At 39.7% G+C, this 442606-nt stretch overlaps 9 protein-coding genes and 1 long non-coding RNA gene across 48 annotated transcripts; 5 read left to right on the top strand and 5 right to left on the bottom strand.

Moving 5' to 3' along the window:
• Window positions 1-3904: 3904 nt before the first annotated feature.
• Window positions 3905-50820, top strand: rin2a (Ras and Rab interactor 2a). Of its 4 annotated transcripts, none has more exons than XM_056236947.1 (12): window positions 3905-4126; window positions 26543-26641; window positions 30334-30422; window positions 31446-31644; window positions 31769-31877; window positions 38412-38484; window positions 39283-39374; window positions 42464-43747; window positions 48725-49033; window positions 49144-49275; window positions 49369-49543; window positions 50163-50302. In XM_056236947.1, coding segments are annotated over exons 2-12 (2523 nt in total). In that variant the 5' UTR covers window positions 3905-4126; window positions 26543-26581; the 3' UTR covers window positions 50164-50302. The 4 variants fall into 4 exon arrangements, with proteins under 4 accessions (XP_056092922.1, XP_056092918.1, XP_056092919.1 ...); XM_056236943.1 differs by having other exon boundaries at window positions 3907-4126; window positions 49369-49532; window positions 50163-50820; XM_056236944.1 differs by lacking the exon at window positions 3905-4126 and adding an exon at window positions 22075-22145 and having other exon boundaries at window positions 49369-49532; window positions 50163-50820.
• A 2360-nt stretch (window positions 50821-53180) lies between these two features.
• slc17a5 (solute carrier family 17 member 5) lies at window positions 53181-59206 on the top strand. Its single transcript, XM_056237003.1, has 11 exons — window positions 53181-53335; window positions 55501-55688; window positions 56110-56343; window positions 56481-56568; window positions 56656-56742; window positions 56887-57005; window positions 57118-57279; window positions 57838-57970; window positions 58112-58259; window positions 58415-58505; window positions 58822-59206. The coding sequence occupies exons 1-11, from the start codon at window positions 53248-53250 to the stop codon at window positions 58951-58953; spliced, it is 1470 nt and encodes a 489-aa protein (XP_056092978.1). The 5' UTR covers window positions 53181-53247; the 3' UTR covers window positions 58954-59206.
• A 953-nt stretch (window positions 59207-60159) lies between these two features.
• Window positions 60160-69519, top strand: eef1a1a (eukaryotic translation elongation factor 1 alpha 1a). Of its 2 annotated transcripts, none has more exons than XM_056236956.1 (8): window positions 60160-60273; window positions 61754-61937; window positions 62027-62206; window positions 62300-62596; window positions 63355-63505; window positions 63651-63907; window positions 63990-64224; window positions 68731-69519. In XM_056236956.1, exons 2-8 carry the CDS (start codon window positions 61794-61796, stop codon window positions 68853-68855), a joined length of 1389 nt encoding a protein of 462 aa, XP_056092931.1. In that variant the 5' UTR covers window positions 60160-60273; window positions 61754-61793; the 3' UTR covers window positions 68856-69519. The 2 variants fall into 2 exon arrangements, with proteins under 2 accessions (XP_056092931.1, XP_056092932.1); XM_056236957.1 differs by lacking the exon at window positions 68731-69519 and adding an exon at window positions 67340-67537.
• A 928-nt stretch (window positions 69520-70447) lies between these two features.
• cgasa (cyclic GMP-AMP synthase a) lies at window positions 70448-73958 on the top strand. Its single transcript, XM_056236964.1, has 5 exons — window positions 70448-71338; window positions 72001-72223; window positions 72868-73131; window positions 73223-73322; window positions 73535-73958. Exons 1-5 carry the CDS (start codon window positions 70478-70480, stop codon window positions 73872-73874), a joined length of 1788 nt encoding a protein of 595 aa, XP_056092939.1. The 5' UTR covers window positions 70448-70477; the 3' UTR covers window positions 73875-73958.
• A 5-nt stretch (window positions 73959-73963) lies between these two features.
• ddx43 (DEAD (Asp-Glu-Ala-Asp) box polypeptide 43) lies at window positions 73964-97849 on the bottom strand. Of its 2 annotated transcripts, none has more exons than XM_056236962.1 (17): window positions 97442-97849; window positions 97171-97226; window positions 96190-96316; window positions 95936-96082; window positions 94858-94939; window positions 93710-93866; window positions 93478-93596; window positions 85406-85516; window positions 85160-85301; window positions 84912-85012; window positions 83221-83308; window positions 80396-80523; window positions 79504-79613; window positions 78737-78875; window positions 78540-78627; window positions 74457-74602; window positions 73964-74247 (listed from the first exon to the last, which is right to left on the bottom strand). In XM_056236962.1, exons 1-16 carry the CDS (start codon window positions 97782-97784, stop codon window positions 74468-74470), a joined length of 2073 nt encoding a protein of 690 aa, XP_056092937.1. In that variant the 5' UTR covers window positions 97785-97849; the 3' UTR covers window positions 73964-74247; window positions 74457-74467. The 2 variants fall into 2 exon arrangements, with proteins under 2 accessions (XP_056092937.1, XP_056092938.1); XM_056236963.1 differs by having other exon boundaries at window positions 96208-96316.
• Window positions 97850-102051: 4202 nt separating this feature from the next.
• On the bottom strand, window positions 102052-247656 carry kcnq5a (potassium voltage-gated channel, KQT-like subfamily, member 5a). 9 transcript variants are annotated; one of them, XM_056236993.1, is made up of 18 exons: window positions 247532-247656; window positions 246981-247400; window positions 138997-139087; window positions 134334-134460; window positions 132453-132628; window positions 131585-131710; window positions 130364-130474; window positions 128644-128739; window positions 125247-125341; window positions 116515-116541; window positions 114233-114289; window positions 112886-113106; window positions 109979-110087; window positions 108736-108867; window positions 108315-108425; window positions 106954-107061; window positions 105432-105561; window positions 102052-103533 (listed from the first exon to the last, which is right to left on the bottom strand). In XM_056236993.1, exons 2-18 carry the CDS (start codon window positions 247313-247315, stop codon window positions 102472-102474), a joined length of 3114 nt encoding a protein of 1037 aa, XP_056092968.1. In that variant the 5' UTR covers window positions 247316-247400; window positions 247532-247656; the 3' UTR covers window positions 102052-102471. The 9 variants fall into 9 exon arrangements, with proteins under 9 accessions (XP_056092968.1, XP_056092969.1, XP_056092972.1 ...); XM_056236994.1 differs by having other exon boundaries at window positions 246981-247656; XM_056236997.1 differs by lacking the exon at window positions 106954-107061.
• Window positions 247657-281454: 33798 nt separating this feature from the next.
• LOC130072068 (regulating synaptic membrane exocytosis protein 1-like) lies at window positions 281455-381371 on the bottom strand. 25 transcript variants are annotated; one of them, XM_056236965.1, is made up of 34 exons: window positions 380743-381371; window positions 378871-378945; window positions 355546-355762; window positions 351544-351558; window positions 311742-312043; window positions 310744-311573; window positions 307604-307644; window positions 306552-306662; window positions 306273-306372; window positions 304437-304560; window positions 303302-303348; window positions 303057-303172; window positions 302831-302961; window positions 302082-302253; window positions 301844-301997; window positions 300154-300210; window positions 298638-298809; window positions 298461-298556; window positions 297964-298026; window positions 297257-297334; window positions 295911-296009; window positions 295541-295630; window positions 294406-294483; window positions 293373-293444; window positions 293140-293205; window positions 291178-291290; window positions 290954-291063; window positions 290283-290443; window positions 288917-289137; window positions 284781-284931; window positions 283245-283357; window positions 283007-283108; window positions 282049-282188; window positions 281455-281964 (listed from the first exon to the last, which is right to left on the bottom strand). In XM_056236965.1, exons 1-34 carry the CDS (start codon window positions 380907-380909, stop codon window positions 281746-281748), a joined length of 4803 nt encoding a protein of 1600 aa, XP_056092940.1. In that variant the 5' UTR covers window positions 380910-381371; the 3' UTR covers window positions 281455-281745. The 25 variants fall into 25 exon arrangements, with proteins under 25 accessions (XP_056092940.1, XP_056092943.1, XP_056092941.1 ...); XM_056236968.1 differs by lacking the exon at window positions 351544-351558; XM_056236966.1 differs by lacking the exons at window positions 355546-355762; window positions 378871-378945; window positions 380743-381371 and having other exon boundaries at window positions 284781-284928; window positions 351544-351561.
• A 1285-nt stretch (window positions 381372-382656) lies between these two features.
• On the top strand, window positions 382657-388723 carry asrgl1 (asparaginase and isoaspartyl peptidase 1). Its single transcript, XM_056237004.1, has 7 exons — window positions 382657-382782; window positions 384055-384247; window positions 384353-384495; window positions 384761-384915; window positions 385718-385839; window positions 386425-386535; window positions 388482-388723. The coding sequence occupies exons 2-7, from the start codon at window positions 384061-384063 to the stop codon at window positions 388694-388696; spliced, it is 933 nt and encodes a 310-aa protein (XP_056092979.1). The 5' UTR covers window positions 382657-382782; window positions 384055-384060; the 3' UTR covers window positions 388697-388723.
• A 25485-nt stretch (window positions 388724-414208) lies between these two features.
• Window positions 414209-415282, bottom strand: LOC130072061 (uncharacterized). Its single transcript, XR_008804068.1, has 2 exons — window positions 415107-415282; window positions 414209-415013 (listed from the first exon to the last, which is right to left on the bottom strand). It is a non-coding gene; the product is annotated as an uncharacterized LOC130072061 (long non-coding RNA).
• Window positions 415283-416374: 1092 nt separating this feature from the next.
• On the bottom strand, window positions 416375-433960 carry ogfrl1 (opioid growth factor receptor-like 1). 2 transcript variants are annotated; one of them, XM_056236952.1, is made up of 8 exons: window positions 433528-433960; window positions 431673-431759; window positions 431392-431470; window positions 426886-426918; window positions 426298-426376; window positions 422124-422190; window positions 421468-421613; window positions 416375-417531 (listed from the first exon to the last, which is right to left on the bottom strand). In XM_056236952.1, exons 1-8 carry the CDS (start codon window positions 433720-433722, stop codon window positions 417033-417035), a joined length of 1185 nt encoding a protein of 394 aa, XP_056092927.1. In that variant the 5' UTR covers window positions 433723-433960; the 3' UTR covers window positions 416375-417032. The 2 variants fall into 2 exon arrangements, with proteins under 2 accessions (XP_056092927.1, XP_056092928.1); XM_056236953.1 differs by lacking the exon at window positions 426886-426918.
• Between the last annotated feature and the right edge of the window lie 8646 nt (window positions 433961-442606).

Genomic DNA, 442606 nt, shown 5'->3' with positions numbered 1-442606 from the left:
TCGGTGCGTAGAACATGTGAAACATCTTTTCTCACTTTCGTCTCGACCACTGCTGTGAAGCGGGGCGGTCTGCGAGCGAATTGAAGCGAGTAACCGTGTTTTATTATGTTCAAAACCTATTTCGGCATGTCTGGGATATTTTCCCAAGCTTTCGCTCGCACAGATATGGGCTGAATGCTGGCTGGGGGCGTGTCGCAGTGACGTATGGCTCCCGCCAGCGAATCGCCCTGTGCTAATACTGAGCTTACAGCTCTCAGAGGCGCGGGCGCGCGCTGAGCAGCTTTGTTGAATGCCGAGTGCAGGGGTGCGTGTGAGATTACAGGCACGCTCGCCGTAATGCTCACAGAGTGAGATGGGGAAATGTTTAACACTGTATGGGCAGTGCTTATGGGTGGGGGTGCATGGACTGTGGTAGGCACGCGCGCCACTTTCATAAAACTTCCCGCTCGTGGCGGGAGGTTTTTGGTCATATAAACAGTGTTTGTGAGTTGGGGTGCGTGCATAACAGCGGGCACACGCGCTACTCTTATAAAACTTCCCGCTTTTACTGGGGAAGTGTTTATAACTGTGGGAACAGTGCTTATGTGTAGTGGTGCATACGTGACAGTTGGCACACAATCTACATTTATGGGGCGTCCAGCTTGAGCTGGGAAAACATTTGGCACTGCGTTGACAGTTTTGATATGTGGGAATTCGCACTTTGGTGTGGACACGTGACCCTTTAATGACACAGGCAGAAAATGGCTCTTTATGTGATTTCTGTGTGTCGCCGTAAAAACGGCGTTTGTTTGCAGGTGGGCGAGCTGTGTGGCTGGCACATTGGCTGCTGTATAGACATTTCCAGCCGCCTGTAAGGGGACTGGGTAATGTTTTAAACGTTTTGGAGAGAACGGTCCGGCTCTTGCGAGACACGCGCTCCCCCGTTTTCTCCCTGTAGCTAGGAGGACTTACGAGGCTCTGGGTTCAGCACAATCTTGGGCCGAGGTCCCCGTCGCTCGGGCGGTTGCTTCCTGTTGGCAGAGCGCGAGCGGCGTCGAAAATCCGTTTCAGGTCTGGGCTGAGAGACGGGAGGCGCCGTCTTAGCTCGCTGCTGCTGAGGCGGCCTTTGGCGGCTCTGCGATGAGCTAGATCGCTTGGGCAGGAAGTGACGCATAGCCTGCACGTCCTTACGGGCTTCGGTGAAGTGCTCGGCGAACTCCTTCACCGCTGGTCCAAACAGGCCGCTTTGGGAGATAGGCGCGTCGAGAAATGGCGCCTTATCTGCATCCTTCATTTCTGTTAGCGTCAGCCACAGATGGCGCTCAAGCACAGTCAGGTTAGCCATAGCACGGCCGATGGATTGAGCGGTGGCTTTTGTAGCTCGTAGCGCTATGTCAGTGGCGCTGCGCAGGTCCTTGAAAGCCTCAGGATCGGGTCCAGACTCGTCCATACTGCGGAGAAGTTTAGCTTGAAACACCTGGAGGACAGCCATAGAGTGAAGCGCTGATGCAGCTTGGCCGGCGGCGGCGTATGCGCGACCGGCGAGAGCCGAAGTAGACCGGCAAGGCTTCGAGGGATGAGAAGCTTTAGCTTTCCATCCAGCGTTGGAGGGTGGACACAGATGATTGGCCACAGCCTCCTCGAGGGGCGGAGTCCCCTCATAGCCTCTTTCTTTCGCGCCGTCCACAGAGGAGAGCGACAAAGAAAAAGAAGGCTTCAGGCGAGCGGAGTGCGGGGCTTTCCACGACTTCGTGAGTTCGTCGTGAACTTCCGGGAAGAAGGGGGAGGGCCTTTGTCGAGGGGCCTGTCGGCGCCCCTGCAGGAACCACTCGTCCAGTCGGCTGCGGGCGGGTTCTTCCGGGGAAGACCAATCGAGCCCGAGGTCTTCCACGGCCTTAGACAGGATGCGGACGATCTCCAAGTCCATGCTGGAGCCCGCGCTCGTGCCCGCTAATGTCGATGGCGCGGGGTCGAACGACGAACCCGGCCAGTCGTCGGATGCAGCATCACCGGAAAAACTGTCATCCTTGTCATCGTCATCCCCTGACGCGCCAAACGAGACGAGCCCCATCGCTCCGCTGGAGGGGTGCTGGTCCGCCTGTGTGAACTGGACTGGTGGCGGGGAGTCTTCGGGTGGTGGTGAAGCACGCGGGGATTGGCCCGGCGTGACATCACTGCAAACCGCGTGCTCCGGCGGCCTCTGTGAGCGGCGCTTTTTCTTGCGCGGTTTGACCAGAGGAGATGGCAGCAGGGAGGAGTTGGGCTCTTTCGCGGTGAAAACGGCGAAGCGAGCGCGCAGCTCGGTGAGGCCCAGGGCGTCACACTCGGGACATCCGCCTCAAGTAAGGGCAGCCTCTGCGTGGTCCGGTCCCAAGCAGCGGGCGCAAATGATGTGACGATCCCCGTCCTGAAGAGGGCCTCGACACGAGGCGCAGGAAGGCATTTGAAACAACGCCTTGTTAATTTGCTCTTTTAGAAAGTGTCGCGGGGGCGAACACTGAAAGCTTTGAAAAAGGATATAAGATGATGCGCGCCGGATGGCTTAGCAGAAAGGCGATCGAAGGCGGCTGAAGGCGCCGGCGTCCTCGAAGCAGTCCTGCTGTAGGCTTGTCGACGGCGGCGGCGAAAAGACTCCAACAAATCCGGAGGATCCAGCGAAGAGAAGGTTCTTTGCTGAAGGAGATTAAATCTAAAGAACTCAGACGACGGGGCGCCCAATATATAGCCCTTGGCCACGCCCATCTTGGCGGGCTCTGACGCGCGTGGGCGCGAAGCACGCTCATTGGAAGCGGGTTCAGAGTCGCCCCGTCATAGGTTCGTGCAGTTGCCGCAGCACAGCCAATGACCGAGCTGCCTCGCTCATTTCCTGTATGCTGTGCAGCTGCAATGCGTTTTACATAAAGACTTCAATATTTCTCCAGAAAAGGAGTTTTCCCATAGCGTAAGCTATTACGCAATAGGAGGAACCTCTCGAAAGGGAACCCATTTTGAAAGCAACATGGTGCTGAAAATGGCGATCGTATCAATTACATAGTTTCGCCAATACGCCACCAGATGGCGACAGTGACTTAAAAAAACGTTTTTGTCATTGAATCATTCAAGGAATCATTTTGTGGCGCTGTCACAAAAAACTAGGGTCCTGAAACTGCAGCCTCCGGTTGTGCAGAAACATACTACTGCATTCGAGAGATTCGTTTAAAAAAATGCTAATTCATCCAGTAATAAAACAAGTGGAAGTCTTTATGACTGAGACATTGAATCATTTATTCAAACTGATTAAATTATTCATTCATATTTATTGAACATTTTAAATGCATAAATTGACTGCAATTAACATTTATCAGAATGTCTTGTTTTGTTTAGTAACTCTGTCTAGAGTTGTGGGAGAATTGTACTCTATTAGTTCAGGGTGTGCACACTGTTATTCCAATTATTATTTGTTCTTCTCTGAAATGTAATTTTGGTGTTCAGTAGCATTGCATAGGTTATTTTTGTATTGTTGTATGTATTAAACTATATTGTTTAATCGCCTATTACGGAAATTACCTAGATGTAATAAAATGTCTTGGCCTACTCATAAGGCCAATTTTATACTTGGTATTTTTCGTATCCTGAAAACACCTTTTGATTGGAAATTACAATTAACACAGTCTATTTGTAATATCAAAACATAAGTGATATTTTAGTAGATTTTGCTCTGTTTTCTTTGCTTTAATAAAGCAACTGAGGTTTAAAGTGAAAATTGATTTACTTTTAAATTGTTTATTTTCGATTTGCCTCCATAGTTTTCCACTGCCTTTCCGGTTCTTTCATGTTCTTCTCTGATTAACATGGTTCCTGAGTCTAACAAAGGCTTTTTCCTTCCAGAGACATTTCCCAGCTGGAACACGTGACGTGAAACTCAATGCACATCAACTTTTGTTCTCCTCCTGGAGTTTGTTTTTGCCGGGAGAGGTCGCATGCTTTAACACAGCTATGAGTTAGAAGAGTCTTTCTTGCGAAGTACAAGGACACAACCTTGCATCGGTCATGTAGGAACATCTAAGAACTGTTAACAGCAACTGAGCTTTTGGGGAAACATCATCCAGCTCTTATAAATGCGTAAATGTGCTTTTGTTAGCCGGTGTTTTGGTTTCGAGCCGTCGAGGTGAGTCTCACACTTTATTACCGCAAGTCTATGGCGAGTTATTAAAGTTTATTTTTATTTATTTATTAACACCTAAGTGTCAGATGTAGCCCAGCCTACAAGTCTCATATGTTAAAGCGTAAATAATATTTATATATTTTCGCCTATTTTATGCATGTACGTTTTATTACCACGTAATTAGCCGTGATAGTAATGTTTTAAATAGGTCTATGTTGGGTTAACAGTTAACACTGATAAGGATAGTTTGGTGAATTCTGTTTAGTACCACCTGCCTTTGTTGTCATGAATCAAAAACTAGTTGTTGCCAGCCGGTAGGCTTGAAGTAGCTAACGTACAGTTTACGGTGTACAGTGACACAAAATGGTCTTATTGGAACATAAATGTGATGTTAATGTGATGTTGTGTTTTTGAATGTCATCATAATGTTTTGAAAGTCTTAAGGATGGTCTCAATGAAGGTCCAGAATTTACAAGACCTGTAAAAACTGTAGGATCACTGTAGGCTACTATATTAGCTTATCGATACACAAAATGTTGTCATGAGTGAGTCAGCTTAGGTTTTGACACATTCATATAGGCTAGCCTACTTCTCATTAAATATATATATATATAAACAGTAATTATGTGGATTTCTCAAGCTCAGCTTTAGTAGAGCACTGAACATTGTATTTTTGTATGATTAGAATATGCACTTTCAAAGTTTTCACGCTAAAAATGTTTTAAAAGATCATATCATATTCGCATTGGAAAACTGCATGCACTTCCTCATATGCTCCATTGTGAACTTTGTGTGAGGGAAGTAGTTTAGGGGTCAAGTTAGTAGCATCAGTGTACTGTCCTCATTTGTACACAATGTACAATGTCAGTGATTACATCAAAATGTAAGGCAGCTGTAAAATATATTTGGCATCCCTTAAAACTAGCATTTGGAAGTGTGTGTCACAGTTTTGCTTGTATTGCATGGAGTATGTGGACCAAATGTCCCCTGATCATAAAACCTGAAATCCAAAAAAAAAAAAAAGCCAACAACGCCTATGAGGAAAATAACTTATTAAACATACTAAATAATGTCTTAAAGGATAGTGTTAAAGGATAGAAAAGCAACAAGCCTGTATAATAGAAAACAATGGAAAGTCCCTATGATATTGTGTGTGATTACTTATACTTATCCACCATTTGTACTTAACAGTATGCATTAATTATCACTTTATTACTGTCAGAAAAATTGATGGCATTCATTTCTAACTTGATTTTTCCCACCAGACTTTTCGTTTCTTCCCCACCAATATTTCAGCAGTGGCTCTGAGGCCTGTTAAGAGGATTAGTCTCAGGCAAAGGGAAGTAACTTAACTGATTTTGAGCAGAACATGCGTCACTTGACAAAAATTTCAGAGTTGTGCAGTGACTGCCATTGGATTAGTTTGGCAAGAGAATGTTTTGATCTGTTTAGCTATATTTTCTACATGACACCAGTCTTGTTTCCTTTAAGCTGCGGTTTGCCGGAATTGCTTATGCGACCACTGAACTTTACTCAAATGCTGAGGTGTCAGCCGTGACTGAGGTGTCTTCATTATGGTATTTCTGTGTACTGTGATTTGTCAGCATAATTTGAGTGCCTGCTGACAGTATTGAGAGTTGTACACTGATTTCATTGAATGTGATTAAATGGCTTGACAACTTTGAAATAAATGCAACGTTCTCCCGTGGTCAGCCGATCAGAGCAATGAATGTAAAGTTAGAGAGATAATGAGGTAATGAAATATCAGATTTAGATTAACCACAGCATTTTGAAAACAAGCCAATAACTCGCACAGTGTGATATTGTAGTGTTTTTTGCTGTCAAAGTGCACATAATTTCAGTATTTCTTTTTTTACTTAAATGTCCTTGCTTGTTGCTTCCTTTACTTTTCAACTTGTTTATATTAATTTATGATACACTATTGTTCAAAAGTTTGGGGTCAGTATTAAAAATAATAATAATAATAATTTATAAGACATCAATAATGTTTCAAAAGATTTCTATTTCAAATAAACCCTGCTATTTTTTTCTGGAAAACAAAATAGATCCATTTCAGTTTCCACAAAAATATGAAGCATCACAACTGTTTTCAACATTGATAATAATAAGTAAAGTTTCTTAAGCACCAAATCAGTATACTTGAATGATTTCTGAAGGATCATGTGACATTGCAGACTGGAGTAATGACTGCTGAAAATTCCAAATGTTATTTTTAATTGTAATCTTTTTTACAATATTACTATTTTACTGTATTTTGATCAAATATATGCAGCCTTTGTGAGGATAAGAGACTTCTTTCCTACCGACCCCAAACTTTTGTATGCACACTGGATATTTTTTGCCTAGTTTACATTTTGTGAGCCAATTGAAGGTTCAAACACAGAGTAAACCTCAGATATTTGAAACACTGAGATCCATTGGGACTAGTGCTGTTTTGAAGCAGATAATGCTGACAAGAAAATCTTCCCATCACGAAAACAACTCAAAAAAAAAAAAGAACGAACTCGCATTCCAGTCTTGCCCAATTTTGCCTGGCTGTGCATCTGAAAATGTGGTGAAAAAAAAATGTCTTCTCTTTATGTTCTGTAGGAATAGGGAAATACTAAATAATGGAAGAATACATGATGAAAGAGATCCTGGAAGCGATACATTAAAGTAGAGTAAGCCACACAGGTTAGGTAAGAGGAGCTGGCTTCACATGTCTGCTTCTTAAGTGTGATTTATTTGAACAAGATCTAATGGTTTATCTCTCTTTCCCACTGAAGCGAGACTGTAGTCAGCACATGCAAACCTCATTTTCTCTTAGAGGAATGTTTCAGCTTCAAAACAGATAAGCTCAACCAGCAGCTTTTGTGTCATAATGTCAATTACCACAGAAAATGATTTGGATTTACCATTTAAAGCATACTTGCACCAGCCAGAAGCAATGTAAACAAGGGCTTTCTGCTACCCGGTGGCAGGTGAAGCTGATGAACTAGCAACAACACCTACAGATGTTACAACTGTACAGCTCAGCTCAGACAACACTTTTTATGGGAGAGCTTAGTGCTTTAACAAAAATTTGAGGTTCACAATCTGTTAAATTCTATTGTAAGTGCCTTACTATACGTTCTTTATTTACTTTTGTATAGTTATGGATATTATACACCAAATGATGTATTGAACTTGTACCTTTAAACAAATTTGCATAATGGAACACTGAGCTTTTTTTCCAGATACAAGCACTATATTTATAGAAATGTTTACTTATATGTTCATTTTAACTGGCATACATCCTCATACCTCATAGTTTGGATGATGTGATGTGGCTGGAATCCAGCTTTAGCAATAAAACTTGTTTGGTTTCTTCAGTGTTGCTATTTTGGTATCTAAAAAACTTTCAAACAGGTTAGTTGTCTTGGATGGGAGGGGTTAGGCTATGTTTTACAGAAATCAAAGCAACAAATGTAAACCTGGATCAAAGAGGGTTTGCACTCAAAACCTCTCCTTATCATGATAACCTGCTCTAGACCTTTTCTAAAAAATATGAGAAAAGGATAATAATAGCTTGATGGGCAAGTTGCGGCAATTGTGTTTCTCTGTGGACGATCGTTCGGTATCCAGTCCAAAACTCCAGAAATGATATCAGTCAGGAAGCTCCCAGTCTGCCAAGAGCCTTTCCCACGGAATCACCTCACGCTTTACACTGCACTGTCTGAATGAGAGACCTCTTTGTGTCTGACAGAAACCTAGAAATGGAGATACTGAGTAAAAGCGAGAGAAAGGGTAAGTTCTGAGGAGTTGGAAACTTTTAACGTAGATCAAAAACTGAGGAAGCCAGAGGAAAGGAAACTTGATGAAACCGAATGGAAGATGTGCACTAAGCACTTTAATGCAAGAACAGCCCAATATATATGAGTCTGGAATTTGTCAGCACATGTATAAATCGTTGTTTGATCCTCATTTTGTCTGGTTATTGCTCTGGGACATGCTATGTGGGGTGGAGCTGGCCACATCCTGTAGAGCACTGGCCTCTGCCTGCTTCCTTTGAGTGAGTGTTTGGTTCTCCTGTCTGTGTGCCTGGGGATCTGGGGAAGGTATCACGCCCATCCCATGTTATGAGCAGGCCTAGATATGGTTAAGATACAACTTTGTGAAATAATGCATCAGATCTAAATGGTCATCTTTTAGCCTTCTCTTATGCAGTCTGACCAGTAGCATTCAGATGGATTGGGTTTGTTGGTCTGTGCTGCAGACTGCGGTAACGAGAGGCTATTTTGAGTGTGTTTTCTCACTGTTTTCCCTGCTTTTGCAGCTGTGCCTGTTAATGTCATTTTTCTGAGTCACTCCTCAATCCTTTCAGACAGCAGCAGGAGACTAAGCTACAAAAACACTTTAACTTGAATTAACTGTCGATCAGATTTAGGGTCTTCAGGGTTTTTTCATTATTGTTATTTTTAAGTTTGTGCATTCTGAAACTGCATCAACAGTTGCAAAAAAAAAGTGTAATTACTTGTGTGACTCACTGTAATGGAGATTAGACTCAAACACAGGTGTTCCTGAGTGAATCAGTTTGTTTGAACGAATCGCTTGAATGAATCCTCCAGTGACTCTGATAAAAACTCTTGTCACTTGTTTCAATCGATTAGATGATTCAATGACTCGTCACTTGTTTAGGGTGCGTCAAATCACTATTTCCCTAGGTTGTGAACCATACTCTATAGCAGGGGTGGGGAACTTTGATCCTGGAAGGCCATTGTCCTGCAGAGTTTAGCTCCAACCCTAATTAAACACACCTGAAGCTAATCAAGGTCTTCAGGATTGCTAAAGTTACAGGCAGGTGAGTGTTTTTTTCAGGGTTGGAGCTAAACTCTGCAGGGCAATGGCCCTCCAGGATCAACGTTCCCCACCCCTGCTCTATAGTGTACAATAATTTAGGCACTGGTAAGGACCCTGGCTCTGGCTCACTACACATTGGACACTGATGACTCTATTTCCGGCGACATGACAATGTCGTCATTATACAACAGCAGAACTGATATCTTTATTATATTGTTTTAATGTTATTTAAAGTAGCTTTTCAAAAGCAGCATTTCAGCCGTAAATAAATAATAAATATGAACTAGATTATGTTCATCATTAACTGCCTAGCAATGTATGTTTATGCTGACATATAATTAAGTAATGGTTAGTATTTTAAAAACATCTATCACGTGTATGTCTCATGTGATTTATGTTTCGCGCTTTGGAAGTGACCATCTATGCCCACTGGTTTTCACGGCACATTGTGGGACTTTTTAGGGAGCGAACGTTTCAGTGCACTGGAAGGATTTTGCGATTGAGACAGCCCTTAAAATGACCGACTCCCTGATCAGTGCCCTGACTACTGAACTAGGGAGCTGATTGAGATGCAGCCTTAGTTACTGAACTGAACTGTGTCTTTAAATGAATCAGTTGAGAAAATGATTCAATGACTCATCACTTGTTTCGTTTCTGAATGAATCCGTATGAACAAATCAATTGAGTAAATTGTATGCCTTGTCCAAATACCCAAACTTGCGGTCTTGGCCACTTGAGAGCTCGTGCACGCGACAGGAAGTAAGTGCGCAAGACTGTCCCATGTCTTAAAAATGCCAAAGGCCCTGTCCCAAATGGCGCACTTCATGCAGACTTTCGGTCTCGTGGACTTAAATTGCGTGTGCTCACCGAGTCTATGAGTCCGTTGGCCGTCCCATTTAGCATTTTAAGTCAAGTCATCTTCATTTATATAGCGCTTTTAACAATGGATTGTTTCAAAGCAGCTTTACAGAGATAAACATATAATTTAAGGTAACAGAGATTGTTTTGGCTTTATAGTGGTTAATGAATAATGTTATTTCCAGCTAAAGTTAATTTTGATTGATTCACCTCCGTCGAAATGATCAGACTTTAAACGCGAACCTGTGATTAACGCTGACGGCGTTCACATGCACATTCAGAATTGATTCTATAGTTATGTGCTTTTGAAAATATGTGCGCAGGTTTGTAATTCCATACAACCCATGCCTAAACAAACTACTTGTCTTGCCTATACATTTTGATACAGAATTTTGTTTTATTTTATCACTTCGGGGTACGCAAACCGAATTTCAACGCTTTATCTGTAGAGTGGGAAATGAATCCTCCATAGGGAGAGGATAGTTGGCACTTCAGCACTGCATTGTCATCGGGTCCAGGCGAATCTCCTTCGTCAGATCTGGATACGGCCTGGATCCGGCAGGCTGCGGGAAAAACCTCGGGATAAACAAAGACACTAATATTAGCGTAGATGCCATTCTTATGATGTAACGAGTACATCAAGATTTAAGGGAAGTGTTCCCAGTTCCGGCTGACCTAATCTATGCAGCCTAACATTGAATTATAGAAGTCTATAATGTATTATGTGTATGCTAGGTCAAAGAGATGTGTTTTTAGTCTAGCTTTGAACTGACAGAGTGTGTCTGCTTCCCGGACAATGGTAGGAAGACTGTTCCAAAGTTTTGGTGCTAAATAGGAAAAGGTTCTACCGCCAGCAGTCGATTTAGATATTCTAGGTATTATCAACTGGCCGGAATTTTGAGATCGCAATAGACGTGAAGGACTATAATGCGTTAAGAGCTCGCTCAAGAACTGTGGAGATAAACCATTTAGTGCTTTGTAAGTAATCAACAATATTTTAAAATTTATACGATGTTTAATAGGGAGCCAATGCAGTGTTGACAGAACCGGGCTAATATGGACAGAACCGGGCTAATATGGAATCAGTTGGAATCATTTTAACGCTCTGAAGTGTGCTCAGCAGCGCCCCCTTTGTACCCTTGAAGCGGTCTTCCGCGAAGCCCGCATAGATGCAGGCTCCACGCACTTTAACTACCCAGGAATCCTTGCGAAAGGCCAATCAGACAACGGATGGGAGGAGATTTCGCTCACGGACAATTGTTAACATGGCTGAGAAGAAAATATTTAAAGGTGCACTATGCAGGAATTCCGTTTTTGTCAAACAGCGACCCCTAGAGTCGCTGTGGAGTTCTTGTACTGTCGTAAATAGCACTCACGCAGAGATGGCTCTGCACTCACGGCCTGATCCCCTCCCCCTGTACACCGGTACCTGTTCAGTAGGATGGAAGCTGTAACGAGTTGAAATAAGGTGTGGCCCCTTTAAGAGCTGTGCGCCCTGTTTAACTGTCGGCAGTCTGTATTGTATGTGCGCCTCGAACACCACATGTATACGGCGCCGGGTTATTTCTGTTTGATGCTTATTTTATCAGAATTTTATCAGATCTTTTTTGCCGTAAAGCAATTCGTTACATCACGAGACCTGATATCACGCGACACTTCCTGATGCTGCGGCCGGCGACCCGCCGGCTCAAAGTTGCAAGTGTGTTTTTTCCGCTCACATGCGATAGGGGGGTGCGAAACGACCACCATTCAACCCGAAAAGAGTAATATAACCATTCCAATGACTCCGAAGCTGTTCGGTTGAGGTAAAAAACCTGCATAGTTCACCTTTAAGTGTAATTATCATTATGGTTTTTGTGACAAGTTTATACAAACATTATGATCATCGACCAGTGGTTGATGTCTCAAACATAGGCTAATAATAGCGAGCTAAATAATACGATCGCATTATGATTCATTAAATAAATAGAACAGAATGTCAGGGCTTTACTGAGTCATATGTAAACACAACAACAATAGGCAGCATATTTCCCCGAACCTGTAGCTCCTGTCCATAACAACAATCAGACCGTCTTCCTGTTTCCGGCGTGACGATCGAGTCTGTCGCAAAAATACCTCTCAATGCGCCCTCGCGGACTCGCGCTAAGGGCCCTATAGGTCTGCACTTCATGACGTCACCGAAGTGTGGACTCTGAGGAAGTCCACAAGTCCAGAGTGTGCCATTGGGACAGGGCCAAAGTGCAGTGCCCTTAATGCACACTAAACCCACACTATCGAGGCTAAGCGTATCCAAAGTCCTTTCTCTGGCGTATCCCATCCTGCATCATGTTCGGGAACTCATGTGCACCAAAATCGCGAGATGTTGAGGAAAACATTCCATTGTAATTTAATTAATCGGATGCATAGAATTTGGTAGTAAAAATTGCTAAATTGGGGGGTTGCAAGGTCTCTCGCTCGCTTTCCCTCTGCACAATCTCTGTCTCGCGTGCGGGCTCGCTCTAGATTCCGGGAGATTTTAACTAATTTGCGGCATAATTGGTCGATCACAAGTGGCTCAACGGGTAGATATATAGATAAACTCATCTTCCAGGCATTTGACCGACCAGGTTGATACTTCAGCGTGAGAAATCGAGGGTGTGGCATGTGAGCGTGTGAAACCAATCAAATGCGTGTCTCACGGCCAATGCGTGAGAGTTGGCAGCTCTGATTTACAATTGTTTTTATCACTTAATTAGAAGCACCACAATTTAAAATTTGTGTCTTCTGTTAGCCACATAGCGACTACTGAACAGACATATAGAAGTTTATTTTAAGTATTGAAAATATAATAAATAAAAGCTCTGTAAACACTTGCATTTTTTTGCAAGACTATAAGTGTGTCCCATTGAGTAAAGTTCTACACACACTTGCAGTCTTCACGCCTACTTGAACACTTGGGCCAAATAGAGGAAATACGTCATGCAAGTAGACAAGTGGTCAAGTGCAAAGACCGCAAGTGTGGGTATTTGGACGAGGCAACTCAATCAATCGTCAATTGTTTTGTTTCTGAATAAATCAGTGTGTCTGAACTAATCAGTTGTGTAAATGATTCAATGACGCCATCGACTTGCGTAGTAATATAACTTGCACTGTGTCACTTAAAAATCCCCATCACTAACACTGACAGTCTGTCTGAGACACGCAACACAGACAAGTGGAATGATACAGATATAGTGTTTGGCAGTTTAAATTGGCTATTCTGTTTTCACAATAACCGTGTAATAACTAACCATAGTGACAGCAAATAAAGTAAATAATAAATATCAAAGATGGTGTCGGCATAACAACAGTAAAGTCTTCACAATGAACGAATCTAATCGAGGTGCGAGTTTATCCCTCACATGTTATTAAAAGTGGCTTTACATGAGTGTACAGCACAACATTGGGCATTTGGGTTGTAAACAGACCACAAAACCGATTAGAGACACCCTGATGGAGGAAAGACTGGATCTAAATATTCGGATCACAGCTTTTATCTCCGTCTCTGTAAGTTATGTAAGCATGTATAATATGTTTGATGTTGTTTCTAAAGCAGGAATGTCTGTAGTGTGCAATGTTTTTAACTGTTGTAGTCTCAAGGCTGCTGTCCCCCTATACCTCGTCCGGGGAGAGCTCTCTACAGGCTCTGAGCCGAGCTGGATTTACTCCAGCTGGGTTTTTGTGAGGTGGAGGGCCATGTAGCAGCAGGGTCCTAACACAGTGCCAGATGACTTTATTATCCAATAGAAACACAGTCTCTATTCCCATCTCCCTTCCCCTTCTCACATACTGTCTAACCATTGCATCAGACTTGAGGGTGATTTATTAGTATAATGCTTTGAATATGTGTGTGAGATGTGCTGTAATTTATCCTAGTTACGGTCTCTCTACCATATGTTGTAAATGTTCAATATGCCAACAATTAAGTTGGTTATAATATTCGCTCCCAAGAATATGGGGACTTCAGGGAAATTAAATAATGCATAATGATTATTTAAATAATTTTAGGGTGATTTATAGACTCTCAGCACTTGGTGCATTTTATAGTTGGCTTTTGTTTAGACTTTCATTTGTTTGCTGTTAAATATTACACACAAGATCACTTCAATACAAACATGAACAAACTGCAAGTCTGATTTCATTAGCTGTGAATCACACTTTGAGTCTAAACCAACACATTCCCTGTTCAACAGGACTGGAAAGACTACATCATTCAGCAACACGCTGTGACTTCCTCTGTCAGTTACATTAAAATAAGTGTCACCGGCCCACCGGTGGGCCCAAATCCATTACATTTTTTAAAACAGTAATATCCTATACTAAACCTAAACTAATCTTGACAAACTATATATCATTTGAAAGCTTTTTCAGAGGAAGATTTACAGAGAAAATTACAGAGGAGCCGTAATTTATTAATTTGCAACAAGAATATTTTCATACTCCTATTCAATTATTTTAGAAAAAAAGGTCTGATTTTTTTTTTTTAAATGTAAAGACAAAAATTATAGATTCACCATTTGTTGCAGGAAGCTATAACGCGTATGCGTGTTCTTTTTATGTGTTCCTTAGAGGTTGAATTCATATCAAAATCTGCCAAACTTCTCATATTACTTCTGAATAGGATGTCTACTTCATAAATTGTATGAAAATTGTGGAAATAATGGTTCAGATCACTCAAAACACATATGGAAATGGAGGCGCCCTTATATGGGCAGTAATGGAGTCTGGTTGTCATCTAGTGAAAAGTTTGGTACTGCGTACAAACAAAATCTTACTGAAAGCTCATTTTTTGAGATATCAACCTAAAATTTGAAACACAACTTGTTCAGATTTTTGGCTTTGATTTTTTTGCAGTTTTAGAGTCGCCCAGGTTTTGAAAATATATATTTTATATAAAATAAGAATAATTAAATGTTTTACATTGTACATTTTCATAAACTCAAACTTCTATAACTTATTTCACTTCTACAGAAATCTGCTAAATGTCTTCTTTAAAACAAGACCAATCTTACGTCTATATTCCAAAGCATTCTTGAATTACAACCATTTAAATTCGAAATATGCATTTTCATGTATATAAAAAAAGGGGGGGTGACACTTAAGGGGTTAACAGGAACGGGGCAAAAGCCCATTGCTCAATTGCTTAATGATTATACAGATGCACTTTGATTGCAAAGCAAACCCGTATTTTTTTCTTGACACCAATTGCTAAAATGTGGAGTAATAATGTGAAAGTAGGATATATCCTATTAATCTTCAATCGAAGATCCAGCTGATATTTTACAAATGAAGAGTAAGATAAGTTGGTGAATATTGTACTGTTTCTGGACCCTAACAAGAAAGTAAGTGCTGTTGTGCGACTTGCATACAAAGTTAGCCAATCAGAGAGCGTTTACATCAGTGTTAAAGGAACAGTAGCCCCCCCCCCCCCCCCCCCCCTTTTTAAAGACATTAATACCAATTAATTTCAGCAAGACTGTATTAAATAGATCAAAAGTGACAGTAAAGACATTTTTAATTACAGAAGATTTCTAATTGAAATAAATGCTGTTCTTTTGAACCTTCCACAAAAAATGTCAAGCAGCACAACTGTAGCATATTAGAATGATTTCTGAAGGATCATGTGACACTGAAGACTGGAGTAATGATGCTGAGAACTCTGCTTTGCCATCACAAGAATAAATTCCATTTTAATATATTATTTTTAATTGTGGTAAAATATCACAATATTATTGGTTTTACTGTATTTTTCGTGGGCATAAGAAACATCTTTCAAAAACATTTCAAAACTTTTGAATGTAAGTGTAAATGCATATGGTGGTGTATTGCACAAGACGTAACATAAAGGCAATATAATCACAGGGAAACACAAACACAGATCTTTTACAGAATCTCAGCGTTGTTTTTTTTTTTTCATATAAGGAAATCAGGAAATCCATCTTTGGGTGAACTATCCCTTTAATGAAGTGTGGATTTTGTTTGTGTCACAGTTGAATTCTCTCAAGTCATTTCTTGACTCCTGCTGAATCCAAGCAATGTTCCAAGGCTGTCAATCAACTCTGCTGTAGTTTTTTTTTTTTTTTTTTTTTTTTTTGTGGCTTGACATGTCAAGCTTACTCTAAAAAATTAAGTTCCTGTTTACATCAGCCCAGATAAGAATACCAGAAATTCCATACCAGAGAATAACAGAGTTGTCTTGCTCACATTTTTGTTCTATTTGTTCTCTTTGTTAATATCTCAGCCCCCTTAATTGCTTGCGAGCTCCATTTCCTGTCAGGCCCTGCCAGGTCTCGCCAGACTACAGAAAATCCTCTCTGCTACCACGCACCTGTTAAATTTGCTGGACACAGAGACGCTCTGTGCCTCGTAGTTCAGATGTGCCTTTGTGTGGGTCCGAACAGCCCAGCTGAGCAGACTCCTACTTCAACACACACATTAAGGAATTAAATAATAGAAGGATTAAAAGGGATTTAAGGAAATAAAGAAAAACAAATACGAACTGTTGTTGTCAAGTAATACATTTAAACAGGTTGGAAATATATTTTGGAATACATATATTTTGTTTTTTAAAATGCAAACATTCACTCTCATTAGTAATCTATGGTATTCAATGTCTATGGTATTTACGGCCCTAGTGGTGCAAAATAAGTCCTCACATTTATATATATATATATATATATATATATATACACTCACCGGCCACTTTATTAGGTACACCTGTCCAACTGCTCGTTAACACTTAATTTCTAAGCAGCCAATCACATGGCGGCAACTCAGTGCATTTAGGCATGTAGACATGGTCAAGACAATCTCCTGCAGTTCAAACCGAGCATCAGTATGGGGAAGAAAGTTGATTTGAGTGACTTTGAACGTGGCATGATTGTTGGTGCCAGAAGGGCTGGTCTGAGTATTTCAGAAACTGCTAATCTACTGGGATTTTCACGCACAACCATCTCTAGGGTTTACAGAGAATGGTCCGAAAAAGAAAAAACATCCAGTGAGCGGCAGTTCTGTGGGCGGAAATGCCTTGTTGATGTCAGAGGAGAATGGCCAGACTGGTTCGAGCTGATAGAAGGGCAACAGTGACTGAAATAACCACTCGTTACAACCGAGGTATGCAGCAAAGCATTTGTGAAGCCACAACACGCACAACCTTGAGAAGGGCGCAGCGTACGCAGCGACCGGCAGCAGTAGGAAGCAAGTCCGTTTGGTTTGTCAGAGTTTTGGTTTGTTTTTAGTGTTTTTTTTAAAGTTTGTTAGTTTGTTTTAGCCTGTCTGTTTTTTCGTACTGATTAAATATCTACTACGGCTGTTAAGCGTGCAAAAAAAAAAACTTCGACATGGATCCGACTTTGTTCCTTTTTTTGGCATCCGTATGGCACCTGGGTTCACTCTGGCCGATTCAATACTCCAAAGACTTTCTGCTAACATTTGAAAAATCTGCGATCAGCGGACCACCAGTGGACTTGATCATACCTGATCTGGAGGAACTGGCCGGTCTCGGGAAAGGTGATCGCTTCGGAACTCTGGAACGGAGGCCAAGGAGGCGAGGAAGAAGAAGCGGGGTTCGTGAGCGTATGAGACGGCATCAGACGTCCCGCACTCCCCTGCCCTCAATCATCTTGTCTAACGCCCGATCTCTCCGAAATAAAACTGACGAACTCCAGGCTCTTGTTCGCCATCAACACGCATTTAAAGACGCCTGTATCCTGGCGTTTTCAGAGACCTGGCTTGGGGAAAGGGACGCTGATGGTGACTTAGTTATAGACGGGTTTGGGATCCCGTTTCGCACCGACAGAACGTCCACGACTACCGGAAAATCATGCGGAGGTGGAGTATGTGCATACATAAATGAACGCTGGTGTAAAAATGTTATAGTGAGAGAGAGACTTTGCACCAAGGATGTGGAGCTGCTTTCTTTGTCCATGCGCCCTATGTATTTGCCACGTGAATTTCCACAGATTTTCGTTACTGTTGTTTATGTTCATCCAAAGGCAAATGACAAAAACGCCCTAGAGCTCATCTCTCAGTCTGTGCATAAACTTCAGTCTTTATCTCCTGATGCTCCTAACTTGGTTTTAGGAGATTTTAATCACTGTTCATTGGATAAATCACTCAGGAGTTTTTATCAGTATGTTTCCTGCCCCACCAGGAAAGACAGGATTTTGGACAAGTGTTATGGGTCCATCAAAAATGCATATAAATCAATTTCATTCCCTCCTCTCGGCTCAGCTGATCATAACTGTGTGTACTTGGTTCCATCCTATCGGACATGTCTTCAGAGGGGGAAGGTGACAACTAGAAACATCAAAGTGTGGTCAGAAGAGGCCACCCTCACCCTCCAGGGCTGTCTGGAGAGCACAGACTGGGAGGTGTTTATTGACTCCTCTAGAGACATTCACGAGCTCACTGATGTGGTCAGTTCATGGATAACTTACTGTGAAGACATTGTTGTTCCTGTAAAGACTGTTAGAATCTTCCCAAATAGTAAACCTTGGGTAAGCAGACACCTTAAAGAGCTATTAAATAAAAAGAAACAGGCTTTTAAAAAGGGAAACGTTACTGAGCTAATGTCTGTACATAAGGAAATTAAACAGGAAATTAGGAGAGCTAAATTATCTTATAAAAGAAAACTAGAAGACATGCTTAGTAACAATAATATGAGTTCAGCATGGGACAGTATTAGGTCCATGGTCGGTTTGACTGATAATGTTAAGAAAAGGGTCTCATTAGATGGGTTCACCTCTGATCTGGTCCTTGCACAAGAACTAAACAAATTTTATTCCAGATTCGATGTGCAATGTTTCAATAATGAAATAATGACGCTGAGAAATACAGCACTGGAATTAAAACAAGATTCTTTATTTCTTGATGAATATTCGGTTGTTAAAATTTTTAAACAATGTAAAATAAGAACAAGTGCTGGTCCAGATAATATTAGTAGTCAATTACTCTCCAACTGTGCTGAACAATTAGGCCCGATTTTTAATTATATTTTTAATTTATCTTTGTCTCATCAAAAAGTGCCTAATCTGTGGAAACAGTCTATTATAGTCCCGGTTGGTAAATCGAAACATCCTAAATCATTAAATGATTTTAGGCCGATAGCCTTGACCTCATTAGTTATGAAGTCACTGGAAAAGCTGATTAAAGCAGAACTGTTGAAAATTACTGAACACCTGATGGACCCCTTACAGTTCGCGTACAGGACTAAGAGAGGGGTTCAGGATGCCACTATAACTTTGTTGAACTATATCTGCAAGCACCTTGACAGTCCAAACAATCATGCCAGATTGATGTTTGTTGATTTTTCATCTGCCTTCAATACTATTCAGCCTCATCTACTAATCCAGAGACTAAGGGATAACTTTGGTCTGGAGGGTAGTATTGCTGGATGGATTTTGGACTTTCTTACAGGCAGAACACAAAGAGTCAGAGTAAATGGCCAATATTCTGATCTATCTGTGACATCAACTGGCTCACCACAAGGGTGCGTTCTCTCTCCTTTGTTGTACATATTGTACACAAATGACTGTCGTAGCACTTTTGAAAACCGCCATATATTGAAGTTTGCGGATGATACAGTTATAGTGAGCCTGCTGAATAGTACTGAAACTTCACATGGTCCTGTGATTGATTACTTCTTGAAATGGTGTCAGGAATCTTTTTTATCGTTAAATGTTTTAAAGACAAAGGATATGTGCATTGATTTTAGACGTGTTCCGCCTTCCCCTGAAATCATAGTGATTGATGGTCAGACAGTCGAATCAGTAGAGTCTTATAAATACTTAGGCACTTTTCTCGATAACAAGTTGACATTTAAGAAAAATACTGACTCAATTTATAAGAAAAGCCAGCAGCGTCTTTTTTGCCTTAGGAAATTATCTAAATTTCAGGTTGACTCTACTTTGATGACTTTGTTTTATCGTTCTTTTATTGAGTCTATTATTACGTTTTCCTCTGTTTGTTGGTTCCAATCCCTGAGGGTAAAGGAGAGGAACTTACTGAACAAGGTCGTTAGTTGCAGTAGTAAAATTATTGGGTGTCCACAAGAAACTTTAGATGTTCTTTATAAAAAACAACTGTTTAAGAAAGCGAATTCCATCTTGACTGACTGTTCTCATCCTTTATATCAACAGTTTCAGTTTCTACCATCAGGTTCATTGCTCAGACTACCATTTGCTAAAACAAATAGATTTAAACACTCCTTTGTTCCATCTGCCGTTTCTCTTCTAAATTCAAGGAGGGAAAGGTAGCCTCACATTACACAATTTGATTGAATATGTATTATGTTATTTTTATCATGTGTATCTGTGTTTGTAAGTTTTTGTAAGTTTGTGTTGCTCCTATGCTGTGAAATTAATTGCCCCACTGGGGGGACAAATAAAGGTACTGAACTGAACTGAACTGAACTGAACCTTGAGGCGGATGGGCTACAACAGCAGAAGACTCCACCGGGTACCACTCATCTCCACTACAAATAGGAAAAAGAGGCTACAATTTGCAAGAGCTCACCAAAATTGAACAGTTGAAGACTGGAAAAATGTTGCCTGGTCTGATGAGTCTCGATTTCTGTTGAGACATTCAGATGTTAGAGTCAGAATTTGGCGTAAACAGAATGAGAACATGGAACCATCATGCCTTGTTACCACTGTGCAGGCTGGTGGTGGTGGTGTAATGGTGTGGGGGATGTTTTCCTGGCACACTTTAGGCCCCTTAGTGCCAATTGGGCATCATTTAAATGCCACGGCCTACCTGAGCATTGTTTCTGACCATGTCCATCCCTTTATGGCCACCATGTACCCATCCTCTGATGGCTACTTCCACCATGTCACAAAGCTCTAATCATTTCAAATTGGTTTCTTGAACATGACAATGAGTTCACTGTACTAAAATGGCCTCCACAGTCACCAGATCTCAACCCAATAGAGCATCTTTGGGATGTGGTGGAACGGGAGATTCGCATCATGGATGTGTAGCCGACAAATCTGCGGCAACTGTGTGATGCCATCATGTCAATATGGACCAAACTCCCTGAGGAATGCTTCCAGCACCTTGTTGAATCTATGCCACGAAGAATTGAGGCAGTTCTGAAGGCAAAAGGGGGTCCAACCCGTTACTAGCATGGGGTACCTAATAAAGTGGCCGGTGAGTGTGTATATATATATATATATATATATATATATATATATATATATATATATATATATATATACAGTGCTGGATAGTAATTGATTATATGTAATCTGGAGTCCATCCAGAATCCAAAAATGAAATACTTGTAATTAGATTACATTGCATTTTAAAATACTGGTAATCAGAATACAGTTACTTTTTTATTGATTACATGATTACTTAATATTCACAAAATGGCAGTAAATTATCCAGAATTTGTTGATCCTCCCTAATTCTTATTTTTTACCTTTTAAAGTTTCCTTCCTAAAAAGTTTTGTGGAATTGCACACACGGACTGGCCACAACTCAGGAGACTATGATATGGAAAATTGAGAGGCCGCACAGCAGAAACAAATAAGATATATTTTTTCGTTAGTGATTTATTTTGATTGTTTTATTTATCAACCCTGCAGTTCCTGGTGTAATGTAATGTTTAGTGCAGTTCATGTTGTTGATAACAAATTTTTTTTTTTTTTTCTCTTTGCATTTTTTATCAAAATGGTCAAGATCAAGACTATTTAAATCAATGTTATAAAGAAGTTAGGTCGAACGTAATCAAAAAATAGTCTATTAAATTATCTACAATGTGTAATTAAGTAACTAACAACAAATTTGTGTTTAATGATGGACTACAATTTATAATTAATCTACCCAGCACTACACACACACCTTTTGTACAATAAGCCGCCCAGCACAATAGCAAATGACCCTGTTTGGTTGGAAACAGGATAAGAGTTAGCCTTTAGTCTAGTGTTGTTTGCAGTTGTTGACATTTTAGATGCACTAACAAAGGCTGTTCCTTTCAACTGTAATTTTCTGTGTATCCCAGTGCCGTGACATCTCTATTGAGATGACAGTGGGTGAGGGAGATAAATGACCAATTGAGCTGGACTCCCTCTCTCTCTCTCTCTCTCTCTCTCTCTCTCTCTCTCTCTCTCTCTCTCTCTCTCTCTCTCTCTCTCTCTCTCTGCGTGTCTGTGCTCTACAGTGGCCAGTTAATAACTTTGCCTGTGTTTATTCTGCCCGTGCTGGCAGTCCGGGGGGTTTCCTGTTTACTAACCGAGTCGTATGTGCGTGCGTCTTGTTGAGTCTTTCAAAAACAGATTCAGGCACAGAAACGGGATGATGCAAGGTAAATAACAGCTTGCTTTCTCTGGTTGACATACTGAGCAGGGCTCAAAAAGGGCTTGCTTGAATTCATAGGGCAATTGAGAGAGTTTCGAGCCAGATGATGGAACTGTCACTTGTTTTGTATCATATAATATGACATTGTTTTCCAGCAAATGTTCATATGTTTGTGGACAGTGACTATATAATGTTGGCAGCGCAAGCAGATTTTTTTTTTTATTGTTGAGCCCTGCTGAGGAAAGATGAATGTGTGTTTTGGTGGCTCATTACACCAACAACATGAGGTGAAGCCTTTTTACAAAGAGGAGTAGATTAACATGTCAAACTCAATCCATATCTGTCAACACGGGAACAACACTTCACAGGAAATACCTGGAACTGACTCTTCCAGTATTTAGGGTTGTAGTACTGAATTGTGCTACAGTCTGAACTTATAAGCACTGCTGATAATTGGCTCTGGAGGACACAAGAGTCCATATAATATGTGTAGAAGAAAGCAAAGGTTTGGGAGGAGATGCTGCTTCTTTTCAAAACTTCTTGATGGTCACATCAAAGGCTTTGTGAGCTGAGCTCCACATGTTTGCCACAATTTTCCCTTCAGTGTCAGCACCCAGACAGCAGCTTTGTGTTAGCTCAACATAAATTCATCCAGCGAAAAAAAAAGGCTTTGTGTTTTCTTTGTCGACAGTAAGAGTGGAGTCAGGTTGACACTGTGCAAGCAAGACTGTGCTGTCTGTGAAGGAAAAGGCTGTTGTGCATAACTCAGACAGCTGTGCTGGATCAAAGCATTTCTGGGTGTTGGGTATCTTCAGCATCTGGAAGTGGGTCAGCGCTGGCTCTTGCTTTAGCTGATGACAATCTTATGCAGCAGTAGAGAGACGCTCATTCCTCGGGAACAAAGTGACCTGCAGAGGCAGTGGGGCTGTTTTTAATGGCTGTTTACGCTTTCTCTGGGAGGGAGGGTGTATTTATGTAACTTACTTTTGCATTAAATTGAATGTTAAAGACGTTTCATAAATGTTTTGAAGTCAAAGAATTTTATGTTATGCAGTACAATACAAAAAGCTTCCTCTAGTCACTCAAGCACATTCATAGAAATGAAACTGTAAAATGGCTTGTTAATGTATGACCATTCATGTTCCATATTAATGGTTAAGTATTCAGGAACTTTCCATTCTGATGAACGACAGTTTGGTCAATTGCAATTGAGACTGTTTACATGTTGAAGTCTGAAAGGTACAGTTACAAAAAGCTTGATTTAATTTGAACACCGACTGTAACAACCAGGGGAAAACAGGATTTTCAACCAGTGATATTTCTCTCCACTTTATGAATACATTTTTTTTTAAAGTTCTGTAAGATATTCATTTAATGTTTTTGAAAGAAATATTTTATGCTCACCAAGGCTGCATTTATTTGATTAAAAAACACTGTAAAACTATGATATTATAACATTTATAACATTAACATTTTTGCCTAATATCTTAAAATTGTAATTTACTCCTGTAAAGGCAAAGCTGATGTTTCAGCATTACTCCAGTCTTCAGTGTCACATGATCATTCAGAAATCATTCTAATATGCTGATTTGGTGCTCACATAACATTTCTTTTAATTATCAATGTTAGAAACAGTTGTGCTGTTTACAATTTTTTGTGGAAACTGATATATTGTTTTCATGATTCTTAATCAATAGAAACAGAAATCTTTAGTTACGAGGTAAAAATCTTTACGGTTACTTTTGATCAATTTAAGGCAGTCTTGTTGAGTACAATTAATTTATATACATATATATATAACTTACCGCTTATAGTTTTAAGGAGGAGGATGATAAAACAGTTTTCATATTGCACTGCATTCTACAGTATGACTAAATTGTTTCCAAACTTTTGACCCTGACTGTACAGTATGTTGGCCTTGTGAAGAGTAATTTTCAGTGAGTAATCACTGGGTTTTATTTTTGAACATGGAGCTGGTTTTGATTCTTACCTGTGCTGAGTCATACATTTACAGCTGATAAAGTACATAAGAAAGCTTTATGTTCCTCCTCCTGATCTCTTCCACCACCCTTTCTCATGGCTTGACCTTTGCCCTGTTTTTGTCTCCTCCAATCTCCCAGCTGATCCCTCTCCCTGTATTATGCCTGAAGCCGTTTTGAAAACTATTTTAGAAAAGTGGGTGAACAAAAGATTTAAACTCAGACTGTCACCTCTGTTTTCACTAATGCTGCATTCACACTACCAACGACTTTGTCGCAACATGTCGCCAGTGGCTAGCGGTGAGGTCGCTAGTGTGCGTTCCCACTACAGGTTGCCTAGTAACGTTCGAATGACTGACATTCGCAGATGTTACTCCATGTTGTAGACAACAAATCCGTTTTCTTGCTGCTACAGACATTTTGGAAGGGAAAGTCTAAATATAAATGGAATCAGTACATTAAATGCCTAATAATAAAGATGAATGAGAAACAGTGAGTGCTCTTTGCCATCAAGGCTATTTATCTGCAGCAAAAGATCAAATGCCAGTCACGTGCACTCCACTGACTTACCTCCTATTGGTTGTCACTCCCGAAAGTCGCTGGACACGCCCCATCCAGTTGCCAACGGTCGCTGTCGCTCGTGTCGCCGGAAATCACCGACTCTTCATTGAAATGAATGGGATCGTGTCGCTTTGTTGCTTGCTTGTAGTGTGAATGCAGCTTAACAGTAATTCTATGATCTCTATGCAAATGTGTAGTGCAATTTGTTATAGCTAAGGTTATTAATTGATCAATTCATTACTTGAAAATATATACTTCAGAATCCTAGAAATTTATTTATCTGATTATTTATAATTGTTTACTTTATCTTATTATTAATAGTACTAAAATAATGTGTTGAATTGACAGCCCTAGCTACATACACTCACCGGCCACTTTATTAGGTACCCCATGCTAGTAACGGGTTGGACCCCCTTTTGCCTTCAGAACTGCCTCAATTCTTCGTGGCATAGATTCAACAAGGTGCTGGAAGCATTCCTCAGGGAGTTTGGTCCATATTGACATGATGGCATCACACAGTTGCCGCAGATTTGTCGGCTGCACATCCATGATGCGAATCTCCCGTTCCACCACATCCCAAAGATGCTCTATTGGGTTGAGATCTGGTGACTGTGGAGGCCATTTTAGTACAGTGAACTCATTGTCATGTTCAAGAAACCAATTTGAAATGATTAGAGCTTTGTGACATGGTGGAAGTAGCCATCAGAGGATGGGTACATGGTGGCCATAAAGGGATGGACATGGTCAGAAACAATGCTCAGGTAGGCCGTGGCATTTAAACGATGCCCAATTGGCACTAAGGGGCCTAAAGTGTGCCAGGAAAACATCCCCCACACCATTACACCACCACCACCAGCCTGCACAGTGGTAACAAGGCATGATGGTTCCATGTTCTCATTCTGTTTACGCCAAATTCTGACTCTAACATCTGAATGTCTCAACAGAAATCGAGACTCATCAGACCAGGCAACATTTTTCCAGTCTTCAACTGTTCAATTTTGGTGAGCTCTTGCAAATTGTAGCCTCTTTTTCCTATTTGTAGTGGAGATGAGTGGTACCCGGTGGAGTCTTCTGCTGTTGTAGCCCATCCGCCTCAAGGTTGTGCGTGTTGTGGCTTCACAAATGCTTTGCTGCATACCTCGGTTGTAACGAGTGGTTATTTCAGTCACTGTTGCCCATCTGTCAGCTCGAACCAGTCTGGCCATTCTCCTCTGACCTCTGGCATCAACAAGGCATTTCCGCCCACAGAACTGCCGCTCACTGGATGTTTTTTCTTTTTTGGACCATTCTCTGTAAACCCTAGAGATGGTTGTGCGTGAAAATCCCAGTAGATTAGCAGTTTCTGAAATACTCAGACCAGCCCTTCTGGCACCAACAATCATGCCACGTTCAAAGTCACTCAAATCAACTTTCTTCCCCATACTGATGCTCGGTTTGAACTGCAGGAGATTGTCTTGACCATGTCTACATGCCTAAATGCACTGAGTTGCCGCCATGTGATTGGCTGCTTAGAAATTAAGTGTTAACGAGCAGTTGGACAGGTGTACCTAATAAAGTGGCCGGTGAGTGTAGATAGTATGGGCAATTCTAAACTGCACATCCTTCTTATTATAAGAAATCTAGGACAAGATGTGTTTGAGCTTGTGAATGTATAAAACAATGTTAAAGTTTATGTGAAGGGTGTAGTTTTGGTTAATCCACAAGGCAGGAAATGAGGTGCAAGGGAAGAAGGCTTTCGATGAAGTTTAGAGTGTGCATGAGGTGAATGTATGCCAGTCTCCTGCTCTACAAGTCTTGCATGCTCGTTTCTCTGATTTCCTCTTTCTGGGCTTCAAAATAAAGCATGTGTGTCTGTGATCCACAGAAACCCAGCCCGACACAGAAGAGCTGCATACACCAAATCATGTCTGCAGAGGTGATGATGCAGTCCTGCCTCATGGACCGGAGCAGCAGCTTTTTTAAGGTGAGGGGAGAGACACATCCCCGCTGTCCCCTGAGCTTTGACTTGTTTGTCTGTGTGTGCCTGCCTGTATGTTCTGGATATGAATTTGCATGTACTGTATTTTATCAGTACATGAGTTTCTCTAACTGAGCCTCCCTATATTAAAAAACTGGTTTTGCTTTTTTTGTCATTTAGAGTAGACCCAGTTTACAACTGTGGTCGGTTGCATAAACTGCTTACTGGTCTTACAAGTTTTTTCTTAAAGACTAGTCATAACATTTTAAGTATGTTACATAAAATTTAGATCGGTCTAATATGATTGTGTATTTTTTTTTTTTTTTTTTTTTTTTTTTTTTAAGAAACAGTCTTAACATAGTGGTTGTGTTTATGCAACTGGCCCCTGGTATTATAGCTATATAAAACCTCCAATTACTCATTCCAAACCTGAATGACTTTTTGGTACAAAAAACCTTTTGTCCACACCATCAAAGTTATTGGGGTCCTAAATAATGTTGTTTTGGACCCCATTGACTTTCATTGTATGGACAAAAAATATAGATTTTTCAAATATGTTTTTATGTTCCACAGACGAAAGTCATACTGTATGTGACCACATGGTCTACAAATGAACGTCATGACTGAACAGCACTATTGTTTACATCTTCCACAGTAATGTGTCAACCAGCAGTAAATGACACACTGAAAACCACCATCACTGGATAAGTTTGCTTTCTGTAAGTGTCCTACTTTAGAGCCAGACAGAGCGCAGGTTAGTCAGGGCTTCTGGAGACCACGTGGAATGCTGTCCGTTCTCTCTGCCAGCACTAAAGCTGCCGAGCTTAAGAGGTTCTCAGAGGATGATAGATCCAGCTGTTATCTCTGCAAGCTATTCTTCCAACAAACATAAAGCCTTTTTGTGTGAATGTTTATGTAATTGTTTCAGGGTGACCTTACTTATACTCCAGCATGTGTTGTGATCATTTCATGCAGGAGGAAGTTGTAGTTGCAGTTGCAAGCTTTGTTTCATGTAAACAATTAGATGCAGCCAAAGGCAAATAAATCAGGCTTTCGCTCTCACACTAATCGGCCTTGACGAATGCATGATAAGATTGTGAACGTCAGTGAACACAAATTTATATTCCTCCTTGTTTCCTTAACAGAAATCTCTCCTGTAACATCTCTTCCCTGTCATCAATTTAGATGATACTTCAGTGGAATGTGGTGAGCGGATTTACAGTACCTTCGTCATCTATTAAAGGAATAGTTCAACAACAACAACAACAAAAAGGAAATTCTGTCATTATTTACTCACCCTTATGTCGTTCCAAATGTGTACGACTTTCTTGCTTTCTTGAAGCACAGAAGGTCTTTTTTTTTAGAATGTATGCCTGCCCTTTTTTAATGAAATGTGGCATCGAATACTGTCATACGGCAAAAGACTTGAAATACAAGCTATATTGAGTACTTTTATGATGTTAGAGCACAATATCAAAATTCTGGCAGATACTGATGATAAGTCAACAATTACCTTAATGTTATGGCCAATAACCAATAAGTGTGGGGTCCACAATAAAACTTCAGATCATTAAAATTTTGTTATATTAACCATTGCTATATGATATAATTTACTTTAGTTTTTCATGGGGAAAAAATGGCCGAGATGTTCTTCAAAATTTAAACTTTTGTGTTTCATGGAATAAACATGTTGGAATGACGTGAGGGTGAGTAAAGGATCACTGAATGTTCATTTTTGAGCGAACAGTCCCTTTAATTGAATGACTCTGCTGCTGTCACTGAGTGTTTATATTCCGAACACTCCTTTCAGTGTTAGGACTGTGTTTGGCTGAAACAAGCGTGCTAGTAAAATGTCAGTACATAGTTTCCTAGAGACTTTCTTGGCTGCTTTGTATGCTATGAATGACTTTACCTCACGGCTTATTAAATAGAGGCACAGATGACTGCAGCATTTGGAAGAGCTCTTGATCTCACCAGTCTCCAGAACACCAGCCAGCACCTCACAGGCATCAGAGTTTCCTAACAAATGTCCAGCGGGCGAAATTGCACCTTTTTTTCTGCTTCATCACCTCTTTTAATGGCTCATCACTACAGCTAAAGTCATTCTCTGCTTCTGGGTGAATTTATCAACACAAGCTGAATAATTTTTACATCAGATCTCTCTCCCTCTCCCTCTCTGTCTCTCTCCATCTCAGCAGGATTGTGTCTGTTTGCTCTATTAAGTGTAAATGATAGGTGGTCCAATTGTCTTCCTTCTGGCTGACATTAGCTCAGAGGAATTTTCTGTGTTCTTGTAAATCTTTTGAAAACGTATCTCCTGTTTTTCTCTGTCATTGCTGCTCATTAGTATTGCACAATCTCATTGATATATAATTGATACATTGATATTTCGATAAATAGAAAGTTCAAAAGAACAGCCTGTATTTGAAATAACAATGTAAAAGTCTTTACTGTCGCTTTTGATCAACTTATTTCACCCTCGCGAAGTATATATTTCTTTTTAAAAAACTCTTACTAAACCCAAACATTTGAACAGTAGTGTACATGTACACACAATAATTAATATATTATTTATATATTATTTTATGATTGTTGGCTACTGTAGAATATCTTTGAAGAAAAAATCAAACCGAGTGTTACTCTGCTATTTAGGCCATGGTGACAAGTGTGTATAAACTAATGCATGCCTGTTCCTGAGTGTTTCTAAGATAATAAGCTTTGTTTTCGGCTGTATTTCTTGTCTGACTCAGATAAGGAGCCGTATCAAGCCATTGCAGTGAGCCCGTTTATTTTATGTTGGTTTGATAATTCTTGACCTTTCTAGTGTGTAGCCCATTCAGCAATAATCTACAGCAAGTAAGCGCTTTGGTATCACTGAAGTACATTTTACGTCTTTACGGAGTGCTTTTCTTGGCTGTGAGCTGGTTGGTGTGTAGTTGTGGTTTGCTGACTAAGTCTGAGATGAAGTTAGAGAAATACCTCATGACTATAAGCGGAAAATGCTGGCTCAGATAAAAAAAGAAAAGAAAACAAAAAAACACAACCGAAAGTGTGGACGGGTCTTTACTTGTCTGGTTCATGGTCGAGGGTTTACTGAAATATTGACACGTATGAGTGTTAGTGTTAATGGGAGTTTGTGCAGGCTAAAAGAAGTTCAAGAAATGAAACAAAAAAAAGGGAGAGAAAAAAAACTCCCTGCCCCCTGCTGGCCATCAAGAGTAATTAGATCTATGAAAAAATACAATGACAAAATAGCTTTTCCAAGTCACTGTGCTTCATGTCTGATCTAAGCAGTTAGGTAGAGATCACCTTGCCTTATACCACACATAATACATGTTTCTTTCAATATTGTTTATTTTATTTACAGTGACTGCTGTTCAGTGTTTCATCTTAGAATAATGAAAGGAATAATCAAAGGAAACTGCTGACTGCTGTTCAGTGCTTCATTTTAGAATAATGAAAGGAAAATTAACTGCACAGTTCTTTGATGTCTCTGTTTCTGGATTGTTCTCACTGTTAGTCGTTGAAAGGAAACGGACGCAGTTGCTGGTTTACTGGGAATCATTTCATGATGACTAATTCTAGACACAGACACTTCCCATTCATACAAAACATGCATGACACATGAGCACATATTCAGAATGTCTTCAAATTTTCTGCTCTTCATGCTCATATGGTGTGCGTGTGTGTGACTACAGCTGATTGACACATTCTCCTCGGAGATCTCAGAGCTAAAGCAGGAGATGGTTCAGCCAGCCAGAGAGCCGGAGACAGAGATCTTACAGGGGTGAGTCGCATCATTCATTACTGTCATCCTCCTCACTGGCATTAATGGGAGTTTTAGGTTACATTATATGCTGTTTTCTTTTGTATTTGTGCTCAATTGTACAGTGGGATCCAAAGGTCTGAGACCACATTGAAAAACGTGGAAATTTAAAACAGTTGAAAATAAAATGTCTCGTCTCTTGCTGAGTCTTTCTGGACTGTGTAGATTCATTGTGTTTGTTTTTGTACTTCCAATGTTCTCCACCAGGTGGAGCATGTCTTACTTTTACACCGTAGGACATGGTTTTGCAATACCACATTTCCATGAAATTAAAAGGAAGTGCATGGAACAAATACATTCAGGAGTTTCACAATCAGCTTTCAATCATTTGGAAACCAACTGAAGTGACAACCAAAACAAGCTTCTAATCTTTTTTTCTTCTTCATTTGATATTTATTGGTATTGCTATATATATATATATATATAGATATATAGATATATATATAGATATATAAATAATAATATATGCATTATTTTTACTTACTGTAGTCTATATTTTTAATCAGCTAAGTCAGCTTGAGAGACAAAGTCAGTATGACCTTTCCAAACCCACACTGACCTATCATACTGTTAAAAACAAAACTCAGATCTGCCTGCCACGTGAAAACATTTGACAACCATTGCTTCAATACAAGACCAAGTGTTGTTTTTATCATGTGATGTTGTGAAATAAAGGTTTCTCTCTATTTATAATGAAAAAAACAAAGTTGTGTTATTGTATGCACATCTTTTAGTCAACATTTAGTCTCATTAGCTTAGACTCACAGTCAGACAGTTCTAAGATATAGGTTATAAACGACCATTCAGAATTTTGTGGTTAGTAAGATTTTTTTTTTTTCAATAAATAAAATAAAATTTTGCTGTTGAAGGGATCTGCCACCTGAAAACATTTGACAACCACTGCTTCAATCAAGTGTTGTTTTTATCTTTGTTGTGGAATATAAGTTTCTCTCTCTTTTTCTCTCTCTATGTATATATATGTAGTCTGGAAGGAGAGGTGAGTGGTCTGTTCCTGCAGTCTTCTGCCTGCGCTGGTGCGCCTGGAGTGAGGGACTCTGGGTATGACTCTCTACGCAGACGCATGAGCATCCTAGACAGATTGATGCAGACACACTCTGTATGGTTGCTGCTGTCACTCAGCGATGAGGAAGCCAGACGCATTCTGCAGCCGCAGCCGGCAGGGGTAAAGACACTGTCTGCGCAGATGCAGCAGCCAACTTGCTCAACAACAATAGGTTATTTTGCAATTTATTTTTTGTTCACGTTCTTGTCCTTTCCTCTCATTTGTGTGTCTGTTTTTTACCTAGAGTTTTGTGGTGAGGAGGTGTTATAAATTGCAGAAAAAGGTGATTTCCCTGCGGATGGACAGTGACACGCTGATTGTTCGGGACTTCCCTGTTAAAGAGAGCCAATATAGTAAGTACTATACCAAAGTACTTTACATTTGCAGACCACTAATAGTGTGTGTGTATGTCACCTTTTTCACTTCCTCCTGCCTGAAGTTTTTGGTGTGTTTTTTTATTTACCTTTCCACGTCCTGTCTAATTGTTCTCTCGTCAGAGGAGCAGTTAAAGAGCATATTGCAGGTTAAAAAAAAAATCTAAATTAATATCTAACCTTGTATGAAAATACCATATGAAAAGGTAATGCAGGATTTAAAATGTTTTAAAACGACATAAGGATGCTTTAATGCTTTTTTTCAGCATCGCGTCATTTTACGTCACCAGAGGGAGGGAGCCTCAGTAGCGCAGATAGCTTTGTATTCAGTACGAGCGGGTAAATTTGCTTTTTTTATACTCAGAATGACAATTTGGAATGTAAAGAACAACATATTATACAGTTTTATTAGGAAAATACCATATACATAAAAAGAATTGGGCTTTTTTTCACGTTTTATAAATGACTTCACATTATATGTACATCTTTTGGAACAAACAAACTAAAAACAAAAAAGCAATGAAAACATGTAATGCTTTGAAAGCACAGGATTTTATGTAAAACTTTTTTTGCATTTTTTATTTCCTGGCAGCTAATGTTAATGTGATATTGTGAATATGTAAAACCTCTTGTTCTTGTGGCATCGAATTAAAAAAAAAAAGTAAGTTAGAGCGGTCGTGAATCAGTATATTCGGTAGTTTTTATATTTTAATTTATCATCGTCATCATTGTAAATTATTGTGTTTGTGGAGGTTGCAAAAACTCCGGCCTGTCAGGACATCGAGTCAGGTTTCCTAACAAGAAAAGGGACGGTGCTGTCTATCGTGCCTGTGTGCGGTTTGTGCAGCTGTAGAGACAGGATTTCTCTTCCGCATCGCCTTCCAAAAACGCAATCATGTGTAGCGTACACCAGATCTGAGGAACAAAAACGTGTATATCAGGAAAAAAAATATCTGAATGAATGAATGAAATCTTTATTTCGAACAATTAATAAAAAAAAAAAATAATAATAATAAAAAAAATAAAGACAGCAATACGTATGAAGTATCCATACAAATAAGTAAACACAAAAACAACAAAAAAATTTTTTTTTTTTTTTTTTAGCATAATAATCAACCTGTTCGAAAAGGGATAGGTAGAAGCCCTAGGCTTATCAAGACCTACCCCCAGTAACTACCCAAACCAATTCACAATCAGACAAGATAAATCTAACATAACGTTTTAAATAATACAAAAAAAATACCTGCTAAATTAAAGTAATACTTTAACTTATTGAATACTCTATCTGTCTCTCGATGAGCTAAGTTATATTACGTAATGTTAGTCTGGATGGATATTAATGAGCATGACATACGCGCCTGATCAAAGCTTATATAGTTTATTCTGTTATTGGTAAAATCCAATACTCCTAGATGACCAATAATAGCTTTGCTATTAACTGATACGATGGTAATAATCGATATACACCTCACATTTTACCAAACAGAATGAACGATGCACTGTTAACTCTCTTACACTATTAATTAAAACTCACAGTGAACAGCATTAAATATAAAAACACATATGCCTTACCTTTTTGTTGCAGTGCAGTTTTTATTGCAGTGGTATAATGTTTTGCCGACAGCACTACAGTCCTCATTTTTTTATTGCTGCTTCCATTCTCCTGATTGCTATTATTTAATTTCTTCTTAAAAAAAATAGGCCTGTTCTTTTAATGTTTACTCAGTATCTGACAGCTGGCTAATCAAAAATACGCGCGATTAAGTGATGCAATAAACTGCGGCTGCGCACACTCACTCCACACAAGTTTTTTTATAATAATACTTTTGCAATAATGTGTTTCTCCTCTGACCGTTGTTCTGTCTAACATTTAATCCTGGCCTGTCCCTGCTCTCTCGGCAGCATAGCAGGCTCATAATTGTAAGGCTGTCATCCGTGGTCTGTCATACGAGTAAGTCCGAAATGTCATTGCGATCCATTGTTTTCCTGTTATTTGAATGGTTTGAATCAACCGCTCTCCCGCCCGTTACGTCACGCCCGTCACGCCCATTTTCAGATGCGGAAGTAAAATTATCTCACAAAAACGACTCTAGAAGCCAATGTAACGTATTTATAAGTATATTTTAAAGAAAATCTAATTACTACATTGTTTTTCTATACATTTACTCGTTGGGTCCTCTAACCTGCAATATGCCCTTTAACTTAGTAATAAACTACAGACGTTTGTTAAAGGGATACTTCACCTCTGGAAAGATGGATGTGTATTTAAAATGGGTCATTTATGTAGAAGAAATGTGAAATTATTTTTGAATTTAGAGCTTTCTAGACTGAGAAAAGCCAGAAAATGTATTTTTGGCGTATGTGGATGACAGACAACAACTCCCAGAATGCACTTGCTTCGCTGCCCTAGGAGGCAAAGCCTACCGGTAACAGAGCGCACTCAGCGCAGTAGTTAAACAACAAGTCTAGGCTACTAGTGAGTCTCCGGCCCTGTCCCAAATGGCACACTCCAGACTTCTGGAGTCCACACTTCGGTGACGTCATGTAGTGCAGACCTATAGGGCCCTTAGCGTGAGTCCGCGAGGGGGCATTGAGAGGTAAACAGGAAGACGGTCTGATTGTTGTTATGGACAGGAGCTACAGGTTCGGGGAAATATGCTGCCTATTGTTGTTGTGTTTACATATGACTCAGTAAAGCCCTGACATTCTGTTCTATTTATTTAATGAATGATAATGCGATCGTATTATTCAGCTCGCTATAATTAGTCTATGTTTGAGACCACTGGTCGATGATCATAATGTTCTGGGGGTGATATTTGATAATAATTTGACATTTGTTCCTCATGTTCAGAGCACTGTCAGGACATAATTTTTTCATCTCAAAAATATAGCCAGATTGCGTCCTATGTTGTCACTCCCAGTGGCTGAAAAGCTAATTAACATTTTTGTATTTTCTCGTATTGATTACTGTAATGCTCTGTTGGCTGGGGTTTCAAAAGCTACCCTTAACAAACTACAGTTGGTACAAAATTCTGCCGCTCGAATTCTATCTGGAAACAGGACAAGGGACCATATTACTCCGGTACTGGAATCTTTACACTGGCTCCCTGTCAGATTCCGTGTTGATTTTAAAATCTTAATGCTTACTTATAAGGCCTTGCATGGACTGACACCTCATTATCTAACTGAACTTTTAACACCCTACACACCAGCACGTGATCTCCGCAGCCGCTCTTTAGAAGCTGGCCTTTTAGTTGTTCCGCATACCCGACTAAAATCCATGGGTGATAGGGCCTTCTCGTCGAATGCACCAAAACTTTGGAATTCCCTGCCTATTGAGATTAGGCAAGCCAAATCTCTAAGTGTTTTTAAAACATCACTTAAAACTTATTTGTTTAGGGTAACTTTTACATAATTGTTTATAATTGTCTTTTATTATTATTATTATTAATCCTATATTTCATAATGTTTTTATTTTTTGTATTTTATTACGTTTTTCTGTCAGTAATGCATTGTTTGTTTAATTGTATGTTTTATGTTTTTATTCTTGTGAAGCGCTTTGAGATACTTTTTAAAGGCGCTATATAAAATAAAGTTTATTATTATTATTATAATGTTTGTATAAACTTGTCATAAAAACCGTAATGATAATTACACTTAAATATTTTCTTTTCAGCCATGTTAACAATTGTCCGTGAGCGAAATCTCCTCCCATCCGTTGTCTGATTGGCCTTTCGCAAGGATTCCTGGGTAGTTAAAGTGTGTGGAGCCTGCATCTATGCGGGCTTCGCGGAAGACCGCTTCAAGGGTACAAAGGGGGTGCTGCTGAACACACTTCAGAGCGTTAAAATGCTAAATGGGACGGCCTACGGACTCGTAGACTCGGCGAGCACGCGCAATTTAAGTCCACGAGACCGAAAGTCCGCATGAAGTGCGCCGTTTGGGACAGGGCCTCCGTGATGAGTCTGCCCGGGATTTCGAGATCGCCCAAAATGTCCGGGAGTTCGGCTCTTGCGTTCCTGCTCGCCATTCATCATGTTTACTGTGGCGAGCAGGGCAAGGCTAGGGCCGCGGGAGACCGGCGTGAGGCCGGTGGCGTGATTACTGATGAGCGACACCTGTGAGACGCACCGGTCTCGTATCTCTCACGGAGGAGCGGGAATTTTATTAGCAATGTTAAAACGCACATCAACCGATCACTTGTTTAGCGTTCATGTAAACACTACATTCAGATTCACCAATCGGAATTAATTCAGTTAGATTGAAACAAAAGGTGTGCTGCGTGTGCATGTAAACAATGAATGTCGACTGCAGAAAGCAAAAGCTGAATCCAGGACATTTTGTACGATCTCGACGGCCGGACATGTCCGGGAAAAAGAGGATGGTAACCCCTACTACTCAGCTTTCTCCTACTAAGTTACTCAGCTTTCTCCACAGAACAAGAGCCTGCTAGCTTAGCTTCCAAAAAAAGATGTATCACACTATGTGTACATTCTGTGAGTGAGATCCATAGACTGTAAGTGAGATCCCACCCTCTATGGGCGGGTTGAGAACATGCGGGACAGCCCCTACTACTGGCTGTAGTCTTTAGTCTCTGGCCAAAAAAAACCTCAGATGACGCAAAATTACGATTTTTGCGTCATCTGAGGATTTTTTCCAGACAAAAAATACATAAATCTCTCGTCTCAGGGGGATATGAGGGTGGAAAGCACGGTAATTGGAAAATACTACAGGTTTCCTACTAATACAAAGCTTAATGCTAAATCCTGAAGTATCCCTTTAAACGTCTGAAATTTAATCGAGAATTTTAAAGTGCCCCTATTATGCATTATTAAAGGTTCCTAATTTTGTTTTGGAGTCTCGTACAATAGGTTTACATGCATCCAAGGTAAAAAAAAAAAAAACAGTTGAATTTTCTTATAATATAGATTTCACATCACCTCATTTCACAAAGAGCCTGAAAAAGTTTTGTTCAAATATTGTCTCTCTAAACCCCTCCTTTCCACAAGCCTACTCTGCTCTGATTTTGCCAAATGGCACAGTCTGTTGTGATTGGTCAACCACATACAGTGCGTGTCGGAAACAAAACGTCCATTACCATATCTGAATTTCAGCTTTGGAGGCTTCTTCAGCACGATGGCGATGTTTTTTTTTTTCTGTATCAATTCCAGTGTGAGTGCACATCCTTTTAAAGTGCATGCAAAGTGGATTCGCAGCTCTCAAAACAATGTCTTTCTTGACATGTTGACAACACAAACCAAACTACACGAACCAGCAACAATTACAGTGTTTGAAGGCAGGTCAAATTAGAACTTGTTTGCGGGCAGCCAATATGCTTTATGCCGAGCATCACGTGACCAAACCGGAAAACGGGTCTCATTGCATCCGCTTGTCAAAGAACAAACTACGATATCTATGGATTTTTAAGGTAATCAGCTAACCTACTAAGTTCACTTTGTTATTGGTGTTTTATGCTATTTAAATATCTAAACGTTAGTGTGAAGAAGAAAAATTTAAAAACTTTTAAATATCAATCTGCACATGCGAGGGACATTGGTTATGCTCATTTTTGCTTGCTCCTTTTAAGTTATCTTGAGTAAAACCGCAAAAAATTTCATGAAGCACATACAAAAGACCTGAATCGGAAGCGATGTGATCTGTTTTCCGGCTTGGTCACGTGACGCTCGGCATAAAGCCTATGATCACCATAGGCTGGCGTTATGCAAATTTGTTACATACAGTAGGTATGTAACAGGAAGTGAGAATGGAATTGCTGATGACTCGTTTCAGCAGTTCAGGATCGGTTCTTTCTTTTAAGAGACAATTACTTTATTTGTCATACAATTTGATCTTTAATTTGATCTTTAAAACTTTGTAGACCTTACGTTCACAAACGGCTATATTCATACACACTGCATGAAAGGTAATATTTGAAAAGCATAATAGGGCACTTTAACTTAATTTATAAATCGTGTTATTCTGTCAAACACACATTTCATATGACAGGGTGATAAGAGTGCTGTGGTACTGAATGTCAGTACAATATATGTGTGTTGTGATCTGAACAGCATCCACTATCATTCAAAAATGTTGGGTCAGTATGATTTTTTTTTTAAGAAATTGAGTATTTTATTATATATATATTCATATATGCATAATATATATGCATTGATTCAATTGATCAAAAGTGACAGAAAAGACTTTTACCTAATTACAAAAGATTTCTTGTTTCCAGGATTTTTCAGTTAAAAAAATTATCACGGTTTTCACAAAAATATGAAGTGTATAATCAGCATTAGAATGGTTTCATCTCTCTGTTTTCTCTCTCTGCCTTTGTCTGTCACTCTCTGCACATACAGTAAGTGGGTCAGATTCTGTGCGGCTTGTGTGAAGGAAGTTTAAATGTACAAATTTGGCTCTGTTTACTTTTCCCTTTGAGAGAGGCTGTTAGGTCATTCCACTTTTTCCAATAGCAAGTCCAGTGTAACCTTCTGTGGTGTGTCTTTATTACAGCTTTTTCCCTGGAGGGCTCAGGGATCAGCTTTGCAGACCTCTTTCGACTGGTGGCGTTCTGCTGTATCAGCAGGTAAGATGATCCCATTCTGAAAACAAATGAAACTGCTACAAAAACTGCTTTTGTTTCCAAGATAATTCACTGGACTTTTTATATTTAAAAGATGGAGGACCGCGACCTTTATGTTTTGTTGGTGTATATATTATTCATTTATAAGAATTCTTGCTTCTTCCATAAGAAAGTCTAAAGAGGTTTATACTAAAACTACATGTAGTAATGATTACCCAAGCATACAGACTCAGCCTAACACAGCAATATTAACTCAACCGATGGCATGAGTTTAGGATGGGACTATCTGTTGGACTGGGCCAATGGAAAGGAGAGGTGTTGTTGTTTTTGTAATGCATGGAAATTATACCCTGCACCAAAATCTCCTGAAGTTCATAAATTAAAACAAATTAAAAAGTTTGTGGTAAAGTAAAACCAGATGATGCTTATTCAATTGCATTCCAATGCAACACAGATAATAACAGGAAGGAAGAGTCTAACTGGAAACATGGCCTCTTTTTGCTTGAAAGAACAGAGTGTAGTCAAAGTTTGTTTGTTTTAACCTGTTTACATACCACCCATATGAGCTCTGTAATGAAGAGGCTTGCTAGACTTAACAAATCCAAGCTAGGTCTGTGCCAATGCCACGCAGAAAAGTCAGTTGATAAACACAGACCTCTTTCTCCCTAACCTACTCATTCTTGCTTTCACTCTCGCCACGAGTGCAGACAACAACTCTCAGCACGTTTAGTTTTTAGTATTTGTCATCAGTCTTTTGAAGAATGTTTGTAATGATTCTCAACATTCATTTGTGCTCTTTAGGGACGTTCTGCCCTTCACCCTGAAGCTCCCTGAGGCCATCGCAGCTGCAAAGACCCTCACAGATCTGGAGGAAGTGGCTCAGTTCGGAAGAGGTGAATTTTCGTCTCTGTGCATGAATGTTTTATTGAGCCTAACTGCTGACTGTTGGGTTTCAGCGTTACTCAGACAGCATAACTGCTCCTCTAATGACCCTCAGCTTTTTTTTGTGTTTATTATATGTCTGTGTGTTTGGGTGTAATGCTGTGTGTACTTCAAACCTAATGCAGATGTTTGCATTCCATCTTCAATTCAGGTCAAAGTTTTAATACTGTACTCAGTGTAGCAACGTTTAATCGTTGGTGAGCACTCAGCAGTTTTACATGGTTCAAATAAAGCATTTAGCTAAGCATTTTAACTCTAAATAAAGACAAAATATACGGCATATATATAGAGAAGGGGTGCACATATTAAAATATGATTAACTTATTTTCATGTTATAGCCAATAACCAATTGATACCCATTATTAAAACTCTTTACTGTTATACTGTCTAAATAAACAAACATTAAAATCAGTAATTTTAAATTCTACAAGTGAATTTATGCATCACAACATAATAATGTGCATGAAAAATGAAGGTTAGTTTTGACATTTGTTAAAGATTACATTTATCAGTGTTATTAAATTATTAGTGTTTTTAAAGATAAACTTTAAGTGAGCGTTAGATGACATCAAAGGAAATCTAAATGTAAAAATGTAGGAAATTCACAATTAAAGATCCAATACGTATATGCTAATAACCATGGCGAGACCAACCATATGGTGTCCATATATTGTGCATCCCTAATATACGGTATTAGAGTGACCAACTATGGAAAAATAAAAAAGGCAGCCAATTCAACATAATGTTGTATGATCTTTCCATCTACTGGTATTTTTTTTAAAGTCTTAAAGCCTTAAACCTGCAGGCTGTATGAACATGCTAGATTCTGTAGTACAACAACATCTAGCATAGTGAAGAACAGAACGTCATTCGGACACATCCTGGAGTATTGACAATACAGGTGTTACTGTACCAGCAAACATTCGACACGTGGCATTTTACAAACAGCTCATGCGGACAACATATGCGGATGATAAGACTTTGGCTAGGTGAAATTGACCACAGATGTGTTTGATGCTAGTTAATGTCCCTGTCAAACAGAGATCTGCCTGTTTGCTTTGTTTCTGATTCATGTTGTAACTTTGTACTTTAATTGACGTATGTGATGTACATCATTCCTCTAGTAAGACGTATAAAAACTTTACAAAAAAAATTGTTGTGGTTTTGTTTGATTAGCAGAAATGATGATCATTATATGATTAAATTGTTTGATTTGGGTCAAAGGCATTTTTTGTTTTATCATAATCTGAATATGAAATCAGTAAATGACTTGTTTAGGTACATGTTTTCATTTAAGAGTTTAAGAGCAATAAGATCATATTTTAGTTTTGTGAAATGGCATACTTGAAATCGCAGAGGGGATCATATTTTCCTTAGGAAGACCAGGCAGTCTGAATTGGATAGGTGAGACAGCGACTCTTGGCAGGTAGGTTATGCCACCTTTAATAATACGGTTATGCAGTAATGAATGCTAAAATGGCCATGCAGAGTTAAGCTGAGAGCAGTGATGGGTGTGGGACCTCAAACTAAGATCATTTCCAAGAGAAACTCCACCAAGACAAAATTCCAACGGCTCATTAACTGCCGATTATGATCAGGAAACTGTGGGGGTGAGCTGAGGATAACAAGAGAAGCGTAGCAGACAGAGCAAAAGAGACAAAGGCAACAACGTAATGGTAGCATTTTAAGTTTGTTTACAGAGAGTGAGGCAAAGAAGAGACAGAAAAGATCAAATAAAAGAACAATTGTATACACAGGTGCAGGTTTCCAGTCATTCCACACCTGTACAGGTGGCACTTCTGCAGAACTGATCTGAGTGACGCAAACACGTCCCACACTTGTCTCAGATGTCATCAGTTAGGAGATGACTGATCAAGAAAAAAAATCGTATTTCCTGTCAATCCTATATTTCGGTTCTAGCTTTCGAGCAATTTACTATTATTATTATTATTGCTATTATTATTTAATAAAAATAATTTGAAATATTCTGGCCATACGACACCAATTTTGTTCTAAACTACATTGGCAAAGTTTTCAATTTATTTACGTTAAAAATATATTAAATGATGCAGCACCCAGTACATGCGAAACTTATCTCTAAATATGTTAATTTACCTCAATTTATTGGTAAATTAATCAGCACATTATTGTTAAGTACAACATTTTCCCCTTTTGTTTATTTATTTTTATATCTCATAGTTATAGTCGATACTTATAGTGTTTGATTACCTAAAACTGAAACTTGATCAAAGTACAAAGTGTCTGTTTACTGGATAACAAAACCAAAATAAAGAAAAGTCATTCTTGTACTGCATGCATCAAATGAAATCGTTTGAAGGGGCGGCCTTTAGTATGAACGAGTGAGTAATATGAGAGGAGGAACTGAGAGCTGGAGCCTCTGTGCTCCTCCCACCTTCTCATCAGCATGATCTCACCATTCACTGCGTGTGTATCAGCACTACTCTACCACTCACAACTCAGACAGCAGAGTCACTGCATGGACTGTAGACGTGTAAACTTTCCTGCTCACACTATTTACATACAGACTGAAGAGAAGACTTAATTATTAGATGTAGCGTGAGTTTAATTCTCCTTTTCTTGTCTCATTGTTTAAAGATTTTGTTGATTGTTCACTTCAATGTTTTTTTCATTAGTTTCTGTCATGGAATTTTGTGGTTTTGTGTTTGCGCCCACTCGATTGTGTCATTGTGTTCTGAATGCCAGTGCTTGGATTTGTAGGATAACCCTTTCAGAAGCATTATCTGAAGTGTCTGTTAATGTTCTTGAGCATTTTTGTTAGTCACTTGATATTGTAGCTCAATATTTCGAATTTTCTGAAATTTCTCTTTTATTTGTGTATTTCTAATATTCTTCTGTAATTACGTTAAAAAAATTGTATGATTCAGCTGTCCTCTTAGTTCTTCAAATTCAGAGAATGAGCTTTTCCTGAGAATGTCTTGTTTTTTCTTTTTCTTCTCTTTATCCAAATTTATTGCATTTTTTTACTCAAATGGAGCCTCATTGTGTTATCTTTCTGCAGGTTTCTGGGACTCTGAACTGTGCAATAAGAAGTCTTCTGAGTCTGGGGAGACTGTTTGTGACAGTCGAAATCTAAAACAGTTGGGCATTAATTTCTCCCCAAGAGTCCCGGGCATCCCATTCACTCGGACCCCTTCTGAACTTGAATACAGTCAATCCAACGGAGCGCTGTGCTTCATCAATCCCCTCTTCCTGCAGACACACCAAACTAACCCTTCACCCAAAAAGCAAGAAAAAGCCCCGGGTAATGCAAGTGGCTCTCAGCACCACCACAGTGCTCTGCATAGAATAGATCGCAACATCTTCTGCCGAACAAGCAGCACACAAAACAAACCACACGCTAGTGTGACTAGATCCAAGAGTGAGAGATCCCCACCACCTCGACCCCCACCTCCCTGCTTTGCCTCCGGAAAATCAGCAGTTCTCCGTAAACAGAAGACCATGCCTGAGACGGTCTGTTGGATCAAAACGCCTCAGGAAAAGAGCAGCCTGCTGGGGAGGTTGGGATCATCCTTTAGTTCCTTATCTCCCTCATCCTCCCCACCCAAAAAGTTCAGTAAGCCCACCCTAGTGCCCTCATCTCGCAGTAAGAATTCCTCCGGTCTGCTTGACGCAGACGGCCTCCGCTGCCACATGGCCCTTGATGACCAGACCATTGAGGAAGCCGTGTCTTGGAGCCTGGCCAAGCTTTCTTCATGCAACTCCACCACCCTAGAGAACTGCAGCCCCGCTGATGAGCGCTGCTCCACAGGACGAGAGCGTTTGAGCGACCTCAGCATCTCCACCTCGTCCTCAGATTCTCTCGACTTCACCCACAGCTTCTCGCTGCCTATGGAGGCTAGTCCCTCCAGAACTGAACGTCCCACTGGCGACAGCAGCCTGGAGGAGGAAGAAGAGGAAGAAGACGACGGCATCAACTTGGAGAGCGACCAGGAGGCGCCACCACCCTTCAAGTCAAAAAAGCGGAACGGTGCTGGTACATTCGTGCTGCCGCGTGCACTGAGAGGACATTTGCGCAAAATGAGCGGGGTTCTCAATTCTCTGATGACGCCTGAGAGGAGAGCCATTCGGAAGATCGTTGAGCAGTCCAGGGATAAAGGGACTTACTTTGGCTGCCTGGTGCAGGACTATGTGAGCTTTTTGCAGGAGAATGGCGGCAGCCACACATCGGGCTTGGACCTGCTGCAGACTCTCAGGCAGTTCATGACTCAGATGAAGTCCTACCTGTTGCAGAGCTCGGAGCTTGACCCACCTATTGAGTCCCTTATCCCCGAGGATCAAATTGGTAAGGCTTCCTTCCTTCAATACAAAAGGGAAGATTTTGCAAAAGTGTGCATTGACTCCACAAAGGGGGGTGCTATGTGGTCTCAAATTGACACTCTGCAGTCTCTTAGAAATTCACAACCATGCAGCAGCCATCGCAAGACCACAAATACACATCAGATGTGCCATTTGGGGCTGGGCCATTGAGCACTAAACACACTAAATTGAAATTCTGCAGTATTAAGGCATTTAATGATCTTGTCAATGTTAATCAACTTACTCTCAATGCAAAGGATTAGAGGAAATAATATTTGCTCTGACATCTGGTAAACTGTCTTTGTAGTAGAGGTTAATATATACAGTGATAATACAATTATTAAAGACAGATCTCGTCTTGCAAGAGCTGTGTACCATAGGCTTACCAACATATTCATGAATTTGATATTCATATAGGTTCCTTAAGTGAACTATTAGAAATAATCAGCTGTGCATCAGAATGTTGCTTGTTTTTAAGGGTCTATAGGATTGAAAAGGGACATTAAGAATGATCCAAGGCTTTTTTGTGGTTAACAAACATTGGATGAGAGTCTCACAGGCTGAGACAGTCTTGGCGGACTATTTATGATCTGAATCTTCTTGTAAAATGAGGCACCAGTCTCCATTGCCACAGATTTACAAGGAACCTGTGGTCCACCGCTCACCGTACAACAAATAGGACCTTTTAGCTAGAATTTTAAGTGTACAAATAAAATAGTATATTTTAAATTCCAGAGGAGCAGGTCATAATATTAAACCCGTAATAATTTCACTTTGCTGTGTGTGTGGAGAATTCTGTAGCTGGGAAGAGGGCACGTGTGTAGAATGTTTCTCATTATGTCCAGTGGTATGTTGAATACTGTCAGGTTACAGTTCTTTTACCCTCAAAGACCCATTGTAGCAAAATTACTCACAAATGTTTCACAACAAGAAATTTGGCAGGGAAATATTTACTGTTTGAATGTCATAGTATGGACAGTATGTAATATTACACAACATGATTACTGCGTATTGACATCATTGCACCATTGCAAACTGTTTTGGATAATATATATCTGCAACATTTAGAAGAAATGGAAAGTGTGATATATACAGTACAGAATAATTTATTGAAATATTTTAAAAACCTGTTTAAACGAGACATTGTTTTCAGATAAATATCATGTTTTTTATAACCAGTGCCTTTCTAAAAACATGTTTTTGGGTGTAAACAAACAGTACACCATCAGTATGGATGCTTGGGTCTCTGGGGGTTAAACCTGTGAGCGTGTGTGCATGAGGCAAAGCTCTCATGTCTGTTCATCTCGGCCTGGAGGCGTTTTACTCCACGTGAGCGGCACACACAAGGGACATTGAGCTGAGATGTACTCTGGCATACTCTTGTGTGGGCAGAGAACCATTAGTATAGCTTTTGTATAACTGGCCACACGCCTTTCACTGTCTGCGACAGGCAATAATATACTTTATACAATGACACACTAGCTGTAAAAGCCTACCAAATCTACAGTATGCTGAAGTAGTTTAGTTATCACAAATTTGGTTGAGGTTAATTTTGATCAATTCTAAAGTATTAATGATGATTTTCAGCCCAGCCGGGTTTTGTTTTCTTTCTTCAGGAAATTTGCGCCATCCATCGCCCTGAGCGTCCTCCTCCTCTTCTCTCTCTTATGGGTTGTAAACAAATTCTTGCTCTGCTATGTGTTTTGAGGAATAAATCACTTTCCAGATTTTCCCAGAATGGACCAAATAAGCCAGTGTCTCCGATATAGCTCTACTATGATCTGGCGTAACCCCTCCTGCTTGTTGATTCAGGCATCAAGTATGTGGGTGTTAGGCAAGAATGTAGAGAAAAGGGCTCTTGTTCAGAGCACCTAACCTGATGCTGCTGCCTTTGTGAACTGGCAGATTGTGTTTAAACAAGCACAATTAGGGCCATAGCTATGAGATCATGCTGCCATGGACAGCAATCCTTTTCTGCGACTTAACAAAGCAATTAGAACAAGCTTGAATGCACAGTTAATGACCTTTGACAGAAAATGTCACCCTTTTTTCCCCCGAAGTCTGTTTTTAAGTCCGTGTTTCAGCTCATAACTCACTTTTGAGTCATAACAGGGTTAAGACACTGTTTTACCGAGATGTGTCTGGAAAGACTTATTGTTTCTACTTCAGGCCCAAGGATTTTTTGTTGTTGTTGTGCCTTTGCTCTATTCTGAGTACTTCCTTAAAAACACGTCTTAGACTAGAGATTCAGTTTGGTGTTATCATTCATTTTCCTGAAAGACTTCGTTTATTTGGAGGGGTCAATAGACTATGAAGGGGAATTTTATTTGGTCTGTTTGTCTGGTATACCGGTAATTTGTGTGTGCCTTTTGTTCTGTGTTGTGACGTACTTTGCAGCCTTGTCTCCTAACTTTAGCGCTAGTGTGTGCTTGTTGTGTGGGAAGCATCAGTGGATTCACTTCTCCTGTCACTGCGGCTTCATTTTCCAGAGAGCAGTGCAGACATGGAGCGAGAGAGAGACAGAGAGAGTGCTATGTATGAGAGACAGTGAGGAGAATAGGAGATTGTCTGAGGGGATGTTTATAAGCCTTGGAAGATAGCCTTTCAAGTAGAGGTGGCCTTGACGAATGAGTGTTTCTGATCTGAGCTGCATTCCTGTAAACATTCCTGTTGCCATCTCTGCTGTGGTTTCCTGTTGACCTGAAGTGCAGTGACATCCTAGCCAAATATTAAGGGTCCAAATCACAAGAATTTGCTCAATAATAAAGGCAGTACACATAACATTATATAGTATGTAATATGTACCCCTCCCAGTCCCGTCCCTTTCACTGTGTCTGCGGTTGTTCCACAGAATAAAACTCTTAAGTGGAACTACAAACCAGTTCAGTTCCTCTAAATCTTTGGCCCTGTGCCACCCTCACGCCTTCATTAGCAGAGCTCTTTGCATTTCTCACAAAAGTGACAGGAGCGGGTCTTGTTTACCGAGCTGTCTGCTCTCTCCTGGGACAGATGACCATGTAAACACATTTGCAACAGCTGATTCTGTTTAAGCATTCAGACGTGTCAGAGTTTAAGTCAGACCTCTAAAATACCCTGATGTAAGGCACAATAATCTGGCTATTCATTAGTTGTGCTTCTGATACATCATTTCTTGTGAATGGAGTGACTGAGTGGGAGTATATGTAGCCTTGGCTGGTGAAAAAAAGGAAGCTTATATTTCCGCTTGGCGATTTGCTGGTGACACTTGTAGATAGCATTTGACCCCATTGTGTTCACTGACTACAAACAGCTTTGTTTTTACATTTTGAATTGATGTCATATGGACTGCATCTGAAAGAAAAGGTTTTAGTTTACTTTATTTCCAAAAACAGGTTTGACAAGTTGTTACGGTCACTAGCAGTTGAGTCACGCTGCTACACGTTGAAGACGTTTACTGACAAGGGAAGTGTAAACTGTCATGTTACAAGTTATGATGTGAAATCAACCAACCTTTCAAGGATAAAATGCACTGTTTTCCTAGAAAAGTCTACCTAAAAATCATTGTTATTTACAATATAAACTTATTCATATAGAATTAAATGATTTGTTTTACACAGACAATTTACATTTGTAATTGACCCAAAAAAAATAAAAAGGAAGCACACAAATGGTAATAGTTTGTTAAAAAAATTGTAATACATTTATAAAAAAAAAGAATGTAAAAAACGTATGCAGTGCCACAAAAGCATGCCTGTTGTCACCACTTATGACGGTGTTTCTTCCCTCAGTGGTCTGGAGTGCTGACTGAAGCAGCGCTGTCAGCCTTTTCCAAAGCCTGTTTAAACATTACATTCTGTTCTTTAGATCAGATGATTTTAGTTACACATACACTCCCCTACAGTTTATAGCTGATTTTACAATTTAGGTATGGTCTTCAAGCCCTGCTTGCACAATCAAAGTTACAGGACAAAACTTGTTGTGAGCAATACTGTAGACTGTTGAGCTGTCAGGAGACATTTTGTACTTGTTTTGGAACAAGAGTTTTGGAAAAGTAGGTGTAAAAATACTGCGAGCAGGTATTCCCCTAAAAAGGAGGAAATGGAACGATGAGCCACGTCGGATATCCCAGTCAATATACTCATGGTCACAGTTGTTTCAGCCACAAATAGGCTTGTGCACAAATAGACTTGTCCAAAAAACATTTTTGTTGAGATTTTATTTATGTTCCAATGTTTTTTTTCTGTTCCTTTGCCTGCTATAGTTATGATGGAGTGCACCAAAACAAATTCCAAAACATATGAGGTGTTATGGCCATATACTATATATATATATATATATATATATATATATATATATATATATATAATAATAATTTGAATAAGAATTAGTGCTTTTATTCAGCAAGGATGCATTGTTGATCAAATGTTACAGTGTACCGGTAGTAACTTTTACTTAGTTACAAAACCATTCTATTTTAAATAAATGCTTTTCTTTTAACCTTTCTATTCATCAATGAATCCTGAAAAAGATATTAAGCAGCACAACTGTTTTTAACATTGATTTCAATAAGAAATATTTTTTTGTCACCAAATCAGCATATTATTAGACACTGATTTGGTCACATAGACACTGAAGACTGGAGTAATGGCTGCTGAAAATTCAGGTTTACCATCACAGGAATAAATAAAATGTTTAAATATAATAAAATTGAAAACAGTCATTTTAAATTGTAATAATATTTCACAATATGTTTTACTGTAGTTTTGATCAAATAAATGCAGCCTTGGTGAGTATAAGAGACTCAATCATCAACAAACTTGATCAGAATTTCTGAGATTGAATTAACAGGTTTTCTTTTTACACAATTTTTTATTTTATTTTTTGCATTAACTGCATCTAGCTTAGTCCTATTACCCATTGTTATACAACTGTTCTTTGTAACTATTTCAATATAATTATCATATGTCTACTTCTTCCTCCATAGATCAGGTGATGGAGAAAGCCATGCACAAGTGTGTGCTGAAGCCCCTGAAGCCTGTGATAGAGGCGGCTCTGCAGGACTTCCAGGTGAGCAGCGGGACTTGGCAGCAGCTGAAGGAGAATCTGGTTTCGGCCAAAGCCAAGCAGCCCCAGGAGATGGGCGTGGATGGTGCTCTTCCCCCTGACCACGTGGCCATAGAGAAGATTCGCCACAAGTTCCACAACATGTGCAAGATGTACTCGCCAGAGAAAAAAGTGTCTCTGCTTCTCAGTGTGTGCAAGCTTATCTACACCATAATGGAGAGCAACTCAGGTACATTAGTGTGATGTAGTTGTGTGAATCCATTAATGTGGTTGTGCACAGAATGCTTATAATACTTCTGCATAGACTCATGGTTTCAATTTTTGTTGTAATAATGGCAGGGAGGATGTATGGGGCAGATGACTTCCTGCCCATGCTGACATATGTGATGGCCCAGTGTGACATGCCACAGCTGGATGCTGAAATACAGTACATGATGGAGTTACTGGACCCATCACTCCTTCATGGAGAAGGTACATTAGAACCCACTATGTGTGTGGGCTACAGCAGTAACTACTCAAGTTATCTCATAATTTAATGTTCCAATATTTCTTATCTGATTTTAGGAGGCTATTACCTGACCAGTGCATATGGGGCAATGTCTCTCATCAAGAACTTCCAGGAGGACCAGGCAGCTCGTGTGCTGAGCTCTGAGACCCGGAACACGCTGCACCAGTGGCACCGCAGACGCACAACCCAGCGTTCCACGCCATCTGTGGATGATTTCCAGGTAAATCCCTGGTAAAGTTCTAATCTATACTTCCTTAAAACAATATACATTTAAGAACATAAGTATATTATTTGCAATGATAATAATACCAATAAATAATAATTATTATAAAAATATTAAGTATTATTATTAATATAATTATTACTGCTAAAGAAATATTAGCTGTAATACTAATATATATATATATATATGTGTGTGTGTGTGTGTGTGCTGTGTATAATTATTTTGTATATATAAATACACACACATACATGTATATATTTAAGAACACTTTGTCTTAAATATATACATGCATGTGTGTGTGTATATATACAAAATAATTAGACACAGTACACACACATATGTAAACACAAACTTTTATTTTGGATGCGATTAATCACGATTAATCGTTGCACAGCCCTATTTCTTTCAATAATCAAGAAATTTTTTCGGAAAAACAAAATTTTGTGATTATTACGTGCAGAAAAGGCTATTTGCAGTAATAATGATAATAGCAATGAACTATGTGCAGTAATGATAATAATAATATTTTATATTATTATGATGACTTAATTATGTGCTTAATTATGTGAGTAATGTGCTTGATATATATTGGTATGTACCTCTAAATTTCTTCTTGTCTATATTCAGAACTACTTGCGGGTGGCACTGCAAGATGCAAGCAATGGCTGCACAGCCAAAACCCTTCAGGTTCATCCTTACGCCACAACGGAGGATGTGTGTCAGATATGCGCGGACAAGTTTAAAGTTTCGGACCCGGAGAACTACGCCCTTTTCCTCTTGACAGATGAAACCACACAGCAGCTGGCCCCGGACACTCATCCACAGAGGATCAAGGCCGAACTACATAGCCGCCCACAGCCACAACTGTTCTTCTTTGTGTACCGCCAGATCCAAGACCTCACTGTCCCTTCAGACCAGCTCGATGAAAACACTTTGTCCAACTGAGAGAGCAAACCTGAATTCAATCTGGTCCTGTCGAAACTCCTTCTCAGCCCCATTTATTCATCTCCTTCCTTAGGAGCACTGCTAACGTCTCCACTGTTTTGAAAAAAGCTGGAGGGAAGCGGAAAATGTGCTTAGGGGGAAATAGGGAAGGAAGGATGTGTCTGACAGATGCAGCATTTTTTATGCTCTGTCTTCACTATTTTCAAAACATTTTGGGAAGTTGCACGCGGCCATCACGAGAGAATAGCTGTATCCAAACTGCAAATGTTACATTATGCCTGTTTATTTCTTCATGAATGCCCAAACATACACATTGTAAGCTTTACACATTCCACATTGAATGCACTCCAGGACTGTGCCAGGATTGTACATACTATAGCTCTCCTGTCTCCTATTTTTCGCTATGCTGAGAGACTGTAGAATTTTTCGTGTCCCTGTCCCTCCCTGCAGAATGAGAGAGCTGTTCAGTGCATTGAGGTGAAGACTTTCAGGAAGTTCCTTCCTTCAGCATTAGTAACATGGACTTCTCAGTCCCTAAGGCCACTGTGGACACTTGTTTTCTAATGTAAAATTGATTCATGATATTTTTTTGCAGTTGCTGGTAAACTGCATTCTTTTTATATATATGATTTATTGTTATAGTTTTGCATGTATCTCTGTGATAAGACCAATTAAAGAACCAGGCATTGTTGCCAGTGATGTTTGATCATATTGCTTTTGTATGAATTATGATTATTATGTTTTGTTAAAGTCATCGGTAGTAATGGAGATGGTAGAAATGGTGAGGTTTAGTTCTAAAATACTGTACTACTACTGACAAGCTAAACATTTAGGGCTTGTGGTAATCTCGATCTCTGTTGTACTGATATTGGTTCTGATTTACAGGTTTTTAAGAACAGACACAAAGGGCTTTTGGCAAGTAGAACAAATGGAAAGATCTATGTAAAGTAAGAAATAATAAGGGAAAAAATGACATGGACTTTTAAAGCAGGTTAAGAGACATTGGTAGAAATGATCAGCAAAGAGAAATAATTTATGTGTCACTGTAAAGTGTATCAGGGAATACCGGGAACGATGAGTCACATAGAGGAGAATAGTTCTTTAACATTTATAACTATATTCATAACCTCTTAACTGCAATAACTTACCAAGTATGTTCTATTAATGTACTTTACATTTGCATGTTTTGATGTAAACTCGGGGCATTGGTTTTTTTTAAGAGACAGGGTGCTGAAATGCTCTAATCCCATGTAACGATGATATAGAAACACTAGTCACATCTGAAACACAAACTACATGTTTCAAGTCTTGAAATGTATTTTAACAAGATATTTGAAGTCTGATAAGTGTATACATATTTATATTCAATCTGTGCAGGAATTTTTCACAGATTTGAAATTCAAAAATATTGTGTATTCATTTGGAGAAAATCTCATCATTCTTTAGTCAGTTCTTCATATTTGCCTTTTTTTAAATGTACTCTTTTGCACAAAATAAATTGATGTTGAACATGTATCGTCTCTGTCATCTCTGACAAGCTCCCACACGTCTTTGCCTATTCTACGTTAGAGGGTGGTTGTGTACCCTGCCAGTTCCTTTCTGGGAATAGGTAAATACTTTCCACTTCATCACCATGAGGGCTTGTACTAACCGCATTTATGCTTCCAAGTAAATTGAAATCATTAAAAGGCCCATCTGATTGTTTTCTCACTAAGTGAAGATCATTCAGGGTGCGTGTGTGAGAGAGAACGATTATGTCAGTGTTACTAGTTGTATATATAGTGCTTTCCATATTTCAAAGCAACTTTACAGAAAATAAATTGCTGAAATAACATTTTGTAATCATTTTAGACACTGCATGTATTATTGGCTGATTGACAGAAAATGTAAAATTTCACATTGAAAAATGTATTTAAAACAAGAGCAACTATCCCTTTTAATATATAATCATTCACTGTAATGTGATGATCTTAAAGAGAACTGAACCCTGCTGATTTAGACTAGATTTTGAATTTCCTTAAAGGGATAGTTTACCCAAAAATGACAATTCTGCCATCATTTACTTTCTTCTGTTGAACACGTTTTGAAGATTTTTGGAAACCAGGCAGTTGATGGTAGTCATTGACTTCCATAGTATTTTTCCTACTATGGAAGTCAATAGTCTGGTTTACCACCATTCTTCAAAGTACCTTCTTTTGTGTTCAACAGAAGAAAGAAACTTGTACAGGTTTGGAACCACTTGAGTGTGAGTAAATTATGAGAGCATTTTCATTTTTGGGTGAACTATCCCTTTAAAGCATGGACTGCTGTAATACTTTAGCTCCTCTTAGTGGATAATTATTTCAATAATATATAAAGAATACCAACTAGAATAAGCAGGAACTCTTTTTGTTAATGGATCTTTGAAAAAACAGTCTGTCATTGACTGAACAGTCACATTAAGAAAATATTTAGAGAGCAATATTTCTTATTAAAAAAAACTTCGTCTAGACTCTAGAGAGAAAAAAATAGTATTATATTAATTTTAATTATTTAATTATTTAAAGTGTAATTCTTACACTTTGTTTTACATTCTGGCCTTTAGAAAACATTTATAGAAATTATATTAGTAAAATGTTCTTTTCTTTTCTGTTGTTATACGATCAGTAGGGTGACTACGGGACTTTTATTTTGGTATGTGTTTTCGCTGACGGTGAGACACGGATGGTTCCGCAGTCGTTGTTGTTTTGCTTCTGGTCACTCATCAGGCGGACAGCAGCCGCTGAAGATGATGGAGCATTCAGCATCAGACTCCGAAACTGAAGATCATGTTCAGCCTTTACTTCGCAGGAAAGACACCGGAGACATTCAGAAAGGTAGAAAGATAATTATGCATGCCTTTTATGTATTTTATGCAGGTTTAAAACATGTGTAACGTTACCATAGTACCATAAGTTCTATAATAGGACTTTCAAACTAATATTATATGTAAATGCAGTTATCGTTGTGCTTAATTGACAATGGCTCATTGTTAACTTGTAATTTGCTAGAACCCCATATTAAGAAATTCCTTATTTATGTTTAGTATCCATTTATGTTATAACATGTCAGAATTCATTCATCCCAAAAGTGCAGACTTCATTTCTTTAGTTCAATGTGATTGTCGCAGCACTGAACGCAGTCTGCATAAATAATGCAAGAGTTTATCAGATGTGCTTTCAAAACAGCCAGTCACGTGAAGGAGGAGGAAGTGTGTTAGTCATGCAGGTAACTGCCCAAAAAATGTACCGTGATTATGGCAAGCCGGTTTAACATTTAATACTTAAAAACTTAATCTATTTTCAAGCTACTAGTACTAATGTTTTTAGATACTATTCCACTAATAATTTTTTAATTTGTTAGTTATTAGTTATTAGTGATTATTGTTTAGGTACTTGTACCTTTTTAAAGATACTTGTACTTATTTATTTCGATATTACTTATTACAAAATTGTCTAGTAGGCTATTTATACTTTACCTGTTAAGAAAAATTACATCGTTATTTTTTTTAAAAATTACTAGTAGTTTTTTAGACCAAAGATATCTTGATCTTAATAGGCTTTATGCACAGCTTCACTACTTCCTGAACGTCAGCCAGCCCTTTGTTTCCTGTCTGTCATTATTGGACAAACTGATTAATCCAGGTGTGCCTGATTATTGTTACTGAGGCCAGGCACACCTGGATTAATCAGTTTGTCCAATAATGACAGACAGGAAACAAAGGGCTGGCTGACGTTCAGGAAGTAGTGAAGCTGTGGCATAAAGCCAATTAGTACATGTTCATTTCTGCATAGTATGCTAATAATACATTGAACATTAATGAACCAACAACATATAAGAGGGAGATTAGAAATTGAGATGGCACTAGAGGTGATATAAAATGAGATTGTGTGTGTGTGTGTGTGTGTGTGTGTGTGTGTTTCTATGGGGACTTCAACCTGAATGCACACAGACTCATGGGGACCTAAATGGAGGACCCCATGAGGAAACAAGCTTATAAATCATACAGAATTAGTTTTTTTATGTAAAAATGCAGACATTTTTCTGTGATGCTAGATTTAGGGGTAGGGTTAGTGTAAGGGGCTAGAATTTGTACAGTATAAAAAAACATTACGTCTATGGAGAGTCCCCACAAAGATAGCAAAGCAGTTCTCATGTTTCTTTGATGTTATTTTTAATTTTATCTTGTGAATGTACAAGTAGTTACTCCAATAATAAGACCATCTCTGGTTTTGCTTCTTTCTGATAGAAAGAACAATTAGTACATTGAAAAGACATAATTCTTAGCGTGTTGTATTTTATTAACATCATAAGGGCAACATAAACCTTTTTTATTAACAAATGGCCATACTCATAAACAAAAATTCACAAACTGTAGCAATTTTTAGTCTTTAAATTGCTGAAAAATATTTTGAGCAGACCTATTTCACAGAGAGAGAATGACTCTTATTTTGACATGCCTCACATTCTCAGATGCAGATGCATATTTATTTATTTATTTATTTTTATTTTAAGGAATTATAAGTACTGTCCAAAAAGGATCAATCTCCTGTGGTGGATGTTGTGGGTATTGTAGCTGGTCTTGTATGTATGTATATTAATATTATCTTTTTTAATGCATGCTTCTTTATTGTGTTTGTGTTTAACAATGAAAATGTTTGCTATTTGGAGAGGATTAATAAAGGTTTAAAAACTCTGAATAATTCAGTCAGTTCATTCAGTGAACGATTCACCAGACTGATTCAAACCTGTTAGCCTACTCATAACTTCGTACTTCTTTTTGAATGATTCATTTAAAGAACTGGATCATAAAAGTCTTTTGCTCGTGAATTGGAGAACAGTGGCCGAGCTGTATGTTTTGGGTGCTGTACATAGTGTGGTTTTTTTAGCTCACCACATTCAATTGACAATTCACGTTCACAACTAGGGTACAAAAAGCCATACAGGCTTTGGGAGATTCTTTTAACCACTATTTGACAATGGTTCCTGTTTGTTCTTCCAGCTCCTGCTTGCTGCTCCTCACGTTACGGGTTGGCCTTTTTGTCGTGTTATGGCTTCTTTGTGGCATATGCCCTCAGGGTGAACCTTAGTGTGGCAATGGTGGACATGCTGAAAAACCGTACCAGTGCCAACAGCAGTTCCTCCGTCTGTCCTCATCACAGCAGCCCTGTTCCCAAACACAATCACACCGTAAGGGCCTCTTCTTTATGTTGTCACATATTACACATGCAAACTGTCATTGGAAAAAACATACCGGTAACTATACTAATTTTAAGTTAATTATATTAAAAAATATATACACTGTTTCATGTGTATTTCAAATAAATATTTTAAAGGAGTATAAGCATTTCTGTATTATGAACAATTACAGAAATAATTTTTAATTATTTAAAATTTAAATAAATAAATATGTAATTTTTTTTACAATGTCACTTATTTACCTAAAAATACTAAACTCACATTTTAAATGGCATGAAAAGAAAGGGACATCATTTGAGATTTCTGGAATTGTTTAAAAAATGTTATGTGCGACAATACACATTGTAAATAATTTAAGCCTATTCATGTGATTTTAGAAGTGTTTATCATATTCAGTTCAATATCTCAACAGGCCAGTGTGTATGACTGGGATTCAGAGACTCAGGGCTGGATCCTGGGCTCTTTTTTCTATGGATATATACTTACTCAGATACCAGGTGGCTACTTGGCACGCAAGTACGGTGCCAAGTGGCTCTTGGGTATTGGCATCCTTTGCACTGTGATCTTCACCCTGCTAACTCCAGTAGCTGCTGATCTAGGAGCTGGTTACCTCATCGCTGTCAGGGTGTTGGAAGGTATTGGGGAGGTAACCTCAAAACTCATTACCTAAAATATGCTTTATAATATGTTATAGAGTATATGCCTTAAAATATATATCATAATATTATGATACATAAAGGTGTTATTAATTTAGTAAAATAAAAGTTCTTCTTGGGCTTCTAGGGAGTGTCATATCCTGCTATGCATGCAATGTGGGCGTCATGGGCACCACCTCTGGAGAGAAGTCGACTGCTCACTATCTCTTACACAGGTGCCCTAGAACGCATATGGTTTCATGTGTAACAATCTCCTTAAGATTTGTGAATTTGTACTATTCTTTCATTCTTTCCTTTTAAAGGTGCTCAACTGGGAACTGTAGTGGCTCTCCCTCTTTCTGGTCAGATATGTTTTTATCTAGACTGGACATACGTCTTTTATATATTTGGTAAGTTTTTATTATACTCATTTAAAAGTGAACTGTGTGCACAAGCAGCATGAAATGTATTACTAAAGATGCGATCACAAGTTTGTCTCTGAGTATATTCTTAATGTACACTTCATCTAATTAGTATTTCTCTTTGAATCATAGGAATTGTTGGACTTCTTTGGTTTGTCCTTTGGGCTTGTTTAGTCAGTAACACTCCCAGCTCACACAAAAGGATAACAGAGGCTGAGAAGGCATACATATTGGCATCTTTAAAAAATGAAGTAGGCAGTGATATCCTACAGTGCTTTATGTTGGCATCTTTATTGTAAAACCAGTTAATGTTTGACTCATTAATTGACTGTATGCATTATAATGTTTCATTTGCTGCTGCAGCTGTCCCCAACCACAGATTACATCCCATGGACAGCAATCCTCAAGTCTTTGCCATTATGGGCCATAGTTGTGGCACACTTCTCCTACAACTGGACATTTTACACTCTGCTGACTCTCTTACCCACCTACATGAATGATGTTCTTGGATTCAGCATCCAGCAGGTGAGTGCAAAGCAGGCTGATTATCAGAACAATTTGAATTTTACCAAATGTATTTTAATGTTTGAATGATTTGTATGTTGAAGATGCATCATACATCTGTGATTTTTATTTATTTATTTTTTACTCAAATGAAATTGAGTTTGAACTCAAATTTACCTAAATGAAAATCTTTTGTATGTTGGGGTTGGTAACATTTTTATATATATATATTTAAAAGCAGTCTTTTATGCTCACACAGGCTGCATTTATTTGATTCAAAATACACTTAACTTCAAAAGAAGTTTGAACTTAAAAAGTTCAAAAGAACTGCATTTATTTGAAATAGATATATTTTGCAACATTATAAATGTCTTCACTGTAACTTTTGAGCAATTTAATGCATTTTTTGCTGAAAAAAGTATTTTAAAAAGTAAAAAAAAAAAAAAACCACACACTGACCCAAAACTTTTAACTGGTAGTGTATTTCATGTAAAATGCGTCATCTGAGAGTAAACGTTGACTTTTATCAAAAGGCCCATTTGCTGTGTAGTAAGTGTGAACTCATTGTGTTATTCTCAGAATGGAATGCTCTCAGCTCTGCCCTACCTTGGTTGTTGGTTGCTGGCTTTGCTGGGTGGACAGCTGGCAGACTTCTTGAGAGAGAAATGTTTTATGCGCACTGTAATAGTGCGCAAGGCTTTCACTATAGTAGGTAAGGTATTCATAGACCCTTTACACTTTTTGTTATGCTGAACTGCACATTTGCAGAAATGTTGATGGGATGATTGGACTGGTGCTGTGAGGTTTGTCAATGCTTTAAATAAATCAGTGTGTCTGTTTTTAATGTGTCCAGGAATGGTGGGACCAGCCGTCTTCCTGGTGGCTGCTGGCTACACTGGCTGTAACTACACCTTGGCCATTGCCTTCCTCACCATCTCTTCTGCTCTAGGGGGCATTTCAGCGTCTGGATTTAACATCAACCATTTGGATATTGCTCCCTCGTAAGACAAGGCTTTTTGTTTGCAGCTTTTTATGGTTTAGGAGAACTGTACATGCATGAAATCCATATCGTATGTTAACTATAGTTTCAACAGTGTATAAAGTGCCCCTGCCTTTTCTGATATTGTTTTATCAAAGGTTGTTTTCTTCTTCACAGCTATGCTGGGATATTGCTTGGGATCACAAACACATTTGCCACTATACCTGGAATGGTGGGCCCAGTAATAGCAAGATCTCTGACCAAATCTGTAAGTTACAGTTTCTTGCAAAAACTTTTTTTTTTTTTGTAAAGACTGCATTAAGTTGTGAAATGTGCTGCATAAACTAGGAAAGGTGCTGTACATTTTTAAATACTATGTGTGTTGCTGATGTAAGGGTGATCCCATGTTCATTATGTGAGAATTCTTAACATAATTCATAACATTCATAACATAAAATGCTTCATTTCAAGAGAAAACCATTTTTCATGTACTTTACATCATTGTTAAGCTTTTATTTAACGATTATTTTGACTGTTTTTTGACAATGGAGTAACAAATGCCTACATATTTTGTTTTAATCTAGAACACCATTCCAGAGTGGCAAATTGTCTTCTACATCTCTGCAGCAATCAATATATTTGGAGCAGTTTTCTTCACAATATTTGGCAAGGGCACAGTCCAGCCTTGGGCTGTTCAGAGAATAAACATTCAATAAAGCATATCTACCATTAGCCATTTCCAAAAGGCCAAAGGGATGTACCTATTGTAAATTCCATAGAAATCCTGTAGGTAATTGCATATGGTTTGCAAACTAATGAATATTGCACAATCCAATGTTGTTGTTTTTTTTAAAACATACCAACAAATTCTGATAATTTTATTGGTAATAGGTATATCTGTATTTGTTATACACGCCAGTAGTATTTTCTTTTTTCTTCAAATGAAGGTGTGATAAATAAAAAGAGTGAAGGGAGGATACGTGTATCTTTCATGGTACATCCAGTCATGATAAGGAGATAGTAGGCCAATATAAAGGTTTAATCACACTACCAGTAGTCTGATTCCTGAAAAAATCACTCATGAGTTGAGTCTGTTAAGTGAATGAAACCCCTGTATGAATCTGTCAGAGAGGGTAATGAAATAATCTGACTCACTTACAGAACGCAAGTTACTACTTTCATCATGTCCAACTCATGAATTGGTTTGAACTACTTAAGGCTTGTGAGACCCAATGTAGTTTTTACCACACTTGTAAGAACTAAATTAATTTATATCTGTTTTGTTGAAAACTGAAATAATTGTTTGGAAACAGACCGCTGAATGCAGTAAGTCAAATGCAATAAGAATTGCATTTTCCCTCAAATACATTAAACTAATTGGGATCTGCTCAAGTTTGATAATAGGAATATTTTACTTAATATTGTACAACGATCATCCCTATGAAATATGCCATAATTTAGGCCTATGATTAGCACAACATGCCTTAACCTTGCTCAAGCAACAGGACAACAAGGGACATTTTCGTTTAATTCATGTTTTGCCTTTTGTACAGTATAACTAAATTATGTATATATATTTTTTATTTCTTCTGTTTTGTGCAATCGTTAAAAAATGACGATGTATAATGTCAATTGTCAAGATGCTGCAATACATGCATCATCGCCTGTCAAATAAGTGTACATTTAATAAAATTATTGCACTCGGTTATTTTGTTGATTATGTATTCATTGTTAGGAAGTTCTTTTCGGCCGAATAATTAACTGCGTCGTCGTCCGCAGTTTAGCACCTGACACCTTAAAAGCCAATGCGTCTGCAGAACAAACTCTTAACCTTTTTCCTTTCCCGTCCGTCAATTCTGAATGATTGTTTCTTTACAACAGCAGTCTGACCTCAAGCATCCTCTGTGACTGATGTAGACAGCAGTATTGCGCTTGTCTGCGCATGCACAGTCGCTTGCGTCGGGTCTGTATGATAATAACAAGATCAGACGCTCAGCCTCTTCAGCACCGTTCCAGTGTCCCGAACTCACGCGCAGGTACAGTACCGCACATTCACGCGCATCTTTAACTGAGAATAAAAAAAAAAAAAAATCAAACGTGTCCGTAAATATATAATATTATATCGTCTTGCTATTTATGTCTTAAAGATAATTGCCTTTTGTAATAGATCTTACTGATGCTTCGACATTGCGCTAGATACAGGCTGGTAATGGGAGAACATGGCGGCAGCTGCAGAGGAAGGGATTGCACTATTAAATCCCCTAGACATCTTGATCTCTTCGTTGACTACTACACTTGAAATGTCTCTGTGCAAATTAACACCAAAAGGAACAGCTTTCTGAAGTCATGTTGGGGGTGATTCGATTGTCACGCATAACAGGAATAATTTCAAGTCCTTTTAAAAGAATGCGTCTCTGTTAGGTAACCTCAACAAGAATAGCCCTTCTGTTAACCTCTCAAGTTAAGCTGAGAATTAGCTTCCTTACACTAATGGCAGTCTAGCTTTTGCCTTTAAGGAACCTTTTGGAAGTATGTCCCTGACAAATTACTTAATATCAGCTCGTCTGAAATTATGCTGATGCAATAATCTTGCATGCTGAGTTCATGATGCAGCTTAATCTCAATGCACTACCTTAGAATTGAATATTAATTTTAGCTTAAAGCTGCTCCAATATTTTTTTCTTTTAACAATATCGGCTACATGAGTGGCTCACAAATGGCTGCCAGTCTTTTAAATCGGTAGGCGAATCTTTACAAAATGGAGGTCTGCAGGACAAATATGTACCAGGCATGAAGAAATGCATGCCCAGTCTTTTAAAGCAGTTGCTAGTTACTTGGCTGAGCTAGAAACCTAAATAGCCCGAAACGATAAACTTACTGCTGTTCTAAAGGTTGAAAAAGGCTGGAGATGTAGTGAATACCGTATTTGTTAATCAAATTTCTTTGTCTGCGTTTCTTTCAGTGTCCATTGAGTGAAATTCAAATAAGACATTTAAATTATGGTATTTGGATAGGTAATTCTAAGATAATTACATAGATTACCGCAGCCAAAAAATTTATTTTAGGTATTGTTCACCCAGATGTCTCGTGTGGTTTACTTTAGCTGAACACCAGAGGGGAATTTTTGAAGAATGTGCAGGTTTGTCTTTTCCTTGAGGATTTAGCATTGAGCCTTTTCAAGGCTCTACATCTTCAGTCCCCTTTTTTGTCATTCAGTGGAAAAGAATGACCAGGACATTCTTCAAATTTCTCCTTTTATATTCCATAGATGGAAGTCATACAAGTTTGGGACAACATTGGATGAATAATTGATATCATTTTCATTTTGGACTACACTGTATTGTCAGATGTACTGAAGAACAGTGCTTGTATTTGAACGGGCACTTCTTTAGTCCTTGGAATGAGTGGGTTTTAAATTGAATAAAAAGCATCCTCTAGCAAGAGATCATGCGTTTATCTTACTTAATGTCCATTATAGAATTTGCACAATAACTGTTTCTTGGTGTCTGTGTAAAGCTTTACAGATACATTGGCACTTTAAATAAAGCAATCAGCCATGGGAAAGGAGAAGCTCCACATCAATATTGTGGTTATTGGCCATGTGGACTCTGGAAAGTCCACTACAACTGGCCACCTTATCTACAAGTGTGGTGGGATTGACAAGCGAACGATTGAGAAGTTTGAGAAAGAGGCTGCAGAGGTAAGATGGAGATATTGGAGACATTTGAACTAATATATGATTAAATCAATTTCAGCTGATAATGGTATGTTTATGCCCATCACTCCTAGATGGGAAAGGGCTCTTTTAAGTATGCCTGGGTGCTGGACAAGCTTAAAGCAGAAAGAGAGAGAGGAATCACCATTGACATCTCCCTGTGGAAGTTTGAGACCAGCAAATACTACGTCACCATCATTGATGCTCCAGGACACAGGGACTTCATCAAAAACATGATCACTGGAACCTCACAGGTTAGGAGCTTAACAGGCACACAAATATATATTTAGTAGCTGCTATTTATTTATGTTTAAGAAATAATACCCAACGTGTTTTCTGACCCTCAGGCAGACTGTGCCGTGCTGATCGTGGCGGCAGGTGTCGGGGAGTTTGAGGCTGGCATCTCGAAGAACGGTCAGACCAGAGAGCACGCTCTTCTGGCCTACACATTGGGTGTGAAGCAGCTGATTGTGGGTGTCAACAAGATGGATTCCACTGAACCCAGTTACAGCCAGAAGCGTTATGAGGAAATTGTGAAAGAAGTTAGCACCTACATCAAGAAGATTGGCTATAATCCTGACACAGTGGCATTCGTGCCCATCTCTGGCTGGAATGGAGATAACATGCTTGAGGCCAGTCCCAATGTAAGTATGACAGTGGAAATAAAGCATTGTTTCCACTAAGGTTGCATAATTAATCGGTATAAAAACAAAAGTGCATTTTCCATTTCTTGGAACGGCTCGGTTTGCGGTAAATGCTGCACCACACAAATTTATCTCTGTATCGGTTTTGAGATTGGGTCGCTTATACCGGGCATTTTGGAACACAACATATGCCAACCTTTTTCCAAAACATGTAATGAGAAGTGTTTATAGACCATCTGTTGCCAAAAGAGACGCTTTAAGGGCTGCCCGTGGTTTTTCCACCAATATAAAAGCTTGATTGGTTTAAACATTTGAAAATGAAGAAATTAAGACAGCCATAAATTAAATAAATAATTGAGATACTACAATAGTGATTCTAATTTTAATATTTTTATTTAGTAATACTAATAATAAAAAATATTTATTTTTACATATAGTATTAATATAATAATAACAATTATTATTATTATAGCCATATCAATGGCCAAATTATGCAGCATTACAAACAAGCACAGCAAACCTGGAGCTTAAAAATCACATTTTAATATCGTAAAATGTGATTTTAATCACATTTTAATCACAATTTTTATCAGAAAAATCGCACTTCGTTTTTTCCACCCCCCAAATTGTCTGTAAATCAGTTTGGAGCATTAAGACTTTCTTCAGTGAATATGAACACTTTATATTTGTGCAAAATGGCATCCCAACTGGTTGGTTTCCATCAGTGTCTTCATTTGGTTTCTATGACTTTGCTTTAGATGACTTGGTTCAAAGGTTGGAAAATTACCCGGAAAGAGGGAAATGCATCTGGGACCACCCTATTGGAGGCTCTGGATGCCATTCAGCCTCCATCACGTCCAACTGACAAACCCCTCCGCCTGCCTCTTCAGGACGTCTACAAGATTGGAGGTTTGCATTCCTGCAAGTTATATTGCAGATAGGCTACAAATACAGTAAATTAAATAGATACCTGTTATCATCTTTTAATCTTAAAACATAAAGGCGATAAGGCTAACACAAAGCAGAGCTGAATGATAAGCAATGTTTTCACTAGGTATTGGAACCGTCCCTGTGGGCCGTGTGGAGACTGGCGTTTTGAAGCCAGGTATGGTGGTGACCTTTGCCCCTGTGAACGTGACAACTGAAGTCAAGTCTGTGGAGATGCATCACGAGGCTCTTTTGGAGGCCTATCCCGGGGACAACGTTGGCTTTAACGTTAAGAACGTCTCTGTCAAGGACATCCGTCGTGGCAATGTTGCTGGAGACAGCAAAAACGACCCACCCCAGGAGGCCGCCAGCTTCACGGCTCAAGTAAGCTTGATTAACTTCTGTTTTCATTACTCACTTCAGCAAGCCTGTGTAATCATTACAAGCTTCATTGTTTCCCCATCAGGTGATCATCTTGAATCACCCAGGGCAGATCAGTGCTGGCTACGCCCCTGTGCTGGATTGCCACACTGCGCACATCGCCTGTAAGTTCGCAGAGCTGAAGGAGAAGATCGATCGTCGTTCTGGGAAGAAGCTTGAGGACAACCCCAAGAGCCTCAAGTCAGGAGACGCAGCCATTGTTGACATGATCCCTGGGAAGCCCATGTGTGTGGAGAGCTTTTCAGAGTATCCTCCTCTGGGTAAGTGCTATCCCAACATTCCACTCGAAGAGCGTAATACTTCATTGCTCATTATTCATTTCATCTTTATTTAAAGGGGTCATCGGATGCCCGTTTTCCACAAGTTGGTATGATTCTATAGGGTCTTCATGTAAAGTTTGTAACATACTTTGGTTAAAATTCCTCAATGGTTATTTTATTCCAAAATGAAACGACACCCTTTTTACCTCCTCAAAAACAGATATGTTCACAGAGACCCATTTATTTTTGAGGATAAAAAAAATGAATGGATTTTTGTTCATTGTATGTTGGTTGTGTCCACATTTATATGCAAACACCATATAAAAGTGAATTTTGCATCCGATGACCCCTTTATGGTATCTGAGGTTCAATTCTTTATATTTTATTTCTTGATATTTTGTAATTCCTTTTTCATGGATATCTAAAATCTATGCCAAATAACTGAAATTAAGAAACGTTTGATTGCTGATTTAATGATAATAGGTTGATAATGTTAAATGTTAAAGGCATAGGAAATTAAATTTGTTTTATTTTCACATTCTGTTATTTACTTCCAAACCAGTATAAATATATTTCTTCTGCAAAAAAGATAATTTAAAACAAGGTCCCAGTGTTTTTTGTCCATAAAGTGAATGGTGTCCATTGTTATGTTGGGCTCCAATGATTTTGATTATATTGACAAAAACAGTTAAAACATTTATCAACATATACATTTTTTTGGTGGTGAAATTGAGGTAGCGATAGGTAATTTCATCCATATTGTGACATCCAAATAACACAATTGAAAAAAGAAAAAAAAAACATGTAGGGTGGGACTATTCTCTCCATTGGTTGTAGATTGGATGGAGGCCGATCTGGGGTCATATGCATAAAGCCGCGCAGAGTAAAATTTTAGTCTTGTGTTAAAATTCTAAGAATGATGTTATTTTAGTCTTATTCCTAGACTTAAGAATAAGTGATTCAGAAAGGTTCCTATGTGTTAAGACTAGGTCTCAGCTCCTAAATTATGTAAGAGTGCTGGAGAGGTATCCTAACCTAGTCTGGAGTAACAAGATGGCAGCAGAGAAGAGGAGACAACACACTTTCTGAAAAAGATATAATATATTGGAGTTATATGACGACAAAGAATTGATAAAAGATACAAGCTTAATCGTCAAATTATCCTTTTTGTAACTGACCTAGTAAGAAATGTAATAGCTTCTCCTATTCTACAAATCTATGCTCTAACTGCAGAAATTACAGCAATAATGAAATATTTAGGCGACTAAAAAACAAAACAAATGCACTTGTGATGACTTGGGCTCATCGGTCCAGTAAGCATGCTCTTAAAAAGCACTATTGTGTCACTGACCACACCAAACATACAGTAGTGGCCAAAAGTGATATCTGGAAGAGATATTTGTTTTTAATGACCCTACAAGTTTGATTAAACAAACAATTTTTGGTAACGCTTCCTTTTACAGTACTGTACTTACAGTGTACTTACCTAGAAAGTACTGGCTAATATAAGGTGAGTACACGGGTTAGGGGTAGGTTCAGGGTTAGTACCTAGTTATTACCCAGTAATTATAATTACTATAATAAGTACATAGTAAGTACATGGGTAACAGGACTATAAAAGGAAGCGTGACCCAATTATTATTATTATTTTTAAATATTAGGGAAGACTAAACTTGGTTAAAGTATTTCAGACAAAATAAGGCACTTTTTTTGTGAAAAACAAAAAGCTCAGAAAATTGACATCATCAGCTATTAATATTTCGTTGGTTCTCTTGTTTTTGCACCATAATTTTTTTTCGTATGATAGCCTGACAAAATTATGTCTGCATAATTTGGCATGTTTTACTGCATTATTTGCAAAAGTAGGAATTCTTTTTGAAAAAGTAGTGATTCTTTTTGGAAAATACGTTTATTACAATGTAATTATACATTTATTAGTGTTATTATACATTATTACAATGTAATATGCGTTTATTACAATGTAATTATACATATTCTTTTTGGAAAATTCATTACAATGTAATTATACATTTATTACAGTGTTATTATGCATTTATTACAGTGTTATTATGCATTTATTACAATGTAATTATACATTTTTTAAAATGTGATTATACATTAGTGTTATTATACACTAGTACCGATTCTTTCAAAAAGTAGTGATTCGTTTTTTTACGTTTTTGAAAAAAGCAGTTTAAAAAAATTTAATTATACATTTGTTACAATCTTATACATTTATTACAACGTAATGTGTTTATTACAATGTATTTATACGTTTATTACAATGTAATTATACATTTATGAGTGTTATACATTTGTTACAATGTAATTATACATTACAGTATTATTATACATTTGTTACATTATTCTTTTTAAAAAAGTAGCGATTTATTTTTGAAAAAGTATCGATTCATTTTTTTTTAAAAGTAGCGATTTAACTGAATCTGTAAGTCAGCTACACTGTTTAAGGCGCCATTCACATATAGCGCCTAAAAACGCGTAGAAAACGCTGGGTGCGCCGCATTCTCCTTTTTCCAAAGCGCTAGGGCGGTTGCGCTCCGGAGGCGTCTGTCGTTGCTGTGGTTGGTTCTTGTCACGTGACCTACGGTGTGCTTGCGGCATTCTGAAAAGTTGAGATATTTTTATCTCGATGCGGCGCGGACGCGCTTGGAAAAAACGAGCACGTCGCACCGCGTCGCTTCCATTATGAGCGCGCATACATTTGAAATAACGAACTTGAGAGCGCAAAAGACGCGATATGTGAACAGGCCCTAACTCTGAATATTATATTTTATTCTGGTGTGCGTTATCGTTTTCTCAGAGTTTAGGCTCCTGTGTAATAGTAGCCTAGGCTAATAAGCAACTCAAACATACCAAACCAACAATTACTAAAAGCACACAAAAACTGCTTTTGTACGGGCATTGCACTAGTATAAATAATTTTGCACAAGGCAAAATATGTGTGGGTATGTTTGCACAAGCTCTGCAATTCGGCACTCTAGTAAAGTCACGTCACGTCTATTTATATATCACTTTATTCACAATAGATTGCCTAAAAGCAAGCAGCTTTACCGTATTAAACATGAAAAACATTGTCAGTGTCTTGTTTCATCAGAAGAACGGCTTCATTTTCTACTAAGCAGCTCTCCAGTGTGTTCATGTTTTCACCAACCGACGTCTGACCTCGACGGACTCAACAGGAGAAATGAACTGGAAAAGATTTCAGCGTGAAAGAAAGCGGAGCCTCAGCGCACACCTACCTATTACGTAATCGCCACGGACCAATGGTAGAACAAAGGCGTTTATCAGCCGGAGCGAACTTTTCCGGAAAGTTCGCCTTGGAAAGCTGTTTCTAAGTCCTGAAACGAACTCCAAACGAACTTCGCTTTGGCCTGATTTTGTTCGAAATGACGTTACATCAGTTCGTTCTTGTTCTTTTTCATTCTTCGTTTAGGGGTAAAATAAAGTTCGATATACTATTAGCAAACATCTGACGCCACCTACACTGCTTGGAGTGGCGTTTAGATGCATATGTAAATATGTGCTGCGTGCTTTCCTGTCAATAGCAAAATGAACAAAATTGAGAAAACAGCAAGCATAAGAAAAGCATCTGATCATAGCAACGATGTGTTTGCACAAGCTCTGCAATTCAGCACTCTAGTAATGTCACGTCATGTTTATTTATATAGCACTTTATACAATAGATTGATTTAAAGCACGCTTTACCGTATTAAACATGAAAAACAATGTCAGTGCCTCATTTTATCAGAAGTACATCACTTTCTACTATAAAGCGAGATTCAAGTGTATTCATGTTTTCACTGTCCTCGACAGACTCAACAGAAATAATAAACCATGTGAAAGAAGGCGGAGCCTCAGTGCACACCGACCTATTACGTAATCGCCCACGGACCAATGGGAGTTTGAAAGTGTTTACCAGCCAGAGCAAAGTTTTCTGGAAAGTTCGCTTTGGCAAGCCGTTTCGAACTCCGTTTGGGCCTGATTTTGTTCGAAATTATGTCATGTCAGTTCGTTTTTCGCTTGAAGTATATCGGGGCCTTTAGACATCACTGAAAGTTGCTTGTAGCTTCTTTATAAATAGCTCCTACTCTTAAACAAGTCCTACTTTTTTTTTTACACTTAAGCCTATTCTTAAGAGCATTTTTGAGAAGTTTTATACATGGCCTCTGAATCCGAGTTTGCAGTCGATTGTAAGAAAGGGGCGGAGTTTAAGAGGACTAAAAGATTGGAGAAAAGTTCGAGTTATGACATTTTGATGAAAAAATTGAATTAAAATGGTAAAATGAAACCTATGCATGGCTGAATCATTCACACTAACATGGGATACCTTTAGAAAATAGATTCATTTTCTTTACATTCAACACACCTAGACCTTTTTCTCTTATTGTTAAAGTCATGGCAGTGATGGCACAACTCATCCAAAAGGCTTTTTAGGAAAGTACACCGATGACCTGCTTGGATCACAACCATCCTTTTGGTTTGCAGGTCGTTTTGCTGTGCGTGACATGCGTCAGACAGTCGCAGTGGGTGTGATTAAAGCAGTGGAGAAGAAGACCGCGACCAGCGGAAAGATCACCAAATCCGCTCAGAAAGCCCAGAAGGCCAAATGAATGTTGTGTTTGACTGCCAGCTCCAGAGACACATATGGAAAAGCAAAGGTCATCCAGCTCTTCTATCCTATTGGCTGCCTAGGTTCCATAGTTAGAGACTGCTTAATAGTTCCAATGCATCGCAAAAGTATCAGAAGGAAAAAAAATATTAACAAAAGCAGTCCTTTAGATAACTCTAGTTTGTACGTCGACTCGTAAATCTTAAATCCACACCATTATTTGTGTTTTGATAGTTGTGCTCTTCTCTTCGATGATGGCTGTTGAAACCATATGTGATTTTTAATATCTTGAGAGGTCTGACCTCTCCTTCTCTGGAGTGCAGTTTTAGCCTGGTTCTCACAATGTTGTCTTTGCTTGTTTGCAAAATACCATGTGTTCACTATCCACTGGTGGTGAGCTACTTAAACAACACTATTTAGTAGACTTTGAGAACCTGTATGTTTATCTTTGCAGACCAATGAAAATCTAAAATGAAGCTCTTAATTAGCCCATGTCTGGGCTCATGCAATCTTTGGTGCACTGACAGCTTTATGTTTAGCACTTTGACTGGCGTAGGCTAACCCCCGCACAAGCACTTGTTGACTTTAATTGGCATTAGCTACTGCACCTTATCATAAAAAATAAAAGCTTTCATGTCATATTAAAGATGTCTTAACCATGATAATGGTGTTTGTGTTCATTTCACTCTCAAACAGGACACTACATAAAAGCTATATAGAAATGACCATTTACCTTTGTATTCAGATATTACCAGTATGTATGGCGAGTTTAGACTCTAAATAAAGTTGACAAAGTCCATAAAATAAACTGTCTAATAACAATAAAGTCTTTTAGTAAGTTTGAAGTCCTATTCTGAATGTCTTCGCCTGTGGAAGAACAAAATCTTTAAACGTTGTGTGGATAAATCGTTACTTTTTTAGCCACAAGATGTCGCAACTGATCCGTTTATAAAATGATTCATTACCAAGTCATTTAGTAAAACAGGAAGGGTTTGCACTAAGATCAGTAGTAAATATTTTATCAGTCTAGCTGGACTAATTTACAGTAGGCCTATAAGATATAGCCTATCCAAGATTTAACAATAATTTACCACAGCTAAATTACTGTGGTGCTTTAATATAGGAGATTTCAATTTTAATGCAGTTACTGTGACCGTATATCTATAGGCTACTGGAAACTTTTTTGTGTGCACTTTTTACGTTATTGAACAATATTATACTTCCTGGGCAATGACCAACAAAGCAGGGCATTGTAAATGGTAGCCTAACATTCAAAAATATGAAATCTTTTATTGGTCAACACAGATCATTTTGAACAGTCCTTATGACAAAGTTCTATACATTTTTGTACCGGTCTGTACATTTTGGCTACTTAACACGAACCACGACGGAAAGTGAACCCTAATAAATAGCCTACAATATGGCCTAAATAACGTCACATAGCTAAATACGTAATAACACCGAGGAAGTGAGATATTTCGTTTTTGGCATAGTACCATCTGCATCCTGACGTCATAGTTCTATGCCACAGAAATGCAAAGATGCGCGCGTCCGCGTCGCCTTCGGTAGCCCTACACCTGTAATCACGAGCAGCCAGAGAAGACGAAGCAGCGTCCGGCGACAATGTCTGATCCACACAAAGCTCCAGCAAAAGCGAACAGGAAGAAGAGTAAAGAGCAAAGAGATCACCAAACTAATGACAGAGAGGAGAAATCTCGGGAACGCGCCGAGGACGAGGGCGCATCAAAACGGGAAGGCAGAAAGCGACAGAGTAAAAAGGAGAAAGATCCTCGTGATAGTGAAAGTGAGGACAAACCTCGTGAAACCCCGACACCAAAAGCATTTAGTGGAAGCATCAATCGACAGAGTAAAAAGTCTCTGGAGATCTCCGAGAGCAAGTCCGAAGAAAAACCCAGTGCGGCATGTAGAAGATCCTCTGTTCCTAATAAAGCAAACAATGCTGGCGAGAAAGACAGACAAGACCGTGCAAAAAGCAAACCTCAGCAGACTGCCAAGAGCGAGTCCGGTGAAAAAACAGCACCAATACGACAGAATAAAAAGCAGAGAGACCCTTCAAAACTTGTCAGAGAAGAATCTCTGGAGAGCTCCAAAAGCAAATCACAAGAAAAATCCGTAGCAAAACCTAGAAAGCGGCATGAATCGGCTGCTGAAAGAGACGTAACGTTTTCTGACCCGAACCACACACGGGACGCTCCTCCGGGGCTTAACGCGCGCAGCTCTGACCGCAAAAAGAAAAGCGCAGAAAAAACAACTGCAACGAGAGGACCAAGCGTCGATGACACACTGGGAAAGGTTCTTAAAGCAACTATTGAGAAGTTAAAGATCAAGAAGTTCGAGCGGTCCAATGCATCCAGTTGTGTTAATGACATCACGGATAAAGTCATTGCACACCTGAAACAAAACACGACCTGGTGTACAGATATCGAGCGTTTAAGAACGGGAAGTTATTATGAAAATCTTAAAGTAAGTGTTGCAGTGTGATATCCACTATGTTTAGGAGAGCGATTTTGGCCTGTTGTAATTTATTTTTGGAATGAATGTGCAAGTGTGTAAAAGGCATTACTCTATTCGTTTATAACAGAGCCTGTTTCTACAAATCTGAATAAGACAGATGGCATATATAACTGTATTAGCGGCCTAATTAGAATTCCAGGACATACAAACACCTCATTTATCAGAGCATGTCCAAAAACGGTGAGACTTGGTGATATTAGAAACAGGCATTTGTGGAAGTTCTAAAGTTTTGGGCCTGTTTTTATATTGCACACCGGTGTGTTATTATCAAGGATATGACCATTTTTCTCTTAATTAATTTATTGTTAAAGAATATAATAAGAAGAGAATTCCAGAAGAGAAAAATAATATACATAGTCAGATAACGCATGCAGGATGGAATATTACAATAGTATTGCAGTAAGATCTAAAAATAGCCTATATTCTAGAATATGTGCATGTAAACATGGTGATGGAATGTCTCTTTAAGAATAAGTAAATGCTTCAATAGTAACCGACTGCAAAGGCTACATATTATATGGCCATGATGAGACTTCTAATCAATGGGATCCACGGCAAAAAGTTTTAGTTCAAAACAACCAACATCAGCTTTAATTTTGTTTACATTTTAGATTTGTGAACCAGATGAATTTGATGTTATGCTGACTATTCCTGTGGAGAGAGTGGATTTAGAGCAGTTCGACGAGGCTGGCGCATTTTACAGTGTTGCACTGAAACGACATCCGAATAGACATCCTCTGGACATATTCCTAAACGAAGACAAGACCATTCAGGCCAGCAAAATGCTGAGTGAATTCAGAGATGCCGTTAAGGAGGCTGTGGAGAAACTGCGATGTAGGTACAATCTAGATTTTTATAATTTTTTGTTATTTATTTATTATCTGTCACACACACACTTGAACGCGCAAAAGACACGATATGTGAACGGCCCCTTGACGAGATACCAAGATCAGGCCAAGTGTTGGAGTAAAAGATACGCAGCAAGAACAAACACTAGTGGTTCACGACCGCAGTGTTCTGATTTCCTATTTACTTGTTTGGTGGAGGCAATCCAGAATTACTGTTGGTGAAGTTATAATCAGACAATACAAAAGAAAAATAGAAACATTCATAGATGTCATATTTAATCTTAAGTATTGTGACGAAAGAAAAAAAAGCGGGGGGAAAAGTATACATTTGTGTAAAGAGCATTTTAATGTTGAAATGTTGCTATTTTCAAAACTATATGGTATGTTTTAAAGTGAATCAGCAAATGGTTACTTGTGATTTACAGCAAACCATCTGCAGAAATCCACCCTCTGCATTTAATTCAACCTCTGGAAAAACATTTCACCAAGAACACCTTGCTTTAACTGAGATATCCCAGCAATCTCTTTTATCCCCTCCTACATCCTTCCCAGCAGCTCTGAACTAAAAGGCTACAACCATTGTATTGCTTTTTGGTAATCTTTGTATGTATTATTTTTTGCATTCTATAGACAAAATTGTGATACAGCGAAAGAAGGCCAGGTGCCCTGCAGTGACACTGGAAGTAATAGAAAATGGAAAGACAATTTCCATCGACTTCGTTCTTGGTCTTAAGGTTCACCGTGCAAGCTGGCCAGACTTTACAAAAGATGGCTTCAAAATAGACAACTGGCTTGGTAAAAAGGAAAAAGCTGATATGAAGCGTCAACCATTCTACCTGGTGCCTAAATATGTGGGCAAAGGAGATGCAGAGCATGATGGAGTTGTTGCAAAAGGTATACTGCTTATTATTATCAGTCATTTACTTTGTGTTTTATATGTTTATGAGCTCAGCTACTGCAGCCAAACAAAATGTTTTCTACTCAGATGCATGGCGAATCTCTTTTTCACATGTTGAAAAAGAAATTCTGCAAAGGCACGGCCACTCCAAGACATGCTGCGAGGCCGTTGGAGAGAAATGTTGCCGGTAACTATTCTGTTTCTCGATGCTTTGATGTATTTGAAATTGAATCGCATACAACAGACCAATTTTAGTTTAGGTGCATACATTATCCGTTTTGATAGTTCTTCATTGCTTGCATGAAAATACTGGTCTGTAAATCCAGGAAAATTAAAAATAAACAAACAAGCTCTTCAAGCACTAAACATGAACTGATTAATTTTTGTCCACTTCTACAGGAAGGAGTGTCTAAAGCTTCTGAAGTATCTTCTTCAACAGCTCAAAGAGGATGACTCCAAGTCCAATAAAATGTCCAACTTCTGCTCCTATCATGCAAAGACCACCCTGCTCCACGCTTGTGCTAAAAGGGGAAATGACAGCGAGTGGGCGTACAGTCAGCTGGCCGACTGCTTCCAGGAGCTTTTGGAAGACTTTGTCAAACACCTAAGAGGTCGTCATCTCCCTAACTTTTTCATTCCATCCCATAACCTCCTACATCAAGCCACTCCGAGTAGCTGTGATTTCCTGGCCAAAGCAATTGAATTTCAACGCAATAATAACTTCCCTATATTCAGTTAATTCTGATTTTCTTTTAGTTGCATTATGTATGATTTGTTTTTTTCCTCTTGATAGTCATCTGAAGTTTAATTCAATAAACATCTTCCAAATAGATTTACAGGCTTTTATTTGATACACATTCAACTGAACAAGAAATTTACGTCATCTAAAGTTAGGGGCATTTTACCTCACATCAACGTAGATAACAATGTTACTGAACTGAAAAAAAATCCCATTACAGAAATACATCATGCATATAAAATGTATCAGTGTTTCTTAAACATAACAAAACTTAAATGGTCAATTACAAGTACTTCACAAGCCTCTCTACAAATGAGAGGATTAACACTTTAAAAGTATATGAATTAACTCGAGTGAGTACAGTCACATCAACCTGAAAGACAGAATTAATGATCAATATTACTACTGGCACAAGATACAAATGCTTAAAAAGTACACATTTGGTTAGGAAACATCTGGTGAATGCTGAAAAAAATTAGGTTAAATTGTGGTTGATTTTACGTATTCTTAAAAATCTGTTGTAATTTAAAACTTGCCATTTATGTTGATGTGATTAAGAAAGCAAGATAAATATTAGCCTACCTTTCAAGAGATCAGAACCTCCGGTCTGAGCCTCCTCTGAAACGACCTCTCTGACCTCCTCCTCTGCCTCTGGGCGCAAACATTTCTTTCTCCTTTTGGTGTTTTTCATAACGTTCAGCCATCAGTACCAGTTCTTCTGGTACATCCTAAAGAAAGGAAAAATACTCCCCTTTATCCAGATTCTCCATTAGGATGTTGTGTAGAGATACAATATAAAAACACACACAATATAAAAACACACTAAAGACAATCTCATGGAATAATGTATTCTCTTTCGATATATACACGAACCAAATCGACTTAGTAAAAGTACTTTTCCAAGCAGTGGTGAGGCTTTTGGCTAGATGATAAACTGTTTAACCGACAGAGATCAACACCTGATCAGGTGGTCTTTAAAAACAAACAAAAACAAAAAACCGGATAATTTGTTTCATACTAAAAATTTATTTTTCATTCATTTTGTTCGGTTAGCTCTGCTGGTTGATGTCGTTGTACAGAAAGAATGTTGTGACAGTTGGTCGGTGTGGTATTAGTCCCGCCCCTCCTCCACTGTGATTGGACGGCTGGGTAAAAAGTGACCGTGATGAGCGCTGCGTTTTATCCAAAGTTGAACATTTTTCAACTCTCGGCGACCAGTAAAAAAACGCCGGCCGCTCAGCGCTTCAGCGTGAAAAAAAACGCTCAGCGCCTCGTTACGCTCATGGCGTTTAAAGGGGTCATATAATGGTACATGCACTTTTACAAGTTGATTGTACTGAAATGTGTGTTGGCAGTGCCTGTACACAACCATCATATAATGATAAAAATCCATCCAGTGTTGTTTTAATCTCCTTATATGTTTTCCCCTGCCTCAAATCAAGCCGTTCGACCGTGTGACGTCACACACTCGGACGCCCCTCCCACGATTGTTGATTGACAGCAGCGTTTCAACACAGACCCTCCCTCGCTCATGAGCGAGCTGTCAATCATAGTCCGCGCGGACCGGCGCGGTCATTGTTGATATGCTGGAGCACTGTCTATGAGCAGAATGGCGTCTAAGCGATTGTGGTGTTCTGTTCTAGGGGGCAATAAGGAACACAGCAGTCATTTTAATGTTCCTAAATCCGAACCGCTGAAGACGCAGTGGCTGAGTTTGTTTTCGAAGGGAATATTCCCCACGAGCAACGTCAATGCTTTCATGTTTGCGCGAATCATTTCTCACCAGACTGCTTTATAAAGGAGGGTCAGTATAAAGCTGGTTTTGCTAAGAAGCTGCTCATGAAAAAAGGATCGGTACCAACTATTCGTGTTTAGGGCTGTAGTCAACCAAAGAAATCCTTAGTCGACCAAAGTCCTGTCCTGCGCAACGATTAGTCGACTAAAAAAAAAAAAAAAAAAAAAAAAAAAAGACACGATGTTTTGATTGAACATTTTTTAACAATTGTCATAGCATTTATAAAACAACAACGAAAAAACATCAAAAATACATAAAACTATAATAATAATACAATTCTTTTAAAATTAAGTGATTTTTTTTTTAACTGCAAAGATAGGAGCTCTGTCCTAGGTCTATAGTAGGCTAACAGTCACAATCGCGCACCTGACCACACCACACGCTACACAAAATATAACTGCTATCTGCCACAATGAAAAATCCTAACAAAAGCTCTCGTTTACAGGCTGTAGCCTATATTCTTCTTTACTTGTCTTTCAAAGCTATGGGTTAACTTTTGTCCAGCCGATCTAGGAGTTTTAAAACAAACAGACAAAAAAAACCAAAGAGCCTAAAAAACAATCCTATTATAATAATAATAGGCTGTATTGTAGGACCGCATATAGGTTTATTTTCGTTTTGTTACATTATTTAGGCTATTTTCAAATGCATCAAGTGTACAAATAAAAACAAAAACATATCAAGAAAACACAATCTATTGAGTCAGCATGATAAAGCCGTTAAAGGGACTGCTCACGTCTTTTGCGCGCTCAAGTTCGATTTCAAATGTAGGCGCGCGGTGTGCGCGCTCATGATGGAAGCAACGCGCTCTTTTTTTTCCAAGTGCGTCCACGCCGCATCGAGATAAAAACATATAGTGTATAAAAACATAAAAACCTAAACAAGTAGCATTATAACTGAATGAATACAGCTAAACTACCTATATTCCTTACTGAGCGCGAAGCAGCAGCGCAGCCAGCCACAGGGGGGAACCGAGTGTTCTATGTGTGTGCGCTAAACTGTGGCGCTGTTACAAAATAGCCTATATTAAAGCATTTAAAGTTGGGGATAAACCATAGGCTAATTATATTCAGAATACAGTAATATATAACTGCTTATAAAGGAATAAATATCAAATATCTTTCTATTGGTAAAAAAAAAAAAAAAAAAAAAATACAACTGGTCGACCAATAAGAATGTCAGTCGACCAAGATGGCATCGACCGATTAGTCGACTAAACGACTAAAGTTGACAGCCCTATTCGTGTTCCTGCTGAACCTCCAGAAGAACTGAAGTGAGTGTAACGTTTTATTAATCTTTACATTAATATTTATATTAATCTTTGCAAATCGCTTGCACACTTCACGATGAATGCGCCTAAGGTTTACACTCAGGGTACATTACGGCATGTTTTCTATGTACGACGTTCTCAATATAATTTATAATCCCACGTTTATACTGAACAACACGTTATGGTTATTGTGTTACAAACGGTGTACGCACAGAACAGAGGGGCGGGGTGAGCAAAGCTCATTATCATTTAAAGTCATATGCACTGAAACGGCGTGCTGAAAACAGAGCTGTTTTTGACCAGGTAAAATAAGTGTTTTCTTACAATACTAATGAGAATTTTTAATTAAAGTATATTACAAACTTTTAATTTAGACCCTAAAGAATCATATTAGCTTGTACAAAAATGGCATTATATGACCCCTTTAAAAAACGCGTTAAAAGACCCCATTGAAAACAATTGAAAACATACGCCAGGCGCGTGGAAAAATGCTTTGGTGGACACACGGCCTTACGGAACAAAACTTCTCTATTGGGCGGAAATATTTCGCCACCTGAGCAAAAACATTCTTTATACCAGAAAAACGGTAGGTAAACGCACAAAAAAAAAAAGGTTTTATCATGCAGTAACTTAACCTGAATGTGTCATTTCTATTTTATTTTACCCTTGATGTAACTTAGTGGTATTAAATCATATTTTTGAAAACATGCAAAAATTAAAACGTCTTTACCAATAATTTCTATTAAAAAATAAATCTCCTGCAGGACAGTTCAAATCTTTACAATAATATTAAAATAATTAAGCAGTTACACTGACATGGTTTGGGACAACAAAAAAGTGTTTTTGTATAGTCAATTATTGGCTACAGGCAGCATTAAACCATCAAAATTAAATGATTTTTTTATTGCTTATGAATTTCCAATATTTTCTTTTTCAAGGGGTTTTCAAACTTTTTAATGGCAAGGAGCCCTAAACAATCCCCTTGTGAGATCAATTCTTTATTATGCTTATAATATAATAAAATAAAATATAAAAACGAATTGAAGTATTTAAAGTGATATAATATCATCGTTATATAAAGACTTTAAATTGATCCAATAGCTAAATATTTTCAAGAAAAGTGATTGTGAACTCTTTTATAGTCATCTAAACATCCCTGAAACTAAAATCTTTATAAAAAAATAAATAAAAAATAATATGTATGTATGTAGGTGTGTGTGTGTGTGTGTGTAGGTGTATAATGTGCCCATGATAAGTCTGACTATAATTTATTGTCTTAAATATACTGGACTATTTCACTTATTGGGCAGATTCTGAAGTCCCTTTTATAGTGATATGATCATAATATATTGTGCATTCCTAGTACAATATTTTTTATATTTTGTCTACATACAGAGAGGAATGTGTCCCAATGACTAGAAAAGGTGACCTAAAAAGGTCTCAGACATTTCGGTACATCCCTATTTCATATCATAAACGTGCAACTTACATTCTTACAAACACAATCTTCTGTGAGAACTGAAGCTTCTGATTTGAGTTCTTCACATAGCAGAGTGTCATAAACATAATGAAAAGAGTGGATGCCTGCAGGCGTGTTTACCTGACCAGACCTCTCCAGGATGGTGATCAACTCGGAAGCTACTCTCCAGTCATCTCTTGTTACCAGGGTTACAGAGGCACCGGACCTCCTGAGTCAAGACATGGACTCATTTACATAAAGAGCCTGAACGGTTGCATTCTTATTACAATTTTCATTGTTTCTATCATTTCAGTCACACCCATCCCTGTTTGACTCACCCTGCACGACCTGTTCTCCCGATGCGGTGCACATACTCCTCCACATTCCGAGGGAAGTCATAGTTGAAAACATGTGTGATGTCATGAACGTCTAGCCCCCGGGAGGCCAGGTCAGTCGCCACCAGAATCCGCACACGACCTTTTACATCGCCCACGAACAGGCAGATAGAAATCTCAGAGATCAATTTTGGTTAAATCTTTAAGGTCCAGGTACAATCGCTGACTGCAGCGAAAGTTGTCATTTTGCTTAATAAGGTATGCATTTTCTGTGCGGACTAGTGGTACCAAACAGAATTGCAAACTGTCAGTTGGAGTAGATGGGCAACAACAACATTGACTCAACTAAAGGAGTGAGTTTGGGACTACTACATGTTTGTTTAAACATGGAAAATGGCATTTCACGAGTTCACACTTACATATAATTTTGAGGGAGTAAGATTTAATGCGTATTTGGCGTGCTGTCCGGAGGGAGGGCTCCGAGCTCGGAATTCAGCCCGAACCCAGAGTACTCCCCCCGTATGTAAGTGTTTTTAGAACTAGGAGTGTGGAGAAGGGGTGGCGGGGGAATGCTGCAAACTGTCAATGGATCAAGGTAAGACTGCTGAGTCTATATGTACCCTCTTATCATTGATTGCTGTCCACTCGTGTTAATTATCTGAACGTGCTCCTCCCAAACTTAGTTAATAAAACTTCATTTTTACAATTCTGGTGCCATTACAGAAATTACACACTTTACTTTTCTATTTACTGCTTATCAACATACATACCATCTCTAAAGTCCTGCAGTGCCTCTTCTCTGTCGCATTGCTCTCGGTCTCCATGCAGAGACTGAACCGTTAAACCCTGCAGACACATGTCACTGGAGAGGTCATCGGCTCTACACAGCAGCAGGAAAGAGAAATCACAGTGAGAATCAGATTTCTCAGATGGTTTTGCTTCAGGATTTTACTTTGGAATCAACAGTTTGGCATACAATTTTGATTGATCATACTCTCGCAGACCATTAATTCTCCACACAAAACAAATTGTGGTCATTGTTTCTCCTTGTTGCAAGTAAAGTCTTAATGTAGTCAGGCTTGTACTTTTACCTGGCAGAGTTTTTTTTTCATGGTTTGAGGATAAAAGATCCCACAAACAGCACCTCTAGAATAGAAACAACCTTTGCTGCTATAAAAACAATAAACCATTTACAACGCAAGCAGGCATGGGGCTTTTGCAGCACTGGATCCAATAGCAGATCTGTTCTGGGTGAGATTAAGCAAGCACTTAATCATATTGTCTTAATCAAAGAGTATTTGGTTCTAATTGCACAACTTTTGAAATGAATTACCTCAAGCTGCCCACTGTACTGGGGTGTGGAAGAACAAAACCTATGGCTATTAAAGCAAGCGAAAGGAAGAATTTTATAACCACTCCCTCTGACAATGGAGAAATGCCAAGTTTCATTTTTAGAAAAGAGAAGCATTTCTCCACAATCACACATGAGCTGATGGCCACGGACTGATGGTCACATCATGAGTGATCATAATACAAATTATACATTATGCAATACCATTTTTCAGCAGAACTTGAGTGTGCTTGCAGAAACTCCTCCCAGTTCCTGTTTCTTGGAATCGAACCAGGGTTACTCTCATTTAAGTTTCGTTCTGAGAAACTCACTTTATTTTTTTCCCAACAAATATCAGTACTTTGTCTTTAGGCTCCATTCTGTGGATGAAGTCAAAAACATAGTCTTTTTTTTCTTCCTCCTGCACGAACAGCACTGTCTGCTGAACAGTGTTCACCGCCTGAGGGAGACAGATGCAGAAGGGAAATTAACTGGGGACTTTTAATAAGGAGGCCAAACAGAAAAGTTATATTTAACCTGGTATATGGGCATAGGGCTGGGTATCGTAACAAAATGTTCGATACCGATACCTTGACTTCGATACCGGTTCCTGAACGATACTTTTTTCTATACCAATTTTAACAATATAACATTACCTAATTTTTATTTTTTCAGTTTGTTGACTTTTTTTACACTCATATTTTGAGTATGTAAAAAAGCACCAATGCTAAAGTTTTCTATGTTTCCTAATCATTTAACAACATGTATTCTTTACTTCAATGAGCTCATTGTTTCTGCCTCAACTTAATGCATTGTTTAACAATGAAACTGAATGAAAATTAATTGAAATGCATTACATTGTCACCTCTGATAACAGATCACTCTAAATTGTAATTTAGACACATGCATTTTCTGTAAAGCTGCTTTGAAACGATATGTATTGTGAAAAATGCTATACAAATAAATGTGAATTAAATTAAATATAGGCTACTGGGGGGCGGGATATGCCACGCGCTCAGCACACATGAAGCTTGCCGCAAAGCACGGGCAAAAGTAGCCTAATGATTATGAATGTGTCGGGAAACAATAGCAAGGAGATATTTTAATTGTTTATTAATGAACAAGTGTTTACTAATGGTGTGTTCTCACCGAACGCGAATTTAATTATTTGCGCAAGTAGATTACATACAAAGTCAATGCAAAGACGCGAATAGACGCATCATTCGCGCCGCGCATCGCAAATTAGGCGACGCGTTTGCCGCGAGCGTCTCCTGCGCAAGTTGAAAAATTTTAACTCGAGCGGAAGATTCAAGCGTCTAACTAAGGGGTAGGCAAGTTCGGTCCTAGAGAGCCGCTGTCCTGCAGAGTTTGGCTCTAACACTGAAAAAAACCTGCCTATAGCTTTAGTAATCCTAAAGACATTGATTAGCTTGTTCAGGTGTGTTTGATTAGGGTTGGAACTAAATTCTGCAGGACAGCGGCTCTCTAGGACCGAACTTGCCTACCCCTGGTCTAACTAGACGCGATAGACGCGTATTTGACGCTCTATTCGCGTTTGGTGTGAACACACCATTACTCTCAAGTGTATTTTGTGCGCTTCTAAGTGCCTTATCAGATTTACCGTGTTACCGGTCTTGGCAGCAATTATCTTGTCGAAAATATTGCGTCACGTGCTTCTGGCATCGAGTCTGGCACATAGGTACACTTTGGATCATTTCCACATATTTCTATCTGGGTTGGGACGCTTACTGTGCGTTCACACCGGACGCGAATAGCGCGTCAAATTCGCGTCTACCGCGTCTAGTTTGACGCTTGACCACTTTGTGTTAATTCGCGTGTCAATGGCGAAATTGACGCGCGTAAAAACAAAAGTTTGAAGCGAAATTTACGCGCGTCAGAGGCGAAATCCGGAGGCGAAAGTTTCAAAACCCGTTCGCGGCCATCTTTTTAGATGTTTATCGAGCATTAGCATTATTCGAGAGAGTCACCGCTCGTATATGCTCTGGAGAGCAGAAACAGCTGCGTAGGGGCATAGTCGCTGTACTCGGGTCCACCAGAGCCTCCGGAGGGTTTCAGGAGTTTCACAATTTGCTCCAGGAGCTAGGTTTGGTGGACCTAACGGTGAGGACGCTGACGGGGACAGCGTAGGAGTGGTCTATGCCTGTCGAGCCCGCGCTCTACAGCCCGGCGCGAGGTTTACCTTCGCCCGCATCCACCTAATCTGTCATTTATTTTTGTTTTGATAATAAATGAAGCCAGCCTCCAAAAGTGATTAATCTGTCCTGTGATTTTTTTTCTCTCTCTCACACATCACTGTCCAGACACGAACTTATATGTTGGTTGTCTTTACATTATAATAATATTTCATATAATCTAGATATGGAATAAATAGCATTCAATACAAAATGAATATGTCTCATATATTGAAATCAAGTTTTATGTGATAAAATATTTGCTTTGTTGTGCATTAGAACCACAGTCATATACTACAAAATAATTTATTGAAGCATCCAGATACTTCACCACGTGACAGCAGCAAGCAGCTAGGCTCCTGATTGGTTAACGCGGCGCGAATTGACGCAGAAGTTCAGATTTTTCAACTCGGGCGGCAGACGCGAATTCGCGTCAAACGCGTGAATGCACAAATAGCACTAACTAAATCATTCGCGGGTAAGCTTCTTAACGCGCCAGACGCTCAATTCGCCCCATTCGCGCGAACTTGACGCGCGAATGAGGCGTATTCGCGTCTACCGCGCCGCGCTCTACGCCTCATTCGCGCCGCAGGAATTTTTTACGCGGGTAACGCATCTTTGCATTGACTTAACATTGAAATCACTCGTGCCTGATGCGCTATTCGCGTCCGGTGTGAACGCACCATTACGCTTACACACACACACTACAGCCTCACGTGCGACGAGCCACATCTCTGGGCAGCCGCGTAAACTAGTGTTTTTCCGCCACAGCCAATCATGCTGCATGCTTATTGTTTCACTGACGTTGACGAGATTAACCACTTAGGTACCGAAATTTGGTACCGAAAAACAAGACATGTTTCGATACTCGGTAGTATCGAGGCAATTCGGTCGGTACCTAAAAAGTACTGAACTCGGTACCCAGCCCTAGGCATTACCCATTATAACTGTAACTGTTCACTCACTGCTAGATCTAAGGTGCCCACATAAACCATCATGGGGTCTTTCAGGTAGGATTTGGCCAGCCGCCTGACACCTGTTGGCCAGGTGGCACTGTAGTAGAAACAGAGAAAAGTACCTTAAATTGATGCAGCAAAAGAGTAATCATCCAAATGTCCAAACTTCATGATAATAAAGCATTCAAACTCTTTTGAAAATTAGCCCCAATTCTGCATTTAAAGTCCCTGTAAAGTCAAAATTAAGTATGTGTTTTGAGTTTGTCACACCACAGAAAAATGTGTTATTAGTCACCCAGCCAAATTTGAATGATAAAAAAAGCCAGCAAGTACATAAAATAAGCTATCAAAATCTTGAAAAAATTAGCAGTAATCTCTGCTCTCAAACGCTGGGGGCGTGTCCACTGGCTGCGCTGAAACCACGCCCACTCGCGGGAAAGCTGCCGTCGACTCGCCACACTCAACTCTACAGCCGGAATGGATGCTCGCACGGTGGGCACGCTCTGCCGAATGGCACCAGTTGTCGGCGCGACTGGAGGATGAAGGCTGAGGCGGGAGTCGGTTCGGCCCCATTCACCAGTAACAGCGGATTATCAGTGAATCCCAGACAGTTATCTCCGACGAAAGTTTATAAAACTATCCCGTGTAAAATGATCACTTACAGAGGCGGGTTTTGGCGGTGATCCTCAGCTCTCCATCAAGGTGGCTCTTCACAAAATTAATCCACTTCTTCTTGATGTAATCGTTTTTCGGAAATTTAAATAAGGACACCGATCTGTTTTGTACGTGATCCGGTGATCGCATCCAGGTAGTACGCATTTCCGTGACGAAGGCATAGCTAGTAGCTAGCAATATGTAGGCTGTGTTACTAATAATAGTACTGACAGTAACTCGCGATTGAGCGGCAAACTGATGTGAATGTGCTCTATAATATTGTCAGGAGCGGCCAGCCTCAGTGGCTCCAGTGCGTCATCAAGTTGGGGCGTGTCCAGGAGCTCAAGGGCTCCAGTGCGTCATCGAGCCCTGTTTTAGCCCCGCCCAGAAAATCCGGAAAATATCAATGGTGAAAAACTGTTTAACGGTCTAACTCCACAATTCAGTACTTCACAGTTCACAGTCTTTGTAATATGTTTTAGCAATACATTTCTAACATTTATAATGTGTTTAGAATTTTTTTTTGAAATTGCCTTTACAGGGACTTTAAAGTAGGGATGTTACGGTGAGGAAATTTTCCCACCGGTTAATCAACACCAGACATTGGAGTTTTTCCCTCTTTTGCACCTCACTAATTGCTAATTCGCATGGCCGCACAGGCATTCATAACGGTGCGGAGCAGAGCGAGCATTTTCAAATAATTCCTATGGAGTGCGAACGTGAAGCTCAACCTCCATAGCAATGAACTGAAAACGCTCGCTCTGCTCCGTGCCAGTGAATCAGCACCAATTCGGGGGAGGCAATTACTTGAATGGTGGGTTCATTATTATTCTTAATGAAAAACACAACTAGAAAAATGTGTGTGCGGCTGAACGCCAACTATCACAGCAAGCCTAATTTAAAGGCTAATTTACACTGCAACGTCATCAATTGCCATTTGTAGGGTCGTGAAATATCTGGGAAGTGATGTACTTTGATCTGGTGAATGTCGCTGTTGAAAATATTGTTATCAGAATAAAAAAAAATCAAATAAAAAAAACAATCACCTTGTCATTAAAGTTTGTCTGTCAGGTCGAATATCCAGAATGATTTTCATGATTTGAGGTTCAAAGCCCATATCCAACATTCTGTCAGCCTCATCCAGTACCTGAAACAAGAGGAAAAACAAAAGACATCAATGTATCCAAAAATTATTCAAACCTAATTTTTTTTAATTGCTTTTTAAATGCTCACAAAAAGAATGCATAAAACACATCCATTACTGTCCCAGTATGCACTTTTGCCATTTACTTACCAGATAGGTGATGGAGCGCAAGTTGATGAGCTCGTTCATCTGCAGATCGTTTAATCGTCCTGGTGTGGCAATGACTATGTCCACACCACTGGTCACTACTTTAATCTGGGCCTTTCGGTCACCTCCTCCATAGATACAGATGCTACCGTAATGAAAGGGATTTTGATCAAACAGACAAAGCAGGACACTAGAGGAATTCATAAATGGTGTGTTTTGCATTAAATTGAGAACTTATGGTTTCAGCACCTTTTAAACCCTTTGTAGCTATATTTGCTGCACTCGGCTTCAATCTGGAGGGCCAGCTCACGGGTGGGAGTCAAAACCAACATGCCGGGGCCATCTCTTCTGTCCCTGCGACTACAACAAATATGTACAGTTGGTACTCAACCAGTATAATAATTTTACCGCCGCGAGAACAGCAAAATTGGGGGTGAGTATTATGCTGCCTTTTACCGCTAAGAGGCGCTACAATCACAGACTTTGAAAAGTGTCAGTTTATTCTCTCTATTGCGTAATCTGCCGTGGCTCGTTGAAAACTGGCCAGCAGATAAATTCAAGTGAAACAGTTAAACGAATTCATAATCCCAATACAACTGAAACAAATGTAGGCTTCTATTATTGCATCAAATTTAAGCAAAGTAGTGTAAACGTTAACATTGTGTGCCCAGTTTTTCTATAGCTAGAAAGGCAATGCATGTAAAGGTTGTGTGTCTTATACTTTGTGTTATTTTAATTTGTAAGTAGGCCTAGATTTATGAACTGAAACATAGTGAAATAAATAAAAACTAAATGATCGTAAAATTAAAACATTGTCAAGACTTGCTAACTGATGTTAGTCGGAAGCATTTGTGTTTTAGGATTAATTAAGAATTAAATAGGCTTACAGTAGGTTGTTATGATTAGCTTTAATAAATGGAAACATTTCAACAAACATTGCAATAGAAAAATGTCACATCAATGAGGCTTTGTGTAAGCATAAAAGGTTAAGCTCATACTCATAAGACAGCGTTCAGACGATAGCTGTGTTGTCAACGCTACAACACAGGCCTCACAGGGCTTCAAACGGTCTTAGATCGAATCTCAGCTCTAGCTACCATCTTCATAATTTTGTTTCTAGTTTAATACGCTATTTGTCAAAAATAAAAACTTCTGAAAATATTCATTTATTGATTTGAAACACTTTTCAGAGCTTTGTTATTCATTCTGTCATTTTTATTAATAGGCATTTAGATGATAACATTGTAGCCTACATGCTGTTAACTGATGTCGGCCGGCAGCGTTTAAGTTTTACCGTTCTTGATGGTTAAAAAGGTAACAGATTATTTAAGTCAAGCGTTTTGTTTAATTAATAATGGCACATTACAACATAAATTTGCTAAATTCCAGTAGAGCCTCTGTTGCGCTGCACAGACGACAAAAGCCAGAGGTGCTTTTGAAGGCAGATTATCGATTATCAGCCGATTGCACCAGAAAAGTAAGATGATGAAGCTCGTCTTTAAACTGCTAAATTATTGTTTTGTGAATCATTCACGAAATTGAGACGATTGACAGTGATAGCCGGCCACAGCAACGAAATACATTTTTCAAAAAAGATCCATACATTGTTTTGTTTTTGTAGCCAAGTCAATGATTTGTTCATACTACCTAAATAGTATTGCTTTCAATAGAATACTAAAATTAATTCAGTTTAAAACCCCATCGCACATCTCAAGGTTTAAATAGAGTCGGGAAAGTTTATTTATTTAAAACAAGTCGAGCTTAACGTTTCCCTTTGCGATGCAAAATGAGAAATACAGAATCTTATTCTTGCAACATTTTAAATTTGTACTGACAAAGAAATTGCAGCTTTGTTGTGTACAATTAAAACAATACAAAATGAAAACAGTAGCCTGCAAATCAACAAATTACAATCGGGCGTTTTTGTTTGCTTCTCTTTTCTGATCTCTTTTAGCAAGTTTCTTTTGTCTCCCTCACAGCGCAAGCCATGTCTCTATTAAAATTAAATGTTTCAGTGTAGAAACACATCATACAGCTGATGATACTGTATATTTCACTGTGTGTCATCCACACCACTTACAAAAAACAACTGTAACAAATGATTTAGCCTTTGTTGCTTCAAAGAAAAAGAATGCCTTTTTGAATTCACCTTACAATTAAACTAGGTTGATCGCGAATAAAGGCGCTCTGTATCTGCTGCTCACTCACATTTGTTTCTAGTTAGCATGAATGCATTTTGTCAACAGTTCATGTTTAGATAAATATTTAGACATTTAAAGCTTTAGACATATTTCTTATTGTGAATGAGCTGAGGCAAGTGGCTTTCAGTTCATTTTTGTGACGTGCAGTTCCCGGAGACAGAGACCACATAAAAAACGTTTTGTCGTTAGCCTATTGTGAGTGTACATGAATAAAAGTTTACAGTTTTGAATGATGTACTCTTATCTGTAAGACCAAAAAATGGCGGAGAATATTAAGAGAATAAAAAGCCGTGAATGCATTAAGGCCACTGGAACCAGGATCGTAACTGAAACGTGCTGCATGTCGTCTCTCAATACAGGAGCAGAAGCGCTGGTTCTGAATTTATTGTTTGTTGTTTAAACGTGCGTGTTGCATATATTTATTTCATATATTTTATATGGTATATTGGTGAAGTATAAAGTATAGCATTGATTACTGTGGGGGGTTAAAAATAATTCAGCAAAAGCAGGGATATTTAGACCAAATGGAAATCCCCGTCGCTCCGAAAAAAAGCACCTTGCTTACAACCATATTTTTTAAAAACTCTTTCTGTATAGGGAACCACTAGGGGTGGAACGGTTCATGTATTCGTATCGAACCGAAACGGTACGGGCGTCACGGTTCGGTGCACGAATTTACACGGAGAATACACGGTATAAAAATAAATAAAACTCGCGTGCAAATTAATTAATGTAATGCGGAACTACTGTTAGATACGCGGGTTCTTTAGGGACACATAATCTGTAGGCTACCATCGGCTTAGCTCTGAACGCGCGTTCACTTCAAACGTTTGCTTTATACACGCGTCCTATTCGCTTTGGACTAGCGTCGAACTAGACGCGAATTTGAAGCTCTATTCGCGTTTGGTGTGACCGTGACCGCATAATGAACAGGCTGCGATGTCTGTGAAACGACAGGGGGCGACTCGGAGTAATTCTCCTCTAAACCACCAGGAATCAGCAGTGAAGAAGTAGTTTGCCGTTTATTAGTAGTTTATTAATAGCTGATTCATATTAAAAGAGTAATAAATGCAGTAGGTGTATTGTACTTTCTTGTACAAACTCGTTAAACATTTATTGCATAAACTCGCCTTATTGAAGAGTGTTTAAACCTTAATTCATCAGCAGGGCTTACTTCTGCTATTGTAGGCTTATTTTTTAAATGCAAGCAGTTACTTTAGACAAGTGCAAACTGGGTGCTTAATGCAAATGTGTTCCTATTCACAAAATGAGAGGCTTTTATGGTCGCCCATCAATGCAAATGTCTCTGTGTATAGAAGGATCATAAACATCCTGGTACAGACGTACCAGTTCGGCCTGATTCGGCTCGAAGTCGTTCATCTTCGGATGCGGCGCCGCGCGCGATGTTACAAAAAGTGCCGTGCACACCGCCAGGCGAAATGGGGTCTTGCGCACCCAACGCGCACGACCGCCCACACCGCAATTACGTCATTTTGCCGTGCGCACCTTCGCGCTCTTGCGGACGCGTCGAGTATAAACAAGGCTTAACTGTGTGTGTGTGTGTGTGTGAGAGAGAGAGAGAGTCATTTTGTTTATACAGATCATTAAACCTGCAAAGTGTTTACTTATATTTGTGTACACTCGCAATAAAACACAACATTGTGCTTTTGTCACACTGTAAACTCTTGTCAAACTGTAACCTACAACTGTCACCCAACCAAAATCACATACACACTGTTTTAAAAGCAAAACATATTTATTATCCAACTCCATTTCAAAACAGTCTGTCTTTTGGACATTCGTCATATTGCATTGGTTTTCATTTCTTGTCCTCGGAGCACTAATCTTACACATTCAACATTGATTAAAAAAGAAAATCGAATGTGTTTTTAATGGTAGTATTATTTTATACAGAAATCAATTATTTATAATTCAGATGAGAATAATGTTACATTGTCAATTAATAATGTTAATTAAAATTAAGGAAAACAAATATATTGATCTGAAATATAGCAAAATAATTTTAAATTAATAGTACAATTACCAAACATATCGCAAGGTCTTTTTGTCTTTTTATTAATTTAATTAATAAACTAATTATATAAAACTATTGTCAGTGCACTACAAATAAACTGGTTCTATGCCTTTATTAATAAAACTTATTTAAAAAATACAATGCCTTCTGCATTTTTGTTTTGCTTTTTCCCTCCATTGTACCGAAATCGTACCGAACCGTGATGTCTGAACCGAGTTATGAACCGAACCGTGACTTCTGTGTACCGTTCCACCCCTAGGAACCACATAAAGTTTTTTTCCCCCCTGTTTTTACAGAACTGCTTTTGGAAATTACGATTGGAATTATTATACAAAATGCAAAATCATTCTGTTGGATAATATTTGTTCCTTATATTTATAAAATGACCATGCATTTCCATTTTACAATAAGCAAATAAAACTATATGGTGTAACAGTTTTAGAACTAGACAATTCTTTCTCCATTAATAATAATAAAAAAATTACAGTAGCCTATGTTTGTTCAGTTTTTGAACCCGTGTCATCTAAATTATTGAAACCCAAGTTATACCACTCGACCACGAATTTACTAGAAAGCCCAGAAGTTCAGTTGTCCAGCAGTCAGTGTGTTCGCTCACATGAGAGAGAAGCACTCTTCATTACAAGTCTCATTCAATAGAATATTAAAAATAATCAGCATCATTGCACCTAATTTATTTTCACTGACTGCGAGATATACCTATAATGGTATTTTGGTGTATTTTTTTTTGTTTTTTTGTTATTGCGCTGCTCCCCCGAGGAATAGGCTTCTGTTGCCCACCGACGTCTACAATATAGGTTTTATTGTTGTTGTCTCCATTTTTAACTTTTGAATCTATTTTTCTGTTCTAAAAGTTTGTTCTATTCTGTGTAAAATAGTTGTACATATTTAATTTTTGCTTTCGTTAAATTTAATCAATTCTGTTGTAGACTAAGAGGCTTAAACAAAAAAAACCTTTTTTTTTCTAAAAGTTTGTTCTATTCTGTTTTTTTTGTTTTGTAGTTTTTTTAAATATGTAATCAGTCTCATTCTTGTTGAAATAATGAAAAAAGTTTACAAGACCTTGTGCTGTTTTTTTTTTTTTTAAATAAACAGATACAAACAGAGATATATTATAGTTCACTGTTCATTAAAATAGTCTATATTTATGTATCGATTGTTTAACCCTTTCATGCATGAATTATGATAACCTCAGTCAGGATTTTTTTCCTATGTGTTTTATGTGTTGCTCTTAGGGCATGAAAAACAAGATTTGATTTTTTTTTTTTTTTACAAATTTTTCAGATGTCCACTTGAGTGGACAGCATGCATTTATGGTTTAAACTGAAGAGATACGGTATTAAACATAATACAATAATCAAACAGATAAAGTATGTGTATTTAACAAACTAATCAATACAATTATATCAAATCATGTGAAAACTATAAAATGTATATAAAAAATATAAATCCGAAATATTGCAAAGGCAATTGACCTTCATACAAGTTGGACTTGGACGTGTATCTTTGATATCAGAACATGAGGACGTGATTCCATCAGAATTTTCTACAGCCTGTCAAGGTACAACTGTGGAAACCACTCAGATGCTCCCTCCAGTGTACCAGTGTATGTCAATTACCCTTATTAGCTGATGATTCTGATTATGTTCAAGATGGACACATTTCTAGCATAGCGCTCCTCTGAGAAAACCTAGCGGTACGTTTTTTTTCAATCTCATCTGAAATGAGCAGAGTTGGGGCAGGCATAACGCATTCAGATTACTTTTTTGATGTTACAAGTAAAGTAATGTGTTACAAGTAACATGCATTACCTAAGTAATCAGATTACTTTTTGATCTAACAAGTAATTAATTACAAGTAATGTGCATTACCTAATCAGATTACTTTTTGATGTTACAAGTAAATAAATGCATTACAATAACGTGCATTACCTAATCAGATTACTTTTTGATGTTACGAGTAAATAAATGCATTACAAGCAACATTCATTACGTAAACAGATAACTTTTTGATCTAAGTAGTAATGCATTACGTAATATTACTTTTTTAAAGAAATAAGTAAAGCAATGCATTACAAGTCACATCAATTATGTAATTACATAACTGTCAATGATGTCAATGCAAATTACATTCTAATAATACAAATACATTTATTTACAGTAAAAAAAAAGTCACTGCAGATGAAGTATTTTCAAAAACAATATTCACAGTATAAGTATGAATTGTAGCTTAAATATAGCCATTGATGCATGAGGTCCACTATAGTGGACAGATTATTAATCAGATTTTTCTCCCAATCTAAAATCAAAACTTGGAAAATTTTACTGTGATATGACTCATTAGATATTGCTTGATGCTGCAATATTTTTTTTACCTACAAGAGTCTCCTAGGATAGAAGGAATGGGTGGATATTCTGGAGCAACTTGGCATATCTGACTGACCATTGGCCATCTTGGTTTGAAGGGGGAAAAAAATCAAAACACAATGGCTTACAACTTGGTTGCAATGTATAGGATGATGCATCAGGGTCCACTGAAGAGATTGATGTGCAACTTTGCCATCAAAACCCTTGCAAATTCAAGAAAATGCTTTTTAAATAGCTGTCCACTGTAGTGACCACTATGCAACATTAACCATATTTATTTATTTATTTAAAAAAATGATTACTTTATAATATGCAGTTTCACCTCCACCAAATCTTAGGTTGTTTCATTATTGTACAGCTAATGTCAAGCTTTATTTTTCATGTTTGTTGTAGGCTTATTTGGAAATTATCATAGTTGTAGTATTTCATCCTTACCTGCATGGTACCTGCCGGCGGGCCCTTTTGCAATTGCATGTTTAAAACAATAATATCTTAGTAAAAACCTAAAGTAATATTGCCAAACTATATATCATTTGAAAGCTTAAAATCTCTAGTTTTCATATTTGGTGGCCTAATATCTAAAATAAATTACAGAGGAGCAGTAATTTATCAATTTGCAACAAGAATATTTCATATTCATTAGGAGTATTTAGGCCTTTATTTTGAAATAACAATAAACACGAAAAATCATGAAAGATTGGTAGAAACCTCAGTTTGTTTTCATGCCATGAGTTCAAAAGATAACACCAATTCCATTTTATGAGAAAAAAAGGTCTGATAATGTTTTAAATATAAAGAAAAATGTATGGATTCTCGATTTCTGATTGGCTGCGAGCTATAACATAGTCTTTTTATGCATTTATTAGAGGTTGAATTCAAATCAAATACTGCCAAACCACCCATACTACTTCTGAATAGGATGTCTACTTCATAAATTGTATGAAAATAATGGAAATACATGGTTCAGATCACTCAAAACATATATGAAAATGGAGGCGCCCTTATATGGGCAGTAATGGAGTCTGGTGTTCACCTAGTGAAAAAGTTGGGTACTGCGCCCAAATAAAATCTTACTGAAAGCTCTTTTTTTTTTAGATTATCAACCTAAAATTTGGAACACAACTTGTTCAGATTTTTGTCTTTAATTTTCTTGCAGTTTTAGAGTAAAATATGTTTTGTAATATATATATATATTTTATATAAAATATTAATAATAATATTTTTACATTACACAATTTCATAAACTCAAACTTATATAACTTTTTTTCTGTTTCATTTTTTATCATTTCTAGACTTCTACAATAATCTGGAAAATGTCTTCTTTAAAACAAGACCAGCCATAGGTCTATATTCCAAAGCATTCCTGAATTACAACCATTTAAGTTTGGATAGTGATTTTTATGTCTATGCAAAAAAAAGGGGGTTGACAGTTAACAGGTTAATTGCCATTTTGTTTTTCAAAATATCCCTTTGCGTCACCTGGCGGCCATTTCGTGAACGACTTTGAAATGCGACTGGTTTATTTTTGCCGTGGTGACTTTGCCGCGGCAGCTAGCGCGGCGGAAATAGGCATTCTGGTTGACTACCAATTGTATACCAATCAGATAGAGTGAGGTTAAGGAATGTACAGGAGTATAAACAAATAATATTTGTTAACAAAAAGGTGAAAGGTGGAGCACTGATACTTTTGTACAGACTTACACAGGTTGCTCATCCATATGAATAAAGCCAGGAAGCAGGTAGGACAAAGTTTTGCCTGTTCCTGTCTGGGCTATTCCAATCAGATCAATTCCTTTCAGGACGACTGGCCAGGCTTGTGACTGAACCACGAGACAAAATAATCAGGATTACATTCAACCCGACATGTCAAGCTTTACATCCATTGAAAAAACAATATGGTATAAACAAACAAATGAGATAGATGTTTCTTCACCTGAATGGGAGTTGGCTTTTGAAATCCCACTCTGACAATGTTTTCCATTATTCCAGGATAGTGAGCAAAAGCCTCCTCAAATGTGCACACTGGATTGGGAATTGTTCTTTTCTCCTCGTCTTTCAAATCATCCACAAAGATGTTGTTGTTCTCTTTTCTTTAAGAGTAAAGAAAAGCAGAAGTACAAAAACAATACAAACATGCAGAGAGTAGCAATAATGCCATCTCAATAGTTTTAGATGTTTCTGATTTGTGTCAAAGAAATGAAACTGAATTCATTATCTTTTTGCAAAAAGTGATTTCTAACTTATGCTATAATGCAGCCTTTCAAGGGGGTCTCAAAATCACAAAATAAGATAAAAAACAACAACAACAAGATATTTCATATTTTAATTCACCCTCTTAACAACTGTTTGATTCCTTTTAAGAACCAGGAAAACCTGGATATATTGTTAGCCAAATTTAAAAGTACGATTGATTTCTAGACCTGGAAACTTTATGTAAAATAATAAAAACCTTAAAATGCATCAAGCATTTTTATAAAGAATATACTGTATATATATATATATATATATATATATATATATATATATATATATTACTAGTAATGCCACGTATTCAAATATTTTACCAGATAGAATTACAAGCTGAATCTATATTTTTTAATCCTTGTCCTTAAAGAGTCATGTAAATTCATCTAAATTCAAAAGAAGAAGAAAGACCAGGAACACTGGAAACTTCTGGAATTCAATTGTTTTATATTTATTTCTTCAGAAACTAAGAGTGCAAAACTATGGCTAGAGGGCCTATGAATATTTTCTTGGACAATGGAGGATCTTGGAGTGAAAGGTTGAGAACCACAGCTACATGGCTTCTTTTTAGAATTCAATTTAGTATTAAAAGAGACTATAAGAGGAAAAACAGAACATGTCAAACAACACACAAAAGAGATTGAATGTATCATAAGGGATTGATACATTGTTTTTCTCACCTAAAACATCCACATTTAAAGTCTAGCATAATTAGGATCATATATCCAGGCATGCCACAATATATTTATCTCAGATCCTTCAGAAGGTTTGTCATTAACAGATAAATGCTGCCATCTGTGGGCTAATGTGAAGAAAGCAAGTTCAGAAAACTCTTACCTCCAGATTTGGACTTCTTCTGCACTGCGAGCAGCCACTGATTTTGCTTCAATGTAGAAATCCTTCTTTAGAGTGGGAAGATCTGCAGAAAGCAAAATTATTGTTGAATCAGGTATAGAACTTATAGGCCTGGTTTCACAGAGAGGGCTTAAATTAGGTCAGGAGGATTATACCTTAGTTCAATTAGGAAATGCAAGTAGTTTTTATAACCATGCCTTAGAAAAAATAAAACAGTACATGGGTGCATTTTGAAACAAACCAAGTGCATTTTGACATTTTAAGATATGCCAAACTTGCATTTAAGTCTGGGACTAGGCTTAAGCCTTGTCTGTTAAAACAGGGGATAGAACTTTATATCTACCCATTACATGCAGTAAATCAACCAAATTTCTTAATCTAGTTTATAGGGCTGTAACGATACCCTCATGTCACGATTCGATACTGAACTCACGATACGATATTATTGCGATACTCCAAGACATATGATAAAAGGTTAACAAAAAAATGTACTGTTGATTAAAATGCTAAAATTTGATATTACATTGAGGGTGTACATGAATAGGCTTAGACTTGGTGCTAGTAACCCAATGCACCGGACAATGGTGACACCAGAATAAACATTTTCATGATTCTGAAGCTGAAAATACAGAATTATTTTAGATGAATATGCTTGCACCGTCACTGACTAGATATATTTAAAATAATGGAGGCCACTTTTTACTGGTAACATAGGACATTTGGCATTATCAAGACCATCAAATATTCCCCCATTGCATGATTATACATTATATAGTAGTTTAATGTAGTACTGACACCAAAACTCTGAAAACCTTTTATTTTGGCTGAACGATACACCATATATTGTCACTATCCACGGTACATATTGTTGCATTTTTGTATTCCGATATATTGTGACACAATATATTGTTACAGGCCCACTAGTTTACATTTTAAAGTGTGCACATAAGTGTAAATGTGTCGTATACAGGTTTGGGACAACATGAGGGAGAGTAAATGATGAAAGAACTAATCTGAAGTAATGATCACATTATCTAGACCAGAGTTTCTAGAGACTCACCTTGCCATTTAATAGCTTCATATTTGTCACGGTTTTCTCTAAGCGCAGTCCAGTCAATAGGTGCAGGAGTTGGGGCAGCTGCAGACACTGCTCGTACAGCAGAAGTTGGCCAGCATGAGTCATTCTGATATCCTGCATTGCTATTTCCTGGAGATTCAAATGTAAATGTTAAACCTAATATATCAGTAGTAGACACAGCAATAAATAAAAAAAGCACAGATTCTTGTAGCTTAGGGAATTCCATGCTCTCCAACCATTGCGGCAGCCAGGACCTCTGACAGAGTTTCCATGAACCAGATCTTCAATCATGTCTTTGGCTTTTTGCTGAGCATCACCGCTTCCAAAGATAAGCACCTCAGCTTCAGTGTCACCACGGTTTATCTGCAGATCATACATAATTCAGTGTCATGTGTTGAACTAAATTTGAAAGGATTGGATTTTTACTTGCATATGAAAATAGTCATTGCATGTTGTTCTAAACCCATATACCCAAATTCACAAAAAAGTGAATTTTCAAAGACATTTGAAAATATATGACAACCACATAGGCTATACGAAATGAATCGAATCAACATTGAGCTGAATTGGACTGAATGATGACACTATAGCTTCTTAACAGCTGATATTGAAGTTGTTTTGTAACTGATGAATTTGGCAAAATTAACAATGTTAATTTTTGGATGAATTATCCCTTGCACTTATTTTGCAAGTCCAAAGTAGCCTATTTGTAGCTGCTTTATCTGTGACGGGCTAAAAGTGGGATCTAACTTCACTGTTTCCCTGCCAGTGTTTATTTTTTATATAAGTTGCCAGTCACCTCCAGGATTTTTGATTAAAAAAGAAAAATAGAACAGATTTATCAACAGTTAAATGTGGTTAAGTTTAATTAAAAAAAGCTAACGTTACATTTTGAACAAAAAGATGAGAAAATCAAATTTTTTCTCAAAGACTATAACGTGCATAAACAATGCCTTCATCGCTTGTTTCTACTAACTTACTTCTTTAGCCTGTGTTTTACTCTTAGCTGAAGATTTTCTACTCTTTCAGAAGTTGAGTAATAGCGTTCTCTAGACTCTACCGTATTACAGTGAAAACACGAACAGTCAATGGTGGGGAAGGGTTGTCTCATAAATGACGGAAAATTCCGTCAATGGCGGGGAAAGAGTTGAGCTCTAGTGTGTAGATACATGCTCTTCTGAGCTTTCCAAATAGCAATGCTAGTGTATTTAACTTGCCTTTATCGATGCTTCACTGCTCTCTTCAAGCTCACGAATTTTAGCACCACCTCGACCTGGGCAAACAGACAGAGATACAATCACATAACGTTAGCAGTGATGGAAGTCCAACCAACTTCCCCGAATACGTCGCATAATTGAATAAATCGAATTTCTGATTCGTTTCAATCGATTCATTAAAAATAACCTGATTAGAACGCTAGATAATCGGACATTTTGAAAAACTGCTGCATGCCTAACGTTAAATGTTCCTCAGACACCTGTGTCTTACCTATTATTCTTCCCACCAAAGAGTTATCCACATGCAGAGTTACCGCTGATGAACCTGATCTGTCTCCATTACCACGGCATCCTGTAGGTCCAGAACTGGAACGACTGTAATTGCTGTTTTTGCCGACTGCACCATCACCGATATTTGATTCAAAGTCTCGGGTTCTCTGGTTTGTCCACTGCTTGCCCTCTCCACCAAACTTCGCGCCGACACTCGTGGTTTCTCGGCTCCGCGCGCCTCTTGGAGAAGGAGGCCTCGATGACTTTACGGGCACGGTTTGAACAAGTGACGGCTTTGAAATCGCCGCACCATCCGCATCGTACTCATCTTCCCAGTCCGACATTTAAAACAAACATATAAGAACACAAGTTTGAATAAACGACGCTTCCCTCCCGAAGTACCCCAAGTCAGTCGCTGATCAGAAACCTCGATCAATATCCGCTCACGTGATCCCAAATGGCAACCATGGCAACTGTAATTTACGGTAGTTACTGCTGTGAAAAAAACAAAACGAATTAATATCGGATAATGAAAAAGCTTTAAATATTTCTGTCTATCTTGTTTATTTATTGACAGTGGCAAATAATAGCAAATTACCAGGTTTGTTTTATTGTAACAGAGGCATTTTGGTGGACGACATTGTTTACGTTAACTTATGCTGTCTATTTTAAACAAATGTAATTATTTATAGAAATTAGAAAATACTCATACTAATTGATGCAGTACCTCTGCTGACAGCCATTTGGCTAATAAAGGCCCAAAAACTATTCTATTAGTAAGAGGCACACAAGACATTAACATCAAGTAGCTACACCAGGCCAAGTTTCAAGTCTTTTGTTTATTAAAGTATTACCATGATCATACATTTTTATTTAGCATTTTTCAATCACAGAGCATCAACTCTGTTATGTGCATAATGATGAAATAAATTATTCTGAATGACAGAACGCTAACGCTAACATTATCAAGCATGTATATTAAGGCCAGTTTCTGTGTAATAAATTATTTGATCTAGTGGTAAAACAAAGAATGCTGCTTTAACTGACAGACGCTTTAAGTTCACAGCCAAACAGAAAATGTGCAATTATCGAAATATTAACATAACCATTTCAATAAGAGTTTAAGGTACGAGTGCTGTTATGAATACAGTTTTATAACTGTTTAATAAAATGCAAAAAGGCACCGTAAAACATTGAATTACAAATTAAAGAAAACTTTCAAAAAATCAATAACAATAGTAATAATTATAAAGTTAAGAAGACTAATATTTCTGTACAACCTTTTTCTGCATTTCAAGCATCAATTAGTTCCACAGCTGTTGACATTTTCTCAGGTGCCTATATTATTTACCTCAACTCTAGAGCAAAATAAGCATATCAACTACCAGGATTATAAATCTTATTTAAAGCTTAATCATGTTAAAACAATTAATCACATTTGCAGGTTTCCTCATCACATCTGAACAGTTGTGCTTCCAATTGTACAGTGCCAAAAACATCCTCAATGTACACCTCAGATGCTTTTAACGAAAAGGAAAAACAAAACAAATTAACACAGCTAATCAGGATTATTCGACATACACATAACGATACGAGTTACATTCTCTAAGTTATACAGACAAGCATTTTAGCTAAAGCACTCATTGTACCATTCAGAATTATGGAATATAATTTTTTTTAGAACAGAGGTTACAAAGCTGAGGTTTATGTATAAGACGCCTGCTTGCTACAGAATTTGAGGAGGGGGGGGGGGGGGGGGGGGCTGGGTCAGTAAATACAACAGTGAGACTTTCTACTTGACATTTCTGATTAAATGGATGCAGGTTACAAAGCAATCAAAATATACGTAAAATTTAATTACAATCATTAGTTGTGATATTGTGACTGATTTATTGTCTAGATGAAAAGGTATTATCTCCCTTTTTTATTTTACATTTTAGCAGCCAAATATCTACACATGGACTCGGAATTAGTAAATTCAAAAATGGGTGCTCTTCAAAAATTCTGATTGCCACGAATATCTCCTCACAGGACTTTACTCCAAAACACACCATAACATTCCTCTAGTAACAGCATTCATCTTTCTTCAGATGCTAAGACTCTCAGGTTTTAAAGGACATGGTTAAATTAAGAAAGCTACAAATGTGAATGCATTTGTTAAAGGAGTCATAACCTGTAATTTTCACTTTTCCACGAGAATCAATGTTATGATTGCCTAACGATTATACATTGGCCGGGAAGCCGATATTCAAAAGTGAAGCGTTTGTTTACCCCAGGGTTCGTAAACCAGCCCACGTGCACGCGCACTCAAATACGAGATTTTAAAGGTGCTCTAAGCGATGTCACGCGTTTTTTAGGCCAACATTTTTTTTGTCACATACAGCAAACATCTCCTCACTAACCGCTGGCTGCCTGTCCCCTGAACACACTGTAAAGAAACGCGATCTCTGTAGACAGCCCAGGCTCCACAAACAGCAACAAAAACAAACTCCGGTGACCCGCTCCCGAAACATAACAAACTGTTCCAGCCAATCACCGACAAGAAGGGTTTGGGGGGGTTAGTGTGCGGATGAGGAGGAGGGAGGGTCTAGCTAGCCTCCGTTTTGTTTGACAATAGTTCGAACGTCAACAAGAAGTGACGTCACCCAGGATCGCTTAGAGAACCTTTAATTTCTCCCCCGACTTGACGTCAAGACGGGGCAGGATATACCATATATGGACACCGCAGACATATGCTGCAGGAAGCCCGCCCTGCCCCTCTCCCCCTCATATTCAGTCAAGAAAGATGCAGAAATGTAGTGCACACGTGAGTTGCTCTGTGGTTGACTGCCAGAATCAACATTCAAATGTGTTTTCTCTACCAAAAACGGACCAAACTACCAGGGACCAGTGGATGAAATTCATTTTTAATGACGCTGTTCCAACAACCCTATCAACTGGCTCAACGTTAGGTGTGCGCTAAACATTTTACACAGGAATCATCACGTTACATGTCTGTAGATGAAAAATATTGAATGTCTAAAAAACCACAATGTGAAACAAGGCAAAAACAACACATGATAGCAAACGTTGATCTCTATAACCACTGTAAGCTGATAAAAAAAAGTAGACTACATCTCCGTTAATGTAATCTACATTAAATAAAAGGTAAACTTATGTGGGAGAAAATAGCAACAAACGTTTTAGCTCGTTACTGATGTTAATGTATGTCTCAGTCAAAATGATTGTCTTTACCATTCAGAGACATGTTGATGTAGCAGCTAGACGTCCTTCCATTGACTCTATATCTTCCGTTTCCAGCTCTGGTTCAGAGTCTGGCTCAAACATATATGGTTGAATTCCGTAGGTCGCGGCCAGGTCGGGTTCATTCACAACTTGCGCCATGATGTCATTTTGGAATGATATGCTGAAGTTACCTGCGGTGTCAAGCCCCCTCCTTCCTGCCACCAATCAACGCGCCCCTCATTTGCATTATTAAAATGACAGTCCACGACAGCCAAAATGTCGCTTCAGATCTCGCGAGACAATAATGCATTCAAATAAGGGTCAGAGGAGCTCTGTGTTTACTTTTTTCCCACTTTTCTTTTTTAGAAGGGCCTGAAAGACTATAATAGAGCGTGGGTATCCAAGGTAATACTAGGTTATGACTCCTTTAACGGTTTAAGACCAAGACCATCTGGTTTACTGCTATTCCTCCTATAATTCTTTAAACATGCAAATGAGTGGGAAGTGAGAAATGAATCCTAATGCTGAGCGAGGGCTTATTTCTACAGGTGCATACACGCTTCCAACCCTATTTGCCTTTGCATTTTAAACATGCCGATCCCATGCAAGACTGAAAGAAGTACTCATTCAGTACCATAACTCTTCATAATTGTAAAATAATATCATGGGTTAAATACAAGTTAAGCTCAAACAACAGTGTTTATGGCATATTGTTGATGAACACAAAAATAATTTCAACATCACAACTCATTCCTTCTTAAGTTGGCATGAAATAAAAACCCTCTCTAAAAGCATATGCAGTATTATAGATTAGGGATAGCCACAATGGAAGTGAATGGAGCCAATGTAAGTGCTGTAAGCTTCACATCAATCCCTTTGTTAAAACATATATTATTTGATCTGTAAAACACCACATTCTATAATCGAACTCACACCCGTAAAACTGCATTTTCGGTGAGGCCATGCTGAATGATTGGTACTGTCCTAGACAACTAATACTTCATACATATGTGTGTCTAACATGTTGAAAGTGTTCCAGTGAGGTTTCGGTAACTTAAGAATCTTAAGTTTTAGATCCAGTCACTGTCTTACCGGAACTGCTCCTGTTAGTTTTGTGGTCTGTGCGCAACTCAAATGCTCCATTTTCAGATATAAAAGCTATTGTCTGTTAATGAAGATTTGACAGATGAACTCATGCCTCAAATGAACTTGTTGTGTGAAATTATGACTTCTATGACCATCTATGATATTACTTTAGTCACAGTTGCTGTTGTTACAGGTAACAGATTTTGATTTTATTCTAAGCTGCTGTGTGAACACGACATTTCGAGACTCACACCTTTAAGTAAATAATATACTGACAGGGTGAATGTAGCCTTAGTAGGTGATTTTTTTCCACACAAACTTGTACTGTTTGTCATGGGGCTAAACTATTGAAACCGTGAGTACTGTATATTAATGTTTACCAATTAGCCCCATTCACTTCCATTGTAAGTGCCTCACCGTAAGTATTATGCCACAAATGCTGTCGATTGAGTTTAACATATATTTCCCCAGAATATTTAATTAATGCTTCTTCCCCAACAGTTTCTCATTGATATAAATTCTCCTCTTTGACAAATTGCCCATGCAATGATATGTACGTATGAACAAAAACGTATGAACATCATGTCTTTTTCTTGTGAAAATTAGAAAACATATAGAGCGTACAAGACGCTCCATTTCCTTTGGAAAAGAAGAACATGAGGGACATGAGGTTGTGTCCAGTCTCCACAGTGAGGTTCCTGTGCTCCGGGTTTTTTCGAGTTATACGTGAGGCAAGTTTTGGGACTCGAGACTATCTCTTGATCCAGCCTGGCTGGGAGACGGCCCACTGGCTCCTGTCCGTAGCAGCTCAGAAGAGAAGGTTGTATCGTTGCTTTGTTGGTCGAGGAGGTCGCGGCCGCCCTCCGTGGTGTCCAACTCTTTGTCATTGATGAACAGCTCTGTATCGCCCCAGTCAGCCAGCGGCTCGCGGTCGCTGGACTCATTGTTGCTGCTGCTGCTGCTCCGAGTGGACAGGCTGGGATGGCAGTCCGCAGCAGTCGGTAGCATGAGGTTCTGAGCGGAAAGAGACTTACCGAGCCCACGCTCAACCTGTAGCGAGGCTGCTGCTGCTGTGGAAGACATGAGCTTTAGAGGATCAATGTCAAGGCTCAAGTGTCTTCTCCACGACCCATCTTCCTTGGAGTTGCGCTCGGGCTTGTCCCGTAGCTGTACCGTGCTTTGAGTACTCTCAGCCTCCCTGTCCAACTCAACATCGGTTTGGGAACTCACGAGGCAATTGCTCAGACTCTCTGCCCGGCTCTCCAGTAGCGTCTCTGGGATAAGGCTGGTAGGCCGGCCTTGAGGCGTTGGTACCATAGGGGGGAGCTGAAGGGTCGTTGAGGTCGAATGGATTGTTGGGACTGGCCTGGTCAGCTCACTGAATCGCTGGTGACTTCTGGAAAGGTTGTTGGGGGTGAGAATTGGAGGAGGGGACACTGGGTAGAAACTGTCCGGGCTGGAGGGTTGGTTGTTGAGAAGAGGAGAGGTTGAGTAGGAGGAGGCCGAATGTGGGTAACCAGTACCCAAGTTGAGTTCACTGGGGGCCAGAGCAAGATGCAGACCACGGTGTAGGTTACTGCTGCCTGAATGAGACACGCCGCTGCCGGTAAGCTGGGAAGATGACGACAAATCCTTGCTATGGATGGAGCTTTGGTAGTCGGAGGTCTGATCCAGCTCGAACAGTGGAAAAGCAGACAGACCAAGCATCGAAGATGAGCCTTTCTGCAACACCTGTCGGTATATATCCAGCAACGAGTCCAGCTTTGACTCAATGGACTGGACCTGTATTATAGAAGAAATGAGAAATCACATAGAATCTTCCTGAATTTTATGCTTGATTATCATAAATGAGTGCAAGTTTGGGGTTTGTATAATTTTTGTTTGTTTGTTTATGAAAGCAGTCTCTTATATTCACCAAGGCTACATATACTGTATTTGATTTAAAAAAAAACCAGTAATATTGCGAAATATTATTACAAATTAAAATAACTGTTTCTATGTTAATATATTTTAGAATGCAATTTATTCCTGTGATGCCAAAGCTGAATTTTCAGAAGCCATTTCTTCAGTCTTCAGTAGCTGCGTTTACATGGACACTTATAATCGGATTGACGGCTCAATCGGACTAAAAAACCTTCATGTAAACACCTTAATCGATCCGATTGAGCTCGATCCGATTGAAATTTTGATCGGATTGAAAGGGGTGGTTTACTCCTTTTGTAATCCGATCGAGAGAACATGTAAACACTTGATCGGATTGAAAACCGAAACTAAAAGGACTGCGCATGTGCAATGACGTTGAAATAGCGTAATGACTCCTGGTGTTCCTGGTGAATAAAGTGAATATAAATGAGTGTTCCGTTATTAAAAAATTCTCATTTCACTCAGCGTCTGTGAAGTGGAGCAGGACAGCGTCCCAGCAGTGCTTGTTTCAGACTCTCATCCATGGACGACTGGTTTTGGGCGCGGGGTTTTACTGCATGATCAATATAAGCAGCACGACAAAACGGTTCATGCTCATCGTCTCCAAATCATGACCAGAGGCGGATAAATATATTAAGTCTGCTGTTTAAAACAAATAAAGCACCAAAATAGAGGAGAATAGTTATGCGCGAACAGCAGCATATTCGTGCAGTGCGCATGTCAAAAAATCAATTCCGATTTGAATCTTGTGACATATAAACGCGCACATCAACCCGATTACTTTATTTATCGTTCATGTAAACACCGTGTTCGAATTCATCAATCGGATTGATTTCATTCCGATTGAACCATGTAAACGCAGCTAGTGTCACATGAAATCAAGATAATAGGTTTAATACTTCAGAAATCATGATAATATGTAGCCTGGCTAACGTCAGACCACGTCTCATTGAGGTCTGGGAACCACATGTTCATTTTCTCGTATTTGAGGTGTGGTTTATGAATGCCCAGAGCCGTTTATTGGGTGCTACGAATGTCTATCAAATGCGCCTGTATGTAGCTCATAGCCAATCGTTTCAATTATTCCAGATGACGTATGTAGAGCGACAGAAATTAGACGAGGAAGAAGACGATGGGTCAGAGATTTATGTGTACACGTTCTAAACTACTTAGAACAATATCTAAGGCTTCATCGAAAGGTAACTTCGCGTCTGCTGCCATGTTTGATCCATAGGTATAAACAAACTGCTTCGGTGTGTCGCATAGACGTCGTCATCGTCTTGCTGCTCCCTCCCCGTTCTGTGATTGGTTCCCTAGATGAGGCGAAAATCTGGTCCATGGAATCCAGGCTGCCTAGCAGCGTGAATAAAATCGCGCTGCGCAAAGGCAGCATGGGGAAACCCAGGCTAGATAATATGCTGATTTGGTGCCTAAAAAACATTTCTTATTATTATCAACGTTGACAACAATTGTGTTGCTTAATACTTTGTGGAAAACATGATAAAAAGTAATTCAGGATTCTTTGAATAAAAAGTTAAAATGAACACAATTTTTTTTTTTTAAATAAAAATCGTCCGTAACATTATGTATAAATAACTTTACTGTCAGTTTTTATCAATTTAATGTATCCTTGCTGAATATTAGTATTAATTTCTTTCCCAAAAAAATTAATAAAATAAATAAATAAATAAAATCTTACAGACCCCAAAGTTTTAAACGTAGTGTATGTTTCATTAGACCAAGTTAATACGGCTTACTTGTCTCTCTACTTTACAGACTCGTCCAAGCATGCTCATGTCATGTTCCAGGGACTCTCCTTCTGGGAGGATTTTCTCCCTGCCTTTCCTGTCTACCGAAATCTGACCTTTTCCTAGTATCTGATCCACCCTATGAGAAGAAAAAAAAGTGATTTTGAGCATATGTGAGGATGTACACCTTTACACTTCTGTTCCTCAAGCTAGAGCATGGCACAGCACAGCAGGATAAGACTGGACTTTGGTTAGTGAAAAAAGAAGTTAGTGCATCACCATCATCTATTTTTTCTATGTTACAAAGACAGTAAGAAAGAGATGCTGATTTATATATATATATATTTCTAAATGATATAACTACAGTCAATTCAATTGAGAATTGGATTATTTACATTTTAAATGTTAAGGATTGGCAGTATCTAATCTACCTATGGTTAAAATATTAAATTCAAAATGATACAGTAAACGACACTCCAGAGAAGCCCCTAGTGTGCAAGATTAATGTGCTAGTGAAATGTAGTTTATATTTTCAGGTGTATGATTATCCAAGTGTTTCCATGCAGAAAGCAGACTATGTACACTATTTATAATCATTCCTGGATTTCACATTTCAGTATTTGACTTTCTGTTTTTGTGTTGTTAGAAAAACTGTCTAATGCTTCCTCATCTCTCCAAATATATCATGCAAGAGTAGTTTGAGTTAAACCAACATCAATCAGCAGAACCAATTGTGTCGAGTGTGTGCTACACAAATTATAATCATCTCCTTGATTGAAAACATATCACTATTTATTAATCACCTTGAAGTCCAATGATGAAGATTATGTTTAATACATCGAAAAGTAAAGAGGTTTGTAATCCCCATATATCAATGGTTCTCAACCAGGGGGCTGGGGCCCACTAAAGGGCTTCAGCAAACTTCCAAGGGTGCCTTAAGATAGAGGTCTGCGCGGGACTGTTTTTTTCGTCCCGCTCCCGCCAGATTCTATTCCGCACATACCCGCTCCCGCTTAAAATTCACTCTGTGTTTACCAGCCATCCGCTTACAATGATTTTCTTCCTAACCCGACCGATCCCGCTAAATTTATATTTCGTTTCCAGAATCTAACATTTAAATTTCCCCTACTGAAAGAGAGAGATTTGGTATAACAAATATAAAATGTAGGTTATACAAAAATGGTAGATAATCTATTTGTTATTTTTATTCGTCTTGTCAAGATTCAAAATTCTTTTAACATTTTACTGTCAAGACAGTAGAAAAAATAATTTGCCAGGTTGCTCAGTGCAGAATTTAAAAAAAAAAAAAAAAGGTTGAGAACCTCTGCCATTTAGATTCATTGTGGATACTGATTTTGTTTACTAGGGGAATAGATGTGTAGGTATTTTCAGTTCTAATAACACATGGTATAAACCCTTTGGATAGTTTTAGTTAAATACATCATCAGCATTGGACCCAATGTACAGTATGAACTGATTGAGGTACGCATAGCCCCATGACTAGTCCCCAAGCCTTCTACAGGCCTCTGACCCAGCATGCTTCTTCTTGCTTTGGCTGTAATACAATTGTAGAGAGGGAGAGGAAAGGTTCCTGGCTTTGGTGCTGAGTGTCTGATGTGGACCCACGGCTGTGGCAAGTCTAGATGAGAAAACAATACGGGGGTCAAGTACATCTTTAAGGTTGTGCCATCAAGGAAAGGAAGGAAAGGAGGAGAGAGAAGGTCGAGGAGAAGGAGCTTATGGCACCAAGGCAAGATACTACTGATCTCAGATACATGCAGATCACATCTCAGAAACATATGAATGCCAATCAAACCAAAGGTCTCAGTAATCTAGTTTAAATTCTGTTAACTTAAGTCAGCGTTTCAAAGTCAATCGCTGAGGTTTCAACAATTTAAGCCTAAATGTCAGTTAGAGATGGTTGTTCAAATCAGAGTGGTTGATTAGACACCTGTTGGTTCACAATATTAAAGAATGACTCAATTTTATTATGCTATTCTCTGATTAGCAGCTCATTCCATGCTGGACGAAATGTTTTACAAACTGTACAAAAACAAAGCTTTAAGATACAAACAAAGATGCTAGGGAAAGCCAGGAGAAATCAATCTAAAAGTTAGTCCGATACACAGGCACATTTGTTCTAACACCATGCAGTTATGCTGGTTTAGCATTGGCCAACCTTGTTAAAACAGGAGAGAGTTCTGCATGATGAAAAACAGAGGAATCAAGGAGTTGTAGGACAGAGCAAACAGCTTGAGGCTTTGGGTCCGTGACGCATCACAAATCTAATGTGCAAAAAGCGCTTGACCGCAAAAAATATATATTGTAAAAAAAAATATATATATATAATAAAAAAAATTATATATTATATATATTCAAATAAATGTGTTCTATTTTGATACATTTTAAAATATACATCACAAGAATAAGTTAAATATTTTTTCCTGTGATGTGTGTTCAGTTTGTATGTATATATTAATGACCCTAAGCTTTTGAACAGTGCATGCATAGTGCATATATTTTTCTTATTCAGTATTTTTGCCTTTTGCATTAAACATCCTTAAATAATATTGCATAACGACATGTTTTCAGACGATATATATTGAATTTTCTTTTGAACAAAATATAGGCATCAATAAGCAAAAACTATTTGCCAATGAGCTAATAAACTTGATTCAAGATGTATTCTCTGAAAACAAGTCTTATCTTACAAAATGTATCTTGATTTAAGGATGTATTATTTTTATATAGCGTTTATCTCTGTGATGTTCATGTCCAGAAGGTAATGGTCACTAAGGATTTAGACACACAGCCTCAGCAAATGACTCATGTCTGGATGTTTCAGAGTTACATGTAAAAGGGTTTAGGATGGGGAATTGTGGGTCGGCTGACCCTGGGGCAGAGTGTTTCCTCTTGGCCTGACTGTAATACAAGTGCAGGGAAGGAGAAGAAAAGGTCTTGGCTTTGGTTCTCAAGGTCTGTGGACCCACAATGGTGTCTAACCTGAATGGGAGAGCGCAGACAGGGAGATAAGACAGACACGGATATGTAGATGTAGAAAGTATGCATAAGAAAACAAAGTTGTTTAACTATTTTCTGTACGGTGCAGCTCAATAATAGCTTTCTTTGAATATGTCTTTGAACTTACTGCATTTGTTAATGTGTATTGTGCAAGTGAGAAATGTATGCAATAAATAAATAAAAAATAATTTAAAAAAGTGTTACATAAATGTTATGAATGAATTTATAACTTTCAGTCACATGTTGAAGTTGCCCATATTTTTGCCATACAAAAAGGGCTGGTTTGTCTCACCTAGTCTGGAGACTCTTGATACGGCATAACATATCCAGGTGGCCAGCAGAGTATTGCTCAATCACATCTTTCACATCATACGGTCGCAGCGTCTCTTTAAACTTCTTCTTGGCCACATGGAATTTCATTATCCTGAAACAAGAAACAAAACTCAATTAACTTTTGATGAGAAATGATATAACACCACACTAAAACACAGGCAAATATATTAAAGGTAAGGACAAAAGGTAAGGACAAATTATGCGATATTTCATCTGTTCCCCCCATATTTTCTGTTACAAAATATATTTATTTCAGACGCAAAATAGTAATTAAATAAATAAATAAAGACTTCAGGTGACTTCAGTAAATACACCTTGATTTTAGTTTTTTTTTATTCGTTTTTTTTTTGTTTTGGATAGCTTTACACTTATTTTAAGAATAAAGCAAAAAGGTGTGGAATATGTACTTTAAAAATAAACTTTGTTCAAATTATGTATGCAGTTACTGTACATCTATAAACCATACAGTATATTGTGCATATATGAAGTCAGCTTAACACAAAACAAACCTCTTCGCAAATAAACAAGCCAGCAGGTTGTGTAAACTTGCTCATAACCCCTAGAGGGCAGAAATCAGTCACGAATATCAGAGCAGTTTATGACCCAAAGAAAAATATAATCAGATATACCTCTGCTTTAAAAACACAGTTAATAATAATATTACTCAAGTAAGGCTCATGTTCGAGTAAAGCTATGTGTGATAGATGGCATTAGCTGTGTAAACACAGGTATTACCACCAGCACACAGAAACCCAAACCTATTCTATGCGTGACATTCTTCTGAGTGAACATGGAACTGCAAATATTGACACAGAGGGGAACAAATCTCAGTGATCTGTCTCTGTAACGTCTTACAGATTCAAGCCCCTGTCAGTTTTTCTTAATGTCAGATGAGCTGATGTGTAAGCAGAACTGACTGTGAGCATGTCTATCCGACACCCTGGGAAAGAGGAGTTGGAAAAATCTCAGCCCTCCTGGGAGACCCTAATAGTAAAGGGTGATGGAAGTGAAAGAAGAAGTCACCTAAAGCAACATCTGTGGCCTTACCCAGCAGGAGAGAGACAGCAGTCATGGTCTAAACCTAATGTCTCCATCAACAGGGCAGGGAGGTCAAAATGAGTGCGTTTAACTCTGCAACCACAGTGTTAATCCTTCAAACTGTCTTTAGGGGAGAACAAAGCACTCTGGGAAGTCAAACTAACCTGACGGCCCTGATCACGGCCTTTAGTGGGGCAGACAGATCTTCCACAGTCACATCACAATGGCAACCCTTCTCATCAAAAGCATCATCCGGTCCAAGATTAGTGTCAGCTGTGTGTTTGAGAGAAAGGGAAAGAATGAGAATCACATCAAGAAGCAGATCCTCAAAAAGGCTGAAAACAAAACCAGGCTGAAAAGTAGAGAAAGCCATGGGCAGATCAATACAGCTATGAATCAAAATAGCATTCAAATCAAATCTTTCCCTTGACCGACACACACAGACCACAGGCCACCCCACTCTCCACAGAGCTGTACAGCATAAAAATGGGATTGAAGTATTGAAGTAAGCATTAAGCTGAAAGGAAAAAATTATTAGGGATGCACTGATGGCCGATACTGATCCCAATTATAACAAACAACTACTGGCCGATTCCGATATAACTTTTGTAATTAAAATAGATTACTGTTTTGATCCTGTTTTAAATAAAGTAAAAAAAAATGCCTCCATTAAAGTACAGTAGCTAGTTTATTGCTGCATCATCAAATCATCTTTACTGAATATGGATTGGATCCATTTAAAAAACAGACAGCAGGCTGCTGTCACTTTATGAGTTGCACGGATCCAGTATACTGATACATGCAGAGGTGTGTTTATTTATTTTTATTAATTGTTTACGTTCACTTAAGCCACAACTGACTGCGTTTACTTGGATACTCGCCAAGATGGGCATTTTGATACAATTTTGTGTGAATTTTACCATTCCAGCGCAAGAAGCAGCAAAAGAGAACTCAATTCAGTATTTGCATGCTGTCTGAGACACGGCTTTCTGGGCGCACGCTATGGATGTGTGCGCACACAAAACTTCTCACACAGCGAGTACCAAATTAAGTTCTCTTTTGCATCTCCTTGCGCTTGAATATTTCATTTGGCAAGGCTTAAAAACATAAGCAAAGGATAAACTTTCATGACGCCCTATAGGGAAAATGACAGTTCCGACAGTTGTCCCGAGCGTTGTTCCCACTGGCACCTGGCAGTCCATATTGTCGAGCCCTGCTATATTTTGTATAGGTTTAATTTTGTTTTGGCAACTATTTAATTACTTTACCCAGAGAAAAAAACTTTAGATTATGAAACAGACATGATACAACTCAGTGCCTTCCCGCAGTTAATCAAAACTATCAGTATTTTGCATGCTATAGCCGATGGTTTTAAATTGATCTATATATTGATATATAAATCCTATATAACTTAAATCCACTGAAAGTCAAGTCACTTTAGATAAAAGCATTTGCCAAAATGTGTAAATCAAAAACAAAAGGAAACAGATCAAAGATGCTTGTAGAATGAACAAATTCCTCCATTTAAACTGTGTGTGATGCCTGACCGCATCAGCATTTGTAGTACATGACACAGATAAATGCTGCCTAGAAGAGAGATTGCTATCAAGATGTGAAGAATTGCTTTCCCCTTTGCTCCCCTGTCTTATAAGCTATAATATGTGGCGGATCTATAATGCGTGTATAAGAGTATGAAGCCAGTGTGTGGTAACTGCAGGTTTGAGATTAATTTTGGCTTGATGGGTCTCACACAGGGCTGAAACTAGTTTGCTGCGGACACTCAGATGCTACCTTTGCAAATTCTGCTGAATTGGGCTACCTTTGTTAAAATGACACACTTGACTTTCTCAGAATTGTTTACATGTTTTCCAGTACAAATATCTACACATAAGATACATTTACTTGAGAAGCAAAATGACTGAAGATATAAAGTGCTTTCTGAAAAATGTACTAAAATTAAATCTTTTTTTTCTTCTTGTTTTAAGCATAAACTCACAAAATGTCAATCATTTAAAATGTTTCCTTTTTCAATATAATATTATAATATATGAAATATATAATATATGAAAAAAAGATTTGTTTCTACTTCCGTTTCATCGCGACTTTCATGCGGTCACCTTGGACACATAACTTACCATATCTGCTGGAAAAAAAGATCTAAATGTTTTACTTGCTGTGATGTGGGCCACATGGATCATCATTGTTCAACATAAAAAAATTCACAAACATCTGTTTTCACATGAAAATTCACTACTTTGACAAAGGCCAATGAACAGAAAAATTGTGGTAACGCTTCCTTTTACAGTCCTTTTACCCATGTACTTACTATGTACTTATTATAGTAATTATAATTACTGGGTAATAACTAGGTACTACCCCTGAACCTACCCCTAACCCATGTACTTACCTTATATTAGCCAGTACTTTCTAGGTAAGTACACTGTAAGTAGAAGCAAGTACTGTACTGTAAAAGGAAGCGTTACCAAAATTGTATTGCAATATGTTGAGTTGTTGGTTTTAAAAGTTTTGCTAAAGATTTATTAAACAGATTACTAAACATTCTCACTATGTTTTCTTTTCCCATGGGACCATGGGTTCTCGGCCCTTTGTGACAGACGTACAGTATTCTGTCAATACTGAATACCCTCCTATAAACAATGTCTCTATCTCTGCTTTGCTCTTTTCTTCCCTGAGGGGCATTCTGGTGATGGGAGCATGAGCCAAGGATAACTAGTGCAAACAGAGGGTCCCATGAGAGACCATGTTCTCCCACTGCAGCCCAATAGTGTGTGTAAATCCTGCCTTCAGGGATAAATCCAGAAAAACACCAATAACAATAAGGTATATAGGAAAAGACTCATTCTTATTTCTAAAAGGGCCAAATGGTGTGAAGACTCAGATAACAGGGGGAAAAAAAACTTGCAAACAAAATGAAGTAATTATTTATTTTTTTGTTAAGTATATAAACCCCAGGAATGATTATAAGCTAGTAAGAACTTATACAAATTTGCTTCTGTAAGTACAGTAAAAGAGGAAAATCAGTGATTTGACCAATCAAAAAAGAGTTTCACCTTCAGTCGTTGTGCGAGACTGGCTCTTGAGTCTGAGTGATGGACGGAAGCGTGTTCGGTCATTGAAGCTCCAGCTCTTCTGGACCTTGGCAGGGCTGCTGCCCTCCACACCCACCTCTGTGCCAGGAGAGCGTCTGTCGTTCACTGACGTCTGTCTGCTCTTTACGCTCTGACCACGAGGACTGGCCATCCGCACACGCTCACGAAAACTTAACTTTTGGCTGCAGGAGAGGAAAGAGGAGGGATGGAAGTGGGAAGGGACAAATAAACAGAAAAATAATTAAACATGGAATGGAGAGAAAGAGGTATTTAACTAAAGTTTGGTTAAATAAAAACAGCTGTGATGGTTTATTTTGGACCTGCAAGCTTCCTTTCCTCAGTTTTTTTTTTACCAGATTCCTCCAGTAAAACAGTACTTTTTTTTGTCATGACTTAGATCTTACTTGGATTTCCTTTGCTGAAGCCCCATAAACTGTATTATACTTAAATTGCATCAAAAGAATATCATGCAACACAAATCCCATTCCAAAGTTTGCACCAATCAGCAAGCAACTTTTTGAAGCATGACTCTCTGTCCACCCTAGTTCTGTTGCTACCTTCAATGTGGAGCAGCCTGACAACATCTCCATAAGCCGCCTTTCTAGGCCTGACGTAGTGGCCCGGAGAGGCATGTCATAATAAACAGTTTATGTGCAAAGCAACTATATACATATGTCATCAAAGACAACAACTCCATAAGCTGGGGTTCTTAAATCATGCTGGATATATACATAGTACACTGTGCTTTTTAGCTCATGCTTAGTAGTTTGTGTGTGAAAGAGATGTAGTGTAAAGGAGAGTGGAGACATAATGCTGTAAAGATGATTTACTGTACAATAATACAGAGCCAAAGTTCATGCATATGCAACATGCAAGTTTATGGCTAATGTGTTTAATAGGTAGGATGCAAACTGAGACATATACAGTACAGTCATAGATATCCTTCATAACTGAACTGAACCTTTAAAACGGTTTGATTCAATCATTATTCCTGCATATATTACAGTATGGGATGCTGGTACTGTAGTTTAAAGGTAAAACATTATTTTCCAACATGGATGTTACATATACTACATAACAATTATATCTGTAAAAATGTATATTGTAGAGTAATTGCTGCATGTCAGATAGGGGGTGTTGGATAAATCAGTCAGTGGCAGTTAAATCCTTCAGGCAACAGGCACAGGACCCTCATATTAAACCCTCTGTAGGGTCTGTAAGGGGCGGGGTGGCCCTCATCATCCATGCATAAGGTTAGTCAGCATTCACATTGGTCATATTCCTGGAGCAGTGGGGGATGCTGGGTACCTATATATCCGTGTGGTATACCTCCTGAAGAGCCTCTGTCTATTACTATGACCCTTACTATGGAAATGAGGGAGACAGATGGTAGATGAGTTAGTTAGACTGTGAGCAGAAACATCTTCCTTAAGTGGAAGAATTATATGGATAGTGCAACACAGAAACAGAGCCACTACTTGGTAGTAAATATGGAGCAAAGTGCAAAATAAATTGGTGTGTTTTTGCAACCAAACATGGTAATAAAAAGTTGAATTAGTTTTGAATTACTTTAGAAGTGCACCAAACCACACATACTCACAAAGACACCCACACTAGAAGTATATTCACATAAACAGTGTACAAAACCTGTCTAACAAGCAACTAACTTTGACAAACGTTTTTGGATTTGTTGGTTAATTATACATTTTTTTTCTGTAAATATTTAATTCTTTTCACTCTATCCAGTACAAATGGATTATGTGGATTGTGGATTATACCTAATGTTTCCTTAAAGACTTCGTGTTCGTCCATTTACTGTATAAAGTTCCACAAGCTATGAAAAAAGTATTCACAGCTTAGCTGCTTGCTGTAATGCCTTTGCAATAGGAAGGTTCATTTTCCATCATATTTAATGACACATTTGCCACACACTGTGAGCTTTTCCAACTGTAAACGACTTCATTTAAGTCTGAGCACTGGTGCTCCGCTCTTCACATATCTAATATGAACCATGCAAACATCCAATTCCAGCACTAATTGAAAGTGTGAGGATACAAATAAGGAAAAGGCTTTGGGTGCAACCATTATTTACAAGCACTGAGCAATAAGCTCCACTCCTGATGGGATTCTATGAGAATTAAAAGACAAAACATCACCAGCCTGACTAAAAACATCTGACTACACTATGGCCTTGCAGATACGACGGTCTTTAATGCATATAAACAACATTCAGATTAAAAACAGAACTCAATGCATGCATATTTCCTGACTGCAGTAATATTTATTGGTCAATATAAACAATATCTAAATGGTAACAAGTGCATCATGTTATATAGTCCATGTAGACAAAGAAAAGTAGGCTAAAGTACTGTACAATATTATAGAAAGAGATCTGACTGCATGTGCACACAGTTGCGCGCGCACACACGCACATACATTTTAGTACAGATGGACACCGTTGTGTCTATTCACAGTGTCTTGTACACTCACTCAAGGCTCTTCTTTGAAAGTTAGCAAAGAGAAGCTGCTCCACATCTAAACTACTATTCTATGACTTAAACGGCTTTCTGGAACACCTGATTCTGACTAGACAATTGCTGCTAATGCAGTAGTGAAACTAAACCACTAAACTATATTTGTCTGTTGTCCAAAACAACATACTGGTGCTACTTACATGTTTCACCCATCACTCTCTGGTTTCTCTATAGCTAGAATATTTATATATATTAATACATTTATATATAACAATATATTGGTCAACTCACTAAAACAATTATATGTTATATTAATAATATATGTATTAATAATATCTGAATTCAATTATACTTCTGTTCAAAAGACTGGGGTAATTTATATTTTTGCAACAAAGGTTGCATTTATTTGCTCAAAAATACAGTTAAACAGTAATATTGCGAAATATTATTACAAAATAAGCACAAATGTCAGAGCATGTCAGAACACCTCCAGGACCCAGAAAACACCTCAGACCGCAGAGGGTTAAAATAAAATTTTTCTATTTTGATATATTTTAAAATGTAATTTATTACTGTGATAGCAAAGCTGAATTTTCAGCATCATTACTCCAGTCTTTAGTGTCACATGATCCTTCAGAAATTATTCTAATATGCTGATTTGGTGCCTAATTAATATTCTGTATTATTATCATCGCAGTTGAAAATGCATCATTACTGAATAGAAGTATTAATTTCTTTTTTTTTTAAACCTCACTAACCCTTTAAGCTATAATATAAAAGTAAGATAAAATAAAATATAAAATATATGTCATGTCCATGAATAATAAGAGAGACAATATAATTAGCTTTACACGGGGATCCTGATCATCCTGTCTTTATTTTGTGATAATGAGCGATGACTGTACATACCATATACAGTATACTATAGCTACTACTTCAAATAAAGGAAAATCAGAGGGAATGAATGATAAAGCAAGACATGTAACATGCCATGACTGAATGGACTTAATTCTTCTCCCTATTCCTATTGAAGCCATGGAAGCTGAAACACAATCGATACTCAAGAAAGTAAGACATTTCAGACACTAGGATGATGTAGATACGAGAACAACAAACCTGCTGATGGATTCCCCCTGGTCTTTCCTTCAGGTGTTAGTTAAAAAACAGAGAGAAAAGAGGCAGGATATTAACACTTCACATGAATGACAGAAACTAATAAGGAGACTACAGAAGAGACACAGATGCCTCTGAAATATACTGAGTGATTCATTTTGGGAATGACACACCAATATATTTCACACTGTGTCACACAAAATACAGTTTAAATGTTAAAAAAGGAAATTTAACATAAGTAAGCCTCAGCACACACACACACACACACACGTTAAGAGTAGAAAGAAATGGAGAGTCTTTTTTAAGACAGTATAAACAGGCAGCAAACAAGCTGGCATGCAAGCTATGAGCAATGCACAGTCAAGCTGACTAAGACGAGCGCTAGCAGAGGGACAGCTGTGTTATCAAGGGCTGTTTAGTATGTAATTACTCAAGAAATTGGCCTTAATACAACAGAACACCCATTTGTCAGATCATTGTCGTGTGTCTGTCTTCAGGTGTCTGTCCACAAACTGTCCTGGCTTCTGTGTGATGTGATTTATCTATTCTTGGCAACGAAATTTCAGTTAGCCACAGGATCTACACAAGGAAGCAGGTGTGAGTCTGTGGCTCTCATCCAAACTGAAACTTTGACGCTTCAGTTATACAGAAGGCTTGTGTTCCCAGTAAAAAACTGAATCTTGCTATATACATATGGCTGTGAGGTATTTCAGTAACTGTAGGCCTACTTCATTAAGAATTATTTGGGTAATATGTATTAACTAAAGTTTACTATTATTTAATATCACAAAGAGATGTCTCATCAGTCACCACCACAGTCTTTGACCTAAAGCAATACATTATAGTTATAACTGTTGTCAAAGACTGACAAACTTGATTTGAGTGTTAATACAATGAACACGTGAATGAATATATTACCTTCTATAAACAACACTATTCCATTGTCAAAGAACTATAAAATCATCTGATTCTGAAATTTAAGTTTAAAAATTTCAAGTAACGTATTGTTCTTTTTTTTAATAACTGAAAATTTGACCATTTAGAATAGTTGAGTTTTTATTAAAGACCCACTCCGATGAAAATAATGTTTTTCTAGGTGTTAACATGTTCTTGTGGCATTTTTCTGATGTTAGAGGACATACCTTGAGAAAAATAAGCTCAAAGTTGTATTTCTGAGTATTTCAACATTCAAATGGCTGTGAATCAGTAGCAGACGCTAAAATGCCGGCTAAAATAGACTGGAGTTGTGACGTAGTAACTCCACTGGGCGTCTCCACACGCGACGTCTTGGAGTGAAATAATGATCGGTGATCGGTGATATCTTTGATTAACTTCGAAAAATAATAATTAACGTGTATATAATACTGTTGCCCCACCGGTATTGGGGGTGTAAGCTAGCGGGAGAGACAGAGCTCTCAGCAACGGGCAGGGGGAGGGTCGTCTCCGTGCCAACGGCTCCGCCCACAACGCAGAGGCGAATTGCTAATGAGCTACTGCCGCTCTGCTGAAGCGAAGTCCCAGAAAACGGCACAGGTTTTGTGATTTTGGCTAAAAATGGCATAATCATATTTTAAAGACCACTGGGAATGTTTAAAAATAGCTCAAAATATGATCGGAGTGGGACTTTAATGAAACCAAATGTATACATATCTACAGTTTGGTAATTTCAGCAATCTATGAAAAAGACCATGGAATAAAATAACATCTAAGTTAACATCTCACTATATTCAGACTTCAAAACTGCAAGTTTCTGATGTCATGTACTGCAATTAAGAGTTTAAATCTCACAATTTTGAGCCACCCCTTAAAAGATATATAAACTCTAAGAGATATAAAAAAAATTCTTACATATAAACTCAGAATTCTGACAAATAAGCCTGAATTGCGAGATACAAACTCGAAGTTCTAAGAAAAAAGTCTGAATTGCAAGATAACTCCAAATTGAGAGATCTAAACACATGAAGTGAGAAATAAAGTCAGAATTGTGTTATAATGCAATTCGAATCACAAGAACCTATTATTTTTTTTCCATTCAGTGGCAGAAACTGCTTCAATAGCAATACATTTCAAAAGCTGAGAAATAAGTTTATTTTCCACTTTGAAATATTATTTTTAAGTTTTGACAAAGTAACGTCTCGGTTACATATGGTAACCCTCGTTCCCTGAGGGAGGGAACGGAGACGTAGGTCAGACTGACCAATAGGAATCTCGCTAGAGAGCCAATCTACTTCGAGTGAAACTAAAACAAGCCAATGCACATTGGCATGCAATCATTTGCATCAGCTGCGCGTCCTCGTCAGCGCGGGTATTTAACAGCAGCTGTTATGATTGCACACTAGTTTTTTGCTGAGGAGCCAAACCTGAAAAAGCTGGCCCCACGGCGGGCGGCAGCAGATGTGGCGACGGGACCTACGTCTCCGTTCCCTCCCTCAGGGAACGAGGGTTACCATATGTAACCGAGACGTTCCCTATCGGTCAGTCACTACAACGTAGGTCAGACTGACCAATAGGAATCCCTACCAAAGCGCCACAGCTGCTGCACCCCATCCAGCGCCCCATGCAAGCCTCTACACCTTCTTGCCTAGAAGGACGATAGGAGGAGGCTACACACAGAGTGTATCTGTTACTGTTGTTCCGTAATAACCCATACAGTGAGATTATTGGATAACACTGGGAAAGCGTGCCCTTCAGTTAGGAAGGAGGACGCTGCGGAAGCCACATACTTCAAGGAGTTATGTGGGGAATACATACGGACTAGCCCGAAGGCTGTACTACATATGAGATAGTGGGTGACTTAGCCCAAGGGAAAGACACGGGCTTCCGTTAGGAGCAGCCGTGGAATTATACACATATGGGATCCCCGTAGGGTCACACATATGGAACCCAGCCCAGATCCGGTTCTCAAGGATTCAGCGGATAAAGGCCTGGCACCTGGACGCTCCGCCATGTCCGGGCCGAGGGGTTTTTGGAGGACTCAACAGGTTTTTCACTCTGGAGCAATAAGGGTGCACAGTAGGGTGCAGCAAGCCGACAGAGCCGGGCCTCTCGGTGCTTCTACCCGTTTAGGGTGAGAACACGGGAGGAGACCGGCTCTACACGTAGGCTATAATATCTAGCGAACGTGTTAGGTGTCGCCCAGCCCGCAGCTCTACAGATATCTGTTAGCGAGGAGCCACGTGCCAGCGCCCAGGAGGATGCAACGCCTCTCGTGGAGTGTGCATGCAACCTGAGCGGGCAGGGCACGCCTTGAGCTTGATAAGCCAAGGCGATGGCATCCACTATCCAGTGGGCCATCCTCTGCTTGGAGACAGCCTTTCCCCTCTGCTGGCCTCCGTAACAGACAAAGAGCTGGTCTGAGGTCCTGATGCTTTGAGTTCTGTCCACGTACATACGCAGAGCGCGAACGGGACAGAGCAAAGCCAGGGCTGGGTCTGCCTCCTCCAAAGGCAGCGCTTGCAGGTTCACTACCTGGTCTTTGAAGGGAGTGGTAGGAACCTTGGGCACATAGCCAGGCCGGGGTCTTAGTACCACATGGTTGTCACCCGGCCCGAACTCTAGGCACGATTCGTCGACCGAAAATGCGTGCAGGTCTCCTACCCTCTTGACAGAGGCCAGTGCAACCAGCAGCAAAGTCTTCATGGAAAGAAGCTTTAAGTCTACTGACTGCAGAGGCTCAAAGGGAACATCCTGAAGTGCTCGAAGCACCAGGGAAAGATCCCAAGAGGGTATGGAGGGGGGTCGAGGAGGATTTAATCGTCTCGCCCCCCTAAGAAACCTGACGACCAGGTCGTGCTTCCCCACTGTTTTGCCATCTATGTGGTCGTGATAAGCTGAAATAGCGGCAGCATGTACTTTGAGGGTGGAGGGAGACAGCCTTCGCTCCAACCCTTGCTGCAAGAAGGAAAGCACAGACCCTATCGAACATCTCCGGGGGTCTTCTCGGCGAGAAGAACACCACTCGACGAACAGGTTCCACTTCAGGGCGTAAACACGTCTCGTGGACGGCGCCCGTGCTGAAGTGATGGTGTTAAGTACCTCAGGGGGTAAGTCACCTAGAACCTCCGCGTCCCGTCCAGGGACCAGACATGGAGTTTCCAGAGGTCTGGACGCGGGTGCCATAGGGTGCCCCGTCTCTGAGTCAGAAGATCCTTCCTCAGAGGAATGGGCCAGGGAGGGACTGTCCCAAGGAGCATGAGTTCTGGGAACCAAGTCCGGGTGGGCCAATAGGGAGCCACCAGAAGGACCTGCTCCTCGTCCTCCCTGACTTTGCACAGTGTCTGTGCAAGTATTTGCGGAGGCCCCGGGGCCAGCTGTGTGCCAGTGCGTCCGTGCCGAGTGTTCCCTCGGTCAGGGAGTAAAACAGCTGGCAGTGGGAGGTCTCTGAAGAGGCAAACAGGTCTACCTGAGCCTCTCCGAACTCTCTCCAGATCAGCTGAACCACCTGGGGGTGGAGTCGCCATTCTCCCGGAAGCACAGCTCGTGATAGCTCGTCGGCCACACGATTGAGCACGCCAGGGACATACATGGCTCGAAGCGACCTCAGACGCTTCTGACTCCAGAGGAGGAGATGGCGGGCGAGTTGCGACATGCGACGGGAGCGTAGACCACCTTGTCGGTTGATGTACGCAACGGTCGCTGTATTGTCCGTACGGACTAGTACGTCCCTGCCCTGTAGCGACCTTTTCAAGCGGCTCAGAGCGAGATGTACTGCTAGCAACTCGAGGCAATTGATGTGCCAATGCAGTTGGGGCGCCGTCCACACCCCTGACACTGCATGCCCGTTGTACGTGGCACCCCAGCCGGTGGCGGAGGCATCTGTGAAAACCACAGCATGCCTGGAGACCTGTTCCAAGGGGACTCCTGCCCGAAGGAACGAGAGGTCTGACCACAGGCTGAAGGTCTGGCGGCAGGCCGGTGTGATTGCCACCCGGTGAGTGCCATGATGCCACGCCCATCTCGGGACTCGGCCGTGAAGCCAGTGCTGAAGCGGTCTCATATGAAGCAAGCCGAGCGGAGTTACCGCTGCTGCCGCCGCCATATGCCCCAGGAGCCTCTGAAAAAATTTCAGTGGGACCGCTGTCCTGCCTTTGAACATGTTCAAACAGTTCAGCACCGACTGAGCGCGCTGCTCTGTGAGGCGCGCTGTCTGTGCGACCGAATCCAACTCCATACCGAGAAAAGAGATCCTCTGCACAGGGGCGAGTTTGCTCTTTTCCCAGTTGACCTGAAGGCCCAACTGGCTGAGGTGCGTGAGCATGAGGTCCCTGTGTTCGCATAACTGATCTCGAGAGTGTGCTAGTATAAGCCAGTCGTCGAGATAGTTGAGGAGGCGAACGCCCTGTTCTCTCATGGGAACAAGGGCCCCCTCCGTGACTTTCGTGAAGACACGGGGAGACAGGGACAGCCCAAAGGGCAGGACCTTGTACTGATATGCTCGACCCTCGAACGCAATGCGCAGAAACGGCCTGTGTCGAGGAAGAATCGAGACATGAAAGTACGCGTCCTTCAGGTCGATCGCTGCAAACCAATCTTGGGGACGGATGCATCCGAAAATGCGTCTCTGCGTGAGCATTTTGAACGGTAGCTTGTGGAGGCTCCGATTCAAAACTCGCAGATCCAAGATTGGTCGTACCACCACCTTTCTTGGGTACAATGAAGTAGGGACTGTATTGCCCTGACCTCATATCGGCTGGAGGGACCGGCTGGAGGGACCGGCTCTATCGCGTCCTTCGCCAGCAGGACTGCGATCTCCGCACGCAAGACATGGGCATCGGCTGCTCTCACTGTAGTGGAGTGGATGGCCCGAAACTTGGGGGGGGCGCCGGGCGAACTGAATCGCATAGCCGAGCCTGATGGTCCGAATGAGCCAGCGAGACGGACTGGGGAGCGCTAACCAGCCTCTCAGAGACCGTGCAAGCGGGACCAAAGGGACCGTAGGCGTACCCGGAGTGGGGCAGCGAGGTGGAACACAGGGACGCGGCTCGGGAGGCTCTCTCTGGGAGGCGGCCTGTAGCAGGGTCTGTGTGTGCTGTGCAGCACTTACCTGGTTCCACGGGGCAGGAGGCGGCTCGGTGGCGTTCTCGAACTGCGCACTGCTGCTCACTGGCGACAGAGGAGGCGGATGAGAGTGGTGAGGATTCTGTCCCCCCATTGCTCTCCGGGTCCTCTTCGGACCCAGAGATGGTAGAAACTGCTCTTTTATTGAAAATTTGGGTACCGCTGGTTTTAAGGCCAGCGGCGGAACACAAACAAAACGAAACACAGGATTTTCCACCCGGCCCTCTTCCGGGGGAGGGAGCGATGCGGTCATCGTCTCCTGGAGAGCAGTCCCTTCCATCTCCGGGTCGCCCGTCCTGGGGCCGCTTACCTCTGGCTTTGCCACCCTTCTTGGCGGGGGCCTGGACGGGCGGGGCGGCCTGCCTGCGACTGGCTCCACGGCGCCGTTTACGTGGAGGCTGCTGCTGCAGCGCGGGAGCAGGGGCAGACGCAGGAGGACGCCCCCGGCGACGAGCAGACTGAGGAGCCGCAGGCGGTGGGTTGGAGGCAGCAGCTGACCGCCGCGGCAGGATATGCTTGATGGCCTCAGTCTGCTTTTGTACAGCCGAGAACTGCTGGGCGAAGTTCTCGACCGCGTCGCCGAAGAGGCCGGTCTGGGACACGGGGGAGTTGAGGAACCGGAGCTTCTCAGCCTCACTCATGTCTGCCAGACACAGCCAGAGATGGCGCTCCTGGACCACCAAGGTGGACATCGCATGACCCACTGACCGCGCGGTGACCTTCGTCGCACGAAGCGTGAGGTCCGTTGCGGCACGAAGTTCCTGGAGAACTTGTGGATCATGACCACCCTCGTGCAGGTCCTTCAGTGCCTTGGCCTGATGGACCTGCAGCAACGCCATGGCGTGCATGGCAGAGGCAGCTTCCCCACAGGCCTTGTAAGCCTCGTCGAATAGGTCCGACGAGTACCTACAGGCCCGGGAAGGAAGACACGGTTCTCCGCGCCGAGTGGAGTTAGGGCACAGTTGCATAGCAACGGCCCGTTCCACTGGCGGGATGCGCGTGTATCCCTTAGCTGCCCCGCCATCAAGGGTGGTGAGGGAGGAGGAGCCACCGGAACGGTTTCTGGCAGTAAAAGGTGCCGTCCACGTTCCCGTAAGCTCCTCATGCACTTCCGGGAAGAAAGGCACTGGGGTGGGTTGCTGAGAACCAGCGCGCGCCACCCCGAGATACCAATCATCCAACCTCGAAGGTTTGGGACACGGTGGAGGATTCCACACGAGCCCGACCCCGTTGGCGGCCCGGGAGAGCATGGCCATCATCTCCGGGTCCGTCTCAGGCACCGCTGGCACCCCCGAAGGAGGCAGCGGTGCCGAGTCGTCGTCCGCAGAGCGGTCTGACCCACCCTCCGATGCAGCGATCGACATCTGGTCACTGGGAGCCCCAAAGGAGACAACCGGTACACACCTCGAGAATGGTCCAGCTCTCTCCAATGGAGGCTCAACTGGCTGCGGAGCATGAGAGGGGTGAGGGCTCCTAGGGGGTTGGTTCCCCGAAGGAGACGCGCTCACCGTGATCCTCAGGTCACCCGCGCCACCGCCTGAAGCAACCCTCTGAGGAGGATTGGATCGAGGCAGAGGCACGGGGACTCCGCCCCTTTGCAGGAACAAGAGTCTCGACCGTAGCTCCGCGATGGTCATCTTCCCACAATGGGTACATGACTCATCCACAAACGCTGCCTCAGCGTGTTCAATGCCCAGACACACGAGGCAGCGTTTGTGATCATCCTGTGAGCCCAGGTAACGACCGCATCCAGGAAACACACAAATAGAAAGTCATCTTTTTCTTTTTAAAAGACGCTCTCTATTTGTGTAAGCTCTTTTAGGGACTGCTCTCACTGGTGCTGAAACACGCAGGGGAACAGTCACTGCGAACACAGACAGGAATGTGCACCTGTCTGTGCGCGATCTCTCTCTCTCTCTCTCTCTCTCTCTCTCTCTCTCTCTCTCTCTCTCTCTCTCTCTCTCTCTCTCTCTCTCTCTCGCTGTCTTACCAGCTGTGAAAATAGCTTTTGAGCGCTCGTACGGCGCACCTTACCAGCTGTTACAACAGCTTTTTGGTTTTGCTCAACACACCACAGACAGGAGAGAGAAATAGAAGACTGCTCGCGCTGCCGTGCTGTAACGCCCGCACCGGGAAGGAGAGGTCCAAAGAAGAGGCTCGTAGTCACACTCTGTAGAATTAAACATGAAGCGTTTGGCTCCGAAGCAAAAAGCTAGTGTGCAATCATAACAGCTGCTGTTAAATACCCGCGCTGACGAGGACGCAGCTGCATGCCAATGATTGGCATGCAATCATTTGCAGCTGATGCAAATGATTGCATGTCAATGTGCATTGGCTTGTTTTAGTTTCACTCGAAGTAGATTGGCTCTCTAGCGAGATTCCTATTGGTCAGTCTGACCTACGTTGTAGTGACTGACCGATAGGGAACCATGGTTAACTTGGTATAAATTCTATGTATTTTTGACACCTGGCCATGTCCCTTTGCTAAGTGACTTAATGAGTCTTTAAAAAAGCTTAAAATATCTAACAAGACTATGGTAGGGTACACAGGAGATAATTATGCTTAGGAAGAGAGACAGATTGAGTGAAAACAGTTTATTTGCTGAGGGAAGTGGGAAAATGAGAGCTACAGAAGCACTGACACCAAATACGACACCAGCTGCCAGAGTTGTACCTACTTTGTAGGGCTGCAGGTATGCAACGCCTTCAAATGAGGCTTCCAGGTAGCAATGGAAACCGAGTTCTCATCAGCCGCATAGCTACGCCACACACACTACGTGCAGAATATACAAAACCAGAAAAATAGGGAGGGAAATGAGGAAAGAAGAAAATAAAAAAGATAAATACACAAGGCCAGGAAAAAGCAGGGATTGGAAAAAAAAGGAGAACAACAAAAGGAAAAAAAAAAGATTAGTAACAACCGGTTCATGTAAGCGCTCTTCCATCAGTTCACTGCATAGATACATGCCTTTGAGGAGGGAGAACACTTTTATAGAACAGCCATGTGGCACTCAGGTATGTTCTGGAGAGGTCTGTGGAGTAGAGACGCCACGCAGCCTGGTGCAGGAGACAGACACAGACACACACACACACACACACACGGGGACACGGGTGGAGAAAGACAATAGCATGGTGAGGGAACAGCCAGTGAATCACTGATTGGGCTCAAGACATTTCTTCAAACCACTGATTTCATTTTGTTAAAAATGCTGCAAAATGTCGTATTTTGGGGTCCAAATGTCTGAGATCACTGGTATGAAATACTTTATAAAAAATAAAGTTGAATTAAACAATTTAAATTAATTCATTATTTTGTCAGTATTTGGTATGTCTCTCTTTTGCTTTAATAACAGTAGCACTTGAGCTGCATGAACTTCACAAGTTTATGTAAAACCTGACACTCATATTCTGCAGAATTATTTGAGAATGATCCGAAGAGCATCTTGAGCTCCAATGGAATCTGTCCAGAGAGTCACATGATCATAATCTCACTAATTTGCTAAATATTTCTTATTCATTTTATGTCATAATGTTTCATTGTTTCAATTTTCTGAAATACTAAAACTTATTTCCAAGATTAAATTACAGTATACTTTTTTTATTCCAGATTTTGGACAAATAAATTGCGAACATAAATTTCACATGTTCCATGTCCAAAATGAGAGTGGATTAGTGTTGAATAAATGTCTTGATGTCTTGGTGGCACATACAACATCAAAACAGCCAGGGGACTTAAAAGTGATGTGGTGAATGAAAAGAGGCATACATCATCCAGTGAAAAGAGTTTATATGCAAATATGTGTTTATAAAGCACAATCCTTTTAAAATATATGTGTTTTTAAAGTAACTCATTTTACCTAAACAAGTGCAAACCTTTGTTTGTGGCCTCATATGTGTTAATATGTGATGTTTATGTGTGGCCATCTTGCATTAAAATATACTCAGCATTATTTCAATCAACAAAATTATATAATATTTATTATCAATATTTGGATAAAATTTCAATTCGACATAAAACCCTGCTTGCATTTAATTTCTTCTGAATTTGTGATGTATATAAGTGAACTGAAAAAAATGTGGGTGCAATTTATTCATTGTAAATTATAATGATTATTAGAATGAAGTAAGACTTGAATGTGAATTTAAGAAAACAATACCTAAATTGATATTTGACTACATTATCCAATCATGACCTATTGGAAAGTGGTTGCTCGGGAAGAAGTCATTTTCATAAAAAAATACAAAGACAAAATTTTTTTTTGAATAATGTGAACTGGTGAATCATTCACAATAAAACAAGGAATATGCATTATGGAAGTTATTGTTTCATGCTGACTTATAATAATGTGATAATGGATGGAGTTGTATGTGTTAAGATGAGTAACTGCTTTAAAAAACAATAAGCAAGAAACAGAAGACGTGTTGTGAAAAGGAAAAATATCACAAGAGTGAAAGCCTGAAGAAGGTGCTCTCAAATTGCGTGACAGGAGTGAGGAGGGAGGGGATATTTTCCATCATTCTGTACAAAAATAGTCAGTAAAGAGAAAACAGCAATCGTAACATGCAGGAAAGAACCCGAACCCAGACATAGCTGACAGTCATACTCCACAGATCATAATTAAGATATATATTCCTGGGTTATATAAAGACCTGAAGTGATTTAAGAGAGGGTGAGAGAGCACAAATGATGAGAAATGATGCACCGATGCAGTCCCTGCAACATTACACCCTAAAGAATACACCATGGTCAAAATACACAATTACTGACAACAGTCATTGAAGCTGGATGGTTGGATGCCAACTGAAAGGCCTTTGGAAAAAGAAAAGAAAATTAAAGTCAGGGTTAAAGAGAGTAGGAAGAGAGACAAAATAAACATAAGGACCAGTGTATATACAGTATGAGATCTTCTCTGTCTGCAATATCAGAAAACAATCTGGAGAAAGAAAAGGGGTCATGGTGGTTAAAATAGTTGAGAAATTGCTTGTGGGTTTTCAACAGCAGCCAAAAGGAAGTAACTCATTTCTATAATATTACAGGACCTTAATTTTTTGTAGATATGTGTGTGTGTATGTGTGTGTGTGTGCGTGTGTGTGTGTGTGTGTGTGTGTGTGTGTATGTATGTGCACATTTTCCTGGAGTAAATCTGTTTCTCCTGCTAGAGGAGAAGGATGCACCTTCCATTAGGAAGAGCTATTGTCCTCAGGAAGGCCCTTGCTCAGAATTCCTTCCATGGAAACACATCATAAATATCGGCAAGTGTTTCCTTTGGCTCTGATGGAAGATAATAGTCCCCATGTAATCAATGCTCGTGTAATTGTTCGTTTTCTCTTCTTTTGTTTTAAAAAAATTTACATGGTTCACTACAAAAACAGTCCTTATTAATCAGTATTTTTGTCTTCCTGTCTGGTAAAATATCTAAGCATCCCTCGAATAATATCTCAACATATACAGTAACATAAAACTGCATAAGATCTGCAGATATATAAAAAATATTTGTAACTATTATTATTATTATTTGTTTAGATGTTTTATTTGAAGAAATTAATTTACTTGAAAAGCAAAATCATATCAAAAGCATAAGATATGCAGATAGTCAATATATTTTTAATATTATTATTATTATCATTATGATAACGTTTAGATGCTTTAACTGGAAAAGAAGACAAATAAACTGAAGAAAATGATTTTAATTTTGTAATTAACCATGTTTTTTGTGAATTATTCATTTCAACATGTCACATTAAACAATTTAAATGCCAGAGTGCCATTGTCTTCCATATGTTCCTTTATCAAATTTGCAGGCATGAACTGATATTAACATGGTAATTGTATGCAGTGTATGAGTACATTGCAGTGGAACTGACCTTTGAGCATCAGAATCAAGATAGGGCAGATCATACATACAGAATAAATCTGGCCAAGTTCTTTTTGGTTTTAGAGTTGAGCATTAGCTATTGATGCAGTAGCACTGAAAGGTTTATACTTTTTTTTTAATGCTAATGAAGCAGCATGTGATGAGTTACTTCCAATCAGAATGTCTGACTGATCAAGTGTTTCACATGAGGTGAGCTTACCTGTATGAGACTGGCTGCTGGGTTTCTCCTCTTTTCAAAGTGCTTCTGTCTGTGCTGCTCTTGGACCTTCAGAGCAAAGCCAGAGCCAAGAATACCCTACACCCACACCCACCCACAGAAAGAAAACAAACGTCACCTATTACTAAGGTTCAATCCGCTGATTTGGACTAAGAGAGACTGTGAGTGTGCAGCACACATTTGTGAGCAGAGAATTACAGAACAATTGACGAGAGTGAGTCAGACAGGCCGCTGAGGGGCTTTACAGGCACACACACTGTGCGTTCTCAAACACATCATAAAAATCATCACAGTACAAACAGTCTGCCTGGGCTCACAAAAATGCTATTAGTGATTTCAAGTTTTCTCCTAAAAGACCACAAATCCCCTATCGCTCGTAAGTGAGATCACTTAAAGAGTCAGGATAAGAAGGGTCTCATGAAATAACACCTAACCTAATGCTTAACCTCAGAACAATTTAATCGCTTTTTTTTTTTTTTTTAAAGGAACAGCTCATCCAAAAATGAAAATTCTTTTTTTTTTTTGTCTTTTGAAACCCACATGACTTTGTTTTTTTCTGTGGAACACAAAACGAGTTCCTTAAATCCGAAAGCGAATAGTGACCAGGTTTTCAGATTTTTTTGTGAATAACGTCTTAAAGTAGGAATGAAAATGGTGTTTTCTTCCCTACTGTGTCATATATTCAGAGTGAATTGACTTTTCAAAAGAGAAGAAATGTAGAGAGGGACTTGATTTTGTCCATCAAGAATTGATCGGATTGTTGTTGTTGTTTGCTAATTCCTGCAATTTTTATGTAAGTGACGGGTAGCTTATAGTTCAACCCTTGTGCCAGTGCACGTTATCATTGAACAGATGTCATTGGGGACGTTAAAGCTAGGGTAGGCAATGTTCAAACACTTTTTGTTACATTGGTTGGAACTCTCTTCACATCCTGATAGCAATCAATAATAGAAGTGTTCTAAATGTACATATCTCTGCTATGGAAGTCCCAGGACCAAAGAATGTTCGTCCAATCGTTGCATTTGGTCCGAATGCAATGATAGAATATCCTACCTGCCTGTCAACTTATTTCCATACCTCCGCACACCCTGCTTGCGCAGACATCACACGTCATCGGTAGATTCCGTGAGGCTATGCAGATTTGTAAACACAGTCACTGAGTGCCACATACAAACAGCAGCCAGCTTTTACAGTTCCACCTGAACCAAAACAAATAGCTTTTTCTGCGCTCACGCCATGACGTAATTACTGTAATTAAGAGATGGCAACCTGTGACATTCTACTCGGAGCTGTTCACATCCTCATTCTCGGAATTGTGCGTTTCTAAAGCAACACTATCAACGCCGACATGAATCTGCAGCAGTCAGGTCAAAGCTCTTTAAATTGTTTGCTTTCCTTATTTTTATACACACTAAGTTATTATATGATTTTAAAAGACTTGAAGTCATGACATTAAAGTCATACTTCCATAATGTTTTTTAACACTGGATTTTTATATGGAAGAAAGCAATGTTTTGTGTTTCATAAAAGCAAATCATTTGGGTTTGGAAGAACATAAATGTAAATGATGGCAGAATTTTCATTTTTGAATATACACTATACTTTTAATTTATATTTTTATACACCCATTGTAATATAAAGCACTGTTTTTCAGAATATGAGTCCACAGTAGACTCTACATATAAGTTTTTGGGTTACTCACAGCAGGCAAAGCGAAGAACGAGATGCCCAGCAAAGCAAAACCTGCAGATAGAAGCCGCCCGGTCCAAGTCTGTGGAGTCTTATCCCCATATCCAATGGTGGTGAGCGTGATCTGAAGAAAGAATGTGGGTTAAAGAAAAATGTGTTTAAAAGTCTAGGGTCATTTTGGTAAGCATAAAATTTTGACTTCCCACAAGCAGACAGCATTGAAATATACGTCTGTTTGCAGGACGGCAGTGTACTTTTAACACTCCACACATCACCTTCACCCATGTATGAGGAGGAGTAGTAACCTCTCACACTCTGATTCTATCTACATAATGACCAAACATAGATCGAATCCTTACCAGGTTGCAGTGGAAAATCAAAGGCTACCAAACATGCACTAAATTCTGTCTGTTATGCCATACTAAACAGCCATAAACACCAAAGCTAAACCAAGCTGTATTCTAAAGTTACGGCCACACAGACGCACGGTATTAGATCCATCTTTCAGCAAGAGAAATACTTTGGTGGCTTGTCATAAAAAAAGATCAGTCTAACATCTCGCACTCCTTTCCACACTCATAAGTGAGCGCTTTGGATTTTTGCAGGCAGGGGATACTTAAACAAAGGCCGGGCCAAAGCAAATTCAACACATCCAGTAAAAGTGAGTGATTTGTCAAATGCAAAGAGCACTGCGGCCTTTCACAGCACATTGAGGTAAAGAGTAGGAGTGAGGGAGCTCACAGACTCCACACAGACAAAGCCAGACTCCCGTTCTCCTGTTTTCCTCCTCGGAAGCCTGCCTGTCAGCTCCAGACGCTGGCTTGGGCTCAACCCAGTGTAAATACTGTGTGGCAGCTTAATATTGGGCCGCTGCTGGTTTGTCTCTGCATCTGAGCTCTACAGCAGAAGACTATACCCTCAACTGACCTCACAACTCTTTGAAACAGCTCCATTTGTGCTTGGTAGGAGCAGGAAATTACATGCATTGATTTGTTAAGTCAGCTGGTGAGGAACCATGACCAGTCCTGCTGTGTGTCCACAACAACTAAACCCTGTCAAGGCCAATGGTTGTAACTCATTTATTGATTAATGCATAAAATACAGTGAGACACTGGCAATGCATATAAATGAGCATCCTAAAACCACAATGTGAGGATGGATTCTATATAGATATTATATAGATATGAAAAAGGGAGAAAATTTGCACAAATTTAGGCATTTAAGGTAGACTTACCGTACCCCACCAAAGAGCATCGGCGTAGGTGGCAAACTGTTTGTTAAATTCTTTCTCCACCAAGTAGACCAAGAATGAAGAAAAGATCAGCACCAAGAAGCCAATGTACCAGGCGGTCACAAGTTCCTGGAACAAATATCACAATATTAAACATCCAACAAATAGAGACATATCTACAAACATATGAATATTTCCTGCAGAAACATAATTATTAACCTTCAATTCAATTCGTTTTTAAACATTTCTGGTTTTAAAGAGGTTGCGATCTGTTCAAGTTAAAATATCAGCTAAATCAGCTGAGCATCAGAATGGGAGACCAGTTTAAACCAGATAAAACCAGCATGGCCAGGCTGGAAAAATAACTGTGTTATACAGTAATTTAAAACTTTTAACCTTTTTTATATTTCTGGTTTTAAAGAGATTGTCAGCTGATTAGGTTGGGCTAACAAGCTAAATCAGCTAAAAAAAAGGAGGACCAGTTTAATCCAGGCTGAATTACCAAAGACAAGCAAACCAGGTTGGTTTAAGCTGTTTTTTGTTTTGTTTTGTTTTTTAGGTTTGATCAGAGATGTCAGGAAAATGTAAACGCTTAAGCCTGAGAGGAGATAGAAATAAGTAACTCTGCTATTATATCGACCATAATGATTCATTTCGGGGACCCCTAATCTCTCCACTAAATGGCGGGTAACTGAGGACTGAGGAAGCTTGTGGTTTGGCTGCAGCCTGTGGATGGAGTTTCAGTCCAAGCGGTGCTGGAAAGAAAGGTTGATTGTGGGGTCACATGTCTGCCTCGACATGAAAACTCACACGCAATGTCATGACCTGAGCTCATTTACAAATTTTTGCCATCAAATAATGTTCAGTATACCTTGCTGTGAGCGTAGACTACAGATCCAAGCAGTTTCCAGGTACCACCTCGCCTGTCCATACGCACCATGCGCAGGATCTGCAAAAAACGCAGACTGCGGAGTGCAGACGTGGCAAAAATATTGCCCTGGCTACCAGCTGAAACCACTGCGATGGATGCAATGAGCACAATAATGTCTGAAACACAAAAAAGAGAGAGAGAGAAAAGATTCAGTGATAATTTGTACATTTGTACAATAATGTACCTATAGAACAATATAAATATATTGATAATTGGACTAGGACCACCCACCACCCATTTCAAGAGCACCGAAGCCCTTTTACCTATAAACTAAGCTTGCTGTATTTCTCAGAAGCTCTCAGATATCAGGGACAGAGATATTACAAAAATTAGTCTGTTTCACTTGTCTGTTATGTTGTTTTCCCTGAGAGGGGCCAAGAGAGAGCAGGGAAGCCACAGCCTAACAGAACAGCATATCTAATGCTCCGCTGCACACTGAAAAACCTCTCCAGATTAACCAGGGTCAGGGATAATATTGTTCTTTACTCAAATCACCTCCGTCATATTTTCCTGCTGAATGTTACACTTGAGGTTTGAAATAAGATTGTTCTTGTGTCACACATTCTGAAAGTGGCCTCCTAAAAGTCTGTTATTTGAAATTTGAATCTCACAATGCTTGAAGGTTGCTACATGGTGAAAATGGAACATTGAGGAACACAAACAGATGGGAATGAAAGCTGTTTAGGGTCATTGAGAACAAAAGCCATTCTAAAATATGGAAATCGAAAAATCATAACCAATAGAGAAACTACGAAAATCATAATCATGGTCATCTGAATCAGGCTTGAATTGGTTTGAAATTGACGCCATCCTTAATATTTACACCTGAAGAAATGAAACTCAAGGTTATGGTAAGGGGCATGACATTTCCCGAACACGTGCTAAGCGTTGCCAATCACAACACACTGGGCCAGCTAACCAATCATAGCACATTTCGAGTTTCAGAAGGAGGGGCTTCATCGAAACAGGAACTACATGGTGCTTTTGGTAAAATATGTGAAAAATAATGTGTTTGTTTTTTTAACAATCAAGCATGAAAGCATATTCTAGTACACCCCAAAAACAAAAAAAGTTAGGTAAACAGGTCACTGCCAGAATGTTCCTCAATTAATAAGTTGTTTAAACCAATTTATTTTTTTAATCACTGAAATGTTTTAATAGTTGCCATGAAAAAGTTCTGCATGAAGTTGAAGATGAATATGTTTTTATATTTGTGTGCAAAGAGAACAAACAGGGGATGTGGTTAATTATCACATAAAGTGAGTGAGCTTCATTAAGGGTCTGTCGGTGTATATAATATGCAAAAAACTTTACACAATTTCTAATGGGACATGCTGAATAAATGTGTTAGGCAGAGAGGGGAAATTGTTTCCTTTTTCTTTCTGTTTCATAATTCAGAGTTAGTCAGAGTGCTGATGGGGTTCTGATGGGACTCTGTCTCTTAATGAATGGAGATGAGGTTTAGTGTGTGCCACACGACTCTGATATATTCACACAGGAGCCTAAATTACCCTCATACAACACAATACCACATATACCCCACTAGTGTAATAAATATTATATAAATAGCACTCTTTACTTATTGCCTGTAATCCTTCATTGGTAGTTATTGCTCGTTTTCCTTTAAGAGGGAATTAAAAAAGAACTCTTTCAGTCATCATTATGTATGTTTGAGCCAGTCATCGATTCTGGGCAGAGGTGTTATCATTAGCCTATCGAGCATCTGTCAACATCCACACCCATACAGCAGATCCATCACCCTCTACAAACACACATACACGGGTGGAGAGCACACTCACAGAACACGTTTTTTCATCTTACCAATGACACAGAATGGTTTTCTAGCAAAGCGCAGTCGTCCTTGCCATCCCCTGTAACGACAGCAGCATCCAGCCGACCAGATGCGAATGATGTACTCCAGACCGAATACAACAATCATCACAAACTCCTGCAAATCAGAAAAAGACCTTTCATGACATCAGATGCACCACTTAATGGATACAATTAATACAATATGGCAATGGATTAAAACTATCTCACAAAAAATAAGTACAGAATATGCTTATTGTATATATGCTATGGGGACATTCCATAGACATAATGATTTGTACCTTCTATCCCCAAACCTCTAAACCTACCCATCACTGAAAAATTTCTGCATTTTTACATTTTCAAAAAACATCACTATGATTTATAAGGTCTTTTCTTCATGGGGATCAAAAAATATCCCCACAAGGACAAGGATTTCGGATATTGCTAACTTTGTGAGGACATTTTGTCCCCATAACATAGGCTTTACCAGGACCATATACAACCTGGTTCACCACAGGAGTCTAGCTACTGTAGCATAATTAACCTCTCAGCTAATCCATCATTGACACATTCCTGGTGCCTGCTAATTGCACTGTTAGATAAACCCCAGTTGAGTTCACAGAGGGTTTCACCTGATTAAAACATCTGTCTGCATAGAGTTTATAACACTGCACCTCTCATTGAGAAACACCATGCACTTACGTTACACTGCTCACTGATGCTAAATGCGCTTACAATCGGGTGAAAAGTTGAAACTTACAAGCTTTTGGAACACCTGGCACAGATTCTTGAGTACCGAGAAACAAAGCAAGCAAGCGAACAAAACAAATAAACAAAAAACAAACAAAAAGTAACAAACAAACAAATAAATAATGCAGTCAAGCTTGGAAGATGAAGTCTGTCTTTGGGTTGACCTAATACTAACCTTAAAAAATATGTATACTGTATTTAGTAGTTTCTTTAACTACTAAACTGTAGTCCATTACTGAATACAAATGACATGATTCAAATTGTAGTTAGAAACATAATTTCACAGGAAATATAACATTGATTTAAATAGTATAATTTTGTAAGAAAAAATCCCTTTTCCATTCCATTTTTGTTATCAACAACATGAAGTGCACTAAACATTGCATTACATTAGGGTTTCCCCAAGTAGGGTTTATATATATATATATATATATATATATATATAATATATGTATATCTCACAAACGTGAATACACCCCTCACATTTCAGCAAACATTTTAGTATATCTTCTCAAGGGACAATACTATAGAAATTAAACTTTGAAACTAGATTTTAGAGTAGTCAATGTGCTGCTTGTATAGCAGTATATATTTACTGTCCTCTGAAAATAACTCAACATACAGCCATTATTGTCAAAATAGCTGGCAACAAAAGTGAGTACATATACTGTATATATACACTCACCTAAAGGATTATTAGGAACACCTGTTCAATTTCTCATTAATGCAATTATCTAATCAACCAATCACATGGCAGTTGCTTCAATGGATTTAGGGGTGTGGTCCTGGTCAAGACAATCTCCTGAACTCCAAACTGAATGTCAGAATGGGAAAGAAAGGTGATATAAGCAATTTTGAGCGTGGCATGATTGTTGGTGCCAGACGGGCCCGTCTGAGTATTTCACAATCTGCTCAGTTACTGGGATTTTCACGCACAACCATTTCTAGGGTTTACAAAGAATGGTGTGAAAAGGGAAAAACATCCAGTATGTGCCAGTCCTGTGGGCGAAAATGCCTTGTTGATGCTAGAGGTCAGAGGACAATGGGCCGACTGATTCAAGCTGATAGAAGAGCAACTTTGACTGAAACAACCACTCGTTACAACCGAGGTATGCAGCAAAGCATTTGTGAAGCCACAACACGCACAACCTTGAGGCGGATGGGCTACAACAGCAGAAGACCCCACCGGGTACCACTCATCTCCACTACAAATAGGAAAAAGAGGCTACAATTTGCAAGAGCTCACTAAAATTGGACAGTTGAAGACTGGAAAAATGTTGCCTGGTCTGATGAGTCTCGATTTCTGTTGAGACATTCAGATGGTAGAGTCAGAATTTGGCGTAAACAGAATGAGAACATGGATCCATCATGCCTTGTTACCACTGTGCAGGCTGGTGGTGGTGGTGTAATGGTGTGGGGGATGTTTTCTTGGCACACTTTAGGCCCCTTAGTGCCTATTGGGCATCGTTTAAATGCCACGGCCTACCTGAGCATTGTTTCTGACCATGTCCATCCCTTTATGGCCACCATGTACCCATCCTCTGATGGCTACTTCCAGCAGGATAATGCACCATGTCACAAAGCTCGAATCATTTCAAATTGGTTTCTTGAACATGACAATGAGTTCACTGTACTAAAATGGCCCCCACAGTCACCAGATCTCAACCCAATAGAGCATCTTTGGGATGTGGTGGAATGGGAGCTTCGTGCCCTGGATGTGCATCCCACAAATTTCCATCAACTGCAAGATGCTATCCTATCAATATGGGCCAACATTTCTAAAGAATGCTTTCAGCACCTTGTTGAATCAATGCCACGTATAATTAAGGCAGTTCTGAAGGCTAAATGGGGTCAAACACAGTATTAGTATGGTGTTCCTAATAATCCTTTAGGTGAGTATATATATATATATATATTGTATATGGCCTCTCAATTTTCCATGTAATCATAGTCGCCTGAGTAGTGGCCAGTCTGTGTGTGCAATTCCACAAAATGTTTGATAAAAGGAAAAGATAAAAAAAAGAAGAATTAGGGAAAATCAATACATTCTGAATTATTTACTGCAATTTTTGTGAATATTAAGTAATCAAGTATTTAAAAAATAATATAATATAATTACAAGTATTTAATTTTTGGAATCTGATTACGGTTACTATCAATTACTACCCAGCATTGTTAATAATATATATTTTGATCTACATAAAATCCTGAATTTAGAATTTAGTTTTGGGGTTAGTGGTTCATAATATAGGCCTATAATTTTAAGATCCAAAAGAGAAAATCAAATAAAACTAGGTGTAAAGAATCTTCTCTGATGGATCTGATGGATGTTGCCATTTTATAAACTAACAGAGCAAATTTTCTTTTTTTTTAGTTCTTCTCAAGAATCAGTGTTGGATATACAGTGCTTTGCATCTCGATTATTCAAAATGTTTATGTCTAAATATCAAGTACTCTTTGTAGCTGTTGATGGACAAATGAACCTTTTCACAGGTCATATTTCACGTTTGCCCCATCTCTAAGGCGCAAGAGGCCTGGGATAGGCTTTAAACTGTCCTGTCCTAATCCACTGTGACAGCCGGGCTGAGTTTCCCACGGCTTGACACAACACTGTTTGCTTATCCTGAGTACTATCTGATACGGAGGCTGTGTAGGTCCTGCTTTCCCACCAGTGGGGTACACACCATCCTCTCCTGCTTTAGGTCAGCTCAGAGTCTGTGAATGTCTCTCAATACAGACTCTTTAACTGAAACAGGAACACCTTGGCCCAACTCCACCAAGAGCCCAATGGGACAGAGATGCTCAATCACTAAAAGCACCATGCTGCTTTCTGTTGACACCTGAGAGGATCCCATCAGCCAGCAAAACATCTCAGTGAAAGGATGAAACTAATCCAAGTGATTGTCTTTTAAGGTGAGGTACTGAACAAAGTTTTTAAAGGGATCTTGGAACACCACATTAGAGCAACATTGACATTTGACACCTTGTTTTGAGAGTAGTGATCCCAACACTATAATTTTCCTCTGTAAAGTTATCATTATAGTTGTAGTAAGTGGACTCCCCTATTCTCATAGAATTAGAACGATTATATATACTGTGTGTATTTGTGTGTGTGTGTGTGTGTGTGTGTGTGTGTGTGTGTGTGTGTGTACTGTGTGTGTATATATATATATATATATATATATAAATATATATATATATATACACACACACACACACGTTCCAAAAATTGGGGTCTGTAGGATATTTATGTCTCTTCTGCTCACCAAGGCTGCATTTATTTGATCAAAAATACAATAAAAACAGTAATAGTGTGAAATATTATAACACATTTCTACAAATATAAACAAATATAAACAAAGAAACTGTTTTCTATTTTTTTCTTTTCCCTGTGATGACAAAGCCATGAAAATTCAGCAGACATTATGTTTGGTGCTAAAGAAACTGTTCTTATTATTAATGTTGAAAACTGCTGAAACATTTTTGGGAAACCAGAATACTTTTCCCAATTTTTTTAAAATTAAAGTTCAAATGAACAGTTTTTATTTCAAATTAAAATATTTTGAAACAATGTAAAAAGTCTTTACTGTCATTTTCGTCCAATTGAATATGTCCCTGCGGAATCAAAGTATTCATTTCTTTCAAAAAATAAAATTGTACTGACCCCACACTTTTGAACTTTAGTCCCTGCTGACATCACTAAGGCCATGTAGGATAATCTTAACAAATAGCCAAAGCTATGTAGCAAAGTTTAAGCAAACTTTTTTCCCCATACAAATCAACTCCTTTTTTTGCATTTAATCATGTTTTACTCTAAAATACATCATTACAGAAATAAATGGGTAAACAGCGATTCATGTTGAGTGTTTCAGGTGTGTACTTTGGCTGTGCATAGTGTACAGTAGGCTTGTGTGCTTCTCACCAGTATAAGGAGACAGTGATTGGAGAGGTCCACATGAGCAGGGATGGTGGAGAACACAGAGAGAACCAGACAGCCAAACACCAAAGTGAACCTGCCAGTGAACAAAACAGGAAAAACATTAGTAACTGTATCCTGTTCTGTGCGACTTCACCTGAGCAACTGCGAGCTGAAACTAAAGGTTTCATTGTTCTGGAGTGAAAGAACCTTAACAAATCCTCAAGATGGACCGCATTAAAGAACATTCTGAGAGCTTTCAGAGAGGCATTAGATCGCAAACAAATCCGGTGGTGCTTTTCTACAGACCTGAATGACATGGTGCACATACAAATCATCACTTTCAGCATCATTGAAGGTGCAGAGTTTTGCTTGGATGTGTGTCTTATAACTAGTATGTCACATCGCACACCCTCTGGCTCTCTGCTATTGTCTGAGAGCTATTTACAGGAACATACAGTACAGTACGCTTTCTCCTGCTGCCTCTCTATCTGCCCTGTTTCCTCTCTCTCTCTGTTGTTCTCACCCTGTATAAACAGGCTATTAAGAACATTGGCCTGAGGTGGTTGAGAACAGAGATGGACTCTTCATCTTCAGATGCAGCTGTGCGAGACGTGCAGCCGTATGGGGTTATGTGCTGTCTGAGTGAACTAGCAGACATCACCATGTCTTCCAGCGAATGCTGTTCTTATGTATCCTGTAAATACATTGTGTCTGGGAGCCTTTTTTTTTTTTTTTTTTTTTTTTTACACATACAACACTGTCTTCTGTATTTCACCTTTCATCTCCACCTTCCTCTTATTTGAAAGGGATCATAATCTATAAGTTTGTAAATTATTATTTCTTGGTGCTGCATAGCACAATAGTGGATTTAAAAGTTTCAACGTAGAGCCTTTTGCTATATTTGCTCTCTGTTTTCATAGTCTTTCGATAAATAACATTTTATATAATGCAACATACTCCAGTAGGTCTGCATGCAGGGTAGGCACCAGCGGAGCACTGAAGAGGGGGCTTCTGGAGCAACTAAAGGGGGCGATGATGTAACACAAACTATCAGCTAGAAAAAACATATGTGGCCCATTTACGTATTTGTCAGACCGTAAACAAACCTGTCTCGCTACAAAAACGATGAAACTAAAAGCTACTGAACAAATACAGATGGCAGAGCATTGAATAATAATACTACATAAAACAAAAAGGAAAATTGGCCAGGCCAACATATTCGAAAATTCGACTCATCGAGATCCATGAAATTAACACGTTTTAAACCACCACATAAATACGTCTTAGATACACAATTTCAGCAGTTTTACCATGCAAGTTACCAAGTTACATACAAGTTACCATGATAACCTTCAAACAATGTTGCTGAAATTTCTTTATTTTTTTCCATGTTAACAATATAAACATATTTAAAATATTTAAACCTTTTTTACAAAGGTTTAAGGCTCATAATTGTACTTATTATGCATTAAAGCAACACGTTCAGGCTTGTGTTTGATCTACTGTAAGTTATTTGGCTTATATTTACAAAATGAACAATCAAACCAGGATATATTAAAATAAAACGTATTAGTCCACAGATACATTTTATACAGGTTTATTTCAGTTATTGCATTCAACAAATTATAACAATTAATAAAAGACACAATTTTAAAGCATTGCAAGGTACAAAGGAAGAACACAACAAAGTGAAATCATTGTATAAAAACTAGCTTCGCTTCATCCTAACGTTACACAAAGCGAATGCCTGCAATCATTCAGTCAGGGACGACAGCACAAAATGTTCAAACTACTGTAATAAAAACAATATAAACTGTTACGAAACGATAAACATTTGTAGTTTAGGCATAAGTTTGTGCAATGCTGAAACTAATGCAGCAGCATAACCTGAAAGGCCTGAACTGAGCATCATACTCTCTCAAAATCAGAGGTAAAATCCTTACTTACTGACATTTCACTTGAGACATAAATAAAAAGTATAATTAAACTTTATTTGGAGTTCTTCTTTATTACACTATGCACATTTCTATTAAGCCTAAAATGTATTTTAATATCACTATTAGTAAGGATAGTATGATCACTGTATAATATCAGTCTTTAAATGAAAGCCATTTAAAATATACCTAAAGTATACTTGCAATAATTCCACTTTAGCACAATCAAATATACCTTTAGTTGAACCTCAGATACTTCCAGATAAGTAAAGTGCATTAAGTACAAAATTAGTTGCTCCAATTTAGCAGACTATATCAATTTAGTATACCCAAAATAAAATTGCATGGTATTAGATGTAAATGTATTTTTAGTGTACTTAGCATAAAATAAATGTATTTCAAATACATTGTGGAATATGTATTTTTCACTAGGGATAAAAGAGAGTTTGAGAGGTGTTTATTCGCAATCTGTGTCTCTGTCTGTGATCAATAACAAACAAGTTGTGGCATTTGTCTGTAACTGTGTTAACAGCTGTTATCAAAGTCCTGCTGACAGCACTGACCTGTTCTTCTGTCTTTCTTTCTCTTTTTGTCTGTGAGACAGTCTGTCTGACCTACTCCTCACCCTTTTAGTGCTTGGCTAACACATGCACACCCACACGGGGCAGACTCTTTCAGTTAGTGTGAGGGCTTCTGTGAATCTCATAATACTTCATAGTATTACAATCCCCAAAGACTGAATCGTGACAGAGTTTATGAGTCATTGCAGGATATAGCGCTTTCCATATCCTGGTGGTACAGCAGACCACAACTATTACACTCAAACTGGTGTGGTACAACTCAACTAGAACATGTTTATCGCATTTAAACATGCATACGGACAAATGTACACACGCACACACAATAAGCCAAAGAAAAGGGCTTCTGCTACAGTCATTACTGTAATCCAATAAACATGCGAAACGGTAGCAGCAACACAAAAAGTCAACTTGAAAAGTACGAGACCAATAGTGTAATGCATTTATTTTCATATTCATAATATATTATCACCATAACAATTTGAGTAAAAAGTTGAATAGAAAAATTGACATGCATTTCATAATTTCAAATATTTCTTTATTTAGTTTGACCCCCTTTTGCTTTAATAACAGCAACACTCAAGCTCCATGAACTCCACAATTTTGTGTATCATGTGATCCAGCATGATTTGAGAGCATCGTGCTTTAAATGGAAGCAAGACAATGTGTTAACATAAATAAAAATGTTCAATGAAAGAAATCCCAGACTCTTTGCACTATACGTGCACCCAGACCCATCTTTCAGAGCTATTTGATGGATCTCTCGCACTCAGATGTGGGGGCAAATGAAAATATTAGACCAGGAAGGAATGACTTTTTTGAACAAACAGCTGCAGGTACCAGAGCTCTGCTAAACGCTTAGGCCAGACAATGTGTCTTTCAGCATTCAGAGCCGTGTGGTCACAGCGCCAGGCTCCCACAGACTCCGACATCTGAGCTTTCAAACCTCTGAACCCCAGAGACTTTCTTCCATCGGCAAGACAAAACACAGCACCACCTACTAATTCTGGTCTCTGCTTGTAAATGTGCATGAGAGTGTCTGTATGCAAATGTCAGCTTGCAGTTCTGTCTTAGTACTGTTTTACGATGCAACGGAGAAATAATAAAGACGGAAATAGTACAGTAGCATATAATGGGCTGCACACCTGTTTCTGTTTGCCCATGTGTGTGAGACTGTCTGAGCGAGGTTGTGTTGTTTTTGAAGCAGGTCCTGAGGGATTTAAGGAGCATTCAGGCAGACAATGATTACATGCTCAGAATTGGAATTTAAATAATTTCCCCATAAGTCTGGCCACCTGCAGTGTGTACTCGCTAGGGATGTCCCGATCCGATCACGCAATCGGAAATCGGGCCCGATCACGTGGTTTCAGACTCGATCGGAAACGGACGTTACCTCCCGATCAGGACTCGGATATGTGTAAATTAGGGGTGTAACGGTACATGTATTCGTAATTATTGAACCGTTTCGGTGCGAGGCTTCCGGTTCGGTACGCATACAAACCGAACGATTCCTAGAACCATTTTTCCTGCAGACAAAATCCGCGCTGGCGCGATCACCACAACGTTGCGCAACATCAAATGGCGAACGTAATAAAAGCGGAACGAAACTGCGCTACTCATTATATTGTGCTTAACGGACCATTTATCAGTTCGGACCAGCAACATCTGTGCAGCGCTTATCAAGGGGGTAATCCATCGGCCGGAAGTTGAAGCCGGCCGGGTGCCGCCATGTTGAAGCAGAACTTCACTTGCGTTAGCATTTCCATTGACTCCCATTCATTTTGGCGTCACTTTGACAGCGAATAACTTTACATCTGAGGCGTTTAAAGACTCCATTTGTCCATTATTTATTTCTAAAAAACACGACAATGTATAAAGGGCTCTATTACCTTCTATGTTACATTATGGCCCCGTAGAAACAGATTTAGTAAAAATTGGCTAACGATTGCGTCATAACCACTCGACTCTCTGTCGCGCTGTACAGAAAGTACCGTATAGGAGAAGCTCGCAGGCAATCGGGGGGACGTCCCGTCAAGGGAGAAGCCCATAGATAATGAGTCCATAAAAGCAACAGGATACTTACTCCTGCTCACTCACGCCAAAGGACTCTTTGCTCAAGTTCCCCGTCTCTGCAAGATTAACGTTGGCAATTTTCACGCACAGCTACTAAAAGATTAACGTCTGTCAGACAGGTTGCTCACGTCATCAAGCTTAGTTTGAGCCGGTTTGAGTCTGCGCGTCAGGAACGGAAGTGCTCAAAAATCGCTAAAAATGGGCTTCAACTGTCTCAACTGAGTTCCAATGAGATGGCTCTGTCCACTTCTTATACTGTCTATGGTGCAGCGCGAGATCAAGCGACACTGTGCTAAGAGATCCAGTGAAGAAAACATTTGAATTTGCCACTGATGTAATAACATCGCTGCGAGATCTAGTGAGAAGCATTCAAATTTCTCCGTTTATTAACCATAGATCTCTATTAGATCAAACAGCGCTGACGTGGGAACCAGGAGAAACATTGTGCCGTAAATGAACATGGATTTAGTGTTGCACTTCAAAACTCAAATATTATATAAATATATATTTAAATGTTATTTTTAACGTGATTACCAAAACATTATTTGTTCATCCTTCAAAGATTACCCCCATTTATAAACCTGAAAGTTTCAAGATGTAGGAAAACTCAAACTTATTTAAAAATAGTTTTTCTTTTAATAAATAGGAAATTTCTCTGACATTTCTTTCTTTTTTCTGTATCGTATTGAACCGCAAATTTTGTGAACTGTTACACCCCTAATGTATATATATATTCACATTATTTCTTTTACATTTTTATTTTTTGTTTTTATGCCTGCCGGGTATTTTAAGTTGAGGTGCTATTTGTTTTTATATTAGACTTTTTCTAAATTTACTGTTGCACTAAAGTCCAAAAGTGAAGATTTTATGTTATTTATTACTTGATTGTTCAAGCTACCTCACAGAAGTGCTCTGTTTGTTAACAGAGTTGTTGCATGTTAAAATAAGGTGAATTAAATAAAAAATAAGGAACATCCTTTATCTGTTTTTTCTCTCTTCTTTATTCTTTTTTATGTATTATATAAGTATCGGATCGGGACTCGGTATCGGTAGATACTCAAAATCAAATGACTCGGACTAGAGGGCAAATAAACCTGATCGGGACATCCCTAGTAGGCCTACCGTCTGACCAAACATGACACGGTAGAGGGCGTTGTTGCGGTCTACCACACCAAACACACAAAATCAGCTTAAAACCTTTAATGAAACTGTTTATGAAAGCACAAAGGAAGAACAAAGAGACAAGACAAGTAGAGGAGATGACACGAGGTGAGAAAAGAGATGAGAATAAATTAGGGAAATAAAGAGAAGAGAGATGAGATCAGGTGAGATGGGATGAGATGAGCAGAAACTACATTTTGCAGGAAGTGAGAAGAGTGGAGAAGAGAAGAGACAAGAAAAGAAAAGAGAATTTTAGGATGTTCCTGTGTTTCAGACAGTTGGCTGGTTTAGAGGTCAGTCTTTTGCGTTCCTGACAAGATGAAAATGATAATTCATTTTCCATTGGATTAATATAAAATATAACATGTGTAATCCAGCGTCCACAACACAATACAGCCTAAATTATAATGGCTGTTCTCTGAATTATTGAATGGCTTGTACAAATAGCCTGTGGACATCTGGCTTTGATTTGGCTCGAGTCTCTAATGGTTCTCCTCCGTCTGAACAGGAAGGTCTGGACACTGGCTGCTGTTTCCACTGCAGCTGGAACAGACTGTTGAACACAACTCAGACCTCTGACCAGAGCTTCACACAGGCCCAGGGTTAATGACAGCCATAACACTCAATCAGGAGGTGGGTTTTACTATGTCACAGTCATAATAAAAGCCACAAGTTATATATAGGGGTCTGAATGTTCGAATTTGTCCCAAAACATTAAGGGAACGGTTGAATTCGCTACAGTAACACAACAGAGCAACTTCTTTTTCACATGACTGACAAAACTGGAACAGAAGGTTCCACTTCGCAAAAATCCAGAAAGCATGTAAAAGTGAGAGAGATGACGGATCGGCATCAGACAGAAGGGAACGAGCTTGTATTACTTACACTCCATGTGATTGTGTGTAAGAGGGTGTGCTTATTTGATAACATGATACTGACTGTATGATCAGCCGTTAAACTGTATGTGTACATGTTTGTGTTAATATTGAGCCAATTTAAAGATGTTTTTTTCGGTCTGCTAGATTCCCAGGCATTCCTCTGGCTGGCTGAACGCAGGCCTGTCATGAGTAATTAGGGCTGTCATCTAACACTGCACATTGCAGTTCCAGGTTCAGTGAAGCCAGTCTTAAAGTCCCCCTGTAGTCAAAAATGTTATCCCTTAAAACTCATCTTTGATCACCAAAATTACATATTTAAAAGTTTTTTCCTTATATAATATTTTCCTTAATAAATAAATAGCTTGAATGTAACTCTACACCCTTGTCTCATTTAGTATAAGCGGTTCTACGAATATGCAAATTAGCCCCGCCTCCACTCACTCACACCAGCTCAGAGATCCACCCGTTAACGATCACACGTTGACGTGATTGGTAACAAAGTAGTTTGTGACGTCAGAAACACCAGCAATTTCAAACCGCGATTTTGAGACTGTCTTTGGTTCACTGCAGTTTTATTGAGAAAATACTCAGCAATGGTGCTGACTTATGAATTTGCACATGGTTTGTCTGAAAGCATATTAAAAACACCACAAAGACATATAAACAACATTAAAAGCTTGATTTTCAACACAGGGGGGCAAGAACAAAAACTTGCAATAAAGCCCAGGTGAGGCTTACTCAAAACTGGCAATTACTGTGTTATATGCAACCACACGATTCACTTAAAATTAATTTTGTCATCTTAACCTGGTGCTGAACAGTTTCCTCTGAAAATTCCAGTTCTCAATACTAGCACACCAGCATACAGGCTATAAGAAATTTAGAGAGCAATTAGATTTGCTTTTCATGAAGAAAACAGGGTTTGCAACTTTCCGTCAGCAGCTCAGAAGAGTTGTTACAATTGCTATAGCGTTCAAGACCAATCAAAATTCAGTATAAAAACAGATGCAAGACAGAAGACCAATCGCAATTCAGCAAATAGTACAATGAAGACGTCATCACTTCAGTTTCTTGAAGGCTGAACATTCTATTCTATTCTAATAGTCAGAACAGTTTAAAGTCATTGGGAGATTCTCAAAACAATCTTGCGTCTTTAAATAGAAATTTGTTCAGTTTAAATGGACTCTGGTAAGCAGTTTGGGCTGAATTAACTGTAGACTTTTAAAACTTGGGTTAGGGGTTCAGAACAAAGCCAGAATAATTGAGGAATATCAATATAGTGGAGCCATGAATGCACTATAAAAAGAAAATAGGCCAGTTAGGCAAATGCTTACAGTTGGCAGGAAAAGAGGAGTTTGTTGGAGTTTAATTGTTCTTAAATTTTTAATTAACTGTGTTAACTGCTAGCAAACAGACTATACAGATATTTGAGGTGGCAGTGTGCAGAAGTGATCAAAGATGAAGCCTAAAAATAGCTTGCTAAGGTTTGAGATAGAAGGCTTAATTCTGTTGTATGCATGCAGGCCTCCAGAGAGGCATCACAACAACATAAACAAATACACAAACTCCTTAAAGAATTCCTGTACGTCCATTGTGAATCATGCCTCATAAATGAAATGCTTTGATCTACTGTTCTTCCACCAGCAACTGCTAAGCACATATAAGTATTTTAAAAAGAGGACAACCACTGAAATGCGTATCAAAGAGAAATGCAGGGATCCACCTTCAAAGGGAAGAACAGATATTCACTGTCATACCTTTGAACACCAAAAATCACATCTTGTACAAAATGTAAAAAACTACTCATGGAATATATATATTTTTTTACAGCAGTGAGATCAATTGCCACAATATTACTGTTTTTATTGTATTTTTGATAAATGCAAATGCTCGGTGCAAGACATCCAAAACTTTTCTGCAAATTTGTTCCTATTAGTATTGGGAGTACAACAGTATCAAAGTGCTTGATATAACATGATATAGATCCTTAACGTTGCATCTGTTTTGCATAATATAAATAATAATAATAAATGTTTCTTTAGAAAGTAAAATATTTGAGGGAGTAACAAAATATGGCACCATTAACAGAATGCAGCTATTCTTTTATTAGATATAACAGACATAAACCCTGAACACACCTGAAACTCTGTAAGGTGAGAAATGATGGTCTTTTTAACATGAGGTTCAGTCTGATCAAGCATGGTGCTGTCCATGGTCCTGAAGCTGATCACATTATGCCACTGCTGCATCAATATGATGCTATGGCTACAACACACAGGGGCTGAATCAGCTTTGTGACCTTCTGTTAAAATCGAAAGGCTACCTGAACATAATAGACAAGAACACGGTGTGTCACATTATCACGTTATTCTGGTCTGTGCTCTATCTGATTTACAGACTGTGTAAATAGGAGTTCAATAGTCCGTCAGTTATACATATCCTTATTTAACATATTTATATTTTATAATATCCAATATAATATTTCTATATTCTACATTCTAAACTACTGTAGCTTTGTATAGGCCTTTTTTTAAGGAGCTTTGGGACACATCATCCCAAAAATATCAGCGGAATCCCTACTACAAATCCCCCCAGCACTTTTACAGAGGGAGACAGTTCCCTAATCTCTTCCTTATAGACAAATAAAACACAATGTACTGTAAGCCCATGAAGTTGAAACAGCCCCATCGTAACTGCAGGCTCCCAGACACCACAGAAGTTAGGTTTCTTTTAGAGCCTCACTTCATCGGGGAGGAGTGTGGGAAAGAGGATGAGCTACGCCGTGCCGCCCCATTTCGCCTCCAGCAGTTTGTCTTAAGGAGGACAGGTAGCAGGAACAGACAGGATGTTCCCCTGCCAAAAGTCTATTAACTAATCCTGATGTTTATACAATCTACTCAAGTATCTTACAAGGCTGATCGGTTAGATGAAACACGCTGTTTTATTTCTAAGCAACTACTTAACAAAACAAGCCAGCCAAAGGCATTCAAAGCCCCGAGAGCATCGAGCTAAAGTTCACTGAAGTGAATGGAAACACTTTATCATTTCAATAATAGAAAGAAAAAAAAAACATTTATAATCATTAATTTAAATAACCATCCGTTGAGATTATGACGGTCATTATTTGATGGTCATTACTAAATCGTGCCTTCTTATTGCATGTTGTTGCTGTAGGCATAAATGTAATATGATAAGTCTTTGCCTTTATTACTTTCAGCTATTATATTTTGTGTCACCATGTACGCTACCGTTCAAAAGTTTGGGGTTTGCATCTTATTCTCACCAAGGATGCATTTATTTGATCAAAAATTCAGGAAATAAAAATAATTCCCTAATAAAAAGGTGAAACATTATAATAATTTTATATAATTTATTTATATTTATAATTGTTTCTTATTTTAATATATTTTAAAATGTCATTTATTCCAGTGACACAAAGCTGAGTTTTCAGCAGTCATTCTTCTAGTCTTCAGTGTCACATAATCCTTCAGAAATTATTCTAATATGCTGATTTGGTGCTCAAGAAACATTTTTATTATTATAATGTTGGAAACAGTTGTGAATTCTCTGATCAATAGAAAGTTAAAACAGTATTTATTAGATGTGTTGTATCATTATTAAATAAATAAAAAAACGTTACGGTCACTTTTGACCAATTAAATGCATCCTTGCTGAACAAAAGTATTAATTTCTTTAAAAAAAAAAAAAAGTTTGTTAGTGAACAAAGACATTAACATAATTTCAGAGCATCCAAACTTTTATCAAAAATATCTGTCTTTAAAAAAGTTATGTGGATATTCTCCTATTATGTATTAAAGGGAGAAAGGTAATATAGTACAAGCCCAGCATTAGCTTTGAAGGAGATGATATCTGGTTATATACACAAAGTTTGCTCTTTTTATTTAGCTTTGTAATACATTTGGTTTCTGTAAAATATAATTTGCAACATGAGCTGTGAGATGCAACTGCTATTGGTAGTCAAATAAGCTATCCTATAACATTTCTTAGAGCACAAAAAGGAGAAATGAAAAGTACACAAAGGAGATTTAGTGTAATGATTCTTATGTGTAGTGAACGTCACCAGCATGGCTGGGGAAACTGGGCCAAATTTCCATGATGCAGCATAGCTTGGCTTTGAAGGTGTGGGCCACCTTCTCTCCCTCCCTCCGTCTTTTCCTTTCCTTTCCCTTTTGGGTACCATTAGAAGAAGTGGGAGGAATCGGCACAAGCTGTTTTCCATGTGATGAACACAAATCCTGCACTAACAGGATCCAGACCTAGGGAAGCTGGTGAGCTCTAGCAGCTGACAGGGTTCATAAACGCTCCTGGCATACAAGGAAACAGCAGCAGGTTCTCATCAAACACCAAACGGCCTCTCCTGTTCTCCCTTGCTACCTCAGTGGGTCTCATTCTCTCAATCTTGCTCTACAGTTGCTGGTGCTAACCAGATGTCAGTCTGTGTCCTACAGTGCAAACTATCACAAAAAGACACAGAGAATATGGAGTGAAAAAGGTGGCGAAAAAATCTTAAGAGCAAGTTTAAAGAGATGTTTTGTCTAGCAAATTAAAAAGACAGTACAAACCAAGGGAGGGAGATTTTCTTTTTCAACATTAAAATGTATATAAATGTATTAGGGAAAGTGTATATTTTAAGTAATGCAACAGGCCACTATTTATATTCTTCTCCATTTTTAACCCAATAGGTTACAAATTTAATAGTTAACTTTAATGGTTTTGTAGTGTGATGAATAAATTAATGAATCAATTAAATTAAATTAGTTTAATTAAAAAAATAATTAATTAAAAAAAATAGGTATGAATTATTTAAGAATTTTTAAGAATATTTCATAATAAAATGACCTCATAAAAGCGGCATACTGAATTCTAGACGTTTCTTTGAATAAAAGTATCTGCCAAATGTAAATGTAAAAAAAGAATGGGCAAAATGCTGTTTAGTTGTAGATGGAGTAATCATTTCACAATGCAGGACATGTCAACTACCAAAATATACATGCAACGAGACAAAAGAACAGATGCTTGTACATTTTTTTTTTTTTTTTACTGAGGTTCAAGATCAGCGTTGAACAATGAGGAAATAACTGCATGACTTACTGTGTTGTGGAGATACACAGAAGAAGAAGAAGAGAGAAAAGGCACAGTCCTGCATGGCATCCCTGCACTTCCACATCAGTCTGGACCCCGAAAGGAGCTTATAGCAGCCACTGAACCTCATGCAGTGGAAAGGAAGCTCAAATTCACCTGTTCTCAAGCAGCTACCCATCTACTGAAACTCACTCCACTCCTAGATATTCTCGTGCCTGTGCCCCTTTTCATCAGTCCTACATTTCATTCCCTCTGTCTTCCATGGATGCTTTTCACAGCTCTTAACCAATCATAGAAAAAAAAAACTGCAAAATAGAAACCATATTAAAGTCTAAATCATGAGTCACAATGACAGATCATGTATAAAAAAAATGATTTGGGCAACCAAGAGGTGAAGGACTGATAGAAGAAGAGCTGCTAGTGATAGAGATCATCTGTTCCTCAATAAGACTTTAGACAGATGGAAATCTCCATCATTTACAAACACTTTGAACTCATTCACCCCAGAAAGTTCAACCACACCATGAAATCCCACACTCACTGCCGCTGCTGGCGGTCTTGCTCCACTAGCTCCATTAAACACACAAATGTGCTCAAACACAAATGTTCACAGGAAAGACTCGGTCACGGATGGCTGTGCTGTGTGTCGAGTCGACATGCTTCCTTTGGTTAACACAGGTAAATTGGACAGGGAAACAAGAAATAATCCAGGAAGAACTCTAGACATGCTTCAAGGAGGGATAAGAGGAGAGAAAGAGTCATTATAGCTTAAATTAAGCTAATACACGTTCAAGAAGGAAGATTTTCTCTCACACACACACACGCACTCTCTCTTTCTGTGGCGTGTAGATTTCAGGTTAAGACGTCGTATACGCATCTATGACTGACATATTTTAAGATATGCCAGTGCAAATTTCCTTTAGTTAAAACTGCTCAATAATGCATTTTAGTCTGGGACTAGGTTTAAGCCTTGTCTGTGAAACCGGGGTGTAGAATAGTTAAAACGTGCCGATCTGCATAAAGGTGAGTACTTATGATCAGAGTGTCTGTCTCACTTTCTCTTTCTTCAAATGCACTTTACTTATGGATGGGGTCACTGCAGAACCCACTAAAGTGTTCTTCACATCTCGCTTTAATTGGACGGTTTACAAGCAGTGTGCCGAAACACTTGGGGTTAATTTTCACCCCGGCTGCAGCAGTAAATCTGGCGCATCAGAGGGGGATTTTCATCACTGGAGAAACCACAAGCATCATACGAGCACATGAAAAGCTAGTTGGATAACAGCAAAACTATATTAACACAAAACTATATTAACATGAGAAGATTATGAATGAATTGTCTAAAACTAAAACAGCTGATGAGGTTTTTCCAGCCTTATCTGCACGTAAAAGAGTTTCCACTAAGTAGCAGAGTGACAGAACCCACACACACACTCAGTTCTAGACGTAGCCTATGTCTATACAAACGCTCACATGTACCTCTGGCTTTTTATGGCATTAATGATATTTTGAGAAAAAGCAGATGGGCCAAATCTGTCAAGCTTATATTGACATTGTCCATGTAAGGATACAGTAGCCAGGGAGCCTGTCTATCCAAGCTCTCTCGCTCCATTTCATACACACACCTCTCTCTTTTTGAACATAAAAATGGTATCATTCTGAAAGTGTTCCTACCCTGTTCTATCCTCTGTTCTATCCTATATCTATCCTCTTTCTTCTTTTAGCCAAACACAGTCAGAGTTATATTAAAAAATATCCTGGATCTTTTTAACTTTTATTATGGGAGTGAATGATATCCTAGATTTTGAAGCCCAAAAAGTGCATCCATCCATCATAAAAGTAATCCATAAGGCTCCAGGGGGTTAATTAAGGCCTTCGGAAGTGAAGCGTTGGACTTTTGTAAGAAAAATATCCATATTTATAACTTTACAAACTATAAAACACTGGCTTCCGGCCGTATGCGAGTCGAGTTCCGGCGGAAGAGTGACCTAACGGTAAGATGTAGGAGTAGAGTAAGAGTAGACGCCTCTTGTGGTTCAAACAAATAGGGCTGAGCAACAAACTCAAGCACCTCTTCTCTTATATCGAAATTCTCCAACATTTCTCTTTAAAAATTCTCGTTTTAGACTTCTAATTCGTGACCGGTGTTTTGTTTTGCGCTATCCTCTGCGCTTCCGCGTCCGTCGATACACCATATGTCGGGTCAGAGGTCACTCTTCTGCTGGAACTCAACTTGCATACGGACATTACCGGAAGTAATATGGATATTCTTCTTACAAAAACGCATCGCTTCGCTTCAGAAGTCCCTTATTAACCCCCTGGAGCCGTATGGATTACTTTTATGATGGATGGATGCGGTTTTTTTGGGCTTCAAAATTGAAGGTACCATCCACTCCCATTATAAAGCTTGGAAGAGCCAGGATATTTTTTCTACGTAACTCCAAATGAGTTTGGCTGGAAGAAGAAAGTCATAAATCACCTAGGATGGTTTAAGGGTGAGTAAATTATGGGATCATTTTCATTTTGGGCTGAACTAACCCTTTAATGCCAAACAACACCTGCAATGGCTTGTTACTCATTGTTCCCTGAGGAATAAAATGCAAATGGCTGTGGTATAATCTAAATTTGACAAGCAAACATATATTTAGATAGTACACTAAGCTCTCTGCACAAACCCCACACAATAATCAAGGTGTGTAAAGATTACTTATTCTTTAGATACGTATCTACTTATCTGCCATTGTCGTGTAAATTAACAGCCAGAATGCATTAAAAGTTTTCTGTTTTTAGTTGAAAACTGTGTTGTGTAAGCGGCCCCTTAGTTAATAACTAATGATTCTTACAACGGAAATGAATCAATTACAAATTTAAGCTGGACAATGACTATCTTCTAGAGCTGCTGTACAGCCAAAACAATCTTTGTTGCATTAATTTCCTATTATCACTGTAAAGCTGCTTTGAAACAGTCTGTATTGTAAAGCCTTCCATATATATATGTATATATATCCCTTCTATATAAGCGCTATATAAATGAAGGTGACTTGAATTTACGTATTCTCTGAAAACAAGTCTTAATTACACAAATAAAAATATTAAACCATTAAAAACTTATTATACCATTAATAAAAATAATTATTATTATTATTATTATTTAAATATATATATATATATATATATATATATATATATTACATACAGTTAATAATTATCACCAACATCATTATCATACTATTATTATTATTATTATATGCCAAATTTATTGTTGTTGTAAGGATGCTTTATTGTTGTTTTTAAATAATTAGTATCATTATCATCATAATTATGATTATATGTCAAAATGATTGTTGTTGTAAGGATGCAACAACTATTACTATTAATAATAATAATAATAATAACTGTAGTGTGCCACTTCACATTCAGTGTGGACTCAGTGTGGGCAGGTGTCTTTGTTAGGCTCTGTGTGATCTTTGAGTGATCCTTACCCTTTTTACAAGTCTTGCTGTGATGAGGCGTACAGATTAGAACTAGAAGATGAAAAAACAAACAAGCAGACGAAGTAAAAGGGGGAAAAAAGATTTTATATTAAGGATGAGCAAGAATCCAAAAACAGTCTTACTCGCTCTCTTTCCCTGCTAGCACCCTCTCCTGGGTAGTGTTATTTAGTGGCAGATTTGACATAGATTGATTTGTGTCATTTCCTGAATGAGGGAGCCATTGATCCTGCACTGACCTGTTCACCGTAGCATCTGCTTTCATTAGCAGACTAAGGGCTGTGTAGAGACCCACCCGAACAGGAGCCACAGGGAACAGCACACCTCTTTAACACGGCCATCTATCACAGCTGTTTACCCTGCCCAGCAAACACTCACTGATCAATACTGCAAGCATCACCCCTACAGCCCTGACTCTCTCGCACATGCACAGTACGAGTAACACAGCAAATACTTTCACAAACACAAGGTTGTTATTTGCTTTAAATTCAACCCATAAGAATTAGTTAGTAGATGCAACATGTTTACGGATTAAAAAACCCTGATATTGGATTCTTACAACAAAACAAACCCATAGGAAAGAAAAATTACTTACTGCCTAAGCTTTTAAGAGGAGATCTCAATAACGCCACAAAATCTGCTCAGATACAAGATACAAAAATATTATCATCAACTACTTCTAAGGGTTAAATTATTAGAACTATGATACCTATATTAATTTGAAAGCTTTGTTTAATCAATGACTTTGTTGACAATTGTCAAATTTATCTGTTTGACGAAATTTTAAGAGGAAAAAAACTAAATGAAAACGGTCCAAAATCAACTTTTTGCCACACTGTCCAATAGACCTTATTCAGAGCAGCGCCATGACAGGTATGAAAGTGAGGCTGTGAGGGATAGACTTGCCTTGTTTCCAATGGCATCCGCTGTAAAAAGCTGTATAAAGCTCATAGATTACTTACAATTTTCCACAGCTTATATTGTCGGGAGTTTTTTGTCAACTGAAATTTCTTGGAAAGATAATTTTCCAGTGTTTCATGAGCAAAACAATCCAAAAACACATTAAATAACAGTACAGCCCATTGAAGAGATGCATGTCTGTCCCTCACAGCTTTGCTTTCATTCCCATTAAAAATCAAAGATGGCGCTGCTGTGAATAAGGTCTATGGCAGGTGAATTGAGAAAATCATACTGACCAAGTACATCATTGTGTGTGTGTGTGTGTGTGTGTGTGTGTGTGTGTGTGTGTGTGTGTGTGTGTGTGTGTGTGTGTGTGTGTGTGTGTGTGTGTGTGTGTGTGTGTGTGTGTGTGTGTGTGTGTGTGTGTGTGTGTGTGTGTGTGTGTGTGTGTGTATGTGTGTGTTATCAGTGATACTGTCCTTCATTCATAGTACTAAGTAGGGGTGTGACAATACACAATATTGGGTTCACCAGAACGAAATCATTGAAGAAATCTTGACTGGAAAAATTGTCACAAAATGCAAAACAATGCAGGTGTATTTTACTTTTCATCTAAGGCTGTCACTTACAACTATTTTGGTAATTGAGTAATCATCAATTATTTTGACAATTAATTGAGTCATTAGATTATTATTTTTGTAATAAAAATAGAACTAAGTGAATACCCTTTAAAATGACTTAAAATACATATATAATAACAATGAGGCAATAATAATTGGTTTACATTAAGTATAAAAAGCAAGTAATTTTATGGTCTTGTTGAACAACACTATTAAAATACATAATGTAATATATACATAACATTATAAACAATCAACTTATGTATATTATGTATTATAACAAATGCCTTCAGAGGGCACCAACAGCCTGGTGATTGTTGTTGTTACACTTTACAGCATGATCAAATCCTTGTTTAATATTGGCCAAACAACATTTAATTCAAGTGTTCTTCTTTTTATGACAGAAATTCTATAGCCACTGTAATTTCTTAAATAAGAACACGTGGACATCAAAATATGCAAACTCAGAGCAAGGATTTACATTTTTATTTTGAAATCACGATGAACAACAGTTTGCATATTTAGAAACATACTGATGTATTCTCCTGTGTTAGTGTAGTTTTATAAATAAGAGCATATGCTATATTATGCTTTTTAAATTGTTTTAATATATCGCGCAGCCTTAGAAAACACTCTGATGCGGTTCATGGATTCTCATCTGTGGAATGTGCCACTTCCGGTATTTAATTTAACCCGAATTTAATCGAGGCATTGTGACAGACCTACACTAATCATCCTGTAATGAATGTCACTTCAGTTCTACTTTCTAAGTATGAAATATCATATGCAGTAAAAGACAGAATAATATAATGCAAGCACTGTAAATGTTTTGCCACAAACTCAACTCAGTCATGCTGATATCTTGAGACAGCTTTTCACCTTTAATATTGTCACGTTTTAATATTGCGTCACTCTCCTAAATAAAAATGTCATTAAACACATATTTAAAATAAAACATATTTATGTTGTTTCTACATTAATTTGGAGATTCAATGTGATATTATTTTAATATAAACATATAGTAAAAAATGTTAATGTTAAACAATAATAATAAAAAATGCTAAATAGGATTTTTACATTTAGGGTACAATTTAATTTAAATCATGTAGGCCTATTAGGTTCCATTTCCTTATAAATGCACAAGCTTAGCTTTATTTATCCATTTTTTTAATCAAAGCCACTTTACTTTACTCACATTTGCCACTTATGAAGTGTTACCTTTGGACCCTAAGAGAGAAAAAACTCAATTAAGTGTCCTGAGCTATTAAATAGCACCCACTGATCAATGAACGTTTACTTTGGGAAGAGAGAAAAAAACCCTCAAATGAGATATGAGAGAAGCTGAGCAGGTGGGTTTTATACAACTGAGGTAACAGCACAAAAAGCTCATAGCATACTGATTCAGGAACCGGTTATGCAACATGCTGGTCTTGCTTTGTGGACTGGACGAGATAATGGATAATGTTATGCAATATTTGTTTACAGAGAAGACTAGACAAGATGCCCTCAGGCAGGCATTACATATGCAAATATGAAACAAGAGAGAGAATGTGGTGAGAAAAACTATTGAAAATTGTCAGAAACAAGGTTTGGCACAGGAGGGAAACATAAGATAGGTGGTGTAAATGGAATATCACAAGCCTCAAAGGGTTAGGAAGCAGAGAGAAGACGATGGGAGAGAAAGAGGAAAAGGAAATGAGACATTCACAGATAAATGAGTAGTTCACTGAAGTATGGCATACTGTAATCTACCTGCTGGGTATGGAAAACGGAGAGGGAGATAAAGTAGCATCTCTCAGGACTAACATTACTATACCACAGCTCTATTGTTGCAGGATTAATAGGCTTATATCTCTCAGACCAGACAGTAGCTTCCTGGGACTTCAGTGTCCTAAAGGGAGACACTGAGATCTCTACAGATGCTGAGTGTTTGCATCTGAGCACTGACACGCCTGACTGCTTTTGCTAGTCTCTTCAAATCAAAATCCCAAAACACTTTTAACTTACGGGCAGAAAAAAATTGTGTTCTGAGCAACATCGATATGTGGTTTGAAATCCAATTAAAATTACATTTTGAATGAATCTCAGTCTAAATCGTCTAAATACAAAACATTATCAGAGACTGTCCAAATACACACATTTTTTCTCTCTTGTTTTACTCATATACTGTTTACAAATAAGTAAACAGCTCAAGTCGTATTTTCTGACTACTAGATTACAACACAACAGCACAACACTTCCAGCACCTTATGTAAAATCAGCTCACAATCAAACGGTGTGTGGTGGGCTGATTTGAAATTACAAGTAATAACAGTGAGTCCTCACTCCTCAGAGTTCAGTCATTAGTGCAAATGTGGCTTTTTACATTGTGCCGAATACTCAAGATTCTCACCAACATCTGTACCTCCTGCAAACATGAAGTTCATTCAGGAGCAAGCAATTCATTTAATGGAGCCTTTTTTCTCTTTCGGCCAAAAACCGAAAATGCCATTTTCGCCCGATAATTTTCTGTGGCTGAAATTTCGGTGCATCCCTATAAAATATAATACAATATTATTATATATTATATACTGTATATATTATTATATATTCTTTTTTATAATAATGTGTGTATAAAAATAAATAGATTTTTGATAATTTAATATGTAATATGTGAATATATTTCATGAAATATTAAAGATATTCAGCAGTCTCTAAACTCCTTACATTTAGTTATATGCCTGTTGTGATTAAAACAAAAGTAATTTGGTTGATTGTGATGGCAGAATATCCTGTCAGTGTCAAGTCAACTTTGCAAGGCACTATTGGGCGATTGGAATGTACAGAGAGAGAGAGAGAGAGAGAGAGAGAGAGAGAGAGAGAGAGAGAGAGAGAGAGAGAGAGAGAGAGAGAGAGAGAGAGAGAGAGAGAGAGAGAGAGAGAGAGAGAGAGAGAGAGAGAGAGAGCGGAGAAAATCTGTGAGATCCTCAAAGGATGCTGACTCAAGTTCAGTCCTGTCCATACATTATTTGAGAGGATCGGAATAAAGTGTAGGTGCAGTTCGAAGAGGAAAATATAGCGTGTCTGTTACTGGTGTGTGGCGTAAGGGTAATGTGCCTCCATATTTCTGTGAGCTTTATTGGCAGGACGTGTCAGACCAATGCTGACTAGATCTTTTATATGCTGATCTCCACAGAGGCAGTCCCCCATCAGCCACCAAAATAGCAGCAGGGTCATTCATCACCTGGAGAAGAGGAAACTCTATCTTTATCCTGCACAGACTCAAAGAAGCGTGAAATGGCTAAAAATCTTACAGTCCCAGCAATGGAGAAAAAGTGTATGGGTGCATTTTCAAAATAATTCAACTATATATCTACCCAACTATCTTACTGATCAATCTATCCACAGACAGTATCTACTAGGTGTGGGGGAAAAATTTATTCACATATGAAGCACAATTCTATCTTCTAACAATTTGAATCGATTCATAATTTTTTTTAAAATCGATATTCTACAAGTGTTAATAACGTGATGTTGATGGAACAAAGAACAGTGCAACAGCCGGACAGTTTAGAGAGCGCACAGGCTTGCAACGGGGGAAAAATTAAGCTTACTTGACAACAGTTCCATATCAATATTTTAACAAATGGAAAATACCCTTAAATAATGTGTAATTACCGGCAGTCGGGCACACGTCAAGCTTTTTTTGTACTTTTTACTCATGAGTAGTAGCGTGTTCAACGTGGACACGCAAGCGGTGGCCGTGGTAACGAATAATACCTGCTTGTATAAACATATCCTGTATCTATGGAAGCTTGTTTCCACCACAGAATAAAAAATAAAGAAGGTAATTACTCACAACTCTGAAAAACCTCACAATTTCCATCTCGCAATTCAGATATTTTATCTCACAATTGCGTGATATAAACCTGTAGTTGCGAGTTATAAAGTCAGAATTGCGACATATAAACTCGCAATTGTGAGGAAAAAAAGTCCAAATTGCATGGTATAAACTTGCAATTATGAGAAATAAAGTCAGAATTGCATGATATAAACTCGCAATTGCATGTTATATATAGTTTATATCTCACAATTCTGACTTTATAACACACAATTGCGACTTTATATCACGCAATTCTGAGATTAAAAAGTCAGAATTGAGAAATGTTAACTATATATAACACTCGCAATTACCTTTTTACCTCGCAATTTTTTATTTACACATATGTATCTGAGGCTAAATCACTAAATATTAATACAATTCCAAAACAAGTTTAGAATCAAATCTAAAAATCAAATCTATGCATAAATTGAATCGAAATAAAATTCAAAATCGAGAATCGTTTTTTAATGGAATCGTGACCCCACGAATCGATTTTAAATCCAAAAGATTCCCACCCCTAGTATCTAGTACCTACCGATTTATGTACCCGATTTATTCAACTATCCAACTATCTATCTATTCAACTACCCATCCATCCATCCATCTTACATTCAAATCGAATATACATTGTCCCGGGCCCCTTGATGAAGGGGCACATTAAACCTGTTTTTGTACTGCAGAGTGTATCAAATGTGTCCCTGGCCCAGTAAACTGAAACAACAGTGCTGGTTAGGGGTTTGATCTTAAGCATGTGAGACAGTAATTGTGATACTTGCCCACTAATTAGATGCAATCACCACTAATTATGTGTATATATAAATGTATTATTATGAGGAAATTCCATTATAAAGATAGAATAAAAATCTCCACTCCACACTTGTCCTCCCAGAGGTCTATGTGCATGTGTGTGTGCTTGTGGGTGTCTTTCCAAAGTGATCACAATTCAGTGCAAGGTTCAGACTGAATCGATCTCTGACTCAACAACTGTAACAGTCCCTGACCAATAAGAGACTTTTTACAGTTTTTTTGTTGTTTTTTTTAGGACTGAGATGTGTGAAGAGTTAGAGTACAGCTATTCTTTTAATTTCGTTGCGGGAGACGATACATTCTGAACTCCAGCTGACAGAGAGAGGGAGAAAATGTGATAGGCTGCAAGATAAATGAATTGGATTGAAAATCCAAAAAAATGTAGAAAGCCACAGGGACCAGTGGCTCGGATGTATTTAAATTCTACATCCCTAAACATAAATTCAAATAGCAATACTGCATCCTGCTAATTGTTCCCTCGAATCTCAATTTAATTCTGAATGATACACATGCCTGTTGTATTGTTCTTCTTACCAATTCCCAATATAATCTGATATCTTGTTCTAAATACACTAAACATCACTGTCAGGTAGGTCAGGTGGGAACAGGAAAATGTAAAGAACCTAGCAATCAGAGGGCCTCAAAGAGAGAGAGTGAATGGAAAAAAACATCCACTTGTCAGGGCTTTTAAAAGCACATCAGAATTAAAGATGTCAGGGGAAATAAATCTTTCCATTCCATCTCAGTAAGATAAGAACAGCTGGCAAATGAAGCCCAGAGTGAACGTAGCCATCTGATTGCGGGAACTGAGTATTCTGTGCTGGTGAGGATACATACATATGGGACTCTAAAGTTTGTGGAGGAAGGTGGACGCAAGTATGTGTGAGTTTGCATGAATGTGTGTGTGTTGTGTTGGTCCACGGGTTGTTGCCGTAAAGGGGAGGAGAGATCACAGTGCCTTGATCAAACACATTTTTTGCTTGAGCGAGATGCCTTTGAAGCTTAACACTGCTTTAAACACTTGCAGTCTTATCAGAGGGAAAACATTATTCTACTTGATTAAACCTTGATTTAGATCTATATATTACTCATGTTGCGCCTATTACCAGCAATTTAGTTCAGCGCAACGCAAATTCCTGTAATGTTTACGTTAATGCCCAGGAATAATAATTCTCTGAACAGGAAAACAAAAACAAAAAAACAACAGATTGTCTGCTTAATATTGCCACACATTTCCACAACACTAACTAGCTGTGCACGATACTATGGAGCCCCTAATGGGAAATAGTGCTGGAAATAAATATGAGATGGAAGGGAAAAAAAATAGGCCAATGCTTTTGCGTTCTCTCGCAAATGTTTTAAGTTCCACCAAGAAAATGCTCTTGCTCGAAAAAAAAGAAATTTTTCATAATTTTTTTTTAATGTTTTTTAAAAGAGGTCTCTTAAGCTCACCAAGGCTGCATGTATTTGATCAAAAATACAGTAAAACAGATATATTTGTGAAATATTATAAAAATGTAAACTGAATTTTCAATATTATAATCAAAGTTGAAAACAGTTGTGCTGTTTAATATTTTTGTGGAAATCGTGATAATTTAATTTTTAAGATTCTGAATTTTATGCATCCTTGCTGACTAAAAATATAAATTTCTTACAATTTTTTTTTTTTTTTACTGGCCCCAAATGTTTTAACAGTAGTGAATACACTTCTCATTCTCAAGATTGTAATTCAAATTGTATCTACTATTTATGCATGCTGTTGATTGTGATTTCTCACTAAATGAGGGCTGTCAGAAGAGGTCAAAGATGTGGGATTAAAAGTGAGGTCACACTGCCACACACTACCATTCGTTGTGGGCAAGTGGTCAACATTAACTAGTTAGTATGGCCCATTTGCTGTGAAACCATCTGGGCACACAAAACATCTTTCTCCATTGACAGCCATTCAAAAGTTACTGGGAATTCTGATGTCCTACTTATTAATGAGCTGGGTTTTTGTGGGATTCGGAAGTAAATTTGAATACTTGAAAAAGTGTCTGTTAATGTGAGGTCACACTAGACTAAACAGCTGGGATTCAATTAACAAAACACCTGAGAATGAGAGTATCAATGGAATTACTGTGAATGCTTTTACTCTGAATTACTTAAAATATACTGTACATAGAGAAAAAAATGTTCCCTGCTACACATTAATATCTGTGAGTTTTTAAGTTTGAAATGTGATAATATTAATATCACTGCATTCCTTTGTAGAGAACAATGGTGGAAAAAAGGAAACGCATAAATCAAATCTATATTGCAATATGCTGACAGTAAGCATAGTGCTGAGAGAGGAAAAAGTGGTGACGTGGCAAGGAATTCAGAGGAAATTAAAAAATAATAAAAGCATTTAGTTGAATGATTTCAGCAGAAACAGTTTGTCCCGGACGGGCAAACAAACAATTTTAACATATTCATATAAATATGTCTGGGTAATAAAAAACAACAATAATACTAAATTCAATAGGAGCTGGGATGAAAGCAGAAGAATGAAGAAAAGAAGAGAGTTCATACCACATTCTGACAATTGAATGTAATCAGCAGTTTTTAGGAATTGGGAAGTCAATTTTTAGGAAGTCAGTCACACCCACTCAGACCATGACATCACAACAACATGTGCTTATGCAGCAGTCTAGGGTCTATGCATACAAATGCTCTTTTACTGCCACAATAACACAATACACAACAGAGTCCCAAGTGGCTTTCGTGTACATAGCTAAGCCTCTTGAGCGCTGGTCTTATTCTTCCAGAAGAATCTTGCCTGAAGACATTATTGAGAAGCTCCCAGGGACCAACACACACTATGCTTTGCCTGATTCAGGTTTTCAGCAGACGGCTATAAGCCAATCTGCTCTAATGGCTGTGGCAGCCTGCTGAACACTGAATTCTTCAGAGAGGCCAGTCATTAGTTACACTAGGGCATCATTAGAAGAAATATCAGGTCTCCACAGATACCAGCTTAAAAGGGCCTCAGCATTTGTGATTTTTAATTCATGTACAGGTCTATAAATAACAAGCTGAGGTAGAGGCATTCACCTGAGAGCTATGGAGTGAACTGCTGAAAGCACACCTTCTCTTGCTCACATTATATGCTCTCGTCCTCATATCCTCACTTACACTTTGCTCTTATTTCTCTACTTTCAGTATAGATTTTATTTTCATTTCTATAATATAGTACCACAAATGGTTCAATCTTCCTTCCTATAATTTAATTACGTTTTATTAGTAAAAATTCATAACAGTACCGCGTACTGCAGTACGTGCTGACAATGTGATTGCAGCTACATTTAGCAGTAAATTATAACTAGCATCACTCTGACATCTCCGGGGCATTTGTGTTTCAGCGCCGCTGACTGGATCTGCTCAGATCTGTGCTTCAGATGGGCAGCACCAGAGAACAAGTAGTCACTGCCAATGGATTTGTCAACGTTTGTGAAGTTAACAGCACAAAATGTTTCATCAACAGTTGTCCCATTATTTACATATTTACCTATTTACAACTTTGCTGCAAAGTCCTTTATTATTGTCCTGTCATACAGAACCACTAAGACAGATTTACCTGCCCACAAAAAAAAGACCAGACTGTGATAATTTTCTCCTTTTCTCTTTAATTCTATTTAGATCTGTGCATTGATACAAAACCATAAAAAAAAATTGGACGCAGTACGATTTTTTTGTAAGAAGACTCTTAAGTTAACGACGTCTGCATTTAACGCATCAAAATACAGTAAAACAGTAATATTGTTTTCTATTTTAAAATATTTAAAATTATAATTTATTCCTTTGATGGCAAAGCTGAATTTTCTCCAGCCTTCAGTGTCACACGATCCTTCAGAAACCATTCTAATACTGATTTGGTGCTAAGGATTTTATTATTATCAGTGTTGAAATTAGTGCTGCTTAATATTTTTGATCAGTGGCCAATGAGCTCGCTGCTCAACCTTCAAATACTACATATTATCAATGTCATATCCATTACCATGCCAAACACTCATGACAGAAATGTATTTTACTGTCACTTTTGGTCAATTTACTGCATCTTTGCTGAATAAAAGTATTAATTTCTTTAAAAAGCTTGCTGACCCCAAACTTTACAGTAGTGTGAGTGTGTGTGTGGCTAGTTTCCACCTTCATAATAAATTCAGCTATCAATAATAACCTTCTTGTTAATGGTAAATTTTTCAACATGTAGCAATTCAAGATTTTAGGAGTGATCACATATAGAATTGTAACTGTATTGATTAAGTAAATTGATTTGGAAAGGAACACACATCTGTAATCCTTTTAACTTCAGTTAAAACAACTCAGACTTAAATCAGATTTAAAGCATAACTGTCTTCTGAGCAGGGACAGAAGCCAAAGAAAGCAAGTGGAAAAAGAGCCCATCTCTGGAACTACTGAGCAGCTTTTTTTTTTGTGTGCCGAGAGTGTGGAGATATTTTCCATCCATTAGTTGAGAGTTAGGCCATGAAATACACACACACACACACATACACAATGATACACGCTTCCCACCACACACTCACGCATACATGCAGGCCAACATTTAATTGACTTTCTATGTTTACATTTAATTAAGTAATTGTTTCACATCCAGATCAATGTTATTATTGTACCTGCAGTGCTTGAGCTTTAAAATCAACCCCGAATGAAGCGCAAAACTTCTCAGACACCTACCAAACTAATGAACAACAATACAACCTACATTGTCACAAAACCACATCCAGCCGTACCACTTATTAATCTGATTCAAATGCACCATGTCTGAAAGACAATTTCGATAATAAGGCATGAAGGATGTCTACATTTGCATATCTAAGTCTTTAAACTCCCCTACATGTTGATTCAGTAGCAGAGGAACAGAATGAACTGATTCGTTCATTCTGCAATAGTCCGCTAAACAACACAACCTGCAAATTCAAAGCCCAGTTATTGCATTAATCATTATTCAACATGGGCACATTATCTACTTTAAAAGCAAAGCAAAAATGTCTATTTGACTGCGTTTAGAAGTGAATTATATATAGTTGTTGAATTGCTCTATATAATGTCAGAGTGTATGCAGGTGTAAAGTGTTTTGGCCCTGGTCTGATGTTGAGATATAGTACAGAGAGTCTGATGTCTCGATGTGTATATACTGGAGCGAGGAGGCTCAGGTTTGTTTGAGCATGCAGAGGCTGCCGGCTCTTGTGTTGTTGTGCTGAGAGACACATGCACTACGTAATGGAATCTCTGTAGTCTCGTGTCTGGCTTCCATAGAGCTGTCCCATCCATCCTCATACAAGCGTCTGGACGCCTGGACATGATCACACACTCCTCCTCAGCCCTGGGCTCCTTGCACTGACACAGGAGCTGAGAAAACACACAACTTGCTGCTACTTACTAACAGAAGCTCAAATGGATACACACATATATGCAAGGATCAATCACTTTGATGTGCATCACTGCAGTGACATCTTTGTTTGCAAATGGATTTGCAAAGTGCAATCATTGTCTTTCTTTCTCAAGGTTTTCTCTTTTGGTTCATAAGAAAGGTGCTTTCGCAAGGTACTTTCCTATGCATTTATATCCTTTACTGACAAATGGTTAATATCTCATAAGGAGTGAGAGATGTCATAGCACATGTTTACTAAAGAGACAGGCAGCATTGCACTAAGGATCATAACGAGATGGGAGGTTTGTGCTTCTTTCCAGCACAGTACTAGCCTGACTTCGTCATAGGCCTACTCATATTCTAGTCAGAATGTGAGTCTGATACTGCTCCATAGGGCTTTGATTATTAGGCGTGTCTTAATCGAACCAGGGGGAAAAAAAAACTCTGCACTCAATTGGATAGACCTACAACCAATCAGGGCAACGCAGTAAGTGACGTATGTTGAGCGACTCATATCAACAGAACTGAACTGCACTGAACGCACTCACGAAAAAGTATTTAAAAGAAAAATGAGTGTTAACGACCTTTGCCGGTGTTGCAAAAAGAATTTAAGGATTCGCAGAGTACTTGCAAACGCGAAAAACATTTTTGAACGAAATAGAAAATGTGAATGTATATACGAACAAGTTCTCCGTTTAGGATTAGATCTCGACAGTAAAGCCAACAAATCTACTCGCATTTGTCTGACCTGTCTCAATTTTAGAACAGGGTTGGAGCGCGACTTGACTTGATTTTAATAAATGGAGAGACGACGAAAGACACCAGGCTGAAGAAGCGTGTTCATTTGAGTCTTCAGAGAAAAGAGACCGGGAGCCAAAATTATGTTTTAATGATTATTTAAATACAAAACGATGAGTAATTCTTGTACTTGTACTTTGTCTTGTTTATTTGTTCTGTCTTGCGTGGTGTTTTGGACATGAGTCTGGCAAATAAACTGAATTGAGTAACATCATCTAATTATTTATATTTTAAAAATAAACCGCTCATAAGGGGTACAGTGATTACCAGTATGGGTATGGGGTGCGAGTACAGTATAACAAAGCGTCACCATTGTTTGATGTAGCGATGGCTTTGACATGAGTTGCATCACCCTGATGCCCATTTCGGTTGCTTCTTTTACTTGGTCTTCCATGAGTGCGACCAAAGGAGAAACAACAATGACAACAGGCTTTTCATTGCGTCCCATATTCTTAGCGATAAATTAAACGTTTGCCGAATCCTGTAGGAAGGACGGCAAACACATCTTGACGATCGACAAATGCCTTTATTGCAGTTCTCTTTTCGTCATTTAAAATTAATGCCCTGTCGATTTCTTTTACAACAGACGTGATAGCGGAATCTATAAATCTCAATTCTCCAGCTGCAGTCATCTCTGAGGGAAACCAGTTCAAACCAAGTGCTCTTTGATGACGTGAGGATTACGTAACTGCAGATCATCTGTCCATCATCGTATAAAGCCCGCCCTGGCAATTTGATTGGCCCGAACATTTTTTGACTGATCATAATTACTCCTCAATGCAGCGAGTCCAGACCGAATTTCCCGACCAAAAAATGTTGTGGGCGGGATTCGGGCTGGCATCCAGGCTAGCACAGTACTGCTAAAAGCCTATATTCTTAACACATTTTAGTAGTATTTCCCAGTTAGATATAATGTTACAAAATCCTATAAACAATATTCAAATTTCTTGAGAATATATTAAAGGGGTAGTAATTCACCCAAAAATTCTGTTATCATTTTGTCACCCCCATGTAATTCAGAACCAGCATTATTAAACTAAAAATAAAAAATACTAAAAACTGCTTTTAGTAATTGGAATAGCTTGAAAGAAAAGACAAATAATTACCATATATACCCGAATATAAGACGACCCTGAATATAAGACGACACCCCCCCCCCCCCCCCCATTTTCCAGACTTATTTTTGGGGGAAAATAGATTTTTGTGGAAAAATCTGGTTTTCAACAGAAAATAATTTTAAGAGCAAATTTCTGAGGCGTTGTTCCAAATGTCTCGCATCACCTGGCTGTGCCCGCCTCGTGTAGAGGCCCGCTCGTCGGCGGAGACCGGCACATATGCGCTTCCTGATTGGCTGCGGCTGCCCTGAGTGCGACGGGAACGGGATGGATTTAACCACCCTGCAGGGTCGTCTGGCCGTTTTCGACGACGATCATGCTCCCGCTCTCTCTCTCTCCCTCTGCTCGAGCCGCGCAAGAAAAAGCGCCGTTCACAGAGGATGTCAGAGCGGACATAGACAAGCGAGCAGGGGGTGTTAATATTTGAACTAATTCAAATATTAACAAATACTATGATAGTGGGCCTCATACTAAAATAATGCTGTTCCAAACCTGCATGACTTAGCCTACTTTCTTCTGTGGAACATAAAAGGAAATGTTTTGAGAAATGTCTCTATGTTTGTTTTTTTATTATTTTATTTTATTTTCATAGAATGGAAGTCAATATCACCAAAACGGTTTGGTTACCAATATTCGTCAAAATATCTTTTTTTGTGTGCTCCAAAGTCATTTTTGCACTGTATCCCAAATCTTCTTTAAAGTCTTTAAAGTCATTCACCAATAATCCATTTACCAAACAAATAATCGTATTTGTGTTCATGTTCTTCACAAAAAGTGATAATTTTGTAGCTTGAAAGACATGGTCATATAAATTATTGGTGTATAGAAAGGTAACATTCCCTGTAGTTACAAGATGAAGAGGTGATGGAAAAAAAAGCTTGCAAGTGACATTAGAGACTACTGAGGGGAAAAAAAGAAAAACTGAGGCAGAAAAAAGGATGACAAAAAAGATGAGCAAACAACAAATGATACTTCACAGAGAGAGGAAGTAGAAAGTGACTGTGATGTCAGCAGATGAAGTGTGAACACATATACCTGTGGTTAGAGCAGCAGATTGCAAACAGTGATAGAAAGTGCAATTCAGCAAGAACAACCTATGCACACTGATGTATCACTGTCAGCTATAGCTCTCACGGGACCCCGATAGGGTCATTGGGGGGCTAAAACTACCCTCATTTCCTCTAACCCACTACAGGGGACAGTCCCAAGACAATGCATAAAAAAGAAGTAGATCAGGTACTTTACTAGAACATAAGATTACTCAGCTTTAGATGAGGAATATACAGCAATGTGTTGGAGATCTGTGGAGCAGAGCTGGAGAAATCACACTGCTGTTTCAAGAGGCTTTACATGAATGTGGCTGGCAGGAAACTATAAGGACTGTCTATCCGCTGTTTGATAATATTAATGTGAAACTCCATTAAAATATCAATACAACAGAATACGAATTTTAGGAGTTTGTAGATGCTTTTACCCAAAGCGATTGCATTCAAGTTACGCATTTTTATTAGTTCTTACTTTCACTAAGAATCAAACCCATTATCTTGCCATTGCTAGACAATGCTCGAGCTACAGGAAGGCCAATCATTTCAAATAATAACACTTTTCTCTTAGTTTACCTTTAGTGCAATGTCTTAGACATTATTTGAAAATATAATGATAGTGTTATGCTGAAAAGAACATTAACCTAAAAATGTGCTTCATGGTAACAACAACATCTAAATAAATTGATTTTATTCAAGTCAGAAATATTATTTACCATGACTGAAACAACCTAAGTACACTACATGTATGTGTATCAAGTAGAATAGCTCCTTAAGTCTATACACTATTTAACCTTTTTTTTCTCAAAAATAACAAAATTTAAATGAGCGATCACATAATAAAACCATCTTCCCAACTGTGTTTTTCCCTTACCCCAAAACACTATAAGCCTATAAAATGTATTTATATTTTGCAGGAAACTGCACTTCCATCATTTATCTGTGAATGTGTATGCTATATCCGTACATAAAGGAAAGAAGGCCAGGCTACTACTATATGCAGTGGAAGGCGATAATCGCTTGATGCCACAACTGAAATGAAACAAATGCAATAAGAAAGGGAAAGGGACAATGCCCGTAATAAAACACAAATCAGCACTGGCTTGGCTCTTCAGAAATATAATTTAGTTTCTGTGCATTGACAAAGTGTTTTTGTTGGTAACAATTAATGCCAATCTCTAAACCAGTTACTATTTTGGTCTATTTGCCTTATAGTCGACTGGCTGGGTTATAATAGTTTCCACTATTTTACCCAATAATTATGTCTAAAATCTACGTTGCAAACTTCTGTAACAGCATATTAAAACAATTGTTTCCAACCAGTCAAAATAACAGCAGTATACGCTACATACCTCCTCATTAAACATATTTTTCGGATATCTTTCTTTCGTTATTGGGGGAGTTTTGATGTCATTAGTGAGATTCACACTGATAAGGTGTTTACTTGTAACCATGGGCACTGTGGTGCAGCTCATCAGATTCATTCGCAAAGAACAGCGGAAGCACAACTTACGGAACCAAAACAATGTTCCTCCGCAAGTAACTTGTTTTATGCTTCAGTCGCTATAGAGGGCCAAAAGTTATAGAGTAGTTTTACAGAGATATTGTAATATATATTGTTACTCTTGTGTTATGTCAGCAACTACCAAGTAAAACCCCTAAGAGCCTTCTTACCTGGCCAAGTAACTGAAACGGAGCTTGTAGATGCTGTAACAGCAGCAGAAAAAGGACAGAAAATACGCTTCCTTAATCACAAGCACATGAAAAATTTGCTTTTCAGTAGGCTTTTTTTTGTTTCAGTGTTAAAATTGTTTCTTGTATTCAGCTTAATATGTATAGGCAACTATTAGTAAGCCATCTGTCATACCTTTCTCTGGTCTATACAGCATCTGCCATACATTATGTTTGAAAATAATAACTTTTGTGTATTGTCATATCTCTTCATCTTACAAGGTGCTTTTAAAATATGGATACTGTAAAAAGTTAATGTGAGTGTATTGGCAGGGCCTTAAACTGCTCTCATTCAGTCAGACTACATTAGACTGCTCCTTCACTTTCACTTTTTAGACACAATCAGGACCCTAATGCAGCCATAATAGCTTATTTTATGTCCTGCTGGTGTACACGGTTTGTGTGCTTGGTTGAGGGTAAGAGAAGAGAAATACAGCAGGTCCAAGAGCATTTTCTCAAACATGAGACCTTGGGGATAACAATGCAAGCAGCTCCCATTAAACTGAGCAAATAACCATGTCAGGTTTCCAGACCATTATCACATTTCCCACAGCTTGCATCTTCTCTCTTTCTACTTCTTTCATGAAGCTCGACTGAGAGTTCAGGGAAGGTTTCCCTCACATTCTTTGCTCTGGGTTTGTGTTAGTTAGAAAACTCTGAGGTTAATTAGAAAACTCTCCCGGTTAATTATTTGATTAGTTTAAACACTTCTTACTCCAGCAGTCCTTCCCTGATAATTGCTCCAGCTAATTTATCTATCAGCAGTTTCCCCCGCACAAGTGCAACAACATGATCATGACCCCAGGCCTGGAGATAAACACTGGCATAACTAACAGACTTACACCAGATATATCCACATTGCAGCCGCCCTTTGGTAAGGTGAACAATTAATTCTTCAGGATTCCCTATTTCCCTAGAGGCTTGTTACAAATCTATTATAGGCTCAGGATAAGTGGTGAGCGGTGACTTTTTTAACTGGGTGTCCTGTGTGGCGCGTCATATTAAAAAATGTGCCCGAAGCAGATACGTTGGATGGGTTTATAATAAGCTTTATGGTACACATCAAACAAGGGAATTTATAGTAATTTATAGAACTACTATTAATTAGCGAGTCCACGAATGGATTGGGTATGCAGAGCATTCGCCGCTTATGGGCCACACGCCCCATATATTCATACAACAATAGAAGGTGAGGCAAAAAGTCTGTTTTGCTGCAACCTGAAAATCTTAGATACTGTAAGTTTGAGGAAAAAAATAAACCTATCATGACACTTTCATCTTAAATGCCAACATCTAACCAAAATCATGACCTTTCTCTTGCTACCTATGATTAACCTTTTCATGTCATGCAGCTTTATGAGTTAGCAGCGGGTAGATAACCTCTAGGGCCACAACCGCGTATAGGCCCACACTCCTGGTCTGAGTCTTTCCAGACTTGCTGCATCTGGAAAGTATTGCACCGCCACTATTACCCATTACCCAGCCCCACGGCTGTCCATACCACCTGCACATACACACATGCTTTAACAGGCAATGGGCTCATACACCAAGCCCTCGTTAAGCAGCCAGCAGCCGACTTTGAGTGCTATTTCATCAGGCTACTGAGCCAGTGAAACGGCTGATAAAACCACCATCAGAAACCTGAGCCCTTGGAGCTCAAAGGGCCACCGGGTGAGGAGCAGGTCACAACACCTCTCATCCAGCTGTGTGGACAGGAAGAGAGGTCAAATGTGCAGGGGCAAAGGGAGGTACTTGTTCTTCAAGAAATGCTGATGAGGACCATAACGAGAAATTTAAAACAGACTGTAAATTCAGTGATTCAGTGAAAAATCTACGAGAGGATTTCTACTGGTTTAAAAAAAAAAAAAAAAAAAAAAAAAAACATTTGGACTTTAGGACTAAGGACAAAAAAAAGGTAAAAATGTCCAAAATGCATAATGATCAGGGATGTGATTCTGCGAGTGAAAAAAAGCAGGAATTTTTTTAAGACCCAGCGTAAAGCACTTTTTACTTTTTAAACACCTGAATCAGCCATTTACTGCATGAACTACCAGGAACTGCGATGAGTAACACACATGGAAATATATTTAACAGCTATAATTTTTTTCTAGTAATACAAAACAGGACGTCTTAACTTATCTTTGGGGAAAATGTAAGGGGGATAACTGTTCTGTAGTTCTGTAAAGAAAACAACTGTGTTTCCAATACCGATCAATCTCATTCAGTAAATAAAATTCCACTCAAACTACTACAATAGGAATAGGCAACATAAAATGTTTTTTTTTGTGTTTTGGTAAACTGCACATCATATTCTGGCTACACAGATAAAACAACCTAAGAACCATTTATGAATTATATTAATGCTTTTTACGCATTAGAAAATGAAGACTACACAATCTTATCAGCATGATGAATAAATTATATTAACTGGAATAAACTGTACACAGAAAGGGAGCAGGGAATGTGACCGATCGAGCTTTGCATGCTCTTTATACGCATAAATGACCTTTTACGTATAAATGACCTTTTACGTGCAGAAGTCAGAAGAATTCAGTCAGCGCACTGAACAAAACTATTAGTTTCAGCGATGACTAATCTGAACGCCTCTGATTGGTCATCACGCTCATAAACTCAACGGAAACGTGTGCGATTGGTTAAAATGCTCAACGCTGCAAAACGAAATCTGATGGAAATGCCGTAGTCGGATGGATCGAATGAACGTTAAGTATTGTAGTTTGTTTAACTAATATTATCACTTAAACATATTCTATTATATAAATATTTTGAAACAAATTACAATGACTTTCCCAAAACTTCCAAACACCCCCCACCACCCCCAATTTTATTTCATACTGATCTGCATGATTCACCTGGGTCATGATTTTAGGCTGAAATAATCGTAATCCCGGATTAATCCGGAAGAATCACATCCCTGAATGATTGAGGGACGCGATTCATAACTAGATATCAGAGTATAATAGATTGGGGTTTTTTTGTCTTGGACCTCAGCAATATTTAGACCTAAATTTAAGATGTACTGTGTGTATTTGAATCCATTTCCATTCCCAATCACATTTCAACGCATTCTCATCCCAAAGCGTAATATACTGACTCTTTTGCCAAAGCGTCTATATCCCACGCACATGGCACCCTTTGGATTGCACAGTTTGAACATAAACAAACAAATAAACAAAGATTTCAGATGACCCAAAACCTGTGAAAAGATGACGCCTACACCTGCAAAGACTTCAGATATATACACAACTGCCAAATTTTCTATTGTAATCATTAAAATCACAACTTTGCTTTAACCATTGCTTTAATGAGCTCATTGTTTCTGCCTAAATTAATACATGATGTTAATTAATGACTTGTATTGTCTTAGAACTGTACATTTCTGACATTACTGGACCTTAATTTGACACAGTAATGAAGTATTGTAAATCTGAATTGTGATGTAGAAACATGTATTTTCTGTAAAGCTGCTTTGAAACAATATTGTGAAAAGCGCTATACAAATAGCAACCACATAGCAACATCATGTAAACCAACTAGAGCATCATGGTGGCAAGTTCTGCATAAGCAAGCCACTCTTTTTTAGAAAACGCAGAAAAATTACTACTCTTTTGAAGAGGGGTGCATTGAATGTCAAGTTGGCTAGAGTATGACACAGTGTAAGTTAGCAACAGCTGTCAGAGACACCTGCTGTGAGAGAGATGGCATATCACAGTCAGCCAAACCAATGACTCTTATCCAGAAACAGCAGCACGGTCCATGGCCAAGACCAGAGATCAAGACAGTGGCATTACATCCAGGCCCAACTGCCACACAGAATGGAGTAGAGGTGTATCACAATGTAACACACAAGCTCTGTTTGCTTTCAGTGAGAGAAGGCAGAAAAAGCCAGTGAATGAGCTGGATTTAGATACACTACAACAATCTGGGAGCAATATTTACTCACAAGCTTCACTGTCTGCTGTCTTAATCATGATGAAAGTGGTCAAACACAACACAAACAAAAGACGCACACCAACACACACACCAGTTAGTAATATAAAACATCAGGCTTCTCACTCACCACTGCTTTTGTAAACACATAAATGTCTGAATTGTAAGTTGCTTCAACACACAAAGGAACGCAATTTGAGGCTTTTCAAATGACAAACAAGTGCACTTAAAAATAAGTGCATATGTAGCTTGTGTATTATTTTTCGATGCTGACTTCCTCCTATCCCAGCTTCAGATACAAGTAAGCTATTTGCATGCTGATTCCCCTGAAAAGTATAAACACTGTGTGGTGTGTGGTGCTATCAAAACATTTCTATGTTTGTTTGGAGCATCCAACAAGCACAACCTAGCAACATTGGCTCAACCAATAAGGTGATTCATATGGAAGTAAAATAATCCCAAATGTTTTTGAAACAAAAAGCCTGTTGAATTGTACTACTTGAAAAAAATATGCATTGCATTAACCCTGCTTGTATTTTAATGCATTGTATTTTTAGGGCTTGCATTTTTATAGGCTGAAATTTAGCATGGTTAAATATTTAAGCAGTGAATATTTCAAATCAAAACATTTCAAACACATTTTCATTAGTAAAATTTCAATAATCCATATTCACCTTTCATATTTCATTTCCCAAATATTCAAACTGATTAAAAATACAACCTAAAATATTCAACAGGCGGTTTTCGGTCCATTTTATTTCGCTTTGCAAATTCGCTTCCACAAATTCAGTGGTTCAAATTCGACAGTAAATTCAACATTGACATCCAGGAGCTGCAGGAAAAGTAGTAGATTACCGAGCATAATCTCCATCTGCTGTTAGTCGACCACACCAGCAGGGGGTGCAAGCGCGTGTTGTTGACGAAGACCAGAGCAACAGTTAGTGCAAGCCATTCATTCATAAAAACTTATTTACAAAAATGTAAGTGTATTTGTGATTATTATGACGTCTGTTTTATGTGAAATTCAGTGTGTTCACGATTACTTTTCCTGTGTAGCCTACATGCATCTTTCTCTACCATGAACGATAATGTTATTCCCCCGATGCGGATATACAGATCCAGTGTTACATTTGACATATTTCTCTTGGTTGTTTAGTTGCCTTCACCTTATATTGCAGCGATGTGCTGCATGCAGTACTAGGGTTTGGTTTCCCTCAATATGTCAGGATTCCCCTGCTGGACATATAAAACGCTTAACGTAGCTTAATGGACATAAAAGACCAAACTCGCAGGCTAGCAGATGGACTCAGAATATGAATTTAACGCGCAAAGTTTAATGCTGAGCGTTTCCCAGTGATATACTGGCATAAATTTGGTTTGACATTGGACATTCGCACATTTAGGGACCGTCTCTAAAGTTACATACGACATTGGTATACACGTTTCTAACTTAAATACCATTTGAAAAGAACGACTTACAGTCATAAAACCAACTGTAAAGTGTTCGTGTAGGTGTCAGGCTCAGGCATAATGCGCAATTTATTCAAATAGATTGAAGTTTGCTATTGAAGTTAGAAACGTTTAGGCCTATAGGACTTGTTACTTTAGAGACGGTCCCTAAATGTGCGAATGTCAACCCAATTTTACATTTAGTCTTTTAGCTGGCACTTTTATCCAAAGCGACTAGTTAAACTAACAATATAGAACAACAATATGAAAGTGCTACTTCACAGTTTAATCTAATGCAGTATATGTACAATACATACTTTCCAAATAAGGTGCGAGTTTGGTCTTTTATATCACTGTACTGTAGTCCATTAAGCTACGTTAAGCGCTTAAGTCCTGACGGAATTCGGGGAATCTTTGAGTATGATGATGTATTGAGGGAAACAGATTATAATCCCGTTCACTGTAGAAAAGGCTGATAACATAAGGCTACACAGGGAAAGTAACAATGAATGAAACATAAAAACAGCTTTTGTGCCTTTAGATATCATCTTTTCCGCATATATACTGACCCAGATAATCGTCACAAAAAACGTAATGCATGCTGAGTTTTTATGAATGAATGGCTTGCTCTAGTCTAACTGTTGCTCTGGTCTTCTCAACAACACGCGCTTGCACCCCCTGCTGGTGTGGTCGACTGACAGCAGATGGAGATTATGCTCGGTAATCTACTACTTTTCCTGCAGCTCCTGGATGTCAACGTTGAATTTACTGTCGAATTTGAACCACTGAATTTGTGGAAGCGAATTTGCAAAGCGAAATAAAATGGACCGAAAACCGCCTGTTGAATATTATAGGTTGTATTTTTAATCAGTTTGAATATTTTGGAAGTGAAATATGAAAGGTGAATATGGATTATTGAAATTTTACTAATGAAAATGTGTTTGAAATGTTTTGATTTGAAATATTCACAGCTTAAATATTCAACCATGCTAAATTTCAGCCTATAAAAATACAAGCCCTAAAAATACAATGCATTAAAATACAAGCAGGGTTAATGCAATGCATATTTTTTTCAAGTAGTGCAATTCAACAGGCTTTTTGTTTCAAAAACATTTGGGATTATTTTACTTCCATAGATTCAGGGGTGGGACTATCTGAACAATGGCAGAAAGAGAGAGTGAAAGTGCATGACCTTGCAATATCCTAGCAACCATTTACAAAAGCAACAAAATTTGAGTGACTCAAGCTGTGGCCCATTTCAATTCACCTAACCATTTCAAAGTTGTCTTACGTTGCTCTATAACAAATATTTCTATTTCAAATAAGTGCTGTTCGTTTGAACTTTCTATTCATCAAAGTATCCTGAAAATCTATCATGGTTTCCACAAAAATATTAGGCAGCACAACTGTTTTCAACATTGATAATGATACCTGGAATAATGGCTGCTCAAAATTCAACTTTACCATCACAAAAGAAAAAAAAGTAAAGATTTTTAAAAAACTTATTAAAACAGAAAACAGATATTTTAAACTGTAATAATATTCACAATATTAGGGTTTTTACTGTATTTTGATCAAATGCAGCTTTGGTGAACATAAGAGACTTACCGACCCCACATTTTTTAACAGTAGTGAGCTATGATTACTTTGCGTGTGAGTAAAAGCAGTTTCTCTGTTTGTTGGTTTTCCATAACATCCAAAACAATTACTATATTCCACTGGGTGGATCAGCTGTCAATCTGGCTGGACCAGTGACAACCCTGTGGGCTCTTGCTGATGTGTTTACTCAGAAAGACTACTGACAAACACAGTCTGATTGCTTAAAAAAAAAAAAAATAATAATAATAATTTTTTTGGATTTGTTGGAAAAAGCGAAACAAATACTTCTTCGCTTTTTTAACCCTCATGTGGTGTTCAAAACCCTATAACACCTGTGGTGTTCCCGGTCAAAAATGACCGGGCCATAAAAAAAACCTTATAAATCACTCATTATACCATATTTTCACCCAATCTTGGATTCAATCTTTTTGTCAACATGTTCTCTTTCAATTAGGACTGGTTTTATATTTTGATTTGCATCTGAATAATCATAGGCCTCATTTATTTGAGAGTAGGCATTTCATTTTTTGAGTAATTTTTAAAAAAAAATTGAATAATTTTGGAAATATTAAATAAAATCTGAAGAAAATTGGTACTGTTGATCACACTAGTCAACTTAACATTTTCACCAGGAATTTTGTTTTGATACTTTTGTTTTGTAAAAAATATGGCACATAGTCACACTTGTGGTGTTCCCGGTCAAAAATGACCGGCCTATAAAAAATAGCTTATAAGTCACTCATTATACCATATTTTCACCCAATCTTGGATTCAATCTTTTTGTCAACTTGTTCTCTTTCAATTAGGACTGGTTTTATATTTCTGTTTGCATCTGATTAATCGGGGGCCTCATTTGTCTGAGAGTAGGCATCTCATTTTTTGAGTAAAAAACAAATAATTTATGAGTAAATTTGGAAATATGAAAAAAAAAAATGAAAAAAATGGCTACTGTTGATCACACTAGTCTACTCTAATGTTTCACCAGGAATTTTGTTTTGAAACTTTTGTTTTGTAAAAAATATGGCTCATAGTCACACTTGTGGTGTTCCCGGTCAAAAATGACCGGCCAATAAAAAATAGCTTATAAGTCACTCATTATACCTTATTTTCACCCAATCTTGGATTCAATCTTTTTGTCAACTTGTTCTCTTTCAATTAGGACTGGTTTTATATTTCTGTTTGCATCTGATTAATCGGGGGCCTCATTTGTCTGAGAGTAGGCATCTCATTTTTTGAGTAAAAAACAAATAATTTATGAGTAAATTTGGAAATATGAAAAAAAAAAAAAAAAATGGCTACTGTTGATCACACTAGTCTACTCTAATGTTTCACCAGGAATTTTGTTTTGAAACTTTTGTTTTGTAAAAAATATGGCTCATAGTCACACTTGTGGTGTTCCCGGTCAAAAATGACCGGCCTATAAAAAATAGCTTATAAGTCACTCATTATACCTTATTTTCACCCAATCTTGGATTCAATCTTTTTGTCAACTTGTTCTCTTTCAATTAGGACTGGTTTTATATTTCTGTTTGCATCTGATTAATCGTGGGCCTCATTTATCTGAGAGTAGGCATGGTCAAAAATGGTCACAATGGCCGACCATTGAAAGTGAATGGGAGAGACTGAAAATAACAGAACAATTTAGTTTTCAGGAGCATGTTCATTATTTTCATGTACACATATGAGCATGTGTGCTTGCAAACATCGAGCCCTTGGACCTGTGCATGTATCGATACATTTATACACACGCTATCCAGACACACACACGTTAAAACACACAAACTTTTTAAAATATTACACACATTCTTTTCCACAGAGAGAAATTTGATCCTACCCTAACCTGCATCTAATATACATTTATCCATCTGACATTACCACACACACACACACACAGGCCGTGATCAGATTTTTGACTCAGAAACTAGTGAGGAGGAGGAAATTCAGGATGCATCTTGCAGTGAAGATGTTTCTGAAGAGGAAGGCACCACTGAATCGGCTACGGAGCTTGAAACAACTGATGAGGAGCAGTCTTCCAGTGATGAGGGCCCAGCTGAGGTTACCGTTTCATTCTGGTCAAAAGATGGAACTTTGTCCTGGCCTTCATCCCCACCTATGAGGCAAGGCAGGTTTTCTTCTGAAGGCCTTCCTCTTCGGAAACATCTTCACTGCAAGATGCATCCTGCATTTCCTCCTCCTCACTAGTTTCTGAGTAAAAAATCTGATGAATAACATCATGTGCAGAGCTGTTTTGCCATTGTGCTGCCACAAATGAATGACAAGCAAGGTGCTGTGAGGCATTTTATATATGCCTGTGCTATCACATGATGTATATTTGTAAATATTGTCTAGTTCTGTGTGTGAACCTCACAGTTCCAAAACAAAATGTCATAATATTTTGTCTGGAAGCTGTGATGAAACAAGACCATGAAAGAAAGATTCTTTTGAAGCCGGGTCACTGCAGTCACGGCCAGTTTGTGTGTGTGTGTGCGTGTGTGTGCGTGTGTGTGTGTGTGTGTGTGTGTGTGTGTGTGGTAATGTCAGATGGATAAATGTATATTAGATGCAGGTTAGGGTAGAATCAAATTTCTCTCTGTGGAAAAGAATGTGTGTAATACTCAAAAAAAGTTTGTGTGTTTTAACGTGTGTGTCTGGGTAGCGTGTGTATAAATGTATCGATACATGCACAGGTCCAAAGGCTCGATGTTTGCAAGCACACATGCTCATATGTGTACATGAAAATAATGAACATGCTCCTGAAAACTAAATTGTTCTGTTATTTTCAGTCTCTCCCATTCACTTTCAATGGTCGGCCATTGTGACCATTTTTGACCATGCCTACTCTCAGATAAATGAGGCCCACGATTAATCAGATGCAAACAGAAATATAAAACCAGTCCTAATTGAAAGAGAACAAGTTGACAAAAAGATTGAATCCAAGATTGGGTGAAAATATGGTATTATAAGTGATTTATAAGCTATTTTTTATAGGCCGGTCATTTTTGACCGGGAACATCTCAAGTGTGACTATGTGCCATATTTTTTACAAAACAAAAGTTTCAAAACAAAATTCCCGGTGAAACATTAGAGTAGACTAGTGTGATTAACAGTAGCCATTTTTTTCATATTTTTTTTCATATTTCCAAATTTACTCATAAATTATTTGTTTTTTACTCAAAAAATTAGATGCTCACTCTCAGATAAATGAGGCCCACGATTAATCAGATGCAAACAGAAATATAAAACCAGTCCTAATTGAAAGAGAACAAGTTGACAAAAAGATTGAATCCAAGATTGGGTGAAAATATGGTATAATGAGTGATTTATAAGCTATTTTTTATAGGCCGGTCATTTTTGACCGGGAACATCACAAGTGTGACTATGTGCCATATTTTTTACAAAACAAAAGTTTCAAAACAAAATTCCTGGTGAAACATTAGAGTAGACTAGTGTGATCAACAGTAGCCATTTTTTTCATTTTTTTTTTTCATATTTCCAAATTTACTCATAAATTATTTGTTTTTTACTCAAAAAATGAGATGCCTACTTTCAGATAAATGAGGCCCCCGATTAATCAGATGCAAACAGAAATATAAAACCAGTCCTAATTGAAAGAGAACAAGTTCACAAAAAGATTGAATCCAAGATTGGGTGAAAATATGGTATAATGAGTGACTTATAAGCTATTTTCTATAGGCCGGTCATTTTTGACCGGGAACACCACAAGTGTAACAATGTAACAAAACTCCCACAAAAAAATAAGAAAATTTTCAAAAAAACCCTGAGATTTAGTTAAACCGTTTGGGAAAAAAGTCACTAAGTTTCAGTCCAAAGCGATAACATTAACTAGTATTTTCGGGAAAAAGAAAATCTTCTCCGGGTCAAATTGACCCGAACACCACATGAGGGTTAAACTAATCCAGAGTGCAATGATGTGAAGGTTAAAGAATTCCTTGTGACACTGTAAGTCTTTTCGGCATCAGAGAGACATCTGCTCCATTATGGCGCAGTCTGTCAGTAGAAGCTTTGTCCACAATTGTATTACTTTTCAATTTTGTCTTCCACAGTCTCCACCTGTCCTTCTTTCATTCATTTCATTAGTCTTCCTTCCTTATTTGAAGCCAAAACCCACAGTAGCCCATCTCAAATCTCTCTGCCATGATTTACAGCTGCCATAGTCATTCATACATTAAATGTTGAAAAGTGTATTTGTCCACTCATAAAAATACTTCTATTTTGCACAAAAGAATTCACAAGAACAGTTATTGCTAGGTCAAGTCAATAGTGACCCAGAAATAGTGCGGAAAGTGTAACATTTCTTATTCATTTTACATCCTATCATTTCTTTGATTTACATTTATCCAAATTTTAACACTTTCTGTTCATTACCAGGTTTAAATTTAACTTTGATGCCAGATTTGGAGACTTAGACCTATAAATGGCACAGTATGTGTACATGTCGATCTGGAGGTACATAAAATCTCTCAGGGATTTGAGGAAATAATCAAATAGATTGGTGCAATCTGACAGACCTCGTCACTTGAGCTTTTTTCCTGTAATGTTATAATGCATGTGTTTAAGTCTGAAAGCGTTCAAACCTTAGTCCTGGTTAACCTTTAGTGTCAACGAGGGATCACAGCAGCCTCACGTAATAGGCTGATGCCCACTTTTCAGGACATTTAATCTTCTGACCCCATAGGAAGGAAGATTTCACACCCCACTCTTTCCCTCAGCCTGTCATCATCTTGATTAAGAGGTAAATGCAGAAAAGAGATCCGCATTACGGTAGTAATGTGGATGACCACAGAATGTATCGAGAAAGAACCACCATGCTGGCCACAAGATGTATTTTAGTCATCCTTTGTTTTCTTCCTACCATTTCTTTTTAAGATAGCCAAAAACCCATAGGAACAGTTTAGGGACAGACGACATGTTCTGTGTCTGTCTACTTGTGCATAATTCATGCAGTACACACTGGAAAAAAATAAAATAAAAATCAACAATCATTAAAACAGCAGAATTGTCAAGTTTAGTACTTTTAGTTTGTTTCTCTTCAGTTACCTATTTCCTTTGTTCTAGCTTCCTGCCCATAGACATAATAAATACATAGACGCCCTATTGGCCGCTGGAGCGTACGTCAACGGCGCCGCCATGTTGGGGATGGCAACTTTCCCATACCTCTCATACCGGGAATTGAGAAAAATGCATGTTTTGTGCGCTGTTTGGGGCTGTACACATCGCCACACAATTGAAAACAGCTTTCGAGGAATTACCTTTCACAAGCAAGACTGAACGTTTGTTTTTGGTTGTATTTGGTCATGATTTAATTAGTAATAGTAACGTTCAGAGGATCAATTTAAAAATACTACTGTTATTGTGTCACGAAATGTAGTTTAAATAGTTTTTCAGTCGACAATGTAGTTGTTTAAAGCTCAAATATGTGGTTTGTTTATAAAGATAGCGCCTATTTAAAAATTTGATCTGACGTTTTCGGAGTTGTAAGATGCGCTCATGGCTCGTCTACCCCGCCTGGAACAGCCGTCCCTCGGTCAGTGCTTTTGAAGTTTTGCCGCTGACTCGGATGTCTGTAGTCTAGTGGTTAAACATGAGATATAATTCATAACTTTATATTTAGGCTATTTTAACATTGTATCCTGCTGTATGACTGAAGCTACTTCTGTTATAATGGCTATTACTGATCAATAAAACTGAAATTTAACAAAAAGAGTTAAATATTAAAGTCACTATTTAACTTATTTTTTATTGTGTATATTCTGTAATTGATATTTCTTATTCTATTGCTATTATTATAGTATTATTAATAAACTATGCTATTATCAATATTTTTATGATTGTATTATTGTACTTATGATATTACATAATTATACTAATCATTACTATTTTATTTGCTGTATACTATTTGTTTATTTTATTGACTAAACTATTTACTATTACTTCTCACTTTATGTTACTATTTGCATTGCACTGTAGTTGTACCATAACGTATTATTATAAAGGATCCATCAGTTCTCTTTGTTATTGCTAAAATCTGGTCAATCACAGAAAATGCTTTTTCCACAATAAGAAAACTTAAATTATATCTCAGTATGGGGGTCTTCACCATTCTTATCCAAGAATATAAAGCCAGATAGGCTACATGACAAGCCTGAGCTTTGACCATTCTTTATTAAAAAATATATTTTACAAGTCTAACTATCGAGATTTTAAATAACTAGAGATGGACCTTTTTGTACACCACATACAAACCACTGAAATCGGTTGATAAATGTAAAAACAGTTTGTTTTTATCCAGAAAAAACGCAGCTCCCCCGTTTACTTACATTTGATTACAGTGCAGTCTTGCCCTCAGCAAAATGGCGGACCCGTTGACGTATCGCAGCAACGTTCCAAAGCAGCCAATAGGGCGTCTATGTATTTATTATGTCTATGTTCCTGCCACTATCAGTTGTCATGGATACTCATTTAACAAACACATGTTTGTAATTAAGTTTGTCACCTTGAGTATTTAAGTTCCTCTGTTTCTCACGGTCATAGTACGGTATTGTTTGTGCATGGCACACTGTTTCGTTTGTGTTCGATGTTGTTGTTGCATTGCCTGAGTTATCTTTATGTTAATAAATCAAGTTATATTTAAGTCTACTTCTTCATCCCTGGGATAAAACGTGACAATAATGAGAAGAAAAACTGATATAAACCTCACTGAATCGTATGTTTAAAATAAGAAAAAGAAAAAACTACGGTCACACTTTAGTTTAGGGTCCAATTGTCATTATCAACTAACTATTAACTACGACTTTTGCATCAACAAACTCCTAATTACTGTTTAGTTCAGAGATTGCTGGTAGTTGTTAAGTTTAGGTATTGGGTAGGATTAAGGGATGTAGAATATGGTCAGAATGAGCCATTAATATGTAGCCTGACTTCGTCATACTCATATTCTAGTCAGAATGTGAGTCTGATACTGCTTCATAGGGCTTTGATTATGAGGCGTGTCTTAACCGAACCAGGCAAAAAAAAAACTCTGCACTCAATTGGATAGACCTACAACCAATGAGAGCAACGCAGTAAGTCAACTACTTTGCATAGCACAGTTGTCAACTACAGAACTCAAATGCACGCACGCTGGAAGAAGTAAAATAACGAGTGTTGCTTCTTTTACTTGGCCCTCTATGAGTGCGACCAAAGGAGAAACCACAACGACCACAGGGTTTTCATTGCGTCCCATCTTCTTAGTTACCATCGGAGCCAGCTGATAAATTAAACTTTTGCCGAATCCCATAGGAAGGACGGCAAACACATCTTTCCGATCGACAAATGCCTTGATTGCAGTTCTATGTTCGTCTTTTAAAATGAATGCGCTGTCGATTTCTTTTACAACGGACGCGATAGCGGAATCTCTACATCTCAGTTCTCCAGCGGAGGGGACGCAATGAAAACCCTGTGGTCGTTGTGGTTTCTCCTTTGGTCGCACTCATAGAGGGCCAAGTAAAAGAAGCAACACTCGTTATTTTACTTCTTCCAGCGTGCGTGCATTTGAGTTCTGTAGTTGACAACTGTGCTATGCAAAGTAGTTGACTTACTGCGTTGCTCTCATTGGTTGTAGGTCTATCCAATTGAGTGCAGAGTTTTTTTTTTGCCTGGTTCGGTTAAGACACGCCTCATAATCAAAGCCCTATGAAGCATTATCAGACTCACATTCTGACTAGAATATGAGTATGACGAAGTCAGGCTAAGTCCAGACCGAACTTCCCGATCAAAAAATGTTGTGGGCGGGGTTCGGGCTGGCATCCAGGCTAATTAATATGTGCTTTATAAGTACTAATAAATAGCCAATATCCTAGTAATATGCATGCTAATAAGCAACTTAATGGTGAGAATTGGACCCTAAACTAAAGTGTTACCAATACTATTTTCCAGTGGGGTAAAATGCAATGTAACGCTTCTCAGGTGAATTTAACTTGTTTTGCATATTTACAGTATTTATAAAGGACACTTTTTAGTGGACAACAAAACAAAAATACTGATTAAGGTTTGTTTTTTGTTTTTCTTCAGTGCACATACTGGAATCTTAAGACTTTAAACTTTAATCTTGCAACAAATAAAACTAATATATCAGATTGAAATACTAAACCCCAGGACAGTTTTAGAAGATATCTCTCTCTATCTCCCTAAAGTCAGTGGGTTTGAATGAGACAATAAATAAGTCATAAGCCATAAATCAATAATAATATAATTAGCTACCAAGAATGTTAATGGTGGAAAAAAATTTATAGCCCTATGTTTTTTTTGTCTTCATCGTTGGCTTGTTTCAGGGCCAGCAATGCATAACTTTCTACTTTTTGATCATGACAAGTTCTTTAACCTCACATATACTCTGAGACCTCAGCGCTCTGCTGGCCTCCAACCAGTTCACGTCAGCCTCTGGGAGCAACAGTCAGCAATGCAAGCAATACCCAAATAGAAATACACACATATTATTTGTGTTAGCACAGACAGATATGCACACAAACACAGCTGAGCACAAATACAGTATGCACACACACAGACACACACACACACACACACACACACACACACACACACACACAAACTTCAAGAGATGTGTGCTAATGAACAAAATACAAATATGAATGCAGGCAAACACCATACGTTTTTGCAGCTTGTTTTTACAGTTTGTTTTGTTTTAATGATAGGGCAAAGACTTGAGACATTATGATAATTGCTTTAAATATTTAATCACTCTGACCTGATTGGACCTTAAGACTTCCTCAAGAGATTTTCACATTTCAATGCACATTCTAGGACATACTACACAAAAAAAGTAAACAAGCAAGCATAGTTTTGATGTGTTTTTGAAGTGCATCGGAGAATGAACTGACTCCACTGAACCGACTTGTTTCTATTGATCCCAAGGCTGAGCACTTTACACTAGTTATATATGGGCGAAAGCATTAAAGGGCAGTGCCGTCTGAAAGAGTTTACACATTACTGAAGTAAAGAAACAGCATCACACATTTAAACAGCAAAAATGCTACAGCTCATTGAAAAAAACATGACTCTACATTTCTGCAAAACTTCAAAAGACGTAACCATACACTGCAGATTTCAGCTGAAATGAACACTAGCGGCTGTAAAACACCAACAACTTTTATTCCTTTTAACACAAATTATGATTACAGAGGCAGATTAAAGAGTAATAAAGAGATATTTTCACGCAGTTCCTTGCAAAATCCGATGTCATGACCTCAAAATGCTTTTACCATAGTGCATGATTTCTAAACTAATACATTTTGATGCCTGCATCACATATTTATGGTTTTCTGATATAGCAAACTTGCTCAGTAGCTCACCTGATACAGCAGCAATGCACTTGAGATGCAGAGCGTCTGGGTACAAATCCCATGAAACACGAGTCACAATAAAAGAGACAATCTGAACTGCCACAGTACGTATAACAACCAGCGTAATAATACATTGCAGACAGAATCACATTTATCTGTTTCTGATCAAACTGAAAGCGCTGTTAGCGCCACTGACTGAACATTTCACAGTGAAAGTGTCGCATAACGAGCAAAAAGCAATGTAAACTTTTTTTCACATTTAAAGTGTTGAGAAATGTAAAAATAAAGAAATTATTGTATACATTATTAAATGTGTATAGAATTACTGTATGTAAAACAAATAAGAAATAGATTCTAATAAGATTCTGCACAGATGCAGCATAAATGTATTAAATGTACTAAAGCCAAGCAGATGGTTAAAAAAAAAGGACTTTCCACATCAGACTACAGGTACACACACACACACACACACCGCACACAAGTGCACCCAACCATCTTCCGGTGATGTCCGTCTGGGATGCTGTTTGCTCAAGCCTAACAATGCCTTACCCATCATCACTGACAGGTGCTTTTAACCAGGGCATTGTGTCTAGAAACCCTATTCATTACCTTAACAGCCATCCCATTAAGAAATCCCAACCTCTGTCCAAATTAAATGGTCCCACAGTGCACCGAGCAAACCCACAGGCACTAAATCAGTCAGAAGGATGACAATGAAAACAGCCCTGTAAATGTACAGTGGACTCAACAGTGTTTCATGATGAAGAGGGGAAAAAAGGATGGATGAGTGAAAAAAAAGAAAATATCATCCGAAATTGGTTCGGTCTGAAGCTCCCTGCCCCGTTTACTCATGCACATTTATCATCGTGTTAATTGGCTAATTAATCACCTACTGCAGTAACCTTTCCCCTAGGTGCTCCCTGATACACTGGAATCCCCCGCCTCAAACATCCCCAGGTTAAGGCTCATACTGTACATGCACGTAAACCTGCACTGTCTGATTAGCTTGACATGTTTGTGAGTCTGTGTGTGAATATACTAGGTGCAGCATAAACGCACACAGTCATGTGAAAAAGAAAGGACACCCTTTTAAATTCTATGGTGTAACTTATCAGGACATAATAAAAAAAATCTTCTGGTTATTAACAGGTCTTAAAAGTTCTACAACAACACATGACATATTACACACCGTGTCATCATTTATTTAACAAAAATAAAGCCAAAATGGAGAAGCCATGGGTGACTTGTAGAGCCACTTTTAGCAGCAATAACTTGAAGTAATCATTTCTGTATTACTTTTTAACCTTGTCTCTTACATCGTTCTGGAGGAATTTTGGCCTGCTCTTCTTTACATTGTTGCTTCAGTTCATTGAGGTTTGTGGGCATCTATTTGCACAGCTGTCTGTAGATCCCACCACATCATTTCAATTGGGTTGACAAGGGCCAGTGCAGCACCTTGATTCTTTTCTTTTTCAGCCATTCTGTTGTAGATTTGTTGGTGTGCTTGTGATCATTGTCCTGTTGCATGACCCAATTTAGCATTAGTAGCGCCCCACTGCCACTTATCCTCTTAAATCCAATGGAAGCAGTAAGGGTGTATTTAGTTCTTCACCCATGGCTTCTCCATTTTGGCCTATTTTTTGTTAAATAAATAATGACACTGTGCAATATGTCATGGGTTGTTGTTCATCTCATGTTGTATTTACCTAATTTTAAGAGCTGCTAAGGATCAGATGTTTCGTATTATGTCCTGATACGTAAAACCAGACTCACACACACAAAAAGGACCTTATGATAACACAACATAAAAAAGAAGAGTAAAATCATTGCAGGCAAACACTTTCCACATGACAAAAAGCGTAAGTATTAGCATTAGTACCATATTAGATATCAGCTGCCATTAAATATTTTGTTTTCATTAGCATCTATATTGACCACTACTTAAAGTAAACTTTAAAAAAAAATCTTTAATAAAATGTAATCTCAAAATGAATATCCAATTTTATACTATATAATGTAATGTTGATGCCTAAATTCACTTATAGCATAAAAAGTATTGATTTTAGATTATTTTTAATTTATTTAGACAAAATAGTACAAATAGTATACATTTTAATATGGGCTATACAGTTATCGGCCATATAACATGAAAATAACTATTAAATTTTAATTTTAATTTCAATACATCCCTATTTTATTGTAATCATGCTATGGATACTTGCAAAATATCACATCTGAAAAAATAATGTTAAATCACCTACACAATATAAGACTATATAAAAACATCCTGTACATTACTGTAGTGTCAATATGTATGTGGAAAACATGTTATCGTTAGCTCTAGCCTAGCTAAACGACTCCCTATGGAACAAATCAATTAGCTCACTTATTACATAACTCCTATTTAAACTGCACAAATATACAAGCTTGAGGGCCTCAAATCGTTTGAGTCTCTCATAGTTAATGTGCACTGGCGGTATGCGACATGCTTTGTGCTGTAGGAAAGCAGCACTAAACTGGATTAAAATACTGAGGACTTGAGCAAATGCAGTAAGGCCAGCCAAAAGCCATTAATTCCACTTTTTCAGCACACGTAATCCTGTCTGTGAGAGACACAGCTCACTGAATCCCCTAAAATACAACTCTATTAAACAGGTCTAAACCCCTCAAAACCAAAAGTCAACATGCCGGAGTCCTGGACTAAACAGACAGCAAGTGTTTAGACAGGTTCATTTGTATGTGTGCTGAGAGTTGGGTCCTACAGTTTGAGAATATCTGATTTGTTTCTTATTCTTTCTAGTTATTTCTCTCTTAATCTCTCTATTGCATGTTCTTTCATTTAATATCATCTCACCTTCGGTTTCTTATATTAAAGCTTCTTTTCTCTTCTGCCTGAAAAAATTATACACTATACTAATCAAAATGTTGGGGTTGTCAAGATTTTTTTATGTTTTTGAAAGAAGTCTTGTGCTCCCCAACATTTACATGATCCAAAATACAGCAAAAACAGTACTACTGTGAAATATGATTACAATCTTAATTAACTGTTTTCAATTTCAACATATTTTAAAATGTAATTTATTCCTGTATTGGCAAAGTTGAATATTCAGAAGCCATTACTCCAGTCTTCAGTGTCACATGATCCTTCAGATATTGGTGCTTAAGAAACATTTATTATCATTATCAATATTTAAAACGGTTAACATTACAAAAACTTAGAGACAACAGCTACCTTAATAAGTATGGTTAAACAACTGGATTAGTCTGTTAAACTAGTTATAACATGCAGATCCTTGGAAAGATGCATTGGAAAGCTATTTGATGCGTTGCATCTATTGGCTCTGATTTATTTATATCGTATGACATTTTCTCCTCCAATGTGGACAGAAAAGTGCTTCTGATTAGATAATGGCATTTGAGCTTAAATCTCTCAGCGCTTTTGGGACCGTTTCACATTTGTGTTCATGTTTGAAAAAGGAATTGAAAATGTGTGCATCATATCCCTTCTTGTCTATGTGTGTTCAGTCACAAAGTGAGGGATTTTTGTCATTACAGATGATTATCGGACAAGAAGACAAACAGTTTGTGGAGCAGGTAGAGCATTGTAGACTTAAGTCCTGATTAAACAAACTCTCAATAAGCCAAACAGAGCTGCTTTCCCCTCCAGGCTTTCTAGTCCAGTCTGTATCAGACTAGGATCCAGTAATGAACCTCACCTCAGGGCGGCTCTGATCCGTTCTGTACACGGTGAAGCTCTGGCTGCCCAACCTGCAGTAAGCTGAAAGAGGGCTCGAAACACTCTTAAGAATAACATTCATCTTAACTGCTATTATCTTTTATGAGCATTTTATAAGAATCAAGATAAGAATATTTTGTTTTCCCAAAAACATTTCTTTAGAACAATCATAAGAAAAGATAAGAACGTTCTTAAAACAAAACGTAAGTGTTTAAATTCCTGAAAAGAATGTTCCTAAAAATCATCGTAAATGACCTAGGAAAAATCCAACTTCTTTTAAATCCTCAAAGGTTAAATGTTTGATTTATTTATTGGGTTGTTTCAAATATTAAGCATTACAACACTGTCTGTGAGCCTAGCTACATATAATACATATTACTATTCCAAGATGTGCACAAGTACAATGATCAATAATGTAAACCATTATAGGTCATGTTTAGGCATGATGGGACTTTTTACTGAATTTGAACAAATTTTTAAGATAAATTCTAAGGCCCGGTTCAAACAGAATGCGTTTTTCCATTCCACTGCACTACTTTTCCAATGTTTTTCTATGGAAACGCGCACTAGAAGGATGTGTTTTGACAGTTGCACTCACGTCTCGTGTATGAAACGACGTTCTAAAAACGAAATTCAACTTTTAAAAACTGCGTTTCTTTTCCCGTTTCACTGGCCTGCGTCTTGTGATTTTGATCGCAAAAACACATTCTGTGTGAACCAGCCTCAAGAAATTTGTAAAAATGTCTTAGTGCAAATCTTGAAAAATTCGTAAGCATTTTTTTTTACTTTCTTAAGATGATTTTTGTGAATCTGACCACAGCTTTTAATTAAAGAAAATTTTATTTTAAAAAGTCAGGCTTATTCTACCAACCTGCAAGACAGTTGTGGACGTGTTTGTGCCGTTAACTGATTTGCAAAACTTTTGTGAATCATGTGCTAAAACAACACAAGTGGGGCAATTTATTTTCTGTGTGGGCTCATGCATGGGTGTTTTGAGCATGCGTTTCTGCCTTTTGCTCTGGATGATGATTTACCATCCCAAACCAGTGACACTGGTTCCAAAAACCAGTCCAAAAACTATACAAATTTTTACAAAATGGAGGAGGGGAGATCCAATGAGTTGGAGTAATCAGTTCAGCATAGGGAGCATAGCGTTCAGAAAGCGGGGAAGGAAGCCTAGGAATTTCCGTCCTTGCACATTTGTCTGCCAGCGACAGCTTTAGGATTTTGCACGGGTCTTTGCACGTGTCAATCAAAGTCTGCCAGCGTGTCACGGCCTTTAAGCACCACATGAGTTTCTATGAGGTGGAGTCTATTATTTGCGAACAATTTCTAGGAATTGAAAAACCCTTTTCTAGAACGTTCTAAATTTCATGCCTGCACCAAAAGCTCTTTCTTTCATGAGTACTCACTAATGGCTCTACTCTGTCCTTCTGAAGAGGCAGTGTGCACGCAACTTGTTGCTCTCAGAGTATTACGTCTGAATACACTTGAACATACAAAAACACACATGGCATGAGGGAGAGATTTTTCCACTAGCAAAAAAGAAAGAGGTAGAGAATGTATGAGAGCAATAGAGCATTAAAGAAACATCAAGTAGAATGATCTGAAACCAGACATGGTGAATCGTGTTCACCAGCTACTTCTGATGGACTGCAGCTCAAACACATCAGACAGACAACAGCTTTCATCTTTGCCATGCCGCAATCACTGCTGAAGACTGATTACCAATGAAAAAGTACTGAAAATCAATAACATGTCCTAAAGGTACAAATAACATGGTGTGCAATTGCCTCTAGATGCCCAATTTACTCCAAACCCATCTCACCAGAGAGGAATCTACAGTTGAGCATGGCTAAGAGCAGGAAATGACCACTAGGTTATCATCACCGTTTTGATTGATTGACTCATTGTCCCAAAGCAATTACAAGAAAAAGTATAATTTTGTAATTAGAGATAATACAAACCGCTCTAAAACAGCGTTCTTGAAACGTCTGGAATCTCAAAATGAATCATATTTATTTTAACATTTCAATACTCCCAGTTTCTGTTATTAGAAAAGAGGCTCAAAAATAAGCAGCTTTGTCATAATTAGATCAGAAATACAGGGAAAAGTATATTGTGTCCTGGCACACAGTGTGTGATCATTTTCATTAAAAAATGTGTAAAGCTCTAATTCAAATTAAGAGCATTATTGTGTGGGATCATCAGTTGCAATTTCAGATTAAATATCAGGTGACACCTGTACCTGTAGTGACACTTGATGTGTCTTAGATAAATCAGGCAAGAAAAGATTTCTGAGATAAGCCACTTGTTCACGCTGGAAGTGGAAAAAAATCCAAATGAAAAAAGTCTGCAGACTATTTATACATTAGTAAATTGATCCATAGTAATATATAATTACTATATAAGAGGCATGGAAGTTCGATAAATGGACAACAATATGTTGTCAGTTTTGTCCAAGCCGATCTTCTGCGCATGCGTGGAACGCGTTCACCGAGCGGACCTCAGCAGACAGTATAGAGAGCCTAAAGGCCGATTTATACTTCTGCGTCGGACCTACGCGGGAGCCTCTACGCTATAGACTACGCGTTGGTTTTCATTTATACTTCTTCGTCGTTGTCCGCGTTGACGCGCAATTACACATGCAGAGGGAACATGAGAAATCCGAGGGAGGGGTTCTAGCAGACCAATCACAGCGCTTGCGTTCGCGTAGAATTGACGCGTTGTTACATTTTTGGAGAGGTGCACGTCAGGGTACGCCGAAGGGTACGTGCGCTACACACAGCCTACAGCGTAGCTACGGCGTGAGTTCGACGCAGAAGTATAAATTGGGCTTTAGTCCCTCCCCTCCGCTTCCGGCTCATGGGACCTTATTTCGGAAAAAATATGTGGTAGTCAATGGCGAGAGACAACTTATCTTTTTATTCCGTCTGAACTGTGCCCTGAATTACACATATGATGTTTGTCAATTTAAAAGATAATTATGAAAGTCAAGAAAGTCGCAGTTTGTCATAAAACAGAAGAGTTACATTTAGTTTTATGTGAAAATCGCTCAATGAACAACATCTCCCGGGAAGCGAAACAACGAGCAAGATCCGTTGCTCGTATGTGTGCAGTCTGGAACAAAACACTCAGGCATGACGGCGTATCGTTACACTTATAACTTAAGACTATAGAAAAAATGACAGACGTTAGCTTCAGTAAAGTTAGCTTCATTCATTGAGAGAAAATGTGCGCCTTTTGGATTTGTAGTCTTTGTAAACGTATTTTCACAGTCTTATACCTCAACAGTTTTACATCAAACTGCGACTTTCTTGACTTTAAAATGTATTTTTTAAATTGACAAACATCATATGTGTAAATCAGGGCACAATTCAAACGAGTTAAAAATATTTGTTGTCTCTCACCATTGACTACCATACAATATTTTTCCGAAATAAGGTCCCATGGTGGTCGACCGTAAGGGGAGGGACTTAAGCTCTCTATAAATACAAGTAGTGCGCGTCCGTGCTGTCCGCATCTGTCCATGTACGCGTCCAAACTGGAGTATAACCATAGATAGTAAAAGAAAGAGTATAACCGAGCCTTTACGCAATTGACACTATTCAAACGCTCTCACGCCACACATCCATTTTCTCACGCAGAGAAAAATCGCGGAGCAAAAAGGACACCGACAGACTAGACAGAGCAGGTTACTTTTGATATGAAAAAAAATATCAGCTCTCAGGTTCTGTCCATTTTATTACGAAATTCAGACAATAAATACCGTTTTGGCGCTTGTAAATGTGACGTGACAGATCCCTAGCGCCTCAGTTCGTTACTTTTTATTTAAAGATACAGTACAACTTACCGAAAGGCAAATGCCTCATACATAATATCGATCAACCAGTGTTTTTCAACCACGGAAAGAGGTCAATAAAACTGCAGGAGAACAATGGTCACAGAACATTACATTTACCTCAGGAAAGCAATTTAATGACCAGTAAGTTAGTTGACTAGAAAAAATAGCGAGGAGTATTTTGCTAAATATGAGCACTATATTACATATTTATTATATCTTTACTTTAGGGATGTCCAGATCCAATCACGTGTTTGGAAATCGGGCCCGATCACTTGGTTTCAGACGCGATCTGAATCGGACGTTACCTCCCGATCAGGACTCGGATATATATGTATATATATTCTCATTATTTTTTAACACATCTATAGTTATGCAGTGGCACAGAGTTAGACCCTTTTGACTCCACACAGAAACAGCAACGTGTGCGGCATGAATTTGTTGAAGAGACGGTATTGGTTAAATGCCGGCAAAGTAGAACATGGAAGCAGCTTGAAGCGGAAAGCGCGAGTATGTCTGCGGTCTGGAGGTATTATAAAGTTGGTGACAACAACATTGCCATAGCAAACTGTGAGATATGTAAACTTGGGATTGCAAGAGGTGGAAAGGAAAAGGCTACATTTAACACAACAAACCTGATAGGCCTACGGCACCTCAAAAACAAACACCTGACATAATATAGCGAGTTTACCCAGGCAACCCAGCCGAAGACGAGTCAGCTCATGCTGCAGGAGAGTTTGAAGAGGAGAGAAAAAAATGCCCTGTGACTGCGCGATGGCGCAGGACATCACAGCCAAGATAGCACAAGAGTTAGGAGTGCAGTTCCTAAAAGCACATTACTGGCTTTGCAAACACTGTGGCACTTTTATTTTTTTATTTGTTTACATGCCTGACGGGTATTTTAAGTTGAGGTGCTATTTGTTTTTATATTAGACTTTTTTTATATTTACTGTTGCACTAAAGTCCAAAATTGAATATTTTATGTTATTTATTACTTGATTGTTCAAGCTACCTCACAGAAGTGCTCTGATTGTTAACAGAGTTGTTGAATGTTAAAATAAGGTGAATTAAATAAAAAATAAGGAACATCCTGTATCTGTTTTTTCGCTCTTCTTTATTCTTTTTTTATGTATTATAAAAGTATCGGATCGGGACTCGGTATCAGTAGATACTCAAAATCAAATGACTCGGACTCGAGGGCAAAAAAACCTGATCTGGACATCCCTAGTTTACTTGTCATTGCATAATTGTTATTATAATGAAACCCGCATTATATTTAATTTCTCTCTATGTTCACAGCATTATGTGAGATATATTTTTTCTTGAGAAAAATTAACATGCAGGCTTATCTAAAGCCTACCAAATATTTATCCAAATGAGTCAATATTGAATCAAGATTGAATCCAAGAATTGAATTGAAATCGTGAAAATTGTGTTAGTCTGTGTCTAAGTCACCAGTCATTGTACCATGTAAACATTGTAACATGTTGTCACTAAACTTAATAAAATTCTTTTTAGTTACCAAATGTTTTGACAATCACAATTACACATTGTGATGCAAGTTGTTGTTTTTTAGATACCCCAAATCCATCCGTTTCTCTTGTGCAATTAAAATATCGTGATAATACCGCATACCGTGATAAAAGCTCAATCAATTAATCGCAGCATGAAAATTTTATACCGGCACATGCCTAGTCGCATCACTGTCAAAGTTAACGTACCAAGGTCAGTTGATAAGGGAAGAAGGAGGCGGGAATCGGCGAACGTTCAAACACTTGAATTATAAAATAAACAAACACAAAACTAAAGCGGCAGCCCCTCACGGACGACTGCCACACACACATAATGTAAAGGCCAGGCCTGGTGCTCTCTTGTCCTTCACGCCGGTATCAGTCACGCCACCGGCCTCACACCATTCTCACGGCTCTTGGCCCCGCCCTGCTTGCCACAGTTAGCTTTTATTGCTTTTCGCTTGTACCGATCACATCTGGTTAGTACACAATGTTACTTTCATGTTATCACAAAGACTGCCTGTAAAGAAATAAAGATAATAAACCATATATATGAATGACCTTTTTTTAAACCTAATGCATAAACACTGAATAGGTAGGCTATGTTGTAGGGATGGGACGATTACCGGTTTCACGATAAACCACGATAAAATGTACTGACGGTTAGTATTATCGTTTAAAATGTAATTATCATTAAAACCGTGTTTGATTATCGCAATAACTCACTGTAAATCCAGTCCAGCCAGAAACAGTCAGACGCAGGCGCAGCGCGCAATGTTTTTATTTTTATTCGAGAAGGAATGGCAGAAGGCAGTGACCGTGCTCGGGAGATTTTTCTAGCCTTTTAAGAGGAACAAATCTGAGGTCTGGTCATATTTTGGCTTTTACAAAAGTCCTGAGGGAAACTTGATCGAGGATGGTCACCCTGTCTGCACAAAAAGTCGCTGCAATAGAAACACTTCAAATCTGCCTAGTCGTCTTGTGTGACCATCACCCAGTGTTGTATAGCGAACGCAAGGCAAGTTAACTTGGACCTCAATACCAAAACTACGTCTGGGAAATAATTGGGCACGAAATGTTGTTTTGAGTTGAAATATTTTATGTCACCCACTTGAAATAAACGTGCAGCTTACGCGCAGCAAGTGGCTTTGAGCCAAAGACGAACGAACAACTTCAAACAATACTATTATTAAGAGTGACATTTTAAGGGATAGTATAATGTATAGTTTCATTGTACACTTGTTACACCGATTTTATTTTTACCACATAATTACGGGGACATATTGAATTGAGATTAATGTTTTAAATCTTACCTGTTTATAAATCAATTTTGTACAGCGTACAAAACAATCGTCCAGACAAGATGATCACAACAATATTATCAAACGCTGTAAATAATAAATCAACTCTGATTTCATTTTCAATACAATCAAAAATGGTAGACGTAAGACGGCAAGTTGTATTTGAATGAAACAAGAGAGCGCCCGTTGTGATACATGGATGTGCGCGCTGTTTAATAATGCATTGCTATTGACGACGGGCATTATAAAGAAATGGCACAGACTAGAATCTTGCTTAAAAAACTGCATAGAGCTGCTTGTTTTATTTGTTGTTTGTTGATTTTCAAATTTAAAACTTGTTGAAATGTTTTCAGTGTGAGCATCAGTTCTTTTTGAACATTTTCATCTCATTTTAACAAAACCGTGATAATATTGATAATCACGATAATTTTGGACACTATAATCGTGATATGAAATTTTCATACCGTCCCATCCCTACTATGTTGTGGGGGTGGGGTGGTCACACTGAGAGGTGAGGAGGGTAATTGCAGAGGACTAACCTGAAGCTGAATGGAGCAGGCAGCAATTCCACTGGCTAATATCTATTACCAAGTAGCCATTATAGTTCAAATAGATTAAGCTACTATAAGAGAGTGGAGAGAGTGGCAAGACTTAAAATGTGCTCTTTTAAACATAATACTTAGATTTAAAGCAAATCAGCACAAAAGTGTAGCCTGGGTTTCCCCATACTAACTTGCCGCAGCGCGATTTTATTCACGCTGCTAGGTAGTCTGGAAACCATGGACCAAATTTTCGCCTCATCTAGGGAACCAATCACAGAACGGGGAGGGAGCAGCAAGACGATGACGACGTCTATGCGACACACCGAAGCAGTTTGTTTATACCTATGGATCCAACATGGCAGCAGACGCGAAGTTACCTTTCGATGCAGACCCAGAAAATGGCTCCAATCTCTTAGTTTCAGTAATATTTTCGATATGTTTACAAGACTGCAACTCCGCAGATAAAAAACAAATAAACAAACACACAAATAAACCACACACTCGGGTTTGACTTGGGTTGTGCTATGTAGCTGTCTGTGTGTTACATAAACTAAAAGAACGTTTATATATAATGTTTTCTGGCTAGTTTACTTTAGTTTTTTTTTATATATATAATACACAGCTTTCACCCGAACTGAATAATTAAAAACAAGTTTTTACCGGGTAGCCTAAATCTTCTATAAATATTTTTGAGTCTTTATTTTCTTTTATTTGCCTACTCAAGTTCTTGTTAACTCACTAGACATGCTTATTCTGTGCATTTTGGGCACTTTTTGTGTGAAATCATATTTATTTTTGTCCATCAAAAGTGTGCTTTCACTTTAATTTAGCATGAGCAGAGTAGCAAAAACAGATTCGACGCCGAAACCCCCGCTTCACTGCTGCTCACGCGACGCTCCTGCTCGACGCTCATGCGCTGCTCCTGCTCCCGGTGTGAATGCACTCATTGATTAACATGCACGCCGGAAAAAATACGCGTCGCTCACGCATGCGGTGTGAAACGGACGTTAGATACACGCCATCGTGTACACATAAATCGCTGGCCCATCGTCTTCTTCCTCGTCTAATTTCTGTCGCTCTACATACGTCATCTGGTATAATTAAAACGATTGGCTATGAGCTACATACAGGCGCATTTGATTGACATTCGTAGCACCCAATAAATGGCTCTGGGCATAAAACACGCCTCAAATACGAGAAAATTAACATGTGGTTCCCAGACCCAAGTCTCAATGAGACTTGGGTCTGACGTTAGCCAGGCTAACAAAAGTGCATGAAAGCCCCTGTAGAGAAAATTAATACTGCCCCTTTTAACTGTGCGAAAGACTCACTTCCACTGGCACTTGAATTGTCGTAAAAGCAACAAACAAAGCTACGGTTAATTTGAACTATGATTCATCTTATTTTTCTCTTTCTGACCAAGCACTGCATACATGCAAACATAATTATCTTTCTCCTTTCCATTGATTACTCTAATGCTCAAAAACATCTAGTGGCCATTATTAGAAATACAGTACTGCTAATGCTGTGCTTGGTCTGCTGTGAAAGTATTTTGTACTGGTGAGACAGACTTGTTTGTGATTCCAGTCAGACAGAGCTAGATCAGTCCAGTCTAAAGCTGTGAATGTTTTTAGACCAGCTTAAACCAACTGACGAAACCCTAAAAAAAAAAGTAGTTGTTTTTTAGTCTCATAAGCCTCCATAATGTGAGTTGACACATCCTGCTATGCATTTTCACACATCTGGCAGAAAAGATCTATTAACAGTAAGGGCAACTACATTATCTTGCTTTCATGGTTTAAACCATATACTGTATATAGCTCATCTGCATGCTCATCTACACACGCTTATCCTAACACTACCTGACCATCCTTCATCACCATGACAACAGCACAGCAACAGTGTGCTACACTCCCGAGTAACTACAGAGTTTCTCAAGTTCACCATTGCTTATGGACCTAAAGACACTGCATGATAACATTAGGACAACAATTCTGCTTGCAGGCAAGGTGAATATAATCACTGTGGTATTTAAAAATTCATGTCTCTGCATATAAATAATTTATCTCCTTCACTGTCCATTTCTGATTCCCTTGGCTTTTAAGCCTGGAGAGAAATTTAGGCTACAGGAATATACATATCATATTAAACAGAACTATATATAGCCTAATATACAACAGTGAATTAAGGAAATTTCACTGTAATGTTTATAATTGTACCTGAAAAAAAAAATTTTATTCAAAATTTATTAGATTTAATACTGTTAAGTTTTTTTTTTTGCTCACCAAGGCTGCATTTATTTTATCAAAAATACAGTAAAAACACTAAAATTGTGAAATACTACAATTCAATATATTTTATGTAATTTATTCATGTAACAGCAAAACTGACACATGGTTCTTCAGAAATCATACTAATATGTAGATTTGGTGCTCAAGAAAAACAATTGTATCGTTATTCATTTCATTAAAAAAAAGGTAAAAGTATCTGTCTGCGTTTAAGTGTCAGTTGTCATCAGATAGTCTGAGATCATGATGTGAGCTGGTGGAGAACTTCAGGATTGAGAGTGTGAAATCATTACCATGTTATCCTAGCCTGTTTTCAGAACTCTGTCTGACAATCAATATGGATACAAACACACACTCTATCTATCTATCTATCTATCTATCTATCTATCTATCTATCTATCTATCTATCTATCTATCTATCTATCTATCTATCTATCTATCTATCTATCTATCTATCTATCTATCTATCTATCTATCTATCTATCTATCTATCTATCTATCTATCTATCTATCTATCTATCTATCGATCTATCTATCTATCTATCTCCCTCTCTCTCTCTCTCACACACACACACACACACACGCACACACACACACACACACACACACACACACACACACACACACACACATATTTTAGAAAAAGCTCCTGTCTTGATTCTATTTTCAGCACATGTATCAATCACACCACTGCTTAAATATTAACACGTGAGAGATGAGAAAGAAGTTGATATGAAATATGTAAAGACTCATTAGAGCAGACCTACATAAGATTGTCCATTTAATTAGAGTGGAGCAGAAGGAGATAGTAGATCTGTATATTTCATATACTCCATATCCATGAGCCTATGCCTGCGTTGTTCTTTAGTGAGGGAAGTGATTGATCTCTTAATTATTGCTCGTTCTTTGTCTCTCCTAATCCATCTGAACTTCCCCCAGGTCACTGTGTCGGGGGGCATCATGCGGTCATCAGCGCGCCTTTACACCACAGAAAGGGTCAGAGCAAATAAAAGTGAGAGGAGAGAAAGTGAGAAAAGAGAGTGACTTTTATTGGGCCAGGCAGTGCAGCGGGAGGCTTAGTGATTCCAGATGTGCCGGCAGTCCCACGAGTGTGGCTGCCCCGCTGTCCATCCGCATTAACGGAGCTTCACTCTTAAAAAGTGTTCAGAGACTTCACAAAGAACAGACACCGGCTCAGCTGCAGCCACAATACTATTCCTGGAAAAGGAGTTGACATCATTGATTTTTCCTACTGAGTGGACAGCACGAGTAAGTGTTTCATTTCGGTAGGTGTTCCAGCACTGTGACTGGACACGTTTCAGAATGAAAGCCATATCATTCAGAGGAGAAAAGGACTGGAAAGTGTCATTGGGAACATATTTTTCTGTAGTAAATAAAGAGAGATGCCATCCAGTTGCATAATGCCAAGTGTTGGAATCTTCTCACCTCTGGCCACGTCTTGCTGTTTAATCAATGGGCACTTCCTCAAATCATAAAGTGACCTTTCAAGAGCTCTCAAGAGGTTTTGGGTTTAATTGTATTGAGCAATTTAGGCCAACAAGCACAAATGAAATTTCCATCCAACTCACAAAACAAATAAAGCAACTGAAAACCATCAGATCCATTTCTGTTCAATTTACTGTATAACAATAGAGTGGGGAAAGGAATATTACCTAATCTCAATCTCTCTGGCTTTATTTCACTTTTCTTCTCTCTCTCTAATGAGCATACCACCCGCAGGCCAAGTGAGTATGGAGGGAAAGCTCCCAGAGTTCTCCAGGTCAAGCGTGTGTTTTCCTACTTAGCAATAAGATGTTTAACCACTGTTTAACCACATTTTTGATTAGTCCTCAGACAAACGCCACCAATGACATTTTCTGGGCTGGAATAGGAATGGACGGTGGGAAACGAGAGAGTTGTAGAGGGTCTGATAGTGTGAGAAAGCAGTATGAAAGCTGGCTGAAGACATTGGCTCTGGCACATATATGTAGCAAGACCTACATTTTTATTTGAACCATTACCACACTGCAAAACAAACAATTATAATCAGTATGTTTTCCTGTTTTGCAGTAAAAATTCAGAATTACTTCAGAAGTAAAATTATATAGATATTATACGATATTATATTAAGACTTGTTTTCAGACAACATATTAAATTATGTTTATTTTCATTGGCACAATAGTCAGTTTTTTATCAATATAAATTTTAGATTTAAATTGAATTTTAATCATTTTAAAATTATTTTTAACAAATAAATATATGTTTGTACATTTATTTAAATACATTTAAGTTCTCACTTTCGGCTGCTCCTGTTAAAGGGATACTCCACCCAAAAATGAAAATTCTGTCATCATTTACTCACCCTCAAGTTGTTGTAAACCTGTATGAGTTTCTTTCTTCTGCTGAACACAAAGGAAGATATTTTGAAGAACGATTGTAACCAAACAGTTGTTTGGCACCGTTGACTTCCATAGTAGAAAAAAAAAAATACTATGGAAGTCAATTGTGCCAAAGTTCCAATCGTTCTTCAAAATATCTTGCTTTGTGTTCAGCAGAAGAAAGAAACTCATACAGGTTTGCAACAACTTGAGGGTGAGTAAATGATGACAGAATTTTCATTTTTGGGTGGAGTATCCCTTTAAGGGGTTGCAACAGCTAAATCATCCGCATTTTATTTGGAATCTTGTTGTTACGCTGATGTAACATTATCACATTGCAAAAAAAAAAAATGTATTCAGTAAAAATATCTAAACGTCCTTAAAATCCATTGGCACACCAATTTTAGTTTTATTAATATTATTTTATAACACAGCCAGAAGAAACTGCTATTACCTCCATGTTCACTCACCAAACGAACGTCTTGACACACAGCTGCACGCTGCCTGGAACTGATTATCAAAGTCTTCCTGTCATACTTTCGACTCTTGCCAAGGAAAGTTGTGGTAATAGAAGCTTAAGGAACACGCATACCACACGAAAAATCACGAGCACACAAACAAACCTACTAAGAGCTCTTCGCATAGATGTAAGCACAGATGGGAACATGTCTTGCATAAACTTGCATAAACTTGCAAAAACATCATCAATGATTAAATCACGGACCACGTCAGGGAGTATAATACCTGGAAAAGCTATCTGTTAGTATTCCCATTCATCTTAGTGTCAGTTGTTCAGCTGTCATTAAGCCCGACACAGCAATACTGACGCAACCAATGGCATGAGTGTAGAGCAAGGCTATCAATTTTCCCAACCAATGGGAGGGGGGAGTATTTGGGAAAACCTGTTTGAAAATAGTCATTGTTTTTTAATTCAGTTTGGTGGCACTAGAGATGCAGAAATTACACTTCAGCTTTAAAGGTGCAGCCTTTTCACCCTTCGCAGGAAGTTTGATTGACAAGCGACCTGACCAATCATAAGGCGAATCCGCCATTTTGTCCGACAAGCGAACCAGACAGGTGAGTTAGTAGATTAACATTTAACGCTTAAATGCTATTATTGTTTGAATTTCTTAAAAAAAGTAAAAAAAAAAAAATTGAAAACCGAGACTTGGTTTCATACCAAAAGTAACCTGCTCGGTCTCATCTGTCGGCGCGTTGTCAGTGTCCTCTTTGCTCCTTTTGCAACGTGGGTCAATTCACCATGTTGACCAACAGAAAGTTGATTGGTTTGAACGGTCACAGCGCAGAAATACACACACACATACACACACACACACACACACACACACACACACACACACACACACACACACACACACACACACACACACACACACACACACACACACACACAACCAGCCTCAAACATATGCCAAACAAGCCTCGCTTTTAGGCTCTTTTAGAGGACACAAGGCTGACCATTAATTTTTTGGAAGGTAAACACAATGTTCAAGCCCCAGTAAAAAATGCTGCTACTTACATATGTGGGAATTACTTATTGGCTGCTCATTCATTCACACTAAACATTTGCATCAAAGTGTCCCACTTTGACTGTTTACAGTTTATTGGAAGCTTTTCAGGCACACGACCTGAAACAGTCCCTCCATTTTTACCATTTGAACAGGTTTATGTTCATTAAACTTAAAGGGTTAGTTCACCCAAAAATGAAAATTCTGTCAGTAATTACTCACCTTCATGTCCTTCCAAACCCATAAGACTTTCTTTCATATTCAGAACACAAATGAAGATATTTTTAATGAAATCTGAGGCCCAAAGAGAAGGAAATGAATAGTTGAAATAAAGTCGTTATTTTTGTTTTTTTTGCGCACAAAAAGTATTCTCGTCGCTTGATAAACTTAAGATTGAGCCACTGTAGTCACTTGGACTATTTTAACGATGTCTTTAATAACTTTTCGAGGCCGGCAAGTTCAATCCCTGAAGAAGCCTATGGACTAGTATGGAGGAGTGATCCAGCTCTCAGATTTCATCAAAAATATCTTAATTCGTGTTCCGAAGATGAACGAAGGTCTTACGGGGTTGGAACAACATGAGGGTGAGTAATTACTGACATACATAATTTTCTTTTTTGGGTGAACTAACCCTTTAAGCTCAGTTTCCTGAGAATGGCACACAAGAATAAGTCAACCAAAACAAGCCTTATTTATTTAGGTGCACCACATTAGGAGAGATGAGAATTCGGCGGTAAACATCAAGCAGGGAGATTGGAAATAGAGAAACAGTAAGACTTGCAGGAACGGACCTATGGTTATCAACTCCAAACCAGGTGTCTTTTTACCAAATTAGCAAAAATGGGCGCACAATTCCAGATCTAGCCAAATATTTAGGGAGGTTCTGGCTTGAGGAAGTCTGTACCAGGACAGTCAGTCCCCACATACCAGTGCACGCTCTCTCCTCCTTGACTCCACACATCTCCAGTTATTTTAAACAGATCTGGTCCTCCCTAGTTTGCAACACAGCATAGTCCAACAGTATTTGCCTCTTCTCTTCTGAGGGAGTCTCTTAAACAAGGCTGATTTATCTTCCCCTCACACTTTTAAAGGTCAGTTCTCTCGCAGTAAAGCTGCCTGGGAGTTATGGAGATGAGCAGGCTGACATTCTGTGTCTGCTGATTAGCTTAAGATGTGTTCATGGAATTAAGGTGACATGGCAATGCAGTTATGCAGTTTGCAGTTTCAATTTAAAGGATGGATGTCGAAGATAAAGTTTAATCTATTTTTTTGTTGTTGAATATTTACAATAAAAAAAAGGACATACACATTATGTCCCCAAGAAAGAAAAAAAAAATCACAGAAGTACACACGAAATGAAAACTACAGGCCAAAACTGAAACCTTAAATTAAGGATGCGCTTGGCCAAAAAACCTAAATGACTTAATTTTTTTTTTAATCTTTTTTATTTTACTTATTTTAAAATATATATAATTTTTGATTTTTTAAATTGATTAAACGCTGATTGAATCCAGGTCCGTGGGTATCATCTACCTAAAGCGAACTAAAGCGGTTGCTGAGAATTTCGGACTGTTTATCAAATTCCTCTTCTAAAGCGCAAATCTCAGTCTATTAAACTGGCTTAAAGGTAGACCTTTTGTCAGAAGTAGCGGGTGATGACTACCGGCAGAAATAATGTATTCTTGTCTGTTGGTTTTCAAAACACCGTGGAAGAGACCTTTTGTTAAATCTTCAATATCAATACAGCTAAAAAAAAAAATGAATAGATGTCCAATCTTTCAACTGAGAATGTAATTTTAAATTTCAAATAAATGAAATTTACCCATAAAGAAATTTGCATAACTTGGTGCTAAGGGAGTACCCATAGCAGTACCTTGTACTTGAAGATAGTAATCTTTATCAAACAAAAAATATATTCTTAGTCAATATAAATTTGGTCAAATCTAGGATAATTTGTGTGGGTAATGTAGAACTCTGAAGAGTTTTTAGAAAATAAATATCCAAAGATTCCAAACCTTGAACGAAAGATTCCTTCTTTATGTGGAATTGAAGTGTAAACAGATGATACATCTAATGTTACTAACCAGTCTTGGTAGTCTAAATTAGAATGTAATTTATTCAAAAAATCTGTTAATGAAGGTAATTGTTTCACCAATTCATTGTAAATGAGAATTTATATATTGAGATAACTTTTCAGTGAGTAAACCAATACCAAACTATATGTCAATAAGGAGAATCTACAATAGTTTATGTAGTTTAGGTAATGCATGAAGTACTGGGACAATAAAAGTAACAAAGCACAAAGCTTATTGCGATTATTGGATGGCAGATGCACTACAAATGTTTAGTGTAGTTTTGTTCATGCATCAACAGAAAAAAGCTAAAAGAATGACTACAAGATCAATCTTGAAATTTAAGAATCAATACCAGTATCGATTAAAATCGATATTGTCAACCCAGCCCTATAATCCACATAGCTAACACGTTTAGGCTAACTGTTATAGATTATCCATGTTGTGTGCTCAAAAATATCAATATTACCAATTCATTTATTTAACACCGTGGCTAGACTAACAAATAAACAGACATCACCTGAGCAAAATATTCCGTTACAGTGTAGTAGTAATGATTTTATGAATTTCTTCACTGAGAAAATAGAAAGCATCAGAAACACAATTGTAAATGTACAATCTTTTATGGTGTCTTATGATTCAGCCTCAATTATCACCCCTCAAGAACAACTACACCGCTTTACAACTATAGGACAGGAAGAGCTAAATAAACTTATCATAGCATCTAAACCAACAACATGTTTATTAGATCCAATACCCACTAAACTACTGAAAGAAGTGTTACCTGTAGAAGAGCCTCTTCTCAATATTATTAACTTGTCTTTATTTTTAGGTCATGTTCCAAGAATATTCAAGCTGGCAGTAATAAAACCTCTCATTAAGAAACCGCAATTAGATCCAAATAACCTAGCAAATTACAGACCCATTTCAAATCTTCCATTTATGTCTAAAATACTAGAAAAAGTTGTGTCCGCTCAATTGTGCTCTTTCTTGCAAGAAAATGATATCTATGAAAAATTTCAGTCAGGATTCAGACCGCATCATAGCACAGACACTGCGCTAGTTAAAATTACAAATGATTTACTTTTAGCTTCTGACCAAGGCTGTATCTCAATACTAGTTATACTCGATCTTAGCGCTGCGTTCGACACTATAGATCATAAAATACTCTTGGATCGACTACAAAACTACACTGGTGTTCAGGGACAGGCATTAAGCTGGTTTAGATCGTACTTATCAGACCGTTACCATTTTGTCTGTTTAAATGGGGAAAAATCTAAGATAACGTCAGTAGACTATGGAGTGCCTCAAGGATCGGTGTTAGGCCCTCTGCTATTCTCAATATATATGCTGCCACTTGGTAATATTATAAGAAAACATGGAATTAATTTCCACTGTTATGCTGATGACACTCAATTATATATTTCATCACGACCACCAGATGAAAACACTAACTCATCTAAATTGACAGAGTGTCTTAAAGATATAAAATGCTGGATGACGTGTAATTTCCTGCTATTAAATTCAGATAAAACGGAGGTATTACTTATTGGTACAAAAAACTACCCACAAAACCTCTTACAATACAACTTTAATTTAGAAGGATGTCCTGTTACTTTATCCACTACAGTAAAAGACCTGGGTGTTATACTAGACCGCAACTTGTCTTTCGAAAATCATATTTCATATGTTACAAGAACAGCCTTTTTCCACCTTAGAAACATTGCTAAGCTACGTAACATGCTATCTGTTTCTGATGCAGAAAAGTTAGTTCATGCATTCATGACCTCGAGACTAGATTACTGTAATGCTTTATTAGCTGGTTGTCCTGCATCCTCAATAAACAAGCTACAGTTAGTGCAAAATGCTGCTGCTAGAGTTCTTACAAGGTCAAGAAAATATGATCATATAACACCAATTTTATCATCTCTACACTGGTTACCTATTAAGTTCCGTATCAATTACAAAGTATTACTACTGACCTATAAAGCCCTAAATGGTCTAACACCTGTGTATTTAATGGACCTTCTATCGCCCTACAATCCATCGTGTTCTTTAAGATCACTAAATTCGAGGCTTCTGGTCATTCCTAGGATATCTAAGTCCACTAAAGGAGGGAGGGCGTTCTCACATTTAGCTCCTAAACTCTGGAATAGCCTTCCTGATATTGTTCGAGGCTCAGACTCGCTGTCCCAGTTTAAAACTAGATTAAAGACGCATCTCTTTAGCCAGAGTCTTTTTAATCAGATCGAATGCATTAATATTATGAACAGCAGCTATGCTAATTATTTCCCATCTGCTTTTCTGCTGTTATCTCGGGACGCTAGTTATAACAGTTAGCTGTTATGACTAAACGCCTGTGAAGAGACGACTCGACGCCTGTGAAGAGATGACTCAACACCGGCGATATGTTATGCCCTAAATTAATACATGATTAACTAACTATTTTTTCTATGTACATTTCTGAAATGCACTTTCTGTAAAGCTGCTTTGAAACTATATGTATTGTGAAAAGCGCTACACAAATACATTTTAATTGAATTGAATTCATCCACCCATCCAGATGATGATGCATCTCAAGGGGTTTATCAGAATACATTTTTTACTACATCCACTGACCATAGTACTTTTAAGAATATTTGCAGGAATGTAAATAAAAAAGATTTACGACACTCCTTCACTCTCTTCCATTGGTGAAAAGTGAAGACGCCAAAGTCCTAATATGGCGCTGACATCTTGCGCAGATTTGGGACCTGATTTTGCGCAGTAGTGAACGTGGGACCCGAGTCTGCACAGTAGTGAGTTCGCCTCGCTGGACTACTACGTTTTCTGAGGCAGCAGCAGAAACATAGGAGGCTGGTTTCTGCAGCGAATTTCAGCATGTTTCCTATAACAACGTCTGACATGTTTACGTTTAACGTTGTGTGAGAAAGTTACATAAACCATGTGAAATCCGATTAGAGTGGTCAGACTGAAACGGATTTCCAGAAATGTGATCTGAATAGGATTTCAAACCACATTTAAATGTAGCTCAAAACAGATTTTCTGCATTCACTCTTGCTAAATATGATCGAATTCCAATCGGATATGCACAAAAATCGGATTTGGACTGACAGTCTGAACGAGCTTTAAACTATTCCCAGGTGCACACACATATGCTCAGTTATAAAAACCTACTTGTTAAGACCCTGAGATATGTTGTGTGTTTATATCAACTGTCCTTGTGTGTATACTGTCTCTCTCTCTCTGTGACAGGTTTGTGTTTCAGATGGGCGTTACCTCTGTTAACCATGTGAAAGACTCTGATTGGTTCTGCTAAGCACCTGACCATAAGGACCGCCCCTAACACTCAATGGAGGCCCCTTGAGCCTCGTTGTCTTTGTGCTTTATGCCATTGTGCATCGCGTTCGTTTAAACACACAGATCACTTTGGTCTTGTCAATGGAACCATTTGGCAAATTTTTGAAAGTAAACTTTCCATTCAGAATCTTATTGGCGTCCATTTCGGCGTCTCGCGCTCGTCATCCACTCAAAACGTAAGGTTAACCTACTATTTGGCCGGCTCGCAAGCCTAAACAAGTGTGTGCGACGTCGTGCCTGTTGTTTTGTTTCCGGTCTAGCTAGATCCGCTTGCGCTTTGGTCGACGAAGCAACAAAACGTCTCTGGTTACTCACGTAACCGTAGTTCCCTGAGAGGAGGGAACGAGACATTACGTATGGGGAAATCCATTTTCCTCGAATCATGAAGTCTGATAGAATAACTCTTTTGCTTGCAAATAGCCAATGGCGGTCCCGCCATCACCTGATTGGCTGACACTGCTCAATATAGGTGACGGCGGGCGCCAAAAACCTCAGAATCTTAGCTGAACGAGAGTAAGGAGACTGAGAGTCCCTCCCACGCGGCAGGTTACGTAATGTCTCGTTCCCTCCTCTCAGGGAACTACGGTTACGTGAGTAACCAGAGACGTTCCCTTATCGAGTCGGTCTCTCGACATTACGTATGGGGAACAATAAAACCCCCGCCGCGTGGGAGAAACCCCGCCCAGCTCTCAGGAACAGACACCGGACCTGGTTGAAACATCTATTGGCACAGAGCCAACTCGGCATCTGCACCAACGAAGGCCCCTCCCATCAAGCTAAGCACGCTGAACTGAATTGAGGGAGATTGCAGCAAAGTGATTGGTGCTTAGGAAAATACTGCCGGCTATGAATACGGGCATAACAAAGGGCACAATATAGTGAACATGATAGCTATGCTAATAATAACTCGCACTGTCTGACGACTAGTCGAACCGTGGCTAGAGCGCGGGCCATCGGGGCAGTCTAGCCTAGTCCAACGACAGCTCAGCTTTCTCTCCCTGCACTGACAGACATGTGGTGCGAATGAAGGGATATCCAAGTTATAGAATCTCGCGAAGGTATTACGAGACGACCAACCTGCCGCGAAACAAATGTCTTGAATAGACATGCCTTTCGCCCACGCCCATGATGACGCCAACTCCTAGTGGAGTGGGCGTGCACCCCTATAGGGAAACGGCTTCCCGGGAAGCATAAGCCAACCAGTGCACAGCCTCCACTTTCCAGTGAGATAGCCTCCGTTTCGACAACGCGCCGCCTCTTAGCACCCGCGTAGCAGACGAAGAGCTGCTCTGAAGTTCGAAACTGGCTAGTTCTGTTCACATAAGCACGCAGGGCACGCATGGGGCACAAAGCGTACTTCTGAGACTCTGAAACACTGACCTCATCCGAGCAAAATGCTGGAATTGTAACCACCTGGGCTCTGATGAATATACACAGTAGATAATAGCCCCATAATAGCATAGCACCTCAGTAAACAACAAACACATAGCCGTAGCTACAACTGTGAGTAGACGAGTTAGCACAGAATAGCCAGTTGCACCGAAGGAAACGGGGCAACATAACAGCATAGCACATGTACGTAACAGCATCGGTCGCTGTAGCGCATCCATGCATGTACATAACGCAGCATAAGTCGCCGTAGCGACAGAACTGCATAGAGACAGAAACTGAGATGTACAGTTCGATCAGGATGGCTAGCTGCACGGAAACGGGGCAGCATTACAGCATAACATATGGTAAATTGCACATCCGTGTACGTACATACATCCAGAAACTGTGAGTATGCACGGTAGATCAAGATAGCTAGTTTTGCACTGAAAGAAACAGAGCAACAAATTAGCAACACACGTCCTTATACGTACATAAGTGCAGTGTAGTCGCTGTAGCGACAAACTGAATATGCAGTTAGATAGGATAGCTGGTTGTTGCACTGAATGATAGAGGGCAACATAACAGCATAACACATCAGTGTGCATATTTTAAACATCTGCGTGTATAATGCAGCTCAAGTCGCTGAAGCGACCGAAACTGCATGAATATGCGTACACAATGGTCCATTACATTGAAGGGCAGCATAACGCTTCAATATCTACACAGATGCAACGCAAGTCGCCGTAGCGACGACTGAGACTATGCACAAGCAGTTACATTTTTGTGTACAAAAAACACAGCGTCAGAGGCATAGCGACATCGCCTGTGAATACGTAGTCAATCGGAATAGCCGGCTGCACTGAGGATACAGGGCAATATATAACGGCATAAATCATAGGCACATATCAATGTACATAACACAGCGTCAGTGGCAGGGATGGAAATTAGCACCCGCCACCAGCCAAATGCGGGTGATTTTGTGTTGTGGCGGGTAAACTCGCTTCACCTACCGGCCACCGTGGCGGGTAAATAAAAATAGCATACTGTTTCACCCGGATGGCGGACACTTTTAGAGGAGGCACACCTTCAAACAAAAATGTGGCGTTACATCGCAGGCGTAGAGGTCTGCAGAGAAAACATCCTGGTGCGTTCACACCAGACGAGAGTAGAGCGTCTGGCGCGAGTGATTTCATTGTTAAGTCAATGCAAAGACGCGTTACGCGCGTAAAAAATTCCTACGGCGCGAATGACGTGTAGAGCGCGCCGTGGTAGATGCGAATACGCCTCATTCGCGCGGCAAGTTTGAGCGTCTGACGCGTTCCGCGCGCATGATTTTATTGAGTGCTTTTGTGCATTCACGCGTTTGACGCGAATTCGCGTCTGCCGCCCGAGTTGAAAAATCTGAACTTTGGCGTCAATTCGCGCCGCGTTAACCAATCAGGAGCCTAGCTGCTGTCACGTGGTGAAGTATCTGGATGCTTCAATAAATTATTTTGTACTAAATGCCTGATGTGGTTCTAATGCACAACAAAGCAAATATTTTATCACATAAAACTTGATTTCAATATATGAGACATATTCATTTTGTATTGAATGCTATTTATTCCATTTCATATCTAGATTATATTAAATATTATTCTAATGTAAAGGCAACCAACATACTATAGCTCATAAATCTGTGTCTGGAGAGTGTTGTGTGAGAGAAAAAAAAAATCACAGGACAGGTTAATTACTTTTGGAGGCTGGCTCAAATTATCATCAAAACAAAAATAAATGACAGATTAGGTGGATGAGGCCGAGGGTGAGAGAAAGAGAAAATGTCAGTATTTCATTGAGACTTGAGATTAAATAAACTGCTTAAGTATCCTTGTAGTATTCTTGTAGTATTAATTTTCACATGCAGTTACACATTGTCGGTTAAAAACAAGAAAGTGGCTGGTAAAAACATTGAGTGGCTGGTAGATTTTGAAATCCACCAGCCACAGTGGCCGGTGGACAAAAAAGTTAATTTCCATCCCTGGTCAGTGGCATAGCGACATCGACTGTGAATGCGTAGTTAATCGGAATAGCCGGTTGCACTGAGGATACAGGGCAATATATAACGGCATAAATCATAGACGCATATCAATGTACATAACACAGCGTCAGTGGCATAGCGACATCGACTGTGAATGCGTAGTTAATCGGAAGAGCCGGTTGCACTGAGGATACAGGGCAAAATATAACGGCATAGGCCTAAATCATAGACGCATATCAATGTACATAACACAGCATCAGTGGCATAGCGACATCGACTGTGAATACGTAGTTAATCAGAATAGCCGGTTGCACTGAGGATACAGGGCAACATTTAAACGGCATAAATCATAGACACATATCAATGTACAAAACACAGCGTCTGTGGCATCGCGCAACAACTGTGACTACACAGTAAAAGAGTAGCCAGTTGCACTGAAGGATACAGGGCAATATATAGCGGCGTAATAGTTACACATATCAGTGCGTTGTGTGTACACAGCGTCAGTTGCATCGTACAACAATTGTGAATACGTAGTGATCAGAATAGCCATTTGCACTGAAGGATAGGGCAAAATATGACGGCATAGATCATAACACATATCAGTGTGTAGTGTGCACAAACACAGCGTCAGTTGCATGTAAACTATGAATACACACTGCGTAGTAATCAGGATAGCCATTTGCACTGAATGACACAGGGCAATATATAATGGCATAAATCATTACACATAACAGAGTGCGGTGTGTACGTAACACAGCGTCAGATGCATCGCGCACCAACTGTGAATACGTAGTAATCAGAATAGCCATTTGCACTGAATGACACAGGGCAATATATAAGGCATAAATCATTACACATATCAGTGTGCAGTGTGTACAGCGTCAGTTGCGTCGCACGACAACTGTGAATACGTACTGCGTAGTAATCAGAATAGCCATTGCACTGAAGGATACAGGGCAATATACAACGGCAAATTCATATAGTGTGCAGTGTGTACGTAAACACAGTGTCAGTTGCATCACGCAACAACTGTGAATACGTACTGCGTAGTAACCAGGATAGCCATTGCACTGAAGGACACAGGGCAATATATGGCATAAATCATTACACATAACAGTGTGTAGTGAGTACGTAACGCAGCGTCAGTTACATCGCGCAACAACTGTGAATACTTACGGTGTAGTAATCAGAATTGCCATTGCACTGAAGGACACAGGGCAATATATAATGGCATAAATCCTTACACATAACAGTGTGGTGTGTACGTAACACAGCGTCAGTTGCATCGCGCAACAACTGTGAATACACACTGTGTAGTAATCAGAATCGCCATTGCACTGAAGGACACAGGGCAATATATAATGGCATAAATCCTTACACATAACAGTGTGGTGTGTACGTAACACAGCGTCAGTTGCATCGCGCAACAACTGTGAACACGTACTTGCAGTAATCAGAATAGCCATTGCACTGAAGGACACAGGGCAATATATAATGGCATAAATCCTTACACATAACAGTGTGGTGTGTACGTAACACAGCGTCAGTTGCATCGCGCAACAACTGTGAACACGTACTTGCAGTAATCAGAATAGCCATTGCACTGAAGGATACAGGGCAATGAATGCTGCGGCGGGGGCTGGGCGCCAGCCACCGGGGAAGCATTGACTGCTATATGAAATGGTATAGCTCGTCCGCGGCATCATGCACAGGGACATAGATAGCCATCTCCTCGGGTTTCCCCGAGCTTCCGCTCTGCGATGCGTCTCCCGGGGGAGAGGCTTCGCCTATGAGGCGGGTAATAATGTTGGGGAGAGAACCTCTTTTGCTGAGACATGTAATGTACCTTGTTATTGAAACAGAACACAGCAGTTCCAAAGAGGCGAGGGCGCCTTCAGACGGAGACTCGGACCATTGGCGTCGTCATCGTCGTAACCGAACGAGATAATTCCCGTGCTTCCTCAAGAGGGCGGTAAATGGCCTCAAGAGTAACTCTGCCACGTGAGGATGGCGTGTGGACCTTGGGCCGACGTCAGCGCCTCAACAGAACCCGCGAATGGAGATCTCTGCCGTCTCCCGGTCCGCGGCTCGAAGGCGGCAGACTGGGGAGAGGCAGGAGACACAAGGTCGTCGCTACGTGTAACGGCCAGCCTTGCACGAAGGATCTGATGGGAAGCTCCTCACAGGCGGGACATCCCGATCCCTCGAGTGCCGCCTCTGCGTGGTCCCGACCCAGGCACAGCACACAAGTTGTGTGCATCCGGGGATTCGATGGGTCCACCACACGGGCGACAAAGAGACATAATATAATCCACCGGAACGCGAGAGGGGAATTAAAACTCCTTAATATACTCCGCTCTGAATGCGTACATCAACGGTGAAAACAGACTCGAGTGAAGAAAAAAGATTCTGAGGTTTTTGGCGCCCGCCGTCACCTATATTGAGCAGTGTCAGCCAATCAGGTGATGGCGGGACCGCCATTGGCTATTTGCAAGCAAAAGAGTTATTCTATCAGACTTCATGATTCGAGGAAAATGGATTTCCCCATACGTAATGTCAAGAGACCGACTCGATAAGGGAACATCCTCGCGCGGCGCAAAAAAAAAAAAGTCACATTACAGAGAGCTACATAATTTTTTTTTTTTAAAAACACTTCTATGCAAGCGTAGAGCAAATGTCAAATCTCTAGGTACAGTTTTACCGTATTTACACTACAGGTAAAGTATTGTTTACACTGAAATCAAATCAATACAGCCATCACCAATGCCACTCTCTTTCTCCAAAATAACAATTTCTCATTCCCTGCTAACCTACTTTACACCGAATATTAACTTGCAAACAATTTTTGATCCCTGAAAGAGCTGAGCAAGAAATGAAAGCCATTTATCATACAGCGGTAAATGTCAAAACTCCAGACTCTTTTCTGGGGTAATTTGTCCGATTGCGTGGTGTGAAGATGGGTCATGTTTTGGGGCTACTTCACTGCTTTTATCAGCTGTTAAAAGGGATCACCAAATGTAAAACATTAATGACTAAAGAGAGTGAGATAGTTAGAAAGGAAAATAGAGAAAGTATCAAAGATGCAGAACAGAAACAAGCCGGCTGAGCTCATATACACCAAGCTTTACTGTTACACACCATGTATATCCCCACTGGCTCACAAACATATGTTATGTGCAGATACCTTATAGCTCACTGAGCAGCATTATTTAAATGATAATCATGGTATGATGGGAATACTGGGATATTAAGAACGAAGCGGACAATTTCCCTCAAATGGTGATTGTTTATCCAAAGATGAATGATGACTTTTCAGTAAATTACATCATTCTATGATACTTTGGTAATGAATGATCAGCACAATTAAAATGTTGACCACATCAGCTAGCAAAACGTAAAAAATATTGATGGCATCTTTAAAAATGAAGTGGATAGATCCAGAAAGTGTAAGAACCACAGATGAATAGCATGCCATGCCACACACACACACACAAGGATGAGCATATACATGCTGGAATCAAAGAATGCTAATCTATTTTCAGTTGAGTATTTTAGGAGCAAGGACTCATTGTGCAAATACCCAAATATTGCACTTCAACAGCTGCGTAAAAACAATGAAACATACACAACCAACCATAAGATTTTTGACAAATGTTTTTGTCTGTTATGCTCACCAAGGCTGCATTTATTTGAAAAATACAGTAAAAATAGTAATATGGTGAAATATTACTACAATTTAAAATAACTATTTTGATTTTAATATATGTTTTTAAAATGTAACTTATTCCTGTGATGGCAAAACTAAATGTTCAGCATCATTACTCCCGTCTTCAATGTCACATCCTTCAGAAATCATTATAATATGCTGATTTGCTGCTCAGGAAATATTTATTCTTATCATTATCATATTATTTTTTAGGGATTCATTAATAAATAGAAAGTTCAAAGGAAATAGCAATCATTTGAGACTCAGAACATGGAACAAGAATCTTTACACTGGGAACGACCCACACTCACGTTAATCCTGAAACATATAACAACTCACAAAGACAGGGCAGGAACACAGGGCTTAAATCAGGAACTCAATAACCAATAATGAAACACAGCTGAACATAATAAAACATAATGAGTCCATAATGAAACATAACATAAAGAGAGAGTGTCCTCCAGAGGCTCTCGAGGGCACTACAGCTGCCGATCGTCACACAAACTCAAACACACACACACAAAACGGTAGTGTAAAGAAACAATTTCATAGGCTGACTATTGGTTTAAGGCCCTTGGAAATCTTCTGGAACCTGGGATCAGCCTGTTTGCCAAGCAGCACAGAGGAGTAAACAGCACAACACACATCGACCTTCAGAGTCAACAATATCTCATGTCACACCCCATCCCATTAGAGTGCCTTTAAAAACACACACTCACATCATGTAACAAGGTGCCATCTTTAGCTTTGAGCTTGTTGCTGGCACTGGTTCTTTCAAATGGACTTAAACAGTGTTGACTGCTGTATAAACTAGTGCTTCTCCAAATTAGTAGTGTAAATGAAAAAGTAGAAACATTTTGTTGAACAGAGCTGTGCTGTGATCTCTTTGGCTGATGCTTGAATCACTTGAATGACTTGCTGGTCAAAATCTCTTTACCTAAACACATGGTTCAGTACAGTCAGCAAAAGCAATATATACTGTATGAGCTACATGGGGGGAAAACCTGGCAAGTATAGGCTATTCAATAATGACTAAGTTTGAAAAGCGACATGACACATGAGTGGCTCTATAAACGCAATCAACACATCAAATGGTGACAACCATAAATTCGCTCACTTGTTTCTTACTGTGGCATCCATAGCATAATGGCTCAACTTATGTAGAGTAACACAAAACTGTAAAAATTTTTATAAAAAATTGCATTAATATCTCTGTGTGTGTGTGTTGTATATACACTCACCGGCCACTTTATTAGGTACCCCATGCTAGTAACGGGTTGGACCCCCTTTTGCCTTCAGAACTGCCTCAATTCTTCGTGGCATAGATTCAACAAGGTGCTGGAAGCATTCCTCAGGGAGTTTGGTCCATATTGACATGATGGCATCACACAGTTGCCGCAGATTTGTCGGCTGCACATCCATGATGCGAATCTCCCGTTCCACCACATCCCAAAGATGCTCTATTGGGTTGAGATCTGGTGACTGTGGAGGCCATTTTAGTACAGTGAACTCATTGTCATGTTCAAGAAACCAATTTGATTTGATTAGAGCTTTGTGACATGGTGGAAGTAGCCATCAGAGGATGGGTACATGGTGGCCATAAAGGGATGGACATGGTCAGAAACAATGCTCAGGTAGGCCGTGGCATTTAAACGATGCCCAATTGGCACTAAGGGGCCTAAAGTGTGCCAGGAAAACATCCCCCACACCATTACACCACCACCACCAGCCTGCACAGTGGTAACAAGGCATGATGGTTCCATGTTCTCATTCTGTTTACGCCAAATTCTGACTCTAACATCTGAATGTCTCAACAGAAATCGAGACTCATCAGACCAGGCAACATTTTTCCAGTCTTCAACTGTTCAATTTTGGTGAGCTCTTGCAAATTGTAGCCTCTTTTTCCTATTTGTAGTGGAGATGAGTGGTACCCGGTGGAGTCTTCTGCTGTTGTAGCCCATCCGCCTCAAGGTTGTGCGTGTTGTGGCTTCACAAATGCTTTGCTGCATACCTCGGTTGTAACGAGTGGTTATTTCAGTCACTGTTGCCCTTCTATCAGCTCGAACCAGTCTGGCCATTCTCCTCTGACCTCTGGCATCAACAAGGCATTTCCGCCCACAGAACTGCCGCTCACTGGATGTTTTTTCTTTTTCGGACCATTCTCTGTAAACCCTAGAGATGGTTGTGCGTGAAAATCCCAGTAGATTAGCAGTTTCTGAAATACTCAGACCAGCCCTTCTGGCACCAACAATCATGCCACGTTCAAAGTCACTCAAATCAACTTTCTTCCCCATACTGATGCTCGGTTTGAACTGCAGGAGATTGTCTTGACCATGTCTACATGCCTAAATGCACTGAGTTGCCGCCATGTGATTGGCTGCTTAGAAATTAAGTGTTAACGAGCAGTTGGACAGGTGTACCTAATAAAGTGGCCGGTGAGTGTATATACACACAGTATATATACAGTAAAAATGCATAAAATACTAAGACTTTTACAATTAACTATTGACTTTAATCAGAAAAAAACAAAACAAACTCTTTCTTCTGTACTTAGATCCCACAGTCAAGGTCCACAATCACAGACAACTATTACAATAATAATGCTGTCATTATGTGTGACTGACGTGTTAACAGCAGGTGCTCCGGATGGTGCGCTGGAAATAAAGGCCAATAGTGCTACACGTACAGTTAACATAAAGCTTGTTAGGCGCGCACACACACACACACACACCAGTGGTGTGCAGTTATGTTCTGAAATGATGTTAAGTGATGTTCCAGTTTTTTGAGGTGGCACTGAAAACTCTCCTGACACACACACACACACACACACACAGAGAGAGAGCTATAGAAATGATCTGTGCTCTCGGATAGTCTCTAAAATGTAATCTGAAACATACAAAGTGTCAAAATCTCCATCAAACACTGCAGATGTCTACTTTTTGCATTAAACACGCAGACAACTCAGCCTGATGTCTCATTTTAAAATAGCCTAAACCCAAAAGAAAGATGTGCATATTAGCATGGAAGTTATAAATCACGGAAGAACTTTAACACATATCTCTTTATTATAATGGCTTTTTGTTTACAATACTCAGCAGGGAAGGATGCAAGGAAATATTTTGTCTATATTTTTATTTAAACCGCAAAAAATCACTTACTTCATTAGTTTTTTCATCTTGTTATCCAGTAAAAATATCCACACGTTCATTAATTTATATGAGAAGCAAAACTGCATAAGATAATGATTAAGAAAAAGGACTTTTTGCAGTGTAAAGCTTACAAGCTGCTGAAATAATGAATACATGCTTCATATCAGGTTATTAATAATCTCTATGAATTCGTCGCTACTCAGCACTGCTGTGGGGTCTCTGTTCAGAGACTGCCATTTTCTTGTAGCTCAGCACTTTATAAGCTTTGCAGTGATTAAGTACAACAATTAACTCATGCTAGGGAAATACAGTTACCGGTCTAATTAAATCGAGATCTGCCCCAAGGAGCAAGACATGGCAACAAAATATCAGATAATATATGTTCATCACAACCGTCAAGTGAAAATAAAAAACCTTATCTGAAATGAGCCAATTCTTGTGGTTATGAATAATAGACTATATCCAACGACTGTGACCACATTTTCAGAGATGTGACATCAGGTTAAAAAAAAAAAAACGCTACAAAAATGCTTACGTGGAACCAAAGCAGTGCTTGCAAACTGATGTTATGGCAGCTTTGAGCCTTACACCAAGCACACTTATCTTTCAACTACATAAATTCGCACAGATGCAGAGCTATCAGAGTAAATAAAACATTTTGCCAGATCTTCAAATAAGAGCAGAGAGCGGACGACCGCTCCAAACACCAGCGAGCTTTTCAGAAAGCCACAGCTGAAAGAGTGCGGCTGCTGCTTTCTATACGGCTGGTCGCAGGTTACTTTAAGGCACTATAAATTATGCACAGCAAACATCCTTGGTTAACTTCATGTGTCCTAATAATCATCAATGGCACTATAACAATTTGCTATTAGCATTATTTTACACCACTCAATAAGGGAAACAGTGAATGGCACACTCATACTTTTCCACTCTCTGTTGACAGACAGTAGATTAGCCACACACAACAGATCAGCATATTTCCACACAGAAATCATTGTAGAGTGAAAGAGTTTATTTCCAATTGCTTTATTGAATTTCAAGCTTGGTTTGCCAACACATACAACACAAACAAAAAAGATCATATACACAGTTCTGAAAGGAAAATAATTTGCCCCTTGTTGATTTAGTAATTATTTTAAATAAAATAATGTGCTCATATTTTATGTGGAACAATCTCTTAAGAGCAACTAAAGGCTGTGACCTGAATCAGATTAGACCTCTTGAAACACATTTATTTGGTGTGAATTTTACAAGCAGGTTCTGACACAAGGAAGGACACATGGTGTAGGGGGGATGTGGGGTATACTGTAAGTGAAACTAATGCAGATGATTCTATTTCAGGATGTCTGCTTGCTTTCATATGAAATAAGAAAAGCTATAACAGAGACATAGAATTTAGAAATAGGCTATGATGACTAGAATATGAAAAACATGTCCCAACTTAGGGGTAAAGTGTGTCATCATGGCAAGGGTTATGCTGAACCATTGGGTCTAATTTCCAATTTAAAAACAAATATGAACATAAATGAGAAAAAAAATGCATAAAACCATTCCCAAATCCCATTATTTTGCTCCACATAATTCACATTGTCATGAACCAGCCATAAATAGGGTAAATATTCAGAATAGTTAAATAGTGAAGCAATTTTTTTACAATTTGTCATCGTAATGGTAATAGTACCTGTATAAAAACAACAACAAAACATGGTTTTAAACATTAGCAATTTACCAAAATGTATAATTTACATTTTCTTTTACATAAAAATTGCTTTACTTGGCTTGTAAAAAAATTGATTATGAAACTAAATAAATATGACAAAGAGCCACAAAATGATCCCTTTTCTCATATGCATATCTCTCAATCTAAAGGATTCTTTCTAAATGTATGATCATGTGACAAAAATTTTGCATTACATTTAAAGGACTGACACAGCTTACCCACTGCCACACTCTCCTCCAAGTTATGCGAGTTATGACAGGGTGGGAGATGTCCACCACAGAAATTGCTGGCAAAGACCTTGCTGTTGCCACGCGTAGATAATGAGCAATGAGGGACAAACCCAAGAGTGTGTCAGTTATTGATCTAGAAGCACAGATGTGACATACATGAATGGCAACACTACACTAGATGCCAGAACAACCACATAATCAGCAAATGAGACACCCTGAGGACCGAACATTTTTTAACACGAACATTTTGTTCTAGGCAAGAATGCATAAATATTAAAACTGATTAAACATTTAAACTCACAAAAGCATTAAGATACTGAAAACCCACTAAGAGGAGACCCAAGTTTGCCAAAGGGCAGACACAAGTGTTTACAACGTTAAATGACATGACAAATAGTGAGATCATACCAGACTCACTGACAAACTATAAATCACATGACAGTCGAGAATATTAACTATTTTTCTGCCATGGACAATTTTCCAGCAATCCATGTTTTTAATGTTATATGGTAGGAGGGCACTATTATACATCTCTGAAAAGAATATGAATCTCTGGATCAAAACACAAGCAAAAAAAGAAGCAGAAACAAGCGATAATAGCATGAATAACACGATTTAATCAGCTTTTTGTTCAAAATGTTGCTCTTTTTTTATGAAACTTAGCCACATTCAAGTGTTGATAAAAATAATGCATAAAGCTAGAATAAAACTGTGTTTTTTTGTTGTTTTTTATAGCAGAGGCTCTGTTTTTTTTGTGTGTTTTTTTGACATTTTGCATGTTCAGATATTCATACAACAAAATACTCTGTGGGGGCAATGAATGTTGTTAAAAAAGATAAAAATTGCTGGCAGTGGCTGGCAACTTTTTTTTTCTTTTTTTTTAAAAGCTGCACAAAAAGGCCTGATTCTATGCCTCAAAACAAGATAGTCAGCTTAGCACGCTTCAGGAAATTATTTAATTTGTTCACAAACTGTAAAACGTCACAATTGTCGCAAAACAAAATGCTATTTTGGGGCTTTGCTTTCCACAATTAAGTTATGTGAAAAGCAGAGGAGACACCCTTGGGATAAAAAGTCCTCAAGATGAACATTGTGTTGGAACATTACGTTCCAACTCAAAGGGGACAAAATGACTAGAACTTTCTAGAATCTCAGTCAGAAATAGTCAAGACACCTCTGCGCCCGTTGCTGCCCTCTGGATAGATGTGATGGGATCAGTTTCCATGGACACACCCAGCAATGTGTGCTGTCGTCGTCAGCAGGTGTGACGTGAGACTGGGTTGGGCGTAACAGATACGGCTACTGTATTACAGGACTTAAAGCCTGTCTGATTATGTTATCAGAAGGGATGATGAAGGATACAGGTTGTCGACTGATGTTGTTTCTCTGCATTGAATTGAGTTTGCTACAAATGGAAAAAATATGTTTCCAATCAAAGTCATTTCAGTACATTAAGTAAGCGTGAGGGCGCTGGCATGTATTCATGGTGATAGGGAACTGCTTTATTACTCATCTACAGACTTTAATATCCTGTTTCCAAGACAACCAGGACAGTGAAGATGTTCATGTGGTTCGTACAAGGATGAAGCCATGAATGTGGCATGTATAGGAGAGTGGCCATAGGGCATCACAGTGAACACTTTATCCTTGAAAAATTACACTGCAGTATACACCACTGAATTGAAATGCTTGAATGCAGTTTTTTAACACAGAAAGTGGTTAAATTAGGCCCAAAATAAGAGTGTCCTTTATGAAATAAAAAAAAGAAATGATTTAGTGTGTTATTCAGAAAATCACAAGCAGCAGAGGCACGTACACCTTCCCCCTTCCTTCACTGGTTGAGCAAACAGATGATCCAGCACAAATCTCACACCAATGGTTAAGTCCCTGCTGTTGTGTTGGGCTGATGCTTAAACAAATTATCTGAAGAATGGTAGACTGAGTTTAGCCTAACTTACAGTTGGCTGATTTATTGTTATCTCTGGATATTAAATTAGGATGTCAAATCCCACATCAAGATACCATAACCACACCAAAAGAGAGCTAGGGATGAGAGATGTTATTATTGCAAACACTAAATGATGAAAGATGAAAACTAAGTGCAACATTTCAAGAGCAAACCCCCGTCAAGAAAAGTTAAAACATCATGGATACAGGAGTTCAGAAAAACAAACATTAAGCTATATATCAGGATATTCTACAAACGATACACTTACATTAAGGTTAGGGTTAAGATAATTATTTGTTTCAGAATTATGTAGGCAAACAGAAATGACATGACCAATAAAATCTGTAAAAAAAAAAAAAAAAGAAATTGTGAACTGAAAAAACTAACATAACTGGGAACATTTTTGAAGAACTCTTTTAACTTTAAAAAAAGTTCGATTTTAGAAGTTTGGTTTTTAACTATGGGAACGCCTCCAGCGTCATCGCTGACGCAGCGTCTCATTCCCCTTCTCAGGGAACCAAGATTATATGTAACTAGATGTTTTCTGTGTATTGAGAAATTAAAAAATGCCCTAATGTGCCCTAAGGTGTCTTTTGTTCATCTAGAACATGACAACATATTCTGCACAGAGATGCACATAAAACTGAACTAGATGAAGCTTGTACTTTAGACAGCACAGAATTTAAGCATTTAAGCAGGGTGGTGGTGCTAACACCAGACCTGTGGCTCTGATTCACTCTTCTGACTGCTTGAAAGGCACTGTTAATACTGACAAGACAAAGTGCAAAGGGCTGCTTTCAACAGGGGAGGTTTAGATCTCTTTCTGCAATTGAATTTCAATTACAGACAGGATTAGAAGACAGCTGCGCTAAAGGCAATGTGGCGCTTTCTGTTTACTTTATACTATTAACTTGTGCCCTTTTCTTAATTATGAAAATAAAAGATGTGATTTATAATGGAAAGAGAGAATGAGAACATGACACAGTTTGTCTCTGGCTGCCAAAGAGAAGGGGATAAAAGCATTGCAGTTTTATGGCCTGGCCACCACACACAAAATCCAGCAATTACTTCAAGACGGAGGGAAAAAAAAACCTTCTGACTTCATTTTCTTTAATGCTGTCAAACATACATTTGTCATTGTTCGAGTTCTACAAAAGAGAATGATAAAACATTTTATGAAGATGAAAACACCACAAAAAAGAGAAGACAAATCTGTGATCTACACTCTAATATGAAAACTAACATATGGAGAGACATATTAAACGCTGTAAATATCTGTTTTAAACTCTTGTGTCTTCAACCGACTAACCAACCTATTCTCATGAGAAAATGCAACTATTTTACAAAGTGATTTTATACAAATTTGTACTTTTTTTAATGAAAATAAGCATGAAGGTCCATCCATAAACCTAACCATCAATTGGGAATAAGAAGATCATACAAAATGTATGAATGAGATTGTACAAATTCATTGGAAATGGCCACCAATTTGCCAAATTGCCAAGAGAGTGTAATGGACTAACTGTTTTCACTTTGATAATGGCTGGTATAATCTCACCAAAGAGTTTCACTTGAAGTAACACCCACAAAAAGGCCTGTTTTATGCCTTTCAGATGTGTTGATCTCAAAACAAGATTGTCAGCAAATGAGTGACAATTTACAATGCTTCAGGAAATGCTTGAATAGGACCACAAACTGTAAAATATGTCACAAGTGTTGCATATTATCAAAACAAAATGCTATTTTGGGCTTTGCTCTCTGCTAGTTATGAGAAAAGCAGACAAGACATATTTGGGATAAAAATTCCTCAAGAAGTACATTATGTTCCAGGTGAGAATACATTTTTTTTTTAAATTCATTAAATATTTAAACTCCCAAAAGCCATTATGTAACCCCCCAAAAATAAAAAAACTAAGTTCAGCAGCTCAGGGTTCACAAGTTCTATAATGACATGACTAATTGTGAAAGCTTATTAGCTGATGGAGTCTAAATGAGGGTGTGTTCATAAGAAGGTTTAACAGGCTTGTATCTCTAATCCAGATGGCAGAGTAATATATGCTGGCTAGAAAACACCACATATGGACCTGAAACACCCACAAACATGAAGAAGAAGAAAAAAGATAGCAGGAACATACTGAGAGGGGTAGGGGAATGAGAGGTTTGAGAAGTAAAAAAAAAAAGCCATTTGGAAGCTGCAATCTTTAATCAGACATTAAGTTACTGATTCAATTCGTAGGCGAGCACTCAAATGGTTCAAATTTAAAAGGGTAAAACATCTGGCCTACCAGTTAGAACCCGTGTGAGGTGTTTAACTTCAGGAAAAATTCATCACATGACCACGTCCTTCCACAATCTGCAATTTGATTCTCAAGAGGCTGATCATTTATCAAAGTAATCTGAATGTGTGACATACTGTATTACTAACACTCTAATTGAACCCTCTGGATCATTTACAAGGCCTTAAAAAAAGATACAAGACCCTTTGGAGGGTATATTATATTTTCTCTTCACTGCTAACTTCTAACATATTCCCTTGCGGTACATCTCAGATTGCTTTTCATTAAAAAATGAATGAACACGGCGCTGATGTGCTTTAAGCTTTGAACTTTCCATGATCTTCTAGATGATCTGCTCTGGGAAGTGCAACTACGAAATCACACATACAGTGGAAAAAAATTATTATTTTCATTCACTTTTTGCAAGTGAACCAAAATTTGTAAACAAAACCACACGTGTGCTAAGGTCGTCCATTCATTGGACAAGAATTCTCAAGTAGGGAAATCAGGAAGTGCAAAAAAGCCTTAACGTAAATTAACCTAGCATCATCCTTGTATTGTAACTATCGTTACATTATATGAACAGCAAATGCTTTTTTTTTGCATCTATGCGCGATTACTAAAGAGAACGCTCTGTATGTGAATGTCCTGATGCACACACTCATTCATTCATTCCATTCCAATGATGCACACACGACGCGCAGAAAGACGCGCAACAGATGTAATGTAGTAACGTTAGGCTACAACAGATCACTTTCCCATAACGCAACTCCGACTACGGAAGCCTGTTAACTCAAAGGCGCAGTGCTTTCTTGCAATTGGGTCGGTTCATGTTCACACCGTAAACGAACCGTACCAGAGTTCGTTTGGAACCGTACCGTGACCACCTCTTCAGCTGGGTCTCGGTTCGATTGCTGTATTCACACCTGCCCAAAAGGTCCGCACCAAGGGGGGAAACGAACTAGAGTTCGATTCAATCGAACCAAACAAGGCAGGTGTGAATACACCCTTAGAATAGTGTTCAATATTGTCACACTTGTCTGCTTGTGGCATCTTAGTTTTACTTTCATGGACTTCTAGTTTGTATTCATTGGTTCCTGTTTCCCTTCGTTCAGTTCCGGCTAGTCTTTTGTTGTCATAGTAACTAATGTGATTGTCATTCTGTTCAGCTGTCTTACACTCATTATCATCAGTATATGTATTACTAAGGCTGAATCCGAAATCACCCCCTAAACCCTCCTTCACTATTCCCTACGTTAGTACAGAATGACTAACGTTTCGACGCCCATGCGTCTTCTTCAGAGTCGCATGGGCGTCGAAACGTTTGTCATTCTGTACTAATAAAATAATCAAAACAATCTGTGCTCCGGTCCTGCTCCTTGGTCCTAGCTAGACCTTGGGTCCTTTTCCTTAGATTTCTGTGTCCTGTTCCGTGAGCACCAACTAGGCTGAAGCGCAAGTGACCCCTTTCTACTATACTAATTTGGTGCTCAAGAAACATTTCTGATTAGTATTAATGTCGAAAACAGTTGCCTAAACAGCTTCCTAAATATTTTCATGGAAACTGTGATATCATTTTTTCAGAATTCTAAATGCCTTTACTGTCACTTGTGTTCAACTTAATGTATCCTTGCTGATTAAAAGTATTAAAATCTTACTGAACATTGAAACAAACTTTTGACCGTTGGTATAGCTCACTACAAAATTAATATTGTTAGTGGCAAAGCAAATAACTAATCCACATAAAAAGCGGTTTATTTGGCATACTGAGACATATCCACCATTAACATCTATTCAATCAGAATTGTTTCCTAGTTGGGAACCCACCACATTATGCCTCTTGAAGTCTCCCCATGGGGCAGTGGCTCTGACGTTACTCTGTCACTGGGTCAAAACACAGCATGTGATTGAACTTTCACTCATACTGTCAAATAAGTAAAAAAAAAAAAAAAAAACATGTCATTTATGAAAACACTGATACATAAAGTTTCAATTGCTCACTATTCATAATCAAAATTTCAGTTTAATATTCCTCTCCCAGCCACTGGCAGAAGCCAGTGATGTCAATTTGGTTTACAAATGCCAATGTCAATGTGGCTGAATAACTACAGAGAGAGAATGCGTGTGTATAAGCATAAAGCATGTATATAAGGTGCTTATAGCCGAAGCACCCAGTGCTGGTGCAAATTGAAACTCAATCAATCAAGGAAATATAAATATAAGGGTATAAACATTTTGTGATGATGTGGCAATACTTAAGACCCATCAGACGTGCACGCATATGCTCACAAATATTACAGTAACATTTCATAAACAGTGAAGAGTTTGTTTGCACTATTGGAGGAGGCTAATCATACAGACCTGAGAGGATGAGCCGGACGTGGCAGGTGCCTAATAACACCGAACCATCGTGCCGCTTCAGAAAGTGGCCAGCAACTAAACAGCCATTCTGCTGTTTATTCTACAGAGACTTACAGAACGGCCAGTAAAACATACCCACCATCATCAGTCCTAAATTTCAAGCTTCACAGCTTATTGAAGAGCCCTAAGGAGCTGTAAAAATAATCATTTATATAAAACTCACATCTTGTGAAGTTAGGTGTCATAACAAGTGCAGTGAACAGCGCAAGAATCCTGGAGAACTTCTCTGCCAGAGCAAATACAGCACTGGAGCTTTGCCTTTGATCCTAGTCAATGTTTTGAAAGACTACAGTAACACTGTTCTGTGTACTGATGCAACAGGTATTAATGTGCTTTAGCAGTGTTTTGATAACATAATGCTTCTTTCATGTTAGTAAAGGTTCAGAGGCTACTATTGGGAAGAGATAACAGGATTAGAAATCTGAGGTTCACACATAAAACGGGCCACCCTGTGAATCCTCCCATCTGCCATCCCAATTAACACAACAGCGCTTCTCGCAAAGGTGGTCCGGCCCCCGTGCAAGCATACACTGCACAGAAACAAATTCATTTTTCAGCAAAGCACAGTTGGTAATTTTTGTTTACACACGCTGGTTTATGAGTCATGACACCAGTGACTCTCTCTAATAGATATCATATGGGAAATATATAAGACGCATATGCATATATATTAACAGATATTTCCCAGTTTTACTCATATGTCATGACAACATTCTAACTATAAACATCAATGCAGCATGAGTGCTATATCACTATTTTGTGCTTTTTTCTTCTTTTTTTTTTACAATAGTGAAATATATTTCACTACAGGCCACAACTTCAGCACTTTTTTTTAAAGACAAATATGGATTTTAGATAAAGCACTGATATTAAAATATGATAATTATTTTCTTATGGCTAATCATACTAATCACACAGTATCAGTTTATGTATGTAATGTTTTAATACATTTTTTACTTCTTATATTCCTTTTATTCTTAAACACTTTTATGTAAAACACTTTGAATTAGAAAGAACTGTCAATATTATGACAAAAAGAATCCCGCAAGAGCAGCATTAAACGTTGATTCATGGGAGATAAAAAGCATGTAACAGTAAACACTACTAGAGAAGTGCTTATTTAAAGAGGTGATTTCAACGTCTGTATCGCTGGAAAAAGCATAACATCAACAAAGTTCATCCTTCAGATCATGTGCACTTCATTGAACTAAAAGATTAGTTTACCACTGGGTATGAAATGTAAATAAACTTGCTTTGCATAATAATTAATAAATGGTTGATATTAAAAATCTATATAATTTTGTCTAAATTAAAAAGAATTCACCAAAAAAATCCAAGTGTATTTAGGCAATACAACACTATGATGATGTACAGTATGAAGAATGGATATTCATTTTGAGATTTGCTAAAGATTAAGTGTTATTAAATTATTCGTGTTTTTGATTAACTTTAAGTGAGCGTTAGATGACAGCAAAGGTAATATGAATGTAAAAATTGGGTAAATGAGCATGCACAATTAAATATCCAACAATAATTTTAAAAACTCTGATATTGGACAATAACCAATAATGTACATTCCTATTTTCAGGTAAATCATGGATATGAGCATTCAAAATTGACTGACAGAAGAAGAAAAAAAAGAAATGCATCTCCAATCGAGCAAGAAAATGTTGGGTATAAAGTCTATAACTAAAATAATATGATGAAAATTACTCTCTCTCTCTCACTAGAGCTTTTAGTACAGACTCTAGTCCATTTGATGTCAGAATTCAGTTCATTTGGTTGATGTGAAAGTGCTTTTTTGAACTCTAGTGGGCACCTGTTCAACCTGTTACAAAAGCAATAAACAAATCCCACTCAATAGCAGAGTGCCTCGGGACACAGTGTGCCATGACGTGTAACAAAGATGACACAGATGTCATTGCTGGACAGTGTCTCCTGGCTTCCTGTTGACCTGCAGGGGTAGAGACGGAGTCAGGAAGGATGGCACAAACTCAGTCAAAGTTACACATCCTCTCACCTGGCTTTGGCTTTTATAATATTTACCTGCTGAGTTACCAGCTTTAAGGGATTTATAATTTCCTCTCTCCCATTAAATGTGCTCTCCTTTTCTTTTCTAAGTGTCTTTCCTACGTATCTAAGTAAACAGTGTTGTTTCTGAAAACAAGATGAATGTCAGATATAGTCAAGGATGGAAGAGGCAGGAGGAGTGACTCGTTTTCCTTAAGGAGGTGAGGTAAATTTGTGTTCTACAGATGTTCTTTGTGATTTTAATCCCGTCCGAATCAAACTTCTCCGTGTTTTTTTTCTCATACAACCTAAAATTACAGAGTAAATAACCTGCGTCGGGCGTCCGCAGAGAAATCTAATCCCGTCAGAATGGAAACACCTGTAACTGTGGTATATCATTTTTCACAATGCTTCTCATTTATCTTGACCTTTTTTCAAATATCCTAACTAAAGCTATATGTATCATTGTGCTGCCTGGTGCTTTATTATAGACCTATTCTGGGTAAAATTACATTTACACTATCATTCAAAAGTTTGGGGTCAGATTTTTTTTTAAAGAAATTAATACATTTATTCAGCAAGGATGCATTAAAGTAAAATATTAAGCAGCACAACTGTTTTCAACATTGATAATAATAATATGATTTTCTTCGTAAGCACTAAATTATGGAGCCAGATCAGACTCATTAATAATTCACGCAAAAAATACGATTCACACATGCGTAGACAATTTCACATGCGTGAAACCTAATTCACGTACACACAAAAAAAATTCACGTGCGTGAAAAAAAAAAAATTCACAAAAAGCAATTCACATGCGCAAAATAAAATTATATATTCATAAAATACATTTCACAAATGCAAAACACAATTCGTAGATATACAACTGTGCACAAAAACCTTTGAATCTTTAAAATGTACGAGTGTGTCCTTGAATTTGAATGTGCAAATCGTCATTCACGTACGAATCGCCTTGGATGTGTGTGTGTGTATTTTTGAGACTTTCCTGGCAGCGCTTACTCGTAAAACAGAGCAGTCGTACTCTTCAGCCAATCAGATTTAAGCTCATCAATCGACCAATCAGTATCACATGAGGGCGGGCCTACCTGCATGTTACGTCATCAGCTTTCGACCAGTTCATGGCTGAGCAGAGGTAAGTGCAGTTACTCGTTCATTTCGGTGTTAACTGAAGTTAAAGAAGCTTGAGATCAGTTGATGCAATAGTTTATTAACTGCTGTTTAGTCCACATGTGAACATAAACATTTATTTTTAGTATTGATGGATTTTCATGTCCTGTCCACCACACATTCAACTGATGATAATGTATGTAATGACGTGCATATATAGGAGACATGTTTTGTTTTAAGCATCATATATTATGTAGTTTTATTGTTTCAGATTTCCGAGACAGATGATGTATGAAGTTGCAGACAACCAGTACTGTGATCTTACCATTCCTACTGTAAATCTTTGAAAACAGTCCTGTTGCAAGCCATCCATTTTGACAGTTGTTTCAACAAGAGGTTGAAAGTGATGCATTGTTACTGTATTCATTTGTCTCCTGCGGACTATATGTACACGCTCTAGGAATACAGCCCTGCTATGCATGCATTATTAAATGTTCTTGTCAGAATGAAAAGATTCAAAGACATAGTTCAATTTGATGTACACGTTTTATTAATTTTAACGTTTCCGAAATTCTTTGGGAATAAAATATATATAAAATGACTTGATCATGATTAATGTTCCTGTTACATATGAAGATCATGAACATTCAGTACAGAGAAATATATATCTCTTCCAGAGTTGTGAGATCCAGTCAGAGTCTGCTTTGCTTTTAAAGTATATAAATATAAGTGCAATACATCAAGTGAAAAGTGAACAAATGAATTGTGTTCAATCCAGTCATCAGTAGACCTCTCTGTTAGGACATATCAGATTTTGTCCTGATATTTAAAATAGTAACAACCTATAGTACGAGAGGTGCAGACAGAGGACGTGGGAAATTAAGTGATGGTATTTGAATAGAGTTTACTGAGTAATCTTAGTCGCATAATCTTAATTGCCTCTCTATGATAAGTACCTTTGTCTTATCAGCACAAAATCAGATTTGCCTATTTTACTAAGCAAAGTAAAATTAATGCTTCACAATATTGTCCTGTGAGACCTTAAGATGACAATAAAAAACCTTATTTAAAAACCTTAAGATGACAATACAGCACAAAACATAAGGAAATGCATGTTGAATATTGGTAACACTACAATATGGTACAATAACATTACTTAATGTATATTAACTAACCATGAGCAATACATTTGTTGCGGTGTTTAAAAGAGGTCTTTTCCAAAACGCGATAAACGCCATTTTTAAAAAAAATGAGTTTGTCATGTCATTTTGCTGTGCACTGAACCTATTCACTGCTCCATCAACATTTCATGCCAAATCGCTATATTTCCTTGTTTAAAATGTACTACAAGATGCAGTTTCTTTCCAAAACGCGATAAGCGCCAAACCTATTTTTAGCCTAAACGCGATAAATCCTCTCGACTAATCAGAATTCGGTGAACGTTCTACGCAATCCAACAGGGTGGCGCTCTGAACAGAGGTTTGTTTATGTTCATTTATTCCTCAAAATGAGTGAGTTTTCTAGTCGACTAGTAGTAGTTCATTTAAGTTTAATCACATATTTATATTGATTTAATTATTTAAATATGGGAGAGAAACCATAATGAGCATTTTTTTTATTGCCTATTCCGCATCTCACGCATAAAGCTTGCCACACAGAACCGACAAAAGTAATGATTAGGCCTATGCATGAAACATTTGAATTGTTTATTTTTTAATTAGTGTTTTCTGTCAGATATAGCTGCAAGGATAAAGTTGACTATGCTGACTCGCCATCTTCGCAGTAGTGAACGCGTCTATAGAGAGAAATGCACACTTTGTATTAGCCTACATACGCAGAGAGTAGCCAATTTCTTTTCGTTTTTATTGTTTTGTTTAAATGTAGACATTTCAAGCTTTTTATAGATATACTTCTCAGGATTGTGAGGCAAGTATCGCTGTGTTTCGGTCAATTTATGTGATGCTCTCCAGATCACGCGCGGGCGCTTCCGTGTCCTGATTATATGTCTGCTATATTCGCTTCTTATTTATTTATTATTAATCCAGTCAATTTGTTGATGAAACATTGATTAAAATGAAGATACAATTTATACAAAACGAAATTCACTTTAAAGAAAGGCTTTCTACTAAACAAAACTTAATAAGTGGTCAAAATCATGTCTGACCCATTCCAAATGTTTTCCGATATATTGGTCATCTTATGATCCTATCATACTCATCTCATGCGGTTCCCTTTTCATATAATCAACATATATGAAATAAAAAAAATAACAATAGCCTATATTATTAAACATAAATATGAAACGTATGTTTACGTTTTTTTTTAAACTTAGCCTATATGTAAGCGTCACGCCGCTCCGCTTTGTTCACATGCTGTGTAGCCTATACAAGCATGTGTGTGTGTGGTGGAGGGGTGCCCATCACTACTTTTGAATCTCGTTATCATTGTTAAATATTTTTAATAATTCTTTTTTTTTACGCATATGTAGTGGACAAATTGGTCCTACTTGTTACAGGTTTGACACTTTACTAAAAATTACTCTGAATCTATTACTAAATAACTTATTGAATAGCTATTGATATCATTACTATTTTCAGGTTCTGCACCAAATGACTTCTAGCCTAAATGTGTTACTAAATTTAATTTATAGTAATTTATAGTATGAGCCCCTGATTATATGTTACATGCTCTCGTTTTTTTTTTTTAAAGACAAACCATACAGTTTTGGAAAAAAATTATGGATTTATAGCGTTTTGGGAAAAAAAATAAATTAATTTTTCATTTATCATAAACAATATTGTTGTTTGATTTAATAATCATTGTTCAACATGTTCAGACGGAGCCAATAAAACATTTTAACAGGATAAATTGAATATTCACAAAATGTGTGGGTCTAGGTAAAAAATGTAATTTTCCTGAAAACTATTGGAATGGATTTATAGCGTTTTGGAAAAGAACTCCTCCTTTGTTAACGTTAGTTAAAAATATAGCTGTTTATTGTTACTTTACAGTGCATTAACTAATGTTAACAAGATTTTAATTAAGTATTAGTAAATGCTGAAATTAACATTAACAAAAAATAATTAAAGGCTGTTTACGTGCAGTTCATTATTAGTTCATGTTAACTAATGAAACGTTATAGTAAAGTGTTACCAATTAAGACATAAAAACAAAAGTATAAAAGAGAATAAAGAAACAACATGGATTAAGATGTTTGTGACTGCTATCCAGATGTCACACCAAAGGTGAGTAATCCTGAAAAATGCAGGGAAACAAGTGTTAATAATAATTTAACAACATACACAAATAGCAAATAAACACTGGGTGCTCATTAAATAGGTCTATTCACCATTATAAGAACAATCTTGATGAGGCCAGTGCTGAGAGAGCTAGGGTGGGTATTGAGATTGTTTTGCAATCATTAGCGTGATGATTGTAGCTGAGAGCTGTCTAAAATACAACAAAACAAGCATCATCCTTCTTCATTTTTGACACGATATGGGACATCTGATTACAACAACACTTGCTTACATCAGATAATAGTTCATAAACTATTGCTTCAACTGATCTCTAACTTCAGTTAACACCGAAATGAACGATTAACTGCACTTACCTCTGCTCAGCCATGAACTGGTCGAAAGCTGATGACGTAACATGCAGGTAGGCCCGCCCTCATGTGATACTGATTGGTCGATTGATAAGCTTAAATCTGATTGGCTGAAGAGTAGGCTACGACTGCTCTGTTTTACGAGTAAGCGCTGCCAGGAAAGTCTCAAAAATACACACACACACATCCAAGGCGATTCGTACGTGAATGACGATTTGCACATTCAAATTCAAGGACACACTCGTACATTTTAAAGATTCAAAGGTTTTTGTGCACAGTTGTATATCTACGAATTGTGTTTTGCATTTGTGAAATGTATTTTATGAATATATAATTTTATTTTGTGCATGTGAATTGCTTTTTGTGAATATGTTTTTTTTTCACGCACGTGAATTTTTTTTGTGTGTACGTGAATTAGGTTTCACGCATGTGAAATTGTCTACGCATGTGTGAATCGTATTTTTTGCGTGAATTATTAATGAGTCTGATCTGGCTCCATACTAAATCAGCATATTATAATTATTTCTGAAGGTGACTCTGATGACTACAGTAATGGCTGCTGAAAATTCAGCTTTGCATTCACAAGAATAAATTACATTTTGAAATATATTTTAAAAAGTACCAACCTCAAACTTTTGAACTGTAGTGTAGATTTATTAGATTTACATTATGCCCATCTTTGATGTTGATGTCAGATAAAGTTCATCTTTTGGAACAAAAAAGAATGTGTATGAATTGAATTTTGATTTCAATTTAGACTGTTCTGTCTATGTTGTATATTAGGGCTGTCAATGTTATGGATACAAATATTATAAAAAATAGTTTATTATTTAAATAATAATAATAATATTATAAAAATATGACGCAATTCATCCAAACAACAAAAGAAACTCCTATCTAAGTAAAAAACTACAAAGAAATCCCATCCCAATTCTGTCTGAATCAGTACAGATCTTTTGTTAATAATTGTAACTCAAACGTTGTTTATAAAACATTTTTATAAACAGCTTTGTTATTTGCATTCATTTCAACTAGTCAGCAATCCTAGGTTTTTACTATTTTCCTAAGTTTAAATTGCATTTTCCTCATGGAAACTCATAGCCTTGCACCGGGAACTGGAACCAGGCCTAGGGTCATGACTGTGTCCTTAACTGAAGGCTTTCTTGGGTGGACTGGGTGGTCTGTCAATCAGACTGGGAACCACAAATAAGGATTTGAGTGCATGGCGAGCTCCTCGCAGAACCTAACGCTGTCCCAACACAAACAGCAGGAGGAATGTGACGTTCCTCTGGTACAATGAGAGCACCCAGGCCCAGCAATATGCAGAAAGCAGATATGAAGTACCTCAAACTGCAGGCATTATGAGTAAATAATAGTTATATATAAAAATATCTCATAAAAAATAATTAAAGAAATATTCCAATAAACTCTGTTTTTTCCAGTTCCCGTGAAACTGCCAAAAACAATAATTCTTTTTCACAATCCACACCAGAGGCAAACAAACATAAATTATTTCAACAAATCCAAATCTCCAAAATGCTATTTTGTTTGTCTCCAAAACAATGTGGCTTGGAAAGTGCAAAATAACTAAGAGTGACTAGAGTCAAGACTGAAAGCATCACTGAAAGAGCATTCATTTGATCAGACTGGAGTGTAACTCTAGGAGATGAAAATGGCTCTCTGGTGTATATATATGTACAGCTTGATATGCTTGATACTGTACTCATCTGACAGTTAACAGCTTTTTGCCCCATAGGGCCAACAAACAACTCTCACACACGTGCATATGGGAGGACACTGTTGTCACAACAAAAAAACAGCTGTCAGGTTTTGTCAACACTGGCCACCACCAGCCTGGGATGAAGCTCTTCGCTATGGGGGGGGGGGGGGGGGGGGGGGGGTTGTCTTTTGTCTTTTGTATGGATTGTCTTTTGTATGTTTTAATATCAGGTAAAAAATGAAGAACCTCTCAGATCTTCAAGTATACTGTATAGTGCCATGCTTTGATGTCAATGTAATGCTTCTTTCAGAACAAAGAATGTTTCTTTTTGTTTATCAAAGTGTTTTCTATATACTAGGGCTATCAATATACTGCATAAAAATATTAAATTCATTTAATTTTTTATTTTAATTAAAAAATAATAATGTAACTCAATTAAATCAATAGGTTTACCTGGAATCAAGAAGATTTGGGCTGTCAAGACAGGGGTGCAATGGCACTGACAGAACACACACACACACACACATCTTTTCCTCTTTGGGGATCTACAGTACATGCACAACGGCTAAAGTGAATTTTGCACAAATGTTTTGTGCTGCTGTTATACATTCACTGGGAGCAGTGATGTTGGCTAGATCTCTGACTAGACCCCAGAAAAAAGGCAGTGAAGGCGTTTCACAGTCTTGCTGGAAGAGGTCAAATCTTATCAAATGAAGAATTTGGTCGTTCCAACCTTCCACGTTTTCAGAAGACAAATACGAGTTAGTTTTGTTTGGCCTGTGGCGTATGAGATTATCAGCTTGAGGAATGCCTGGTGTTCTTCAGAACTGAGATCCGCAGTAAGAGAGCTGTTAGAATGTTAGTGTGGGAGTTCTAGCATGGACACTCAACTCACAGGGCACAGAAATTAAACTTGAACTCCCAAAAATGCTATTTTAGACTATTATGTACAAATTGTGCATTTCAGTATCTGCTCCTCTCTATATATAATGTACACTACTGTGCAACAGTTTTGGGTTAGTAGAATGTTACAAAAGATTTATTTCAAATGCTTTTCTTTTGTTCTTTCTATTAAATTGATCAAAGAATTCTGAAAAAAAGTATCATGGTTTCCAAAAAAATATTAAGCAGCACAACTGTTTTTAACATTTCTAAAAAAAATATGTATCTTGAGCATTAAATCAGCATATTAGAATGATTTCTGAAGGATCATGTGACACTGCTGAAAATTCAACTTTGCCATTACAGGGATAGATTAGGCCTACATTTTAAAATACAGTCAACATTTGAAGTGGATCAAAACCTTTCATCAAAGTTATACAGGAATATTGAACAATACCCGTTATTGTCTTGGGACAACTTTGATGAACTTTTTTGATCCACTTCAAATGTTGACTACTGTATATTCAAATAGAAAATATTGAACATGAGAGACTTGCTATTTAACAATCAGCTACAAATGTGGCCAACATTGCAGCGTATTGTGGCCCACTTTGATGGAAAAGGACAGTCTAATGGACATGTAAAATGATCAATCACAGTTCAGTTTGTTTACATGCCAATTTAGTATTAGTAAATCTGAAAAAGGAAATACAACAATAATGCACAGCCATAAAAAAATGGAAAACGAATTCAAATAATAAATGTTAAAGTTGTACAGGCATCACTGAAGGAAATAATGGCAAATGTGAGCCTAATTGAATTTCTGTTCTTCCAAAAGTAAGCATCAATTATCAACACAAAAATGTGTTACGGAGCACAAAATGAAGCTTCTGCCATGACCGTCCCAGTTCCCTGACCTGATGAGTGGAGTGAACTGAAGTGAAGAAGCACCAACATGGATCTGGGAATCTGAAGGATCTGGAGAGATTCTGTATGGAGGAATGGTCTCTGATCTCTTGCCAGGTGTGGTGATATTTCACGTAGTGAAACTACGCAAAGCTTCTAGGTTGTACGTCACGCATCACACACATGACCAGCGTCGGCCAATAGTGAGCCTACGTGTGACATACAACCCAGAAGCTTTGCGCAATATCACTACGTTAAATATCACGGCCGTACAGAGAAGGAAACGATTAGTTGAATAAAGTCGTTATTTTTGTTTGTTTTTTGCGCACAAAAAGTATTCTCGTCGCTTGATAAACTTAAGGTTGAGCCACTGTAGTCACTCGGACTATTTTAACGATGACTTTCATAACTTTTGGGCCGGCCAGTTTCGATCCCTTAAGAAGCCTATGGAGGAGTGATCCAGCTCTCAGATTTAATAAAAAATATCTTAATTTGTGTTCCGAAGATGAACGAAAGTCTTACGGGGTTGAAACAACATGAGGGTGAGTAATTACTGACAGAATTTTCATTTTTGGGTGAACTTACCCTTTAAGCTGGACTATGACGCTATTTTCTTCTGGAAACAAACTTTTCTGGATTATTTTCCTGTTATCTCTGTAAAGCTGCTTTGAAACAATCTGTATTGTAAAAAGCGCTATATAAATAAAGGTGACTTGACTGTGGCTGTCAAATGCGGCTTTGCCGAGCATAACAGCTCTGGCTGAGCTGTGATATAAACAAAGTGCTATTGGCGGTTTTTAAAAAGGGAAGGAGCTGGTCGATATGTCCCATCCTGTCTTCCTGTTTCAGTGGAAATTACAACAACCCATTGAAAAACGCTGAGTGTTTCAAGGCACTTCAGTGGGCCTTTAAATAAATACACATCCACCTACCTCCCCAGATTCTTATTTCCTCTGAGAGAGCAGGATCTAAATTTTTACCATACACTGCAGACAAACCAATCAAATAGGCAAGAACTAGCGAATAACCAGTTCCTCCAGAGCCTGGAGATCAGTTTGACAAGGCAGACCTATAGTTCATTAAGAAACTTCAGCAGGCGTTTTTGTAGTCAAGTACTTTTCTATGTTGGCTTTCAGTCTCAAAACATGCTTTTCATTTCACACAGTAATGAAGTCTCTGGCCTCTATAGACCTTATGCACCAGAGAAACAAGGGCACCGCCATCTTTAGAATATTGTCTTTGAACTTCCGTTTTTGCGGTTGCTCTGTATATCTCTATGGCATTTCTGTCCAGGAGTAATTAACTTTTGAAGTGGATTTACTTAATGCAAAGTTAACGAAAGTTATCATGAGGATTGTAGTGTTTAAAGCAGATGTCTTAACAAATGTCAGTAGACCGGGAAGATTTTAAAATGAGCCGTTCATTCATAAATAGGCAAGATCGCTGTGAAAATACAGACCGGAAGACAAAAGACAACAAGCGCAGCGCTGAAAAGGGGCGGGGCTACTTAAGGTCTATAGCTTGAACATTTGTTGCCATTGAAAAATGACAATCTATCCTCTCAAGACTGTTTAACAGGACTAGATAATCTTCCAGCTCTCCAAGGCCGCTGTATAGACAAGTTTGAATGGTCAATTAAAGGGAAATATTTTGTGTAAACAGGAGGAGTTTACCACAATCTCCTGCCAAATTGGAGTAGGGAGTCAAGGTCCAGAGGGGATTATGTCACACTGTTACTCCTCTGTCACTGATCTAGACCAAGTAAGGTGAAGGAACTTCTAAAGAACAAGCCTGAGAGTGACTGCAAAAATCTCTGTGACATTTAGGGTAAAAAGTCCTCTAATGCCGGGGACACATTTAACGACTAGCTGAAACATTCTAAGACTGAACTGAACACACTTACAGACTGTTTCCAATGACTACGGCAGATTTTAAACACCAACTGTGAACAAACTGTGAACAACTTGAAAGCAACTGTCTCTGACTCGGCACGTTTGGGCATGATCAGTCGTAAGTATCAAATTACATTGTTACATAATTACATAATTAGTGACTTAGAGTCACTAAGTGTGTCCCCGACTTAAGGTATTAGTTTTTTTCTCAAATGAACTATTTGGTTTTAACACACCACACTGTAAAAAGTGATCAGTTGACTTAACTTAAAAAAAGTGAGGAACCCAATAGCCTTAAAATTATTAAGTAAATAAACTAAGTATAATAGAAAAAATATATACTTTTTTTTTAAGTTAAGTCGACTGATCAACTTTAATTTGTCCACTGCCCTAAAACCTAAATCTATTTATTTTAAAAATGTATTTCTGGGCTTTTGACTTTAATTTACAAGATTGTGGAGAGATATTTCAACATATCTGATCCTTCAGAAATACACAATCTAATCCAACTCCGACTGCCATTATCCGACAGCACACCAAATGGATCACACACGCGAATAAGAAATAGCTCTAATGAGTCATCTCTCATGTGCCTGATGACATATGGGAAAATTAGCATAGTTATGCATTTCATTAGCCACTAACACAAGTGCAAATACACCACTATTGCATAATTTCAAAGGGGGTACATGCAAAATTGCCACAACAAAAGCAGAATCTTTCAAGTCCAATTAAAGAGGCTTTGTGCATGATGCTGAGACTGCTTTTTATTCTTCCAAGCTTGCTGCAGCAACAGAGATTTTGACCTTTGATTCAACAGAGTTACAATCTCCAGTCTGCTAATTTGCTGTGAGCACAATACTATTTGCTAAATATTAGTATTGTACTTTATCAGCAGGTTAAAAAAATAAATGCCCATTAACACTTAACTTATCAATGCGCTGCCGCTAATGGTAAAATTCAATTACTGGCACAACATGTTGTACATTCATCCAAGTGAAACAGAGAGTGATGTCATTAGACCATATAGAGAGCAGAAAAAACACTTTTATTTTGTTTAAATTTGTTTCTATTAAGGCTAAATCTACCTATTCATGTTGTTTAATGATTATTTACAGGCATCTGAGGAGATGCTAAAGCAGAGAGAAGACAGACCCCCTGTCTGATTATGCATACTTCTCTGCTATGCAAAAGTTTGTGGTCGCTAAGATTTTTTTTTTTTTTTTTTTTTTTGCTTTTGAAAGAAGTCTCTTATGCTCACCAAGACTTCATTTATTTGGTCAAAAATACAGTTAAAGTCAGTAATATTGTGAAATATTATTATTACTACCCAAAACTTTTGAAATGGTAGAATATAGAAAAAGCAGTATGTCAAATAAGCAGTATGTCAAATAAGTAGTATGTCCGAATATGCATTAATCAAAAAACATTAGGCTAACCAAACAATATCAGTTGAGCTAATTGGCAGATTTAAAATAAATATAAATGGCAGAAAATTTAGGTAAGCTCTTTTCAATTGTAAATGCTATAGGAAGCAAGAAAGTTGTTCCTAATTTTTAAATTGTACTAGACATTGCCACAGTTGTTGTTAGTATGTCATAGATCAAAGATCAAAGACCACACGGGTCAAAAGTCAGACAGCATGATGGATGTAATATGTCTAAGAATGTAGTCACACAACACAAATGCATTCCTAAAAATGTTCTTCATCAAGTTGAGAAGTTCAGCACATACTCTACCCTGAATGTGTGCCAATTCCGACGCAGATAGAAATTACTTGCTAATGTGCAGGGGAAGCAAACAGGAAAAATGATTCAGAAAACCTTAAGGAATATATGCTGACTAATTGTTATAATTCATAAGTTGTTGCAATCAATCCAATCAGACAGAGAGCTGTCAACCCAGATTCCATGCACACCTGTCTTCATACCAAAATGCTGCGTTATCAGGGGAACCACTTCATGCAGACAGGCAAGATCAAAGACAAGGAATAGTGAGCGATGGAAGACCCCCAATGTATTTCCAGGCAAGGCAATTACTCTTTAGCCCAGTTTGCTTGGGCACTGCTGGGTAGGGAAGCCCCTCTGGGTTATGCCAAGCCACACAGACTACTTATGTTGCAAGGGTTTGCTATTAAGAGAAGACGGCTGCCTCCATCAGTCAGCCCCTTGTCAGCAAGGGCAACTAATATAAGACCACTTTCTGATGTTTTACTACACACCACCCGGTTAAAATGATTCAATCAGCAGAATGGAATGACAAAGTCCTTGTGTTAACTATAGCGAATGAGGCTTTCTATTGATTCGTCATCCATATCATGAAAAACCATTACAACGACAAAACAGTACTGTTGCTTTGAGAAACTGTTTTTGGCTAATGGCCTCCCTGTTATTAAACTTAATACCAACATTAATTTTAATGAAAGTTTCGAGCAGCGGTAGCTCGTATAGCCAGGTCCGAACAGAATCTGCTGCCTTTTTTCACACTTTCTGCGCCGAAGTGATGGATCATATGTAGAAATAACACACATTTCAATTCTGTAAAATTCTGCTGGCACATACTGTACACTACTGTACAAAGGTTTGGTGTCTTGTATTTTCTGTTTTTTTAAGAAATTAATACTTTTATTCAGCAAGCGTGCATTAAATTGAACAAAAGCGACAGTAAAGACATTTATAATGTTACGTAAGATTTCTATTGCATAAAAAATCCATTCAAAAAATGCTCAAATTTAAGCAACCATTTGATAATAATAAGAAATGTTTCTTGGGTTCTTTCTTTCAAAAGACAGAAAGTTTTAATGATATATTAGTTAATCTGCAGTGGTGATACACAGAAGGACAGAAATGTCCAAATTTTTAGATCCATGTTCTACGCTGCTAGTTTTCTCTCAACACGGCTGGCAAGTCAACATGCTGAAGCAGTACCCTGTCTGAGGGCTGCAGCTCTTCCTCGAGGTCTGTCTTGTGTCAGGAGTACCTGACGTGATCAAACAGTGTCCTTTTCAAAGGCCTTTCCCCCTACCATTCATACTCCCACTGGAACACAGGCATGACACCCTGTTTATTGCCTTCTCTTTGCACTTTTTTTGCATCTGTAACCGCTCTAAAATCTTTATTTCCATTTACCGAGAGACTACTTTGTTTCCATATACCTTCCAATGTGAACAACAGCAGCTTGCATTTCGATTACGACAATAATGGGAATGAAAGTGACTGGTCCACGTCTGTGGCCAGTGGGTCAATGGTGTTCTCCATCAAACAGGAGCATTAATCTTAAATATAAACACAATAACAGCTCAAGAAGAACTTTTTTTTTGTCTCTCTCTCAAAACAAAACATGTCCCTTGATCCAAGTAAAAAGAAATAAATAAATCTTATCAGGACTGTTGCAAACATAAAGCCGAAGTGATAACCTGCGAAAAGCTTGGTCAATCCCGAACTAAGTGTTGCATAACTCTAGTAGTACTCTAAGCAGACCTACACAATCAAACGGTGCTAGAAAATTGGTACTTGATGTCAATATTGATAGATGCAAGTAAATGTATACTACATTGCTTCAAAAGACAAATGAAACCAAAAACTGACATCTCCTAATTTCCCGTCCGAATTCCGGTGTAAGGAAATCAGATTAAATCCAACCTGACATCTTAAGCCAAAGTAGAAAAATCTCTAATGTTAGTTGGCTGGCTCTTGTATAGATCACATTCTGTCTTGCCGGGTCAGTGGCAAACTAGAGCACCTTTCTGAGTGCACAGAGAACAAGAGGCCCTTTGTTGCTCTTTTTGTCACAGTCGAGTCCAGGAGATCATTACAGGTGGGAATTTTGAAATATTTTGTTACAAAATAAAAACCCACTGCCCCCGTGTGTGGTACAAATCACTCAATAACTCAGCATCAAGTCAATCTAAACCATCTACTGTAAATAGAATTCTAAAAGTTTTCTAAACCATGAAATGGAACACAGTTAGGAAATGTGAATAAGGAACTCAATGAACCAGATGAATTCTCAGTCATATAAAGTAGGCTTGAATCTAACTATAGCATGACGTATACCGACACAGATGATTATGGCAGTGTTCACCTACTGTGCAATTTCCTTTTTCATTCTTAAAGAAAGTATGTGATTTCTGAGGGGATAAAGGAAACTGAATGTGGCTTTAATGATGTAAGTGTTCATGATGGCAGCATAATGTGTTCTTTGTGTTGGTGAAACCGCATGTATTAATGCATACGGAAAGAATACAGGTAGGTTTGTTTAATGAAAGTAGAAAAATTCCCTCGTTATATTATCTGAGTGTCAAATATGATTATCAGAGAGTGTTTTGTTGATGTTGATGCTGAGGTGAGGTTTTGAGGTGGAGCGGAGCTTTAACCTTGGTAAAATGTGCTCAGCTGCAGTTCTGTAATCTGCTCATCACAAAGAGATAAAAGAGCTTGCTTTGATGCGCTGTAAAAACATTTGCTGGGTGAGCAGACAACTGTGAAGTTATTGATATGGCCAATGAAAATCCTTCCCATTTAAAGAACCTATTAAACAGAAAGTCGTCTTCATAAAAGACTAGTGCATAATAGTCTCACGTGTGGCATACAGTATAGTGCTATAATAAATGCTAGACTATACACTGCATGTTGGTGTGGGTGCCTTGCCACAAAATTCAGAATTCTAGCATTTGATAATCCAACACACAAACAACAAGGCAAGTTCTTATAATTTCAGAATGTCAGATTCAGCCAGTCTCTAATCAATTAATAAAAGCAATTGAAACAAACTGAAAATCATATGAATCATTAAAAATGTTCTAAAAAATTAATAGCACACACCTTAACTCCAAACACTTATTTGTCTAGAGATATATGCTCTATTGGAAATAACGGTGAAAGTATCATATGAGCAAATAACGTCTATCATTTTGTTTGTTATAATTTTAATAATTTAGATATTTTTATATTATCTTTTTACAGCTTGTTATTTTCATTAAATGTTATACCATTTAAAAAAAAATCTTACAGTAACAAATTATCAAGCACAAATCCATTTTAGAATAGAATTTGGAATAGAATAGCATTTAAGAATTTCATCTTAAAAACTACAGCAAACCACTTTAACTAACTTATCGTATTATGGAACAGCACGCGTGACGTATAATGACCACTTCACTTAAATATAAGTTATAACATATTTCAACTGAGATCAAGTTCAAGCTCTAAATGACGACTTCATAATTAATAATGAAATGAATCGATCATGTGTTCACATGGGACATATGCTTCTACTGTACATCTGACCCTCAAGCATACTGGCACAATGACTATTACTTAATAATATGACATTTAGTAGATTATTCATTACAAAGGATTTGAGTACATGACGGAAACAGCAGTTCAGCATATGGTTTGCTTAAAGGCACAGTGGTGATAAGGCAAGATTGTGTTGTGATTGATTGTTCATTGACTTCAAACAGTCCCACGTCTTCTTTCACAGTCTTTTAAAACCAACAGTCTCAAAGAATTTTCTTTATTAACTTTGTTCTCATGACAAAACCTCTCACCGCAATCAACACTGTTTACAGCATTTCTTTTTTTATGCACACGCACACAATCAAAGAGTTTGACTTAAACCCTCAAAAGCTATATGCAATATCCATAATCTATAATTATGCAAATCGTTGGCTACAAAACAAATGCTTAAGAAATATGTTCTAAAACTTGTTAAAAAACGAATTACTGATAACATCTAAGTAGCAACTCATGTAAAAGCTACTTCATTCCTCTCCTGATTTTTTTATGAAGCATGCAGCCCAGTCCAAGTGTGCTGATTCTGTGATGTTTCTGACTAATGTGGGACAATGCGTCGTTGCAGATGTAACAACTTAACCTCTATGACCTCAGCTGTCCTCTCAGCACAAATAAAACAACAACATCCTGTCTTGAAGCACAGCGCAGTGCTCCAGTCTCACCATCCGACAGCTCAGCTTCCTCCTTAAAAACGCTCCTAACAACATGCCAACAGACGCAACAATCTGAGCAAAAAAAGTATGTTACAGTGCCTGCATTTCCCTTTAAATTGGGGTCATATAGAGAGCATCTCTTTCAGGGAGCTTACAGAAAATCTCTGAAAAGCCATAATCATAAATTTCCCAGTAACATTAATAGCAAATGCACACCATAACGCAAACCTCACTGGTGCATTTAAATGACAAACAACCTAGTCAATCAAAGGCCACACTGTACCTAGTAGAGACATTTTAAAAACCCTGAATTACTCTAATAGAACAAGTCATTAGGTTATGTTTAACTGTTCTATTTGAAAAGAGAATGGAATATGAACTGTAATACAGCAGATTACAGTTCTCTGCATCCCTACATTTCTTTCATAAAACTTTCAGACATACCGTACAAATGCTAAGCATTTCAAACACAATTAGGATTCACTCTCTGAAAGAAAATGAGACATTTCAAATAAAAATGTATAGGCTACATGTCATATGCAGTATAGGCTATATACAACTTAACATGTGAACTTCAGTTGTGAACATTCATGATGTCATCAACAAAAAGAGTGAGATTTTTTGACTTACACAAAGGCATGGTAAATGAATGCCCAGGCTCGCGGTCGCTCCAGGACATTGTAGAGGTAGTTCTGGAGCTTCCTGTAGCGCGCGTTTCTCCGGCCGCTTTGCGCGCTGTAGATGAGCGGTTTCCCCAGCAGGCTCAGCCGGGCGCCCTGCTTTCTCCTCTGGTTCTCCGAGCCTACTGCACCTGTTGTGCCCGGCGTCGACAGCAAACTGTCGACTGTCCTGGTCGCGTTGTTCATCGTCCCACGGCCGGCTTCAACATCTTTCATGCCATAGGGCTGCGAGGTCTTCATCCAGAGACCAGTACCGCCCTCATCGCCACTGTGGTTGCGGGGCATCGCATCATTAGCGCAGGCTGGAAACGCGCGTCTGGCACCAGCGGTGCGCGCATATAAAGAGTCTGAAGACGAGCGTTACAGTCTCCTGTGTAAAAACATAAGAATATTTTATTGTTCTTCTCTTTAAGATTATATATAACAGGATCGCATACTGACAAGAGCAGGCATCCAGCTCATTTGCAGATAAGCTATGAAAGATTTGGTAAAGTTATGAACCTTGATGACTCAAGCAATCTGCGCTCGCCGCCGTGAGACTGGAGTTTTGAAGGAGCGTCACCATCTCAGTGGAGGAGATGTGGCGAGGGGAGGGCATCACTCGACATTAAACGCAACACTCTCGCGCGCGCTCTCTCTCTCTCACTCTCTTTCTCTTCATCTGTAAACCATAGGCTACTCTATTCAGTTCAAATGTGCTGACAAGATCTAATGTAGCACTTAGACACCCCAATATAGACAAATTATCGGCTTTATGAAGCTTCAGTGTGCGAACAGTGTGGTCGTCTTTTTAAGAGAATTTCAATATGATTTTTTTTAACTGCAAACTAATATAGGCTACTAAAATACAAAGGTTTCCATGATATACTTTAACTACAACTACAGTAAAAGTGCAGAAAGGTGATAAAGAATGACAGTAGTTATATGTTTACCGTCCGATAAGGGATTATATGCCGAATACTGTTGCTATGGTTACATCCTGGCGCGAAAGTGACGTCTGAACGCATTTTGTGGACCCTTTTCACAGCCAGTGATTCAACATCGTAAATCCTACAAAGTTTTTTACATTTTCAATTTTCAATTTTTTAATGTATATATATTTATAACACTGTACTTTGTATTATATTAGCCTATCTTTGCGTTAAATAACAAGAAACTAGTTAATGCCCGTGACGTGTTTAATAACGGCTGTGGGAGTGGTTTTTCTCTCTTCTGACTTGAGTTATCAATCTCTCTCTTTTTTCCCTTTTTGAAAGTTGTGAAAACACTATTGTGGAGTTTTGTTATTTGAGCAAATGGGAACACAAAAATATATTTAACCTGTTAAGCTTCAAGCCCATTTTTGAAAAATCCCCAGATATGGCATTCCCAAACTGAAACAGATACAGTTCATGAACCCTTTGTACTAAAAGCACAAGTAAGATCTCATTTGAAAGCTGACACCTGGAAGTTTATTGTAAATGTAGAATTAATTAGTCATAATGAAAAAAAATAGTTATAAATAGCTTCAAAGTTTTGTAAAGTTATTATACATTTATTTTTATGAAACATCTTCATGAAAATAAAATTGAAGTTGGCATTGTAGCAATCTAGAAATGCACTGCAGCTAAAGCCACATGTCTAACCATGTTATATTTAAAATCTGAAGATGATAAGTCTAAAACTCTGTATTTAGTTCAATGTTTTTCAAGATCATGTCATATGACTTTATTTTGATTAGACTGGTGTTTATTGTCATCTTATAAGCATCTATTCAGTCTATTGCCTCTATTGTTTTGTGATGCAAAAACGAGTCCCATTCAGTCTCAGGCTCCCCTGCACATATTCACACCTCTCCAGCCTGGTTATTGCTCTAAATATGCTTTTCTTTTGTCTGCATTATAATCACTAACGACTAGCAATTCACACTGTTTCAATCCCTCATTTATTTTATAAAAGTTCTCACTTCACAGTGAAACTGTATCAAATGGCCTTTTTGAAAAACGAAACATTTCAGTAAGCATTCTTATTTAGAAAAAAAATCATAAAAATTACATCGAAGTTAGGTAGCAGGTGCTCAGTACTAGCTAGCATGTTAGCTTAGCACACCATCAATACACGACAATTTATGAGAATAAAACTATGTTTGTGCTCCAACTTACTTTATAGCGCAAGTCGAGTGTTTTAAATAACTTTCTGTAATCTGATTTGGCTTCAGATAAAAAAATCAGATAGAAAATATATTATTTTATTGTATTCTGCACAATTTGAAAGTCTATCTCGATTAGCATTACATTATACATATAATCTATTATTATGAAAATACCTGACATGACTCGAAGAACACAGGTAAATCAAATATCATTGCAATCATGTTTATTGTCTTCAAAACATCTTTATCTGCACTTTACAGCGATCTCGGATAGCTTTGTTTATGTGTCAGGACTTCCTGAATGTCACATGATTATGGCTCTTCTTCATGTGATCCATATATGGACTTAACTGTGCAACAGCGCCCCAGACTTCAGTATGAATGGATAACACAACTGTACATCAGAGTATACAGCGCTCAAAATGATTACATCGACGCATTTGGGTATAAATTCAATAAATATTATTCCTGTCTATAGAAGTCTGATGTAAACCTATGAGAATCTATCAATATTTCTCCAAATCTGCACATGTTTGAGCTAAAAGCCCTGAGGGACGTTGTTTTGTGAATCGCTGTCATGACGATCGCACGGGAGTTTTTTTCTGAATGAGAGCAGCTGACGCTCATAATTCATATTAAAGGTAACGACTCATTTTTGTATTTCATAACTCCTGACACATATTAAGACATAACTGTCACTATAAGTTTCACAAAATACAATAGTGGTCAAATACTGAAACTTGAGTCTTATATCGTTTTAATGATGTATAGTTTGTCAAGTTAATCACATTAAATATGATAGTAACTTTGAAATATTTTAAAAAAAAACGCTTCAGAGCGCCCACGCACTGGTGACGGTGTAGTCTCTCATTCACCGAAGTTTGCCCAACTATGACTTCCGCTTCTGAGAAATTTGGCGCTCCAATCACCCAAGTAAAAATACTTTTTAAAGTAGCCAATTTTTTTAACAAATCTTTTGGTCATAGGCTACTTGCGATAGGCCTATCGAATTACCTTTTGGCTTGACTTCTTTTCACCAGCGTGTCTGTCGAGTGCTAACTTGTTTTCTATAGCCTAACTTTTGTTTACTGAAATGTTTTTTTTTAACCGGTCAAAACATAGGCTAATGTTGTAGTAGGCTACTCTGTTTATGTTTTTATTTATTTTATACTTATTTATGTAGCCTATTATAAAAAGTAAAATACACGCCCCTACCTTTTGTTAGGGTGGGGGCTCAAGCCTTTATAATGATTGTCAAACAACCGCATCATAAATCGCCGCCTGAAGCCTTGTTTATACTCGACGCGTCCGCAAGAGCGCGAAGTGCGCGCGGCAAAAATGACGTCATTGCGGTGTGGGCGGTCGTGCGCGTTGGGTGCGCAAGACCCCATTTCGCCAGGCGGTGTGCACGGCACTTTTTGTAACATCGCGCGCGGCGCCGCATCCGAAGATGAACGACTTCGAGCCGAATCTGGCCGAACTGGTGCGTCTGTATCAGCATGTTTATGATCCTTCTATACACAGAGACATTTGCATTGATGGGCGACCATAAAAGCCTCTCATTTTTTGAATAGGAACACATTTACATTAAGCACCCAGTTTGCACTCTAAAGTAACTGCTTATATTTACAAAATAAGCCTACAATAGCAGAAGTAAGCCCTGCTGATGAAATTAAGGTTTAAACACTCTTCAATAAGGCTTCAGTTGTTTACTAGTTTACATGCAGTGAAAGTACAATAAACCTACTGCATTTATTACTCTTTTTATATGAATCAGAAATTAATAAACTACTAATAAATGGCAAACTACTTCTTCACTGCTGATTCCTGGTGGTTTAGAGGAGAATTACTCCGAGTCGCCCCCTGTCGTTTCACAGAATAGCACAACGGCGAGCGCGTCAAGTATAAACGCCTCGTCCATATGGAGAGGTCCGCGCGCAGTCAGCGGAGACTTGCGCTCGTGCGGACGCGTCGAGTATAAACAAGGCTTGAGCCTGCATGGCTCGCAGGCGCTTCTGATTTTTATTCCTCCAAAAGAGTTTATGTAGGCCTATGTCCGGAATAAAAACAAAAAATGAAATTGTCAGCGAAATTTAGTCATTTCATAATTCATAATAATAATAATTCCCGATTAAGATTAAAAATATGCTTTTCCAAGTGCTCTGGCATCGCCATTCGCTCCCTCTGCAAATGCCCATTTATGTCGAGCTGAGAGAGAACGCGTTTATTCTCTGCCGAGCGGCTTAGAGGAAACAACACATTTATGCGTACAATTTTTGTCTCTGAAGACACTGACAATGTCCTAGAAAATATGCTGAGACAATCTGAGAGATCTCTGTCCTTATTGATACAAACACCCCTGTACCCGCCTCGCATCATCTTGACTTACAAAAGTTTATGAATTAACTACAATAGTTGTCTACTGTAGTGGCAGAACAGATTCTCCTAAATAGACACTTTATATAAACGCCAAAAACAAGACTTAAGCTCATAACTGAGTCTTTCTGGGTTCCTGATCGGGGCTCAATTGAAATCGCTTCTCTGATCCGGTAATCACGGAGACCGCAGATCCAGCGGAGCCGCTGCCAGACAGACCACGTGATCCGAAAAGAAATCAAATGTTCGTAAAACGTCGGTAATGGTATAGAGTTGAATTAGCAAGTAAACGGTTCGTATTTCAATGATGTGAACGATATTTTATTGCATTCTACAAACTTTTAGTATTTACATTTTTATTTTATATTCTGGTATTCTTAATGTTTGTGTCTTTTTCACTCAGAGGTTCAACAGAGGGAAGCAGGGGAAGCTGATGCACTGAGTGCTCTTCCACCTGTGTCTCTCTATCACACATTTTATTATTTTAATGTTATCAATTGTATGCTTATGAAGTTGCATTGTTAGACTGTCATTATGCATAATTAAAATACTTTGGCACAATAATATAAACCAATAAATCATATTAAATAGACAGCACAAAATAAGGCAGTATTAAAGCATAATCTGTCACAGTGTCTTAGTGACCAAAATGCTGAAAAAAATACTAGAAAAACACAAAAACATTAGATGAAATAAAGAAACTGATTCAGCAGCACTGTCATCTCTCTCTCTCTCTCTCTCTCTCTCTCTCTCTCTCTCTCTCTCTCTCTCTCTCTCTCTCTCTCTCTCTCTCTCTCTCTCTCTCTCTCTCTCTCTCTCTCTCTCTCTCTCTCTCTCTCTCTCTCTCTCTCTCTCTCTGTGTGTGTGTGTGTGTGTGTGTGTGTGTGTGTAAGAAAGTGAGATGTCAAATGCAGCTGTTCAGCTCAATTGACTGTCATCTGTCGATGTAATTCAGGGAAATCTTCCAGAATAACATTATCATTGGAACCTTACATTGCAATAGCATGCTATTGCATCGAAAGCTGTCACTGCCTCCATCTACGCACATCTCTTACTACATGGTAACAATATCTAAATAAATAATTTATAATAAATCAGCATTTGATTACAAAATTATTCTATGGGTCATATCAGGCTTGGGACATACAGCCATATCTGTTTTTCTTGAATTCTGTTTTTTTTTTTTTAAATGGTTTACATGCATAATAGTTAGGCATGTTTTTTCTTCTTTAAAGTAGGCCTAACTGTCACACATCTGATTTTTTGTGCACAGTGTGCAAATAGAGTGGATTAGTACTCACAATAAGAATAGATTTATATAATGCATAATTATGCCATATGGGCATTTCTTACAGCTGTGCAAAAGCTGTTCAAGCTTTCATTAACAAAACTGCCAAGGGTGTAGCAGAAAGGCAAATAAATAGGCCAAATGAACAAGAACACCTTGTGTTTACAATACAAATATTCTATATTTTTAGTTTATTTAGCAATCCTGGCAGTGCAGACCTGAGTTTTTAGTGATTCAATGTAATTTAGAATTGCAAGTTATTATTTAAAAAAGCTATTTATTTTAATGTATTGTATGCAAAGCTCAAATTTCTTGCTGTACTACAAAAACGTCTGTAAATGAACTTTAAGCATTAATTATTACAGGACATTGTTATCTTAATGTAATCATTGTGCTGATGAGGGAGGGTTTTCTGTTACTGCCTTTTTTGTTTTTACATTCACACATTACTATGATGACCATAAAAATCTTTTTGTATTTTTCTAATGACATAACTCCAGGAATGTATCCAGGAAGGATTCATGCACAGCTAACAACAATACCCTCTAGTGGTGTGAGTCTGTAAATACAGCAAAATAAAACTTGAATATTACTCATTTAAAAAATAGGTTTAACGTGATATTATAAGTAAACCGTACTTTAAGCTTTGCACCATAAAAGCAAAAATAAATGAATTAATAATTAATAAAACTACTAACGCTACTATTCTACTAATAGTGTTGTTCCCTAAAAGCTTAATATGATATAGGGACGTAGGTAGGATAGGCCTAGCTCTCATCAGCACTGCAGTCGTTTAATTTCATGTAATATAATCATCACAATCAAATCAGTTTCACTGATTTAGAGGTTAGATTGCACTGTAAAAACCCAGCCCGGTTTGGCCATAATTGTAAGCACTGAGAAAGAATTAACAGATAGTTTAAAGGCCCTAAATATTACTGCCTCCTTCACAAAATCCATTGGCCTAAAACACATTTCTGTAGAATGTACTTGACCCGACCGACCATGAAGTACATGGCACGGTGATGAGAAGCAGTGAGAACCCAGACAAGCTCTCCAATAACCCCTGTCATAAAAAAGCTATGAGTATTATATGGCCATCGGGATCAAGGCAAAGTGAAATGAGTAACGAGTCTTAAAATATTAGCAATATATTCATTTGAAGAATGGAGCGCAAGATATGCTTTTTTACATATTTGAAAGAGTGGCAATAAATCAACCCCTGTTTAAAAAATGTTTGAAATCTTTCACGGCACTGGTTTCATTTCCCAGGCAGACAAGAACAGACACTTTCCATTAAACAGCTGACTGGCAATGCAACAGCTCTGAGTTTATGAATGTAGGCTACTGTAGGAGAGAACGCAAACCATTGCAGATTATTTGATTTCGTTAGATTAAGGCCTACTACTTTTTTTATATTATGTTAATTTGTCAGCTATTGTCCAAATCCTTCAACTCACAAATTTCAATTCGAGACGGATATCACTTAACGATAACTTGCAGTTCCGTCATTGAGTCAGAATAAGATTGTGTGTTTATTTATGGGTGCAACTCACAAAGACAATTAAATAGAAAAAAAGCGATTTCTTGCCATTTTGCAGTAGGCCTAGACTCTTTTTATATCACCACATATTCAGACAGGAAACCCACACTAAATCCTTTGCTACAATCAGTGGTGGGCCGTCAGGGCCAGCCTTCTCTGCTGGCCTAAACACTATCAGAATCACTTACTTGCACTTATTTTTTCCATTAAATTATTCCCAATAGTCCATTCTCTTAATTTCATAGCTTTTTTCTTGGTTGCGCTGCTTCCAGATCTTTATATTAGAGCTTTTGTCCAATTATATTTCAGCCATCATGTGTTGCCATGGCCAAAGAAATCTGCCTTGAGGCCTTCAGAATCAATAGTGCGGGCGCCTGTAGCTTAAATGAAAGGCAATGAAACTGTTGCTTTAAAGTTTAACCAATCAGATAATCAGTCAGATTAAACAGCCAATCAGATTTCGATTTAACTGCATTGGGGCCATCTAGCAGGAATACAATAACGTCCTTTGATTGGATGGTCAGAGCGCGTACTATTACTGGTAGTCAGAGGCTGAGCTCGCTAACCGCATCTGTAGCGAACTGCAAACTAAAATATATTCCTGTAGATTTAATAGTTTTTCAACCCACAAATTAATGTTTTTTTCCCTCCTCGACCCCAGGTTCAAACGTACTTGAAAAAATCCATCAAGCTTAACGCAGAGTCACGGAACTCTATTCGATCTGTCCGGGTAATAACAGAACTGACTGACTGTAATGTATGCCATGACTGATTTTGAAGGCAAAAGTCCCGCTGAGCTCATTGATTTCCTTCAAAAATCTCTGTGAGAGCATGGGGCAGCTGTACACATCATCATGTTTTGCGGTGACTGTCCCTGTGTCCACTGCTTCTGTCGAGCAGACACTCTCAGCCCTAAAGCGAATTAAAACTTATGCCAGAAATACGACGGGACAGACTCGACTTTCAGCATTAGCCTCGATGGCGATAGAAAAGGTTGTTGGGACTGAAACGCAAAGATAACCTGTACAACATAGTAATTTAAGTCTTTTTGAGGAAAGAAATTAGGATGGATTTTGTGTGAAAAATAATCAGTAGTTTTGGTGAGTATAATGCTTTTTTGCCCCCGTGTTTCCCGTGGTGAATATGATTTTCTTCTTAATTTTTCTTGGAAATTTATTAACGAAACGTAATTTTTTTCCCCAAAACATTCATACATTTGTAATGTCTGACAAGGGACTATTGTAACCCTTGAAGGACAAGACAAGGCTCCGTTTCTGAACTTATAATCGGAACGCAAGAACGTACTCGGTTACTAACGTAACCTCGGTTCCCAGAGAGATAAGGGAACGAGTATTGCGTAGCTATACGCTATGGGAAAACTCCTTTCTCGAGAATAAGAAAGACTTTATTTTAAAACGCAGTGCAGCTGCACAGCGAGCACAGTGCAAGCTGTCTAAGCGCGCTGATTGGCTGGGCTGCGGCAACTGCACGAAGCAGCGAGGACGCGCAAACCTATCAGGGCGCTTCCCACCTCGCGTGCGTCGAAGCACGCCAAAATGGGCTTGGCTGCTGACTATATAAGCTGCCCATTTCGCCATAGGAATCAGGTTAAATCGACTGAAGCGACAGCACCTGGACATGCAGCGTAATAGCACGGCCGGCTACGCAATACTCGTTCCCTTATCTCTCAGGGAACCGAGGTTACGTTAGTAACCGAGTACGTTCCCTATCGAGAATGGTTCACTTGTATTGTGTAGCTATACGCTATGGGAATCCATTTTAAAACGCCGTGCTATTAGCTGATGACTTCGCTCTGACTATCACCTGGAGCTGAGAAGCCCGAGTCTTATAGTAGAACTAAACTCAGAATCCAACGGGGACCGGATGAGACGGGGCCCTCGAAGGGATATGTAGAGGCTTGGGCCCAACAGGGGCCAAGACCTCTCATATAGAAAGGATTCGTACCTGCAGGGTAGGCACTTCCAAGTTGTAAAATCTTACAAGTGTGGACGGCGAAGATCAGCCGGCCACCGCACAAATGTCTTCAATTGGTACACCACTGGACCATGCCCATGAAGAGGCCATGCCCGTTGTGGAATGAGCCCTGACGCTTATGGGGCATTGAAGGCCCATTGAAGCGTAGGCTGAAGAGATAGCGTCTACTATCCATCTCGATAATCTCTGCTTCGTGACCAGGAACCCTTTGGTGCGGCCACCGAAGCATACAAAGAGCTGTTTCAACTGCCTGAACGGGGCAGAACGCTCTAAATAGACTCTGAGAGCCCTGACAGGGCAGAGTAGATTCAAGTCTCTATCGTCTTCCGACGGGGGAAAAGCCGATAGTGAAATAACCTGGGCTCTGAACAGAGTCGAGAGCACCTTGGGTACATAACCATGTCTCAGTTTGAGGACGACTCTGGAGTCGTTGGGCCCAAACTCAAGGCAGGAAACGTTCATGGAGAGCAATTGTAAATTGTGAATACCCATTGAGGGGCCATCCATGAAGAGCCCAGAAGTCGTGACGTAGGTGCCAGACTGTCCTGTTAGCCTGCGTGAGGAGGTCCTTAATCCGCGGAATAGGCCAGGGAGCTGCCCCTAGCAGCTGCATCAACTCAGGGAACCATGTCTGGGTCCGCCAGAGAGGGGCTATTAAGAGGACTGCACACTTGTTCTCCCTGATCCGTTCGATGACCTGAGGGAGCATCGAGACCGGAGGGAATGCGTAAAGAGGGCGGCTGGGCCATACGTGGGCCAGCGCATTCCTGTTCTTCGAAAAGAATATTGGGCCGTGAGAGTTGTCTTCTGAGGCGAAGAGGTCGACCTCTGCCCTCCCGAAGACACTCCAGATCAAAAGAACCGTCTGGGGGTGGAGAGACCATACCTCGGGGTGAATGTTGTCTCAAGATGGCATATCTGAGAGAGCGCAGGTTAGCATGAGCCCATAAGAGGAGCTGTTCGACCATGGTGTACAGGTTGTAAGACCTGAGACCGCCCTGGCAATTTATATATGACACCACTGCCATGTTGTCCGTCCGGACCAAGACATGGTGTCCTGCCAAATCGCGAGCTCGACCAGAGGCCGGAGGCAGGCCTGCCCTCATACAGCTGGCTAATCACCTTCCTCCTAATCACCTTCCTCCTTGAGACCAGACCCATGCTTACACCAGACTGGTACCAGCTGGTGTCTTTCCAAGGGGCCAGGGCTTTGATACAGCTGTTATTTACCCTGACACATAGGCGGCCGAGCCGTCATGCATGAGCCGGGAAGCCCCTGAAGAGGGCACATATGCAGTAGGCCTAGCTGGAGTACTGATGATGCAGAGGCCATAAGGCCCAGTGCCCTTTGACCTTCTGCATAGGTTTGTGCAGTTGTCGCAGCCCAGCCAATCAGCGCGCTTAGACAGCCTGCACTGTGCTCGCTGTGCAGCTGCACTGCGTTTTAAAATAAAGGCTTCAATATTCTCGAGAAAGGAGTTTTCCCATAGCGTATAGCTACGCAATACGAGTGAACCGTTCTCGATAGGGAACCACTGTACACTAACGCACAAGTCGAACTCACTCGCTCGTTTCTCTCTACCCGGCCTTTTCCGAACTCACCGCATTAACCCTATAACTGCCGGTGCAAAATAAAAATAGCAATTTCACAATAATTCTCTCTGGAGAAACCATGCTTGTGCATTTTTTTCTCTGATTCGATCATAAACAAGCGCATTATGTACCGTTTCACTAGCCTGCTTTCACTTCACTTCAGCGGCATCATTACGACACGGCATTGGTTACGGCTTTTGTTCACACAGCGCGCGTTCCGGGTCTGAACACGGCAATGTTACTAGGTCTCCAACCCGGCATCGATCCCGGCATCAGTCCCGGGTCGTGTTTGCGTTCACACAGAAGGCACTCTGGCAACTTGCCGGGTTCAAAGTGCTGTGTGAAAGGGGCTATAGATTCGAGCGGTGCAGGAAACAAGTGTCTCCTCAGAGCTTTGTCCTCTTTTGGAGAGGTGGAGATAGGCTATAGGCTATTCGCGGGGCGAATTGGAAAGTAACGTTCGGGACAAGATACTAACTCCTACTATTTTTGCGGTAGCCTATACACTTTATTATACAAAATTATGTATGTACAGAGTACTCAGATGACTTACCCTAATACATTTAAGCACACGCCACAGAAAAATGTATCCCACAATGCAACGTGCTGCTGAATATAACCTTCCATTTACAGTGTGATAATTAGACCTGTAAGCAAGGAAATTATAGCTTAGTTAAAGGGACATTGTGTAGGAATTTCTCCCATCTAGCAATGAAATTGTTTTTTGCATTCAAACGAATTGTGCTCTCCAGCGCCACCTTGTTTTTAGCGCCTTCTCTACATAGCTGCTATTCATCAAATAGCCTGTTTAACTTTTAACTATAAATGTTCTACTGTCTATATAATAAAGTACACAACCAAGCAATGAAAAAAGCTTGTAATTAAGACTGTAACATTGACTTACCTGTCGAGAAGAAAGCAGGACTTCAGCGTCTCTTTTAAAATCTTTCTCCTGCATTAACGTTAGCTCTTTCCACCTGGAAAAAGCTATCCCATTCCCGACATTGTTTTTTGTAATCTCTAGTCATGTTTCCTTTTACGTTCTATTTTGGACTTTATGTATGGTTCGCCATTAAAAATAACAGTGCAATGCAGCCTTTTAAACTTGCCGGGGCAGTGACAAGCGCCTCTCACTACTGCTGCTCCTCCGTTTCTGCTGCTTTCAGTTACGTGACGCTGGCTCTGAACGAAAACGCATTGTGGAAACGCATTGGCCTAGTACTTTTTGTCCCTCTCTTGCTATAGTTTTTCAAGATGGCGGAACTACATGAAGCCTCCGTGAACCTACCCGTACCATGCATAGACATAATAAATACATAGACGCCCTATAGAGGGAATGCATAAACTTCCCCTGGCTTTGTTCTTGTCTAATATTGTGTTTTCTGTATTAATGACTTTATTTGTGTGTCTTGCTGTTTGTATTGTTAAGATTTAATAAAAAATATAAATAAAAAAAAACTCTGACGTCGCAAGGCAAAAAAAAAAAAAAAGGGAATGCATTAACGTCATTTCCCCGCCGGAACACGCCCCCCTCAGCGGGACTGAGTGGCAGAAGAGCTGCTGCGTGACTGGAGTTAATAGGGGAAACTGCGTTAACGCGAGTAAAACAAACTATTATCAGAACTAAAAGTTGGACTCGATATAGTGTTCCTTACAACTTATCAAAGATCCAGTGATCCATGGATATTGACATGCAGCCAGGAATCGTGTTTCTGATATGTATATGTGCCTGATTTCGACGCCAGGGAAATAAATGAAGACAATTTGCCTGTAAACGTTTTATATAAATACAATATAGATAGGTCTAAATCCGAGTGATCACTTACATTAATGTTATACTCAGAGCCGATCCTGGCATCCCTGGGGCCCTAAGCAAAAATCTGTTAAGGGGCCCTCCTACCTGACCCATGAGCCATGTAAACCATTTGCCATTGCCACACAGTCACACCTGACACCCCAGTTCTCCCACTACAATCCTCCCTCGTTTAGTTAGTACTAATGAAAATGTAATTCCTGATATCAGAAATAGACATATTTTATATTAATATCAATAATTCACATTTTAAATAGTACAAATTTAATTATTGATATCAAAAATGCATCCTGTGAATTAATAAAAGCTAAAATGGCTTGCCATTGCATGTCACTGTGTTTTAAATGATAAAAGCAATAATTGATACTTAATGGTTATTATTTACTGATTGATGTGCATCCATATTGACCAGTATGTCCAGCCAATCAACATTTTAAATGCAATAGTCAATATCAATAGATTGCTTTCCATCTTGCTTTATTGCAGGGTTGTAACTATTCTGATTTGGAGACTTGATAATCATTGTCTTGTTTTAAAGTGAGCGCCTAATGAAGAGTGCCATAACGCCCATATTGTACTGGTAACTGGTCCCCATAGATTTTTTTTTTTTTCTGGAAAGTGCGCGTTTCATTTCGTGCACGCGCATATGAACTCATGTTAACGCGCGACGCGGTTATCTTTTCCGAGCTGCAGTTTATAAACAAAAACCGTTGCCCTTTGTATTATCAAACGTAATATCATGAAAGTGCGTATCTATAGCCTACCACGAATTTAATTTATCGTGCTATTTATACGCCAAAAATGTTTTTTTGCGTGCATATGCTACGCACTGTAAATCTCTTGTCTTGGGTAGGATTAGGGGTGTGGAGTGCGTGCATATTACACGCCAAAAAGTGCGTATCATATGCACGCAAAAACTATTTTTGGCGTATAAATGGCACGAGAAATTAAATTCGTGGTATAAATACGCGCTTTCATGAGATCGGGCTGGAGACAGACAGATAGAGAGAGATGCACATCAACTTAACTTTACTGTTCTGTTCTGTGCTGACATCAAACTTGGAGAGGAGAGAACACAAGTTTACCTGATCGCTGTTCCCGCAATTCACTCACATGGTGTTTTTCTCTCAGTTTCTCTTTTCGTGACCAGAAGGATAGTTCCGCTTAATTATCTCATCGATGTTGTAAACTTTGATTGACGCGCTTTGACGCGAGGGGGAGGCGGGGCCTTGAGTAATTTGCGGGGCCCTACGCAGCTTGCGTAGTGTGCGTATAGGGAGGATCGGCTCTGGTTATACTGTATATCATCATATCGTCCAGCCCTAAAACTTGTATAGTTTTTTGTCAGTGTTTATTTAAAAACATCCAATTATGCAGAATATAGTCTGTTCTGTAGCTTTTTGCAGTCTGTAAAAATATACAGTACCTCAGATTTCTGGTCAAGTCTAGTTGTACAGTCAATCGCAAAGCTCTTTCCCGTTTTAGATGTGTTTTGTGTGATTTTCACGGCATTTACGCTGAAAACAAATGCTCCCGCTCAGTCTTTTTGCCACTTGTGGGCGTGACCGCATTCACTCCGGCCGACGGTGACGTCATGCGCATACAACGGGTCCGCCATTTTGTGGAGGGCAAGACTGCACTGTATAGCTGTCAAACATTGAACATTGAATATAAGGGAGATTTCCCGGAATCCATCCCCAAAATAAGGGATTTTTTTTTACACTATTCTTACCCACAAACTTAAAAAATAAAGCACTAATCATTAAAAGTCTAAAGAGTTTATAACTACATATGAGTGAGAGAGAGATAAAGAGACAGTGTGTGTGTGCGTGTGTGTTATTATGAGAGAAAGAGACAGTGTGTCATTTTTTAAACATTTTTTTATCAGAGAATGTACTAATATCAGCTTACGAGGGAAATGGTGGTGCTTCGGGGGCTGCTGGAGATGATTAGGGAGAGGTCTGTGCTCCTTTACCGATCAAAGCGTGCGCTGACACGGAGTAATGTTTATACTCGACGCGTCCGCACGAGCGCGGCAAAAATGACACGTTTGGTGCGCAAGACACCAACGCAATGACGAACGACTTCAAGCCGAATCTGCCCGAGCTTGTACGTCTCACACAATCAGAGCGTAAAAGGGATATTTTACGGGAAAATACTAAAACGGGAAGACAGCGGGAAAAGAGCTAAAATACGTGAGAAACCCGGAAAAAACGGGAGGGTTGACAGCTATGCTGCACTGTAATCAAATGTAAGTAAACGGGGGAGCTGCGTTTTTTCTGGATAAAAACAAACTGTTTTTACATTTATCAACCGATTTCAGTGGTTTGTATGTGGTGTACAAAAAGTTCCATCTCTAGTTATTTAAAATCTCGATAGTTAGACTTGTAAAATATTTTTTTTTAATAAAGAATGGTCAAAGCTCAGGCTTGTCATGTATCTGGCTTTTTATTCTTGGATAAGAAGGGTAAAGACCCCCATACTGAGATATAATTTAAGTTTTCTTATTGTGGAAAAAGCATTTTCTGTGATTGACCAGATTTTAGCAATAACAAAGAGAACTGATGGATCCTTTATAATAATACGTTATGGTACAACTACAGTGCAATGCAAATAGTAAATATAACATAAAGTGAGAAGTAATAGTAAATAGTTTAATAGTCAATAAAATAAACAAATAGTATACAGCAAATAAAATAGTAATTGTACTAAATTCCTTATACTGATATGGTATGGGTAGCCCCATACCATGCTACCTATGGTATGGTAGCCCTTTAATGTATATTATGCTGTTGTGCACGTACAGCGCGCTCACGCGCATTCCGCCAGAGTTTTAGTTTTCTTTCAGTTTCGTCTCTGCCGCCATCTTCTACGAGTGGTAAATGTGCGTGCATGAATACTAAACCACATTTTACCACCTCAATTCTAATGCTGTATAGCCTAATGCTGGATATGTATATCGACATTTTTACATTTGGTCCTTCGAGCCGGATTGCTATAGCCACTACGGTGACATGGAGCCATGTTGTTCTCCAGATACCACGCATCCTGCTCAAATGCAAGTCAGAGCACGTCAGATCCCTTCATATTTGCAAGCTTACGAGGTAGCCTTGCCTAAATCCCTTCTACCAGTTACTGGGCCTCACGAGACATATCAGCAGCTGAAGATGGATAATGCAGCGGCACCGTTGACCTTCAGTGGGCAGGCCGAGCCCGCCTCGACTGGGGTTCAGCCGACCAGGCACGAGTTTTCATCTCTGCAGTATGGACAAGGTCCTGCCATAGTCAGTGGGGGCCGTACAGACATGAGGCTCAGCAGCATGGTGGAGCAGTTAGATGTTGTTAGATCTCCTTCCTCTAATTACACATCTCCAGTACCACAGCACCGAGATAACAGACAGTTAGAGTGTGAGTCGTTAAGTGATGGCACTGTTTCCCCGTTCTTCGAGCGAATGGAACAAGCTCAAGCTTACTCAACACCGATTGTCAGGCCAAAGGCTACTGCAGTTCCAGCCATCCCATTACTGAATACAGAGACGCTCATTCCATGCCTTGGGGCGCCCAGGGACACCTCCCATCAATCTCTACGGTGGCAGACGTCTCCAACTACAGCTCATATGGTGTACAGTACACCCACACCGCAACCATTTATTCAGCTGCCAGCAGCAATGTATGCGAGGCAGACGGCAGTGGCATGCAGTGCAATGTCCTCCCCTGCTTCCTATAATGTTATATCATCTTTGCCACAAACCATTACGTCATTGAAGCTGCCTACAGTCACAACAGTGCACAACACTCTGGCGCCACCAGTTTACCAATTACAGATCCCTACACATAGCCAACCAACACACGTGTCACACCCGTATCAGCCATCACCCATGGTCGCAGGATATTACACACCGCAGCCCTCCATTCAGTCATCAGTACAGAACTGGCATCCTCCTCCAGTGGCATCTACCGTGCCATATCTGGCCACACACGCACGTCCAGTATATCAGCCAGTACCTGCTGCACCTCCGCTCCAACCAGTCCCAGTCCCATCGCTACCAAAGCTTGTGAATGACAGTGAAAGAGAGTTCACAGATCTGAAAATAGCCCTCGACAATCTGCTGAACCCCCACACTGAGCTCACAGAACATTACAAATATCGTGTGCTGATGGAGCAGTTGGTCTTTGACGAAGCAAAGCTGATAGCCCAAGCGTGCCGTCATCACCATGCACCTTACACAGCAGCCATGGCAGCCCTGCAGCGCCAATACGGCCAACCCCACCAGCTTGCACAAAGTGAGGTTGCGGCTCTAATGAACTTACCAGATATCAAGGCTGGAGATTCAAAAGCATTCCAGAACTTTGCTCTTAACATTGATCTTCTGGTGGGTATGCTTATGTCTCTAGAGCAGTGGTTCTCAATCCTGGTCCTAGGGAGCCACTGCTCTGCACAGTTTGTATGTCTCCCTCATTTAACACACCTGATTCAGATCATCAGTTCGTTAGGAAAGAGCTTTATTAACTGAAGTGGGTGTGTCAGATAAAGGAGACATATAAAATGTGCAGAGCAGTGGCTCCCTAGGAACAAGATTGAGAAACACTGCTCTAGAGGGACCACAAGGAAGAGAGCTTACCTGTACCGGTCATGTTGACAGGTTGCTTAGTAAACTCCCTAAACACTACAGGGATGGTTTCATAGAGCACTTACAACTAAGGGGAAGACTGAATACAGACAGTCTTAATCCATATAATTTACACGATCTTGCAGAGTGGTTGAAGGTCAAGGCCGAAGCCCAACGGCTTTCATCAAAGATGGCTCAACGTTACCACACTGAGAAGGCTCCAGCTCCACGTAGGGAGCGTCCAGCTATTATTAAGCCACAGACCCGGGCCATCTCCGTTTATCATGGTAGTAATCAGCCCAAGGAGGTTAAAGAAGTAAAGCATGTCCGAACAGAGGCTCTTTCCAACCAGCAATTAGTTCAGAGAACAAAGCGCCTGTGTTTATTCTGTCACAGTGAAGAACACTACCTCTCTCAGTGCAATGAGATCGCGGAATGCCCACCTGAGCAACTTATCAAGTGGATAAAAGAAGCTAAGAGATGCTGGAAATGCGGACGCACCAACCACAATTGTAATGAGTGCACATTGAGAAAACCATGCGGGGAATGTGGGGACGTGCATCTTAGAGTTCTTCACCGCATAGCACAGCAAGGGCCGAGCATCATGCTAGTTACAACCTCAAGTGACCGCATCTATGTGACACCACCTAGCCATACAGGTCGGGTCTTCCTAAAGGTCACCCCCGTGTTGCTGTGGAAAGGCGAGAAGTCTATTCAAACCTACGCAATCCTTGATGATGGTGCACAGCGCAGCATTATCCTTCCCGCAGCGGTACAAGAGCTAGGACTACAAGGAAAGAAGGAAGTTATGGCCCTTCGTACCATTCGTCATGATATTACCCAGCTGGAGGGACAGTCAGTCCACTTTCAGCTCTCACCCCAGTCCAGGCCGAAAGAGAGGTACAACCTCGCTGGTGTATTCTCTGCACCTCTCCTGACCTTGACTGAGCAGACATACCCTAGCAAGAGACTTCAGAGGAGCTACTGCCACCTAAAGGGTATTCCTCTTCCATCATTCAGCAAAATTCAGCCCCTTCTTTTAATTGGATCTGATTATCCAGGTCTAATCAGTGCAAAAGAGCCCACCAGATTAGGCCCAGATGGCGGACCAGCAGCTGTACATACGCAGCTCGGTTGGGTTCTCCAGGGACCAGACGGGCTTCTCCCGCACCAAATACCATCTCAACAGTGTTTGCTCACTTCACTTACATCTGTGCGAGATCCGATACTCCAAGAGGTCGAACGGCTGTGGCAGTTGGACATTCTTCCTTACCGCAACGAGAAGCTAGTAACGCGGTCACGACAGGACCAAGTAGCCATGGAACTTTTGGAGAGCAGAACTCAGCGTGTGGAAGTGGATGGAATCTGGCGTTATGCTACCCCCCTCGTACGCACTCCAAATGCACCACCATTGAAGGCTACAAGGGAGTCTGTTCTACCCAATCTTAGGGGTACGGAGAAACGCTTGGGCAGGGATCCAGGGAAGGCTAAGGTTTATGAGGCAGAGATCCAGAAGCTCTTGGATGCAGGATATGTTGTCAAGATCCCGCCAGAACTTCTACATATGGATAAGGAATCGTGGTTCATCCCACATCATCTTGTCCACCACAATGGCAAGGACAGATTAGTTTTCAACTGCTCCTTCATTCATCAAGGCCTCTCCCTCAACCAGCAGCTCCTTCCTGGCCCATGCCTTGGTGCTTCATTATTGGGAGTCCTTATTCGGTTCCGACAGCATCCAGTTGCTATCAGCGGAGACATACGCGCTATGTTCCATCAAGTAAGGCTCCTGCCGGAGGACAAACCTCTTCTGAGGTTCATCTGGCGAAACATGCGGAAAGGAGATCAGCCTGATATCTACCAGTGGGAAGTCTTGCCTTTCGGAACAACCTGCAGCCCATGCTGTGCGACCTTCGCACTGCAGAAGCATGTCAGAGACCACCAGACAGGCGACGAAGCAGTGAGACAGTCCATAGAACAGAGCTTCTATGTGGACAACTGTCTACAGAGTCTCCCCACTGTGGAACAAGCTAGACAGTTAGTCAACAAGATGAGATCCTTTCTTGCCTCTGGGGGGTTCGAAATACGGCAGTGGGCCAGCAATGTCCCCTCAGTGGTCGACCACTTACCAGCGGATGCTAAATCACAGAGTATAGAGCTATGGCTGCAGAAGAATCATTCTGACCCTCAGGAGCCAGCTCTAGGTCTGATGTGGCACTGTCTCAATGATTGTCTGGGTTACAGACACCGCCCGACGACAGAGTGTCTCCCGACAATAAGACACATCTACAAAGTCCTGGCATCCCAATATGACCCTTTAGGGTTCGTCAACCCCTTCACCACCAGGGCTAAAGTTTTAGTCCAAAAGCTCTGGGCTAAACCGAGAAGTTGGGATGACCCAAACCTTCCCACAGATCTGCTTGAAAGCTGGAGAGCGTGGGAACACGAGTTACCGAACCTTGCTATGGTTGTGTTTCCCCGTTGTTGCATTCCTTCACGTTTCAAGGATGAGGCGTCCCGATTCAGCTTGCACATTTTCTGTGATGCAGCCGAGGTGGCATATGGAGCAGTGGCGTACCTGCTCATCGAGCAACAGGGTGAAGTCCACACTTCCTTTGTGATGGCCAGGTCAAGGGTAGCTCCAAAGCGACAATTGAAAATGCCGCGGTTGGAACTTTGTGCAGCCTTGGCGGGTGCACAGCTCGCTAAGCTTCTATTGCAAGAGCTGACCATTCCAATTGAGACGACGACACTCTGGACTGACTCTACTACCGTCTTGACCTGGATACAGTCTGAGTCCTGCCGGTATAAAGTTTTTGTCGGCACAAGAGTGGCCGAAATCCAGGAATTGACTGATCTGCATTCATGGAGATATGTGGACTCAGCAAATAACCCGGCAGACGACATCACCCGGGGGAAGACACTGGTAGAGCTGGCAAATCCCAGTCGGTGGAATCAGGGACCTCATTTCCTCCGTGAATCACCAGAACAGTGGCCAGCTATACCCCCTATGGAGAATAGAGATGATTCCTCAGAAACCAGAAAGACTGTATTCTGTGGATTAACTGTAGATGACCCGAGTCCGCAAATGCCTGATGCAGCTCAATTCACCTCCTGGAAAGCTTTGGTTAAGGCAACATACCAGTCCCTCTACGGGGCGGCCAACTCAGATGCTGGAACTCCGAGTCCTGATTATCGAAGTGCTGAAGCGTTTTTGTTAAGTCGGTCTCAGGCTGAGTCCTTTCCTCTAGATTTCAAAGCTTTGAAGGCAGGCAAACCAGTGGGCTCTTCTAGTTGTCTGAAAACACTGGCACCGGAGTTTGATCAGGCATTAGGTCTAATTCGAGTTGGAGGACGGCTCCGGAGATTGGAAGGCCTGAGTCCAACCGAGACTCATCCAGTAGTTTTAGACTCCCATCATTCTGTTACCAAGCTCCTGATCCAAGACTTTGATGAACGCTTATTTCATCCCGGTCCTGACAGAGTTTTTGCTGAGCTCCGTCGTTACTACTGGGTTCTGAGAGGCAGGCAAGCAGTGAAGCAACACCAGAGGGGGTGCGTTCAATGCCAGAGGTGGAGGGCTAAGCCAACAGTACCCATAATGGCTGATCTACCCTTGGCTCGTCTACGACTTCATCAACCACCATTCTTCTCGACAGGTGTCGACTGCTTCGGGCCCTTCACTGTAAAAATAGGCCGCCGCTCAGAAAAAAGATGGGGTGTGATCTTTAAATGTCTGACTACCCGCTGCATACATCTCGATCTCCTCAATAGCCTGGATGCCGATGCTTTTTTACTTTCCCTGAGACGTTTCATAGCACGGAGAGGTACTCCTTCGGAAATTCTCTCTGACCAAGGGACTAATTTCAGAGGTGCCGAAACAGAACTGAGAGAAGCTTTCAGGAGAATGGAACCTCAACTGCAGGAACGGCTGGCAGACCATCAGATCACTTTCAAGATGAATCCTCCTGCGGCACCGCATTTTGGCGGCACATGGGAGCGTGAGATCAAATCTGTGAAGTCAGCCCTGCAGGTCGTTGTAGGAAGTCAATCCCTGCCTGAAGATGTCTTGCACACTGTGTTAGTGGAGATAGAGGGTATCCTGAATAGTAAGCCACTGGGTTATGTCTCGTCTGACGTTGCAGATGTAGACCCAGTCACGCCTAACTTCCTCCTCATGGGGCGGCGGGACTCTTCACTACCCCAAGTGGTCTACACTCCAGAACCTCTGTCTAAGCGTCGATGGCGCCATGCCCAGACTATAGTTGATCACTTTTGGGCGCATTATACCCGGCATTACTTACCTAACCTCCAGCCTCGTCTTAAGTGGCAGCGTGAGACTCAGGATCTGACTCAGGGAACGGTGGTAATGGTGGTGGACCCACAACTGCCTCGTGCTCACTGGCCCATTGGTAAGGTTGAGAGTCTGGTTCCCAGCGAAGACGGCCATATTAGGTCAGCAAAGGTCAGAATAAAGGATCGCCTGTATCTTCGACCAGTGGCTAAGCTAGTTCAACTCCCAGCACTCCCGGATGATGATGAAACCGACGTTAAGAACTAAGGAATTTACATCTTCTACATTTTAGCTATGCTAATCTGGGGGCGGCTGTACTAAATTCCTTATACTGATATGGTATGGGTAGCCCTTTAATGTATATTATGCTGTTGTGCACATACAGCGCGCTCACGCGCATTCCGCCAGAGTTTTAGTTTACTTTCAGTTTCGTCTCTGCCGCCATCTTCTACGAGTGGTAAATGTGCGTGCATGAATACTAAACCACATTTTACCACCTCAATTCTAATGCTGTATAGCCTAATGCTGGATATGTATATCGACACATCTGAAGAGATAAACAGTTAAATTATCTTCTGTCTCCTGTCACACTTCTTGCCGGAGTTCCGTAGTGGACTAGCCTTCCACCTAACTTAACAAAATAGAGTCCCTTACAGTAATAATTATATAATATCATAAGTACAATAATACAATCATAAAATATTGATAATAGCATAGTTTATTAATAATACTATAATAATAGCAATAGAATAAGAAATATCAATTACAGAATATACACAATAAGTTAAATAGTGACTTTAATATTTAACTCTTTTTGTTAAATTTCAGTTTTATTGATCAGTAATACCCATTATAACAGAAGTAGCTTCAGTCAAACATACAGCAGGATACAACGTTAAGCCTAAATATAAAGTTATGAAACTTCACTTTGCCCTCAGCCAAAACGATTTACCAGGGAGCCATTTATAGATTAATGAGACCAAAGATCGCCCGTTAGATATACACAAGACGAATTATATCTCATGTTTAACCACTAGACTACAGACATCCGAGTCAGCGGCAAAACTTCAGAAGCACTGGCCGAGGTACGGCTGTTCCAGGCGGGGTAGACGAGCGCTGAGCGCATCTTACAACTCCGAAAACGTCAGATCAAATTTTTAAATAGGCGCTATCTTTATAAACAAACCACATATTTGAGCTTTAAACAACTACACTGTCGACTGAAAAACTATTTAAACTACATTTCGTGACACAATAACAGTAGTATTTTTAAATGTATCCTCTGGCTCTGAACGTTACTATTACTAATTAAATCATGACCAAATACAACCAAAAACAAACGTTCAGTCTTGCTTGTGAAAGGTAATTCCTCGAAATCTGTTTTCAATTGTGTGATGTGTACAGCCCCAAACAGCGCAAAAAACAGGCATTTTTCTCAATTCCCGGTATGAGAGGTATAGGAAAGTTGCCATCCCCAACATGGCGGCGCCGTTGACGTACGCTCCAGCGGCCAATAGGGCGTCTATGTATTTATTATGTCTATGTTCAGCAAGTGTACATCGAATCAAGGGGGTAATCCATCGACCGGAAGTTGAAGCCGGCTGGGTGCTGCCATGTTGTAGCAGAACTTCACTTGCGTTAGCATTTCCATTGACTCCCATTCATTTTGGCGTCACTTTGACAGCGAATAACTTTACATCTGAGGCGTTTAAAGACTCCATTTGTCCATTATTTATTTCTAAAGAAACACGACAATGTATAAAGGGCTCCATTACCTTCTATGTTACATTATGGCCCCGTAGAAACAGATTTAGTAAAAATAGGCTAACGATTGCGTCATAACCACTCGACTCTCTGTCGCGCTGTACAGAAATTACCGTACAGACAGCAGGAGAAACTCGCAGGCAATCGGGGGACGTCCCGTCAAGGGAGAAGCCCATAGATAATGAGTCCATAAAAGCAACGGAATACTTACTCCTGCTCACTCACACCAAAGAACTCTTTGCTCAAGTTCCCCGTCTCTGCAAGATTAACGTTGGCAATTTTCACGCACAGCTACTAGAAGATTAACGTCTGTCAGACAGGTTGCTCACGTCATCAAGCTTAGTTTGAGTCGGTTTGAGTCTGCGCGTCAGGAACGGAAGTGCTCAAAAATCGCTAAAAATGGGCTTCAACTGTCTCAACTGAGTTCCAATGAGATGGCTCTGTCCACTTCTTATACTGTCTATGCATCGAATGTACACTCGAATTCAGAGAGGATTGTGGGTAAAATCAGTGAATGAATGTAGGGAATGATGTCGTTCACTCAGAATTCGGACACCACTACAAAATGGGTAAAATCAGTGAATGAATGTAGGGAATGATGTCGTTCACTCAGAATTCGGACACCACTACAAAATGGCCGACACCCGATATAGTGCACTATATAGCCTAGTGGATAGGGAGCGATTTCAGACACAGCTAAAGTATTTATTATGTCTATGGTCCCATGTATATAAAGATAATAAATTCTTCGTTTACAAGGATAACTTCGATAATTGCCATATTTATGAATAAAAATATTGTATACAAATAAAAAAGTACACATTGTCAAAACTAAATCTAATACAGAAAAATCGTTCAGAATAAAATAAATAAATGTAAACATTTATTTATATATTTTAAAAAACTTAAACTTATTTTATTTCAGCTAGTTAGTTGCCAAGGCATCATTTCTTATTTTCATTTAGTTTAACTTGATGTAGGCTACTAAAATAACTCAAATGGAAATAAATAACTAGGAGACATTAAAACAATAAAACACTAAAAATGACCTAAAAACACAATAAAATTATTTTACAAAGTTAATTAAAATATTAAAATAAAACTAGTATCTCAGTGATACTAAAATAACACTGAAAGCAATTACAGCTGTATTTCCTCTCATTTTTGACCTATTATTATAAAGTTGCAATATTATTTACACGAACTATATTTTTTATGTAGCATACAGGTCCTTCTAAAAAAATTAGCATATTGTGATAAAGTTCATTATTTTCCATAATGTAATGATACAAATTAAACTTTCATATATTTTAGATTCATTGCACACCAACTGAAATATTTCAGGTCTTTTATTGTTTTAATACTGATGATTTTGGCATACAGCTCATGAAAACCCCAAATTCCTGTCTCAAAAAATTAGCATATCATGAAAAGGGTCTCTAAACAAGCTATTAACCTAATCATCTGAATCAACTAATTAACTCTAAACACCTGCAAAAGATTCCTGAGGCTTTTAAAAACTCCCAGCCTGTTTCATTACTCAAAACCGCAATCATGGGTAAGACTGCCGACCTGACTGCTGTCCAGAAGGCCATCATTGACACCCTCAAGCAAGAGGGTAAAACAGAAAGAAATTTCTGAACAAATAGGCTGTTCCCAGAGTGCTGTATCAAGGCACCTCAGTGGGAAGTCTGTGGGAAGGAAAAAGTGTGGCAAAAAAACGCTGCACAACGAGAAGAGGTGACCGGACCCTGAGGAACATTGTGGAGAAGGACCGATTCCAGACCTTGGGGGACCTGCGGAAGCAGTGGACTGAGTCTGGAGTAGAAACATCCAGAGCCACCGTGCACAGGCGTGTGCAGGAAATGGGCTACAGGTGCCGCATTCCCCAGGTCAAGCCACTTTTGAACCAGAAACAGCGGCAGAAGCGCCTGACCTGGGCTACAGAGAAGCAGCACTGGACTGTTGCTCAGTTTTGCATGTCATTCGGAAATCAAGGTGCCAGAGTCTGGAGGAAGACTGGGGAGAAGGAAATGCCAAAATGCCTGAAGTCCAGTGTCAAGTACCCACAGTCAGTGATGGTCTGGGGTGCCATGTCAGCTGCTGGTGTTGGTGCACTGTGTTTTATCAAGGGCAGGGTCAATGTAGCTAGCTATCAGGAGATTTTGGAGCACTTCATGCTTCCATCTGCTGAAAAGCTTTATGGAGATGAAGATTTCATTTTTCAGCACGACCTAGCACCTGCTCACAGTGCCAAAACCACTGGTAAATGGTTTACTGACCATGGTATTACTGTGCTCAATTGGCCTGCCAACTCTCCTGACCTGAACCCCATAGAGAATCTGTGGGATATTGTGAAGAGAAAGTTGAGAGACGCAAGACCCAACACTCTGGATGAGCTTAAGGCCGCTATCGAAGCATCCTGGGCCTCCATAACACCTCAGCAGTGCCACAGGCTGATTGCCTCCATGCCACGCCGCATTGAAGCAGTCATTTCTGCAAAAGGATTCCCGACCAAGTATTGACTATTGAGTGCATAACTGAACATAATTATTTGAAGGTTGACTTTTTTTTTGTATTAAAAACACTTCTTTTATTGGTCGGATGAAATATGCTAATTTTTTGAGACAGGAATTTTGGGTTTTCATGAGCTGTATGCCAAAATCATCAGTATTAAAACAATAAAAGACCTGAAATATTTCAGTTGGTGTGCAATGAATCTAAAATATATAAAAGTTTAATTTTTATCATTACATTATGGAAAATAATGAACTTTATCACAATATGCTAATTTTTTGAGAAGGACCTGTACTGTTTGAAATGTTGCATAATGCTACTGTTTCACTTATAGTATAGACAGCATACAGTGTATAATGATCAGTATTCATGAAGTAGTAAGCTAGTTTTCCATTATGAACATCACCATTGTTTTTCTTGATGCAAATTCATCCAATTTATTGCTAAACATGCAGATATTTCAGTCATTTTAGAGTAGCAAGATATTACAGCAAAGTACATTCTGTATGATTAAACTAAATTTGCAGCTGACAGCATAAATGTTTCCAAGTAGCATCTGAAACTCCACAGCAACTTCCTGCACTTTCTTTACAGTTAGCTTTCCTTATACCTAAATCTCTCTATATCAAATCTCTATAATCATCTTGTAATTTACTGTCTTGTTATTTCTTCCTGTTGAAGGCATTGTTTGACCTGGTCGGTGGTACGGCTTGTGTTGTCCACTTACCATTGAATTCTCTGCATCAGGTAGGCCGTCTGCAGTACATGGTGGACAAAAATTTGTTCTCGAAAAACACACCTGGGTTCCAGCTGCTGACATTCTTGACCCTTTTCCTCCGCCCAAAAAAACATCAGGGGCATTGAGAGTGCCCTGCTCCGAGGGTTCTGCTTGATAATCAATGTGCATTCCTTTGTTAGTGTTTGTTTTACTTACCATTGGTCCAAAGTGCTATCAGTCCTATTATTGTCAACTAAAGCTAAAACTATAATAAATTTAAAGTACTAAAATAACTAAAATCCATCCATCCATCCATCCATCTTCTTCCACTTATCCGGGGCCAGCAGTCTAAGCAGAGACGCCCAGACTTCCCTCTCCCTAGACACTTCTTCCAGCTCTTCCGGGGGAATACTGAGGCGTTCCCAGGCCAGCCAGGAGACATAATCCCTCCAGTGTGTCCTAAGTCTTCCTCTGGGACTCCTCCTGGTGGGACGTGCCCGGAACACCTCCCCGGGAAGGCGTCCAGGAGGCATCCAAAACAGATGCCCGAGCCACCTCAGCTGGCCCCTCTCGATGTGGAGGAGCAGCGGCTCTACTCTGAGCTCCTCCCGAGTGACTGAGCTCCTCACCCTATCTCTAAGGGAGCGCCCAGCCACCCTGCGGAGAAAGCTCATTTCGGCCGCCTGTATCCGGGATCTTATCCTTTCGGTCATGACCCACAGCTCATGACCATAGGTGAGAGTAGGAACGTAGATTGACCGGTAAATCGAGAGCTTCGCTTTACAGCTCAGCTCCTTCTTCACCACGACAGACCGGTACATCGACCGCATTACTGCAGAAGCTGCACCGATCCGTCTGTCAATCTCCCGTTCCATCCTTCCCTCACTCGAACAACAAGACCCCAAGATACTTGAACTCCTCCACTTGAGACAGGAACTCTCCACCAACCTGAAGCGGGCAGGCCACCCTTTTCTGACTGAGAACCATGGCCTCGGATTTGGAGGTGCTGATTCTCATCCCAGCTGCTTTACACTCGGCTGCAAACCGTCCCAGTGCATGTTGAAGGTCCTGGTCTAATGAGGCCAACATGACAACATCATCCGCAAAAAGCAGAGACAAAATCATGTGGTCCCCAAACAGGACACTCTCCGGCCCCTGGCTGCCCCTAGAAACTCTGTCCATAAAAAATATGAACAGAACCGGTGACAAAGGGCAGCCCTGCCGGAGTCCAACATGCACCAGGAACAAGTCTGACTTACTGTCGGCAATGCAAACCAAGCTCCTGCTCCGGTCGTACAGGGACCGGACAGCCCTTAGCAGAGGGCCCTGGACCCCATACTCCCAAAGCACCCTCAATAGGACGCTGCGAGGGACACAGTCGAATGCCTTCTCCAAATCCACAAAGCACATGTGGATTGGTTGGGCAAACTCCCATGAACCCTCCAGCACCCTGGAGAGGGTATAGAGCTGGTCCAGTGTTCCATGGCCGGGACGAAAACCACACTGTTCCTCCTGAATCCGAGGTTCCACCATCGGCCAAATTCTCCTCTCCAGTACCCTGGCATAGACTTTCCCGGGGAGGCTGAGGAGTGTGATCCCCCTGTAGTTGGAACACACCCTCAAGTCCCCCTTCTTGAAAAGAGGGACCACCACCCCTGTCTGCCAGTCCAGAGGTACTTGTCCCAGACTACCACGCGATGCTGCAGAGGCGTGTCAGCCAAGACAGCCCCACAACATCCAGAGACTTGAGGTACTCAGGGCTGATCTCATCCACCCCCGGTGCCTTGCCACTGAGGAGCTTTTTAACTACCTCTGTGATTTCAGCTTAGGTGATGGACGAGTCCACCTCCGAGCCCTCGGCCTCTGTTTCCTCAATGGAAGACGTGTCGGTGGGATTGAGGAGATCCTCAAAGTATTCCTTCCACTGTCCGACGATATCCCCAGTTGAGGTCAACAGCTGCCCACCTCCACTGTAATTAGTGTTGGTAGGGCACTGCTTCCCTCTCCTAAGGCGCCGGACGGTTTGCCAGAATCTCTTCGAAGCCAACCGATAGTACTTCTCCATGGCCTCACCGAACTCCTCCCAGGCCCGATTCTTTGTCTCCACAACTACCCGGGTGCAGTCCACTTGGTCTGCCGATACCCGTCAACTGCCTCAGGAGTCCCACAAACGGAGACTGGAGACCTTACGGCCACAGCTCCTAGCGGCCGCGTCGGCAATGGAGGTGGAGATCATGGTCAACTTGGACTCAATATCTCCAGACTCCCTCGGGATCCGGTCGAAACTCCGCCGGAGGTGGGAGTTGAAGATCTCTCTGACAGGGGACTCGGCCAAACGTTCCCAGCAGACCCTCACAGTACGTCTGGGTCTGCCGAGTCTGTCCAGCTTCCTCACCCGCCATCGGATCCAACTAACCACCAGGTGGTGATCAGTTGACAGCTCCGCCCCTCTCTTCACCCGGGTGTCCAAGACATATGGCCGGAGGTCGGATGAAACGACCACGAAGTCGATCATCGATCTCCGGTCTAGGGTGTCCTGGTAGCACGTGTACTGATGGACACCCTTACGCTTGAACATGGTGTTCGTTATGGACAAACTGTGAATAGCACAGAAGTCCAATAACAGAACACCGCTCGGGTTCAGATCAGGGGGGCCGTTCCTCCCAATCACGCCCCTCCAGGTGTCACTGTCGATGGAGTCCCCAGTCGGAGCACTTTCCAGCACCCCTCCCAGAGACTCCAAGAGGGCCGGGTACTTTGCACTGCCGTTCAGCCCGTAGGCACACACGACAGTGAGAGACCTATCCCCGACACAAAGGCGCAAGGAAGCGACCCTCTCGTTCACCGGTGTGAATTCCAACACATGGCGGCTGAGCTGGGGGGCTATAAGCAAACCCACACCAGCCCGCCGCCTCTCACCATGGGCAACTCCAGAGTGGTAGAGAGTCCAGCCTCTCTCAAGGAGTGTGGTTCCAGAGCCCAAAGCTGTGCGTGGAGGTGAGCCCGTCGGTACATCTCTATCGGCTCCTTCCCCGCCAGCGAGGTGACGTTCTACATCCCTAAAGCCAGTTTCTGTGTCCAGAGATCGGGTCGTCGGGGCCCTCGCCTTCAACTGCCGCCCGATCCACTAAGCACCGGCCCCTTAAGATCCCACAAGGCGCTCCCGGGCCTGGCTCCAGGGTGGGGCCCCGGCTGCGCCATGCCGGGCGACGTCTCAGCCCTTGATTTATCTTTCTTCATAAGGGGTTTTTGAACCGCTCTTAGTCTGACCGGTCACCTAGGACCTGTTTGCCTTGGCAGACCCTACCAGGGGCATATAGCCCCGGACCACATAGCTCCTAGGATCATTCGGGTACTCAAACCCCTCCACCGCGATAAGGTGACAGTTCAAGGAGATATAATATTACAAATATTAATATAATAGTACACTCACCAGCCACTTTATTATTAGGTACACCTTTTTAACTCCATGTTAACGCAAATATCTAATCAGCCAATCACATGCCAGCAACTCAATGCATTTAGGCATATACATGGTCAAGACGATCTGCTGAAGTTCAAATTGAGCATAAGAATGAGGAAGAAAGGTGATTTAAGTGACTTTGAACATGGCAGGGTTGTCGGTTCCAGAAGAGCTGATCTAAGTATTTCAGAAACTGCTGATCTACTGGGATTTTCACACACAACCGTTTACAGAGAATGGTCCGAAAAAGAGAAAATATCCAGTGAGCGGCAGTTCTGTGGATGAAAATGCTATGTTGATGCCAAAGGTCAGAGGAAAATGGCCAGACTGGTTCAAGCTGATAGAGAGGCAACAGTAACTCAAATAACCGAGGTCTGCAGAAGAGCATCTCTGAACACACACCGTGTTGAACCTTGAAGCAGATGGGCTACAGCAACAGAAGACCACACCTGCTGCCACTCCTGTCAGCTAAGAACACGTAACTGAGGGTACAATTCGCATGAGCTCACTAAAATTGAACAATAGAGGATTGAAAAAATATTGCCTGGTCTGATGAGTCTCAATTTCTGCTGCGACATTCAAATGGTAGGGTCAGAATTTGGTGTAAACAACATGAAAGCATGGATCCATCCTGCCTTGTATGAATGGTTCAGGCTGATGGTGGTGTAATGATGTGGGGTTTATTTTCTTGGCACACATTGGGCCCCTTAGTTCCAATTGAGCACAATTTAAACGCCACAGCCCACCTGAGTATTGTTGCTGACCATGTCCATCCCTTTATGACCAATTCTGATGGCTCCTTCGAACAGGATAATGCACCTTTACAAAGCTCAAATCATCTCAAACTGGTTTCTTGAACATGACAATGAGTTCACTATACTGAAACTGACTCCACAGTCACCAGATCTCAATTCAATAGAGCACCTTTGGGATGCAGTGGTCTCTGAGGAATGTTTCCAGCACCTTTTTTAATCTATGCCATGAAGAATTAAGGCAGTTCTGAAGGCAACGGGGGTTCCAACCCAGTAATAGCAAGGTGTACCTAATAAAGGGGCCGGTGAGTATAATACTAAAATAACACTGGTGTAGATAACCAAAGATATTATATGGGTTTTTTTGTGCAAGTTTTTCAGTCAATATTTATACATAAAATTCCTCTTATACCTTTAGGTCTGCTGGTGAACCTATTTCTAAATTCTTCTTTATTTCATTATTTTATTTTGATGTTTTAAAACCTTTAATGTTTAGACTTTTGTCTTTATTTCTCTTTCTCTTTGTAATGTATAGCACTTTATATAACCTTTGTGTAAAATGTGCTACATAAACCTGCCTTGCCTTATTACTGTTTAACATCATTGCCTGTTTTTGATTTCAGTTTAAAGTCGTGATTCAGTTTATGGAAAAAAAAAAACAGCAATATTTTGTTACAATCCAACTAACTGTGCAATGACGTCATGATTTCCAGACATGCCGCTGCTCGATTTGATTTTTCAGTGGTGAAGCATATGTAATATAATGCCCTAATAACAAATTTGGTTCTTGTTCTGTCTTGCTAATCGATTCCCCAGCATTACTATAGCAGCAGTGAGTAAATGTTGAAGCAACACCAAATCTGTCACTAATAATATTAAAAACATAACATCATCCAAGAAATTTATTGCAAGGCTAAGCAATACAGCTGCTTTATCTTTAAGGCAGTTTCACTAGACTTCAGAGTGGCTACTTTTATAGCTCACCTAAACAGACACTGACATTAAATTACAATTAGCTGGATAATTGAATTATGCAGTAGATTCTGTACAGCTGCTCAGTGGTTACATAATCACACAAGACTTAGTCTAATGTCGCATTTCCGGAAATCTGAAGCACTGACAGAAGAGGTATTTTTAGCAATTGTTAAGCAGTGACCTTGCACAATTATTGAAAGTTACTGATTAAACACATGCAAGTAAACCATAAACAAAAGAAGGAACTGTGTTGTGCTATTTCCCTCCACGTGGTGGAGAGATTGGATTACCATTATGATGCACCATTAGGATGATGTATTGATGGACGTTACTGGACGGACCTCTATTTGGTTGGGGCATTGACAAAATGTGATCTTAAGACATTATTTAGTTATCAAAATTACATTTCAAATGTTTAATTTAATGTTTGATATTTCTAAAAATATATTTTGTATATATAAAATGAAAAAAGCTAGTATCACATATTTGAAAAGCACAACATTTTTCAAATGTTTCAAAATTTAGTGCACACATTTTCTTCCACTTTTTAAATGTTCATAGACAAATAAAGATACAAAAATAAAACAATAAAAAAGCTAGAATCATGTATTTGAAAAAAGCAAATAAAAAAATCAGTGCACAATTTCTTCCACACAGTCTTTTATTTGTAAATAATAAAAATGAACTCTTGAATATAAAACATACACATTATTTGAGCCACGTCTGCTGTACAAACAAGAAATGTTGCAGTGAATACTTTCAATTTTGTTTCAGTGGAACACATGAGCTGTAAACAATCAGTATCCTTGAATAATACTGACAAAGTAAATAAGTCTGCCAAAACCAGGCATATAAAGTAAACTTCTCTTTGAAACGAGGATTCATGAGCATTTATTATAAATCAACAGGGTGGTAGAGGTCCAAATTTCTCTCGTTAGATTGGGCATCACTAAAATAAAACTTTGGAGGCATCCCTTCTTCCGCTCAGCAGAACCAAGAGACAGAGCACTGATCCATTAACTTGAATGGGGCCGCTTTGTAAATATAAGTAAACTTCTTTGCAGACTCATATTTACAATATATGCATGTACGTAAGTGATGTTTACTTGATACACTCTGTTTCAATATCGATATATCTCTAAGTCATTGTGATTTTCATAATTATATTCCATATACATATAGCTCTAGTTTTTATACAGGCTTTCTACCTTAGTTTTAGCCCCACAGTAGTACAGACTACAGTGAACAGCAACATCTTCAATAAAATAGGGCCTTGAGTTTGCTGAGTACTACAATACAGTGCTTATTTATGCATCCAGGGTAAAGAAAAAAAGGGAGGGGGGGGGGGGAGGATTAAAACAATTTAAAAATCTTATAGACATTCAGCCCCAAAACAAGGCCTGTGTGTATGGCTGAACCCGGCCAAATGCCCACACATGGAATGAATGGCTTCGTTTTATTTGATAATCTATTTATATCAAGTACAAGCAAACTGTACAAGTACATGCAACATACAAGCTGGCCTACAGTTTGTGGAACTAACACACTTATTGTAGTCTCTTTTTTACTCATCTGTCTTGTTTTACAAAATGTGCATGCAACTTGGAACAGTTCCAGATGCATGCTGTTCCCCGTGTTGGTGGCGAGCGAGACCACTTCTCACTGTCACATTCAAAATGCTCAGGGGGTGGGGGGGCTGTGAGATTTGTTTTATAATAAACTAAACCCAAATCGATGACAATCAGCTAAAAATAGGAAGCTTACAATTTTGGCCTCTTCTGATTTTTTTCCTTAATATTATCAATCCCCCAAAGCTTAAACTTTTCTCTTGTTTTGTTCAAAAATCAAGCAATTGTGCTCGCATTAAAATAATGTAAACTCTAGTCGGGTAGAAATTCAAATATCGGTATGTACAGGTCCTTTACCAAACGGAATAGAATTCAAAATGCTCTGAAATGCCAGTACGATATGTTTTGTGATTGCAAAGTCGAACGTTTTAGTGAGCAAATGCATGTAGTGAATGTTTCCGGAGTTTCCTGTTAGGGTTGAAGAAACCTAAATTATAGTGGCAGCTTCTTACAGTCCCAGTGAATCAAATACAATTGGTTTTGTGTCTTCCATGAAGCTCGTATGACACAAATGTCAGAAAACATGAAGCATGTTTTCACATTCTACAAAGTGTGCCTATTTACCAAATCAACAGTAACGTGAAAAGGCAAAGCAGTCGGTGGCGACTGCTGTAAACAGACTTAAAAGGTTCTCAGGCATCCCTGCCTTATTAGACGCAAACGCACACTCACACACACACACCGCAGTCACACAATCTGAGTCTGAGTTCGTGCCAGACCGGCACACGGCGGGGTCTCGGATGCAGCATCCGTGAAGCAGAGAGGAAACTCTCTGAGAAGACTAAATCTTGACCTTTAACCCTCGACCTCTGGGGCTTCCTGTAAGTGCAATATAGAGGAGGGGCAGTGCTGTCCTCTCACTCTCGCCAACTCTGAAATGCATACACATGTGAGAAAACAAATACGCTGACTGACCACAACCATCTAGGCTACCGGAACCTGTCAAACGAAGAACGGCTCTGCTTCCTGTCAAACGAAGCGGGGTCGCGTTTCGGGAGCCTCTCCCTTCCTTCTCTTTTTATTTGGGTCGAATCGTCATCTCAGCAACAAAACATGCAGTAAAGGAGCAGAGTGGATCAAAGGAAATCTCTACAACCCAAAGATCAAAAGTAAAAGAGAAGTGATTGTCAGGCTTCAGCAAAGCTTTGATCATGATTCTGTCCATCTGTCTCTTTATCTGCCGCTCCGGTTCTGATTGTTGCCTCGGGTCCTTGGTCCGTGTGTTTTTGTTTCGCATCTCGCTCCTGTCCATTCACTAGGACCTGATGATGCCCGGTGGCCCTGAAGAGTCCAGCGATGACTGGGAAGCACGACGAGCGAGAGGAGCTAAGGTCGGGTCGACCAATGATGAGGGGGGAAACAGTTTGTACCAACCGATCACTGTGCTGGAAAGATCCAGCTCCTCTAAAAGAATCTGTGCGACTCCCATGAAACATTTGTGGTCCATGCGGCCGTAATCTCCCCAGACTATTACCTGAAGACACATTCAGTGGTCAGTACACACTAATGTGGGCTATGGAGGTATACCGAAAACAAACGAATGAAACTCGCTTCCTACCTGGAGGACTTTACCCTGCGGACTTTCCTCAAACAACAGCGCTTGCTGATACAAAGGATCGAGCGTCTTCCGTGCAATCTTGGTTTTCTTTTTGGCTTTGCACGCCCCGTTTTCCAGCAAATAAACCTTGACGTAGGGAGCTGCGAAGAGCAGACATAGTTCAAAAAGGCTTGTTCAAGCATTTATAGTGCCTGGCTGCGGCACGTCATATTAACATTTAGTACAATGTATTAAACTTCAAATTGTCCTGCTGTAATCACTCCATTAAGCTCCTTTAAAAATCATTTCTGTTAGTCCAAAGTACATGTGCTAAATGACTAAAATTGAACTACTAATTAAAGCAACTACAAATACACTATTGTTCAAAAGTCGCTTTTGTAAAAAAGTCTCTTATGATTACCAAGGCTGCATTTGTCTGATCAAAAATACAGAAAAATAGTAATATTGTGAAATATTATTTAAAAATATATACTGTATATTTTAGCATATTTTATCATGTATTCAGTGTCACACGATTCTTCAAAAATTATTCTAATATGCTGATTTGGTGCTCAAGAAACATTTCCTACTGGTATCAATTTAGAAAACAGCTGTCCTGCTTAATATTATTGTGGAAACCACAATTTTTCAGGATTATTTGATGAATGGAAAGTTAAAAAGAACAGCATTTAAATAATTTGAAATAATAATCTTGTAACATTGTAAATGTCTTTACTGTCACCTTTGATCAATTTAATTAATGCATTCTTGTTAAATAAATGTATTCATTTCTTTTAAAAAACCGTACTGACCCCGAACTTTTAGACTGTACCCAATGCTTACATGCAAAAAAGAAATTCTATGTGCTTAACACAGAACAATTTAGTCATGCATGTAAAAATGTTTACACAATGAGTAGGATACACATAATGAATCCCTAATCCCTATGAAAACTAGTTGTGTGTGGGCACACTCTCACCCGGCAGCGATTTGGAACCTGGTTTAGGTGTAAGACCACGGGCCCTGATAACCTCCACCTCCAGCTGCCCTTTCTTATTTGTCAGTCCAATCTGAACATCTCCTACAAAACAAAACCAATTAAAAGAAAAAGCAAATGACGTTTTAAGAAATTACATTTTTCAACGTTTTCCTTTGAAGCAAATCTAACAAAATCTTAGACTTTAGTTTGTATATACTATGCAAAAATATTGACTTACCCATAGCGGGCGTGGCAAGTGTTTGTCTACCCACCAACTGAGCAGGGCCAAGACCGTCCAGGAAATCACTGAACTGGCTGTCAGCCCCTAACCTCATCCCTGAGAAGATCAGACTGACACACACACATGCACCAGTCATCAGATGGATGGATGGATGGATAAAAAGAAGCAATTTAAATTCAGCTTATAGTACATTTCTTGTTATCTTTATGCGTTCTTAAATACTTTGTTGTCATAAATCAATAAAAATCCCAAAATGTATCTTCTGAAACCATTGTAGAGACCAACATGTGAAAACAAACTTCAAACAAGAACATATATAACAATTAGTTTATATGGATGAAATCTACTCCGGCAGAATGAGCCTCCTGCCCTCATATAGCGTTCAAAGGCTGCTGTAATGCAGAGACTGCTTGCGCTGAGCATGGTATGTAAACCCTGTCCTGCGTTAAGGCCCCTCTTAATACACTCAATATTTCCTTTGAGACCAGCGCAATTTCCATGACCTAACTCCTGCAGGAATGTCTGAGGGACGTGCCAGCCCGTGTCGTGCTACCATATGAACGGCTTTATGTGATTTCAGACCATTTAAAACACGTTCAACCTTAAATCATGGGGTTGCTGCTCATTTTGCCGTGTCACACTCTGTTTGTCACGGCGGACAGGCCAACCGACCGAACGCTCTCTGAAGCCGCAAAGGGAATAGTGGCTGGTCTTTTCTGCGCCGCTACAGACCCTGCCAAGGCCCCTCTTCGCAGATGATGGATATTTTAATTATTATAGGGGAGTACTGCTTGCCATCTGGCTCCAAAAATGGAGCTTAGACAGTAGTGGACACAGCATTAGCTCTGTAAATCAGACTGTTCTCTATTAGCTTATCCTTATGGTTTTTCCAAATAAATCTAGATGAGAGAAGCTCATGTGTACATGACACGCAGCCTGTTGAGAGTCCATTTATGTATGAGTGATGGGTTTGCAGCGAATACAAACAAAAAACACCAGAGACAGGACATTTTAAGGAAGAGAGAGCTGGGGAGGAGGTCAACATCGGGTAAAATAGCAGAAATTGGTTACAGTATACATTATAAATGTCTTTACTGTCACTTTTGATCAATTTAATGCATCCTTGCTGTATAAATATATATATATATATATACATTTTTATTAATCTATATAAAAATAAGCCTAAACTTTTGAACGGTAGTAGTTCAATATATCACGATGCATCACAATTTCAGTACCACGTCTCATAAAAGTGGCTCTGACAACACTGAGTAAAGCAAGTTTATGCTATAGATTATACGGTAGGAAATACAATAAATGGACAGACAGACAGACAAGTAGATAGATAGATAGATAGATAGATAGATAGATAGATAGATAGATAGATAGATAGATAGATAGATAGATAGATAGATAGATAGATAGATAGTACCAATGGGAAATTGTGATAAAAATACCCGTGATAGATCGATATATGGCTTATAACAGCGAAAAAAAGAAAAAAGAAGGAGTCAAACTGCACTGGATACTAACTTGCCCTCAGAGCTATAGCTGTTCATGCTGCCGTCAGTGGACTCTCGGCTGGCTTGGCGGGCCATGGCGTTACGGGGATACTCCACTGCCATTCCCGTCTCCTGACTGCGCTGGATCTGACTGGATCCCTTTGTTTTCTTGTTGGCTGCTTCTGTGGATGGGGGGGGAAATGGCATTACTATACACAGGACTGTCATCAGGGGGACAAGGGGGTCCCAATAAGGTCCTTTAATTCACAAACATACTTAAGCAGTACTTGGAAAGAATCTGCAAGAAGAACTAAAATTAAAAATATTAGTGCTGTCAAAAGGTTAAAGGGTAGCACTTTATTGTACAGTCCTGTTCCCCATGTACATACTATACTTATAGTAATTACAATAACTGGGTAAGAACTAGATACTAACCCTGAACCTACCTATAAACCTTAGCCCATGTAGTTACCTTATCACCCAGTACTTTATTAGGTAAGTACACTGTAAGTACACATACTTTAAAATAAAGTGCAACCGTTTAAAATAATTAATCATCAAAATTAAAATCATGTTTTTTTTGTTGTAAAAAAATAAAATAATTATCAATGATTTTGTCGCTGATTTTTGACACTACAAACAAATAAAGCCAGATTCTTTTATGAATTAATGCAGATCTGCTAAACACTAATTTTAAAAGGTCTAGTAGACATTTGATTAGAATTTTATTTACGCATTTACGTGTGTGTGTGTGTGGGGGGGGGGGGGGGGGGCTATTCTTACAGCCGTCAATTAGGAGAAGATATAGTTATTCGCCCTTGGTGTGAGTAACATCTCCTGCTGGACGTCATGGGGCACCATCCTTACTATTTATGGCCTATTTAAGGATATTACAGATCCTTTGAAAATGTCAACCACTGAGGTGGCTCACAGAGCCACTGTCATGCCAGTTGTTTGAGTTAAAAATGTAGCAAAGAGGTTTATCTCTTCACTCATCATGTTCACTTTCATAAAAACACAATCAAGGGCTTATTCTCACAAGACTTACAGAAGAAAGGTCCAGGGACTCTTATTAGCATTCGTTTGCATGGCTCTGACATTATTTGGGAAAACGGAAAAATACTGTCAGAACAGAAATTATCTTATAAATAAAATAAAATACATTTAAAAGTACCTGTATGTTGAGGTTCTTCTAGTCTTTTGGACTTTCTAGAATTGTACCTAACAAATGATCTTAAAGCAGGAGTGTCTAAACTACATGATCTGTGCAGCCTACAAGATATTTTAAAAACAAAAATCTTCACATTATTGTGAAATAAATGAAAGTCAATGTCACTGGCATCATTAGTCATTCTGCAGTTTAAAAGATAAATCATCATTGGCCTATATCACTCCTAAGATAATATTGAAAAAAACAGTGTTGGTTTAAAAAAAATGTTTAACAGATACAGTTTATCAAGTATCCTTTATAAAAAAGGTCCAAATTGTTAACATCAGTTAATGCATTAAGTATCATAAACTAACAATTAACAAGGAACAACCATTTTTACAGTGTTTATTAATCCAGGTTAATGATAATTCAATCAATATTGATCATATACTTTTTACAAAAATGCTGTTCCTTATGTTTTTTTTTGTTTTTCTTTAGGAATCTTTGATGAATAAAGTCCAATCACAGCTTCCCCAAAAATATTAAGCAGCACAACCGGTTTTAACATTGATAATAATAATAAATGTTTCTTGAGCAGCATATTAGAATGATTTCTGAAGAATCATGTGACACTGAAGACTGGAGTAATGATGCTGAAAATTCAGCCTTGCCATCACAGGAATAAATTACATTTTAAAATATATTCAAACAGAATTAGTTTTTTAATAATATTTGACCCCAAATTTTAATCAGTAGAGTAAATATACTGATATATTGTTAATTTATGTTTAATACATTAACTAATCTTAATATACAATGTGAAAATAAATAAATAATAATAATTGTATTAGTATATATACGCATAAATTACTATGAACCACAATTAAATGCTTTAAAAGAATTGTTCATAATACCTAACGCATTAACTCATGTTAACAGATTAAGAAAGTGTTCCCGCAATCATATTTTTAGTTTTGGCTATGGTTGTGAATGGATGAGGCTGGTGCAGTGGACAGAGCGTGGAACAGCTGTTACAAAGCAGCGGAGCTCTTTAAAATGCTGATTTATCGCACCTTTGCAACTCTTTATGATTTATCATCTGATGGTCCTTTTAAGATATTATCCAGGCGTTTGGCAGAGAGCGGTGCCAAAAAAACTTATTTTGCCATCCTTTTAGAATTTGTTTCTTTTTTCAGCAATCCATTTATTAAACTACAAACAGACAGTGCTTAAAATATGGGATTTTAGAGGATATCAGATCCAACTTCAAAGGTTTTTATCTACATTACATCTGATAGGAATCCAGGATTGATCTGCACCTGACAGTGTGAACTCTTGCCAATGATAACATGCTGCCATTCATATTTCTAGCCCGAGGCTTCAGCTCCCACACTTTTAAAGAGACTAAAGACACATGCTACTTTAACCTGTTAACTGTCACCCCCCTTTTTTTTTGCATAGACATAAAAATCACTTTCCAAACTTAAATGGTTGTAATTCAGGAATGCTTTGGAATATAGACCTATGGCTGGTCTTGTTTTAAAGAAGACATTTTCCAGATTATTGTAGAAGTCTAGAAATTATAAAAAATGAAACAGAAAAAAAGTTATATAAGTTTGAGTTTATGAAATTGTGTAATGTAAAAATATAATCATTAATATTTTATATAAAATATATATATTACAAAACATATTTTACTCTAAAACTGCAAGAAAATTAAAGACAAAAATCTGAACAAGTTGTATTCCAAATTTTATGTTGATATCTCAAAAAATGAGCTTTCAGTAAGATTTTATTTGGGCGCAGTACCCAACTTTTTTACTAGGTGAACACCAGACTCCATTACTGCCCATATAAGGGCGCCTCCATTTTCATATACGTTTTGAGTGATCTGAACCATGTATTTCCATAATTTTCATACAATTTATGAAGTAGAAGTAGTATGGGTGGTTTGGCAGTATTTGATTTGAATTCAACCTCTAATAAATGCATAAAAAGACTATGTTATAGCTCGCAGCCGCATCACAAATCGAGAATCCATACATTTTTCTTTATATTTAAAACATTTTCAGACCTTTTTTTCTCATTAAATGGAATTGGTGTTATCTTTTGAACTCATGGCATTAAAACAAACTGAGGTTTCTACCAATCTTTCATGATTTTTCATGTTTATTGTTATTTCAAAATAAAGGCCTAAAAACTCCTAATGAATATGAAATATTCTTGTTGCAAATTGATAAATTACTGCTCCTCTGTAATTTATTTTAGATAACAGCCACCAAATATGAAAACTAGAGATTTTAAGCTTTCAAATGATATATAGTTTGGCAATATTACTTTAGGTTTTTCTAAGATATTATTGTTTTAAACATGCAATGGCAAATGGGCCCGCCGGCGGTTAAGAGGTTAAGAGGTGAACCAAGGTAGAATGAGACCTGATACGTAGATCCCAGAGAAAGAGAGAAGAGAGACAGATAAGAGATAGGCATCTAAGCAAAGCAGGAAGACTGAGGGAAAGACATCCAGCGGTCTTGGCAAATGGATTTAACTGACGGAAAGAGCTTGCTCCTTATAATAAGCCAGTCTTGATTTTGTTAACAATTCCCAAATTTTTTTTTGCTCCTGATGACACTAATGTCATTCTACTAAATATATCCTCATTGTTACTCAGGATAGAAAGCATTTTTTGTCATAATAACTGTTGATTTGCGCTTTTACACCAGTAGAGGGCACCTCAGGCTATGCTAACAGAGCATTTAGAAATGTATCTGTCCTGTATCTCTTCTCTGGTGTTTAAAAGAGTATAAAAGAGTGTTTAAAAGTGACTTTATCAGACTGATATCCAAACAATGAGTTTTATTGGGACAAAAGGCCCTACTATATATGGTACATGAAGCAGCGAGTAACATGTTTTGGATTTAAACTTGCGAGTTTATAAAAAGCAATGCCTGATTTATAATGTGGCTATTCAAGCCATTGTTGCACAGAAAGGATATGATTGGCTGTTAGTGTCTCACCTGTCTGACTGAGCTGAGAGGTGCTTCTGCTGCGGCGTGAGGGAATGCCCACGATGGCGACTACACGGGCGCTAAGGCTGGATCTGCGCTTTTTCCCTCCTCCTCCCAGTGTTCCCAGAGCGGTGTCTGACTGGCTGCCATCCGTACGCTCCAGAGTGTAGATCTCCCCACTAACACTCGTGCTCTTCAACATGCTGCGGCTGGATGGATGAATATGACGGCTGGTGGAGGGAGAAAACATAGCAAAGACTCTCAATAACTCAAATCACAAATGGAAAATCACTATGTCAAAGTGACCCTCTGTGTTTGATTATTCTTTCTGAGTTTACCGAAAAGCATAAAAATCTGAGAATGACGTGATCATGGAAAAGATTGCCGTGAACATCTTAAAGGGATAAATAATTGAAAACAGGATTTTTTTTATATATAAAAGAGTTTGATTTACAATGAACATTACAATTCAAAAGTTTGAGGTCGATTTTTTAAAATGTGTTTGCAAGTCTCTTATGATCAAGGATGCATTTATTTTATTAAAATACAGTTAAACATTAGTATTGTAAAATGTTATCATTACAATTTAAAATAACTGTTTTCTATTTTAATATTTTAAAATTGGAATTTATTCCTGTGATGGAATTTTCAGCAGCCATTCTTCCAGTCTTCAGTGTCATTTCTGTGGAACTACGTCGTGTCTCTGGCTATTTTAACATGATCCTTCAGAAATCATTCTAATATGCTGATTTGGTGCTCGAGAAACATTTCTTAATATTATTAATGTTGAAAACAGTTGTACTGATTAATATCTTTGGAAAACATTTTCTTTTCAGGATTCTTTGAAGAATAGAAAGTTCAAGTGAACCAGATTTATTTTAAATAGAAATATTTTGGAACATTATAAATGTCTTCACTGTCACATTTGATCAATTTAATGCATCCTTGAACCCAAACCTTTAAACGCAAGTGTTTAAATGTGTACAACATAAATGTATGGAAACTAAACAACAAAAACAGGTTACCATTGTAGCATGTAAATTAACTATTGACTGCTACACAAACATTTATTCAGTAATTCATAACTTCTTCAAGAGAACAAAAATGTTATAAATGTGTAGAATATGGCCCCTTAATGTAGAAAAAGAAGGCGCTGTAAAGATTCACAGCTGCTTTTATAATAATCTCTCCTCAAGAGATATATAAGAAATGTATGAACAAATATAAAAAAAAAATAAAAAAAAAAAAAAATAAATGACATTCCAATTACAATATTGATCTCTAACAAGTATAATCACAAACGAGTTGTCAAAATGTTACAGAAATTGTCAGACCTAATGCAACAGTCCCTTATGATTATAACTATGCATCTCACCTAATGCGACCCCTGGGTCGTTCTGATTGAATGGACATGTAGCTGGTGCTACTGATCCGCGAGGCACTGCTGGCGCGAGAGATGGCTGACACGTCACTGACATCACTGTCTGAGGACTTATGGGACACATTGTCAGAGCTTCGTCGCTGCTCCTTATAAAGCTAGTGGAATGAAATGCACAAAAGAATGAAAGCGCATATACATTCTGAACATTCTAGATTTTTCAGTTTGAAAGAGTTGGAATGGGATTACACACTACCGTTCAAAAGTTTGGGGTCAGCATAAGATATTTTCTAATACTTTTATTCGGCATTGAATTGATCAATAGTGACAGTAAAGATATTTATAATGTTACAAAAGATTTACAATTCAAATAAATATTGTTCTTTTGAACTTTATATTCATCTAAGACTGTTTGATGGTTTAAACAAAAACATAAAGCAGGAAAAACAGTTTTCAACATTGATAATAAATGTAAGTACTAAATCAGCATATTAGAATGACTTCTGAAAGATCATGTGACACTGAAGGAGAAAGTGATGGCTGCTGAAAATTCAGCTTTGCAATCACAGGAATAAATTCAATTTTAATTCGAAATTCATCCCCAAACTTTTTAACAGTTTGTGTATATGAAAATGAAGTCCAATCCGAGAGAGCAGAACGGCGCTCACCTCTCTTTTATTCTTGAGCGCCTTCTCCAGATCCTGGCTGGTACTGGAGGGAGCTGCTGTTCGGAAGGTGCGCACTTTCATTTGCCGTGTTCGCTCCTCTGAAGCAAGAGCTAATACATACATGATAAAAAAATATGATTAACATGATATTTTCATATTTCGCATATTTATTCAACAAACATTTGGAAAAGTAACCAGTGCAAGTCAGTGGACAATGACTGTACCTTGCTCTACACTGCTGCTTTTAGCGGGAACTTGGGGAAGCTGTCTGACCTTTCGTGTCGAAGAAGAGTCCGCTGTTGATGAGGAGAATGTGGGCCGGGAGTTCGGCTGCTCCCTGATGGAGAGAGAGAGAGAGAGAAAGAGAGAAAATTGTGCTTATTTTATCAAGTACATAGGCCATACCGCCAACCAGCGTGGACCAAAATGTACATCTGATAAACGCACAGTATCAAGAAGTACACATTTTCACGAACAGAGCGATCCTTACCGGAGCAATATCTGCATGATAAGGTAACATAACATTATTGATCACATCTGATCTGTATTATAGCTAAGAGCCATAAGGAAAGCAAAACAAGTACAAGAGTAGAGGGTGTAAAACTGGTGGGGGAAAAAAGCGGTAAATGTGAAAGATAACATTGTTGTTATGCACAAGGCAACAAACAGAAAGCTGTGGGTAGGTGATGAGGACAGGTGGATTTTCAGTATAAAAGCAGCAACCACACAAAACATTTAAGAGAAGAGAGCAAAGACAAAGCTTAAAGTCTTAATTGTAGGATGGGTTGAGCACAGCAAGGCTTCTCAGCCCAGATCAGGGTCAGCACCTTTCCATTTGGGGTGAGCCTGTGGTTGACCCCCGCACGGGTCACCTTACCCAATGGAGGCAGTGATACCCTCTTCCTGCGTGAGCCCTTTAGAATGGAGGTTGGCCTAATGCTGCAAGCCAGTGAGAATAGCAACATACCAGACAGAATGATAAAGGAAAAATCAAATCAATGTGACAAATCATAGAAAAAAAATAAAACAACCAAATGGAGAAAAAGCCAAAAAATGATTTGCAAAAACAGAGAGAGAAATAGTGTGAATGTGTGAAAAATAAATATGTTTGTGGATGAAGCCAGATCAGCACTTCCCTGTAAAAGTTCAACAACTGAAAAATATACACCATTTAATATATAGAATAATATACTAATAACAGGGTCCAAATTTAACATAGGTGGGTGATTTGAGAAAATGTTCTGGCAATGAATTATTTTTTATTAAAAATATATTTATGATTTTTGTATATTTTTTTGTCATTTAAAATGAATTGACGAATTCAATGAAATCATTTTTTTAACGGGAAGTAAGATTATCTATGATTTGATTAACTTAAATCACTTTTATGACATTTATATTATTTTAATATCATTGCTTTTGCCATTTCAACTGAAACATTTTATTTTATTCACATATTGTAAGAGAACTGGTGAGTAAATCTTATTAACCATTTTATTCACTCACCAAAATACTTTGGCAATATTTAAATTTTGGCTCTGATATAAAATATAGAAATGGTCAGAAACAGATGAACAAAAGCATATTGGAAAAACAAAAACATAATTTAAAGTCCCCCTGTAGTCAATAATTGTATCCCTTAACACTAATTTTTGATCACCAAAATAAAAAAAAAATTCCTTGAAAAAGAAATCTTCATGCCTTAAAATAACTTGAATGTCACTCTACACTCTTGCCTCATTTAGTATACGCGGTTCAATTAATATGCAAATTAGCCCCGGCTCCACTCACACCAGCTCAGAGATCCACTTGTTGACGATCACACGTTGACGTGATTGGTAACAAAGTAGTTTGTGACGTCAGAAACCCCAACTATTTCAAACCGCGATTTTAAGACTGTCTTTGGTTCACTGCCGTTTTAAGGAGAAAATACTCAGCAATGGTGCTGACTTATGAATTTGCACATGGTTTGTCTTAAAGCATATTAAAAACACCACATAGACATATAAACAACATTAAAAGCTTGATTTTCACCACAGGGGGACTCTAACAAAAACCCAATCTAGAAGCTTTATCCAGTGTGAAATGAATAAGTGTGTACTAAACAGGTTCTGTACATACAGGACTTCAACAATCAACAGGCAATGCAAATGTGACATGATGTGACATGGTTTGATAAGTCTTACCGCTCGCTGTCAGATATTTTCTTGCCAAGTTTCTGACAGCTAGGCTTGTCCAGAGTTCTCGACTGCCTGCAACATGGAAATGATCGAGGCGAGACAGAAAACAAAAGAATGCGGAGTGGATTTACTCAGGACTGGACGGACAGTAAATGAAACTGCTGTCTAATAAAATGCCTCGATGGAGATGGACATGTTATTGGTATATGTGCTCTAGAGCTCTTCCTGTGGGTGTGTACCTCTGTGCGTCTGGCTTTGCACTAAGGTGGTGTACTGTCTCCTGAGCGGGGAACATAGCCTCCAAAACCCAGCTGATTCATAAGATCAGGTCAAACACATGTGAGTGGCATGGATACAGACACACAGACACACAATGACACAGTATGGACTGATGTTAATAACAAAATAATAATTTCATTAGGGCTAAATCATGTCACTTTGGTTTAGTGGCTATTCACTAAAGGAAATTATACAATAACGTGTACAGATAGACAAATACACAAGACACACTGTGTATGATATGGAGCAGCACAGACAACTGACTGATGACATATGTGACTTTATATACCCGAAGAATTTAAAACAAAAAATGAAATCATTACAATTTCAGATGAATCTAGAGAAAAATAAAGATACAAGCAGTGCCCCCAAAATGAATTTGGACACTTAAAATGTCTGAATATCACAGTAAAATACCAAAACCGATTTGAATCTGCAAACAAATTACTCTTTTATAATCTGAAAACTAACTTTTTTGTGTGAAAGGTTTTGCCTGAAAAGTGTGCTTGTGGTATTTTTTTGTTTAAAATAAATCTCACTTGGTTTAAATTTTGTTGCAATGTTATTTGTGCATTTTATGTCAACATACTTTTCAGGGCCACTGTAATGTATGAAAATGTATAAAAAACTGTTGGAAAAATCAGTAGAAAAACTGTAGAAGATAACAAGGGAATAGACTATAGTCTGTGGAAAGAGTTTAGATAAAAAGGACTAAATACAACCTCATGAAATCCAGAGTAATCGCAACACACAGTACATCACACCACAAAAGCCACATTTTTAAAGCTGAAAAACTACAAAACACACTGACGATCACATTATAGAGCACTAAAATCATGGGGCTGCTGGGTAACAACAAGCTATAGGTCAGAAGCTACAGGAGGTTGGAGGGTTAGCTAGCACATCCACTATCTAGTCCCATGGCACGGAGGGGACGGACAGGTTAGAAGAGCAGAGAGGTTTAGCAATAGGACTGGAGGACAGGAGGGATACCTGTCGTCTTCTGGGGAGGCATGCTGAATTAGGATCCTTGGGCTCATGGGTCTGGTACGGGGCAGAGACTGGGTGCTCCTGCGTGAGTGTGTGCGTGTGTGATCCACAAACACCCAAAGAGTACAAAGTGGAGATGGAAGAAACACGGGAGGTCAATATAGAGACTGTGACAACGGTCATCTCAAACACACAAGAAGATGTACAGATTCAGGGGACTCATATTTGACACTTCTTCAGCTACTGTGGTTAGATAAAAACTCCCTATCAAAGACGCAAAACAGAGCCGTCAGGCCATAAGAGTCACTGGACACTAACAGAGCAGTGCATAGTGGGTGACCCAACAGTGGTATGTTACTTTGACATTAACATAGACATGCTGGGTCTTATTCACTAACAATCGCACATAAGTGTTCTTATTTTACAGTATGTGCACAGTAAAAAGAAATATTTCTAAAGCTTATTAATTTAGATTAATCAAAATGAGTGAGTGTTTGCTAGCAGTTAGTTAGCATCGGCTTTCTTCACAGTCTCCCTCCAACATTGATAATAAGAAATTATTCTAGAGCAGCAAATCAGCATATTAGATTTATTTCTGAAGGATCATAGGACACTGAAGACAGGAGTAAATGGCTGCTGAAAATTCAGCTTTGGCCTCATAGGAATAAATTACATTTCAAAAGATATTAAAAAAAAAAAAAAAGTCAAAGAGAGTTTAAATTATAATAACATTTGTAGAACATTACTGTTTTAACTGTATATTTAATCAAACAAATGCAGCCTTGGTGAGCATAAGAGACTTACAAAAACATTAATTGAACCCACCCCAAACCTTTATATTCAAAAACATTTTACTTTTTACATTTAAAATTTTACGTTTCTAATGCAAGGATTTGTAGGTGTGGTTCTAAATTCATCCTAAATTTTAATCTTCCCAAAATTATGATTTCTGTTTGCGCTCAAGTTTTATGTAAAACAATGTTTGTGTGTGTGCACATTAGTGAATGAGACCCAGTGATTGTTGTGTTCAAAGGGCATCACAAAGGAACATTATAAGAGTGTCCTTTAATGTCTGTGAATGATATTAATGACAAATTCAACAAAATTAGAATCATCCGATTCAAAATAAAGAGTGTACCTGTCTCGTTCAGGTGAATTGGAATTAGAACCTGGTCTCAGACAGTTGGTACTAGCACTTCTAAGCCTGTCAAGAGAGGGCTGTAGATCACTAGGGTCACAACATGCCATCCAATGGAGAAAGGAGAAGGAAAAAAGAGAATAGGAAGATGACAAAGAACAAAAACATTAGGTCCAAAATAAAATGAAAAGCAAACCTGTAAGGGGAGGAAGTCAAGAGAGCTGCTATAATGTGGTGTGTGAGATAATGGTTGAATTTCCTAATGTTTTGGATGAGGAGCTGCTGGCTCTTGGGAGCTGTTGGATGTTTGATGTTGTTGTTGTTGTTTTTTATCTAATGGGGTTGAGGGTTGACATTTTCGACCCCTTACCTAATGGTGATCTTGTCTGTGAACCTAAGAACTTGGCGTTGTGTGGCAGTGACTACAGACAGCCGTGACTTTGACTTAAGGCATGCAGGAAGTGTTGAGCTGAACACAAACGAAAGTCAAACAAGTGCAAACAAAAGCAGTCACAAGTTACAGAAAAAAAAACAGTAAAGAACAAAACACAACAACCAAAAATAACATTATAAAGTCACATGACCAACTTATCTGTGGATTACAGCAACAAAGAAACACGTTCAAAGTTTAACACTGTGTCCCAACATTGGGAATGCGGATGCTAACGGATATCTTTCTCCAGGGCCTACTTGGTTTGGACAGACAAATTGCTTATTGCGGTGAAACATGTCCCATTGCGCTGGGTTAGGACACAGCATAAGATGTTTACAGCTAACGGTGATTTACTGTCTCTTAAAATAAACAATATCCACAGAAACCAAAACACCACAGTTAGACAGAAAGCACTCACATTTACCAGTGGCAGATTCCCATAAGATTGTCTGTATTTCAATCTCCAATTAAAATACTACAATAGCTCTCTATGTGTTTGCATATGCTGAAGATGGTGAAAATAGACATTTTATGTCTATGGTGTATTTAAATAGGACTGAAGTACATCTTTATATGTAATTTCATAGTTACTTCTATTGTTTTTGAAATGTGGTTAAAGTGTGCCGCCGAATGTATTGACAAGCATTTATGGTCAACTTTCATTCCTACTGAAACTTGTCTGTCATGCATTTAAACGTAATTTGTGATTTATATAAATTTTGCTTATATTTGAATTTGTAATATCTACTATATATATATCTATATATATATATACACACATGTACAATAGATTATTAAAACAATGATTTAAATAAACTTTTAATCTGACATTATTATTATACTTTTTTTTTTTAAAGAAAATGTAAAAGGTGTACTTAAGTGTGTCATGAATGTGTACTCCATTTAAGTACAGTGGCATTTTATTTCATTATTATATGATCTGCAAGAACATTTTTTTAAAGTATAAGATTTGAAGTACAGTACAAATGCACATTCAATAGAAATAAGTGCACTTTTTCACAAGAGCCAACAATATTACCAATATTAAAGTAAATGTACAACATTGTCATGAACATCCAGTTTAATGGTTTTGTTAAATGATAAATGTGTCAAACTTTGACAATAATCAAAAATATATGCATCAGCATACTGCATATTGTATTAGCTGATCCATAATAACAAGTAATAAGTGCTCTGGAGTTTGAGGTTCACTATAAAACTATGCTATAAAATACTAATTAATCAGAAAGGATGGCTCCAGAGTTCAGTTTTGGCTGCCTTACCTGTAAATATCCTTATGAATTCCATTGACTAATAAAGGCATCTTAGGAGGCAGAGTGTTACTGTACTTAGATGAACTCCTGGCAACATTACATTAACATGCAAGCATGCAAAAGGGAAACAAAAGATGTATCAACATCAGAGCTGTGGTTAGTCCACTCAAATAGCAAAAGAATGTCAAAAGTCACTCGAGCAAACATGCAAAGATCACTCCAGGGGCAACTCGCTCATTCTAGATCATCATTTTTCCCCGCGCTCATAATCAAGGTCAGTGACAAGCGGAATAAAAATAAACGTGTCAAAATAACACTTGAGCAGAATAAGATAGTTATTTTGAGAAAGCAGACGGTTGTCGTGACGAGGTATTCGTCTTTTAGGCTGTAAGCCAAAAGCAAGTGGAAAGTTCCGCTTGTAATGTTTCTTGTCAACTAGATGCTCTGAAATATTAGAGTTGAGAGGCGAAGAGCTTGACAAGAAGCGTTCGAGGGAGAGAAACTGGCATCAACTCTCAGTTCTGTTTTAATTAAATGGAATAAACTTCAGGCTAGGCGAACGAACAGATGAAACAGATACGAGGAGTCTTTCCAAAATGAAAATGATATTACCAGTGCTTATGACACCAAGATAGTGATATTGATTCACATAGTAATCTGAATACAACAATAATATAATTCACAGATTGGTGATTCGATTCTGGACTTTTCTTTACCTTTGGGTGTGCAGACACTCTGCGCTTCTACCCCGCATTGATCTGTGTATCAAGATGACCTCACTGCAATTACCATGGAGATGGATGACACAGGAAAATAAACAAAACAGACCAATAAAAAAAGCAAACATAAAGGAAAAAATGGGCACCAGTAAGTGATTTAGAAGAGGACCAGTAACAATCCTTAAAGCCAGTACAATACAAAGTCTTTCTGTACGATCATCTCTGTCCATACAAACCCTTCAATGGTGCTCAATCTTTTCAAAAACAAACCTTTCGTGAATCATTCAATCACATGTGTTTTGGCTATAACCCACCTTCTGAAAATGGAGACCTTTGTAGATAAGCACAATTTCTCTTCCCAAAAACAAAATTTGAATGGCATTCCAGAAACAGTATTTTAATGGAAGAAAATGAAGGCACGTGGAAGTGATTTTTTTAACACACACTATGGCACACTTATACACACTTGCTTGGACGCACACGTTTCTATTTACCTGTCGTCCACGTACTCTCTCTCTTGCACACGTGTACGGTCATGGTAGCGTGTTGGGGAACGGGATCGCCGGGTGTGCTGAACCTCATCCAGACTCCTTAGAGAAAAAGATGTGCCCCTTTTAATGCAGGTTGCAATTATTTACTACATGATAAATCCTAAATAGGTTGGGACATACCTCTGTGTGGGGACGTTGGGAGGGCGGGACCGCCCTCTGCTTTCTTCGTCTCTGTGTGGAGACACGGACCTTGAGCGATACTGAGTTGGCCTCTGCTGATCAGGAACCTCTAAAGTCGTTGCTCGATCTCTGTCTCTGTCCCTTTCTCTTTCTCTTGATCGGTTTTCTGTAGCTGTGATCATACACACACACCAAAAAAAATGTAAATAACATTTTTTAAAGCCTGTCTGGAAAATTCAGATGCACTGCTTATGCAGTCATTGGCTTTAACAAACCACATTCCCCATGTTAGAACCCATCCAAAAATAAAAGGATTGACATAATATGTTAGATCATATCTAACAAAACATGCCAGACAATTAAAATACCTTGTTCATTCTCCTTTTTCTTGACCAATGTCTGCTTTAGACAGCTGGAATCACCATTTGAGTTCTACATTATATTCAATTTATTTATTTTTCTATTTTTGGTTATTTAAAAATCTGTTTTCTACAATGAAATGTTTATGTATTTTTACAACACACCAAGTATTAAAATCATAAATACATTTTTTAAATAATGTACCTTTTTATTATTTAGCAAAGCAATGAACACTGAAATCTGAATATATTATATTTATATATATATATATATATATAAATGTTGTATATATTTATATATATAATATATTTTATATATCAATTAATATATTATATTTTTATTTTATGTTGTATATTTATATATATAATATTTTTGATATATTAATTAATATATTATATATTTTTTTGTTTTTCTAATAAAACCGTTTAACATAACTATTATAAATATGATATATTATATTATAATAACTACTTTTTAAGTCACAATGAATAACAAAAAAAGTAAATGCAAAATTCCAAGGTGAGCATGATGAAAAAAGAAGAAAAAGAAGAAGAAAAAAAGAAAAATGATAACCACTGCCCTAAGACAACATCCACTATTCTCACAATTGCACAAACATATGCCTAATGGTTTGGAGAATGAAGTAAAGGTATCTCACAAAGGGAGTGTTCCACAAAACCGTGTCATTTTCTAACTTCTACCATGCAGAGGCAAAATAAAAGGTTGAGCACTACTGAGAGGAAGCAGTCCTCCCGTTCCCAAATTATCCCTCATCACCTTCCCCATTGTGATCATGCATGTGTTATAGTGTGCGTTATGCTGCAGGTCCACACTACTATACTACAGAGAAAAGTACTGGAGACAGAACACCCCGGAAAGTCAATGTCTATAAACACGTTCTCCCAATATACAAAAAGCACCACTTTTATGTTTTAAGCACTTTATAGTAACAACTCAGTTATTGTATTAGGATGGGATGAATGAAACATGCCAGATGTGTAATGTCGGTGATTGGTGCCTTGTCTCCAGCACAACAGCGGTGACTTCCAAAGGAAGGGAAGACCTGCTATTGGATGCTTTTATCTTTTGGGGTACTCTAATTCACAAAGCACAAAGAAGTGCCAAGGTAGCGAATGCCTTGGCCCCTCCCACCCACCTGTGGCGACTACACCAATAGCATCATCATAATCAGTTTCTGTAATACGCTGCGAGCCTGCACAGACAGATACAGATATACACAGGGATAGATGTACAGACAGACACGAGATAAAGACGTAAACGAATGCACACAAAGCACTGTTGGAATAAGCCATGGTTAGGAAAGCAAAGGTATACAGAAATAACCTAGCATACTAAAATATGTCCTGTGGACATACTGTACCCATGGGCCACACACTCCTACATACTAACTCACATGCAGCACGGTTCAAAAACATAACGCACAGACAAAACAGACATAAAAAAGTGCAACACAAAGCCAAACATATTAATCAGACTGGATGAATTCCAGGAACTTGAGCTAAAAGATATGTTGATGTTTAACTAATATTTAATGATTTTCCTTCACCTACTTAAAGTATAGTGCATTTCGTTTTGTAAATTATGATAATTTCTCTGGTTTGACATATCATCTTGGAAAGTAAAGGCAAACTTCATCTATTTTAATCGAACTGCCCACATACTCTTCAGCTTTCTGTAATTCTGTGAAACACTGAGGGGGCGAATTCACTAAACGATTGTGGCACTCAATTGAGCAGTATTTTAGTATTTCAGTATATACCACTCACAATTAAGCAGAATGTACACTACTGTTCAGTCCTGAAAAAATGTATCACAGTTCCCACCAAAATTTTAACTGTTTTTAACATAAATGTTTCTTGAGCAGCAAATCATGATTGATTTTGAAGGATCATGTGACACTGAAGATTGCAGCAATGGCTGCTGAAAATTCAGCTTTGCTATCACAAGAATAAATTAGATTTTAAAATATATTAAAATAGAAAATAGTTATTTTAAAAATTGCTGTTTTTACTGTATTTGTGGTCAAATAAATGAGCATAAGATCTTTCCAAAACTTACAAAAATCTCATTGACCCCAAACCTTTGTATAATACTGTATACAAACTGATGTAGCACAAGTCAATGTCATTCGTTTTTGGGCAAACACATGATGTTTTATAAACAAAGTTCGGGAGGAGCACGTTCAAATAATCATTCCAATCAACTGGTCATCAAACAATTACCATGTCTACCCTATCAGCACGAGAAGGAGCATATAAATATTCACTCTGTCAACTCACCTAACATTCCTTGACAGTTTCAGCATCCCTCCACCACCCCGACTCCTCACTCTTGGCTTATCTTATTTATTTATTTCACAGCCAGGAATACGGGGGGAGTGCTCTGGGTTCGGGCCGAATACCTAACTCGGAGCCCTCTCCTCGGACAGCACGCCAAATACGCATTTATTCTATCTGACTTATTTGTAAGTGTGAACTCGTGAAACCTGCTTTCTATGCAAATTATGCTAATTACAGGGGCCAGTCACCGTTGAACTATTACCATTCATGGAAAACTTGTGGTACAACTGTTTGTGCTCACTGTAATTGATCCAATTTATGATCACATGATGGAGAAGTGTGTTATAATTGGGTACATATCCAGTTATTGGGTCCTAAAACTACGCAGACGGTGCTGGCAAATAAACAGTGGCATCAATGGTAGCAAGTAACTGAATTTATTCTTAGCAAATTCCTCCCTTTTAGAGAATAAGCACTTAAACACAATGTGATTTACTATGTAAACACTTTCAGATTACACCCCCACCAGCGTGGCCTTCTACTTACGCTGCAGCTTTTTGGTGGGTGTTTCTGTTTGGCCGTGTCTGCGGGGCAGGTATGGCGACGGGTGCGGCAGTGGGATGGAAGAGACGTCATGTGCCTGCAGCTTGTACCAGTGAGGCTTGTCATCCAGCAGGGCAGTCTCCAGCTCGATCAGGATCTAGGTTCACAGACAGTCAGGTGAAATACTGTGTTGTGAATTCATGTTGTGAATAAATGGACAAGGATAACATATGCTTCGTACCTCTCCTAGAAAGTCACTCTCCTCCTCTTGTATTCTGGGTTGGTCCCATACAGTAATCTCTAGCATGTGCTCCCTGAAATCCCGGCGATGGACATGAGAGTACACAAACGTCTGGTTCCACTTGGGTTCCAGACTTTTCTTTACTGTTTTCGTTCTTCTCTTGCTCTTATCACTAAAGTAAAACAAATATACAGATCAAACAAAAAAATGAGAACATTAAAACTCAACTAAATCAATTCATAAATGCATAGATTTTTTGGAAAATTGGTTATTTAGTGGTTGATCTACACTACCATTCAAAAGTTTGGGGTCGGTAAAACTTTGTCACGTTTCTCTTATGCTCACCAAGGCTGCATTTATTTGATCAAATACACCTTTTTGAAAAACAGTAATATTGTGAAATATTATTGTAATTGAAAATTCTATTTGAATATATTTTAAAATGTGATTTATTCTATTAATGTTTAACCTAAATATGCTGATTTGCTGCTCAATAAATATTTATTATTATATTATTAATATAAACAGTTCTGCTGCTTAATATTTAGCAGAAACCATGAATAGAATGATGAATAGAAAGTTAGATTTAATGCAACCTTGCTAAATATACATATTTTCCAAAATCTTTCTGACCACAAACATTTGAACGGTAGTGAATAGTCCTTGTAGTCAATACAATAACAAATTTCTTGATACCAAAATTGACACCACAAGAAAAATCTAATATGCTAATGTACAACTATGAATACCTTCTATCGGGCAGGAAGTACATTTTGACATAGGGGTTTCTGGGTCGTCCATCCGATCTGGGCGCCAGGTCTATAGCCTGCAATACGTTCACTATCAGCTGATGGCCAACCTTGTCATACCACATTTTCACCTGCAAGACAAATACATACACGGCTAATAAGCAAAAAATCTTAGGGTGAATTGATCAATGGTGAATTGCCCTTGTTTTCTTCAGTATTTACTGACCGACAGCTGTCCAGGCAGTAGCTGAGGGGCATCTCTAAGACCCCTTGGGCTGGATGGGGACAGGACAGATATAGAGGGTCTTTCCATCTTCTGTGATTCGAAGGAACTTGAACCTGCTGCAGAGGGACAAGGAAAAAACAAGTGCCGCTAAGATCACAATAATGTTTTATATATATATATATATATATAAATATTTAAGAGTTCACATTTGATCAGATTCTTGATTCATTTGATTCAGTACGTACTAGATTCTAATGGAGGATGTGATGTTTCTGGTATTCGTGGTATATCACTTAAAGAGAGAGATCACATATCCATACATTAGTTGTCAACATTAAAACAAGGCACACAGATTTTTTTCACAACGGCTGCATTTATTTGATTAAAATACAGTAAAAAGATAAATAAATATTACAATTTAAAATAACTTTTTTCTACTTAAATACATTTTAGAATGTAATTTATTTTTTTCAGCAGTCATTACTCCAGTCTTCAGTGTCACATGATTTGGTGCTTAAGAAACTTTTTTTTTCTTACCAATGTTGAAAACAATTGAGCTGCTAAATCATTTTTGTGTTATAATTTTCTTTATGATTAATATAAAGTTTAAAAGGAAAAAAATTGTTTTAAATAGAAATCATTTGTAATATTACAAATGTACTTAATGTCACTTTTGATCAATTTAATGAATCCTTGCTACTTTAAATAAAAGTATTAATTTCTTTCAAAAATATAATCTTACTGACCCTAAAGTGTGGCATTTATTTTAAAGCAATATAGTACAAACATGCATTTAATGTTTGTTTAATTTCAAATTATAAACCATTAACTGTTCAAAATATATTATTGACAAGTTCATTTTCAGAAAAGCTCTAGCATCATTTGTTTAGAAGGCATTTTGAAGTGTGACATAAGTGTCCAAATACTCTGTACACGGTGAAATCTGGTTTCTAGTCAAACATCATCAGCCAGAGGTTATGTACAGAGGACAGAAGGGAGGTGTGTACGATACATCACAAGTTCATTCTTAGGGATTTAAAAAAAATAAAAAATAAAAAAAAGCTGACAGAAGCAAATGAGTAGGGAATTCAGAGATGAGCTCCTAAAATCACCTCTTAGACTTTGTTTTACTGGCTGCTTAGATTTATACACCCATTGCAAGAGTTTGGAGAGAAATCAATGAATACATCTTTTTAATGAGGTAGGAGGACAGAGCAGAAGAGAATATAATGGTTCAAAGTGAAAACTAAACACAATACAGACTATTCAAACACTCTTATTTAGTGATTTGACTTTGTCTGGACTATAATAAAATGAGGTGCTTTGCCGTTTGTTACCCAAGAGTCAGATACCCAGTAAGGCATGTGATGGACGACTTACCCAATTGGCCTTGATACTATTAATTCAACTTTTGGTTCTGTTTGGGAATTCAAGATGATATTGTAAACTTCTTTCTTGGTTAATCCTGGTAATGATTTACCATTCCACTGAAGCACTTCATCACCTGCAAACAGCCAAAATGTGTGTTGTCGCATTAAATTCCTGTACACATTTGAGAACATCCACAGTTACATTCTTAAAATAGATTTTACTGATTAAACACACTCATTGAACATTTTCAAAATATCTGAGGACTAAATACATTATTGAGTTCAATTAAAATAAGGACTGTAAATTAAATGTGTTATTTTAGCACACGCCCCCTGACCCCAGGGTCCTGCACGGGTCGTGTTTGATAAACCCGCACCCGCAGTACTTAACAGAATATCTAACTTAATTCCGTACCCGAACCCGTTTGACAAAGACCGCAACCTGAACCGCACATCATTGTGAACAATCTGCCCATACAGGTTATTTGGACCAAATGTGTATAAATAGGCTATACTGATGCTTAGAGGTCTAGCCAAATATGAGCCATTATTGTCATATAATATCGGGGATATTTTAGCGGATTCACTCTGCATTTAAATGCAGTTGTCTCTACTGAAACTCTGCAGTGAATATGTGGCCGTTGGTCCTCTAAGGCTAAGCAGCATGAAAAATACAACTTTTATTCAAATTGTGAATAGATTATATACAGAAAGCTCGAAAAGAGCACTCCCTTAATGACTGAAGCTGTCAATCACTTAAGTTGCACGCTGCAAATCGTGTTGTAATTAGAAACCCGACAGTCTTCAGACTACAGAGGTTGAACACAAATAAGCACAGGACCCGCAGTCCGCCCGTGCCAATTGATTCCCGACCTGCACCCACACCGCATATGACAATGTAAATATTATTCCACCTGTTACATCGAATATTAGCGGTTCACCCGTCGGGTACCCACCTGCGTGTAGGACTCTGCCCTGACCTGCTGGTAAAGTCAATTAAATCCGAAATTTTCAAACCATCAAAGCAATTTAAGCTTGTAATACAACCTCATCTTTTTAGAAAAGAATGCAGACAATATGGAAATAATATACTACTGACTTCTAAAGACACTTTTTGTCTATGTGTACTCATCTACAACAATAATTGAATGTCTTTGAATCATCTTCATTTGGGGGCTTTTCTTTGCAAATATTGATATATACCAGTGGTTCTCAATCTTTTTGACTCCAAGGACCCCCAGCTTTAGTTTTGTTTTAAAAACGGGCACCCCTAGCTTCTGTACATAAAGTAACTAAAATAATTATAATTAAAAGTTAAATTTCAGGATTCTAAGTTTTACAGTAGGAGCTGATTGTTCTTCAGGTTTCCCACTCTTTTTAACTGTTGAATTTACATGATTCTTCAGTCATTTGTGATTCACTGGATAAGTATTTTTATTTCTATTTTTAAAAATATTTGCACTCACAATTTCCACGAGATCAAATATTTTAGAGCTTGACATATCTACAAAATGTATATTTTTTTATAAAAAAAATGTCAATGATGTATTAAGATTTTATTACATTTATCAGACTTTTTAAGTCACAGTTTTAAATGATTTGATGTTAATAAAATAACATCATGTTAATGTTTTAACTTATTTTAAATCTTATTTTAAATAATTTTAAGTCATATTAAGGCCCTCTTAGAAGTTTTGAGAACCACTGATATACGCATTTATGTGTGATTCATATGCTTAATGTTGTAATCGGTGTATGATCATAATTTAATTGCATTGTTTACTCAATTGACAGGCTGACAGCTCTTGTTCTTTAAGCTTCAAACTGAGAGAAGAGCTGGACTCACCGGCCCTTAGATGACCAACCACATCAGCTAGACTTCCTTTCTTGACTTTGGTGATGAAGGCCCCAAGTCTCCCAGTTTCTGTAATCTTCCCCCCGACCACCTGTACCGATACAAATCAATTAAAGATGGGTAAAGTCTACAGAGAAGTAATAAATGCAAAAACATGTATTGCAGATATCCTGTATTTTGAGTTTTTGTACATGGTTCATGACATGTAGATGTTGACTTCATTACAGTGAGGAGAGGAACTTTATACAGTATGTTTAGTTCTCGCCTCACCTTTAGCCCAAGCAGAGCCCCAGCCTCTTTTGGCATGGCTGTTCGCTTACTCAAAGTGATTCGGCCAATTAAATGATCACCTTCCTTGGAGGGCTGCCATGTAACCGGATGCTAAAGAGAACAAGGAAGAGATTAATCTCATCAGAAAAAGAACCATCCCATTACATATAAATCTCACCTTCACACTCAATCGCATTCACACACAGCCACAAGCAGGGTTATTATAGTTAACTAAAACTAAAACCAAAGGAAACATTTTCGTTACTTTAAATTAAATATGAACTAAAATAACATTTCTCATTTTAAGTTAGTTTAACTTGGTGTACTAAAATAATTCATAAAAATGTTTATATAACTATATAGACATGTTTAAAAAAATTACAAGAACACAACAAAATTACTACAACTTTTCCTAAAATTAAAATGTAATGGAAAATATAAAAATAAAAAAATTAATAAAAACTATAACAGAATCTCAGCAACACTGGACAATGCATGAGTGTTATACATCACATTGTTAACATAAAATACAACATTTCCCTAATTTACTTTATTAATGCACCTTCCTGATTTAATTGGAAATGTTTTCAAATGTTTTTCTAAATGTTTATTCAGAACTTTATTTTTTGCTTAAATCACTTAAGACCGCACAGGCTAAATAATATTTAACCAATAGCTAAATATCTATTTAGAAATTGTCTTGCAAAATTGTATTCGTATTGCTCAATTCTGGTGTTACATTTATGCATTTAGCAGATGCTTTTATCCAAAGCAACTTACATTGCATTTAAGCTATGTATTTTATAAGTTCATGCATTTCCTAGGAATCAAACCCATAACCTTGGCATTGCTAGCGCAGTGCTTTAATTTGAGCTACTGTAACGTATGTAACAAATGCAACAAAACCCATCCAATTAATTTGCAATGGATAAAATCAAGCTCTTAGTTTTCTTCTTGATAAATATCACAATCTGTAGGTAAAATGTTCTGTGAACATCAATTCACATTGACTAAATATACTGATCATAGCACAAGGTGGGAAAAAAACGTACATGCCATGCGGTGGGGTCCAGTGGACAGCACTCCCAGTCCCCTAAAACACACACAAAAGTTCATCAAGTTTATACACATGTTGACTATGTGAGCTGCCACCTTACACTAGCCAGAGTCCATCTCTAAACCCGCTCTGTTTACGCTTATTGAATATTTGAGCCCCAAAGGGGCACTTGCAGCCAAGATCTCACGGTAAAATATGTTTTGCTTTGACCCAGCAGCAGAGAAAGACTGAGAACTGGGATTAAAGTGGCCGCTGTGTTCGTGAATTTGTGTTTAAGAGCTACATTTAGTCCCCAGACAGAGGAAGCAATGATGACATGCAAAGCTGAATACACTCTGCCACATGGACACAAACAAACACACAGGCACCAAGGGACAGTCTCCGCGCTTTCCGTGATGTTGGCCTTCTATTTACTGTTGGCATGTTATATGGCTGAGTGCCATGCCATGTGCATACGGGTTTCTGGGCGGTTTTCCGGTTATTTTTTAGCACCTGGGGCATCTTGAACATGACGCACAGAGAGGGTGAGGAGTGCTGAAATTTTCTTCCAAAGAACAAAAATAGATTGTGCAAACTTGTAATTACCTTTAGTCTGCTGTTAAAATGTTTAAGTGTTTTAAATATTTAAAATATCTTAAAATGTAGTTTTAAGTAAAATAAAAGTGTAATGCACTCTAGGGTGGCTAATTGCTTTTATATAAACCAATAGTCAATAAATAATGTGTGGTATTTGCTAAGGGAAGCATCACTTTTATTATTGCTTATACTTTATCATAATTGAACAATGTTAGGATTTTGAACAAACTTTGAACTAAATTAAGTATTAAACTTTGGCACATAACTAAACTAAATTTACATGATTGATGCCTCAAAACCATGCGGTTAATTGAGAGGTATGCTATTGCTTTTCTTAGAAATATTACTGAGATTTTTGCCATGCGAAAGATGAAACTGACCCCCCAGCTGAAGTATCTGATTAAAAAAGAAAACAAAAAAAGAAAACAAAACAAAAAACAAAACAAAACAAAAATCACTTTAGACCTGGATAGATTACTTACAAGTATGTCAGGGAATCTTCATAGGTTACTTTTTTAAAGAAGGCTGCTTCTTCACTGTCTAACCCAGTTCTGAGCAGGGTTGTCCTATAAAAGTTACTCTAAATAAAAATGTTAAGCTCTGGAAAGCAGCTAAATTGAACTATCAATCCTGAAAAAGTATTAGTAACTAAAACATAACACACATTTTCAGCAAAAAGCAATGAACACCTTACAAAAGCAACATGTATAAATCAAAACCAAATTCCACAGGTCTGCATGCAGTAATATTAAGTAGATGTCTCGACGTATAAATGTTTAATATTGCTTGTTGTATGGTGGATTGGTCCCCTGTGTGGGCTTTTATCTAAGCCTAGTACTGAAGTGTCTCCACTTCTCATTACTTCTAATTCACATGACCTACTTAGCAAATAAACATTTCATAAGTAAATACTTCCACATTGAAACATACTGTATGCATTGTTACACAACTATGCTACCCTAGATGATAGATGGGTGTTTCCTCACCTATAGGCACTTCTGGTGTATTTAACTTAATTTGTCCTCTAACACTGCCCAACAATAGACATACACACATCACAGAAAAATAAAAAATAAACATTCCTGGAAATCACGAACATTTACTCCACAGTGTCATTTCCACCACATCTCAAAAATGTATTGTGTTTAATAGCATTATATGATGATGATTATGACAGTGATGGAAAAAACATTTTGGAATTAAATTGGCCACCTGCTTTTACCTTTATCATTTGATAGTTAACATTTATGTTGCCGAAATACATAAATAATAATGTCAATTTTTTTCATTTTGAATCTTGATTGGATATTTATTAAAGCAATTAATATAAGACTGAAGAAAAAGTCGATTCTCTTACCTGTTGTTTTTGTGAGATTGTTGAACCTGATGAAATGTTGTTCCACTGATAAGAACAAGCTTATGTTCTGCTCAACCTCCTCTCAATCTCCTGTTCTCCTATTTTTAGTCTCTCATTCCTTCTAACATAGTCTGTCTTTCCTATTCACCCCACAATGTTTACATTTCCCCCCTGGCTTGCATTTTACACTGACCTTTTAAGTCTGTGTTTAGTCAGTTTGCCAGGCTAACAACACAGTGCCATGTGAATAAGCTTCAACATTTACACTGTAAATACACTGTATAATACTGTTTTTGAAACTTGGATATGTCATTTATTAGTACGCACCCCAATACATAAAAAATAAAATAAAGAAATAAAAATAAACAGTTTTTTATATAATATAATATAATATTTTATTAATTACTTTATTATAGTATTATTTTACAATACACTACCATTTCAAAGTTTGGGGTCTGTCAGTAATATTTTATTTAATAAAATTATTACTTTTATTCAGAAAGGATCCATTCAATTGCACAAAGTGACAGTAAAGACAATTATAATAATTACAATGTTTAGAAAGATATCCATTTCAAATAACTGCTGGTCTTTTGAACTTTCTATTCAATTCTGAAACAAAAAAAATATTCCAGAAAACTATTAAGCAGCACAACTGTTTTCGAAAATGATAATAATAAGAAATATTTCTTAAGCACCAAATCAGCATATTAGAATGATTTCTGAAGTATTTAAAAAATCTTACCAACCCCAAACTTTTGAACAGTACTGTATATATTTAATGTCAAATGTTTTTTTTAAAGAAATGTGTGTGATTTATAAAGTATATGTTCTCAACGGACCTCCTGCAGTATCTTTACGGATAATAAAGGGTCAACAGACCCTTGGTTGAAAACCCTGGCGTTAGCACACAAAGGAAGTGAAGTGCCTCGCAGCTTTCAAAACAACCACTTGATAGTCATTGTTAATCCATTTGCTAGGATTTGTGCACATTGCAAAAACTACCAAATTTATAAACAACCACTTGGTAGTCATAGTTAATTCATTTACTTGCATTTGCATGCATTGCAAAAACTACCAAATTTATAAATTAAATCAAATATTACATTCATATTGATGCTGGTTTCGTTTTCTGATTTATGGAGGAGTGTGTTTATGCAAACTCATAAAATGTATAAAATTATAGAAAAGCAGGTATCCACCTGACCAACCTCTCTCGCTGACGCTCTCGATCTCCACATCTTCACAGCTGGTGTACTCCGGTGTTGAACCGCCCTCTTCCTCAGAGCTGCTGACGGACATCTGTCTCTTGTTGCCACCCCGTTTGCTCTTGTACGGGCGGGGCGGGGGCGGTCGTAGAGATTCCGATTGGTCAGAGCTGAGCGAATCATTGCGCAGCATGCTCTCTTTTTGACGTTTCGATTTGCGCAGTAGTGCAGCCGAGCCAGGGTCCAGGTGGCTCGGCTGCAACTTCCTGTCCCATTCCTGAGGCTCCCTAAGTTCAGGGGGACCTGCGGGCATGGCAGGACCCACCCTGAACCCCGGAGCTGGCGGCTGTGGGGTGTGGTTCGTTTTAGCAGGAGGACCCTGCACAGCCGGTGCACCCTGCAAACCTGTACCCCCCGCTGTCCTCTCTGGAACGTAGGCCTGTTGCTGGCCCTCCAGCGAGGTCTGCCGCCCATCTGCCCATCTCCGTGCACCTCTATTGTCCTGCACCATCTCCCCCGCTTCCCTCACCTTAGGATGCATACGTCCATCAGGCTCCGCAGGCCGGAGTTTGGCCGGTTGATGTGGAGCATTTGAGTCAGTCCTGCACTGTTCCCTGGATGGTTTATGCTCCCCCTCAGTCCTCCTAGTTTCAGGACTGTCATGCTCCTGAGAGCGAGTCTTCATCAGTCTTCGACTTTCTCTCCGATTTTCTCCGGACTCTCGCTCTTCGGAACCCTGGGAGTGGATTTTGGATAGCCCTCGCCGCCTCTCTCCTCTGGGCCCTGACTTGCCATTCTGATCAGAGGCTGCTGGTGGCTTTTTTCTACAGGTCAAATAATCACACAGCATCAGAGATTCAGAGAGTTGCACACCTTATATTAAGCAGGCACAATCTTTATTCAAATGTTTTTTTTTATACATATATATATATATATATATATATTAACTGGGATATTCTAGATGTTGTATTGAGAGAGAGCTTGAAGTGTACCTATCTTGTGGAGGCTCACTGCGTGAGCGCGATGACGGCGTGTCGGCTGACCCTGTAGAGGGGCCTTTTCTGGGGTCGTTTGGGGCAGGTGACTGGGTGTCATGGGCAGTAGAAACGGAGGAGTCGAGAGGGTTCTGAGACCTAGAGCGCATCTTCTTCTCTCCAACGGGGTCTCCACACATGGCTGGTTCACTCACTGCAGACCCCAGCTCTCCAGGTTTGGGCCCATGGCTGGGAAACCATTCTCCTGATTTAGTGAGTATATCCTGTTGCTTTCGGCACTGGTTACATACCCACATTACCTGGGGTAGAATAAATATCACTTTTCAAACGCTGTGTGAGGGTGGTTGGCAACAAATTAATCAACCTACTGTACAAGTGGCTTATTAATTAATTAATTAATTAATTTATTTTAATCTGGGATACGAGAAAGTGTTTTGACATGGAAAACAATTGCACACTTCACCTGTGTGTAAAATATAATGCTAGGGGAAAAAGACAGACGAAATAAGGATGGCACATTCATGCAATTCATGATTCTGGGTCAATGACATCAGTTATGTCCATGATAAAGAAAAGGACAAATCCTTTAAAAAAATCATGTTGGTTTCATATAGTTTCTAAAAAACAACACTTCAAATCCATTGAAAGCCGTTATCACCTATTTTTTTGGCACTGATAACATTAAACAGAACAGTTCCCAACTTTCTCCTTAAGCTTCTCCAAAAGCATTCCAGGGAGGAGAGGGGGAGACTCCCCCATCACCAGGCACCAAATACCATGTGGCACTGAGGACACTTTGAATGCACAATACACATAGGAATAGACATTGGCTACATTTAACCCATAATCATACAATATTAGCCTAATTACGATTCTTCAGTTACGTTAGAGTAACTTCAAATGCTTGTTTTCAGATTTGTGACTGTATCACGGCTTTAATTTTGTCCCAAACCAGGCAGGTATGAAAATGATCCCTCTCCTCATGCCTTAATTAATGGTGTATAGTATGTTTCCATAAATTGCATTATACTATTTTCACCATACTTTGGTGTAAAACTGCACAAATTCTCCAGACCAACATAAATATGCAAATAAAGTGTGAAGGGAGAACCCTCGTTAGGGAACGGAGACGTTCCGTCGGATGACGACGAATGGGGTTTCGCTTAGAAAGCCAATCGACTTCGAGTACTACAAAACGAGCCAATGGCAAAGAAATGCCATGGGTCTGCGGAATTTGCATAGCGTAACTCCGCCTCACCTCGTGGGTATTTAAGGAGAACGCTGGCAGCAAATAGGCATGTTTTCTTCGCTGAGGAGCCAAGACTGAGCTCAGGCGATCCCCGCGGTACAGCGGGAGTGGCAGGCAGACGGAACGTCTCCGTTCCCTACTCAGGGAACGAGGGTTACATCCGTAACCGAGACGTTCCCTTTCGTTGTCACTCCGAGTTCCGTCGGATGACGACGAATGGGGATACCAGTCTAATCACGCCACCTTCTCAGCTGTCTACCAGTGCCCTGCGTAAATCTGAGATCCCTGTCGTGAACTAGCACGGACGAAGGACTCCTATCTAGCACAGGAATACCAAGGTACACTGGGGAGCATATCCCAGATTTTAGGGAAGTATGCAATTACTGCCAACCCAGAGGGGGGGACTTAAGAATACACATATGACCCGAGGGATGCATATGGGGAATCACTGGGGTGTCCAGCCGCAGTTGAAATTTTTCAAACCCAGGGGTGGCAAGGTGGCTTGCCAAGGGAAAGACACATGCTCAGAGAGGCTTACAGTGGAAATACACATGTGGGGGTAGCTCAAGGAGGTACCATGCACACGGAAGGCACCTAGCCGACGCGCAGGCAATAGACACTGGCGCCAGCGTCAGCAGTGCTGGAGGAGCTCAGGGCTTTCGGGAAAGCTCACCTGAGGAGAATATCGCACGTATCCAGTCCGTGGAGTGGAATGGCGAGCAAGCGAAGACACCTAACGGGTCCCATGTTAGCTTGAAAAAGACAGTACATGGGAGGAGACTGGCTCCACTCGGAGATTGTAAAATCTGGCGAATGTGTTAGGTGTCGCCCAGCCTGCAGCTCTGCAGATGTCTGTTAGCGAGGCGCCATGCGCAAGAGCCCAAGAGGACGCCACACTCCGGGTGGAGTGTGCGGTCACACCAAGGGGGCACGGTCGACCTTGCTGCTGGTATGCCAAAGCAATGGCGTCCGGCCCGAATTCCAAGCACGCTTCGTCAACGGAGAATGCGTGCAGGTCCCCCACCCTCTTGATGGAGGCCAATGCAGTCAGAAGCGCTGTCTTCATTGACAGGAAGTTAAGCTCCACCGACTGCAAAGGCTCAAAGGGAGCGCTGCGCAGGGCAGTTAAGACCACTGCGAGGTCCCAAGAGGGTACGAGAGGAGGGCGAGGAGGATTCAGTCTCCTCGCTCCTCTCAGGAACCTGATGACCAGGTCATGCTTCCCCACAGACTTACCTTCTATTGGGTCATGATGTGCGGCAATAGCGGCGACATAGACCTTGAGGGTGGAGGGAGACAGCCTTCGCTCCAACCCTTCTTGAAGAAAGGAAAGCACGACACTGATCGAACATCTCCGGGGGTCTTCTCGGTGAGAAGAGCACCAGTTGACGAAGAGGTTCCACTTCAACGCATAGACGTGTCTCGTGGACGACGCTCTAGCGGAAGTGATGGTAGCCACCACCGCTGGTGGTAGGGTACTCAAACCTGCCTCGTCCCGTCCAGGAGCCACACGTGGAGGTTCCAAAGATCGGGACGAGGGTGCCATAGGGTGCCCCGTCCCTGCGAAAGGAGGTCCTTCCTCAGGGGAATCGGCCAAGGAGGTGCTGTCGCGAGGAGAATGAGTTCGGAGAACCAGGTCCGGGTGGGCCAGTACGGCGCGACCAGAGTGACCTGCTCCTCGTCCTCCCTGACCTTGCGCAGGAATTGCGCAAGAAGGCTCACTTGGGGAAACGCATATTTGCGACCCCGCAGCCAGCTGTGCGCCAGTGCATCCGTGCCGAGCGTGCCCTCGGTCAGGGAATAATACAGGGCGCAATGGGTCGAGTCGTGAGAGGCAAACAGATCTATCTGTGCGTCCCCGAACTGGTCCCAAATCAGCTGAACCGACTGGGGATGGAGACGCCAATCTCCCGGGAGGGGCTGAAGCCGTGAAAGCTCGTCGGCTGCACAGTTCAGGGCCCCGGGGATATAAATGGCACGAAGCGACCTCAGATGCTTCTGACTCCATAAGAGGAGGTGGCGGGCGAGTTGCGACATACGGCGGGAGCTCAGACCACCTTGACGGTTGATGTACGCTACGGTCGCGGTATTGTCTGAACGGACTAGTACATGCTGGCCCCTGAGCACGGCTCGGAAGCGGCGCAAGGCGAGCTGTACAGCCAGCAACTCGAGGCAATTGACGTGCCATAGGCGGTGGGGTCCTGTCCAGGAGCCCGCGGCAGCACGTCCATTGCACATGGCACCCCAGCCCGTGGTAGAGGCATCTGTCGTTACAACAATATGCCGGGAAGCTCGTTCCAGGGGCACTCCGGCCCGCAGAAAACTGAGGTTCGACCACGGGGTGAAGGTCTGACGGCAGGTCGGAGTAACTGGTACTCGGAGAGTGCCGTGTTGCCATGCCCACCTCGGAACTCGGTCGCGAAGCCAAAGCTGAAGCGGTCTCATATGAAGTAACCCGAGCGGTGTTGCCACGGCTGCGGATGCCATATGCCCCAGGAGCCTCTGAAAAAGTTTCAGTGGAACCGCACTCTTGCCCTCGAACTGTCTCAGGCAAGTCAGCAGTGACTGCGCGCGCTCGCTCGTAAGCTGCGCGGACATGGCGACCGAGTCGATCTCCATACCGAGAAAAGAGATCCTCTGCACGGGGCAAAGTTTGCTCCCTGAAGCGGGGAGGAGACCGCGCGAACTGAATCGCGTAGCCGAGCTTGATCGTTCGTGCGACCCAGCGGGACAGGTTGGGAAGCTCTAGCCAAGCTCCAAAGGACTGTACCAGCGGGGTCATGCGTACCACAGACTTCCCGTCGGTGGGGCAGCGAGGCGGTATGGCTGACCCAGACGTGGACGGCATAGCGACCCGGTGTGGGGGTACAGCCATCAACCGCGTCCTGACAGAGGAGACCAGGGAAGGACGAACGTTCCACGGGGGTCTGCTCTGCCAGGGGTCTGGCGACAGAGGAGGATGAGAGCGGCACGGTCCGGGGACGGCGCGCACTGTCATCCGGCTCTGGGACAGAGGAGGACGAGGGGTGCATGGCCCGGGGGCGGCGCACCGTGTCGTCCAAGAACTCTGTGTGCTCAGGGATGAACGTGTCACTTCTTTCTTTAACCACATAAGGGTGCTGCCCACCCGAGGGTGAGCAGCGGGGAGTGGAGAACAAAAGATTCTCCCCCGGCCCTCCACCGGGGGAAGGAGTGGTCCTGCTACCACCTCCTGAGAAGTGCACATCATCCCTGAGCAGCCCGTCTCAGGAGCGCCGCTTGGCCCGGCGTTTAGCGGGGGGCGGGGCTGGAGAGGGCTGGGGCGCCTTCTTACGGCTTCCTCCGCGACCGGGCCCAGGTGAAGGCTGCTGCTTGGGCCGGGCGGGAGGGGCGGGAGCCGTAGGAGGGCGCCCTCGGCGGCGAACAGACTGAGTATTCTGCCCGGTCGGCTGGGTGGAGGCAGCAGCGGGCCGTCGGGGCAGAATATGCTTAATAGCCTCAGTCTGTTTCTGAGCAGTCGAGAACTGTTGGGCAAAATCCTCGACTGCACCGCCGAAAAGGCCGTCTTGTGATATGGGGGTGTCGAGCAGCCGGGACCGCTCGGCATCCTTCATATCAGCAAGGTTCAGCCAGAGGTGTCTCTCCTGGACCACAGCTGTGGACATCACCAAACCCAGGGAGCGTGCGGTCACCTTCGTCGCTCGGAGAGCAAGGTCGGTGGCGGCGCGCAGCTCATTGAAGAGCCCTGGGTCTGTCCTACCCTCGTGCATGTCCCTGAGCATCTGGGCCTGGTAGACCTGCAGAATGGCCATGACATGCAAAGAGGTGGCTGCCTGTCCCGCGGCTCTGTAAGACTTCACCACTAATGTAGACGAGTACCTACAGGCTTTGGATGGGTGCTTAGGCTCACCACGAGAAGAAGCACTCTGAGGACACAGTTGCATCGCAACAGAGCGTTCAACCGGGGGGAGCCCAGTGTACCCACGGGCAGCGGCCTCATCGAGGGGAGGAAAGGTGGATGAAATCAACGAGCGGTCACGGGAAGACATGGGGGTCTTCCAGGACTTCGAGATCTCATCATGCACGTCCGGGAAGAAAGGTATCGGGGCCTGACGCGGACGGGGGTCCGCAGCCTGACCCAAATACCAATCATCCAGCCGCGAGCGCTCGGGGCAGGGCGGAGGGGTCCACTCTAACCCGATGCTCGCGGCGGCTCGAGACAGCATGGCCGTCATCTCCGGATCAGACTCTAACACAACTGTGCTCACACCCGAAGGTGGCAGCTGTGATGAGTCTTCACTTCCAGAAGACTCAGACCCACCTTGTGATGCCGCGATAGACATCGCGTCCTCCTCTGGAGCGCCAAAGGAAACCCGCGGGACACCCGAAGATGATCCCGCAGGAATCCCCTGAGCACTCACGGGTTGCAACACTGAAGAGGGTGCGGCTGGGCACGGACTGATAGTCGGCGCTTTGTTCCAAACCGTCACCCTCAGATCACCCTGGCCACCAGCCGAAGTACTAGCTCTATTTCTAGAGTCAGTAGATCGGGGTGTGGATGAGGGGGCTCTCACTCTTGCGAGATCACTGAGTCTTGATCGTAATGCTGCGATGGTCATGTTCCCGCAGAGAGAACATGAGTCATCCACGAGCGCTGCTCTAGCGTGATCAATGCCCAAACACACTATGCAACGCTCGTGCCCATCAGAGTCGGCAACGAGTCTACCGCAACCAGAAGTGCACGGGCGAGGCATCTTTAAAAAGACGTGCCGCGTGCAAGCTCTTTTGTGAGAGGAAAGAAGCTCTGACTGTGTTGAAGCGCCCGGGGAGAAACACACTCGCTGTCAAACCACAGACAGATAAGCAGGAAGTGCACGCTCGCCGGAGATCGCCGTCACACCAACACCAGAGAATCTCGCTCGTCTTGAAGAACTGACAGTACAGGAATGGCTTGTGGAACGAAGGATCAACTTGGCTCCGAAGCGAAAACATGCCTATTTGCTGCCAGCGTTCTCCTTAAATACCCACGAGGTGAGGCGGAGTTAAGCTATGCAAATTCCGCAGACCCATGGCATTTCTTTGCCATTGGCTCGTTTTGTAGTACTGGAAGTCGATTGGCTTTCTAAGCGAAACCCCATTCGTCGTCATCCGACGGAACTCGGAGTGACAACGAAAGGGAACAAAGTAACTTTCTCTCGCTCAAAACTCGCACCTCTGATTGGCCACTTCACCAAAGATGGGTGTGACTAGCAGGGCCTGCTCATTCTCCTGCTCAAGACACTTTCTGACTTTTTTCGGCAACTTACTTTCAAGTTAACTTCGTTCAAACTTCTTGCGGACAACCGTTCTTTGGAAGAATTGAACGAACGCTTCAGCTCACTCCTAATGAACTAATGAAGAATATCCGTATTTTACAGAATAAGGACCTTTGTTCAGCACCAAAGCCAATACAAGTAATCATTTTATCAATCTTTAGATGCGTCTCTAAGCTTTAATCCATTTAAGAAGGTGATTTTGATTTTTGATTGTGGTTAACTGATTGTAAATCTTGTCATTCTTAGCTCTTCTTCTTTCTCTTTTTCTTTACTTTTCTTTATTCTGAATATATACTTCGCTGTTCATTTATTAAACTCATTATATCCATGCTTGATTGTCTCTGTATTTGAGGCTCACAAATCAAAGTCACTTAAACATTTGATCTTGCCAAGGTTGTCAGTTAACTGTTCTTAATCATGTAAAGACCAAAAATAAAAGCTGAGGCGTTAAAAAAGAGCTAATCTGGCAGAGACTGAAACCCTGTGATACGTGACTCAGGTCTGACAGACAAAACGGCAGCTCGCTATAAGGAATAATGTAGGCAGGAGGAGGTGTGAACTGAAAAAAATGAGACAGAAAGGAAACTGTTGTGCTAGCAGGGATAAATGTAAAGACAAACAATGCATATAAGGTACTAATGTTAGCTGACAGAAGGTGGGTGTTGTTGAAACAAGAGGTTGAAACTTGAAATTGCGTGGACCGTGGGATGTAATCACATGCCCACAGAGCAAAGGCATTGACCGTGGTCACTGTGGGAAGATTCGCAGGAACTGTGGGGAAAAGCATGGAGGGTCGGGCTGTGCTACATGCAAACATTAGCAGCACTATCCATCACCCTCCTCCACACACAGAAAACCAGCCTGCTGATTCCTTTAGCAGGAGGATCAGGAGCGAGGAACACAAAAGATCTTGGCACATTCCAAATTTTTCTCCCTTTTTCCACTTCCCTCCTCCAGATTGCTTTTGATTAAAAGCTTGGGAGGTTGAGCGAGAGAGTAAGCGAGGGAGAGACACGCATCAACACATCTATATTTATCCAGGCAGCCGCCCAGCACCATTGGGGATATGTTAAAAAATTCCCCAGCTCACTGCATAACTTTACTCAGTGAAGACTACCATTGATCCTGCGGATGCAAGGCCAAACAAGTGATCTTACACAGCTCAAACACACACACAGAGACGCAAACATATACACGCACAAGCTTACGCACACACACAGCCTTCTGCTGTTAATGTCCTTGCCAGACAAACACGCTCTGTGGTTATAGTCGGAAAACGAAATGTTCAAATGTGCCACCTGCCACCAGAACTCCTGTCCTAGTTTCCGTTTCTTTTTCTTTCTTCTTTTACTTTGTCACTCAACTTACTTATTTAATAAATCTAAACTCAAAATCAAAATGCACATGATTTTGCTGTACTGGAAACTAAACAAATCAACACAATTTTTCTAATATTTTAATAGCATAGAAAATTTTTAAAAAGTGAAAAGTAACATTCACACTAGGGGTGTCCATGGTTAACCGATTAACCGATTAACCGTTAAAAATTGCTTAACCGAGTGAAACATTTTGCTCGGTTAAGTGGCGTCAATGGCGTGCATTGAATTTAGTTGTAATACATTTTTGCACCACCAGAGACCGCCAGAGCGCTCCGATACATTTGTAATGTCCACAAGAAGAAGTAGTCATGACCAGTTTTCTAATATGAAGCGGGCAAAGAAAAGCACACCGTGGGAGCACTTTAAAATCGAGAATGACGGGGCAAAATGTAAGTATTGCAATGCAGTGCTTAGATATACTTAAAGTACAACCTCGTTGTTGTACAATCTCAACAGCCAACACCCGGGCATCATTATGGTCTGGTGTGTTCACACCGAACGCGAATAGAGCGTCAAATAACGTTACGCGTCTATCGCGTCTAGCTTGAACATTCGCTCGAGTTCAAATTTTTCAACTTGCGCGGAAGACATTCGCGGCAAACGCGTCGCCCAATTCGCGTCATTCGCAACGCCCGGCGCGAATGGTGCGTCTATTCGCGTCTTTGCATTGACTTTGTATGTAATCACTCGCGCATGTAATTAAATTCGCGTTCGGTTTGAACACACCATAACTGCTCTGTCCTTACCACTGCGTTTTATTTCTATAAATTAATTTCGTTTTAAATGTGGTCCAACCAGTTATTTAAGGTGTTAAAAATGAACTACCCCTTTCTCGTGTGTCTGTATCTCGGGGTTGCGGCGCGCACACTATGGTTAACCGAGTATTAACCGCTAAGGGCCTCGGTTAACGGTTAATGAAAAACTTGAAAACGTGCAGCCCTAATTCACACACATGTAAGCAGACACCATTATCCCATGTAATTCAAATGCTCAATCATTTTTATTGAGACCTATCATCACTCTGTATAAGTCAGACATAAACCTTTTCATTAAAAAGGGCAATATTTGTCCCCCGGTATTGACTTTTCAGTCCATTTTTAACTTTAAGTGTTTTTCCGCCTATACCCATAAAAAGTGTCACCCATTAATAACACAAACTTTAAATGAATCAATTAAGTAAAATAGCAATTACAGCCGTATTACCTACTGTATAAAATCGAATCAGCATCAAACTCAAAAGTAGCAGTAATAATAAGTTATTTAACCTTCCTCAGTCCTATGGTATATCATCACGGCACATTTTGGTTTTGAATGTTTACTTCACATTGTGTTTCCAAAGCTTAATTTTATTTTTTTCTCCCACTGAAACACTTCATATTAAACACATTCAAACATAAATCTCTAAACAGTGTTAATTTTATATTATTTATTCTATTATTATGTACAGTATGTATTCATATTTTTAATTCATTTTATGTTTAAATTTTCTGTTTTCATTTTCAGTTTAGTTTAAGTTTGGTTCATTTTATGCCAAATTTTGCAATGCAATTTTGACCCAGAGCCCTGGTTAATGTCTGACTCTACTCAATGCACATGGCTAATTATATACAATTTTAATTTGAAAACAAACAAGCAAAAAACGCACACGCATGACACAATGTATGGTGGCAGTGGTGTTGGTAAAGAGATGGCATGGTGTGTACAGGGCAGAGAGGGGCAGCACTCTTACAATAAAAAAGCATTATGCTGTGATTGAACAGTGCTGGCTGAGCTCCAAACTAATCTAAAGTAAATCAGCAGCAGAATCCCCAGCTGTCAGGCACAGACCCGACCCTCCCCACACGGATTACAACACTCAAATACCAGCCACCTCTCCTCCAACAACACTGTACAGAGTGTGAGAGAGACACTTGCTCTCAGATCACAGATCACTTATAGACAACAAGACAGGAGGAGGCAGCCGTTTTAATCAAGACAAACTGCGTTCAGATTATGTGTTCCTGTGTACAGACAATAAAAGTGTAATACTGTATTAATAATGCACAGCTTTACAATTTTACAGAATGTGCTAATTCAGCAATTGCTTTGTAATTCAACAAACTGAGTTTTCCCAAGACATTTTCCTTGCAAGAACTGTAAAAGCACAAGACAGTTGTGACAGTCTGTTCTGCAAGCAATACAGTGGTAGGTTCAATCCCTGGGAGGGGTGACCCTTTAAAATTGAAGTTAGATATTAAATTGGTCACAAGGAATCAGTGTTGTCTGAATCTTTTAAGATGAAAGACTATAGGTTTGTCAAAGGTACTGGTACTAAGTCTATACTTAAATTTTAAAAACATAACATTACCAGTCTTGCTGCAGTACCGGTAGTATAGAGTACTGGGTCAATCCAGTACACGCTGATAGGCACTGGTTTCAAACGCTTCCGTTTGTATTTGTGTAAGGCCTCTGTGAAGAGCATCAAAGGCTTCTATTTATGTGTTTTTGTAGCGTTGAGCATTGAAGCCAATCAAAAACATGTTTGAAGAGTGTGTGAATGCAAAGGCCAATCAGAGGTGTTCAAGTTAGTCAGATCTGCTCAATATGGCATTTTGTTTGCGAGTTAAATAATCAGAGGTGTTCAAATTAGTCATAATCATTTCATTATAACCAACAAGTATAAAGATGATGTAAATAAGTGATTCATTAAGCAGTATAGACAGATTTTTTATTTATTATAATGGGTTAGGGTTACCTAACCTAACCTAACCCTAACCCAGTGCTGAAGTGGTCTCATATGAAGCAACCCAGCAGTGTTACTGCGGCTGTGGATGCCATATGCCCCAGGAGCCTCTGAAAAAGTTCTTGACAGTATTCAAGCAATTTAGCACTGACTGGACACATTCCTCTGTGAGGCATGCCGTCTGGTGGACCGAGTCCAGCTCCATACCGAGAACAGAGATCCTCTGCACGGGGGCGAGTTTGCTCTTTGCTCTTTTCCCAGTTGACCCGAAGACCTAACTGATTGAGACGCCGGAGCACCAGGTCCCTGTGCTCGCACAACTGCTCCAGAGACTGAGCTAGTATCAGCCAGTCGTCGAGATAGTTGAGGATGCGAACACCACGCTCTCTAATGGGAGCAATGGCCGTCTCTGCGACTTTCATAAAGACGCGGGGCGACAGGGCCAGCCCGAAGGGTAGGACTTTATACTGATATGCTTGACCCTCGAACGCGAAGCGTAGGAATGGCCTGTGTTGTGGGAGGATGGAGACATGAATTACGCGTCCTTCAGGTCGATCGCTACAAACCAATCTCGGGGACGGATGCATTCGAAAATGCGTTTCTGCATTAGCATCTTGAACGGAAGCTTGTAAAGGGCCTGATTCAACACACGCAGGTCCAAGATTGGCCGTAACCCACCCCTTTTCTTGGGTACAATGAAGTACGGGCTGTAGAAGACGCTCTTCATATCGGCTGGAGGAACCGGCTCTATCGCACCCTTCACCACGCATGACAGGGGCAAGTTTGCTCAGCACCGCAGTGCAGTGAACGCCCCTGTACCTGGGCGGGTGCCAGAGCAGAATCGCATAGCCGAGTCTGATGGTATGGAGGATATGGCTGTGTATTGGCAAGGGGCTCACGATACGATACATATCACGATACATGTGTCACTATACAACAATATATCACGAGATATTGCGATACGATATATAATGCGATATATTGTGATAATTCTTTTTAAAACAAAAATGTAAAAACTAATAGAGGTGAAAATACAACTTGCTGTGTATCACCTGAGGTATTCTGGTATTTGTATCACATTATATTGATAACTATAAATTGATAGCAGAAAAATAATAACTTCCATTCCAATTTATTAGCAAAGCTATTTGTATTGCAGTGTCACTGAACAGTACACACACACTGAAATGAATGAAGTGTATATTATGTTACTGAACACTTAAAATGTAGATGCCACCATTTATAAAACTGAAATAGTATGTTGTAAATAAAAACATAAGTGCATTAAGTAAACATTCATAAAACTGAAATAGTCTGTATGCTTAATATTCAACAATATCATTGATCTGCCTGCATTGACACCATTGTATGAGAACTGAACTGATCGATGACATCATTGTTTTCTCCAGAGCTGCTGTATAAATAAACTAAATTAATAACTAATGATTTTTACAACCTAAATGAATCAAGTACTGAACGAACTTAATATGGACAATGACAATATTTTTTTCTAGAGCTGCAGTAAAAGCTTTAACAAACGTTATTGCATTGTTTTCCTGTTATCACTGTAAAGCTGCTTTTAAACGATCTGTTTTGCAAAGAGCGCAATACAAATAAAGGTGACTTGACTATGCTCTACTATGCTGGAATTATTTATTTATTTTTGATATTTGATATTTTGATAACTCATCTGCGAGTCGCGATCACAGCGTGCAAATCCAGTGTACATATAAGGCATATGGTATGCCTTAAGCCGGAGTTTTCAACCACACAACACGGTCGCAAATCCTTACAAATGAAATGCGCCTTGCGCCACCGACTCCGTTATCTTCTTTGCACGAGCTGAGGTAGACGGAAGCTTGTTGGCATTATTATCCAGTGTATTTTCCTCCATGCTCGCTCTCGCTTACTTCTGAGACATTGCCCGTGTGAATGTATGACAGGCAACATAGACAGCGAGTCAGCGATCTACTGGAACTGAGGAGGTCCTTTGACACACTTGGATTTGATGAAATGCTAACGTAATTTTAAATCTGTTTAAAACAAGTTGAGTATCGATACTAGAGGTTGGAATATCGATACACTATCGTGGAAAAAATACTCGCGATAGTTAGCTGTATCGATATTTTTTACAGCCCTATCGGAGGAGCCAGCTGGACAAACTGGGAAGCGCTTTCCAGGTTTCCAGAAACTGAGCCACGGGGACCAGAGGCACCACAGACGTACCCTGGGTGGGGCAGCGAGGTGGAAGACAGGGACCCGACTCGGAAGGTCCGGGGGCGGCCCGAAGTAGGGTCTGAGTGTGCGGTGCAACACTTACCTGTCTCCACAGGTCGGCAGGGGGGGGGTCTCTTGGGACCCAGAGATAGAGAAGCTGCTCTTACTGAGAATTTGGGTACTGCTGGTTGAGACGCCAGTGGCAGAACAGAATGGATTCAACAAAGGTTTCTTCGCCCGGCCCTCCTCCGGGAAAGAGCAGCTGACTCTGGGTCACCCGTCTCAGGGGTGCTGAGACAGGTGGCTCTATCTTTCTGCGAAGGCTCAACGTCACAGTAGAGCTGGCTGTGGCAGAGGTTTTTTTTCTTCTTTTTTCGCAGGGGACTGACATCCTTGGCGACGAATAGACTGAGGGGCACCCTGTCAGACTGAGGGGTAGCCCCCGAGTGACTCAGGTACCACATCGGGGAAAGCTCTTTGTTACCTCAGCCTGATTCTGAACTGTGGAGAACTGCTGGGCACAGTCTTCAAGTGTGTCGCCGAAAAAGGCCACCTCGTGAGATGGGAGCATCGAGAAAGCGAACTTTGGCGATGTCTCGCACCTCTGCAAGGTTTAGCAGGGGGCGCTCCTGGACCACCAGGGTGGACATCGTCTGGCCGAGGGCCAGCACTGTGACTTTAATCATGGTTAGTCACTATGCGCAGCTCAACCCAGACTCAGAACTACCCTCGTGCATTATGAGTGTTTTGGCCTTCCACTGTATTTGCAAGGTGGCCATTACATGCAGGGAAGAGGCGGTCTGCAGTAACACAGCCGCCCCATCATTGAGGGTAGTGAGAGAGGAAAAACTTTTTCTACAGATTTAGGCATGTTTGGCTTGCCATATTGGCGCCAATATGCTTCCATACAGCCAAAGTTTTTCACACACATCGTGATTACACGTCGCACTGCGCCACCAGAGTAGCCCGGGAAAGCATGGCTGTCAACAGGGGCGTGGTAGCGGGGGGGAAAGGGGTACTGAGTACCCAGGGCCCGAGGCAGGGGGGGGGGGCCCTTAGAAGTTGCCGCGCTCAAGTCAAAAGTCCGTCGCGGGGGGCCCAGCAAGATGGTTTGTACCCAGGGCCCAAAATTTGGTACTACACCCCTGGCTGTCAAGTCGGAATCCAATTCAGCATGAGCACACACACCATTATAGTGAGAAGCTCAGCCTCATCTTCATTTCCAGAGCGTAACAGCCCTCTCTCCGATGCAGCGATCGACATCTGATCCTCCCCTGAAGCCCCGAATGAAATACTAGGTCCCTCATGAGAAGGACCAGCAATCCCATCCAGAACCTGCCAGGCATGCCACGTTCACATCATGTGAGACAGTGAAAGTGGCAATCAAACTCGACGGCACACTGAACGTTCAAGCCCTTATGAGAAAGGCAAGACGAACAACGTGTCGACGTGGTCATACTCTCATGAGAGAACATGAACCACCCACGAACACAGTCTCAGCATGTTTGCGATACGATAGAGGAGTGAGGGGCCCACAGGGATTGGTTACCGGGTGGGGAAGCCCTCACTGTAATCCTCAGGTCACCCTGTCTATTCGGTGAAATAGCCCTTTTCTGGTGCAGCAGAAGAGGAACTAGATCGGGGTATAGATGAGGGGACTGCACCTCGTTTGAGGCACTTGAGTCTAGACCGCGCATCAAGAGCGCCGAACGACATGCGCTGGGTTGCCGTCTCCGCATGCTTTAAGCCCAGGCATGTGAAACAGTGATCGTGGCCGTCAAATGAGGATAGGAAACGACCACATCCAGAAACACACGTGTATGCTCTTTCAGGAAACTGCTCTCTCTGGTGCCGAGCGTACACGGTCATGGTCGCGACTACACAAACAGGACGATAGTGCAAGCCTGATGTGAGCACTCAAATTATCATTGAAGACGCAACGTTCAAGCTGTGAAAACGACTCGGTTACTAACGTAACCTCGGTTCCCTGAGAGGAGGGAACGAGTATTGCGTAATAGCTTTACGCTATGGGAAAACTCCTTTTCTCGAGAAATATTGAAGTCTTTATGTAAAACGCATTGCAGCTGCACAGCATACAGCAATGAGCGAGGCAGCTCGGTCATTGGCTGTGCTGCGGCAACTTGCACGAACCAATGACGGGGCGACTCTGAACCCGCTTCCAATGAGCGTGCTTCGCGCCCACGCGCGTCAGAGCCCGCCAAGATGGGCGTGGCCAAGGGCTATATATTGGGCGCCCCGTCGTCTGAGTTCTTTAGGTTCAATCGACTGAAGCAAACTGACCAAGCACAAGCACGGCAGATTACGCAATACTCGTTCCCTCCTCTCAGGGAACCGAGGTTACGTTAGTAACCGAGTCGTTCCCTTTCGAGAGGTTCCTCCTATTGCGTAATAGCTTTACGCTATGGGAACGCCATGTAAAACGCCGTGCGTGCTGACTTCACTTCTATTAAGCCGGAGGCCGGAGCCTGAGCCTTTGAGCGAAGTAATTATCCAACGAGCCAGCCGAAGGCGGGTTTTATAAAGGACAACGTGGAACGGCCCGATGGGCGTCCAGAGACACACACAAGCACATTTTCATGTACTGTCATGTATGAAAAATCCTCCACATCAGTTTCAAAGATGTGATTCTATGAGGGAGGAGACAATGCTCAGCATGTACACACCCCAGCCTATGATAGCTAGACCGACAGTATGTTAGAATGCAATGAGGGGACCTGTAGGTTATAAAACCTGATAAATGTGGACGGTGAGGCCCAGCCTGCAGCCGCACAAATATCTTGAATGGGTATCCCACTCGACCACGCCCACGAGGAGGCCATGCCTCTCGTAGAGTGAGCTCTGATGCCCAAGGGGCACTGAAGGCCCTTGGCTTCATAAGCCAGCGCTATAGCATCAACTATCCAGCGCGATATTCTTTGCTTTGACACAGCCAGACCTTTAGTGCGGCCGCCAAAGCATACGAACAACTGCTCTGTCTGTCTGAACAGGGCAGAGCGTTCCAAATATACTCTGAGTGCCCTGACCGGGCAGAGTAAATTAGCGTCACTTTCGTCTGCTGGGGACGATAGTGCGGCCAAAGATATCACCTGTGCTCTGAAAGGAGTAGAGAGCACCTTAGGAATATACCCGTGTTTTGGCCTGAGGACAACCCTGCTGTCGTTAGGTCCAAACTCCAGGCAGTTAGCGCTTGATGACAGCGCGTGCAGGTCGCCCACTCTCTTGACCGAGGCGAGAGCCAGCAAGAGAGCAGTTTTGAGCGAGAGCTGTTTAAGGTGCACAGTTCGGAGGGGTTCGAACGGGGCACGCTTAAGTGCGTCCAGGACCGTGGCCAGGTCCCAAATCGGCACCGAGGGGGGGCGTGGGGGATTCATCCTCCTGGCGCCCCTCAGGAAACGAACAACTAGGCAGTTTTTCCCTAGTGTGCGTCCTTCGACCGGTTCATGTGATGCCGCTATGGCAGCCACATATACTTTGAGCGTGGAGGGGGTGCCGCCTGCCTCCAACAGCTCTTGTAAGAAAACGAGCACACTCGGCACTTCGCATGTCTCAGGATTCAGGTTCCTGGATTTACACCAGTCACTGAACACCTTCCATTTCTGGGCATATAAGCGCCTCGTAGAGGGCGCTCGCGCCTCAGTGATGGTTCTCAACACTCCACTGGGGAGGTTCCCGTGAATCCGTTGAGGGGCCACGCATGGAGGGCCCACAGATCGGGGCGGGGATGGAGGATCATCCCGTTGGCCTGCCTGAGGAGATCTAGCCTCAGTGGAATCGGCCATGGGGCAGATTGCGTCATCTGCATCAGTTCTGGAAACCACGTCTGGTTCTTCCAGAGTGGGGCTACCAGGAGCACTGCACATTTTTCCTCCCTGATCCGACTGATGACCTGAGGTAGCATCGCGACCGGAGGGAAGGCATACAGCGGTCGGCTCGGCCAGACTTGGGCGAGCGCGTCTGTGCTCTTTGAAAAGAAGAGAGGGCAGTGCGCATTTTCCTTGGAGGCAAAGAGGTCGACCTCTGCTCTGCCAAAGGTTTGCCATAACCACTGAATCGTCAGGGGGTGGAGAGACCATTCTCCTGGGAGAACTTTGTCTCTGGACAGCATGTCCGCTCCCTGGTTCAGAACACCTGGCACATGCGCCGCTCTCAGCGAGCGCAGGTTGCGCTGGGACCATAGTAGGAGCTCCCTGGCCATCGAGTGCAGGGAGCTCGATCTGAGTCCACCCTGACGATTTATATGCGAGACTACCGTCATGTTGTCCGTTCGGACTAGGACGTGCTCGTCCTTCAGGTACGGGAGCAGGGCTCTGAGAGCCAAAGCGACCGCTTTCAATTCCAGACAGTTTATATGTAGGCGCTTCTCCGGGTTTGACCACAAGCCGGAGACAGGCCTGCCCTCGTAAAGGGCCCCCCAACCTATTTTGGAGACATCTGTCGTGATAATTTGTCTCCTTGTGTTCACGCGCAAACTCACGCCGGACTGATACCAGTCGACAGCTTTCCAGGGTGTCAGGGCTTTTATGCAGCCGTGATTTGCTCTGATTAAAAAGTGGCCCGAGCGCCATGCGTGAGTGGGGACACGGCTCTTGAGCCAGCGTTGGAGAGGACGCATGTGCAACAATCCTAGCTGGAGTACAGCTGATGCTGAGGCCATGAGACCGAGCATCCTCTGAAATCGCTTGACGGGGGCGCGCGCACCCGCTCTGAACGATGTTGCAAGGCGCCGAATAGTGAGCGCGCGCTCTGATGAGAGGCGTGCTGTCATCTGCACCGAGTCTAGCGCTATTCCCAGAAAAGAAATATTCTGGCTGGGGGATGGCATGCTCTTTGCAAAATTGATTTTTAGACCTAGGCACTCTAGATGACTGATAATCCAAGACCTGTGTGTCACTAACTGGCTCTCTGATTGTGCTAGTATTAGCCAATCGTCGAGATAATTTAGTATTCGCACTCCCCGCTGTCTCAGGGGGGAAAGTGCTGCATCCATACATTTCGTAAATGTACGGGGTGCCAGTGACAGGCCGAATGGTAGTACTGTGTACTGGTATGACTGTCCCTCGAAAGCGAATCTCAGAAATGGCCTGTGATGAGGCGCTATTGGAATGTGAAAGTAAGCGTCTTTCAGATCCACTGACAGAAACCAATCCCCCGGGCGAACTTGCGCGAGGATATGCTTGGTTGTTAACATTCTGAACGAGCGAATCATTAAAGCTTTGTTCAGATGTCTGAGATCTAGGATGGGGCGGAGACCGCCATCCTTTTTCGGGACGAGAAAATAGCGGCTGTAAAAACCTGCCTCGCTCATAGAGGGGGGCACTGTTTCTATAGCGCCTTTCTCTATCAGTTTGAGCATCTCGGTGCGTAGAACATGTGAAACATCTTTTCTCACTTTCGTCTCTACCACTGCTGTGAAGCGGGGCGGTCTGCGAGCGAATTGGAGCGAGTAACCGTGTTTTATTATGTTCAAAACCCATTTCGGCATGTCGGGGATATTTTCCCAAGCTTTCGCTCGCACAGATATGGGCTGAATGCTGGCCGGGGGCGTGTCGCAGTGACGTATGGCCCCCGCCAGCGAATCGTTCTGTGTAAATACCGAGCTCACAGCTGTCAGCGGCGCGGGCGCGGGCTGAGCAGCTTTGTTGAATGACGAGTGCAGGGGTGCGTGTGAGATTACAGGCACGCTCGCTGTAATGCTCACAGAGTGAGATGGGGAAATGTTTAACACTGTGTGTATAGTGCTTATGGGTGGGGGTGCATAGACTGTGGTAGGCACGCGCGCCACTTTCATAAAACTTCCCGCTCGTGGCGGGAGGTTTTTGGCCATATAAACAGTGTTTGTGAGATGGGGTGCGTGCATAACAGCGGGCACACGCGCTACTCTTATACAACTTCCCGCTTTTACTGGGGATGTGTTTATAACTGTGGGAACAGTGCTTGTGTGTAGTGGTGCATACGTAACAGTTGGCACACAATCTACATTTATGAGGCGTCCAGCCTGAGCTGGGAAAACATTTGGCACTGAGTTTACAGTTTTGATATGTGGGAATGCGCACTTTGGTGTGGACACGTGACCCTTTAATGACACAGGCAGAAAATAGCTCTTTATGTGATTTCTGTGTGTCGCCGTAAAAACGGCGTTTGTTTGCAGGTGGGCGAGCTGTGTGGCTGGCACATTGGCTGCTGTATAGACATTTCCAGCCGCCTGTGAGGGGACTGGGTAATGCTTTAAACGTTTTGGAGAGAACGGTCCGGCTCTTGCGAGACACGCGCTCTCCCTTTTCCTCCCTGTAGCTAGGAGGACTTACGAGGCTCTGGGTTCAGCACAATCCTGGGCCGAGGTCCCCGTCGCTCGGGCGGCTGTTTCCTGTTGGCGGAGCGCGAGCGGCGTCGAAAATCCGTTTCAGGTTTGGGCTGAGAAACGGGGGGCGCCGTCTTAGCTCGCTGCTGCTGAGGCGGCCGTTGGCGGCTCTGCGATGAGCTAGATCGCTTGGGCAGGAAGTGACGCATAGCCTGTGAGTCCTTACGGGCTTCGGTGAAGCGCTCGGCGAACTCCTTCACCGCTGGTCCAAACAGGCCGCTTTGGGAGATAGGCGCGTCGAGAAATGACGCCTTATCTGCATCCTTCATCTCTGTTAGCGTCAGCCACAGATGGCGCTCAAGGACAGTCAGGTTAGCCATAGCACGGCCGATGGATTGGGCGGTGGCTTTTGTAGCTCGCAGCGCTATGTCAGTGGCGCTGCGTAGGTCCTTAAATGCCTCAGGATCGGGTCCAGACTCGTCCATACTGCGGAGAAGTTTGGCTTGAAAAACCTGGAGGACAGCCATAGAGTGAAGCGCTGATGCAGCTTGGCCGGCGGCGGCGTATGCGCGACCGGCGAGAGCTGAAGTAGATCGGCAAGGCTTCGAGGGATGAGAAGCTTTAGCTTTCCATCCAGCGTTGGAGGGTGGACACAGATGATTGGCCACAGCTTCCTCGAGGGGCGGAGTCCCCTCATAGCCTCTTTCTTTCGCGCCGTCCACAGAGGAGAGCGACAAAGAAAAAGAAGGCTTCAGGCGAGCGGAGTGCGGGGCTTTCCACGACTTCGTGAGTTCGTCGTGAACTTCCGGGAAGAAGGGGGAGGGTCTTTGTCGAGGGGCCTGTCGGCGCCCCTGCAGGAACCACTCGTCCAGTCGGCTGCGGGCGGGTTCTTCCGGGGAAGACCAATCGAGCCCGAGGTCTTCCACGGCCTTAGAGAGAATGCGGACGATCTCAGAGTCCATGCTGGAGCCCGCGCTCGTGCCCGCTAATGTCGATGGCGCGGGGTCGAACGACGAACCCGGCCAGTCGTCGGATGCAGCATCACAGGAAAAACTGTCATCCTTATCATCGTCATCCCCTGACGCGCCAAACGAGACGAGCCCCATCGCTCCGCTGGAGGGGTGCTGGTCCGCCTGTGTGAACTGGACTGGCGGCGGGGAGTCTTCGGGTGGTGGTGAAGCACGCGGGGATTGGCCCGGCGTGACATCACTGCAAACCGCGTGCTCCGGCGGCCTCTGTGAGCGGCGTTTTTTCTTTCGCGGCTCGACTAGAGGAGATGGCAGCACGGAAGAAGTGGGCTCTTTCGCGGTGAAAACGGCGAAGCGAGCGCGCAGCTCGGTGAGGCCCAGGGCGTCACACTCGGGACATCCGCCTCGAGTAAGGGCAGCCTCTGCGTGGTCCGGTCCCAAGCAGCGGGTGCAGATGATGTGACGATCCCCGTCCTGAAGAGGGCCTCGACACGAGGCGCAGGAAGGCATTTGAAACAACGCCTTGGAAATTTGACTCTTTTAGAAAAAGTGTCGCGGGGGCGAACACTGATAGCTTTGTAAAAGGATATAGATGGTGCGCGCCGGATGGCTTAGCAGAAGGGCGATCGAAGGCGGCTGAAGGCGCCGGCGTCCTCGAAGCAGTCCTGCTGTAGGCTTGTCGACGGCGGCGGCGAAAAGACTCCAACAAATCCGGAGGATCCAGCGAAGAGAAGGTTCTTTGCTGAAGGAGATTAAATCTAAAGAACTCAGACGACGGGGCGCCCAATATATAGCCCTTGGCCACGCCCATCTTGGCGGGCTCTGACGCGCGTGGGCGCGAAGCACGCTCATTGGAAGCGGGTTCAGAGTCGCCCCGTCATTGGTTCGTGCAAGTTGCCGCAGCACAGCCAATGACCGAGCTGCCTCGCTCATTGCTGTATGCTGTGCAGCTGCAATGCGTTTTACATAAAGACTTCAATATTTCTCGAGAAAAGGAGTTTTCCCATAGCGTAAAGCTATTACGCAATAGGAGGAACCTCTCGAAAGGGAACAGCTGTTTTGCTCTCTGTGAGATAGCGGCCAGCGCTGTCTTTCGCTGTTTAATCCAACACCAGCTTTGAAGAGACGTTCTCCCGAAGAAGCAGACTCGTTTTCTTCTTTTTGAAGAAACACTTCCAGATAAGATTGCAGAGCAGGAACAGTACAACCGCTCGGCTCCGAAGCGCAAAGCAAAGATGCAACGCATCTGCTGCTCATTATATGCTCGCGCTGCGAGGCAGAGCAGCTGATGCAATTATTGCATGCCAATGTGCATTGGCTCGATTAATTACACTCGAATTAGATTGGTCTCTCAAAGCGATCCCAATCAGTACGGTACGTCAATACGGTACGCTATGTCAAACGTGACCGAACTGAAAGGGAACATCAACATCCTGATTTTTATGGTTGTTGTGGAATCTGTTAGACTCTAAGAAAAATCCTTTAAAATAGGGTACAATACTGTGTTTTGTTTGTTAAAGGGATACTCCACCAGTTTTTCTTATTAAACTGTTATTCCCTTAACTAAGACGAGTTGATACATACCTCTCTCGTCTCAGTGCGTGCACTATATCGCTCTGTATTGCCGCAAAACTATGTTAGCACTTAGCTTAGCCCATGCATTAAATATGGGCCAAGCAGAGAAGCGACCAAACACTTCCACGTTTTCCCTATGTAAACACAGTTACTCGAGTAGTGTAACTTGACCTGGGCTGGTGACACAAAATAAACCGTTGCGCTTTTCTAAGCGTTTAAAATTGATGACTATATTGTATGGCGGAATACCATAACAAGTGCTTTTGAGCAGTTCGACTTGGCGCAATAATATCTTCACTAGTGAAAAGTCCTCTTACCGGCTCCCGCTTCCTCTCCCCCTCCCTCTGACATTTTCGTCAATACAACCAACGTGGCTTTTACTACCTGTGCTATTAGCAAACTGCAGATCATTTGCAATGGCGGACTTTGTAGATGATTATGACTTCTTTGTAGAAGACCCAGAGCCATATCTGTTTGAACCCGAGTACACGGAGGAGGAATTAGCTCTTATGGACCGTGAGAGGAAAGAAAGATATGATCCAGAACAGACCGGAGCTGGCGAAAGACCACGGGCAAACAGCAATTGGTGGTGCAAGTGTGACTGTTGCGAACAGATGCCGACCGAAATTGAGAGCCTGTGCTGTTTAGAATGCTAACTAGCTTCCAACAACCTGTTACTTCGTCAACTCCGCTCGAACTACTACTACCGGCGCATGTCACGTTGGTTGTATTGACGGAAATGTCAGAGGGAGGGGGAGAGGAAGCGGGAGCCGGTAAGAGGACTTTTCACTAGTGAAGATATTATTGCGCCAAGTCGAACTGCTCAAAAGCACTTGTTATGGTATTCCGCCATACAATATAGTCATCAATTTTAAACGCTTAGAAAAGCGCAACGGTTTATTTTGTGTCACCAGCCCAGGTCAAGTTACACTACTCGAGTAACTGTGTTTACATAGGGAAAACGTGGAAGTGTTTGGTCGCTTCTCTGTTAGGCCCATATTTAATGCATGGGCTAAGCTAAGTGCTAACATAGTTTTGCGGCAATACAGAGCGATATAGTGCACGCACTGAGACGAGAGAGGTATGTATCAACTCGTCTTAGTTAAGGGAATAACATAGTTTAATAAGAAAAACTGGTGGAGTATCCCTTTAATTGATTTTTCACAGGTGTTTTATACCCATTTTGATACACATTGCATTGTTTTGTGTTTTAGGGTTAAAGGAATTGTCTATAAACTTAACGGATAATAGCTGGCAGAAAATGAACAGTACCGTATCCATTTTTTCTACAGATAGTTTCCACTGATACTTGGCATAATAAGTCAGACAGACCATTAGTGATTTCAATTCAAACAAAAACTAGAATAACATTGTGCATGCCTAAGTGTCACAATTGGTTCGATTTAACCAATAATAGCCTAATTCTTATATAGCAAAAATCTTGGCTGGCTATGCTCTATATTATTACAAACAACAACCCCAGGGGTCTGTGAGAGAAAGATAGAGACCGAGGCCAGAGGGTCAGTCTCACCCTTGCAGGATACTCAAACTCCTGCAGGTGATGGGCTAATTATCAAGCTAATTAACATCTGCTAATGATCAGTAAAGGCCCTGGTACCTGTGAGGCTCTCTGTCTAGAAAAGGCTTGTTTGAGATGAGCAAAATCTGCACAGAACCGATCACCGGTGATCAGCGCGAGATGCATGCCGGTTAGAAATGTGTCCGAGTGCGGTCCGCCTTGCTCTGATGTCATGCTGACTTATGTAAAAAAAACTCTCGCAATCGCAAGGCGGACATGTCAGATTCTGCAGTTGCTCTCCACCGACTGCGCTGATCAAACACATGATGGGAAACGACTTGCTGACGATAGCTTAATGCTCATTGGTTTAAACAACCGTGATGTATTGTTCTCTTTTAAAATGTTTGATTTTAAAACTCTGATATCATGTTTTTATGTGTATAAATTATGAGCGAATATTCCCAAACTTTCTGACAGTGTGATGTCTATATGATGACAGTGTGATGTCATTTTATTAAAAATATATAAACATATGTCTGTATTAAAGAAAAAATGATTGATAAACACGTATTTGGAATGGAAATAAATAACTTTGTGTCTTGTTCATTATATTTATTTTCATATAAAAGCAACAGAACTTAAATTACATCCAGTTTACCGTATTAGCAACACGTGCACGAGCGTTGATCCTGGGAATCCAGCGATATCCGCCTTTGATCTCGCTTCTCGCAGGTGAAGGATCCACTGCGAGAAGAAAGATCTGTCAGTCTTGCCTGCACATTTTTCACTCGTCCCCTCACTGCAGCCGCCAACTCTCAACTACATTTCAGGCGAGGTAAGGCGCATCTTAAACAAGCCTAATCTCTCTTTCTCTCAGCTGATTTCAACTTCAGATCAAACAATAAATAGGCCTACAGCTTCACCCAAATCTCACGACAACCATCACATGAACAAATCTCATCAGACCCAAAAGAAATTAAAACTCTACAAATATCCTGTTCAAATCAATTTGAGATTAATCACCTATAATAAAAAAAAAGAAAAGAAAAGTACAATTAGGCTACAGGATAGGTGTAAGGATTAGGATTACAGGATAGGTGCAAAATTCAGTTTAAATAGGAAAACCTGCTACAGCATCCTCTCTTTCACCACCTCCCTTTTCATTCTCCAAGGATCAGTGTGAAAACAGCAGAGAAACACGTCTTTTTCCAAGGTGTTAAGGCTCTGTGTTGCTGTTTGAGTGGGACAGTGGATTTTAAATATCCGGTGAAGCAAATTCTGTCTATTTGTAACCATGGAACAGCTATAGGGAGCACCAAGAATTTTTTACTTATTGACTTTTTATATGCTGTAACATATAAATATATTAAATATCACATTACTAAAATATTATATTTTATACTGGTATTATTTATTTATTTTAGATAAAAGAGAAATAAATGAACAAATATCAACACATTACAAAAATGTCAGAGAGACATTCTTCATTTTCTTTAGTGGATTGCCCACAAAAAATTAACTTCTCCCATCTGCGTATGTGTGCTTTATATGTGTGTGCAAAAGATGGTATATTTTTGTTTGTATAAAACCAAACCCTGTCCATACTTTTGAGATGCAAGAAAAATGTGTCTCAGTCTCAGTTCTTGTGAAAGTATACGTGTTTACATTTGCATGAACAGTACTTGAGTGTGCATGCAAAAGATGTTTGTTGTGAACGGATCCAGAACCTCTTGTTAAAAGGAGATTACCAAACGTGTATATGCTGAAATTGACTACTCGATTGATCATCAAAATATCATGAATATCTCCAGTGGCTCTTCTCCATGCAGCACCCCTCACATATAATTAAAACAAACTATTGAACTCCAGTTTCGCAAAAGCTCTGCTGATACATTCCTCTCCATCGAAAATCCGATGCAACACTTGTTTGTATGGTTTCTCTGTCTAAATCACTGAGCACACTCAACAGCTGTGGTTCACATCTGGTGGGTTCAAACAAAAAGGTGTTTTACAGGTCTGCTCTGTTGGAGTCATTCGATTCCCAGGGAAAGCAAGAACTGATAAGAATGTAAATGTGTACCTTGAAATGCAATGTAAGTCGCTTTGGATAAAAGCGTCTGCCAAATGCATAAATGTAAATGTAAATAGAGTCAAGGTAAAACCTGAGCTAAAAGTATAATAAAATGCAAGCAACTATATAATGTAATGCATAGTTGGGATAGGATAGCAAAATAAATACACTTTTAATAAAAGGTAGGAGAAACTGTACACTACCGTACAAAAGTTTGGGGCCAGTATGTTTTCTTTTAAATATTTTTTTTAGATAAATATTTGTATTCAGCAAGAATGCTTTAAAATGATCAAAGGTAACATTAAAAACTTTTACATTGTTACAAAAAATGACTTTTAATTTATGCTATTATTACTGTTCCCTTTCAAGCGAACTTGCGTTGCGTCGAGATGACGCTGTGGGAACGCTCTGCGTGATTGCGTCGTGAAGCACTTGTGAAATCAGTCCAATGGCGTATAGGCGGGTGATGTCATGGCAGGAAGCTACTGTATAAAGCGCACCCAGATCAAACATTGTCAGCTTCTGTGTCTTCAGCAAGCGCTCTGTGTGAAACAGTCTCTGTCTATTTATTGTTGTTAGTCCACAAGCATATTATATATCTAGACAGAAAAGTATTGTGAGCAAACAGCATTTTGAATCGTGTGTTCCTCCCTGCCTTCGCTTCATTACGAGTGGGGATACACGCGATTTATGTGTTGTTTGTTTGGGAGTGGAGCATGCACGGGCAGCTCTAGTAAAAGGGGGCTGACAGTGTTCATTCATAAATTCCCGACATGTAACATATGCACTATCGAGAGTTTTAGCTCTGCACCTGTTGGCTTTCTTCTCGAGGGAAGAAAGTCAATAAAGATGATTTGGTCGGGATCTTGCATTTGCCGAGGCAGCGCGTAGATTATGGGTCTGCAATAAAGATTCTGTGACTCGATCTTGGATCTCGAGTGTGCAGAGGCAGCGCGTGGATTACGGGGCTGCATAAAAGTCTGTAGATTACGGGTCTGCAATAAAGATTCTAGGCTTGTTTGAGATGAGCAAAATCTGCGCAGAACCGATCACCAGTGATCACCGCGAGATGCCGGTTAGAAATGTGTCCGAGTGCGGTCCGCCTACTCTGATGTCATACTGACGTATGTCAAAAAACTCTCACGACCGCAAGGCGCACGTGTCGGATTCTGCAGTCGCGCGCAGTTGCTCTCCACCGACTACGCTGATCAAAAGCATGATGGGAAATGACTTGCTGACAACACAGCTTAATGCTCATTGGTTTAAACAACCATGATTTATTATTCTCTTTTAAAATGTTTGATTTTAAAACTCTGATATCATGTTTTATGTGTATACATATAGTATGTGTAAATAAACTCCCTGACAGTGCGATATGGGTTATGTGATGTAATTTTTATTAAAACAATATATATATAAACATGTCTGTATTAAAGAAAAAATTATTAATAAACACGTATTTGGAATGTAATTAAATAACAAGTACTTTGGGTGTCTTGTTCATTATATTTATTTTCATATAAAAGCAACAGAACTTAAATTACATCCAGTTTATTAGCAACACCGTGCACGGGCATGAATCCCGTGAATCCCGCAATATCAGTTTTTGATCTCACAGGTGTCTGATCCACTGCGAGAAGAGAGATCTGTCCGTCTTGCCTGAACTTTTTTCACTCCTCCCCTCACTGCAGCCGCCTACTCTCGCATACATTTCAGGCGAGGCAAGGCGCATCTCAAACAAGCCTATTGTGACTCTATCTAGGATGTCGCGTGTGCCGAGGCAGCACGTAGATTACGGGGCTGCATACGAGTCTAGTGGCTCGGATCTCACATTTGCTGAGGCAGCGCATAGATTACGGGTCTGCATCTCTGCAATAAGGTATATAATGTGTAGATAATGGGTCCGCAATATATATACTGTATGTGCAGGGAACTGAGCAGACAGGAATTTCCCTTTCTCTCTTTCTCTTATGATTGTGTGCAAACTAATGATGTGTTTTCAGACTATTATTTATGGTTCTTTTTGTGTTTGAGATTATAATATGAATTTAATTTTGAGAAATTAAATGAAATATTTGTCTGGCTTTGAAAGTAGTATGTTTGAAAATAATATATTCAACCTTTCATCCAGACCAAGTTCTCCATCTGAGTTCTCTATCTGATTGATTTCTGGCTGCATTTAATTGTGATGAAATTAAATGTTAAATACTCATCTGAGTTGATGTCTGCGTAGATGCAGCTCTGGTGCCTCTGCGCCTGTAGGGTATTCGCATCATGAACTACATCGACCATTGGTTGATTCTGGCTCAGTCGCATCAGTTGGCGGTTTGGCATTGAGATGTTGTTCTCGCCCACATGAAAGAGTTGGGGTTACAGCTAAACGCCAAAAAGAGTGTGCTTTCTCCACTACAGAGGACCCCTTTTTCTAGGCGTGGTTTGGGACTCAATGTCGATGCAGGCATACCTCTCACCTGCACGCATAGAGTATATCCTGTCAGCTGTGAAAAGAATAAAGCTATGCCAGTCACTCACTGTGAAACAGTTTCATGAGACATGAGTACATGAGACCCTAGCAGTGGTGGCTCAGGACCAAAGGGTTTTCTCCGAGGGGCAACCCCTTTTGCATGATCAGGGTCATGTGGCGATGCTTACGTGCCCTAGTTATGTGGAAGAAGCCTTGGTTCTTGTCCCAGGGTCCTGTGCTGGGAGCTCATTGTCGTTACTTAACGCTTACGATGGATGCTTCCCTCACGGGCTGGGGAGCGATCATGGATGTTCGCTCGGTGCCTCGTGGACGGGTCACCATCTCACTTAGCACTAGGGGTGGAACGGTACACAGAAGTCACGGTTCGGTTCATACCTCGGTTCAGACGTCACGGTTCGGTATGATTTCGGTACAATGGAGTGAAAAGCAAAACAAAAATGCAGAAGGCATTTTTATAAATGTCTTAAGCCTTGTATTTTTTTAATAAGTTTTATTAATAAAGGCATAGAACCAGTTTATTTGTAGTGCACTGACAGTAGTTTTATATAATTCGTTTATAAATTAAATTATTAAAAAGACGAAAAGACCTTAAGATATGTTTGGTAATTGTACCTGAATGAATTTAAAATTAATTAGCTATTTCAGATCAATATATTTGTTTTCCTTCATTTTAATTAACCCTAACTTTATTCTCATCTGAATTATAAATAATTGATTTCCGTATAAAATAATACTACCATTAAAAACTTTTGTTAACAGTTGTAGGTTACAGTTTGACAAGAGTTTAGAGTGTGACAAAAGCACAATGTTGTGGTGTTTTATTGCGAGTGTACACAAATATAAGTAAACAATTTGCAGTTTTAATGATGTCCTGTATGAAAAAAATGACGGAGTATGTTTTTATGTTTCCACTGTTCATCGCCCGTGCCTCTCACACACACACACACACACACACACACTGTTCGATCGCGCGATTTGCGCCCGCGCCTCTCTCTCTCTCTCGCACGAATAGAGAATAGAGCGAGATTGATCGCTATTTAAGAGTTTTTTTTTTTTATTTGTACCGTGTATTCTCCGTGCAAATTCGTGCACCGAACCGTGACGCCCGTACTGTTTCGGTTCAATACGAATACATGTACCGTTCCACCCCTACTTAGCACTTAATCACCTGGTGATGATGGCTCAGGCTCTACATCCCTGGGCACCAGATTCAGGGAGCAGACATCCTGTCGAGGCAGGGGCTGAGGCCCAGGGAAGGAAGACTCCACCCCGAGGTGGTGGAGCTCATATGGAGTTGCAGACATGGCTGTACAGCGTCTGTACATGGTTTCCCTGATTGTTCTACTTCAGAGAGTTCTGGAGAACAGAGTTATGGAAGTGTGGGTTTGGCCTCTGGGGGGCCCAACTCATAGACTCCGATATCTCAACTTAGGTTGTTGAGGCCATGATCACTCTAGAGCTCCCTGCACAGGAAACAAACCGGTTTCCTCCGTGATGCATTGGAGCAGGAGGAGTATGGCGGCTTTGTAGCCTTGTATTAAGGGTATCCCTACAAGAGGTGTGTGATGCGGCAGGCTGTTCCTTTCCGCACACACTCGTCGGGTTTACAACCTAGTTTTGGGCTTCACTCCTGGGTCCCAGGTGATTCTATCTTTGTTGTGCTTGCCTGATTTCACACAAGACAGACACTGGTCACTATGGTCGTGTTGGTATAGACGTTCCCACAGCGTTCCCTCATCTCGACGCAACGCGAGTTCCCTTGAAAGGGAATGCCTCATTTACGACTGTAACCTCGGTTCCCTGAAGAGGGAACGAGACGTTGCGTCACCCTGCCATACTTCCGGCATGCCTGGGATTCGACCTATCAGAAATTGACAAAGTTTGGTCTGGGTGCGCTTTATAGCTTCCTGCCATGACGTCACCTGCCTATACGCTATTGGACTGATTTCACAAGTGCTTCACGACGCAATCACCCAGAGCATTCCCACATCGTCATCTCGACGCAACGTCTCATTCCCTCTTCAGGGAACTGAGGTTACAGTCGTAACCGAGGCGTTGATATACTTTCCTGAAAACAATTCTCTGTTTCCACAAAAATATTAAGCAGCACAACTGTTTTCAACACTTATAATAATAGGAAATGTTTTTTGAGCACCAAATCAGCATAGGATGATTTCTGAAAGATTACACTGAAGAAAAATTCTACTTTGCATCAGGAATAAATCGTCTCAGGTTACGACTGTAACCATAGTTCCCTGAGAAAGGGAACGAGACGATGCGTCATCGACGCTTTGGGAACGCCCCCAGCGTGAATGCGTCTGAGCATCAATGTCAACTAGTCCAATGGAAAGAATGAGCGTCACGGGCGGGTGACGTCATGACCAGGAAGGCATAAGAGCACATCCGGTGAAACGCGGCATTAGCTTCAAAAAGTCGAAGCAAGCCGATCACAGGGATGCAGGAAGTATGGCAGGGTGACGCATCGTCTCGTTCCCTTTCTCAGGGAACTATGGTTACAGTCGTAACCTGAGACGTTCCCTTTCGAGGGAACTCGCGATGCGTCATCGACGCTTTGGGAACGAGAATACCCAAAACGCCAGAATTCCAAGTACCTGAGTGTTAGTCTGTTGGAACTAAGCACTAAGCACCTGAGAACCTTGGGCAGCATCCAGGTCCAAACTGTAAAACCTGACGAACGTGAGCGGTGAGGACCAGCCTGCCGCATCACATACGTCTTGAATAGAAACTCCAAATAATAAGGCTTTAGAGGCCGCCATACCCCTCGTAGAGTGAGCTCTGACCACCAAAGGACACGGCTGGTCAGAGTACTCGTATGCAAGTGAAATAGCCTCAACTATCCACTTACTAACCGTCTGTTTAGAAGCAGGAAGACCCTTCTTAGGTGATCCAAAGCAAATAAATAACTGGTCGGACTTCCTCATTGAAGATGTCCGATGAACATAAGTATCCAGTGCTCGCACTGGACACAAGAGGTTCAGCCTTTCCTGGTCCGCAGATGTAAAAGGAGGACAGAAACCTGCAGCACAATAGGCCTCGGAATAATGGTAGGCACCTTTGGAACATATCCATGTTTCGGGTAAGAATGCCTTGGCCATCCCCGGTGCACTCAAGGCAGGTGGGGACCGAAAGGGCCTGAAGGTCTGACTCTAATAGGGATGAAATAGCTAGCAGAAAATAGTCTTAAAAGAAAGGAACTTCTCTGAGACCAAATCTAAGGGCTCGAAGGGAGCCCCAGATAGGCCTTCTAGAACTATTGCAAGGTCCCAAGCCAGCACCCTAGTGCAAGTTGCAGGCCTCAGCCTCAAAGTGCCACGAAGAAGCCCCGAGGGGACTGGTTGAGGTGAGGGATAACCAGAGTGGACAGTGCGTCGTATGCTGAGACGAGAACAAATCCACTTCTGCCTGGCCATAAAACTCCCATATTTGCTCCACCGCCTCGGGGTGGAGTCCCCTGGCCTCAGCCCCTGCCTCGACAGGGTGTCTGCTCCAATATTCTGGCCCCCCTGGAATATACACTGCCCTCAGACAGCGTAATTTCCTGAGGGACCAAAATAATAGGCCACCAACGTGTTGTCTGTGGGTCAAGAACCAGAGTTTCCTCCATATAACCAAGGCGCGGGGATACTGCCGCGTGATCTTGATCGTACGGAGAGGGTTTCCCCTCAGGGAGAACCCTCTGGTCCTGAGCCACCACTGTAAAGGTCTCACGTACAGCAGGTCAAAGGGTATCACATTGAACGCTGCTGCCCTGAGGCCTAACAGTCACTGTTTCAGAACAACACATGATGGCCCCTCAGGTCTGGGAGGAGATGTCTCAACGCATCATCTCTAGGCAATTCATGTGCCAAGCGAGATGATGACTCCTCCCAAGCCCTGAGCTGAGCGGCCTTCCAATACCGCTCCCCAGCCGGTGAGGGAAGCATCTGTCGAGAAAGCAACTCGATGGCAAAGAGCTCCCACCACCGAACCCTGGGTTAAGAACCAGTGTTTCCTCCATATAACCAAGGCACGAAGGCACGGCCGCGTGATCTTGATCATACGAAGTGGGTTTCCCCTCGGGGAGAACCCTCTGGTCCTGCGCCACCACTGCAAAGGTCTCATGTACAGCAGGCCAAAAGGTATCCCGTTGGACGCTACTGCCACAAGACCCAACAGTCTCTCGAACTGTTTTACAGTGCGTGACTGGCCTAGCCTCAGCTCTTTTGTGGCTGTTAGGATAGCAGCTACACGAACGGGCCAGAGTGGCCCGCATCGTCACTGAATCCCATACCACACCAAGGAAAGTGGTTCTCTGTACTGGAGAAAGCATACTCTTCTTGGCATTGAGCCTCAACCCCAACATCGCATATGAGCGAGAACGACACCTCGGTGCCGAACCGCTAACTGTTCTGATTCCGCTAGAATCAGGCAGTCATCTTTGCAATTCAGAATGCGTATACACTGCAGCCTGGCGGGGCTAGAGCTGCGTCTACACACTTCGTGAATGTGCGGGGTGATAGAGCTAGACCGAAAGGAAGTGCCTGATACTGGTGTTCTTTGCCCCAAAGAAAACCTCAGGAACCTCCTGTGCTGAGGGAGGATGGAGATATGGAAGTATACGTCTTTTAGATCTATCGTGACAAACCAGTCCTCGGATCTGATTTGAGTCACAATCTGTTTGAGTGTCAGCATCTTGGACTTGAGTTCCAGCATCAAACACTCCAACAGACGAAGATCTAGTATGTGACGCAGCTCTCCATCCTTTTTTGGAACAATGAGATAACGACTGTAAAGACCCGACGCAATGTCGGGTGAGTACACCTGCTCTATAGCTTTCTTTGCTAACAGGGCCTTTACCCCTTGCTCCATTACCAGAGAGATTACCATTACCCATAGAGATATATTTGGCAGTAGCTTCCGCGCTGCCAGAAAATCTACCAAGGGAACCAGCCCCTCGAGGCTGGCCTCTGGTGTAATAAAGACAGCCAGTTCGGGGACCTGAAACATACTGGCAGGAACCACCCGAACTGACTGTTTTCGAACCCCCCTCAGAGGGCGTGAGTCCGACGCAATGTCGAGTTGACGCTGCGCCAGAAGCTCGCTGGAGAACGCTGCGCCCCGAAGCACCAAGGGTGGCGGGGTTGGCAGAACGGTCCCCTGAGGGCACAGAGATGGAAAGGGCACCGTATAATGAGGTGTACACCATTCCACCCCGGTTGGGGCTGCCCTCACCGGTCTGACGCCGTGGCGCCAGACCCTTTCTTTTGAGCCGCAGCCTTCTCAGCATGAAGAACGGTCCTCGGATCCGGCTTCTGCTTTGAAGGCTTTGGCTGCTGTGTTGTGTATGAGAAACTAGCCGGCTGGAGCTGCTCACGCCCAGCAGCCCCAGTGGGTTGGACATAGCGAGGGAGAGATTATCTTGTATCTTTCTCCATGATTCCCATCAAATTGAGCCAGAGGTGTCTCTCAGTGACCACATTTTTTTGGCTCCCATCCCTGAGAGATAAATCTGAGGCCCGACGGAGTTCTCAAACCCCATCGGGCCAACTCCCTCACTTCTGTCCAAATACCACAGCAGGTCAGCCTGATATGCTTGCAGCACTGCTATAGTATGCAAGCAGGCTCATGCTAGACCCACTGCCATATATGCTTTTCCCACTAGATTAAAAAATAGTTTTCTTTAATGGTTTAGTGAGAGAAGCCGACGCCTTCAGGGACGATACTGAACCGGGAGACATAGCTCGCAAGTGTCTGTTCTACCCGGGGTATTGCCCCATAGCCATACTCTCTTAACCCCCAAATATCTGAATATACATGAATGTGGGGCTAAAAAATGAGTAAGGCTTTTTCCATGATCTAGACAGCTCGCTGTGCAGATCGGGAAAAATGGAAGGCCCCGTGATGGAGGTGGAAAAATAGAGGGAAGGAAACTCGTTCAATTTATTTTAAGGACGAGTGCCCCCTTATTTCTGCTGGCCATTAAATATTTAATTTATCTACAGCCTTAGTAAACACCTCCACCAGCTTATTATTATATATATATTTTTTTTATATATACACATTCTTTATATATATACACTTTATTTTATATATAATATATAAACTATCATATATATATATATATATATAGGCTATATATAATTCTCATCCGCTGGGGAAGAGATGGCAAATCCACTTCCCCCATGATTGTGTCACTTTCAATGTCCAGCACATCTACCTCCTCGGAGGTAGAGCACTGAAGCATTGATTTCTCTCCCCGGGCGGAAGAGACCGCAGCGCGGGCTTCCGAGACCGGCGAGAGAGCACTGGATCCCTCGTGGAAAGGGAGGAGATAAGATCCGCGGACCCGTCTCCAACCCCGTAAAGAGATCCTATTCGCGATCCACAGGAATGCATTCTCCGCGCTGCCTCGGCAGACGCGTGTCCTGCACCCTGAGGATCGCGAGCCTGGCCACTTTCCTCGAAAAGTGACAGGCGGGAGTGGAGCATGCGAAGCGAAAGCTTCTCACAATGTTGCAATCAGCCCCCTCGGAGGCTGATACCGCATGCTCCACTCCCAAACAAACTACACAAAGCTCGTGTGTGTCCCCACCCGTTAAATAACGCGGGCAGGGAGAAGCACAGAGTTTGTAAAGTTGTTTCGCCATAACTCTTCCCAATAATATCGAACAGACAACAATAAATAGACAGAGACAGAGTAACACAGATCGCTTGCTGAGACACAGAAGCTAATGCCGCGTTTCACCGGATGTGCTCTTATGCCTTCCTGGTCATGACGTCACCCGCCCGTGACGCTCATTCTTTCCATTGGACTAGTTGACATTGATGCTCAGACGCATTCACGCTGGGGGCGTTCCCAAAGCGTCGATGACGCATCGCGAGTTCCCTCGAAAGGGAACTATTTTAATAAGTATAATAATATTTCACAATATTACGCCTATATTTGTGATCAAATAAATGCAGCCTTAGTGCGTATAAAACACTTAAAAAAAAAAAAAAACGTTAACACCCCCAAAATCCTGAATGTCTTTTGTTATTAAAATCAAAGGTCGTCAATAGAGATCAAATTAAATGTAAAAATAAATGATTTTAACAGCATTGTTTTTATCTGTATGATAAACAATTTTGGTACTGTGTTGGGAACCAACTGAGAAGATTTACCTTAACCAGGTCTGAATTTCCTTTACATCATGTAAATGCTAAACAACTGCTGAGCATCTTAATTTTCCACCGAGCCGTCATCTCACTCCGGCTGGCTGTGTTTGACTAGCAACTGAAGGCCTGCCATTCATCACCAGACTCCGCCTCTTTCTCCTTAATATCATTTCATTTCCATCACTCGGCGAGATGCGGACAGGCAGGGTCATCCGTCGGTGTCAGGTCCACGCAAACAGGATGAATAAATGGGAATGCTTGAGTTCTGTGAGTGGAGGAAAAGGGAGAACGCAGTTCACGCTTCCACCTCCGACAGCTTGATGAATTGGGGCGGCAACAGGCAGAGCTAGACCCATAATTCAGCATGTTATAAATCCCGGATAAGGATGAAAGACTGCCACAAAAGACATTACTGTTCATTCCATCTAATGAGCCAGTACATCAGCGCCTGGAGACGCTCACCCACCACCCGTCTCGCAAAACACTTCTTCACCCGTCCCTCGTACAAAGACTATTCTGATTGTTAAATACGGGATCAATAGTGTAAATAATCTATTTCATCTCCCTGCTGATGTTACAAAACCAACTTTCACTCTTTCGTCACCGAGACATACATCTCGTGCTTGACAAGCCATCTGCGGATCGATGCAGTGATAAGTTTAGCTCTACTTCCTCTTCAAACATCGGACCTTCTCTGAATTAAGCAGATTGATGAGGTCTATGAATACAACGCCTCCCATGGTACCGACAGCCATTTGTGCGTATGTGCATTTCATTGTCACATTACTCGTCCCTGTAGACCTCAAACTCAAATCCCCACTAGCTGGATCTGTCTCGTATTTTCACTACATAAAGTCCTGCTGGAGGCCTGACAAAAGGCAGTTTAAAAAGACAGTCGTTCTCACCAGGGTTATTGTAGTTAACTACAAACACTCAAAAAATCTTTACTTGAAATAAAGTAAACATTAACTGAAGTAAAAATATAAAAATTTTAACTTTTTTTATTTTAGCTTGCCAACACAACATTCCTCATTTTAATTTAGTTTAGCAGATGTACTAAAATAACTCAAATTATCGAAATGCACACACACACACACACACATACATAATGGAACGACAGTTTTAAAAAGTGATTTTCCACTATTATTTACAAAAGGATCTGCATTTTCATGGGTTTAAATAAATAATATTTGGTATAAGAGACACAACTTTTTTTGGTTGTGCATCAAAACCTCACACCTTTCCTGGTAAAAAAAAATTACTTGATTTTCAAAAGTCAACGAATTTGCGACAGCTGAATGTAACATTTTTGACAGTCTCTGAGTAACATGTAATTTATTTAAGCAACAAAATAAACTTCAATCCGTAAAAAAAAGTTTAATAAACTACTCAAAAAGCATTTGAAAAATCAAACATAGTTCACCCCTTACACACGTTATCACGTCCGTCAAAAACTTGGGCTAGCTGTCGGTTGGAATATTAGAACTAAAAACATTGACATAACACACTCATAGGCATCAATCACTTCACTGATTTGCCGGCTAAGAAATAAATAATTATTACCTTACAATTCCATCTGTTTTCAAATCCACATCATTTTAATATCACAACATCGATGTCTGTCAAAAATAACGCGCACAATACCCGGTAGTATTTACGAGAAGAAGAGGTCCAGTGAGTGCACACATTTTCTGGAAAACCCACAATGCCGGATGTTTTGACTACATCGCTTACATCACTACATCCAAGAAGAGGGTGAACATGGCGGCCTGAGCGGCTTCAACATGCTGTCTTCAGAGATGATAACGCAAGTAGGCTAACGCTTAACGCACGTGAGTATAAATTTGCTCTTTATTCACAGAAATTGTTTCGGAATGTTAAAGAAACTGAGTGAAATACTTCACACTGCATGTTAAAGAGAATAAATGCCAATCCAATTGAAAACCTTTACAGGGTTAGTGAACATCGTTCAACGTGTTGGTTTCGACGGATCATTTCTATGCACACTCATTCTGAGTCTGATATTCCTTATTAGAATATTTTCAACAATTTTCTATTCTTGACGGATTTTTTTAATGTAAATAATTTTGGCAAAAGATGAATTGTTAAATAATTGAAATGAGTCCCTGTAGTCGTCCTATTTGACTCTCAATTGCTGACCAGTGATATTTACAAAATATAGTTTGAATCCTATCTTCTCAGTTGTTTAAAAGATTAAGGCAATTATCAAATTTGATAAAATGTTGTTTCATTTTCCAATAAAAGATGATATATTTTTACATGATTTGTTATTTAATTACCACTTAGCGGATTCTGAATTGTGTGTGTGTGTGTGTATATATATATACTGTATATACACTGTATATATATATATATATATATATATATATATATAGTAAACTACACTGTAAAAAATGAATCACATTTTTTTAAATAAATAACTTACATAATCTTATATAAAAAAAGTTGAAAATTGCTTTAACTTATTTTGATGAGTAAAAGTAACATAAAAACATAGTTTTTTACACTGTGCAAAAATTTACAAAACTACACAACAAAATGACTAAAACTTTAAAATGATAATGAAAACAAAATGTTAAAAAAGCTTATTCAAAATATTAATAAAGACTATAATAGTATCTCAGTGATACACTAAAACAGCAGTGGTTCTCACTGAAAGACTTTGGTCAAATGTCCCTGTCAATGAAGCATCCACAAACCAGATGCAAAGGAAGAGGAGAAAGATCAATACTAATCATTTCATTGTGTCGCTTTGAGGTGGTGGGCAGTGGAATGACACATTGCTAGTGTTTTCCAGTATCACTGAAGTTCTAGTGTTAAAAAAAAACAGCACCAAAGCCCAGCTTGGCTGACCATAGTCTAAAATGGATCCTTGGAAAAGAAAGAAAGAATGAGAGAACAAGAGACAGAGAGGCGAGTGTACCGCCAAGGGAAAAGAATCTGACTTCAAAAACAGCAGCACTCAGAAAGAAATGCTCGGCTAAAGAAGAAAATACAGATATTACCAAGAGGCCTGATAATCATTGGGATAATGAGCTCTGGATTGAATTTACAGGGATCTTTTTGCAGCACTGAAGTGTATGGCACTGTTCTGATTAACAAATGCAGCTCTATGGGAGAAGGCACAGTGCATGGGCATTTTAGTGTAGCAAGCCAAGCAGGACATTCTTTTAACACATTCTCAGGCCATGAGATCACAAATAAAGGGTGCTAGTTTGCTTGTGAAATGTAACAAACTGCATAAAATGTGTATTGTGTGGGTGATTGACAAACTATAATTGTATACATAGGTTACACATGTCCATATTTAAAGGAAGCTTCTGCATTTGGTAATTGTGAGCCAATTTTAGCCTCAAAGCTTTCACATGACATTTACTCCATACCTATAAAACCTATAAAATATGTAGGCCTATATGACAAAAACAATATATAATTAAATAAATAATATACACTAGCGTTTTTGATCCATAAGATTTTTAATGTTTTTGAAAGACGTCACCAAGCTCACAAAGGCTGCATTTATTTGATCAAAAAAAACTATAACATTGTGAATTATTACTATTTAAAATAGCTGTTTTCTATTTTCATACGTTTTAAAATGCAATTTTTTCCTGTGATGGAAAAGCTAAATTTTCAGCATCAGAAATAATTCTAATATGCTGATTTGGTGCTTTTGAATATTTTGTAGCATTATAAATGTCTTTACTTTTGATCAATTTAATGTGTCCTGGCTGAATAAAAGTATTACCGGTAGTTTCTTTAAAAAAAATCTTAATGGCCCCAAACTTTAAATAATAAAAAAATGATTTTAATCATAATGTTAAATACAGAAATACACACACACACACACACACACACACACACACACACACACACACACACACACACACACACACACACACACACACACACAGACACACACACACACACACACACATTTCCTCACCAACTCACAAAAATATGCAGTCAAGTCGACAGGGACCTTTTACCATGCACTGCAATAATACACCCATCCTTGCACCGTTGTGCTTTCAAGTTTTATGGGGACATTCCATAGACATAATGGTTTTTATACTGTACAAACTGTATGTTCTATCCCATTAACCTACCCATCACGTAAAACTTTCTGCATTTTTACATTTTCAAAAATCATCACTGATTTATAAGCTGTTTTTATCATGGGGACCAAAACATTTCCCCACAAGGACAAGGATTTTGGATATTGCCATCGTTGTGGGGATAAACCTATAACGTAGGGAATACCTGAACCACACACACACACACATCTTACCAGAGTCTTGCCAATAGAAATTAATTCTCTACCACATTATGTAGTACATCCCCATTTTACCCATTATCATAGTCTCCATCTTGCCTCAATGACACCACCCATGCTATTTCTAAAATGACTTTTGGGTTCGATAAATCAATTGCTAATTAATCTATTGACATCACCCTGTATTTTGAGTGTGTACAGATGCGTCACCCAAATTACATAATTATTAAAGGAAACCTTTATAATCTGACAAAACACACATCAAAAAATGTAAACACAATCCTCATGAGAGTAAGAAACCAGATTAGCTCCAACATTTTTTTACAGAATCAAGTTGCACGTGCTTCCATACACATACAACTTTTGCAAATCTGGGTGTTGTGCAGGTAGCATGAAAAAAAAGCCATAACAACGTTTTTACTAATTAGTAAAACTCAAAAGAACATAGATGCATTGAGAAGCTTGTGTGTGAATGAGGGGAGCGAGGGAAAGAAAAGATAAGAGTTCAAACTGCAGTGCACAGTGACAGAGAGAATAGAAAATGCTAACCACTTTGTCCTCCTTCTTCTCCAGCATCACAGGGCATCACAGTGAGAGAGAAACAGGATGGTCAGTCGATGGTGGGAAAGAACAAGAGAGAAAAGTATGAAATGACATCATTTATGAAAACATATGAACAAACCAAACCAAACAAACCATTTAGATGCATAGTGGAATAATAAGCAAATACAAAAGTTGTCCAGTTACAAAACAAAATTGTCTTGGAAAGTTTTACATTAAATATTTTGGATTTATTCACTTTTTCCTCACTAATCTTTAAGGAGAGATCATGCAAGTGTACACTTTATGATGGTGTAAATTTGCAGGTATGTTGCCACCCACAGGGAAAACCTTGGAGGTGCAGCCTTTTGCACTGATATTTACTCTAAATTTTCCCATGAATAATTCCCAGTGAGAAAAAAGGTAGTTCATGGGTCACTGAAAACGAGAACATGACATTTTGCTAAGTAGGTCCTACTGCTTCAGAGCCACCATACTAAAAAAACACACAGACACTAAAATGCTACTGTATTATAGCCTAATACACCTGTACACTGATAAACAAATGCACAATCAAGGCAGGTACACACTGTATGATTTTTTTCATTCCTTTACAGAATTTGTAGATTGCTCATTGTTCATAGTGAACAAAACATTGCCGTGCAAGAAAGCTGTTGCTGTCGCCATTTACCATAATGCTGTTTGAAGAGTAGACCTACTGTAGTATGATACAATTTTCACTGATAACCAGTTGTGTAAAGTATTTGAGTAAATGTAATTAGTTACTGTACTTAAGTATCTTTTTGGCTACTTTGTAGTTTTACAGAGTATCAAATATATTCGCAACTTTTACTCTCTACTTGACTACATTTTTGAAAAAGTAATATGTACTCTTTACTCCAATACATTAATGAAGAGTAATGCAATTACAGTTTGGATGGCACCTAACTTTTTCTCCAGCAGTTTTATTTTTGCTACAAAAGAAGTGAAATCGCCATCTATAAGGTACTATTTCTTCTGAGTTTTGCCCTTACTCATCCGAACTTGTCAACATAGCTCCTTACATAAATGTGAGTGCATTAGCAGGTAGTTGCTGAATCGCAGGTGTTTCATATATGAGATGAGGAAATGCCTGCAGCCAAACAAAAAGCACATCCAGTGCGAGGAGGCTACTCTTTAATTTGACTTACCATGATTTTATTTATCCGTTATATTGAAGAGACCTTTTATATATAGGATATTGGTTTACTAATGCCCTGTTTGAGCACTTGTGCTTAACATAGTCTTGATTGTCTGTAGGCGTTTAAGAGGCTGTTGTGTCGACCTTGATTTATTGCAATATTGAGGTGTTCAGTTTTATTTCGATTTTAGAAAATAAACGTTATTGCTCTCCTCTCAATTCAACTGTTTCTTGTTTTTCACTGGCATGTCTTTTTAAGCCTACATTCAGTACAAGTAAAATACTGTTATAATCAATCAGATAATCTAAGACTTTTACTAAAGTCATATTGGATTTGGTGACTTGTAAATTGTAATGGAGTAATTTTTGTTGTAAGGTAGCTGTACTTTTGCTCAAGTATGGTATTAGGTACTCTTTACACCTCTGCTGATAACCTATATCTTACAATAACTGATAAAATAAAACAAAATTCTTTATCTGATGTATAGGCAAGACAAGTAGTTTGTTTAGGCATGGTTTGTAGGGAAATTACAAACCTGCGCACATATATTCAGACGAATATAACTATAGAATCAATTCTTAATGTGAACGCCATCAGGTCACAGGTTCGCGTTTAAAGTCTGTTTAGAGAGAACGCCGTCGTCTTAGTGGCCCCTAATTTGATAACAAATGATAATTTTGCTGGAAGTGAACCAATCAAAACTAACTTTAGCTGGAAATAACATTATTCAAAAATCGCTATAAAGCTAAAACAATCTCTGTTACCGTAAATTGTATGTTTATCTCTGTAAAGCTGCTTTGAAACAATCTACATTGTTAAAAGTGCTATATAAATGAAGATGACTTGACTTGACTTGACTGTTGTTAATTACTCTGTCGATTCAAACGGGAAGAAATTGTGCGCACATCCTGACGTCAGGCCAGACGAAGACCCTTTGGGTTAAAACATTGTTCATTTTAATAAATCCTAGGGAGCAGAAGTGGCAGTATGCCGATTCTTGTTTATTTTTAATTACTCAGTCGATCCTACTGTCCGTGAGTGAGGATGCAAAAATGTAAAATCAAATAGAGGTAAAAATCTATAGTTTTCACAAAAGCTCCAGAGCTGTCAAAAGTCCTCCGGATGACGCATTTTGCTGACAAATTTCTCGGTGCAAGTAGCATGGAGAACGATCATTCTCTGATAATAAGCATTCTAAGCATTGTTCATTTACATATACTACCAATATTGTAACAATACAAAGCGGGTTGAAAATCAGCGAAGTTACACTTTAAATGGTAGGAATTTTCGTAAAAGGTGCATTGAACTTTTTCAAGTCTGTTCACTCGGACCAAATCATGCTATACTCATAGCAACAGAATTATTAAGTGTACTTCATCGCTTTTAGCTACTCTTTCCAATCCACCAGATTGAGTAGGTGTAGCTCTCCATGTTTAACCTACAGGCATCTAGCGACTCCATTATCAAGCCTGCCACTCTTATTAATAGCACGCGCCAAAGGAATCCGAGAAACAACATGCGCTCGTTTCAGCAAAACTAACCTAAGGGCAGCACCCATCCGATACCAATGGAGACTTCACTTTCATTGCAGGACATATGTGATTTCTGCCTCCTCGGACACAGACAAGAGCACCTGAACACCTTTCCAAAACCAACACTGGCCCTATTTGAGCTTTCTCACATCCATTCTCAAATCTAAATGACAGGGTTAAGAAATTAATTTCATCAAGTGCCAAATGTAAGTAAAAATTAGCCTTCGCAAGTATACTTTAATAATTGCACTGTAATGATACATCTCAATACAAGGCGACAGTCAGACCCTAACTGGCATCAAATGATTTTCTCCGTGGAAAATTTACTTAAAAATAGAGATGACATTAAAATTTGTCTGATTCCAATAAGCAGATATTATTTAAGACGATAACCAAATTCTATACTATATAGTCTAATTTAAAAATAAAAAAATATAATTAAATATTATTGTTCCAACTGAATTTAGGTATCACAACATTATGCAGAATTAAAAATGGATATTAATATTGAGATTTGCTGTGTTATGAAATTATTAGCGATTTTTAAAATAACTTACAGTGAGTGTTTGGATGACGGCAAAGGTAATTTAAATGTAAAAGTAGGGGAAATAAGCATATACAACTAAATATCCATTTTCAAATGACTGACTCATGACAAAAATACAGATTATTCATTTTTCATAGGCACAATAACAAATACTTCTCATTAAATTATACAACAACAACAAAAAAAAGTATACAAAAAAATGGGTGTGGCAAAATGTTACTTTTGGACAATGGTTACAGTAGAAATGGCCTGGCTTCATTGTGTACCCATAGAAATGTACATATTTACTACAAATGCCCAAGTGGATACATCCATAACTAAATCAGTGTGTTATTAATAATTACATTTACCCCCATCTTCACCTCACTGACCTCACTCCCTACTCTCCTTCTGTCGACTCCCAACACTATTCATTATGAGTGAACACTAATTAGCACTCTGGATGCAGTGGAAGGAATATAAAGCGACGGTAAATATCACACTCCAGGAGGTGGCCCACCATTTCAGGTGCTTCCCTTTGCGTGGTAAGGCTGCCCCTGTGGAGACTCAGTGCCGACTTGGGCATCCCAGCATGGGTGTGCGGCGACCCCCTGGTGACCAGCAGCGTCATCTCCTCTGACTAATGCCCAATTAACCTTTCTCTCATCCACCCAGCGCTCTTCTCTCCCTGTCTCTTCCTAACGTTTGCAGATGCAGGTCGAAGAAGCACGGAAAACAGTCTGGCCACTCACACGATGTAGGAGTTACTTACATTATTGGAACGCAGAGAGACCCTTCCCCCGCACCGGGCACAGAACTTAGTCTGGCAGTATGAGCACAGGTTTCCGCAGCCATCAGCAAACTTGGTCTTGTGGCAGATGCCACAGGTGGGGGCGTCATCCTTGTGTTGGCCCTGCTGCCTCTGTTGGGGGGGCTCCGGCCCAATCCGCCTCACCTGCTCCTTGTAGTTGGCAACTTGCTGGTGCAAACTGGGAGGGGAGGGGAGGGGAGGGGAGATGAAGAAAAAGAAAGAGGACATGATCGACTGTGAGTATAATTTAGTTTCAAAATCAATAGTAGCCAATTTAAACATTTTTACCTATTAGCTTCCTAATTTTACCAGCCAATTAAAAAATTTTACCCAATAACACTCAAATTTGTAAATTTGAACCCAAAAAACTAATATGTTTACTACCACCTCCCTGAATTTTACCAGCAAATAAAAAAAATAAAAAAATTTGAATAACCCCCTTTTAACATTTTACCAGATTTAACATTTTTAACTCATAACCCTGAAATTTTATTGACACATTTTATATTTTAACTACCCACCTACCTGTTTTAACATTTCACCAGCAAATCTTTACATGTTTTATCTTATAAACCCCAATTTTTAAACTTACACCAAAAAACTGTATAGTTTTTTTTTTTTTACTTAACCTAATAACCCCATTGTAACATTTCACCAGCAAATAAAACAAATAATAATTAAAAAAAAGAAAACAATAACCCACAATTTTATTTTATTTAATTTTTGTTTTTCCTAAAATAATTCCAATATTATTTATTCAGATTAATGGTCAATATGTTTTTTTCAATGACTAATTCTTAAACTTTTATATTTCTCCCACAAGGCAACATTTGTTTGCTAGCTATGTTAAAACTGACCAATCGGTCAGCAAGTTCAATGTTTGATCTACTTTTTTCTCTCACAGGACAGAACCAAATAAACATATACAGTATATAGATCTGACGAAATCCCAAATCCAAATTTAAGGTATGTTGGGAGAGTATGTTGTTAGTAGGCAGTTTTATTCTGAAGCTAATGAACTGAAAAACTCATATTTCCTTCACACTCCAGCTCCAGCACTCAATCTTTCTTTCAGTCTAATGTTCTTTCTACCATGTAGGGTTATCTCAAGCATTCACTCACAGAATGCTTCCAGACTACATGAACGCCTTCCAAAAAAGACAATCCAAACAAAACAGTGAGTAATATACAAAATAAGACCTTTCTTTAGCGACATGAAACATACAACACATATCCAGCAATTCCCCGTCTAAACAGCGCAAAGGTCTCAAGCAGGAATCTATCCATAGCTTTACTTACGCTAAAGGGGTCTTCCTCACAGACTCCTCTGCCATGACGATATGACGTATATAAAAATAAGCAACCTACATAGAGAGTTAAAAGAATATGCTACCTACGGAAGGTGATGAATGCACGACCAGCCATGCAGAATGTGCCCCAGAGAAAGACGAGATGATTTCAACACCTGCCCCCAGCCCTAACCCCGGTCTCCCTCCCCCTGTGCACCCCTACTGCTCTCCTGTTCCTCAACACCGGCACCAGCGGACGCGTCCTATGGGTCAAAGATAAACATAAAGGACAAGCTCCAACACAGAAGCAACAAGGTGCACGCAAGATGTTCCAATTAGAAAACAAAAAAAAAATTTGCAAGTGTCTCAGAGGTTGCTTTTTCACAGCCAATGAGACTTAATAGAGTTCAATACAACACTATACATTACTTTAGCAAAGGTGCCATTTTAATTTGGGAAAACAGAATGCAACAGACAAACAATTGAAAAAGTTGTGCGTAACTGTTTGCATTGAAAGAATGTAGTGTGCAAAAACAAAAGAAACATATCTAAATATCTATAAAATATTAATATAATTAGGCAATATTAGAAATATATAGGACATTTTTATCTTCTAATTTATACTTAATTGTATCTTCTTTATTTTATCTCCTAATCTATCTATCTATCTATTGCCATTTCTTTAATGGAATGATGAAAGGAAAATTAAAACAAAAGACAAAAATAATAGGCATAAATATTAACAATATCAACCATATGAAAAAAAATGTTTTTACTATAATATTTTTTTTATTTGATATGTGACAAAAAAAAACTAAATTCCTTCCTGGTGAAAACTTTTTTTAAGATGAAATAAAGAGAGACACAAATGAAACAACCATTGACAGTTACAAAGTGAAAGGTGAATAGCACCGCTCAGATATGTTGGTGTTGAAGAAATTTGACAAAAAAACATTTGAATTCATTTTGAAACTTCTGATTTTTTATTAGACGCAGGGCAAACCTAAGCACAGTTTGATACACTGTTGAGACCTTTTCTTAAACTATTGAAGACCCGTCACATTACTGAGGTGAAAAGCTGTGAACCAAATATATAAAGTTATAAAGTTCTTTGGCGTAGCCGACCCGCTGGGAGGTATAGGAAGGGACCATCCTGGTGGTGGTGGGGAGGATGGAGGTGAATGTTGGCGTCAGCATCTGCGAACTCAGACATGTGTAAGTACCGATCTTTTATACTACGAGTATTAGATCACGATTGGTTAGATGAGAAGGTAATAAGTGACGTAACAATTTAGTCTCCCTGGCAGAACTTACGCTAAAGCTTTCATTTACAGTAGCTCTGATGAACAATGTAGCACAAAGTCAACGTTGAGATCAAATTGAGCAGCACTATTTAAAAAATAATAATCTTTCAATACTTTTATGAGAAATCGAGACAAACATTGAGCTTGGCACTGTAAAAGAACATATGAAAGTGCTTTGTATTCTGAACAGGAAATTATATTCAGGAAAGCAGCCCAGGCTTGCCATTATTGAGACAGCACATAAAACAAAGACCCATAAGTGAAGCACAAGGTTATACGAAAGTGAACCACAGCTTTACTAACACAAACCCCTCTTCCCCATCACAAATCATTTGCTTCTCTCTCTCTCTCCCTTTCTTCCAGGAATAGAAGTAAACCTTTTGTGAAATGCAAATCAGGCAGAGAGTCTGCAAGAAACGACGGGCAATTCACACAGGACTCCGGCATTAGCATAGAACTTGGAGTAATTAAGGTATGAGGAAGCTCTAATTAATGTGGTAAAGTGTGGGGACACGGAGGAGAGCTGGCTTGGAGATGCGGGAGGTGGGGCGCAGTTTTGCAGAGTTCTCCCCTACTTCATGACAGCTGGTCTCAGAGGCTGCTGATGTCGTCGGGCGAGCACATGGAAACGTCTGTAATTAAACAGCTGTCAGCAGTCGCTCGTACTAACGCACACCATGACAGGAGCCACAACTGTAACTCATTGGCTGTGCGCAGCGTTCTTGCGGAGGCATTGGTCGGGCCTATACACGCTGGCCCATTTATCATGTCCGCTAGGCCCCACGGCTCCCTACATGGGCATAAATCCACCCTATCTGTGCCAGGATGTTGTATGAAAGGAAAGACGAGGGACAGAGATGTAGTGAAAGTACTGCTGAGGTTGAGTCAGTGTAAATTCAACATCATTCACAGCAAACACCGGGACAAACGTGCATTTATGAGGGAACAGCGCACGTTGGCAGCCTGTGATGGAGCCATAAATGCAGTTTACAAGCACTAGCAGCTCCATTCATGTTCTTGAAGGGTCTCTTATGCTCAACAAGGCTACATTTATTTGATTAAAAGTACAGTAAGAGTAAATAAATATTATTACAATTTAAAATCACCATATTTTATTATGTAATTTATTCCAGTTTCACAGGGTCCTCCAGAAATCATTATAATATACTAATGTGGTGCTCAAGAAACATTTCTTATTATTAATATTGTTGGAAACACTTGAGCCGTTTAATATTTTTGTGCAAGCTTAACTTTAATAAGATTGTTTGTAATATTATTTCTGTCTTTACCTTTTTAATGCATCCCTGCTGAATAAAAGTATTAATTATACATGAAATATAAAAAAATGTTGTCTGTCAATAAACAGGTACATGCACTACTGTATAACCTATGTGTGTATATGTTTGTATATAAATATTTTGAGAACATGGATAGCTATGGACAAACATAATAGCATGATATATAGTTATATACTGTATAGCATGAAAGACAAGGAAACCTCAAAGTAAAAAAACAGCTCTTCCTTCTCTTAACATTTTCTTGAATGATGAACAGGGCAGCACTTTATGCTGCCAGGCATAAGTACCTATCGTAAGTACCTATGAGAAAGAAACGGTCTCAAGTCTTGATAAAAATGGGCTAAATTTAGCCTCTTAAATGAACGAAGCACTTTCACTCTATTGGTTCAATGAATTTAAAGGCTTCTTACGATATGGCAGCCGCTCATGTTTTGTATTTAACAGCTGTTTAACTGCATTTTTTTAAAAGGCTTTTGCTCATAAATCCAGCAATGGCTGACTTCCACTTCTCACAAGGGGACCAAACCCACTGAGGCCAAACTAGAAGAATTTATCTCGTCACCTGGAGATCAATGTTTGAAAGTGAGCGGAAATCCATCAAAGTATCCCGTATGAAAGCATCAGGAACATAGTGAGAAAATCCCTCCCTTCCAATTTAGAAATTAAGCCCCCCTTCCAGATCCATGCATGATTGATTTCTGTAGACAAACACCTGAAAAAAATGGGGTTCAAATTGGGGTTTTGCTTTTGCTGCTCTCACTTTAAAAAACAGTGAGGGTTTAAAAAGGGAAATATCCATTGAGAGAGAAGACTAAAACAAAATGTTACTCCATTTCTTGGGTGACTGAAGATATTTTTTTCAAGTTTAGCGAACCTTTTTTATATTCTGGCTGTTAAACGATAAACGACCAGTATAATAGTATATCATATTTTGTCTAAATTAATATTTTGTCTTTGTTGAAACGACTGGCACCTAACCCCCAATAGCTCCCTGGGTGCCACAGCAAAAATGGCTGCCCACTGCTCCAGGTGTATATGTCCATGGCATGCAGTGTGTGTCTCAATGCCCCTAATGTGTGTGCAATAACTTGGATGGGTTAAATGCAGAGGAGAAAATTTGAATATGGGTTACCATACTTGGCCTTCATGTCACTTCACTTCACTTAAAAATAAAACACTAAAAACTAAAATCAAGCATTTCAAAAGCTACAAGTGAAGTATGCATCACAACATTATAGAGTACATAATGAAAAATGGATATTCATTTTGAGATTATATAGCACTGACTTCCTCTTCACAGTTTCCTAACTCTCTGTCTGATACTGCTGAAATATCCGGTTCTGACAGTTTTCCAGATAATGCCATGGATGCTCGAGGTCTGGCTCTCCAGGACTGGCTGCAGTACAGTTTGCCATTATTTCTACTCAGTCAGGCACTGAGGCTGAGGATGGGGGTTGCCATCCTCTGAGTGGCACCATATGGTACCATGAGCAGTGCCATGGCTGAGTCCTGCCTCCACCGGAACTTCCCCACTGTGGAGAGTGTTGACAGCGCTGCCCCCTGCTAACCCCACTGACCAGCCATGTGGCAAGGCTACGGTGCCGTTTCCCCCCCATATCCCCCCCTTTCAGCATTTTCTACAGCATTGTGTCTTGTTCTTTTTTCGTTTCATATGCTTGCAATGGTGAAAATGACCTGATTTTAACTAGCTTTTGTCTCCAGCTAAAACACACACAAGCATCCACGAGTAAGAGCTCTCCTGTTCTTGCTCACAGCTTTGAGTACTTGGCTGAGCTGTTCTTGAGATCTTTCATATCTCACTCTTTCATGTTTAGATTTAGATCTATATAGCATTCGTTTCCTCTTAAATAGAAAATGATCTAGTCCATTCAACTATGGTGACTTATGAACCATGGGTTGATTTTTAGTAAAACTAACAGATCTATTTTTTTCTTTGTGTTGGTCACGTTACAGCTGTCATGGAACCTACTTTAAATGTTTTTGCTACTCTTCAAATGTCTTTTATATATAGATTTTATTGTGTTGCCTTTGTCCTAGACCCAGATTTCTTCTTACAATCTGAAAATCTATCACAAATGAATGAATTATTAAATTTATGAACTATGATCAATATCTATTATTGTGTACATTTTTTAATAAAGTGAAAACCTGAAAGTCATAAGGACCACTTGTGTGACTTTTTTGATGCTTTTGCATAATTTTATGTTTTAAAAGCTGTTTTTAACACAAATTATAACTGTTCTTCAAACTAATTTCCTACTCAACCAACATTTTTGCCCCAATCAAATTTTACCAAAAGTTAGTTTACTTGGTTACCTAGAAAGCAAAAATATGAGACAATACGCAATTTCCAAGCAAGCTGTTATTTAGTTAAAATTATGCAAAAATAGCAATACAAAAGATTCTGCCACTTTATTAAAAAAGTTTTTTTTTTATGTAATTTCCACCACAAAACAATATTAAATACAATAAATAATTACAGTAGAATTATATAAGAAATAATTATGACACTGTGGTTGAAATGTTCATTATGTTAAGAAAAAAATGACAAAAATGATCCTGTCATATACATACTGTTGGACATTAATAGTGTACAAATTAAATTTAAGCACTATTTAAACAATTGAAAAATAGTTTCGTCCACGGGTTTATGAATATAAATAGTTCAGTCCACCCATATATAAAGAGACACACAAATATACATACTGCAGGAAAAATACATTTCAATACATTAGCCTATATGAGAAGACTTGCCAATTAAATTAAATACAAGAGTTTACATTTTTAATCAAAACTATGCAAATCTGCTAAAGCCATGATACGCACCACAAAGACACCTCATTGATTTGAAAGCCAAATCACCAGCTCTAGAGCATTATGAAATATCAATGCTCTCAATCACATGCCCAGTGGAGATACTAGATGTCACAGAACACAGAGAAGGTCACATGACAAAAATGATGAGCACACAGAGGAGTGTTGTGCACGTCACATGACCAGCCGCTGCCTCCCATAGGACAGGTAGAGAGAAGCAAGTGTACAGCGGTGTCCTCATTATGCCAAACTGGAGATGCAGCAGAGAGTCAGGGGAGAGATGTTACGTCCTCTCTGCGCTCTTAAGGCTGCAGTAACACTAAAGTCCAGTAAGCCAGTCCCAGCTAACTTCAATATCCTTTTCTTCACACTCTTGTCTTTTGCCCGTTTATTATTTCACTTCCTTTTTTTGTTTCCAAAGGAAGTTTCCAATCCCCTTCACAGATTCCCTATTGGGGTTTCATTCTAGCCCTTTGTAACTAAGAGCTTTTTGCTGTCAAGAGCCTTTACTGTGAGCGAGTGAGTGGAAATCTGCAGCTGTGACATGAATCCATCACTGTGATTTACATATTTAAAGGGATACGTTCACAGTGAAAATTCTGTCATTGTCATTCCTCATGTCATTCCATACTCATAAGAATTATTTTCTTGCACAAAAAAAGAGAAATTTTGAAGGCCACTCTATTTCCATGCAATTACAATGAATAAAGGCGGTGCGAGCTTTCAATCTAACAAAAAAAGAAAGAAACAAAAGCACCATGGTCCATACACTCTGACTGTGTTACATAATTTTACAGATACAGATTTTACATTCATTAAATACAATAATTTAATAAAATACAATTACATTTTGTATATACATAACTCTATAAAAGGTTCTTTAATTGTCCTTATAACAAAAATGGCTATTCATTTTTAATCCTACAGAACCGCTGTAACCAGATCATCGGTGAGTGAACTCAATAACCGAATAAGTCTGATTCATTAACAAATCAATCATTCAGATCTTTTTGAACCAAATGTTGGTTTGTGTAAATGATTCATTGAAAAGATCTGACTCAAAAGAACAATTCAGTTGCAAATCATACATACTTCTAAAAATTAACACACCAAGGAGAGGATGAGGACGAATTTTAAGATTATCAATAAATAAAGATACCCACAAAGCTAAAATATGGCTTCAGAAAACCTGAAAGTCATATGGACCGCTTTTGTGATTTTTTTTATGCCTTTGCATAATTTTAAACTTTAAAAGCTCCAGATCCATTTATTCTAATTTTATGCACATTCAACAAGAACAATTGTTTCAATTTTTGCTCAACTCAAAATGTCTCCTTTTAGTTTTAACAGAATAAAGAAAGAGACACAGGTTTGGAATGAAATGAGGGCAGATAAATGACAACAGAACATTTTTGTATGGACTTTCCAAAAAGCTCACAGTTCAAATTGATCATTTTTCTTTATATAATTTTTGCTATATAACTTGTTCTTTTTCAGAAAGCTTCGTTTCCAAAAAGAACAGCGTAACTGGCCTGATCAGCAGCAGGCCTTTCATCCATGGCCGCGCCAAGTGGAGGAGTTGTACAGTGCCACCAGGACAATAGCATTTCCCAGAACCCCCTGGTGACGGCAGCAACTCTGTGCCAATTAGACAGCATCCTTTTAATAATGAATGGAGCCGAGCTTCAAATTCACAAACAAGAGACATTACACGAGAAAGTGAACTGAAAGGAATAAAGATATGGTCATATTTTTCCAAGGGTTACAGTAATGCAATAATGAACGCGAACTTGAGAGCTTGTACTCAACAAAGACAGAAAAAAATAAGTGGGAATGGGATATAGAAACAAATGTGTGAGCTTAGTAGGGTTTACTGAGGCATCTACTCAAGTGGCCACTCTCTTCTGTCAATAATCCAACTCATTACTTTTTCCCCTTAAACAGCCTCTGTGACACTCGCATTAGCTTTGACCGGCTAGTGTTTCAGTTAAACCTCATGAAAACACTTAATAAACCTGTCGGCTTTTAAAGCCCCCTGGCAAAATAGAGACCCGTCGTTAATTAGGGTGGTACATGATATGATGATGATGTCTATTTTTACCCTGCTGTGAATTACCCATTTACAAACAGATTAGAGTGGGTGGAAAAGGGGAGGTGTGAGATGGAGGGATGCGGGGAGAGAGTGGGAAGAAAGAAACAGATGGAGAATATGTGCAGTAGCTGTAGCAATGGAGTGGTGGATGCTGGGATCTCCAGGTAAAGGTATCCATATGGCCTAGCTGTGCATCTACAGGATCAACACAGCCCAGCAGAGGCTCAGCATTAAACACACACCAGGCAATAGCATGATAAAGTTAAACACACACATATAGAATACACATGTAAACACAAGCTGTGCAAATACTCACAAATGCACATGCAGCACCATTTGGCATTATAGTAACATCAGGCAGCAGCCAGTTTGAGCAGAACCCATGCCAGCATACACACACAAACACACACTTATACAAAACCACCAACGGCATACACTGGATCAAATTTGAACAATTCCACATGCGCAAGAGCGCAAATATACAACAGTTCAATAAACAAAAACTTAAAATAGAGTAGAGTTACTTACATTTCAACACAATAATGACAGTTACTACTTATATTTTGTTCCTCTGACGAAAATAGTTCCAAATAAGTCAAATTTAAACTAATGTTTGCGCTGAGCAACACACAGCAGAGGCATTGCTGAATGAATCAATGTTTTTGAACAAATCGGTTGAGTGAATGATTCAATGACTCGCTCATAAAAAAGACACTTGATTCGTTGCTGACTGAATTAGTTCTGTTAACGAATCGTTTGACTGAATGATTCAAATTAGAGTCACACGTCGCCATCTAATGGCGTAACGATGTAACCTGCATAAAGAGTCACTTAAAGTCGGCATGAAACGGAAGTTGAGATTGTCATTTTTTCCTTGTTGTGACGTATATCCGAGTGAAACGGCTTCTGAAATTAGAAAAAAATGTAGGGCGGGGCTTGATTTCGTCCTTCGGGAATTGATTGGATCGTTGGAGTTTGGGCGTTGCAAACAAAATGGAGGCAGATTTGAATGCCAGTTTACATTCAGTTGTGGAGGATTTCTCTCCACCGGACTCCCCACCGTTACCCTCCCATGAAGGATTTTTTATTGAGGAGCCCGGCGACGAGAACGAGGACGAGCAGCTACATTTTCAGGCAGGAATCAGCCCATATTTATACGAGCAGGTTCTCTGAGAGGCGGTGCACCGAAAGTCGCACCCTCATCGGCTCTGGCCGCACCCTTTCGCCATGGCACGTGACCGAAAGAGAAGAGAGGTCGTTTCGAGGGGGGAGGGAAGGGTAATGTATTTGATTAAAGATTATAAGGGTACTCTGTAAACTTTATAAAAAATAATGAAGTGCACAGATAAATCATTTATAATAAACACTACAATATTACATATAAAAAGAAGATTTGTCAAATTTGATTTCATGCCGACTTTAAAATTCACAACCAATGATGCACAGACTGTATATAAGAATTAATATTCAATGCCACAAGAGCAAGAGATATTACATTAATCACATCATTAACTGCCAGACAAAAAAGATAGCATATAGGCCTACATAAATTTGAGTGCATTTAAAATATTAAGTTTTCAGCATAGTGCATGTTATTGTTTTTAGTTTGTTCCAAAAGGTTTATATGGTATATCGTGGCCACATATTAACAATTAGTTCCCACGACTTACTAATACATCAGCATGTTTTACTAATTCAGCCACGATTGACTAAAAGTGAACGAATGAGTAAATCGTGGCCACTATTTACTAAATCGAGAGAACTAATTCTTAATTCGAGGCCACAATATTTTTGCAGGGCTCAATAGGTTTATGTATAATTTAAAGTCATTTATAAAATCAAATTTGTTTGTGAAGAGCACACTTCTTATACTGTATATTAGCCTGGTTAAAACCAGACCATTCTCAGTTGTAACTGAGTTATGGTCTGGCAAAGCGTCATAGACAAATCATTTCCAGAGGGGCGTCACCAACGGACGTCGTGGATAGACCTAAAACCAATCAGAGCGATGAAGGAGATGACGTATGGAGAGCGGCGGAGAAACATCTCCGAGTGTTGTTCTTTGCTCGGTTTTTAACAAAAAGGAAACGATCAAATCGCTTAAAACAGACGCGATAGCTGATTCGAACGAGTGATGTTCGACGGCGGCATCCATCTTTGTAATGTAGGCTACAAAATCTGCTTCAAAATCCCAGCGCTGTCGTCATCGTGTAAAGCCCGCCCCAACGTTTCTGATTGGTGCCTCGATTTCGACGGATTGGAAATGGGCTTGAATGAGCTCTTTGCCAGACTAACTTTCAGAGCAAATCTAAATTTGCCGGAAGTTGTCTGGGTTTTCCCAGGCTAACTGTATATGGTATTTTCCTACTAAAATAAATAATTGCATCGTGTATTGTTTTTTACATTCAAAAATGTCATGGTGAATACACACATTTCTATCATACACCCCAGTTTCCTGTTAACATAAGTTTCTAAATCCTAACTAGCAAATAATCAAGAATATATGTTTAATACATAATGATTTAACTTTACACAGACCATAGAAATACCAGAGCATAGTTCAGATTTTTATTTGCCTTTCCACAAATATGATAAATAGTCATTTTTAACAATGTATTTTTATACAGTACATTTGAAATCCTAATTGTTAAGCCCTGATAATGTATTATCATTACTGGCCTTTACGGTTCCATAAGTTAGTTATAGGCTTTAAAATCCACTCTGCCTCATACTTTGCAAGTGTGCATTTATAATCTCACTTTATCTTTGTTGTTCTTTATTATTTAGTGGTTATTTTGCACTATCGCATCACTCATTGTGTCATTTGCATTTTCCTGTTCTGTCAGGTATTGCAATTGCTTTGCTGACTTCATACCTGGCCAGTCATTTCAATAAAAGGTCTGTGCAGGCTTTGTTAATAAGCTTGGCGATGATATCAAATTATATTTTAACACAGTAACATAGGCCTGAGGCTACAATTTCCATTATGCAGACTCAAAAAACATAAGAGTGTTTGAGAATGACAGAAGAAACACTAGGGTACATCTAAATAAAGTCTTCAGAGCTTGTCAGCGCTCCCTGGGTACTTGACAGACACCATGGTTACAGCCCCAACGCGCTTCCTAATGTCTCCACCCTGAGTCTGGTTGTCACCCAAGCCATCCCATGAGTCTGAGCCCTAACCCTGTGGAGCAGGAAGAGGACATTACGGAGAGAGTGAGTCTGTGAGCAGACAAGAGGAGCCTCCAGGCCTCGCTAATGACATTTTCTCCTTTCTGCTGAGAGACACATGAATGAAGAGACGGGAGGGACGTCACCGCTGCTCCAGTCTGACACTCAAATATGCCTCAAGACACACTAGTAAACATCTAAGGTTCAAGTGGAGCAATATTTGGGCCCTTTTAGTTACAGATCAGCCTTGTATGTCTATGAGTTCTCAATGTCCTTTCTATGTCCTTTGATTGATACCTAAGCATTAAATTTATACGATTTTAGGCATTGCCATTGCGTTTGTATATGCAATGCATTATTTTTCGGGGTGCTAAGGCAAGCATTCATCCAGCAGTTGGTTCGTAACCACACCCTCGAAGAGCACATTCATATTTTCCTGGACATTGCAAATGTTTCTGAATTGCCAGATTGTGCTCTCATCGACTTTTTCTGTTACGGGCTTAACCGTCTGCTCAAGGACGAACTAATACACGATGCTCCTCGAGGGTCGTTCCATGACATCCTAGATTACGCCCTTCATTTGACAGGTTCCACCTTCACTGTCGGGGAGTTTGAGGAGGACGTTTCCCTTAGACAATTTTTGGGAGGGGGCAGTATGCACCAAGCTCTGGTGGCCGCGGACGGAGCTTGCCCCACCAAGTTCACCACCATGTCCAGTGAACATGCCTGCCGAGCCTGAGCTTCCTCACGTCATGCCTGCCGAGCCTGAGCTTCCTCACTTCATGCCTGCCGAGCCTGAGCTTCCTCACACATGCCTGCCGAGCCTGAGCTTCCTCACACATGCCTGCCGAGCCTGAGCTTCCTCACACATGCCTGCCGAGCCTGAGCTTCCTCACACATGCCTGCCGAGCCTGAGCTTCCTCACACATGCCTGCCGAGCCTGAGCTTCCTCACACATGCCTGCCGAGCCTGAGCTTCCTCACACATGCCTGCCCAGCCTGAGCTTCCTCACACATGCCTGCCCAGCCTGAGCTTCCTCATACATGCCTGCCGAGCCTGAGTTTCCTCACGTCATGAGTTTCGTCCCAAGATGGCCACCCTTCCAGAGCCTCGTCCGGTCATTGTCCCCACCTCGGACAAGATGGCCGCGGCTACGCCTATGTCTCCGGACAAGATGGCCGCCACTACGCCACCTGAGCCCCTTTGGACAAGATGGCCGCCGCCACGCCGCCTGAGCCGGGGGTGCTGGGGGGGTCCCCTGCCGTAGTGGCCAAGCCTGGCCATGATGGCAAGGCCACGAAAGCCGATTCCCCCGGCACCCCTGAACTGACGGAGCCACCCGGGCCGCCAACAAGGTCGGCGCCTCCCTGGCCCCCTGAACGGTCGGATCCACCCCGGAGGCCTCCTGTCCCGCTAGGCCTCGCCCTTGTCGGCCTCCAGGACGACCACCCTCCCACCCCTGTGAATTCCTAGCGGGATGAGGACACGCCTTCCGGGAGGGGTGCATTCTGTCACATTGTCAGTCTGTTTTGATTTCTGTCCTTGTCTGTGTTCTGTCAATTAGTTCAGTTCTGTCTTTCTCCGCCCCCTGCCTGTTTGTTTCTATGGTGTTTGATTGATTGTTAGTTCAGTTCAGGTGTGTCTTGTTAATTTGCTCTTCAGTTCTGTCTATGTAAACCCTGTGTTCTGTCTGGTTCTTTGTCAGTTATTAAGGTTACTTGTTTTGGTTGTTGTCCCTGAGTATCCGTTTGTTAAAGTTTGAGTTTGTTTTTTGTGTAATAAAGCTGCTGCATGTAGATCCTGCATCCTCCATCTCTGCAACTGGTTGTAACACAAGCCAAATCATTCAAAAGTTTATTAATATTTTTGTATGTTTTTGAAAGAAGACATTTTTATGTTGGAGAAGATTTCTATTTCTAATAAATTATGTTGAACTTTCTATTCATCAAAGAAGCAGCACGACTGTTTTCAACATTGATAATAGTAAGAAATGTTTATTGAGCACCCAAGCAGCATATTAGAATGATTTCTGAAGGATCATGTGATCAAAATGTGATTTATTTGATAAAAAATACAGTAAAACCAGTAAGATTGTGAAATGTTATTACATTTTAAATAACTGTTTTGTCTTTTAAAGGTGCTCTAAGCGATGTTGGGTGTCGTCACTTCTTGTTGACGTTCGAAGTAATAGGCTTGTTTGAGATACGCCTTGCCTCGCCTGAAATGTATGCGAGAGTAGGCGGCTGCAGTGAGAGGAGGAGTGAAAAAAGTGCAGGCAAGCCGCACATTCTCTCTTTTCGCAGTGGATCAGACACCTGCGAGATCAAAGATGGATATCGCGGGATTCACGCTCATGCATTGATGCTAATAAACTGGATGTAATTTAAGTTATGTTGCTTTTGTATGAAAATAAATATAATGAACAAGACACCCAAAGTACTTGTTATTTAATTCCATTTCAAATACGTGTTTATCAATAATTTTTTTTCTTTAATACAGACATATGTGGGGGTTTTTTAAAATAAAAATTACATTGCATAACCCATAGAGATCGCACTGTCAGAGAATTTGGGAATATTCACACATATACACATAAAACATGATATCAAAGTTTTAAAATCAACCATTTTAAAAGAGAACAATACATCACGGTTGTTTAAACCAATCAGCATTAAGCTGTGTCGTCAGTAAGTCGTTTCCCATCGTGCTTTTGATCAGCGCAGTCGGTGGAGAGCAACTGCGTGCGACTGCAGAATCCATAGACAGTAAAAGAAATGGACGCAGCGACCCCATAGACTTCAATGAAGAAAAGTCAATTAGAAGCACTCACTTCCTGATGGCTGAGCGTACTGCGCAGGCTCAAACTGAGCTTGACGACGTAGATGTGACGTGAGCAACCTGTCTGACAGTTGTAAGTCTTCTAGTAGCTGTCCCAAGAGGAATCTGAATCATTCCCTTCCGAATCTTGCAGAGACTGAGAACGTGAGTAGGAGCTGTCCATGAGCTAGCAGCAGGATCAACTTTATGACTCTCTATGGGCTTCTCCCTTGACTTTATGCCTCCACGTCCCCCCGATTGCCCGCGAGCTTCTCCTCCTGTCTATACGGTAATTTCTCTACTGTGCGACAGAGAGTCGCGTGTTATGACACAATCGTTAGCCTATTTTTACAAAAACTTCTTCAATGTAAGATACAAGGTAATGAAGCCTTTTATACATTGTCGTGTTTCTTTAGAAATAAACAATGGACAAATGGAGTCTTTAAATGCCTCAGATGTAAAGTTATTCGCTGTCAAAGTGACGCCAAAATGAATGGGAGTCAATGGAATGCTAACAGCAGGTGAAGGCTTGCTAGCCAATGGCGGCCCCCAGGGAGGCTTCAGTTTCCGGCTGGTGGATTACCCCCTTGGCACGTCTGCCTTGCGCTCGCGAGAGTTTTTTGATATACGTCAGCATGACATCAGAGCAAGGCGGACCGCACTCGGGCACATTTCTAACCGGCATGCATCTCGCGCTGATCACCGGTGATCGGTTCTGCGCAGATTTTGCTCATCTCAAACTCAAACAAGCCTATAGAGAGCCTAAGTCCCTCCCCTACGCTTCCGGCTCATGGTACCTTATTTCGGAAAAAATATATATGGTAGTCAGTCAATGGTGAGAGACAACTTATCTTTTTATTCTGTCTGAACTGTGCCCTGAATTACACGTATGATGTTTGTCAATTTAAAAGATAATTATGAAAGTCAAGAAAGTCGCAGTTTGTCATAAAACAGAAGAGTAACATTTAGTTTTATGTGAAAATCGCTCAATGAACAACATCTCCCGAGAAGCGAAACAACAAACAAGATCCGTATGTGTGCAGTCTGGTACAAAACACTCAGGCATGAGGGCGTAACGTTACGATTATAATAACGTAAGACTATAGAAAAAATGACAGACCTTAGTTTCAGTAAAGTTAGCTTCATTCATTGAGAGAAAAGGTATGACGTCACATGTGCACCTTTTGGGTTTGTAGTCTTTGTAATTACGTATTTTCACAGTCTTATACCTCAACAGTTTTACATCAAACTGCGACTTTCTTGACTTTAAAATGTATCTTTTAAATTGACAAACATCATATGTGTAAATCAGGGCACAATTCAAACGAGATCAAAATATTTGTTTTCTCTCGCCATTGACTACCATACAATATTTTTCCGAAATAAGGTCCCATGGTGGTTGAACGGAAGAGGAGGGACTTAGGCTCTCTATTATCAAACAAAACAGAGGCTAGCTAGACCCTCCATCCCATATGCTCCATCCTACTCATCCCGTCCCCTCCCCCTGTACTGATACTTCATTCAAGGTGTAATGTCGCCAAGTTAGATAAATGCTTTCATATAATGCAGAACAGAATGCTGAAAAATTGTTCCATTACCAGAAAAACACGATAAAACGTTTCGCCACCCGAGGTTATAACTTGGACGCAATAATAGCAAGATAACGTTAGCTTCACGTTTCCCAGTGAGCATAAACAACGGCTCCGTCGTAAACAAATTTAGTCAAAGTTGTCAATAGGCTATGAATGAATGAACATTCAAATTCATAAACAGTTGGTAAAAACAATCATTCACACAAACTGTCTCCCTGTGAGTTTTCTTGATAGTTTACAATAGAGATCGATAGCTAGCTGCTAGAAACCTATATGTTGTATTCACCAAAGTTAGCGCTGACTGCATTGTTCTATCCTTGTGTTTGTTAGGCGAACATGAAAGTCCATTTAGAAAAACCAAACTGGATTTAACCACCTGTCCAGCAAAAACAGCCCTAGCTACCTGAATGTCGGATTGGAAGCCCTTCTGCCGGCGGAGATCCCGCCACCTTTCAAAGGCTTTTCCGATGTAAATTCGGGACTTCGTGGGTTCCTTCTCCTTTTCATTTTTGCAATCTGTTCATCGGAACGTCGTCTCTTTGGTCGCGTGTCGGCCATATCAAACTTAAAGAGTTATAATTCTAACTTCCCTCTTCATGCTTCTCTCTCCTCCACACCCCCCTTCATGTGTACGCGCAATAACCCCCCAAACCCCACCCCCAAATCATTCTAGTCGGTTATTGGCTGGAAATGTTTGTTTTGTTTCGTGGAGCGCGTTGCCGCAGTTTGTTTTTCTTGCCGTTTGTGGAGCCTGGGCTGTCTACAGAGATCGCGGTTTTTTTTTACAGTGTGTTCAGGGGACAGGCAGCTAGCGGATAGTGAGGAGATGTTTGCTGTATTTGACAAAAAATGTTTTGGCCTAAAAAACGCCTGACATCGCTTAGAGCACCTTTAATATTTTAAAATGTACCTAATTTATTCCTGTGATCGCAAAGCTTAGATTTCAGCATCATTACTCCATGTGTCACATGATCCTTTAGAAATAATTATAATATGCTGATTTGGTGCTCAAGAAACATTTCTTATTATTATCTAATGCATCATTGCTGAATAAAAGTATTAGCTGAGTAAAATTATTTCTTTAAAAAAAAAATTCACAAACCCCAAATGTTTGCATGTTAATGTACATTCACATTTATTTACATATTTGTTATACATTTCTATACAAAGCAACTTAAAATACATTTAATACATTTTTGCCTTCTTATCACTATTGATCAGGATGTCATGACCCAGATTCGAACATGTGTCACCTATATGAGTGCTGATGTCCAACAGCTTTCTGTTCAATACATTTAGAGGATAGACAAATCACAAAATAATCAATTTGAGTCTGGATATAAAGGGTATACATCAGTGTAAACTAAAGAGCAAATTCTGCTTTCTGAAACATGTAGAGTGATACAGCGAAACATCTCACTACTGTCTAAATATCAGCATTCTCGCCCAATCAAATTACAGGACCAGAAGTAACTTCTATCATAGTCTCTTTCAAGAAAAGTCTGTTTACTCTGCAGCCATATTTGTGACGCGTCCAGGTAGCTTTTTCAGGCATCCAAGACCAAGTCCTATGTATTTGAATAGGGAAATATTAAAAACTGCTCTCTCTCTATACATTTCTAATAGCAGCTGCAGTGACTTTCCCAATTGGTGATTGGCTCTTTTATTTAAATGGCTGGACTTATTGAGCCATATTCCACATTCCACTTTCTCCCATTCATAAGCGATATGAGTGCACCGTCTGTGTATATCTAAAGTTTTTGATAACAGGCAGTAACCTGCGTGAAAGTGACTTGGCAGTAGCGCACGATTGATGTGTGAAAGGTAGAATGGACACTCTTCAATAGCAAAGCAGTTTAGGCTGACTGTAAATCTCTGACATAATCCACTCTCAGATGGAGCAGTCCCATGTGGGTTGGTGAAAACAAGCAAATAGAGAGAAAAGAAGGAAAAACGTCCATATGCCTATCAGCACGCGTGACAGCCATGTCATTTAAAACAAAACACATCCATAAATAGACAACCCACTCTCTTCATCCAAGACATCATGGTCCTTCTAAAACCCTCTTAAATACACAACCCTCTGCAACAAAACAAAAAAAAAATGGCTGTGGACACAGTCGGCTAAACATGTCAATGACGTTTCTTTCTAATCAGGCCATGCATTAACTGCTTGTGCTGTTTTTTAAACAAATGCATGGATGCATAAACTCTCTGGGCGATTACAAAAATCATTGATGCAAAAGGAACACAGAGCCACAGCTTTTTGGCCAGCTCAGGAGTAAAACTGATGATGCTTGAGGAAAGTGACACTCTACCGAGGAAAACAGAGAGAACAGTGCCTACAGAACAGCCCGAAATGCACATTCCTCCATGGGAGTGCTGTGTAACTGAAGCTCCAGGTGTTGGTGCCACACTTCACTGACTGACTGTCTGACTGACTGACTAACTGAAGACTCTGCTAATTAAAAAAACATACGACTGACAGAAGAAGCAGACGCAGTAAAAAGACGACTTGAAGCTGACAGTTCACCACAGTTGTGGAGCTTAGTGTCTGTTTTTATTTGCAAATTAAATCTACATTTATGCATGACTCATTCTTCGGAAACTTCTGAGGTAATGGAGATGTTAGCTCTCTGACAATATCAGAACAATCAAACATGTGATGTTACATCATATTAAGCAATAGCATATACTGTACATCTTGTGGCAGATAAAATGTTTGAAAACTCTCAAGGACTTCCAAATAAGATGGAAATACAAAAATATGTATAGGTCAGAATATCACAGATACTTGGGTGTGGTTTCAACCTAGAAACCAACCAGAACAATCTGTTGACCACCTAGCAACCATCAACATGCTAAAACTTCAGATAATCAGAACACTTTACCGACTGCATAGTAACGTTCTGGCAACCACACAGTTGTAAATAAATACAAAGCACACACAAATATACTTTGTACTGAATTAAATATATTTATAGACAGGTTAATTACAGTACTTAGATGTAATTGGCTAAGTGGCATTTCAAGAGTCATGATATACAGTTCAACAGCAGGATGTTTCACTGCTTCCAGATAATCTGTGGTAAGGATTCTTTGGGAAATCTTTCTGTAGGTTACATTGTTAGGCAATAAGTGACTATCTTTAAGAATGAGCCATTTAATTCAACTGATTTGTTTAAAACACTGAATCATTCAGAAATGAAATAAGTCACTTATCTTTATGAGTGAGTCAATGAATCATCCACTCAACCTATTAGTTCAAAAAATGTATCCATTGTGTATTGTATCCACAGAGTGTGTGTGTGTGTATATACATATAAATAATTATAAAATTATTGTGGTCTAAATAGGTACTTGGTTTTGGATCCAACAATTATGGAATGCTATCTAGAGACATTGCCATCAAATCTCAATTTCAAAAGCTCTCATTTAGAGGACATACATTGGATAGAGGATAGAGATGAAATCAAGATGAGTGGAGGTGTTGGGCAAAGAAAGTGTCCCAGCATGCCTACACATGCTACATGTTGGCATCTCCATGGGACAAGTTCTCACAGGAGGGTTGGCAGTAATGATCATGACACATTGCTGATCTGAAAATATCAGCCAGACAGCAAAGGATGCTTCACTCTTCACCGCTGCCTGCATCTCTCCAGTCATTTTAGGATCAAATAATTATCATCCTTAAAATCGAATTATAATTTGCTTTACTGACATATTAAATCATTTCCAGAATACATACATTATGTGCTAAACAATATAACAGTTACAGTAGTTCCAGTTCGTCCCACCCAATGCCAGGAGCAGATCCATTATGTCAAGAGAGTATTTGTTGGTGTAACATAACCTAAACCGCAGAGAAGTGCCCTCTGACCCTGCTATGGGAAAGTTCTATACCCCATGTGTGTGTGTAGTTGGCTCGCAACATACTCCCCAACAAACGGAGAAAGATGCCGGCTGTAATTTCCCTTACTTTTCTGTGTTTCTAAATGTTAAAAGGTCTAACTTCCCTCGCAGACTGATTATCCACCAAAACATTTGTGCTCCAAACAGCCCGAGTCGCTGACACAAGGATGCAAGGATGGGTGTAATATTGCAGTGCATGGTGAAGGGTCCCTGTCGACTTGACTGCATATTTCTTCTGTGAGTTGGTGAGGAAATGAGCGTGAGTGTGTGTGTGTGTGTGTGTGTCCTAGCACAGTTAACCAACTGGAGGAACAGATGGACTCCCCACTCTCCTTGTTGTGAAGAAACACAGCATTTACACACACACACCTCTCAGAGCAGCATTCAACTCTAAACAGGATATGCTGACATGTTTATGTGGGCCTATTCATACATTTAATTAGAATACTCAAACAACATTTGTTTCAGAGCGCTCATTATCTGACACACTGTAAGAATTTTTTTTTTAGGGGGGAAAATAAAGTTTTGTCTCAAAGAGATTATATCTATCTATCTATCTTTCTATCTATATGTCAAATGTATCAATATAAATATATGACACATTAAATATCAGAGAATAAATAAAACCTCATCAATGTTAGTAAGCTGTAGATAATGCTACCTTGGTGGTATATTTAAATCGGCAGAAATTGCAACATCACAGAAAATTAACTATTCAGGTTTTTATTACAGTATTGAAAGTTAACTTGCTTGCTAACCCAGCTAACATTATGCCAATGCAGTTCAGAGTTAAGCTGCATCACTCAGTTTAAGCAGCTCAGTTTGAGTAGGTCACATAAAACGCACAGCAATCAAACCCACGACCACTCCAGCATCTGTATGCAGAGGTCTGCGAAAGACACGCTGTGTAATGCAGTCGGGCCACTAACTAAACAAGTGAGAGAGTAATTGAGTGGGAGCGGGAGAATTAGGAGCATGACTTTAGCACATGCCAACCCGTGAGCTCAAGCTCATCCTTCTGAGGCCTGCTGGTGGGTGAGAGCAAATGTATTCGGAAGGCTTGTTCTCCAGTGGGTGCTAATGTATGGACTAGGGCGCTATTAAAAGCCACTACTGTGTGATATGCCTGTGCATTTAATTATTTATCTATTCATGTATTCCTCCTCTTTTTAAAGTCTTTTTGTCAGTTCTTGTGTCTAAGCCAGAAGCAAAGGCTAGAGGAGGAGTGGGGCTCAAGAGAATAAGATTACAATAAGAGCAACTCACTGTTTGATCTTTAGTAGAATAGACCTGACTCAAATACACCCCATCTTCTAAATCCCTTGCTCAACTACAACATTTCTAGGCCAGAAGTCTCTGGTAGGTGTAACTGATCGAATACATTCTGCCTATTGGTAGGGTAAAATGATAATGATAAACAGCACAACTGCATTTTTGGCTCAAGTCAATAGAATGCTGCAGCGATTACACATTTTTGTATGTTACAACGTGGGGCGAACGATTTTGCATTTTACCAGTTCTATTGTCTTGAAGTCAATGTTTTGTTATTATTATTATTATTATTAAATATATTATGATTATTATATTAAATGCCTGAAATAAGGTCTGTGGTTAACACAAGCTCAAGATATGTTCATGTTTTATTCTGCAACATAAAATAGATCAGTAATACCCCTCCCTTGTGAATTTTAAGTTTTTACTTTTCTTATAATTGGCTAAATGGGGCTACAGAGGTTGTTGGGGACATTAAACGTTCTAAAGCCGAACAGGAAAACTCATCTATTCACTACTCTGTTTTTTTTTACAGCCTCGGTGAGTTTATAATCAAACTGTTGCAAACTATTCTAACTCAAACTTTCAGGGAAAACTTTTTAAATAAAGACTGAAAGAGTTGTTGGAAGCTTAATGGTGGTGACGATGAAGTGTAGATGACAATGGTGTAGTTCGTTTATAGCCTACGTTCAGATGTTGACTTCTGACCACTGTATTTAGGCTTCCAAATTCATAAAAGCTGTGTTCATTTGTGAAGATTATCACGTAAGAATCATAAACTTTTTTTGGTCGCAGCTTATTTTCTATAATAATCCAAAAGTCAATTAAAAACACTGTTTGGTTTTTTGTCAAGGGAACTAGGGTGATGCTAACTTCCGGGTCGGCCTACAAAAATACATAATAACTGCATAATAACTATTGAAGCATGTTATTGGTCAGGCTGATGACACCACAAGTGACCACATCCAGGAAGTCCACACAGAAACAGATGTGCTTTGGCCAACTTGACCCCTTTCTGATCCTCTGACCCCTCCAGAGACCACAGAGAGCGATTGTGAGAGAAATACTCTTTCTGTTGATATGAACCACACCGCAGTTCTCTTATTCTTCGGCTGAGAGAACCAGGGCAATACTGGTGTGCATAAATAATTTAACATAGCATAAATATTACTCTGTCAGCACTCTAAAGCACCACCACAGGTGCCAGGATTTGTTTTCTTGTTTTTACAGGGAAAAATAATGCGACTGTGAGAAAGGCTGTGATTTACAACACAGTGCCACTCTCAGCAACTTCTGCGTGACCCCAACGAGTAAGTTAATAGAAAAGATTGAAAACATATAAGGCAGTCATTTAAAGAAATAAACAATGTCACAGCAGCATGCACAATACTGTAGTCTCATTTTTAGACACTGCTCTCCAACTTCATTCTTTACAAACACTAAGGCTGCAAGAAAGTACCTGCATCGAACACCTCCTTGAGGTAAAGCTTGACCTTTCATTCACTATCATGTATAAGTCCTACATTTTGTGGCAGAGTTGTCAAGGCCTCATTGTCTGACATTTATAGAAACCGCAGTCATACACCATCAGTCAGAACATAAAATGACTTCCATAACATGGAAATGGCCACTACGATGTTTATCACTTACTAACATTTGACCGTTTATTAACTTACTGCAGGTAAACTTTGTTGAGATGTTTACCTGATGTCGTTCTGCTGAGGTGGTTTCTTGTTCCCGACCAGGTTCACTGTTTTTGCTTGTATGGGCTTCTCCTCTCTGTACAAACACATTTTAGACAGTGACAGTAAATCTCTCAGAAATCTTAGCTCTTTTGTGTAAAATGATTCTAATGTTTTTTTTTCCCCTCCAAATAATAATATAGCCTAACTCTGCAAACATACATCAAAACACATGAACACCCAAAAATGAACATTCTGTCAGCAGAACACAAAAGAGGATTTAAAAAATAAAAAATTCCAAACTTATCTTCTTTTATATTCCACAGACGAAAGTTTTGTAATTCAGGTTTGTAATGCTAAGGGTAAATGAAGACATACTTCTCATTTTTGGGTGTCCCTTTAAGCTAGCACGCAAAGTATTGTTGTACTTCTGAATGCCTCAAAAGCGTTGTGAGGTCGACCTCTAGCTTCTGCTTCAGGACAGAAGTTTCTTTGAGATTGAGGAACTGTTTACCATTCAAACTGTCTCATAACACACACAGCAAATGAAAATGAGAGGTTGTTTATCAGTACACTCTACACTATAAGAGACAGATTATGTTGGTCTTTTTCTCATCACTATAAAAAATACTGTGTGACTGAAACTGTATATCATTTGACCCGTACTACCCATTTGAAAACGATGCATTTATCTTGACGATTTAGTGACAAAGATACACAAGGGCTGAGAAATTAAATAATTGCATAATAATTTCCTATGAGAAATATTGGACAAGGAGTGGTTAAGTTATTGATTGTAGCTGCTCAGTAAACCAATTTGAGATGCATAAATCTGATTTCAAATCTCAAGGTGGCCAACAACTAATGTAATATGAGCAATGATGGCCTTTAAATGGCAGGTGGACAGGAAGCCAAGAAACATCTCCACACTCACCATAACAACACTGGTGAACCACAATTCAGAATAAATCTTTATAATCCATTCTACATGTAAATTCCTGACAAGTGCCTGTCATATATCAGATCTCTTCAGATGGTATTTTTTCTAGTTTTCACATGAAGTATATGGTCCCTATTGTAATTAGTTATTCTCAAACACACTTTGAGCTGAATTCTTTGTATGAAAGATGCTGTACAAATAGTTATTATTAAGAGGATACTATTATTAAGAGGATCTAATAAGAAACGAAAAGATTAAACAGACAAGGAAAACACAAAGATGACTACTGCCTTTACCCAAGCTGTAAGTGGTGCTCACACTACAATCAGTGAAGATTTCAATGAATGGGTTAAGGATCCTGACGGTCATGATGACGAGGCACGGAAATATTGTCGTGACCAGGCAGGAATCCTGACACTGGTGGTGAATAGTGCAGAAAAAACGTTCACTAACCTATTGAAAAATATTGGTCAAATAAATAATAATGTGGCATGACACATGTGCTGCCTGAAATTAATCCATCACCCAGTGAGGTGTAAAACAACAGGGTGTATCGATTTGTAGATATTTAGTTCTTGCATGTCGACACACCCCTCTCTATTTACCAGCTACACCTGCGACCATTCACCTGGCTGTTCATTGCAATTCATCACACATAGAACAAGCTTGTTTCATAGTGATGTGTATAATACACACATAGCAGTGCTCATCCATGACAAGTGTCCATAAGGTTGGAAAAAGTGGACATGGCCAGACTCACCCACCCACTCTTAAAACACACACACACACACACACACACACACTGGAGCTCAGGTGCAGGCGTACAGCCTGATGGCTTTATTAGTAGGCTATGGCAAACAGATGCACCTACAGAAACCATCACAAGCTGTTTGCCTTTTAGTCTCCAGAAGCAGCACGAATACTACAGGCTCCCTATAAAGCGTGATGTCTTACTTGAGCATGGCCTCATCCTTCTCCTCTTCCTCCTTCTGCCGAAGCATCACAGCCATGATAATTTTCCTCTCCTCCTCGGTGAGGTGACTGAGGTCCGGTAGATCGGGCATGGAGCTCTGCGTTGTGGGTGGGCGAGGGCCACCGCGGGGCCCCACCGAGGCGGACATATTTTACCCCTGTATGATCGGTGCACAATCCCAGCTATGTAAACCGCTATTCAGGCCATAGTCCGATGGCTTATCTGCGGTTGTCGCGAGCGTGGCGAACCGTTCATCGTTGCGGCAGGCACCCACGGTTGTGCTTCTCTTCCTATACGGCTTTTTCTTCTGTTTCTCTCCCCCCCACCCCCCGCCCGCCCGCCTGCCTCTCCCCTCCAGGTCCAGTTAAGGGTAGTCCATATCTGATCCGCGGGATAAGTGCGAGTCGACGAGGGGGGTCTTGCGCTTGTTGATGAAGCCGCCTCGGAGCTCGGGCTCTCGGGTGGGATGATGGGAGCAAAAGGCGGAGTCCGCGCGGCGCTCGCTCTGTTTACCGAGCTCGCGCTGCTGCTGATGCTGCCGCTGTCAGGGAGACGGAATAGTCAATGGGACCGCAGCCCCTCAAGCGCGCGCACGCCTCCTCGAGACGGCCGCGCGCATCTCATTTGAGAATGGGGGCTCACTGCACGCGCGCACAGCATCCTATTTTCGCTCTCCAATCATAGCGCGCTGATGACGCGCATCATCCACCAGCAGCAGACGCTTTGAGATTCACCATGAGATTAACAACAGCGCGTTGCTTGCAAGTAGGCTACAAGTCGTGTAAATTCAGGACGCAACAGACGAGTGTCTAAAATTTAGCTAATAATGCACACTTAGAAACACATAGTAAATTGGGACAACTGGGACACTTAAGCTAATTATTTTTATGGTTAATTTATATTCTTTAAAACCTTTTTAGTTCACACTGCCCTAGAATGGGATGGCAATTGGGTTTAGTTCTGGCATTATTTCAGGGAGTGAAACATGACACATTTGCGCAACAATCACGTAATGTAAAATGACACTACATTCTGTGACAAAATGTGAGGGTAATTTGTGACTGTGATTTAGTTTTTATATGGAATATAACAATGAATAAAATAAATTGAATTATTTTCATACAATGCATGTAGGACATTTCATTCGAACACATTATATTTGTACCATCATAAAACCACAGTTCATAACCTGAGCAACTGTATTGAGTTAAAAGTTGTTGTAGGTCTATTAAAAAAGATTGTACACTTTAAAATACGATTGTTGCAATCAGCTATCACAACTTAAAATTTTGAATAACTTCTCTGGGTTGAACTTGAATAATTATCCATGTTTCCAGTTTAATAGAATTTTTAATTTCAAGTTGACTAAACTTGCATGAACACTTTTTTATTATTATTATTAATACAACATATTTTTACAGTGCGGTGTCCCACTTTGACACTAGAGATGTGAACATATTTTAAACAACTTATTAATAAATAATTATTATTTGGTTAATCAGATGCTGCCCATTAATATGGGTAGGCTAGCTGTTAACAACAATCTTCAAAGTCTCCAAAGTCGCTGTGTGAGTAAAAATATATATAGTTTAGGACATAGTTTATACATTAAAAAAAACAGACCTTTCAAATTGTCTGTATTAAAGCTAAAGATGTATTTAATCTGACTGTGTTCACATATGGAATGACTTCCTCAGTTCCTTGAAGGCCACAGCCCTGCAGTTTAGCTTCAATCCTAATTAATGCACCTGATCCAGCTAATCAGGCCTTTAGGCTTATTTGAAAACTACAAGAATGTGTGTTGAAGCAGAACTAAACTCTGCAGGCCTGTGGCCCCTCAGGGACCGAATTTTGCACACCTGAGGTGATGGTCATGAGAGGACTTTTATTTTGGTGTTTTCTCTGTAGCAGCCATGGCGGATATTTTCTCGTGACACAATCTGCAGCTTCCATGGCTTTCAATACACTTCTGCGATCTTTGATTTTTATGTTCCTGTCGATAATCTGGCGAGGAACCCTTGGTAAATATCATTTTAATGTTATGCATGTGGGCACGTGCACGTGGTACAGAATGACAAAAACGCTCCATTTGGATTTGTTGATCTGTTGACAGTTTAAAAAAAAAATTACATTCTCCTTGGACTTTATGTGACGATGGTAACGTTATGTCAGTTTGGGTGATAACAACCTGTAAACTAAATTATTAACGCATTTCGACAAGGCATTGTAAATTAACTTAAAATAGCCGGATTGCACACTGAAATGCAGTAGCCTACCTGTGGACAGATTTATTGTGATAGTAAATGATTTAAAAACCACTGACTTCTACTTACTGTAAGTAAATGTGTATGACATCTGGTCTAATAGTCATACAGTTTAGCCATGTGCAACGTAAATAATAGCTAAATATTATGTGTGTTGTGAAGCTGGTTTGTTAGGTCAAACAACGATCATACTGAAAAATGATATTCAAACCAACAGAACGATTGCGAGTGTTATTGCTTAAGTTAGTTAAACACACAAGTTAATATAGAGTAGCCTAAGTTAGCATACATTTTATTTTTGTTCCGCCTAAAGTACTTTTTTTTTTTTTTTTTTTTTTTTTTTTTTTTAATATAACGTTACATACAAATACCAATCCAAACAAATATAACAAACTTAAGTTTTACAACAACAACAAAAAATAAACGAATAAAAATACATTTAAAATATAATAATTGAATAAAACAGATTGCAGTAAAGTTTTATTTTTATTAACTTCAACTCTTCAGCTACAATAATTGTATAACCAGATTTTTTGTTATCAATACATAGTCAAAAATTAGACATTTAAACATAAAGAACTTAAAACATGGTTTAGAGTTACTTTTGCTTTTATGTAAATTAAATGTACCATATAAAATCATAATATCCGCAAAAAATATTTTTGATTCAAAATATAAAAGAACATCTTTACAAGTTATAATAACCAAATATATGCTATAAAGAATTTTTAAATGTAATTCTTCTTGAATCATGTGCCGAAAGTAGTTCTAAACAAAGTCAGCAGAATTTAATGACGTATATCTGACTGAAACGGTCCAGTAAACCCGTAATCAGAAAAGAGATGTCATTGCAAGAATAGGAAGTTACTTTGATTAAAGATTACTAAGGCACATGAATTAAAAAACAATAATGATGTGCACAGATAAATCATTGTTAATAAATACTGCAATATTCCATAGAAAATTGATTTCATGGTGACGTTAAGGATTGTGCTATGCCAAGAATATTTGCCATTTATGTATTTGTAGACAGATATGCTGCCTGTAGTGGTGGTGCATGGAGGTGCTGGTCATATTCCTAAAGAAAGAGTTGAACTCTCTACTATCGGTGTGAAAGAGGCAGCCAGGACTGGGTATGCCATCCTCCAGAAGGGTGGAAGTGCCATGGATGCTGTGGTTGAAGCAGTGACCTTCATGGAGAACAACCCAAGATTCAATGCAGGTACTCATAATATGCATGTTTAATTCATTTAATATATTTCATGCCTAATACTTAATTCTACATCCAGAATAAGTAGAAAACTTGGGTAATGCCCGTATGTCATAGGTCGGGGGTCAGTGTTAAATGTGAAGGGGGAAGTAGAGATGGATGCAATTGTGATGGATGGCAAGTCACTAGCTAGCGGGGCTGTGTCAGCAGTCCGAAGAGTGGCTAACCCTGTGCAACTGGCCAGGCTTGTCATGGAGAAGGTATTCTTGTAAAATTCATCATATACTTGTATTCCCAAAATACTGTACATGACCACCATGGGAGATTTAGTTTTGAGTAATCTACAGTTACCAAGATTCAAAAATGAAAAGTGATACACAGCACACAATAATTAAGGAATACTAGGCTATATGCTATCAACTGCTTTTTGCATACATTGAATACAACCATTAGATGATTTTAGAACACTTTACATTTCAAATAGGGAAATTAAATATGTAAATGATGTCTGTCCTCTCTCTGGAGACCAACCACTTGTGTCTGACAGCCGAAGGGGCCTCTAAGTTTGCCAGAAGCATGGGTGTACCGGAAGTGCCTGAGGAGTCATTGATCACAGACTATGCCAAGATGCGCTGGAAGAAGAACCTGGAGCCAGATGCCAACCCTGTGGAATGCCAAATGTAAAGCTTTTATGTAATGAAAACTGGTACAAAGTGCTGACATAATGTTTTTGGCATAAGATGTCTAATGTCTAGAACTTCTACTAAGAAAAAAAGTCGCAACAATAGTTAAAGGGATTGTTCACCCTAAAATGAAAATTCTTTCATCATTTACCTTCATGTTGCTTCAAACCTGTGACTTTCTTGCTTGCTTGTAATATCCATATTATGTCAACACAAGCACACATACATACCGTACATATGTGTCCATTGAAAAAGAAAAATGTTAGAGGAAAGTCAGTGGTTTGCATGGTATTTTGTGCATTCATTTAAAAGGTACATTATATACAAAGTTTTGTCATGAAACTCTAGAAGGTGTTTCTCAAGGGGGCTTAGTCCTCAGTGAGAATGTGTAACAAGAGACCATTGCCTAAATGGTGCCATTTTGTAAATTAAATATAGTAAGTCAAAAGTAGCCTACAACTTAAATTGGTACCAAGCTAATACAAACATTTTATAAATTATATAATGATACCAGTCTTGCTGCAGAACAGTTCAAATCAGTACACGTGTAGGCAATAGTCAGTATTGTCAGTAGCAAGTCCCGTATTTGCTCTGCAGCAGCAACAATAATAAACAGCAGAAGAGTAGCAGATCACTCCTAAAGTTGTCATGACAGAAATTAATTAGAAATTTTGTAATTGTTTATTGACTTTATCTAATTTCTTTCTTTATTTCTAGTCAGCTATTCCTTTGCCACCACTTAGTAGGCCATTTTGTTTGTGTGTGTTTTTAAAGCCATTTTTTTGTGCGTGTGTTTCAGGGGCAAGATGGGAACAGTAGGTGCAGTAGCTGTGGACATAGACGGAAACATTGCTTGTGCTACATCCACTGGTGGAATGGTTAATAAAATGGAGGGTCGTGTGGGAGACACGCCGTGTGTTGGTAAATCCAAACCTGCTGCTTTGTAGTGTATGTAAGGGGTGTTGAGTTCTAGTTTACAAAGTTGGGAGGAATCAGCCTACAATTGCTTACTTATTGCTGTTTCTGTATATTGAGCTGAAATAGAAGAAAATATTTAAATTGTTGAAAAATTGCACCTTTAATTTGACTAAACCTAAGCAGCTAGTGTGACAGGGATTGAACTTTGACCTTTGGACATGCAGTAATGTAGGTAAATTTCAGCTGCTCATGAGAGCTTGTTGCCTGCTGAGTTAATATTCAAACCACAGATTTAATCCCTAGCTCAGCACAGGACCCTCCACATACATTCTCTCAGGACACACTTTAACCTGTGGGAATCACACACACACACTAGTTAATGATAGATAAAAGAGCTGCTATTGTCTGCTTAATAAGTAAATAAACAAAAATGAAAAAGACAGATGCTTTATTCTCGGTTATGCAGTGATTATTATCAGGGTTTGCCTCAAATAGGTGGATGGTTATCTGGAGCAACAGGTTTGCTGAGTGTGTGTGTGTGTAGGAAAGATCTCTCTCAAGATCTTTGTTTCTATCTCTAATTCTCAGGATGTGGTGGCTATGCAGATAACAAGATTGGGGCTGTCTCACCCACAGGACATGGGGAAGCCATTATGAAGGTCACTCTGTCCAGACTGGTTCTCTTTCACATGGAGCAAGGCATGTGTTACAAGATCAGCACAACCTATTTAGCATAAACAAACAAAGCTTTGGGATATTTTTCACAAACAGAATTACCATAGTTTTTACACGAGTATTTATTTTAACTATGAACAGACTTTTCACTATCTGTAATACTTGATTCTGATTGGTCAGTTGTATTAGGCGGTCAATTTTATTTATAATGTCTGCTAAACTGTATACACTTCCGTTCAAAAGTTTGGGATCAGTACTATTTAAAACAATGAATGAATATTTTTTTTTCTGCAAGGACACATTAAATTGATCGAAAGTGACGATAAAGACATTTATAATGTTATAAAATGTATCCATTTCAAATAAATGCTGTTCTTTTGATCTTTTTATATTTATTAGCAAATCCTGAAAAAATATTATCATGGATTCCCCAAAGATATTAAGCAACACAACTGTTTTCAACATTGATAAAAATGTAAAATAAAAAAAAAATGGTTAGTTTGAATTGTAATATTATTTCACAATATTGCTGTTTTTACTGTATTTTTTGATCAAATAAATGCATCCTTGGTGATAAGAGATTTCCTTCAAAAACATGTACCTCAACTTTTAAACGGTAGTGTATTTCATAATTGTCTATGGCAATAGTGAAATGCATTTCATGTCTCCCATATTATTGCTTTTTTCATATTAGCACAAGTTATAAAAGCTGAGTATCAAAACAAATGATTTCGAAATGTATTTTAAAATAATCTTGAAGAACTTTGGTAATCATTTTAATATACAGTACTTGGTAAGCATGAAGCTCAGGAGTCCACAAGACACTTTTTTTTTTTTAATTACTAGGAACTTGTGAGAGACAGCTAGAGCTGGATTGGAGGGAACTTAAAATTAGACAAAGACGCGTAAGATTGTAATTAAAAAGGTTAATTTAAAACTAGTTTAATACTAGAAAAAGTAACTGGAACTACAGATCAATAATACATAACTGTGCACAAGTGTAAGAGCTTTGCATAAGGATGGGGTCAAAATAGACCTGTCTGGGTTTATTTTGCGATAATCCCTGTCCTATAGTACATAATACTAGACACATTTATCGTAATATATAAAGAAAAGTTAAACTAGCCATATGGCCAACTGATATCTCTCTTCCTGTGTACTGTGCACTTGTAATCAGCAGTTTTAGTATTTTTACGGCATGGCATCTATAAATGTCACATCTTGGACCATAAGTCAATCTGCATTGTAATACTGATTTAGAAGCAACAGGTATATTGACATGAGCTCAAATGGACTGTTCGCATGTGTTCATGAATAGCTGTGAGAATGATTGCTAGCAGCATTTTAGCCAGTGAATAAACAGCTTGAATTACTTCAGCTACACATTAACTGAGATCGAGGGCCTCATTAAGATGCTTGACCTCAAGTCTGTTTAGGTAAACATTGCTCACTTCATGGGTCTGAGCAAAACCAATTTGAGCCAGTCTTTTATGGTGTGTTTCGTAAAACCTCCTCCAGCACCACTTGCAATGAGTAGACGCATGGAAGTCAGTGGTGTAGAGCTGTCTGAGCAGTAAAGTGAAGATTAACCAGTCTGTACATCCTCAAAAGGACATTTCATATAACAGGGCCTCTTTTTATCCAGCCAGTATCTTTTGTAGTATGAGTTAGCCTTTGTTTTCTGTTGAGGTGATTTGAGTGTGCATGCTTTTGCCTTGTGTGTGTGGAAACACAACGGCAAGTATTTTGCTGATCTCGCCTTTTTTTTATATGTGTTAAATGGGCGGAGTGTTGATAAGATTTATTTAGTCTCACCTGAGATCCATTCCATAGCAATTAAACCATTTTCATGATCACCTTCCTTATCGTGCACTTTATGGTCACCTACATCTGGCATCTGGATCTGGAATGATAATACAATGCACTAGCTTGATAATATAGTTAAGTGTGTATTCTTCTATGTTCTCTAGGGAAAACACCAGAGGAAGCGAGTGACCTGGCTCTTGCGTATATGAAGGAGCGGGTGGAGGGTCTCGGCGGGGTGGTGGTGGTAGATCCCAAAGGGACCTGGGCAGCTCGCTTCAGCAGTTTACAGATGTCATGGGCCGCTGCCCAGCAGGGTGAACTCCACTTTGGGCTGTACCATGGTGAAGACTTTGTAGAGCCTGTACAAGAGCACACATAATGAACACATGCACACGCACACACACACATATATATATATATATATATATATATATATATATATATATATATATATATATATATATATATATATATATATATATATATATATATATATATATATATATAAAATATATGTATGTATATTATGTTTATTATATTTTTACAATCAGTATTGAATAGAAAGGGAAATATGTAAATCAGTGTTAGTGTAAATGCATACATTCCTCATAGCAGTGATATTGTGCATCTATTAAGCGTTTTGAAGTTGATCATCTTTACACTTAACAGTAAAGCAATGTAAGTCTTACACAGATTGTTTGAAAAGAAAACAAATCAGTATTATAACACTCCTTATTAGTCTTAGTGTAACTGTCCCAAGTGGTAGTACTGCATGTTCTCCACTTGATGGAGATAGATTATGTTCTTTGGAGTCAAGTGAGTGAAATTTAAGGTGCAGTTCACATTTAATAATAATTTACAAAATAGTAGAGATAAAAAGTGTTTTACATGTACTGTAAATGACACTTAAGAAAGTCAGAATATCTTAAAAAAATAAATTACCAGACTATTTTTTTGAAGAATAGAAATCATGATTCATTCCTGAAGTAGTTGAGTGTGTCTTTTTCTTCAAAAGACTAAAAGAGAAAGCAACTTATTAAATCAGCACAAATTTTTTTTAACCTATAAATAATTTTGACATGTAAATAAACAATGCAGCAGTTCATAATCTTTTGTGAGAAAGTGTGCACCAGAAGAAACTTTGTAACATGTTTTAAATGGTGTGTTGGAATCATCACACCATTTATACTGATTCTTTTGGAAGGTGAAAACATGCAGAAAATAAACTTGTTGGTGTGGGTCACTTGTGTGCTATTTTAAGTTGACAGCCCAGATACAGATAACATCAGTTCTGTTGTTTTCATGTACAGTATAGTGAGGTGACGTGGCCCTTATGACAGTTTAAGTACACAAGCTCCTGCTTATTGTGTCAACACGTAGGCCAGCTTGCAAGTTCCCAACTGTGAATTGTCTTCATAATAATCTAAAACCCAAAAACCAGTTTTTCTGCCCTCGGCGGTCAGTTTGTGTTCAAAATATTCCACATGGGAGCATGCAAACCAACATCAACTTTTGTCCTCTCAAAGACATGACCGACAAGTCATGACCTCTCTGTCCTTTTGTGTATTATTTAACTCTTAAATGGGCAGGAACTTAAAAAAATATTGTATTTATTAAGTATATATCAAATAATAAAATGTTAAGTTGTACATAAAAATACAGTTTATCATCAGGTTTAAAGTTTGAATCTTCTATGAAAATAGTGTAAGAAATAGCAGCATTTACCTCAAGGTCAGTGACCTTCGTGGGGCATGGTGCCATGATATATTTAGATAAAGACGGTGAGTTGATGCCACAATTTTTATTCCAATTTACTTAACCTAAGAAGTTGCATAGACCTTTCTATATTTTTCACTGAAATTTTGTCTACTTACTCACTGTCCCTCCAGAATAACGGGATGGTTAAAGTGTATTTTTAATAAAATAAAATAAACATCCAAGCATTTCGGATGGCTTGTTGATTTTTTTTAAGTGGCTTTGATTGTCAATATATACAATCCATTGATTTTGATTATATCAGCATATACAATGCACTGTTGAAAAAAGCAAACAGATATCCAGAGAGATTTTAAACAGAAATAAAAGTATCCAAGCATATATGGTTTGGTACAGAATCAGTTGCAATGTGTCCATTTTGAATTAACCTATGTAAATCCATTCATAATAGCAGATTTGTGATACACGTAAAAATGCTCAAATAGATATGGAAAAAATAATAATAAGAAGAAGAAAACTGAAAAGTACTGCGGTCAAGAGGTCATTCAGTGATTGTAATAGCTGGCACCATCATGGATGAAAGCGCTTCGCCTGTTGATTGGTCAGGACTCGACAGCGATGACAGAAAAGGGGCGGGCCGAAGCGCAGGAATCCGCATAGAAAAAGTCAGGAGTGACAGATTGCCCGGAGTGGGTGACAGCTTTACAGTGCGCTCGAACGAAGAAGTCAAGCAGCCTTACAGCTAAGCTTACAGTTGCCATCTTACAAAGCTTTATTATAGACTCTAACGCCGTATCTACACTGTAAAAGAGCGATGCGACGCTATAAAACTAACGAAACCACTATAATATTAAGTAGATTATAACGGTCGCTTTCTATTTTTGTCGCGTCGCGTGCGGTAATTACGCACTTGTGGCGGTTCCCAACAGTTTATGCAAATACATTCTAACGTTACATGTCTGCTTTGACCAAGAACCTTAAATGACGTGAGGACGGGGTTTTTTGTGAAGTTGAAGACATGATAAAGTCATTATGAAGACGACGAACGCGGCGATTATCAGTCGAAGTAGAAGACATCCTTTCTGGACATTTATGCATTTTCTCACTAGGCATTTTTGCTGTCACCGCTGGAGGAAAAGTCACGGACATCTGCGAAGAAGTTTGTGTAAAAAAGTTCCTCGGACGGATCTTTCTTAGAAATACATACATTCTGACTTTAACTTTGGTGAGTGTTCAGTTAATTTTCTGCATTAGCCTAAGTGTCTCTATTTAATTAATAAAGAAATTCTGCATGGCACTGACTGCACAGCTGTGTCCAGGAAATGGCTCAGTAAAGAAAAAAAAAAGTTATGAAATGGTGAAGCACAATATAGCCTAACTTATTCATTTAATCAATGTATGAGACAGGAGATTAATATCAACACTGTTATTTGCCTGTAAGCACAAGGCCACAGGTAATCACTTGATGGTTGCTGATTATCAACACCACAGGCATATTGTAAGTATTTCAATAATAGAATAAAGGTACATAACCAAGTAATCAATATTATAGTTTTCCGGTTTCTGTATGTTTTATCTCATCTGCCATTCAAGCTATTGTGTGGTGTTAACAAGCAACTCGCACACTAAAAGCCGGCCTGGAGCGGTGTGTATGAGTGGAGCAGAGTCGGTCAGAGTATTCCGTGTCCGGGTTTTCCATTTTCTGCACAGTAGTGAGAGAAACCCAATCAGAGAGATCAGCGGGCGCGCGCGAGAAAACATGACGCTCTGACTTTCAATAACATCTGCTCTGTTCAGAACTTTCTTATACTGTCTATGGTTCAGAACTCCGCTTTCATAGTCTTTAGTCATGGCAGACGCCATATTGAATTTTATACTGTATTAGGGATAGACCATAATGTACGTAGGCTACTGTATAAAGGTAAATACAGTGTAGCCTACTTCTTTTCCTCACATCCTCGTTTTTATCCCTTAAAATCAAATATGGCACTACCCTGACTATTTGAGAGAGAGAAACACAGATGCTCTAGCTTTAAAATTAAAATAAAAAGCAAGAGGCCCCTAACTACCTAGAAATCTGCTCGGGAATATGCCATGAACACACAGGTGATATTAGCACATTTAGAAGGCAGCTTTGTCAGTCAAATTTAATTTGATCGTTTGTTAATTAAACATATGTAATATGTTATAAGTGAAATTGTATTAATTATTATATTTGAATAGGTTTATGGAAATATTTTAAATATAAATGTAGTTAGCTCGGCGAAGACGCCTTTATCCAAAGCAGTTAATTAATTTAATTTAATTTAATTAGATTTTTTTTTTGTCATGTGTGCTTTTAAGTCTCATTGCACCAAGAACGATAACTATAGGCTAATGATTTAAAAAAAAATCATGCTTTTTTCTTTTGTCAAATCAACTTAGATAATTTATGGGGTTTAGATAAAAATATTTTAAGTTTCTGTTGGTTAAACCAATCTCCATTGTATTAACTCAGTTATGTCTCACTGCAGTTAGGCCTATGTCGTCTTCTGCTTTGAATGCTTATGGATCCTGATTTTCTGTCAGTGTTTTTATCCGTTCATCGTGAAAAACATCAGCTGGAAAAAACATTCTGAAAGCGATTCTAGCCACAATATTGTTCCACTGTGTCGTTAATTGTTAGGCATAGAGTTGTGATGTGGACTTCTTTATAGAATTGTAACGATTATTGAAACGTTGTTGTTATAATTATCATTATAGTTATCATTGTTGGTGTGAATGGATGTTTTTTCTTTGAACAGTTGCAAGAATATGTAGGCCAGCATTTCCTTTTTATCTTACTGTCACATCAGTGCCACACTTTACTTATTTTCTATGCATCAGTGAAATAGCCTATCAAAAGTAACCTTGCTCATTCATTACTGCACAAAGATGATTTGAAAATCAGATTTTGTGTTGGCATTGTAGTTGGGTGAGTTGGCATGAGGCAATGGAGGACAATGTGTCGAGACCCATTCATTAAACCCTTCATAATTGCATTTAACATGTTAAGTAAGTCTTTTTCATCTTCGTTCCATGTCTGTTTTATCACTTCTAATTCAGTGACGCAAAACAGCCGGTAGAGTGTAAGTGTCGGGTGGCATGACTTCCTGTTGACCTCTAAAAGTTAGCGAACTTAGCGTTTTCTGTTAATCAGTGTTCTGGTGACACAGATGACTTGTTCTCTTGCTGTGAGTTTCGTGCCTGGAATCAGCGAGCTGTGTTTAACTGCCCGTAGAGTGCAAAGAAGTGTGACCTTCAGCAAGGTCAGAGAGGCCTTCGCTCATCTGATTCAGCTTCGGGCAGTTTTGGGTTCCTGGAAAAAAATTAAATAAAGGAGAGAGAAAGTTAAAGCAATGCCAGTGAATGGAAACAAGTGATTCTGTGTGGAACAGGTAAAAAATCAATATGTTTTCTCACATATAAAGTGCATGCCATTAAAATAGAAATGGGACAGTGTTTTTTTGTTGTTGTTTTTTTGCGTTTAAACTATAGAAAACACAAAAAGGAAAATCAACAGGAAAAGATCAAGCGAATAGCCTGACATATTTGCCATGTCTCTGTTTGTTTTATCCATAGCTGTATTTTTATTTGTTAGTGTAGACAGCAGTGATTCAATTATTTGAAGAACATTTTCACAAAACAGTCAAATGCATAGCAAATGTCGTCTGAACTTGACTTGACTTGACAAAAGTGTTTAATAGGTAACAAGTTGCGGTTACTCTAGACATTGACTTAACCTCATCTGCTCCACAACGAGTTTGTCCCATAGGGCATCTGCCATCATGAGAAATGCAGTTTAAGTCAGTGTTAGGGAAGGAATGCTTTGATGAGGCCCTTGATCTAATCAGAGTGCCGCTCACAAGGGTGGTATTTTTTACAGTCTCAGGGAGAACAGGACGATCAGAAAATCACAGCCATCAGGACCAATGTATTCAGCTTTATTTGAGAAGGTTCTGCTTTATTGAGCTCTCAGACAGATAGAGAAAAGATAAAGAGGTAGCTGAATGTGTTACATTTTTGTGCATATATAGTCTGATCTTTGTGACCTTACTGTGACTTTGCCTTGTCTGGGAATGTATTGTGTTTGTGTTAGTAGCATAACACAGCATCATAACTAGTCAAACTCAGCAGTCAGAAGTCGAGTCCCGGTGTTGAGTTTGGAACTTAAAGAAATAAGTAGTTGTACCTGTGATAAGTTAATTGACTATTTTAGGTTAAAAAGTGTAAAATGCTGTGGCATGAGTCTCATTTACATGTCTCAATCATTAGCTACTAACTAAAATCTATGACATCATCCACCCACCCTCATGTCACTCGAAACGTTTTTCCTGTGCAGTATGTAAAGAGTTATTATCATAAATGTCACTGCAGCTCTTTTCCATATGATAAAAATGCATGGTCACAATTTTGTAGGGCTGCCCCCGACTAAAGATTTTTCTACTCAACTGTTAGTCGTTCATTTAAGCTATTAGTCGATTAGTCAGGAGAGAAATACTTAACCATAATAATAAGCATTTAAAATATAAATGAAGTGCTCAAGCTTGCCTCAGCGACACCGGCAAACATGGCATAAACTTTTCTGAGATCAGAACACAAACTCAGTTTTTTAGAGGTCAGAACATAAACAAAAGAAATATATATTAGTCCTATATAAAAACTAATAAATAAAATATATAGCAGCATCTGAAACACTAAAACAATATGGACAATTAGGCTATTTCTGACTCACGTCACAATGTTTTTCCTCCAATCTCAGTCTTATGAGAAAGGAACATGAGTTTATCCACGTTGTCGGGAAGAAGTGAGCTCTGTCTCTGGCTCTGGCTTTGCGAAGATGCGCTCTGATGGCGTGGACATACTGTAGAAGTTAAGTTAAACATGTTGTGCAGTAAACGCGATACTAATTTAGCTTCTACATACCGCAAGAACACTTGGATATCCGCCTAATATTACCTCACATTTATCAAGGTTAATGTTAACGTGAGAGTGAGCGGCCGGCCATGTGAAGTGGCTGATAAATCATGTTTGAGGTCGCACGTCACCTTTTTGTGGTCATTTTTACCCTCTCGAAATGTTCCCACACTTTGGATTTTCTGTTTCCAATTCCTGTGGAGTTTTTTTTTTCTGCGACTAACCGACTAATTAAAATTTAGTCGACCAAGCCTCCTTTCGTTGACTAACGTTTATTTGACTCTTATGGGGCAGCCTTCAATTTTCATAGTTTATTAAACACATATATTTAGACTATTTAAAGGGGTCATGACATGGATTTTTTTTTAATCATTTTAATATGTTCCAAATATTTGACAACTTAGGGGACTTTTTATCTTTCTGTGAACATCAAATAAACCAAGACTTCTGCTTGTGTACCATCAAAAAATAGATCAAAGCTAATGGTAACTGTAAAACCAGGGTGAACAAAACCATAGCCAATTATTGATGTGATCAGAGGCCTTGTTTGGGTGGAGGCCGTGTCTGCCAGATCCCTTCCTTTTTTCATTTAGTCTCGCTCTCTTTCCTTGCTCTCCACCCCTTCCCCCAATTCCCTCTCCCTACGTCTCTGCCTTACTACATGCTATGCGGTTGCCAAGTGCTAAGAATCTGCGGAATGTGGGATTGCTGTGGTCTGATAAAGTTTGCTTTGTTCCCGCCGTGACCTGAACGCTGGGAGGGATATGGGACCCTGGGAGTTTCACCAGAATCAGTGCACTGTGAGCTGCACGATTAATCGTTAAAGAATCGCAATATCGATTCAAACACCCACGTGATCTTATTCTTAAATGACGACGATTCTCCTGTGTCTATTAAACCTTTGACAAAATCAAACCGCAACATTCAAATCTGTGTTGGTGCTTCTGCGGACCCAGAGAAAGCAGTTATCATGTGTAGGTAGGAAAATATTTTCAACTACACAGAATCTTTATTTCTGTGCTACAGATATTCAAATTATCATAGAAGTACTGGGATAAAAGTTTATAGTGCGGATATAAACACTGATGTCTATGGTAGCGTTTAAAATAGAGCAAATCACCTGTTGAATGTAACTTGGCTCTTCAAATAACTATTGTATCGATTAGATTGTTACGCCACCAGGTGGTGACAAGTTACTGTTTAAAAAAAGTTTTTCAATTGAATCATTTATTCAGGAGATTCATTCAAAAATGCTGGCTGAGTCTGAAATCACACACTCTCTTGTGTAGGTACTTTTTTAAAAAGTACATTCCATATAGTATGAATGAGCGCAGTATGAATGTAATCTGGACGTACTACATTCGCCAATTATCACGTGACCTACCATCATCAGTTGCGTCGCGTCATTGCCATTCACAAATCCTCTCCAGTGGCCTCATGAGAAGTATGTAATCCAGGTACTTTTTGCCTACTCTGTTATGAGTACTGGGAATTCGGACTTACTCCTTCTGTGACATAATGTTTTTCACCTACTATATAGTAGGGAAGTATGCGATTTCGGATGAAGCCACTGATTCATCCAGTAATGAAACAAGTGAGTCATTGAATCTTTCATTCAAACAGTTTTAATTTTTTTTTTTTTTTTAAATAGACTACAGCAATTAACATTTTGTCATCATAAGCTCTGGTAAATTACATGTTTTGTTTGGTGTCTGTTCATAATCTTATGAGAATCACAATCTCTATTTGAAACAAAAAAAAAATCGTGACTATCAATTTATCCAGAATCATGCAGCTGTAGTGCTCTGCAGATCAGATCCTGCACAAAGTCTCGCCACACTGTTAAGCGCGCGCATACTTTGAGCTATGTCTCATTAGCAACCTGTTATGTATCTTACAGCACATGCTACTGACTGCTGCTGTGTATAGGATGTCATGGAGATGCATGTTACAAATTGAATTTACATACACACAAATCTGTATGCATATTATAGCTTTTGTAGTCAGGCTACATGTAATGCTCCAAAAACAGAAGGTTTTTATATAGTCTGGTATTACTCTATTCAGCCAGAATTGTTTATCAGACAGATAATACACAAGCTGGAGAGTAAAATGTAAGCCTCAATAGTGAAGTCCAAAACACTGAGACCACTTGTAAAAATGCTTCTACAACTGATACAATACTAATTGTGTTTGTTCAATGACAGCTATGTTTCTTTTTAAATTGTTGTTTTATTTCTAACAAAGATAGCTACATGATCAAAATAATGCATTATTATTAATTTAATATTAAAGGAGAACTCCGGGCAATTTTTAAGTTAATCTTGATCGTTACACCTTTGTGAGTACTGTCTATAGAAAAAAAAACGAACCGGATCGGTGCTTGCAACACGGAGCTGTTACAGCAAATGCCCAGAGCTCCCACTAAGCTAAAACGGCAGTTATGGGGGCATAAACAAAAAGAGTGTCTTTGTACCTCTTAACAGACACAAAATGCAATTAAAATGTCTGTCCAACATGAACAGGGGCCTTACATGTGAACAAGATGCGTTTAGCAACTTAGCCATTGTTTAAATTCACCTAAATAGTGTTTTAGACGGCAAGCTGTAGTCTCGCGCTGAAGTCCCGTGGGAACTCAGTTGTAGCCGGAAAAGGTAATCAGTGTCCAGGTGGGAGGAGCGCGAAGAGCATGATCGGAGTTTCTTACAAGTGAAGAAGCTTGTAGTAACTTAACTATGGAGAATATAGAAGATTTTGAACATATGGAAGAGGCGTTTGAGTTTGATGGTCGTCCTTATTTATTCAAACCCGAGTATACAGACGAAGAACTAGCCTCACAAGAGTTGGAAAGGAGGAGACAGACCGAAGGGCAACTGGCGGATGAAGCATATGCTTCAAGGACACGGATTTCGGACAACTGGTGGTGTTTGTGTGGGTGTTGTGACCCAATGCCTACCAACACGAACCATTTCTTCTTCACTTGTAAGCAACTCCGATCATCACCCTTCACACACTACGCTCCTCCCACCTGGACACTGATTACCTTTTCCGGCTACAACTGAGTTCCCACGGGACTTCAGCGCGAGACTACAGCTTGCCGTCTAAAACACTATTTAGGTGAATTTAAACAATGGCTAAGTTGCTAAATGCATCTTGTTCACATGTAAGGCCCCTGTTCATGTTGGACAGACATTTTAATTGCATTTTGTGTCTGTTAAGAGGTACAAAGACACTCTTTTTGTTTATGCCCCCATAACTGCCGTTTTAGCTTAGTGGGAGCTCTGGGCATTTGCTGTAACAGCTCCGTGTTGCAAGCACCGATCCGGTTCGGGTTTTTTTCTATAGACAGTAGACTCCTGGGACACAGGCTGGGTTCTGATCAACTCCGGCCGGGTCAGCTGGGCGAGGGTGTCTGATGTTGAAAGACCCTAAACACCCAATGACCCCAGGACACATCACTGATGATGTGTCCCAGCGCATCATGATGTATCTTTTTCTTAACGTCACTTAAGCATGCATAGCTATTTTGTAAAGACTTGAACAATTTATACAAACAACACATAAAATATGAAATTATCTTTGGTGCTAGACTCACCAAATTGTGCCATTTATCAGTTTCCTTATATATATATATAGTCAGTCACAAATTTGTTTAGTTGATTAGTGACCTATAAATAGCCCAGAAACCATTGCTTTCTTGTTGTTTTACCTAATAATGTTTATTTATTATTGTTTTTTTTTTCTCAAATCTAAATTTGAGAAATATTCTCAAAATATTAAAGTATAGGAAAAGACTTAGGACTTAGGTCCAGAAACAGCTAAATAGATTTTCTAAATGTCAATGAATGATGCAACACATTTAGTAAATGAATATCCTAAACAAAACATCTCACTAACTGAAAATCAGTTTCTGAATGCATATACTTGAGGGCTTTATGCAGAAATCGATTTCTTCCAGAGAAAAGAAGAAGCATGAAAGAGAGAAGAGACACATTCCTTATTCCCATTGTCACTTTGTCAAAATAGACACTTAGCTTTTCTAACTTAAACACATTTCCAGTTTTAGAGGCCAGTTGAGTGGAAACATTGACGGGAAAGTACAACTGATGACAGAAAATGATGCTGATTTATTGTTTTTAAGTTGTAAGTTGGCATTGCATGTGTAATGGGTCTAGTGCTGAAGGGAGTTGAGACGGTCTTGAGGAAATCTGCCATCTCAGCCCTCACAACACAGGGGTCGTAACAGCTTCGTTTAAAGAGTAAACAGAGATGGACTCTTTGTGATTGGAGGGGGTTGGCAGGAAGCTCCTCTGGTGTTTGTGTTTAGGAGATGTTTGCAGTCAGCAGGGATATGTTGCATGTGAAGCTTCATCAGATTGGCTCTTTGTGGGAGAGTCTTGGCAAAACAAACGGGAGCCGCCGAGTTTCAAGTGTTTTCAATGTAAATATGGCATTTCTCTTCTGTCATGGTTACCAGCCCTCATAGTGTCACAAGGTGGGCCAAACCTTGCCAGAATGACTGTCTCTCCATGGACACAGAGGTAGGAGTGTCGAAAGGCCTCTGAAGTCCGCCCTTAAGGTAAATACAAGTTTTTACTGGTGCTTGTCAAGTTTTTGTGTCAGCAATGGTACAAATTTCAGTGTATTAGGGTTACAGTCAGTGTCAGGTTTAGGTATCGACTGCATGGGCAAAAAACAGCTGGCAGTACGGGCTACTGTAAACATCCTTGACTGGAAGCTGGTGCTTAAGATTGAGCTTTCAGTCGGATGTTTGCAGCAGCCAACTGCTGTTACCCTCACCCGGAAACCTGCATCAGGAGAACATGGGCACACCCACTGGAACAAAGCATCTGATTTTTGAGGTGGTCCAATTACTTCTAGTCCCCCTTTCGAAAGAGCCACCCAAAGTCACTGGCCGTACAAAAAACTGGAAAGCACTGTGAAAATAGTAACCTAAAACAGATAGGCCAACAACTTATAAGATTTGGGATGCAGAGTTATATTTTTTGAAATATTATAAATGATACTTGCCAAAATGTTATCACTTTCACATAGGTGCGACCGACTATGCTGTTACCACTGGTTGGTGCTGTAGAATAATTTTCATTGCGCAAAAAAACCTGCACAATAATGCAAAGCAGCTTGATTTATAACTTTGAAATTTATGTTTGGTTTATTTTAAATAAAAATTAAACTTAAAAAATAAAGTGCACTCAAATAAAATTGTGTTTTGTTTACCAAACCTCAACTAACACAGCAAATCAAGGCTACTCCTTTTTTGGGGAATCAAACATTCAGTCATTGCCATAATGGCCCTAGCCACGTTTTAAACGTGGCAAGCTTTATACTTTCACTGTTTGGTTAACTGTATTATTATTTATCTCACTTCAGATGTATGTTATGTAACCAGATCATGACCCACTGATTGTTGTGCTGCCCTCGTACAGTTGTTCCTGTCAAAAAAAGGGTAACGTCTTCTGTCAGTGTACAAAAAACAAAACAAAAAACAACAACAATGTGTATATATATACACACACATACACACACTCCTATCGAACTGGGTAGTTCTTCACCAGAATAAGCTGCAAAGTGGACCACAATTTATGCCATAAGTCATGTGAGCTACGTGACATTAAGGGTGTTCACACTTGGCATGTTTGGTTCGATTAAAACGAACCCTGGTGCGATTGCTGTTAGTGTGGTTTGAACCTGAGTGTGAACGCTGCCATCCGTACCCTGATGCGCACTAAACAAGTGGACAGAGACCACTGAAAAGATGGGTCTCAGATCCACACAGCATTTTTTTGGATGTTTGGTAAATTCCGTCCCGAAATATAGATGTGAACGTATCAGGTTGTGAAGTATACCGTTTAGGTTCAGTGTTAAAAATGCCAATGTGAACGCTAAGCGCACCAGGACTAAATGTTTGTTTTTTTTGGTCCGAACCAAGCGAACTGAACTACAAGTGTGAACACACCATAAGCCACTTCTGACAGTAAACTATGAAAGGTTTTCACACTTTCCTGTGTTTTTTATCGTATACACAAAACAGTGAACTACACCAAGAGCTGACTGTTTCAGCCATTTTGCTTTCGATCCAGCAGCTGCAACAGCGTAGCTGTGTGAACTGAGACAGGCTGAAATGGATCCCTCTGTGGCATGTAAAGAGCAAACAGCGGTTTGAGAGCGAATCAGGTCGAGGGTCCGCTTCACGGGCTCTGGTGAGAGCGAACACTGTCTCCAGAGGCCGAATGTCAACATCAGAAGCCAAGGGTTGCCATTTGTGTCAGATTAACACATTCAATCATGTAAAACACATTCAGCCCCAACACCTGTGGAGCGCTAAGACCTAGATTAGCTGAGCTGCCCCCTGCTCTGGGTCACTCCTTCTCAGACTTTCAAAGGCTTGTAACACAGATACAGAGAGCACAGGACTCTCGCTTTCCCACCTCCTGCATGAAGGCTCCCACAGGGCGTGCAATGAAAAGCACAGAAATGTGATCCTGAAGAACAGCTTTGGGTCAGCAAAGTGAAAACTTTCAAGCCTACAAAGTCCATTCACTGAACCAATTGATACATTAACACTGTCTAAAATATAAAAGCTACTTTAAAAAAAAAAAAAAAGTCGGATTTTGCTATTTGCTTGACCATATTCAGACTACAAGCTTTGCAAATTAGCGGACAACACTGCTAAATGCTCATCTTAAACAATAATATCACTAGATACATTATTGAAGCTAAGACCTACAGTATATATTTATAGTATTGTGAACCATGTTTCGAGTGTAGCAGTTTCGACTAGTACTTATGATGTAATGCAATGAGTAAATGTAGTGTTCTGTTAACACTGTAAATGTAAAAAACAGCCCAGGCTCATACATGCCAGGTCACATTTTAGATAGTGTTAAAAGCAAATTAGATAAAAATGCATTTCCTGAAGCAATCATGCCATTTTATTTAGTTTACTACATCAGAAAAGTTGTACATTTGGAGCTGCTTATGTGATGCAAACATCAAAATGTGGAGTGTCTTGAGGTCATAACATAGTATTGTGCAATCAATCTATAATCTGCCCCTAAAATCATAATACATGTGAAAAGGAACAAAAGTTATTGGTGATTATTGCCTCTAGTGTTCATTTCGGCTGTAATCTACAGTAATTTGTATGTTTTGTATATTCTGGAGTTTTGCAGAAAGTTAAAGGCAAGTTTTTCCAATGAGCTGTTAAAAAAAAAAACACTGTTATGGTTGTGTTATTGGTTGTCAATAAGCTCTGTATGCTGAAAAAGGATTAAATAACAGTTTACAAACGTTCTGTTGAGAGCATTTGTAGTCTATAGTCGTGGATGTTTAATATTTTACCGAAAATATACCTTTAAAAGTGAAATGTGTCATTTCTGCATCACCAAAGAGAATTGGGAAAATAATGGATGTTGACAAACAACTCCTGAACACGTCCTCCATCTGCAATTGGTTGGACAAACAAATAGTCCCAGCTCCCAAAATCACACCATTAGCTGAGCCAGTATGCCTTGGTGGTCTTTACATAATAATTCGTGATAGTAAAGGTAATGTAATGTGACTTACATCACCTTAAAATCCAGTCAGTTGCTATAAAAAAAATGTATGAAGTCTATGACCTAGATCAGGGCGTCAAACTGTCCAGCTGAGTTTAGCTCAAACTCTAATTAAAGACACCTGAAACAGCTAGTCAAGGTATTTAGGAGGATTACTATAAACTTCCAGGCTGGTGTTTTGGAGCTGGTTGGAGCTACTGTACACTCTGCAGGACAGTGGCCCTTCAGGAGTTTGACACATGTGGGCTAGGTCTTAAACCCTGCTTCTGGAGACCCACTGTCCTGCAAAGGTTATTTCCAACCTGCTTCAACAGACTTGCATGTAATTTTTTTTTTCAAGCAATCATGAAGACCTTGATTAGCTGGATCAGGTGTGTTTGATCAAGGTTGGAGCTGAACTCTGCAGGACAGTAGCTGGGTCCCAATTCAGAGGCTGCATCCTTTGAAGGCCGCATTCGAAGGCCAATTGCATCACAGCGGCAAGACGAAAGCTGTGGATTCGAAGGCTTTTCCAAATGCGGCCTTGAAATGCGTCCTTCGTTTTCCGGGCAATGAAGGATACAACAGTTGGATCCTTCGCGGCCTAGCCTATGGTGACAACAGGATATTTTTTTTTAGAAAAATTGCTGGATTATACTTTTAAATGCAGGTATTGAGTTTCCAACTTACTCAAATATCTAACGATACAAATGCAAAAATAAAAACGTTAACATTTACTAAGATGCGATTTAATATAGTTTATCATCTTTATTATGTACATAAATAGACCAAGGTGACAAGTTGTGAACCCTGTCTTGTTTTCAGACAGTTAAATATAACTTTTAAAAAAGCCCAGTATCAAGGGCAACTGTCACAGTTGCTAGGTGACAAGAAAAATTCCCCGTAGGCTAGACCGTCCCATTTAACAATGCTCGGTTTGACCTTTGTGGACTTCAAAGTTGTAGCTTTTGAAGTCTGCGTCCTTCGAAGGATGCAGCCGCTGAATCAGGATACAGCAAGTGGGTCCCCAGAAGCAGGGTTAAAGACTTGATTTCAATGGTCTATGACATTTTCCTCATAATGTTAACAAGGGTTTCTTGCTTTGGTTGGTTAACACTTAATCAAAATCACAGATTTAATGAGCACCCAGTTTCAGCACTCTGGACAGCTCTCTTAGGTTGACCCTGCAGACACCCTGTCCTAGGGGTGAGACAGTCCTCGAGGACATCTTTAATGTGAAACAATAAAGTACAGTAATTTACAAATAAATAAATAAAGCTTTATGTTATTCTCAAATGACATTCTGATCTTCCTTTTATTGTTTCTTTATATCAGTGGTTCTCAACTCTAGTTCCAGGTGTCCCACCTCTCTGCACATTTCCCTGCACGTCTCTCTTATCTGATCTACTAAAAAGCTGATGATCTGAATTGAGAACAACTCCTTTTTATAGTGTCTAACAGTGTCTATAATTGAATATTGTACGAAGTACCTAGTTCTTCAATAAAAATGGGGTAATGATAAACTGTGCTGAATTGTTGAATAAGCTGTAAATTGGTACTTTGTATTTAATTTTGCCATTAAAATGCTGGGTAAGATCACAGAGATTGGCAAATTAATATTTTGAAATATTTTAAAGTCCTTCTTAGTTTAAAATATTTTAACAATTTATCAGAAATGATGCAAAGTTAGGCTACAATTGATAAAGTGGCAGAACGTCATTAAGTTTTGCTTCCAAATCATGTCTAATGCATTCCAGATGGCAACAGTCACTAACTAGAATACTAGTAGAGTGTAAATATTTTGTGAATAAAAAACTAAATGGAAGAACACAGTACATTTACCTATTACAATAGCATCTATGTTGCAGTTTTGTATGCCTGCATTCACTAAGCCTTTTATAAAATCATTCTTGTCTTTTTCCAGCCCCACCAGTTTAATCGCTCTGTCCCCTCTTGTTCCCCTTCCTGGTAAACTCAATCACTCTTTCTCTGTGTGTTTCTTGTCCTCCACCCCTCTTTATGCCCATAGGCTGGCACCGAGTCTGATGACTTTTCCCAGAAGATTCAGTGAAGACATAGAGAGAGGGGGCAGAAAGAGAGCCTTCTTGTCCAATAAGAGAAAAGGGGACTGAAGAATGTGAAAAGCTCCCATTCAGGCCAGTTCAGAGGGGCTGGGAGCGGCCACATCCTCAGGAGGGAGGAGGGGTTGCTGCTTTCGGGAGGGTGGGCTAGGGATCCTGGACAGGGGCCAGGAGCGATGCAAAGGCTCCTCAGATGACGCTGGTCCGTGGGAGCGTCCAGTGTCTCCGCCTCTCCTCTGTCCCTTAGGACATCGACTCCGGACCCCTCACATTCTATTTACTCGCACAAACAAACTCTCCCCGAAGAGAACCAGTATACGGCTGCAGAGTGAGGAATGTGTCTCTATTAATAGAGCGGTTAGATTATCTCAAAGACTAATGACTGGCATGTCCAGATTCCTGAAAGGCACGGCAGTGACATACTCTCATCCACCGCTCCTCATTCATTGGCAATGATCTCATTTCCTCTGATATTCTATGAATTTAACTCGTGGACGGTTCAGTTTTTAAAATGTTGTACTTGCACAGCTTTATCATTAATGAGAGAACTAAAACATTTACATTTGTTAATTTAGCAGACTTTTTTATTTATTTATTAGCAACATGCAAGAAAAGTGAAGTAAAGCAAAATAACTGAAATTAAAATAACTGGAAAAAACTCAAATGCAAAATAAAAATATGGATGCACATTATGAGCAATATCCAGGCTGAGCTGAGATATTTAACACTATTAACTTTGGTAGCCCTAAAAGTTCAACTAAAATAAATAATAAGTTTGCAAGTAAATAACACGTTGATCGAAACGTGATATTCAGGTATGCTTGGGTCAAGAATTCTTTGCTATGAAGTCATGGCCAGATCTCTCCACCACAGCCTGAGCTTCAGGGAGTGTAAACATCCTACACTCTCAGCTGGAGCCCAGCCCGTGGCCGGGAGTGGGATGTTTGCGCTCTCTGGCTCAGGAACGCCACAGCTCACGACGGCTCCACTGTGGAGGGGAAAAGCTTGTTCAGAAAGTTGTTAAAATGTTCTCTTTTTTTAATCGCAGTAGAAATTGATCTAACTGAATCTATCTATCTATCTATCTATCTATCTATCTATCTATCTATCTATCTATCTATCTATCTATCTATCTATCTATCTATCTATCTATCTATCTATCTATCTATCTATCTATCTATCTATCTATCTATCTATATCTGTCTTTAAGGCATATAAAACCTTCAAGACTATTTTTTAACTTTCCAGGCAACATTTTCACATCCTCAATTCAGTTGTGAAACGGCCCTGGTCATTCTAAACGTATTTACATTGTGTGCATACTTTATGTAAAGTATGTACTTCCTGGACTTTGTGGATAGATTTTGAAGTAGATATGGGAGCTTTGTAACGCACACAGGAAGTGAACTCCATTGTGAGCATTGTACGGGCTCTGAGGGCGAGTAGCCTGTCATTAAGACGTTGAGGCTGAACTTTAGGTCTCTTTGAAGCTTTCTGACCCCTCTGTCCGACTGCAAGTGCCTCCACCCAGACAGAGCTGCCGATGGAATTGCCTGAGAGGAAGTGACTATTTATACCCATGAAGGAACAGAGAGAGGCACCCTATGGGCGTCTCTTCTCTTACTTCCTTTGACAAAAATGTTAGGACTGCTCTCATGAAAGCTAAACCCAACTCCTAGAAGATATGCACAACATCCAGTGCTGTCTGTCAATGGTATCTGTGTAAACGCCTAACCATGTTTTGGTTACTATTCTCTTCTGCAATGACCTTTATCCACTTTTGCTTGATGTCATAACTTAAACATGTCTCATATAGGGCCACTAGGTGGCAGACTAACTCCAGAAAAACCTAATGCTAATGCCTTGCTTGGAAAGATAGTAGACAAAAATGCTTCTGTTCACTAGCCACTTTTTTTGAAAAATGTTAAAATTATCCACTACAAAACTTGTAGGCATATTCTTCTTTTTTTTTACATCCTTTGCTTTTCTTATGTGCCCCTAATTCAACGACACCAAATCAAAGATGTATTTATTTTAATAACATTAAACGTATAATTTAGCATCACCATCAAAATGATTACACTCTTTTAAAAACAATCTGTAAACAACCAAAGTAACATTATTCTACGAGTTTCGCACACAAATGTATTAATAATAATGGATTAATACTGACTTTTTTTTTAATTAGCTTTTTTAAATGATTGACAGCGCTAATATATCTATTTTTAAATTAAATATTTAAATATTTTCCCAACATTTTTTGAATTTTCAAAATATCTTTCCAAGTATCCGTGGGAATCACTTTTGATGGCTATCTTGGAAATGATGGCAAGTACAAAGTGAAAAGAGTTCAGTGACATTTTTGAACTCATTCACCCCACAGCGCATTTTCCTGCTCTAGTCAATCTGAGTGAGTAAAAACGGTAGGAAATGTTAAAACCAACTGACACCCTCTGATCAAGCACTTCCTGTCAACTGGAGGAGTCAAAACAAGTGAAGTATGACAACAAGGACATCATTCATTATTAGTTTTACTTTTCCCCTTCCTGTCATGCTCTAACTGCATAGAGCTATTGAATTTACAGCAAGTTCCTTTCAAATGTTTCGAACAATAGTCTCGCCCCATGGTGGCACAGCAATGGGAAGTTGAAGCAAGCTATTTGGTATATGTTATATGTAAAGTAAAAACAACATTGTCAGCAATGAACACACATCAGGAGGAATCTATTGTGACTGTTGTTCCTTGTTTAATAAAGAGCTGACTGTTTGCCTCTGACTTTTTTGTTATTGTTGTGGCCTTGTGATCAGTCATATTCGTCCTCAGCTAAATGTTTCCTCATTAACGTAACATTACGCCAGTCAGTCGAAACCCCGTATTTAGTTTTTGTATGTAGGCTATAGTAATACTTAGTTTCGGGGGATGTTAACACTCTCGACCACACAAGGAACTGAAACATTTCAGTGTGTTCAGAGTTGATTTGCTCTAAGGAGCAACAGTGACAAAAGCAGCGACTGTGTAAAGTTAAATAAAAAAAAAAAACATTTCAATATAATGCATATTATACAATAATGTGTAACTACCCAACTCATTTGACCTTGTGAGATGTCAAAATGTTCATAACACAAATCTTATTCATACCTTATTTTTTCTGAAATACACAGTTTAAGTTTAAAAATTGCATTAAAGATGGGAAAACATGCTAACACATGCTAGAATTGCTGTTAAATGAAATGGGGAACTCCAAATCTGCAAACAAACATAAATAATATATACATTAACATTTACATATTACCGTTGAAAAGTTTGGGGTCACTGAGATTTGTTTTAGTGTTTTTTTTTTGGGGGGGGGGGGGGGGGGGGGTGGATGAATAATTTGATTCAGTAAAGGTGCATTAATGAGTGCGACAGTAAAGACATTTACAGAATAAAATTACAAAAGATTTCTATTTCAAATAAATGCTGTTCTTCAAAGAAAAAAATGTATCAGTTTCCACATATTAAGCAGCAAGTTTTCATATTAAGTGTTTTCAACTTTGAAAATAATAAGAGATGTTTACATTTACATTCTACATTTAGTCATTTAGCAGTAGTCATTCAGACTTACAACTGAGGACTAAACCAAGCGAGTCGTCGTGAAGAGACAAAAACAACGCAAGAAGTGCTCAAAATACAAAGTTCAGACATTGCTCGGAGTAGCATACGCCAGATAGGCAAGGATTTAAAGGAAAAGGAAGGTTTTTTTTTTTTTTTTTTTTTTTTGCTATGCTAAGTGCTCACGGAAGAGATGAGTTTTCAGTTGTCTTTTGAATGCTGTCAGGGATTCTGCATTCCGGATGAGGGTGGGCAGATCATTCCACCAGCATGGTACCGTGAATGAGAATGTTCTGGAGAGTGATTTTGAGGCTCTCTGTGATGGTACCACTAGCCGTCGCTCATTGACTGATCGTAGGCTTCTGGTAGGGATGTAGACTTGTAGTAGTGAGTGGAAGTAGGAGGGAGCTGATCCTGTGGTCAATCTGTAAGCAAGTGTCAAAACCTTGAACTTGATGCGAGCAGTGAGTGGTAGCCAGTGCAGAGAGATGAACAGAGGAGTGACGTGGGACCTTTTGGGCTCGTTGAAGACAAGACGAGCTGCAGCATTCTGGATCATTTGTAGAGGTTTAGTTGCACATGATGGAAGTCCAGCCAGAAGAGCATTGCAGTAATCAAGCCTAGAAATGACCAGGGCCTGGACGAGAAGTTGTGTTGCATGCTCAGTTAGGCAAGGCCTGATCTTCCTGATGTTGTGCATAGCAAACCTGCATGATCTAGCTGTGTTTGTGATGTGGTCTGTGAAGGTCAGCTGATCATCAAAGATTACTCCAAGATTTCTGACTGACCTTGATGGGGTGATTGAGGAAGAATCTAGCTGGATAGTGAAGTCGTGCTGTAGAGACGGATTGGCAGGGAGGATGAGGAGCTCAGTCTTTGCCAGGTTGAGCTGCAGGTGATGTTCCTTCATCCATGTCGAGATGTCCGCCAGATAGCTTGAGATCCGTGCAGCTACTGTGGGATCATCTGGTTGAAATGAGAGGTAGAGCTGGGTGTCATCAGTATAGCAATGGTAAGAGAAACCATGTGCCTGTATGATGGGTCCCAGTGATGTGGTGTAAATGGAGAAGAGGAGCGGTCCAAGAACTGAACCCTGGGGAACTCCTGTGGTCAGTTGATGTGCTTTGGATACCTCACCTCTCCATGTGACCCTGAAGGACCTACCTGTGAGATAGGACTCAAACCAGTGGAGAGGAGTACCTGTGATGCCCAGTGATGAGAGGGTGGACAGAAGGATCTGATGGTTCACAGTGTCGAAGGCAGCAGACAGATCCAGGAGGATGAGATGTTACTTAAGCACCAAATTATTAGAATGATTTCTGAAGGATCATGTGACACTGAAGACTGGAGTGATGACTACTGAAAATTCAGCTTTTCCATCACAGTAATACATTACATTTTAAAATATATTCAAATAGAAAAGTTATTTTAAAATGTAATAAAATATTACTGTTTTCACTTTATTTTGATCAAATAAATGTAGCCTTTGTGAGCATAAAGACACTTCTTTCAACACACTCTAAAAAATGCTGAGTTGTTTCAACCCACATTTGGGTCAAATATGGACAAACCCAACCATTGGGTGTAAAATTGAATTAAAAAATAAACCAACGGTTAGGTTTGTCCATATTTGACCCAAACATGGATTGAAACAACACAGCATTTTTTAGAGTGCAAAAGTATCTTACCGATCCAAATGTTTGAACTGTGTATTGGCAGGGGTCACTGCACAAACCTTGGTGTAAAAAGGGAATTAACCAAGATGCAAGTATGTGCTTACTGGCAAAGTGTGACTCATTTTTACACACTTGGTGTATTAAGCTTGCATGGGAACAGCTGTGTAATGGCTGGATAATATCCTGGACAAAGGCATTAATGCTCTTTGTCATTTCATGGCTCAAGGAAGGTCATCTGAAGCCACACGGCTGCTAACAGTGAAGAATTGAGTTGACATAACTGGCCGTTTCATTACACGCACTGCTATGAGTCCTATCAACACTTCCTCTTTACAGAAAACATAAGTTTCCATCAAAGAACATCTGGGGTTTCAAGTTACCCTCATCCCAATGGGGAATCAAAGTGAGAACACAAACAGTTCGATCTATATCGTATGACAGTTTGCAAAGTAATTGAGCTTTTGGTAAAACATACATAAGCGTCACACCCATTTTTAACCCTTTAGATTATCAGTGAGTTTGAATAAATGTTTTTTAATAAATGAATCTTTCATCATTAAATTGCATGATTATTGCATTCTGTATATATAAATGTGAATAAATGTCAAATTAAAACACTGTACATTCTATTTAAAAATTAATTAGGTAAGGTTGTGAACCCGGGTGCTAAAAAAAACTGTATCACAAGACTCTAATTTACAGGTCTGGGGTTCAGAAGTTCAGTTTCAGTGAAGCTGACAGAAAGAAAGAGAAACACTCTAAAAGGAGAAGTCACTCGTATTTGTCAGCTGGACAAAATTCAAATAGTGTGGAACGGACAGTCCCTAGACTTGTGTAAAAACCCATCTGCACTAGATATATGACACTACCAACCCTGCAACCTCAGTCGTAATGGACTTATAAACCAGTAGGCATGACAAATAAACCCCGATAGCCTGAAGCATGAATGCATATTCATGATCATGGTATTAATAAAGTACTTGTCTTTAGTTGAGAATATAATTTCACAATAAAATACCAGGGAGGAAAACAGTTACTATCATTTCTGAAAGAGATGTTGGCAAAACATGTTTATCTAGCTGTTCAGTGGAGCTCAGAAGATAGACTCGACTCAAGGTCAAATTTTCAACATGATATCACTAGAGAGAGAGAGAGAGAGAGAGAGAGAGAGAGAGCTGATGAAAGAGTTGCTGGAAGATGTGAGGTAAACAGCTGCTTATACTCTTATCATTGCGGTCAGCAGGATTAAATGAACATTGCTCCTTTAAGACCGCATGAAACCACAATTTTGTGGGTTGAAATCGGTTAACTTTGAAAGTAATGTCAGTCGGATATTAACCTGGCACATACTTTGAGCAAATATATAAACCACAAATAGGCTATACTCATCTTATTCCGTTCAAATATTTGGGGTTGATTTAAAAAAATTCTTATGTATAAAATATTCTTATATAAAAATCTCTTATGCTCACCAAGATGGCCTTTATTTGAGCAATAAAATACAGTAAAATTGTAAAATATTATTACAATCGAAAGGAACTATTTTCTATTTAATATTTTTTTGTTTCCTGTGATGCAAAGCTGAATTTTAAGCATTATTACTCCAGTCTTCAGTGTCACATGATCCTTCAGAATTCATTCTAATATGCTGATTTGCTGCTCAAGAAACATTTCCAATTATTATCAATGATGAAAACAGTTGTGCTGCTTAATATTTTTGTGGAAACCATCATACCATTTTCTGGATTCTTTGATGAATAGAAAGTTAAAAAAAGAACAGCATTTAATTTTTTATCCAATCAAATTCTCTCTAGAATGTTCCCTCCCCTTAATTACACCGAATACCAAATAGCAAATCAAGGTTTGTAGAAAATCAAGGTTTGTGTGTCTGTCTGGAGTTGCACTGAATTAAATGAAAAGGTAACAAGCATTCTAAATTGTTCTGCGCTATACTGTCCATTGCCAAAAGGAAATATATCTAAAGAAATGTTTACTTTCTATTTTGAACAAAAAATACAGCAATCAGTAAATAATGCATAGTATTCAGCAAGTAGTAAGCTAGAATTCCAGTAAAAAGGCGCAATGACTGCTGGGATATCACAGTTGCTTGGGCCATGTAAACAGTAGGGCTCTGCATCATTCAGTAGGCCTCATCTAAACACGCTGACTGATCCATTCATGCCTGACCTGTGGTTGATGCCGGTGTTTCTGTGTTATGTTCATGGTATGAAGCTTTAAAGCTTCTAATTGAATGAGACTATACAGCACAGCAAGAGATAGACACACACACACACACACACACACACACACACACACACACACACACACACACACACATACACACACACACACACAAACTAGAGCAGTGAGTCATGGGAAGTATCCGCTCTCCAACACACAACCCCTCCACCTCATTCTGTCACTCCTGATCAGTACGGCCACGCTGCCTTCCACTCAGCACATTTAACACAGAGCAACCACAGTAGTTGAGTAAAACAGTGTTTAACTAACTGCTAACTGATGCATACTGGGTCAGTAAACAAACAAAATTAAGACCGTGTCTGTTCAATTATACTTAAATACGTTGTCTTTGCGTGTTTATTAAGATGTTGATATGTTTGTGTTTTAAAAAAAATATTTTGCTGCAATTAGATCCTTGACTCTCCTCTTCCCTTGCACTGCATAACAAATATTTCCAAAATTACAATTATTATCGTCTCACAACACAAAAATTTGGTTAATTTCACTTGTGAGCCCTACAGAGCAGATGCAGAGCCCTACTGTAAATATATTTTATTTTATTATGTAACCAGCAAATATGCATTAAATTGATCAAAAGTTACAGTAAATTATAATGATACTGAAGAGTTCTATTTGAAATAAATGCTGTTCTTTTGAACTTTTCATTCATCAAAGAATTCTGGGGAAAAAAGTCACGGTTTCCACAAAAAAATTGAGCAGCACAAGTGCTGATATATGGATCCTATAAGAAATGTTTCTTGAGCAGCAAATCAGCATATTAGAATGATTTCTGAAGGATCATGTGAGTATCATCATTCGAGTAACTGCTGAAAATTCAGCTATCCCATCACAGGAATAAATTGCATAACAAAATATATTTTAAAAAAATTATTGTAGTAATATTGCTGTTTTTACTGTATTTTTGAACAGATAAATGCAGCCTTGGTGAGCAAAAAAAAGAAAGAAAAATATTTATTTTAAAAACATTTTTAAAATATTACCGACAACAGACATTAAATAGTTTTTTATATGCGTCCGTAGTTGAAAAGATCACCCATATACCATTGCTGAATGATTTCCATACACATACCATCATATTTATATGACACTCACAATATTTCACAATATTACCATGGTACATGTCTCTAAAACATGGCAAATATCATGGTACTTTTTTGTTTGCGATAGAACATGAGCATGTTCTACCAACTGGTAGTCAAAGAAAACCACAGGAGAAGATGTGCAGGAGCGCACCAGGAGAGGCGGGCCAGGTTTGTGTCTGACAACTCTTTGACTGAAGAGCTGGCAGGCAAAGTCACACTCACAGGTGTACGTCAGGAAAACCGCTTCCACACACTGACAGTTTGACAAGCAACAGCAAGGCTCAAGCTGATTACAGCAAACATGGTCTCCTTAAGCCCACATGGGACCAGGCTGCCTGAACAGACCATATGGTAGGCCTACCACTCTTCTGTGATTTTAACTGTATTCCCTGACTTAAAAATCCTCTCAACCGAACCGAGCGATATGGATTATGGGACGGGACAGAGTGATATTCAACTTGTCCTCTGTCAAAGACACAACACACTGGGCTGGTTTATCTTAAGCTGAGAGATTGTTTTGAAATGACATATGTAAGCGATGACCTTCAGTTAGTCGGTTGCTATTGCAAAACATAGGGACCCAAAAGCTGTCCCGTATCATTCTGATATCATTATTATAGTTTTAATTATATATACTATATATGTAATTATAAATGATATTAACACATAATGCTGTGATTGACTAATCAGAAGTATTCCAAGGTGCTGTTTAATAAAAAAAGGTGATGAAATTAATGTGGTTCGATTTATTTATTCAGCATTTTTTATCACAAAGAACTGTTTTATATGTGCATTTATCTTTTTAAGTGCATAAATATATATTTGAAAAGTCATAATAATAACATACCCATTTCTCCTCTGACAACTGGCCCCATAGTTTAATTCAGTTAAATTCAATTGAATTAAATGTACAGATGCATAATAGCAGTTGTCCCAAGTTTGCAAAACATCAAAATTCAGTAGCCACATTTACACGCTCACACACTTACAATTCGTCAAAGATCTGCACTTTATTATACAGTAGGCCACAATAGAAACGTCACAATTCCTTTGATAACAAATTATCACTTCCCAACAGTTAAAACACTTATAGTGCCATATATTAGGCCAGTCAAACTGTTTCCAACAATTATGGCACAAGAAACACTAAAATGTGGATTCAACAGTCTTTTAGACCAAGATGGACAAAGAGAAGATGGCTATTTGTTTCCCAGTCACTAGCTATGTCTGAAACTGAAGTCTCGTTGCTTGACTTAAAGGCAATGTTTTTGTATAAAAGTAGCCTGTCTCCTAAAAAAAACTGGTTTCAGACTGGCTTCCAAAGCATTATTACTTCACAACTAAAAATCAAGAACAAATTCAAGTGAACTTAAGAGATAAGCAAGCAAATATTTAATATGTATTTCTTAGTAGAAGTTGAAAAAGACATTTATGAACAAATTTACTTCTTTCAATCTCCCCATCAGATGTCATTTTTCTTTTCACCAACTGCCATACCACATGCATTTCTGCATTCAAAAAATGACCAGATGAAGGCATATTTTAGACACAAGCGTCATCTGTCCATTTGGGATGAGACTCTCACATTCAGAGAGACGGGGTTTAATGAACCCCAGGGTACGAACTGGGTTAGACGGCAAACAGAAAAGTGTGCTCAATCCAAATATTGACTGAGGGAAAGAGGCTGCGAGAAAAACAGGAAGAGGACAGAGAGCCTTCATCGTTTAATGAAAAAGAAAGGAAGATAAACTTCAGTCATTATTACGGAAGAAATGGGTCTTTCCTGAAAATGTTCACTTCTTTTTTGTGTGCCGGTAGAAACTAAAACAGGCAGAACAGATTCACACACACACACACACACACACACACACACACACACACACACACACACATCTGTGCTGTGGAGGTATGGCTAGACCTCTGGGTACACTCTGAAACAGCAGTGTGGAACACATAGAGTAACATACACACTTGATCCATTAATATCTGCTTTAAAAATGTAGGCTATTTGTATTTTATGTGGATAGTGACCATCAATAGCCCTGCCCCAGATTGTCCACACATAAACACTAAGTATGATGAGAGTAAGGCAGCATATACACTCTCACACAGAGAATACAGTAAGTGCTCCATCACTTAGTTTTGAGTTAGGCTATATGGACTAAATGAAAAAGCAACTTTTTTGCATTATAACATTACACTACCATTATCTTTCAAACCGCCGTCGAGATAACTATCATAATTGAATTTGTGGCTGTCATAAAAAAACGTTTTTTTGAGAAAATGACGTCTAAAGATTCCACAGTTCCTGTCAGAATTAGTAAGTTCATTCTTATAATTTAGACAATAACAGGCAAAGTAAAATATAAAGTTTATTTATAATAGTGTGCAGTGCATATATAAACTATAATTTTACTTTTCCAGCTAGCTAACGCTATGGCCACTGAATGGCTTTCCTGAGGTAAATGTATAACATTACCATGTTCGCAAACTGTTTTATTGACGTCTTTCCGCCGTTGAAAACTCTTCTTTGCCAGTTACGAGAGAAATGATACATTTTAGTAAGTTGTAAGCTACTTTATTTTTAAACAGACCTTTGGAAGTCCATTCATGTTTATTTTGTGCTTTAACTAGTAGGAATAGAAGATGGGTTAACGCGCGCGCTCTGTCACACCATGATCGAGACAGGGCTGCAGGTCAGAGTAATGGGCGTGCAGAAAAGGTGAATTGCTACAACAAAAAATAACCCCTAACCCAGTGGCTCCCAACCTTTTTGACTCCAAGGCCCCCCTTCCTCTCCGAATCAATACTGCAAGTCTGATGCCCACCACCGATCCTCACAAACTTCTCCAAAATACACTTTTTCAGCGAGCATCCATAATAAAACACTCACAGTACATTCATTTTTACAACTACGCGAATATATTTAAATTGTGTTCATGCAGACCTTTTACAACGGCCATTACTCCAACCTGCCATCTGTCACACCACACTTATTTAATGCCGTCAAAACAGAATTTATCTGTTCAAGTTTCATAAAAAAGTTACATAATTTGATAGATACTTTGTTTAATCAAAAAACATAAAATTCACGTTCGTTTTGCGTTGCCTATCGTTTTTCCACACACGGCACACTACTTAGACTCAAAATTATAGAGCGACACATGCTGTAACAAACGGAAGAAGAGGCACTTTATATTGCAAGACGTTTTTGAGAAAACTGGATTAAAGTCTCACACGTACCTATAAAAACATGGAAGATCAATTACCTGAAAATTCCTGCAAGTATATTCACACTGACTACACATTATTATGATCTGTTGCAAGGAGCTACGAGTAGCCTATCCATAACAAGAAACTTCAGCAAGCTCTAAACTCAAAAAAGACACGTCTGTCTGAGAGTCGGCCTTATGATTAGCAAATAAAGCCTATTCTCAAAGCCTGTAGATTAAGATAATATTCTCTCACAGGGGAAGACTGAATACACAAAAAGTGCAATATTTCACACAATGTGCTCAGGTAGCACTTATATATATATATATACTAACACTTGTACATGTGCTAAGAACTCTCCAGAGGGCTGCAAGTAAGAATTACAGCAGAGAAATTCATCCGCTAACACTTTGAAAAGTATTCAGAGTTTAGAAAAAACACTTCGTATTTCAAAAAAACAAAAAGTCAAACAGTCAAGTTGTTCACAAAACAAGTCTCTAAAAGGCAATAGTATGGAATAATATTGCTGTGCCATTACTTTGCCTAACTTGAAGCTCAGCTCAGGCTACTTGAGCATTTCCAGAATCCTTCTCTTTCTATTCTTACAGAGGAATGGTCTCAATATATTCTTCTAGATCTACCCTCCCCCTGCACTCCTGCAGGACGACCTTGGACCCTTTTGCTGTTTTCCACTCTCCATTCTTCCTCTTGTCCAAGTCCTCCACCTCCCTCTCAAAATGATTTCTGCCCTCCCTAGGTGACCTGGCTTTGCCCGCGCTCCTCTCCACCGCCTCGTTTTTTCCCACTCTTGTCCCTGTGGATCCAGAGGCCGGAATGCGTTTCTTCCTGGGTGGCCCCCAGATGAAGTTCTCGGGCGGGTGGTAGTGGCGCTGGGCGAAGCGAAGCAGGGCGCGTCTCTGAGCGTGGTGCCGCAGTGTGTAGACAAAGTATTCCAGTGCGCTGTGACGCATGTTGGGTAATGTGCCCTCCACCAGTGCCTCCTCCAAAAGCAGACGCACCAGGGGCAGCTTGAAGCTTTCAAAGCCCAGCTCACCAAGGCTTTTCAGAATGCGAGTGATACGCAAGTAGTTGTGCTGTGACCTGGAAAGACAAGAGGTCACAGTACAAAAAATACATTTAACACAATGTTCAACATTTTCAATAAAGTAATTGGGTTGTTGACAAAAGAGAACATTTTATGACATTTTATTTTTGGTCATTGGAGTTTGTCAGGAATAGTGGAAAAGGGTCCAAGCATATTAAGGGGTCGTTCACACAGAATGAGACCATTGCTCTCACGTCTTGCTTCTTTTGCAGTGTTTTGCAAAAATGTTCTAAAAATGCGGACCTCAAGCTAAAAGAAGATAGCATTTTTTTCCATTTCACTGACCTGCGTCTCACGTTTTTAACCCGCAAAAACATGTTCTGTGTGAATGGTCCCTATTTCTGCAATAAAAATGACCATATTTACTAAATGTATTTACTAAAAACAAAGGCTGGTCTGTTGGGGGGTTTTCTTGGGTGCTTTTCTAAAGTAACCATTATACAAAAGGTGCCCAAGGCCATAGTATATTGAACACCTCGACACACTTTAGTTGTATTAACAATATAACTTGCTCAATACAAAATAATAAAATATATACCATATATTAATAAAATATACCAATTATTTACTTATGTGACCTAGTTTTAAGTATTAAGAACCCTCCATATTATACACACTTTAAAAATTAATTAATAGGACACAGTACCAATTAACTTTGGGATACTGAAATTGAATTGACATTACTTAAGTTGTTTTGGCTAATCTATGGCTACACTGTAAACTTTGGTTTCACTTTATTTTGATGGTCCCTTTAACACATTCTGTTGCCTATAAGTAACATTGCACCTACTGTACATGTCTACTAACTCTTATTAGAGTGTTAGTAGAGTATTAATAGACTGGTAGGGTTAGGGTTAGAATCAGTTGACGTACTTGCAAAGTTACTTATAGTTAGTAGATTGTCTGTTGGAGGACCATCACAGTAAAGAGTTAGCAGATATTAAGCAGGGAGTCTACTAATACTCTAATAAAAGTTAGTTGACATGTAGTTGCAAAGTACAGGCAGATTTTTAACTTGTTTGAAGTATAAACAATATTAAAATAAGTTAAAACATCTGACAGTGCAGTATATCCAAAAACAATTACATTTAAATTACATTACTTGAAAACAGGCCTAAATATCTTATGCAGTGTTCCTTCTCAAGAAAACTGATCTGAAATGGATTGTTTAAAAAAAAAAAAAAAACTCATTTGTCACACAACGCTCAGGAACAGGTAAAATAAACTTAGGCTTTATTTATACACGATATGCAGACTCCAAAATAAAAGGTAAAACAAATATTTAGAAGATACTAGGAATACCAAAAATACCAGAAATGTCTCTAGAAGATTACTTGGGAACCAGGGACCAGAATAGACGAGATCGGACCAGGAGTGTAGGGTGACTGAGGCTTTTATGCAGCGTGAGTGGTGATCATGAGGAGACGAGGTGCAGGTGATAATCAGGGAGAGTGCATGCAGGTGAGGATCCAGGGGAATGCTGGGAAGTGTAGTGTGGGACAGGACCAGGGGAAACCGTGACATTACATCCCCCTCCCGGAAGGCGCGACCTCGCGCCTAAACCGAACTGTGCTCCACGGTGGCATAGCTGGAGGGAGGAGCCATGGGGAAAGACAGCCGGCAGGTCTCATGGTGATGACAGGAAGCGATGACAACGTGGAAGGTGGAGCCCACCGTGCCGCCGGAGAGCCGAAGGAGTGACAGGACACAGAAGACCTAGGAGACCACGACAGAGCCGCAGCGACATCCCCCCGAGGTGGAAACAGGGATCCGGAGGGCTGACGTTGAGCAGGAGTGACCGAGGGCAGAGGTGGAGCCTGAGGGAGGGCGGAGCAAACCGCAGCCGAAGGGGTGGAGGGTCGGAGAGCACTGAACGACCCGCAAGTCCGCAGCGAAGGTGGTGCGATGTCCGACCCAGGTGGAGCCGAAGTACCGAGGGAGCCCGGTGAAGCCGAATGTCCGATGGTCACTGCAGACATCAAGGGTGGTTGGAGCATAGGCGTAGGAGTCAGGGCGACGGGTCGAAGTGGAGTGGAGTGTACAGAGGCTGGAGGCGAAGCCACGGGGTCCTCACGCCCAGGGTGAGATGACCCCCAGCAGTCCAGCAGTGAAACCACACCCCTGAGAGGAGGCAGAGGTGGAACAGAGGGGCTGATGGGGGGAGGCGAAGATTGGGCAGCAAAAATGGTTGTGAACTGGGAAGGAGCTTGAAGGTCCAGACAAACATCATCCAAACATAAAACAGTATTTTGGAGAGGTGGTGGGAGAGGGAGGCTGGGCGGGAACAGAGAATCCGGGACATGACAGACAGATTCACAAGACAAAGGGGCAAATAAGTCAAACTCTCCAAAACACTGAAAGTTCCTCTGTGCTGGAACCAAAAACTCACTCGATTCACTTGGCACGGCACTTGACACGGCACTTGATTCACTTGACTCACTTGATTCACTTGACTCGCCACTCGGCTCACTTGACTCGGGATTCGACTCACTTGACTCACTTGACTCGTGAACCGCGGGTTCGGCTGGGCAGACGTTAGTCGCGGGCTCGGAAGACAGAAACTCAGGCATGTCGGTCTCGGCGGGAAGAAGCTCAGGCATGTCGTGAAAAGCAGGCTCGACTTGGAAAAAAGAGGTGGGCTCTTGCTGTCGATCCACGCGGTCTGGGTGGTCTTGGTTGTGCAATGTTTCGGCTGGCCAGATGAGATGCGGTGGTTCGTCGGGGCTGGTGAGGGGGATGACTCGGAACCGAAGCGAAAGGGTTCTTTGGTAGGGCAGGTGTGGGGAGTGGGTTTGGTGGATCCAAACAGAAACGCCGGTTCGGCAGGGCGGAGACGGAAGATGAACGGAGTGGGGTAGACTTGCGGTGAAGGAAGAGGTGCTGGGAATCGAAGGGCGTGGAGGAAATCCTGTAGAGCGGCATGGATGGAGTCCTGCATTGTGTGTGGTCCGATCTTCTGTCACACAACGCTCAGGAACAGGTAAAATAAACTTAGGCTTTATTTATACACGATATGCAGACTCCAAAATAAAAGGTAAAACAAATATTTAGAAGATACTAGGAATACCAAAAATACCAGAAATGTCTCTAGAAGATTACTTGGGAACCAGGGACCAGAATAGACGAGATCGGACCAGGAGTGTAGGGTGACTGAGGCTTTTATGCAGCGTGAGTGGTGATCATGAGGAGACGAGGTGCAGGTGATAATCAGGGAGAGTGCATGCAGGTGAGGATCCAGGGGAATGCTGGGAAGTGTAGTGTGGGACAGGACCAGGGGAAACCGTGACACATTAAGGAGTCATTTTTGTCCAGTGTAAGATAATAAACACAGCGTTCTCAAAATGATAGCTTTTGGTACAGGCCCATTCACACTGCAGACAAAGTTCATCAAGCGGTGGCTCTCTGTAATGTAATATGTGTCCTCTATGGCACAGTCCTGGGGCAATGACAGACAGACAGATACGCACAGTCATCTATGTCTACCACTCAGCGAGCTGCACTGCGGATTTTCTTTCGCTCCCTCCTTGCTTATCATGCGTTCATCAAACTCATTTTCAACTCTCCTTTCCAACTGTCTCTACATTTCTTTCCCTGCTCGCATTCACCATCTCTCTAAATGTAAAAGTTTTTGTATCCTATTCAGTTCTTCTCTATTTATCCTCCTCTGTGCGTCTGACCCATTTCTAGGGCCAATGCATGAGATGGTCACATGACGGTACAGTCAGGGTCATGACCAAAATTGTGTTTCAGGGATTGGAGACTAAGGATGCTAACTCCCTGGACTGAAGCACGCTAAATATGTCAGGAGACAGGAGACTAAGATTAGGGAATGTAAAGAGAACTCGTGCAAGTGGAGTAGAACATAAAGATCAGAGGAAAGGAATTATAGAGTAAAAAGGACTTAAAAACAGCAAACCGAAAAGACAACTCACTCATTCAGGTGCTGGAAGCGATCCTGCCAGTTTGGGGCCCGAGCCACATTCCCATTTTTATCCAGGAGTTTGATTCCAAAGAAATCCAACATGATCGTATATGCTAGGAGGAAGCGTCTCTTGGCTTCTCGAGTGCTTTGGAATTCCTGTTGACATCAAAAAGTCACTCTGTAAAAGCTTATCTGCACAATGACTGCAGCAGGTTATTTAAGGGCAAATAAAAAAAGAGGCAGGATGACACTAAAACACAACGTGCCACTGCCTGAAACCTATTTTTAGATGTTCTGACACCTTTGACTAGATGATAACACACTATTAAAAATAAAGGTTCCAATTAGAACCAAAGGATTTTACAGCTTGATATATTAGGATATAAAAAAAACATTTTATTCTCTAGTTGTTTATTCTATGTACCAGAACTTTGAAGTACTTAAAAAAAGTTATTTTAAAGATATAAAATTTTAAGGTCTTGAGTTGGCAATATGGTTCTCTGGTTTAAACAGTAATAAAAAAATAAAAATAAAAAATAAAATTCTTACAAAGAAGAAAGTTATTTGATACGAAGAACCACTGAAGAACCTTTTTTTTTAAAGAGTGTATATGTCTTGACTGTTCTTTCAGATCTTGAAAGGAGGTGTTTGACTTTAGAAACATACCTTTATCTCATCCTGAGTGAGTTCTTGAGCATAAAAATTCAGGCCCTGTTCTCTGAGTGGGAAGAGCCTGTAACAGCAGTCAAGAAACAGGTTAGGATCTGCCTCAGAATTAATCATTATTTCACGAGTTCCTTTGCCCATATAGTCTATAAGCTAATAAGGTTAAGCGTATTCGGCTTGCTGTCCGCAGTGGAGGGGCTCGAGGAAGCAGCTTCAACTCGAGCTTAGATATATCCCCCAGTGGGACTACTAATGCTTGGATGATGAGTATTGTAGCAAGATGCCTAAATTATATTGGTGGAGTTGGGGAGGTGGAGGGATGCCAAAACAGCTGATGCCAGAGCAAGGTGAGCGGCTGCTTAAATGCTCCGGCAGTTAATTGAAAGATTAGATGGGTTCACTCCTCCCGAAATTACGTTGTGAACTTCACTTATCAATTACAGAAACAACTGACAACATTGGACAATAACCATCTGCAAACATTTTTGGTATTATAGGAAACATTTTGATTAATTTCGAGCAAGTAAAAGAAATATATTAAATATATACTGTATGCATTTATCCATAGAGACTTACATTTCATTGAAGGTGTACGTTTTACCCTGGGAATTGAACCCATGACCTTGACGTTGCTAGTGCTACGCTCTACTGTTTGAACTACAGGAATATAGTAATTTGCTAGAATTTCATTGTATTGGCCTACATCATTAGCTTTATATCAACCATACAAAGTTCCCTAGATATCAGTATTGGCACTGACCATTGACAAACCCATATCAAGGAAAAAGAAAGAGAAAAAGAAAAAGGACACACACACACACACAGACACACAAACGCAATAAAGGGTAAATTTCTCTCTGTCAGCAGTTTGATCCTACATCTTGCTGGCCACTAGAGCGAAGGACAAACCGCAAACCTTGGCACATCTTTCTTTTCCCTTCTTCTCTTCAGCCTCCCTTGTTTCTTTTCTCTCTCTGAAGCCATGAAGTCCTGGCCGGATGCTTGCTATAGCAGTTAAGCTTTCGCTAAGTGTTGCCACATTTTGCTAGAGAAAAAGTGACCTGGCCTGAAAAAAACAAGCCCAAAATAAGCGACTCCTGATTTTGGTTGGTGGGGCATACGCACATAATATAATAATAAGAATTTGTTACATTTATATAGCGCTTTTCTGGGTACTCAAAGCGCTTTACATAGAAGGGGTGAATCTCCTCAACCATCACCAATGTGCAGCATCCACCTGGATGATGCGACGGCAGCCATATTGCGCCAGAACGCCCACCACACACCAGCTTATTGGTGGAGAGGAGACAGAGTAATGAAGACAATCAGTATATATGGGGATGATTAGGAGGCCATGATGATGTACATAGGCCAATGGGCAAACTTTTACAAATTAATGTACTATATTTTAGTTCGATAATGTTTTTTTTATTTCATATTTTGTATTTTTAGGGAATTTTATGGTACTAAATTATATTTACACTGTATTCAAAATCCATTTATTCACTTTTTGAGCATAGACTCAATTTTAAAAAAATTTATTTCCAACTTAAACTGTCGTAAATCTTGAACGCTGTAGAGCACAGACTTAAGTTTGATCTCTTTTCAAAGATGACACTTGGCAGATTATTGCTGAAGTAAAAAAACATTTACAGAATTTTACGTTTATTGTTATTAAAAATGCACAAAAATACTATTTTCAATTTGTATATGAAATACATATTTTCAAAAACACATTTTACTCTAAAACTGCAAGAAAATCAAAGCAATAAATCTAAACAAATTGTGTTCCAAATTTGAGTTTGATATCTCAAAAAATTAGCTTTCTAATTCAGTAAAATTTTGTTTGGCCGCAGTACCAAAAGTTTTCACTAGATGAAATTTGTCTCCCATTCATTTCCAATGCGGTCATTTTTGACCGCGAGGAGCAAAAGTCTGACTATTTTTTTTCAGGACCATTTAACCTTTTCAAATGATATCCATGATTTTTTGTGTGTGTGTGTGTGTTTACATAGCAAGTGCCAAAACCTTTACCAAGTTTTGTACCATTCCGATCAAGTAAAAAAATCTTAAAAAACAAAACGTAAAAGTTTTTCGGTCAAAATGTCCGAAGAGCATTTTCTAGCCCCGTCCTAAATGAAGTCCCTTCCCTGGCAAATGGTGATTTTATTGTCCTCAAAACATGTAAACAAGCCAACTTATTTTCCTTGTCTATCTGATAAGATATAATTTACAAAAAAAGAGCCTACCCACGAATACCCAAATCTAGAAGCGACTTCTTTTAAAAAACAAGGCCAAATGTGCATATAATAAGCGGAATTGGCAACTCTGCTTTCACTGTCATCTCATCTTTATTTACTTAAAGAGGCAAAATGCTAGCAACCTGACTGCTTACACTCACTCACCGTTTATGTGTTTTTACATATCGCTAATTGATATTATGCAAATAGCCCTGCAAGCATACAGAGTGTGAAAAATTAGTAGGGGGGAATGAGAGAAGCTAATCACTTTTTCCTCGGCAGGAGGGATTGCCGAGCTACGATTGGCAGCATAAGCGCGAAGCCTGATTTTAGAACCGTGTTGTTATTTCACGCGGGCTCGGGGCATCATGTCCTCCCCCTCTTCCTCACCCTCACAGCACAGACAAGAACGAACAGGAGCTTCAGCTATGAGAGTGTGTGAGATGTAACGACACCCAGCTGAGAGCTTTAAAAGAGCACATGACGTACTGTAGAACCACTGTTCAACCTTCATACGGCCTTCAAAGTTAGCTGAAAATCACCTTGTGAGCAAATAGGATGACTAAGGCATGAAACTAAAAAGCAAATGACATGTCAATTTGAAGGCTAATTTTAGCAGTTTTTTGACTGATTAGAATAAGGTCAGTGGTTAACTTTACTTGAGATACATAAATCCATAACACACATTTATACCTCAAGTGTGAATACTGAACCTGTTGTGTGCTTTGAAAATGTTGCTAATATCAGCAGTTGATCAAGAACATGCTTGTGGTAACTTAAATCATTATTTAGCAAAAAATACATTTTTAAGCCCATATTGATTAAAAAAATTACATTAGTCATGTTGAAAAGTCTCTTCTACTCCGCAAATGCTAATTCTCTTCCAGGTTTTAGGACTACAAACTGAACAGCTTTCTTTAAAGATCTGATAAGGCCAAAAGAAAGCAATTTGTATTGTTTGGCCAACAGAAGCATAAGGCGAATGCAGGCACGTATTGTCCTTCAAAATTCACACATTAGACCTTATCTTATGCACAAACTGCAGTTTGAATAAGATTAATTTCCTCTTTTTCCTCAATGATATAATCATCATCGAAATCCAAAAGAGATGTTGGGTATTTCTCTGATACCAACAGCTTTAAAAGACAAATATGAAATATGCATTTTCATGTCTCGATATATCCAAAGCTATGATGCACCCAAGCAGCTGGATGCTGTTTCACTAAAGTGCTTGCAAGATGTTTAATTAATCATGCTTGATTTAATCTCAAATTCGTAGAAAAGCTTACATACATTCCTTCCTATAATGTGGGTTGCACATTTCTTCTGCCATTAAGATTAAACCTTTATCGTTTGCCTCTTCAATGTTAGGAAAATTGTCCATTTAATCAGAAAATGCCTTCAAGTCATAGACATTCCCCAAAGCTTCTTCAGTTACTAAAGAGATGATGTCAGCCAAAGCGGTCCATGAATATTTAAGCAACGTTAAACATTTAAAAAACTAAATGAAATCTAAATCTAAAAAACGAAATCCTAAGGCCATCCTTTGTCGCCAAAGAGGATGTTACTGACCCCTTGACCTGCAGATACCACAATTGTGCTGATTTTGTCTTTATCACTGCCTTTGCCCGCTTTCATGCTTTTGTTTGCTTTTGCCTTGATCTACAGGATTTGCTTCTAAAGAAGATGAAGTTCATTTTAAACAGATGGTAAAGAAAAACATATCTAATCCCCCCTCCAAAAATCCCTCATGCATATATCAGTGTGTAACTTTCTCTGTTCTTTCAACAAGCAATAATAATACTTTAATAATAAGTGTCTGGCCAATAACAATTTGTGAAGTCTAATAATAAGTCATTAAGCCTTATTAAGCAATTACTGACTATGCACTTTATTGCTCGTCAAGAAGCTTGAATATTGATGAAATGTCTTACCACTGAATGTATGTATGATTGTGCTCTAGTTTTTCATAGTCTCCCCTCCATTTAGTGAGGATTTCTTCAATATAAATACCTGGGGGGACAAAGAGAAAAATAATAAATCATCACAACGGGCCAAGCTCAGAATAAGTCACTTAAAACTCTAATAAAGAGACTGTTCACCCAAAAATTACAATTCTGTCAAGATTTTTTCTAATGCCTATGACTTCATTTCTTCCGTGAAAACCAAAGGTTAAACTGTGAATAATGTCCTGGTAATTATTTTTCATGCAGACAGTCTCAAAAAGAATACAAAAGCGCCATTAAATATCTTATCTGTAGTCCATATGGTTTTTTTTTACAATGAGCATACCAACATTTAAGTCGTTATTGATTTGTATTCTCTTCCAACAAGCTATTAACTTGAGAATTACTGGAACCTTGATCATGTACATTAAGTTGTACAAATAAGTGAAATTTGTGAACAAATCATTCTGATCCATTTTATGAATGTTGTGAAAAATGATTAATTCTCAGACATCACTTATTCTCTAATGAACACATTAACATGCTAATGAGAAAATTCTGTCATAATTTACTCACCACTTGTTCCAAACCTGCTTGACTTTCTTTGTTCTGTGGAACACAAAAGGAGGTATTTTGAAGAATGTTGGTGACCATTGTATGGAGAAAAAATCTTTTGACATATCAACATATCTTCTTTTAATGTTCCACAGAAATAAAGGAAGTCAAAGCTTATATCAGCTTTGATTTTTATGACATGAGGGTGAGTAAATGATGACAGAATTTTCATTTTTGGGTGAATATCACTTTAAGAAGACACACAGGACTGTGTGTTGTTTCAGAGTGTAAATAGAGGTGTAGGTCATCTGTGACATGGAAACACTGAAATCTCTGGGGGACACAGAGAACGGCGCGTGTGTGTGTGTGTGTGTGTGTGTGTGTGTGTGTGTGTGTGTGTGTGTGTGTGTGTGTGTGTGTGTGCGTGCGTGCGTGCGTGCGTGCGTGCGTGCGTGCGTGCGTGCGTGTCCTTCTCCATAAACAGCAGTGAAGCAGTTGCTGCCATTAAATGCTTGCACAACAGATTCAGTTAATTCTCAAACATGCCCACAATAACCAATCAATGGCTCCTCTGAGATGTCTTCACTGTCTGCCTGCCTAAAGTGGCCCTCAGGGAAAACATTCAGCTAATGAAGCACTCCAGAACCCATGTGCTTCCTTCACACCAGCTGGCATGTGTATTCAGTTGTAAAAACTGCTTTATGTTTGTCTAGGTAAAAATGTAGTATGTATGTTCATGTCTTTTGTAATATTCTTGTGTTGGCAGGTAAAATATTGTAGGTGGGACTGACAACACTTTTTGCCTTTAGCAAAATCTCTTTTTAGACCGACACATTTAATCCACAGCAATTTTTTATGTCCAGTGCAACATGGAGGTTAAAGCAATAGTTCAACCAAAAATTTAAATTCAGTCACTATTTACTCACCCAGACCTCATGTTGTTCAAAACCATGGATACAGAAATCAGAAGGATATGCTTTTCTGTAAATAATGGCAGGTCATATTGACCATGGCTAAGAAGATTCAATACAGCAGTATTAAAGTATAAAAACAGTTGTTTTTTTTCTTCTTCAATTTAAGCTGTTTTTCATTAATCAGCCAATCCAGCAAGATCTGTCTTTGAGCTGAACAAATGATTCGGAATGGTTTTGTGAACCACATAAACCAATTAATTGATGAGATATTACTCAAAATAATGATTCAATCTCATAACAGACATCTGTAGGTACTGTAAAAAGTGGATTATGTACATTCTTAAATTACTTTTTAAAACTTTCATTAGTATTAGACAGAAAAAAATAACAGCACACAAATTTGGAACAAATAAATAATGACTTATATGAATAGATTTTCATTTTCTGGCTAAACTATTCCTTGAAGTATTATAATAATCATGGGTAAAATGTTTTTTTTTTGACTCTATGGATCAAGGATCGTTTGTGTGAACCATGGTTTGAATCTTGCTGAATTACCAGCCCAGATCATTATTTCCACCAATGCTTCTTTCCCTGAAGTGGCTGCTTGTTATTACTGCAAACACAATTTCCCCAAGTAACAATTAAGGCACAGTCTCATTATGAGAATCAAGGGACTTCCAGAGAGGAAGTTCCTTTAATATAATGATGATTTAAAAACAATAAAAGCAAATTTGTTTGGCAAACATTTTGAACACCATACAATGCAGTCATGGAAAGAATAGCAATAATATTAGTTAATTATTAAAGAATAAAGGAAAGAGACTTGCTCTTGTGAAAAGAAAATCCCTCCACTATGGTACAATTAGGGGTGGGCGATATGGCAAAAATATCATATCATGATTTTTTTCAGGAAAATCACGATTAACGATTTTATCACGATTCTTTTTCATGTTGGTTTTACTATTTTGCAAGTGACTGAGCATTACAGCCAAACTAATGTCCCTATTTAAAAAAAAAAAGCCTTATAGGTAACAAAAGAAAAAAGAATGGCAGACATTTAGGCCAAAGTGGTGAAGATAAAAATCTTTATCATTATTTTCTTTGTTATTAAGAATTGGGAACAAAGATACACATTAAGCATACACAACTTAATATACAAATGAAATAAACAGTGCTTTATTCTTTCAGCTACAGTAGGGGTATTTAACAGTAGCATTGAAGAAAGTAATTAGGCTAATGAACAAATACGAAAATAAAACACAACATAGACTTCACTGTATAAATTATACATTGATTATTATTAAAGCTACTACTAAAGTTCTCAGTCAAGAGCAGTGAGTGATTTCCTCTTTGTGTTTTGTTGTTTTATTAACATTAAAGGGATAGTTCTCCCAAACATTTTAATTGTCATCATTTACTCTCTCAAGTTGTTTTAAACCCGAATAAGTTTCTTTCTTCTGTTGAAAATAAGTTATTTGGAAGAATGTGGCTAACCAAACAGTTGCTGTACTCCAGTGACTTCCATAGTATGTTTTCCTACTATGGAAGTCAATGGGGATCAGCAACTGTTTGGTAAGCCACATTCTTCCAAATAACTTTAATTTTTAACAGAAGAAAGAAATTAATACAGGTTTGGAACAACATTAGAGTGAGTAAATAATGACAGAATTTTTATTTTTGGGTGAACTATCTCTTTAAGGACAAGAGGCAGCTTGTTTACTAACTGGCTACTGTCGCTTTAAGAGCTGCACGCGACGCGTCTAATATACACGCATTTGACAAGCAGATTTTCTCATTTTTTTCCTGTTTGCTTTCACTTTAGACATAACCAACTTTGTTTATGTAAACCTTGTGTGTATTTGACAATATTAGCGCAATAAGACTCGAAAGATAACTTATAACGTAGTCCAGTAAACAGACGCTGTTAGACAGGCTTTCAGTGCCCGTGTTCTTCGGGTGTATGCGCTCAGAAAGCACACGTCAGAACAGCGCATCAGCACGTGAATTACATGTTTAACCAGCAAGGCTTTAAAGCACATGCAAATAATGAACTTCTGTGAACTGCAGTGTCCCGTTCCTCTGCGTTAACATTTGTTGTATGTTGAGACGGAGCTCGGCGCCAGAACTGCAACTGATAAAATACACGATACTACGATATTTCTTCAAAAGCAGATCGTGGAGACATTTTAATCGTCCACGATCAAAAACCGTGATATCGCACACCCCTAGGTACAATACAGTTCACATTTAGAGCATATCACTCCCGACACATTCAGTAGATGAAGTAAAATGCACACATATGAAGGAATTGTAAGAAACATACCATTATATTGCCAAAAGTATTGGGACACCCCTCCAAATCACTGAATTCAGGTGTTCCAATCATTTCTATGGCCATAGTTGTATAAAATCAAGCACCTAGGCACGCAGACTGCTTCTACAAACATTTGTAAAAGAAGGGGCCGCTCTCAGGAGCTCAGTGAATTCAAGCGTGGTACCATGATAGGTTGCCACCTGTGCAATAAGTCCATTCGTGAAATTTCCCCAATAAATAACTAAATATTTCACTGTCAACTGTTAGTGGTATTATAATAAAGTGGAAGCAATTGGGAACAACAGCAACTCAGCCACAAAGTGGTAGGCCACGTAAAATCACAGAGCGGGGTCAGCGCATGCTGAGGCGCACAGTGCGCAGAAGTCGCCAATTTTCTGTCAATAGCTACAGACCTCCAAATTTCGTGTAGCCTTCAGATTAGCTCAAGAACAGTGCGTAGAGAACTTCATGGAATGGGTTTCTATGGCCGAGCAGCTGCATCCAAGCCTTACATCACCAAGTGCAATGCAAAGTGTCGGATGCAGTGGTGTTAAGCACGCCGTCACTGGACTCTAGAGCACCGGAGACGTGTTCTCTGCAGTGACGAATCACGCTTCTCTGTCTGGCAATCCGATGGACGAGTCTGGGTTTGGTGGTTGCCAGGAGAACGGTACTTGCCTGACTGCATTGTGCCAAGTGTAAAGTTTGATTATGGTGTGGGGTTTTTTTTTCAGGGGTTGGGCTTGGCCCCTTAGTTCCAGTGAAATGAACTCTTAATGCTTCAGCATACCAAGAAATTTTGGACAATTTCATGCTCCCAACTTTGTGGGAACAGTTTGGGGATGGCCCCTTCCTGTTTCAACATGACTGTGCACCAGTGCACAAAACAAGGTCCATAAAGACATGGATGAGTGAGTTTGGTGTGGAGGAACTTGACTGGCCCGCACAGAGTCCTGACCTCAACCCGATAGAACACCTTCTCGTCCAACATCAGTGCCTGACCTCACAAATGTGCTTCTAGAACAATGGTCAAAAATTCCCTTAAACACACTCCTAAACCTTGTGGACAGCCTTCTCCGAAGAGTTGAAGCTGTTATAGCTGCAAAGAGTGGGCCAACTCCATATTAAACCCTACAGATTAAGAATGGAATGTCATTCAAGTTCATGTGCATGTAAAGGCAGACATCCCAAAACTTGTGGCAATATAGTGTAAGTGATGGCCTGCTTTTCAGTCCAGATCCCACTGTACAGTCTTATGCTTCTTTCATTAAAACATATAAGCAAACACACACTCACCGTCCGGCACCAGGGGGATCTTATTCAGATAGAATCTCAGATTGCGATATTCATTCGGCTGACGAGGCTCCTTGTAGTTCTGAGCAACAAAATCCCAGAATAAAACCAGGACAAAGGATACAGAGAGAGTGAGAGAGCAAAAAAAACAAAAACAATTGTACATCTAGTCTATTTTTTCTTATGACAATACGGCAATATTTACTGGAAACTTTCATATTCAAAGATGATCGGCCTCTGAGCTCTGCATGAGAAATCTAAAGCGAGTAGATGTAACTCTTTACCGGATAACTGTGGCGGTACTTGTACAAGTCCTTTGCAGCATAAAAGCTCCTCTTCATCCTAGTGGAAGACTCCATTATGTCACCAAACTGTGTGAGAGGAAGAGAGCGAGAGGAATAGAATGGTTACATAGGCAGTGAAAGAGAGTATGAATGACTTCACTCATCAGCATCTGAGCTACATTGTCACTGCTCTTCCCCACTGGGATGCAAATGCTTCTAGACGGGAGAGAGGAGCTCCATTTTGTAGACTACTGTATGTACTTTTTTCTAACTAATTCATGACCATTTTTAGCTCTCAGCCTCTTGTAATGTTCAAACACTGAACATCTTTACGGTTGAGTGAAAGCACAGCACATAAGGCTTGCACTCTACACACAACATGAAGCTGTTTGCTTGTCGGGACCAATGACATACTGAAATGCCTGTGAAGCTTATTAATTAATAACATTATATTCACTTACATAAATGCTTTAAATAATGCTCTTTGATGCAGGGTTTAAAAAAACTATTACGGTGTGAGTGAAAAGCTGTTATCAAAATCTTAGTTTCAAATTAATAAAAATCCAATTTCTGCTGACAGGAAATTCAAGAGAGCAAATTTCCCTTGAGGAAATAGGTCACATTGAACAGGTCACAGTCTCAGTGGCCTTAAAATCCAGAAATCTTGAGAGAACATGAGCCATTTTAAAACAAATTACTTCTAACAAGGGCAAAGATTTTACCCACCCTCCCACTTTTAACCGTTCTAAGAAAAGTTAACTCTGTGACACAACTTCTTCCCTTTTTCTGGTTTATTTCAATCATTTTGGCGTTTCATATTAACTCATGTATATACCGGTACAAATGCATTATTTTTCTATTTTCTTCTACTACTACTACTTTCCCTCCCTATTGTGACGTACAAGTGAAATGACTTCTGGAACAAGAAAAAATGTAGGGAGGGACTTCAGTCCATCAGGAATTGATTGGATCGTAGGATCGTTTTGGTTTGCTAATGCTGTGATGTCATGTGAGTGACAGGTTGTTCCGCCCTCCTGCCAGTAAGCACTTCATCAGAGAAGAGATGTTGGTTGATGTTGAAGAGGGAGTGGAAGTTATTTTGAGTAAAGATCATGTATTTTATTTGTAATTTTGAAAACTATTAAATTAATGTTGTGCATGGAAAAATCATAACAAATACTGCAATATTGCATAAAATAAGAATGATCCATTTTGATTTCATGGCGACTTCAAGTTTTTTTTAGGAGAAAATTACAAGGGGTCACCACTGTACCCCATGATAGAGGAAAGTATGTATAAGGAACTAAATCTGAAAAATGTTCAACAGTTTTGGTCAAATTTGATCAATACATTTGACAAAATTAAATAGGCATAAATAGACCAAAATACTGAAAGGCCAAAAGTAAAAGGTCATAACTGGTTCTTCAAATATAGGTCAAATTTGTGGGACACTTTTAAAATAGTTATTATTACTATAATGTTCTTTTATTGTGTTAATATAAGCATAATTACCAATTTTACAAAGCCAACGTCCGATTACTAAAATTAAGAGGTATGGCTATCTGTCCTACCGGGACAATATGACACGACATAGAGTCCATCAAAACTATTTTGGATATACATCTGTTCGAAATTTAGCCAATATTTTACTCTAAATGTACAATTTTCAGTGTAACGTTGTGTTCTTTACGGCAGCACATGCCTAATTATAATGTTAATGGTAATAGGTTGACAAACCGATTATACTCCACACTGTCATACGCTTACAATTCCTACAGATGCGACTAATGACCATTTTCCGTGGTTATCCTTTTTCTTTTGTTATCTTTTAGTGCTCGTGAATGATGAGAGGCACCTGCGGTGGTCCGTGATCCAGCTGTTCGGCTCCTCTGACGGCATTCGCCGGGCTCACAGACTCGGAGATACCGCTGTCCTCCTCCTCTCCTCCCGGCTGATGCTCGTCGCTCTCCGAGTCCGTTTCCCACGTCGAGTCGCATTCTTCCACTGTGCTCGGCTCCTTATATCTCCAGCTGCCCGTCAGATTGCCCATTTAAACCCTGTCCTCCGTGCCTACATAGTTAAAAGTCCTCTTTCGGCACAGGATCGAGCTTTAATATGATGTAAAGCTGCCGTTCGGGTCGCTTTTATGTGACTAATGGGGGGATTTTCAGCGCTCTGATGAGAACACACCCCCTTCTGCCCAGAGATCAGCACGAGATGATGATGAGGAAGAAGATGATGTGCTCGCAGGATTTAAGTTGTAACAATATAGGCTACATCAATATGGATCGATAGGTTAATGGATCGATACATCGACCAAAACACTAACGATATACGATGTATCGTTGCAACGTGTAAAAAAATCGATTAAGTCGGTGTAAGATGTCCAACCATTAAGTAGCATTAATCCTGTATAATACCTTTTTGTGGTTTACTCAAATCTTGAGCCCTGTAAAAAATGTTAATGTTTTTTTTTTATGTCTCTTACTGTATGCTCACTATAAGGCTGCATTTATTTGATTAAAACATCCCTTTCATGCATAGAGGTCACTACAGTGGACAGCTATTCAAAAAGCATTTTTATTGCATTTGCATGGGTTTTGATGGCATAGTTGCACTGCACATCAACTTCTACATTGGACCCTGGTGCATCATACATTACCACCAAGTGGCAAGCCGTTGTGTGGAGATTTGTCCCCCTCCAAACCAAGATGGATTGAAATGCCAAGTTGCTCCGGAAAATCAACCCATTCCTTTTATCCGGACTCTTGCAGGTAAAAAAATATATATATATTGTAGTATCAAAAATCTAATGAGTCATATTCACAGTTAAATTTTCCAAGTATTGATTTCGGATTGGGAGAAAATTATGATTAATCATCTGTCCACTATAGTGAACCTCATGCATCAATGGCTAGCTACAATTTATACTGTGACTGTTTTTGAAAATACTTTTTTTTTTACTGTAAATACATTTATTTGTGTTATTAGAATGTTATTTGCATTAACATCAAAAAAGTAATGTGATTACAATGTATGTGACTTGTAATGCATTGCTTTACACAGTACATCAAAAAAGTAATCTGATTACGTAATGCACATTACTTTTAATGCATTACTTTACTCATAACATCAAAACGTAATCTGATTACCTAATGCACGTTACTTGTAATGCATAACTTTACTTGTTACATCAAAAAGTAATCTGTTTACGTAATGCATGTTGCTTGTAATGCATTACTTTACTTGTTACATCAAAAAGTAATCTGTTTATGTAATGCATGTTGCTTGTAATGCGTTACTTTACTCGTAACATTAAAAAATCTGATTGCATAATGCACGTTACTTGTAATGCATTACTTTACTCGTAACATCACAAAAAGTAATCTGATTGTGTTACTTGTAATGCGTTCCCCCCAACACTGCTCATTTCAGATGAAATTGAAAACACCTGATCGCTAGGTTTTCTCAGAGGAGCGCTATGTTAGAAATGTGTCCATCTTGAACATAATCAGAATTATCAGCTAATAAGGGTAAATTGACATACACTAATGTAAGCAATTCAAAATGAACCTGAAAGTTTGAAAATAAGAGCTTGCATAAACATTTTCAAAGGCTAAATCAGTTACATGATGATATGTGGATGCATACATTTTCTATTTATAGGAAGATGTATGCATTTTTAAAAGGCCACTAGATGGCACTACCATTTGTAAAAAGCTTGAGAAGAAGCACGCGCAGTGAGCTGAGCTGCAGAAGGATGAGGGCTGAGGCAAGGGGGTAATCCATCGACCGGAAGTTGAAGCCGGCCGGGTGCCGCCATGTTGTAGCAGAACTTCACTTGCGTTAGCATTTCCATTGACTCCCATTCATTTTGGCGTCACTTTGACAGCGAATAACTTGTGTTGTTTTTGGCAGCCCTTTTAGTTCCCTTTCGAACGGTCACTTCGTATTGCGTAGCTATACGCAGTGGGGAAACTCCTTTTCCTCGATTTACTGAAACCTATATGTAAAACGCATTTGCAGCTGCACAGCCAGCACACTGAGCGTCTGGCACGCTCATAGGCTGTGCTGCCGCAACTGCACAACCAATGGCGCGGGCGACTCTGACCTGCAGCCAATGAGCTAGCTCAACGTCAGAGCCCGTCAAGGGGGTGTGGCTTAGCCTATAAAAGACCCCCGAATTCGCCATTATAGCAGATTTTACTCCTTCAGCGACAGTATACATGTCCCTGAGCCTTTTACTGCGAATTTGCCGTCGAACAAGCCTTTCAGCCTGAGCGAGCTTCTCTTCAGCAGACTTCGCCTGCACGCCGTCGTCTCCTGACGCCGTCTCACCTGTGGCTATCCGGCGACATCCTATATCCTTTCTATTATTGTGTTTGTTTCAGAATGCCTCGTTCATCCTGCGCCATGTGCGGAGGCCGTCTGCACGAGGCAGACCAACACGAGAGCTGCGTTTCCTGCTTGGGTGTCGACCACGCGGAGAATGCACTCTCTGTCGGCGGATGTGCGGCCTGCGACTGCATGCCTATCTCCGTGCTGCGCAATCGGCTAGCTCTCTCTCGAGACGGCGATGCCGCTTCAATCACGCTTCCCATTCCGAGGAAGAAGAAGCGTCGCAGCCAACGGCAACCGGAGGGTATGGAGATTGGTGAACGCACGCCGGCCGCGTCCCCGCGTTAATGCGTCCCCGCGTGCTTCACTTTCTCCGACTCAAACGCCATCACCGGTCCTGTTCACAGGAGACCAGCGCCCCCCCCCCCCCCCACACGTGGCGGGCCTCGTCTCCTTCGGCGGATCTCTCGAGCGCGACGACAGCATATCCATCGCCGCTTCTGAGGACGAATGGCCGGGCTCTCTCGACCCCGTCTCCGCTTCTCAATCTGTGGCCAGTGGATTAGCGACCAGGACAAACTCCGACGCCGAAATGCTTCGGATCCTGACGAAGGCCGTCGCGGACCTCGAGCTAGAGTGGGCCTCGCCCGAGGAGCCGCCTCGTAGTCGGCTGGATGGATGGTTTCTGGAGGGGCGCCAGCAGGCCCCGCGTCACAAACCGGCGCCATTTTTCCCCGAGGTCCACGAGGAGCTAACCAAGGCCTGGCGTGCTCCATACTCAGCACGTGTGGGATCTGCAGTTTCCGCGACGCTCTCCTCCGTGGATGGCGCAGCGGAAAAGGGTTATGAGTCTTTGCCGCCCCTCGAAGAGGCCGTGGCAGCTCATCTTTGCCCGAGCACTGCAGCTAGCTGGCGAGCTAGAGCCGCTCATCCCAACAAACCCTGCCGAAACACCTCAGCCCTCGCTGGACGCGCGTACTCCGCCTCCGGTCAGGCTGCATCGGCCCTGCACACGATGGCCGTGTTGCAGGTCTACCAGGCCAAACTCCTCCGGTCCATGGACGAGACTGGCCCGGACCCGGAGACCTTTCGAGACCTGAGGAGTGCTATAGACTTAGCGCTGCGTGCTACTAAGGCTACAGCACAGGCCATCGGAAGAAACATGGCGAGCTTGGTCGTGCTCGAGCGCCATCTTTGGCTTAACCTCACCGAGATTAAGGACGCCGACAGAACGAGGTTTCTCGACGCCCCGGTGTCCAGCTCCGGGCTCTTCGGCCCGGCGGTGAAAGGATTCTCGGAGAGGTACACAGAGGCACAGAAAGCGTCCCAGGCCATGCGACACTTCTTGCCGAAACGTTCGAGCTCCGCGACCAGCAAGCCCAAGCCGCCGCCTTCGCCTCATCCAGCCAAGCCGGTGAAACAGGCCTCTCAGCCCCGCCCTGCGGCTGATAGCCAACGCCAGCCAAGGCCCGCGAAGCGCTACCCGCTCCCCAGGCGTCAAGGCCCTCGACCCAGCGCCGCGGCCGACCAGGTGCCTCCGAAGTCGTCCTAGCACGGAGAGGAAAGAGAGAGGGCTCGTGTCTCGCGCTAGCCGGACCACCCCTATTTTCTAATTCCAAAGAAAGACGGCGGGCTCAGACCCATACTAGATCTGAGACGTTTGAACAGGGCTCTCATGAGACGGCCTTTCAGAATGTTAACACTCAAACAAATTCTCGCGCAAGTTCGCCCGGGGGATTGGTTTGTTTCAATGGATCTGAAAGATGCATACTTTCATATTCAGATCGACCCTCGTCACAGGCCATTCTTGAGATTCGCCTTCGAGGGGAGGGCATATCAATACACCGTTCTGCCGTTCGGTCTGTGTCTGGCACCCCGTACATTCACGAAATGTATGGATGCAGCGCTCTCCCCGCTAAAAAGCCAGGGAGTGCGTGTGCTGAATTATCTCGACGACTGGCTGGTGCTAGCGCAGTCGAGAGACGAACTAATAATTCACAGGGATTTGATTCTCGGCCATTTAAAATGCCTGGGTTTCACAATCAATGTTGCCAAAAGCGAACTGAACCCCAGCCAGACTGTGGTCTTTCTGGGCACGGTTTTGGACTCGGTGACAATGAAAGCGCGGCTCACTCAAGAGCGCGCGCTATCTGTGCAGACACTGGCAGCCGCATTCAGGGCGCGCGAGCGCGCGCCTCTGAAGAGGTTTCAGAAACTGCTTGGTCTAATGGCAGCCGCATCATCAGTACTCCACATGGGATTACTGCGCATGCGCCCGCTGCAGCACTGGCTGAAACGCCGTGTGCCAACCCATGCATGGCAGTCAGGCAGCCTGCGCATTATGGTGAATCACGGGTGTTTAAGAACACTGATTCCCTGGCGGGCTCAGGACTGGTACCGCGAGGGGGTGACCATGGGGGTAGTTTCCAGGAGGAAGGTGGTTTTTACAGACGCATCCAACCTGGGTTGGGGAGCGCTGCACGAGGGCAGGCCTGCCTCCGGCCTCTGGTCGAGCACGGAGCAGAGCTTACATATCAACTGTCTGGAAATGAAAGCAGTTGGTTTGGCCCTGAAAGCATTTCTGTTAAACCTCAGGGGTCACCATGTCCTGGTCCGTACGGACAACATGTCAGTGGTGGCCTACATAAATCGCCAGGGTGGCATCAGGTCGGGCAACCTGCATGCTATGGCGAGGGACCTCCTCCTATGGGCACAGGCCAACCTGAGCTCCCTGAGAGCAGCGCACATCCCGGGCGTCCAAAATCTGGGCGCGGATATGCTCTCACGGGGCAACACTCCCCTAAGCGAGTGGTCTCTGAACCCTCAGACGGTCAGTCTGATATGGGAGAGATTCGGCGAGGCCGAAATCGACCTTTTCGCCTCGAGAGCCAACACCCACTGCAGGGTGTTTTTCTCGAAGAACAGGGACGCGCTGGCCCATCCCTGGCCCAACCGCCCCCTTTATGCTTTCCCCCCCATCTCGATGGTCCCACAAGTCATCGAACGGGTCAGGGAGAGCGGATGCCCAGTCCTTCTGGTGGCTCCTCTCTGGAAATCCAGACCATGGTTTCCGGAGCTGGTTCAGCTGTCAGACACGGTCCCCTGGCCCGTTCCAATGAGGAGGGACCTCCTCACACAGGCCAAAGGGACGATATGGCACCCCCGACCCGATTTATGGGCCCTCCATGTGTGGCCCCTAAACGGGTACCCGGGGGCCTTCCTGACAAGGTCTTAAGCACTATCTCTGAAGCAAGGGCCCCGTCTACTAGGCGTCTTTATGCTTTGAAGTGGTCGGGTTTTTCCAGCTGGTGCTCGAAAAATCGAGTTGACCCAGAGTCATGTGAGGTATCGGTGGTACTCTCCTTCCTGCAGGAGCTACTGGACGCGGGCCGCACCCCGTCCACGCTCAAAGTTTATGTGGCAGCCATCGCAGCGCATCATGCGTTGGGGGCTGGTCAATCACTGGGAAGAAATGACCTGGTGGTAAGATTTCTGAAGGGCGCTAGGAGAATTAACCCCTCCAGGCCCCCATCAGTACCTGAAGAGGTTTTAGAAACTGCTTGGTCTAATGGCAGCCGCATCATCAGTACTCCACATGGGATTACTGCGCATGCGCCCGCTGCAGCACTGGCTGAAATGCCGTGTGCCAACCCATGCATGGCAGTCAGGCAGCCTGCGCATTATGGTGAATCACGGGTGTTTAAGAACACTGATTCCCTGGCGGGCTCAGGACTGGTACCGCGAGGGGGTGACCATGGGGGTAGTTTCCAGGAGGAAGGTGGTTTTTACAGACGCATCCAACCTGGGTTGGGGAGCGCTGCACGAGGGCAGGCCTGCCTCCGGCCTCTGGTCGAGCACGGAGCAGAGCTTACATATCAACTGTCTGGAAATGAAAGCAGTTGGTTTGGCCCTGAAAGCATTTCTGTTAAACCTCAGGGGTCACCATGTCCTGGTCCGTACGGACAACATGTCAGTGGTGGCCTACATAAATCGCCAGGGTGGCATCAGGTCGGGCAACCTGCATGCTATGGCGAGGGACCTCCTCCTATGGGCACAGGCCAACCTGAGCTCCCTGAGAGCAGCGCACATCCCGGGCGTCCAAAATCTGGGCGCGGATATGCTCTCACGGGGCAACACTCCCCTAAGCGAGTGGTCTCTGAACCCTCAGACGGTCAGTCTGATATGGGAGAGATTCGGCGAGGCCGAAATCGACCTTTTCGCCTCGAGAGCCAACACCCACTGCAGGGTGTTTTTCTCGAAGAACAGGGACGCGCTGGCCCATCCCTGGCCCAACCGCCCCCTTTATGCTTTCCCCCCCATCTCGATGGTCCCACAAGTCATCGAACGGGTCAGGGAGAGCGGATGCCCAGTCCTTCTGGTGGCTCCTCTCTGGAAATCCAGACCATGGTTTCCGGAGCTGGTTCAGCTGTCAGACACGGTCCCCTGGCCCGTTCCAATGAGGAGGGACCTCCTCACACAGGCCAAAGGGACGATATGGCACCCCCGACCCGATTTATGGGCCCTCCATGTGTGGCCCCTAAACGGGTACCCGGGGGCCTTCCTGACAAGGTCTTAAGCACTATCTCTGAAGCAAGGGCCCCGTCTACTAGGCGTCTTTATGCTTTGAAGTGGTCGGGTTTTTCCAGCTGGTGCTCGAAAAATCGAGTTGACCCAGAGTCATGTGAGGTATCGGTGGTACTCTCCTTCTGCAGGAGCTACTGGACGCGGGCCGCACCCCGTCCACGCTCAAAGTTTATGTGGCAGCCATCGCAGCGCATCATGCGTTGGGGGCTGGTCAATCACTGGGAAGAAATGACCTGGTGGTAAGATTTCTGAAGGGGGCTAGGAGAATTAACCCCTCCAGGCCCCCATCAGTACCTCCCTGGGACCTCTCCACGGTCCTCAGGGCCCTGAAGGGGCCGCCTTTTGAACCGCTCCGGTCGGTGGATCTAAAACCACTCTCGCTTAAGACTGCTCTCCTGTTGGCATTGGCATCTATCAAGCGGGTGGGAGATCTGCAGGCCCTTTCTGTGAGTCCGGCATGTTTGGAGTTTGGAGCGGATGACTCCAGAGTCATTCTCAAACCCAGGCATGGTTACATACCCAAGGTGCTCTCAACGCCGTTTAGAGCGCAAGTTATCACGCAATTAGCCCTTCCCCCTTCTGCTGAGGATGGGGAGGTTAATCTTCTCTGCCCTGTTAGGGCGCTGAGAGTCTATCTGGAGCGTTCTGCGTCTTTTAGACAGTCAGAACAGCTGTTTGTCTGCTTTGGTGGCCGATCTAAGGGTGGTCCAGTTACCAAGCAAAGACTGTCTAGATGGATAGTGGATGCCATTTCTATGGCTTATACTTCAGTGGGTCAGGTTTGCCCTATAGGTGTCAGGGCCCATTCGACTAGAGGCATGGCCTCGTCATGGGCGTGGTCATCTGGGTTTCCCATTCAAGATATTTGTGATGCGGCCGGCTGGTCCTCGCCTTCCACATTTATGAAGTTCTATAATATGGAGGTGCCTTCCCTGCAGGCGAAGGTTCTTTCAGTATGATTAAGACTCGATGCTGTCTGGTCTTGTCTACAAAAAATTACTGTGCATAATCACATACATACACATATAAAACCCGCTTAGGCCGGTTATGAATTGTACTAATAATCCCGACAGTGTCGGGGTTTGTTAGCATATTCTGTTGGTTGTTACTGACTCTTATATATTATTCAGGCCTGACAGTGTCTGGTCTGTTATATATATATATTTATATATTGGGTTCTGGCTTGTTCTGTTAGCTCAGGGGGCCTGAGTTGCAGTGCAACCAGTTACTAAGGGTGCGGCGTTTTACAGGGCGTCCCCACTGCGTATAGCTACGCAATACGAAGTGACCGTTCGAAAGGGAACTACTCGGTTACTATCGTAACCTCAGTTCCCTGAGAGAGGGAACGAGTATTGCGTAGCCGGCCGCATTTAGTAACTGGTGAAGTTGTCGCTTCAGTCGTTTAAACCTGCTATAATGGCGAATTCGGGGGTCTTTTATAGGCTAAGCCACACCCCCTTGACGGGCTCTGACGTTGAGCTAGCTCATTGGCTGCAGGTCAGAGTCGCCCGCGCCATTGGTTGTGCAGTTGCGGCAGCACAGCCTATGAGCGTGCCAGACGCTCAGTGTGCTGGCTGTGCAGCTGCAAATGCGTTTTACATATAGGTTTCAGTAAATCGAGGAAAAGGAGTTTCCCCACTGCGTATAGCTACGCAATACTCGTTCCCTCTCTCAGGGAACTGAGGTTACGATAGTAACCGAGTAGTTTTAGTCTTAGTCTTAGTCTTTTGGACGAAAATGCTTTTTAGTTTTAGTCACATTTTAGTCACTTATAAACTTAATAGTTTTAGTCAAGTTTTAGTCGACGAAAACAAAAAAAGGTTTTAGTCAAGTTTTAGTCAATTTTAGTAAAAAAAAAAATTAGTCTTTAAAAAATAGAGAAAATAAAAGTGCAGCTGTGTCAATTTGTATCAAGTTCAAAAATGGAAAAGAAATAAAAGTGCCACTTTGCAATCTGTTAAAAAAAGAGAAAAGAATAGAAATCCATTTGGCAAGACAGGTCTATTAGTGGC

This window comes from Rhinichthys klamathensis, unplaced genomic scaffold (genome assembly GCF_029890125.1).
Source record: "Rhinichthys klamathensis goyatoka isolate OS25496 unplaced genomic scaffold, OSU_Roscu_1.1 h1tg000474l_1, whole genome shotgun sequence".
In the NCBI taxonomy this organism is placed as follows: Eukaryota; Metazoa; Chordata; class Actinopteri; order Cypriniformes; family Leuciscidae; genus Rhinichthys; species Rhinichthys klamathensis.
Note: the sequence above shows the minus strand (reverse complement) of the source record. Positions and strands in the feature narration are given on the sequence as shown.

Excerpts from the sequence above, each read along its gene's own strand:
- rin2a (XM_056236943.1), top strand. The coding sequence starts at position 26,582 with ATGTCTGCAGAGGTGATGATGCAGTCCTGCCTCATGGACCGGAGCAGC. Across the intron at positions 31,645-31,768 it reads TGCAGCCGCAGCCGGCAGGG|AGTTTTGTGGTGAGGAGGTG; the intron begins GTAAAGACACTG and ends TTTTTTACCTAG. Across the intron at positions 38,485-39,282 it reads GCGTTCTGCTGTATCAGCAG|GGACGTTCTGCCCTTCACCC; the intron begins GTAAGATGATCC and ends TGTGCTCTTTAG.
- slc17a5 (XM_056237003.1), top strand. The coding sequence starts at position 53,248 with ATGATGGAGCATTCAGCATCAGACTCCGAAACTGAAGATCATGTTCAG. Across the intron at positions 56,743-56,886 it reads ATACGTCTTTTATATATTTG|GAATTGTTGGACTTCTTTGG; the intron begins GTAAGTTTTTAT and ends TTTGAATCATAG. Across the intron at positions 58,506-58,821 it reads CAAGATCTCTGACCAAATCT|AACACCATTCCAGAGTGGCA; the intron begins GTAAGTTACAGT and ends GTTTTAATCTAG.
- eef1a1a (XM_056236956.1), top strand. The coding sequence starts at position 61,794 with ATGGGAAAGGAGAAGCTCCACATCAATATTGTGGTTATTGGCCATGTG. Across the intron at positions 61,938-62,026 it reads TTGAGAAAGAGGCTGCAGAG|ATGGGAAAGGGCTCTTTTAA; the intron begins GTAAGATGGAGA and ends CATCACTCCTAG. Across the intron at positions 62,207-62,299 it reads TGATCACTGGAACCTCACAG|GCAGACTGTGCCGTGCTGAT; the intron begins GTTAGGAGCTTA and ends TCTGACCCTCAG.
- cgasa (XM_056236964.1), top strand. The coding sequence starts at position 70,478 with ATGTCTGATCCACACAAAGCTCCAGCAAAAGCGAACAGGAAGAAGAGT. Across the intron at positions 72,224-72,867 it reads GGCTGTGGAGAAACTGCGAT|ACAAAATTGTGATACAGCGA; the intron begins GTAGGTACAATC and ends TGCATTCTATAG. Across the intron at positions 73,132-73,222 it reads TGATGGAGTTGTTGCAAAAG|ATGCATGGCGAATCTCTTTT; the intron begins GTATACTGCTTA and ends TTTTCTACTCAG.
- ddx43 (XM_056236962.1), bottom strand. The coding sequence starts at position 97,784 with ATGTCGGACTGGGAAGATGAGTACGATGCGGATGGTGCGGCGATTTCA. Across the intron at positions 94,940-95,935 it reads TGAAGCTATTAAATGGCAAG|ATCTTCCCACTCTAAAGAAG; the intron begins GTGAGTCTCTAG and ends TGCTTTCTGCAG. Across the intron at positions 78,628-78,736 it reads GGGAGAACAGGTCGTGCAGG|GAGGTCCGGTGCCTCTGTAA; the intron begins GTGAGTCAAACA and ends GTCTTGACTCAG.
- kcnq5a (XM_056236994.1), bottom strand. The coding sequence starts at position 247,315 with ATGCCCCGCAACCACAGTGGCGATGAGGGCGGTACTGGTCTCTGGATG. Across the intron at positions 131,711-132,452 it reads TAGTCTACGCTCACAGCAAG|GAACTTGTGACCGCCTGGTA; the intron begins GTATACTGAACA and ends TATTTGTTCCAG. Across the intron at positions 125,342-128,643 it reads CAGCAGCCAGTCTCATACAG|TGTGTGTGGCGTAGCTATGC; the intron begins GTAAGCTCACCT and ends TTCTGCACGTAG.
- LOC130072068 (XM_056236965.1), bottom strand. The coding sequence starts at position 380,909 with ATGTCCGCCTCGGTGGGGCCCCGCGGTGGCCCTCGCCCACCCACAACG. Across the intron at positions 293,206-293,372 it reads GCAAAGCCAGACGCACAGAG|GCAGTCGAGAACTCTGGACA; the intron begins GTACACACCCAC and ends TCCATGTTGCAG. Across the intron at positions 283,358-284,780 it reads AGCTATAGCTCTGAGGGCAA|TCTGATCTTCTCAGGGATGA; the intron begins GTTAGTATCCAG and ends TGTGTGTGTCAG.
- asrgl1 (XM_056237004.1), top strand. The coding sequence starts at position 384,061 with ATGCTGCCTGTAGTGGTGGTGCATGGAGGTGCTGGTCATATTCCTAAA. Across the intron at positions 384,916-385,717 it reads AACCCTGTGGAATGCCAAAT|GGGCAAGATGGGAACAGTAG; the intron begins GTAAAGCTTTTA and ends CGTGTGTTTCAG. Across the intron at positions 385,840-386,424 it reads GGGAGACACGCCGTGTGTTG|GATGTGGTGGCTATGCAGAT; the intron begins GTAAATCCAAAC and ends TCTAATTCTCAG.
- ogfrl1 (XM_056236952.1), bottom strand. The coding sequence starts at position 433,722 with ATGGGCAATCTGACGGGCAGCTGGAGATATAAGGAGCCGAGCACAGTG. Across the intron at positions 422,191-426,297 it reads AATCATACATACATTCAGTG|GCTCTTCCCACTCAGAGAAC; the intron begins GTAAGACATTTC and ends CTGCTGTTACAG. Across the intron at positions 421,614-422,123 it reads TCACTCAGGATGAGATAAAG|GAATTCCAAAGCACTCGAGA; the intron begins GTATGTTTCTAA and ends TGATGTCAACAG.